The sequence below is a fragment of the Chrysemys picta genome, chromosome 3, assembly GCF_011386835.1.
Source record: "Chrysemys picta bellii isolate R12L10 chromosome 3, ASM1138683v2, whole genome shotgun sequence".
NCBI classification, from domain to species: Eukaryota; Metazoa; Chordata; order Testudines; family Emydidae; genus Chrysemys; species Chrysemys picta.
The window spans coordinates 37,754,714-38,331,429 of NC_088793.1; the positions used below are offsets into that span (position 1 = coordinate 37,754,714).

Sequence of the window (576,716 nt, forward strand, 5' to 3'; positions counted from 1 at the left end):
CACTTCCCCAAGCGACGCATGGCGTTGCGAGCACGGGACCACAGTGAAGCGATATCGCGCCCATCCCATCAGAATTCGCCATCCAGGGAGCTGCACAGGAAGGTGGTGATGTCTTGGTTGGAGGGGGCTCTGCTCATCCGCTTCTTTGTCACATCACACAGGGCGTTCGCCGCGATGTTCCTTACTGTGGCGTCAGGACATGTCAGCAAGCGGAAGGCATGGGTGATCACGGCAACGTCACACACGTCGCCCATGCAGGGATGTTGGTGCCGCCGTGCCTGTGGGTTATGTAGACTCTCTGGGGAAGGAACAGCCACTTCTTCACCAGCTGCCGGACAATCTTGTCTGCCTTGTTGAGGGACACCTTCGCCACCGCGGATCCCCTTAGGACGAATGAGATGCAGAGGGGGGGGGATCAGGAAGGTGTTCAAGGCGTTTATCTTCAGCCACAGTGACAGCAGGGAGGTGTCGATCTGGCGGCATCCCGCAAGATCTCCTGGATGGTGTCCTTGGGTGTCTGCTGGACACGGAAACCCATCAGCATGCCGAGGTGCTGGTATGCCTGCCCCTCTGCCAGGGGGATGACGGGCTCACCCTGGATCTGGAACCCCGTCACCTGCAGTACACCTCAGTTTGCCAGTTACACCTCAAGATCATCACTCTTCTCCACACACAGCGCTTAAATATACTTCTTGTTTTTATTATAAACGTATCTAATAGATTCAAGAAGCAACATGTTGATGGAAGTATTGGAAACTAGCTACATATAAAATAAAATTATAATATGCATTCTAGAACTTAGTATTGCTCACCAGCGCTTTTCAGCCAGTTGGCTGTGATCCCTTTTTGGTCATGAAACAAGACATTCTCTCAGCCTGTCCCCTCAGTAAAGGATGCAGAGTGTAGCTCTGTACCTACAGTTATAGTCCAAAAAGCCATAGTCTTATCTTGTAAAGAGGGCTCTTTCCTCCTGGTTTAATTCTTCTGTAAATTCCCTTTCTGGAAGTTCTTACAATACCTTCATTAGCATTAGGCTCAGACTGTAAATGGGTGTCTGTTGTGAACCATACAATTCAATTTCCATGTAGCCAAAGAAATAGATAAACATCTCTTGTCTGAAAGAAGGCTGTTTCTCATCTTTTGGTGACCAGTCCCATCACAGACCTTAATAACATTTCACATAACTCCTTACATATTTATCCATCCATTCATCCATTTTGCAAATACTATGATGATCAGTAAGATATAGGCTTTCAGTAGACAACTTACATGAAGTTCTTTGGCTAACTATATAGATCAGGGGTGGCCAACCTGTGACTCTGGAGCTACATGCAGCTTTTCAGAAGTTAATATGTGGCTCCTTGTATAGGCACTGACTCCGGAGCTGGAGCTACAGGCACCAACTTTCCAATGTGCTGGGGGTGCTCACTGCTCAACCCCTGGCTCTGCCACAGGCCCTGCCCCCACTCCACCCCTGAGCCTGCCATGTCCTTGCGCTCTCTCTCTCTCTCACACACAGACCCCGAGCCTCCTGCATGCCACAAAACAGCTGATTGGTGGAGCCGCCAGTGAGTGGCAGGTGCTGGGAGCAGGGAGAGAGGAGCTGATGTGGGGGCTGCTGATGTATTATTGTGGCTCTTTGGAAATGTACATTGATAAATTCTGGCTCCTCCTCAGGCTGGCCACCCTGATGTAGATGATCCCTGTAACCCTTATGCACCCCTGTGTCCTCTGCCAATTGACACCAAGAGGTCCCCTGTTCAAACCCTCTCCCTCCCTATGGGGACTTGAACCAGGGGTCTTCTACATCCCAGCCAAGCTGAAAGTAGCCATTGAGCTGAAAGTTAAGAGGAAAGGTCTCCCCATTCTGTGTACATTCATCTATAAGTGAGCTTGGGGGCCCGGCTGTGAGTTAGGTAGAGGACTGCCTATCTTCCCATGGTTCATGTAGCGCTCTGAGGCTTAGACATCTAGATCCCTGTTGTGGTGCTGCAGTATGCATACCCAGAAGAAGAAACACAGGCACCTAGGGAACTTGTACTGCAAAAGTTCAGGTGCCGAGCGAGTTTAGGCACCTACAGGGTTTGATGGCAGCTGAGTGGGGGCTTTGTGAATCCCAGTGGGGCCTGGTTTTAGGACTTAAGTGCCTAAAGTGGCAGTTAGGCACCTAAGTCCTTTTGCGAATCGGGCCCTTAGTCCTCACAACAGAAATGGGATTTGAATACCATATTTGACAGGAGGAAAACAGAGAAGGAACAAGGAAGTCAAGTGACTTCTCAAAGTCACAATAAGTCAGTTATACAAACTTGAGTTTAACTCCGCTATTTCTAGTTCCCCAGTCCTATGATTATTCCACTAAGCAAATTAATGTCTCTTTGGTATTAAGAGCGCCTAGAATAGCTCTCCATGATCATGTAGTGGTACAATTTTCCATGCAAGAGTCAGAGCCCACTAATATGAAGGTATATACATATTTTAAGTGTTATGGTGGTAGCAATTGCACCCATGTGCCTACATGATGTGTATTAGTTGTCAAATTGAAAATTCAAAACCAGTAAGCCTTTTCTTTTGGAAGATCTCAGAGAAGGGTATCCCCAGGAGCAGGTAAATATGATGACTTCTTTTCCTCAGTTTTTGACTATTTCAGTAATGATATAACCCTTGCCATGATAGTAACTAAATGTATACCTGTATAGTTACTCTGCAAGACACCAAGTGACAGTCCTGAGGTGGTAAGAGACTATTTAATTCCTGAATGACTTAAAATAAGATGCATTTAGTTTCTTGAAGACTTTGTTAAGGGGATATTTTTACCCATCCTAGGGAATAATTTTTAAATTTAGTTTAAATATGCTTCAAGCTAATGCATGATCTAACACAGATTATCCTCCCTGCCTCCTCCCCGCCCCCATCAACTATGACCAACCAAATGTTGTCAGTAATAATTTTAGCTAAACAGAACTTATAATCTATTTAAGTATGTATCTGTATTACAAGGGGAAGAAGGCCTCCTAAATGACAGAACCTCAAAACTAGCCACTCGCTATTTTTTTCTGCCCATTTCTCCCTCTTTTTATTTGCATCATTCCCTCAGCTATATGAAAACCTTATTCTTTCTCCAGACTTCAAGTAAAAGAAAAACATAAATACAATTTAATTAAAATTAAATAGATAGAACTGAAGGGATAGCCTATATGTTTGAGTTTAAGAAAGGAAAATATTTAAAAAAATATTTTGAAAACTTACCTAGTTTAAAATCAAGGCCCAACTAAACCCAGAAATGTAGTTTGAAGAGAGTTTGAATGAAAGGGGTGGTAAAACATGGCTGAATTTATAGCAGAGTTCTGCAGTCACAGTGCCCCCACAGGAAACTTAACTCTTTAATGTGCTGGTTTTCTCACATTACCACTTTTAATATACTGACTTTGGCCCTGATCCTCCAAAGACATACACATGTGCTTGGCTTGACTTTAGCCCTGTGACTATTCTCATTAGCTTCACTGGGACTACTCACAATGTGTAAAGTTAAGCACGTGCTTAAATCTTTGCAGAGTCAGGTCCTTGTGGGTAAGAGTGAGAGAATATTGTACCTGTTAGTAAAGCAGCTTTTGGAGAAACAGAAATTTTTATGTGTCTGTGTGCAAGTTTTAGTTTACATTTTCCCTGTTTTTATATTAAAATAACTTTTAGATTAAAACTTTTCTGACCAGCTCTACCACTAGTGGATGGCCTACTGAGCAAATACATTAGCAGTTACTGCTACTCCATAAAAAAGTTCTCTTTTAGTTCAAGTAATAGAAGCCTGAGTGTAGGGGGCTTAAGCATCAGAGGTTTAGTACTTACTCTGCAGGGGACATGTGTGATATATATAGTAATTGTGTCTGTTTTATGGATATGGATTAATTATAGATTGGTGCCCAACCGCTGAACTCTTGTGAATCACAGAAGCTCAGGTTTTATCTAACCAAGGACAGGCTTTGGCCTTGATCCTGAAATTAAATTTGTGCAGTGGACTGCTGTAGATATCTGGAGCCCCACTGGAGTCAGTAGAGATTATACCTTTGTGTGAATGAGAGAGCATGTAATGTTGCAATCTACTGATTGGCCAACAGAGAGGATAAATAATCTGCTTCTACTACCACCAGATAAAGAAATTCTCTTTTGGATCAAATAATAGCAGCCTGTGTTTCAGGGGATTCTAGTCCCCACTCCCTATGTATGTATCTTATTTGATTGATATAGTTGTTTCAGTGTCTGAAGAACTTTTCCTGTTACAAGCTTGTGATAGAAGGAGAAAGCAGGGAAGTTCCCTGAAAAACTCTGATTTATTCTCTAGTTTTTGTTTTCCCTGTGTCCCACATTTGGCATCTTTGACATTTATCTGAAAGTCTAATGATATCTTAGGGCCTTCACAGCTGGAGAGGGTTATGCCTAGGATAAGTAGAAGATCATTTGAGTGAAAAAAATTGCAGATTTCTCTGTTTTAGAGCCTTGTGTAATATTTGACCTTTTCCACTCTAAAACAATGTAAACTAATACCTGTGCTTTGTAGAAAACTGTTCCCATACAAATTATAGCAGTAGAAAAGGTGTAACCTCTACCTCCCATGCCTCAATTCATCTCAGTATAACCTGTCAAGCATTGACAATTTTGGGAAAGTTGCATTAACATGGGTGTATCAACTATGGAAGGCACAAGAGTAGACTGCCTGCCACACTGATATGAAGACCAGGGTTAGACAAAACAGTGGTAAGAAAAAATGCTGGAAGCACTGTTTTCCACACTTTGTTAAATACCTTATTCTGGGGAACCACTTATAACATTTCTGGCAAAAACAATGGATCACCATGAGATTAAGACTGCAGCTACATTGCAATTGTAGCTGCATCAGGGGCCTCACTTATAAGCTTTCAAACTTTAGCCTACATAGTTAAGGTCTCTCATCTATATTACATATTAAAACTGTGCTGTAAGTGTGCAGGGGAGGGAAGAACTCTGGTAATTAGCTCACCTGACTTTAGAGAGGCAAGGTAGGTGAGGTAGTATCTTTTATTGAACCAACTTCTGTTGGTGAGAGAGACAAACTTTTGAGACAAGTTTTTGAACTCTTCTTCAGGTTCTGGAAAAGTACTCCAAGTGTAGGAGCTGGATTTTATAATATACTATGGGAATTAATGTATGATTTGATTTCATCCTGTCAGCCACCCTTTTTGAATAGCAGAAAGGAATGACAGACCAGAACAATCCTTATGACTGATTATGGTCACCCTTTTGTTTTAGGATAAGTTATAATGTCTACTATGGTTTCCTATATGTATTACAAATTAGGCACTCTAGTTAAATATACTTTTTGTTTGTTTGTTTGTTTGTTTGTTTTAAGGTTTTAGTAAGTAAGAGTCAGGATTCTCTATTGTGTCTATGTTAAGTAGATTAGAGGAACATTGAAGGCCTGGGTCTCAATATAAATTGTCTTGGTTATTGATTGTAAAACTTAGCAAGGTTCAATGCCTTTTTGCTCGACATAAAATACTACTGTTTGTATTCTCAATCTGTTTGTGTGAATGAGGAATATATGCATCAGGAAAAAATAAGGTGTAGAGGCCATTGTTATAGCCAAAGTCAAGGAAGAAGAAGTAAAGAGACTTAAAGGACATCAAAGAATCATCAATTCGCATCCATAATGAAGGGCAGATTAACGACCCTGAGGTGAAGGCTGGCACCCCTAAGGACAATTGATTAAAATGGAACAAAGGACAGGATGACCCTCTCCGAGGTGTATTGGAATGTTTACACCAATTAAGAAGTAACCGGTCACAAACTGACACAGCAAAATCCATAGGCTTCAACAGAGAAAAAAACCTATAAGAACAGGAGTACTTGTGGCACCTTAGAGACTAACAAATTTATTAGAGCATAAGCTTTCGTGGACTACAGCCCACTTCTTCGGTCCACGAAAGCTTATGCTCTAATAAATTTGTTAGTCTCTAAGGTGCCACAAGTACTCCTGTTCTTTTTGCGGATACAGACTAACACAGCTGCTACTCTGAAACCTGTCAATAAATGCTGTGTATTTACCTTCCTCTATAAAGATCCCGTGTGCTTTGTATGAGCATAACATAAGCACCATATAGGGTGACCAGACAGCAAATGTGAAAAATCGGGACAGGGGGTGGGGGGGGGTAATAGGAGCCTATATAAGGAAAAGACCCCACAATCTGGACTGTCCCTATAAAATAGGGACATCTGGTCACCCTAGCACCACAGCTCAATGTAAGATGGAACAGATTTTTAGCATTAGTGGCAGACTAGCCACTGGACCAACCGTGCCCAGGGGCCACGGCCAATTGTGGGCCACTGGAAAAATGGATGCCCCAACCCTCTCCACCCAGTGCTCCTGTGCCCCAACTCTGCTCCCCGGCAGGAGCACCAGGCGAAGCGGAGCAAGCCCCCATGCCCTGACCCCATTTCCCTGCCAGGAGCATGGGGCGGGGGGCACTTGCTCTGGCCCAAAGTCCCACAAACCCCTAATCCACCTCTGTTTAGCATAAGTAGTTAGCACATACTCTAAGGCCGTGGTTCTCAACCATGGGTCTGCAGCTCCCTGGGGAGCTGTGACCCAGTTTCAGGGGGTCCGCAAGCCCCGGTGCCCTGTGGGGCAGAATCCCTGAGCTCATGGGCAGAGTTGTAGGAGGGCATGGGGGGCATTGCCCCCCCAAACTGCAGTGCCCTAACCAGAGCGGGCAGTCCCAGGGGCAGCTCCACACCTCCCCATTGCCTCCTCTCCCCCACTTCCCCAGGGCCCCATCTCCCAGCCAGGTCAGAGGCCAGAAGCCGGAGCCAGGCATTTCGGGGCGGCTGCTGCTCTCACTGGTCCATGGAGCGGTCAGCCACCTCCCCTGTCTGCTGCTGGTGCTCTGGGCTCCAGGGTTGCAGCAGCTCCTCAGCTCCCAGGCCCCTTTGACTGCTTGTGCAGCTAATAGCTGCCTGGTGGGGAGACCCGGCTCCAGGGCCCGCAGTGCCGTTGGGGAGCAGTGACCACAGGAGGGGGCTTCCCTGGCACACAGCCCCTAGCTATCCCCTCCCTGCATCCTGAGCTACCTGCACACAGCCCCTAGCTACCCTCTCCCTGCATCCTGAGCTACCCACACACAGCCCCTCCTTCTCCCTGCATCACAGCCCCTAGCTACCCTCCTGCCTGCACACACCCTCTAGCTCAGAGGTTCTCAACCTTTTTCTTTCTGAGGCCCCCACAACATGTTATAAAAACTCTATGGCCCACCTGTGCCACAACAACTCGTTTTCTGTATATAAAAGACAGGGCTGGCATTAAGGGGTACCAAGCATGGCAATTGCCTGGGGCCCCATGACACAGAGGCCCCCACAAAACTATGTTGCTCAGGCTTCGACTTCAGCCCCAGGTGATAGGGCTCAGGGCTTCAGCCAGCCCTGTACAGTCACGGTGTGGCTTCGGCTTTCTGCTCTGGGCCCCAGCGAGTCTAATGCTGGCCCTGCTTGATGGACCCCCTGAAACCTGTTCAGGGGCCCCCAGGGTTGAGAACCACTGCCCTAGCTATCCCTTCCTGCACCTGAACTACCCACACACAGCCCCTAGCTACTCCCTCCCTGCACCCTTAGCTACCTGCACACAGCCCTTAGCTACCCCTCTCCTTGCACCCTGAGCTACCACCACAACTGCACATAGTCCCTAGCTACCTCCTCCCTGCATCCTGAGCTACATGCACATAGCCTCTAACTACCCCTCTCCCTGCACCCTGAGCTACCCCTCCCCACCTACTCACAGCCCCTAGCTATCTCCTGCCTGTATTCTGAGTGATTTTTAACTTTTTGAGCTGAGCTCCTCCCTTTATAATTTTTGGTTGTACCCCCCGCCCCCAACCCAGATAGGCTGGATGGCCTGCTGAGGTGAGTCAGGGGTGGAGGTGGTGATCTCTGCCTGGGCCCCATTGTGCAGAGCTGGCCTCCCAAAATAGAAGTCAAACTACACCTATGGAGGGCACCCCCATGTCTGACGCCCACAGGGCTAAAGTCCCAAGCCCTCCAGCTTCCTCCATAAACGTGAGAACTAAGGGTGTGAGGGTGGTGCAGCACTCCCAGGTTTTACGCGGGGCTTTGCTCCCGGCCCCCCATGCAGGGTCCCAGCCCCATGCCCGGGGCTCTGCTCCCAGCCCCACACATGTGGTCCCAGCCCTGCGCCTGGGGCTCAACTCCCAGCCCCTCATGCAGGGTTCCAGCTGCTGCTCTGCTCCCGGCCCTGTGCCCAGGGCTCTGCTCCCAGCCCCACATGCGGGGTTCCAGCTGCTGGCCCAGGCCCACTCCCAGCCTCGACCCCCTTACCCCTATCCGGGTCCCCTCTCCCATAGACACGGCCCTGCTCCCAACCTCAGCTTTGGGTGGGAGAGGGCATGGACAGGGGTAAGGGGTTTGCTTTCAGCACCCCCATTAGTAAAAGTGTTGCAGCACCACTGGTCCCCTCCCCCCGCACAGGGCCCTGGAGTTTTTCTAGCATGTTTGGGGGGACTCAGAAAGAAAAAGGTTGAGAACCCCTGTTCTAAGGGATCATTCAAGGTAGAGTGGCTCAAAAGCTTGTCTCTCTTATCCAGCAGTTCTCAAACTGTGGCTCGGGATCCCAAAGTGTGTCATGACCCCATTTTAATGGGGTCTCCAGGTGCTGGCATTAGACTTGCTGGGCCCTGGGGCTAAACCCAAAACCTGAGCCCCCCAACCCGGGGCTGAAGGTGGCATTCTGGCTCAGGTTTCGGTCCCATCCTACTGGGGTCATGTAGTAATTATTGTTGTCAGAAGGGGGTTGTGGTGCAATGAAGTTTGAGAACCACTGCCAACAGAAGTTGGTCCAATGAAAGATATTACCTCACCCACTTTCTCTAATATCCTGGGACTGACACAGCCATATCTCCCCTGACTTTGTCATATGTTCTGGTGTAGATGGGGACTAAATGATTCCTATTATACTTCTCTGTGAGTCCTGCCACTTAATGCAAATAGTGTGAGTTATGTCGCCTGGGATGCTTTCCCTGGATTGCCTCATCTACACTGAGCTTCTTCTGAAAATCTCCCCAAATCCACCAGTGGTATGACAACCATGGGAAAGCTGGTGTAAACCAGCCACTGGCATTTTTACCTCCTACGCAGCAGTGCTAGATGACAAAGTTGTAAAAATGCCAGTTGTCAGTCTATATCAGTACTCCCATTGTTTCTGTCACTGCAGCGCTACAGCAATGGTAGGAATATTTCAGAAAAAAAAATCCATGTAGATGAAGCAAAAGTGATGTAATTAGGTGACTGACAGAAAGGAACAAAGGTGAATGTGGATGGCATTCAATGGACCTCAAAGTCATTTTTCTCTGTCTTTGAATTTGAGCTCAGTATGTTGGTTGTGACAGTAGAAGAGTTACTGATCAGTCCTTGCATGTAAATTGAATTTATGGACCTGTCTGTTCAACCCAAGAATTAATGAGATGAATTTAACAGGTCTTTTCTCTCCCCTTCATTTATTGCTGGTCGCTCTTTTATTATCTATTGGCCAAAAGAGAATATAAATAAAATGAATGGGTAAACCTATAATGAATGAGAAAACCTTCTGCTATAGCAGGCCTTTAATTAAAGGAAAAGCTAACCAAGGACAGTCACGCACAATATGCTGCAAATCCAAAGAGTAAAAAATGCTGAGAATCTCAGTAAAAACCTTGAGAACGTTAATATTTTAATGAAAACAAACGTAAATAAGCCTTGGGTGAAAATATCAAAAGCAGCCATTCTGAATGGGTATAATGCAGTGTTTCACCAATAAATTGTCAGAAGTAAGAAGAATGACATGGTTATATTTTCATGGGAGTCAGACCAAATCAATTATCCTTTCACTCAATGCCTGTCAAGGAGGATATAAAGATCTTAATTTGGGTAAGAAAATGGTAATGTTGATTGGCAAGTATATTAAGGATCGGGTGAAATCTAAAATCACTCCCTCTCAGTTGAAGGTAAAATTTATGTCAAAGTGATCCAAATTCTTTGTATTTTACTCGACTTATTGATGCCCCTGGATTACCAGACTGGGGCCAGGAACACCTACTTTCATCTCTGTCTGGATATTTGCATTTCCTCCCACGTACAAAGAGGTTTCAAGGGCAGCAGCTAGCAGCTAGGGAAGTAAAAGGCAAGAGTCATGGTTTGTAATAAATGTGGAACCCCCATTGTGACAATTTAAGGAATCAGTATATGTACCATTTATGGATGTTGTTTGAGATTTTGAACTCTCTGTATGTATCGTTATTAAGCTGCAAACTCCATTTTGGCCGTAAGGATGGTCTTTGTCCTCTGACTGTCTTTTTACCTCCCACTTGGGATGAAATTCGAAGGGGTGACGATGAGTGGCCACGCAGGGCTAACGATGGAGAAACATTTAACCTTGAGCGTGCTCTATTCAAATGGAAGCCCCTTAGGTACAGAGTTGGCCGACACACGAGCAAACCACTTTTTCAAGAGCTTCTGCCCATGCCGCGCCAAAGCCACTCGGCGCCACGAGTCGCTCCCGCCTAGGCCCCAGCGCTCCAATCCAATGCGAGCCCGCCCGGGGGAAGCCCCCTCCGTGGCTCTGATTGGTCGCGACGCCAGCCCCATTTGCCCCCTCCTGAGCCGAGCTGCTGCAAAACGCTCTCCCTTGCTCTACCCCCCACCAGCACCGCAATACGCAGCCGGTCTGGGGGCCGAAACCGAAAGAGCCGCAGAGCGCCCAGCAGCTCTGCTCCCCCCTGCACTCCTGTGGGCGACGAGGCAGGAGGCCCATCCGCCAGGCCAGGCCAAGGAGAGGTTAGGCGGGGGGACCAGATTGAATTGCTGGGCAGGTGAGGGCGGGGCCGCCACACCTGGCCCTGGCTCCGGGAGCGCGGCCTGACACACACGCTGGGGCGGGGCCGGGGAGTTCAGCCAGCACAGGGCGTGCGCGAGCCGAAACGTGCTGGTTTGGAAAGCTGGGTGGGATCTTGGGGCTCTGCCACGCGGCCTGTGCTCAGGCGGGAGGGGTCTGATGCATAGCGACGTATCGGCTCCAGCCTGCATGTGGGGCGACCCGCTTCCACCTGAACAGCTTTAATAAAACGCATGTTCTGTCGGTTTGGTCCCGTGCGGGCCCTGTAACGAGCCGCCTGCCCTTGTCTACCAGCCCTCGCTCTTCCAGCGAGTCCGTGAAGGAACTCCGGGGAAGGCTGGGCAATGCGCCTGCGCAGTCGGGGTTCTTGCGCTGTAGAAGGCGCTCGCCGAAGGAACGGGGCGGTAGCTGCATAGTGCGCCTGCGCAATAGGTAGACCTAGCTAGCTGTGGGGCCTCTACATTGCGCCTGCGCTGGTGGCGTTCGGGCGCTCCTTTGCGCCTGCGCAGGGGGGGGATCTCTCTGTGTCTTGTGCTTGCGCAGTAGGCGGGGGCAAGCGGGGCCGCCGTAGAGCGTCTGTGTGGGCGGAAGGTTGGTGGGCAGCAGCGGGTTCGAGGCTGGGGGCGAGCCGGGCGGTGGCGCCATGTTGCGGCGCCTGTTCGCGGCGCTCATTCACCCTTATTTTGTCCCCAGCAGCAGCGGGAGCAGCATGTTCTACGCGGTGCGCAGAGGCAGGAGGATCGGAGTCTATCAGACCTGGTAAGGGTGGCTGCTTCCGGGTGGTCCCCACTCCCATTCCGGCCCGGCGTGGATCCCCCTCCCCTACTAGGCCTACCCAGGCTGGCTCCTTCAACCCCTCACGTCGGGGCGCCGTGTCTCCTGCGCGGCCAGGGAGCCCAGGCTTCCCCGTCGGCCCGGGGTAGGAGGAGACCGCGGGGTCCTGTCCCGCCTTTGGGGCCGCCCGGCTCCGTGCTGACGGCCTGCCTGTCGCTGCTGTGTTGTAGGGAGGAGTGCCGAGAGCAGGTGAACAGGTACCCGGCCGCCAGCTTCAAGAAATTTGCCAGCGAGGCAGATGCTTGGTCCTTCGTGGGCAGCGAGGCACTGCAGTCCTCATCCCATTCAGCAGGTAGTACCCCAGTAAGCCCCTTCCACCCTTCCCTGCGTGGGGCAGTGTCTGTACAGGAACGTACGTTTGGCAGGACCGCTAGGGGTATCGAGTCTGGTGCCCTGCCGGCAATCCTATCACTTATCTCCATGTGTACTTACTGGTAGAATTATGTGTATTGCAATGGTGACAGCTCCTGTCCCAAACAACTTGTGCTATAAAGCAGTGTCTCCCGGACCTTACAGCGATACAACTGTACTTCAGACATGCCAAACCCACGGAGAAAGCACAGACGTTGGGCTTGTTTTTCACTTGTTGCTTGTTGGCTACTTTTTTAGCTTGTTGCTTGTTTGGCTTGTTGTAGCTTGTTGCTTTTTTTTTTTTTTTTTTTAATCGGCTCCTGCCAAACAATGCGGGGGAAGAGAGTTGGGGTGCACAGTGGGCCCACCATAGTCCAGACTGCAGGCTGGGGGGATTTAGTCACATAGAGTGTTGGGTTCTTAGGGATTGGCTCGTTTTGGCCTTGTTTTGAAATGGGATTAGCTTGATTTTTGGCTTGTTGTGACAGTCAGGGTGCTTATTTACAGTGTGAAAGTTGGCAACTGTGCTGCTCTAAGATCTCCTGTGTAAACGCTCTCTTGCCAGCATAATTAAACCGCCTCCAACAAGCAGCATTAGGTATGTTGTCAGGAGCTGTCCACACTAGCACTTTTGTGGGTGAAATTTGTGTCTGTTAGGGGTGTGGTGGTGTTTTTCACACTCCTAATCAACAAAAGTGCTAGTGTAGACAAAGCCTAAGGCCTGGTCTACACTTAAAAATTGGGTTGACCTAGCTACATTCCTGAGGTCTGTGAAAAATTTCACACCTGGAGTGATATACTTAAATTGATCTAACCTTCTGTGTAGATCTAGGTCAGATGCAGAATTCTTCCATTGCCCTAGGTACCATCTCTGAGAGGTGGATTAGCTACGTTGATGGGAAAACTCTTCTCTCGGTGTAGGAAGCACCTATGCTATAGCACTACAGTGACACAGCTGCAGCTCTATAGCTGAGCGGCAGTGGTGTGGACATACTTTTAGTATCTGACAAAAGACAGTTGGATACCAGTAGATGGGGGAGTACACGTAAACAATGAGACTATATAGGTCACCATGAGAAGCAGTGGTATCAGCACACTAAAGCTTCATTTTAAAAACCAGCTAGGTTTCTTGTCCTCACCACTATTGGAAGCCTGTTCTGGAACTGGTGTTACTTCCAAAGCAACAGCAGGTAAAATTAGAGTATAATAGTCTGATTTTTCTGAGATACAGGCACCCCTACAACTCCCTCCCTGCTCAGCATCTCTGAAACCATACCATGTTGTGTGGCATATATTATTTTGCATAACTCAGAGGTCCTCAAACTGTTTGGCGTGCCTCCCTAGGGGGCATGGAGGAAAGTTCAAGGGGGGCATAGTGGAGCCCAGGCTTGCCCTCTAGGGGGGACAGGGAATGAGTGCCACCTAATCCCAGTGTTGGCCTGGCCTCCAACTGCAGCTCTCAGGGAGCACAGATAGATTCTATTACTGGTAAGGGAGGGGTGTAACACAAAGTTCGGGGACAGCTGTTATAACTGAATGTAGATCAGTTGCTGTTGCATAGAGGGACTGATGAATTAGTGTCAGACAAGCTTCTTTTATCATGAAGTTAACTAAAATATTTCCATAAAATTTTCACTAATGTTATAGTTGAAGGGGTGTCTAACAAGGCATACCCTCTGCTCTTCTTCCACTGCACACAGAGAGCACTTGGAGACACTGATTGTAAACACAATGTGTGGTTTATTTACGGTGTTCCCCCTCACCAGCAGCATCTTATTTACAACAGCATATCATCTTTAACTCCCTAGGTCAAGGACAGGAAAGGTGGGAAATCTCTCTTGGGACTAATTCTGAGAGACTGGTTCTCTCCCACTAGCACTTCTTGCCAGTGCCTTAACTACCTTTTGAGCTAATGAGTTAATTACCCTTATAGCTCTCTGCAGCCCATCCCCAATCTATCCATTAGTCACAACTGTCCTAGTCAGTTTTATTTCCAGGCAACTGACTGGAGATACAGTGACCAGAGTGGTAGTTCAGCTGCTGTTGCCCAGCACTCTGTCACTGGGTGGCATTTTCAAAAGGGCCCAGCACTTTTTAATGGTAGCAGAGTTAAGGCAATGCTGAGTGCTTCTGAAAATCTGCTCTGAGCTCATGTATCCTCAGTAGTTAGTAAAACATACAAGATAAGGAAAAATCAAAGATGGCTTTGGATTAGTTATGTGAGGCATCGTTATTTACTATGCAACTTTAAGGCTCAGTCTGAGTATTGAACTCCTCTTCTAAAGTTTAATTTAATTATGCTGCTGCTAAAATTGGTAATTGAAATGAAAAATCTATTTTACTATTTACTCCTGCTAAAAATATTGCCACAGATGGAAAAAAAAATCTAGGAAACACAAAAGCCAAATTGTAATATTAAAACATGAAGCTATGCTCAGTTATACACAATCTAGAGAAAATACTACATGTGTGCAATGTGGTTGTTAATTTATGAACCTTAATGGCTGCATGTCCTGATCGCTAAAATTTAACATAGCATTAGTGATAGACTCATAGACTTTAAGGTCAGAAGGGACCATTATGATCATCTAGTCTGACCTCCCGCATGATGCAGGCCACAAAGCCGTCCCAACCCCTTTTCCTTGACTCTGCTGTTGAAGTCCCCAAATCCTGTGGCTTAGAGACTTCAAGTAGCAGAGAGTCCTCCAGCTAGCGAACCCCGCCCCATGCTGCGGAGGAAGGCGAAAAACCTCCAGCGCTTCTGCCAATCTACCCTGGAGGGAAAATTCCTTTCCGACCCCAAATATGGCGATCAGTAGAACCCCGAGCATGTAGGCAAGATTCTCCAGCCAGACCCTCATTGGCCACTGATGCTATTTACCAGCGATGGCACGCTGTTCATTTGACTAAATCATGTTATCCCATTAAACCATTCCCTCCATAAACTTATCTAGCTTAATCTTAAAACCAGACAGGTCCTTCGCCCCCACAATGACTTGTACATTTATTTTTGTTCTTTTTAAAAAAAAATTGTTGGGGATTAAAGGAATGCTGTGAAATTTAACTTGGTACTTCTGCCAGAATGTCTTCTAATACAACTACAATTAGGCATGCATATTATAACTTAACTTTTATATTTGTGTGTAATACTGTTTTTGTTTGTTTTTTGTTTGTTTTTCCCTTAAGGTACTAATGGCATATCTAGTTTAACACAAAAGAGTGACAGCTACTGGAATGAACTGGAGACAGCAAGCCCAAGTTACAGTATATGCAAGAGACCATATGAGCAGTCTTTGGAGGAAGAATCAAACAGAAAACATGTAAAATACGAGACCTACTCAGCACCTTCAGTGAGCAAAGATAAATTCTCATATATGGGTAAGCCTCTTTGGTGGGGACTACAATTTATTGAAGTATATTTAATGAATATGAAGTATTTTAAACAGTATTTAACAAGTCCCTAAAGTTGCTGCTCTCACTAACAGCCAAAACCTGGTTCAAGTTGAAATTCTCTACAGTGAAGAAGCTTTGGCATGTCTTTTTCTGTAAGAGGCCCTCAACTATTGCTGCTTGGTTTAACAGTGTAAATCTAACCTTTATGGTATGCCTGGAAGGTTCTCTTCTTGCTGACATTTAGCCCCTAGTCCTACCTAATGGGTGATCGAGGTAGGGAATTAAAGAAACTTTTATTTTTGTGTGTGGAAGAACTGGATATCTGAATGCAAGCATTACAGTTCTGGCTTTCTAATAGTAATGTTTAGAGTGCCTTCGGAGCAATAATAAATTTAAGTAATCTTATCATAAAGCGTATTTTGAGTATATAACATTAGTCATTCTTACATGGCTTGATCTGGCCACTGTCGACAGGATGAAATCATGTTTTAACTGATACGGAATCATGTCAGAGCCCTGAGTAAATACACTTGAGTGAACACATTTAAACATGTATTTTAACTTTTCATTGAGGCTGATGGCCATCTTAGAAAAATAAGATGGGACCTGGAGTTGGGGGCATGAAGCTCTTCCACACAAGAATTTTCTTGAGGCTTGGCAAAAATTGAAGTTCTTGTGAAAAAAAGTTGGGGCTAAAATTATTTTATGGATTCTGCAGCAGTGCAAAACGATATATACAACTTCTGTGTGTAGAAGTTGCTAGAGCATTATTGGAGGAAATATAAATCTGTTAAGAAACAGTTTTCTGTATTTGAAAGAGGCTTATGCCTTCGAACAATTAAAAATTGTTTTGTGACATTTTAAATAGGTTGCATGTATCCATCTCTTGCAGGTGACTCTGTAGTTGTTTATACAGATGGCTGCTGCTCAAGTAATGGGCGTCGTAAGGCACGTGCTGGAGTAGGAGTCTATTGGGGACCAGACCACCCTTTGTAAGTAATGTTGAGAGATCATAGTTAAATCACTTTTTGTACAAAAACTTACTAATATTGGTCTTGTGTAATTCATCACTTAATTTGTATGGCCTTTAAATTCAGCGACTTCAGAATGCAAAACCCAGTTAGTTGACTGAGACTTTCTTTAATAACATCACCAAATTTAGATAAATAATGAGCTAGAAAGAGTAAACTCAGTTATTAAATTGGAATATTGAATCACAGCCATCACTGAAGGCAGAAATAAAGGTGCCTGTAGGGGTTAGAAATGTAGGCAAAATATAACAAGACTCAGCCTGGACAAATGCAAGGTAATATCTTTGGGAAGGTTTAATTTAGGCTCCCGTTAAGTGGTTTCACAAGTTTACATATAATTATATTAAAATGACTGTTCTCAACCTGGAGGTTTGACCTGCCGTAGGAACAGGGCCAAGCATGCCTAAATTTCAGATTAGTTACCACTTAAAAACTTAATTTCCCCTGAAGGGGAAATTTTAGTTATGCCCCAATTCTACCTAATCTATGGCTATACACTTATGCAGTAGTGTGAACCACTAATGTATTTTGCGTTGCTTTTAAACAGAAATACTAGTGATAGGCTTTCTGGACGGCAGACCAACCAAAGAGCTGAAATACATGTAAGTTGTGGCGTTTTAAAATTGTTTTATACTTGTGGGAAAGAATTGAGCATTATGACTCCACACAACTTAATCAGCTGCTAAAGCTCCTAGATATTTTCAGACATTCAGTTTATTTTTAGTATGACTCTGCTGTGAAGGATTTAGCAATGATACAAGTCAAGAAAGAAGCTGCTGATTCTGCTAACAGTATTTCTGCATAGGAGTTGGCAGCGTTGCTTTCTGGAACTCACGTTGGCTTGTTCTGTTTCTGGGGTTTCTACCTCAAATAGTTCTTGTATTTATGTCTCAAGGAAGATCGCTCAGAAGTAGAAAGGAGTTCAAAGACAAATGATGGCAAGACTTTCATAGGAAAGAGAACATTAGGACTGTTCAGTTTAGATATGCCTGCTTTTATTCATTTCATGATGGAGGTCTACAGAACAATATCTGGTGTAATGAAGATAAAATGGTGCTCCTATTCAAAAGATAAGGATAATCCAATGAAATTGAAAGGTGACATTCAGAACTGATACAAGGAAGTACTTTTTAACACAATAACACAATACATGACTAACCTTTGAAGTAACAAAATATCATTGATGTCAAGAGCTTAGGATTCAAAACAGCATTAGACATTTATGTGGATAATCAGAACATCCACAGTTCTATTAGAGGAAAATAGCCAGGATATTAACCGATGGTTGAAGGGATGAGCCAATCATTAGCTGGCAGGATTAAGAAGAAGTTTCTTTTATGGACTAGTTATTCCATAATTGGCTACTCTGTCTTCCGCCTTCCGCTGATGCATATTGTATCCTGTCTCTGACAGACTTCTCAACTGTGGGACGTCTGATACATAACTGCAATTTTTGTGTCTGTCTTCACACTAAATTCTCTAGTTGTATGTATTCTGTATGTATTTTTTTATTCACAATCTTCTAAATTACAATTATTGAAACACTTCCTTTAGGCAGCCTGCAGAGCAATAGAGCAAGCAAAGAGTCAAAACATCAAGAAACTGGTTCTTTACACTGATAGCAAGTTCACTATAAATGGTAAGTTAACGATTTCAGCTCTGCTATGCATTGAATGTAGAACACGTACCTTCATTGTATAAGCCCTACAAATCTGTTTCTGTAAAATAGTTTTTTTTTTTTTTTTTAAGATGAGTGTGTAGGGAAGGGATTATGCATAACTCATTTCAGTTCCCAGTAATAGCAGGGAAAAGGACTCCAAGAACACCCTGCATAGCTTGCCAAAATCACATCCACTGTTTGTGTCAAACTCTGGAATAGACAAGATACCTAGCTTAGCAACTGATGTAGGAAATATTTTAAAATATCAGATACGGAACCTCTATAATAAAGGATTTTCTGGCAGAAGCGCAGGGTGCAGTATACAAAATGGTGTATGAATTTTCATACCAAACCCTATAAATGTAGGCTGTATATCTGAAAAGTGGCCAGCAAAGTAGTGTTAGGAAAATGCCTGTTCTCTTCTCTCCCGCCCCCCCCCCCTTTTTTTTTTTGCTTTGATACAAAAACAGAACTTGAAACGCTTCAAGATTGTTCTGCTTGTTTTTACCTCTAGAAATGTTATTCAAGTCTATTCTTCCCTGGTTTAAATGGAAGACTGCTGGAGGGTGGTGTCTCCCAATGTATATTGTGAGATTTCACCTTAGGTGTTAATGTTGAATTTTTACAAGACCTCCTATAAGTAGTAGGCAGTGAAGTTAATGTGTTCCCTAATAGACTAAACCCCTTTTTCCCCTCTTAGTTTCTCAGCTTGCAGTCCCTTGTGGTTTATAATTTTGGAGTATAGGCGTATCCTGAATTTCTAATATGAAAGCAGATGGAGAAAAACATTTAGGTCTTTTATGTATCATAAAGAAGCAAAAGGCACAATTGCATCTTGTTCTTTGCAGGTAACTTCTAACAGACTGGATCCCAGAATCCTTTTAATTTTTGTTGTAATCTGAGCACAAGCTCTTGATGGGAACTTCTGAGATCTAATAAACTAACAATCACTTTGTGTTTGGCAAGTCAATTTGTCTGCCTCAGTTTCTCCCATTGTAAAATGTGAATGCTGACTGCTGGCTTTTGGGATGAGTTGATCTATTTAAGTGCTTTCAAGACAAAGTTTGTATGTGCTTAATGATTTGGGCGCAATATCACGTCTGGCTTCCTTGTTGATCAGATAATTGAGTGAGATTTTGTGTAATTGGTTTTTATCTATACTTTTCCAAAATTAGGGAGGCTCTTGGGCAGAACAATGACTTTATATGATTTTTGCATTGCAGGTGAGGAGAACTTTCATCTTTCTGTTTTCCCCCCCAAAGCATGAGCCAGTAGCTCAGAGGGCAAATGAGCTGGAAGTAATTTGATGCCTCCTCTAGGAGGCGATGCCCTCACCCTGGAGAGGCCAAGGAGCTACTGGACAGGGAAAGGGGGATGCTTGGGTGGAAGTAGAGCAGGAGCTGTCCTGTTTTCCCACTGTCTTAAACTCTGGTAGCTCTCGCTTCTATGTGGGAGAAAGTGGAGGGGAGGTTCCTAATAGCATTGGCCCCAGAAAGTGGAGGAGTTGCTAAGCAAGGGCTCAGTGGACCAGGAAATTAAAACCAGCAAGGAGGCAGAAGAGATGGGGAAGAGCAGAGTGGGTGGGAAAGAGGAATAATAGATCCATTTAAGTAATCTGTTTCCTTCCCTTCAGTTGCCCCACCAGGGGGCAACCATCCCTAAGCAGTTTTTCCCAGCCCATACAAATATGGGGATGGGACTGGTTATGGGAGCTTTTGGTCTGGCTTCCTGGAAAGAGTCCTTAGCGGAATGAGAATTAACAGCTCAGTTTGTTCATACTGCCAGGCATAAAGTGGCCAACTCTATTCTGGTAACTGTTTCATTAGTAGACTTGTTTAATGAAGGGCACTCCCTGTCTTGGACAAATTGACTGATAATTAATAAATTCTTTGACCAGTAGTAGATGACTTTCTAACTCTTAATTAAATTTTGTTACTTTCTCTCAGTGACTTCAAGGTTTGTTACCCTTCATGTTGTTCTGAATGTGTTCTGCTATATGCCTTCTTTTTTATGCATTCCCCCCCATATGTGCTCCTCTTTTGACCTTCAAATAAAATAAGTTAGTAAAGCTCTAGTTAGAGCTGCACACTGTTAACTCTATTGGCAAACAGACCCTCAACTTCAATTTATTGCAGTTCGCCTGGTAAACTTGCACTTAAGTGAATCTAAACTCAGGTATTCTGCTCACAAACGGTGAGCATCAGTACCAGTCAATGGGGAAGCATAGGTGTAAGGACAGATGCTGGAAAGAAACAGTCTTTCAGAATGACTGTATTAGAGAATGAAATCAGCATATTTCACAGATTGCCACCTGTGTCTTTAATGCAGTTGTGGAGAAAGTTAGTAACTGATAGCAGTATGGTCTTGTAGCATCAGTCATTGGGAGTGGGACCATGCCCATAGTCTGTAGAGATAACAGGAAGAACAGTAGCTTTAGAGTAAATATAAAGCATGTTACGAGGATAATGACTAAGACTAAGATTTTTGTCATGGGTATTTTTTTAGAAAAAGTCATGGGACAGGTCGCGTGCAATAAACAAAAATTCATGGAAGCCTGAGACCTGTCCCTGACTTTTACTTTTAAAAAAAAAAAAAAAATACCCTGTTGTTGAAGTGATTAGTGTTTGGTCCTTATATTTACATGGCAAGGATTTGTAAAACAGTTAAAACTTCCTAAATAACTTCCTTTTAAAGGCATGGTCATGGACAGTCTTCCTATGCAGTAGCCACAAGTTATTTACATTCTTACAGAATTTTAAAAATATATCTAGTTTGTACTTTTATTTAGAAACTGTAACTATCTTCCAATAAAATGTTAATTTGTTTTTCCATAGGTATAACAAGTTGGGTAGACAACTGGAAAAATAATGGCTGGAGAACAAGCACAGGAAAAGATGTAATAAATAAAGAAGACTTTGAAAGACTTGATAAGCTTTCAGAGGGAATGGAAATTCAGTGGGTGAGTAACTTGGTGTAATTAATTGTGACTGAATAAGCTCTACTAACTTAAGTACTTTTGCCTCTAAAAATATTTTATACATTTTCACAAATAAGAGCATCATAAGGAATTTTAATAAACGTAAAACTACCATGAATCCACATAAGTACCAAGAAAATTATTAGCTCCATCCAAAATAATCAGCAAGATTGTTACCAAGTAATAATTTTAAGAAATACACACAAAAGGATCTACTAGATCCTATCAAACAATATAATTAAACATTTGCTCGTATATTGCCCACCAAGAAAAGCACCACGGTTAAATCTCTAAGATATTTCCAGGAAAAGGGAGCAAAGCTCAGATCTAACCTAAAATACTGAGAAACTAACAGAGGATGGTTAGAGCTGAAGGTCAAAAATTTAAGGTAAATTCTTATATTAATCAGTTTTCAGGGTGTGTAACTTGATACAGTAAAACTTTTTACTTTAGCAGAACTGAAATGTGTCAGAAGCCAGCAGGGTGCAAAACAAACTCTCTAACTCAGATTTTCTGTGGCATATTCAAGACTTTTCCAAGAATATTAGAAGCATGAATTTGGCAGTCCTTAGAAACCCATGTTAGGTCTCAATTTGGTAAGAACTCTATCTCAAATGTAGAAGTAGGATACAGTAACTTTTTGCTGAGTAACTAGTTATATTATTTTAAATTGAGTCTGTAGCCTTTAACTTGCTGCATTTCATGAACTTGTCACTTAAGTGAGAGCTGAGAATGTTGTTGGGTTTCAGAAATGGTGGCAGAGCTTATATTATGGCCTTTGAGTGAGACTGCCATATGTAAAAGAGGTAAATGACTTAGAGTTACGAGGAGTCCGGTGGCACTTTAAAGACTAACAGATTTATTTGGGCATAAGCATTCATGGGTAAAAAACCACTTCTTCAGATGCCGGAGTGAAAATTACAGATACAAGCATAAATATACTGGCACATGAAGAGAAGGGAGTTATCTTACAAGTGGAGAACCAGTGGTGACAAGGCCAATACAGTCAGGGTGGATGTGGTCCACTCCCAATAATTGATGAGGAAGTGTCAATACCAAGAGAGGACCTACATGCCTCCAGCTTCCATCCAGGACACATCACATGATCCATTGTCTACAGCCAAGTCCTAAGATATAACCAAATTTGCTCAAATCCTTCAGACAAAGACCAACACCTACAAGATATCAAGGTGTATATGCCTTTGTCGCCTCAGGGTGAGAGCGCCACATGTTGCTGCACATGCTCTACATTTTGAGACCACGTGAAAAATGAAGCTAGTACTGTATACTGCTCTTAACTTGTTTAAGAAGGGTTTCATGTCAGCAGCATGTGTAGCCAGTGCTCCAGGATTTAAAGATGGTGGTCAGGGTGTTGATTTTAGCCAGGAAAGCCCTTTCTCTCTACTGGTATTATAGTGCTGTAGTTGTACTCCTGTTAGAAGCCTCCACCTATTTATATTCATCATGATGAGTCCTTGATTTTAGAACTTTTTACTCCTCTTGCTTCTACTGCCAGAACCTCTGTGTAACCTTCTGGACATAATGCAGAGCCCATCTTTCCCCGCACCTTCAAACCTCCGGGGAGGGAAATGGCTAAGAGTTGGAAAGATTTGGGTTTATAATTGCTAATACATATTAAATGTGGGTTTTGGGGTTTTTTGCATTAGTAATGTATGGAGTTGGCACTCAGCATTGGATATCTGCTTATCGAGGCTTACCTACATTATAATAAATAAAATGAGGCTCTAACTCTGAGATAGGACCCAGTTAAAAGAATCTAGCTGTGAGAAGCCCTACTATGGGCAGAAGCAATCACTTAATGCTCTAGAACAGTGGTCCCCAACCTTTTTGTGGGCAGTAGGACATTCATGTTTTCAGAAGAGTGTGGCGGGCGCCAAAAATTTTTCAAGGCTTATTTTGTATTTGTACATTAAATAATATGAAAAACATCATATTTAATATTACATAATATATGAATCCATAAGATAAAAAAGGTAATTTTACATGTAAAAGGTATTAATTAAATTATTCGGCAATTACTCTTTCACCTTACCATGTGAATTTGCTCTTTATCTACCTGTAAGAAAAATTAAGGAGTTTTTACAAAATAAATATCAAACAGTTTTCATCTTATTTATTTTAAAAAAAGTAAAACGTTGAACTGCTGGTCCAAATATATTTATTCTTACTTTAACATAGCCAGTTATGGGTAATTAAAAATATTCTTTGTGTTGTTGTTGTTTTTGTTTATTGCAATACGGATACAAAGTATGAAAAAAAGTTAAACACAAGTTAATTATACGCGCTCATCAGCACTTAATGGAAAATCGGTATCATTAATTCACATGGTTTTACTAATAAAGTCAGTGTGACTTTTGGCACTGCATTTCTTCAGCCAATTTTTCGTAGTTGGGAGAGTAGGATGATATTCCCGTTTGTAAGCAATTGTCAAGATGGGTATCTGTAAGCTGAGATCTGTATTTTGATTTTATGATGTTCATTGTTGAAAACAGAACTTCATATAGATAAGTGGAACCAAAATAAGATTTTATTTTGTATGCTACATTTTTTAAGGCAGGAAACTTTTTTCAGTCAACCAGATTCCAAAAGTTTTCATCTGTTGCGCAGGATTTTAGAACAATATCATTTTTGAAGGTCCAAAATCTCCAGTTCCATGTCTTCTGTTCTTACTTGAATGAGACTTCCAATTGATGTAGCTATTTATTACCTCTATTTGGCAAGTAAAAGGATTCACAAGGAAGGCAACTACAGGCTCAATGATGGTGAACTGTTGAAATCTCTTTTCAAATTGTTCCAGAAGTGTTTGAATGTGGATAACAAATGGTGATGGGTTAAAATCACTGTCACATACCATTTTCCTTCATACTTGGGAAATGTTCAAGAGACTTCGTCTTCATATGTGACATCCACAAGATCAGTTTTGCTTTGAATGATTTTACGGCACCTATCATTTGAGCCACATGTTTGTCTTTTCCTTGGAGCTCAAGATTTAAAATGTTCAATTTGTCAGTGATGTTGGCAAGAAAAGCCAAGTCCATTAATCAGCTGGAGTCTTCTAGTTGCTCGAAGTTCTGATTTGTGGACTTCAGAAATTCTTTGATCTCTTCAATTAGGCTTAAAAAACGTGCCAGAACTTTACCTTTGCTCAGCCATCGTACTTCTGTGTGCAAGATAAATCAGATTGTTTATCAACATCTTCCACCAAGGCCTTAAAGTCGGTGTTCCAAAGGTTTTGCTCGAATAGATTTAATTATTTTAATAACTACATTCACGACTTGCTGAAAAGAGAACTTTGACTTACAAAGCTTCTTGGTGGATAATGCAATGATCAGACATAAAGTTTGGAAAGGATTCATTCTTCTTACAGAGTGCAATGAATCCATTGGCGCTGCCCATCATAGCAGGTGCCCCATCAGTGGTGATTGCAGACAGCTTGTGTAGTGGCATACTAATTGATGTTGCGTATGATTTGAATAAATTATAGATGTCCTCACCCTTTGTTCGCCCTTTTATAGGCACTACTTTTAGTAACTCTTCTTCTACGGTGAAGTCACTAAATACCATCCTCACCATAACTGCCAACTGCACTTTATCCGATATATCTGTCGACTCATCGAATTGCAGTGAAAACCAGTCACGTATTTCCAAGTCATCCTTTAGCTGAGTTTGCATGTATCCTCCTCGTAATTGTGTTGTCTGATAACTGCAAGTCTTGTATTGCCAACAAAATCTCACCCTTGTTAGGAAATCCTTGAAACAGGCAATCAGCGCCAGTCAAAAATGCTTCCTTCAACAATTCACCATCTTGAAAAGGTTTTTTCTTCTTTGCGAGCAGATGAGCAATTTTAGAGGAAGCAATAGTAGCACTTTTAGACTTTACCACTTGTCTAGTGAAAACAGATTGCTGGGCAGATAGGTTTGATTTGATTAATTTCCTTCTTTCTCAACTCAGATTTAAGTGGATGGCTAATGTCAAAAGAGCTGTGATTAGTTTGGAAATGGCGTTCAACATTGTTTTTTCGGCACTGCAACAGCACCCCCACACAATAAGCAAACACATTTCCCTTTATTTTCAATAAAACAATAGGATTCTTCCCACTCTGCATTGAAATAATACGTATGTTGTCTTTTATTTGAACCACTCGTTTTGGGGCAAAATGTTAAAAATAAATAAACTGCAAAGCACAAGAAAATAGCCGTATCAGTGCAGGAAGAATACTCACATACAGGGCCGGCTCCAGGCACCAGTGGAGCAAGCATGTGCCTGGGGCAGCACATGCTACGGGGTGGCATTCGGTCCATTCTGCAGAGGCAGAACGTTGTTTTTTGGGGGGGGGAAGGGAGCGGGAGGGCGGCAGTTCTGGGCAGTGCTGAGAGAAGCTGCGAGGACAGAACACTGGCGCCTGCAGCTTGCAGCCCCGGAATACTCTGTCCCCAGCAGGTACGGGGCCCTGGCTTCTCTCCCCTGCTGGGCACTAGGCGGGCTAGCCCCGCGCCTGCCAGGGATAGAAAACACCAGCGCCTGCAGCCCCGGAGTTCTCTGTCCCCGCAGCCGCGGGGCCGCGGCTTCTCTCCCCTGCTGGGCACTAGGCGGGTGCACATAAATGCCCCGGTGGGCGCCATGGCGTCTGTGGACACCGTGTTGGGGACCACTGCTCTAGAGAGGTGATGTTATACTTGGGATTAATAAAGACTGACCAGGTGATCAGATCTCGTGTATTTGGTGTGGTCTCTTGACTATTTGAATCTTGGTAGTGTGTTGACTCAAATAACTTTAGACTTATCTCTCAACAGATGCATGTTCCTGGTCATGCTGGCTTTACAGGAAATGAAGCAGCTGATAGACTTGCAAGAGAAGGAGCTGGAAAACAAAACTCCTAGCATGCTATCGTGACTAGAAAACTTCATTCTTGCTAACTAAAGACTGTTTAATCCATAAGACAGACTCTCTTTTCAGTATGAAAACTTCCTGTTGGAATTGTACAAAATAAATTAATTTAAACTTTGTTATAACTATTTCTGGTTTAAAAGTTTTAAATATATGCTGTCCTGTATAAACACACCTACTTTTTTAGGGTGTTCAGGTTACTTGGTTAATCACTGCTTTGTTGGTAGAGGCTTGTTTAACAATTAACTGAACATTCAAATATTGGTAAAAGAAAGGTGTCCAGTGTTTTTAGTCCCAGTTTCCACAGTGCCTGTTAAGAAATTTTTTTAGACATTCCATAACTGAGATAAAACTTTGGGTTTTACAAAGTATAATAGTTTCAAAAAGTTTATGAAGGAAAATATGTTGCAATCTGAATGCTAGACAGATGTTTTCCCTTTACCAAGAGTATTGAAATAAATTTAAACTTGAGATGTTTGATGTTGTTATGTTTATACGCACATAGTGTAGAAAATACCAAAGTGCAATGGTAATTATTTGAACTGCATAATCCTATATAAAACAACTTCCCCAACTGCACCTCCTCAAATGATAAGTATTTATTTGTATGTTTGCTTGTAAGAGTATTATGGATGTAAATATCTGTTTAAAAAAGTTAACCGGTTAAATGATTGAAATTATATCATTTGACTGGTTAACCATTAACCCAGGTCGCTCAGGCGGGCAGGGGCTGGGGTCCTGGTGGGGCTGCGGGCCTGGGCCCCCCTCCAGGCTGCCGAGGCCGTCCACTACGACAAGAGCTGGGGTCCCTCCAGCCCAACATGGATCTATGTGGCCGACCCAGCATGGCCAGCCAGCTGCCATAATAAACAGTTATGGTCTGGTTAACGGTAAGTCTAATGCTTACCGGTTAACCTTTTACATCCTAAAGAGTATCCGTATAAGCTTCTGTAAAGTGTTTGTTCGTCCAGACTTGCAGAGGTAACAATCACAAGCCAGGCTGCAGGGAAGCACTAGACATGCTTCCTTTTCCAGCCACTTGAATTTCAAGTCCTCTGTAGACTTTGCTTCCAGCTTCTTCCTGAAGCAACTTCTGACTGGCCCCTTATCAGCTACTGCCATCACAAGATGGGCTCCTGAGTGACTTTACTGAAAAACGGCCATGTTGACTGTTGCATTGTCTTACACCTGTTCACTGAGAGTGACGGTTTCACACTCAAATCCATTTGCATTCTGGTGACTTTCATGCTGGTCAGAGTCTTCCCTACCTATAACCGTATGGTCTGACATACTACTTAATTCCTGCTTTTTTTGCCTGCTTTTGCGAACTTCCTGTGCCACGTTTATTTGAGTTCCCACTGTTTTTTCTGCCCCTGCTCCTCTAGCACCACCATGCTTTTCAAGTTATTTTGCTGCTTTCTTTTTCCTTCTTAATCCTTTGTAATTTTTGTTCTGTTTCCCTCTCCCCTATACCTGTCCCATTCTTCTTTCCCTATGAAGAAGAATTTAACACATTATACTCTGGTCCTTGTCCCGACATGCTCACCCCCTCTCTTGCGGCATTGACATATGTTAACCCCATTCCAGCCTTATTTCTATTCTTTTCTCTCTTTACCTATGATCTGATTCCGCTGCCGTCATTCCAGTTGATTTCCTTTCTTTCAGTCCCGTTCCAAACATGCTTTACTGCTCACAATCTCTTTATATATTGCTCTCTACCTTCAGCTCAGTTTTCATGGCCATTCTTCCATACCGGCCTCCTTTTTTTTGCCCATATATCTTACCCTCTTAAGATGCTCTTGTTTCTAGCCCCTTCCTGTGCCAGCTTCCCACACCTTTTCTCCCTCCCCCTCCCCCCTTTAAGTGCAGTCTGACTCTTCACCTCCCTTGGTGGAATCCTCCATCCCAGCCTACCTTCACTTCCTGACTCTCCCCCGTTTCCCCTATATTATATGATGCTATTTAGGTTTCAGTTTGATGTTCTGACGCTAAAGCTTTTCCCCTCCTTTCCTCTTCCTGACATTCAGTAGTGTACTGATGCTTAGCCACCAACTCAGTCATTCACTTGAAGTGTTTTGACCATTGCCACTTTTCCTGGGCATCAGTCATTCCCCCTCAACCTTGAGACATGCAGCTTTATTCACATTTTTGTCTTTTTCCCTCTCAATAGCAGCAGGGTGTCCTCTACAGCTACTGCCTCTGTTGTATTACTGTCGCTTTGATCCTTTCCCCCACCTGAATTCTACCTCCTCTATGCTAGCATTTCTATACTTACTAAAATGCTGTTCTTTAAAATATCAATTATTTCTTTAAAATCCTACGTTCTTAATTTTTCATATTGTATACAATTCTGTCTTCATATGACGTGGCCTGGGGCTAGATTGGCGTTTTGCCCCAATTCCAATCATTGATATAAGATGAACCAGTCGCTTCTAGTGTAGGTGGGCAAAGGTACTCATTTTGACCTTGGAGATTATAGCCATCCATGTAGTTGAAATGGTATAAAGGGGTAAATCTCTAGTCTAGTCAAGGCATTTATTAAACTCCGCTGTAGGGTTCCCTATGCGGTGTCTTGCTGATGCATTAAACATTTACTTTCAAACTGAGCATATTTCTTACCTCACTGTAGGCTTTGATGGATAAACTGGACTTTTCCTGCATCACAAATCACTCTCACTAGCTGAGGTTCAGCAGGCCCAATTATAGCTTCATACCTGTGCAGCTGGAGTACCTTTAAATGGATTTACATTGGGGTCACTTGAGGTAATGGAGGCTTCAGAGGTGTATTGCAGGGTTGTATGTGGCCTGCAGAACTTCTGCTGGTGTTCATGGTTCATCGGCCAGTTTAGCTGTTGAAACACAGGCCTTATCATGGTTGCCAGCTCAAAAAAAAAAGAGTCCATTTAAATTGATGTGACAGTAGGTTTAAGAACCCTATTCTAATATGTCACTTCTCGGGTAAAAATGCAGCCATGTGTATTGAAAGTTTAATTCCAGTTTAAGTTTGTTAAGGAGCATTTATAAAAGCCTCTAATTACATCCAACCCTTAATTTTACTGGATTAATGAACTTTTTGTGCTTCCTCAGTTCCAAGTTAAAAGAATGTTATGCTTGCAAATTAAGCAGTCAAAAATTGGGAAATCCCAGAATTAAGGTTGCCATTGTAATCTTACTTTGGTCCCCTTGTATGTAGGCATTGGCTGTTTTTAATTAAATGACCAGTTCCTAAATTTTCTATATGCCCCCCCATCCAGGACATTCTACCCAATTGAATGTCACCCTGGAAATTTGGTTGGATTCTTTCCCTGCCTCTCTGCTTCAAAATTTTTGTATAAGGCTGGACAAGTCCCTAAATCCATGGAAAAAAATAAATAATGTTTGTAGTAGGCCTAGGATTTAGATGGTGGGCTGTAAATAAAGCCAAAGCTGCACCCTGAGAAATTAATAGAATTAATGGAAATATTGGAATAGCCACCTATAGAGTGACCACTGTCTGTCCATCCTGTGCACTGAATGTGGCAGGGATCCTGTGGCAAAAACAATGTGATCATGTAAGTGAAGTCACTGTCATAATAGGGACAAAAAAGGGGATGAAATAAAGATGGAACAACCTTAATTGTGGGATTTCTTAACTTGACTTTGCATTCCTGATGCTACTTTAGCATAGGTTTATGTAATTATATGGAAGGGGAGAAGGCCTTTCTGAGGAATCAGTAGCACTCTACATATATGCTGTGTACAACAAGCACAAATGCTTCCAAGCATCTCTTCTACAGTAGTATTGCTGCCTTTCTTTTTTTCTTCATCCATCCATCAAACACCAATCTATAGTGGGACTGCAGAGGTGTTAAGAGGCCACTCTACATTGAGTGGCCCCTTAGGATATACATTAACTGATTATGCTAACCAATCTGTTCCACCTTGCATTTAGCTGACCTATGGAATACCTTTCCCAGACCTGAAGAAGAGCTCTGTGGCTCAAAAGCTTGCCTCTCTCACCATGATAAGTTGGTCCAATACCTCATCGACCTTGCCTCCCCAGTGATTAGTTTGTGATGTTGGAGAGTTGCTAGAGGGGATTTTGTGTATTACACCTGTAGTATATGCAGGCTCCAATTTTGTACATCATAGCCATTTGGAATTTCACAACAACAGTATAAATAAACCTCTCATTCTACTCCAGCCCCACAGGCCCCTGCCACTGGAGCTAAAAGAGAATCTCTGGTATCATTGAATGGCCAAGGAGACACAGGAGGCTCTTGATTTCATTGAGCAGATGGCAGTAGTACACTTATAGTTCTACAGCAGCTTTCATCCAAGATTTCAAAGCACTCTGCAGACATCAATTCTCACCCCATCACTGCAAGCATTATCTTCCTTAGTACACAGATGGGAAAACTGAATAAGAGTGATGTTAAGTAACCTGATTGGGGGGAGGGGAGACGGGGAGAGAATGTACAAGGTGAATCTGAGATAAGGCCAGGATTGTAGAACTGTACATAGAAATGTAGAATTGGAAGGGACCTTGAGAGGTCATCTAGTCCATTTCCTTGCATTGAGGCAGGACCAAGTAAACACAGACGATCCCTGGCCAACCTGTTCTTTAAAACCTCCAATGGCAGGGATTCCACAAATGCTGACTGAATTTTGTGGATGAATTGGAGCACACCAGTAATTGGACAAGAGCATTCCACTCTAAGTAAAGTTTATTGAATGCCTAATTAAGCAATTATTAACCATTAACAGCACTCTAGCTTATGCAGTCCAGCAGCAAAGTCCAACAAACGGAGCTGGCCAAGCACCGGAATGAGTCCTCGGGATCTGCGTCAATGGATCTTGATGTTGGCCTGTGAGAGTCTCAGACGTCCCACAGAGTGCCAAACTTCTCCTCACAGACTGTCTTTTATACTCTGCTGTGTTGTCTTAGCAACCACACTGTTTGTGCACTTTTCCTATATTCTCTGGAACCTTCTATTTCTTGCTTACTATGTTCTTGCACCCTTCCTAACCTAGTTCTAACCAGTCTCAGACAGTTTTAACATGAGCTTCTGTAACCTAGCCTGCCCTCCTCCCCAAGTTCCATGCCCTCCTCCCCAAGTTCCATATCCTCCTCACCCAGGCCCCCAAGAATACAGGGGCGAGGCTCCGGGCACCCAGCCAATCCACTCCAGAGGATGGCCAAAGCAACAGAAGGCTGTCATTCAAACAGTTTTGATTTGTAGTGTGGCTACAATACGCAATGTGGCCTTGTGTTTCCCTCCTTCCCCACCCCATCCCACCCAGGCTACCTTGTCAGTTATCTCACTTTTTAAAAAATTAATAAAGAATGCATGGTTTCAGAACAATAGTTACTTTATTTCCTTTGCCAGCTGTGATTGAAGTGGGGAGGATGGTTGGCTTACAAGGAATTAAAATCAACAAAGGGGGAGGGTTTGCATCAAGGAGAAACACACAACTCTCACACGGTAGGTTGGCCAGTTATGAAACTGGTTTTCAAAGCCTCTCTGATGCGCAGCACACTTAGCTGTGCTATTCTAATCGCCCTGGTGTCTGGCTGCTCAAAATTGGCCACCAGGCGATTTGCCTCAACCTCCCACCCCGCCATAAACATCTCCCCCTTACTCTCACAGATATTATGGAGCACACAGCAAGCAGCAACAACAATGGGAATATTGGTTGCGCTGAGGTCTAACCTAGTCAGCAAACAGCGCCAGCGAGCTTTTAAACGTCCAAAGGCACATTCTACCACCATTCTCCACTTGCTCAGCCTCTAGTTGAACTGCTACTTACTACTGTCCAGGCTGCCTGTGTATGGCTTCATAAGCCATGGGAGCAAGGGGTGGGCTGGGTCTCCAAGTATAACTATTGGCATTTCAACATCCCCCACAGTAATTTTCTGGTCTGGGAAGTAAGTCCCTTCTTGCAGCTGTCCAAACAGCCTGGAGTTCCTAAAGATGTGAGTGTCACGCACCTTTCCTGGCCATCCCACATTGATGTCAGTGAAACGTCCCTTGTGACTCACCAGTGCTTGCAGCACCATTGAGAAGTACCCCTTGCAGTTTATGTACTGGTTGGCAAGGTGGTACGGTGCCAAGATAGGGATATGTGTTCTGTCTATCACCCTACCACAGTTAGAGAACCCCGTTGCAGCAAAGCTATCCACAATGACCTGCACATTTCCCAGAGTCACTACCCTTGATAGCAGAACGTCAGTGATTGCATTGGCAACTTGAATCACAGCAGTCCCCACAGTAGATTTGCCCACTCCAAATTGATTCCCGACTGACCAGCAGTCAGGAGTTGCAAGCTTCCACAGGGCCATAGCCACTCGCTTCTCAACTGTCAGGGCAGCTCTCATCTTGGTATTCCTGCACTTCAGGACAGGGGAAAGCAACTCACAGAGTTCCAGGAAAGTGGCCTCACACAGGTGAAAGTTTCGCAGCCACTGGGACTGTAACATACCAGCAACACTATGCAGTCTCACCGTCTGTGCTTGTTTGCCTGGCCCAGAATCGGCATTCCACGGTATCAACCAGCCCCACTGTCGCCATGATGTCCCACTTGCCACATCCCGTGCTTTCAGGAACGTCTGTTTCCATGTCCTCCTCACAGTCATCCTCATGCTGCCGTCTCTTAGCTGGTTCTGTACATACTGCAGTATAATGCACGAGGTGTTTACAATGCTCACAACAGCAGCGGTGAGCTGAGCGAGCTCCATGCTTGCCATGCTATGGCATCTGCATGGGTAACCCAGGAAAAAAGGCGCCAAATGATTGTCTGCAGTTGCTTTCACGGAGGGAGGGAAGAAGGGAGGGGAGACTGACGACATGTACCCAAAACCATCTGCAACAATGTTTTTGCCCCATCAGGCATTGGGAGCTTAACCCAGAATTCCAATGGGCAGCAGAGACTGCGGGAACTGTGGACTAGCTGCCCACAGTGCACCGCTCCGTGAGTCGAAGCTAGCCACGGTACTGAGGATGCACTCCACCGACTTAATGCACTTAATGGGGACATACACAATCGACTGTATAAAATCGATTTCTAAAGATGGACTTCTATAAAATCGACCTAATTTCATAGTGTAGACATACTTACCATATACAATTGTCCATGCTACTTTGTTTCCTAATACAAATAGTCACATTAAGATGATATTTTCTGTTAATGTCAAAGCACACACTTAGTTCCATTATCTCCTTTAGTTATTTGCATAGTAGAATTTAAAAACATATCTTCCCTCTGGTTAGTGCTCTGCCACATACAACTAACTATATATCACTGTTTTCTAGCCCACATTTGCTCTCAGCATCTGTATTACAGGTGAAAAATTAGTGCCGTCACTGAATGAAGCACCATTCCAGAATATGCACTGAAAATGTAACTGATGAAGCATGTCAAGTTGTTCCAGTTAGGAGTGAATGTGTTTGCTTTAAAAAATATCATTGGAGAAATGATCAACTTTTTACATAAAATACAGAGAAAAACTGAATTCCAAAAATAAGATTTTTAATCTGGAACCCCAGCCTCCCCAAAATACCCCAAACTGTTGTTTTATTTCCTTTAATTTCTTAAACTGAATGTAACAAAACATAAAACCTAAAAACCAGATGGCCTGATGCCAACTGGTGATCTTCTCCCAGGAAACCTGAGCTGAAAGATTTAAAATAATCTTCCATTCCTTGTACCTTAGAGCACTTCTTCTCTATGCCTATCTGTCTTTTCCAGACAGCCCCTCCAGCTTGCTTAGCGTAAAAGAAATTCCCTCAGTTTTGCCTTGAGGGACCAAAGGATACTGTGAGGAGCATCTGACTCAGAATTGATTTGCTCAAGCATTTCATAAACTGAATTTCCAGCAGCACAGGGACCTGGAGGAGACGCAGTCTCCAGGCATCAGTGAGAGCATGTACTTTAGAGAAATCCTGCTGATCACTTTTGATCTTTCCCTTTGTCAGTTTTAGATACATCAACAAAATAAAAATAATTTGATACTCGTGCTATTCTCAGCATATGCGATGAGAGCAGGAACAAAAGAGAGAAAATGGGTTTAAAATAATGGAAGAAAACAAGAATCACAACAACGTGCATTTCCTCTGGCTTTTGCCAGTCTACCTACTTGGGAAAAAATTTAAGATTTAAGCATATTTGTGTATGTTGGTCCAGACTTAAGCATGAGAAATTGCTTCAGGTCCTACACAGACTTGCAATCCCCCCCAAACTCCCCCGTGGTCAAAAGGAGATAATACCTCCTGACTTCCCCCTCCAAAAGCAGCTCCAAATTTGTGGCAACCTTCCACTTGATTTTCCCCTCTGGCAGAAGAACAAAAGAATAAGCCTAGCCCTACTGTGGTAATGAGCCTGGAACACCTGATCTTTGTGCTCTGGCAGTGAGAATGGAGAGGCAAGTGTCTCACAGCTTGCTTTCTAGCAGCTTTGTGGCTTTGTAAATTGTAAGCTAGCCCTGGGTGATATGTTTGGACAGTGTGGTTGGAGGAACACCAAGGATGCCTTGCTCAAAGCTGGAGCTAAACACAGTTAGAAGCTTACGTGAACAGAAATGCTGATGAATCATGTGTGTCAATATGATGCCACATAAAGGAATTTTTTGAGTTTTCAATTTGCTTTTTCAAAACCCTAGGAAATGACACTAACTGAACAATGAAGTTGCAAAGTCAAGCATTCAAAAGTTAGGAAAGGACAAAATCAGGATTAATTTGGCTCCCTTTGTGTAGGGCCCTACCAAATTCACAGTCAAGGACCATGAAATCTGGTCCCCCCCTGTGAAATCTGGTCTTTTGTGTACTTTTACCATATACTATACACATTTCACAGGGGGGACCAGCACGTCTCAAATTAGGGGTCCTGATCCAAAAGGAATTATTTGGGGGGGGTCAAAAGTTTATTTTAGGGGGGATCATAGTATTGCAACCCTTACTTCTGTGTTGCTGCCTTCAGAGCTGGGTGGTGGAGAGTGACGGCTGCTGAATAAGGGCCCAACTCTGCAGGCAGCAGCGCAGAAGTAAAGGTGGTAATACCATACCATACCATCCTTAATTCTGCTCTGCTGCTGGCAGCAGCTCTGCCTTCAGAGCTGGGTTCCTGGCCAGCAGCCACCACTCTCCGCCTGCTCAGCTCTGAAGGCAGTGCCACCACCAGCAGCAGGGCAGAAGTAAGGGTAGCAATACTGCAAACCCCCCTACAATAATCTTGCGACTCACTGCCTCCCACAACTCCTTTTTGGGTCAGGACTCCTACAATTACACCACCATGAAATTTCAGATTTAAATAGCTGCAATCATGAAATTTACAATTTTGAAATTCCTATGACCATGAAATTGACCAAAATGGACAGTGAATTTGGTAGGGCCCTACCTATGTGAATATGCATTATTTATGATACAGTCTCTAGTTACATGATCATAAAATATTTTTTCCACAGAACCTCTGCCTTATTCAATGCACTGGATTCACCATACTCTGGGGATGAATCAGGGTTGTGTAGTGAAGGAAAAAAATGTCTGTATTACCTCTGCTTCATGTGTTGCAGAACTTGGAAGGTGTGTAACAACTGAAGTAGCGGATTGCAGACATGGAAAGGTTGACCTTGTGATTAAGGCAGTTGAATGCTGATCTGGAGAATTGTATTCTCTCTCTGCCTCTGCCACAGAATTCCTATATGATGGTGAGCAAGTCACTTAAACCAAATTTTTCAGAGGTGGTCACTAATTATGTTCCTCATTTTCTGGGTGTCCAACTTAAGACCCTGGGGCTTGATCTGAGCCTAAAACAGAAGTCAGCCGTGCTTTGGACACATAAAGTTCTATGTAATGCTAAGTGTAACACTTTGGGGTTCAACTCAGATCAGTAAGAGGTTGTGTCATTGCCTGTCCTGTAGCCCTGGGCTTATCTGTACTGTGCAGCCCTGGCTGAAAGCCCTGACCCCAGCAGCATGCTCATAGCACAATAACCTCACCCTGGCTTCCACCAGCCTCGGTTATTCCTTGCAAGGTGACCCCAACACCCCCCACCCCAGATAGAAAGAGTTACAAGCAAACAAAAGTAACTATATTCTTCTAAGACTAAGATCTGATTTAACCAACTAGACTCTCTTGTTCAAAGTGTTTCTAATCGAGTCTCTTTTCCAGCAGGGTTGACCAGACTCTCGAGCCAGAGCCTTCACAGAGCTCCAAGTGCTCAGTTCCTTTATCTCTTCAGGTGAAGGATGCCAATATGGCTTTTTCTCTCTCCTTATATCTTTCTAAAGTTCATTGATCCTGGTGCATCTTTCCCCACTTGCTCTTCTGATGGCTTTGTTTACCATGCATGTAAGTGTACCTTCATCATCTCTGCCTGATGACCAGGCAAATACAGGTTCCTTTGTCTATGGCAGACTGGGCTTATGCATTGCTTGCCAAACACATTTTAAGGACATAATTCTAGCACATATTTATAACATTGTACATACACAACACAATGATTTTCAGGACAAGTGTGTTACCAGTTTGTATATGATATCTTACATGACAACTTTTAGATACACATTATGACATGTACTGAGTATGTGAGGCCGGACAAGAGTTGCTGACACAGTAGTGAACATCAATGGGCCTCAGTATCACACTAAGCCCTGGTCTACACTGCAGAGTTAGGTTGATGCAAGGCAGCTTATGTCAACCTAACTACATATGCATCCGAAGAAGTGGGCTGTAGTCCACGAAAGCTTATGCTCTAATAAATTTGTTAGTCTCTAAGGTGCCACAAGTACTCCTGTTCTTCTTTTTGCGGATACAGACTAACACGGCTGCTACTCTGAAACCTAATTATGTAAGTGTCTACATTAAAATTTTCGTTCCTGCTGACGTGACTCATCCACTCCACCAACTTAATAACTCCACCTCCACGAGAGGCGTAGAGTCAGTGTCAATGTATTTAGATCAACGCAGCGTCGACGCAGACACTGTTGCTTACATCGACTGTTGCTGGCTTTCAGAAGCCGTTCCACAATGCCTTACACTGACAGTTCAATCGTGCAAGCGTGAGGACACACACCATCAACACAAGGTGCAAAGTTTAGACACGCACAAATGATTTAGTTACTGTGGCAGTTGTACACTAACATAAATTAGGTTGACTTAATTTTGTAGTGTAGACATGCCCTAAATTCTCTGAAAAATCAGATCATATGTGCTTCAAATTTGGTACCAAAAGCTGGTGGACACTTTTGCCCTTAATCTCTTGCCTCACTTCTCCATCTGTAAAATGTGGATGATGCCATCTTCTCACCTCACAGAAGTGTTATGAAAATAAATCAATTAATGCATGAGCAATCTTAATAGTGGTATTTCCTAACTTTGAGTGCTTGAGTTTGCATGCGTAATGTTCCTTTAATGTCATTTTTTGTGTGTGTAAAATATATTAAAAAACAGAAGAAAGGGAAACCAACAGGATGGGTCATCCTGGTACGTATGTATCTTATCTGGTCCATATATTTATATTTAACTGGTTACATTATTATATTATCAGAGGGGTAGCCGTGTTAGTCTGAATCTGTAAAAAGCAACAGAGGGTCCTGTGGCACCTTTGAGACTAACAGAAGTACTGGGAGCATAAGCTTTCGTGGGTAAGAACCTCACTTCTTCAGATGCACTTACTTGCATCTGAAGAAGTGAGGTTCTTACCCACGAAAGCTTATGCTCCCAGTACTTCTGTTAGTCTCAAAGGTGCCACAGGACCCTCTGTTGATTATTATATTATTTATTTATCTGTATTGTGGTAGAGCCTAAGAGCCCCAATCCTGGACCAGGAACCACTGTGCTAGGGGCTGTAAGAACACTGAAAAACCAGTGTCTGCACACACAATTCAGTACATTTCTTTGGGTCAGGGATTTTGTTTTCTTCCATGTTTTGCAGAACACGGATCACTGCTAGCACTCTGTACAATATAATAATAATAATACTTTTGAAATAATACCAAAGTAATGTTATTTTGAAGGTACAAAAATACATACTTTAGACAGTTAAATGGAATTATTAAAAGTTTTAAAATCTGACTTTGAATGTTATCTGGGTCAAAGGACACTTATAAAATGTAAAAGTTGTAGTGGGTGAGCACCTCTACAAAGTATAAGGAGACATAAAAACAGACATAGCTAAACTTGTACACAGGTACCAGGAGACCAGCCGTCCAAGCCCTTAAATTACCAGGTTTCAGCAAACTTGTGAAATAAGGATGTGGCCCATCCATGTTTATAATGTTTTGTCTGACAGCGCAGGTAACAAACTATGTCATTACTATTTAGACAGCTATAGTTCAGGGTTAAATCAGGGATCCACAGCATATTTTTCTTTTCTGCCCACAGAAGCAAAAAAAGAAATTGTTATTTAATGTAGCTGGGCCACAACCATGTTTCACATTTGTGTTTAAACATGGTTATATTTGTGTAACATTCAGTCCTGTCCTCTCTCCAAGGTTAACTGTTCTGTACCTCAGTTAAAGGAATCTGCATTCTAACCCTTTTTAAGTTGCCAGATCTTGACCTAGCCTGTAACACAGTCCCTTAACATTATTATAGAACAGTATGTCCTGTCCACGCTAGCAAGAAAACTACATGTTAGAACGCTGATATTCCTTCCCATGCCAGACAGCTATGCTGCAGCATAATGATGCTTAGCAGAATTTGATTTTTATTTTTTATAATTCTGACAGATATCATGTGTCTTTTTAAGCATTTTTGAAAAGATTTTTATTGATTTAAATTTTCACAGTTGTGAGAAATTATGGGTGGAGGGAATGACAGTCAATGCTGAGATTCAAAAAGTTAAGCTTTATAACCATTAAAACACAAATCGTCACCATTATATATCAAAACACACTGGGAAAATCCTTACATCAAACTCTAAATTCTGAAGCAGCATTTTCCTTACTCTGCCTATCTGTAAATTTTGATAATTACCTTCTAAAATGTTTTTTCCCCTGTGTGTGTGTACAGTGAAACTGATGTTTAGCCATAAAAATCGAATTGTTCCAAGCCTAAGCCTAGTTCAGCCTCCAAAACAGAGCATTAAATGTGTTATCTTGCAGCATGGGCATGGCTACCACTTTTGCAATGCAAAAAAAGCCCCCCCCCCCACATTCCCATCCCCCGCAAGACAAGCTCTCCGCAATCCAAACCCCAAGGGAACTCCTCAACCTCCCAACAGCCATTTATAGTATCTAGAGCAGTGGTCCCCAAACTTTTCATGGTTGTGCACCCCCTTACCGTGTCCACAACCCACCCCCAGGAGCTAGGGTGGACGGGGTAAAGGGGCCAAGGCTGGGGCCAACTGGGGCTGAGGGCTCCCTGGCTGGGAGCCAGGGCCATGGCTTGGGGTAAAGTGGGGCTGGGTGACATTCCCTCCCCACCCCCTGTGGGGGCTCACCCGGGGCCCTGCTGTGCCCCCGAACGGTCCTCTGCACCCCCCTGGGGGGGCCACAACCCACAGTCTGGGGCAGTGGTGGGCAACCTGCGGGCTGCAGGCCACACACAGCCTGTCAGGGTAATCCTCTGGTGGGCCACCAGACAGTTTGTTTACATTTGCATGGCCACCGGCAGCTCCCAGTAGCTGCAGTTCGCCTTTCCCAGCCAATGGGAGCTGCGGGAAGCGTCGGCCAGCACGTCCCTGCGGCCCGTGCCGCTACCAGCAGCTCCCATTGGCTGGGAACAGCGAACCGCAGCCACTGGGAACTGTGGGCAGCCGTGCCTGTGGGCAGTCAATATAAACACTGTCTTGCAGCCCGCCAACAGATTACCCTGATGGACAGCAGGTTGTCCACCACTGGTTTGGGAGCACTGATCTAGATATAACACATAGTTCATAGATAAGATTTATAACACCATTTTCTTACTTAAACTGCAGAAATGGGACAACTGCAGCATCTTTAGCTGGACAGAGAAACTTTTAACATAAGTATTGTGACAATAATGCAAATCTTTAGGCTCAGGTAAAAAAGCCCAGCAGATTACTTGATTTTTCTGGCAATTGGCAATTCTATAAAAAAAAAAAACAGCCAGGTTGGTCAAATACCAGCCAGATGGTCACCCTCGGCATGGGTAAACTAACTCTGGGGTTACTGGAATATTGCAATGTTACTGCCAAGTGTTTCAATGCAGCTGCTGGATTTCCTCTTGCAAGGTAACACGTTTCCACGTAGGAGTCTAAGCCTTATTCCTATGAAGGATGCAGACTGTTTCTGCACAGTCACACAGAGCTTGTGGAGCGCGAGCCCCGACCCGGGTGGGGGATGGAAGCCGCGGCCCCTTTGCTGCCCGGGCGCTTTGGCAGCAGGCGCTCTGCGGATCACGCGCTCCGCCGGTGCCCGCGGGCGGGCTGCAGCCAGCCCGGCTGCGCGGGGGGAGCCTGCCGCGGCCCTGGGCCGGCCCGATTGGCTGGCTGAGAGCCGGGCCGGCGCGCTGCGGAGCAGAGCTCGCCCAGCAGCCGCGGGTCAGGATGGTGGAAGCGTGGTACATGGACGAGTCCGGAGAGGACCAGAGGGCCCCGCACCGGCAGGAGCCGCACCGGCCCGTCAGCCTGGAGCAGCTGCGCCGGCTCGGAGTCTTCCATTGGAAAGTAGGCAGCGAGCATGGCCTAACCCTAAGCGGCGCCTGTAGTGCAGCCACTCAGCCCGGGTCCCCGGGACGGGAGCTCCTGGCCCGCAGCCTCCAGCCGCCCGGCTGCCGCAGGGTCTCGCTCCAGCTGCTTGCGCAGTGCGGGCCCCGGGTCCCAGACATCTCTGGTCTTTGCCTCCGCCCATAGACGTGTTTACAGCGTGCGAGCGCCAGCGTGGCTTATAACACCCCGATCCCTGCTCCTAAACCGTGCTGTAACGGCCAGGGTGGAGTGGGGGGTTGAAAACCCCCGCTGGCCTTTGATCGGGGAAGGGGGGGTACTGCTTTGCTGTTACCAGATCCCCCGCCCAGGGTGGGCTGTTGATGGGCCCTCTCCTCTGCCCGAGTCACTTACCATTTGTCTTTTAAATTAACTGCACTTCAGCCCCTGCCTTTGCTAAGAGTCTGTGCCGCAGCACTAGCAACGCCAGCTGTTTGTCTGATGCTCCTCCTGCTTGTTCTTGAAATACCATTCACTTCCATAACACGTACTTGCACATCCACATGGCCTGGCTTTGCCTCTTAATATTGGAAATAATGGAAACCCATCTTCATGGTCCAGTGGGCCAGAACCTGTGCCAAAGGAAATCCAAATGTATCGGGTAGTCTAAAAGGCCTGTCTGGGCCCAGACATGGTTCTTGAGAGAGAGATGCTAATAAGGGATCGAATCTCAGTGCAGGTAGGGCCCAAGGAGTGTCAGGTATCCTGCCCTTGTAGTTTAAAAATCATGATTTGTTTTTTTTAATAGAAGTGAAAACCTAAGATCCCTGCTGGAATTGGAAGCATGCGAGCCTGCTTAAATGTAAAGGTGGTGTCATATGCTTGCGATCCTAGTTTGAGGTTTAATGTACATGAGCCAAAAAGTGCATAAATGGCTTAGCCTATTTAGTGCCCACTTTTCAAAATTAATTTAGATTAAGACTGAGGCCTTGTCTAAACTCAAGAATTGTTCAGCTTTACCTAGCCCAGTACATTAGAACCTCAGAGTTACAAACACCTCGGGAATGGAGGTTCGTAACTCTGAACAAAACATTATGGCTGTTCTTTCAAAAGTTTACAACTGAACGTTGACTTAATACAACTTTGAAACTTTACTGTGCAGAAGAAAAATGCTGCTTTTACCCATCTTAATTTAAAAGAAACAAGCACAGGAACAGTTTCCATACCTTGTCACATCTTTTTTTTATTATTATTTTTATTTTTACTTTTCCTTTATTTTTTAGTAGTTTACATTAAACACAGTACTGTACTGTGTACTTTTTTGTTTGTTTGTTTTGTTTCTGCTGTTGCCTGATTGCATACTTCTGGTTCCAAATGAGGTGTGTGGTTGAGGTCAGTTCGTAAAACTGTAACTCTGGTGTTCGTAACTCTGAGGTTCTACTGTATAGCTAAAACAGCAACCCTCCTCCCCAATGTGGGTGAAGTTATATTGGTATAAATGTTCTTAGTCTGTTTTTTAGATTGTCAGACAGTGAAACAGTGGGGAGCAGGTAACAGATTTTATGTAAGTGCAAAACATGTTACAGCCCTGCTGTAGAAAAGTGATTTTTAGATTAGTGATGATGGGCGAGGTTAGTAAAGACAAATAAACAAATATATTATGAAAGTTCTACCTTTAGATGTTTGGGCAGCTAACCACGATCTCTCCTTCTCACAGGCTAATTCACAGGGTTCCTAAAGTGAAGCACATGTACATTGGTGGTGCTCTATAATGGGTGGGTCAGACAGAAGAACTGAATAATTGAGCAATTCTGGCACCTAGGCTACAGGCCAGACAGTCTTGTACTGTAAAATGTATCCCTTATGGATACACAAGATAGAATTCAATAATTCCTGTATCCCAGTCACATGCTGGGTTCACTAGAGCAAGTAACCTTTATAAGAGACTCTTCTAAGCCTGATATGAGAAACTCTTTTAGGGCTATGATATGTACCTGTGGTGAGCCTTATAAAGGTTTTTATAGCCTGGTATTTATTGCATAAAGTGTAGGCTTATCAGTAACAAGTCACTGAGCCTATTGTTAATTCCTACCAAAAAACCCAAAACAAAACATTTAGAGCTGAGAATGTGGAACCTCAGATAGGGTGACCAGACAGCAAGTGTGAAAAATCGGGACGGGGTGGGGGGTAAAAGGAAGAAAAAGACCCAAAAATCAGGATTGTCCCTATAAAATCGAGACATCTGGTCACCCTAACCTCAGATAACCCAAATGAAAGAGGCTATTAACATGTTCTCACATCCGGGAAGGTGGAACAATAATAGATACTGAGCAAAGAAAGTCTGTAACCAGAGCAGTTTAATGAAGTTTTTAAAATAATCAATGAAGACACCCTCCCTCCCCCCATTGTTGTTGCCAACTTTCAACTGAATGTTATTTATTTATTTATTTTGCTGTCACGCTGCTGCTGCTGCTTCCCCACCAAGGCTAATTTGTTTTGGAAGCGTGCCTTGCCAGGGTTGGCAGGCTGCCTGGTGGGAAAGCGGTAGTGAAGTGACTACGAACAACGAGAATGTTCCTCCTGGTAACTCCAAACTTCAGCAACTGTGCAGGGACATTGGCAATCCTGCTGATTAGTCACGAGGGACTCCCAGTTGTTTTCTTTGTGAGGGAGGACAAGACACGATTCACTCTAACTCTGGGATTCTGGCTCTGGAACGAGAAGCAGACTGTGGGAGCAGTGTCTGATGGCAGATTGAGCTTGCTTCCCCAGTACGTCCCGCTGAGACACCCACACTGACTCTGAAAGGCTAGCTTTTCTATAATCCCGTTTTTTCTCTTTAGACTACACAATAACAAATAAATAACCTTGCTGGACTTGTTAGTAACTAGTATGTAACTTGAAATGTTATTTATACACTAACTGGCTGCGCTTTTTGGTTTTGGAAGTAGTTGTTTGGGTATCCTGGCTGTCTCTGATGGATGTTTGTTTTTAATTCCTCCCTCCCTCCCTCCAAAAAATCACACAGTTGGATGCTGACAACTATGAGACTGACCCAGACCTAGCAAGGATTCGGAAAGAGAAAAACTATTCTTGGATGGATATAATAACGATACATAAAGATAAGCTGCCAAATTATCAAGACAAGGTAAAGCAGCCCTGGTTTGGATCTGGGAAGGGAGTAAGTTCTGAAGTCTACCACTAGAGTATGCACCAGCTTTTGAAATGCACATTCAGAACCTGCTCTTTGAACGATGGATTTTTCCCCATTTTTAAAAATCACATTATTTAGTTTTTAGATTTTCAAATGGCTGCTTGGATTCCATTTTTAAAACGAGAGAGTGTTTTGTGTTTTCTGTAATCGCTTTCCCTTTAGTAGCTTACATATGATGCCTTTTAGAATGGTTCCCATTTGTGGCTCTCATTTGTCATGTTGAAACTGCACATTTGCAAATGGAGCCCTGCAAACACTATTAGATTATCATCCAAACTAAGGTCAGGCCATTGCCAGTTTGGGGCTTTGGCAAAATCTTTCCCCTTTCTGAACTTCAGAGCAGCAAGCCCTGAGCTTGGTCACTGCTTCCCTAGCACATGGTGGTAATTTTAATCAACAATAACAAATCCCTCAGTACTGTCATAAATAATTTCTCAGTGTTCTCAGAAAAAGGAGGCCACTCTTCTCTCTCTTGGCCTGGTTGTCAAGGTGATTGATTTTAGTGCTAAGAATATTTTAACATACTCACCATTGGAGGGAATTGGAACTTCTGCCAAATTCATTTTGATGGGAATTTGTGACCTCCCATACATTTGAAATAACTTGTGAGCATGCTCACTTGGCAGTTTTCAAAGTTGAAACACGCCTACAGCTACATGCACTTTGGGGATTATCAGCCTGCAAAATGTATTAGTTGGTAATTAGTTCTTTTGTCTCCAGTTAATTTTTTTAAAGTCTGAAATGTGCTAAACACTTGAGGGGTATGAGGGATTTGTGCAGTTCCCCAGCTGAGAAACGTTTTAATTTGGGGAACTAATGTCCTGGTTGCTTCAGAACAGATCAGTAGAAACAATGTCAAGTTCTCAGTTATGCATTTTATAATGAAACTCCTTCCTCACCAGTTAAACATAAAGATGTGCCATTCCAACTGAATGTGAATGATATGGTAACTCAGGAATTCGGTGCTGATGGTGAGGTTTCTCCATATCCATCTTAAATGGAGTTGTTCCTCAAGGCTTCATCACTTCCTTCCCTACCGATGGCATTGCAGTAGTTCCCCCTGCCTCTCCTGACAAGTCCTCATGGGACTTCTTCAGAACCTGGCATTATTGCTCCTAAATTGTCCCAAGGACAAAGTATCCTTCGCCTCCCAAAGATCTGGGAGAACATTGTCTCTGCTGGTTAGGGAGCGAGGCCTTGAATCTGGGACTCTGACCCAGGGTCTGTCTCTTGTTGACAGTATGAATCACTATGCAGCGGTCCACCTAGTTGGCAATAATTACTTGTATTGTTCTCATGTAGATGATTAGCTACAGTAGGCAGTGATGTTACATTTGACTTATTCCATGTAAAGTGACAGGGGACTTCAGCTCTATCATATTTGTGCATCCCAGATAATTGTACAACTATAGATGAATATTATCCTACCAAGCATAGACCTGACTTCATGTGCCGTTAACATAGTCTAGTAGTGCATTGGTCAGAGTTTTATATCTTTCTGGACTCTTTGTAAAGTGTCTCCCAAACATTGGGAGACAATCTCTATATGCCGTTGTATTTAGATTTATTTCTTTGTTCAACAAACTTTGAAAGAAATGTAATATCCTCTTCTTCCTACCCTAGATAAAAATATTTTATGAAGAACATTTGCATTTGGATGATGAAATTCGCTACATACTTGAAGGAAGTGGCTACTTTGATGTTCGAGACAAAGATGACAAGTGGATCCGGATTTTCATGGAAAAGGGAGACATGATCACTCTTCCTGCTGGCATATATCACCGATTTACACTGGATGAAAATGTTTGTATATGGCTTTATCTATTACACTCCTAGATATATGCACTGACAGACAAGTGTACAAAGGCATATTGCATAGTGGTGACTAAATATGCTATTTCAGATCTGTAGTTCATTAAACCCAGAACGTGAGGGATACAAAATGATTTATAGAATCTGAGCTTTCACCTCTTAGTTGCCAGTTCCTATGCAGCTTATTAGTAGTGACTTCAAGTCACTGCCATCTTAGACACGTTCTGTAACTTGTGTGAAATCGGCGTATGGCCTGAGTCCAGGGAGTCTACAGTTATCCACCACAGTTGGCTGAGGCGTGGAGATTGATTCAGCCAGGCTGAAGGCAGAGCCACATAGGGAAGCTTGAATTGCCTCTGCTCTGTACCTCTTCTGTAGATAAACTGAGCATACTTGTCTTGGCATCTTTCATGAGTACTAAACTTGCCTGTAGAGAGGGAGTGTAGTCTAGTGGCTAGAGCCACAGCTGGCAGTCAGAAATCCTAAATGAATTCTTGGCTCTACCATTGACTTGCTCTTTGACCTGCTGAGAGGGGTTATATGTTTAATACAGCCCTACGGCCTTATCTGTCTGTGGGAATAGCCTTGAATGAGCAATCAGTGTAGCTGCACTGGTGCTGACTCCCAAGTGTGGACAAGGATGTGCTCACTTGGTGCAAACCCCAGCATTGCATGTCTACATTTAGGGGTCTGTGCTGGTGCAGCTACACCAATGCCTGTGTCCCAGTATAGGCAAAGCCTGAGAAACTTGCTCATGGAGAAGGTCATGGACTTTCTCCATCTGTGAAATGGGTTAATACATTATCTGCCTTACAGGGGTATTGAGAATCCTCTGAAGTTTGTAAAACAGTACAACAGTGCTAAGTACAGCTACTACTACAATTGTCAGGTTGCTAGGAACACTGAAGCAAAATAGTGATGGAACTCCCAGGGTAGGGTGAAGCTCCTAAAGCATCTTGAGATGCTTTGAAAGATGCTACAGAAGTGGAAAGTATCATAAACCGCAACAGGAGTTGTTAACTCTGTAATTCAGATGCCTCCAAAAGGAGCTGTTATGCTATTTGCAATTTCCTTTTCCTTCTGCAGAACTACGTGAAGGCAATGAGGCTGTTTGTTGGAGAACCAGTCTGGACAGCATACAACCGGCCAGCTGATCACTTTCCTGCTCGAGGACAGTACATCCAGTTTTTGGCACAAGCAGCACAGTAATACTCTCTGAAGTCTAATGTGTGGAATGTCCTCAAGCTTGAGCAGAATGGAAATTGGGAATCTTGTACTTCAACACCACTCACTGTAGGATGTGTTCTGTTTCCCCTGTCCAAATGTGCTTCTCTAGCTCTAATTTTGGGAGGGTTGAATGGGGAGTATGGACAATACTTAATGTTCATCTTAGTCTGAAATGATGCTATCAAACTACTTAAGATGATTGTATTTAATTAAAAATCTGCGGCATTCTCTCAAAGAATCTGCACAAGATGAATTCACATAATCAGGACCTTCATATGCAATTTACCTAGCTCTGCCCTAGTACAAATGTCTGTGACTCTGTTATAATGAATTGCAGTGATTTACTTTTGTAGCATTTTAATAAAATGATTTTCTATCTTTAAGTGTCTGTTAGCTATTTTCATGTCCTGACACTAAGAACCCATTGGACAATAGTGTTTCTGTGACTGTGTTAACTGGATTCCGGTCCTAGCTCTCTCACTGACTTGCTTTTTGACATTGGACAAATCATTAACTCTGCCTTAATTTTGCCATTTGTAAAATAGAGATAAGTAGAGTTACCCACCTTAGTCCAGTGTTTTGAGATCTTCAGACACTGTGAAATTTCAGGAGTATTATTGAAATAAGCCTCCTCAACAATGTCAAAAATGACAATGCTTTTTGTCTAAATGTTTGCTTTAAAAGGAAAGTTTGCCTACAGCACAGAATGTTGTGCCTGCTCAGTCTCCTGATGAGGTTGTAATTGGAGTGTAGATCGAGGCATGCAAATTCTTCACTGCTGGGCCCTGTGTGCAGTTGTTTACAGCTGTGCACAGTGGATGTGAACCGATACCATTCCAAATTAGTAACATTTTAAACCCGGTTTGCACATGTGCAAATGACTCTACAAGATAGTGGAAATGGAGGTCTGGGGCATATATGGGTACATCTATATGGGGATAAAAGCCCTGCGGCACAGCTGTGGCTGGTCCGGGTCAGCTGACCCAGGCTGGTGGAGTTCAGATTGTAGGGTTAAAAATTGCTGTGTAGATGCTCAGACTGGAGCCCAGCTCTGGGCCTCTCCATCCTCATAGATTCCCAGACCTCTGGCTCCAGCCCGAGCTCGAAGGTCTATACAATTTTTGAGCCTCACGAGCCCAAGTCAGCTGAGCCAGTTGTGGGTTTTTTATCTCCATGTAGACGTACCCTGTGAGTCTTTATAATGTAGTCATTGGATTAGGTTGATTCTGCCCACCTCATTAAAAAGATTCTTCCAGTTGCCAAGATCCTAAGTTCCCTTTGTAGTGACAACATTTTCATTATACAGTATTGCAGAGTCTGGATTTATAAAGACATGCAGTTATTTTTAATCCCTTAAATGTTTTTTGAAAATGAAGTAGTGGTTTTGAAGAAAAGATGTACTATTTAGAATCTTCAAAATCACAAATGTATATAGAAATGGCCCCAACCTTTTGTATGTCACTTATCATCCTAGCTAGTATGATGGGGTATATAAACCACACACAGGCCATGAAGAGGTTAATTAGAGCTTTCGTACTCTAGTTAATGCCATTAACTTCACCCGGCACACCTGGAAAGTGGGTGGTAGGCTGATGGGAAATTAAAGCAAGGAGCACAGGGCAATCAAACAGAGAAGACTCTGGACCAAGAGGAAAGGACTGACAAGAACCAGGGATAACGGGATTCAGAAAAGCGGCAGGAGAGCATTACCTCCTATGGTGAGCCCTATGAAGAGGCAAGAAATGAGGGGAGCAGCCATGTAAGGAATAGGAAGAGAGACTGAAATTTCAAGCTCGGCAAGTGTGGGAGTGGTCTGAATGGTGTTGTAAGCACTGATAAAAAAGAGGTAAGTATAAGTGCCAAGTACACCATTACAGACTTAAGACCAAGTATGCTGTGGAAATAGTATATGTATTTACAAGTTAAAGTATAGGTCTAAGTGTAAGTTCTTTCAACTCCCGTAGTCCCTGCAATTGTCTAGTCAATGTGTGGACAACTAACTAAATTATGTAAGCACATAGTGGAAGAGAGAGAAAAAGCAACAATGAAATTTTATTCATATGCACAAATAAATTAGGAATAACAATGAAAAAAAATCTCTCAATTGTAAGTATGTTTATAAATTTCCTTTCCATTTTATATATGTATTGATATTATATACAGATAGCATCATTCCATAAAATGGATACTTCAGTAACAGCAACCATATCATCCCGAAGGTGGTTCCTTTCTGACAGTCTCCCTGCTGCTGCTGGACTGGGATGTGAATCTCCCCACTGCTGGTTGCAGTGACCAATCAGAAGTGAAGGGGGCAGAGCCTGCAACAGCAGGGCCAACAGAAAAAAGCCCTGGCAGTCGGAACTCAGGATCTGGACAAGCTGGGAGAATAGGTTTTGGAGGCCAGCCAGTATCTGGGACAAGTGGGAGGCATATGAGTGTTCCCAAAAAATACTTTGAAAAAGTACTTGCAGATTTAAAAAAAGTTACTTAAAATTAAGATGGTCAATTAATTGCAGTTAATGCATGCGATTGATGCAAAACAAATTAACTAGATTTAAAAAAATAGTGGTGATAAATCACAATTTTAATTGCACTGTTAATAAATACCAATTTAAATTTATTATAAATATTTTTGGATGTTTTTCTACATTTTCAAATACATTGATTTCAGTTACAACACAGAATACAAAGTGTACAGTGCTCACTTTGTTATTTTTATTACAAATATTTGCTCTGTAAAAAAGATAAATAGTATTTTTCAATACACCTCATACAAGTCCACTCAGTCCTACTTCTTGTTCAGCCACTTGCTAAGACAAACAAGTTTGTTTACATTTCTGGGAGATGCTGCTGCCCGCTTCTTATTTACAATTTCACCTGAAAGTGAGAACAGGCATTCACATGGCACTGTTGTAGCTGGCGTTGCAAGGTATTTATGTGTCAGACATGCTAAACATTTGTATGCCCCTTCATGCTTTGACTTATAGGTGCTAAAATTTTACATTGTTTTATTTTTGAGTATAGTTATGTAAAAATAATAATAATTCTACATTTGTGTGTTGCATTTTCACAATAAAGAGATTGCACTTAAGTACTTGTATGGGGGACCGTCCAGATATTAGGGGCTTTGTCTTATACAGGCAACTATCTCTGGCTCCCCTCCCCCCAAATAAAAATGTCCTGATTTTTCATATTTGCTATCTAGTCACCCTATCTTGGGGAGCTCTCACTGAGGTATCATAGGCTAATGTAACCAGCAGGCTAATGCTACTAACCAGTGTCTTTACCTTTGCCATCTATTCCCTCCCCTTTCCTCCCAGCAGTCATGTCCACAGCAATTTCTGTGGAAATCTCAGTCTCATGATACAGAATACAATACTGGAAACAAAACTGAAGTGCCTCCTTGCTGTGTTGCCTCCACAGATGGATATATACATCCTGGTGGTACAGCACAGTATGGTACCCATCTCTCTGCTGTCAAGAACTACAGATTTAGGATCATGCGCCATTTTCACAGCTCTAAAATTAAGTGAGAATAGAAATAAAAACTTTCTGCTCCAAACCCACGGGCCCGTATCACTGTAACAAAAGGAGAATTTTTGGAAGTGAGAACAGTATTAGGATTTAGCTACAGGGAGGCAGGAGAATCCACTGGAGCGCCTTTGCCTTCGAACACTTCAACTCCTAAGATTATATAAACTTGGTAGGTCGAAGTGCAGAATCACAGCAGGTGACCTCAGGATGGCGGGGGACAAGAGCTCCGTAGCATCAACTAAGCTCACAGAAGCCCGGTCGTCCTCCAGCTGAGCTCCATCAGCATTCCCACGGCCTTCAGGCAGGGGCGTGTGCATGTGCCAGGAAGAAAATGGCATTCCAATTCATCTTGGACACCACCACTATAGCTTGTCAACGCCCATGCATAGGTTTCAATGTGGCGCGAGTCAGCCTCCAGAAGGCGATGGATGTCGTGGCTACTGGTCATGGTGGGGAAGAGATTCTGGCTGCCATTGATGTGAAAAGAAGAGGCAACGACAGCAGTAGTGCATGGAGGGGCCACAGCAGATGGCGATGGGACAGCGGACAGGGCCACAGTCACCTGGGCATATACTGTGGGGCTGAAGAGTGAGTGCTCCCAGAAGTGGTGGGGAGGGTGGGGAGGGTGCCACAGTTGACGGAGGGCCGCAGCCGCTGACATGGAAGGAGTTTTGTGGGCAGGGCTCTTACTGTTTTTCCTACACTGGCCCTTTCTGCCACCTGAGGGAGTTCCCTTGGTGGGTAGGAGTTTTGGCAGCAGACCCCGCTTCTGCCTCCTGCTGCCGCCCGGAAGGGTGGCTGAGGGTACAGGCAGCAATGGTGGTGGTGGTTGCCATGGGGAGGTGGATGGGGAGAAAGCCAAGCTGGGGCAATGAAGGTGGCCAGGATTCCCCTCTCTCAGTCTCCTCCTGCCTCCCTCCGTGGATGAAGTTGCCAGAGTAGAAGCCTCATGTGTGGCCAGGTCGGAGTCCACCATCAAAGGCAGGTGATGTGACCAGCCGCTGGAGGGGGGATAGAAATGATGAAGGGGTGGGGATAAAGAGAACAGAGGCTGTCTGCTCCTCCCTGCTGGATTTGCTGCTGAGGGTGGAGGGTGCAAACAAAACCCTGTGGGTGGTGGTGGTGGGGAATTAATGAAACAAATAATAAGAAGGTGGGGCTCACACCAGCAAGTTGGGGAAAGCCAGCTCCTCTGGCTGCAGTGTGAGTGAGGGGCAGCTGTAGATGTATGTGTGTGGGGGGGGGCCTATGAATGGGGGATCAAACAAAAATGGTGGGGGGAATCGCAATGGCAGGGAGTGCACAGGGCATGCTGGTGGGACGGGGCAGGGAACAAACAGCAAAGGGTGGGGCCTGGGTGGTAGGTACCAAACAGCTAGGGGGTCCCCCACTCCAGGTGGGGCAGGGCAGTCAGGAAAACAAATAGTGAGGGGGAGCCTGGGGGGGCAGGCAAATGAAGAGCGGAGAGGCAAAGGGGATGCAGGTAACAATCAGCTAAGGCAGGGGAGGCAGGGAACAAACTTTCATCACAGGAGACAAGGAGTGCAGAAAACTGCAAGGCTGAGGTGACCAGGTGAGATGCGGGGGAGGGGGAGCAGCAAACAGCGGGGGGAAGAGGGGCAAAGCAGGGGTAGGAGACGGAGGCCCAACAGCCCAATGCAAACTGAGTGAAGGAAGGGTGAAGTCCAGGGGCACCCGTACGCACTTGTGAAGCGACTCAACAGTCACTGCTGCAGTAGTCCTAGGATTGGGGTGGGGGAAAAAGGCTGCTGGCAGCCCTCCCCTTGGCCCATGGTCCCCAGCCAACCTACTTTTGGGATCTTACTACCCCACTTCCTCAAATGAGGGTTAAGGGAGGGCTACAAAGGAGGTGGGTTGAGTCTCTGCTGTACCAGTCATAGCAGCCCTGAATTCCCCTCCCCATCCCTTTAAATCCTTTCCCAATCCATTTTAGCTGATCACTGTAACCATTCCCTATGGAATTCCTGCACTGGACATCTGCACCAACCTTACATAATGAGTTGCAACATCATAGCCTAACCCCCTTTCATTCTGCCCCCTCTGCCCATAACCACAAGCTGCTGTAAGGAAGGTTAAAAAAACCCACCTTGCTTTGGCCAATCTGGTGGAGAGGGAAAAAAATTCCTTCCCAGCCCCCCCTGAGAAAGTAACAACTAGCATTATGCCCACAGCTGATCCTACTGGACTGGCCAGCAGGAACAGGTTGGGGGGGGGGGGGGGAAGGCCGGATGCAGCAGGGGGAGGGCTCCAGGCCACTTCCCTCATCAACAGCAAAGCAGACGTTTATCAGTGGTGGCAGCAGCCCCAGCCTCCTCTTCCAGCAGCAAGGGAAAGCCCAGCCTCGTCACAGCGTCACAGGTGTGTTCTTCACAGTAAATAAATCTTCTATTATAGTGAAGTATCCAATACAGTTGAGGGTACCTATAACCCCATTAAAGCTGTCAGCTGTTCTGTTCATTGTTAATAAATATTTCATAATATTTAAAAAGTCCCTGTACTTCTGTTCTCCATGAGTCTCTGGCATTTTTATGCAAATCGAAGGGCATTTCATAATTCTGTTACACTGAATTGTTTGGCTAAGTGAACATTGTCCCTATGGTTAACTTTTGAGGCAGGGGATTGCAGAAAGGAGTAAGGATGGTCTCATGAGTAAAGCAGCTGAATATTATGCAGGGCAATTGGATGCGGTTCAGATTCCTGTTGCAGTATTTAGATGCCAAATGGGCAGTTAGGCATCAAAGTCCAACGTTTAAGTGTCAGTGAGATCCTCAAAACTCCCATTCAGCCACCACCTAACCTGGAGATGATTAAATTCCTTAAGTGCCTACAGCCATGCCTGAGGCCACGTCTACACTACAAACTTATGTTGACTCAAGTTATGTTGGCATACAGCTGCTGCAGTTATTACATCACTTGTGCACATGCCTACTTGGCTCCTTGTAAATGGTGTGCATACTAACCAGGAGTGTTTGTACTGATACGGAGTGCAATGCACCATGGATAGGTATCCCACTGTGGAACTCGCCACCGTCCAGTGCACTGTCTTTCGGGAAGTTTTGGCAATGCATGATGGGGCCAAAACAAGTCATGCAGGGATGACTGGGAGCATGGGGTCAACTTCCCAGTTTGCAACTGTCTCCATCCCATAATTTTCCTGCCTTTTTTCAAATCCCACAACATGCATGGCCCTCCTCACTGTCCACCATCTCTGACAGAAACATGGGTCCTCCATAGCACTGCACTATTGTCATGAGTATTGCAAACACAAGGTGCATGATCCTGGAGTATTTGCAGAGTCCCAAGAAGAACTGAATGAGTCGGAAGCATGACAATTCCTTGGAGGACAGATTGCTGTGAGACATTGCAAGGAACAATTCAAGGTTCTTCCTGGTGCAGCAACAGATGGTAGAGCACCACTTCTGGCCCTGAGAAATAAGCACTGACTGGTGGGATCACATCATAATGTAGATTTGAGATGATGAGCAATGGCAGCAGAACTTTTGGATGCACAAGGCCACATTCCTGGATCTGTGCACCAAGCATGCCCCAGCTGTCCAGTGCAGAGACACCAAAATAAGAGCTGCACTCACATTGGAGAAGCAAGTGGCGCTTGCAATATGGAAACTTCCAATACCAGAGGGAGTCCTGTCTGACCGGTAGCAATCTGGAGTTGGGAAATCCACTGTGGGGACCATTGTGATGCAAGTGTGCAAAGTCATTAATCGCCTCCTGCTATACAGGAATGTGATTCTCAGCAATGTGCAGGACATTGTGGATGGAATTGCGGCAATGAGGTTCCCAAATTGGGGTGGAGTGATAAACAGCATGCATATCCCTATTCTGGCACCAGACCACGTTGCCAGCCCTCAGAAGAGGCTAATATGTTTATGCAAGCATTAGTGGATCACTGGGGACATTTCACCGACATCACTGTGGGCTGGTCAGAGAAGGTGCATGACGCTTACATCTTTAAAAATACAGTGCTGTTCAGAAAGCTACAAGCAGGGATTTTCTTTCCCGACCAGCAGATTACCACTGGGAATGTTGAAATGCCAATGGTTATCCTGGGTGACCTAGCCTATCCCTTGCTCCCCTGGCTCATGAAGCCATACACCTCAACAGCACCAAGGAATGATTCAACTACCAGCTCAGCAAGTGCAGAATGACAGTTGAATGTGCTTTTGGTTGTTTGAAGGGTTGCTGGCATTGTTTATTCACAAGATTGGACCTCAGTGAGAAAAATATCCCAATGGTTATAGCTGCCTGCTGTGTCCTGGATAATATCTATGAAGCAAAGGGGAGAAGTTTCCAGTGGGCTGGAGGGTGAAGGTGGAGTGGCTGTCTGCTGAATTTGATCAGCCAGATACAAGGGCTACTAAAAGGGCTCAACATGGAGCTATGTGGCTCAGGGAGGCTTTGAAAGACCATTTTAACGGAGAGCCAAAGTAGGGTGTGGTGGTGTAGTGTGCTCTCCCCGGCCTTGCTCTTTTGTGGCCTAGGAGGAATTGTGTGGTGATTGTTGTACATGTAGGAATATAACATTGTCAATACACCTATTAATTTTGTTTGTGAATGATTCTATGAGTTGTGTGACACTAACAGTAACAGGTAATTGGTCGCATTCAGAACTGCTGAGCATTCTGCAGCAAATGTTGTGAACTAATAAAGATTAAATATGTTCAGATAATAGAATGGCTTTCACAGGTCAGTGTATGGGAAACGGTGAATGTCTTTAATGTCCCCCAGGTGGAGTGGTAGGGGTAGTGCAGTGACCCCAGTGTCATGTGGAATGTTGGCGGGGGGGACAGGGACACAGGGATGCCCCTATATTGAGTTCTCAATGGGCTGCAGAGAAAGGTGAGCCTGGGATTGTTGAACCTGCAGGTCCACCAGAGTCTGCCGCATCCGTGTTTGCTGCCTGAGAAGCCCCGTTATGTCCTGGTGCATCTTCCTCTCCTTTTCCTGCTGGGACTCGTAGGCCTTACTCCTCTCCACTCTTTCCTTCTCCAGGCTGTCTGCAATGTTAATCTTCCAGGCCCTGTGCTCACGGTCGGATGCAGCGTTGGCTTACAGGATCTCATTGATCATGTCGTCCCAAGTCCTCTTCTTTCTTCTGCTTATCTGGCTCAGGCGTTCCACGGCTGTGGAGGGAGAGACTCTGAAGGTGGCAATGTCAGCAGATGAAGATAAAACACACAGAGGTACCACTGTCAGCATATTCACTATAGAAAGCAAAACTTCAGGTGCTGAACTCACTCCCCTTGCTCCGCTAAAGTTGTAAGTACTACATTCTCCCTTCTGCTTGGGATTGCTTGTTCATGGTACCAGGCATGGTTAGTATGACATACTGGTAGGGTTGGCTCCAGGCACCAGCTTAACAAGCAGGTGCTTGGGGCGGCCAAGGGAGGGGGCGGCACCTGCGGCAATTCGGGGGCGGCAGGTCCCTCACTCCCTCTAAGAGCGAAGGACCTTTGGTCTGACCCGTTGTCACGGACTCACAGATCGTGCCCACTCTTGGCCCCGTGCGTCCGTGGGGGGTGCCCCTTCCAGTGAGACAGCCCTTCTCGGGGGTCCACTCTCTCTCGGGGTCAGGCCCCTCCACCTCCTGGAGCCGCACCTCTCTGAGCCTTAGCACGTCTGTCTCTGCTGTGGGCCCCCTCAGGGAGTCCTCTCGCTCTGGACCCCCGGGGCCTCCACCCCCAAAGGGGTTGATGCCACCCTGTTCTCTAGACCAGAGTGACTCTCAGCCAGCATGAAACAGGAGGGTTTATTGAGAGTTGAACACAGCACAGGAAACTCTCAAGGCCTCAGGCCTGGTCTCCCTCAGCCCAGCACATCCCAGTCTCTCTGCCTCCAGGTGGGCTCTGCCTGCTCCCCCTCTCCAGCCCAGAGCCCCCCTGCTCCCAGCTGGGCATCTGAGATCACCGGCCCCAGGCCCCGCCTCTGTCCATTGTCTTCTCTCCAGGTAAACAGGGTTGTAAACCGGGGCCTCCTCTCCTCGCTTCTGTCCTCTGGCTGGAACCGGCTGGTTAGGTCACTGGGTCCTCACTCTGCAGCTCATTGTCCGCCCACTGGCCAGAACCGGCTGCATCTCCTCAGCTGGGCCTCCGGGTCACCAGGTCGCCAGGTCACTGGGGTATCCACCCTCCCGGCCATCGGCTGGGTCCCCAAGTCCTCTCTCCAGTCCTCTGCAAAACACACTCCCTCTCCCCTCACCTCGTTAAACCAGTAACACCCAGGGAAACTGAGTCCCACCCCCTCCGCATGCAACCCATTGAAACGCCACAGAAAACAAGAAAACCCCCCACTTCATCACACCCGGTACGGCCTTTCTTATGTTCTTATGTTCTTAAATGCTGGAGCCGGCCCTGTATACTTGGGGAGTTGGGGAAATGAGGAGGGAATAGCTTGGTTGCATGATTCTGGTAGTATAGGGCAATGGCACTGAATACTGGCATCATTTTCCATAGGCACTGGTGATTTTAGCTGATATCTCACTCCTGAGGGTAACAAAGGCAGAGAGAGAGCACACCACAGCTGCAGCTGGCATCCCAAAGCTGCCTGGCCCACATGCTGCTAGCTTGTGTACAGCAATGGGGCCTGCTGAAGTTAGCGCTGAGTGGTTGTTTGAAGAGTTGGGAGAGTGTCCTACTGTGGAGGAAGAAATAAGGCAGCCATGCCAAAAACCCTTTGGCAGAGGATTGCAGAGTACCTCCATGAAAGTTTCATTGAGATCTCTATGGAGGATTCAAGGGACATTCCTGTGTACATAAACAAATTATTTTGTATGCCCTCCTCCTCCCCACACCGCCGAACTCTAAAGGGGAATGAAAAGCAGATAGCAACTCTACCTTTCTTGGTTTCACCATTACCTCTTCTAGCATGAGTAAATTAATGAAAAGCCAAAAGATGTGTCCTGCTGCTTGGGGGGTGCCATCCCTGTAATTGAAAATATATTTACACTTTCCTGAGGCTCTTTCACCTGCATTGGGCTCACTGTGCTTGACTGGTGGGGCTGACTGGACTGTAGTAGAGTCAAAAACAGGTCCTGGCTCATTGCACAGCTGGATCTCCCGCTCACCTGTCCCCCGCTACTCTTCCTCCTCCACTACCTCCTTCTCCTTGCTCTTCCTGGCAGGGTCCTGTGACTTGGGCTCCTTGGAGGTAGCCAGGGTGCTGTGGGGGATGATGGTGAGATCTCCACTGAGTATGCCATGGATCTTTATAACACCGGCAGGGCTGTGGCTTCGCATCAGGTCAATTGTTGGCCTCCCTGGCCTTCTGGGACGCGTGCTGCAGCTCCTTGGCTTTCACACAGCCAGGGCCGGCTCTGGCTTTTTTGCCGCCCTAGGCAAAAGAGCCACCTGCCGCGCGCCCCCCCCTCCCAGTGCGGCAGGGGAGGGCGCCGAGCCCTGCCGCGGGCCCGCAATCCCCGAGCGGCAGGAGCACTGGGAGCAGGACGGAGAGTCCAGCCGGGGCTCTCCGCTCTCCCTGGCGGCCAGAGCGCGGGGGGAAGGCCGGAGAGCCCCCGGCGGCCGGAGCGCCGGGAGCAGGGTGGAGAGCCTGACTGGGGCTCTCCGCTCTCCCCAGCGGCCAGAGCGCTGAGGGGAGGGCGGAGAGCGCTGGGAGGAGGGCGGAGAGCCCCCGGCGGCTAGAGTGCCGGGAGGAGGGTGGAGCGCTGGGGGGAGGGCGGCAAGCCCGGCCAGGTCTCTCCGCTCTCCCCGGCAGCCAGAGCGCCGCGGGGAGGGCGGCGAGCCCAGTCGCGGCCCCGCTCTCGGGCCGGACGGCCCCGCCGCGCTGCCCCCCTCCAGGCGCCACCCCAAGCACATGCTTGGTGGGCTGGTGTCTGGAGCCAGCCCTGCACACAGCACAGCTGTGGGTTCCTATCAAAGCCCTTCTCCTGCATCCCCCACGCAGTCTGCTTGTAGATGTTGTCATTTCTACAGTTGGTTTGGAAAAGTGCCTGCACAGCCTCTTCTCCCCACAGGCCCAGGAGATCCAATATCTGCTGTCTACTCCAGGCAGGAGCATGTCTGGAGCATGTATCCAGCATGGTCAGCTGGGCAGTTGCACTCTACAATGGAGAGCTGCTAGGTGTGCTCACCAAGCTGAGCAAGTAGGAATGTCAAAAAATAGCATAGTTTTAAATGCGGGGCAGGGCTTCCAGTTTCCATGACCCCTGGGTAGGGGGTTCACAATGGAGACTAGAGCAGTCAGGTGAAGTATTGTTGGAAATCTGCTGGAGGACAGTTAGTGTTGATATAACCAACACAGTGTCTACACTCACACTGGATCGGCCTAAGTACATCCACCATGGCTCTACGTCACTTGGGGAGATGGTGTTACTATGCTAGTGCAACAGGTGCTTATAGTTAAGGGGCAGTGGCAACATTAATTCTGGCATTTAGTAACTTCTGAATGCTTGACTTTGCAACCTTAACATTCTTTTGATGTATATTTTAATATAATATTATTTAAATGAGCCTCTTCAGTTACAGGAACTGAGATGAAAAATATTAAGGGCTATAAAGCTTTATGCTTTAGAATATAAGATGACCTCTGCCCCCTCACCCTTTCCCTGCTCCTGGTTCAGTATTGCATAGACAGCTGCATTAGTTTGTGTTTTCTTGAAATATGTTGCATTGGTCACTGCTGGAGATAGCGTGGATAAAAATCAATGGTTAAAATACATAAAAACTGGATAGTGTTATTTAAATCAAGGTTATTTAACTTAAATATATATTTTTTAAAATAAACCTGTATAACATTAAATTTGAATGCACACAGTCAACCTGTGGAACTCCTTGCCTGAGGAGGTTGTGAAGGCTAGGACTATAACAGGGTTTAAAAGAGAACTAGATAAATTCATGGAGGTTAAGTCAATTAATGGCTATTAGCCAAGATGGGTAAGGAATGATGTCCCTAGCCTCTGTTTGTCAGAGGGAGGAGATGGATGGCAGGAGAGAGATCACTTGATCATTACCTGTTAGGTTCACTCACTCTGGGGCACCTGGCATTGGCCACTGTCAATAGACAGGATACTGGGCTGGATGGATCTTTGGTCTGACCCAGTACAGCCATTCTTATGTTCTTATGAAATTATGTTAAGGCCTAAATTTATTCTAAATTTGAACTAATTGAAATAATAATAAAAAAATCTGTATCAATGAGCCCTTCTCAAATTTGAGTGAGTTAAAGAGTGCTGCTTTTTTATAATTACACAAAGGAACAGGGATGAAAAAAATCTTTATCTTTAACTGTCAACTCAAGCTTTATAAATATGGCACAGTGTCACGTACTGCAGTAAGTAGCTATATTTTCACTCTTTACCATGGAGTGAATGCTGGTATTTACTAGGGTTACCATATTTAAAAAATAAAAAAAGAGGACACTCCACGGGCCCTGGCCTCGCACCTTTCCCACCCCGGCCCCGCCCCAACTCCACCCATTCCCCACCCCAACTCCGCCCATTCCCCGCCCCTTCCCCAAAGTCCCCACCCTAACTCCCCCTCCTCCCTCCCAGCCACGTGAAAAGGACTGCCCGAGCGCTACCGGCTTCACGGTTTGCCGGGCAGCCTCCAGACCCTGTGCCCCCGGCCGGCGCTTCCCCAGCGCAGCTGGAGCCCAGGAGGGGAAGCGCCCAGCCAGGGGCGCAGGGTCTGGAGGCTGCCCGACAAACCATGAAGCTGGTAGCGCTCGGGCTTCGGGCAGCCCCCATGCCTCTGGACCTTGTGCCCCCGGCCGGGCACTTCCCCTCCCGGTCCGGCTGCTCTGCTCCTCTCCTGACTCTTCGGCTCTGTTTAAGAGCCAAGCTGCCCGAGCGCTACTGGCTTCGGGCAGCCCCCATGCCTCCAGACCCTGCGCCGCCGGAGCAGAGCAGCTGGAGCCCGGGAGGGGAAGTGCTCGGCTGGTATTTTTCCCGGAAATGTTTGGCTTTTTGGCAATTCCCCCCGGACGGGGGTTTGATTACCAAAAAGCCGGACATGTCCAGGAAAAAACGGACGTATGGTAACCCTATATTTACAGCTTTCTACGTGTTAGAACTTTCTTTTCTGTTGTGCAGAAAAATGATTTGCCTTAATTACTTTTGGTTTCAGTTTCGCTAGCAGGAGGAAAGCGAATATTTTCTTCATTTGGACTACTTTAGTCAATGCTGAGAATCTGATTGGGAGTTAAGAAAGCAGGAATGCTTGTTTTCCTCTTCCAATCTGTGAATAAAATCCAGGTGGGAGGGGATGAGCTCTAGTCATTTTAAAAGCTGGAAGGACATGGGGACCTAAAGGTGCAGATAGTGGGAGTTTTCCAAAGCACCTAAGCAGGTTAGTCACATAGAGTTAGAGTCACAAAGGGACTTAGGCACCTAACTGTCTCTTTAGATGCCTAAATCCAACATTTAAGTGCTACTGACATTCATCAAAACCTCCTTTCAGCTATTGCCTAACCCTGTAAGTGCCTAAGTCCCCTGGGGTACCAAAGTTTCCACCAATGGGCATGTGCAAAGCTGATTAAATTCTGATGCTGCCTCACAGCTAATGGGCTGCTTAGAGCCCCAGTGAAATTCTCAGACTAGCTGTTCCCCTGCCTGTCTTGCTGGTGGGACCTGATCTGGTAGTGTGCGTAACCTGCAAAAAAGTCACTTGGGTGATGCATTGGGTCCCAGAATACCCAATAGCTCAGGGGTTCGGGTGCTCACCTGGGATGTTGGTTACCCAGGTTTGAGTCCTTTGTGTAAATAATTATTAGAGCAGGAAGTTGAACCTAATGCTCCTACAACCTAGGTATGTGCCCTAACCACTGGGTTGTAGAGTCAATCTTGTGCTCAAAAATATTTAATTATTTTATACAAAGTGTGGAACAGTTTCAAATAGTGAGAGCCCCTCCCCAGAATACCTGATACCTTTGGAATTAGGGTACTCACCTGGGATAGGAGACCTGGTTTCAAGTCCTGCAGGCGGAGTGGGGATTTAAACTAAGGCCTGGTCTACACTACGGGTTTAGGTCGACTTTAGCAGTGTTAAATCGAATTAAGCCTGGACACGTCCACACGACGAAGCCCTTTCTTTCGACGTAAAGGGTCCTTTAAACCGGTTTCTTTACACCACCTCCGACGAGGGGATTAGCGATAAAACCGGCCTTTGCGGGTTGGAATTGGGGTAGTGTGGACGGAATTCGACGTTATTGGCCTCCGGGAGCTATCCCACAGTGCTTCATTGTGACCGCTCTGGACAGCACTCTCAACTCAGATGCACTGACCAGGTAGACAGGAAAAGACCTGCGAACGTTTAAATTTCATTTCCTGTTTGCTCAGCGTGGAGAGCACAGGTGACCACGCAGAGCTCATCAGCACAGGTAACCGTGATGGAGTCCCAGGATCGCAAAAGAGCTCCAGCATGGACCGAACGGGAGGTACGGGATCTGCTCGCCATATGGGGAGATGAATCAGTGCTAGCTGAACTCCGTAGCAGTAAAAGAAATGGCAAAGTATTAGAAAAGGTCTCCAAGGCCATGAAGGACCGAGGCCATAACAGGGACACACAGCAGTGCCGCGTGAAAATTAAGGAGCTACGGCAAGCTTACCACAAAGCCAGAGAAGCAAACGGAAGGTCCGGGGCAGAGCCGCAAACTTGCCGCTTCTACGCGGAGCTGCATGCCATTCTAGGGGGTGCAGCCACCACTACCCCAACCATGTGCTATGACTCCGTCAATGGAGAAACACACAGGGATGACGGTTCGGGGAACGAGGAAGATGAGGATGGAGGTACTGTAGGTAGCTCAAAGCAGCAAGAAAGCGGAGAAACCGGTTTCCCCAACAGCCAGGATATGTTTGTGACCCTGGACCTGGAACCAGTAACCCCCGAACTCACCCAAGACCCTCAGGGCACACAGGAGACCTCTGGTGAGTGTACCTTTGTAAATATTTGTAAACATTACACATGGTTTAAAAGCAAGCGTGTTTAATGATTAATTTTCCCTGGCAATCGTGGCCAGTACATCTACTGGAAAAGTCTGTTAACGTGTATGGGGATGGAGCGGAAATCCTCCAGGGACATCTCCAGAAAGCTCTCCTTCATGTACTCCAGGCCAGTAGCACGTAGTCTGGAATCATTGCATAACAAAGCATGGCAGCGTATGGTCCCGGTGTTTGCTGGCATGCAGACAATATCCATTCCTTATCTCTCTTTGTTATCCTCAGGAGAGTGATATCATTCACGGTCACCTGGTTGAAATGGGGGTGATTTTATTAAGGGGACATGCAGAGGCGCCCGTTCCTGCTCTTCTGAACAGAAATGTTCCCCGCTGTTAACCACGCGGTGGGGGGAGGGGTGAAGTGATCATCCCAGAGAATCGTGTGTGTGTGTGTGTGGGGGGGTGGTTTACTTGGGTTTGTGCCGCATGTTAACCGGGAAACCGCAGCCCCTCCTTTTACATTGAAAACCCATTTTAAATGGACAACCCAATTCATCCTTGATATGGGAAATGCGCTGCTATTTGAAACCTTTCCCGCATGTTAAGAAGGTTAAAAAAGCCAAAACACTGTGGCCTACCATGGCTGCCTGCAAGCCGAAATATGCGACCTTGTAGAGTGTACCCATTGTTCTCTAAAATGTGTCTTTTTTAACCACCTCTCCCTTCTCCTCCACCAGCTGCAAATGTTTCTCCTTCGCAGAGGCTAGTGAACATTAGAAAGAGAAAACGTAGGACGTGGGACGATATGTTCACGGAGCTGCAGATGTCCTCCCACGCTGATAGAGCACAGCAGAATGCGTGGAGGCAGTCAATGTCGGACATGAGAAAAGCACAATATGAACGAGAGGAGAGGTGGCGGGCTAAATGGCGGGATGAAAAGAGCAAGTGGCGGGCTGAAGACGATAGGTGGCGTCAGCTTGCAGACAGATGGCAAGAGTCAATGCTCCGTCTGCTGGAGCATCAAACTGATATACTCGAGTGTATGGTTGAGCTGCAGGAAAGGCAGAGACCGCCGCTACAGCCCCTGTTTAACCAACAGCCCTCCTCCCCAAGTTCCATAGCCTCCTCACCCAGACGCCCAAGAACACGGTGGGGGGGCCTCCGTCCACCCAGTCACTCCACCCCAGATGATCGCCCAAGCATCAGAAGGCTGGCCTTCAATAAGACTTAAAGTTTTAAAATGCAGTGTGTCCTTTTCCATCCCTCCTCCCCCACCCATCCCAGGCTACCTTGGCAATTATCCCCCTACTTCTGTGAGGAACTAATAAAGAATGCATGAATGTGAAAAAACAATGACTTTATTGCCTCTGCAAGCGGTGCTCGAATTGGGGAGGGGAGGGTGGGGTGGGGTGGTTGGTTTACAGGGAAGTAGAGTGAACCGGGTCGGGGGGGGGGGTTTGGAGGGTTCATCAAGGAGAAACAAACAGAAGTTTCACACAGTAGCCTGGCCAGTCACAAAACTCGTTTTCAAAGCTTCTCTGATGCGCCCTGCGCCCTGCTGTGCTCCTCTAACCGCCCTGGTGTCTGGCTGCACGTAATCAGCGGCCAGGCGAGTTGCCTCAACCTCCCACCCCGCCATAAAGGTCTCCCCCTTACTCTCACAGATATTGTGGAGCGCACAGCAAGCAGCAATAACAATGGGGATATTCTTTTCGCTGAGGTCTGAGCGAGTCAGTAAGCTGCGCCAGCGACCTTTTAAACGTCCAAATGCACATTCCACCACCATTCGGCACTTGCTCAGCCTGTAGTTGAACAGGTCCTGACTCCTGTCCAGGCTGCCTGTGTACGGCTTCATGAGCCATGGCATTAAGGGGTAGGCTGGGTCCCCAAGGATCACGATAGGCATTTCAACATCCCCAACGGTTACTTTCTGGTCCGGGAAGAAAGTCCCTTCCTCCAGCTTTCGAAACAGACCAGAGTTCCTGAAGACGCGAGCATCATGTACCTTTCCCGGCCATCCCACGTTGATGTTGGTGAAACGTCCCTTGTGATCCACCAGGGCTTGCAGCAGCATTGAAAAGTACCCCTTGCGGTTTACGTAGTCGGTGGCTTGGTGCTCCGGTGACAAGATAGGGATATGGGTTCCGTCTATGGCCCCACCACAGTTTGGGAATCCCATTTCAGCAAAACCATCCACTATTGACTGCACGTTGCCCAGAGTCACTACCCTTGATATCACCAGGTCTTTCATTGCCCTGGCAAATTGGATCACAGCAGCCCCCACCGTAGATTTGCCCACTCCAAATTGATTCCCGACTGACCGGTAGCTGTCTGGCGTTGCAAGCTTCCACAGGGCTATCGCCACTCGCTTCTCAACTGTGAGGGCTGCTCTCATCTTGGTATCCTGGCGTTTCAGGGCAGGGGAAAGCAAGTCACAAAGTTCCATGAAAGTGGCCTTACGCATGCGAAAGTTTCGCAGCCACTGGGAATCGTCCCATACCTGCAGCACGATGCGGTCCCACCAGTCTGTGCTTGTTTCCCAGGCCCAGAATCGGCGTTCCACGGCATGAACCTGCCCCAGTGACACCATGATTTCCACATTGCTGGGGCCTGTGCCTTGTGAGAGGTCTATGTCCATGTCAATTTCCTCATCACTCTCTTCGCCGCGCTGCAATCGCCTCCTCGGCTGGTCCGGGTTTCGCCTTGGCATGTCCTGGCTCTGCATATACTCCAGGACAATGCGCGTGGTGTTCATAGTGCTCATAATTGCCGCGGTGATCTGAGCGGGCTCCATGATCCCAGTGCTAGCTATGGCGCCTGGTCAGAAAAAAGGCGCGAAACTAGTATCTGATGGACCAGGAGAAGGAGGGAGGGCGGGAGGGAGGGAGGGCCGAGTGACGACATGGCGTACAGGTACAGGAACAGGGAATTAAAATCAAGAAAGGTGGCTGTGCATCAGGGAGAAACACAAACAACTGTCACACAGAATGGTCCCCCCAAAGATTAAACTGAAAACCCTGGGCTTAGCAGGCCGTTGATTTCACGGAGGAAGGGGAAGCAAATGAATACAGAACAAATCTATTTTTTACATCTTAAGCTGGCAGCCGACGGTGCAGCATGAGTGATAGCCTCTGCAGTACGATGACGACGGATACCAGTCGTAATATACCATCGTCTACCAAAGGGCAAGGGGCTGGTGCAATGCAGCCCTACGGCTGCCAGCCCCACGGCTATTACTCATGCTACACCGTCTACCGCCAAAAGGCAGTTAGCAGCTGCTGCTGTGTAGCAATGCAGTCCCACGTCTGCCGGCACCCAGAGGACATATGGTGACGGTGAGCTCAGCTGAGCTGAGCGGGCTCCATGCTTGCCGTGGTATGTTGTCTGCACAGGTAACCCAGGTAAAAAGGCGCGAATCTATTGTCTGCCGTTGCTGTGACGGGGGGGAGGGGCCTGACGACATGTACCCAGAACCTCCCGCGACACTGTTTTGCATCATCCGGGCATTGGGATCTCAACCCAGAATTCCAAGGGGCGGCGGAGACTGCGGGAACTGTGGGATAGCTGTGGGATAGCTACCCATAGTGCAATGCTCCGGAAGTCGACGCTAGCCTCGTACTGTGGACGCGGTCCGCCGACTAGAGCACTTAGAGCATTTTATGTGGGGACACACACAATCGGCTGTATACAACCGATTTCTATAAAACCGGCTTCTATAAATTCGAACTAATTTCGTAGTGTAGACATACTCTAAGTCTCCTATATCCCAACTCAGTGCCCAAACCATTGGACTATTGGGCATTGTACCCCACCCACCCACTCACTGCTTTATGCAGTTAGGCATGCTCTGAAGCAGGGCTGGCTCCAGCATTTCTGCCGCCCCAAGCAAAAAAAAAAAAAAAAAGCTGTGATTGTGATCGGCGGCGGCAATTGGAAAAAAAAAAAAGTCCTTCGCTCCTAGAGGGAGTGAGGGACCTGCCCTCCCCGAATTGCCGCAGGTGCTGCCCCTCTCCCTTGGCCACCCCAAGCACCTGCTTGTTAAGCTGGTGCCTGGAGCCGGCCCTGCTCTGAAGACACCTACTAGATTGGACCCCACAGGCAAGAGAGGCCAGGGAACATCTAGTTTGAGAATCCTGCTCAGTTTAGATGTGAATGAGGGCTCCAGGCAACTTTTTAGTTGTGGGGTGACATCAGGCCTTAGGCAGCTTTGCACATCCCTACAGTGGTAACCTAGGTGCTTACAGGAAGCAGCTGAGCAACAGTTCTGAGAGTGCTGGTGGTGCATAAATGTTTGCCTTAGGTGTCTAAGTACGTTTGTGAACCTAGCCCCAAATCACATTAATTTCAATGGGAGTTCGGCACCTAACTGCTTAGGCACTTTAGAACAGACCACTAGGCACCTATCTGTATCTTTTGGCACTGAAATACCTTGGAAAATATGGCCCATGGTGACTAGAAACAATCTGTCAATTCATTAACTCCACTTAATACCTCACAGAATCATCCAAGTGTAGGACTGGGTGGGACCTCAGTAGGTCATCTACTCCAGTCCCCTGCACTCAAGGCAAGACTAAGTAATAACTGGATCATCCCTGACAGGAGTTTGTCTAACCTGTGCTTAAAAACCTCCAATTACAGTGATTACACAACCTCCCTAGGTAATTTATTCCAATGCTTAACTACCCTGACAGGAAGTTTTTCCTAATGTCAACCTAAAGCACCCTTTCTGCAATTTAAGCCCATTGCTGTTTGTGTTATACTAGGGTTACCATATCTATTAAATAAAAAAAGAGGACCCTCCACGGGCCCATTTCCCCACCCCCAGCCCCACCCAACTCCGCCCCCTCCTCCCTCCCACTCCCAGCCATGGGGAAAGGGCTGCCCGAGCGCTACCGGCTTCACGGTTTGCCGGGCAGCCCCCAGACCCTGCGCCCCCGGCCGGCGCTTGCCCAGCGCAGCTGGAGCCCGGGAGGGGAAGCGCCCAGCCGGGGGCACAGGGTCTGGAGGCTGCCTGGCAAACCGTGAAGCCGGTAGCGCTTGGGCTTCGGGCAGCCCCCTTGCCTCCGGACCCTGCGCCCCCAGCCGGGCACTTCCCCTCCCGGGCTCCGGCGGCTCAGGGTCTGGAGGCACGGGGGCTGCCCGAAGCCGGTAGCGCTCGGGCAGCCCAGCTCTGTTTAAGAGCCGGGCTGCCCGAGCGCTACTGGCTTCAGGCAGCCCCCATGCCCAGCTCTTAAACAGAGCCGAAGAGTCAGGGGAGGAGCAGAGCCGCGGAGGTTCTGCTCCTCCGCTGACTCTTTGGCTCTGTTTAAGAGCCGGGCTGCCCGAGTGCTACCAGCTTTGGGCAGCCTCCATGCCTCCGGACCCTGCGCCGCTGGAGCCCGGGAGGGGAAGTGCCCGGCCGGCGGCTGGGGTCTGGAGGCAAGGGGGCTGCCTGAAGCCCATAGCACTCGGGCAGCTCGGCTCTTAAGCAGAGCCGAAGAGTCGGGGAGGAGCAGAGCCGCAATTTTCCCGGACATGTTCGGCTTTTTGGCAATTCCCCCCGGACGGGGGTTTGAGTGCCGAAAAGCCGGACATATCCGGGAAAAAGAGGACGTATGGTAACCCTAGTTATACCAATAGAATAAAAACCAGCAGGATCTTATTAAGAGGGATAAGGCAAAGATGCCACATTTATTGTAAATATAATGATAAAGCAAAAGATAAAAGTAAACAACATTGTTTGACTACTTATTCCTATCACTACTTATTCCTTATACACACACACACACACACAGACACACACACACACACATATATATATATATATATATATATATAGAGAGAGAGAGAGAGAGAGAGAGAGAGAGAGAGAGAGAGATTCACACAATCATTCATTCAAGTTCTGTATAGGTGTTATAGTTACCAGCCTAGAAGTTGCTCATGCCAAGTTACTGGCCAGGTATCTTGGTCATAAGGATGGAGCCGAGTCTGTGTCAGGTGCACCTGATGCTCCTGGAGGCTGGCAGCAGAACCAGAGACTCAAAGTCATCAGTCTTTAGAGTCCATTCTTATAGGAATTAATTCCTATGTTAGTCTATGGGAACTGTTTCATCCTGCTGTTGCTGACTCAATCAGCAGATGGCACATTCCTGTTCAAAGTGGCACATTCCTGATGGCTCCACACTGTCCAAAGTTTGTGTTTCTCATCCTTCCAGGTGATGGGGTGGATCCCAGTTTACCCTCAGGGGGTTGTCTGGTGGTCCTACTTGACACATTCTTCGGCCGATGGATACTCCCTTTTTAGGCTGGCACCTTCCTAACCATTTATGTACATCAAGCATTCATCAACATACATTCCATATCTTAACCATATTTTAATTTACTGTCTCCACCATTTTCGGGGTGTGTGCTAACTCATTTGAGACTCCCGGCACTTTAATCACAGAGGGTGGGGGTCTGTCCTAGGAGCCGTTGAATGAAGTGAAAGTCACTTAACAGCTTATAGTGTTTGTTTACATTGTATCAATTACTTCAAGAACAAAGTCAATTAACTTGTTTGTAAGTTTTACATAGTAATAAAGTATCTTTCACAGGATAGATATAATCAGTGGTTTCTACAGACAGTAGCTTACAAGTTTTAACAGAAGACCCAAGAGATTTTTGTACTTGGTGAAACTGTTGGATTTTAAAGTGTGGGGGACAAATTATGAGGGGGTTACTGTCACTTGGGGGAATCACTGTTAGTACCTTCTTTTATATCCCTACATAATCCCCTTTTTGACACTACGATATTTATATAATCGTTAGTGTCACTTTCTTTTTAACCTGTTTAAGAGAAGGTACTGTGAGGCAACATGTGTTTGTGATTCCAATTTAGCGTACATTCTTTTTATCTGAAAACACATGCCACACATACCAATTATACAAATACAATTTAATATCAAGACTACTATCAAGGGGTGTAGCATTACTGATAGGATGCCAGTGGTAGTCGGGGACCATCCAGAGAATATATCATACCAGTGGTAAGTTGTAATTTGTTTTTCTGCATTGGCAATTTGTAACATGTTCCCATTGGAATGTATAATATGAATAGTCTGATTTCCTACTTGGTCATCTGTCTGTTTTAAAATTTGGTCACTTTTTTGCTTTTAATGAGGTTATCAGTAAGGTCTTGCCATTTAATTCCAAGGTTAATTGAGAAGTCGGCCAGCTCAGCTGTTGGTGTTAGCTGGGACTTTTTTGGCCACAGTAAATAGTAAGTGTGATTTCTAGTAAAAACAGTACTAACATTGCATTTACATTCATCTACTGGACGGTTGCTATCACTCCCATCCTCCCAAAATACTTCCTTCCACGAGTGGATACATACACATTGTCCATTGTACAATACTTTGGTGTTATTGTTTAATTCATCCCACATACATGATCCCAATGAAACATCTTTACTACAAGGCTCTGGGGCAACAGGTAAGGTGAGGCATACCCACTTTTGAGGGGTCCATTCGGTACAACCTCTAGTGTCCAAAATTTTCCTCCCTCCCCAACCCACTGGCTTGAGGTCCAAGGCAGCCAGAATGATCCCATGTGTAATATGGGGAGTGGGCTAACCTTCCATACCTTTGCCTCCAGAGACTGTTGGTGTGCTATTTTTACAATTATTTCCCCAATTAACAAGTCTGATTTCACAGTGCTGGAAACATACTGCATCCAGTCATATTGGTAAGTATCAAACAGAGATTATTTCCTTTGTTTTAACAAATGCATTAAAACCTTAATATTACCCAAAATTGCCCAAAACATTTCGTGTTCCAAAGTAGATAGGGCAAGTATCTGCATTTCAGTGCATCCCATAGCTATAGCCGTTTGCATACCGATCACTGTTGCTCCTACAACACTCCGCCCCTTGATCTATGATTATTACGGTACAGTAGTTGTCATTGTAGGGCACAGGTGATCTGTTGTAAACAAACCAAACAATTATAAGCAGGTGAGATAACTAAAATCATTACAATTGACTAAACAGCAGATATAATATAAACAGAAATGCAAACACTTAATTATAATAATTGGGAATACAATAAAACCTAAAACCATTACAGTAATTAGGTACATTGACAAATAAAATGAGGCCCAAGTTTGATGCTGCAATAGTCATCAAACAATAAAAGTTACTGAGGTTAGGACCTTTTTAATGCAGAATCCCCTATTTCTAACAGTTGTTCTTAAGAGGTTTCTGGGGACCTGAAAGATGGGTCCCTGCAATCATGGGCTAAGGTTTTACAGGTTATGGGGGCCCAAGAACTACCCTTCAGGGCTTGGGGAAGTAGAATACAGAGTGCATAGAGGAAAGTGTGGAATTAACAGTACAAGCAAATGTAACTAACAATACAAATGTATCAATAACAAAAATTAACAACAAAATGACTATTAGAGAACCTAACAAAAAATAAACCTGATGCACTGGGGACCAAAGTCTTTTGGACACAAGTGGTGATTGATAAGTTGGATGGATATGGGGGAAGTAGAGAGAAGAAAAGACATTTGTTCTGTATAGTGTAGTATCCCCTCTTTCTCTGGACCCAATGCTAGCACAGGACACCACTAGAGACACACACAGAACATGCAACACAGAACACTAAACACAGACTTTGTCGCGACACTGTAACCATGGTATTTTATAACTCTTCAGCTGGTACCAGCTCTCCTGATGTTCTGGTTCAGAACCTGAAAGATAGAATCTTGGAAACAAATTAGCACAGTGCTCCCACCATGGCAGAACCTGCTTAGTCTCTGCCACAGTGTGTTCGGTACTTGGGGCTGCACAAATGCTAATTAAGTGGTGCATTTCTTTGTGAGTTAAATTTTTTTTTTCATTTTAAAACCCCCAGCCACTTTGCCATGGCCTGGAGGTCTGAGACAGAAGCAGGCACTGTTGTTACTGTTGCAAGGGCATTCTGGCCCTGGGAGGAGGAATTTACCCAAATATCTCCCTTCCCAATCTCCAGAGGGGTCCCGGAAATCTGCCCCTTCTGGGGTCTTAAATGTTCCTTCTTCTTATGTTACTGCTGCTGTAAGATTTGAGAGTGCTGTTTTAACTCTCTGTACCCAACCTTAAGGACATCTAACTGGATTTGGGTACTAATGGACATACATTTTATTTCTCTGCTTTTGCAGCAGAGGCTTGTCCTATCCTCAGAGATTAACAAGAACAATTTCCCCCTCTTCCTCCTTATAACAACCTTTATATACTTGAAAACTGTTATTTCTCCCCTCAGTCTTCTCTTTGTTTAGTGATCGGTTTTAAATGCAAATATGTTTTGATAACCTTACTTTGTTTCTTATGCATCCAGGAGATTTTGTGTAAGTTTTATTTAACTAACAATTTTACAACGCTGGTTTTGTGTATTTTTAATTGAATTCCAATATCCATCCAAACGTAGCTTGGTACAAATCATGAGTAAAAGAATTATCTAGTAAGTGAAAAATACATCATTCACCACATAATACAAATGTAGAAATGAAGAATCTGAATAAATGTATGTTAAGCTATATAATTACTTAAATAAATGTATATAGATATAGCTAAGGCTATGATTTTCTCACAGGGGTTGCGGAAGCCATGGGTTCTGCAGGTTCCTCTCGCTGCCCATGGCAGCTGGGAACTGCGGGACATGGCTGGTGGGGGCGCCTTGGCGCTCCGAGTCCTTGCAGGTGGGGGGGGGGACCCCACAGCTCCCAGCTGCCGTGCGCAGTGGGGCCCTGGGAGCTCCTAGCTGCCACAGCCTGTGGGGCCCTGGGAGCTCCGAGCCGCTGCAGGTGGCTGGCAGAGACCCCATAGTTCCCAGTTGCCATGGGTAGTGGGGCCCTGGGAGCTCCCAGCCCCCACAGGCAGTGGGGGTGCCCCACAGCTCCCAGCCCCCATGGGTGGTGGGGGGTACCCCGGAGCTCCCAGCTCCCATGGGCAGCAGGGGTAACCCGAGAGCTCTGAGCTATAGGCAGCAGAGCACCCCGCAGCTGTGAGCCACGGACGGTGGGAGGATCCCTCAGCTCTGCGCCAGGGCCCCCTGGGGGTGGTGTGGGGACCTGGAGTTCCCCATTTTGTCATGCATATTTTTAGCAAAGATCACGATAGGTCATGGGCTTCTGTGAATTTTTCTTTATTGCCCATGACCTGTTCGTGACTTTTACTAAAAAATTGTGTAGGCATCCTTCAGTCTCAAGAGACTGTGGGTATGCACCCCTGAGAGGTAAAGTATTTACTCAGTTGGTTTTAGGCAGCCACGGACACTCGAGAGACAATCTCTGCCGCATCTGTCACATTTAAAGGTGATGTTTCGACCCTTTGGGTTCTGCCTTCTGCGAGCTCTTTTCTCCTCTGCTAAGCTGGACTGCTTCCTCTTGTAACTCCAGAGACATTTGTTAAGTTCTTGTTTCCAAAGGGTTCGGTCTTGAGTGTGATCTTCCCATTTGTCCACATCCATGTCCATTTCTTCGAGGTCTCGCCATCACACATTCTTGAAACACAATTTTGGGCGCCCTTTGGGTCTTTTTCCAGATGCCAATTCGCCGTAGAGGTTGTCCTTTGGGATGAGCCCATCATTCATTCGGCACACATGCCCAAGCCAGTGGAGACGTCTCTGGTTGAGGAGTGTTGGCATGCTGGGTAGGCTGGTCCATTTGAGCACCTCAGTTTTGGTGACTTTGTCCCTTCAGGAGATTCCAAAGATTTGACAAAGGCAATGCTTATGAAAGCTGTTGAGCCTCTTTTCCTGATGAGAGTATAAGGTCCACGTCTCACTCCCATACAAAAGTGTGCTGATAACACATGCACAATACACACAGATCTTTGTTCGTTTGTTGTTTTGCCATGCCCTCTTGTTCAGTCTAGACATTGTTGTGGTGGCTTTTCCAATGAGGATGCTGAGTTCTGTTTCAAGTGAAAGATTGATGGTGATAGTGGACCCCAGGTATGTAAACTCGTTGACCACTTCAAGTTCATAGTTGTTGGTCTTGATGGAGGGTGCTTCCTCAACTCCTTGGCACAGTATGTAAGTCTTTTAGCCCGAAATTTTGGCAGGCTTTGGAAAAACTATCCATTAGGCTTTGAAGATGAGCTTCTATGTGGGTTGTCACTGCTGCATCATCAGCAAAGAGGAGGTGTTGGATAAGGGCCTCCCGAGCCTTGGTTTTAGATCTGAGTCTTGCAAGATTGAACAGCTTTCCATCAGATTTTGTGTGCAAGTAGATTCCCTCAGTTGAGGCACTAAAAGCTTGTTTCAATAGCAGGGAAGATCCCAAACAGAGCTGAGGCAAGTACACAACCTTACTTAACTCCACTATGAATCTGAAAATCCTCAGAGACTGAGCTGTCATATTGCATTGTGACATACATGTTTTCATAGAATCATAGAGTATCAGGGTTGGAAGGGACCTCAGGAGGTCATCTAGTCCAACCCCCTGCTCAAAGCAGGACCAATCCCCAGACAGATATTTACCCCACTACCCTAAATGTCCCCTTCAAGGATTGAACTCACAACCCTGGGCTTAGCAGACCAATGCTCAAACTCCTCAGCTAGCCCTCCCCCCATAGAATGAGTGAATCATGCGTAAGAGCTTGGGGGGACATCCAGTCTTTTCTAGAAGTGCGAATAGTCCACTTCTACTGACAAAGTCAAAAGCCTTTGTAAGATCGATAAAGGCTATATAGAGGGGCTTTTTTGTTCTCTGCATTTCTCTTGTAGTTGTCTCAGTGAGAAGATCATGTTGATAGTAGACCTTTCAGCTCTGAAGCTGCACTGTGATTCAGGATAGATTCTGTCTGCAAGGGTCTGAAGTCTGTTCAGGACAACTCGGGCAAAGGCTTTTCCCATAATACTAAGACGGGAAATGCCATGATAGCTGTTACAGTCGCTCCTGTCACCATTGTTTTTATAGAGAGTGATTGTGTTGGCGTCTCTCATTTCTTGTGGTACTTCACCTACTAAAAACATGCGTGACAAAATCTTAGCCTTAGATGTAGTACATATTCTCCTAATTAGCAAAAAAAGCACCAGGTTTAGTAGAAAGACTCTATCGAGTTGCAAATCAACTTGTTTTAATGGTTAGCAACCAATGAGAATGAACCTTTCTTTAGGAAAATAATAAATTCAAAAGGCTTCCTGCTTGAGGATTTAAATTGCTGAACACTGTTTGGGGTTCAGCTACTATAGTAGAGCAACCTTCATCTGTTTTTGTATAAAGATTTAGATATTCTTTATTTACAAAAATCAGGCTCAGAAGAGGAGTCATTCAGACAGGGGACAGAGTATGACATTTTACATGTCTATTGGCTTCATGGATAGGGTAGTAGACTAACAGGTAAAACACCTGGGTTCTAATTTCACCCTGCCACTGCTCTGCTGTGTGACTCAGAAGCAGAGAGATATGAAGTAACATATTCAGTTTTCCCTCTCACCTTTTGTCTGCCTGGTCTATTTAGATATGCAGAGCAGGCAGTCTCTCAGTATGTGTATATACAGTGCCTAGCCCACTCAGTTGGTTGAGGACTATAGGACCTTACTGTAATACTAATAATTTTCATTTTGTACAGCTTTGGCAGTAATTTGTTAATTCTGAATAACTGTTTTCTTACTCTGAATTATACTATAGCTCAGTAAGAGAATCAGCCAAACAATTTCTAGAGGCTATGAGGGACATTTCAAATTAGATTGATAACACAGGGTTAGTTGATTATTAGATGTAAATCCAGAACAATAAACATGGCATGAGAGAACTCAAAACCACCCAAACTCAAGTTGTCGGGGCAGGGGACTCTTGTCTGAAAAATAAGATAAAATGCAGGAAAATAAAAAGGATTAGAACTGCACGGCCATCTTTTCTACAAAGGCAAATACTTGGATGGGTGGGCTGACAGCCACCTGTAACTATTTACCTTCTTCAACCCCTACAAGGGTCTGTTTATTCACCTGTTGCACATTGTCTGTCTAAATCCTACACTGTGAACTCTCAGGGGCAGAGTATGTTGTTTGTTTGTACAGGACCTTGTACAATGGGATGTTAACCCTTGTTGGGCTCTTTGAATGCTAACAGAAATAATGCATTTATTTATTAGGCAAAAAAAGAAAAAAGTCTGTGCCCAGGGTGGTTGGTTTTTGTGTGTCTTCTTAAAAAAACCCAATACACATCAAGTCAGTGTGTCAAGGATCTGGCTTACAATGGGGGAGTTCCTGGTTCAAAGTTCTGTGCCCAGTTGACCAGACCATGCTGCTGCTGCTACTCTGAGCCATTCCTTTATTGTTTGGTTCCTAAAATGACTTAATCTGGGCGTCAGTAGGAAGGTCTCTAGTGATGCATTGACTGTACTTTGCAAACCACTGTTTTTGTGGAACACTATTTTTTATAATGTTACCACTGACTCATCACCCTTGTTTTTGGAGTTAATGTAATTATTAGATGACTCCTTGAAAAAGAACTGGGGGAGACGATTCAGTAGGTGGAGGTTTTTTTGTTCTGTTCCTTAATGCTTGCGTCCCCTGCAGCAAGTCTCTGTGGAATACCCATACTGTTCAGAAACACCAGCTTTTGTTTTGTATGTTCTTATCCTAGATGACAATAACTGATGTACCTGACCAGCACTTACTGCAAGTAGATATTTCAAATTAATAAATATTCTACATTTTGCTCACCTTGGTGGTAATGTGGGACCCTGGACACTCTCTCATTTAGCAGAAATGTCCCCAAATAGTAAAGTTTGGCTCTGGATTCAGATTTTCCTCAAGGATCACAGATGATGGGACACAGAGAATTTTAATTTAGGCCCCATTTCATGGACATCCTTCCCACTATCTCAAATGATGCTGGCAGTTACAAACTGACCATATTATTAAATGGAGTGAAGGGAAGTTATCTGATGGATTTGCTAATTATAAAGAAAGTGGCTAAATTACAAATATGAGGTTGAGCAGCCCTGGTTTGTATTGGAGGAGGGAGTAAGTTCTGAAGTTTGCCACTAGAGTGTGCACCGGCTTTTGAAGTGTGTGCTCAGACCCTGCCCTTCGAACAATGGATTTAAAAAATGCTTTGGAAATTACATTGTGCAGCTTTTAACTTTACTTGTTCATTTTAAGATTGACAGGTTTTTTTTTTTTTCCTTTTAGGCCAGAGGACTCCCCCCGCTCCCGCGAACTAGTTTTCACGTTGCCCGTCACCTATTGTTATGGGTAATTTACAATCCACATTTGATGGTTTTAGACTGGACTCCGGTCATTGACAGTGACTTCATTTTAATGTTGGAACATCTGCAAATGATTGCACAGAGCCCTAGCTGGATCAGATGTTGATCCAGAATATCCTGGATAATGCAGCAATCAGACCCCCTCCTTTTTTTCCTTTTAATCCTTCTCTGACACTGTGATTGTGACCATTTCACCCATTCCATGGAGATAAGAATCTCTAATCTTGTAATCCTCAAACTGACTTGAAGAGCTGAGTAGGGAAGCAGCTTTCTACTATAATTACCTGAAAGTTAGCGAACCCTGGATCTTGTTTGCATTGTGTTGTTGAACTGCTATACACCTCTACCCCGATCTAACACGACCCGATATAACGTGAATTTGGGTAGAACGAGGTAAAGCAGCGCTCTGGGAGGGCGGGGGGGGGCGGGGCTGCGCACTCCGGCGGATCAAAGCAAGTTCGATATAACGCGATTTCACTTATAACGCAATAAGGTTTTTCAGCTCCCAAGGACAGCGTTATAGAGGGGTAGAGGTGTACCTATTTTAATACTTGTGCCACTACTACTATGTAAATGAGCAAGTGTCCTGCTACTTACAGTACATCACTCCCTACCACTGATTTCTATGCAAGGGTGAAGAGTGGTATCTTCTGGCACTCTGTTATAGTAGATTGTTCTTTCATCCATTAGCTCACATCCTGTCTCAGAAACCTTTCTAGTCAGTCATTCTGGGGGCTCCTTGTTACAGCCTGGATAATAGCAGCTGAGTAGGTAGTAGCTTGAGATATATAGGCACACGACTGATACGTTGCTACCTGCATTCTGTATGGTATGTCTACATGTTGAATTTTTAGTCATTTTTAACATGCTGATCAACATGATTTTAAGTTCTAGTAGAGTCAGGACACACGTTTATGGCTGCAGCTAAGGTTAAACATGACGGAAAAACTGTGGGTCCAGGAACAAATCTTTATGTCGTGTATACAGTATTACTCACAATCACGTTCGTTAGCATGTATAAAATCACACTAAAAATTCAAGTGCAGAGATAGCCTATGGGTTAAGTTTACCCCTATGCCGAGAGCCCATACACAGCTTTTGCCTTATTTTGGGGACTTAGATTGTAAACAGTTTAGATCAAGGATCATCTTTTTATGTTTGTTCAGAACATAAAAATGGGGCCTCAATTCAGGGGTCCCTATGAGCTACTGTAATACAAATATACTTGATTGCCCTTCAACCTGTCCATTTTTGGATGGCCAATTGGCTGTAGGCCTCATGGAAGAAGTGGATGTTGAAGAGAGATTTGAAGGAGGAAAGGATAGAAACTTACAGATCTGTTCAGGATGGACATTCCATGCATAATGTATCTACTTGAATGTGTGAAATAAATCAAAGCATATTTAAAAACTGTTGTTAAGGCAACGTTATGCTTGAGATTTTAACAATATAAAAGTCAATTTATTCCAAGCTTTGCTTTTCTACATCCTCCCAAAACTTGGCCAGAGACACAATCATGCTGGAGGGAAGGTGGAATTCTGCCTTCATTTACACTCAGGAAACCTCAGGATTGCCTGGGTATCACTCAGGGCAAAATTTAGCCCTAACGCATTAAAGTTAACACCATATCTAGCTATTAAATATCCTAGATGTGTGCTGTATGGCTGAGATATAGGGAACTCTGAAGCTACTAAGCTGTATGCATGTAAAATCTCAACCATATTGCAACACTGACAATTTCTTGCATTTTGTAACCAGTTAATTTAAATAGATTCTGCAGTAATAATCAAATCCACTTTCTAACTTTTAAAATGTAATTAAATATTCTGTAAGTTTACCAACGATATCATTTGTTTAATGGCTCATTGAGTTTAGAGGTCTTACAGTCCAAGTTTCCTCAATAATACTGTTATCGGAATAAAGACTTCTGGTAATAAAAAACATAGAAAACATGCTGAAATGGCATTTGTGCAATAGGCAGTGAATCTGTGTTTAAAGTGATTTGTGTCGGGGGTCTCTGGTTACATAATAGGAAAAAGAAAAGCTGGGTAATGAAAAAAAAACATTTTGCAGGCAATTTATCATACGCTTCAGAAGATCTTTAGTGTTTTGTTTTTTTAAAGTTTGATTCCCCAAGTAGGACACACTCGGATTCTCTGTTGCCCCCCTGCACCTTGTTGTAGTCCTTTACATTAGTGCCAAGTGAGTGTAAGATGCTACAAAATCAGAATGTTAGCCATTTACTCCTACTTTGCACTGGTACAAATTACTACAACAAAGTGCAGGGCGATGGTGAATCTGGTCCATAGTAGTTGGAGATAGCAAAGACCTATTCAGGCCTCCGAAAAGTGCAGTTAATAGTTGCACAAGAGACCATATCAGATACTAAACTGATGCTGCACTTGATCTTAAGCAAAATGTCAAGAGAAGCTGTGTCCCACAATAATGTTATTTACACTGCATTGTAAATTGAGCTATTTAATTGGAATTGCTTTCTGCTATCTTCATGTCTACAAGGAAAATGTGTGGTAGAAATATATGGTAACACAACTGTCCAGAAGAAATATTAAACATGGGAAAAGGGGATCAGGTAGGGAAGACTGTGCATATAATAAATTATACTGAAAACAGTATTCTCATGGGTTTCACTCAACATCATCTTGGGCCAGATCCTCAACTGCTGTAAACTACACTGACTTCAATTGAGTAATGACAATATACTCAAGTTGAAGATCTGCCCCATAGTCTTTATATTACATCTAAAATTATAGCAATATCAAAAAGAGATATAAACTACCAATAAAGAGTCCTGTCGCACCTTATAGACTAACAGATGTATGGGAGCGTAGGTTTTCGTGGGTGAATACCCAGTTCATCAGACGCATGTCACCCACAAAAACTTATGCTCCCATACATCTGTTAGTCTATAAGGTGCCACAGGACTCTCTGTTGCTTTTTACAGATCCAGACTAACACGGCTACCCCTCTGATACTAAACTACCAATAGTTTTATCTCACTGTGCTAAAATACTTGCCAAAAAACCCCTAGGTGGCTCTTAAATAAGTGTTAGCAATGATTTCTTATAACTAGTTTAACTGAATGCATGTCCTTCTTGGACTAGTTGGGTTCAGATTCAGCTGTGGAACACTGACCTTAAACCATGGAAGTCCTATATAGATTTACTTTTTTTAAACTTTTGGAAGCATGGCTATTCATTGTATCAACATACCAATACCTTACGGGAGAAATAACTGCATTCTAGAATAATGGGCCAAAACACTTAGCCATACAGCTGTTATTGTGCTGACAAAGTTTTCAAAAGTGATCAGTGATTATAGATACCTCATTATTTGGCTGCCCAACTTGGACACCTCAAAGAGGTCTGATTTTTAGAGGTGAACACTTAGAACTTTCTGAAAATCAGGTCTCTTTAGGGTGCGCCTCAAGGTGGACATCTCAAAAAACAAAAAAACCCATCTTACTAACTACTTTTAAAAATGTAGACCTGTACTGTTTACAAGCACTGAAATATCACAGTGGTAGGTGTAGTATAAAAACCTGACTAGAAGACATGGTGTTGAACACTGGTAGCTCAAGACTGCACATTGTCCCAGTGCAGTAATTCATGATGATAGGCTACTCCAACTGCTGCAAGAGAATCTTACTGAATCTTACTCCTGACCATTACTGTGCTTGAGCACAATGTATAGCTCTCTCTATTTGTCCTACTTAGACTGTTTTACAGATTAACAGAGTATCTGGATTGATTCTCTATCAAATAGGGATAAATTAAGGGATGGTAGTGGTTCTTCTGTTGATCCAGAGATCTCATTTGAAAGTACAGGGTTTTAAATACTGGATTAAAAAATGAAAATCAACTGTGAGTGCACAAATATGAGGAACTGAGTTTATTGGCTTTGGAGGGTGGGACATACACACTAGAAGATGCTGAAAGCGAATCTGCATTCAGGATTTAACTTTTATGATAAATGTCACTTCTACAAACAACGAGAAGTCCTTGTGGCACCTTAGAGACTAACAAATTTATTTGGGCATAAGCTTTCGTGGGCTAGAACCCACTTCATCGGATGCATGAAGTGAAAAATACAGGAGCAGGTATAAATACATGATAGGATGGGGGTTGCTTTACCAAGTGTGAGGTCAGTCTAATGAGATAAACAAATTAACAGCAGGACACCAAGGGAGGAAAAATAACTTTTGAAGTGGTAAGAGAGTGGCCCATTACAGACAGTTGACAAGAAGGTGTGAGTAACAGTAGTGAGAAATTAGTATTGGGAAAATTAAGTTTGTTTTGTAATGACCCAACCACTCCCAGTCTTTATTCAGGCCTAACCTGATGGTACCCAGTTTGCAAATTAATTCCAGTTCTGCAGCTTCAGTTGGAGTCTGTTTTTGAAGTTTTGTTGTTGAAGAATTGCCACTTTTAGATAGGTTATTGAGTGACCAGAGAGACTGAAGTGTTCTCCTACTGGTTTTTGAATGTTATGATTCCTGATGTCAGATTTGTGTCCATTAATTCTTTTGCGTAGAGACTCTGTCCGGTTTGGCCAATGTACATGGCAGAGGGGCATTGCTGGCACATGATGGCATATATCACATTGGTAGATGTGCAGGTGAACCTAAACTTCATTTCCCCAATACTAATTTCTCCCTACCGTTACTCACACCTTCTTGTCAACTGTCTGTAATGGGCTACTCTTTTATCATTCAAAAGTTATTTTTCCTCCCTTGGTATCCTGCTGTTAACTGATTTGTCTAGTTAGACTGACCTTGGTAAAGCAACCCTCATCCTTTCATGTATCTATACCTGCTCCTGTATTTTTCACTTCATGCATCCGATGAAGTGGGTTTTAGCCCACGAAAGCTTATGCCCAAATAAATTTGTTAGTCTCTAAGGTGCCACAAGGACTCCTCGTTGTTTTTGCTGATACAGACTAACACAGCTACTACTCTGAAACCTGCTACTTGTACAGACATCCTCTGGAACCCTTCGCCATGTTGAAACTTGATAATGTCATGTTTCTCCCCTAATCTCCCCGGAAGAATTTATAATAATAACCAACAATAATAACCATCAAGACAAGTCAGCTCAAACGTATCACTCCTAAAAAAAGGAATCCATCTAAGTAAATGTGATTGTGGATACTACAGTTAGGAATAACCGTAAATAGTAACAGACCTGCAGAGATGAAGCTGGCTACAGATCAGCACAAAATCCCAATAGTGACAGGCAAGGATTATTGTTCCAGACCGTGTAGATAGTGTAGTAATTCTGCCATATGTTCATAATTAAAGAGATTTTATTTCATTCATAAGAGGAACATTTACATATTAGCAAGAGTATGTACAATTTTAAAATTTAGCCTTTCATAAAAAAAATTGGTAGATGAAAACAAACTATCCTAACTTGAGACACTGAGTGTTAAAGCTATCACCCTCTTTGACAGCTACAGCCTCAAGCAGCGCTTGCTTCTTCTGCATACTGCGGGATGACTCCAATTCATACATAGTTGTCAAATTGAAAAGAACACTCTCATGTAGGTAGTGTTTAGGGTCCTGCTGAACCATTCCTTCTAACTGCCGGAGGGAATCCTTCAACTTTCCCAGATAAAGCAAACAAACAGCCGCATTGTTATTAGCCTAGAGAAAAAGATTATAAATATATATTGAGTCTGGAGTCAAACCAAATTTAATTAAATCTTTACTTTTTTTTTGTGTATGTGCAAATAATTGCAATTGTTGAAATGTATTATTTATCCTACAATTCAATTCTTTTATCCTTGGCATTGGGAGCTTGGTTACTTTCAGTGTCTATCCCATAACAAAACTGGCTGACCTCCAACATCTGAAGTTCTAAAAGATAGAAGAATCCAAGCTGGAATTCAGATTGGTAAAGGGACTCAATAGATAATGTTAAAAGTGAGCTGAAAGTGGTTTCAGATACCACACTTGTCCTTGAATCCTCCTGCCAATTATCCTAGTTTTACACTTACATATTCCTATTTTTAAAAATGTCCTTCTCTCCCCTGCAGCTACATGAAACACAGATGCAAACAGGGGAAACTGATTTACTGAAACTGACTTAAGTCAATGGGTAGATTCACTAGCTAGGGCAGTCCAAATAAATCCCAAATGCTCATCAGGTTCCATATCCTGTTCATCAGAGCAGAATTTATTAAGTAATATGAAATGCTTAGCAATGGAGACTTTCACACTTTCTGAAAGCTGGGGACATGATCCTCTTCCCTAAGTAGCTCTCGCAGGTCTCCCACAAATGAGGGTAAGCGGTCTCTATTTATAGCAGGTGGCGTTTGTAGCCTGAAGTCACATGACTCCAAGCATGTGCTCCCTTAACTTGGTTCCCTCAGTCTTAAAGGGGCCTGGGAACATGGCACTGGGGACACATGCTTATGCCCAAGGATCAGCATACGGATACATCCCTATAATCGGACAGCTGCCAAATATACAAGTAAACAAGATTTAAAAAATTGACAATTCTTCTGTAATGTCTTTCAGTGATAAGAATTTCAGGCTCTGATTTACAGCTGGCTATATATGGGCAGGCCCATGTACATGCACAGATGCAGTTGCAGGATCAGGAGCCTTTAGTGTTATTTCTAAAAATAGTAATTATTATGGGTTAAAAAAAGTGTGATTTTTCAAGCTGATGGTGTCCCTTTAATACTATCTGATGACAAATTATTTCCTCATATGTTGGCAATTGCCATTTTGTTTTCCGGTATGTACCTCTAACAAAACAAAGCCAATATATAAAAGCCCTCATAAAGCCCCCTTAACATGTAACCCATTGCAATGCATGCAGTAAACAACCAGGCTCTTCAGGTAAACTGGTCCTGCCTTCCCCTACCCATCCCTTTGTTTTTATTTGTATCTTATCTTTAAGTATAGAGAAAGCTCTTTGGAGCATGGACAATATCTTATTTTTCTATAAAGTTCCAAGCACCTTTTGGGTGCTATCTAAATCTAAGGGATAAGCTATGGCAGAACCACTCAGGTGTCAATTCAATGTAGCAAATCTGGAGTCTTACCACAGCATTTGCAGGGTCAATCCTTAAAATTTCCGTGAAGGCTCTGTGAGCTTCTGCAAAGTTATTCTGACCAAGATGGAGAAATGCTCTAGAAAGTAAGTGACATGTGAGTCAGTTATCCTGAAAAACCCAAGGTGATAATACATTTCAAATGGAACTGAGACCACTTTTTATTTTCCCTATTATAGATGTGAGAGTTTTTGACATTTGCTCTTCACAGTGTAATTGTGAGCCAGCTGTGAGATACCAATTTACAGACAAATGAAATGACACTTCAGATCACTGGCCACTTCAGATATTCTGCCACCAAAGCAATGCTTTTCTATATTTGTTATTAAAATGCAGACAGTCTTCCTAAAATAATTTCTCTATGAAACTACAAGTGTTATATCTGTTTCCAGAACACACTTGTTGTAGTATTTTACTTGTCAAAACATATTTAGCCAATATGATAAACACCAAAAACTGAGGACTCCATCATGCAATCTGATTTACTAGTGCATATCTTGGCATTCGTTTGAAGCTAACAAGTGCTGGGTCTGCACTAGCGAATCTATTTGCAGGATCAGAATCCAAAAGAGCTTCTTTGTTCCTAAAAGTATAAATTAAAAAAAATAGAGTAAAATATGCAATGCTTCGAAGAATGAGAAATAACTTTGTAAAATCAACTCTTGTAACTAAAGAGTTTCAAGCCAGGATAAGATGACTACACCAAGTAATACAGATCTCATGGGTGTAACATGCCATTCAGTCTCACTTCTGACAGATGTAGTTACATAAAAGAGAGCAAGAAAGAGAAAGAGATACTCTCAAGGGTACTTTAAAACTCACAATGCACATTTTGAAAAATCATTTTTTTAAGTTTCATTTAGCTCTTAAATTATCTACCTGTTCATTAAAACCATAATTTGGTACTGTAGTCCATCCCATTTCTGACTCATTTTCTCAACATCTTGAAAATATTTTTCTGCTGTTTTTATATCTCCAATCTGGATGACAAAAATCACAAGAAAATTAGGACAATGCATGAGAAAGACCCATTCAAATGATATCTTCATGGGACATCTTTCCACAAAGAACCAAAATGTGAAAACATATGAAGTATTAAAGTAACTGACTTCATAATTCTACCTCTCTGATTAGTCATTATTCACTGTGAATGGACTAAAGCCATTATCAAGTCAGAGTTTTACAATTCCTCATTAAGCTCACAGAAGTGAACAACAAAAACTACATGCAGTGTCCTCTTCCCTAAGGCGCTGGTTCTTAAACTGGGCTCAGTGGAACATTAGAATATTATGTAGTGGTGGCTTTGTCTCCTCATTTCTAGCTGCTTTGACAGGTGTCCAGGGTCTCCATTGTAAAGAAAACCCCAGAGGTTTGCAAAACTAGCTGGAAATGAGAAGACAGCAGAGCTACCTCCAATAGCTACTACACAAGAGAGGAAACAGGATCACTCTTCAAAGCCAGGAGTCGCCAATCATAAGTGAGATGGAACATGGTAGCCAGGTAGCTTGTGGAAGACCCATTCTTCAGATGACCACACCACCTATGACCAGAGGAGACCTATTCCCCTCCCGAGCAATCAGCCCACAGCCATAGACCAGAGAACAACCCCCCGCCACTGCTGCTACCAAGAGAAAAATACCAGGTAGAGAAGCCACTTAGAAGAGTCTCAGTGAGGTACTGAGGAAGGGGTAAAGTGGTGGATTCAGACGTATTGGGCTAGATGATAAAGAGGGTGCGTGGGTGGCAGGAGTGATGGATTTGGGAACTGTCAGAAAACAGAACTGAATTTTTTTGGGAGGGTGGTCAAGGTCTGAAGTGAATCAAATGTCATATAGTTTTTAAGTTATGAGTGACTATTTTAGGAAATATGCTTTTCTTCTCTTTTAGCAAAAATATGGTAGTTTACAAAACTTGTTATCATGAAAAATTCTTATTTCTTAACTGTATCTCAACATTCAAGTCTCTGAATAATATGCAATTACTATAGATAAACTATTAATTCGTAAGTGCCTTTACTCCATTAAACAAATGGGAAGTATTTATCGCTTTTGCTTTTCCAGGATATTTGACATACAAGAATCACTTTAAATTAGTCCTGGAATTTTAACCATTTAAAATTACTTCCCTGCCACTGGATTTTATTTAATTAATTTAGGAATTGCAGTCACTTTTTCTGAACTAATTTAACTATTAGGATTATTAATGCTTCCAAATTAACATGAAAACCCTCTTGTTAGTCTCAAATAATCAAACCCATGGTTAATATTCCTCCACTGTAATCTGTACTAACTGTGGTTTCTGTTAGTTTGAAAAACAGGATTATTTTTCAAAAAAAATTTTAGGGGCTATTTTTAAGTCCCCTTTGCTGTAATCTATTGCAGAGACTGCGGTTAAAATAGTCACAGAACAACATAAAAGCACTGGTTTGTAAATCAGACAGTAATTTCACTTTTCAAGTCCTTTGATGGAGTTATTCAAATAGCAAATAAGGGTCAGCTAGTAAGCAGATTCAGAGTACTTTAGGAGCACAAAATGAAATACTGAAGACCAAACCATCTTAATTGTTTCTTCCTAACCTATCAGTCTGAATTTGTCTCTGATGTGTCTCAAGTGCTTGCTGACAACTTTACTCACATTACCTCTTAAAGCATCTCAGGGATAGACTGTGGCCTTTTCTGCTTTTCCAAATCTCTCCCCTCATTTAGTATTTATATGATGGTAGCTACTGAAGGCCTCATTCAAAATCAGGGCTCCACTGTGCTAGTGCCACTGTGCTCTATGAATAAATGGGAAGACATGATTTCTGCCCTAAGATGCTCATAACGAATTAAAGATAAGTGACATTTGGAAGGTGAAGGATATAGGTAACATCAAACAGAAAACACCACACACACCATTTTGTATACTTAAAAAGAAAATTAAAAACCCTTCAACTATACCTCACAGCCCCTGAAAGAATACATTCTCGTAGGCACTATAGAAGAATTGGCTCTTGTGAGAAATTTGAAGTAAGAGAGGATACAAACTTGGCTTATCCTTATGCCAATGTTATGTCTCCCAAGACTCCACCCTCCACTTCATATTCATAGCACTTCTTCACTAGTCACATCTAGTAATTCACCATTGCGTTACTTCACACTTAGGAGTTGAATTCTACTCCCAAAATACTTTTGGTACTTTCATAAATGGGTAAAATCTGGATCATTGTGCCTCTTCTGGTTGCAATTCATGGCTAGCAGAACAGTTTGAGACTACCTGTACTTGGGAATCACTTGGCACCATTTTTCTGAGAAAGTATGAGGCTTTCAAAGAATGATCAAAAAATTCCATAATTACCTTTTCCCTCAGTTTTTGCAAAAGGTTTTGTCTTCTTCTCATGGAGTTTGCCTGTTCTAGAGTTCAAACATGCTACACAGCTGTCGCCTACACATGCTGGCTCCTAACTCCTCTTTGCTGCACCTCTCTCTCTCTCTCTGAGTTCACACCCCTCTTAGGGTAGGTCTACACTTACCCGATAGTTCGGCGGCAAGCAAATCGAACTTCTGGGTTCGACTTATCGCGTCTTGTCTGGACGAGATAAGTCGAACCCGGAAGTGCTCGCCGTCGACTGCGGTACTCCAGCTCGGCGAGAGGAGTACGCGAAGTCGACGGGGGAGCCTGACTGCCGCGTCTGGACCGAGGTAAGTTCTAACTAAGGTACTTCGAACTTCAGCTACAGTGGCGTACCTTAGTTCAAATTGGGGGGTTAGTGTAGACCTGCCCTTAGTTTTGTTTAGGGGGGAGGGATAGCTCAGTGGTTTGAGCATTGGCCTGCTAAACCCACGGTTGTGAGTTCAATCCTTGAAGAGGCCACTTAGGGATCTGGGGCAAAATCAGTACTTGGTCCTGCTAGTGAAGGCAGGGGGCTGGACTTGATGACCTTTCAAGGTCCCTTCCAGTTCTAGGAGATAGGATATCTCCATTAATTTAAAATGCTCAGTGACAACTTCTTTTGACATCAAATTCCTGTATCAGGTGCTTAGCACTCTCCAGATGGAATTTGTTGCTATTAAATTTCAGTCCAGTCTACCCTCTCTCAATGAGGTTTTATACTTATTTTCATAAACACGCAATTTGAATTCTTCTTTTATTCTTATATTTAAAACTACCAAATAAAAACAGGAGTTATTGCCAAGCAATAAAGACATTTTCCCTGATGCACCAGGCCAAAGAACTATTTGCATTTAGAAGGGGTGTTTTCATTAGCTATTGTCCAGGGTTATGTAAGCAAGCCAACAGGCACCTCATGCTTTATTTTCCATTCTGCTATGCGGAAAGGTCCAGTTCTGGCAGTAAAACCACTAATTCAAATAATCCCATGTCAGAGCCAACAACCAAGGAGGATGACAACTTGACAGGATTCCCTTCAGAGCCTGTTAACACCACTCTTTAAATTGGATGGACAGACTGCTCTTCAGAGACATGGGGCAGTCTACGCCCACTCTGTCGAGGTTGAGTGTGTTAATGTAGTCACTGATGTATCAGAGAGAAAGACTCCAGGAGCAGGAAGTGATCTCTGCTTTGTCACATGACAGTGCCAAGTAAATCAACCAGGCTGGCTGACTGATTTTTCTATTATGACCCAGAATTATCAATTATGTGAATTTTGAGTAGCTTTATTCATAGTTATACCTTTCTTTAACACACATAATTAGTAGAAGTTATCTATTTAGGTAATAATTAATGTACTTTTATATTTCTCAATTTTATAGGAATTTCACTTTAACGTTCAGATCAATTCTGATTCAAAATAAAACCTTCAACCACCACCACCACATTTCTACTGAATGATCAACTACGTTGAAATAAAATCCTTGCTAGAAATATTGAAAATTCCATAATTGGATTTGTTTGAATGACAACTTATATGATTTCAAATGAACAATAATAATGTAATTATCTTTCATCCAAGTAAAAAGAAACCCCAAATAGAATAGTTTAATTTTCTAGCCTTAGCACCACAGACAAGAAGAAAGTTTATAAATAATTATATTATTTAAGCACTTATATTTTCTTTATTAATAAAAGAGAAAGTCTGAAGTGTTTAACATTAGGGAATGTTACAAACGAATTCTTTATGGATTTGTGGGATACAAAATAGGACTTAAATTTTCATCAGATTACTATGTAGCATAGTAATAAGAGATCATTTTTTGAAAAACAATGTAATATTCCAACAGTATTTAATAGATGTCATCTACACAGCCATATGCATACTCTTTGTACACATGAAACACTGCTGGCTTTTCTCTCCACAATGGAAATAAAGCCATGGCAAAAGGAAGGTGAGGAAATTCTCACATGGCTTTTGGATTAAGCTGTTTATGGAGCAGTTTGATTAAACACCAGAAGTCTATATGTGTTTGAAGAAGAGGGAAATTAGATTTGGGGTGAAATCCTGGCCCCATTAAAGTCTGTGGGAGTTTTGCTATAGACTCTAGTGGGATCAGGATCTCACCCTTTGAACGGATATAATTATTAGGTATAATTTCCATAGCGTCATCTTTGTTAGATAATGTAATTAAGTTTGATTCACCACTGTAAATACTTTAAATTTTCTAATCTAGTCAAATGTTTCATGGTAGAAACTCTGTTTTATCTTATTTTAAAGCCTTTACTACATTTGGGTTGCCATAAATATGCCTAATGAGAATAACAACAGAGTTTTAAAAACAGCAATTACTCATTACATTACTGTCAACAACATTACTTAGCATATTCAGAGTAACATATATACCTGAAGAAAAATCCTTCCAATTCCACTCAACAGCTGAGGTTCCTGTTCTGGGTAATATTTGATGACTGTGTGATATGCATCTACAGCAAGCACATAGTCCTAAGGGGGAAAAAAAGCACATGACTAGATTTTTAAGCTCAGCATTCACTCATTGTTTTAGGTACGCTGTTTTTAAAAAGTGTGCGAGCAGTAAACAGATATTAATGAGAACAGGTACAGAATTAAAATCATTGCAAATGTTTAATGTTAATGGAATTTCCTCGCCACATGGTAGTGCTAGCTGCTGGCTATTCTAACCCTCTGACTATTCAGTTCTATTGGAAATGTACACTATAGCCAGAGATAAAGTGGCAGATTTTTCCTTACATTTTTTTCCCCAACTGGATCACGTCTCTCCCCAGCAAAATTACCAACAGAACCTGACCATTTACTCTTCAGCTTCCAATAATGTTTTAGGGTGGCATTTTCAAAAGCACCTAAGTGAGTTAAGAGCACAAGTGCCATTTAGTCTAAATCAATGGCGATTATGCACCCAAGTGACTCAGGCACTTCTGAAAATTCTGTGTGTAAATTGTAATACAAGGACTTCTAGTGCGATGCTCAGAATCAAAACCATATCAGAGCTCTTTCCAGGCTGTGTACAAGCATCTTAAGATAGCTGGCATACACTCTGTCTAGTAGCCTATCATTTTGTTTTGTTTTGTCTCTTGAAGGTGCTCTAAACTCTGCAAGTTTTAATGCTGAAAAGCAACAGGGGTCGACTTTCCCCCCTAACTTACTTGGAAAAAATGCCGCAGGCATTTCTTCTGCCTTCTCCTCTGCTCCATAACTGAAGGGACATTTGTTATGTTTTCTTAAGGCTATATTTAAAATGACTAAGCCCTTCCTATTTCTGACCTGGATCACCACCTGTAATAATCCAATTTTGCAGTAACAAAAATCAAAGAGCTCTTCAATTGCAAACAATTTGCAAACTGTGACTATAATTAATTAACAATGATAAATGTATAATATTTAATAACTGACATATTTAGAGCTCTTGTTGTCACTCTGATGCACCATGTCATACTAAATGTTACTGTATCAATATTGTCTACCCCAGAAGTTCAAAAATCCAACAGACTGACCCTAAAAAAGTCAGGTGGTTTTATTTGGTCTGCCCTCTTTTGAACTCCCCCTTCCATCAATGTGTGGGTGATATTTACACTGTTCAGAACTCTCACAAATGTTAAAACTCGAGTGAGCACATGTGGATACAGGTTAACACTATTCAAGTGCTGCTAGACTGCCTTCCACAATTCTTCCCCCACCTCCAGTATCCAGATAGGGCAGAAAAGTTCTCCCACAAATCAATGGGAAATAGTTCATAGAGCAGTTCAACTTATTGCAGTGCTAAGAATCATGGGATGTGTACCCAGAAGTCTTTGTGCCCCATATGAGTGAATGCAGCCACTTGAATATTATTTTGCATTGTGGATGCTCCACCTTGAGCTATGCTAACTTCAGAGGAATAACTAACTTGAGTTAACTCTTCAGTGAAGAGACAAAGCAGTCTGTCACTTCATATGTCTAAAGGGACAATTACACGTAACCAGTTACACATAATAAAAACGCAACAGTAAAACAAATGGGATGTTATACTAATTCACTTTTAAATGCGATGTTTTACAACATAAAATAATTCCAATAAGTACTCTGCGGTCATTACTCTAACTTTTATACATATATATAGTTTTTCACCCCACATGGGTACGAGCAGGGTTGGAAACCACAATCTTCAGATCCAAAGCATAGACCTCCTCCACTTCAGCTAAGAGAGTAAGTGGTAGGAGGAAAGCATGCTGTTATGTGTATGAGGACTAGCCCATATAGGGAGACACCACACACACAGTTAGTGGGTTACAGAAATGGAAGGCTGGACACCAGGGTAACTGGTTTGTATTCCTGGTTCTGGGAGCAGACTGTGGCGTAGCGGTTACAGAGAGCATAACCTAATGAAACAATGCCCCTGCTTGGGACATATGTAGGGTTATTCTGGGTGTAAAAGGGTGAGTTGCTAACATTTCAGCTAAAGAACCACACCTCTTTGCATGAATGCAGTAGCAGTCTCATTAATCTGTGTGGTTTACCTACTACACTATGGCACAGAGCCACACTGCACTAGTGTTAGTTACACAAGCATCTGATCTGACAGGTTCCTTCTGGAAGACTATGTTGCAAAATGGATAAACTTAGCTCTGTTATATTAGAGAACTGTGTTTCATTGTCAGCTCTGCCTGAAGTGGGCTTGTGTAAGCTCCCAGTTATCGGTGCAAATTGTGAAGGACAGTTACCCTCCCATATGATATGAAATCTTGGCTTATAATAAGGGTTGAGAAGGGTATAGAAACGTTAACAGCAGTTACTGGAAGCGTTAGGACTAGAACTCATAATCTTGGGGCTTAAAAGGTTCATGCACCTTCCACTAAACTATAAAACGTTAAGTAGGGAGTTCTCTCTCTCACACATTGCTTCCTAAAAAAAATATCACATGAAGGCTAAAGATTTTTGCATCATCATGAGAATGGCTGCAGAATAATTAAAGCAAGAGAGGACAATTTATGCTGTCTCTGTCTTTTAAATCAGAACAGAATCCAAATCAGAAGAGAGTCCTTAAACATCAGACTCTTGCGTCACTAGTATAGATTGCTGTCTTCCCTTCCTCCTCCACATCGTTTTAATTGCAGTAGACCCAGATACCCCTCCCCCCCCGCAAAAAAAAAAATCTCTTCTGGTTTTGGTTCTACTAGCAGCAAGCTATCCAAAAGTGGGTACAATTCTGAATAAATATGTTCTTATGTTCTTTATATGTTTTAAAATATAGCACTTGCTTTTAATTAGAGTGCATCTATATTATACACAGGGATGTTATTTAAGAGTTTATTTTTCAGTGAGTTAACAAATTTGGTAAGACTGCAAAAGTTTGGGATGGAACTTTTTAAAAATTAAAATGTTTCAGGTTGAATTAGTAAAAATGCAATGCAGTTTTTTTTTTTTTTTTTTTTTTTGCAATCAATCAGATTGCTGAAAGGAGGTAATACACAGCAGCAGTTGGATCTGGAATGAATGCTCCCTCATGCTGCTGCATTCAGTAGTCTAGATATGATGAAGAAAGGAGAAAGATAATTCCATATCTGAGGAAGAATGGTCAAGAGGTTAGAGCAGTGGTTTTCAAACTGTGGGTTGCGAGCCAGTACTGGGTTGTGGAATATAAGGCACTGGGTTGCGCCGGCTCTGGTCAGCACCGCCAACCGGGCTGTTAAAAGACCTGTCGTCAGTGCTGTTCAGCTAAGGCAGGCTATTCCCTACCTGTTCTGACACCGCGCTGCACCCTGGAAGTGACCAGCAGCAGGTCCAACTCCTAGGTAGGGGGACCACAGAGCTCTACATGCTGCCCCCCCCCCCCCGAGCATCGGCTCCGCACTCCCATTGGCTGGGAACCGGCCAATGGGAGCTGGGGGGCGGTGCTTGTGGGTGAGAGCCACATGGAGCTGCTTGCGCACCTCTGCCTAGGAGCCGGACCTGTTGCTGGACGCTTCTGGGGCGCAGCGCGGTCCGTGGTTCCAGGACAGGCAGGAAGCCTGCCTTAGCACCCCAGCTGCGCTGCTGACTGGGAGATGCCTAAGGTAAGCCCGTGCCCCAACACTGCGCACCAATCTCCTGCCCCAACCCTGAGCCTCCCCACAAACCCAGAGCCCCTTCCTGCACCCCAAACCCCTCATCCCTGGCCCCACCCCAGAGCCTGCACCCTCAGCCCAGAGCCCTGACCCCCTCCTGCACCCCAACCACCTGCCTCAGCCCTGAGCCCCTCCCACACCCCAAACCCCTCATCCCCAGCTTCATTGGGTCGCAGGCATCAATAGTTCTCTTCAACTGGGTAGCCAGAAGAAAAGTTTGAAAACCACTGGGTTAGAGGACTAGCTTTTGGTAAAGGAGACCCAGGTTCAATTCTCTGTTCCACCACAAGTTTCCTGTGGGATCTTGGGTCACTTCTCTGTGCCTCAAATCACCACCTGTAAAATAATATTCTTTTCTACCTAATAGGGCTATTAGTGAGGTGCTCATATACTGTGGTAATATGGCCATGTAAGTACAGAACTCCATGGGTCACGTAAGTTTTCCATTCAGGATGGTCAAGAAGAATGACACTGAGGGGAATTTATTGGGTTTAATCTTTAAGGCTGGGTTTATTAAAAGAGTCCAAAGGTGTTAGGCACCCAACTCCCATGGAAACTAATTATTTTAGGCTTCTTTGACAATCCTAGCCTTAAAGACAATCTATAATTATATTTCAACAAATACTAGTTAACTTTTTTGGCCAAAGGTTAATAAAATTTACAGCTGGAAATTAGCCAATGTTTTTTACACCAAGGTTACAGGGAATATTATTACAGTACAGTAAATAACTATTATTATTATCATCATCATCACCACTCTACCCAACAGCACAAATGATTCAAGTAACAAAAGTACTTCAGAATCAACACAGAATTATATCCCAATATAATATATTGTCACTAGATGGCGATAGATTGCACTGACTCAGTTCAGGAGAAACCCAGAATTTGTTTGTTTATTCATTACACCGGAAAACAAAAAGCTTCAAAACTGAATGATATATTTTACAATGAATACTCCTCTAGAAGTATATTACATACAACTGATATCTCTTACAGATATCTGAAGCTTTGTGTAATTAATTTCCTCAAAAAATGCTTATCCTCAAGAAAGACCACGTTTAAAAATCATTATTTAAAGAAATAATTTGTTATCAATTAAAGCAGAAGGCAGAGATGAATATCTGAGCATTGTTTGTTATTAAGACTGTTTTAACATTTGGGAACATTTAAAGGAAAAAATAAAGAAGAAGCCAATTTACCTGTCAGAGGATTTGTGGCATATGCAGTACAGATTATCTTCACATTTTGTCCTTATTTTAACTGCAATATGACTTATGTTTGAAAATTGCTCTTAAAAGATTCTGACTCTCATAAGGCAGTTCTTGAAAATTATGTGCATCATGGGAAGGTACATGCAACATATTCAAGGACAAGTTTAATACAGGTAATGGCTATGCTGGGGGTTCAGTAGCAACATGTATTGTTATGTGGGAAATCTGAATTCTGGAAATAATCTTGGAATTCTAGTTTCCTAGATTGAGAATACACTTGGTTTTGAGAAATGCAGGAAGGAAAATGAGTTGCAGTTCTCTTGACGCAACCTTGTCAGAAACACTGATGACTGGCTTAGAAGTTGGAGCTCATGCCACTACTGAAGTGAGAAGAAAATACCACAAAAAGGATGAAAGGGGAACAGAAGCAGAAATGGGATATAGAAGCAGAAAAGAAGAGGAGAGCAGAAGTGACTAAAGGGGCTTAGGCGAAAAAATCAGTATAGTTAAAAGCAAAGTTACCGTATAACTAGTTGGAAGCCTGCAGTGTTTGTTAACTATATTTCTTTAACTGGATATTTTTATACTCCAGTTATAGATTTAAGTTTGGGATGGAGACTCAGTATTTAATTTTTTTTCCTACCTGCATTTCAAAAAGGAGAGTTTTCTGAAAACTGACCGTGTCTCAGGATTCTGATTCAAAACAAAGATTTGTTTGCTTTAAAGACAGAATGGGGCTTCCTTCTGACCACCCTGATTTGCTGTGCTGTTGTATTTACATAAGAGGGAATACTGCTGATCTCACTCTAACTATTCTGAATATATATTTCCATCTCCTGGGATCCTCATAAGAGCAAAATGCTGAATTTTAAGGCAGTCTCTGGGCAACTGACGCTTTCATACCTATACATTATTTGAGATATTATTTCAGTGTTAAAAACATCAAGAAAACAAGGCTTACAAGTAGCTTATTCAGCTTTATGGAAAGCCAGGTTCAGGAATGAGGTTGGGCAACTAGGATCATAAGAACGGCCATACTGGGTCAGACCAATGGTCCATCTGGCCCAGTATCCTGTCTTCCGACAGTGGCCAATGCCAGATGCTTCAGAAGGAATGAACAGAACAAGTAATTGTCAAGGTATCCACCCCCCTGTTGTCCACTCCCAACTTCTGGCAGTCAGTCAGAGGCTAAGGAAGCCCAGAGCATGGGGTTGCATCCCTGACCATCTTGGCTAATACCCATAGATGGACCTATCCTCCATGAACTTATCTAATTCTTTTTTGAACCCTGTTATAGTTTTGGCCTTCTCAACACCCCAACCCTGTAACAGGGTTCAACGCTAGGAATATGGAGAAGTTCAGAGCTTGGTCTGTGAGAGGTTATAGTGCAGACAGTGTTGCCCTTGGGTTTTGATGCTAATTAATCCATAAAGTAGCTTTAAGATTTGGGTTGAGGCAGTCCATTGCTCTTGCCACAAGCTTAGCACAGGGGCATCCCTATTCCCATGGCAATGAGGTCTACTTTGGAAGCAGTTTGTTGTTCCCTCTTTCTGAATGCAAGAAGAAGCTGCTGCACAAAATGGAGTAGGATGGCTTACAGGAGGGGGAAAAAACAGGCAAAAAATAGACAACAACTCTCTGACTGTTCCTTCCATTGCAGCTATAGGAGACTAAAAACTCCAGGGTCAGAATCTTGTTGCACAGACATATGGACAAGGCAGAAGATGTATTTGGATGCTTCGAGTCTTTGTCACACACAAAGCCTTACTGTGTGCTACTAGAGTAACATTCCTAGTACAGAGGTTGAGAAAGACAGAGAGAGCATATAATTGGTTTTAATTACAGTATTTAGTTAAGTGTTTGAAAAATTCAATTTAAAAATGCAAATTCTGTATCGTTATTGCATGTGCTCTGAAATGATTTCAAAAGAAATAAGTGTAGATATGGTCCTAAAGAATATTGCTGCAAGTGGTTATCTATTAAATAAGTAATTACTAAGTCTAATTAATTCTTCACTAAGCTAAACCTTGTACAGTCAGGTAGTCTTCCCCTATCCATGCACCAGTAATTCTCTTGCACTTTCTCTGACATTCTATTCTAGTATATACGGTAACTCTGCAGTTATTGCCACCCACGTACCTTCATCATTAGCAGACAGTTTGCCATGGAGTACATCACCCGGCCCAGACGTGACCTCCACAGCTCAACAGAGGCTACAAAATAAGAGCAGCTTGTGAATGTGCACAAATAAATTAGAGGTTCTTTCTAGCCATCAATTATTGGTCCTATGAATTCTGATTTAAAAGATCCCCCTTGTTAACATCACTGGGCTTCAGCATAGAATTTTTAATTCTTTGCCATGCCGTACTGTCAGATAGAAAATATTGCCTCTCTCAAAGGGACTAGTTTGATTGGTTCTAGGAATAGAATATCTGCATAAATGATGCAACGATGCAAAAGCAACGGACCTTTCAGCTTTTAGTTCAGGCAACATATTAAATACTAAAAGAAGCCACACATTTTCTAATATCAGAACAAAAAATACATAGAAACATCTAAATAATTATTACCATCAGCATACAATTGTGTAATTTATCAGATTAAATTTAATCAACTAAAAACCCAAACATAGCAGGGTCAGAGCTCACTGAGTCTGGGACTATTTGTGTTTGCCTCTGGCTTAGTGATATGGTGGAAAAATCTGCCGAGCCTGTCTGTCTTCTCCGCGCTCCTGGAGCTTGCAGGCTTTAAAGGCTGCAGCAGCAGATTTCTCATTCCCTTGGTTTGAGACAGACTCATGATGTTGTAAAAGAATGGTTCTCCTTATGTATCCACTGTCACAGGGACCATAGATCAGTAGAGCCGTGCAAATCTGAGGATATCCGCTTTATATCTTCAGACCATGTTGGCGGATCACGGATCAGATGCAGATACAAATTTTGTATCCATGCAGGGCTCTATAGATCAGTACTAGAAATAAAATTAGACTTTTGTTCTTTAAAAATAGACATTAGGAATATTAATTTGGTCCATGATTGATTTTGAATTAATTATTTGAAAACAAATATTACGGCTTACCCTGACAATCAACTCTCAAAGTCGCTGTATTGAGGTTGGAGAGACAGGAAAAAAAAAAAAAAAAAAGAGGGGGTTGCAACAGAACAGTGATAATTCTTTGTTCTTGTGTAGCAATAAAGGGATCGGTTATAAAAACCATGGCTGGTTATAGAGAGTTAATTTTCTTTAATGATTTACAAATGCCATTCATTACAGGTAATAAAAGCTTGGCGAGACAGGTACAAAATATAACTTTCTGTTCTAGACACATTAAAAATTGAGTGCATAGTTTTGTCTCCAAGATTGGACCTGGTATTTAATTTATAATAGCTTCCTTAGTCATAGCTCTCTTATATCATTCAGCAGTATGAAGTCATATTTTAGATATTTTCCACCCCAAGTTCATGTAAAACATGTAGTGCCATAACATGGGAATGTACCATGAGAGGACATTCTAGCCCATGTTTTCTACCTTTTGTTTCTTTCTGAGCCCATGGCAGAAACAGGGCAGTGTTAAATAACTCTAATTATGTTAACATCCCATTTCTGAAGCAATTTTAGGTTTGTCAAGTGCATTTCCTAATGTTTTTGTGCTTATGTTGTCTCTAAATGTTAATATTAAAAAAATCTGAGGTTACATTGGTCTGAGTTCAAGTTAGGTGATTGGAAATTAAGCTATTATGTAGCTCATACCATATATTTCAAACTTATTGTGATGTGTTTAAAAAAAGAATGCATTTGATTATAGTTTATTGTTTTGTGTTGTGACATCATTTGGTTATAAAGAACATTTTCAGTTATTGCTGGCACTATTAAGATATATAAGTGGTAGCCAGGACAGGCACAGAGTAACGTAAAAACAGCAGTGAATGAGAACTTTCAAATATGCTGGAAAATGTCACCTGGATGGCTGCATGCATTTCTACAGCTGCTCAATACACAGAAGACAAGGGAGTTTTGCACATTAAGCAGCTACAAGCTCAGGCCCAGTAAGTCCGAAGGCTGAACAAATATGCAAGATGCACTAAAAGGACAATCAGGAGGCATTCTTATTGCTGGCAGCAAGGGGCTAAAGAATGACATGGGAAACAAAAAATAGAAACCCAATACCTGATGATTATTATCTGTAACCCTGTAGTAGAAATGACAGTAACTCACCTTGCAAGCCCTTGCTGCTACATTATCAATCTGAACATTCCTTCTTAATGGTTATTAATTTAGACTCTGATTGTACAGTGGCGCTATGCTCTGAACTGCCATTCATTTCAATGGGAGTTCTGTGCGTGGTGCAGCTGCAGACTTGGTTCCTTATAGAAAACAAACGTGCTGCCAGGCAAATGGTGCAGTGCTAAATCTCTCCTCCTACTGAACAATTGGAAAATAAGACGTTCTGCTCCACACTAGAGAAGATGCATGTAATGGGCTGGTTGGTGTAGCACCTACTCACACTGGCAATAAGGAAATTACTCCCCAGACATAATCCCCATAATGAATTAAGGTTGTCTTCAGCCACAGTTCATAAGGTTTGTTTCAGCTAGATTTTCCACAAAAATATAAAGCTTCCTGCAGCTCAAAGTGCAGCCCAGGGGCAAACGGGGAGCAGAGCCGACCGACCCCATCAGGCAAGAGCAGCCAACAGTCCCCGCAAGCATCCCCAGGGCCCTTTGGCAGTGTTTGGCAGATAGGCAGTTGTACTCCAAGCACAGCAGCATCTCCCCCAGCTGCTCAGCAACTCCCTCCTCTGGTTCCTGGTGACTACCGCTTTTCTAGCTCTTCCTTCTGCTGAGCTGAGCACAGCTCTAAAGGCAGTTGCAGACACAGTGGTGTAGAGCAAGGAGCCAGTTACCCACAGGTGAAAGGGGCAGCCTGCAGGGGATGGAGCTAGTAAGCGGCTAGGAGAGAAGTCTTCCCGTATGTGACAAAAAGCAGTCAGTCTTTTAGCAGGAGGGTGGGGAATGGCAAAAAGGCCTGGGGAAAATGAGGAGGGAATCCATGTGGGAGAAAGCCAATGGGTGGAAAAGAGTGAAACCCTATCAAGGAAGCCAGGTATGGGGAGGGAACAGAAGGTGAAAACAGAGCCACACAGAAAGAGAAGGAGCTTCATTTTTTCAAATAATTTGAGAAAATGGCGAGTGTTGTGTACGAATTTTTGTGAAAGGTGAAGTATTTCTTTCTGCTTTTTGGTCTTGTCCTCAGAAAAAAGTAAATTTAATATTCACCAGAATACATATGCAAATATCTGGCTGCTAGGTGCTTGCACATGCCCTCTCTTCCCCCTAAAAAGCACTTATCTTATGTAGAGATTTGTTTAAAGCAAAATTTCACATTGGTTGGCAACTGTACCCAGACAAACCGATCTATTCTCTTCCCACCCTAATGGTAGACAACGATTTCCTAGACCAGGGGTCGGCAACCTTTCAGAAGCGGTGTGCCAAGTCTTCATTTATTCACTCTAATTTAAGGTTTTGCAGGCCAGTAATACATTTTAGCATTTTTAGAAGGTCTTTCTAGAAGTCTATAATATATAACTAAACTATTGTTGTATGTAAAGTAAATAAGGTTTTTAAAATGTTTCAGATGCTTCATTTAACATTAAATTAAAATGCAGAGCTCCCCGGACCGGTGGCCAGGATCTGAGCAGTGTGAGTGCCACTGAAAATCAGCTCATGTGCCGACTTCGGCACGCGTGCCATAGATTGCCTACCCCGTCCTAGACCCTCTAGGGGAACAGTGTCCTGGAGGAATGTTAACCGGGTTAATTCATAGATTGTTGGCAGTGGCAGAAAGACTTCTGGCTTCCTGTGATAGGACATTTTAACCCCTAGCTTGCTAGACATGGTAAGGGGTTCATCTGCCCCGTTACAGTGCCTAAAAACTCATGTCAGGTAAAATTTTCAAGAGCACTTAAATGACTTAGGTGCCTAAGTCCCATTTTTCAAAAAGTGACTAGGGTTGCCGCTTCTGAGGTACAAAATACCTGGCATGTCCAGGATGATCGTCAGCCCACAAAACTTGAAAGCTAGCAGTGTACTGAGCACCCATACATATTTATTGGGGCAGCTACCACATAAAAAAGATGATGCTGGGATGTTTAAGCTAGCCAATGGGAAAGGCTGACTGGGAAAGGGAGGGGTGTGTCCTAAGCCCCGCTCCTCTGACAAAGTTAGATGCTTAAGTCAGGGAGGCGCTTATGTTCTGCTTGCAATCCTCTCATGGTGTCAGATGACTTAGGTGCCTAAGTGGTTCCTTGCAAGAAATGCTAGAGGAGGAGGTGGTGATGGTACCTCCCTTATAATTTTTAGCCCAGAGATTAGAACACTTACCCAGGATGTGGAAAACCTGGGTTCAAATCTCACCTCTGCTTGATGGGCGAAAAGGTTTAAGCAGGGGCCTCTCACGTCTCGGAAGAGTGTCCTAACCATGGGGTTAAGGTATAGTCTGATGTGGGGCTCCCTCAGTCTCTCCTGTTGAAGCTGTTCCACTTTATATTAATACTTACATAATCATAGGGCCAGAGAGAGAAAGTGCAAATGAGACTATAGGCCGGTGGTTAGGGCACCACCTGGGGAGACCCAAGATCCAGTCCCCCAGCTCCAATCACTCTTTCACTATATATCCAACTTCAGCAGGAGAGATTGAGGGTACTCCACATCAGAATATCCCATAGCTCAATGGTTAGAGCACCTTCCTGAGAGGTGTGAGACCCCTGAACCTGGGTCTCCCACATTCCAAGCAAGTGCTCTAACTACTGTGCTAAATGTTATAAGGGAGGCAGCACCACCACCACTTCGCCTTCTTCCAGCTGGATTCTGAAGAGTCGCCATCCAGTAAGCATGCTCTCCGCACGCTTACCAGACTGGGCCCAGCAGGAGAGATAGGCATCTCCCCGCCTATCTTCACCTGATTTGAGGATCCCGCTGCAGGTTAGGCATCTGGACGCCATGAGTGAGGTGTTGTGCACATGCACAGAGGCAAAATCTTTGGTTTCTTGGAAACTTTTAAAACAAAAATTTAGGTGCTGAGTGAATTTAGGTTTAGGAGGCAGCCAAACAGGGTTTTATGGATTGTAGTGGAGTTTAGGCGACTAAGTCTCGTTGGGATACTAAGGCCCAGATCCACAAGTCTCATTGATTTTTAGTGAGCCTTAGGCTCTCAAGTGCCTAAGACACTTTAGAAAATGTTATTCCTCATCCTTACCTGTGTTTTTCCTTCCTTCCCGTCCCTCCCACCCCACGTGTTTAAAGGTAGTATAGGGCTGCCCCCCCAAAAAAATTATCAGGAAAAAGGAATGTTTCTCTTGTCAGGTTTCTCAAACAGCAGCTCCTGACTAAATCTCCTTTCTTCCTGCCCCATCATCTTGAAAAAATAAGTTAATTAAAATGAAAAGGAAAAAAGAAAATGTCTCCCATAAATGTTAAATCAAAATAGGGTAATACATAGCAAAAGACCCTCCAAATTAATACAATCTGCTGGGACCAACAGGGAAGGAGGGAAAATTTGGATCTAACGAAGTTTCTCAGATTTCAGGGGAGAAGACTGATGGAGGCAATGAGCCTCTTAACACAGATACCCCTCTGGTCTCTCTCCAGTGCCTCAGCAATGAATTGATTTTCTTGTACACCCAACACTACAGAATGGCAGCCATGTTCTTTGTTTCTTCAAACTTCAAAGGAGATTTGATTTACTGCACCAATTTGATCAAAATAAAAGGTGAAACTGTGAAATGAATTCCAGCAAATAAAAATATAAGGTGTATCATTTCAGAGGCTGAAGAGACTATAAAATCACAGTACTCTTTTAATAGCTTTGGGGCAGTCTTGTGAAAGCTTCTGGCATACTTGGGCAAATGATAAAAATACACTGCCTGTAAAAAGAAAATTTAAAAAAATGCCTACCTTGTGTGTTCTCTTGTGTAATGTTAGTCATACTTCCATCTTCTGCTAAACCTTGCTCCAAATTTTCTAATATCTGTAGAAAATTGTTTAAAACTAACATGAGTTTAAACAGGCATTCTGGAATTAGGCAGCATTTTGTATTATACGCAAATTATCTACAGTTGTCATAGTCTGTATGTAAAACAATTCAAACAGGAGTGTTTCACATGAACATATTTCAAAATCACTGATTATTACTATAGCTAGATCAATCATAACAGACAGCCTTTGTACTGTAGTGCTGATGTTAGAGTTCAGGTTTATGATACTCACAAAGCATTAAAAGACAGCATACACCAGGGACATATGCATTTTGTTAAGCAAAATATCAAATATGCCCCTGAAGAGAATGATTATTATCTCTTGCAAAAATGTGAAACTGATTCCAGAAGAGAACTAAGAGGTTTTTTTAAATTTTATTTTATGTATCCCATAAATTCATTGATGCTCTGGTTTTAAATCGAATTTGTCTTTTTTGTTCTTAATTAAATAACGATCCTTCTAACTCTCAGCTCCATTTCCTTCCCAAAGTTGGGATTTTGTTGCTGTTTTTTATTTATTAGAGATTTTAAATAATATAAGCTACGGAGTGAGCAAAATATTATGTTTGCTGGATTATCTGGAGAATGAGTATGTATAACTATTGGAGCTTCTGGCTTAAGATATCTGCACCTTGAAAATATATATATCTACAGTTTCATTTGTAATGTAAGCCAATTGCATTTCTCCAGTCCCGCTATGGTGTATCCAAATGTCTCTCTGACTCCTGAAGATTACTCTATTTTTGCTGCTTCCCATCCCCTCATAAATCACTGCATTTCAGTTTCATCTTTTTGGTCACAGTAGACTGAATGGGACTCCCTTAAGAGCCTGTTAAACCACTCACTCTTTAATTAGCTGGTGGGTTTAGTTTATCAGCAACATAGGAGGCATTCCCTCTCCTGGGGGCCGAGTGCACTGCGTACGTAGTGCTTTCAGCTCATGCCAGTTTAAAGAGAGATTATTTACAGTGCAGTAGCACTCAAAATGTGCTTTGTGCTTTCCAAACAATAAAAGAAATAGGGTAAAATTGTCAAAAGAGATCAATTGATTCCAGAGCTTAAATTCTATTTTTAAAAGTGCCTTAGGCATTAAAAGCCTTTTGAAAATGGAGTTTAGGAACTTAAGGAATAGATTTTTAAAGGCACTTAGGTGCCAAAAGATGCAGCTAGGAGCCTAGTGCCTCTTCAACTGCGTACAAAAATGGCCATTTTAGTCAACAGGCAGGCAAAAGGAAAGAGTTTATTTTGCAACAGAAGATAATCATGGGTTAAATGCAACTCTGAAGTAATTACACTGATTTCATTCTGGTTACACCAGGGATGATTTTAGTCCAAGGCAGCTTTGTCTTCGGGTGAGCGTTTGTTAGAGTTTATTTCACGGTGGTATTAGCATTTAAGTGGTCCCAGCTAGATTTTCAAGTGAACACATCATCGAAATGAATGGAAGAAACAGTTCATACCTTTGCTGCTGATGCTACTGTTTGTCTGGAGACAGTTCTCTGCAATGCTGGCTTAACAGCATATTGATTTATGCAGGGAAGGCTAGTGGCACCATACAGTGCACTAGCAATTTCCACCCCGTTTCCCTGCCCTAAAACAAGAAGCTTAAGTTCTGCAGAAAAAGGCAGAATTTGCAATGAGACACAAATTGTAGGACATGCAATTCTGCAGTTCCTGTGATTGTTTCACTGGTTATACTCATGGCTATATTTGAACTCAGCGGAAAAATGTACAGGATCTAAATTCCTCCTTGAGGCCTATCCACAGCTGTATATTTGATTAAATAAAACTGGATTCTGGGAAAAGTTTCTATTCAACAATCTGCATAAGGAATGCATAACAAAACTCTAGCTATACATGCATGACCCTGATTAGGGTAACCTTTATTTTTCTGTGTGAATTTGGTGTTTATCACAATGGGAGAATTATAATACTCTATAATACTAATATTATAATCCTAGTAAGGATTATGCAAGCAGGAGTTGTACTAACTGACCACAGAAACTTTGATTATGCCCCTTGATATTGACTTGAAAAGCTTTGGTTATGCCAATCCTTGAGCTCTCTTGAATAGGACCTGCCCATTTGGCTACAGTTTATACCAGGGGCGGGCAAACTTTTTGGCTTGAGGGCTGCATCGGGTTTCGTAAATTGTATGGAGGGCCGGTTAGGGGAGGGGGTCGTGACCCGGTCCCCACCTCCTATCTGCCCCCTCCCCCCAGGTCTCCTGCCCCATCCAACCCCCTCTGTTCTCTAAGGGCCCCTCTGGGACCTTTGTCCCATCCACACGCCCCTGCTCCCTGTCCCTTGACTGCTCCTGGACCCCTGCCGCCCCATCCAACCCCTCCTCTCATTCCTAATGGTCCCCCCCCGGGACCCCTGCCCCATCCAACCCCCCCTTCTCCCTGTCCCCTGACTGCTCCCTGCCACCCCATGCAACCCCCCCTCCTTCCTGACTGCCCCCCAGGACCCCTACCCCCATTCAACCCCCTGTTTCCCCCCCGACCACCATCCACACCCCTGCCCACCACCCCGAACTCCCTTGCCCTCTATCCAACACCCCCTGCTCCCTGCCCCCTTACCGCGCTGCCTGGAGCACCGGTGGCTGATGGTGCTACAGCTGGGCCACGCTGCCGCCACCATGGAGCACAGAGACTGGGTCAGGCCGGGCTCTGCAGCTGTGCTGTCCCAGGAGCTCACAGCCCCGCCGGCCAGAGCACTGCACTGGCAGCAGAGTGAGCGAGCGAGCTGAGGCTGCGGGGGAGGGGGGACAGCAGGGGAGGGCCGGGGGCGAGCCTCCCGAGCCAGGAGCTCGGGGGCCGGGCAGGACGGTCCCGTGGGCCGAATGTGGCCCGCGGGCCATAGTTTGCCCACCCCTGGTTTATACTGTAACATGACTAAGTATTTACTGACTAAAACTGATTAGCTGGCTGAGCCTTAGAGATGACTTCATGCCCTATGAAGTTTTGAGTGCAACATCATCAGACCTCATCTTGAATATTGAGTGCAATTGTGTGTACCTGATTATAGAAACACACTGGCAAATGTGAGGGAGTTCACATAAGAGTAAAATGATCAGGGGACTGGAGAGACTGAGTTAAGAGCAGAATGAAAGAGTTAAATGTGATCTGCACAGATTGGCTAAAATGATGTCTACAAATATCTGAATGGTGTAAACACCAAGGAGTGAGAGGTAATATTTAGGATTATACAGAGAAGTTTAAGTTAGGGGTAATGTGATGAAATTAAGTAAAGGAAAACAGAATATGAGGAAATTTTCTTACAATGAGACTGTATTAGTATTAGACTGGAACAGTCTCCCAAGGGAAGTGGTGTCAACCTCACTGGTTCATTAAAAACTAGACTAAGCGTTAGAAAACAATCATGCATTGGCAGGGAGCTAGAAGGTGAGCTAATAGGTCTTTTCCCACCTCTAGCTTTTATGATTCCAAGATCATCACATTTACATAATGGGGATCCATAGACACTTCTGTAAATGAGAAAGAGGGCTAATGATTTTGAAATATTACTCCTTCACTTTTAAAGTAATAAAACAAAACACTATTGGTTTATGGCTGCAAAGATTCCCCCATCATCAATTCCCTCTTATTTTTAATGTTATTTTTTTGGTTGTGCCATGACTTTCTTTTAATGTGGAGAATGTGTTCTACATATGAACACTGCAGACAAGGTCCCAATTAGCAGATTTATGCGACCAATTATATATGCAGAAATGTCAGATTTAGTTTTTTTTTCCTAAACAATTTCAAATGTTTTAGGTGGTTAAATTACCAACTGTGTAAAATTTCTCATCTGTCCTGTTTGCGCATCTTCCTCTTTATTCCCTCCTCTCTCCCTTACACCTGTTCCTGCCATTCCTGTCTTAGAGGTGCACTGGAAGACAAAATATGTATCTGATGGCAGACAACTAAAGCCATATGTTGTTAGGCCTTTAAAATAACTGAACAGTAATATCTCCTTTAAAAAGGAAAATAAAAAGAGGAAATGCATATCTTTTATCTCAAGGTTGACCAGACATCTTTGTTCTGGCAGGGAATCATGGCTAATTATATCATAACTGGGATTTGCCCATTTTAATATAGCCAGCTGAAAGCTCTGACACATGCCAAAGAGTGTGGCACTTCAAATACCAGACAGCCAATGTATGCAAAATTCAATATGGAGGTACCATGCTAATGCTGAGCTCAGAAGCAGTTAGGAGGTGAGTTTCTTTAAGATGAGGAAGAGTGCTTATCCAGGAGCAGGTGAAGGAAAGTCAGAGAAGAGGCAGGACATAAGGCCAGTGGGTCAAAATGTCAGAGTCACAGAGAGTAAGAGTTTAAGGCCAGAAGGGACCCCCAGATGAGAGGCCACCAACACTACCCACACACTAAACCCAACAACAGCAGATACACTCTGCAAAATGATGAAAAATGTCCCAAAAAGAACTTCTCCCAGTTGCCAAACTCTGTACATCCCATAAGTGTTTCCAAACAGTTCTTCTTTCTAACAGTATGGCAAGAGCCACAGAACCCTTCATCTGCCAAACCCTGTACACAGCAGAAAGAATGGAGTCCTGGTTTTTGGTTTAAAATCCTAATCATTCTTCTATGTTTTGTTTTATTAAATACATTGGTAAAACTTGCCAACTGTCTTAAATAATGAAATAATGTTGGAAATTATCTAACTTCTGCATTTGTATTATTCAAGGAATTTCTGAGAGTAAGTATAGCCAATACGACAAACACTGAGGTAATCATATTTATCGCTGGTAAAGTTGCAAAAATTTTCAGTATCACAACTGTATGCTAGTTCTTTAAAGAGCGAATCTGGAATTTATAATAGTGTTTACAATAAATAAAAACAGTATCTCTTAATCTGAGATACTAGAAGAGGTATTTGTTGTAAACTTTGTAAAGGGAAGCTTTTGTCACAATTGTGTACAAGGAGTACCTACAACAGCACTACTCGTAACTTCAGCACTGAAAAGCCCTTGTTAAAAACAAGAACACTGCACTAAATCTCAATCTTTAAAAATAACTGATTAGAATTTTCAAATAACGGACACTTCCATCATTGTATACAATGTTGTTGTAGCCATCTTGGTTCCAGGATATTAGAGAGACAAGGTGGGTGAGGTAATATCTTTTATTGGACCAACTTCGGTTGGTGAGATAGATGAGCTTCTGAGTTTACATTATAAGAAGAGCTCTGTGTAAACTTGAAAGCATGTCTCTCTCACCAACAGAAGTTGGTCCAATAGAAGATACTACCTCAGCCACCTTCTCACTTCCACTGTAAGTTATCCAGAGTGCTAATATCTTTTGAGGGGGGATAGCAGACTTCCTGGTCAGTAAGAGCTATACTATGCTCTAGTTTCATGCAGCTGTACAAGAAGATACGCCCTTCTACTCAGGCATGAACAGTCCCTATCAGGTTGTTGGGTGATAGCCAGAGAGAGGTGCAGCCAAGTTTCTCCCCAGCTATTTCCCCCCTTACCTCAGTCAACAGAGCTGGCAGGCATGGGGAGAGAGGGAAGAATTCTACATCCCAAAAAGGAGTGAAAGTAAATTACTCCCCAGAAGCTGTGGAAAGAGTGGCACAATCCCTTCCTTGTGCAATTCCTGCTCTTAAATACCACCCCATTGCCAGGGCTAGTCTAAAGCCTAAATTTAGTCTTACACCGGATGCTTTGGGTAAAGGCAGGAAAATATACCTGCATAAACATTAAGAGATTCTATTGTATAGAGCATAGTTTTTCAAACTGTGGTGCACTGCCCGGGGGGGTGGGGGGGGAGGAGAGGGGATGAGGAGGTTTTCAGGGGGCATAGTTCTGCCCAGTCCTGTCCCAACAGCAGCCTGCTATTCTCCCTCTCCTCACCTCCCTGACTGCTGGGGATTCCCTATGTCCTCTCCTATGTACAGTAACTCCTCACTTAAAGTCATCCCGATTAATATTGTTTCGTTGCTGATCAATTAGGGCACATGCTCATTTGAAGTTGCGCAATGCTCCCTTATAACGTTGTTTAGCAGCTGCCTGCTTTGTCCACTGCTTGCAGGAAGAGCAGCCTGTTGGAGCTAGCTGATGGGGGCTTGGAACCAGGATGGACTGGCAGCTCCCCTATCAGCTCCCTGCTCCCCTAAGCTCCCTGTCCGGCGTCCGCCTAATAGGCTATCAATTGCCGGGCAGTTCAGCTGTTCCTTCCCATACTGCCATGTGCTGCTCCTACCCTCTGCCTCGGAGCTGCTCCCGAGAGCCTCCTGCTTGCTGTGAAGAGGTGGGGGGGAAGAGGGGTGCTAATGTCAGGGTGTCCCCCTACCTTCCCCACCCCCACCTCCCGTACCCCATCCACGGAGCAGGGGGGTACACCACAGGGCTCAGGACGGAGGGAGCTTGCTGGCAGCAGCTGCTGTCTCAACTTGCTAATCTACTTAAAAAGACAGTGTACTTAGAGTGCGGTCAGTGTGCTTAAAGGGGCAATGCGTGTCTCTCTCTCTCTCTCACACACACATGGTGTATGTCTCTGTCTCTCTCTGCCATGCTGTCTCCCCTCCCTCCATTCATGCTGCCTTGTAGAGTGTGAGGCTACATTAACAACAATGTGCTAACCCTTGAGGGCTCAGCCGAGTGCTAGTTCATCATTTAGCAGTAAGGCATTCCATGGGAAATATCCCACTCTCTTCCACCCTCTGACTTCACCACCTCAGCCAAGCTTCACAATCATCATTGCTGTGTACAGTATTAAATTGTTTGTTTAAAATGTATACTGTATTCTTTTGTCTGGTGAAAAATATTTCCCTGGAACCTAAGCCCCTCATTTACATTAATTCTTATGAGGAAATTGGATTTGTTTAACATCGTTTCGCTTAAAGTAGCATTTTTCAGGAACATAACTACGATGTTAAGCGAGGAGTTACTGTACTGCCCTGCTGCTGCCCAGACACCCAGTCGGCTGCAGCCCCATGTATTTTAAACCCTCCAGAGCCTGCAGAAGCAAGAAGCTCTTGGCATGGGGAGAAGGACAAGGAGCCCCAGTCTGCTCCGCTCCACACCACACCACACCACCATGGAACCCATCAGGCCCTGCCGACGTCCCAAGTGTGCGTCGCCTGTTCCCCTCAATGAGTCACTTTCTGCCTTGGACAACCAGGAGTTGGAAGGGGGAGAGCGGGCGGGCTATGTGGTTCCCCTGGAGAATGGGGCACAGCAAAAAAAGTTTGGGAATCTCTGGTCTAAAGAAGCTTTTACCTTTGTGCAGATTGTTTTCATGCTGTGCAGTCTATCAAGTGACTCCTGGGGATTTCCTAGGTACTGTTCAAGTTCAGCATGTAAAATCCGCATGGAAAAGGGAACCATGGAACCTAGAACCATAATGAAATGTTACTGAATTTGATTGCTACAGTTATCAATGCATATTGTTGACTATGGTCTATAGGGTATTTCTTAAAACATTTCCTAGGCATATTCACTAGAGAAAGTGATTAGGAATTAAAATCTCTAAATTCTCTTCTTCCCTTGATTAAATAACTAAATGTTAAATGAGTAAAATGTTTGCTACTTTATAGAATCATATATTTTTGGACAGAGAAATATAAATATATACAGACAAGCATAATCACAATGGTAAAAGTGTGCAACTAATTCATCCTTAAAATAATAGCATACTGTGTGTCTAGAAGGCCAAAAGAAATTAGAGGAATTTATTAGCAACTGAAAATAAGGGTTTAGAATGGAAACTCATCTACGATTTAACTATAGAGTTGCTACGGAAATACAATAATCCCTAATTTACAAATAGTACGGAAGAATTTAAGATGGCTTTTCTAATGGTACCTTTTAAACAAAGATGACACACACATTGAGAAAGACAGATAACCAAATAAGAAAGCAACACAAATTAAATGCAAATTAAATCACAGAATCATAAGACTGGAAGGGACCTCGAGAGGTCATCTAGTCCAGTCTCCTGCACTCATGCTTCCTCCAAATAAATAAAAAGCAGATCTGAAGGGCCCCTATAAAAGAGACGAAAAGAAAAAAATAAAGACAGAAAACCAACATACCTTAAAAGAAACTAGGTAAGAGAATGAAAATAGCAAATTAAACGACAAAAAGTTAACAAGAGGAATACTGTGACCTAAGTACATGAAATCTGATGTGCAATTAAAGAAAAACAAGGAAGTAAAATACTGTATTTTCTGGCGTATAAGACTACTTTTTAACCCAGGAAAATCTTCTCAAAAGTCGGGGGTCGTCTTATACGCCGGGTGTCGTCTTATAGGGCGGGTGCTGAAACTTCCGAGCCGGACTGGAGAATCTGCGGTCGCCGCATATGGTAGGGGGAATTCAAAAACGGCCGCGGCCGCATCCCCGCCCGATGACGAGGTGAGGGGGCGCCTCACCGGGAAGGTGTAAGTGAAGGGCGGAGCAAGCGGCAGGCGTCCGGGACGCCCGGGGTATGGAAAAAAGAGAGAGAGCGGCGCTGTGCCCAGAAAAACACGCCTCTTTCACCTGTCTGGCCCGCCCTTGTATCCTATTACCGTACCTCCTTCTCTGCCTCTCAGATCTCGCTCCTGAGGACTGCAGTGAAGCGGCGCAGGCGCGCATGTGCAAGATCTGAGAGGCAGAGAAGGAGGTAATAGGATACAAGGGCGGGCCAGACGGGTGAAAGAGGCGTGTTTGCGCTACCGCTCTGATAGTCTTGGAGACAGGGAGGGCTGGGCAGGCAGGGAGAGCTGACCAATCCAAGCAGGCTTTGTATACAACAACCAGCCAATCGCCGGTAAGGTACATCGCTTGCCGTGATTGGCTGGTTGTTGTATACTGGGTACCACATACAGTACAGCACCAGTATCTGTACCTGTTCATACAGTATAGCACCAGTACATACAGTACAGTATACAAATGTCCAACAGTCAAAACCCCATCATGGCTCCACCAGCAAGAAGAAAGAAATATGAAGCCAGTTTCAAACTTAAAGTTGTAAACTTTGCCATGGAACATAATAACTGCGCTGCTGCAAGACAATATGGAGTAACAGAAAAGATGGTTCGGGACTGGAAAGCAAATGAAAAAGCATTAAAGAGTATGCCAAGGGGTAAGTGTGCATTAAGAAGAGGCACTCCACATTGGCCAGAACTCGAAAAACATGTAGCAGACATGGTGAATGAGCATCGCCAAAACGGTTATGTAGTGACACGAAATAAAATACATTTGTTTGCACTTCAGTGGGCCAAATCTAACCCAGATCACAGCAACAGATTTAAGGCCACTGTATCCTGGTGTACTAGATTCATGGGAAGGCATAATATGGTACTGAGGCAAAAGATGAAAATTGCCCCAAAATTACCTGCAGATCTTGATAGCAAAGTAAATAGTTTCCATCGATACGTAATACAACAGCGCACTAAACATGGCTATGCGTTAAGTAGTATTGGAAATATGGATGAAACTCCAATGAATTTTGATATGGTTGGAAATAAAACTGTCCATCAAAAAGGTGAAAAAACAATTTTAATTAAAACAACAGGACATGAGAAGTCCAGTTTTACAGTGGTACTAGGATGCACAGCTGATGGCGCCAAACTGAGACCAATGATTATTTTTAAAAGAAAAACAATGCCGAAATTCAAGTTCCCTGTTGGTTGTTTTGTACATGTGAATGAAAAAGGCTGGATGGATGAAGAAGGGGTAAAGCTATGGCTTGATAATGTATGGAGCAGGCGACCAGGTGGACTTATTCAAAAATGTAGTCTACTGGTGTGGGATATGTTCAGAGCTCATTTAACTCCCAGCACCAAGCAAATGCTTGCAAGACTAAACACAGATGCGGCAGTTATTCCTGCAGGATTGACATCGTTGGTACAGCCACTGGATGTGTGCCTAAACAAGCCATTTAAAGATCGCATTCAAGAACAGTGGAATGAATGGATGGTTAGCGGCGAAAAGTCATTCACAAAAGGAGGAAACATGCGTGCTCCACAGTTGGATGTTTTGTGCAAGTTTGTCATAAAAGCCTGGAATGATATTGATGCAGAAACAGTAATCAAGTCTTTCAAGAAGTGTGGCATATCAAATTCATTAGATAGTATGGAGGACGACTACTTGTGGCAAGATGAAGAGGAAGCCGAAGCTGAGACCACACCATCTGATACGGAATTCGATCCATACGATGACTGCCTTACAAATGTATCACAAGATGTCATTGATGTACTTATGATATCAGATGACGAACAGGAGGATTTTGAAGGCTTTTAAAGGGAAACTGTCACGCCAGCAAAACCTGTAAAAATACCGTAGCTTGCAGTTATGATGGGCGTTGCTAACTCGCCAGGGACTTGCCCGGCACTTGCTCTCTCTCTCTTGTTTGTTATCTTCCTCCTATCATCATCAGTTCCAGTTTGGTTGACAGCTTAGAAAACAAACAGCATGGCAGCTCCCATGGGTTTATTGTCTTATCCTTCCTTTCAGCTTTAGAGTGAATTAGGAAAAGTTTAATCCACTTGCACTGTTTTATGTTTACATGTTTGATGACAAACAGCCTTATGTTTATAAGTGACAGTTTTCCTGCTAAGTACCTGCATGTCATAAGCATTTGAATTAAAATTACCATATTGAAATCAAATCTGATTTTTTTAAATTTTTTTTTGGTGTGCGTTGGAAAAGGGGTAGTCTTATACGGCGAGTATATCCCAAACTCTATATTTTAACTGGAAAAGTTGGGGGTCGTCTTATACGCCCAGTCGTCTTATACGCCGGAAAATACGGTATATTATTTGAGTTTCTATTATTATTACTTTGTACTGTAATAGTACCCAAAGCCCCAATAAGGATCTGGGATCCATTGCGCCAAGATTATCCCTGCCCTGAAACACCAACCAGCTCCTTACCTCTCCCCCTACCCCTTTAGTTCAGCTTTTATCATATTAAATATTGTCTCCTGTGAAGACAGTAGTGTTCCTATGGAAGGACTCATTACACTATGAATCCCAAACTGAATAAAGTTTTCCTTGCAGTGAGACAGAAGGATACCAAATGGAAGGGGTGGGGAAAGGAGAACTTTAACCAATATTTTCAACAAAAAGATTGCTTTCTTTTAATGTTATTAGAAAGTAAAAAAAGATACAGTAATCAAGGACCCAGTCCTGCGAGTAGCTGAAGCATCCTAATTGACTTGAGACTCAGACCCACTCTGCACCTTATTTGCTCTCAGGTATTTGCACACTTCAATGGACACTGAGAAAAATTATCTGAGGGAAGACTCTGATCCTAAGAAACAAAGTTATTAGTAACAAACGGGTAAACTATGATGGGGGAAGACGAGAGAGAGAGAGAGAGAACACTTGCCTATAAGTCTAGTACACTAACCTGATGGCATACTCTAAACTAAAGGGATTATCATCCAGTTCTCATAAACAGGACTCAGGAGCTTTTTAGAAAGATGATGAGATTTTGTTCCTGCTCTTATGAGGCACATGTGTCAAAGGGAGAAATATACGAGTCATTGTCTCTAAAGATTTTTTTTTTAAACAAGACAGAATCTTAACCAGAAAACCACTCACTAATTATGACCTTAAGAGAACTCCAATTACATCTAAGTAAATTTCCTTTCTTCAAAGGTAAGTATCCCCAAAGGCTCCTCTTAGAGACTGAAGTGTTCCCTCTGTAGGAGTACACACTAGTTGCATAAAGCATCAAGTATACAACACAGATTAAGAAAGCGAAAATGCCTTTGTAATTCCTTTAAGGAAACATTTAAAAAAGTTATCAAACCAAAAGCAAAGAGATTAATATGATCAAGCACAATACAGGACAAAACAAGAAAGAAAAAATGCCTAGATCACTAGAGAGCCAGGCATGCAAGCTGGGGACAACCAAAGTGTATGCACTGCAGAATCTCTTCATGAGGGAACACTAAGCTAAAATGGTTTTGTAGCAGAATGCTATGAACCTTAAATGCCTATCTTGCAAATCTAAAAAGGCAAACATGACCTAAGGCTGGCCATATTCTCTACCACACTGATGGATCAATGAGCTCTAATTCAACCTTCAAGTAATAATTCTGATAAGAAGTAATAATGAGAAATGCATAGACAGTATGGTTATTTTGGAGAAAAGTTGGCACATACTGGTGTGGTATGATCCATACAACTCATGATATACTCTAATAGATTTTTCTGTGTCAAGTAAAAGGCAAATTAGGTCCAGTTTGTGTAGCAAAGCTTCAGAAAATGTGGACTATAAAATGGAAAAAAAACTGAAGGCTTAGAAGCAATTTTTGTTGATGAAGGTGTCATACCAATAACAACCCTGAAAAGAACTCAGAACAAGGCTGTATCATTGGCTCTCTTTGTAAAACCAATAAAACCCAGTAACACGGCAGCAGTAATGTCATGTGGGAGACCTGAGCTGGGAACCAAATCAGGATAGTTCGGTCCACAGGCAGTGCCACAGAGGAAACATGCCTCTCACTAACAAATCATAGAATATGTAAACAAGCTTTGGGACTGTCTATTTTGGAAAGTTATTGATCCTTTACATTGCTGCACATGAGGCCACTAGTGTGTGTGTGTGGGTATGCTATCAGAGGCAGAAAGGGAAGGAGTAACCAAGAACCACATTACTAAGCTGTATCACGAAAGTTGGTGTCACCTTATGTTAGAGAGATGAACGGAGCTGAAGGCCAACTGTATCTGGCTTATAAATCACACTTCCTCTGTGTGAGCAGAGAAACTCATTTAATTATTTTCTAATGCAGAAAGCTATGGGAACTCATAGTGTCCTGCAAAAAGTCACATACCAATTTTGGTACATGCTGAAAGTCCCCAACAGCTCAGTTAGGACGGGCATCCAACACAGTATTACCTACAAATATACTTTATTTGTATTATTAATTTATTATTTGCTAAGCACAAATGATGTGCTACTTCATTCAGGGCAGCTGGCCAGAAACCATTCAAATGCAATCCATTAGTATGAACCTTGCTGTGATGTCACAGCGTCCATCAAAGACTACTGCAGCATGGAGCCAGTCCACAGGAAGGAAAAGATCAATACCGTGCTTCCACCCCCTAGATTTTTATTATTTTATACTCTTTGTGACCCACGCTGACATCCCAGAAGGATCCAAAACACTGGTGTTTTTATTTCTCTCTCTGTTGCCTCTCTTGGAATAAATCTTGATAATATAGTTAGAATTCTTTTAAGTAAAATAATTTTTACTACAGTAATGTGATCCAAGCATGTCTGGAAAAATTGTATTGGCCAGCAGCCAGGGCAAGTATACACGAGGATCAGACAACTGAAATTCAGTTACTTACTGTGCACTAAACAGACTGCCAACCTGAACTTAAAAACCCTGAAGGCACTGACTGGCACTGCCCTCCCACCTCAGTTTCCTTGCATACCTTATGAATAGCAGAAAAAATGGATGATTTGCTTGCTTGGTTAGTTACTTCGCTAAATTATTCTGCTTGGCAAGTTGCACTTTGGGAGGAATGCACATAGCTATGCATATGCTCTCATGAAAATGTGGTAAAAGGAACTGCTGCCTTCCGGTAAGGAGGGAAACCAACTTTTAACTTGAAACTCTGATAGGGCACGCCAATCAGTCAACCTACCCAATATTTTGTAACTGCAGGTCAAATCAGATCAGCAAATTGTCCTTTAGAAAGGGAGAAACGTGCGTGCGTGCATACACATCTTAATTTTAAGAACTAACTTTGTTTACAGAAAAACCTTGGGATGTTTTACTTGTTGGACAATCAAGTTTGAGATCCAAACTGTTCTCAGATAAATCAGCTTCATTCCCTCCCCCGCATATTGGATCTAGGAACATCTATCTTCATTTTTGTTAAATGATTTTGATGTGGTTACTCTTAGGTAAAACTGGTGTAGGTCAGCAGCACCCATATGAAAACATTACATTATGTTAATTTAACAAACAATTGTAAACTTATTTTTCTGAGGAAAAATAATGATCATTACTTTATTTTAGACTTTACAAGTCTTTGCCAGTTTGTATGTGTTACAACCCTCAAAATACTTAGATATAAAGCATAAACAAATAAACTTCCCTTGGAAAAAAATCTATGGCATTCCTATAAATTGTATCTCAAGGGGTTTGGTCATAAAAAGATTTATTTTTATTCTAGAATAATTTTTTAAAAGAAACCAACAAAAATATTTCTATATTTTCTACCTACTGTACAATTTCTAACATCCAAAAATTGAATCTGTGGCTTTTTTTCAGATTGAGGAAGAGGAATAATTATCTTTAAACTGCTGTGACAGAAAAACGCTGAGAAAGACCTTGAAAGCATGAGAGAAGCAATAGCAAGTTACTAAAAATCTTTTTAGAAGGTGGATGATTGTGAATCTTTGTTATCAAAAGACTCTGCAAGGTGACCTGTGTGTGTATCACGGTGGAAGGGAAGGTTATGAGCATAATGGGCTCTAAAAGCAGTTCAGTAGAATTTCACAGGGAGAATGGAGGATGAAAAAGGCAAAGACCAAACTGCAATATGACTCTTGTGAATCTTCAGTTAAGTCTCATCAAGCTCTACTGATAAAAAGTAAAAAGTAATCTAATGAGAGAATGAGAGAAAGTGCTGACTTTGAAGACTTAACCGACTTAACAGAGCTCAATAAGAATTTTGGTCTAAACAACAGGACTTTGATTTGTTGCTCTGTGACACCATCACATCATGTTGCTCAAAGGCATGTCTTTCAGTTTCCTCCTGCTGAGTAAGAAAACCAGTGCCAAAGGAGCTGACATGGAAGACCTCATTCTAGTAGAAAATGGCAAATCTCCCCCCCCCCAAAAAAAACAAACCCCAAAAAACAAAAACCCAAACACAGCTTCCACTGTCCTATGAGGCATTGATGTTGAGCCTTTTGATTAAAAAAAAAAATATATATCTTTTTGATGGTCTTAATATAAGGATAATAACAAAGGAAAAATATACTGAGAATATTAGTACTGCAAATGTAACAAACCTTGCCTAAAAAAAAGCAAGATGAACATATCCTAAAGATAAAAAATACACTAAACATAGAACCAAAGAAAATAATCTAAATACATTTTAAGAAGTTAGCACAGAACCAATGAGCACAATGAAAATAATATAAGATCATCTTTCTATTAAGTAATTAAAATATCTGAAAGAAAAACATATCTATAGTAAAAATATCAATACTTAAAATGTTGCTCTCTGAAATGAATACATATGGTTTTAAATAATTATTGAAACAAGATGAAACAAAACAATTCTACATTAATTTAATAATGTCATAGTTGAATATGTAATTATAAAGATTTGCTTAAATTGTGAGGTAATTAATCATCCAAACAGTATTTTTTTGTTAAATATGTAACAAATTGAGGAGTTGGGTGTGTGCATATTGAGATAGCAGAAAAAATATATTTGCTACTATAAGCAGAACATAGGATAAAAATCTACTGTTACAGTTTGGAAAGAAATAATTTTTAGTATATTGCCAAATTAATAAACACTGATGGAGAGAATGACTAACAACATTGACACTCTGCCTCCCCATCTACTCAAGCACCTTCCACAAAAAATAAAAATATGTAACAAACAAATCAAAACAACCTAAAACACGAGGAAACAAACAAACAAAAATAACAGTTTTTTCTTTAAAAAGGGATAACAGCTGGAGACTCCAAGCAGTTCATTAGGGAGTTCACTATTGCTACTGATTTGATATGGAAGGTACTCAGGCCTTGGCTACACTTACCCGGTAGTTCGGCGGCGAGCGATCGAACTTCTGGGTTCGACTTATCGCGTCTAGTCTGGACGCGATAAGTCGAACCCGGAAGTGCTCGCCGTCGACTGCGGTACTCCAGCTCGGCGAGAGGAGTACCGCGGAGTCGACGGGGGAGCCTGCCTGCCGAGTGTGGACCAAGGTAAGTTCGAACTAAGGTACTTCGAACTTCAGCTACGTTATTCACGTAGCTGAAGTTCCGTACCTTAGTTCGAATTAGGGGGTTAGTGTAGACCTGGCCTCAGATACATGGTGATGTGTGGCGATGTTAAGTGGACAGACAGGATTTTGGATTATAAAACATGAATAGTAGGTTAGTAGTTTTAAAATAGCATACTGCTGAATCTGCAAATAGGAGAACCTAGGTATATTTACAATATGAATAAATTATAGTGATGAGAAATAAAACATGAAAACTAAAACAATAGTTGAACAAGAAATGTAAAATTTAAATATATTACATTGTAAAGAATTTCTATGTGAATTGTCTTGCGCGTGATTACCTTGGAGATATCTAGGTTACAAGCTGTGAGGGCATCACTACCCTCTTACAATAAAAAAAATATTCAAGTTGAACAGGATCATGTAATCAGATTTACCCAGGAAAGCACAAAGAATATTATATATGGAATATAAAGAGAATTCTTTAAGACTACAGGTATTTCACAAGTTGCTTAAAGAACAAGTTGCAACAATTAGTATTCTGGAGCTTTAACTCTAGGTAAACTTTTAACAACTACACACTATCTGTGATAGCCACTAGTGATTAATATTTCTGCTATGAAAAGGAAGGGATCCTTTGAAGCTTTGTGGAAATAAAGGCAAGAACAGGAGACACTTGTTCTCTCATTATTATTGTAATATTCCCTAAAGTCTTGTCTCTTTTTTCCCCCTGATTGTCTCTACAAAGTAAACAAAACACTCAGTCCCAATTCATCAAAACTTGGCAGCTTGTAAGCAACACCCAATCCTCTCTGCAACAGCTCCCCAATAAGCTGCAGTGGAGGAAAACCTGCTGCAGTTCTCTTCTAAGCATGCTCTTACCGCTCAAAACAAATATTCGCACCATTTTTGTTTAAATAGCTTTAGTGTTACTCAGAACAACAAGTCTAATTTTGACCCTGCTAAAGTCAAAGGGAATTTTGCCACTGACATTAAAGGGAGCAAGACTGAGACCTAGGGCAAAAAAGTATTAAGGAAAAACAAAACAAAAAACACACTTGGGGGAGAGGGAAAGGTGAAAATTCAGGCAATAAACATTCAATCTTCTTGCAATGTTTAAGCTTTTAAAAGACAAATCTTCTCTATTTATATGAAAAAAACACAGCAAAATATAAATCTACATTGTACAAAGAAAAGAAAGCTAAAAACCTCAGATGTAAAATAGGGAAAAGATTTCTCTTCATTTCAAATCTGCTAAATTACTACTCTGGTAAGTTTTCAGAGTTGCCAACTCTTGCAACTTTATCACGCGTCTCAGGATATATTATGTTTTATTTTATGTTTTATTTAAAGACCCAGCGCCTGAAAACAAGTGATATTGTGAGAGTCTTACCTTTCATTAAAAGGAAAAGTACTGGTAACTTTCTAGCCTTCATTGTTGTGAAAAAAAGCTTGGAAACATGGCCCAAGTGCACGTTAAAGGCTCAGAAACCAGAAAGCAAATCACAAGAACTCCACATTTATTACTTTCTTAAGTCTCATGATTTTAAAGTCAATCTCATGATTTTTTGGGGTATTTATGATTTTTGAACATTTGGAGTTGGCAATAGGAGATATGATACTGTAAATATGAAGAGAGCCAAATTCCAGATTTACTTAGATAAAATTCCCATGTAAATGAACCAAACAATATTTAAGACTCAGAGTAAAGTGAAATCATGAATGCTGATAGTCAGATAATAAAGTAGAAGGAAGTAAGTTAGAAGGAAAAGGGAAAAAAAGTTAGTTAAAAGAGATGCACTGTTGCAGCTGTGCCGCTGCAGCGCTTACTGAAGATGCGACCTATGCTGATAGGAGAGCTTCTCCTGTCTGTGCAGCACTCCACCTCCCTGAGAGGCTGTAGCGAAATTGATGGGAGAAGCCATAGCACTGTCTACACCGGGGCCTAGGTCGGTATAACTAGGTTGCTCAGGGCCCCATGGTTTATAAACTAACAATTTATTATTTTTTTAATTTAAATGTTCTCCTGCATCACTTTAATAGATCACGAAAGACAAAAAGTGAAAAAATTAGTCTAAGTGGAAAAAAGAATAAAGAACATCAGATGCAAGGAATAGGAATTTCTTAGACTCCCATACATAAAACATAGTTTATAGAACACTGCGGGTTCACAGGACCCCCTAAAATAGATAGGTAAAAATAGCAAAAAATGTATGACCCTTTCATAAGCTGACCCCATATTTCAGGGGTTGGAAAATGTTGACTCCCGGCCCGTCAGGACGTTTTGTTTACTTGGAGCGTCTGCAGGCACAGAGCCCCTCAGCTCCCTGTGGCCGCGGTTTGCCGTTCCCAGCCAATGGGAGCTGAGGGGCTCCATGCCTGCAGACACTCCAGGTAAACAAAACGACAATGTATAAGATATTCAATTCAATGATTCCATAGAGTTTAAAATCATCAAATTTTGGTGTAGACCCATTTATAAACGAGTATATACGGTAGTCTTGGATACATGATTTCATACAATTTCTAAAGTAATACAATTGTAATATACTTTTTCTGCAACTTTATCTATATGTACAGCATATTGTATTCTTAAATATTTTAAACAATTTTCACTGTGAAAGTTGTTTAAACACTTACTGACACTTTCTATATGATAAAGTATCTTCTCTCTAACCTATCCAGTTTTAATAATTTTCGTCCAGAACCTGCCAACATTTATGGACACAAGTAATGCAATTGAACTCACTTATGCACATGAGTAATTCAACTCAATGGGATTACTCACATGCACAATTTTTTTGCAGGCCTTTAGGCCTGATTCAGCACTCACTGAAACCAACAGAAAGAATCAATGAGCCAGGCCTTTGGTCAGTAAACTTCATAGAGTGCATTTGCTTTTGAATCACTAGCACAGTCTTCCTCAGACAGTGTACATCAAAGGATGAGAAAATTAATCAAAGTTAATCTGGCTGTGAACTTTGATGGCCTATACATAACCAGCAAATTTTCACTGTCACATGTTGTTCTATGTAGTAAGCTGAACTAGTATGGTTTTTACACACACACACACACACACACACACTATATTGTGCACTTCTTCGTCTAGCCAAACAGAATGTAAAATCCCGTATATAGGGCTGTTGAAAAAAAAAACCAAAACCCTTCTGCCTTATTAACTGAGAAATAATATGACATCATGTAGTTCAGTATTGTAACATATATGCACAAGGGGAACCATAATTGTCATTTCATGCTCTTTGAATACTTAACCATGCAACTTTAACAGTCTATTAATGTAGTTTAAAACAAAACAAAACAACACAACCCATTTTTTAAAATTTAAAGAGAAAAAAAAGATGGGGACACAAAAAAATATCTTTCTCCAGGATTTCAAAATTCTGCTTGCTTGCAAAAAAGCAGCATGGTAAATTACATATTGAGAAACTATTTGGCTAGACACAACTGGAATGCCCTATCCCATAGGAGATATACAAATGATTAGTCAGTTGCCTGGAAAACTAATTTGGGTACATATGAATGCACAGCCTTCCTCAAGGGCCTTATCCAACAGCCATTTAGATCAATGGAAAGGCTCCCATTGACTTCAATAGGCATTGGATTCACAGAGTTTAAGGTCAGAAGGATACATTAGATCATCTAGTATGATCTCGTGTATATCATAGGCCATTAAATCTCATCCTGTTACCCCTTTACTGAACCCAATAACTTATTTTTGACTAAAACATAACCTGTGTTTGGCTAAAGTATATATTCCAGAAAGCCATCCAGTCTTGATTTGAGGACATCAATCAAAAGAAGGAGAGAATCCACCATATCCCTTGGTAGGTTGTTCCAGTTAAAAATGTGTGCCTAATTTCTAATTTGAATTTGTCTGGCTTCAGCTTCGAGCCACTGGTTCTTGTTATGTCTTGTCTTGCTTGTCAATTATGATGCTGGAAAATCCTTTTCAGATCATTGCTTTCCAGCATACAGTCCCCCATTCTATAGATATGATATGCAGTCCTTGTTCCTAGTGTATACCTTTGCATTTGGCTATATTAAAAACACGTATTGTTTTAATGGAATCAGGCCCTAAGAGTGTACTGTCACACATGATAAGTATGTGAGTTTCGGTAAAATCAAAGTAAATTTCCATGGTAAATTTCAATCATTTCAGCATCAGTATTACATTACTAAGCAACAAAGTTACAAAATTATTATTTTATAATGGATACAGTATTTTTTCCCACGCTTCTTTTGCTTAAAAGCATTTGAACTGTTTTGTTGAAACTGTCCAAAACTTTCAGGTAGAAATCAAATAATGGAAAATTTCAGCCCAAGATTTGAAAGTTTCAGGAAGTTCTGAATGATTGAATACATGGGCTTAGAATGGAAACCACTTCCCAAATTTAATCAGAGTGGGTCATAAATAGTTTCTTGCTATATTTAATTTGAGGACCAAAGAAAATCAATGTTGTGCAACCATGTATGAGGTGCACGGAAATACCACAGACATAATGTTAACATTCAGCTATGAAATTTACATACAATGACTATATGCAGCCAACCAAGACTGTGGCCATATTGTGCTGGGTCCATAAAAGAAAATAGGAAGAGACAAATCTTTCCCCGAAGAGCTTGCAATCTAAACAGACAATATAGACCAACCATTATCGTCCTTGGTGCAAGTGACTTGCTCAAAGTCCCCCAGAGTGTCTGGGCACTGAGTCTACTGCCATAATCATAACACCATCCTTCCTCTAATAGGGCAGTATTAATGGTACAAGAGTTGGGGAAAGTGAGCAGTGTGAATGGATGAGGTAATCATTTGCATGTTGAAAACACTGGGTGCTTTTGAATAGAAGTATTTCAAGATGGAAGAGGTGATTGGCAGAGAGTGTATCAGTATGGAGAAAGGATTGTTATTTTTGTTTTTATACATTGTTTCAATTACCTGGAACAAAAATGAGAAGTAGCATTGATATTTGCTGATTATTATAACCTCTCAATAACAATAGTATTATAAAGGTCTGATAAATGGATTGTAGAATTCAGCATATGAAATGTAATCTCATAAGCCTATGGATCAAAGACAGGAAAAGGGCCTATATCTGCTTCAATAATCAACGGATTACATGGGAAAAGAGAAAGCAAGAAGGACTGAGTATATTAATACTAATTTATGACAGAAATAAATGTGCTATATTACATAATTAATCAACCATTGGAACAATTTAACAAAGGTCATGGTGAATTCTTCATCACTGACAATTTCAAAATCAAGATTGGATGTTTTTCTAAAAAGATATATTCTAGGAATTATTTTGGGGAAGTTCTCTGGCCTGTGTTATACAGGAAGTCAGACTAGATGATCACAAAAAACGGTTACTCACCTTTGTAACTGTTGTTCTTCGAGATGTGTTGCTCATATCCATTCCATTCCCGGTGGGTTGGCTGTGGAGCCCCCTGGAGCGGCGCCTTCATGGCGCTGGATATATACCCCAGCCGACCCAACGCCCCCTCAGTTCCTTCTTGCCGGCTACTCCGACAGTGGGGAAGGGGGGGCGGGTTTGGAATGGATATGAGCAACATATCTCGAAGAACAACAGTTATAAAGGTGAGTAACCGTTTTTTCTTCTTCGAGTGCTTGCTCATATCGATTCCAATTAGGTGACTACCAAGCCTTACCTAGGCGGAGGGATCGGAGTGAGACATCGCTGTGTGCAAAACCGCTGATCCGAATGCAGCATCGTCTCTGGACTGCAGTACAAGCGCATAGTGAGCGGCGAAGGTGTGGACCGATGACCAAACTGCAGCTCTACAAATGTCCTGGATCGGGACTTGAGCCAGGAAGGCAGTCGAGGAGGCTTGGGCCCTCGTGGAGTGGGCGGTGAGGTGCGGCGTCGGGGCACCGGCCAGGTCGTAGCAAGCACGAATGCAGGACGTGATCCAAGAGGAGAGACGTTGTGAGGAGACCGGTAAGCCTTTCATCCGGTCGGCCACTGCAACGAATAGTTGCGTTGTCTTCCTAAACGGTTTCGTACGTTCAATATAGAAAGCCAGGGCCCTGCGTACGTCCAAGGAGTGCATACGCTGGTCTTGACGGGTGGCATGCGGCTTAGGATGGAAGACCGGGAGAAATATATCCTGGTTCACATGAAATGCTGATACTACCTTGGGAAGAAAGGCAGGGTGGGGGCGAAGCTGCACCTTGTCTTTATGGAAGACTGTGTACGGAGGCTCAGACGTGAGCGTCCTGATTTCAGAAACACGCCTTGCTGAAGTGATGGCTACAAGGAAGGCTGTCTTCCAAGATAGGTAAAGGAGTGAGCAGGTAGCCAATGGCTCGAACGGGGGCCCTGTGAGCTTGGAGAGAACCAGGTTAAGATCCCACGCCGGAACGGGTTGGCGTTGCTGTGGGTATGGCTGGTCTAAGCCCTTGAGGAATCTGACGACCATCGGGTGAGAGAAGACCAAGGAAGCGTGTTCTCCTGGGTGGAACGCCGATATAGCGGCCAGGTGAACCCTGATTGAAGATATCGCCAAGCCCTGCTGTTTCAGGGATAGGAGGTATTCGAGTATAAGAGGAAGAGACGCCTGCAAGGGGGGCGTGGCCTGCTGCTCGCACCAACAGGAGAACCGTTTCCACTTGGCTAAGTAAGTGGTCCGTGTAGAGGGCTTTCTACTTCCCAGCAGAATCTGTTGCATGGGATGTGAGCATCGTAGCTCTGTCCGATTCAGCCATGGAGCATCCACGCTGGAAGGTGGAGTGATTGCAGGTCGGGGTGACAGTCGGCTGTGGTCCTGAGAGATCAAGTCTGGGCACAAGGGAAGCGTGATCGGAGTTTGCACCGATAGCTCCAGAAGCGTGGTGTACCAGTATTGTCTTGACCAAGCTGGAGCGACTACAATCATATGTGCCTTGTCTCTGCGTAGCTTCAGCAGCACCCTGTGGACCAGTGGGAATGGAGGAAAAGCGTAGAACAGCTGGTCTCTCCATGATAGGAGGAAAGCGTCCGACAGGCAGCCCGGAGATCGCCCTTGGAGGGAGCAGAACACGTGGCACTTCCTGATGGCTCGTGAGGCGAACAGGTTGACCTGGGGAAATACCCACTTCTGGAAGATGGAATGGATGATATCTGGGCGAATCGACCACTCGTGCGTCTGGAAGGATCTGCTGAGACAGTCCGCTAGAGTGTTCTGGACTCCAGGGAGGAACGATGCCATGAGATGTATCGAGTGGGCAATGCAGAACTCCCACAGGTGAATGGCCTCTTGGCATAGGAGAGACGACCGGGTTCCTCCTTGCTTGTTGATGTAGAACATGGCCTTGGTGTTGTCTGTGAGGACTGACACAACGGCCATGTAGGAGACCGAGTAATTCCTGACACGCTAGGCGCACCGCCATCAGCTCTCGGACATTGATGTGCAGGGCTAGTTGGGATGGGGTCCACAGGCCCTGGGTATGGTGCTCCCTGAGGTGAGTGCCCCAGCCTAGAGATGAAGCGTCCGTGACCAGGTGCAGGGAGGGTTGTGGGGCGTGAAACGGCACTCCTTCGCAAACCGCCCTGTGATCCAGCCACCAGGTAAGGGTGGTCAAGACTGGGTTTGGAACCGTGACCACCATGTTTAGGTTGTCCCGATAAGGATGGTACACCGACGATACCCAGGCCTGAAGTGGGCGAAGCCGAAGTGAGCATGCCTAGTGACGTAAGTGCAAGAGGCCTCGTGACCCAACAGGCCGAAGCACGTCCTTACTGTGGTAATCGGGAAGACCAGGAGACCTTGTATGATATTCGCGATGGTGTGAAATCGAGCGTCTGGAACAAGAGCTCGGGCGAGTCTGGAGTCTAAAACTGCCCCGATAAACTCTATCCTCTGAGTTGGCTCCAGAGTGGACTTTTCTTTGTTGAGTAGAATGCCTAACTCGTGGAATGTTTGTAGTATTATCTGGACGTGCGCCTGAACTTGCTCCCTGGTCCGGGCGCGCACTAGCCAGTCGTCTAGATACGGGAACACCTGTATTCTTTGTCGACGAAGGTATGCTGCCACGACAGCCATACATTTGGTGAACACTCTTGGTACCGCGGACAATCCGAAGGGAAGGACAGCAAATTGGTAGTGTCCATTGTTTAGTACAAAGCAAAGGAAGTGCCTGTGAGGGGGGTAGATCGCTTTATGAAAATATGCGTCCTTCATGTCGAGGGCGGCGTACCAGTCTCCAGGATCCAGGGAAGGGATGATGGTCCCCAAGGAGACCATGCGGAACTTCAACTTTACTATGAATTTGTTGAGCCCGCGTAAGTCTAAAATGGGTCGCAGACCCCCTTTGCCTTGGGGATTAGAACCCCCTGCCCCATAACTCCGGGGGAACCTCCTCTATGGCCCCCGTAGAGAGGAGCCCAGAAACCTCCTGTGTAAAGAGATGCTCGTGAGAAGGGTCCCTGAAGAGGGACGGGGAGGAGGGTGGGGGGGGGGGGGAAAGAAGAAAACTGGAGAGCGTATCCCCTCTCCACCGTGCGAAGGACCCAATGGTCCGAGATTATAAGGGACCAAGCACGGTGGAAACGGGAAAGGCGATCCCGGAAGGAAGGAATTGGATCCTAGGTAGTGGCTGGCGCGCTGTCCTTGAGCGCACCTTCAAAAGTTTTGCCTAGGTCCTGAAGGTGGCCTAGGAGGGCCCTGGTTCTGACCGGGTTGAGGGCCGGTCGACCTCCGTATACCACGTCGTCCCCTCCTTCTGGGGAAGTCCTGTCTCGGAGGAGGAGAAGGAGGAGGATAGAACCTTTGTGGCTGGGGCCTAAAGGGCCTGCGCTGGGGTCCTGGGACATGCATCCCCAGGGAGCGCATGATGGTTCTCGAGTCCTTGAGGCTCTGCAACCAAGAGTCCGTCTTGTCTGAGAACAACCCCTGGCCCTCGAACGGTAGATCCTGCAGGGTCTGCTGCAGTTCTGGCGGTAACCCCGAAACCGGGAGCCAGGAGACACGTCACATGGCTATCCCAGATGCTAGTGTCCTGGTGGCCGAGTCCGCTATGTCCAGGGAGGCTTGTAAGGAGGTCCTAGCCACCTTCTTACCTTCCTCCACTAAGGCCCCAAACTCCTCTTTTGAGTCCTGGGGAACCAACTCTTTGAATTTACCCATGGAGTTCCATGAGTTGTAACTGTAGCGGCTCAAGAGCACCTGTTGGTTCGCGGCTCTGAGCTGCAGACCCCCCGTTGAGTACACTTTACGCCCGAACAAATCGAAGCGTTTAGCGTCCTTCGATTTGGGCGCTGCTGCCTGCTGGCCATGGCGCTCCCTTGCGTTCACCGAGGACACAACTAGTGAACACGGTGGAGGGTGCGTATATAGGTACTCATGGTCCTTGGAGGGGACAAAGTACTTTCTCTCTACACCTCTGGCAGTGGGTGGAATGGAGGCAGGGGTTTGCCATATGGTATTGGCATTAGCCTGAATCGTACGAATCAGTGGTAACGCCACCCGGGATGGGGCATCAGCCGACAGGATGCTCACCACCGGGTCCTGTACCTCTACTATCTCCTCCGCCTGGAGGTCCATGTTGCATGCCACCCTATATAATAGGTCTTGATGGGCACGGAGATCTATTGGGGGTGGGCCTGAGGCTGTTGTGCCCGCCACCGCCTCATCCGGGGAAGATGAGGAGGATGCCTCAGGGTAGGGGATCCAAATGAGGGTCCGGTTCTAAGGGTCCCTGATGCGGAGGATCTCCTGCCCCGGGGTCTGGGGCCTGTGCTGGTGTAGGCATGGGAGCCTCCATGCCCCCTGGGGGAGGACAGGAGATGGTGGCCTCCGGGACTCTGGGCTCGGATTGCGCTGAGCGAGACGCCGATGGTGGAGCCCCTTCCGCCTGATGATATGCCCACGCGGTCCAGAAAGACCAATGCGTAGGGTCCTGTGCAGGGCCCTCTGCCCCCTGACCCTGAGCAGGGTACGCTGATTGGGAAGCCCCGTCGGATGAGCGAGATGCCGATCTTGAGGGCCAGGGCGGTGCCGAGTGTGTCTGCATCGGCTCGGTCTGGTACGGTGCTGATCGGTGCCGGTCCATAGGCGAGCGGTCCCTGCGCGGTGCCGGTGAACGGTACCATGATCGAGAGTGGTGCCGCTGGCCATATCGGTGCTGAGATCCAGATCTGGATCGGGATGACGAAGAGCGCCTGTAGACTCGGTGCCGGGAGCGACCTCTCGAACTGGAGCGGCGCTCGTACCAGTGCCGAGAACTGCGTCTAGACTCCAATCGGTACCGAGACGTAGATCGGTGCCGTGAAGAAGACCTAGGCTGCGAGTACGACCGGTGCCGGGGTGAAGATCGGCGCCGGGACTGCAAGCGGCGTTGGGACCCGCTCCGAGACTGGGAGCGGTGCCGCGAGTCCACATTCGGAGATGGCGGGTGTACCAGGGCAGGCTTGCCCCTGGATTGCATGGTCCGAAGAGCAGGCGGTGCCGCGGGCTGAGACGGCGCCAGCTCCGTGAGGGTGATGAGGTCTTTCGCTGTCGTGAAGGTCTCCAGAGTAGACAGGAAACAGGGCTCCACCACCGAACGAGGCGGTGAGCCAGTCAGCACCGGACTCAACGGCCCTACCCCCCGGTGTTGGAGTCAATGGCGTTGAGGATATCTGTGCCTTCTGGCGCTCTAGAGGTGGACGCGGCTCTACCAACAGTGCCGGGGGAGCCAGTGCCTGTAGGACCGCGGCGTCCTGGGTCTTACGGGGTCTTTTATGTCCCAGAGACAGGGAACGGCGCTGAGGCGTTTGTGGCGGACGCGGTGCCGAGGAAGGCCGGTGCCGTGTGGCCTTATCCACGTCTGCTCGCGGTGCAGTACCGATGGGTGCCGCAGGGGCGCTGAGCACCGAGGCGCTCAGTGCCGGGACTTGGCGCGCCGAGGGAGGATCTGAGCTAAGTGCCGCCTCCATGAGGAGCTGCTTAAGTCTAAAGTCCCGCTCCTTTTTGGTCCTGGGTCTGAAAGTCTTACAGATTTTACACTTATCTGTCTGGTGAGACTCTCCTAAGCACTTCAGACATGAGTCGTGAGGATCTCCTGTTGGTATAGGCTTAGCACAGGACGCGCACGGCTTAAAGCCAGGAGCCTTGGGCATGAGCCTGGCTGTGCGCCGGGGGAAGAAGGGGGGAAATATAGCCCCCTTAACCCCCGCTAACTATTTACAACTATTTAAACTAATGAGTGAACTATTAACAACAAACAACTAATCTAAAGAATATAACTACAACTATCTATAAGAACTAACAAGTTAAGCTAGGGAGAGTGGAGAGCAGCTATGCTGCGCTCCACAGTTCCAACGACCATCAGGGGCGGTAAGAAGGAACTGAGGGGGCGCTGGGTCGGCTGGGGTATATATCCAGCGCCATGAAGGCGCCACTCCAGGGGGCTCCACAGCCGACCCACCGGGTGTTGCTAGGGTAGAAAATTCTCCGACGATCGTGCACGCAGCGCGCACACACCTAATTGGAATCGATATGAGCAAGCACTCGAAGAAGAATGATCTTTCCCAGCCTTGGATTCTACAGAATTAAGTGTCAACTATATTGCCTAAAAGTGTTCCCTGTACTTGGTTACCTGCTGTTCTGTGGTCTGAACTGTATTGCCTAACTTAAGTCCAGCCCTGCAAAGGGCCTTTACATAGGTGGACATATACATCCAGATGGAATCCCACTAGGGAAAGAGATGTGATGCACAAATCGAGGACTGGCTGTGTGCAGCCCTCTGCAAGATCGGAGACTCTGATTATAAACACCTTTGGGTGGAGACCAGGTCCTCTATTATATATTATTCAGTACTGTACTGAATACACTGATGCTGATCAAATAACAAGTACACCTCCATACAGAAGTATATAAAAACAAATAGTGTGTCCTGAAATTCAAACGCATATATATTATTAAAAGGATTTTCTACTCTCCGGTTGATGTTTATAAGGTTTTTCTCAGCAAGGGAGAAATTGACTGGCTATCCAGCAGAACAGCGAAAGTAACACTGACAGTATTACTCACTTGAAAAGCTAGTGAACAAAAGTGAACAGCCTACTTCTACTGCCAGCTACTGGAGTTCTCCTTTAACTCAAGTCCTGGTGGTCTCCATACTGAAAGTCCCTAAATTTAAAACCTGTTGATAGCCTTTGGGGTTCTTAAAGCAGCTTTGTGTATAGTAAAGCGTACAGTCAACGGGAATTTATTTTGTTACTTTCCCCCCCAATGAGTTAATTATAATAGGTTCAACATTTTCAGAGAATATAATTTTCAAGTTGACACTGTCCCTTTAATATATTAATAGCATAAAAGAAGGCAAAATTGAATGGTACCAGAAAAAATAAATCTCTCTTAAAAGCAAGATAGATAATCCAAAGACCTTGGAACAGATGGAACAACCAGTAAGATCAGGTAAAATTTGCTAAGGCCAAACATTCCAATTCATGTTCCAGTAAGAACAGCTGCATATTTTGACAGGTGTCATAACAAACATCACCTGATGCCAATCACCAAATTTAAAATGAGAGACCAGAATCTAGCTGCAACAGTTCTAGACCAGAAAAATGAGGATTTCAACGGCTGGCAATTAAGTGTGAGTGCTTCCCCTTCACACCCAAAAGCCTAGATATGCTTCCTGATCTGCTGTCTACAGCCTGCCCAAATGCATCTTGGGTGGCAAATACCAGCAGCAATCATCAAATTAGTGCTTAACGAAGCTATGGAGCTCACTGTGAAGAGAAACTATTTAAGATTATCTACGTGTTCCTAATGAATTTCCTCTGCAAGAAAACCCTTGATGCAGAAGGAAAAATACTAATCCTAGTCTCCGGAAGTCATTTTGGATCTGTACCATTTCTTTCATACCTTTCTATGATCTTCCTAAGTACTACACATTTTCCACCTAGAAAGGTTGTATAACAAATCAAGCATCCTTGTAAGGAGGAAATACAGAAAACTAAAAGGAGGGAGTGGGGAGAAGGAAAGACAAAAAAAAAAAGACATGGAAAAAAGGAAAAAAAGAGAAAGCAAAAGGAGAGAGAAAAAAATACAAATTATTTAGCTCCAACAGTATACTTGGAAGTGCACAGGTTTATATGGAGACATGCACAATTTTCAAAAGTGCCTAAAGCCCATTTTCAGAAGTGACTTAGGGCTTGCCTACACAGTGGGTTAATGCGCACTATAGGAGTGTGATTTCTAAAGCACACTAATGTGTGGTGCCTAAACTGGTCTGTGCAGGCCCTGCTGGTGCACACTAAAGGTTCCTAGAGCTAATGCAGTGCTATTTGAAACAGTACTACATTAAAGAGCACTAGGGAACCTTTAGTGTGTATCAGCAGGGTCTAAAACAGGGGTCCCCAATGCAGTACCCGTGGGCGCCATGGAGCCCGCCGGGGCATCCATGTGCACCCGCCTACTGGTCGCCAGACAAGCAGCCGCCGAAATGCTGCCAAGAAGCGACAACGTCAAGAAGCACTACCGCCAAAAAGCCGCCGAATTTTGGTGGCATTTTGGCGGCGATGCCTCTTGACATTGCCGCTTCACCGCAGCATTTCGGCGGTTGCTTGTCCAGCAGCCACGGTCCTCCGCGGCTAGTCATCTGGCGCCCACCCACGGAAAAGGTTGGGGACCACTGGTCTATACAGACCAATTAATGCATAACACACATTAGCGAGCTTTAGAAATCACACCCCCATAGTACACATTATTCCACTTTGTAGAGAATCCCTTAGTCACTTAGGCTCCTAAGTCCCACAGACTTTCAATGAGATTTAGGCTCCTCAAGTGCCTGCCATTTTTGAAAATGGGATTTAGGCACTTCTGAAAATTTTACTTGATAGTACCCACACCAAACAGACTGGATACATATAATGCATTGGTTGCGGTTATGAGTTGAGAGGTAGTTTGGAAATCTTGCAAAAATACTTTTTCAAAGGTTTGGAGGATAATGAAGCTGGAAGAAAGATAAGGAATAGGAAGATGGCAGGACAAAAATAACAGTGGTTCTCTTACCATTGGTGACCATTGTAATTCTTCTCCACTGAAAATTACATAGCATGCTAGAATTTGGGAGTGAGTAACCAATCTCCACTTTTGGTTGCTCACTTCTAAAGAGTGCTATCTAATACAAGTGCCATGTGTAATTAGACTAAGCAGCCATAGAAGTGACTACATAACTTACCTTTTTGCTATGGTGCTGCATAAATTAACAAACAGACAAATATACCCACCCTGAACCACCTGGCGTTAACCACAATTTGTGAAATGCTGTATTAGCAGATTTATTCAAAGACAAAACAAGATAAAGGTTGAGCATCAAAATACACAAATTTAAAGGGATAGTAAAGATCTGTCACCCATCACAAACAAAATAGCTGGCAAACTTCTCCAGCACCGCTAGAGGTTTTAGTATGTTTCCTGCCATCATCAGGGCTTGAGAGATGAACTCTTTGCTAATGCTGGAGGTCTGCCACAACTGCATTACACGTGGCAACAGATGGGAATGTTGACACCATATATAACAATGGTTCCACTTTTTATTTTTTTGACGCAATTTACCTGTGGAATGGATTAGCAAATGCCTGCAACCCAAATGCTGACACAGCTTCTCCCATCAATTTTTTCTGTTTTCTCTCTCACACTTTTCCTTTTCTGTCTGTTCTTTTTTCGTTGTTTTCCCTCCCCACTTGTTCTGTTTCTTCCCTACCCATGACTTTTCTCCTACTCCCTATTCCTTCACAACTCTCTGGTAGCTCCAATCTCACTTCAATTCACCCATTAACCAGAAGGTTATTTGTTGATGGACATCCACCAATACCATACAAAACTGAGCCAAGCCACAAAAATGGGGAAAAGAAGCTTGGGCCAGGAGGCTGCTCTCTGAACCTTCAACCCTGTACAAGTGAGTTGTTCCACATATTCAGCTACTTTGGGGCCCACACAAGAGCAAGGCAGAAAGGTAGGGGGTTTTCAAGCAGTCAGCTGCCACTTCACCTGCAGATGCAGCAGCACATTTGCTGTGCGACTATGTGGCTCTGTAGTTTCCCAACCCATAGTGATCTTCTGTTTTGCTCCATGCTCCTCCAAACTAGTCTTTTTGGAACCCATCTGGGAGCAGAGGTTCCAGAAGAACTCAGGCATGAGTTATATGCAATTCTCTGCAGTAAGAGTGACATGACACATTTTTGTAATACACATTCATCAGTTATTGGCCAAAAACTCTGAATAAGTGTAGGCACAGAAAATAAATGTGCCTCTGTGACAAAGAGGCTTACGGCAAGTTTCCTGTTAGATCTTCTGTAGCTTCTTTGTGATTGCATGCACTTCCCAAGTGCAATTTCACCTAGTATATATTATGTCCCACACAAGAACTCAGCACGAGGTACTTTTCAACAGCATGAGTTACTTTACAGGTTAGCGTATTGGGGTGAGAGAAGATTTTCCGCCTTCACTGGTCACCCAGAAGTATCATCCTTGGGGCTACAACTTGAAAATCCAAGTCCTTGGAGTAAGATTAGTAACATAGTTCATGAGAAGGTGCACAGTATGAAGTCAGTTTCTCGAACTCCTACAATAAAATACTGAGGAACATGTTCCTTAGTTAGCATCTACATTTAACTTTCCACAAGACAATGGGGGACTGGATGGCTGGTTTTATTTCACAGGAATAAGAAAAATGATAACACTGGAAGGAAGATAAAAGAAAGAAGGTAGTGAATTGTGCATGCAAGGGAACTTTAGTTGGTCAACCTCCCACCCCTTATATCTGTGTTGTGAATTTAGGAAAAAACACAAGATATATTATCTTCAATTTCTATAGCATTTACAACATTCAAACGGAGATTTTAATATAGAGTTTAAATTTAATGTAATAGATAATGTTAATTTTCAATAGTCTATTAACCAGAAACAAGCCCAAATCATCCCATGTGTGAAATGGATAGCTATTGAAATCTTTTCTATCAATCCTCTCATAGAAACTTAGGAATCAGAAATGGAAAAAGACCTCTATTATTGCCAGTGGCTTTATAAGCTGTTATTGTGATGAGCACAGACACAACCGCTATATATAATAATAGCGTAGGTTGTATACACACAAACGAAAAACTACAACCCCATGAAAAATCATATAATCCATGACTCACGAAAGCCATGACAAATATTCAGCTTCAGATGCCACAGTGTATTACATAAAGCAGACATGCAGGCAGCAATTTCGAAGACAGCTCACTGCCCAAATACCTAGCCTACTTTCATTAGCTGTTACAAGGCAGAAAGAAGAGCAAAACAGACCTCTTTATGTTCCTCTCCCAAGAAGAAAATGTCTCGCAAGGATGACCTTTCTGTACACTATCAGCTATTGAATTCTGGATAGAACAATCAAGTCTCCTTGTAGCTAAACTTGCAACCGTGGAGAGTAAAATGAAACTCTTCCTGTATTAATGCAGAGAAACTCTAAGAATAAAGTCTGATTATAACAAACTATAGTTATTCGTTAATATTGTGCAGTACACATTAAAATCATGTGTTTGTATTTCTAGATGTGGTCTCTCAAAATATATCAAACTATTTTCTGTAACTAACTTTAGTTTAAAAGCTAGTCACATTAAAAGTATAGAATTAGAAATAAAAATAACTGTCAACAGCTTTCAAATGATGTTTACCTCTTTCTCTAGCTTAGACAATGTGTTATATGTTCCAAAATATCTGAAGGTGTGTATTAGAGGTAAGACTGTGGCTGGAGGCAAGTTTTCTAGAGACTATTTTTACTCCTGGAGATAGTGTTGATATTCTAGATATTATGAATCAGCAGGTCAAATATCGGCAACATAGGCGGGTTATCTTATTTCACCTTAAAATGTCTCCTCATATCAAACTTGATTTCTTACCCTCACTAATGTTTTCTTTTACCAAAATAATCTCTGGAACCAGGTCCAAAGTATCAACCATAAGAAAACAGGTTAGCGTGTTTCCCTTTTCAGTTTACAATTTAAGATTTCAAAGACTAAGGCCTTGTCTACACTACTTGGGTCAGTCAACCTAAGTTACGCTACTACAGCTATATGAATAACGAAGGTGGAGTCGACATAGCTTAGGTCGACTTACTGCGGTGTCTACACCAGGCTGCATTGACGGGAGATGCTCTCATTCTAGTGGAGTACTGGAGTCGACCAGAGAGTGCTCTGTGGTCAATTTAGCGGGTCTTCAATAGATGCACTAAATCAACTCCCGCTGCATTGATCGCAGTAGCATCGATCCCCGGTAAGTGTAGACATGGCCTAAGAAATGGAATAAATTCCCAGAACATTCAGGGTAAGGATTTTTTTCTTTTTAAAACCGAACTAACAGATATAGTTTTAGATAATTTTTGAAATGACTGGCTGGTCCCTTGAAAGAAAACAATCCAAGTAAACAACTTTGTTTCTTTTCAGATGCTATTCTATTCCACAAGCTGCAGATTTTTGGATTTCTTTGTATATGTATAAATCTTATCTGCATGTGGTCACTCACACAATTGAAAAGACAAGTATTTTATAAACAGAGCTGAAAATTTACTTTAAAAATAAGGACAGTTAGTGACAGTCATACTATATAGAAAAGATATCAGTACAGGAAACAGCTGAGAAAGGAGACAAGGAAATAAGAGGTAAATTAGAAAAGCTAGGGATAATTATGTAGACATAGCAGTAGGCATAAAAGAAAGACTCCAACAGATGTGTGTCTACAGAAAACTAGTTTGAGATAGAGTAAGATTAATTCTAAAAAGGGAAAAGGGGCATGCCATATCACAGGTGAAGTTAGGCTAGAGTTTGTAGTAGAGAAAGAGAGTCTGGAGCACTGGGCTTGGTACAAGATCTGAGGCCTGAATCAGAGGCCGTGAATTAAAGCTAGGCCAAGTATTAAAGTAGATGGTTATAAGTTTATGAATTTGGTAGAGTTGTTGCTAGCGTATTAAGTATTAGATATTTACATAAATATATTTCAATGCTAGTATAGATACACACCAATATAGTACAAGATAAGATGGTTTGACAGAATAATGAATAGGGATGTTTTGTTCAAGATATCAGGAACAAGGAGAGGTAACAGATGTCATAAATACATAAGGTGGCATGTAAGTTGTGTTTTCCAGTTGTTTGTCTCAGCCTATAAATGTTGGGGTACTTCAACTTAATCCTTTGTGTGGCCCTGGGGACAGCAGAAATTCCAACTGCTGACTGAGCCTCTCCTTGCTACGAGGCATTCATGTATTAGCCTGTCTATAACCACAGAGCCGTGCACCAATATTGTGCCTAGGAGGCAATAAACCTGGCCAAGTGTCTTTGTCACCAAATCATGGCTGTGGTCTTTATGGGTAACATCAAGATTTGCTGAATGAGCAGGCTGCCTTATCTGCTGTTAATAGTGATAAAATTGGAGCTTCGCGGACAGAAGCACTGGGCAGCATGAACAGCGTTATTGAGGCAACGACACTCCAGCCTTCAGCACTTGGTCTACTGAACCAGCTATCTGCGCAGAGCTGGGACAGCACACGGAAAAAACATACAGACACAACCAACTGACAACAGAGTTCTATAGGATTACATTGACTCCACAGAACCACTGTGTAGGAGGTTGCACACCATGCCTTGCCAAGCACAAAACAATTCAAAACCAGTAAATTCATTAGGAGCTCACATGCACGGACTGTAAATCTGAACATTCCAATTGTAATTATAAAGGCTGTATACACCTCACCTTCTCTGTTCACTTCAGCCTCAAGGCTGTTTGCAGATTTCCAAAGAAAAGTATGCATTTGCAGAGGCAACATATTCAGAAAACTCTGATTAAAGACAAAATAGCCTTCCTTTCTTCTCTAATGAAATTTCCTCGGCAGATCCCTTTATAGATTAGCAGACAGTAGCAGTGCCAACAGAAGGGTTAAGGAATAGTAATTACAGAGACCAAAACTTGTTCCTGAAACAAGCATCTGCTCTGGCTCACAAATGGGAGTAATCATCCACACAAACACATTTTTTGTTTAACTGGATTTACAGTTGGCCAAATATACCACTATCACTTTGGAAAGCGCCACAGAAGAATGTTTGTAGCTCTGTTGGTCCCGGGATATGAGGGACTCAGGGTGGGTGAGGTAATATCTTTGACTGGACCAACTTCTGTTGGTGAAAGAGACAAGTCTTTGAGCTCCACAGAGCTCTTCTTCAGACCTCACCCACAGAAGAATGAAGCAGTACAGGAACAAAAAGAGTTTACAATCTGAAATACAGAAAACAGATTGAAGATGGAAAAAGGGGACGAAGCATACAAGCAGAATGGCCAGGGCAAAAGTTGCCACATATATTGGTAGTTTTTATTTTAATCGCATAAACTATCCACCAGCGTCTCTCCTGTTACTCCCTGGTTGCTGCTGACAGTGAGTTTTAAGGAGGAATTTGAACAGAGAGTAGTGACCTAGCATATTAGCTCCAGAAGGAGGTACCATGCATAGAGGGCAACACAGACCAAAACGTGAACATGACTGTGGGAAGATCGGATTAATGTGGCATCACAACTTGGCCCAGTCCCGCTCTCTGGACATATACCAATCTGTTGTGATAGAATCTAACCACTGAATCCCATGTGCTTCTAAGCTCTGAATAGTGACTAGAGATGGTCAGAAATTTTTTGATACGTTTTTAACTGAAAAATGCAGATTAATTAAAACTAACACAAAGAAAGAAAAACCCACTCCAAAATAGCCAACAACCCACTGATTATGGCATTCACCTGGGATGGGGGAGACCCATGTTCAAATTCCTGATCTGCCCAATTCGGAGCAGCGATTTGACCCTGAGTCTCCTATATTCTAGGCTATAGACTCAGTCTCTCCAGTTGGAGCTGTTCCATGTTATACAAAATTAAATATTCATTGGGCCACAAAAAGAAACTGACTTGATAGCCTGCTGATTGGGGCACTTGCTTGGGATGTAGGAGATGCAGGTTCAAGTCCCTATTCTGCCTCATTCAGACTTGAACCTGATTTTCTCACAACCCAGGTGGGTGCCCTACCACCTGGGATACTGGCTATTCTTGGATGGGTCTCTAACTCGTATGTTTTTTGAAAAAATTACAACAGGGACTCATCCTCCTTCCACACTGGAATAAAAAAACGTCAAAACCTCAACATTTTTTGTGCAACTGAATTATTGTTTTCTGGCCAGTACTATTAGTGACTGATCATTGTTTCTAGCTGTGGTCTCTCAAGCACACTCCCAGCTGCAGACCATGTGTTTGACATCCTTCCTGAGAAATGGGATCCCTGTAGTCCAGCTGTCTAGACCCCCTACTCCAGTGCCACACCCCTTCTGAGCCCAGAGTTGCTTAAACATGTTTTCCCCAGAGTTCACCTGGCTGTGAGAGCATTGATTTCCTAGTTATACCCTTGAGGGACAACATATTCCTAAACTGTCATATGGGACAACAAGGCTGGTATCACTGGTAGTGTTGTCAACAGTGATAGAAAACTGAGAGACCTGGTTAGCTTCAGAGAACATATGAGAGGTTCATGTTGGCCATATTAAGTTTAATAGACAGAGATTTTTTCTTCCACCCCCTCTCTCTCATCTACTTAGAATGCAAGCTCTTTGAGGCAAGGACAGTCTCTGACTACACGTTTGTACCGCCTAGCAGAATGAGGCCCTGATCTTAGTTGGAGGATTCCAAGCACTGCTGTAATACAAAGGTATTCAAAGAAGAGATGTCAGAGACAAAGACAGATGTCTGACTGGATTGAAGGAGACAAGTTAGAAGTAAAGAGGTAGATTTGTGAGTATCAGCTGCAGCAGAACGCAAGATAGGGTGTGTGACGTTATTGGTATAATCTGGGACCATATAGATCATTGTTGCAACCAAGGTCCTGTAGTGGCACCCAAATCTTGTATAAAGGGGGTCAAATGGGGTGTCTAAGACAAGGTTATGGTTTACTGGTTATGATTATGCTGTCTATATGTGTGTATCAATTTTGTAGTTGAAGTTATGAATATTGGCTCTATACGGTCTGTATTTCAAACTTATGCTATGCTTCTGGGTGACATTCCAGACAAGCTGGTGTCAGCTCTGCCTAGCCTGCTTGATGGCCCATTAAGGACCATCAGCTACACAATGAACCCATTGAGAGAAGGCAAATATGCCTTAAGACTCAGCAAAGTATGCAGGAACTGACCCATGTGACTCCAGACTCCATTTTACTGTAATTTTCCACAGTAAGAACAAAGAGATGTTCTTACACCTGGAAAAGACTATATAAGGCCGATGGCCTCATTTCCATTTTGTCTTCAATCCTGCTTCTTATCTCTGGAGGGATTTTGCTACAAATGTAAGCTCTACACAAAGGACTGATGACCCATCCCAGCTGGGGATGTATTCCAGAGACTTGATTTGAACCTGCAGTTTATTCTATCTCTGCTGCAAGCCTGAACCAAGAACTTTGCCATTACTGTATGTAATTGATGACATTTAACCAATTCTAACTCTCATCTATATCTTTTTCCTTTTATGAATAAACCTTTAGATTTTAGATTCTAAAGGATTGGCAACAGCGTGATTTGTGGGTAAGATCTGATTTGTATATTGACCTAGATCTGGGGCTTGGTCCTACGGGATCAGGAGAACATTTTTTCTTTTATTGGGGTATCGGTTTTCATAACCATTTGTCCCCATAACGAGTGGCACTGGTGGTGATACTGGGAAACTGGAGTGTCTAAGGGAATTGCTTGTGTGACTTGTGGTTAGCCAGTGGGGTGAGACCGTAGTCTTCTTAGTCTGGCTGGTTTGGTTTGCCTTAGAGGCTGAAAAACCCCAGCCTTGGGCTGTAACTGCCCTGTTTTTAGCAATTTGTCCTGAATTGGCACTCTCAGTTGGGTCCCGCCAGAACCACATTGTCACAGGGTGTATAAGGGAGACGACAGAGTCCAGTGGGGTTCCATGGGAAGTGGGAGCTAAATTAGGAGAAGGGAAATTTAGGGGGTAAGAACTAAAACCTGATTTTGGGGGGAGGGATAGCTCAGTGGTTTGAGCATTGGCCTGCTAAACCCAGGGTTGTGAGTTCAATCCTTGAGGAGGAGCCACTTAGGGATCTGGGGCAAAATCAGTACTTGGTCCTGCTATTGAAGGCAGGGGGCTGGACTCAATGACCTTTCAAGGTCCCTTCCAGTTCTAGGAGATATCCTATCTCCATTTATTATATTTATTATTATTATTATATTCTGCTGTAAGCCTATCCAATTCTGCAGGAACAAAGGATGTTAAAAGCAGTCCAGAGAAAAAATTTAACATTTCTTGGCTGGAGCATAAAAAGCAAATGGTTTCAGTTTGTAATTTATTAAATTTCCTGTTATTAATATTTTCAATGGGTAGATATTATGCACACTATTTAAAATAAATGTATTAAAATTAATTTGTGTAAGTTATTTGTATATATACACTCTTCTTAAAGTGCATTTTAATCACTTGCTTCAGCTATATATTGTGAATAAAAAATTCTTACTTTTATGCTTGTTACACCATAAAATTAGAAGAAAAATTAGAAAACAGCAGTGTATTGTGGATATATGTTCATGCACTTTAGCTAAAATATATGTATGATTTATGTTCATCATTTAAATTAGGTGGTTAATGATGCATAGAATCTATCTTCCTTTTATTCATATCCCAACACTGTGTAATTTAATTCAAGGCAGAATCAGAATTGCTCTGTCTCATGTCCTCTGCAAGATAGTGTAATTCGCTTCTCAAACTTGAGTCATGAAGGTTTGATAGGTGCTTCCAAGCCTTAATCTAGTACTCAGCCCAAACTTTATAAGAGGCAGGTCAGCTCCATACAATCTTCATCTGATTTCTCTTAGACGCGATCAGATTACAGGGCAGGTTGATCTGCCTTACTGTAAATAAGAAGTGAGGCATGAGTTCAAAATCTCCCTGCTGTAAGTTCTTCATTCTATGATCTTGGCACCTCAGATATGTAATCTTGAAATAGAATGCTCACCAACAACTCATACCTTCCACCACAGATAATTTTAGCAACTGTATGAAGTTCATGACAAGCTGTTGTTAGAGAAAGACATTTCAGATCTTGGGTGTAATGGCACTGCAGAAACAGAGTATTTCATATCCAGTCTCAGGATGAGTCAATGCAATATCTGCCGAATAGCCTGCTATATACAGTCTACTATCTAAATTCTGCATATTACTCGAAACTCTCCTGTGGCTAAAAGCCCTCATGCATCGGCACAAACTATAGACACTTTTTTCTGGGCTAAAATTACTTATCTTTAAAGCTGAAGAAGTTGTCAACATATCACCTTTACTGCTAACATCACATCCTGAGGAACACAGCAAGAAAGAAAAATACTTGTAAAGCATCAAAATGTAAAAAAAACTAAAAACAAAAAAATAGAAAGTATGAAAGCTTGGAGATAAGGAGTGAGATCCTCATCCCCGCTCTAGCCCCTTTATGTAGCCTAAAAAAGCCAGAGTGACAAAAAAGGGCCCTACAAGCCCCATATCCAGCTAGGGAGAATTCCCCTAGTGTAAGAACTTGGGAAAGCCACTTCCTAAGGAACTTCTTGCAAACCTTGGGGTAGAAGGGTGCTGAGAAGGAAACAGCTACAGCTTACAGCACTGTGGAGATTCTGGGCCTCCAAGGCTGTGTAAGTTGCATCAAGGGCCTCTCCAAACCTCAGAACAGCCCAGGACTTCAAGAGCTCATAGATGGCTTAAAGCCACCATAGCTACCCCCAAATCCAAACAAGATGTCCTGCGAGTTATGTTATGCATTTTAAAGGTGCTACACAGAATCTCTGCCAAGTTCACTGTCAATGACTCTGATTGGTGATTGCCACTCAGTTATGAGAGTTGGCTTTTGAGAGAGTCCAAACTGGTCTTTTTTGCCCATGCTGGTCTACTGAGAGGCTTAAATGGAAGAAATAAAGTCATACAATGCACTGCATTAAATAATATCTTTTTCTATAAATGTGAAGGATACTGGATATTCTTGACATCCTTCCTTGGCAACTAATGGCTATCAACTATGAATTAGAATATTGTGGAAAGTAACTCATGGAGTTGGGAAGGCTGCTATGCCTAGTAAGAGAGAAGAACAGGAGGGTTCCCATGTAGTGCTGGACAAAGGAGCTAGGCTCTACTTAAAATTAAAATCCTGCTGCCACATGGCAACCACTTTAAGTAACAAGAACCAGTTTAAATTTAATACTCAGGGTGGAGGAGAATGTGGATCAATACATTGTAACTCTGTGATATTATAAATAACCCTACTCTCAACACTTTGAGAAACAGATTATGTTTTTGTCCCCGAGATTGTTCACGTGGAGCATAAAACCTCTCTCTTATTGCTTTATTGCTTATGAATTACTGGACAAGAATTTTTTGTTCTAACAAAGAACTATGATAAATCTGGGGATCATCTAGCACCAATGTTGTGGTGTTATTAAAGTTTAAAACGCTGAAAAGCACCTGTATATAGTTAGTAAAAGTTCACCTTTTTGAACTACAACAGTGATACTTGAAACTTATGGAACCTCCTCAATGAGACAGCATGAACACGAGGACAGAGATCTCTTAAAATATTAGCAATATTTTTTCATGCAGCAGCAGAATTGGTCTAAAGATCTGGGGTGATCCCTATTATTAATATCCTTTTAGTTTTAATTACTAAATAGGTGGTTAATATCACATCTGATTAGTATTTTTTCATGAAAACAATTTCTGATTCTCAGATTAGCTCAGTTTAATTTTACACCTTTTTCTTACAGTAACATTTTTCAATCAGTTGCAAAAAGCTTTGATTTAAGAAAAGCGTTGGACAAAAGGTACAAGTAGTACAGTATGAGAAGCAGGTTATTTTCTACATATTGTAATTGGTATTATACTTTCCTTTTATCCAGATTGTGGTATTATATTTTAAAATTATAATACGAATACTATAGTTAATACGTCACTTTGTTTTTAGCTGCTTGTAACCTGCTTATAATATTATCCCCTTTGGCATTAAGAATAAGTCAATATTTCTTTTTTTTACTATCTTTTAATCTTTCTTCACTATCTATTCCTCTACTCAACTCTTAAAATGTGTATTACTCCTGCAAATTTTGCCTGTTCACAGCACACTGAATGAGTTTAGGAAGGAAAGGCAAAAGAGATAATTTACTTTAACCCAGGAATCCTTTTTTCCTCATTCTGTGTGACTTTGTCAATGCACATCTGTCCACTTCCCCACCAGAAACACATATACTACTACCTTTTATTTGTATTTTTTTTTTAATTCTAAGTGAATTAGATAAAAAAATATATATATAATGTGATCACTAAATTAAGGGTAAAATACCAACTAAAACCATGTGTCTCTGGAACAGATGCTATATTACTGTACTGGATTACACATAGAACTCTGCCTGCCTACAAATTAAAAAGCTCTCGTTATCCTCTCTCTAGAATATAAGAAATGCATTAGCATAACCATTAATCATTTTCTTCTAAGCAGCAGCTAGAAGTTCACTCCATTTAAAAAATGGATGACAGTTTGGGTTCCTTATTTGAAATCTGTGTACTTAACGATGGGGAGAAGATTGTTCACAGCTGAGATAAAAGTATAGCATAAACCAAGTGCCTTACCTTTGCGTCCTGGGTATACATGAGGGTAATATTCATAGTAGAGATCAGGTTGGTCCAGGTTTCCAAATGGTTCAAATTCCAATTCTGCATTTTGGAAAAGATTCAACTTCACCAACAGTGCTAGTCTCACAAACCATAGCTAAAATGGCAACAAATATGAAAATGCCAGGTCAGTTATCGGTTTCTATTGTAAATCAAACTTAAAAATTACTCTCAGTGTTTGAATCATTTCAGGTCTAGTAAATTAAAGAGTCAAAAAACTAATCTCAGATCTGCATGAGTAAAACATATATGCTTGTCATGTAGCAGTTTTGAAAAAGTTAACAAAAAAGAGTAAAACCCAGGAAAATGATATTTTGATCAGTTGTGATGTATTGGGCCCTTGAGTGGAAGTTTCTAGAGAGATCTGTATCATTAAGTTAGATAGAATAAAGGGGCCCAAAGAACCCAAAACAGCCCTAAAACTGTCCAACACTTAACAATTTTAAACAGAGTTTGGGGTTTGGTATACAGAGACCTCAGCCTGTTTAGTACCTTGGTGAACACACAATTAAGAAGGAAAAACAGTTAAAGCATCTGAAATGTAAAATATTAAATAAGGCTTTCATTTTAACAACATCCTTGCTCCCTCTGCCTTTAGCTGAAGAGTCTTTAGAAGGAAAAAATAAAACCACACCCTCCTTGTCTGAGCATCCCTTAGATGGTATTAAAGATGGTAACAACTGTCGTTCTGGTTGTGACGTTGTATGATTAAAATATGATTATGTAGATTATTGTTGCTACCACTGTTATGTAATTACAACAAATCTTGTACAAAATATGTCATGTAAGGTGTTAATGGAAAAGTTATGGTTTGCTGAATATGACTGTCCTATTTGCATGCACGTATCATGTTAGTAGCTGAAGTTATGAATATTGACTATGTACCTATATTTCAAATGTGTTTGCTACTGTGTTAACACCCACAAGGTAGTTACCATCCAGTCTAGCCAGGCACCCAGGGAAAGCAGGTAGCAAGTGGAGGAGAGAGATTGCTCTTTCCTGCTTTACTCCTGGGGGGAATTCTGCACCTCCACTGCTACCCTCCTCTTGCTACCCTCTCTCTGGCCTGGTCTAGTTGAGACACCTCTTAGGATCAGGATGACGGAGGCCCAAGGTCCCAGGAGACAGAGGGGATGGAAGGGTGAAGATTGTTCCAATAGCCAATATTTCTCCCAAAGTCTCTTTCCTTAAGGACTTCAAAAGGGAGTGATGGGTGGAATAGCCCACCTCCTCTTTATCTTGTCCACCAATTAGGCCTAGTTTCCAACACATCAATTAGGGTCCATTGATGTCGGTTTCCATACTTAGTTCTTTACTCAAGATCTTAAAGTTCTTGAGTTATATCAGTAAGCCTTTTTGTTTGGACTAATTCAGTCTGTCTCCTTTTTGCACCTTTTCCCCAACATTTGGTGTTAGAGGTTATTGAGACACTTTATAATCTATACTCGCTTCTCACAGTCGAGATCACAATTAGGCTAGGTCCAATTATCACAACAGGTCAATATTTCAAACCTGGTTCTAAGCCTCATTACAATTTTCAAGTTATTATACCAGAAATTTCAGATCACTATAATTCAATAAATTTACGTTTGAGATTTGTATTTTCATTTTTCCTTTTTTCTGCTATTTTTAAAAATTGCTATGACTTTCATGAACTTCCACGATCTGCTAGTTACTAGCAGAAAAGAATCAGAAGAGTGGTATGTGTTTTTAGCCAGTCACATTTTATAAATCTGAACATTTGTCATTTTTTCCATGAAGTTTTACTGATTTAAGGTTCTTAAAAGTTAAGTTTAACAACTTACTTCAACATGATAACAAAACATGGTTTATAACATCTGAATCAACATTATCTAAAATAACCAGATTAACGTTTGTATAGATTGTCCGTTTTAAAGAGCCATCATAATTAATTATAATAATCATGAAGGACAATAACAGCATGAACCTTTGGAGACAGTCACATTAGTCAAAAGAAATTAAGTGTGCTATATGCAAATGTGTGTAATCAACTTACTTTTATTATGCAGTCATTTAAAGTAAAATCTACTTTCATATAACTGGATGGGAGAACTATTTTGTGTACCACTAGGGTACAACTTTAGACACTGATCCTGCAAAGAGTTCTGATTACACTCAAGAGTCTGCCCATGTGGATTCCTTTACAGGAATGGGGCCTTAACCACCACACGATTGTAAGGTGACCATACCTGCAAAGAATCTGTTGTATGATTAGTAGGTAGCCCATTTTTGCCATAGCCTTGACCATGGGCAGTCAGAAGTCGTCCACACAGATCAACTGCTGCTCTCCAGTTTTTGCTGTTCTGTGAAAAAGAATGAAGTAAGTAACCAACAAATGAGCTACTAAAATGCCCAGCTCCTTATTCTGCTTGAAGCAACTATATCTAGCCATTAGTAAAAATTACAAGGTTGGTAAAACTGGCCAGTAAAAAGTGGAAGCTACATACGTAATTAGGCAAAAAGTGAAGTTGAGCATGAGATATAGTTTAAGATGACTAGATCACTAAAAAAAAAAAAAAAAAAGTACACACTATTTATAAAAACATCACAAGGATTTTCCAGTTAAAGCCATCTATCATATTTTTCTAAACATCCACAATACTCAACACTTTTTGCAATCTCAAACAATGTAGAATAAAAACAAGTCATATTATATTCATTTTACCCAAAGTACTCTAATAATATAACACATTTAGGGTCTGATGCTGTTCCTATTGATTTCAATAGTGCAGGATCAAATCTTTGGTGAAGTTCATTCAATAAAGCGGTTAAGTGAACATTCCAAACATCACCAACTGAACACAGGATGTCTAGTAACAATTATTAACAATGAGGGAGGAGAAATTAGTTTGTTTTTTAAGAGAATAAATGTAAAATTATATTTAAGATTACAGATTGCAGAGTTGTTTTTTATTTAAACATTTGAATTTCCATTCAATCTTTCTCAAGGGCTAACACCATTTGATACTTATTTATTTTAATTGATAAAATCAACCTCATAGAATCAGAGAATATCAGGGTTGTAAGGGACGTCAGGAAGTCATCTAGTCCAACCCCCTGCTTAAAGCAGGACCAATCCCCAACTAAATCATCCCAGCCAGGGCTTTGTCAAGCCTGACCTTAAAAACTTGGTTGATTCCACCAACTCCCTAGATAACCCATTCCAGTGCTTCACCACCCTCCTAGTGAAAAAGTTTTTCCTAATATCCAACCTAACTCTCCCCTCCCCCACTGCAACTTGAGACCATTACTCCTTGTTCTGTCAACTCAGTTCAGTGTGTTGCACTGACATATCATGCTTTATAACTATGCACTTGCTAGCAAATTAAAATTTCTACCTTGTTGTGTACTCTACTGAAGCCTATTAAACAGAAAATAAATTTCCAGAGACTTTAACCCTGACTATGGAGCAACTATTGGTATTCTCCAAATCTCAAAATTTTTCTGTTTTGCAGAAAAACTTTCATGAAGATTACTGTATATTATTATCTTCTGTATTATTGTAGCATCTAATAGCCCCACTAAAGATCACTACAGATTACACTACACCTCATAACGAAAGAGTAAATCACTATTTAAAAAAAAAATAAAGTCTCTTGCATGTAATAAAAATAATAATTAACAGAATAGGAAGCTGCCATACTGACAGTGATGAAGGTTAAGGTGCAGAAAATGCATTTCCAATTGGATTGAATGCATGAGACACACCTTTCAAAGTTTTAAAAATGAAGATTCACCTGTAAACAGTATTCTCTGAGATGACCTCTGCACATTCACATTCTTAGGGCGCACCGATGGTGCATCTTGAACTGGAGAAAACTTCTAATAGCTGTGCCTATTGAAGCCTTCTTGTTGTCTCCTGTCCCTCTCCTTGCTGTTGTGAATGTTCAGAGGACATAGCTATAAGAGAGGGTGACCACTTAAGTGCCTTCCACCACCTCTTTAAGTCCAAAGCTGAAATTAGGACTCAGAGTTGGGAAGGTGGGCAGGGAGTGAGTGTGTGCAGAACTAATCTCAAAGTAACCTTCATTTCTTCTTGAAATGACCTCTACACATTCCCACTTGTTGGAGTTTAGTAAGCAGTACTCCTTCCTGGACAGTGGGACAAGGATGTCTAGTTAAATAGAGAATGTAATACTGCTTTACCAAATTGTGCATCTGTTCTAGATGCCAGATCTAGGGAATAACGTTTTGTGAAAATATGAACTGATTTCCAAGTGGTAACGCTAAGGATTTCTAATATGGGAACGTCTAAGGCAAACCATAGACATAGCCTTCACTGTAGCCAAGTATACTCCAGGCTCTTCTGGAAGAGGAACAGCAATGTGTTTAAAACACACATCAGTACAGAATCTAACCAACTTACAATGGCATTGGGATGAAATTTTTTGAAGTTACGTCTTTTCCTTTTCTTTTCTCATTTGGAACTGCACCACTAGGTGATTTCCTACATTGATAAGCCTAAGGAATACTCTCTTAGCATCTAAAGTGTGTAACGTAACTTCCCAAGTGAGCGTTAGAACTATGGAAAAATACTGGCAATTTTATGGACTGGTTTAGATGGAATTATGCTACGATCTTAGGGAGAAATATCAGGTGTGGACAAAGGACCACTTTATCACAGACTGCAAGCGGGGTGTGTGTGTGTGTTAGCCATGAGCGCCTACAGCTTGTTCACTAGTAGCTACAGTAAAAGCTGTGTTAACTGAAAGTGTCCCCAGTTTCATTCTCCCATAGGTTTGAAGAAAGGTTTAATGAGCTGACTAAATACTAGATTGAGGTACCATGTACATTCGGGTTCTCTGTTGGGTAGACATTTATTAACCTCTTCAAGAATTGTTTTACTATATCATGGCTGAATTCAGTTGTTTGCTTTACTAAGCTATAATAAGCGGAGATGGCTTACGACGTACTTTTCCCAATGATATGGAGAATCCCAATGATTTCAAATGAAGTAAGTAATTCAGCACGGAGTGAATAAGAGCTGAAATTGGGCTTATGCTATTATTGGTTGCCTATAAAAAGAACCCTTCCCATTTGCTATCATAACACTGGATAGTCTAGATCTGTAAAAATCCTAAGGCCAATACTTTCAAGTGGAGAGAGTCTGGCTCCAGATGGCAAATCCAACCTACCTGCTGGGCCTGGAATTTCAGGGAGAGACAGATAGTCTTGTGATAGTTGCAGGAGATCCAAGAACCATTTTTGTCTCATCTACACTGGGGCAATCAAAACAATCCTGACTCTGTCTTGTTTAATTTTCCTGAGGACTCTCTAAATCAGAGGAATTGGAGGGAACACCTAGAAATGACGTACCCTGCAGTCTAGAAGAAACATCTGAAATGGACTGGTTGTCTGTTCCGGCTCTGGGGCAAAACCTTTGACATTTGGAACTGTGTCTTGCTGCAATCATGTCTATCTCTTGAAGATTTAGACTGTCCAGTGTTATGATCACAAGTGGGAAAGGTTCTTTTTATGGGCAACGAGCATAAATCCAATTTTAACTCTTATTCAATCTATACCCCCACAGGGAGACTATGTAATTTTCTACTGAATTCTTGAGTGACCACTAGCATTGATTGTGTAAGCCTCTGTTCAGCTGACTTACCTTTATGTTGTCCCTGTCTACAAGGTGGTGAGCTATACGATTAATTTGCTGTAGCATGCACCACTGCCCTAGAGCTATGGCCTCTGTGCACAGTTGGCTTGAATGTGCTTTAGTCTGCTTGTTTGTGGAAAATATTGATGTAGTATTGTCAGTAACTATTTGAGCCACTCTGCTCTATAGTTGAGAGAGAAAGGACTAACACACTGCATTTAATTCCTCAAATGTGAAGGTCTGATTGAGATGTGGGGGAAAAAAAAAAAAGCTCTGCATATCAAGGACCCCCAAACCTTTCTTGGGCAGATAAAAAGGGGATAACTGAAGCTAGAAAGAGTTCAGCTACTCAGGGTCTAGAACGGGTCAGAGACTTCTATCTTTCTTTTGGGATCGGAAAGTACCTGGACTAAAGCCTTTCCTCTCAAACTCTTCAGAAACTTCCTCTATGGCACCTGACTCTAGGAGTGAATGGACTTCTGATCTTAGTGAGTTCTCTTGAGAAGAGTTCCTGAAGCGGGATGGGTAAGAAGGGTGGAAGGGAGGGAGTGCGTAGAACTGAATGGAGTAATCCTGCTGGAGAATCTGTAAGATCCTTGGTGATGATAGTCCAAGGATCTAACAAACAGGAGATGTAGTTTTAAAATGAAGGGACAGCAACTTGTAGGTTTAAAACTGATCTGGGCTACTCATGTATCTTGTAAAACCTGAGTAAAAGGGGTCAGAACAAAGGGAGATGGTGCAGCAGGTCTTCCTTTAGCCCATGGTTTATAGAGTTTGCTTCTATGCTGTAGCTGAATACGGGGCTGTTGTTGGTACTGCTTCATTATAAATGAACAGGAAGTAGAGGAAGGATATGATTGCCTCTGGTAACAAAAGGCTGGTACATCAGATCTTTTTCTGAGAAATCCTCAGGGACACTGCAGGTTCAACTTCTCTAGAACTCTGTCAGTTCAAAAGCTAAACAGCACTTCACTATCAAATGGGAGATACTCTATCTGGATTTTTGTTTCCAGAGGAAGTCCAAATGAATATAGTCATGAGTGGTTATTCAAATTAATCGTGAATGGCACAACAGCTCTACATACGCCTCTACCCCGATATAAGGCTGTCCTCGGGAGCCAAAAAAATCTTACCGCGTTATAGGTGAAACTGCGCTATATCGAACTTGCTTTGATCCGCTGGAGTGCGCAGCCCCCCCTCCCCGCCCCCCCCGGAGCGCTGCTTTACCACGTTGTATCCGAATTCGTGTTATATCGGGTCGTGTTATATTTGGGTAGAAGTGTACCACATCAGAAGTGTTGAAGGATGCTCTCAAGGCATGCATAGTCAGAGTTTTGGCCGGTTTTCTTTGGGCCTCAGATAATGACTGAACAAACAAAGCTATTTTCTCCCATTACTAATATTTGTATGAGGACCCTACTGTCTGATAGGTTGCCACTGTAATGTCCAAATGTGGCAGAGAAGAATATACTTCCATGCAGAGTCTAGCTTCTCACCCTCTCTAGCTGAAATGGTATAGTGGAGTTGCTATCTTTCAGCTCTTTTAGTGGCCGTCACCACTACCAATGAATCTGGAGCTGGATGGTCTGGATAAACAAAAACTTCCCAAGTGACAGATGGTTAACTCATCTGTTTAAAAAACAAAAACAAAAAACAAAAAAAACCCAGACAGACACTCCTGGTCCAGATGCTGGGTTTAACCAGATATGTTTGCTGGCTGCAATAAACCATCCAGCACTCCTGAAGGGTGAACCCAAAATATTGAAAACTGGCTGTACAATTTCCTCTCAGGTTAACAAAGGTTAAATGCTTAGGTAGAACCATTCTTTGTATGAGTTTGTGTAATTGGAGCATACTTTCTGCAGGGGAAGATGACGACACACCCACATTGTCATCCAGCAGAGTTTGAACATCTGGCTCTGTATCCAGAAGTTCAATAGGCCTCTCTAGTTTTTCTTCAGACAGAATACTGGGGATAAGCAAAGGAGACTCTTCCCTTCGTACTAGGAGTGACAGATCTGAGTAGGATGGTTCTGGGGTGGGGTATTTCCCCTATACCTTTTTGAGAGAAACCTCCCATTGCAGCTGCCTTTCTTCAACTCTAATTCAGGGCAACCCCTAGGGAGTGGCCAAGATCGTCACATTGCCTCCTAGTGGTACCTCTCAGCAGGGTGGATAAAAATCAATAATTTTTAAAAAAATAAATAAAAAAAATCACATTTTTAAAATTTAAATAGGTTTTTTCCTCAAAAAAATCCTATCTAAAGATAAAGATATATTATAACTCAAAGATATCCCATCATGGAATAGGGATTATAAATTCTGAAGTATGAGACAATATATTCATGTAATGTTTAGGAAAAGTTTTGTAAATGAGATCCAATAGTTCATGGATTAGATACCCAATCTTACGGGTTCCAGGGGCTTCTGTATAGATTATTTAGGTTAATCTTTTTATCTACCCAATGGGACTCAGTGCTCAGTCTAGAAGATACCATCAGAGATGCTTAGTTTTACAGTTCTCAAACTGTGAATTTGGGTCTCCAGAGATAACATGCTTGTTAACAGCAAAAATGTTTTAAAATAAATAAATAATATATAGAGGCGAGAAATAACAGCCCTCAACCCTATTGTCCCTCTGCTAATTTGTGTACACAGAGTCAATCCCTTACATCTCTCTAAAAGTGCAAAGTTTCAAAAAGTTCAATGAACAGAAGATTGTTGGGCATGGAATAGATCTGGACAAGGAGAAGTCTGGAGATAAATGTGAGAAGGGAGGGACCGGCAGTAGAAACAAAAGTGAAACTGTTTGAACAGCATATTCCAGAAGTCTTGAGGTCTTTCTGAGTGTAGCCTTCATTGATTTGAGATCTACCATACCATTCTCTCTAGAAGGGAAAACCTATAATGGCAGCAGGCCATAAAAGAGACCCAGTTTGGGAATATTTTAATGAAGTTCCTCTACCTGTGGGTAAAACAGGCATGCTTGCAAAATGCAAACAGTGCAACAAAGAAATGCAAGGCCTGGTTGCCCGAATGAAACAACATCATGAAAAGTGTTCCTTCTCAGGAGGAAGTTGCATTGAAGATCATGAAAGGAATATGTCTGAACATGCACGATCTTCAGGTTGGTAAACTTTTTTATTTCATACTTCTTTCTTAAGGGCTGCTTGTCTTCCTTTTGGACTATTCTTGAATTCTCATGTTTGAGCAAAAAATATAGTTGTTACTCTATGGTACTATAATTTTAGATGCAGTTGTGATAAAAAATAAATAGCTGAAATAGGCAGATCTTCCTTTTACAATTTCACCTTTAAAGTAGTACTGAGTGTCAGTGAATGCAATGAGTACTGTGATACTAAATGAGCAGTATGGTAATAATAATTAATTAACTGCATTGACTTATTTTGTTTAGGAGAATCCATCCTCAACATACAGGATTCTGAAGACTATCCACCTTCAAGATCACCATAATTTTCTATAATGTCAGAGTTATCTGCCAATGATAGTGTTTCAATCACATCATGTATGCCACATAGCGACAGTATATCACCTGTAGCAAAAAGAAAAAAAATTTCCATCATCCAGAAACAACCATAGATAAGTTTGTGACAAGAACCAGCAGATTACAAAAAGAGGTAACTGATGAAAAAATTGCCCGGTTTGTTTACAACAAACTCTCCTTTCCATATGATTGAGAACACACACTTCATTAACATGGTTCAGTCATTAAGACCAGGATACAGTCCACCCAACAGAGCAGATGTCACAGGCTAATTGCTGGATAAAGTGCATGAAAGAGAAACTGAGCAGTGTGCAAAAGGTCTAGAGGGTAAAACTGTTAAAATGAATCTTGATGGGTGGAACAATGTCCACAATGATCCTGTTGTATGTGCTTGTGTGACAACAGAAGAAGGGAATGTCTTCCCTACAGAAACAATTGATACATCAGGAAATGCACACACAGCAGAATACTTACAAGAAGTAGCAGTAAAAGCTATAACAAACTGAAAAAAAATTCAAATGTCTAGTACGCAGCTTGGTCACAGACAGTGCTGCAAACGTATCCAAGATGAGACAAAATTGTTTAGAAGAGAGTGAAGAGAGTCCCCAAGCTAATAACATACGGTTGCAGTGCTCATTTGATGCACCTCCTAGCCAAAAACTTCAATGTTCCAGAAATAAAGGCTAATGTTTTTGAAATTGCAAAATACTTCCGTAACAACCACTTTGCAGCAGCTGCTCTGAAAAAAGTGGGAGGAACCAAGCTAACTCTCCCACAAGACGTGCCACAAGAACTCAGTAGTGGACTGTTTTGAGCACTGTATCAAGAACTGGCCTAATCTGATGACAGTCTGTGAACAAAATTGTGAAAAAATAGATGGCACTTGCACAGCCAAAGTTATCAACATTGGGCTTAAGAGAAATGTTGAACACATGCTGAGTACCCTGAAGCCTATTTCTGTAGCCTTGAACAAAATGCAGGAAAATCGCTGTTTCCTTGCTGACTTTGTTGAAATTTGGAAGGAACTGAGTGAGATCTTAAAGAGAGAAATATGCAATGACAGAGTTAAATTACAAGCATTAAAACCCCCAAAACAAATGGGACAAGCACTATCTCCGGCTCATTTTCCTGCAAATATTCTCAATACTTGGTACCAGGGTCAAACATTAACTGTTGAAGAAGAAGAGTTGGCTATGACATGGCCATCCAGCAATCATCCCTCCATAATGCCAACTATAATAAACTTCAGACGTAAGGGTGAACCATTCAAGAAATATGTGTTTGCTGATGATGTTTTAAAGAAAGTCACACCAGTGAACTGATTGAAGTCACTTAAGCACTTGGATTCAGAGACTGTTGAAGTGATAATCTCACTTTTAACAGCAATAGCTTCTTCTGTTGGTGTAGAAAGACTATTTTCTTCCTTTGGACTAATTCATTGCAAATTGAGAAATCATTTGGAACCTGAAAAAGCAGGAAAGCTTGTTTTTCTTTTCCAGATTATGAACAAACAGGAAAATAAAGATGAAGACGACTGAGTTAGCTGCAGAAACCAATATTTTAAGTTTCTCATGTTGACCTGGCTGACATAGTCAATTAAAATTTTTTTTTTTAATTTCATTTAACTATTTTAGTTAAAAACGATTTTAACAAAAACAAACCTGATTTAAAAAAAAACTTGAATTTTTAACTCAATTCAAAAATTCATATAGTTGTTTTGTTAAAATATTATGTGTTTGATGTTGATGAAAAAAATCCAGAACACAATGTTGTTGTTTTAGTTAAATAAAACAATTTAAATGTCTGGTGACATTCTCCTCCTAATACAGCATGGCAAGAAAATCCTCCAAATATTAATGATTAACCTGTTGAATTGGAGATAGTTCACCTTCCAATGACTTCATAAATATCAGCTTCAATTACCTTTGGTAAATTAAATAACCAAGCAATCATTCATTTACTGATATAGCTGTAAAACTAATCTGAAAAGTTTTCAAAATAAAATCACTTTAAAAATGTATAGTGTGTACCTTCTAAAAATGAAACCTACATCTATCTCTGAGTTGTGAAGAATACGTATTAAGGCTATAACAACCAACAAGAATGCACTTTTCTGTAGAAATCCATAATTAAATCGCATCTTCCTGACCAATCAAATTGATTTAAATCAAAACCACCCTGCAACTCAGTCCTGCCAGTACCCAGTAGGGAATTTACTGTTATAATTCCTGGGGAAGGAAGGTCCATCTCACAACCTGAAATCTTGGAACGGACTGTCTTGACGGTGCTCTCTAGGTTCCCTGATTTTGGAGTTGAAGCACTTTTCAATGATGATAATGGCTTGGTTAAATGAAAAGCCAAAAGGGGTGAGAGATATTGCTTGACAAACCAGTAGAGATTTGAGGCTGGATTCACGTATCTCCAGGGAGGTTTGCATCGACAGGGAAACAGGTTTAGCTTTGTAAGATTTTTTTATTTCTCTTTCCTTTATCTTTAAGCATCAAGAATAACGTCTCTGGTGCTACATGAGGGGCCCTCCGACCCAAAGGCAGATTTGAATGAGAATGTTCCAGGGACTTGATGCAATGAACCTGAGGCATCCTGGCAATTGACTGGGTACCTTATTATGGTTGTAAAGAGGTTTTGAGCATGGAATCAATAGGCTCGGATCTCGGATATGGCCGTGGCCCTCAACTGTTCACAGTTTGCTGTGCTCTAATTTCTGAGGCCAGAATCTTATGAATATATTTTTGCTTTTGATGCATGGAATGGAAGTACTGGATCCTGAGAGTATGCTTTTGAGGACTGGCTCTTTAGACACAGGCTGACACCTGCCTTTGCGAATTCATAGTGACCAGCACCCAAGGTATAGCTCAAGTCAAGGAGGCAAACACCTGGGTTGGGATTTTATGGATCCCTACATTTCAGAGCTGGAAGGTTTAGTCACTAATATTTCCTGTATTAACATATTGAAGGCGATTCAGACACTTCTTTTAGGCCCTCGGTGAAGGTGCAACAAAGGGAACAATAAAAAGAGAAATTCACCTCCGAACAATGCATGCCAAACAGTGTCAATGAATGTGTCAAGCAGGAAAAATGGCAGGGTAAGAGGAATACCTCTAACTCCTGGTTTCTTTGTCTGCAGTTCCTATTATCGGATCTAAGGACCTGTGCCAGGGCACTAAGATCTTAAGTCAAAAACCAAGGAAACAAAAAGAAAAACAGAAGAACGAAAGCCTAACTCAGGGTAGGTCTTCACTACCCACCGTATCGGCGGGTAACAACCGATTTATCCAGGATCGATATATCGCGTCTCGTTAAGACGCGATATATCGATCCCTGATCGCGCTCACCGTCGACTCCGGAACTCCACCAGAGTGAGCAGCGGTAGCGAAGTCGACGGGGGAGCCGTTGATCCCGCGCCGTGTGGACCCCAGGTAATTCGATCTAAGATACTTTGACTTCAGCTATGCTATTCGCGTAGCTGAAGTTGCGTATCTTAGATCGATCCCCCTGCTGCCCCCAGTGTAGACCAGCCCTAAGGCAGAGGCACTGGGAACTATCAGTTCTAATGAATCTGTGTCCTAGGATCTGGTGAAGTGCCTGGTCCATCTGCTATTGAAGTTGGAAGGAAGTGAGCAGTTGACATGCCATACTGCCTTTTTTAGGCCCACCCTCTGAGTGTGAAAAGCTCGGAGGTGAGGGATATGGGGCTCAAGAGCACTCCAACAGATGCTGCTACTACAATGTTCTATCAGTCCAAGCCACACCGTGGATGCATCCTAAGGATGGGAATGTGCAGAGGCAACTAAAAGTTTTATGGTTTTATTTTTTAAGGAAAGGAAGCAAAATGACTCCAACTGACTCTACGGAGAAAATTAAGACGAGAGAATGTAAAAACCAAAGCTCAAATTTGGTTAGGACAGCAATTCCTTCCTTAATATTCCTTCCTTTGGAAAAACTGTCGTGGGATCTTTTAAATTTCCTCAGTTTTACAGATTGCCTGAAAGACTGCATTTCCAATATACTGGGACTTTGTTTCAGTACTGATACAGTAGGAAAAATAGCCCCTATTGAGTCATCAACACTACTGACTTCAGGATGTAAGCTCCTTTGGAAGTCTCCCTCCTAGTTACTGCTCAGGACCAACCTTGATTATTTTATGAATTCTGGTGAGTTTACAGCCAGAGGACATCTAATTATAGTAACAAGTATCATCTTTCTCTGTTATATGAATGAGGTATGTCCATTTTCCGAACAAAGGTTATGCAGACCAGGTGACCAATGAGCTAGCCCTTAATCTATGGAGACCAGACCTCAGTCAAAAAATAACCAAATTTGGTTCTCTCTACCGAGTCTCGGTTGGACAACCATTCACTTTTCAAAACCCCTATACTGGCAGTCTATTCTCAAGAAAAACTCAAGAGTAAGGTAGAAGATAATATTTGTAATGGACATCAGAGTTGTGAAAAGAAGTTCATCTAATGACTGTCCACAGGCTATCTGACTTTAATGAGAATCCAAATCACCCCCCAGTGAGCAAAAAAATTTACAACATTGTTTACTCCAAGGGTAAAAACCAGTTCCATTGCCATCAAGTGATTTCAAAGACACAGGAAAAGTCAGGCCACCCAAACTTCTATCAGACACAATTGATGCTGTTCAGCAGAACTGTAAACAGAAGAATGTTCTCCTCTCCGGACTTCAAAATAAATAAATAAATAAAAATAAAAAAAAAATCAGACGGAAAACTATTTGAAATTGCTTAATAACTTAAATGATTAAAAAAATAAACTGAAGCTTTTTTTAAAAGTAAAACTTTCAAGTTTTTAAATGTGCCATATAATTGTAAACCTAATTTATTATATTTGACAACATATATAAGAGCACAATATTAATCTAATGCATAAGTAATAGTATGTTAATTTTTTTTTCACATAGAGGCTCAAAGGGAAGTGATTAACTCTACATGTCACACCATTAAAGTGATTAAAATGTCCTCCTCCACTAGCTGCAACATTCTTCTCCCCTGTAAATTCCAATGGTAGACCACTTTGACATTACTTAGGAAAATGTAGTTAGTAACCCTTTTTGGGCTAACCTCTTACAGAAATTATTGTTCACTAAAACCACTAATACACAATAAACACTCTCATATATGGCATTTATCAAAAACTCTTAGTACCACCACAAAGATTGTAAATATGTAGCAATGGGAAATATCAAATATGTGCCGTATCTAATAACAAATTTATTTAAAGGGAGGTAAAAAGCTAATCTATGGAATGGTTGTGACTAACATCATTAATGTTTATACGATTTAAGCATTATTTTTACTTGCTACCGTAAAACAAAATGTTGCATGGAAAGGCTATCATTTACTTTTATTTATTACAGAGACAACTGTATGCCCATGCACTATAATAATAAAAACATTTTGAGAGCTAACATTTGGTTTGCAGAATTCAGTTGAGATACATAAATGCTTATTACCTTTTATAGACTTGTAACTTTATTTACAAATTACCACTACTACATCAGGCATATAGATTTTAAAAACTGGTTGCTAAATTGCTATTGAACTTTTGTAGTCCTCAGTGCTCTGAGTTGTAAAACAGTTTGATAGCAGAACCTCCTGAACTTTTTGTACTTCTCTACCAGTATTCAATGGTATTCAAAAGCAAAATTTCAGAATTGTGAAACGCAAGCATTGCTCAAGAGCATGTCAGTGGGATATAGATCCTTTCATCTTTAAATTATTGGCCTGAATCCACCTCCAGGCAGCTATGAATTCATGAATTCAGCTGACATGAATTCATTTTTGTGGTCTCAGTCCAGTTCCTGGGGTCAGTTATCAATGTCACCATAATTGGTGCTGCTGTTGTCAGTCTCAGCAGAGAAGCTGAGGACTTGGTGACTGAACCCACCTTCTCATCTCTGGAGACAGTTCCTCAAGATCACAGTTGAGGTGCATTGGCAGGACATCATGAGTAAACTTGCAGAGTCACTGTCTGGTATGTACCTGCTGCAGACAGGGCTTTATCAGGGTTGTCAACCACAAGCACTAAATTCACCTCCAAAATTTCTTTTTAAAAAGGATTGATGTGCAAGACATCTGGCTCTTAAGCAAACACCTGGGGCAAAATCCTGACCCCAATTAATTCAATACCAAAATTCCCATTGACTTCAACAAGATCAGGATACCATCCTCAGAACTAAGTAGGAAAGCATTTTCTATACATGGTACCTCCTAGAATAATAAGAATATGTTGGTACTAAGGTGATAATGGAATCAGAAAATGGCTCTGGTAAGATTCACAGCAGGTATGTCTATTTAGAAGACATCATAGGAGACTGTGGTCATACTTAGCCTATGGCCATATTTAAACCAATAAGCGACATGTTAGAGTTTTTATAATACTAGCCAAATTTGGAAGTTTGGGATCTCGATATTTCAGATTGGTTTATCAGCCACTCTTATATAACAAGGTTTAAAAAAAAAAGTCCGAAATTACTCCAGAATCAAGTTTAAAAAAAATTAACACTTTTCCCCCCTTTGAAAATAAAAAAAGAAAGCTAAAATTTAAAGTCTCATTGACAAAGAAAAATTTAGAACTTCTATAAATAAGATGGCAGAATACAATTACATTACCCACTTGGGAAGAACTATCTGCAAATGGCAGGGCCAAAGAGGATGAATATATAGACATCTGGATTTCTGGCCAAATGGCTGCTACTTTATTAATTAGTTCTATAACATGACAGCTTCTCAAGGAAACCTGTCGTATCAGCAGTCAAAAAGGGGGAAGGCAACAGATGCTCCAACTGTCACTGCCTTCTCTTCTTTGATGCTCAAATCTGGAGCATCACAGTCCCAGGGCTTAAGAGCCCACTTAAAACTAAGGTCATAACAGAATCATCATTATGTCTAAGGCCTACAAGTCTGCAGCCCAAAAGAGCCTATTGACTGAAAGGCAACCTGACCTGATTGGATGCGTGATCATTCCTACCTCCTTTCCTGAAAAAGGTGTGTTGATCCTTAATTCACAGAGAAAGGGGGCTTCCCCCAAACATCTGAACCTCTATAGTTTGGGAAGAACTAACCACCAAAATAATAACTACCACACTGAAAAGGGGCATCTGACACTCCTACTACCAGCACCTAGCCTAAAGTTGTAATCTTCCGAAAAAAACAATGTATCAGTAAGCTTCACAAATCCTGACCTGATCTGTCAACACTAATGTCATTTTGCACAGTACTTCAATCCTCAAAGTACCCAGCCAACTGTCTGCAAAATCTACAAGATGCCCATGCCAAATGACTGCTGAAGTCCAAAGCTTCTGTTATTAATATTTTATTATCATAGTGCTGAAAGGTCAACCAAGAATGGGGGCCCCCTCTGTGTGCAGAGTAGTAGACGCTTCCTGACCCAGAAAGCTTACAATCTAAACAGACAAGACAGACATAGGGTGGGGGGAAGTGGTACAACACACAAGCAGCGTGGAGTGAACAATGTGTTCTCAGCAAACATCATACTACTTCCATGATTTTTTTTATTGTTGTTCGGGGTGGGGATTACTTGGGAGGGGATAAGGTAAATAGGAAGGAAAGGGGGAGTGAAGAGGGCAAGGGGTAAAGTCAAAGAGTGAAACTGATGTTAAAAGACTGTGAAGGAGGGCAAAGGTTGAAGCAAACAGCCAGCGAACACAGGGCAGAGAAAGGCCAGTCAAAACTGTAGAAAGTTCACTGAATGTCCAGAGGTCCCTGCTTTGGTTGCTTCTGCTCCTACCGGTTGGAATCCACAGCAGCCCATGTAATTTCTTCAAGTCCATCAACATCCATGTGCACAGACTAGGATATTGTCCATAGACTATATTCAACAGACTACACAACGTGCTTGCCTATTCTGAGGAACCACTATTGGGCTATACGTTAATTCCAAAGTTTACTGACACAAAACACTCTCGGCCTGCAGCACAAGGTTAAGACATGAGCAGAACCACTCAAATAGATATTGTCAAAATGGAAATGCATAATGATGTTGTTGCTAATTATACTCCTATCTGGGATGGGCCTGTGTCACAGGGCAGACCTTCTCTTATCCTTAGTACGCTGCATAATCTGTTCCTTCCAAATACATATCCTCTAAATTACTGAGCCAATTGCCTCCTCAGCCCAGCAACTGCCACCCAAGTATCAGTGATCCCCAACAGAGACAGGTTAATTAACTTCCATTAAGCCTTTGCACCAACCAATGTGTCACAGAACGTGCTGTCACATACCTTCCCCACTTATTCCAGTTGAGACCTTTTCCCGCCTCCCAAGGAGGTCTTTTTTTCCTGCCCAAGTCCTACCCTCTTTATGGCATTGAGGTTCTACTGGGGCTTCCTCAGCCCTTTCAGACTGGTCTTCCACAGACCACTGGGGAGGGTCTCCGGTCTCCTGCCTTCTACTTGTGAAAATAGTAAATTTGGAGGGCAGAGGTTTCCCCCACAGTTCCACCTCAGCCCAGAGGTCATCACACCAGTCGCACCCCATGGATCTTTCCTCCAGCTTACTTTGTTCCTGGCTTGTATCTATTTGAGATAATTGTTCCTCCAGAGCCTCAATATCAGAATCCCTCTCTTCTCCTGACTTATCATGCCCCTGGCTTGGGACTATTGGGGCAAGTTTGCCTGTCAAGTCCTCTTTACTGGTACTCTTCTCCCTCTCTTCTGTATGTTCATCATCCTGTGCCTTGCACATGGCTTGGTCCTCCTGGGAGTTGGTTGAGCCTCTGCTCTCCTGCTCCTTTAGGTGTCCCTGATCTAGTACTCCCTGATCTTCTGCCCTCTTCAAGTTTTTCTTTCCCAAATCCTCCAGCACATCTGTTCTTTCTGGGCTTGTTATGGTATGTCTAGGGTTATTAAACACTGCACCTGGAAGGCTAGTTGGAGGGTCTACATTTGTGTTTTCTTTACACGGACCTATCTGTTGGGGTCTTTCACTCCCCTCATCTGCCCCTTTTTTACTAAGAGAAATGGACTCCAATAAGTTCCTTGTGTTATCAAGTAAGGCAATGGATTTACTACACCCACTCTCTGCCATTTAAACTTTCCTTCTACTTTCAATGGAACAACTGACATGGGATAAGTGTTCTTTTCCCCATGTACTCAATACATTGTTATCGTCACTCTCTCCTGTTGCCACTGTGGTCTAACTAAGGTGCTCTGTACAAGGGAACATGCTTCCAATGAATCCATAACGTCCCTCTGTAGTTATCCTGCCTAGTTTGATGGGAATTTTCTTTATCTCAGGTCCTCCTTTTACACCTGTCCACCCATAGAATTATGCAAACCCACCTGTACATGTAGGTGCAGTCTTTTTTTATATGACCTTTGCCCCCGCACTGGTAACAAATCACTAAGCAGGGAATTGGGGCACCCTTGTTTGCCTCTCATGACCAATTCCAGGGCTTCAATAAATAAGGGTCCTTAAGCTTCTTTCCTCCCTTCCTTGCTGTAGAGGAGAACAGAGCTCTTTTCATGGAAAGTCTGCTTCTATATGCTCCTCTTTTAATTTTACAGTGGTCTCTAACAATTCTGGCTGACGTCTCCAGAGCCAGACTCTCATAGCCTTGGGGAGGCTTGGTGTAAACTGTTCCAGAATAACTGAGTCCGTGAGGGCCTTTAAAGTTCTGACTTTCTGGCCTCAACCAATGATTGGCCCAGTCTGGCAATTTCTATGCAAAAGCCCTGGGACATATCCCACCATTCCATCTAGCTGCTTGGGATTTTTGGTGGTATTCTTTCGCTGACAAGCCCACCCTGTCCAAAACAGCATCTTTAAGTGTACCCATAGTGTGACATTACACCCCATATTCTTCAGAGAAATATGGTTATGATATGAATGGCATAACTAAGATATACTTTATGCAAGATGGCTCACGTAAAATATCATTGGAAAGGTTATGATCTACTAAATGTGATTATCCAATTTGTATGCATGTATATTTCTGTATCTAAAGTTAGGAACATGGACTATGTAACAATTAAAACTGTGTGTGTATTTAGGAGATACCTACCAGACAACTGGCTATCACAGCCTTGATGGGCCATTAGGAAGAAACAATAAGACTGTGAAGATACTAGTCTCTCTCCTTCCTGAGAGGCATCCTGGGACATAGCTGTGACACTACCAGGTCAGGTGGTCCTGTCACCTGATACAAAATACCACCTTGGACACTGCTGGTACTTTTCCTCTGTAGGGGGATGGGGATCAAATAAAGGTTTCCTGCCTTAGGTAAATCCTTTTTAAGGCTGGGGAGGGGGTTAATCTAGACTCTCCTCCATTGCCAACCTAAGAAGAAAGACTGCTGAAAGTACCTAAGGGGAAAGGCAAGGGTGAGTCCAGACTGAGACAGGGGCCCAGTTTGTAAGAAGAGAAAACTGGAACTCTAAGCTATAGAAACTATGCATCCCGCCTAATTCAACATTTAGGATGAGAAATTTCATTTTGTAACTTGTTTCTTTAATGAATTAAGCTGTTTGCATATTTCATTTTATTTGCTTAGTAATCTGCTTTGTTCTGTTTCCTATCCCTTATAATCACTTAAAATCTGTCTTTTGTAGCTAATAAACTTATTTGTTGTTTATAACATAACCCAGTTTGTGCAATCCACATCGGGGGGAGGGGCAAAGAAGCCGTACATATGTCTCTTCACATTGAGGGAGAGGGCAAATTCTTATGAGCTTGTGCTCTGCAGATTTTTCTATACAGCGCAAGACTATATACCTTTGGGTCTGCACTCCAAGGGAGGTGGGTACCTGAATGCTGGGGCAAGCCCCTTAAGCTGTGTCTTCCCAGAGCTGATCTCAGTGTCTGTGTCTCTCTGCAGCTGGGTGTGGCCCTGCCAGTGTGTGCTAGAGGTGGCTTAAGAGCCTGGCTCAGCAAGACAGTGTAAGGGGGCCCAGGTTGGCAGAACAGGTGGGCTCAGTGGTATCCCAGTACATCAGGTGGCACCTTAAAGGGGGACAACCCATCACACAGTCTTTAGCTTGGTGTTTGCTTAGGGCCCCATAAGCCACCTGAACCTCATTGGTCAGGTAAGGGGCTAGCTGCAGTGCCCATGCACCCTTGTCCCATCTGGCACTAACAGCCACCTGCTTAAAGGTTGGCAAAAAGGCACTGGGGTCATCCCACAGGGCTATCTTAGGTAGTCCTGGCCTATCACCCAACTTCCAGTTCCCTCATTGGAACTCACCAGCCTCTGTAAGAGCTGCCACTGTACCCAAGACACATGGGAATCAGTTAGACCCATAAGCATGTGCTCAAGAACCAGCCAGCCAAACCACTGAGAGAGAGAGAAAGCTTGGTGCCACAACAGAGCCCTGGTGCGCCCCACCCAATGTTCCATTTCAAGCAGTGGACATCCTCCTTCAGAGGATGGAGATCAAAATACCCCCACCTAGAATACACTGGGGCAAAAAAAATCCCTTCCTGACCCCTGCAGGTGTCTGTCTGGAACCCTGAAATATGAGTTTTTAGGAATGTTAAGATATAAACTGGAAGTGAGCCCCAGGGCTGCTGAGCCCTGCCATCACATGTAACCCTGTCATACAATCAGACTCATAAATTTGTCCAGCTCTCTCTTAAAACTAAGTTGTTTGACACCACAATGCCTATTGGGAGGCTGCTAACCCCTTCTGATGGCTAGAAACCTTCTTCTAATTTCCAGCCTGTATTTGTTCATGGCTAGTTTATATTCATTTGCTCCTGTGCCAACACTGTTCTTTAGTTTAAATACACCTCTACCCTGATATAACACAAATTCGGCTATAATGCAGTAAAGCAGTGCTCTGGGGGGGCGGGGCTGCGCACTCCGGCGGATCAAAGCAAGTTCGATATACTGCGGTTTCACCTATAACGCGGTAAGAATTTTTGGCTCCCGAGGACAGCGTTATATCGGGGTAGAGGTGTAGCTCTTCATCCTCTCTGATATTTACCCTCCATTGTATTTATAGAGAACAATCATATCCTCTCTCAGCCTTCTTTTTGTTAGACTAAACAAGCCAAGATTTTCCAGTCTCCTCTCATAAGATAGGCCCTCTGTTCCCTGATCATCCTAATAGCTCTTCTCTGCACCTGTTCCATTTTAAATACATCTTTCCTGACCATGGGTGACCAGAACTGTACACAGTATTCCAAATGAGGTCTTAATAGTGCCAGTAAAATGGCATTAATACTTCTCTACATCTACTGGAAATGCGTTTCCTGAAACTCACATCAAATATGCAGAATTTTGCAAAATTTTAAAATATTGTGCACAGAATTTCTAGGTGCAGAATTCCCCTAGGAGTAAAGTAAACTTTTAAAATATACCTGGTTAAGTGTGCTATGCTATGTATTTGAAACAATCTTAATTTTAGCTTGCCCATGTTAACAATATTGATTATCAAACTATGTCCTTTAAAAGCACAAATGCTAATCAAAGGCTACAGTACTTTGGTTCTAGTTTTATAGCAAATCATGAAGAGATACATGCACACTTTTTTTTTATATGTACTATATTACACATTCATTAGCACTGAAGTATTTACAGGGAAGTACAGAATTTAATAAAAATTAAAAGATGAACATTAAAAGTAGTCTTACTTACAATTAGCTGTTTCAAGCCTACAAAAGACTGTTCTACAGAATTGGCATTTAAAACTTGTCTCTTCATTGCTGCTTGCTCACCCAGGAAACGGAGCATTAAGTCTTTTACCGCATCTCCCTGTCGCAAGGAGAAGAGGAAACACAGACTATAACAAAAAAAAACCATTTTAACATTCTTCTAGTTACACAGAACTTTGAAAGAAAAGACAAGTAAAATGCTTCTAATGGAAAGATATTTTCAGTGAAAGTGCTTGTTTTCAAGGATGAATTCTTTTTGTAAAATGAATGCAAATCTTTACATATTTGAGACTTTTCCACCAAATAAAATGTTCAAAAATTAGGTTGAGATAGGCATCCAAACTTTGTGCATTGAGATCCGCCCATCACTAGATCTATATTTAGCTATACTGAAGCTGGCCTATGCTGTGATTTTACATGCAAATTAGCTGAGTAGAGGCTAGCTTAATGTGTGCTATTAAATTAATTTGGCTACAGTGAGGCAGTTTTATAACATACTTTTGGATATAGCCTAACTATGGGTGTGGGTTTAACAGCATGCCTTCATTCTTAGTTTATCTATACTAACACTGGGATTTGCATTTTTCTTATATTACTCTTCATAGGATCAGGTACTCTGCTGCTCACAGCCTCATTGTGCTGTGTGGGAAGCACGGGAGTCAATCTTACCCAGCAGAAAATTCCTCCGTTGGAGAAGATCTCCCTGTTGCCACAAGTATGCTGCAGTTGAGTCCTGGCACCTGTGACCCCACTCCAATGTCTGGTAAAGGGTAGGAAGGAAATGTTGTGGAGCAAATGTTAATGGTACAACTTAGAGCACCACGATATGTCAGATCTGGGGCTGGCCCCAGAATCGGGGAGCTGTAACTAGCTCCCTGAGCTCTTCTAACCTTTGCACCGAATGGAGCTCTGGTGCAGAAGAGAATCTAGACCATAGTCAAGGCCACATGTTCTATGTGGTATGTTAACCTAAATTATGCAGCAGATACCCACATTTATGCAGCACTTTTTCCAATGCCCCATCACTATCACTGACCTCCTTTATCCCCTACAGTCCAGTAGTACAATCAGAAAAGTATTTGTTACTTATTTTGATATTAAATTCAGCTTATTTTATTCTGTCAAATTTTAAATGTGCTGCGGATCCTTGTACGGAGGCACTTTAAAACCAAAGTGATGGTAGCTATAATGCAAACCTGAGATTTGATATATTAATAGATTATAAAGCCAGAAGGGGCCATTATAATCATGTAGTATGACCGGTTTTTGATACCCAGGTGTCAAGCTCTCTGCAGTGGTTCAAGAGCGTGAGTATCAAACTCAGGGCAGACTGTTATGAAGCAGGGCACAAACCCCAAACTGGTTGTGACTGTTCTACTTAAATTTCACCAACCAAATATCAAGTGTAAATTCCTCAGGCATTCCAACAGCCTAACCACTGAGTCACAGACTGTCCCCTTGAGTAATCTGGTCTATCTTGCCACCTAGGCAAACTTGCCTTTGTGATAGATGGTCCCTTACACTAAAAATCACAATAATATTCAGGTTATTCCCAGTCCCAAAGGAACAGATCAATCACACTTTAATCTTACATCAAAGACAGTTTCTTATAGGCTACAAGAGTTAACTAAAGATTTATTAACTAAGAAAAAAAAAAGAGTTATCAACAAGGTTAAAGAAGATAAACATACACAAATGAGTTACAGTCTTAGGTGCCAAACGGTGGTAGAAGCTTCTATAATAAGCAAGCTCTATATGTCCTGGAGGGCTAACCCAGGCCAAGCACTGGGGATCTTTTTCTTATGCTTAGTAATCCGTGGCCCTCAGAGTCCAAGCGGCATAAAGATACAGTTTCTCCTTGTTAGGGATCTTTATTCCTTCCCCCCACAGGCCAAGCTGATGGGACAAGTCCACAAGCACATCACCTCTTCATGGCTGTGGAAGGAAGCAATCAAGAAAATATTGTGTCCTCTGATGTTCCACAATGGTTTGTCTGGTGTTTATGGGCCTTCTTTTGTTGGGCAGAAGATAACTCTTTCTGTGGCAAACTAGTATTTCACACTTGGTAATGCTTCTCTCCTGACTGGTGGTTTACAGTTACAGAGCAAACATTTAAATATTATCTTATAACATGGGATACAGATATAAGGGATACTAATGCACCTAGTAACTTACAAGCATTTCATAAAGTCTAAACACACTTTTATAAAATTTGATACCTATTTAAACAATATTAACACATAGGTGAGCCAGACTGGTTCCCAACTATGCATTTATCAGTGTTCAAACAAATGGGGGTAGTGGGGGGCTCCGGGGCTATTTAAAGGGCCAGGGCTCCAGGTGCCTCTGCTGCCCTGTCCTTTAAATAGCCGCGGGAGCCCCGCTGCTAACCTAGGGCTCCGAAGGCTATTTAAAGGACCGGGGCAGTAGAAGCAGGGGAGCCCCGGACCCCTTAAATAGCCCCCGGAGCCCTGGGGTAGCGGGGGGCTCCAGGGGCTATTTAAAGGGCTGGGGCTCCAGCTGCCTCTGCTGCCCCGCTGCTAACAGCCTCCAGAGCCCTGGGTTAGTGGCGGGGCTCCCGCGGCTATTTAAAGGATGGGGCAGCAGAGGCAGCTGTGGCCCCGCCCTTTAAATAGCCACTGGAGCCCGCTGCTTCCCCCAGCGAGGGCGGGGGGGGAAGTGGGGGAGGGGCTGGGGAGCCTTGGTCTCCCCAGTTGGGAGCTCAGGCGGGCCAGACAGGATGGAGGTGGCCCGTGGACCGGAGTTTGCCTGCCCACCCACCCACCCTTTTAGGAACTGGTTCTTGCGAACCAGTGCGAACTGGCTCCAGCTCACCACTGGCTGTGCCTCCCCAAACAGCCTGGCCCCCGCCCCCTATCGGCCTCCTCCCACTTCCCGCCCCCTGACTGCCCCCCTCAAACTCCCCAGGTCATCAAACCTCCCCCCCCGCTCCTTGTTTCCCTGACCACCCCCCTCCTGGGACCCCCCGCCCCAACCGCCCCCCGGGACCCCACCCCCTATTGAACTCCCCCCCCCCCCCGGACCCCCTGCCCTTTCAGGAATGTGGCCTTGCAAACATGGGCGGAGGACTCAGGAGAAGCAGGGGCAGCCGCGCAGCCTCAGAGAAGCGGCTTTAAAGTGCCGCTTCTCTTCGGCTGGCTGCGTGGCTGCCTGGTGCTCCTACTGAGTCCTCCGGCCCGTGTTTGCAGCGCTCCTGCTGCCCACACCTCCCGCCTACTTCCCTGAAGCTACGGGTGAGCCTCCCTCCCTGCTCTCCCCTGCCCTGCGGGGGGTGCGCCGGTGCTGAGCTGCCTGGTGGCGCAGTCAGCTGAGGCTGCGGGGAGGGGGAATAGTAGGGGAGGAGTTGGGGGTGAGCCTCCCTGGCCGGGAGCTCAGGGGCCGGGCAGGATGGTCCCGGGGGCTGATGTGGCCCGTGGGCCGTAGTTTGCCAACCTCTGCACTAGGCCAACCTCCGCATTAGGCCAACCTTCGCACTAACCTCTCCACATATTCCATCCTTACAAAATAGTCCAAAGGAGAGCTACAGTAAGTTTTGCTGGGCATTTCAGGAGCACAACAGTATATAGAAACTAACAGCTTACTGACTGAGGATGTTTTGTAGTATCTCCCCCGCCCCACTTTTACACTAGCCACACAGAACAATATTCTCTCTATTCTCACCCAGGAGGAAGAGACTATAGCAGCATATGTGGCTCCACAACAGGAGCAGAATGCTGGATGTCATGCTGGGTAAGAGCCATACAAACATGTTCCCTGCATAAAATTTCAGCAATTCAATACCCTTACGCTCAGATAGGACCAGAATCATTTAGCGCTTATGATCCTCTAACCTCTTTACTGACAGTGGGTAAAATTTAAAAGGAGTTAGATTTTTTAAAAATTGTAAATTTAAGCACAATCACAACTTAAACTCAACTGAGCTCTGAATTTAAACACAATTACAAAGATTTTATTTTTCAGTGCACTTAGCTTTTTTCTGCCAGTGAGAATAAAACTTATCACCATCGCTGGTCAGCAAACTTAACTTAAAAAATAAATAAATCAATATTACTTGCTGCCTCCATCTACAGTCTGAAAAGTAGACAATTTAAATCACAATAGTGGTGAGGAGAATCTAAATGTGCTAGAAAGGATGCTGATTTGGGAGAAATACATTAAATGAGCATGAAAGAGGAAACAGTGGCAGCTGGTATAATAGAGGTCAATAAATGAGCGAGTAGAGAAAGCAGGGGGAAGAAGAAATGAGGTGAGAGAAAAACTGGCACAAAACAGAAGACAATGGCAGGGAGCATAAAGAAGATATCAAATCAGGAGTGACCAAAAATAACTAAGGGTAGCAAAAAAACCCAGAAAGCAACAGTTTACAAATTAGAGAGACACTGAATGAAAGCGCAGATAGCATTATACTGTTTGGGGTAGGCAGTGTGATCTAATGGGAGAGCAATGGCTTGGAAGTCAGTCCAGACCTGAGTTCTATTCCTGGCTCTGACTTGGGTAAGTCACTTCACCTCTCTGTGCCTCTCTTTCCCATCCTTTGTCTGACTTGTCCATTCTGACTCTCAGTTCTTTGAGGTAGGGACTTTCTCTCAGTGTGTGATTGTACTGTGTCATGCATAAAGGGCCCTCAATCTCAACTTGGGTCTCTAGGCACTACTCTAATATATACTCCCAGGGGAATTCTGCACCACTATGCAATGCAGAATTTGCACAGAATTAATGTTCCATGTAGAATTTCATTTTTCCCCACAGAATTGATGCTGCAGAGCTGCTGGCCACCTCCAGGGACCACTGGACCCAGTGGAGCCCAGTTCACAAATAGAGGACACTTGCCAGGAGAAGAGGGGGAGCGGAGGGTTCCAGGTTACTGCGGTTCCCACCACATCCTGAAGGGAAGAGGTGGCAAGCAGGAAACATTGTACAAGTCCGGTCCCAGCATCAGGCTGTTTCTTTCTTTGGATCCTTGGGCTCTGGGGGTAGAGGGTGCAGGTGTCTGAACAGGGTGGGGGGGGGGGGGAGGGTGGTGTCCAATGCCTGGGCTCTGGGGGGAGGGAGTGCGGGTGTCTGGGCTGGGGGAGGGTGCTCTGCAGCTGGGCTTTGGGGATGCGAGTGCAACGGGTTAAAATACATCAGAATTATGCCATAATCATATCATAATAATATCACTGTGAAGAATATGGGGTGCAGTGTCACAGTGAGTATCTGGGCTGGGGGGGCACCTCACGACTGGGCTCTGGGAGGCAGGTGGTGCAGGTGTCTGAGACCGGAGAGGCAGCGTTTTCCCTCTCCAAGATGTGTCCAGTTGGCACATATGACACCCAGACTGAGGTGCCCAGCAAAAGCATAACAGAGTAACAGGAAATAGGTTGTCATAGGTGTTTCTTTAATGCTATTCCTCTGGAGGAACTATTTTCTGTTGTTTATATTGTGACAGACATACTTGTTGACAGGTATTTTGAAACCTTTTATTTCACTACTGAATGATTATGAATTTTATACTACGGTACTACTAAACAAGGCTTAAACAAAAAAACAATATTACCTGACCTCTACCGTCTGGAAGACAAAACCTACTAGCCAGAGGTGTAGAGATGAAAGAGGAGGATGAGGAACATCACCTGTGAAGTCCAGAGGCAAAACTCTGTTGAGCAGCTTAATCACCCAGCCAGCCTCAGCTGGCAGGACAAGGGAGGATACGAGAATCTCTACTGTGAAGCAGTCTCTGAATCCTTTCACATCAGCCTCTGGACAACAGCTATCACATAAACTTGAAATTCTAGTCTTGCTAAAATCTAGAAGAACGGAATTTTGTATTTCTTCTCTCCTATGCAGTGTTGCCTGGCTGCTGAGAAGGGAATGGGTCTCCACTACTCTATCCCTCCACCAACCTCCATTTTGGGTCCTCCTCACCAGTAAATGGCTTCAATGCCTGCCTCTGTTGCTTCTCCTAGCTTTCCTAAGCAGTGTCAGAATGCAAATGACCTGATTCTTGTCAGTGTCAGCGCTACCAGTAGCATTCGGAACATTAGCTATGAAAAATGACAAGACTTCCGTCACTCTGCTGTAGCACTGAATTCTACAAGCAGAAGCACTGGAGTTACCCATCTGCAAACTTCATAGGACACCACACTGCTTTAATCTATATCCAGTTGATGTTTGGAATATTATCTTTGCAAAAGCTAGAAATGACTTTTTAAACGGAAGCCTAGATTCTATATAAATTGATTACATCAGTCTCTACAAATAAGTAACAAAGCTTTCTGATCATTACACGTGAGTCAGTTTTTTGAGTCCTTTCATGAATGACTGCTCAGTCAGTCATCTTGAATGCTATAATAAGGATTGCAATAGTACACATAAGATGAGCACAGTCTGTAAAACAAGGTAATTAAAAGAGTAGACCACTAGATGTGTCATCCCATTTCATTGCCCTAACATACGAACAAAAAGTAGGATGTAGCTATAGATTCTTACCTGGATGTTGTCAAACTTTAATCCAGGCATGGTGAGATTCTCTTTGTCTATAAACAGAGTACTATATTGTTGAGTGGCTACTGAAATTAAAACCTTTCTAGTTTCCTCACTGGGAATCCAGGCATCATTTCTTCTATCTAATTCACTCATATTCAAGGCTGTGGCAAATGGGTCATCACTTCCAGCAAAAACAGCTTGGATCTGTGAAAATGGTTTAGGAGATTGTGATATTTCTAAAGATGCAGGGGGACCACCTGCTTCAGATCTCCCATTTCCTACAGAGTAAGTAGGGTCAGCAGAGTCACTGGAATTGTCTCCAACTGTACTAACAGATGACATTTGTTCTGTGACTGAAGAACCCGCATTAGGGTTACTGACAGAAATAAAAGTGGATGTAGTAAATGAATCAAAAAACTCAACAGCTAGATTATTAGTGTTAACAGGGTCACCAAAAAATGTACTTAGGCTAGGACTCGGTTGAACCACCTGTGCAGGAGACTTCACTGGAACCTCATTTACACTACTAAAACTAGGAGACTTCACCATTTGAGGCTCAAAGCCATCATGTATGAACAACTGTGGTTGAGTATTAACATTGTTTGCTTGACTAAAAATGGTGCATACAGGGATAGGTTCAGCTTCAGGAGATGATTTGCTGGCAAGGGGTGAGGATATTGGCTCCTCAGATTTACTTTCATCAATATTACTTGGTGCTGAGTCACCTAGAGCTTCATTTCCCACTTTCGGTTCATCTTTCACTGCTTCTTGAATCAACTCTTCCTTTAAAGATGCCTGATCATCTGTTCCAATATCAGAAATGTCTTTAGGTGTTTCTTCATGTTCAGTTTCACTGTCATTACCTAGGGCTTCTTCCTTACTCACTTCTCCTTCTGGTGTACAAATGTCCTTGACTTCCATTTGTTCCACAATCTCCTGCAGGCAACCAAGTTCACCGGTGTCATCTTCACTATTGTTTGGAGAATCAGAAATAATGACACTCTCCATCATGTGTTCATTAAGTTTATCTATGAAGTTATTGGAATCCTCTGAGATGGTCTCATTCCCTTCAGACTCAAATTCATCTCCACCAAGATCAATGGTTTCCTCATGAAAGAGAAGTTCTTCCTGAGCCCTCTGCTGAACTACATTTCCACATGCCTCCTCATTTGAAACACTCTTCTTGGCATCCTCATCATTACATTGATTATTTTCCATTGTGACTAAAGAAAGGGAAAAATATTCCGGAAGTTAATTTTATTGAGCAATTTAAATAATTATTCTGAAACTCAAGAGTATTTATTAAAAAGGCAACGAAGGACTTTTTATGCAGTCATTTGACTATTAAAATATTTATTTTTGACCCTTCATTGTTGGCCAGCTATTCCGTACTTGGCACAAAAGTGTTTTAAATTTACCTTTTGCCCCTATGAACTTGTGAGTCCTAAAACACTATAATTTCAGGAAGGCAATGGTGTGTGAGCGTGCATGCACACACTCCCATTCAACCACTCCAGCCTCCCCAAAAAGACACTTAACATTATGCTGTAAATATTTCCTTTCAGTTAAACAAATAATATTACAAATTACTTAGCTGAGAGGCAGCTACAAACATCAACACTAAAATGGACCAGACTGTATTTTTTTTTTTTTTTTACAAAAATATATCTTTCTGCTAAAAATTATTTATTCTGATCCTCCTTGGTTTTGATACTGCAAGAATCAAATAGTACATCTAAAGCAGGCCAAAAATGTAGGCTTACTCTCTCCCATGGCAAGAGTCCCTCTTCCCTATTGAACCAAAAACATCTTCGTATCCTATGGGTATTAGACTTCATATTGCCCTGGAGGTTTACTTCCTTTGGATTGTTCAGAAAACTTCTCTCAACATCACCACCCCTTCTGATACACGCTCTCATTCATCTACATGCTTCAGAATGTTTTATCTAAACTAAAAAACATTAATATTCTTTCCAAAGGGCAAACGGAAACAGGAAGGTCTACTCAGGGGGGGTTGCTTGCCTGACAAACTAATAGCTCACACTTTCCTTTTTCTTGGTCACTTATTCAATAATGATTTAGGTAGGTGGCATTCAGATGATAAATTGTGATTACTGCTACTGATTGGCTAAAAATTGTTCATGCAACCACTATTTTTGTTACCCCTCTGCTTTGTGCTTGTGTCAGTCACTTATTTATCTTTCCTTTTACACTATAAGCTTTTTAAAGATGGGACTTTAACTATGATTGTACAGTGCCTACTATGATAGCTTGAGCTGAGGCCTTTAGGCATTACTGGAATATAAATATTAATGATAATAAATAATAAACATGTTTGGGTATAGAGGAAAGGAGAAAACCAGTAAGCACCTGATCCTGCTCCCACTGAAGACAGTGGGCATTTTGCTACTGATTCAATAAAAACAGTGCTGGGACCACAGAAAGAGAGGATTATGCATCTTAAGATTTCTGAAATCTTTCGTTCAAGCCTAGGAGTCTGCCTCTAAAATTTCAGAGAATGGAAACTTACCTAATATCTCCTATGAGATGGCTCAGTAGCTAATATGATGAGATTAGACACTATATTCTAGAAGGAATCAATAATAAGCACCTCTTCATAGCACTTCTGATACTCAGTTGAATGCTTATGAATAAGGTTATGTTTTAGTCACAGGTATTTTTAGTACAAGTCATGAACAGGTCACGGGCCACGAATATTTGTTAATTGCCCGTGACCTGTCCATGACTTGTACTATACTCCTAAATAAAACTTGGGCTGAGGGTGCTCTGAGGGGTTGGTCTGGGGGCATCATGGGTGCTGGGGGTTGGCCCCCCGGAACCCCTGCTGGTGCTGGGGGGGGAGGGGAGGGTTGGCGGGGCTAGCAGGCTCCCTACCTGGCTCTGCATGTCCCTGCAGCTCCTAGGGGGAGGGAAGGCCGGGGGGCTCCGTGCACTTCCCCGACCACAAGCTCCCGTTCTGCAGCTCCCATTGGCCTGGAACTGCAGCCAATGGGAGCTGCGGGTGCGGTGCCTATGGTCAGGGGCAGCACGCAGAGCCGCCTGGCCCGTCTGCCTAGAACAGCGTTTCTCAAATGCGGCCACCAGGGGCTTTTCTTGCAGCCACAGCTTCCTGGTCGGTGATTGGGGGAGGAGGGAGCGCAAAGCAGCAGCCCCTCCCCAGGGGCCACCAGAAGTGGTTGGGCCCTGCCCCCCTCTGGAGAGACACAAGCTGAAGGAAAGGCAGCCAGTGAGTTCCCCCACCTTCCCAGGGGCAGTGGGATCGGGCTACAGTCCTTGGGTGGGAGGCTCCAGCCACGAGCCTTCAGGCTCTGTCCCCTGGACATGGGGTTTTAGGCTCCATTCCCTGGCTGCATGGTGATGGGCTCTGGCCCCAAGCCCATCCCCCCCATCATCTCTGCCCCCTACCGCCTCCACCAATGCCCCATCACCCCTGGCCCCTGCTGCCTCTGTACCTACCTCCCCATCCAGGGCTTAATTTCTGAGTAAGTCTGTTGTGAAAAGTGAGATTTACATGTTTGTTAATATCACTTTTCACAGAACACTTAGTAGCTAGCAAGTCTTAAAAAAAGTAACCAAACCAACTAACCAACCAAAAGAAACAATAAGAAAAATGACAAGAACATTCAAAGCACCTTATTTGTGTTTCTATTCTGTTTAGGTCCAATGAAGAACAGAGACAAATGTACACTATTTTTATTATTGAGTCTGAAAAAAACAAAACCAAAAAACCCTACATAGATAGATTACAATGATTTGGACATGTATCTGTGCATATTTATTTGTTTTTCCTAAAGTTAATTAAGTATTTTAGGAAAAACTGTCAGAGCGGCCATGAGCAAGAATTGGTGGCCGCACGCTGAGACCACCAAAAAATTTGTTGTGAGAACCCCTGAAAAAGCTGAAGGGACATGCCTGTCATTTCCAGGGAGACCGCGCCTCCTCCCCCTCCCCCGAAGTAAGCGCCACCCTGCACCCCAACTCTCTGCCCCAGCCCTGAGCCCCCTCACACACCCAAACTGCCCCAGCAGCGGCCGGTGCAGCCCAGAGGCTGCCTGATCTGCTCGTGCAGCCCCGGAGCCAGCCGAATCTGTGACTTCCGTGACAGACACACAGTCTTACTTATGAACACATTGGTGAGGCAGGGACATATTAACCTCCCACTTTACACATAGGAAATTTGAGGCAGAGAACAATCATTCTTGTCAAAGAGGTTTCAATTGTAGTAATACATTAAGTTTGTGTCCACATCACAGCCTTTCTGCTATCACACTAGCACTGGTATATCCATGCCTATCATACCATGTTTATATTGGTACATTCTGGGCAAAAATTCCTCATTGTTCCAAGGAAATAGATGTCTTTGAGAACATACATACATACAGAACAACATCAACTGTATGGAGTGCAATTGCACTTTGGGATGTCATACCTGAAAGAGAGGTGGGAGAAAAAAAGGACCTGACAAGTCAATTTAAAAGTCACAAGCTAAGGGGTCCTGTCTGTGTTTTGGGAAGGAAGTGGAGAACGTGCTATACCGGTTGCAGAAAGACAACCATTTGTCAGCCTAGACAGGGGATGACACTTTTGGTTGACCTGGTTATAGCTGGATTTTAACCTTGTTGCACATTGACACAAGCCATATTTAGAGGCACGCATGCCAGAAATGTATTATAAACTTGATTAAAGCCAGCAGTATGACTAGGGTGTTTTTTTTTTTTTTTTGGTTAGGAATTCTCTAGGAACCTGTAGTACCATTCCTTCTCTCCGACTCCACCCCAATGCCTCAAGAAGATGTATTCTACTCTTCTGTTCAGTGTGGCTCCCAAACTTAAGCAGCAAAATAAGAGACAGCCTTCTATAGAAAAATTTAGAGTAACTGATGCCTCTGTAACTTTGAATGGGTTTGAAGTTACAAGGAGCAGGTTTTCTCCCACCACATAATCCCTGTTACATTTCCTGTTATCTACCATGGTGTAGACACGACACTGTTTAACCAGTTGAAAACACTGCCAGGTCTTTTAGTCTCACAACTATTTTCTAAATAACACTATGTACATTTATTCATCAATTCAAAGCTTGGAAGTTTGATTTTATTCCAACGAGGAAAAAAATCTTGTTTACTATCTAGAGAAATATCTGAATGGGAGTGAAAAATGGAACACACTGAAGAAAAAGATTAATTAAATTTAAGAAACACACGTAGATGTGGAAAACAAAGAAAAGTTAATCTCCTAAAATACTTGTTGATAAAAGATGCAATTCTGCAGAGGAAAGCTAAAGATATAGAAAATTTTACTAAAAATTTGTAATAAGCAAATATGGTTTTTTCCCCCAAAGATATCAAAGGTGAAGATTTCTACAATTCTCTGGCAATTTTTTTTTAAACCTAACTGGCATTTTTAAACCTCTCTTTTTAACATCTAAACTTTTGCATACCCCCAAGTGGGGTTCTCCATCACTGCTTATGGCAAAATTCAGTAAATTCACTCTATTTTACCTTTTGATTGTGAAAAACTTAAACAAAAAAAAGGCTACATTTTCCCATATTTCAAAGCCTATGCAGGTTTGGAGAAAGAAGCTAATTTTTCTGGGAGATGAATTTAAGATGAATTTATTTCCTTAATCTTGGAGGCTTCTTATTTGCTCCTAATCTCAGACTAAGTAATGATTACATTTTTTTTTTATTTTGATGACGTGAAGTCTTATTTTTCTATATATAAAACTACAGCTAGCCTGGTACTGAATCCATGCAGAATCCCACTGAAAACAACAGTGCTTTGCACAGGCACAGACAGGAATAGGTCTCATTGCAGAATGGGCCAAAGTTATTCTAAAATCTCAATGAAAAGTTTCTACCAGTTATACTCACTGAAAATACTTTCAGCCTGCTCTGTGAGTAGCTCATTCCCTTCCTTTGTCGTCTATAACTGGGTTTCTCAACTCGCGGGTCGGGACCCAAAATTGGGTTGCCAGAATATTTCAAAGGGTCACGTGGCAGCTCCCGTCCCACAGGGATGGCGGGGCTCACCTCCGTAGTCCAGGCACTCCAACCTCTGGGGTCCCAGCGCCACTCAGCTTTTGCCCAGCCATCATGATGACAGGCGTCTGGATAGACCAAAGCTTAGAGTGGCACTGCAACCCCATGAGCCAGGTCACAACTCCACTCACTCAAATTTGGTCCAGCAAAGGGGGGCAGGGCCAAACCTGAGCTGCGCTGCAACTTGGAGATTGCAAAGCCCAGAGCAGAGAGCCAAGCCCTGCCACAGCCCAGGAGCCACTACTGTGAGGTGAGTGCTGGGCAGGATCCAACCCCCCCATTCCTGGGGGGAGGTTCCAAACAAAACCACCTCCAGGTTATTTAATGCGTCACAACAGGCCATAAACATTGACAAATGGGTCCTGAGCTCAAAAAGGTTGAGAACCACTGGTCTATAATGCACTGGCAAATAAATACATGTATGCTCACAGTTTTGTCACGGAATTTCGTGTTTCTGAGTCTTTATGGACACCAGACTAAACCTTTGGTCTGGCCAGTCAGTACCCACTACCTCTCACTTAATACCGTGGATATAGAGAGTGGGTTTGAAATTCCCTGGCAGGTACCGCACACAAGGCTGAAGGGGACGAAGCAGGGCGTCCGCACAGAGTCTCGTTACTACTCCCGGGTAGCGGTGATGGGTGCGGCGGAAGAACATGGCCACTGTCTAACAGAAGAAGGGAAAGGGGGCGTCCCAGCCCCTCAGGCCTGGCTCAAAGGCCTCTCACTGGGGTTCACTTTCAGGCAGATCCCCGGGGGGGGGGGGGGGCGGGAAGACTTGGCTCTGCGGGTGGCAGTCAGACCCTAGTAACACAAGTGACAGCCCATCGGGGAGACACCTCTGCTGCCGTCTCACTCCAAACCGGGACCCCGGCGCACCTCCGGCCCGGCCAGCTCCACGCTAGGGAACCCCAGGCCCGCTCGCCGCCTGCCCCACGCCAGGCTGACTACAGCGGTCCCCGGGCCCGGCCAGGACCCCCGCCCCTCCGTTCCACCAGGCCCAGCCCAGCCCGGCCCGGCCTCCCCATCCCCGCTACAGCCCTGACCCTCACCTGCTTAGCACCAGCAGCAGCCTTGCACCGCCGCCCCAAGGATCCAGCAGCTACTGCGTCTGCGCCATCAACCAGGGAACGGTCTCTACGGCGCCTGCGTTTCCGTCACATCACCCGGAAGGGGAGAGCAACGGATGCCGCAGTGGCTCAGAAAGGCCCCTGGGTTAGCGAGTAACGTATGAAACAGGGGAGCCGGCTCAGGCTGGGGGAAAGGGACGTGCGGTTGTTGAAGGCGGGCCCTGCGGGAGCAGCTGTGGGGACGTCATGGAGGATGACTCGCCAGTGATCTATGGGCTGGAGTTCCAGGTGCGCAGGAGCGGGGAGAGGAGCCCCTAGGAGGGAGAGGTTTGGGGTGGAGAGGAACCCGCCGGGGGGCTGTGTTGGAAGGGAGCACGTGGGGAGGGAGGGCTGTTGCTGGCCGGGGGGGCGGTGTTGGAAGGGAGCCTGCGGGGAGGGGGGCTGTTGCTGGCCAGGGGGGCAATATTGGAGGGGAGCCTGCGGGGAAGGGGGGGGTCTGTTGCTGGCTGGGGGGGTGGTATTGGAGGGGAGCCCTGGGGGAAGGGGGGCTGTTGCTCGCCGGGGGGCGGTGTTGGAGGGGAGCCTGCGGGGCGGGGGGTGTTGGAAGGGAGCCTGCGGGGAGGGGGGCTGTTGCTGGCCAGGGGGGCAATATTGGAGGGGAGCCTGCGGGGAAGGGGGGGTGTCTGTTGCTGGCTGGGGGGGTGGTATTGGAGGGGAGCCCTGGGGAAAGGGGGGCTGTTGCTCGCCAGGGGGCGGTGTTGGAGGGGAGCCTGTAGGGAGGGGGGCTGTTGCTTGCCGGTGGAAGGGGGTGTTGGAGGGGAGCCCTGGGCAGGGAGGAGGCTATTGTCTACTTGGGGTGTGTGTGACAGGGCTTTTCAGGGGGCAAGGTGGTGGGCAGTGGAAGAGGACCGCTCCTTGCAGAGCAGCAGGAGCTGGGGGAAGATGATACTAGGCAAGGGAATCAGACTCTCTTGCAGCCCCCATCCCACATAGCTGCTGATCAGGGGTTCTTCCTCAGCCCAAAAATGTGCCTATGCTACAGTTAGCCTTAACTCTGACCCTTGCCTGCTTTCACATGTAACACAATAGCCACTTGCTAAGGTACCTAACAACTTGGAAGCAAGAGGGGCTAGTAGCTCGGTAGAAGGGGACTGATTGTGCAGAGTGACTTGAGTTGTGCCATACTTGGCAGGATAGATGAACAGTAGGAAGATATGTCAGTTACGTAAAGGCACTGGGTACAGTGTGGCCTCTTTTATTTAATAACTAGTGTTCTGTATCTCTTGTTAGTTTTATTTATTTATATTCTTTATGCTTGAGTGCTCTAGCTGGGGGGAGGGGGTATTATGCAAGGCAGTGTAGGGATGTAGAATAGAATAGTCCCTGTGCTGAAGAGTTTACAATCTAATAGGATAGACCAACTGCTATAGAGCTATGGACAAATTGTCAAAAGAATAGAATTTGTAAGTTACAGTTTCACCCCAGTCAACCTCCTTCCCAGCCCTGGCTCAGCCTGAGTGGCCTCCTTACAGTGGACTCACAGAGAGCACTTGGCCTCAGTCTGGGCAGGGGAAGAGAAATGCCAACAATTTCTGAAGGTATATGCCCATGGTTGCTTCTCTCTCCTGCAGAGTGGGGAGACACCTGGCTCGTCCTTGCAGGGCAGGCAGCCTACATGGCTCATGAAGAAGACTGAAATACATCTTGTGATACATGACCATTCATCAAATTTCCCTAACTCGTTAGATATTTGCTGCTGGTGCTATAGTTTCCCCCTTAACTAATTTTTGCTTGTAGGACAAATTCATAATCATATCATTGTGTTTTCATGTCAGAACAGGATAGTTTTTTTGCAGGTCCAAAACTGAAATGGTCCAAGAAATGGCAAGTGAATGGCTTAATGATGGATTATTAGTGATGATTCTCTGTATCAGCCCTGTTGCCCCATCTGGGTACCTTCCGTTCTGTTGTATTCACTTTTATTGTCAATAGAGCACAGGGCTGTTTTTGTGCATACACTATTGGATGTTAAATCTGCTCAAGTTTGACTATCATAACTTTACCATTATGTGATTGGATCACAGAGGCTATACATCCTCCTATTTCTTCAGGGTTGATAATTCCAGATTTTAAAGGGCATTAAATGCCTAAATACCTCTAGCCCTTAGTCTCTTATTTTGGATCACGGCTGTATGCTGTGTTCTAAGCAAAGTACTATCTGATATAAACTGTAAATTGTGTGACGAAGGTTTCTAGCGGCGACATCGTTTAGATCTCATCCTAATCATTGTTCAAAACTCTGCACTGAGCTGTTCCACTTACTCTCTGGGAAATATGCAGCAGATGCTTGGGGAGGATCTCCTGGAATTAGGCCTGGTTGGGATCATAGAGGGGAATGGACTTTCTGAGAATGTAGCTCTAACCGGGGATTTGTAAAAGTTAATGGTGAGCAGGAGGAAGTGTCCATGTGGCAGAGCTCTGCTCTGGAGCAGTTTTGGAATGGGGAGGAAGGGTGTGTAGTTTTGTGGTTATGGCACAAAGGAGCTTACAGACTACAATATTATTCCTAGGTATTTCTGGCCTCCATAGACTTACAGTGTGACCTTAAGCAAGCCACTTGACTTCTCTGTGCCTCAGGTTTCCTATCTGTAAAATGAGGCTAATATTTCTGTTTTTCATATGAATAAATTCAAGTTTGTAAAGTGCTTAGGTATTAAATTGAGTGCCATAGAAATGCCTATAAATTAAATAAGAACTTCACAGCATAGACTCATTCCCTCTTATAGCTCTCTTAAGGGAGATAGGAAAGGAGCCATCCCCAGCTCCACTTTGGTAGAGCTTTTGATGTAACCTCTCCTGGAGCACTGAGGAAGCACTGCAGCTGGGGGGAAATACCTCTTCTGGAGAGCTCTTAAATTCTGCTGGAGCAAGTGCTTCTTTCTGTTGCCTGTATTTTGTTTGGCTCCTTCAGTTACTTCCAGTCTCCCCAGCTGCCAAGCCCCTGACATCCCTTTATGTGGCAGCCTTACAAAACAGAATTATGCAGCCACATAATCTCATAGTACACAGGGCCTTGAATCTAAGCCACAAACATTTCTATTTGTTCATGAATGGCAGTTCTAAGCCTCAGTTGCATGCTGCCCAGGAAACGTAAGTAGAGTTCCTGCGTTTGTGCTTTCCTTATACAGTACATTCCTTAGCCAAATGAATGTCGACTCTGGTCTGTCTTGTCTTTCCTATAGGGCTAATTGCTAACTGTTTGATTGGGCTTTGGCTACTGCTGTTTGCTGGATTCTCCAAGGCAGATCACTTCCTGCTGTTAAGTGGACATATTGCCATTTTGCTGCTCTCACAAACAAGCTGCCTCATGCAGTTCCTTGGATTGCCAACGTACGTGTCACCACAGGATGATTCCTTTCTTATCCTCCAAACCTTTGGTGTTTGCTCTTGCCAACCACTCTTGCTCCCCTGACCAGAATTTTTCTGTCATATTTAGGCAAGCTCTTCCCTCAGTCTGCTGAAGACCCACCTCCTTGGACCCAACTCCAGCTGAGGTCTTGCTGTAGCAGTACATCAAGAGAGCCCAGCTGTTATTTAGGCCCTCTTTTGTCAAGGGCACAACTCCATCCTTGGGCTGCTGTTCCCTTCTATGCCTGGAATTAACAGTGGCTCTTCTCTTCCCATAGAGTGAGATCCCAGGCAAATATAGAATTGAATAATGCTAATAAAGCTAAGATAAGTTAGTTTTTAGTATCTAACAGTTTAAATTTAGCACTGCATGTCCTAAGAGAACTGTGCCAATCATATTTCCCACTTGTTTCAACAGGCTTGCTTAGAGCTAGAAGGCTGTAAAGAGAGAAGACCTGAGAAATAGGGCACATCATTCTACAGAATGTGTTATTAAGTAGTTTTGCTTTTAGAATGATGACATTTTCCAGACTGGCTATCCCATGAATGTTTGGATATTTGAGTAATGATCCAGAATTCCCAAAGGGTTAGAAAGATTTTTTTCTTTAAAGTTGCTGACTGATTTTAGTACTAGTGAAAGATGTCCTCTTGTCTGAAGTTATCTGCAAATAGGTGCAGCACCAGGACAAATTTCCCTATGTTGCCCTGTCAGTGTGCCTCAACATCATACTCACCTTTGTCTTGGCCTTTCTGCTGAGAAGGTTATAAACTGTGGTGTAGTGGTATTTGTGTGATGGACAAAGACTACAAACTTGCTTTATGCATGCTGCCAAACTCCATCACATACCATTGACTTTTCAGTACTACCTACTTGGGTTGAACTACTGACCTATAATCTTCTAATTCAGATAGACTAAACAATGAGTTATCCCAGAAGTCTCATTAACTACAAAATCTCTCCCTGAAAGGTTATTTTACAATGATATTCTAGGTATAACTATATTAGTCCCTAAACTTGTACCTCTAGCACAATACTAAAAGTAAATCTATAGGTTGTAGTATTGGAGAGAATGGAAAAAAATGCTTAAAATACGTTTTCTACATGTATTTTCAGACCTTCTTCCCCAAAATATGGCACTTTAAAACCCATGTTCTTTATTAGTTAGAACAGCATTTTTTAAAAAAACAACAACAAACACTATTGACCCACAGATTAGATTTTAATCTACTATTTAAATGCTCCTCTTATCTCTTCCCTCTCTCTGCCCACCTTGGATTTAGAATAGTTGTGAATTAAGAATTTGGTTTGCTTTCAGTACAAAACCTTAACTGAACTTTTTCAGCTCAGATCCTACTGTGATGGGTATAAAAACCTAAGATGGAACTTTTTCAAGTGATAATTAAAATATACAGTAATCCTAAATAAACTCTTGTCTAGTCTTCTCCTCTTTCTCCATTTCTGTACCTTGAGAGGTTCCCTTCTCATGTTGCGGAGAGTGACTTCAATACAATTTTATCTGGAAAGCTCATGTTTCAAGTCTTAAAAGACCTACATTGGGAGAGTCTTTTGCTTTGTAAGCTTAAAAGTTGAAAATTAGCCTTGTTGCAAAACAAAACTTGCTGAAACTTAGTCTATGCTTCTATCTGTAAGCTGAACTGTGAAAACTGACCTTTTATTCCTTTGTTTCCTATCTTTTAATTAGTTACTGATCCATGAGCAGACTTTCCCTCTTATCCCATGACTGCCTACTTTGCTTTAGAGCCTTTGGTGAGGGACGTTGTCTAAGGCTTTCTGAAAATCTAAATACACTATGTCCACATGTCACCGAAATATCAGGTCCACCTAGCTGAGAGCCAATAACAGCCAGACAGGGATAAGGAAGAGTTGCTTTATTCTGCAGAAGAAAGGAGAGCTTTGCACCTTGGTACAAAAACTCTGTCTTGCACACATTTTACAGATCCTTTATACACATTCAGACAAAGGTCCTTGCTATGTTAACGCTTGATTGGTGGTTGCCAGACCCGTGCTTCTGCTATCTGGTCAGTGAAACCAGGCTTGGAGCCAGTTCCCTCTGCCTCAAGGCAGAGGAGAGAAGACAGTTCAAAAGTTCAGGCTACTGTGTAGTGAGGTATCTGCTTCCCCCTAATGGCCACTGGTTGACATACTGGCTGCTAGCTGTTAAGCGGGGTCACTAGTAACTTTCACACGCATGTTTGTTGACATCCCCTCTCCCCCCAAGAATTTTAATAGATTGGTGAGGCATGATTTCTCTTTACAAAAGCCATATTGGCTCTTCACAAACATATTGTGTTAATCTATGCGTCTGATAATTCTGTTCTTTACTATAGTTTCAACCAGTCTACCTGCTACTGAAGATAGACTGACTAGCCAGTAATTGCCAAGATCGCCTCAGAATCCTTTTAAAAATTGGAGTGCTATTAGCTATCCGCTAGTCATCTGGTATGTAGGCTGATTTTAGCGATAATTACATACCACAGTTAGTAATTCTGCAATTTCATATTTGAGTTCCTTCAGAAGTCTTGGGTCCATCTGATCCTGGTGACTTATTACTGTTTAATTTATCAATTTTTTCCAAATGTATTGACACTTCAATCTGGGACAGTTTCTAAGATTTGTCACCTTTCTTTGCAGTCGCAAAAAAAAAAAAAGACTAATATAAGTCTGGGGAGTACTAACAAGAGTGTCACATGTAACACACAGGAGGTAACTGTCGTGCTCTACTTGGTGCTAGTGAGGCCTCATCTGGTGTACTATGTCCAATTCTAGGTGCCCCACTTTAAGAAAGATGTGGACAAATTGGAGAGCATCCAGGGGAAAGCAACAAAAATGATAAAAGGTTTAGAAAACCTAACTTATGAGGAAAGGTTAAAAAACCTGGGCACGTGATAGCAAGTGAGAGGGACAGAGTCTCGCATGCATGCCCAGCTCTGGCCCCTGATCCAGGGGTGGGTCAGGCAGATTCATCCCAGCAGAATCCAAGTGTGGAAGGGCTTAGTGTGTGGGGATCCAGGTGTGGAGTGAGAGGGTTCTGTGTGGGGCAATCTGTGTGCGGATGGCTCACTGGGGGGTCGGAGTGCGAAGGGGAATGGGACTCTGCACAGGGGCCGAGGTGGCTGGGGCTCAGCAGGGACGGTCTGGGGGGATGGGGCTTGGCTTGACTGTTGGGGCTTCAGTGGGGGGGTCTGGGTACTGGAGGAGTGGGGCTTGGTGGGGTCGAGGGTCTGGGTGCAGCTGGTTGGGGCTCATTGGGGTAGAAGTCTCAGGGGAGCTCGTTGGGGTGTCCAGGTGCAGGGAGGGTGTGGCTCATCAGTGTGGGGTTTTCAGTGCAGGGGGCTCAGCAGGAGATGGTCTAGGTGCAGGAGTGGGGGTCCAGATGCAGGGTGGTGGAGCTCAGTGGGGGGGTCTGGGTGCAGGGGGTGAGGCTCGGTGTGGTGGGCATTTTGGTGCAGGGCGCTTGGTGATGGGGTTCTGGGTGTGGGAGGGTAACGTTTTGGGTATGGGGGGGTCAGGATGCACAGGGTTTGTGCGGATGGGGGAGCAGCTCCCTGTACAATGATCCCTCCGCCCGTTGCTGATGAGTGATGGGGGCAGGAAGTGGTGGGGGGAGGGGTGTGGAGTGGTGCTTCTTGCAACTGGGGAAGGTTTCTTGGGGTGGGTCTGACCGGGTCCCATCTGCTCCTTGCAGGGGAAGAGGAAGTCCCATCCTCCCCTGCCCTCTGCCCAGCCGGGACTAGCCTGGCACAGGGTAGGAGCCACTGGCTGGGGTGTCTCCAGCACCACCTTCCTTTCTCCACCCCACCTCCCCCAGTGACCTACCTCTCTGCTGGCTGCTCCGGGCACCCAAAACGATGTGCCCGCACTGCTGGGGAGGGACATATTACCACCCTTTTATTTCATGTCAGCAGCCATTTTTCTGTGGGGAAGCAAAGAGATCCACGGGGCCGTGAATTCTGAGTGTGCACAGTGCGCATGTTACGCTCATACAAAGCACCCGGGATCTTTATAGAGGAAGGTAAATACATAGCATTTATTGAAAATATAACAGTTGGCATATGCTTTTTAGACACACATTCACACTCCTGCAGTGATGTTTATAGTTACCAGTCCAGAGTCTGGATCAATCTAGTGGCCAGCCAGATTGGTCGCAGAGTGGAGCGGGGCTCTATTGGTCACGATCTGATGCTCCTGGAGTGTGGCAAGATGAACCCAAAGTCCCATGGCCGAGCACCCTGTTCTTATAGTTTTTTTTTCCTCTGTTGAAGCCTATGGATTTTGCTGTGTCAGTTTGTGACTGGTTACTTCTTAATTGGTGTAAACATTCCAATACTCCTCAGAGATGGTCATCTTGTCCTTTGTTCTGATTTAATCAATTGCCCTTAGGGATGCCAGCCTTCACCTCAGGGTCGTTAATCTGCCCTTCATTATGGATGCGCATTGATGATTCTTTGATCTTTAAGTCTCTTCACTACTTCTTCCTTGACTCTGGCTATAAGAATGGCCTTCGCACCTTATCTTTTCCTGATGCATACATTCCTCATTCACACAAACAGATTGAGAATACAAACAGTAGTATTTTATATCGAGCAAAAAGGCATTGCAAATTAAACCTTGCTAAGTTTTACAATCAATAACCAAGACAATTTACATTGAGACCCAGGCCTTCAATATTCCTCTAATCTACTTAACATAGACACAGTAGAGAAGCCTGTCTCTTACTTACTAAAACCTTAAAACAAAGAAATGTATATTTAACTAGAGTGCCTAATTAGTAATACATACAGGAAACCATAGTAGACATTATAACTTATCCTAAAACAAAAGGGTGACCATAATCGGTCATAAGGATTGTTCTGGTCTGTCATTCCTTTCTGCTAGTCAAAAAGGGTGGCTGACAGGATGAAATCAAATCATACATTAATTCTCATAGTACATTATAAAATCCAGCTCCTACACGCAGAGTTCCCCCAGGAGTAGACGTTGTGGAATCCTCACCATTGGAGGTTTTTAAGAATAAGTTAGACGCCTGTAAGGGATGATCAAAGGTATATTTGGTGCTGCCTCAATGTAGTGGGCTGGACTAGGTGATCTCTCGAAGTCCCTTCCAGTTCTATATTTCTCTTATTGTATGGAATAGGGTAAAGAGACCAGAATATTTTAATCAATAATTCATAGATAGACCAACAGTTGCTTAGTGTACAGAGCTTCTTTTTCTAATAGTGCTGCTCCTCACATCTACTCTTTTTACATAACTCAGGGACTGAAGTTTGTGTTTAAAAACTGATGCATTATTGTTTAGACCAAAGCTCTCTGTATTGACCTAACTCTGCTTTCATTGAAATCAATGGTAAACTCCCATTGACTTCAAAAGTATCAAATTTAGGCTGATGCTGAGCACTTCTGAAAAATCCTATCCTCCTGGTTATCACTAGTGTATTTAATGGGGTCTACTAACATTGGGTGGCAGCCACCCATGTCTTTCTCTACCATTCAGGAGTCTAGGGTTTGTCATGGGCCAGGGTTTCTGTTTCTTGGACTGGGAACTTTCCTGGGTCACTAATTTGTCTCCAAAACAAAAGCAAAAGCTATCCTTGTTCGTTTTGCTACCATTAACTCCACATAGATGAAAGGTAATTTTGCCAGGGTTAGACTGTACCAATCTAAGCTGCTTTGGGAGAGGAGTGTGAGGGAGAAAAAGGTTAAATTCTCTAGTTCTGCAAATATGAGACATTTCTTGAAAGGATCTGTAAACCTGTCTTTGAAGGAGAAGGTGATATAATGATTGAAGAAGCTGTGACACTTCCTATGGGTACTGAGGGTTGTGAGGGACCAGGCCACCACCTGCCCTTAGCAGGAGGAAGTATTGTGCCTGCTGTGGATCAGTACCTTGAAACCTCCAGCCTCTGACAAGACAAGCACTACCTTCTAGGCCTCGCTCTCTCTCTACAGGCTGGTGATAGGCACACACCAACTTCTGAGTCCTCCAGCCGTCCCTTCTGGAGTGCTCAACCCTTGTTCCCCTGAGCACTCTCGGAACTCTTAGATCCACTGTTCCTCAAGGAATAGTACACACCAGCTTGAAAGATTGAACTCAGTATCACTACTCTACTTAACATACAGCACTTAGATAATGAAAACAATAATACATTTATTATTGAAGAACAGAGATACAAGTGATAGAGAATATTGGAAACAAATGGTTACATATGAAACAAAATCATAACACACTTTCTAAAGCCTAAACTTAACTAATAAGGCATTTCACTATATTCTACAAAATAGCTTGCCCCACGTCCTTTTCTCATCATTTTCAACCAGGTTGTCTGAGATACCAACTCATAAAATCAAGCTTGTTGGCAGCTTGTCCTCAGAGATTGAAGGAATACTTTGTTTTCATCTGCACCCTAGATACAGTTTCAAAAGTTCATTGTCTTATTCCTAAGCAGGATAACCAGGCTATTTTTGTTTTTTCCTTCAGCCTTCACAATCTATTGATTAACATTTTGCTCAGACTCTAAGAACATAAAAATGGCCATGCTGGGCCAGACCAATGGTTCATCTTGCCCCATACCCTGTCTTTGGACAGTGTCTGGTGCCAGATGCATCAGAGGGAATGAACATAACAGGGAAATTATCAAGTGATCCGTCCTCTGTCTCTAGTCCCAGCTTCTAGCAGTCCGAGATTTAAGGACATCCAGACCATGGGGATGCATCCCTGACTGTCTTGTCTAATAGTCATTGATGGACCTATCCTCCATGAACTTACCTAGTTCTTTTTTGAACCTGTTACTTTTGGCCTTCACAACATTCCACAGGTTGACTATGCACTGTGTGCAGGAGTACTTCCTTGTGTTTGTTTTACACCTGCTGCCTATTCATTTCATTGGGTGACCTTGGTTCTTGTGTTATGTGAAGGGGTAAATGACACTCCTTATTGACTTTCTCCATGCCATTCATGATTTTATAACCTCTACCATACCCTTCCTTAGTTGTCTCATTTTTAAGCTGAACTGTCCAAGTCTTTTTAAATGCTCCTCTTACTGTAAATGGGTGTCCATTGTGAACTATACAATACTTAATTTGCACATGACCAGCCAGGGTGAGATAAAAGTCTCTTCTCCACTGCCTGCCAGGGTTATGGGAATCCTCTTTTGGTGACTAGCAAACATAATTTTTTTAAATTTTTGTTTCAATTTAATCTGCCAGGGTCAGATGTAGTTACCCAAATAGTAGCTTTTCCTTGATAACTGGATAACATCACATCTACTTTGGCATAGGAGTTCTGGAATGTTTAATGTAGAAAGACAAGATGGGTTAGGTAATATCTTTTATTGGACCAACTTCGGTTGGTGAGAGAGATGAACTTACACAGAACTCTTTTTAGGTCAGACTTCTCTTTTTAGTGATTTCACACACTGCCCACCACTATGCCCAGTGACCTCTCAAATCTTTGTTTTCTTGAAGTAATATCTTGTCTCCTTTTTTGCTGTAGTGGAAGGGTTGTTTTAAATCGACTCAGAGCTCATACTGCTGGTACTAAAAGTATGATAGTTTTACTACCTTGGAAACAGATGATGCATTATAGACACTTTTTTGCATGCATATGGTTATTCCTCTCCAGCTATGTAATTCATGGCTCTATAAACTGCTTTAGGATGCAGTAAATGAAAATGCCAATTCATTTTATTCACTTGACTAGATTATGTCTCTGTGGTTCATATGCTTTTCCATATAACCATTGTGTTTCAGTATTAGCTAGGGTCTATCTATACCTATTCAATTGCAGATATGATTATGGGGCTGGAGTTTTCTGTATCTCAAGCTTTCTGGTGAATTAGACTGCGCATGCTTCAAGTGGAGGAGGACAGCAGCAGTGCACAGTGACTCAATACCAAGGCTTGTCATTAAGGTAGGGGAGGGGAGCTTAGACCACCAGTTGCCAAACTCTCCTATACATTGACCACATGCTCAAAGCAAATGTCCTGTCCATTTGAAGTACCTCTATCACCTGTTGAAATGATCATTTATTTATTTATATTGCTATAGCACCGAGGAGCCCTAATTATGGATCAGGACCCCATTGTGCTAGGTGCTGTACAAACACAGAACAAAAAGACAGTCCCTGCCGCAAGGAGCTTACAATTTAAGTCTAAGACCGAAGACAACAGATGGATATACACAAACAAGGAAGTACAATTAAACAAGAGGCAGTATTGGTCACAGCATGGTAGGCAGAAATTTCTGCACACCAATAGCTGTTTTGCTGTTGTGACTTTCTCTGAATCAACTTGCCTGAGTAGTCACAATTAAAAAATAACAGATTTGTATACTTGTGCATGGGCCATCTGAAGGTCCATTATCTCTATTAAGAATCAAACTGTCTCAGATACTGGTAATCCCTTATTGACAAATCTGATAAACACAGATGCATTTTCCATTCTTTGAATGAGGATAACATGTAGGAAGTCAGTTCTTTATTTTTAAATGTATTACAGTTTCAGATATTTAACACAAACTTTTAATATTTTCAGCAGAGTGGGGGAAAATATAATTCCGACTTTTAATTTTTTTGGAGGGGGAAGGAAGAAGAAAAAGTTGATTGTCCATAGACAAATGTCAGCATATGGTGACATTATCTCTTTTTCTTTTATTTTAAAGTGCACCTTGAGTCTAAACTGCTTTTAAGAAGAGGCTCTTTAAAGATGAGGAAACAAAGTTCTTACCAGTATTTCTTTATTCCATGAAAGACCCAGGAGATCTTTTTTGTTGTTGTTTTGTTCTACTCCACTTGTTAAACAACTGAAGTCTATTTGGTTGAAGGAGATTTGTAATGACTGGGTTGTTTCTAGTGGTGCTTTTGTGAAAAGAACTTGGCAGGGGATTTGAAATGAAAAGAAGTTCTCACCATGGCTGAGGGAAAAATCCACTTTGTAAATTTTATATAAAAATTAAAAGCTTTTTGGTGAACTTTCTTGCTGTCACTGAACACTACAGACTAGTAACATTAGCTCTGTATAGACCCAATGCAGGTAGATGTAATGTAAGTTTCATTGCATAGATGTAACATTGTAAATCCATAGTGATTCATTTCTATTATTTCAGAGTTTAGCATGTCCTGAGAACAAACTGTCAGTTGAATCAAAATTTCTACTCACTTTATGATCTGTTTAAATGCTCACAGTGTACTAGTTTTTGACCAGTAAACTCATTTCACTTGTTACCCATGTCAGGTTTAAATCTAAAGTAGAAAATGTAGTTTTTCATCTAAATCAGTGTTCAGTCTAGCATCTGAAATGTTTATCTGTTCAGTGGTGTTTCAGAATGAATTCTGAACTCCAGGTCCAATCTGATCATAACCCCCCAAAAGATGGGTCGGACTGCTTGTTTTATTCAATGAAGATCTAAGGGTGTTTTTTCCAAAATACTATTCTGTAATTAACTTGTGGTTAAAATGAAATAGATAAAATAATAACACTCTTAAAAGCATGTCTCTCCAAAGTTCTAGCCACCTTAATCATCAATTAAAAATAGATTCTTAATCAGTAAGGCTATTGTAAATAAAACAGCACCTTAATCTCCCAGCATTTAACTATCAGTCAGACAAAAAAGAATGGGTGTAGTGGAGATAGGCAGAGCTACTAGCTACCTCAGTCCTTCCAAAATGCCTGCTTAAAAATATGGGCTTTGCAGCATGCCTGGAGTGTCGACAGATTTGGGATATTTAAGAGCAAGTAGGGATGTGAATTCCAAAGTTATCTGAGGTTTTATTACAGCACCTTATTGGTCTCTTTAGCAAGCTGGCCAAAGACTGAAATATCCTCTACCACAGGGTTGAGGAAATTGGCAGGGTAGGGTGGGAATGGCTGCATTATCACTGCCAGTACTGTGCCTTTTTTATGAGTAAGCAGAGGATGATCATTTCCATTATGGTCATTCTAATATGGTCTTAGCTTTAGTGGCTTAATGTTGAAAAGCAAGGCGGACCAAGAACTTCTTTCCTTCTAGCTTGCTCTTTCCTGTGAATAGTAGGGAAAAGAATGGTATGGGGGAACCCCCGATGGAGGAAAGGCCAGTGCGTCATGGCAAGGGGGTCTCCCTAGGGGCTAGAAGGGGGGGCCTGGGGATCTGACTCCTGGCCTCTAATCTCTGCACCCCAGGGATAGCTCAGTGGTTTGAGCATTGGCCTGCTAAACCCAGGGTTGTGAGCTCAATCTTTGAGGGGGCCATTTAGGGATCTGGGGCAAAAGTCTGTCTGGGGATTGGTCCTGCTTTGAGCAGGGGGTTGGACTAGATGACCTCCTGAGGTCCCTTCCAACCCAGATATTCTATGATTCTATGAATTGGTGACTTTCCGTGTGGGTTCAGGAATCTTACTTAAAGGTGTAAAATATTTGTTTTGAATAATTTGTTCAAGAATGCCCTTTGTCATTGCAGCGGCCTTAAGTATTTTTGAAGTCACTTTTGCCTCCTTCCCAGGTTTCATGATTCTGAGTTCATTAAGAAGAATTAATTTGGGAGAAATCCTTAACATTGAATTGTGTGTGTGTGTTTTTTTTTTTAAATAAATATGGACACATCATTTATTTAGCACCCAGAGCATGTATGTACTTTACAGATGTGAGAAGCAATCCCTTCATTAAAAAAACGTACGTAAATAGCCTAAATACAGATAAAGTTTAGGAGAAAGATGTAGTGTAAAAGTTTGGTGCTTAAGGTGATCAACTGGGGTGTCTTTTATGTTCCAAGATTTTCACAAATTATTAATAATGTATTGCATTGTGTTTTTATAATGGTTTTCTTTTTTTGCTAGGCCCGTGCTTTAACACCCCAGATAGCAGAAACGGATGCAATTCGATTTTTGGTTGGGACACAGTCTCTCAAATATGATAATCAGGTAAACTTTTGTCAGAATAATACGTTAAGTATCAGGAATATTCTTCAACTTTTTACCAGTGTATTACTTCATTTTCCTGCCAAGTTTGAGCATTAGATGCTTTATTTTAAAAATACGTATTATGTGAACAAAATGTACACGTTTTGATAAGTGGTTAGGTGAATGAGATGTCGTTTTTTTTTTTTTTAAAGGATAATATATTTTCATAGTCACCCAACTTTCTAAGACTGGTGAATAATTAATTTTAAAAAGCTTATAATAACTTATTTGAGAGAAATTGCAAAATTAATCAAATTAGTTATTTAATAAATATTACTTGACCAATTCTAGTACTAAGTTACTCCTTTTGATTTTGTAGAACCATTTTAAACTGCAGAACAGGTAACCCAATTAAAGTAAAATCCTGCTTTCCATTTTGAAATCGTAGTTAGGCCCTCATGATTTACTTCAATGGAACTCCTTAAAGACATGTATGTGTAAGTATTGGCAGGATCTGGGCCTTTAGGTTTTAATTAATAATTGTCTACAGCTCTATTTCCATGAGCCTAACTTCATTTTTTGCCTATGAATATCCATAAAACTTCCATCGCTGTGTTTCTGCAGGGAGTAAGGGCTACAGTGACGTACAGCCTATACACTGCTGCCTATTTTGTCCAATCTGTCCTTGTAAAAGTAAAATAGCTGACTTTTTATAAGATTAAATTAGGACATGCCCTTCAATATAAAGGCAGGCTGGAGCCCTAAACTAGATTAAAAAACCCATAGTGTTAGTACAGTCACTGACTTTTCACATTAGAATAGTTTCAGTAACAGTATTTATTCACTAATACCTTTAGCACACAAACAGAGCTTGGATTCAGGAGGTGCATGGTGGTACAGTGTGCTGACACTTCTCTCAAGCTTCTTTCTTATTCTCCAGAATCTCAGCTTTCATTTTTTTTTAAAGCCAATCTCTAGCTGTTATGATTTTGAAGAAAACCTCAAATGTGAGGGGTATAAATGATGTAAAGATGTTTAGAGAGTGGTGAGAGCCTGGAACAGAAGCTCATCTCTATTCATCTCAGTGAAGTTTAGTCTCAGATGGCCAATAGTAACTTAAATGTCAACATGAACTGTTTTGTTTTTCATGTGAGAAAGGAGAGAGAATCACAGACTTACTGTGAATGTCTCATTTTGGTGTTATTAGTATGTGTTAAGTTTGAAAGATGTTCCCCTCCCCTCCGTCAAGAAGGAGCTGAGCAGAGTGCATGGACAAAGTCAAGCTTTGTCAATGGGGAGCTGAGCTCAGAGGGCATGCATAATCATATTTTGAAAAGCTGCACAATCCAGTGTGAGCACTGTCTCACTTTGGTAGTTCATATGGTTGGAACAGTACCACCACCTTTTGCCCCAGTTTGACCACTGAACACAGCATCCATAATGGCATAGCAAACACAACGGTTTCACCTTGTTTGTTCGTATAGGCATGTTGGCACTCTGTAGTATGAAAACCAGACCTTTGCCCCGAAAAGCTTACTCCTTCCAATTGATAGAGAACATGATGTAAAATAAAAAACATACCAAGATTGGGAGAATGAGGAGACATGATAGAAAATGTAGGGAAGGGAGCAATGTTCCTAGAGTATTATTTTCAAAATTCAGATTATTTTGTTTTTGTCCTGTTAAATATAACCTAGCGTGCAAGGGAGAAGAGAAGCTGTTCAAAGTATAAAAATCTGGGTGTTGTGTTATATATCTGTATACATTATGGTTGGCAGAGGGAGAAGAAAATGACACAGAAAAAAATCAGTTTAAAAAAAACAAAGGAGCAAAATTTTTTTCATTGTTATATCTCAGATAGTGAAATGCCCGAAGATTAACTATTGACTGTGAAGGTGTTTTATACTAACTGGGTAATTACATCTAGTTTTTTGCCTAGGATAAACTATCTTTGACTTCACGGAGTATTTAGCCGAGGATTTAGTTATTAATTTTTAAGGAGGAAGTACTCTCTAGTTATTGCCTAATATCCAATGAGTTTCAAATCATTAACATTTACTGAAAAGGAAATGTTGACATGATTCTGACAAGGTGATTGTGGACATTAATTCTTTACTCTAGCCCTGTACATACATGTTGAACCTGCATCTAACACTTTTTCACTATCTGACTTTTTTTCTCTCTTTCAAGGGAATAGCACTAACAATAGAGGTGCAGTGCTTTTAGTGAGCTATTAACAAATAGTTGTGGTTGATGGCATGAAGCACAGCCAAGGGCCATTATCTTCTCCCAGCTAGTCATTAATCCCCAAGAAATACTATAGGCTTCGATCACTGTTGCTTAATTCTACACCACCTTTTTTCCCATTACTTGACCTATCTTTAGTAGCTGGCTGGCACCTTTGGTGCTGTGACTTCTAACCAGGGGCTACATGGTCAGGGTTTTTTTTCATATAGCATCAATATATGCAGAATCTCTTGTTTTGTTTCAAGTCACATAAAGGTGTGTCATAGAAGAAAGCTAGTCCCAGAGCTGTCCTGATTTATGGAGGTAGAAAGTTCAAAAACCGCTTTGCAGCAGAAGAAATGGAGGTATTTATAGAAGATTAATTGAAAACAGAAAACACTTCATTTGTAACATTTATATTAAAAGTGGAGGAATAATAATAATAAAAAGTGATGATAAAATTATTTGTGTTATGGCAACACCCAGAATGTCAATGGTTCTCAGGTTTTAAGATCTAGCATGCTATATCTAGTACTTGGCATTCCACCATCATAACTTAATCAGTGTAATTTATAATAGTAAAGCATGCCAGGTGCCATAGTTTCATACCAGCTATTCTATGTTGCTATCTGAACACACGTGAAAAGACAGTCCTCACACTGAAGACATTACAATCTAAAAACACCTAGAAGGTGGGGTAAAGGGGGATATGGAGATAATCTATATAGATATAAAAGCAAAGTCGTCATGATATCTGACACATTCTTAGTTCCATGGGTTTTATTTAATTTTTTATTATGGGGTCAGAGGTGGGGTGAGCGGGGAATAGGAGGAGGAAGGAATGGGAGGAGAATCAGTGTGGAGGATGATGTGGAGAAGGAAAGAGGAAAAGATGGATGGCAGGGAGAACCAGGCTTACAGCACAGGAACTGTAAAGAAGGGGGCAGGAAGGAAGTTGGAGCTAACAACCAGTTAGGGCAGACTGCACATTTGTAAATAGAGTCTGATGCCCTAGCAGGGATCCAAGAGCTACCGGTGTATGCTGCCACACTGGCTCTTGTGGAGAGGGGTATTTTTGGCTCCTGGGGGTCAGTTCCACTTTGAAAAGTCCTATGCTTTCATCCCATAGAGCTGGAGGTGAAGTCCTCTGCCTGCTTTCTCTCCATACAACCTTTCCAGAAAGGGGTAAATATAAGTATTAGTCCCTATTTATTTGCCCACTGTCATCCTCTTCTGTTCACTGATGCATTCTGTTTCTTACTCTTGTCTAGTTCCCCTCCCTGATGGTGATGCAAGGTCTTTGGTCTTGTCCCTTTAAGTACTGTTCTCTGCTTAACATCCCTGCTTCTACATTTGTCTCCTTCTAGTGCTGTTTCACGCATCTATGGAAATGGGGGCATAGAAGCTCTCGGAACAGGAAAAGAGCACTGTACTGGGTTTTTGCTACTGTCAAGCAGGGAAAGCAAGGGTTGGATTTTACTCTCTGCAAGGCCCTAACGTGACTCCCTTAACCTTTGATTTAGAAAGAGGAACCGAGGTGGTAGTTAGAGGTGAGAAGGAAAGGATCTCCTTATAAAATGGATTTGGCCAACCTTGTTTGAATTGGACTTTCCTGACTTGAGCCATTACAAGCCACAACTGTGTGTGGCTCGAAAAGTATTCAGTTATAAGGATCACAAAACTTTAAAAATTTGTGTAAAATTTTGTTCTGGAGAAAATCAGACAGAAGTGTTGAATGATCATTCTTTTGTGAACTTTCAATATTTTGGAAGAAAACTAAACATGTTATTGTTCTTACTTTCAGCTTGTGTACATAGTGAATTTTCCCAGAATAGCTATAGCAGAATAATTATTCTGCTATCTCTGTATTGGTATTATTTCCCTGTGTGGGGACACTTTTTCGGGCATAAAAGTGATTTTTTATTAGCAAAGCAAAATAATTCTGGATTGGAGCATCCACACGGGCATTATTCAGCTATAGCTGTACTGGAAAACTTCTCCATGTTGACAAGCCATTACTTACCACTTGCTTACTCTATCCCTTTCTAAGGTGCTTGCCACCATGGTATCTAATTCACACAACACATGATTATATTTAATCTATTAACTCACCTGTGCACTCATTAACTTTTGATTGATGTCTTACTTGGACAACATTGGTTAGTACATTTCAGAGTTGAAGCCCATATAAGAGTGTGATGTGAAGTGGTCTGTCTTGTTTGCCAGAATTGGCCATTATGGCATCGGATTGTGTTAAGTATAAATTTGGCCCAAATGTATTTGAAGAAAACACTAAATATGAATGACAGAAGAATTAACAAGATTTCATTGACTTTAGAAATGTGTGCTGAATGTTCACAATGGCCAGGCTAAGAAGAACATTAGCACAGAAACCATGGAGAGAAAATACTTTTTTTCCATTGTTAAGCCCCCTCCCTTCTTACTCACAGCAGGTCAACATGTTCACACTTTGCTGTAGCATCTCTTCTTGTACCCAGGATGTATGTCACAGCTACCAAGGAAGGATATTTCATATTTTCCCTACACCAAGAGGATATAAAAATAAGCTTTTGTCAAATGTGAAATTTTATTTTAATCAAGGATTTATCCATAACCTGCATGAGTTGACTCTTTGCTCCTGCAGAGTTACCTGGTAGCTGTGAGATCAGCTGAAGCAGAATCTTCACAGCAGAGTAGAAACTGTCTATATGACTTTGAGGGGCCTTATATAATGGTAAAAGGTACTCTTTTGGTTTATGTGCTGAATGACCCACTTAACCTGGTTAGTGGGGGACATATAATACACATTGCTGAAGTAAATGGATTTTTGATTTGTAGTTCACCTTTAGGGAACCAATTGCACTGCAAGGAGTCTACTTAATAATTTCAGTAGAAGGTTTCACATTTTTTGAGAGTAAGAAAAAGATGCAAACAGGCAGGACTGATGTACTGCGTGCTGCAGCATTGGCATAAATTTTTAGTTTGAATCTTTCCATATGCAGGATAGTACAGTGATTCTCACATTCTAAACATCCTGCTATAAATCTTTCTCTTACTTGAAATGGTGAACTGGAGGGATCCTGGGATGCAAGACTGAGAAGCAATTGTAAAAGATTGACATCGTAGGAATAGCCCTTCAGTCCTAACTATGTGGCTGTTTAGAAGTACGTTAGGCCAAAGAATTATAAAAGGAAGAATTCTTCCACTGACTGTAATTCCAGTCTACATTGCTATTGCCTTCTCTTTATCGTCATGTCTCAAATTAAAAAATACGGTATTTTGCTTCCAGTTTGTCTGCAAATAGTTGGAATTGTAAGTTTATCCAGTACAAATATGCATTTTACCTTTGATAAAGAGTCTCACAACATGCTTTATCGTGACTGTCAAGAGCTAAAAAGAGAAGGCCTGAAGGTCAAATATAAAGATGAAATGAGGGAGAAATCGTTATAGATGAGGCAGCACAAGTCATAATGTGCAGTTGTGGGAACAGGATATAGAGGAGGCCAAGGTAGAGTCTGGCAGATTAGATGATGCTCAAGCAAGAGTTAAGGTTACATGAAACCGGGGACAATTTTTTGAAAGGCAGAGGGTTACTTTAAATTGGACATGAAGATGGATATGTCTTGGTATAGGGGATGAATAATGTCTCACTTCATAGATGGATTCATCGTTTGGGTCATCAAATGATGACTGGAGGGAGATGGCTCCTTGAGCAACTGATGAGCATTTTAGATTCTTAGATGTTTTAGAGTCTGATAGGAGACTAGGAGAATGGTACTAGTATCGGGGAACCAAAGTCCAATTTAAGACAGTAATTGCAGATGGCAGCACTGAAGAGAGTGAGGAAAAGGTGAATACTAATTTGAGATGAACGAGACTAGAGGATATAACCCTTCTTGTGGTTGGGAGTTGATGGATTGAGAGCAAGATCATCTCGTAGCGAATACTCAGTATTGCAAAACTAAACAAACAAATCCTAAAACTGGACTGATTGGTTCTATCTAGTGCATTAAACACTTCAAAAAATGGCCTACAGCACGGTGTGGCTAAGCTTTAGTATGACATAATTTAATAGTAGGGACCAGGATGTTTTTAGTTTAATTTTTTTTTTCTTTGCCAGGCGGAGGGTTCTGTTCTTGAACCTCTGATAGGGCTTACTTGCATGGGTAAAGTTACTCATGCATGTTAAGTGTTTGTTTTTCAGGGGCAGTCTTAGTCAGTATCCCCTGCTTTTTGTATGAGTCTTCCACATGGTAGCTCAGGAAATAAACCCAATTTTTAAAAATTGGAAAAAGTGTTTATAAAACAAAAGAAAAAATTGGCAAGGGGGAGGGTTGTGAGTAACACCTGAAACCACTTGTTAAATCTTATAAACAATTGGCTAGATTCTAAGTTGACTACATGGTTATAAGTTGAAAGGTTGACATTTTTTCCCCTGTCTAATTTTTTTTTTAAATGGTGACAGATTTCCTGATGTGTTGGTGATAAGTGCAGATGTATATACAGTAGTTGAAGAGAGAGTGCTGAAAAACTTCTAGTAGGGCATCAGTTTTCCTATTACATCTACTAATAATCCCTCCTTCTATCCATTTAAGGGAGATTCATTTATGTTAATCTGGATACAGAATTATCTTAGACATTTAGATGGAGGGTATGAATGCTTTCATTTCAGTTAATTGCTATCAAAGTGATGAGCTGCAAGTTTAGGGCTCTAGTAGCTTATTTTCTGTTAACCATCAAATGGAAAATGTGGTTGTATTCTGTAGTCGCAACACCAAGGAAAATAAACAAAAGGGATTTCTTCACAATAAGAATCACTTTTTTAGAGAAAATATCCTGCATGAAATTAAAGCGTTATATTGTTAGTATAACAATTAATTAAAGTAGATATCAGTCATAAAACTCATATTACATGGTTCTGTGCTGTCATCATGTATAATTAAGACCCACAGGAAAGCAGTGGAGCCCTAATGTTATCTTTTTATTGTATTTGTAGATTCACATAATAGATTTTGATGATGAAAATAACATTATAAACAAAAATGTTCTCATCCATCAAGCGGGTGAAATTTGGCACATTAGTGCCAGTCCTGCAGATAAAGGTGTGCTAGCAACCTGCTACAATAAAAGTAAGTGCATTTTAACAACTTATCTGAACTTGTGTGTTTTAATATTTATGGGATGTACAATGGCTGCACATCTGGCAATACAAGTAGCTTAAAATGGGATCTCTTCTATTATATGCACTTTTCCAAAACACTTTCTTAAATATACATTCTTGAAGCAAGATTAAAAAATAAGAACGGCCATACCGGGTTAGACCAAAGGTCCATCTAGCCCAGTATCTTGTCTACCGACAGTGGACAATGCCAGGTTCCCCAGAGGGAGTGGACCAACAGGCAATGATCAAGTGATCTCTCTCCTGCCATCCATCTCCATCCTCTGACAAACAGAGGCTAGGTTGTAAGTTGTTTTGTTTCCCTGATTAAATTTACCTAACTAGAGTTGCCTTCTATTTATCTTTTTATAGGCTTTGGTACTTTTAGAGTTCATGTTTACTGGTTTTTCAAACTGGTAACGTAAAAGATGGTTTCAAAATAGTGTATTGCCATCACTAATCTCTTCTAGAAAGTGCAGAAACATTTTAATATACTAGTTACAAATTACATATATAATACTTATACACACATAGAGGATTGTATAGCTTTTACCTAAAATATCTCACCAGCAACAGCTTAAGACTCCTTGGCCAGCCTAAACTTGCATGCACAGCTATTGTCTGAAGATGCTCTGTATACTTCCTGGGCCAGAATATGTGGAGACTACATATTTTGAGGCTTGAAAAAATCACTCTTTTCCCACTGGTTAGTGGGAAGTTTATCTCTGTCAAGCAAAGGGACCTATGATATTTGTTTGAATAAATATTCAGTTTCGTTAAAATAAATTCTAGGCCATAGTTTTTTGAAGATAACCATCTCAATGTGAATGAAATATAAATTAACATTTATTTTCCTGAATCTCGTGACAGATCCAGAGCCTCAGCTACTTCTCATACTTCAACCTTGTAGCTGTGTCTGTGAAATTAAGACTTTGCTCACTTACTGCTGGTATTCTAACCCATTAATAAAAACAGTCATAAATAACATTTTCTTATGCTTAACAAAACTAAGACTAATTCATAGTGGATGGGTACAGTAACAAACCTTTTTAGTTTTCTAAGGGGGGGAATTGGACTGAAAGACAGAGAGAAAATGGTACTGGCGTGACTTATTGGGCATAACTTCCTCACCTTGCCAGTGATCCATGGGGAAGGTTGAAAGAGCTGGAATCTGTCCTAAAATTCCTTACCTATTTAAATGACTTCAAGCTACTTTCTCAGTAGCTCCTTGATAAAATCACCTGGTCATGTGCATGTATACTATTTTTTTTTTTCAAACACAAAAACCCCTCTAGTTTCTTAATGCTGTTTTTCTTTAGTTTTCTTGAGCTGGTGAGTACTAATTTTAAAGAGCCTTGAACTATGCACAGTGTGAAATGTGTTTAAAGAACAAATTAGATACTTGTTTTTATTTACAGTTGTCCAGCAAGTGGAGTAGGTAGGTAGATGATGTCCCATTCATTTTTTTCAGTTTTTACATATAAAATTTATATATTTCTTTGAATGTAAACATTAATAGTTTAAAACTATGTCTACAGCTCTCTTCGGACTTTATTTTTTCTAGAAAATATTACACTTTAATGCAAATCTTTCTAAAATCACTATTAGAGACTGTATCATGTTGCATTGTTTGTATTAGGAATATGTATAATAGTTTAAGAATTGCATTTGTTTGATAGGTAGATTATTTAATAGTCTTATACTAGAAATGATGGGGCTGAATCTAAACACCTCAATTTTTTTGTGATATTCTGTTTCAATCTATATCCATTTTTTTTAATCTCTGCAGCTTTGGACCCATGTCTAGTTCACATGTTTATTTTTTCTGCTCTAGCCTGTGTATTCTAGCTCACGTTTGTTTTCTTCAACAAATTTATGTATATTAAGTTGTATTATTTGGGTTTCATGCATCTTCATTTAGAATAATCGGCCACACGCATTTAAGAGAAAACAAGTTCTGATTCAGAAATTATTATTGATGTTTCTAAATAACAATGTATGGAGTAGAAAGCACACAGTATGGTGTTCTTATAACAAGGAATATTGAATGTAGCAGGCAACTTACTTTAAGTAGTAATGCAAGCAAATGAAACAATCAGAACCCTTTTAGAGCTACTACTTTGGCATAGAAGAGCCTCTAACTTTCCTCTTGTCTAGCCACCAGACATGAGGTGGTGTTTTGGGATAGCCTTAGTTATTCATATTGAAGCCATCTCTCAACTGGCAGCATAAGATTCTTGGAAAATTTAGATAGGCTCCCATTTTCAACCACAATATTAATTTTAGCTTTCAAGTCACTGCACTATATTGTGCCTCCCTATTTCTATGAACCTCCTTACCCCCATAGACCATTTCATCAGCTGTGCTCCTCTACTTACTGTTTGCTAAATCACATTACTTCCACATGGAAAACTGAGATGGTATTCTAATCTTTTATTTTTCCTTCTTTCTGGATCGCTTCTGTTTGAACTACTTGTAAATTAGTTTGTCATCCATAGCAGAAGTTGCCTTCTTATCTTGGACATCTTTGTTTTGTTTTTAACTTATTATAGCGCATAGGGAGATGTCTTCTATGTAATGGACAATTACATAAGTGCTGTCTGTAATTTTTGATATTTGAAAATATGTTGTGCTAAATTTCACTGGAAATTGATAAAAAATTTTTTGGATGAGACTAGCTAATTAATACAAGGTCACGGTCTTGCCCTTCTAAAAAAAAAAAAAAAAGCACGCATGCACCCCACCCCCACTTCAAATAAGACTGTCCATTTTGGTCAGTCTGGGTTATCTGCTGCCCCTCCTCAAACTGGCACCGAAAAAGTCTATTGCCAGCACTTGTACTTCAGCAAGATGGCAATAACGCTTCAAAATGAAGATTGTGCGTGTGAGAGAGAGATGTGCTGTACTAATGCAGGACACAGGAAAAGAGTGTAAGGAAATGTGACTTGTGCCCATTTTTAGTAGCTATCTTTGAAGTTACCAAAATGATGGGCAAAATCTAGGGAAGAAGAAAAGAGGGATAATTACATTTTCACTTCCACTTCAAAGCTCTTTGAGAGAAAGCTAATGGGTAAAGCACTTACGAACTCCTCTATACAAGTCTCCTTAAATACAAGAGCAAACTTATTATACGAAAAAGCCTTGGATGGGAATAACCTCAGTGGGAATAACTTTTATTTGTTTGTTACTTTTTTGAGGTATATTTAACTACCAAAGTCAAGACTGAACTGTGGCTTCCTATTGTTTCATAAACCAGAAAAAGGCACAGTTTATATGCATCAAAGTATTTGTGAATCTTAATTATTTCTTTCTATGTATTTAAATGGATAGACATAATTACATTTTTTTTTTCAGGCTATCCGGAAATTCGAACCTCCATTTTTTTAGATGGAGGTTGAGTATAATACAGATTGTGTACCCCTTTTTTTACTACTTGAATAATATTCCCTACCTATATCACATGGCTGTTGTGAGGCTTAATGCATTAACTTTTTTGCAAAACATATTGTGGATATGCATATTAGAGTAATCTTGCCTCTGTTTCAGTGTTTTTCACTCAATCTGGTGTGTCACTTTTGAGACTGACTACTTTTCTTCCTAAACTCTCTAACTTCAGTTAGTCTGTCCTGTGTTGCTACCAGATTCTCTTGAGTACTGTTTCCCTAAACTGTTTTTATATGAGCATAACTGTTTCCCTATTTTTCTCCTTACCTTCCTGGCTTATGGTGAAAATGTTTTTTGCAGGCTCTTTCATACCTTTCCCTCCAATTTTCAGTACAATCCATCCATCTTTTGCACTTATTAAGTTATTTAAATGTTACACATCTAAATTTTATTAAGTTAACTTTGTTAAGTTATTTAGATGTTATGTTATAGTAATGGCATCTAATCAACAGAGGGCACTAACATTTTGGTTCTATTTAATGGACGTCATTATTCTGAGATGCTTCCCTTATATTATATTTTTTTGAGACACAGCACGGATAGCCATGGTACTACAAAATGGTTTGTAACCCTCAGGATGTCTGCTTAATTTTAGTTCAAAGTATGGTAAGAACTGGCTAAGAGAAACAGACACTAAGTACAGAAAGTTATACCATTCAGAGATCAAGATCTAAAATGGAAGAAGTGGGTCACATGTATCATAGTATTGATAGAAGAAAAAGCAGACTTCCAGTATTGTATAGTGTTGTGATGTTTTTGGTCATGCCTCCTGTGTTATGGAGGCTATGAACTAATGTAATGAGTTCATAGAGGAGTGCCCTCCTATGTAGCGTCTCGTATATTTCCTCAAGAGTAAGGAGATGATGATGCTCATCAACAGCTCTGGTAGGCTTTTAAAAAGTCAGAGCCTCTCTCTAGCATCTACTCCTGCCTTTTCCTTCCCAGAATACATAGCAGCTGCTCCCAGAGCTGCAATTGCAGTAGTAAGATTTTCTCTTCTGAATCATCCATCTGGCTGGGAAACCACCTCCACAAGAGGCACAAAGCCATGTTTGGAATCAGGAGCCATATACAAAATGTCATTATGCAAGGCACTGCATTTAGCCGTATGGAATGGAAATCCATCAACCTCATGAAAAAACTCGTACAGATACAGACAGACATCATCTTCCTTTCCAAATGCAAGCAGATGGACATCATACCAAAAGGACTAAAGGTAAAAAATTCATTACAATCTACATATCACACAGACTATGCTGAGAGACTGTGTCACACACTCTCAAAGAAACTGCGAAACCACCTGATCAGCATCCTATACAGCAAACAGGGAAAGATTAAGAATGAGCTCTCAGAACTGGATACTCTCATAAGAAACCAACCTTCCACACAAACTTCCTCATGGATAGACTTTACAAAAACTAGACAAGCCATTTACAAGACAAACTTTGCCTCTCTACAAAGGAAAAAGGACACTAAACTATCTAAACTGCTACATGCCACAAGCAGCCACAACAGTAGTTCCCTTAACCCACCCAGCAATATTGTTAATCTTTCCAGCTATACTCTTAGCCCAGCAGAAGAGTCTGTCCTATCTCGGGGCCTCTCCTTTTGTCCCTCCAGACCCATGAATATGATACAGTTCTGCGGTGACCTAGAATCCTACTTTCGACGTCTCCGACTCAAAGAATATTTCCAACATACCTCTGAACAGCATACTAACCCACAGAATCCTCCCTACCAGCACTACAAAAAAAAGGATTCTGCATGGACTCCTCCGGACGGTCGAAACAACAGACTGGATTTCTACATAGATTGCTTCCGTTGACGTGCAAAGGCTGAAATTGTGGAAAAGCAACATCACTTGCCACATAACCTCAGCCATGCTGAACACAACGCCATCTACAGCCTCAGAAACAACCCTGACATCATAATCAAAAAGGCTGACAAAGGAGGTGCTGTCGTCATCATGAATAAATTGGAATGTGACCAGGAGGCTGCTAGACAGCTCTCTAACACCACATTCTACAGGCCATTATCCTCTGATCCCACTGAGGATTACCTAAAGAAACTACACCATCTGCTAAAAAAACTCCCTGACAAAGCACAGGAACAAATCCGTACAGACACATGCCTAGAACCCCGACCAGGGGTATTCTATTTGCTACCCAAGATCCATAAACCTGGATATCCTGGACGCCCCATCATCTCAGGCATTGGCACCCTAACATCAGGCTTGTCTGGTTATGTAGACTCTGTCCTAAGACCCTACGCTACCAGCACTCCCAGCTATCTTCGAGACACCACTGACTTCCTGAGGAAACTACAATCCATCGGTGATCTTCCAGAAAACACCATCCTGGCCACTATGGACGTAGAAGCCCTCTACACCAATATTCCACACAAAGATGGACTACAAGCTATCAGGAACAGTATCCCTGATAATGTCACAGCTAACCTGGTGGCTGAACTTTGTGATTTTGTCCTCACCCACAACTATTTCACATTTGGGGACAATATATACCTTCAAGTCAGCGGCACTGCTATGGGTACCCGCATGGCCCCACAATATGCCAACATTTTTATGGCTGACTTAGAACAACGCTTCCTTAGCTCTCGTCCCCTAACGCCCCTACTCTACTTGCGCTACATTGATGACATCTTCATCATCTGGACCCATGGAAAAGAAGCCCTTGAGGAATTTCACCATGATTTCAATAATTTCCATCCCACCATCAACCTCAGCCTAGACCAATCCACACAAGCGGTCCATTTCCTGGACACTACTGTGCTAATAAGTGATGGTCACATCAATACCACCCTATACCGGAAACCTACACTTACCTACATGCCTCCAGCTTCCATCCAGGACACACCACACGATCCATTGTCTACAGCCAAGCTCTAAGATATAACCGCATTTGCTCCAATCCCTCGGATAGAGACAAGCACCTACAAGATCTCTATCAAGCATTCTTAAAACTACAATACCCACCTGCTGAAGTGAAAAAACAGATTGACAGAGCCAGACGAGTACCCAGAAGTCACCTCCTACAAGACAGGCCCAACAAAGAAAATAACAGAACACCACTAGCTGTCACCTTCAGCCCCCAACTAAAACCTCTCCAGCGCATCATCAGAGATCTACAACCTATCCTGAAAGATGATCCTTTACTCTCACAGATCTTGGGAGACAGACCTGTCCTCGCTTACAGACAACCCCCCAACCTAAAGCAAATACTCACCAGCAACCACACATCACTGAACAAAACCACTAACCCAGGAACCTATCCTTGTAACAAACCCCGATGCCAACTCTGTCCACATATCTATTCAAGTGACATCATTATAGGACCTAATCACATCAGCCATACCATCAGGGGCTCGTTCACCTGCACATCTACCAATGTGATATATGCCATCATGTGCCAGCAATGCCCCTCTGCCATGTACATTGGCCAAACCGGACAGTCTCTACGCAAAAGAATTAATGGACACAAATCTGACATCAGGAATCAAAATACTCAAAAACCAGTGGGAGAACACTTTAACCTGTCTGGTCATTCAGTGACAGACCTGCGGGTGGCTATATTACAACAGAAAAACTTCAAAAACAGACTCCAAAGAGAGACTGCAGAGCTAGAATTGATATGCAAACTAGACACAATCAACTCCGGTTTGAATAAGGACTGGGAATGGCTGAGCCATTACAAACATTGACTCTATCTCCCCTTGTAAGTACTCTCACACTTCTTATCACACTGTCTGTACTCGGCTAGCTTGATTATCACTTCAAAAGTTTTTTTTTCTCTTAATTAATTGGCCTCTCAGAGTTGGTAAGACAACTCCCACCTGTTTATGCTCTCTGTATGTGTGTATATATATCTCCTCATTATATGTTCCATTCTATATGCATCCGAAGAAGTGGGCTGTAGTCCACGAAAGCTTATGCTCTAATAAATTTGTTAGTCTCTAAGGTGCCACAAGTACTCCTGTTCTTCTTTTTGCGGATACAGACTAACACGGCTGTTACTCTGAAACTTCTTTAGCCAGCTGAAGACAAAATGGAGGGCTCTCCCACAGGTTTAAATAGACTCTCTCTTGTGGGTGGAGACACCCCTCCTCCCTCCTATGCAAAGTCCAGCTCCAGGATGGAGTTTTGGAGTCACCTGGGCAAGTCACATGCCCCTGCATGACTCAGTCTTTGCAGGCCGATGCCATTGTCCACATGGCATCTTGCATGTCTCCAGGAAGACTTCTCATGTGGATTGGAGCATTCCAAGATGCATTGTTCCCTAAGTGTCTCCTGATCAGGTACTTAACCTGGCGAATTCCTTCCTAAAGAAGCTGACCAAATGCCTCACAAAGCTTACTTAGAAATCAAGCAAGCATACAGCCCATATTCTTAACCTTGAGTAGAAAATGATATATATGTACAAATTGGATGAATAGATATAGTAGACCAGAACCTTTACGGAGATATGTTACATGGCACAGGCAGCACAAAACATATTCCAGCTATGTCATCCATACATTTATAAGCACCCCCTCCCCATAAAGCCTTATAGGGTACACTGTCACACCGATAAGCATCAGTCTTACCAGTAATGTATTCAGTAAATGGTAAGGGGGCCAAGGCTGGGGCCACAGTTGGGGGCGGACTGGGAGTGGAGCCCTGGGACCCCAGGGGGGCCGGCTAATGGGTGCGGGGCTGCCAGCCGGGACCCTGGATAAAACATGGGGGTGCTGCAGCAACTCCCGCATCCCTAGTTCCTATGCTTATGTTGTGAACTCATGTGTTGGTTAAAGGTTTAACCATTAAATTTTAATAGTTTAAAAGGTTATTTTTTTAAACGTTATTTACATCCCTGGATAGTGGCAAGACCGAAGTATTTTAAAAAGGTAGCAACTACCATTGCATTACCCTCTGGTGAAGGGCCTGTATTCATGTGTAAGATAATTTGTTTTGATGAAAGGAGGGGAGGATGAGTGTTTTTTGTTAATAATTCAGCACATGTCCAGGCTTGTCATTTGCTCCTGAGTTATCAGAATGTGTGAACTCTTAAGAAGTCAGAAGATTTTTGGTGTTTTCAGAACTATACTGGGAGATGATAGTGAGGATTTTTATGATTCCAAATTTTTTTATATTTAAGATGTATTTTTATTTTTGCCTCCTATTTGTTTCTCTTTCTGTCAAATTGCAGGAAATATTTAAAAAGGAATAAAAAAGCACAAATACCACCATTGTGCTGACAACTTGCACAAGTCATGACTTACTATATAGTAAGCAGTGTCTGGCTGATTGGGCTAGCATTCAGCAGTATTTACATAGTACAGCAATATTATTTGATTCTTAAGAGGATCTATTCTGTTTAGCCACTTACACTGCACTTTGCACTACGCTCACCAATATACTGTTTGAACCCAATTTTGGGCTATAGTTTCAAATATTTTTAGGAAAGTAAAAATCCTTATTAGAACAACTTGCAGAACAAAGTGAACATGACCAAAGGATACAAATGTGTGGAGGGAATGATGATGGGGACACAGAAATACAGAACACGGTACTTAATGTGTTCCTAGAATATTTTAAAAACATGAAAAATCAACTTCACTTAGCAGTGAAAGAAGAGGTGCTAACCACACCATCTTACTTCCAATAACTTCTCTTCATAGTAATGTGATGGCTGGTTTTTTTTAAACCGGCAGACAAAGGTGGAACATCATAGCTATTGTCCTGTTTCTCGCCTCCACTTCCCCCTAGAATTTGTATGTATGCACACAATTATTGTTTAGCCAAGATATATATATAAAATATAACTTGAATTGTTCCTCAAACTTTTCTTTCCTCAAATGCTTAAGTAATCATTTCTCTTGTTCTTCCCTATATTTTTACAAATCTTGCCCATCTTTCAGTTAGTTATGTGTCCAGGATGCTATGCAACGTTATACATACTATATAGAAAGGGACTCTCTCTTCCATAAAGTAATAATGCCTTTGTGTTTGTTGCTCTAACTTGTATTGAATTTCTTTTGCTGCCATGCATATCTTCTATCATCCCATGGTTATATTCAGCTTTTGTCTTCAGTTTGTGCTTTTTCAAGTATGTACTCCTGTTGAAGCTATGTTTTATATTTTCCAAGAAACGTCAGGGTGATTGAAGTTCCCCATTAGAACCAGGGCCTGTGTTCTGAAAACTTCAGATAATTGTCCAAAGAAAGCCTCGTCTTACCTCATCCTCCTGGTCTGGTGATCTACAGCACATGCCCACGATGACATCACCCTTGTTGCTCTCACTTCTAAACTTAACCCAAAGACTCTCAACAGGCTTTTCTCCAGTTTCATACTGGACCTCTGAGCAATCATCCAGTCTCTTACGTACAGTGCTACTCTTCCACCTTTCCTCCCCTGAACAGTTTATACCCATCCATGGCAGTGCTCCAGTCATGTCAGCTACCCCACCAAGTCTCTGTTATTCCAATCATATCATAGTTCTTTGACTGTGCCAGGACTTCAAATTCTTCCTGCTTGTTTCCCAGGCTTCCTGTGTTCGTGTACATGCACCTAAGATAAGTAGCCGATTGTCCTGCTTTCTCAGTATGAATCAGGAGGATCCCTTCCCCTCCCCCCATTGCACCCTCCTCCTTGTGTTTCCTCCCGGTGTCCCACTTCCCCACTTACCTCAGGGCTTAGGTCACCGTCCCCTGGCGAACCTAGTTTAAAGCCCTCCTCACTAGGTTAGCAAGCCTGCCTGTGAAGATACTCTTCCCTCTCTTTGTTAGATGGATCTCATCTCTTCCTAGCAATCCTTCTTCCCAGAACAACATTCCATGGTTGAGGAATTCAAAGTCCTCTCTCTGACACCACCTGCGTAACCACACATTTACCTCCACAATTTGACGGTTCCTATCTGGGCCTTTTCCTTCAACAGGGAGGATGGATAAGGACACGATTTGCACCTTAAACTCCTGTATACTTCTTCCCAGAGCCACCTAGTCCTCACAAAAGGAAGAAAGGAGAGTAACAAAATACGGACCCTGGACTTCAGAAAAGCAGACTTTGACTCCTTTAGGGAACTGATGGGCAGGATCACCGGGAGGCTAATGTGAGGGGGAAAGGAGTCCAGGAGAGCTGGCTATATTTTAAAGAAGCCTTATTGAGGGCACAGGAACAAACCAGTCCGATGTGCAGAAAGAATAGCAAATATGGCAGGCAACGAGCTTGGCTTAACAGTGAAATCTTTTTTGAGCTTAAACACAAAAAGGAAGCTTACAAGAAGTGGAAACTTGGACAGATGGAGTGGAGTATAAAAATATTGCTAGAGCATGCAGGGGTGTAATCAGGAAGGCCAAAACACAACTGGAGTTGCAAGGGATGTGAAGGGTAACAAGAAGGGTTTCTACAGGTATGTTAGCAACAAGAAAAAGGTCAGGGAAAGTGTGGGACCCTTAATGAATGGGGGAGGCAACCTAGTGACAGATGATATGGAAAAAGCTGAAGTACTCAATGGTTTTTTTGCCTTGATCTTCACAGACAAGGTCAGTTCCCACAATGCTGTCCTGGGTGACAGAGTATGGGGAGGAGGTGAGAAGCCCTCAGTGGTGAAAGAACAGGTTAAGGACCATTTAGAAAAGGTGGACATGCAGAAGTCCAGGGGTCCAGATCTAATGCATCCAAGGGTGATGAGGGAATTGGCTGATGTGATTGCAGAGCCATTGGCCATTATATTTGAAAATTCGTGGTGATCGGGGGAGGTCCCAGATGATTGGAAAAAGGCAAATATAGTGCCCGTCTTTAAAAAAGGGAAGAAGGAGGATCCGGGGAACTACAGGCCAGTCAGCCTCACCTCAGTCCCTGGAAAAATCATGTAGCAGGTCCTCAAGGAAACCATTTTGAAGCACTTGGAGGAGAGGTAGGTGATCAGGAACAGTCAACATGGATTTACCAAGGCCAAGTCATGCCTGACCAATCTGATTGCCTTCTATGATGAGATAACTGGCTCTGTGGATATGGGGAAAGCAGTGGATGTGATATTTCTTGACTTTAGCAAAGCTTTTGATACAGTCTTCCACAGTATTATTGCCAGTAAGTTAAAAAAGTATGGATTGGATGAATGGACTATAAGGAGGATAGAAAGCTGGCTAGATTGTCGGGCTCAACAGGTAGTGATCAACAGCTCGATGTCTAGTTGGCAGCTGGTATCAAGCATAGTATCCCAGGGGTGGGTCCTGGGGCTAGTTTTGTTTAACATCTTGATTAATGATCTGGATGATGGGATGGATTGCACCGTCAGCAAGTTCACAGATGACACTATGCTGGGGGAAGAGGTAGACAAGCTGGAGAGTAGGGATACGGTCCAGAGTGACCTAAACAAATTGGAGGATTGGGCCAAAAGAAATCTGAAGAGGTTGAACAAGGACAAGTGCAGAGTCCTACACTTAGGACAGAAGAATCCCATGCACTGCTACAGGCTAGGGACCGACTGGCTAAGTAGCAGTTCTGTAGAAAAGGACCTGTGGATTACAGTGGATGAGGAAATGGATATGAGTCAGCAGTGTGCCCTTGTTGCCAAGAAGGCTAATGGCATATTGGGTTGCATTAATAGGAGCATTGCCAGCAGATCGAGGTAAGTGATTATTCCCCTCTATTCGGCACTGGTGAGGCCACATCTGGAGTATTGCATCCAGTTTTGGGCCCCCCACTACAGAAAGGATGTGGACATATTGGAGAGAGTCCAGGGGAGGGCAACAAAAGTGAACGGGGTGCTGGGGCACATGATTTATGAGGAGAGGCTGAGGGAACTGGGCTTGTTTAGTCTGCAGAAGAGAAGAGTGAGGGTGGATTTGATAGCAGCCTTCAACTACCTGCAGGGTGGGGTTCCAAAGAGGATGGAGCTCGGCTGTTCTCAGTGGTGGCAGATGACAGAACAAGGAGCAATGGTCTCAAGTCGCAGTGTGGGAGGTCTAGGTTGGATATTAGGAAATGCTATTTCATTAGGAGGGTGGCAAAGCACTGGAATGGGTTACCTAAGGAGGTGGTGGAATCTGTCTGGGATGAGTTGGTGTTGGGCCTGCTTTGAGCAGGGGGTTGGGCTAGATGACCTTTGAGGTCTCCTCCAACCCTAATCTTCTATGATTCCATGTTGTTTTTACCCCCTTTGTCCTATAAATTAATAAAGATATTAAATCTAGATTTAACAACCATCCGTGTGGAATACCACTGGATACCTTCCCCAAACTCAGTACACGATCATTTATCATTGCCTTTTTGTTTATGGTTCTTCAATTGGTTTTCAGTCCATGTGACAGTGCTCTTTTCCAGCTCAGTTTCTATTAACCCTTCCATTAAGATTTTGCTAAGAACTGTATTAAATACTTATTTAAGTAAAATCTAAATATTATACATTCGTTGTGTTTCCTTCTCCAACTACTTATGCAACTTGATTTTAAAAATGAAAATTTATCTTGTGTTGTTTTTGTTATGCTTTAAAGGAAATATTCCTTCCCCACCGCATCCTGCCTTAAACTTGCTAATGTTTTTAGGTGCTCAACTTTGCATTTATCAGGAATTCATCTTCCTTATTTCTTTGCCAATGCATTCCACATTTGTGTACGGTTATTTATTCCAGGCTGCTGGTATCTCTCAGTTTTTCTTCGCTCTTCAGAAACAATTGTAGATGGCTTAAGTAGCTAATTCTAAACACCCTGGAATGTATGCATCTGGACCTGCTGGTTTTGTATAAATGTATTTTTTCCATGTATTTCTCTTTCCTGCTTTTTATTAGATTTATCTAGATTTATAAGGTTTTCATTACTACTTAATTGGCCATACTTTTCTTCCCTTTTATTTTTTTTCTTATTTAAAGACAGATTGTAATGGAAACTGTTCAGGGCCACTGTTTTCTTGTAAACTTGGAAATAATATTCCATCCCAGTATCTGGAGGTCATTTCAGGATCAATGGCAGTAAAGTGATACTTTCACACAGGAAATTCCTTCTCTTTTAGAGCCATAAATCACTGCAAAACAAAGACCAGTATGCTCATCAAAGAATTAGTCATGACCCAAGATGGTCTTGTGTATATTTTAATACTTTGGGTAAGGATATACATCAAATTTTTACAGAGACTACACTTCTACAACATCCATTCTTTTTTACAGCATTAATTCCCAATCTCATTAATCTGCAAGAAGCTAGTTTTTTGTCTTCTCTAAAGAGTACCATCTGTGCATATTTCTCACTCCTGGATATAAGCTCCCTAAAGTGAGACAGGCAGATACCACCCCCACTTCCACCCCCATCAATAACATGTGTTTCTGTTCCTAAAGATGGTAGTGGGTTGGAGTGTGACCCACCCTCTCCTTCTGGTCACTTGCCACCCTTGATATTAACCACTGCCCTTGAAATCTTCTGGTCATATCCTTCTTTACCATTGGTAGTCTACCTCTTTATCTCCCATTCTGGCTCTCAATCCCATTTCAGCTCCACTCTGCTTTGACTAATCTCCTTCTACTCACCTAGCATTATGTTCTGTTCTCATTTAATTTCTTTTCATTTTGCTGAGCTTTCAGCTCTCACGCTGTGCTGGCTCAGAAGCTATTAATCCTTGATTCCATGTATTGAATGGTTCTATGAGCAGAAAGGATGTAAGAGTCGGCAGATGATAGCTTGGGCCTTGCTGCTCTCCAAGGCCATGTCTACACTAGGAAAATAGATTGTTTTAAACTGTGTTAGCTGGTTGTCCCTAAGGCGGTGCCCAAGATTAACTACAATGAGCTAATGTTTTTAAACACAACTTGCTGTATCTATTCTAGGTACAAGGACCTATTTTAAAATGTGCTAGATAACACAGTTTAAAACACGATCTGATTTCCTAGTCCAGACATGACCCGGGCATAGAAATCTTGCACAGATGGTGTCTTTAGAAAAGGAAACATTTACGTCTACTTCTGCTTCTTTGAAGATATTATCATCTTGCAGAAATTTCACGTACCTACCTATCTCCCTCCGAATCTGGAGAAGAGCCTTTTTGAGGTAGTGTTTATCTTTATTATTGCCATTTTAAGGCACTGACTTTCCCCCCTCCTATTCTATTTTTGGAATTGGCTTTGTTTTGTTTGGGGAGTCTTTCTTTTCCCACTAATAGGAAACTAACTTGATGTTCCAACAATGATGGTACTGGTAGGTGACCACCAGTAACAGAGAGAGTTCATGTTCTCATAGTGCTTTTAGCTTCTGCTGCCCTTAGAAATAAAGAAAATCTTTAGAGCTTGGGGTTCAACCCATCTCTGTTAGGAGTGAGACTCCTGCAAGATCGTGTCTTCAGAAAAGTATAATTATAAGGTAAGTAACTTTTCCCTTCCCATACTCCTAGGGTAAGACTTCTTGCAACATAGAGAATTTCGCACAACCTAGGGCCTCTAAAAATTACTTAGCCTTTAGATTTTTGAAATGGAGCGTTTGCGTGGATCCTCACGATAGAGGGAAATAGAGCATGAATTAACTCATTATAAACAATTGATCATGAAACAAATCCAACTTTTCCTTTTGGGATTTTAACATCTAAGTCGACCAAAACCGTTTTAGAAAAACAGTAACTCTTCTCACGTTTCAACTTCTGTTGAAATCAGCTTTGCAAAATACATTTAAAAATCACTCTTCATTCATATCAGTGGTCTGTGTATCCTTACAAGCTAGAATGGTAAAGAGGGGCATGGTGAATAAAAGAATCTTAGATATGTTAGACAATATTTATAATATTCCTTGCTTTACTATTATAGTAATGACCCTCTATCCTTTCCTTAAAAGCAAACTACATGTTATGTACAACCCCCCCCCTATTTTTTAAAAGAACTATAAGGTTGCAAAGTCAAGCAATTATTAAGAAATGCCAGAAATAAGGATGCTTGTGGAACCTTAATTCTTCCCCCTTGTGCAGATGCATTATAATAAGTCTTTAATGACACGACACATATATTTTCTACAAGATCATTGCCTCATTCAATCGACAAAATGTGCAGTGCTCACTGAATGTACAGCTCTTAAATACTTTATTTTATCCTTTGTTCAATGTGTGGCTGCAGGCCTGGTTTACAACACACAATGCAAGCATTGCTCTGAGTACAATCTTATCTATGGCGTTCATCATTATAACTTCTGAGTGCTTCACAAAAATGATTGAGTTTATTTTCACAACATCCCTGTGAGATGAGAATTACAGATGGGAAACACAGGCACATACACATCAAGATTAAAAGTGCACACTGTTCTTGGGCACTCAGTTTGAGAAGCTGCGAACTGAATTGTCAGAGTACTTGGCATTGTATAGCACTTTGTTCAGAGCACAGCTCCCATTGACTCCAGTTGCACTAGAAGGAGTACTCCACATGTCTGCTAATCAGACTCCAGGTGTCTCAAGTTGGGCACCCAGAAAGTGAAAACACAATTAGTGGCTGTCTGAAAAGTTTGATTTTAAGAGACTTGACTAGCGTTCTGTAGAAACTCCATGCTGGAGGCAGGGATAGAATCCATTCAACTGCCTTAACCATGAGAACCTCCTTTCTCTTCGTACAATTCAGTGCCTCATTTACTACACACTTTCCAAATTCTGCAAGAAATGAGGTACGGATCCTACAGACAATCTCGTTCATTATACAATCCTACTTCATTTGAGCACTGTCCATTCCGGCACTGAATTAGGCAGTGGTCCAGTAGAAAGTTAAACATGGTACGTGGTCATGTAGTTAAAGACTATATTGTAATGCATGTGCACAAGGGAGCCAAATTAAGGTTGCACAGACAAACTTAATTCTTGTTTGTCATGTTGGTCGTTCTGCTGCTTACTAACTTTTGAGCACCTGACTTTGCAACCTTGGTGTTCTTTTAATGTTTTTGTATGTAATTAAAAAAAGTGAAAATACAAGTTCCATGATGTGAAACCCTATTGATATCTGCAGGGTTGGAACCTTTAGATCTGCAGTACAGAGTTTCTTTTGTTTGAACAGAGTAAGTGATGGTGGTAATTGGTTGTCATCCTCTATGTGGAGCAGCCATTAGACTTACACGAGGCACACGTTTTGCCAATGGGTGGGTTTCATGGCTATTTGCTGTTGGCAGAGGAGTGGTGAGGCTGTGTTCCATTCCCGTTTTTGAGAGGCGTGTACCCTTGTGCAGTATTACAGACTGATCCCTTTAAGCCTGTTCTTGCTGCTCCTCCCCTCTGCTTTCAGACCGATGGCTTTTTTCTTTCTCATTGCCTGAGCTCCAGCAGTGGGCATGTTGAGGACACGTCTTGTTCTCAGTTCCTGTTCCTGGCACCCAGGACCAGGAAAGGAGCAATTGCATGGAAAGTCCTGCTCAGACTCTGTAGTCTCGGCTGGAGCATGCTCAGTACTGAGTCTTCAATTTGATTGCCAAAATTGAATATCTCTCAGCGTATGTGTACTCAGACTTCAGAGGCTTATAACTTGGCCTAATTTAATTGGATTTTCATGGAGAAAAGACTCATCTCTGACACACCTCCCAAATTTCAAGTCCCTGCTCCAAAAAAAGGAGACTCTAGAGCTTCTCAAGTGAAACAATTTAAGATTTTTTTGTTTTTGTTTTTTTGTTATGAGCAAAAGTTTTCCCTAGCCTCTTTGTGAGAAACAGTTGTCATTTTTGATGAAACTTTCAAGAACAAAAAAAATTCAGTCTGAAGCAGATGCATGGAAAACTTGAGCCCTAACTGTTAAAGTTTTGCAAAGTTATAAGCAACTGAAAACAGGGTCTTAGAATGGGAAGTGTTAGCCATCCTTAACTACAGGTTTTGCTACCTGCACTTCCTATAATACTGCAGTAATTGTAGAAGGTTATGTCCAAGGATAGTCATAGAATTACTTTAGAAACTGAAAACCAAATTTAAGGAACTAGGGCAGGTTGGCAATAGGACCTCTTTAGTAGCTAGCTGTCCCTTTTTGGATACTAATAATTCTTTCTTCAAGTTCATGTAGGACAAGACAAATTAAAAGTTTGAGAGCATGGTAGCATATGGTCTCATCCAAAGCCCACTAAAGTTGGTGGGAGTCTTTTAATTGACTTCAATGGGCTTTGGATGAGATCATAAACTGGTGTAGACAAGGGGATTTTATGTGTGTGTGTGTGTGTGACACAAAAAAAATGTATACAGCTCAGACAAGTTGCATTTAACAAATTATGACCCTTTAATTCTTGGGGCACACAGGGGGATACCTGAAGCTGTGAGGAGGCCAAGTACACAGAGAAATGGATTTTAAAAGCTGATTGAATGAATGTACAAGGAGGGGGAGGGAAGTAAGACTCAAGTAACAGTAAAGAGAAGTGTTAAATTACCCAGGATGAATTTCTGCACTAGTAAGCAATATTGGAATGTATTCACAAAAAATACTGATGCATCAAGCTTCCCCCCCCCACTTCATATAGTATGTGAATTATCATGAAAGAAGCCATATTAGACTTCATTTTAAGCAGAACAGAGGCTATGATTGAAAACACGAAAGTAGCTAAGAATGTGAGAAATCAATTATCAGTTTATTAGGCTTGAAATTAAATTTGACACTAAACACAGAATGGTAAATTTCAGTAGACTGCAGACTATACTTCCAAAAAAAAATAAAAAAATCTGATGGTCTTGGAGGGGTTGGGAGGGAAATAGAGGATAGTTGAAAGAAAGTGGTGCTCTGTTCATAGGTTTTGTGTACCATTTAGTAATAAAAATGGTAATAAGGAATAATTGTAGCTCACTAGGCTAATTGGCAAACAGTCCATCTCTAAAAACCTACATTCATCTTGGTCAGGTCAAAACTCAAATGAATTTGGTTGTCTGGTTTCATTCCCCCATGGATATTTGTCCATATCACAAAAATACTATCTCCAGCCTGGAACAGATTATAGTATATTTCAGAGAGTGGCCCACTAGTGAAATAGGAAGAAGACTCTAGTTAAATGAGGAGCACTGGCAGAACAATGCTGGGAAGTTTGCACTCCCATTGCCCATACTATCCTAACTAGCTCGGGTCAGTTAAAAGTGAACAGTCATCTTTGCTAAATTAAAACTGGGCAGGAATGACTTTTTTAAAGTATGGAGAAAAAAAAGGGAGACAAAGTAATTAGCAAAAGGAAACCAGCTTAGTGGAAATATACTCTGTAAATATCAAGGAAAACTGAAGATGGGACAAGGTTAGGATCAAGAATGCAATTGCAAAATAAAGATGAATGAGTGAGAGAAATAATGTAATAATAGGACAAATAATGAAGATAAATTAGTCTTCAAATATATAAGAAACCACTAGTCATCCAAGCATAGCCATTCAGTACCCCTACCAACGGAAAGCATTTGAAGTGTATAGCAGGTATTACTAGGAGCCTGAAAGAAATTCTGTTTGTGTTCATGAGCATCATGTTTTAGACTAGAATAAATTTTTCACTAGATTAAGGTGAAATGTCTAAAAAGCTGTAGATTATGCTAGAGCAGAGAAATTGGGGGAAATTAAAACAATGAAAAGCTGACAAAGCATCAGGCCTAGATGAAATACAACCCATATATTCTCTCTGCATTACTTAATTTTCACAATGTAGCCAGGGAAATAGGAAAGCCATTTTAAGAGACTTTTAAAGCATGCTGAGGATGGGGGAAAATACCTGTGGACTAGAGGGTAGCTAATATAATTTTGTATTTAAATGTTACAGGAAACTACAAATGTGTAACCTTAACTCCAGGGCTAGGTGAGCAAAGTGGAAACCTTGTGGATACACAGAATTATGGAACCTTTAGAAATACATGGATTCATTAGTGATGCTACTTGTTGCAATTCCAGTATATTCTTCTCTGGCATTGGGAATATAAAATAAACCTTTTAAATTTGTGGGGACAGAGATCGTTCAGCGAGGAGGTGTAGGTGAATCTTGTTCTTGTTTTTGATTGATACACTTTCTAAAGAAGCTGCTTTGCCATCTTTCTCTGCCTCTTTTATTTACCATCAAGTGAGGAGATTGCTAAAGGGAAGATCCACTGCTCTGACACACACAATGCAATTTATAGCCAGAAAAAATTAAGAATTTAAGGTCTTTGATTTATGAGCAAATATAGTTGTTGCTAGTCACAGATCTGGTAGGGCAGAGGGCCAAGGACTGAGTCTTGGGAGAGGCTGAAAGAAGGAGATGGTGAAGGACCATATGGAGTCAGTGCTCTCTCCTGATTCTCTTATTGACTTAAAAGCCAGTGGGGGACAGAATTTAATGAAGTAGAGAGTGGTCAATGGTCTCATACTGCTGGGAGTCCAAAGAGGATTGGAAATGGTGTAAAGTGCTAGCATTTGTCATTTGAGACTAGAAGAACAGTTTCAGTGAAGAGGGCAGAAGTCAGACTGGAGGGTTTAAAAAAAAAAAAGTTTGAAGTAGAGGAACTCAAGGCAGTGGTTGTAGACTGTATATTAATCATATTTGGAGAGATGGGGCTCTCCCTGGAGAGGCAGATGGATTCAAGGGTGGGAGTTATTAGAGCATGCTTGTGAGGAGAAGGAACTTGTGCAGAGTGAGAGACTGAGATGACTGGTAAGGGAGGAAGTGAGGGTTGAGACGTGAGCTAAGGAGATGGGATGCGGTCACTTGGGCAGGTAGACATTACAGGAGAAGGAACAGTCAAGAAACTTAGCTTAGTGACAAGGGAGAAGTAGGAGAAGAGGTTAGAGGGAAGGGGACAAGGGTGAGTAGGAAGAGGACACTGGGTAAGTCATATTAGATCTCATTAACTTTCTCACTGAAAACATTAGTGAGATCCTGACCTGAGAAGGGAAAGCAGGAAAGGTGTAGAGGTTTTTAAAGGAGGAGTCAAATATGGCAAATGGGTGGCTGGGATTGTGGAGATAGGAGTGCATCTGGGTGGAGAAGTAGAGTTGTTCTGCTAGGAAAAATGTAAGGGTTGATGGAGAGATCATATTTGTAATGGAGGAACTCCACATGGTCAGGGGGTTTATAGCCAAAGAAGCTCTCCTGTGAGAGAACAAACTGGAGGAAGTAGATCCTGGCTGGGGCGGGGAGGCAGGGCTGGTCTGTTTTTTAAGGTTCAGAAATAGAGTATGGCCTTTATGTAGTAACTAAAAATTTAAGGGTGGATTGTGCCACCTTTGCTGATGTTGCCTAGTACCTTACTCTACAATAGGTCCATGGAAAACAGTGGGAATACTGCAGAACGAGGTACTACTCGACTTCAGTAAAGATGGTAGTCTTTTGCCGTAAATGTTACAATTTGTGAGGTGCTTTGTTTTCCAGCTTAGCATCACTCAGCAGAAAAACCTATTTCTCTGACCACTGTTACATCTGCCCTTCTTTTTTTGTCATACTTTTTTCTATTTTTCTCCCTTCCTTCCTGCCTTTATGTTCTTCCTTTCTTCCCTCTGTATTTTCCTTCTTGGAGCAACTCCCAATTCCTTTGTGTTTCACTTTCATTTCGCTCTCCATACCATCTTATAAAATGATCAGTAATAGAATAATTTATGTTATTGTCATTAGGTTTTAGAATCAACACCACAGTTAAATGAATGGGAGACTGGATAGTTTACAAACATTAGTAATTGTTTCAGATTGTATGTTTTTGGACTCAGGAAGATCTTTCTGCAGGGACTTACACCACTTGGTTCATGCTTGCAAGATTAACCGTATAAACTTTTTAAAATAAAAGCTTCAGAATCTGAATGTGGTGTGTTGGTCACAAAGGCAGTGTTTGTTTGAAATTTGGTTAGATCATTAGTCTCAATTATATAGGAAAAAGTGAAGGAAAGTAGGCTGAAAAAAGTTTAGAATTAGTTTTGGTAATGACTAAAAATGCTTCTTTCCATATCCTATGGGGATAAGGTATATTCCTGGCTCTGCCACAAGACTTCCTCTTTGACCCTGGACAAGTCACTTAATCTGTCCTGTGCCTCAATTCCCAATCTGTAAAATGGGGATATTATTTCCTTACATTACAGGAGTGTCATGAGAGTAAAATTCATTAATAATTGTGAAGCACTCACTCATGAGAACCATGGAAGTACCTTAAAATTAGATGAATAAGGGGACATGATAAAGGTATACAAAATAACGAATGGTTGAGAGAAGATAGATAAGGAACTTCTGTTCTCTCTCTTAACACAAGAACATTCAATGAAATTGAAAGATGATTAATTCAAAACTGATAAGGAAATAATTTTTCACATAATGTATAATTAGACTCTTAAGAACATAAGAATGGCCATAGTGCATCAGACCAAAGGTCCATCCTGCCCAATATCCTGTCTACCGACAGTGACCAATACCAGGTGTCCCAGAGGGAGTGATCCTAACAGGTAAATGATCAAGCAATCTCTCTCCTACCATCCATCTCCATACTCTGACAAACAGAGGCTAGGGACACCGTTCCTTACCCATCCTGGCTAATAGCCATTAATGGACTTAACCTCCATGAATTTCTCTAGTTCTCTTTTAAACCCTGTTATAGTCCTAGCCTTCACAACCTCCTCAGGCAAGGAGTTCCACAGGTTGACTGTGCGCTGTGTGAAGAAGAACTTCCTTTTATTTGTTTTAAACCTGCTGCCCATTAATTTCATTTGGTGGCCCCTAGTTATATTATGGGAACAAGTAAATAACTTTTCCTTATTCACTTTCTCCACACCACTCATGATTTTATATACCTCTATCATATCCCCCCTTAGTCTCCTCTTTTCCAAGCTGAAAAGTCCTAGCCTCTGAATACAATGATGAATGAGGCAAAGAATTTAGCAAGATTCAGAGAGGGATTGTACACTCAAGGATAACAAGAATATGAAAAGGTATAATCTGTGGGGCTGGGACAGTCTTTGTTTGGTTTGTGCAGCACCGAGCACTAGGGTTCGTTGGCACTATTGTAATACAAATAATAAATAATAGTTAAAAACAACAAGGGGTATTGAAAGGGAGATGCAACCACATGTTTCAAAGTTTAAACCATTGTTCATTCGAGACTGGGTTGAGACCTTCATGGGGGGGCAGATTATCTGCCTACTGTGGGGTTTTCTTGCTTCAGAGGAAGGTGAATCTGGTGCTGGCTGCTGCCAGAGACAGGATATTGGATTATGTGGACCTCGGGTCTTAACCAGTATGGCAGTTCCTATGTTCATAGAAAGATCGATATAAATATTAATTGACATTTTTGTGGCATTCATGTTTTTGAACTATAACTGAAAAATCCTTGATTGCTCACTGCCTCCGACACTGGGACACCAGCAAATAGGTATAGTATGCTGTTAAGCTAATAGCAAAAAGAAGAAACCGAGGATAATCTACAGGTTTACATATTGCATCGCACAAAGTAATGATCTATAAATTTAGTAAGTAGTATGTTTTAGAGAGTTAGTATAAAGGATAAAAATGAATTACGCTCAAAAAGAAGGTGCTGATATGAGGAAAAAGCAAATGAGCTGCCACTATGGTTCATAGCTCAGCTTGCTTAGATTGGCTTTGGTGGCACCAAACAGGGTATTGGAAAATCTGGTTTCTATTTCCAGCTTTGCCACTGACTCACTGTGTTGCTTTGGATAAATGACTTGGCCTGTATGTGTTTTGAAGTACTTTGAGATAGCTGGATGAGAAGCTCTTCAGAGGTGAAAAGTTATTTATTTATTTAGCAGAAATTACCTAGCAGAGGCTTCACTTCCAGAAATGGCTGAATTTGTTGGTTAAATGAGATAACCAGCAATCACAGCAGAATGGACAGATCAGAGTCTGAATAACATGCTCAAAAGCTATTTTTTCGTAAGTGAATGTAAGGTAACATCTAGGGCAAAGAAAAGGCATGATACATCCAAAGGAAATGACTCCTAGATCATTGTAGGGGATCTGGGCTCAATATTTTATGTAGTTTACATGATGGGCCAAATTAATTCCATGTGTAATTCTATTAGTCAGGCCATTTATACACTAAGTCTTTAGTTGATGCAAGTTACCTTGGTGTACAGCCACCAAAGTTTGTATATCACTCATGCACATGCATATTTGGCTGCTTGTGTTCTCGCTGTGTTTACTCACCAGGACTAGTTATGTTGATGCAAAGTGCAGTGCACCCCAGGCAGGTATCCTAGTGTGCCACATGTCACCGTCTTGTGTAATGCCTTTTGGGAAACTTTTGCAATGTGTTGTGGGATAGAAATGATTCACCCAAGGATCTCGGGGTCAAGTTTTCAGCATGCAACTTTCTCCATCCCATAATGCCATATCCCATATTTTTGTACCTTTTTAAAAAAAATCCCACAAATCCATGCAGCGCTTTTCAGTGTCCACCATCTCTGACAGAACCTTGGGGCTTGCAGAAATCTGCACTGCTCTCATGAGTGTTGCAAATACAAGATGCACAATCCTCCAGTATTGCAGACCCACAGGAAGTACTGCAACAGCAGAGGATGTGATGATTCCTTTGAGGACAGATTGCTAAGGGACATGGCAAAAAACAATTCAAGGTTGTTGGTGTTCACAGAGCAATTACAGATGGTGGAGCATTGTTTCTGGGCCTGAAAAAAGAGCACTGACTGGTGGGATCACATCATAATGAAGGTTTGGGACGATGAGCAGTGGCTGCAGAACTTTCAGATATGAAAGGCCACATTCCTGGGTCTGTGTGCTGAGCTTGCCCCAGCCCTCCAGCACAGTGACACCAGAATGAGAGCTGCATTGGCAATTGAGAAGTCAGTGGCAATTGCGTTCTGGAAGCTTGCAATTCTGGATTGCTACTCGTCAGTGGCAGAATCTACAGTGGGAGGCCGTTGTCATGCCAGTGAAAACTTGTGGTGATCGGTGTAGGTCCCGGATGATTGGAAAAAGGCAAATATAGTGCCCATCTTTAAAAAAGGGAAGAAGGAGAACCCAGGGAACTACAGACCAGTCAGCCTCACCTCAGTCCCTGGAAAAATCATGGAGCAGGTCCTCAAGGAAATCATTTTGAAGCACTTGAGGAGGGGAAGGTGATCAGGAACAGTCAACATGGATTCACCAAGGGCAAGTCATGCCTGACCATCCTGACTGCCTTCTATGATGAGATAACTGGCTCTCTGGATATGGGGAAAGCAGTGGACGTGATATTTCTTGACTTTAGCAAAGCTTTTGATACGGTCTCCAACAGTATTCTTGCTAGTAAGTTAAAAAAGTATGGATTGGATGAATGGACCATAAGGAGGATAGAAAGCTGGCTAGATTGTCGGGCTCAACAGGTAGTGATCAACAGCTCGATGTCTAGTTGGCAGCTGGTATCAAGCATAGTATCCCAGGGGTGAGTCCTGGGGCTGGTTTTGTTCAACATCTTAGTGATCTGGATGATGGGATGGATTGCACCGTCAGCAAGTTCACAGATGACACTATGCTGGGGGAAGAGGTAGACAAGCTGGAGGGTAGGGATACGGTCCAGAGTGACCTAAACAAATTGGAGGATTGGGCCAAAAGAACTCTGAGGTTGAACAAGGACAAGTGCAGAGTCCTTAGGACGGAAGAATCCCATACATCGCTACAGGCTGGAGACCGACTGGCTAAGCGCCCATTCTGCAGAAAAGGACCTGGGCATTATAGTGGATGAGAAGCTGGATATGAGTCAGCAGTGTGCCCTTGTTGCCAAGAAGGCTAACGGCATATTGGGCTGCGTTAGTAGGAGCATTGCCAGCAGATCAAGGGAAGTGATTATTCCCCTCTATTCGGCACTGGTGAGGCCACATCTGGAGTATTGCATCCAGTTTTGGGCCCCCACTTCAGAAAGGATGTGGACAAATTGGAGAAAGTCCAGGAGAGGGCAACAGAAATGATCAGGGGGCTGGGGCACATGACTTATGAGGAGAGGCTGAGGGAACTAGGCTTACTTAGTCTGCAGAAAAGAAGAGTGAGGGGGATTTGATAGCAACCTTCAACTACCTGAAGGGGGGTTCCAAAGAGGATGGAGCTTGGCTGTTCTTAGTGGTGGCAGATGACAGAACAAGGAGCAATGGTCTCAAGTTGCCGTGTGGGAGGTCTAGGTTGGATATTAGGAAATGCTATTTCACTAGGAGGGTGGTGAAGCACTGGAATGGGTTACCTAAGAAGGGCGTGGAATCTCCATCCTTAGAGGTTTTTAAAGCCCAGCTTGACAAAGCCTTGGCTGGGATGATTTTGTTGATGTTGGTACTGCTTTGAACAGGGGGTTGGACTAGATGACCTCCAGGTCTCTTCCAACCCTAATAGTCTGATTCTAAGTGTGTAGGTCCATTAACCATTTTCTGCTATGCAGGACTCTCAGCAATATACAGGAAACAGTGCATGAATTTGCAGCAGTGGGGTTACTGAACTTTCGAGGGACATTGGTTGGTGTGTGCATCTCTGTTTTGGCATCAGCCCATCTTACCGCAGAGTAACAGAAAGGGCTAACTTTCTTTGGTTAAGCAAGTGTTGGTGGATCACGAGGGAGGCTGCATTGATATTAGTGGGGGCTGGTCAGGGAAGGTGCATGATATTCGCATCTTTATGATCACAGGACTGTTCAGAAAGTTGCAGACAGGGACATTCTTTCCCAACTGACAGATTACCATTGGTGATATTGAAATGCCAATAGTGATTCTGGGGGGACCCACCTACTCCTTGCTGCCCAGGCTCATGAGTCCATCTTGACACCTCATGAAGGCACACTGGCCACCTCAACGGCATCAAGGAAAGATTCAACTACTTGCTCAGCAGGTGCAGGATGACAGTTGTATCTGCTTTTGGTAGATTGAAGGGATGCTGCCATGGTTTACTCACTAGATTGGACCTCAGTGAGAAAAAGATCTGCTTGTTGTGTCCTGTGTAATATCTGAGGCAAAGGGGGAAAAGCCAGGATGGAGGCTGGAGGTGGAGCAACTAGCTGCTGAGTTTAAACAGCCAGATGTGAGCTGTTCCAAGAGCTCAACATGGAGCTATGTCATTGAGGGAGGCTTCGAAAGAGCACTTGAACAGTCAGACACAATGTTTGGTGCTGGACTGTTCTCTGGGCCGAAGCTTTGGGAGCTGCTAGGAATTGTTTATTGCTTGTACATTTATAACTACGACTGTGTGTTTTACTGAAGCTGTGAATTATGTGGTGCTTGCTTATCATACACTTATACATATGAATGAAGTTTACCTCTGAGGTGCCGTACACTTACAAGTACTGGGTGCTCGAGTACCACCATGCATTCTACAATGTGTATTGTAACTAATAAATAACATTTTATTTGCAAAAAGTAGAAATGTATTGAATGGTAAAAACAGTACAGAAAAAGAATGTACAAGAGACAGACAATGGAATACAGATTCCTAACCTAAATTAACAGAAACTAAAACTTTAAAACTATCAAAGCAGCAAACATTTCTGTCCATTTCATTGCACAAATGTAGTCTGTTGTGGCTACACAAACATCAATTGTGGTTCTCACAGGTGAGTGTATGTGAAGCTTTGCTTTTCCTTGCTAAGGGTAAGGATATGCCTGTGATGCTACATGGTATGTTGGGAGGGTAGGGAGCTACCATGTTCTCTAAAGACTGCAAAAGCTGGGGTATCTGGGATTTTTGGACCTATAGATCAACCAGGGTCTGCAGCGTTTGGGTTTCCGGCCTGAGAAGCCTCATTATGTCCTGGTTCATCTCCCTCTCTTTTTCCTGCTGGAGTTCCTGGGTCTTTCTAGTGTCTGCTCTTTCCTTCTCCATGCCATCTGCCATGTTTGTCCTCCAGGCTCTTTGATCGTAGTTTGACTGAAGCACTAGTTTGACTGAAGCACTGGCTTGCAGGATCTTGCTGAACATGTTCTCCCTAGTCCTCTTCTTTTTCATAATCAGGGCACCCCACAAGGCTGCAACAATAGTAGCTTCTTATAAAAACAGGGAAATGTATCATTGGATTTACAGTCACAATGGAAAGGGAAAGATACCAGTAAGTTTCAAAACTCCCTACCCTTATTCCCATAAAACCTTCTAATAAGACATGCTTATTGACACTTTAGCTTTGGAATGTGTCTGCACAGCACCGACCTCCAGCAGAAGCCATGGTGTAGATGACCTTCCAGGGATGAGAGGGAAGAAAGGAGGGGGGTGTATTAAAGATTTTTGGTTGTATGAAACAATAACATTTTGGTCTCTATTCCATGGATATGAGTACAGAACATAGTGAATATTGGCATTATTTTCCACATGAGGTGTTGATTTTAGCTGATAGCTAAATCCTGAGGGTAAATAAGGCTCAGAGAGCACAGCTGCTTCTGATATCCCAAAGCAGCCCAGGCCCATATGCCGCTAATCTGTTTACTGCAATGCTGCCAGATGAACTCCTGATGGAGTGGCATGGGAAAGTGCCCTACCGTGGAGGAAGAAATAAAGCCAGCATCCCTACAAACCTTAAGGAAGAGGATTGCAGAGTATCTCAAGAAAGTTTCATTGAGGTCATTTGGGAGGATATGAGGGACATCCCTATGTGCACAGACTGCTCGCCCCTTCCTAATCCCAGTGGGGAATGAAAAGCAGAAACAAAATCTACCTCTGTTGTGCCACTGCTGCTTCTTGTCCAAGTGAAACAATGAAAAGTCAATATCTGTGGGCATGTCTTCTGGCTGTCGCTTCCTGCATTTGCCATTGGCCAGAACGGCGAACTGCGGCCACTGGGATCTGCGGATGGCTGTGCCTGCGGACAGTTAGTATAAACAAACTGTCTCGCGGCCCACTAGCGGATTACCCTGACGGACCGCAGGTTGCCCACCGCTGCTCTATGCTGATGGGAGAGAGTTCTCCTGTCAGCATAATAAAACCACCTTTGCGAGCAGCGGTAGCTGTCTCTTCAGGAGAAGCTCTTCCACCGAGATAGCACTGTCCACACTGGCACTGATGTCAGTGTCACTTACGTCGCTCGGGGGAGGGGGTGTGGTTTATTCACACCCCTGAGTGACATAAGTTATGCCAAGATAAGCTGTAGAGTAGACATAGCCTGTATCTTGTTATCTTGGCGATGGGCTGTGCAGCATCTTTAAATTTAAACTTTGTAAGTGAAAATGCATGTGCATTCTTACACAAGGTTCATTCCCCTTCTTCACGTTCATCCATGCTCAGATGGCGGAACTGACTAGATTGTGGTGGAGTCTGGAACAGGTCCTGGCTGGTGGCATGGCTGAGTAACTCCTCTTCCCCATCCCACCAACCCGCCATGGCTCCACCCTCCTCCTCTTCCTCCTTTCTCGCTGTTAATGACAGGCATCTCCGTCTCCTCCAGCGTATGCATGGTGGTCTGCTGGATGCTGATCAGGTCTCAGCTATATGTGGCATGCGGTTCATTGTAAAAGTGGCAGGTCTGTGGCTCAGTACCAGATTGACTGATTGGCCTCCTGGCCTTGTAGTATGCCTAGCACAGTTTCTTCGCTTTCAAATGGCACTGGCGCTGAACCTTTTCATACTCCTTTGCTTGCGCCCCCCCGTGCAATCTTTTCATAGATGTCTATGTTTCTACCGCTGCTCTGTAGCTGTGCTTGTGCAGGTTCTTCTCCCCACAGGCCCAGGAGATCCAAGCAGGAGAGTGTCTTGTGTGTGGAGCTGGCATATTCAGTTAGGCAGTTGCACAGGAGAAGGGAGAGCTGCTAGGTGTGCCCGCCAATGTGGGTAATCAAGAAAAAGCCTTTCAAAAATACACAGGTGTTTTAAAAGGGGATGATGGCTTCCAGTCTCTGTGACCCTTAGGCAGTGGAATTCAGAATTGCTACCAGAGCAGTCTCTGTCGTAGGGAATGGGGAATTGTGAGACAGCTGCTGGAGGACTGTTAGGGTCAACACCGGGCATGCTAGACAAGACTTAGTGCAGCCATGAGTGCAGGGGACTGGACTAGATGACCTCTCAAGGTCCCTTCCAGTACTGTGATTCTATGCAGTTATCTGCTCTCTCACTGCATCGACCTCAGTAAGTCAACCAAGGCTCATTGTTGCTTAGGGAAATGGTTTTACTACATCTCCATAATGGGGTGCTCACATCAGTGATGGACAGATTTGAGTGTAGACACTTGCACAAATAGGTTGACGGAAGGTGACTTATATCAGCCCAACTTTGTAGTGTAGACCAGACCAGACCTCAGCTGAAACTAAAATTCTCTAGTTATTTGCCACTTACAGGTTCAATTGTCTAGTGCCTTTGAGTTAAATAAGTTCAAATAAGCTTTTAATAAAATAGGAATTTTTTAAAATGATAGCAAGCATGGCAGAAGCCACTTGAGACAATTTTCATAAGAAACAGGTGCAGTGGAGTGAATATAGAGTATATCTGACTTTTGGTAGTTGTCTGTGCTGGGGGAGAAAAGATTTATATCCACTGATTGCCTAATTAAAATTTCCACATGAGTCCTTCATGAAGTTAAAACATTTTGTGTCCAGTCCCTCTTTTTAAATTAATTGAACTTCGTGGTTATGTGAACGCATTCACTCACTCAGTGGATAGAGTGACCTGGTCGAAATATATTTTTATTTGCTGTCTGGCTTTTGGGCAGGGTAATCTTTAACCAAGTTGTTCACCAAAATAGCCTGTGGTGAACTATTGGGTCACAGAATTTTCCAATGAGTTGTATAACAAAGTTCCAATTGCCTGCACACCCCAAAGGTACAAGTTTTATATGACTTATGTGAGAGCCAACAATATATTATGCTCTACAGCATTGGATTAACTTACTTTTAAACAGTAAAAAGAGTGTACAAATACTGGCTCACCTTTTATCCATATGCTTCTTCCAGAAAAGCTACCCTTTATCCTTTTGGCTTCAGCACGGGGGGAAGCTTTTTGCCCCAATTCCAGAATGTCTGGGGAAGCTACTATGTGGCCAGTAAGCAGGTGATTGGATCGGTAAATAAATATTCTGGTGCAGGCCTAGGAGTCGCTATCCATTTGAGTCAGCACAAGCAAGGTCTAATTCAGTAATACGCTTTTTCATGCAAATGTATCATAGAAACAGGAGTCATTTGCATTTGGGACAAGGCAGAGAGGGCATACGTGTGGTGTCTTATCCCTTTAAATGTTAGTTCATTCTGTACTTACCCTCCCCAGTGTAGAGCCTAATTTTTGTTTTGTTTTTTGTTTTCCTGCCAGAACAATGAAATAGTCACAACAGAGGGCTTAGAACAGTACCTGTTGGGGAAAGGACAGCTGTAGGCTTGTTAGTAAATTTAAAACTACTGAAAAGAGTTCCTTCAAACTAGGTTTATTTTCTCATTGAGATCTAAAAATGACATAGAAAATCAGGTCAGCAATTTTGAAATTATGAATATTTTGAAATAAATAAGCCATTGGATCATCTTTAATATGCACTTAAGAGTATATACTTTCACAGGTATGGAAATATGTGCTTATCACAGACTATTAATTTTGCAAGCTTTCTGTTAAATTACAAGCATTCACTTTACTAGTCACATCAATATAAATCAGTGTACCTATGCTGACTTGTGCTTGTTAGGCCTGGTCCACACTAACCCTCCACTTCGGACTAAGATACGCAAATTCAGCTACGTTAATAACGTAGCTGAATTCGAAGTACCTTAGTCCGAACTTACCGCGGGTCCAGACGCGGCAAGCAGGCTCCCCCGTCGATGCCGCGTACTCCTCTTGCTGAGCTGGAGTACCGGCGTCGACGGCAAGCACTCCCAGAAGATCAATCACTTACATCCGGACCAGGAAGTAAGTATAGACGTACCCTTACTTACAGAACAAGGCTTTTTAAAGAAAAAGGGTGGGGAAATGGGAGGCAAAAAAATTAAGTCTTGACGAACAAATTCTGTCCAGATAGTCTTTATATTACATATTAATAAATGCATATATGTTGACTATCAACCTGCAAAGGAAAAACAATTGAGTATGTGCCATTTTTTTGGTTTATAAAAAAGGCCAAAAGAGTGTTTTTTTTTTTTTTTTCTCCTCTCCTTCAAAAATTTTGTTTCCTGCTGACTTTTCTTAAATTAGACATTCTGGTTTTGTCTACCATGAAGACTGTGTGATAACTGGATAACTTGTGAAATTGACCACAAGAATTAAGAGATTGAATGCTAAGCACTGACCCAAGAAAGCATTATTTAGTCAAACTGTTTAAGATTCTTTAGTTTTCCTTAACACTTGTTTAATTCCAATGACTAATAGAACTCTGGAGAAAGTTTATTTGTTCAAGATTTAACACTCTTCCCCATCAGTTAGTGTTGGAGCTCACAATGCACATGCTCTGTGACCACCAAGGCATCCTCCAGCAAGAGCAGGGAAGACTATACTTTTTAAAAACATAATTTAAATTGGTATTCTCTTAGTGCAATTAAAACTGTGATTAATCACAAATAATTTTAAATCAAGTTAATTTGTTTTGAGTTAGTCACTTGAGTCAACTGCGATTGACAGCCCTATTCTAATACATATGACTTTTAACCATTGAAAAATTACAGTATTATCATGTTGTAATGATATATGAAGCCACCAGAGGGCAAAAACATGTTTGTTTAAAGAAGGCTGATATCTATCTATATCTTCTGGATTGTTTTTTGTTTGCTTCCGCAAATAAGACACTTGCCACTGTGCTGGTATTTATGATAAATAGCTTGTGTTTGTAAGTCCACAACATGTCAGACTTCGTTCAGTTAAAATTAATTAGCAGTCTCTTTATTTAAAAAAAAAAAATCCATTCCTTCATTTCAAGGGTTTGAATTTGATGTGAGATCATAGGTATCTGGTGTGTTCCATCCTTTCCATCCACTAACATGTTTGCATTTTAAAAAATCTCCTGCAGTGCAAATCCTGCATGAAGAAAGGATTGAAATAATGCTGCTGTTAATGCACACACAGTGCTTTTCAAGTGGTGCAGACAACAGGGAGAAATTGATCTAATATTTTTTTGCTGTCCTTTGCCACAGTAAAAGCATTCCATGCAGCAGAAGCACAGGTGTAATCATACAGTACTTATGCTAGGACTGTTCAGGGAGGGAAGGGAAAAAGAGATTAGTATCTCTCTCTTTTTTTTTTTTTTTTTTGTCCTGATCCCTTTCTCCGCATCATTGGAAGATTGCTGCAAGAGAGCTCTTTCCCATGGCTCAAGAGGAGCAGTTAAGTCAGTCTGACCAGGATCAGATCACTGTTGTGTTGCTGTTCTTCCCTGTGGTGCTATGATAGTTATAGCGCTTCATTATTTTATTAGATTCTATTCTATGTAGGTTCTTATACTACTCCTTCCACCATAATATCTGAGTAGGGGGGAGGGATAGCTCAGTGGTTTGAGCATTGGCCTGCTAAACCCAGGGTTGTTCAATCCTTGAGGGGGGACACTTAGGGATCTGGGGCAAAATCAGTACTTGGTCCTGCTAGTGAAGGCAGGGGGCTGGACTCAATGACCTTTAGGGGTCCCTTCCAATTCTATGAGATAGGAGTACATTCCCATAGTGCATTAAAGGATGGACTAACATCTGTTACTTGTGGTTTGGTCGGTTTCTCTCCCCCTCTTCCCAGGTGGAGAATTGTGAGTGCAGTGCTGGGTTTTTTTTGTTCTGTTAATGTACTTGCTGCTCTGTTTATATTAAATAAGTCAAAATCAAAGAAATGTACACTGAGAGAGCAAGATGGTAAAGTTTGTCAGAGTCCATAATTCCATTGGGAGTTTGATACACCATGTCAGGCTGACCCCTGAGAAAATTCTGTTTCCAGCACAGATGAGCTTTATCATTATGGCAGAAAGTTCCGTTCTACCAGAAGGAACAAAGTAGTCTTCCACAATCATCTTCTCAGATCTTTAGTCTATCTTTTAGATGAAGTGGATCCAAACTATTGAGCATGTTGAAGATAAGGACTGAGACCTTGAATTTGACTTGATATTCTATGGAAAGCCACTGTAAAGAGAGGAAGACAAGTCTGATCTGCTCAAAGTAGCCTGTGTTGCTGAGGAGACATTCTGTATAAATTGGAGTTTCATGAGGGCTTCATGGTTAGGTTATTGTATTGCTGCTGTAGTCAAAACAGGAGGTGACAAAGGTGTGTGTGTGTGTGTGTGTGTATGTATATATATGAGAGGCCAAATGATCATGTACCAGGATGGGATGGAGTTTCCTAGCCAAGTGGCTTCATAGTTGATTGATACAGATTGAATTAATCTTCCTTCCTCACTTCTTTCCCTACACAAAAATGAAATCAAACCATGAATCTATATCTCTGTCTTTCCTGGTGTCTTTCTTTTTCCTGTCTTCACAAATTTTCTGAGTCATTATGTGAGTTCTCCTTGTTGTTGGATTCAACAAGACATCTTTACTGTTAATTTAAAAAAAATATTTCCCAACATTTCATTAGTTTATAAAACAGTTGACAGGCATATGAACCAGGAGAAGTTTGGGTTCTTCTGTTAGTCAAAAAGTTCTGATATACCAGAACTACATAGAACCTGATAAAAATTTGAACAGCAATTAATGTTAATGTGTCTTCTGAGAGCTTTTATATCCTTGGGATCAAATCCTCACTTTATGACTCAGGAGCCCTATTAAAAAATATTATCATCACTCACAATGGAGCTCAATTTGGTGGTTGTACAGCCGCTTGCAACTGACGTAAACTGGTAGTACAGCCCTTAATTACAGTCCTACTCCATCCCTTGTGTGGCATAGCAATCCTCATGGCAGAACTAGGAAACGCAATTTGGGCTAGCACATTTACCCCTGCTTTTCTAATCAAGAATATCTGAAATCTCTATACCATTAAGAAAAATTTAAACGACAGAGCTGAGGGATTCACAGGGTAGAAGGAAATTAACATTCTTCTTCTGTCCTATTCCTGCTGTGGATCACAGAACTAAGTGTGTAGCGTCCCAATGGAATTAAAGAAGTTTTTTCTTTTCACGTTAAAAAGGATTTTGATGAATTACCTGAATGCCAGGTATTGTGGAGCATTAAGATTTACAATAGTTGCACTATACTGTACTGGAGAAGCTATTCTGAACCGAAGCATTTAAGGTTATTCTCTGGCTCCAGTTTAACAATCTGTACATATTTTGATGTTCTGGAAGCCTCCTCTTCCCCCACCCCCTCCCCGACTTGAAAGATTCACTCAGCCCTATTATATTGAGTCTCTTATTTCATTTTAAATCTGTGTAGAAAAGGCCACAATAAATTTGCTAGGTGGGCCAGTGGACTTTTCTTTGGCATTCTTCTGATACACCTCTACCCCGATATAACACTGTCCTTGGGAGCCAAAAAATCTTACCGCGCTATAGGTGAAACCACATTATATCAAACTTGCTTTGATCCACTGGAGTGCGCAGCCCTGCCCACCTGGAGCTCTGCTTTACCGCGTTATATTCGAATTTGTCATATCGGGTCATGTTATATCGGGGTAGAGGTGTAATTATATCAGATATTCTACTATGTTTATGCCTTTGCTAGGTACTATATATAAAGGTTCATGGAGTGCAAATTTCAGCTTTTGATTATTTATATATATCACATTCTTAAAAGTTGTATTGCTTTGATTCTTTACAGATAAGCAGTGTAGATAATTAAAACTGAATAGTGAATCTGAGATTTGGGCTGAGTTACAGGTATCAAAGCCTAGGTAGTGTTGCATACCACTCATCTTTGTTTGGGTTATATATATTTGTCATACAAGACATTTCAAAGTGGTTACTCTTAGAAGCATTTGCCCTCTGAGAAAAGATTAAAGAAACCTCCCAAACTCTGTTTTTCTGTGTGCCTGAATGCTTTGTGCTGTCCTACTAGTTACTAAATTGATATTTGGCATTGGAATGGATTTCTTGATGTGAAGATTTGGGGAATAGTGTGCTGATACAGGGGACTCTCAGAAAAATTCAAGAAGTTGAAGAGGCTTGATTCTTTTCTCACTTCCACTGATTTCATATTGGCATGATTAACTCCATTGACTTCAGGGGGATTGTTCCTAATTTACACCAGTGAAATTAAAATTACAGTTGGATTCTGTCTCTTCTCTCAAGCAACCTCCTAAAGACTTCATTTTTTCTCCCAGTTCCACATCCGCCTCTGAGGCCCTTCCACAACCACTGAGATGTGCCCTCTTCAGCTTCTCTGAGCTAAATCCTTGTTGGGGAGAGGGGGAGTCTGATGTGGGAATGCACTTGTGTGACAATGTCTCAACATATACCACTTGTCAGCTTTTTTTTTTCTGTTTTCTAATTAGCACATCATCCCACAGATCCTGTCCAGGGCTGAAAAGTGTGGCCAAATGACTAAAATAAAATCCTGAAGTATAAACTAGCTTTATTAGCACACCGTTAACATAGAGTGACGTTCTGGAACAGCCTTCCAAGGGGAGCAGTAGGGGCAAAAGACATATCTGGCTTAAAGTCTATGCTTGATAAGTTTATGGAGGGGATGGTATGATGGGATATCAATTAATTGTCAAAATTAGGCTCTTTGACTACTAGCAGTAAATATGCCCAATGGCCTGTGATGGGATGTTAGATGGGGTGGGATCTGAGTTACTCAGAGAATTCTTTCCTGGGTGTCTGGCTGGTGAGTCTTGCCCACATGCTCAGGGCTTAGCTGATCGCCATATTTGGGGTCGGGAAGGAATTTTCCTCCAGGGCAGATTGGCAGAGGCCCTGGGGTTTTTCGCCTTCCTCTGCAGCGTAGGGCAAGGGTCACTTGCTGGAGGATTCGCTGCACCTTGAAGTCTTTAAACCACTACAATAGCTCAGACATAGGTTAGGGGTTTGATACAGGAGTGCGTGGGTGAGATTCTGTGGCCTGCGTTGTGCAGGAGTTCAGACTAGATGATCATAATGGTCCCTTCTGACCTTAAAGTCTGTGATTCTATGATAGAGTATAGGTGCTACTAAGGTATTTTAAGAGAAACTGTTGCAGCAACTATAAGTTTTTATTTTGATAAATACTGTTGAGTCATGCATGAATTCAGTAAGACCAGATGAAATTTTGTCAGTTGTAGAGCTATTGATTTAACCCATGTAGATATCTGGTTCAATCTGAAAAATGATATATTGTGGCAGGATACAAAATTCATTTTCCTTTTTTTAAGAAACAGGAAGATAGCATGATTTAAACGTCAAGCTTTGGATGTATAACCTGGATTACTGTAATTAAACATCCAGAACAAACTGGATTAATAAGGTTAAATAAACTGAAAATTTTGGTTTTTTGAGCATTCACAAAAGGTACCATAAATATCTAATTTAAATTTAATATATGTTTTTCTTTCATAGGGTTAGTAATCTTCCAAAATAATTCAATACAGTAAGTACACACTGCAAAATAAACAAACAGCTCAGAGGTTTCCAACAGAATCACTGGTTACCACGATTCTCCATTTACTACTTTGGAACCAACAGTTTTGGAACCAAATAATTTGCATGTATTTATCTTCACCTTTTTCTGCCCTAATTTATTCACTTTGAGCTGATAAAACTTGATAATGCAGTGAAGAAATTTAAGAAAGTTGTTTAACATTGAGTAGAAGAAACAGTGGTAGCTTTTTTTTTTTTTTTTTAAGTCTTAAATATTTGTTTTTATGTTAAGCAATTGCCTAAAAGACACAAAATCAACTTTGGATGTGGGATTTTAGTATTACTTTTGTAAAATGAGCCCTATATAAATGTTTAGAAAATTTTAATACAAATCAGTTCCCAACCACATTAATCAGACAGCATATTTTTCTTTGAAACAAAACATTATCTGCAGCTTAATTTATAAAAGCAACTTTAAAATTCTAGGGTTGATTTTGGTGCATAAAAATTATTTGGCTATCGCAACTTAATCCGAGCTTAACTTAATCAGTGAGTTATAGTATACATTGAATTAAGAAAAAAAATCAATGGAGTATGTTAATCACTTCTATTTTAAATTCAGAGTGTTCTAAGTATGGCCCATGAGTGATATGTGGCCCACAGTCATGCTTACATGATAATTACAGACTAAAGACAAAGCTAACAATTGCCAGGTTTTATTGCTGGTGAATTCAGTCTAACTACCTACAAAATATAACTCCTTGCAAAACATTTTTAAATTTTTTTCTCTGAAGTGGATGTGGCCCTTGTTTGCTTTTGACTTAAGGTGTGAAGTACAAATATCTAGGCACCACCCTACTCCGGGGCGGGGGGACAGGGGACAGAGAGGAACACATAAGGACAAACATAACTGCACATGCTTATAACAAGATCTTAAAAGCCCGTATATCATCTCTTTTTTTTCAGCGAAAATAACTTTCTCTGATATACATGTGTATTAGATGGACTTGCATTGCACATGCTGATCAGCAAAAATGACTAGTCTGTTTGTGAAACCCTAGCTCTTTGGGATTTTTGTTTTTGCTTTGATTTGCGTATAATTAACAATATATGAGATCAGAGTCATAAGGATAAAAATATCTGAAATGTATCTTAAAAATACGTTGAAAAGAACTACTATGAATTATAAAGTTCAGTGTGGTAAAAGTATAGTTGTGTGGCACTGTCATGTAAGCATTCTTGAACTTCGTACATATTCAGTGATTTTTGTGTCTGACTTACTAATTGTAATTTTATTTATCTCAAGTATCAGAAGCTGGGATGTATATTAAACGGTGTGTTAAGCTGGATAGGAATCTTTTGGTAAACTAGAAAAAATGACTGTATTTCAGCGATACTACTCTAACACTGCTACTACTCTGAAACCTGTCACCATGCAAGGTGCCAAAAGGACTCCTCGTTAGTCTATACTCTGTTACTCACACCCTTTTAAAGGAACAGAAAAGTGGTACAGGTAACCTCAGTTCTAGCATTTCCTAATTTTTGATTGCCTGAGCTTGCAACCTTAGTGTTCCTTTCACGTAGGTATTTTTGTCTGTGTAACTTGCTCTCTTTTAATAAAAAAAAAAAAAAGCAAGCTGAAAAAAATTCCATCATGTGGCATTATATTGATAGCCACCTGATTCATCACCAGGGCTAGAACCCTTAGATCTACTGCACAGATATCTGCCACTTGAGCTAATAGAATATATTAACAGTAGAAAGTTGTTGCGGTTTTGGGGTTATATCTGTGTCTCCATTCTGATTTTGTGAAAACCCTGCTGTATTTCAGCCACTAGTTTCAGTGGGACTTTGATTAATTCCGTTGCTGTCTGCTGTAACTGTCATGTTGGATTGTAACATTACTCTTGTACTACAAGGGCCTGGTACCTACGTGTCTGATCCTGAATGAGAGCCATTAAGGGGCCATCGGCTTCGAACAGCTCTCCTCTATAGGAAAAATGGATTTATTAAAGAGAGTGACCAAGCTAAAGAAAATGGATTATCCCGTTTTGATGCTCGGAGGCTGGGACTTTAGCCACCTGACTGGTGTTTTGGAGCTGGTCAGTGAGTCACCTGAGAGTGGGGACTGAAACTTTATGTAAGGGCAGGGTTTGCTCCGGACTAGTGCTCTCGCCAGCTAAATATTGCCAGGAAACGGATGGAAGAGGGCAAGAGAAGTCTACCCACATGACACACAGACTGCAGTCCTACCTGACCCCCCCCTGGGTACATTCTTGGTAGATGTATGTAGGAACTGTATTCTCAGCCTAATCTTTCCTGTCATTTCATTCCATTCCCCCGTGTTTAACCTTGAAACCCAATTGACAATACTTCCTACATCATTGCCTGCAGATATTCACACTGGAGCTGGAGGAGCTGAAGAGTAGCTAGCCCAAGCCATCGCCTGTGCCACTGTGCCTACACTGCTATTTTTAGTGCACTGGCTCAAGCAGAGCTAGCACATGTCTGTCTACCTGTCCTGTGAAATACCTTCCCAGCTGCTGTGTAAATGTACCCTTAGAGGCCTAGAGCTAGAGACAGTATGTAGTGTCTGCCCAGACCCAGCTGGCTTGGAACCAAATGGGATTCAAAGAGGGTCCAGGTGCAACAAGACTGGTTATTATCCATAAGGGGTACTTTAAGAATCAAAAATACATAACAGATCTGACTGTGTGGACCAGCACTTAAGTGGGATGAGAGACACACTTTGCCCATGGGTTTTACAGCTATTTGTTAACAGCAGAGGAATGATGATTCTCAGATATCTTGGGTTCCCATCCACACTCGGAATGGGAATGTGTTCCAGTACTTACAGAACCTTCTGTCTCATCCCTTCCAACCTGTCCCTGTCTGAGTCCTATATTTCTCATCAGCACTGGCTCCTTTCCTAGACCGTCCCGGTCTCTACTCCTTAAGCTTCTCATCACAGTCCCAGACTCCACACCTAGCTGATTCTAGCCTCCCTTTTTTCCTCCTCTTCTCCCGGATCCCCGTGTCCTTGTGCAGCTAGTCCCAGTCCAGTGATTAATGCAAATGAGTACAGTAGCCCTGTTTTATTCTAATATTAAATTCAATTCATTTTACACTGTTCCTATGTTTGTTCAGAATATAGGAAGCGTACATTGGATCAGCGCAGTGGAGGATGTTGGGTGAGGCAACTGGGCTGAGGAATAGTCTGGCTGCAGGAGAATGATTTAAGATTAAAAAAAAACAGGATTAGGGCTGTCGATTAATCGCATGATGAACTCGTGATGAACTAAAAAGTAATCGACATTAAAAAAAATTAGTCACTATTAATCACAGTTTTAATTGCACTGTTAAACAAATACCAATTGAAATGTATTAAATATTTTAGATGTTTTCCTACATTTTCAAATATTTGATTTCAATTTACAACAGAATATTAAGTGTGTAGTGCTCAAATATTTGGGCTGTAAAAATGATAAACAAAACAAATAGTATTTTTCAATTCACCTCATACAAGTACTGTAGTGCAAGCTCTTTATCATAAAAGTGCAACTTACAAATGTAGATTTTTTTATTACATAACTGCACTCCGAAACAAAACAATGTAAAACTTTAGACCTAAAAATCCACTCAGTGCTACTTTTTGTTCAGCCAGTCACTAAGACAAACCAGTTTGTTGACAATTATGGGAGATAATGTTGCCCGTTTCTTATTTACAATGTCACCTAAAAATGAGGACAGGTGTTTGCATGGCTGTCTTTTCACTTTGTTTTTCCCTACTGGGAACTCGGCTCCTGGGTAGGCATGCCAGGATCTACCAGGTTTAAACATTGTCTTTCATGCTGGGAGGCAATCCCAGTGAGAGATGGGCACTCCTGGTGCGTCTGTTGCCTTGGGGAGTCCCATGCGCCTCAAAAGTGTAATCTCTGCCTGGCCCTAAAGTTGAGAGTCAGAAAAGACTGAGAGATTAATTTAAGTCTCCTCATTATGGTGAGTTTATACCTGGCCAGGTCCCGTCGTCCTCTTCCCACACACCGGTGTCCCAGCAAATCAACCGCCTCTACCTCATTGATGCAGCACTCTCTTAAAGCCTCCAAGTGGAATACTCAAGGATCCTCTAAAAAGGACTCCATGGAATGGCCTTAAAGCTCCTCTGATAGGGAACCTACCTCAAAGAGATCACATTCTGCAGTTGAGAAAACTGCTCGATACCCACGAGACTGCAGGTTCCTCAGGTACTGTGAGCAGTAGCAAACCCAAAGACTTTAGGAATTCAGGTTCTAGAAGATCTCCGGTACCATCAGGAGACCAGAGCGGCAAGGAGAAAAAAAACATCTTCCCTAAATCAGTGCTGATAGAATTTGCCAGGCCCTCAGTACCTAGCACTTTGGTACCATAGAAGACCAGACTATAGTCAGTCCTCAGAATATGTAAGACCTATGCTACTGTTGACTCCTTCTGCCACAATTACTTCTGACCAAGTGACTGTATTGGTATTGCAAGAGTTAGATTCCCTGAGGACTTGATGGTAACAGACACACCTGAATCCCCTTTATTTGGCACTGATCCATTCTCAGTACCGAGGACCTCTTAGTCTCCAGGTATTTGTCTGGTACTGTTGGAGCCACCGCCTATTTCTACAGGTGCCCTGCCTCTTCCAAGTGATTATGATGATGGGGACTTCTCTTCAGTCTCTCAAATATCAGTACAGGTTTCTCTCCTTTTTCCAGACACTTCCAGAGAGTCAGAACATCCCCAGGAAAGACACTTTCAGACTTCATCCCAGTGGTATGGACATCCCTGGGTGCCCCCACCCATGCCATTTGGGTCCCTTTATTGACCATACTATGGTCTCTGGGCAGCTTACCAACAATAATTCTCCAAGACACCTAGTACTACTCGCCATGATAAGGGCAAACAGTCCCTCACCATCCTCACACTCTAGAATGCCTTATCCACAGGATAGAGCAGGAAGGTCACCCCGACAACCAACTTTTCTTCCTCATCCCCAGATTAAGCCCTTATGCCTCCTCCACCATCCCTGGCTGATGACTTAAAGCAGTTCCAGGACCTCATTTAAAGGATAGCAGACTCTGTACGGATAGCACTCAAGGAGGTTAGAGAGTCACAGCATATATTGCTTGACATCTTTCACACAACATCATCCGCCTCTGTTGTGCTACCTGTTAATGAGTCTCTGTAGACACTTCAAAAGAAATTGGGCATACTCTGGCTACAATACCACCCGTTTGTAAAAGGGATGATAAAAAGTGTTATGTCTTCTCTCAGGATTCAGAATTTTTATTTTCTCATCCTTATCCCAACTCCCTTGTGGTTGATGCTGTTGCCAAACATGGAAGGCAGCACCACGCTAAATTGATGCTGTACTATAAAGATGAAAAGTGACTTTATTGGTTCGTACGTCATATTCATTGGCTAGTCTACAATTTAGAATCTTCAGTTACCAACTCCTCATGGCGAATATAACCATACCAATCATTCCAAGTTTAATTTCTTCATTGAGCACCTTCCACCAGGCTGTCGTCACAGAGGGTCAGCAGCTTGCCAGTATATCCCTGCAGGCCTCGCTGGATGCTGCTGATATAGCTGCTTGATCTTGTCAGTTTTGCTGGAGCAGGAGGTGTTTGGCTTTTTGACCATTGGCTGTTGATATTATGACATCTCAGTTATACGGGATTCAACTGAAAACCATTGTCTTTTAGTAATTTTTATAATTTCTTGTTGCAGTAACATAGCTTTCTTTCCAGGGCATTTTTATTTTCAGGTTTATGTGGACAATAAATAAAATGAATCTATATGCAGCAACCTGTTGTTTACCATTAATATTTTCTTCCATGAATTGCCTTCTATGCTTGATGTGTGAGCATGTTTCAATTGACTCTGAAAGTTTGCAAATGTATCCAGATAATGCAGAGCACAGAGCAAAATAATGGCTCTTGTCCCAAGCCAACAGCACGTTTCACTGATGAAACAAAGTGTTGTGTGTTTACAAAGGTAATAACACCATTTCCTCCGACAGAGAGGCCTAGATGCAGAAAGTGGGATTGCAAAAATTTCCAATACAGGGTTAACAGGCATAGGAAAGTATGTAATTGGTTATAACTGTGAGTCTGAATTAACTTATGTTAGGGAATCTATCCTTTTGGTGGTCCAGCAGCATCCACACAACAAAATGCTCTTATTGGAGTATAGTGAGATTTGTCTATTTGAGGTAGATTTCTATAATCTATCAAGTGAAATTGTTATACCAGTCTTTTGAATTAATGAATTAATTGAATTTGACCGCCACAAATTATTTACTCCAAATAAATATGGCAATTAGTGTAAAAGGGACTAACCAGGGTCTGACCGCATGATGTGCTCAGCCATCCTTAATTCCCATTGAACTTAATGGATAGACAAGTGTGGTTCAGTACCTTTATAGGAAAAGAACCAACATCTTAATGTATTGTCTTAATGCAGTCTCATGTAACTGATGCTTGTGGTGATTTCCATTGGTGATGAAGCCAATCCCCCACTACACTTTTCTGCTTTGTCTACACCAGCCTTTTTTCTGAAAGATCTCAATATTGTTAATGCTGGCTCAGTGCCACTGGTGGGAGCCCAAGAATAGGTCAGGCTCAGGTGGCCATGGGGTTTATACACCATGTCATGTAGATCTTCATGGTACAGGGCTGGACAACACAATGTTTTAAAATGCCAGTGGCCACCTGCAACCTGGCCTATGGTAGGCTCCCACTGTTCCAACCAGTGTCGGAGCTGCACTGGTATAACAATGATAGGAAAACTTCCAGAGAACAGTGTAGGCAGAGGCAATCCCTCTGTTCTGCCCCATTATGCTAAAATACCTAGAGATGTTGCCCTCATTTTCATTGCAGTTTAGGTTGGACATTAGGAAAACCTTCCGAACTGTCAGGGTGATTAAGCACTAGAATAAATTGTCTAGGGAGGTCGTGGAATCTCCATCATTGGAGATTTTTAAGAGCAGATTAGACAAACACCTGTCAGGGATGGTCTAGACCAGTGCTTTTCAAAACCGGTCCGCCGCTTGTGCGGGAAGCAGCGCGGGTCGAGGGATGTGCTGCGTGCCCTTCGCGCAGCCCCCATTGGCCTGGAGCGGCGAACTGCGGCCAGTGGGAGCCGCGATCGGCTGAACGTGCGGACATGGCAGGTAAACAAACCGGCCCGACCACCAGGGGCTTTCCCTGCACAAGCGGTGGACCGGCTTTGAGAAGCACTGGTCTAGATAGTCCTGCCATGAGTGCAGGGGACTGGATTAGATGACCTCTCAAGGTCCCTTCCAGTCCTATGATTCTATGCAATAACCCAGAGGGACACTGGACATTGTTGTGACTTTTTTGATTTAATCAGTAGAACTAGCAATCAGAAAAAAAGTCTGTCTATATGTGCTTCTGCCCAGCTTTTACTATGTTGCAGCCAAATTCTGCCCTAAGATTCACATTACAGAATTCAGAACAGCAACATAAAAACACAATGGAAGGGCAGAAATTGGCCACTGGTTGTACTATATTTCCTTACCTGAGACCTTAGTTCCTCCTGTGCTGCTGACATATTGGGCAGTCCAGTTCCTCCATTGATTAGTTGTGGAACTTCTTCCCAGGTGATGTCAGAGCATTCAGTATTATTTCACTGTCTACTGCCAGTTCATCCTTCGCCTTCCTTGCTTTCTCTTTCATCCCTTGGGTACCCAATTCAATGCTTGGTTAGCATGTCTCCCATCTTCCATATGGTGTACGTGTCCCAGCCATCTGAGCCTTCTTTCTTTGATATTGCCTCACATGTCCTGCTCTGTCAGCTCCCTTACTTTTGCATTTGTTGTTTTGTCTTTCTATGAACTGTGTAGTATCTTCCTCAGCCATCTGTGATAGGCAGCTTCCGATTTTTTTTTTGTTAGCCACCATCATCAGCCAAGTCTCTGCTCTGTACAGTCGTGTGCTCAGTACAGTTGCATAGCATAATCTGACTTTTCATTTGGTGCAAAGATCTCTGTTTTACCAGATGTATTTCATCCTTCTGAAAGTGGTGTTTGCTTTTCCTAATCTTGCATGACTATCTGTATTGCAGCTACCTTCAAATAGCAAAACTCTTCTGAGTTCTTTTCCATCCAGGTACACCTTTGCATCTGTTGTCCAGTTTCCTACCTTCAGAATCTGGGTTTGAAAGTTGCATTGAAAGTAAATGCAGTATATTACTGCGTCCCCAAAAAAGCAAACCAAAAAATGTCCTCCATAGATGTACCTGTAGATCTTCAAAGTAAGGCATATCACAAAGAAAAGGGGCATGTTCAGGGATAGGCTCAGAAAGGACTCGTATGCGGTCACTGAAAAAACTGTTGATCTGGAGTGTAAAATTCACCAGTGTGCAGGATGTGTAATGTGTGCCCTCTCTGATAGTCAACCAGCTAGCTGCCGCCTCTGTGCTGGTTCTGTCACTCAATTCTCTGTAATGTGACTATTAAATCTGTCTCTCCTTTGTGTCACATCCAAATGTCCTTTTGGCCACATTCTGTTTGGAACATGATCTCTGGTTTGCTGTCCAATGTGTGTGGTTTTTATTTTTAATTTCATCGTATGTCCATATTCAGAGTACAAATATGGAAGTGGATTGTCCAGAGATCTAAAACATAATGGCTGTATTGGTATGATATAATTGTGAATTTATTATGAGTAGTGGTTACCTGTGATCTGCCTGTAAATAATGAGAATCCTGCAATTTATATAGTTCCTGCTACACGTTGAAGCAATGACACAGCTGCTAATCATGGACAATGACCTGGGTATGGACATGTCTGGGTTGGATTTTACTATATCTGGCAACTGTGTTTATCTCCGAACCACGCCTGTTGTCAAACGGGCTTATACACATGCTTCCATCAGGATTTACAATAAGCTGCTGTACTGCACACACAGGAGCAGAGTGGAAGTGTATCTTCAAAAGCAAACATTTGGTCTTAGTATCTGAAAAGATGTAAGCATCTGAAGTATTTGCAATGGTTACATTTCATTAAACTGATTCTGGAATTTTTTTAAATACAAGAAATAGCTACACATACCGGAATGAAAACTTGCATTCTTGTGTTTTGAATACGGTTTTAAAATTGTTAATTTAATATTAAGACAGAATAAGGAAGTATTTTACGTCTTGCGATTGTAATAAGACATAACGTTATAGAGGCAATCTAGTTTATTTTCTTATGAGCAAACTATAAAGACTACAAAAGTATTATTTAGAATAAAGCATAATTGAAAAAAAATTTCTTTTGAATTTCTCCATTTTATTCAAGGGGGGAAATGATGTTTATATTCATTAATAAAGGAGAGTGATAAATCTGTTTGTCAATGCAAAGAATGAGGTTTCTGAAAACTAGCTGTTTGTTCCTGTCCTACAGAGAGCATTAATGGGCACCAGCTGGGCTCCAGCTATAGCAGCTACACCACTTCAGCTTTGCACAGCAAGAGCCGCTGTGGCAATGGTGCAGAAGTGCCTCCTGTGCAGATTTAGGAAGTATACACTTCAGTTGTTGTTCCCTGGGCAACAGAATAACTGCAGCCCAGCTGGCTCTGCACCACCTGAGTTGATCAAAGAGCAAACCCTGTCAGGCAGTGAAACTTCAGCTCCTCCAGCTCCAGTGTGAATATCTGCAGGCAATGATGTAGGAAGTATTGTCAATTGGGTTTCAAGGTTAAACACGGGGGAATGGAATGAAATGACAGGAAAGATTAGGCTGAGAATACAGTTCCTACATACATCTACTGTATACAGTTATTAATTACAGAAACGTATTCCAATACATCTTATATACTAATATAGACCTAGAAAAATATATTTTCCCTTTTTAAATTGTCTTGAAACAAAAGGCTAGAAATAGCTGGCTTACTGTATTCTGATGGAAAAGGGGAAGTGATCATGGACAGCTTATTGTATGCATTTAGTCAAGAATGATATAGGTTTAAATCTATAGTTGTATAAAATGATGATATAATTAAGGAGGTCTCAGCAGATAGAACTAGTCTGCATGTAAATGCTGTAAGTTCATGTCAGAAGTCAAGATTGCAATTGATGTACAGTCTATATCAGAGCACACTTCTGTGGCAATGTGGATTTTATTCAGCAAGGGGCGCCAGAAGAATAAAAAGTAGATGATTGGAACAGCTGTGAATTGTAATGCTAGCTGACAAGTCCCTACATAATTGTGATCTAAATCCAGTTGAGTCTTTGCAGGTTCTTTTTCTTTTTGTAGTACTCTCTTGTGTGTACATTTAATTTATTCCTAGGTTTTCTTTTATATTATGGCAGCACCTACTGGTGTCAATTTGGTCAAGGGTTTGTCAGTGCTTTCACATTTTAAAATCCTGTTTTCAAGAGGTGTTTTTTTATATATATATATATATATATATATATATATATATATATATATATATATATATATATAAACTTTGCCATTAGAATTTTACTCCAGTCTGGAAACTGCAATTTAAAAAAAGAAATATTGGAACAGCTCAGTCAACACTTGTTAATGTTTTTCCCTTATTTTTGTTCTTTGTTCACTGCTTGTTTCTTCACACAGACCTTCCAATGTGCTTCAACTCTGACCTGGAGGGACCATGTGTAAGGTTAAGGGACTTGTTGAGTCTCTGCACTTGTGCAGGCCCGGGCTTCTTTGTTGGGACTGTAAACAAAGGATTTCAATTAGTGCCAATTCTCATGGTGGTTTTTAATTGTAGGCTCCCTAGTCTATTACCAGTCCCCTGAGTCATCCTTGGGTCTAGCAAAAGGGTCTCAAATATGTGGCCCGCGAAGTTATTTTCTGTGTCCCGCCATAGGCACCAACTCCACCGGCAGCCAAGCTTCCCCCCACCCATCCCCTCCTGAGCACCGCGTCCCCGCTCCTCCGCCTACTTCCCAGCGCTTCCCGCCGCCAAACAGCTGTTTGGCAGTGCTTAGGACTTTCCAGGAGGGAGTGGGGAGGAGTGAGGACATGGCACGCTCAGGGGAGGAGACGGAGAAGAGGTGGGGCTGGGGATTTGGAGAAGGGGGTGGAATAGGGGCAGGGCGGGGACTTTAAGGAAGGGGTTGGAATGGAGGCAGGGAAGGGGTAGGAAAAGGTGGGGCGGGGTGGGGCCTCATGGAAGGGGTGGAGTGAGGGGGGCCGGGGGCAGACGGGGGGCTTCAACCGAAGTAATTCTAAAAGTAAATGCATGTTTTGTCGTTTGAGTGAGGTGCATTACTGAGTGCTTCTATTTTACTAAAACCCCTCTTCACATTACAGTTTTAAAAAAGTTAATACATTGACTTTCAATAGCATACTATATTACTCTTCATTTTTTTTCATTTTTGACTATACTTTTGTATCATTGTATGAAAAGGTTTCAGTGATGCGGCCCTTGGGCCAATGTACTAGTCCTCATGTGGCCATCGTGATGATTTGAGTTTGAGATCCCTGGTCTAGCATATCTGAATTATGGAAGTGCCCCCAAAGTAATTTTGAAATACAATTTTTGTATGTGCAGAACACACAAAATAAAGTTCTACTTTGAGTGCTTTCTCATGTCGATTCTATGCTAGGTGTGCGGGCACCACATGCACAGTTGCCAGGGTTTTTTTCCCTTAGTGGAATCCGTAGGGCTGGCCCTAGTGTCCCCTGGATCCCTGCATCTATGCACCAGTATAAGGGGTACCGCCAGTTCCTTCTTACCATGACGGTTGCTGAATTGGCTTCTTGCTCTTGCAAGGCTTTCTTTCTCTACTGGTTTAGTCTTCACAGTTTTTGTATATAGTTATACTTATAGTTATGTTAGTGTTAAAATATAGCCAATTGTCCCATTCTGAAGGGACATGTCCCAGGGACTCCGGGCTTCAAGCCATGCTCCACCTGTGGCAAACCTATGTGAGTGAGCAACCCGCTTTCAGCCTGTCTGAAATGCCTTGGGGAAGCTCATGTCAAAGACAAGTATTAGATTTTCAGGGGATTCAAAAAGACAGACACATTCACCTGATGCTAATGGAAGCATCCCTTAGACTGGCTTCGGAGCTGTCCTGCTCCAAATCAACGCCGAGTACTTTGTCCTCAGTACAAAGTGTGCCGCCGGCACCATGCTCTTCTCAGCACCATTTGCCATCCTCGGTACTGAAGAAGAGGCATAATAAACAACACGCAGAGAGAGGACACTTGCCGGTGCCGAAGAGGGACACAAGGGGTGAGGTGATGAGACCTGTGCTGCGTCACTTGTCATCCCCAGAGCTGCAGTCAGCTCCAGCAACCCCGCTGAGGGCACTGAGCCCAATTTGTGACTTCCGACTCCTGGGAAGGGTCGTGGTCCCTCGTGTCTCCAGGCACCCTCGACTCTGGAGGCTTTCCAGACTGCAAAGTACTTGCTGTCCCTCCTGGTACTGCTCACTCCCCCAAGCGCCTGCTCCCACCAAGTTCACAGGGGTAGAGGGGCGCGTAGAGCTCATTGGGGTTGCATGGCCCTGCTGCAACAGTCCCCAGCTCCCCAGCACCGCCTGGATGCAGAACCAGGTACAGCTCTGCCTTGGTCTGTGGACGAAGAGTCATTGTCTGAGTCTGAAGTTGAGTTGGTAGTGCCACAGAAGAGGTACCAGTTACTGGAATATGCATCGGACTTCGGCACTGCACCAGAGCATTGGCCAATGCAGTGGCACTGTTGGAACCCGTGGAGGTTCCCCCCGGTACCAGGGCCCTTGTTCCAGTGGTTGTACTTGGTGGAATCTGAGAGGCGTACTGTGGCACTATACCATCCGGAACCGGATGCCGATTACAGCACTGAGGTTGCCGAGGTGGGAGAGGCTGAGGAGGAGGTACCAGCCCCTCCTGTAGCACTAGCCGCCTCATCGTCATCACTGGACGAGATGGTATCAGGCCTTTCCAACCCCCAGCCATCGGATGATTTTAGGGCTCATTGAGAGCTCCTGAAGTGGGTCACCATGAACCTTGGGCCGGAAGTGGAGAAACTGAAAGAGTCCACCCACAGCCTAATTGACATCTTGGCTCTTGTGGCCCCCTCTAAAGTGGGGGTAAGTTAAAACCCTCTCGCAAACCCATCTAAAAGGGTGGACAAGAAGTACTATGTGCCTGCAATGGGATTTGAGTAATTATACTCCCATCCCCCTCCTGAGTCCCTGGTGGTGGTGGCAGCAAACAAAAGGGACAGGCAGGGGCAGCTCATGCCACACTGAAAAATAAAGAGACCAAGAGACTGGATTTCTTTGGGAGGCAGCCTACAGCTCTGCATATCAAACCAACAGGCCCCTCTGGGGAAACTGTGACTTTAATTTGTGGGACTCTGTGACGGGTTGGCTCACAGAAACCTCCTTGGGACTGCCACCTGATATGTTGAGACTATCTCTGAGCCTGTTTTCTCTGGCAGCTTGGGACTTCAGTACCCTGTCTTGTTGAGCCAGACACACCAGTCTGCTTCAAACACAGACCCAGGTCTGAACCACGTCCCCCACAAGCTGCAGGCTTAACTGAAAACAGCTTAAGAAGTGCTTCCGTCTCTAGCACCCAGACACTCAGTTCCCAATGGGGTCCAAACCCCAAATAAATCCGTTTTACTGTGTATAAAGCTTATATAGGGTAAACTCATAAATTGTTCGCCCTCTATAACACTGATAGAGAGAGATGCACTGCTATTTGCTCCCCCAGGAATTAATTACTTGCTCTGGGTCAATTAATAAGCAAAAAGTGATTTTATTAAATATAAAAAGTAAGATTTAAGTGGTTCCAACTAGTAACAGACAGAATAAAGCAAGCAAAATAAAACACAAACACGCAAGTCTAAGCCTAATACAGTAGGAAACTAAATGCAGGTAAATCTCACCCTCAGAGATGTTCCAGTAAGCTTCTTTGACAGACTAGACTTCTTCCTAGTCTGGGTCCAGCAATCACTCACACCCCCATAGTTACTGTCCTTCGTTACAGTTTCTTTCAGGCATCACTTTGGGGTGGAGAGGCTATCTTTTAAGCTAGCTGAAGACAAAAATGGAGGGGTTTCCAGGGCCTTATATAATCTTTTTCTTGTGGGTGGAAACCCCTTTGTTCTGTTGTGTAAAATCCCCTCAACAAGATGGAGTTTGCAGTCACCTGGGCAGGTCACATGTCTATGAATGATTCAGCTTTTTGCAGGCCAACGCCATTGTTTACAAGTTAGTTTGAAAGTTCCCAGGGAAGCTCAGATGTGGATTGGCGTCTTCCAAAGTCCATTGTTAGTTAAGTACTCCCAATTACTTGAATAACACCTTGACACTGTTGACCAAATCTGTCTTATGTGCCCTACAGCAAACACTTTAAATACAAGCATAGAGCCAATGCTCATATCTTCAAATAGGAAAATGGTACATTCATACAAATAGGATGAATATATTCAGTAGATCATAACCTTTGTAAAGATATGTTACATGGCATATCTAACATAAAACATATTCCAGTTATGTCATATTTACACTTATAAGCATATTTCTATAAAGCATTATGGAGTGCAACATCACAGACTCAATGACCAATTTCAGAAACTCCTTGCCACAGGAATCTAAGCAGGAGTTTGCTGCCATCCTGGAGGGAAGGCAAGACTGGTCAGAGCCTCTCTCCAGGCAGCCTTGGATGCAGCCGACTTGGCAGCCAGAACAGTGGCAACTGTGGTCACGATGAGGTGATGTTCGTGGCTCCTGTCGTCGGGCCTTTCCCACAAGGTGCAGCAGTTGGTCCAGGACCTTCCTTTCAAGGGCAATGCGCTGCTCTCTGAACAGAGGGATGCCAAGCTGCATGGCCTGAAAGATTCAAGTGCAAGGCTACCTTCTCTGGGCCATGCCTATGGCCTCCAGGAAACATTTCTGGCCACAACTGCCTCCTAGGTTCTCAGGGTCTCACAGGCACAAACCCTATAGACAGAAGGGGAAGGGCTATAAACACTGGCAGCCCTTGCCTTCTGCCTCAGCCTCTCAGTCAGGCTTGGGTAGATACCCTGATGGGTCTATGCAGGTCTTTTAATGGTGTGCCCAAGGACTGCATACCTGGATCCATCCCTCCTTTTATTTTTGGACTGCTTGTTTCCCTTCCAGACTGTGGCCCTACATAGCATTGGACCTTTGGGTGCTCAGTACTGTGTCAACTGGATATACCCTGCAGTTTCTGTGCATCTCTCCCTTCCACCGCACAAACCCATCCCTCTTCAGGGACCCTTTTCATAAGCAACTTCTCGCCCAGGAGATGTAAGCCCCAGTGCGTGTGGGAGCCATGGAGGAAGTTCCTCAAGATTTGAGAGGGAAGGGGTTTTGCTCTCGATATTTCATAATTCCAAAGGCCGAAGGGGGCCTCAGGCCCATCCTGGACTTGCGTCGCCTCAACAAATATCTCAAGAAGTTGAAGTTACGGATGGTCTCTTTTGGCCTCCATCATTCCCTCCCTGGGTCCAGGAGACTGGTATGCCACCCTTGACTTAAAGGATGCGTATTTCCACATTTCCATCTTCCATGGGCACTGATTTCTGGTGGGCCAACTCCACTACCAGTTCACCTCACTGCCCTTCAGACTATCAGCAGCCCCAAGGGTTTTTATGAAGTGTATGGTAGTGGTTGCAGCTTACCTGAGATGTCGGGGCATCCAAATCTACTGTGACAAAGTTCCTCCTCTATCTTGGTGGGTCCTGCGCTTATTGGTGGATTTTCTTGCCTCAGAGATTCACCATGTGGGTTGGGGAACAGCCCAGAGACCTTCCCCTCTGGAAGAACCCACAGTCCAGGTCAATTGGGAGGTTTGAGGGGAACCCGGGCCCGCCCTCTACTCCAGATGCTAGCCCAGAGCCCTGTGGACTGCAGCTGTCTATAGTGCCTCCTGTAACAGCTACATGACAGCTACAACTCCCTGGGCTACTTCCCCATGGCCTCCTCCAACCACCTTCCTTAATCTCACCACAGGACCTTCCTCCTGGTGTCTGATAACGCTTGTGCTCCTCAGTCCTCTAGCAGCACACCCTCTCACTCTCAGCTCCTTGCGCCTCTTGCTCCCAGCTCCTCACACTCTCACCACAAACTGAAGTGAGCTCCTTTTAAAACCCAGGTGCCCTGATTAGCCTGCCTTAATTGATTCTAGCAGCTTCTTCTTAATTGGCTCCAGGTGTCCTACTTGGCCTGCCTGCCTTAACTGGTTCTAGCAGGTTTCTGATTACTCTAGTGCAGCCCCTGCTCTGGTCACTCAGGGAACAGAAAACTACTCATCCAGTGACCAGTATATTTGCCCTCTACCAGACTCCTGTACCCCATTGGTCTGGGTCTGTCACACTACCCATACCTTGATGATTAGCTACTCAAGGGCCGTTCGCAGGCTCAGGTGCAGCACTGCATTGATATAGGAAGGGCCACCTGTTGAGAGCTGGGCCTACTAATAAATGAGCAGAAATCAACCCTAGTTCTGGTACAGAGAATAGAATTTATAGGGGCAGTGCTCGATTCCAAACTATGTCGGAGCTAATCGCCTGAGTCAGGACCATCAGCTCACGACCGATCGGGTATACCTCAAGTCACTAGTCCACATGGCAGTGTGTACTTGCATGGCGCGGTATGCGTGGCAGCATTTCAGACCCCTGCAGCTGTGGCTGGCATCAGTTTACGTCCCATGCAGGCACCACCTGGACTTGACTCTCATGATCCCGTCAACTGTTTTGGCATCGTTGACTTGGATAGGTCCTGAGTCGGTGTTGAATGGGCTTCCCTTCACTGCCCCATACCTGTCAGTGACTCTAGTCTTGGACACTTCAGACTTGGGCTGGGGAGTCGGCAGTCTCAGAACACAAGGCCTCTGGTCCCAAGAAGAACTCTCCCTGCACTTAAATGTCAGAGAACTCAGGGCGAAATGCTTGGCCTGCCAGGTGTTCCTTCCCTCTCTGTCAGACAAGGTAATGCAGGTCTTGACAGACAACACAGCTTCGATGTTCTACGTGAATAAGCAAGGGGAAGCTTGTTCCTGTGTCAAGAGACACTCTGACTGTGGGACTTCTGTGTGAAGCACACCATTCGCTTGGAGGCATCACACCTCCTAGGAGACTGGAATGCATTGGCAGATCACCTAAGCAGGTCTTTTTCCTCTCACCATGAGTGGTCCTTCACCCAGAGGTAGTCAATGCTATCTTCCAGAAGTGGGGGACTCCCCTGGTGGACCAGTTTGCCACCAGACAGAACAGGAAATGCCAACAGTTCTGCTTCATGCGCGGGCTCAGTAAGGGCTTCCTGTTCAATGTTTTCCTGCTCTCATGATGGAGGGGCTGTTGTGTACGCTTTTCCACTCATACTCTTGGTTCACAAAGTCCTCCTAATGATCAAGAAGGACAAGGGGAAGGTTATTTTGATAGCCTCGGCGTGGACATGCAAGCATTGGTTTGGCACACTCCTGGCCTCTCGGTAACAACCTTACTTATAGCTCCCACTGCGCACAGACTTGATCTCGCAGAACCAAGGCCAGTTGCTCCACCTGAACCTCGCCTCCCTGTACCTGATAGTGTGGCTACTGCATGGTTGAACCCAGAGGAGCGAGCCTGCTTGGAGCAGGTCAAGAAAATCTTGCTAGGTAGCAGAAAACCCTCCACAAGGGTGGCCTACTTGGCTAAGTGGAGACGTTTCACTTGGGCCTCCAAATGGAATCCTTCCCCCTTTCAATCATCCCTGCAGTCCATCCACAAAGGGTAGAAGGGCAGCTCAAGGAATGGACATGAGCAGCACATCTTGAACAACAGTTCTGGAAGGTTAGTAACCGTTTTTTTCTTAACTGGATTTCTTTCTGTCTCTAGCTACTTTTGTGGGGGCAGGCCACGGGAGAGAATGGGGTGGAGGGAGGAAGGAAGATGGTGTGTGAGGAAAAATTTTAAAATTAAAGCTGTTAAGTTCAGAAAGTCACCTATGGTTCGAACACCAGTGAGTGTAGTTTTTTCCTTATTATATAAGAAGAGAACTCTAATTCAGTATGCTTATTATCCACATTGGTGTGCTGGACTACAGCTGCTTCTAATGGATCTATTCTGATTTACCATGTCAGTCATTTAAATATGAAATAGTTTCTCAGTATATCCATTGAAATTATATGCTGTGTCCCTTTTTTAAAGCTGCTGTTTATCAAGGAAGATATTTATTTCCAGAAAGTTTCCAAATACAAATTTACGTAATACCCGATGACTCAGCTTGTTGCAGTTTTCAGTATATACTCTATTTAAAAAGTCCCCAAAACAAACAAACAAACAAACCCATTTCATGTAGTGATTGTAAATGGCTCTCTTTCAACCATTACTGTCCAGTCTGTAAACTTGTGGACCTGATGGTATTTGCTTACATATTAGGGAAGAATAATTCCCTCAACTGCAGGAATTACTGGGTGAAACTTTGGCCTTGAGGTCAAACTAGGTCAGTGATTTTTCAACCTTTTTTTCATTTGCGGACATAAGACAAATCAGACTACTGAAAGGGGTACAGTAGTCTGGAAAGGTTGAGAACCACTGGATTACTGTATGTAACCTGTACTGTAAAGCAGGAGCAGCAGCAGACTAGTAGCTAAGATTACACATATGTCTCCATTAACTCTTATTATAACTTTCTGTGTTCACCTTTTAGACTCAATTTTTTCTTTCAGCCTTGACCTCTTCTCAAAGGGAAATACTTTGAGTTGGAACAAATATTATTCAACTGTTTTGGAGTCCAAGAGGGAGCATGTTTGGGGTGAGAAAATAGGATACTTCACATGTTTACAACACATTCTTGTAACTTCTTTTTGAGCAGCTGTTGTGGTGGAAAATTGAAATATCATGGAAATAGCCCTCATTGAGAAGTGCTTTTGAGTACTCCACTGAAAATTGGTATTGATTTAACTGAATTGTGAGCCACTGAAAATTGCATTCTGTGCATGCCAGTATATTTTGCACTGAGTTTTCTCACTCTACTTATAAAGTGTGCAGCTAAACAAGGCCACGCTGTATGTGTGCACTTAGGTAATACAGATTTGCAGAGAAAAATGTATACAAGGTGTACAGTGAGTGAGACAAGGGACCAGCCTTGTAAGATGAGCAGGGAATCTGGCAAAGGTTCAGTAGAAGTCCTTGCCTCATTTACTGAGGTTTTGGTAAGGTAAGAGTTTCAGACCTCTTTTTAAGTTTTACTGAGGGACTCTAATCTACAAACTTCTTAAGGTGAGCAGGAGAGTAGTTTCTTTTGAGTGTACCTCATAAGGTTCATGAAGATAGGTGTTCCAATGGTGTCTAGTCAAAGAGAATGTCAGCAGGTTGTGTTAGTGTAAAAACAAACAGTAGAAGTCACTATAGCCATATATTTACACATGGGCTACCACCAATGGGGATGAAAAATCCTTTAATGTAGATGTGGTGTGGCCTAAGGAAGGCTTAGTGGCTGCTTGGAAAGCAGTGTGGCTGATGATTAAGTGGCTTGCTGTGTGGCTGATGATTAAGTGGCTTAAAAGAAAGAACCTTAAAGGTCCAATGCAATAGCCTTGTATGTTTGTATTTTTTATCTAATATCAGTAATAACTCCTGTATTCATTTAAATGTCCACTTTTTGTTTTGTACTTTTCTAAAAATAAAAATATTGAAAATTAAATTACATAGTTTTAGAAAGAAAAGATTTTCTGGTTTAAGTCAAATATATTAGAAATTATTATTTAACTGTGTAACACAGGGGTCGGCAACGTTCGGCACGCGGCTCGCCAGGCTAAGCACCCTGGCGGGCCGGGCCAGTTTTATTTATATGCTGACGTGGCAGGTTCGGCCGATCGCGGCCCACACTGGCCGCGGTTCGCCGTCCCGGGCCAATGGGGGCGGCGAGAAGCGACGCGGGCGAGCGATGTGCTGGCCGCGGCTTCTCGCCGCCCCCATTGGCCCGGGACGGCGAACCGCGGACAGTGGGGGCCGTAATTGGCCGAACCTGCCACGTCAGCAGGTAAATAAAACTGGCCCCGCCCGCCAGGGTGCTTACCCTGGCGAGCCGCGTGCCGAACGTTGCCGACCCCTGGTGTAACATGATGAGTATAAAGTTACAGAAAAAATGTTTGATATTGTATCTGAAAGATAGTATGTGAGAAGGTGGTAAAAAGCTATTTGCATGTCACAACTGGGGAGAGTTAAGATTGTAGCAGAGATCTCCAAAGGGAATGCCATAGATTGGCATCTTTCATAATGAAATATACATTTCTATTTGCATGTAGGTGCAAGACAAATTCAAGGGCTAAAGTGATACTGTTCAATGGTAGTAAGAATGGAAAATTTAAAATTATTAAAGTAATGAGAGACTTCCAAAGTAATCTGGGCATGAAACGTATGGATGTATGGCCAGTTCTGCAAGTACTGTACAGTTAGTGATCCCCTTGTTGTATATCCATTGAGAACGTAGCCATGGGAGCCTTGTTCATATGTAGATGGAGCTATTTTATACTGAGTCTCCTGTAGATCTGCGGCTGCTGATTATTTGATTTGAGGAGTTATGACCCACAATAGAACTTTACTCCATTTGTAATAACGGGTTGACACTTTACAATCTATTCCAGACCTTCCTGGCTCTTTTACCAGAGAGAAAAGTATCTGTTTTTAAATACCTTATATAAAAGGGAAATTTAACCTGGGTTTAGACTAGGCATACCTAAAATGACGTCAGTGTTTGGCCATGAGAATTCCATTTTGGTTTCACACCTCTGGGAATGAATTGTCAGCTGTATATAAGTACATTAAAATGAGTGTAAGGGAAGATGAAAGGTGCTCTGAATTAAGTTCTGCACCAGTGAAATAAGCGAAACATCTAATTTCAACATACCTTCAAAATTTAAAAATACAACTGGTAAGGCTTGCAAGGAACATACTATTCTTGAGAATAGACCATAGTATGAGAGCTTGACACTGGCCCATCAGTTTCCATGAGCATTTCCAATTCCAGCTATGAATAAAGTCTTTTAAGATGATATGCTTGGGATTTTGTGCATCTACTATGTAAGCCAGTTGTATAGTCCCAAGAAGACTCCCCCTCTTTGATGCATACTGGATTTCATTCCCTAGCCACTTGCAAATGAAGTGAAGCTGGTGTGCAGAGTTATATCATTTTACACATGAAAATCTGAGCCACCCTTCTGCTTTAGACCTTTTGGTATCTGTTAGGTGCATACAAAAGCATTAGCCTTACAAAGGGAAGAGTTGCCATCCTTTAAATTAAGATTCTTCCATCTCCTTAGCATTGGGGAGACCATTTTTAGTAAATATTAAATTTTAGGAAATACTGTCATTACAGTGAGATTGATGCTTTTTTCCATGATAGAGCGGGGAAGAGAGAGTAATCACAATAGGTCATTTTAAATCTTGATAAATAATCGATAGAAGTTTCTCATTTCAGTTTCTGTAAATTTGGACCAGAGACAGCTAAATAGCTGAACTACTTCCTCCTTTAGGTACATCTACACAGCTGGTGGCAGCGAGCCTCCTAGCCCTAATCCGCAGACTTGGGCTTGCTGGGCTCGGGCTCCAGCGCCCGAGATCCAGCCTGAGCCATAACTTCAAAGCACTGTCTCCACAGCCATGTTTAGAGTGCTAGCTCAAGCTTCACTAGCCCAAGTCTGTCATGGGCTGTGAGGGTTGCTGCAACAGGTTGTGTAGATGTACCCATAGTGAACTGGGACAAATGACTTCTCAGCTAGAGGGACCCCTTGTAAGTGTTTGATAGTTTTCATGCTAAGCATTGGATTATAAAGATATGCACTAATGTAGAAAGCTTAGAACAGTTTAAGATGAAAATCGAATAGTTAAAAAAAATTGCTGCTTCAAGTAAGTACTACAAAATAACAGCCATTAATACAGTAAATCTATTCTGGTCAAATTACATTTCAAAAAGATAAGCCTCTCTTGCATTTTGGGAGAACAAATGGAATCTGATATACATCATATCAAAGTAGATAAACAGCCTCTCAGAAGGGACACTGTATACTGGGCTCCAAGGAATGGCATAGCTAAGTCTGCAAGATGTGGAAGTATGATCTATCTTTATGCTTTCACCACCCAGTGGAGTCTCCTGTGCATACAGTAGTGAGGCACATTTCCAGCTTGGTCTTGACAGCATTTATAGTTACTATAGTTAGATAGAATCTCTGCCCAGTTACTGCGCACACTTGAAATTTAAGTGGTTTTCTTTATTGGTGGCCGCAGGTAAAATTTTCAAAAGCACCTAAGTTACTTAGGTGCTTTTGATAACTTTGCCCTGCTTCAAATTCTTCCTCCAGTCTTTAGGTGGCTTTCTTTGCTATTAGCAATTATTTTCCTTTACTCTTCCAAGCATCTGTGTGATGTGCTGGCTTCTGCATTGTCTTGATGAAATCCAAAACTCATGAGACTAGCTTAAGTGGGGCTCCAACTGACAAGTTACACTAACTTCCCTAGACTCAACATTGCAGAAATACTCAGAGGTTAAAATTAAGATCCCAGATATCTTTTGCGGAGCTTAAAATACTTTCTTTGCTGAGATGAATCGAATAAAATCATATAATAAAATCTTATGCTTCAGGGCATAAGTTGATTGTCTGCAGGGCTCTTGAAGGAATTTTTCCCTTTGCACAATTGGCCAGGTGTATTCTGGGTTTTTTTGTTTGTGTTGTTTTTGTTTTGTTTTGTTTTTGCTATCTTCTAAAGCATCAGGGTTTGGCTGCAGCTGGAAATACGGCACCAAATGAGGGTGTATTGAGGTGGTAAGGAGAATTCTCTTTCTTAGATGCTTGGCTGCTGAGTCTTGCTCACCTGTTCAGAGTATGGGTTAACTTCAGAGGGTTCAAATTTGGATCACCATCTCTGCTGAACTCCTCTGTTCCACAGCCAGCATCTCTACTTTGGGTTTCATGGAACAGGAAATTATCAGAGTGCAATTGTTCTTCACCATGTTTTTCAGTAAATAATAGATAGCATGAAGGTGCATATGGGCACTGTCTCAGTTAACCAGCTCATTTAGGGTAGACTCTTTTCTGCTTATAGCCATTGCAGTCTGGAGATGATTGCAGCAAAATGTCTGTTTTTTAGACTATAAGCTCTTCAGGCAGAGACAAGCTTTTCTGTGTGTATGTTTAGTGCCTAGCACACTTGGGTGCTACGGTAATGCTGACAGATCCCAGTTGTCAGCAAGCAGGATCGAACTTGGGACTGCTGGAGCTTAGTGCATGAGCCTCTACCGCATGAGCTAAAAGCCAACTGGCTGTTAACTAGGGCTCTAGAGCAAACTCATTTAATTCTCTCTAAGTGGTCTTGGTGCTACTAGATGGGCTAGAACACCACACCCAGAAGGTGTGTGGGTTACACTACTATAATATAAATAATAATAGTGGATCATCTAGTAGACTCAGACAAAGAAATGAAGTGATGTTAAAGAGGGTTTAAATTTGTTAAAGCAAAAAGTGGTGATGTGCTGGGTCTGCCCCACCCTATGATGGGGGGCAGAAGGAGTTTATCATGATCTTTACCTTTAGACAAACTTAGTCATAGGTAGTTTGCCAGAAAAACAAAACAAAAACAAACCAACAACAACACTTCTACCAAAGACTATACCAAACTCACCACTTTCCCAAATTCCTCCGAAAAGAATCTAGCTGAAAATCACTTGCCATTTTCTCCCCACAGACACTATGGATCTTAACCCTAGCTAAGACTCTGGAAAGTCTATGTACCATGGCCTCTTCTGAGCGGCTTACACCTTTCATGGTTCTCTGTGCATCTCTCGGTGGTAGTGGGACAGCCTCCAGGTGCTTGCTTTTTTCTTTATCAGCTATGAGAAAGCATATTGTTACTGAGTACACGAACTTACTGTAAATTTAGCTTAAGTGGATAGTTGTTGTTTTTTCTTTGTATAGTGGAGGTGCTTAGTGTGTTAGGTGCACTGCTTTACCATTTGGTAAGGAAAAATAGCAATATAGAGTTGCTTTTTTTGTTGTTGTTCAGTAATGACATTGAATTGAAGTGGCAAATTTGGTATAGTATTAGGTGAGTTTTAAATATTGATCAATCACTCAGCATGCACTACAATTAGTACAGGTCTGTTTGCATAGCAACAGACGAAAGGGGATTGTCCAACACCGTCGTGATTCCAAATTGCCTCTTCGACCAAATTCATGTACAAATTCTAGTGTATACATTTGCCAGATAACAAGTTCTGAAGTCTGCACAGTAAATTAAGCCTCCCCTTCAGCCCTCCTCCTTTGAAGTGATTATCATCTTCTTCCATTGGTCTTTCCTAATTTCATCCAATTTTTATCTAGTTACTTTTCCTGTTTCTCATGGATAACTAAGATTTCTTATTATTTATTATTAATTATTTTGGATTAAATGCTTACCCTCTTTCTGTCCTTGGGGAAGTAGTTCGTATGCCTTATTTATATATTTGCTTCAAACTGCTTTGTAATATGGACTTGTTTGGTTTCTGTATCCATGTTGCTGACATCTTAGTCCAAGATACTGTTTTGTAGTACAGTTGCTCCTGTTTCCTTTCCCTCAATTCTCAAAGTCAGCAGAATCACCTCAGTTCATAGCTCCAGACTAAAACCAGTCATATGTACTCAGAAAGGGAAGTCCTTCGTCTCTCAGTCCCTAATACAAAGCGACTCTTCAAAAGAAAATGTTTTTTTTAAAGTAACCATTACTTACCCATTGGATTTTCACATAGACCATTTTAATAGGGATTCAATCTTCCCCAAACTGCCCCCCAACCCAAACCCCTACTATTAGTGGTCTCCTTACTATTGCCATCAATGGTAGGATTTTTGTGTGCAGCAGTATCTTGTACTGATCTGCTGTTCCAGGGGTGGGCAAACTACAGCCCACGGGCCGGATCTGGCCCACCAGCCATTTTCATCCGTCTCTAGAGCTCCCACTGGGGAGTGGGATCTGGGACTTACCCCGCTCAGGTGCCCCAGCTGGGGAGCAGGGTCTGGGGCCGCTCCCGGAAACAGCAGTATGGCCCTGCTCTGGCTCCTGCTCTGCACACTGCCCCCACCCGCAGCACCCATTGGCCGGGAACTGCGGCCAATGGGAGCTACAGAGGCAGCGCCTGCAGACGGGGCAGCGTGCAGAGCCTCCGGGCCGCAGTTCCGCTTAGGAGCCAGAAGGGGGACATGGCCGCTGCTTCCAGGAGTCGCTTGAGTTAAGTGCAGCCCGGAGCCTGCACCCCTGGCCCCCTCCGGAGCCCCAACCCCCTGCCCCAACCCTGATCCCCTTCCCGCCCTCCGAACTCCTCTGCCCCAGCCTGGAGCCCCCTCCCGCACACTGAACTCCTCATTTCTGGCCCCACCCTGGAGCCCGCAACCCCAACCAGAGCCCTCACCCCCTTCCACACCCCAGGCCCAATTTTGTGAGCATTCATGGCCCGCCATACAATTTCTATTCCCAGATGTGGCCTTGGGCCAAAAGGTTTGCCTACCCCTGTGCTATTCCCTTGTTGACCTTGAACCAGATTCTCTGTTGCATAGCAATTTGCACCAGTGCAAAGTGGTCGCAAATTATTACCATTCTGATCTAGTAATGCTTACACCCACTTTGCACTAATGCAAATTGCTACACACGGTGCAGGGTAATGAAGATGGGCCGCGCAAAATTCTTTTCCCTATAGTGCTGATAGACTGCTTTCATAGCTACACCTATATTTTGCTACATCATCATTTTTTTTAAAAGGCAAATTTAAACATAAAGGGGTTTAAAGACTCATAGACTTTAAGGTCAGAAGGGACCATTAGCTGTTGCTGCTTTTTTAAAAATAAAAATAAATCTTGTATTTGTCTTTTTTGGAAACACTGTTTTTACAGCTGGAATTAAAGGGACGAATTTGAATGCATATATGTTTAGAGGAGAACTCTTTTTGCTAAACAGTCTTTCACAGCAAAGAATGTGACTTAGTGCCATACATGCAAACTGGGGATAACCCAGCAAATCCACATGAAGAAATTTTAAAATTGTGGCTAAACTATTACTGTTAAGGTGCAAACTATACACTTGAGAAGGGGTCATTTTCATTTCTAACATTAATTGAAAGGAACATATGGGGAATGGGGCTTGGAAAATCTCTTTTCATTAGAACTGAATTTTGGCTTTAAACCATGGAAAAGTGGGTTAAATGTATGCTAATTGTGAGTTCTGCGGTGAACTGATTGCTGACTTGAGGTCTGTGCCTTTATCTGTGTTGTATGTTTTTTGAATTCAGCTTAATATGATATTTTAAATATTTCAAACAGCAGATGTGCATTGCTTAAAGATTTGCATAGATGTTGATGCATGTATACAGTATGTCTCCTGTACAATGATCTGTTGACATTATCCTCTGTTGCTTAGCTTCAGACAGTAAAGTCATGACATGTGCGGCTGTTTGGAGGATGCCGAAGGAATTGGAATCAGGCAGTCATGAATCCCCTGATGATTCATCAAGCAACACTCAAACCCTGGAGCTACTCTGTCACCTTGACAACACAGCCCATGGCAATATGGCCTGGTAGGATTCTGCATATTTTATATTCCCAGAAAAAGCCTAAAGCCCTGTGCTGTTAGTTTTGTGCAGATTTATATTATAGAAACTGGATTACAAACTTTAAAACTATTCTATCTTAAAAAATGGTACAAATTGATTTTTTGGTCCCAGATGTTTCATAGATTAAAAACATGTATTATAGTCCTTGCAAAAAACACATCCTGTAAAAGCCTGTGTACTGTTTTGTTGTGTCTTCCCCCCTTTCATACAAGACCTTTGTTGCACACAAACAGGTGCTCTACTTAACATTTTAGCCTTTGTCCAGAACATAATTTTGATATCACATTTTATCTTTTTTTTTCTGGCCGCATTTTGCTCTATTTGGTATAAATATAAGTAATTTATTGTTTACTGGGGAGAGATTTGATTATGTTACATAGTTCCTCTTTATTCTTTTTTTGTCAACTAAAAATTTATAATGAGGTCTGGAATATTGCAGTGTGTTATCAGTGTGTTTTCATTATTTGATTGAGAGAGTGAAATTTGCTCACCGTATATTCATGAGCACCTACCTGTGTAAGTATCTATATAGCATGTTTCTGTGCAAGGCAACAGAATGTTGACACTCAACCTATAGGTCATAACAGCATGATTTGGCATCTGCTATGACTTCTGGGCCATTTTCCACTCCTATACCAGCAAGCAGAGTACTAATTGCAGGAGAACTCTCTGCACTGGCTAATATTGATTTTGTGTGTGTGTGTGTCAGCCAGAGCATTGAACGAAGGACCATGATCTCAGAGTGTACAGACTCCTTGCACTACCACCACCAAGAAACTTTGAAGATACCACCCAGAAAAGGGTGAATGAGGAGGGAGAGGATGAGACATGGGAATTGAGAGATGTTACATCATATTTACATACATTGAACTGGACATTGCAACATAACACACTTATGCTGTGTCAGGTGTTGCTCTATGACTTTCTTGTGAGAGTCTATTGAAATTGCATCAAAGGAAACATCAAATCCCATCCTATTTCCTCAAATTCTCCTCTTTTTTTTTAGACTTTTTTGTAAGACAGGTTTAAAAAGCTCCTGTGCTGCACAGAGGTGAAGGGCAAAAGGTAAAGTTGGAGAATTGCCATCAGCAGATCTCACTTACTGCTGGCTTCCTCCACTCAGAGGTCCCAGCGTGGGTTAGTCTCACCTCTATGCCCTTCCCAAACCACACTAACTCTCTGAAGTTCTACTGCTGCTGTCTTGGGGAGTGTGTTATCCTTTTGTTTGAAATCCTTTGTCTAGCTTTCAAGCCATGTAACAGGCCTTATATCTAAGACAAATATAATTTAAACTTCAAGTTAACATTTTGTGAGGCCTTATAAAAATTGCTTGACTAATTCTTTTTATATATCTATTAATTTTGCAATTCAATAAAAAATGATTGATTTGTTGTTTATAAACCCAACCTATTATTTTTGGTTTGTTTAGTTTATTTTTCTCTAGGCCATATTGTGGAGCCCCCTCACTGGAAACCCAGTGAGACTACTTGAGTGATTAGGTGCTCACTAGGGTGTGCATTGGTTCCAGAGTTGTGTCCTTAATCTGTGTATCTGCCCAGTTATTTTTTAAGGAAGTGCCTGGGTAGTAAACCTGCAAAGTTTGGATTCAGACTTTTTCAGAGTTGGTGTGGGTACTGTTTGAAGCACTGAGGGTGGGCAGGCATAGGCCTACCCAAAACAAAAGGCCTTCCCCCTCAATTAAGAATGAGGAACCACTGAACATCACTGGCATCAAGTGGACAACAAATGACTAAAACAGGATCAGGAGTGATGTCAGAGGGTAATAATGAGGGATCGGAGTGGGACGGGGACACACCAAGCAGAGAACACCAGATAGCTCCCACTGCTCCTCAAAGGAGTCTTAGGAGTCAGTGGATGCTCTTCAGAGGAACTCTGCCTAGAGATTTGAGCAGATAAGAGACCGGAATTAGGCCACACAGTCACAGAGCACCCCCGCCCCGTTCAGCTTCCTTCTCCTACTGTGATGGATGGCTGACTTGGCCAGCACTAGGAGGAGGTTGATTATGAGGTCTTGTGACTTTGTGGGCCCGTGGACGGGGTGTCCTAGGATAAGGAGGCGTGGAAGACAGTGCAGCCAGAATTTCCGTAAGCGGTTCTAGAGAAGCCAGAAGAGGGTCTGCATTCTGATGTACTTTACATAGAAGTATGACAGGGTCTCCCTCTGGCCACAGAAAGGACAGATGTCAGGGGAGTTCTTAAACCATGCCAGGTACATGCCTGTGCTCATGATTACGTGAAGATGCCACCAGCTAGTATCCCAGGAGGGCTGTAGAACCAGAGTGAAGTACAGCCTAGCCATCCTTAGGTGTCAGCAGGTCCTGCCACTTGGCATCGGGGCGGAACACCAGGGCAAAGATATGGATGGTGTGAAGCATGAGTGCATACCGATTGTTTCCTGGGTGTGTTTCAGAGGCAGATTGGCTGGATGGTGTTCAGCCAACTGAGGTTGCGGGACAAGGGCCTGAAGGCAAGGTCTTGAGGGCCAACTGGTGTGGGTGCAGTCGGGGTTTGGGTGTGGCTTTGGTAATTTGTGTTGGTGCTTTAAATTCAGAATCACTTATAATTAGTTTAGTAAGGATTAAAACTAATAAATAGTACTGTATTTCAAGACCTCCTTCCTTGTAAGAGACTACCCAAAGGTATCCCGAATAATTTTACAATGTTAAATTACCTTTATTAATTGAACACCTCTCTAGATTGACCAGAGACCAACCAGAATTGGGTCAAGATAGAGTAGTATCCAGTCCTGAGAACTCCACTGAAACAAGTATACACAAAGACCTGGTGTATAGGGGACTCTGCTGCATCATTCAAAATATTACTTTTAAGATTTTATTCTGAAACACAAGGCAGTAGTGTGCAGTAAAGTTGTGGGTTTGTTAATTTCATCCACATGTAGGCTAACTACCAAGCAGAGAGCAATGTGTTGACAAGTGTCTACTTAGATGTTTAAAAATCTGTTTTGTTGTTTAATTCAATATCTGTATTTTAGGTATTTTGTAAAACTAAGTGACTTACCCCAAATAGGCGTGGAAGAACTGGGATTAGAATTTACCTTTAACGACAAGAACATTCTTCCTTCATTTGAAGAAAAACAAAGTATTTAAAAATCATCATGAAAATGCACGAGAAACTTTATAGTCAAATGGGTTACTTACATTAAGGAGGCTGATTCTTTGCCTACATAAATGTCATGTTAGTCATTCAGATTGCTGGCTGTGGCTGCCCTGCACTACCTGGTCAATGTTTCATTCAAAAACACAATCTCCTACTGTTTTAACTAAAGGGCTTATATGCTTTGTAGTCTAGCTATCAGAGGCAATGTGATTACACCCTCTCTGAGCAGTCTGGCACTCCGTCCAAGTTACTTTGGGGGGGGAGCGAGGGAAGGGAGTCGTTAACTGAATCATGACAGCTCTTGAAATTGCACATTTGAGGTGATAGCAGATTTTAAAAGTTTTTTTTTAAGTCAAGTTTTGAAATGAATGGTTGGAATGAAGATTAGAAAGAAGATTGCAATTATCGAATATCTTTATCTGCATTTTATAAGGAAAAGAAAAGGAAAGAGAAAAATTTAAATTTAAAATGTGCTTGTAACATTACTCTTCTATTACCCAACTCTCCTGTTTTTCACACTGTCCTTTTCTTACCTATGCTTTCTCCTTTCATGGTTCCCACTGTATCCTGCATCTCAGCTTCTTTTCTCTACAGCTGATTTTCCTATGTTCATTTCCTATTGCCTGGCGAAGGCCTTATAGTTAGAATATTGCCTCTGATATTATTTCTATTTCTAATACGGTGTGTACGAGAAATACTGTGGGGTGCGAAGGGAGAAGGGAATTATTTTCACTGCCAAGATGCTAGGTATTCATTTTATTTCACTTACCATTCTTTCTTTTAATGACTTTGTTTTAACAAGAAGTGACAAGGACACTGGCACATAGATTTTCAAAAATGAAATGAGGTAAAGAAATGCAGAATTCGTTTTTGGAACAAACACATACATACACACACACCATATAGTACACCCACTGTAGTGTGTATTTTCTTCTGAGCCAAGACCAAAAAATCAAGTATCAGAGGGGTAGCCGTGTTAGTCTGAATCTGTAAAAAGCAACAGAGGGTCCTGTGGCACCTTTGAGACTAACAGAAGTATTGGGAGTGTATTGGGGTGAGGTTCTTACCCACAAAAGCTTATGCTCCCAATACTTCTGTTAGTCTCAAAGGTGCCACAAGACCAAAAAAGAATGCCTAATGTGTGATGACACAAATTCTAAGTTTTCCTTACCTGTCTCTGAGCTTCATGTGTCCTCTGCTCAAAGACTTTTGGAATGTTTTTCTAGTTATATCCTGACAAAACTAACCATGACATCTGTGGACAAAGAAATTTGGAGTTCTTCTTGCCATGCGTATTGTCAGTATTTGAATACCACCAACTGCTATTCATCTGCAGTTTACACAAATCTGTACTGCTGCTAAGCTTCAATGTATCTTGGAGTTAGCAAAATTCTTACTTTGGATATAGCAGACATTTGAATGAGCAGGGAAATGGATATGAACCCTACTTCAGAAAAAACATTTAAGCATGTGTTTATATTTAAACTTGTGTAGCCCTGTAATGTGCTTTGCTAGCTTGAGGCATAAACAGCCTAGGTCTTTTCCACCTATAACTTCTACAGTTTTATAAGTTTTCCCTTTTCTAGTTGCACTTTTTATGTATCAAGCATGTAAGAAAAAATCTGACAACTTAGTCTATTATGCTTATAGAAATTAGAATACAGTTATTGTTATGCACACCAAGAGTTAGTAACAGAGGGAGGGCTTCTACTCTAAAGAAATAAAGCAGTCTGCTCGGAAACTGAGACTTTTTCATCTCAGGAAATTGTTGATAAAATTATGCTTGCCACCTCTTGGCTTTGAAAGCTGAGTTCACTTTTAAAGAGTTTTCTCAACTTCTCTTTTGAGCCTGTAAGTTGTTTCATAGATTTCAGTGGGATAACTTGCAAGATTAAGGGTTTGCAAGAAGAGGTCCTGTATTTAATTGTTGTTTATTTATATAGTGATATTGTGTGTGGCATTTTAGAGAAATAGATGATAATATCGTGAGGAACTTACAATTGGAGTTAAAATATTGCATGTCAAGAGAAGTTGGACAACATGCTGTGGGAGAAGGAGAGGCGAAGGGAAAGGGGAAAGCAACAATAGGACTCTGTGATTACTTTGGTTAGTAATATTTGCATTGTGAGGGTTTCCTAAAACTTGTTTCTGCTTAGCTGGCATTGAGGTGAGACTAGGACTTATAGGCCTTCAGGAAAGGGAGGACAACTGGATCAGAAAGGGAATTATAGATGTGCCAGTGAGTCCACCTGGAAAAATGCATGATGAAATGAGGATGAGAGAGGTAAGGGAAAGATACTTCATGTACCTAACTGACACATTTAACTAAGTGGAAGCTGAGCTGTGCAAGACCTTAAAGATGAGTACTGAAAAGTTTGAATTTGATTCAAGAGGCAGAAGACAGCTACTGAAAACATTTGAAAAACGATGATGTTGTCAGAATGACAGTTAAAGCTATCTTTGATTGCAGATGGATAAGGGAGGAGTTACTACTTCGATTAGTTCCCAGGCAATTAACTGAAATGTTGGAACTAAGTATTAGCAGATATAAAAGTAACTAGAGGGAAGCAGCAATTTAAAAAATGCCAGCTGTTTTTGGGTCTCTTGAATATTTAGCGGGAAAAACTTTTAAAATTAGTATGTTCTGAATTTATGAAAGATGGGGCAGGAAAGAGAGAGAAAGCAACTGTAAATAAATACTTTTAATGATCTGGAAAAGATGAGTAGTGAGGTGCTGTTCCTTGCACTAAGGGATGTCATATGGCTAAATCCATACTACTTTGTAAAAGGGCGTATAAATCACCCATTAAGGTAGTTTATCACCAAGCACTTTGTTGTATAACCAATAGTAAAAAGAGAGTCCTAAGCGAGACTTAGGCTACGTCTACACTAGATACCTTACAATGGCACAGCTGTACCGATGCAGCTGTGCTGTAGTAAAGTCTCCCATGTAGCCACTCTATGCTGACGTGAAAGAGCTGTCCCATGAACATAATAAAACCACCCCCAATGAGTGGCGGGAGAGTGTCTCCTGCCAACATAGTGCTGTCCATACCAGCACTTCTGTGGGTGTAATTTTTGTCAGTCAGGGGGTGTTTTTTCACACCTCTGACCGACAAAAATGCTAGTGTAGATATAGCCTAAGTTGCCAGGGCATAGTGTTTGTAAGGTTAGCTCTTTCTTTTTTCGTGTTGCTTCTTTAACTATTATAACACAACTTATCTTATGGAAAGGCTTGAGTAAATTTTCTTGAAATAGGCAATGAGTTTTGGATCCAACAACTTACTCTGTTTCTTTTGCAAGAGTAAGTGTTTTAGAAAACCGAGCAAAATATCTTGTTGGTTTTAAGTTGGTGAAGAATGGTGAAACCCTGGGTGGGGGGAGGGAGGAGTGGAGGAGGAGCAGATGACAGGGAGAGAACAAAAACAAAAAAACACTGGCTGAAGTAACTTGGCGTGGACTAATGCTCTCGATTTCAAATCTTCTCCATTTTTAAGTTCTGCATAGTATGCCTGTGATCTGTTAGCAAGGTGAGTGTTTTCTGGCTTATGTATCATAAGTAATCAATGTTCCAGAATTAGAACACTGATAATAATTCCCAAGCATTCATGTGCTAGACTAGAGTAGTGTTAGCTCTGTAGTGCTAACATGTATGCAGTGCAATAAAAACTTAGCTTTGTCAAAAAAGTGAACAGAGATCACTTTAAGTATGTACAGAGAGCAGACCTGCTGTGTTAGAAGATAGATAGGATATTTATCACTCTGTATAATCCATTGTAATTTTCTCCTAAGCATGCATTTGGTTAGCAATCTGAAAAATGTGAAGTAAACTGTAAGAATATAGATAGTACTATAAATTTAACCACTGTACCAGTACCAAAAGCCTTTTGTCAAGTAGGGGAGAATATTAATATTTCTTTATGGAGTGAAAGAAGCTTTTCTAGCGAAAGAGTTATCTAATTTTGTTCTTATAAAGGCACTGAGACATTAAATAGAAAATAAATGCTTTCTTCCCTAACCAAATCTGTCTTCAGTGTGTTTTAATTAAAAATTATTCTTTCTGTTTAAAAGGCCTATCTTCACATTGCTTATTATGTGGGAAATCCCTTTTAAATGAGGAAAAACAGAAAATCATACTCATTTTACTACTTTTGTCGGAGCTGCTCCTTCTGCTTACACTTGAAGTTGGTAGGCAAGTCAGCAAACCCTTCGTGACAGACTTAATGGAAATGAGGTATCCACAATATTCATTTTTTCCCCCCCAATATCCGTTCCTTTGGGGCAGCCATGTGTCTGCCAAATTGGTGATGGCAGGATTAACCCCATGTGTGAGTAAACAGTGGCAGGGCTAGTTCTTTTCAGCATGAATACCTCGTGTTTCTCTCTGTGACTTCCCACATCTTTCTAATTAGGAGGGATCAGAGCCACCAAAATTTTAATTCATACACAGAAATTTGATTGAAAAAGACAAGCATTTGATGCCTTCCCAGAATATACCAACCAATGAAGCTCATGGGGAAATGGGATTTAAGTCAATTGCAACAAATTATGCTAATAACTAGAACTGGGGACAGCACAAATGCAGGTATCTGGCACAGGAAAAGCCATTTGTCAATGAAGGAGGTTGCTCTTAATGACTGAAAATTAAACCAGCATTTTATTCAAAGAGAAGATTTCTTATTAATCCTCACATAACTTTACAGTGTGGGTTTTAATAATAAAAGAGGCATTTATGAACTCCACAGGAAATAGATGTTCTTTAGTGAGAAGGTCATATGATGTACTGATTGAAATCCATGGTTACTGTTCTTCCAACTATCGCAAGTTGTGATCTTGCCAGATCTCTCAAGCTTAAGCAGTGTTATCCTTAACTTATGAGTAGGAGCCAGACAAAGAGCATGCAGGTGCTTCACGTGTTGATGATTCAGTAACTAGACCCCTTTCTTTTAGCTTGATACTTCACTTTACAGCCAAAGTCTCCCCTCCTTCCTTTTCCCCTCTCTGGTCTTCATTGTCTCCTTTCTGTTCTTGGCATTGTGTTGTCTTTTATCTTACTCTGTAGCATACAGCCCTTCCTTCATTTGTACTCTAAAATGGGGTTTAAGAAGCAATCAGGAACATTTTCACTTTGCTGATCTGAAAACCTGATAATTCTTTTAAAATCAAGCAGTTTCCTCCTACTTCTCTGTGAAGTTTAAGACCAAAATGCTGCATTAAGGGCCATTTTTTTCATGATCTATCAAAGTTTAGGGTATGGGGCAAGCTAATTATACCACATCCAATTTAAAAGGTAGGGGGAATTTAGGTCCGCACAATATAAGTGCCCAAAGTAGAATGTGGCCAGAATGCTAAGGTTGTTATTCCTATTATTTCAAGTAGTTTCATGAGAAATTAAAGGACCAAAGCTCATCTGGACATCAGTTTGGTCACATCTTAAAAATAAAGAAATAAAAGCCCTCACCATCTCGCAGCACAGTACCCCCTGACGGTTCAATCTGCAATTGGCAGAACGTTGCTTTTTATTGATTTACTAGTACCTCTTTCATATGAATTGGATTTTCTTTGGAGGTCTCTTGTCCAAGGACTGTCTAGGCTCATCCTTTCTTAGCTGGTATGGTCACAGGAGTTCTCAGTGCTGGGTGGTTTGACTACAGTAAACACGGATTTCTACTAGTTTAACATACACTTTAACTGCGAGTGGAAAAGACTTGTAACAGCTTCATAATATTACTATATGGACTGTATTAGGGCCCCAGTTCAGGAAAAATAAATCCATTAATGACAGCATTTGATCATGTGCTTCACTTTAAGCATGTGCTTAAATCCCATTGAAGTCAATGGGACACAATCACATGCTGACAATTAAGCAAAGGCTTAAGTGCAATACTACATAGAGATGGACTTAAGTGCTTTCCGGTGTTTATTGACCCCATAATGTAAGTTTGTTTATTTATTTATTTTTTTTAATGACATGCACCAACAAAAATGGAATAAACAAAAACTTTGTCAGGAAATGCAAAAAACCAAGTTTTTCATAATTGTAACACTTTGCATTGAATGTAGGCAGCATTTTCAAGCACTAGTTATGAATATATTTCTAGATAAATATATTCATAGACTTATAGACTTTAAGGTCAGAAGGGACCATCATGATTATCTAGTCTGAACTCCTGCACATTGCAGGCCACAGAACCGCACCCACCCATTCCTGTAATAGACCCATAACCTGTGGTTGAGCTACTGAAGTCCTCAAATCATGATTTAAAGACTTCAAGTTATAGAGAATTCACCATTTACGCTAGTTTAAACCTGCAAGTGACCCATGCACCATCCTGCAGAGGAAGGCAAAAAACTACCAGGGTCTCTGTCAATCTGACCCACGGGAAAAATCCTTCCTGACCCCAAATATGGCAATCAGTTAGACCCTGAGCATGTAGGCTGGATCAACAAAGCAGGCACCTGGGAAAGAATTCTCTGTAATAATTCAGAGCCCTCCCCATCTCGTGTCCCATCTTTGGCTGTTACAGATGTTTGCTACTGTCAGTCACTGATGGGCCACATGCCATTATAGGCAGTCTCATCAGACCATCCCCATCATGAACTTATCAAGCTCAGTCTTGAAGCCAGTTAGTTTTTTCGCCCCCACTGCTCCCCTTGGAATGCTGTTCCAGAACTTCACTCCTCTGATGGTTAGAAACCTTCACCTAATTTCAAGCCTAAACTTGACAGCCAGTTTATATCCATTTGTTCTTGTGTCAACATTGGCACTTAACTTAAATAACTGCTTCCTGCCTAGTATATCCCTCTGATGTATTTTTACAGAGCAATCCTATCTCCCCTCAGCCATCTTTTGGATAAGCTAAATAAGCCAAGCTCTTTGAGTCTCATCTCAGAAGGTAGGTTTTTCATTCCTCAGATCATCCTAGTAGCCTTTCTGAACATGTGTTCCAATTTGAATTCATTTTTCTTAAACACGTGAGACCAGAACTGCACACACTATTCCAGATGAGGTCTCACCACTGCCTTGTATAATATTAACACTTCCCTGTCTTTACTGGAAATACCTCGTCTGATGCATCATAGGACTGCATTAGCCTTTTTCACAGCCACAGCAGATTGATGGCTCATAGTCATCCTGTGATCAACCAATACACCCCGGTCTTCCTCCTTCTTTGTCACTTCCAACTGATACATCCCCAGCTTATAGCAAAAATTCTTGTTATTAGTCCCTAAATGCATGACCTTGCACTTTGCACTATTAAGTTTCATCCCATTTTTATTACTCCTATTTTACAAGGTTGTCCAGATCTTGTATAATATTCTTTCCTCCTCCATATTGGCAATACCTCCCAACTTTGTGTCATTTGCATATTTTATTAGTACACTCTCACTTTTTGTGCCAAGGTCAGTAATAAAAATGTTTAAATAAGATTGGTCCCGAGACCGATCCCTGAGGAAATCTAGCCTGACAGTTCACCATTCAGTATGACCAATTGTAGTCTCCCCTTTAACCAGTTCCTTATCCACCTTTTAATTCTCATATTAATCCCCATCTTCTCCAATTTAACTAATAATTTCCCATGTGGAGCAATATCAAATGCCTTACTGAAATCCAGGTAGATTAGATCTACTGCTTTTCCTTTGAGAAGATAACTGATTATTTAGACAAAGGAGGAGACGAGGTTCATCTGGCATGATCTACCTTTTATAAAACCAAGTTGTGTTTTATCCCAATTACTGTTCACCTCTATGTCCTTAACTACTTTCCTTTCAAAATTTGTTCAAAGATCTTGCATACAATTGAGGTCAAACTAACAGGCCTGTAGTTTTTTCCCTTTCTTAAAAATAGAAACTATATTAGCAATTCTCAAGTCATTGGGTATGACCCCAGAGTTTACAGATTCATTAAAAATCCTTCTTATTGGACTTGCAATTTCATGTGCCAGTTCCTTTAATATTCTTGGATGGAAATTGTCTGAGCCCCCTAATTTAGTCCCATTAAGCTGTTTGACTTCCACCTCAGTAGTATTGTGGAAGAATTATCATTAAGGGTCTGATAGTAACATTAATCCAAACATAATCATATTTCCTGCCATGTCTTTAAGATTTCATTTCATTAATGCAGTATTAAGGATGCATGCTTAAGGAAACAAAATTGAAGATATATAAATTGATTTAGTAAATAGTTAATATCAAGCAAATCGTTTTGAAAATCAGAATTCTGCTGATAGCATTTTAAATGTTATATGTTCACATAATGAAGAAATTGTGTAATTAGAACAATCTACTGATGAGTAATTTTGCATTGAGAACAAATGAAAATTGTCACTTATTTTAACATATGATAGGACCTACTACTAAAAATAGATGAACTCAAGACCCCTGGTTGGGCAGACCCCTTTGAAACCTTATAGGGTATGTCTACACAGCCTGCAGGAGTGAGCCTCCCACCCCATGTTGACAGACTTGGGCTAGAGGAGCTCACACTAATTCACTAAAAATAGCTGTGTAGACAACAGTTTGATATTGCGGCTTGGGCTGGAGCTCAGGGTCTGAAGCCTAGAAAATGGGGTGGGCTTTGAAGCTTGAGATGCCACTTCAAAACATTGTCTACATAGTTATTTTTAGTACACTAGTGTGAGCCCCACTAGCCCGAGTTTGTCCACCTGGGCTGGGATGCTCAATTCTGCAGGCTGTGCAAATCTATCCAAGGGGCTCTGTACAAGTGCAGCAGGTTCAGCTTGGCACATTCAATATCAGGATCATAGGTATAGTTTGAACCATTTTCCTTTTACAGAAATTGCCAAAGAATATAGCATCACATGCTAATGTCTGTTAAATTCAGTGGAGCTGTCTGGAGCGGTACTCCGGTAAATATTTTCAACCCCCCCCTTCCTCCCCCCACGGTGTTTTTATAGCATGTTGCGGGGGAGGAGGGCATGGAGGGCTCTGGGAAATACTGTCTGAGAATTTAAGCCCTGTCTATTACGCATGTCCTAGACCCTCCATTTTCTTCACATGGTGCACAAAACTTCAGATCTATCAAGATATGAAGCTGATTCATTGTAGATAAAGTCAAAGAACTTTCAGCACTTAAATAATTGTTTCACACCTCTTTGATTTCTTGAAATTATGTTCTTCATCACCTGTCTCTGTGTGCAGAAAAACGTAGAAGAATAATATAAAAGAAAATTTGGGGCAAACTTACTATATAACAAGTGAAATAGATTTGCTTTTGACTGGAATACAACTTCCAGCCCATTTCCAATGACCTCCTGACCTTGTATTCTGATCCTTTATAAAACTTTCTCTCTTAACATTATATTTTGGTTTACTAAAGAATGCTATTTCATAACTCTGAATTCTCAACAGTATTTTTACTTTCTTGACCTCTCTTCTTCCCTTCTTTTTATACGAATAACCCATAATACTGTACCACTTGTCTAACTTTTTGAAACATTGTTTATATTATTTTCCATTTTGGTCATTTTCCTTTTTATGGGGTCATCTTCTGAAAAATATCTGGAACTGGCAGGAAAACATGTGAAAAGTCACTTGACTCCTGTTGATTTTCAGGTAGGATTCTCATGAAGGATTTTTGGACGCTGCAGGAATCTTTTAGCTTAGGTACGAGGAGCGTTGCTGCAGAGTGAATGAGGAAAACAGAAAACACCCCCGGGGAGCAGTGGGGGTGGAGGAGGGAGAGAGAGAGAAAAGCAACCAGCTTAATCATGAAAGTTATTTATTGCCAGATAATAACCATAGGGCAGCCAAACAAACAAAACAGTTATAATAATAAATCTAACTTAAATTTGATTATAAAAGTCAGATTTACAAAACTATAACCGATCACACAAGTCAGGATCAGAAGGCTATACATATACATATATATAGAGAGAGATGGGTTCTTACCACTCCATGAAGCTTGAATCGATCGGGGGTCCCAGGTGGTGGTGGTAGCTGAGGGTTCGGAGTGCTGGAGTCAGGCAGAGCCCCCAGCATGATCAGTCAGGAGAAGATGAAGTCCCAATGGAATTGATGCAGATTTTGTATCCAGTCATCAGAATACTTACTTGAGCATGGGTAGGGGATTTTGTAGAGAAACAGCAATGGTTCAAGGGAGAACATTATATTTGTTTATATGTAAACTGATGGCTCAAGGGAGTATACCAAAGTTGCTTTGTTCAGGCTAGGCAATGGGAGCTGATCATTTCTGGCTATGGACGGTGTTCCTTTGAGGGAGGTCACTATGCAATTAGAGAGCTTCACTATTTTGGATACCAATAAAGGATTTATTCCTAGAATTGGTCTGATAACTGCTGAGCTGGGTGTGTGCAGGCGTGGGTTCATTAACATCTGGAGTAGAGATCTCCCATCATGCAGTGCTTCCCTGCTTTTCTGGTCCCAGAGTTCAGTGTGGTTCTTGCCTTGGAATCTCTGTTCTCCATTCTGTATGCTAATAGAGATGCATCCTTGTCCCATATTTGATGCAAATGAGGCTAGGAGAGTTTCCTTAATCCTGTCATCTTTATCCTAGTAGTTTAGGTGTGTCTCCCACTGCCTTTTCATTGCTTTTTGTAAGTCTTTCTTCTGATGCAGATTTGGTTCAAGCAGAGGCTGGGACGAGGAAGGTCTTTCGTGAGTCAGACAGGCTGGGTAATGCACCCTGGTTTCCCAAGAACACAGAGCTGTTAGGTAACAACCTCTTGGAGGGTGGATTAACTGCAGTGACAGAAAAACCCCTTTCATCACTGTTGCAAGTATCTACACCAGTGGTGGGCAACCTGCTGCCCGTCAGGATAATCCGCTGGTGGGCCGCCAGACAGTTTGTTTACATTTGCCCGGCCGCCCGCAGCTCCCAGTGGTTGCGGTTCGCCGTTGCCGGCCACTGGAAGCTGTGGGCGGCCGTGCAAATATAAACAAACTGTCCGGCAGCCCGCCAGAGGATTACCCTGATGGGCCGCATGCAGCCCGCGGGCTGCATGTTGCCCACCACTAGTCTATACTGTGATGCTACAGCGGCACAGCTGCAGCGCTGTAGGTGTGCCACTGTGGCATCTGTAATGGAGACAGTCTCAGACTGAAAACAAAGTGTGGGAGATTTTGCCTTTGTGTCCAGAAAGTGGAAGACCCTGATGGTGTATACTCCAAAAAGATCACACCTGTAAATTCATTAAACCATCTTTTCAGAAAGCAAGCCTTGTTCTCAAAGGTGTAACATTAGATTTACAGTGGACTTGGATACATCAGGGCATGTCTAATGAATTATAGAACCTTTCACCTGTAGATCAACAATTTAACTCTTCCCTATCTCAGTAGGAATTGATACGTTAGCAGCTTCTTCAGAAGATGAGTTTGAATCCCAGTTCCAGCTTCCACATCCCAAATTCACCACCATTTGCACTAGATTGTAAACTCTTTAGGGCAGGATTAAGTACTGTCTTTTGATATGTTTTTATACTGGACCTAGTACAATGGGGTACTGAGATTAGTTAGGTCCTCTGGTAAGAACTCCTGCAGCAATCACCAAAATTGCCTTTCTCACCATAAAGTTGTGAGAGTTGGCAGCATTCATTAATGTTTGGGAAGCTCTCAAATACTTAAGTGATGAGCACCATAGTCGATGAGGAAGTTAATAATTATGTCCTCAGTGTAGGGTTTGAATAGTGTGCAGTGAATAAGCCACACACTGAACAATGAATTAAAAATAAGATTGAACAGCTGTTTATTACATGAACAGCATTCATTCTGTGCACTGAATGAGGCTGGGATCCTGTTCACAGGCACAGGCAACCTTAATTCTGGCATTTCCTAACTTCTGAGTGCTTGACTTCGCAACCTTAATAATGTTCTTTTAATGTACTATGGTGGAGTTTTACTTTTTATTTTTGTTTTTTTTAAGTAAAATGGGAGGGAGAAGAAGTATATGTCATCAGGTTCATCAGCAGGGTTAGAGCCTTTAAAGTCACCACAAAGACCTCTGCCACTTGAGCTACTGGAGTAACTGATAGCAGTAGGAGTTTGGTCAGCACTAGGAGCTGTGAGAAGCCTGAGCATGTTCAGTGAAGACAGGATTTTCAGATTTTACCTGTTAAACTCTAGTAAATCTCTACTGAGCATGAATGAATTGTGTCTTTTTCCCCCAAAGGCTTTAACTTGACCATATTTGGGCAGATTTTCATAGGGATGGAAAAGGGCATATCCTCAACACACAGTCTACCCTCCTGCCAAATTTCAAGTCACTAACACTAGAGTTTCAAAGAAAAGTTAGCCAAAATTGTTTTAACATTGAAAATCAATGTTATTTTCCTTAATCTTATTTTCAGAAATGGCTGAATTGTTTTGGCTGAAATTTCAAATAGATAAATAAAATAAATATCAACATGAGGAAATATCAACCATGAAAAATTTCAGCCCAGTAAAGACCCCTGGGGGACACCTATTTACCTCTCTCCATTCTGAAAATGGAGTATTTATTCATACCCTCTGTTTCCTATCTTTTAACCAGCTACTGATCCATGAGAGGACTTATCCTCTTATCCCATGACAGCTTACTTTGCTTAAAAACCTTTGGTGAGGGACCTTGTCAAAGGCTTTCTGAAAATCTAAGTACACTATTTTCACTCTGGATCCCCTTGTCCACATGTCTGTTGACTTCCTCAAAGAATTCTAGTAGATTGGTGAGGCATGATTTCCCTTTACAAAAACCATGTTGACACTTCCCCAACAAATTATGTTAATCTATGTGTCTGACAATTTTGTTCTTTACCACAGTTTGCCCGGTACTGAAGTCAGGCTTACTGGCCCTTAATTACCGGGATCACTTCTGGAGCCCTCTTTAAAAATTGGCTTCACATTAGCTATCCTCAAGTAATTTGGTACAGAAGGTGGTTTAAATGATAAGGTATAGACTACAGTTAGTAGTCCTGCAATTTCATATTTGAGTTCTTTCAGAACTCTTGGATGAATACCATCTGGTCCTGGTGACTTATTACAGTTTAATTTATCAATTTGTTCCAAAACCTCCTTTAATGACACCTCAATGTGGGATATTTCCTCAGATTTGTCACCTAAAAAGAATGGCTCAGGTTTGGGAGTCTCCCTCACATCCCTAGCCGTGAAGACTGATGCAAAGAATTCATTTAGTTTCTCTGCAGTGGCCTTATAGTCCTTGAGTGCTCCTTTAGCATCTCAATCGTCCAGTGACTTCCTGCTTCTGATGTACTTTAAAAAATGTTTATTACTTTTTGAGTCTTTGGCTAGCTGTTCTTCAAATTCTTTTTTGGCCTTCCTAATTATATAACTACTTATTATATGGAATTAGGATAAGTTTGGTTGCTGTTTAGACATACTGAATAATGTTAAGAAATAGAGACTAATAGGGTATTTTCAATTTGAACACTATGGATTTTTCATTTTCTTTGAGGCAGCATTAAGTAGAACTCTTTCAATAATGTTGTCTGAATGGTACTGAAAAATGGTCTTCCAAATTCCATTGAATAAATCTATAGTTTTCTCTTTGAGGCAGGGACTGTTTTTTGTTTGTACAGTGCCTAGACCAATAGGTAGGGTCCTACCAAATTCACCGTCATGAAAAATGCATCGTGGACCTTGAAATCTGGTCTCCCCCCATGAAATCTGGTCTTTTGTGTGCTTTTACACTATATTATACAAATTTCATGGGGGAGACAACCGTTTCTCAAATTGGGGGTCCTCCTGACACAAAAGTGATTTGCAGGGGAGTTGCAATGTTATTTTAGGAGGGTCGCAGCATTACCACCCTTACTTTTGCACTGCCTTCAGAGCTGCACGGCCGGAGAGCGCGGCTGTTGGCTGGGCACCCATCTCTGAAGGCAGCGCCCCACCAGCAGCAGTGCAGAAGTAAGGGTGGCAATACCATACCATGCCACCCTTATTTCTGCACTGCTGCCTTCAGAGATGGGTAGCCAGAGAGTGGTGGCTGCTGACCAAGGGCCAGCTCTGAAGGCAGCAGCGCAGAAGTAAGGACGGCAATACCATACCATGCCATCCTTTTTCACTGCTGCTTGCAGTGGCTCTGCCCTCAGAGCTGGGCTCCCCGCCAGCAGCGGCTGCTCTCTGGCCACCCAGCTCTGAAGGCAGCGCTGCTGCTAGCAACACGCAGAAATAAGGGTAGCAGTACCACAACCCCCCCCCCTTATCCCCACCCCACAATAACCTCGTGACCCTCCCACAACTCCCTTTTGGGTCAGAACCCCTACAATTACAACACTGTGAAATTTCAGATTTGAATAGCTGAAATTTATGATATTTTTAAATCCTATGACCATGAAATTGACCAAAATGGACCGTGAATTTGATAGGGTCCTACCAATGGGGTACTGGTCTGTTACTAGGAATCCTGAGCACTAACTTAATAGAAATAATAATATTTTGGACCCACATTTTACCAGTAAACATAGCATGTGAAGTATTTCACTGAACATTTTTAATTATTTTAGTAAAGTATGTTATGACAAGTAGAGCTTTCCTCTGCAACACTATATGTTCTTCAAATCTGTTTAGGTAATTCCTCCCCAACCACCTGCAGTGCTCTGGATTTTTCAGTTAATCAAAATATTTCTCCTTCATTAGTTGCAATCTACCAGAGTTTGTGTATTTCCTTTAATAAAAAACAAAAGTAGGTAGTGTGTATGATTTCTGTAATGATAATTAAACAATTGATAGAGCTTACTTAATCCAAAGCAATATTGTTTGTTTTCATTTTATTTCAGCTCTACAAAAGTGTTGCATTTTGCTTTATTCCTCTTTAGTTTATTCACAAAGATCTTTAAATTGTTTACTTGTAATCTGAGTAAACTAATATACCCCATCAACCCCAGATAATGTAACTTGTTTATGGATTAACTTGAGTTAATGTTTCGAGTTTTATTTTTTTCTGTCCTTGGGGAAAAAAATGCCTTCTAGTTAATATAGTTTGGACTTGGATTGCATGCTTGTTTTTAGTGTCTGAGAAAATAAATGTCCGTACCAATCCCCCCCCCCCCAAATCCCAGCATTCCTGTTTCTTGAAAACATCACTTTCTTGATTCAGTTCTCAAAGTATCTGAATGGGTAAATTGTCCTATAGATATTCAGAAATCATTCAAATGCTATTTTGTTTCTAACGCTTTCTGTTCTTAACAGAAACCTACTAGCTGGAGGCCAATATGAAGGATTAGGATTTGGGTGGTCATCACCAAAGGCAAAGGGCAATAGCTCTAATCACTTGGCTGCTGCTTATACTTCCTTAAGCAGCAGAAGAGCAAAGTTGACATTTGATTTCTGAATGGCAGTTGTCAAACTTAGGGTGTGTCTACACAGGGAAGTTTAATCCAGAACTTTTTTGATGCAATTTAGTGTAATCACCTTAGGTTTTAGAGAGCATGGCCCCTTTACAACTTTGTTCTGAGGGCAAGTAGTATTGATTGTTCCAGGAAGAGGAAATGCTATTTGAGGAGTGTGGAGAGGGAGAGCAAAAGGGAATGTGTTTCTGGAGCTCTGGACAAAAAGGATTACAGCAAGCAGGTCTTACATAGTGAAGCAGCCGAGAACCTGTCCGCACAGCCTGGGAGGGACACAGAGGCTGACCGGGGATGCCCCAGCAAGGAGCCAGGAGGAGCACTGTGCCAAGGAGGAATCACCCAAGAAGGACAAATCAGAGCTGGACTCAGTATCATTGTTGCCCAGAGCTGTATGGGGCCATGAGTACTGAGCTTGTGACTTTGTATTGGGAATAAGGAGGGAGGTTGTAGCTAGTTACGTCCAGAGGTTGTCGCTCTGTATGGGTTTACGGAGAGTTTGCTGCTTGCCAAGCAGCATGTATTTTGGGATTATTTCCCTGTGAATTGTGGGAAGCCAAGTGGGTTCAAATTAAAAAAAAAAAAAATTGTTTGCACTGTCTCCACTCCAGACTTCTTTTCTGGGCGGGGTTGCACCATTTTTGAATTGCTGTTGGCCATTGTGGATTCAACAATGCTCCACGCCACTATAACGACAAGCACAAATAAGCAAAGGCTGTCAAAGCTGGATGAATTTAGCATCGGTCTTTGCCCATCATACCACAAAACAGATTATGCGGGAGCACGATAATGTTCTGTGGTGGCATTAGGAGAACACTCTGAAGCAGTGGCAGCAGGACAAGCAGGAAAAATAGGTCTACGCCAAACCGTTGGAACTAGAGAACCAGTTCTTTGGTCAGCTACACAGTATTCAGCACCATTTATGATCCTGGGAAACCAGCATGAGTTGGTGGGAAAGGATCGTTCTGCAGCCTGGGATGACCAGCAGTGATAAGAGAATTTCAGAATGGTGAAGGCAACCGTTTTCGAGCTTTATATGTAATATATAAAGAGAGTCTGGAGCTCTGGGCCTGGTGTGAGACCTGAACCAGAGGCTGTGAACCCAAGTCGGACCATGTATTCAAGCAGATGCTTACAAGTTCACAGTCTGGTGGATGAACTTGGAAAAATTTGCTGATAGCATTGCTAAAACATAGGCACTCCTAAGAAGGATTAGGCACTAGATATTTACATAAATACTTCAAAAGGCTAGTACCAGATACACCCCAATATAGTACAAGATAAGATGGTTTGACAGAACAATGGATAAGGATGTTTTGTCCAAGACAGAGGTTCCCAAACTTATTTGGCCTACCGCCCCCTTTTCAGAAAAAAAATTACTCAGCGCCCCCCTGGAAATCTACCTTCTTTAAGCGAACAAACAAAGATGCAGTGACAAATTTGCATTCTTTTATGTATCTATATTTCTACCTATGTCCTACAATATAGTAAAGAAAGATGGTGTTGTAAATAAGACACCCTGAAGCTTGAAATTATAAAATTATTTATTAAAATCAACTATAGTAACATTCACATTACACACAGAAAATTAAGATAATGAAGGATAATATTAAAATAAAAATTACGAATAACATTAAAAATAATCCTAATGAGAAGGATGAACCTGGTGCACTCCTATCAATTTATTAATGTTCGGCTCTATTTTTGTCAGCAGCATTCTTAAATCACCGCGATTAGCTATTTGCAGTTGGTTTCTTTTTTTAGTTAACAGATTTGTGACCGCACTGAACCCACGTTCCACTAAATATGATGAAGGAAATGCAATTAAAAACTTTTGTACTATAGCCCATAATCCAGGATAAAGTGTAGGTATCTGCTTTTGCAGCCAGAACTGTTGGTAGCCGTCTTTGAATTTAAATTTCAATTCCTCATTTGTTGTTACTTCTGTCAGTTCTTCTTGTAATTTTGGAGATTCTTCTGTATTTGTACTTGAAAAAGGGACCAAAACCCTATCGGGTATGTTCATTTTAAGAATATCTTCAAATCGTTGATTGAAGTCAGAATGGAGAGCCTCCAAATGCTGACAATAGGTAAGCAAGTCTTCATCATGTTTTTCTACTGTTAATAAATTTGGAAACTGGCTGAATTCTCCTCATCCTAAATTTCGTTTGTACAGAAGAAGTTTTGCCACAAACACGGAAATAACAGTTTTTGTTTTGATTAAATTCAGCTCATCGCCTTGGAGCTGTAAATTTGTTTCATTAAATTTATTAAACAAGTCTGTCAAATAATGACAGGTTTCAGAGTAGCAGCCGTGTTAGTCTGTATCCACAAAAAGAAGAACAGGAGTACTTGTGGCACCTTAGAGACTAACAAATTTATTAGAGCATAAGCTTTCGTGGACTACAGCCCACTTCTTCGGATGCATATAGAATGGAACATATATTGAGGATATATATATACACACATACAGAGAGCATAAACAGGTGGGAGTTGTCTTACCAACTCTGAGAGGCCAATTAATTAAGAGAAAAAAAACTTTTGAAGTAATAATCAAGATAGCCCAGTACAGACAGTTTGATAAGAAGTGTGAGCATACTTACAAGGGAAGATAGAATCAATGTTTGTAATGTTTGTAATATGTTCCATTCTATATGCATCCGAAGAAGTGGGCTGTAGTCCACGAAAGCTTATGCTCTAATAAATTTGTTAGTCTCTAAGGTGCCACAAGTACTTCTGTTCTTCTTTTTGCGGATACAGACTAACACGGCTGCTACTCTGAAACCTGTCATTATGCAAGGCACTGCATTTAGCCGTATGGAGTGGAAATCCATCAACCTCATGAAAAAACTCGTACAGATACAGACAGACATCATCTTCCTTTCCAAATGCAAGCAGATGGACATCATACCAAAAGGACTAAAGGTAAAAAATCCATTACAATCTACATATCACACAGACTATGCTGAGAGACTGTGTCACACACTCTCAAACAAACTGCGAAACCGCCTGATCAGCATCCTATACAGCAAACAGGGAAAGATTAAGAATGAGAGCTCAGAACTGGATACTCTCATAAGAAACCAACCTTCCACACAAACTTCCTCATGGATAGACTTTACAAAAACTAGACAAGCCATTTACAAGACAAACTTTGCCTCTCTACAAAGGAAAAAGGACACTAAACTATCTAAACTGCTACATGCCACAAGCAGCCACAACAGTAGTTCCCTTAACCCACCCAGCAATATTGTTAATCTTTCCAGCTATACTCTTAGCCCAGCAGAAGAGTCTGTCCTATCTCGGGGCCTCTCCTTTTGTCCCTCCAGACCCATGAATATGATACAGTTCTGCGGTGACCTAGAATCCTACTTTCGACGTCTCCGACTCAAAGAATATTTCCAACATACCTCTGAACAGCATACTAACCCACAGAATCCTCCCTACCAGCACTACAAAAAAAAAGGGATTCTGCGTGGACTCCTCCGGACGGTCGAAACAACAGACTAGATTTCTACATAGATTGCTTCCGTCACCGTGCAAAGGCTGAAATTGTGGAAAAGCAACATCACTTGCCACATAACCTCAGCAGTGATGAACACAACGCCATCTACAGCCTCAGAAACAACCCTGACATCATAATCAAAAAGGCTGACAAAGGAGGTGCTGTCATCATCATGAATAAATTGGAATATGACCAAGAGGCTGCTAGACAGCTCTCTAACACCACATTCTACAGGCCATTATCCTCTGATCCCACTGAGGATTACCTAAAGAAACTACACCATCTGCTAAAAAAACTCCCTGACAAAGCACAGGAACAAATCTGTACAGACACATGCCTAGAACCCCGACCAGGGGTATTCTATTTGCTACCCAAGATCCATAAACCTGGATATCCTGGACGCCCCATCATCTCAGGCATTGGCACCCTAACATCAGGCTTGTCTGGTTATGTAGCCTCTCTCCTCAGACCCTACACTACCAGCACTCCCAGCTATCTTCGAGACACCACTGACTTCCTGAGGAAACTACAATCCATCGGTGATCTTCCAGAAAACACCATCCTGGCCACTATGGACGTAGAAGCCCTCCACACCAATATTCCACACAAAGATGGACTACGAGCTATCAGGAACAGTATCCCTGATAATGTCACAGCTAACCTGGTGGCTGAACTTTGTGATTTTGTTCTCACCCACAACTATTTCAATTTGGAGACAATATATACCTTCAAGTCAGCGGCACTGCTATGGGTACCCGCATGGCCCCACAATATGCCAACATTTTTATGGCTGACTTAGAACAACGCTTCCTTAGCTCTCGTCCCCTAACGCCCCTACTCTACTTGCGCTACATTGATGACATCTTCATCATCTGGACCCATGGAAAAGAAGCCCTTGAGGAATTTCACCATGATTTCAATAATTTCCATCCCACCATCAACCTCAGCCTAGATCAATCCACACAAGCGGTCCATTTCCTGGACACTACTGTGCTAATAAGCGATGGTCACATAAATACCACCCTATACCGGAAACCTACTGACCGCTACACTTACCTACATGCCTCCAGCTTCCATCCAAGACACACCACACGATCCATTGTCTACAGCCAAGCTCTAAGATATAACCGCATTTGCTCCAATCCCTTGGATAGAGACAAGCACCTACAAGATCTCTATCAAGCATTCTTAAAACTACAATACCCACCTGCTGAAGTGAAAAAACAGATTGACAGAGCCAGACGAGTACCCAGAAGTCACCTCCTACAAGACAGGCCCAACAAAGAAAATAACAGAACACCACTAGCTGTCACCTTCAGCCCCCAACTAAAACCTCTCCAGCGCATCATCAGAGATCTACAACCTATCCTGAAAGATGATCCTTTACTCTCACAGATCTTGGGAGACAGACCTGTCCTCGCTTACAGACAACCCCCCAACCTAAAGCAAATACTCACCAGCAACCACACATCACTGAACAAAACCACTAACCCAGGAACCTATCCTTGTAACAAACCCCGATGCCAACTCTGTCCACATATCTATTCAAGTGACATCATCATAGGACCTAATCACATCAGCCATACCATCAGGGGCTCGTTCACCTGCACATCTACCAATGTGATATATGCCATCATGTGCCAGCAATGCCCCTCTGCCATGTACATTGGCCAAACCGGACAGTCTCTACGCAAAAGAATTAATGGACACAAATCTGACATCAGGAATCAAAATACTCAAAAACCAGTGGGAGAACACTTTAACCTGTCTGGTCATTCAGTGACAGACCTGCGGGTGGCTATATTACAACAGAAAAACTTCAAAAACAGACTCCAAGGAGAGACTGCTGAGCTAGAATTGATATGCAAACTAGACACAATCAACTCCGGTTTGAATAAGGACTGGGAATGGCTGAGCCATTACAAACATTGATTCTATCTCCCCTTGTAAGTATGCTCATACTTCTTATCAAACTGTCTGTACTGGGCTATCTTGATTATCACTTCAAAAGTTTTTTTTCTCTTAATTAATTGGCCTCTCAGAGTTGGTAAGACAACTCCCACCTGTTTATGCTCTCTGTATGTGTGTATATATATCTCCTCAATATATGTTCCATTCTATATGCATCCGAAGAAGTGGGCTGTAGTCCACGAAAGCTTATGCTCTAATAAATTTGTTAGTCTCTAAGGTGCCACAAGTACTCCTGTTCTTCTTCTGTCAAATAAGCGATGTCATTTTTGGAATCAATCAAGTTGGCTCGTAAAGCATCATCTTTGTTTTCTAGGAACTCTAGCACTGAGTCAAAGAGTTTATAAAACCAATCCAAACAGGCACCTTTTGATAGCCAACGAAATTCTGTATGAAGCAGCAAGCGATTGAATTCTTCATCGTTTTCAATACAAAGTTGTCCAAACAATCTGTCATTCAATGAATTGCTTCTGATTTTGTTGATTGCTTTAATGACATAATGTAATGACCTATGTAGGCGTTCACTCAAATTTTTGGCAACTAAATGTTGACGATGAATGACACAGTGTACAGCGAATACATTTGGAACCACTTTTTTTAAATATGCAAGAAAACCCCTGTAGCGCCCTATCATCGCTGGAGCACCATCAGTAGCAACTGACAAGATATTACTCAGGGGGATTTCTTTTTCTTTAAAAAAACTCTTCCAATACATGAAATATCGATTCTCCTTTAGTATCAGTTCGCAAATTTTTAGCAAATAATAATTCTTGGCAAATTTTTTCTTCTGTTATGAATCGCATGTATGCTAAAAGTAAGGCTTCATTTCCTGGCAAAGTTGACTCATCAAGCTGTATAGAGAACTGGGATGTTTTAAAATACTCACATAATGAGTCTTCAACATCTTGAGCCATTTCATCAATTCTTCTTTGCACTATATTATTGCTCAAAGAAATTTTCTTGGTAATATCAGACGCTGGTTTGTGTAGCATAGTGCGTATTACCTCACTTATAGCCGGTAGAATTAGTTCTTCACCAATAGTATGCGGTTTTCCCGATTTAGCAATCAGTAACGAAATGTTGTAAGAATCACGCAACCCATCGTCCTCTTCTTTGGATGCTATTGAAAAGAGTTTTGCCAATGTCGGCTGTCTCAAAAATTTTCTTTAAGTGCTTGAAAATAAGATAAATCCTTATCTTTCTCATCAGCATGAACTTTTGTCAAATGTTCTTGTAGTCTTGAAGGCTTCATAGCTTCATTTGATAAAACTTCTTGGCAAATCAGGTACATCGGTAATGTATTGTTTGTAGGCGACTGAATAAAGCCATAGTTCAAATATTCAATACTATATTGTCTACATTTTTTCTTGGGTTCAGCCATGGTATTATCTGTAAAAGAAATAAAATTTGTGTGTTTATTTATCATAATAAGGGTATAAAATTATCAAGATATATAACAATTTATATAATTGAAAAAGTGCAATTTCTCTCGCCGGAACCAAATTTTTTTGCAGTAGTTGTGTTGTTAGAATATTGCCCACGACATCAGGTATACAGTGGTTTTTGCGTAAGACGGCAAAAGACAACTAAACTAAAATACTAATGAAACTAATAAACTGGATTTTGTTTTTTGCTCAGCATTAGATATATGTATTTGATATTAAATTGTCAAATATCAAACTAAATTTATCAAGAAATAATTAATTTAAAAAATAATCAATATGCAATTAAAAATCAGTTAATAGTTTTAATTTAGTTTGCCCTTATTTAAATAATTGTTCCTTATTAACATGCGCCTTATTTACCAATTAACACAGATGATTCGATAGATATAAATAAACGATAAGTTAACAGTTTTTTTACTATTTCATTCCCCTGTTTTCGTTAATATTGTAATAAAAAATATGACAAATATATTGACTGTACACTTCAAATAGTACTGTACCGACACAAGCCTGCTACGATTTTATTATTAGTAAGCACTAGAGACACAGAAACGTGCGGTAGATATGTAAGAAAATGTATAAAAATACTCACGTGTAAATTGCTGTTTTATTGAAACAACAATAATACAATTTGCTTTGTATGTGATCCGTAATCCGTAAAGATCGAAGGTATCGAATATGAATACAAAATTTTAAATACTTATTGCACTATTGTTAACTGCTTTTTACACAATTCAGAAACAATCTAAATTAGATTTCATACATGTCGCCTATTTATAGTATCGTATTGTAAACAAGTCATTACACTCACATATTCCTGCCGATGCATGCTGGACTTCCCGACAATGCGCGACACACTCGCCTGCCAACACTTGCTTGTTAAGAGCTGTTGGCGGACTTCACACCTGATCGGTTATAATTTGTGAATTTATTTGGAAAATAAAGTAATCACTACAACTTTAACTCTATGTTACACAACAGATGAAACATGTACGAACAGTTTTTCAAAATTTTCTTATATTCTCTTCTTTCTTTATGCTTCCACCGCCCCCTTATTTTTATTCAACGCCCCCCAATTGCACCCGAGGCTACTACTGCCCCCCTGGATCGTTCCAGCGCCCCCCAGGGGGCAGTATCGCCCACTTTGGGAATCTCTGTTATAGAGCTTCTGGAGAGCTGTCAAAGTTGTATTGCAAGAATGATACTCTGGAGGACTCCAGAGTTCTCAATTTAATGCAGAATTAGTGTGGATTGTGTTGTGCATACACAAGCATTTTCAAACTGGATTAACTTGATTTGATCTGGTTTAAAATACTTGTTTTAGGCAAACCCTAACTTTTCTGAAACTGACAAGATGCTAGTTTCAACTGAGAGACTGCAGCTATTTGCAGACTCAAGATGGCAAAGCTGCATTGGTTTCCATTCTGTTCACCCTTTGAAGATTATCATATACATAATGAATAGAAACTTAAAAAATTAACTTAAATCCTGCAGAAATTGGTGGCTTAAGCCCTTTTACTTTGAAAGTAAAGCCTCTCACTCACCACTGGTAAGAGGTATGAGTTATGGCTATGGAAAAGTGGTCTCCACTTAAAGTGAAATCATGTTACAAAGAGTGATTTGGGTAACCTTCATCTTGATCATAAAATCTGAATGACTGCTACAACCACATCCATAAAACGATGAACTTTCATATCAGATAAATTAAATAGTAGCAAAATGGGCATCTTGCAAGGACAGAGTGAATGCTCCTAGACCTTTTAATTCTGGGGTATGTCAGTTGGGTTATAATTGGCTCTAATTAGCACACTTTCTAGCTATAAAATTCTTTGCCTTGAAGCTCAGTGACACTCAAAGAAATTTCTTCTTGCCTTTGAAAACATCAAAAAAGTGCTTCCAATTTAGTCCTTACAACTGAATGCCCAGTGGTTAGTTCAAGTGAGGGGCAAACACATCAGCACCCATAACGAATGGCTTTTAGAAAATTAGTTTTTATCTCTGTTGCCAAATAATCACTACAGAAGTAATTGCCAAAAACAAATTTCATTGCCAGTAATCAAAAATGTTATCTAATAAAATAGGCCAAAATATCCATTGTTGTCCTCTTTTGTAATCCAGAAATAATCATTGAATTAAAAAAAATCACTGAGGTTTTTGGTATGCTCCCTATCATTTGGTGTGAGAAACACTTTCACTGTTCCATGATCCAGTCCATTCGCAAAATATCAGATTTGTCATTAGTCCTTTTTATTTCATTTTGGATGTAGAAACTCCGAAATGAGTTTAATCAGATATCTGTTATAATGCATTAATATTTTATCCCTTTAATTGTGTTTATAAAATGCTTTTAATCTTTTCAAAGAACTAACACATGTCTTCTGGAACAGAACTATATGGAATAATGTGTCCATTATGAAATGTAGATACCAAGTTTGTTGTAGCCATGTTGGTCCCACGATGTTAGAGAGTCCTGAAAAAGAGCTCTTTGTAACTCGGAATCATGTCTCTTTCACAAACAGAAGTTGGTCCAATAAAAGATATTACCTCACCCATCTTGTCTCTCTGATACCAAGTGACAGTTTTAAAACCAGTTAGCTACCTCTAATTATTGTAGGCAGTTGGTAGTGATGCCTATTGTTTAGGCTGTTTAATGTTTTCCATTATAAAGACTTGTTTTTGGTTGTGTATAATTTTGCCACACTATAACTGGTTGGGGTGACATTTTCTGAACCTGCTCTCTGACTCAGACTGAAACTTTTTGAAGTTTCAATGAAAACAGTTCAATCATTTTGTTTCAGTTTTCACCAAAAAGGTTAATAGTGATTGGACATCTAATATAGTGAATGCCAGTGAAAATGAGGTTGGATCAGAGGCTAAAATAGGGAAAGAACAAGTTAAAAAGTACTCAAACAAGTTAGATGTCTTCAAGTCATCAGGGCCTGATGAAATACATCCTAGAATACTCAAGGAGCTGACAGAGTAGATATCTGAGCCGTTAGCAATTTTCTTCAAAAAGTCATGGAAGATGGGAGAGGACTGGAAAAGGGCAAATATAGTGCCAATCTTTAAAAAGGGAAATAAGGACAACGCAGGGCATTATAGACTAGTCATCTTAATTTCAGTACCCAGAAAGACAATGAAGCAAATACTTAAGCAATCAGTTTACAAACACCTAGAAGATAATAAGGTGATGGGTAACAGCATGGATTTGTCGAGAAAAAATTGTGTCAAGCCAACCTAATAGCTTTCTTTGACGGCGTAATAAGCCTTACGTATGGTGGGGGGGAGTGGTAGATGTGGTATAACTTGACTTTAGTAATGCTTTAGATACTGTCTTGCATGACTTTCTCATAAATAAACTAGGGAAATACAACCTAGATGGAGATACAATAAAGTGGGTGAGTAAACGTTTGGAAAACCATTCCCAAAGAATAGTTATCTATGATTCACAGTCATGCTGGAAGGCCATATTGAGTGGAATCTGCAGGGATCAGTTCTGGATCCAGTTCTGTTCAATATCTTAATCAGTGATTTAGCTAATGGCATAGAGAGTATACTTATAAAGTTTGCGGACAATACCAAGCTGGGAAGAGTTGCAAGTGCTTTGGAGTATAGGATTAAAATTCAAAATGATCTGCATAAACTGGAGAAATGGTTGGAAATAAATAGGATGAAATTCAATAAGGACAAATGCAAAGTACATCACTTAGGAAGGAATAATCAGTTGCACACATACAAAATGGGAAATAACTGCTTAGGAAGGAGTACTTCAAAAAAGGGATCTGGGAGTCATAATGGATCACCAGCTAAATATGAGTCAACAGTGTAACACTGTTGCAGAAAAAGCAAACATCATTCTGAGATGTATTAGCAGGAGTGTTGTAAGCAAGACACAAGAAGGAATTCTTAGAATCATAGAATATCAGGGTTGGAAGGGACCTCAAGAGGTCATCTAGTCCAACCCCCTGCTCAAAGCAGGACCAATTCCCAACTAAATCATCCCAGCCAGGGCTTTGTCAAGCCGGGCCTTTAAAAACCTCCAAGGAAGGAGACTCCACCACCTCCCTAGGTAACGCATTCCAGTGTTTCACCACCCTCCTAGTGAAATAGTTTTTCCTAATATCCAACCTGGACCTCCCCCACTGCAACTTGAGACCATTGCTCCTTGTTCTGTCATCTGCCACCACTAAGAACAGCCGAGCTCCATCCTCTTTGGAACCCCCCTTCAGGTAGTTGAAGGCTGCTATCAAATCCCCCCTCATTCTTCTCTTCTGGAGACTAAACAATCCCAGTTCCCTCAGCCTCTCCTCATAAGTCATGTGCTCCAGACCCCTAATCATTTTTGTTGCCCTCCGTTGGACTCTTTCCAATTTTTCCACATCCTTCTTGTAGTGGGGGGCCCAAAACTGGACACAGTATTCCAGATGAGGCCTCACCAATGTCGAATAAAGGGGAATGATCACATTCCTCGATCTGCTGGCAATGCCCCTACTTATACAGCCCAAAATGCCATTAGCCTTCTTGGCAACAAAAGCACACTGTTTACTCATATCCAGCTTCTCGTCCACTGTGACCCCTAGGTCCTTTTCTGCAGAACTGCTACCTAGCCATTCGGTCCCTAGTCTGTAGCAGTGCATGGGATTCTTCCGTCCTAAGTGCAGGACTCTGCACTTGTCCTTGTTGAACCTCATCAGGTTTTTTTGGCCCAATCCTCTAATTTGTCTAGGTCCCTCTGTATCTGATCCCTACCCTCTAGTGTATCTACCACGCCTCCTAGTTTAGTGTCATCTGCAAACTTGCTGAGAGTGCAGTCCACACCATCCTCCAGATCATTAATAAAGATATTAAACAAAACCGGCCCCAGGACCGACCCTTGGGGCACTCCGCTTGAAACTGGCTGCCAACTAGACATGGAGCCATTGATCACTACCCGTTGAGCCCGACGATCTAGCCAGCTTTCTATCCACCTTACAGTCCATTCATCCAGCCCATACTTCTTTAACTTGGCAGCAAGAATACTGTGGGAGACCGTATCAAAAGCTTTGCTAAAGTCAAGGAATAACACATCCACTGCTTTCCCCTCATCCACAGAGCCAGTTATCTCATCATAGAAGGCAATTGGGTTAGTCAGGCACGACTTCCCCTTCGTGAATCCATGCTGACTGTACCTGATCACTTTCCTCCCCTCTTCTGCTCTACTCTGTGCTGATTAGGTATCAACTGGAGTATTGTGACCAGTTCTGGGCACCACATTTCAGGAAAGATGTGGAAAAATTGTAGAAAGTCCAGAGAAGAGCAACAAAATCGATTAAAGAGCAACTAGAAAACATGACCTAAGAGGGAAGATTGAAAACATTTGGTTTGTTTAGTCTGGAAAAGAGAAGACTGAGAGGGGACATGGTAACAGTTTTCAAGTACATAAAAGGTTGTTACAAGGAGGAGGGAGAAAAATTGATTTTCTTAAACTCTGAGGATAGGACAAGAAGCAATAGGTTTAAATTGCAGCAAGGGCGGTACAGTTTGGACATTAGGAAACAATTTCTGACTCTCAGGGTAGTTAAGCACTGGAATAAATTGCCCAGGAAGATTGTGGAATCTCCATCATTTGAGATTTTTAAGAGCAGGTTAGACAAATATCTGTCAGGGATGGTCTAGATAATACTTAGTCCTGCCATGAGTGCAGGGGACTGGACCAAGTGAACTCTCAAGGTCCCTTCCAGTGTAATTCTGTGATTTCTAAGGTGATTACGGAAAGAGTAGGTAGTTTTGGCTATGCTTCGGGGGGGAGTCCTAGTTTGTGTTAGAGGCTTGGTGCTAAAATTCATAACATGCCAAATATATTGAGCATCCCACAGCATCATGGAGTTTACTACAAATGAACTGCACTGAGCACGTTACCTTCTACATTGAGCCTCCGACAGGGTTAGAGCTCTACAATAAAAGGAATGTAGAAGCAGTAGCCAGTCCTTACTACCGTTATCTCCCCATTACCTTTCTCTCACCTAGGGAAAGAGGGAGTGGGTGAAGAGTGTGGAGAAGACCGTGAGTTGTTGTTGTTTCAGCTCTTCCATTACCTGGTGTTAATTTTGTGTACTTCATAGCCCAATAGATCTGGGCCTTACATTCCTACTATAGGAGGCAGGCAAGAATCATTCACCCATTTTAGAAATGCTCCCCACAGCCTGGGTATCTAGATTGCTTCCATGTCTGTGTTGATAAGGTACCCGAGAGACTACAAAAAGTCACTTCTATAAAAGCTGGGAACAGAACTCAAGTAACTAAACTGGCAGATCTCATCCATTTAGTCTCACTGTCTTCCAAAAGCGCTCCAAAGTTAGGATATGACACAATTAAAGTTATCCTGTAATTTGGATCCTTTGTGCATGTGCATTATGATTCAGTGAATTACATTGTTTATTTTCCATGACCGTTGCCTCATCCAGTGCTCAGAATGGACAGTAATTGAGGCAGAAGGATGCAAGTAGAGAAAATAAGTTGTTGTGTAATTAGGCAGACTGGGATCCAGGAGAGCTGAGTTTTGTCCTGTGAGAAACTGTGCCTTTAAGAGGCTCTGTCAAGAACCACTTAGAACCAAGTGGCCCTGAATGGTCGTCTTGCTAGAGGAGGTCTTAGACAGGCAACAACCACAGCAGATTAAGAAGTCTGAGCCCCAGGACGTGGCACAACCAGAGTTAATGGAGTACTGCCACCTGAGTACAATGGTGCTGACGTCTCAAGTGAGGCCTACAGGTCTACATGACAGTACAGTGCACCTGAGAGACAAATTGAGCATTGTTAGTTTGGTTAATAATTTGGTTATAAGTACTTGAAATTTTGTAGTATGCTAATGTTGTTTGTTAATTGCCTGGGAAAGGAAGACGTGGGGAAGTGTACCTTTAAGAGGCTCTGGCAAGAGCTAGTTAGAACCAGTTATGTTACTCATGTTAAGCAGTGCTGATCAGTTAGAGCTCAGACACTGAATGAAGCAGACCTCTGTCAGATTCCTTGGCTCTGAGTGATAACCGAACACCACTTGTTCCTTCCTCTGCCACAGATTTTATATGTGATGTTGAGCAGGACTATCATTATATATATGCACCAGGGGGCCAAATTAAGGTTGTATGGGCAACCTTAATTCTGGCATTTCCTAACTTTTGAGTGCTTGACTTTACCTCTGTAATATTATTTTAATGTTTGGAGGTTTTTTGTATGTAACTAACTACGTATTGACAAGAATGGTCAAACTCTGCTCTGCAGACAAAAAGGACCAATTTATATTGAAAATTATGGGAGTTTCATCATTGTGTTTAAGGACAGATTTAGCACCACAGAATTAAAATGACCGACAATTGCAAGACTTCATTGTTTGAGGGGTTTTTCATGTGTTTTATTCATGTTATGTTTGTTTTACAGTGTTATATGGGAGCCAATGGGAGATGGTAAAAAGCTCATTTCACTGGCTGATAATCACTTATTATTGTGGGATTTGCAAGAAAGCTCAAGCAACGCCGTGGTAAGAAAAATTGCTTGTAAGTTATAATATGGCTGAGTATGGTATATAGCAAGCGTTAGATTATTTAGGTTTTGATTTGACTGGTTATCATCTAACTCAGCATTTTATAAGGATTCTCAAATATATTGCTACTAACTTTTAAAAGTTAAATTTTTACCCAATTTCATTAAAATGCGCATAAGACCTTTCTTCTAACATCCTTAGAATAGGAGCTAGAGCTTGTGTATTGAGACTACTGTAGTGTTAGTGTGAATTAAATGCGATAATCCTGGGTTTATGGAAACTTTAGTCTCCTTTTCCTGTTGCCCCCACACTCCCCAGGCTTCCTCTTCCCTTTCTGGCTGCAGCTTGTTGAAACAGGCAGTCTGGTCCCTTTTTGAATTTGAATGTTTCAGGCTTAGGTAACTTTTTGTCCCCCTTCTCTCTTACCAACAGTTGTAACTTACTTACTTACTTATTTACTTCCTTTATTCATTCTGCTTGAATTGCCTGTGGTTGTGTTAGTGAGTCTAATGTCAAAATGATTTTAATAAAGCAATGATCATTAGACAAATTAAAGAAAATCCAGTTAAATCAGAGATCAATGGAACAAAAGCTTATTCTAAGGATTGGGTAAAAGGTTAAATCTTGAAGTTATTGATTTAAACAAGTATTCATGTATGTCCTAGAGCCCAAAGAGGCGCGGGGGGGGGGGGGGGGGGAGAGAATTTTACAGTTTCTCTGTCTGCTAGCATCACGGTATCGCAAGTCACTATCTCAATGTGTCAGCACTGCTGTTATTTATCTGTATTGCTGTAGTACATAGGCAGCCCTAGTCATGGACCAGAATCCCATTGTGCTAGGCTCTGTACAAACACAGAAAAAGATGGTTCCTGCCTGGACTACTTCTCAGCTGAGCACATTGGCTCCCAGCAGCAAACACATTCCTGTCTGGACTACAGAGGAGGGGGTGGATCTCCTTGGTCTGTGGGGAGAGGAGGGGGTGGGAGAACTTGGAGGGAATCACAGGATCAAAACATGAACTTTGAATCCTGCTCTCCCCGGCACTAGGATTACAGTGGCAGGCGGGATGCTGCTGGGGTTGGGGAGAGTCTTATGCCTTGCTGTGTAGAGCCAGGAAGGGAGGCAAGGGCTGATGTTGGGTGTTCCCCTCCCCCTGCTGGTGTACTGGTCTCCCCTGAGCTGGGGGGGGTGGGACACCAGCTGTCTGTGCATCAGCTTTTGCCTCGGGATTGGTTGCTTCCTGCTGCTGTCTGAATGTAAAGAGAAAGCATGCCGACATACTCATTCTCTTCCAACACACACTCTGTTTCTGTCTCTCTTTCTCTCTCTAATTCACACACATGCATGCACACTCCCTGTCACACACACGTCTGTGGGCTTCTTGTTTTGGTGTTCAGCGATGTCAGTTTGGTCATATTACCAAGTGCTACTTTAAAAATGTGTTACTTTTCAGGCACTCATAGAAATAATAACAAGGGTCATAGTTCAGTACAAACAAACAATGCCAGGCTCAACTGAATAGCCCCTCCCCCCCCCCCCGTGCTCCTCTTATAGCGGTGTGTTTATAACGCACAGCACAATACTGAACAGCAGTGCAGGATCCATGTTTTCTGACAGAGATGGCTGAGTTGCAGGTTACCAGAGCAACTGAAAAGTGGCTGGCAATCTAGTAGGATGCCCATGAAACGATGGGATTGAGAAACCTTCATCATTTAAAACTGTATCTGCCCCATGAGGCATTGCAAACCCTTCCCAAAGCACCCTGCAGCCAGTTGCACAGTGAGATAGCTCCCACAGTGCACTGCTCTCTCTGTCAAGACAAGAGCTGCTATTGTGGATGTGCTACACCGACACCAGGAGTATAGTGTGGCCATGCAACAGCGGTTTAATTACAGCGCTGGTACCAGTTGGAGGCGAGCATTAGCTGGATATCAAATGAGAGACAGAGTGGGGATTGACTGTGGAGAACCTTGAAAGTAAATACAAGCAGTTTTTTTGATGTAGTAGGGAAGAACAAACTGAAGGAGGAATTCAAAGAGAGGGATGATGTGATCAAAGTGACAAGGTAGGAAAATGATCTTTGCAGCCGCATTCTCAATGTATATGAATTAAGCAAGATTGCATTTGTCAAGGCCAGAGAAAAGGATGTTGCATTAGGATATGAGATGAGGTTGTACTCTGAGATTTCTTTGGTGGATAGGTGTGAACTGAATCCCATAGGCATATAGGAATTGCAATACTGGATCAGACTCAAGTTCTATCTAGTCCAGTGGTCTCCAACCTTTCTGCACAAGATCACTTTTTAAATTTAAGATCAACCCAGGATCTGCCCTGCCCTTCCCCGATACCCCGCCCCACTCACTCCATTCCCCCCTTCCTCCGTTACTCACTCTCCCCCACCCTCATTAACTTTCATTGGGTTGGGGTGCAGGAGGGGGTGCAGGCTCTGGGCTGGGGCCGAGGGGTTCGGAGTGTCGGAGGGGGGTTCTGGGCTGAGCCTGGGGCAGGGGGTTCGGGTGCAGGAGTGAGGGTTACAGGCTCTGGGAGGGAGTTTGGGTGCAGGGGTCATATGGTCACACTGGATCTAATTTCATGGAATTCACTGGACATTTCATGAATTTTACTTTTTATTAGTATTATTTGTGGTTTATAGATCCAAAATCCTTCAGGGATTGTCACATGTGACGTTGCACTCTATAATGTCTAATGGAAAATGCTTATGAGTGTGAATATAATGTAACTGGAATATGCCTTATGCAAAAGATCTCTTGTAAAGTATCATTACAAAGCTTATAATCTAGTGAGTGTGTTCATTCTATTTGTATAAATGTATCCTTCTTGTAGCTGAAATTAGGAATATGAAGTATAACTCCTATTGTAATTATGCAAAGTGTGGGCCATTAATGGTGGTTTAGAAGCTTGATGGCTCCCAACAAAGGGATTGTCAGTCATGAGAACACCCCTAGTTTCCACCTAAGATGTCTGCTGGAACTAACAAGGACTGTACCAGGGGAAAGGATTGGACCCAGACTAGGCAGCAGTCTAGTCTGTGAAAGAAGCTTATTGGAACATCTCTGAGGGGGAGATTGTATCTGTAATCAGTTTCTTAATGTATTAGGCTTAGACTTCTGTGTTTTTGCTTTATTTTGCTCGGTGACTTACTTTGTTCTGTCTGTTATTACGTGAAACCACTTAAATCCTACTTTTATACTTAATAAAATCACTTTTGTTTATTAATTAACCCAGAGTAAGTGATTAATACCTGGGGGAGCAAACGGCTGTGCATATCTCTCTATCAGTGTTATAGAGGGCAGACAATTTATGAATTTACCCTGTCTAAGTTTTATACAGAGTAAAACGGATTTATGTGGGGTTTGGATCCCATTGGGGTCTGGGTGCTGGAGATAGGTGACCTGCTGAGCAGTTTTTGGTTAAAGCCTGCAGCTTTGGGGCGTGGACCAGACCTGGGTCTGTGTTGCAGCAGGCTAGCATGTCTGGCTCAACAAGGCAGGGTTCTAGAGTCCCAAGCTGGACTCAGGGAAAACTGGCTCAGAGGTAATTCCAGCATGTCAGGTGACAGTCCCAAGGGGGTCTCTGTGACGGAACCATGTCACATCACAAATCAGTGTAACATTCTCAACTGTGGGGTGTGCATTGGCTGAGGCTGGGGGTTGGGGTGCAGGAGTGAGAGGTGCAAGATCTGGGAGGGAGTTTGGTGCAGGAGGGGCACCGGGCTGGTGCAGGATATTGGGGTGCAGGAGGGGGTGAGGGATGTGGGTTCTCAGAGGGAGTTTAGGAACAGGAGGGGGCTCCGGGCTGGGGTGGGGGTGCGAGGTGTAGGCTTCGGCCAGGAGGTGCTTACCACAGGGGGCTCCCGGTTGGTGGGGTTCATGCAGGCTGCCTGCCTGCCCTGCCCCACGCTGCTCCTGGAAGCAGCTGGCTGCTGGCACGTCTCTGTGGCCCCTGAGTGGGAGGGGAACAGTGAGTCTCTGTGCGTTTCCTGCACCTACAAGTACCACCCCCGCAGCTCCCATTGGCCAGTTCCTGGCCAATGGGAGCTGCGGGGATGGTGCTGGGGGCGGGGGCAACAGGTGGAGCTGCCTCACGCTCCCTCCCCTCAGGGGCAACAGAGATGTGCCAGCAGCCAGCCGCTTCTAGGAGCCTGCCTGAGCCCTGCTGTGTTGCCGGACTTTTAGCGTCCAGAGATTGCGATCGACCGGCAGAGGCTCCAGGATCAACCAGTCGATCACAATCTACCAGTTGGTGACCACTGATATAGTGCATTATTTTTGTCTCTGAAAGTGGCTAGTATCAGACGATTCAGAAGAAGTTGTAAGAATCACACAATTGATAGACGTGGGATCATCTGTCCCTTATTTTGGGTGTTCTCTTGATCTCTCATAGTTAGAGATTGGATTAATCTAGAAACATGAAGTTTAATAATCCATTCAAAACTTTTATTATTAATTTTGTTAACGCTGGATGTACTTGATGGTCATATAAAGACCTTTTTGAATCTTGTTAAATTCTTGGCCTCAACAACTTCTTGTGGCAATGAGTTTAAAAGTTTAAATACAGATTGTGTAAAAAATCTTGAATTTTGAATTTTCCATCATTCAGTTTAATCAAATGTCACCTTGCTCTTGGTTTATTGGACAGGGAGAACAGTATTTCCTGATTTACCTTCTCTCTACCATTCATTATTTCCTATGTTTTATCATGTCTCCTCTTATTTGTCTCTTTTCTAAGGTAAACAGTCCCATCTTTTTCAGTCTCTGTTTATATGAGAGTTTTTCCATGCTCTCCAATTCTCTTTGGTCTTGTTTGAATTCCCCCCCCCCCCCCCCCCCCCCGCCCGCTTCTGCAATATAACTTTTGAGATCTGGTGACCTGTACTGCACACAGTGTTGCAGGTGAGGCCACATTACTGATTTGTGTGAAGCCTATAATAATATCATTATTAATCACAATTGCATTCCTTATGTAGCCTAACATCTCATTAGTTTTTTGACTGCAGCTGCATATTGTGTAGAGGTTTGCTTTGAGCCATCTACAGTGACACTCCGATCCCTTTCTTGAGTTGATTCAATTAATTTAGAATCCTGTAATGTGTATGAGTAGTTAAAATTTTTCCATCCAGTGTGTGCTAATTCGCATTCATCCACACTGAAATTAATTTGTTGTTGTATTCCCCATTCAGTTGGCTTGTTTTAATTCTTTCTGAAGTTCCTCTGTCTCTCTGATCTGATTGACCAAAATAACTTTGTTTCTGATAAACGTAAAGAATCCCATGCGTTGGTTTTTTTTGTTTTACATCTTAGGCTACTTGTTGATAAACATCCATTTTAACCCTTATTTCCCTCTTATTTCCTGCCTGCTGTACTTTATGTTCCTATTTATTGGCTTCAGCAGGATCAGACTTCAAACTTGGGAAGAATAGCCTGTCTTGTTGGGTGCTCCAGAGCTACTTGTTCCAAGAAGCAGCACTGAAATGTCAAGAAATTGTTTCTCTAAACTTTGTCCCATTGTGCCATTTGGCCAGTTTATATGTGGGTAGTTGAAGTCCCCCATTATTATCATTTTGTTAGATTTTGCCGCCTCTGAACATTGTGCATGTAATTGCATTTCCTTGATTAAGAGGCTGGTAGTATAATCCCACTAATATATTTACATTCACATGGTGATTTTGTTTCCATATACATTCCACTATGTGGTTCTGTCCACTCAAAATATTTATCTTCCTAGATTCTATTATATCCTTTACATACAGCTCTTTGATGTAGTGTCTTTCCTGTACAGCTTGTAACTAGGTATTACAGCGTTCAGTATCCCAAATCACCTGCATTGCCATTTGAGCTGCAAAGTAATATTTTATTTTAGCAAATTGACAATGAGTTTTGCTTAAATCCAGCCCCTAAAAAGTTTATCAGCCTGTGTTCTCTGGCATAATACCTATTGCATTCTCTTTTATTGAGAGATATAATTGCCAGATATGCTGCATTCTTTTTCTAATTTCTTCTTATGTAACACACAGCACTCCTAAGGAACCTTTTAAACCTCTTGGCAAAGTGCTTTTTTGGGATAAAGTCTATTTGCATGCAGTAGCTGTCCTTGTCCGATTGAAGTGTTGGATTCTTTCAGACGTGTTTAGCATTTCCTCTCTTCCTTCCGTGTTCCCTTTGGGCAGCTCTGTCTTCTCTTGCTTTAGGTTCTCTTGAATGTTAATTAGACTTTCACTGTCCTAGCTGTGTCCACACTTTGACACAATCTTAAAGTTACCATGTTCCTCCCTATTTCCAGTCTGTATCAAATATAATTTCTTTCAGGATGCTGTCCAGTCTGTCATTAGTCCTGCTTTTTTAATAAAATATCTTCTAATGAATGTCTAAGTGTTAGGGCTTTTTCCTCATTTTTTGTCCAGGGTTCTAGTTATTAAAATGTGTTACTGTCAGTTACATACCTTCCATTTGCTTTTCCTTTCCCCTAAGTTAACTTTCTTTCTCTGTCAAGCAGACATTTGCGAACATACTTATGTTTTCTGGTCTTTCCTCCATCACCCAGTATTGGAGTCTATTGATGACTTTTGAGAACAATAAATTGTTCACCATGACTATCTAGCTGGTTAAGCCACAACAAAGTTGTTTATGATAATGATACTGACTTCCTTTGTAAAGTACTTTGAACCTTCCGATGAAAACAGCTATATGTGATACACATTATTTAATCTCAGCATAACTTTTGAAATCAATGTTTATATTGTTAAAGCAATATCCAGCTTCTGATTCAAAAGACTGCTGATCCATCAGTATTTCTGTTAGTGTTGCTTAGCTAGTATATTTTATAAATTCTATTACTTTCCAAATAGAAGTTATGCCTGTACTGCATCAGAGATTGATAGCAGAATAATGGCTCCAGGGGGCAAGGTCAGTGATAAAGGAACAAAGGAGATTTAGCCAATGACAGCAGTTATGTGCTTGCACCTGAAAAATATGAATAACCCAAATTAGTGTCAGTGGAAGTCTAAAGACCACCCAAGATAAATATGTGGCCAGTAGTATATCAATACGTGACTAAGTTGTTTAGATTGCAGTGTGTTGGGATGGTTTGTGAAAGGCCTTAGTTTAAAAAGGCTAGGAGTATTACTGACTTTCTCAGGAGAGACAATAGAAAATTCCATCAATTCCTCCATAACCTCATCTAAAATATTCTGATATCTCATGGTGAGCGCACTGCTTCCATCTTGTACTTTGGAAACTTCAATTATTTCTGAATAAGTTTTTCTCTAGGAATCACTGTTCTGCCATGATTAGTCTTCTGCCCCCAGAAATTTTCTTAGTGATTCACTTAGGGCTAGTCTAAACTGGCAACACTAAAGCTGTGGCAGCACTTTAAGGTGTCTTGTATGGTCGCAGAAGAGCACTGGGAGAGACTTCGCCCAGATCTCTCAAAAAAACACCTCCACAAGGGACGTAGTTATCAGCACTGAAACTTGCTGCACTCGGGGGGTGTTTTTTCACAGCCCTGAGCGAGAAAGTTTCAGAGCTGTAAATTGCCAGTGTAGACAAGCCCTTAGATGATATTTGCTTCTTCAGTGAACCGAACCCACTTGTGGATAGGGGTTCTCCTTTGACAGCTGAATTTTGAAAACCAATGGAGGCTTTTCCCCTCAAAATCACAGATCTGCCAGCATTTCAATCTTGGCCAAATGTATCAATTATTATAAAGCTGGTATGTTTTCTAGTTGGCTGATTTTTGCCGTGAAATCTGTCTTAAACAACCATCTAGACGCCTTAGTTACTATGAGTCCAATTGTATGAGACTTGCAGGGAATCATAAAAACTTCTTTATAAGATCTAAATAGATTTTATAATCCTTAATGACAATTTTAAGTCAAATATTTTAAGCCTTTCCAGGCCTAAATAGGGCTAGACTAGATTGTTGAGCCCCATTAGGAAGCTTGGAGTCTTCCCTTTTCAAAGGGATTAATTTCATGTTTCTAGCCATGCAGTGCTGAGAAATACTGGGCTTCAAAGCTATGGCTCTTTGATATGTAGAAAAACTGATCCAGGAATGAATATTGCCCATAACAAAGAGGGGAATTTCCACAGTTGAGCGGCGGAGGAAGAACATTTCTTTAGCTAGATGACTTTAAAAAAAACACTGTTCTGAGATTTGAAATGTTAGAGGTAATCCCCTGCAAATGGATTAGTGAGCAGAGAACAGGTGGTGATATTAACAGTGCATGATAAATGTATTTTTTACTTAGGCCATCACCTCCACATATAAGGGGTCTTTTGAACATAAATGTGATGTTGATACAGATAAGATTTTGTTATGTCTCTGTACAACCTGTTTGCATGGGATTGTTGAGTACGAAGTACATCACAACTTTAAAACCAAAATTTTAAATTTAAATGTTTTCCTGTTTGTGTGTGCGTGTGTATGTGTAAAAATAAAAGCAGGCTACTCAGGGAGATTAACAAAACAGATCAGAGCTGTTTGGGTCTTGAAAACAGGTACAAAGCATAATGCAGCTTCGACCTGTGGCACAGAAAATCTGTTCTCACCAGATTTAACAAGAAAAAAAATGAAATGTATAATCAATAAGTCTTTACATAAAAGCTCTCCTAAAGAGAGACCATTAGAGTCCTTCACAGTTGATTTGGAAGTTATATCAATTATACAAGACATCAAATGCAGGTATCCAGAAAAGTCTTCAAGGTAAGGAAAAAAGTCCATGTCAGTTTACTCTATGTATTTGCAAGCAAATTACTCAGAAGAAAATATACAATAAACAATGCCTACTAAGATAAACTATTGAATTCAAACTGGAACAGGTACATAGAAAGGTTAGTAGGATAATCAGAGGAATTGATAGCCAATCTTACGAGAGGAGACCAAAAGAGCTTGGTTTGTTTAGCCTAGCAAAATGGTTTAGAAGGAATATGATTGCTCTCTATAAGTACATAAACACCAAGGACAGAGGAAGAGCTCTTTAAGATGAACAGAATGTTGGCACAAGAACAAATGGATGTAAACTGGCTACGAATAAATTCAGGCTGGAAATTAAAAGGTTTTCTAACGATCAGAGGAGTGAGGTTCTGCAGTAGCCTTTCAATAGGAGTAGTGGGAGCAAACTATTTTTAAGGTGAGGCTGGGTAAATTTGTGAACAGGATTACATAACTAGATTACCTTTGATTGCAGGGGGAGGGACTTAGTGACCCAGGAGGACCCTTCCAGTCCTGTGTCCCTAGGTACCATTCCTTCTTAGAATGTCACTGCAGCAATCATGTCCTGATGTCCTGCTTAGTTCTGGAGGAGAATATTGAAGAAGTAATTGGCCAGTGAGCTTCTACACCTCTATAGGTGCATGTTTCTCAAACCATCAAAAAGTAATTGCTCTCATTGCTTGTCAGACTTTTCTCAGATAACATATATGCCACCATCCACTTAACTAAATAAAGACATAACCCAATGCTACAATAAAACATCCGACATTTTCCCTTATGGAGACAACATGCCCGATTATGAGGTCACCGACATACATGTTAATAAGGAATAATTCTTCTGAAGTCAGTTGAATTACACCAGTGTAAATCAGGTTGACTGAAAACAGTATCAGACCCAATGTATCCATATCAGTTAATGAAAGTAATAAGATCGTCAAAGTTACAATCTTAAGAGCCTATCTTAATTGCTAATGTCTGCTGGTCCAAGAATTTTACAACTTCCTTCTGGTGTAAATTTGTCTCATTATATATAATACTCATCCTAATCAAAAGGGATAATCCGAATCCTCCTTTTTATGCATTTTTCACCCAAAAACTCTGGAGACTTGAGGGAAAACAAATATCTGTATCTTGAAAAATTGACATGCCTATATTCCTACATGTTTTTTCAGGACAAAATGTAGATCCATAATCTTTTTATGGGCTTTAGCTACTTGCTGGAGTTTTAAACTAATTCCTAAAATTTTAAAAAGCCATTTTGTAATCAAACTACTGGCATCTTCAGTTCCTGTATCATCCTGTCAGCCTATCATAGGAAACATTTTAAATCCATAACTATTGTCTATACAGTCCATTTTAGTTTCCTTTTTTTGTTCTTTAAGCATTTTTGTCAACATCATTTTGTAGCTCTCCGCTATAGTATTTAAATACATATATTTTAGCCTCTATTTCAACCATCTTAGAACCAAGCTGCTTTTTAAAAAATTGGTTGAGGAAATTCCCTGAGGTGAATCTAATCTTACGCTCACTGTCAGGACCTTTTCAAATTAAATTAGTTATTCTTTGCCATTTATAATCATTAGTTGAACCAAGAAGAGGTCTAAAGCCCAAACAACTCATAGGATCTCTTTAGGTTTTGTTGGAGAAAGTGAAAAAGTTCCTCAATTGGACTATAGTTCCAAGGTCACTAAATCAGGTAGATCTTCCTATGCAAATAAATGCCATCTTCAGCTGTTCTAAACATATTGCAATAGAATTAAATAGACAGAGGCATTAAAGCATAGACATTTTGCATGTTTTTTGCATCTCAGTCACAAAATATTCATACCAGAACTGTGGTGAGTTGTTGTTTGCCAACAAATGTATAAACAGTCTTGTCTTGCTTCCCAAAAATGACCTGTATGGCCTATTTTTTCTGGGTCTTTTGCATGTATTTGACCATATACATTGGAAAAGTATGCATTATCCCAAGTTTGGCTGAATATTAGTTTAATTATGAGTCAGTGATAGTATTTTGTTCCTAAATTGCTCATTTTAATCCCATCTATGAAGTCTTCTCTGCAAGTCCTCTCTCTCCAAAGTGTCCTGTTCAATTCCATATTCTCTAGCACACCACATGCTAACCTGTCTTCCTTTATGACATCCCTCCACTACTTCTTGGATCAGCCTCTCTGTCTTTTTCTTTCATTTTTGATCTTTTGGACTGTCCTGCGCACACAATTGTTGGAACCAAATTGTCTGAACTCTCTCTTTTTTTCATTTATGGGTGTTACTTTGAGCATGTTTCTAACATACACATTCCTCCCGCGGTCTTTGTTGCTTACACCACTCATCAATCTCAATATCTGCATTTCTGTGGAACAGATCATTTGCTCGTGTTTCTTCTTTGTCCGACGCTTAGCGCCATGTATTAAAACTGGAGGAGCCACTGTTTTATAAACTTTCCCTTTTAATCGTAACTGGTGTCTTCTTATCACATACTACAATACTTCTCTCTCTCCATTTGAGCCAGGCATTTATTATCTGAGCTCTAATTCCATCTTCCCATTTCCCCAGATTGTGGAATTGTAGAATCCAGTTCTTGAAACTCTGTGTTTTTCCCGTTGTCTGCCCATCTAGTTTCAAAGGTAATTCTTCAGTGTTCACATGTTTGAAATTACATACCATGTACTCTATTTTTCCTCTTCTTATTTTGATCCCATGCCTCTCCAACACAACTCTCCATTTATCCAGATCCTGTTCTACATCTTTCTCTTCACTGCCTAGAGCAGTGGTCCCCAAACTGTGGGGCACAGAGAAAAGTTCAGGGGGGCGTGACGGGCCTGGGCCAGCCCCCACAGGTGGCGGGGAGTGAGCATCACCCAACCCTGCTTTGACCCTAGCTCTTATGCAGCCCTGGCTGTGGTTCTGCTCCTGACCTGGCCACATCTCCAGCCACCAGCTCTGGCCTCAGCCCCCGGCTCCCAGCCCGCTGCAGCCCCTGGCCCCGCTGCAATCCCCGCCCCTGCTGCAGCCCCTGGCTCCCAGCCCTGGCTGCAGCTCTGGCCCCAGGCTTGGCCACCTCACCCCGTCCGCGCTCCCCACCCCTCTGGAGCCGTGGCCCCCCTCCCAGTTCCCAACCACAGCTGTGGGGGGGCATGACATGAAACGTTTGGAGACTATTGGCGTAAAGCAATAGAATCTGAAAACAGCATGCACCAAGGTGCCTCCTTCTGTATGTTCCTTGTGAGGATATCCAGGACAAATATAAACAAGAAACGGCTCAATGCTGATCCTTGAGGCACTGCTGTCTTTATTGATAGCTTCTCTGGTTCACCAGTAGAAGTTCTGAATATTGATGTTGTGCCATCCCTGTTTGGATTTCACAATTTTCTTTGATCTCTGTTGGTCAGTGTTCACTTTGGCATGGGACTAAAACTGTATTGATATGACTGTTTATCTTCTCTTAATGAACAAGATAATGTGTCCATGCTAATTCTGTCAGATCACTCCTTCTTGGAAAAGTACTAAAAACATCTGCTGAGCAATTGTTTCTCTCCAAAGGCACTAGCATGTGGGGTCCTACAAATTTCCATCTTGTGTCCTTCCCTGTTCCTTTTTTCCCCAATGCTAGTATGAAACCATTAGGGTGTGATCAGGAAGCTCTTGTGTTACCAGTATACTGATGATACTTGCCTCTACAATTCTTTTCTATTGAACTCAGATTCTACAGTCTCATTACTTTTCCAATGTATATTTAAAGAGCAATCTGGATGAAGTTGAACTGCCTGTAGCTCAAATTGGATAAGAACGGATGTTTGTTGGTAATGAGAAACATGGAGGAGTGGAGGCTGGGTCTGCGCACACTTCTCATTTTGTGTATCCAATTTTATGCAAAATGATTGATAGTGTCAGAGTCCTATTGGAATTCTCAGATAGTATTATGGTTCATAGTGCCATTCAGCATCTCCAGCTAGCCAGAAGACTACTCATTTCCTTGCATTATGAACCTGAGAGCAGTCTTCTATGTCTTTACCTCCTGGTGTGGCTGTTGCAGTGCCCGCTATGTAGGGTTACCCTGAAGTCCACCTACTATCTCCAGCTACTGCAGAATGCAGCTGCTTGTTTCCTGAGTGGTGAGGTTCACTGCCATGAGTTAATTTATCTCAGATGGTGATCTTTAACAATTTAAATCTTTGGGGACTTCATTACTTGAGATACCATCTTTTACCCTATAACCTGTAAAGACAGTAATGATAAGATGAGAAGTGTGTGTACCTGAACATACTGAATACTTCATGTTTAGAGGCAAGACTTTCTCAATTAAGGGTCTCACATTGGAATTCACTGTATTTGAAAGTCCATCAGAGTTTTTAATCTAGCAACCTTCAGGACAAGATGCAAGCTTCATTTATTAGCATTTGATTAACTGTTTTTATTTTGTTTTTTTGTGGTTTATTGTCTGTAATTAAAGTGCCTAGCTGCTGCAGAGAGAGAGAGAGAGAGGCACTGTAGAAATTAATAAAATGTTACAAAAATTCATTAAGGAGAAAGAGAGGTCTAAAGGGAATTTTCTCATTCTCTAAATTAGATATATTCTCAAATTTCTATTTTGATTTTTCAAATAATTCAAAAGCATAAGACTATAATATGTTTTAGATATTTCAGAGTTGTAAATTTAAAGAACTGAAATGTTTCTGTGAAAAACAAAAAATCACATACTGAACTTTCTAAATGAAAATGTCATGCACCTCCATTCTGCCATATCTTCAGTGAATCTTTAGTATTGTTGTTGTTGTTATGATTATTATTATTGCCATAAGAACATAAGAATGGCCGTACCGGGTCAGACCAAAGGTCCATCTAGCCCAGTATCCTGTCTATCGACAGTGGCCAATGCCAGGTGCCCCAGAGGGAGTGAACCAACAGGCAATGATCAAGTGATCTCTCTCCTGCCATCCATCTCCATCCTCTGACAAACAGAGGCTAGGAACACTATTCCTTACCCATCCTGGCTAATAGCCATTAATGGACTTAACCACTATGAATTTATCCAGTTCTCTTTTAAACACTGTTATAGTCCTAGCCTTCACAATCTCCTCAGGGCACAGTCAAGTTGACTGTGCGCTGCATGAAGAAGAACTTCCTTGTATTTGTTTTAAACCTGCTGCCTGTTAATTTCATTTGGTGACCCCTAGTTCTTGTATTATGGGAATAAGTAAATAACTTTTCCTTATCTACTTTCTCCACATCACTCATGATTTTATATACCTCTATCATATCCCCCTTAGTCTCCTCTTTTCCAAGCTGAAGAGTCCTAGCCTCTTTAATCTCACCTCATATGGGACCCGTTCCAAACCCCTAATCATTTTAGTTGCCGTTTTCTGAACCTTTTCTAGTGTCAGTATATCTTTTTTTTTAGATGAGGAGACCACATCTGTATGCAGTATTTGAGATGTGGGCATACCATCGATTTTATATAAGGGCAATAATATATTCTCAGTCTTATTCTCTATCCCTTTTTAATGATCCCTAACATCCTGTTTGCTTTTTTGACCGCATCTGCACACTGCGCGGACATCTTCAGAGAACTATCCACGATGAGTCCAAGATCTTTTTCCTGACTTGTTGTAGCTAAATTCGCCCCCATCATATTGTATGTATAGTTGGGGTTATTTTTTCCAATGTGCATTACTTTACATTTATCCACGTTAAATTTCATTTGCCATTTTGTTGCCCAGTCACTTAGTTTTGTGAGATCTTTTTGCAGTTCATCACAGTCTGCTTTGGCCTTAACTATCTTGAGCAGTTTAGTATCACCTGCAAACTTTGCCACCTCACTGTTTACTCCTTTCTCCAGATCATTTATAAATAAGTTGAATAGGATTGGTCTGAGAACTGACCCTTGGGGAACACCACTAGTTACCCCTCTCCATTCTGAGAATTTACCATTAATTCTTTACCCTTTGTTCCCAGTCTTTTAACCAGTTCTCAATCCATGAAAAGACCTTCCCTTTTATCCCATGACAACTTACTTTACTTAAGAGCTTTTGGTGAGGGACCTTGTCAAAGGCTTTCTGGAAATCTAAGTACACTATGTCCACTGGATCCCCCTTGTCCACATGTTTGTTGACCCCTTCAAAGAACTCTAATAGATTAGTAAGACATGATTTCCCTTTACAGAAACCATGTTGACTATTGCTCAACAGTTTGTTTTTCTATGTGTCTGACAATTTTATTCTTAACTATTGTTTCGACTAATTTGCCCAGTACCGACGTTAGACTTACCGGTCTGTAATTGTCGGGATCACCTCTAGAGCCATTTTTAAATATTGGCGTGACATTAATTAACTTCCAGTCATTGGGTACAGAAGCTGATTTAAAGGACAGGTTACAAACCTTAGTTAATAGTTCTGCAACTTCACGTTTGAGTTCTTTCAGAACTCTTGGGTGAATGCCATCTGGTCCCGGTGACTTGTTAATGTTAAGTTTATCAATTAATTCCAAAACCTCCTCTAGTGACACTTCAATCTGTGACAGTTCCTCAGATTTGTCACCTACAAAAGCTGGCTCAGGTTTGGGAATCTCCCTAACATTCTCAGCCATGAAGACTGAAGCAAGGAATCCATTTAGTTTCTCTGCAATGACTTTATCGTCTTTAAGCGCTCCTTTTGTATCTCGATCATCAAGGGGCCCAGGCTTCCTGCTTCTGATATACTTAAAGAACATTTTGTTATTACCTTTGGAGTTTTTGGCTAGCCATTCTTCAAACTCCTCTTTGGCTTTTCTTATTAAATTCTTGCACTTAATTTGGCAGCATTTATGCTCCTTTCTATTTGCCTCACTAGGATTTGGCTTTCACTTTTTAAAGGAAGTCTTTTTATCTCTCACTGCTTCTTTTACGTGATTGTTAAGCCACGGTGGCTCTTTTTTAGTTCTTTTACTTTGTTTCTTAATTTGGGATATATATTGAAGTTGGGCCTCTATTATGGTGTCTTTAAAAAGTGCCCATGCAGCTTGCAGGGATTTCACTTTAGTCACTGTACTTTTTAACTTCTGTTTAACTAACCCCCTCATTTTTGCATAGTTCCCCCTTTTGAAATTAAATGCCACAGTGTTGGGTTGTTGAGATGTTCTTCCCACCACAGGGATGTTGAATGCTATTGTATTATGGTCACTATTTCCAGGCAGTCCTGTTATAGTTACCTCTTGGACCAGCTCCTGCCCTCCACTCAGGACTAAATCTAGAGTTGCCTCTCCCCTTGTGGGTTCCCGTACCAGCTGCTCCAAGAAGCAGTCATTTAAAGTATCGAGAAATTTTATCTCTGCATTTCGTCCTGAAGTGAAATGTTCCCAGTCAATATGGGGATAATTGACATCCCCCACTATTATTGGGTTCTTAATTTTGATAGCCTCTCTAATTTCCCTTAGCATTTCATCATCACTATCACTGTCTTGGTCAGGTGGTCTATAATAGATCCCTAATGTTATATTCTTATTAGAGCATGAAATTTCTATCCATAGAGATTCTATGGAACATGTGGATTCACTTAAGATTTTTACTTCATTTGATTCTACATTTTTTTTCACATATAGTGCCACTCGCCCCTCACACGACCTGATCTGTCCTTCCGATATATTTTGTACCCTAGAATGATTGTGTCCCATTGATTGCTCTCAGTCCACCAGGTTTCTGTGATGCCTATTATATCAATATCCTCCTTTATCACGAGGCACTCTAGTTCACCCACCTTATTATTTAGACTTCTAGCATGTGTGTACAAGCACTTTAAAAACTTGTCACTGTTTATTTGTCTGTCCTTTTCTGATGTGTTAGATTCTTTTTTATGTGAGCTTTCTTATATAGAGCTTTCTATCCTTAGCTCTCAGTACTTTACAAAGATAGATGATCATAGAAACATATGAAATAGGACTGGAAGGAACCTTCTGGATTAGCTAGCGAACAGGGGACCGCAAATAGGGGAGTTTGAGAGGGAGTTGAAATATAATCGGTTATATAATGGTTAGGAAGGGCCACATCACCACTGCCAACACTGTTCCTGTCTCCTCCACCTGCTCCTGTTTCCAGACAGACAACCTAACCATGAATGCCTCTGCCCAGATCCTGGTGTGGGTTTGCAGAGACTGTGGCCTGCATTTCCCACTCACAGAAAGCCAGGCTCCGGGACCATCCAGTGTGAAAGGTGCTTGCTGGTGGAATCTCTCAGGAAGCAGGTGAGAGAGCTACAGGAAGAGGTGGCTAGGCTGAGGAGCATCTGTTCCCATGAGGAGTTCTTCGAGAGTATTCATATGGAGACATGCAAGGCTGAGGAAGCTATCCAGCTACAGAGGACTGCTGTCACATCACCAGGGGAGGAGGATATGGCTCTGACACAGGGAGGACACAGGCAGCTGTTTACTTATGGCAGCAAGCAGGGCTCCATCCCTACTCCCAACCCACCCACCGTGGTGATGGAAAACTGATATGCTACCCTGGCAATGAGTGATAAGGAATCACCCTCAAAGGTGGAGGAGGAGAAGCCATGTACTCCCAAGTCTGGGAGGATCGCAGCCACCACTCCCAGGAGGAAACATAGTGTGGTGGTGGTTGGTTACTCTCTTCTGGAGGGGACAGAGGCACTCATCAGGCGCCCTGACATGGTATCCCAGGAAGTATGCTGCCTGCCAGGGGCCCATATCCAAGACATTATGAAGGGATTGTCGAGGATCATGCGGCCCTCTCACTACTACCCCATGCTACTCATCCATGTGGGCACTAATGATACTATGAGGGCCTGATGAAATGCATCCTAGAATACTCAAGGAACTGACTGAGGAGATATCTGAGCCATTAGCAATTATTTTTGAAAAGTCATGGAAGACAGGAGAAATTCCAGACAACTGGAAAAGGGCAAATATAGTGCCAATCTATAAAAAAGGGAAATAAGGACAACCCAGGAAATTACAGACCAGTCAGCTTCACTTATGTATGTGGAAAACTAATGGAGCAAATAATTAAGCAATCAATTTGCAAACATCTAGAAGATAATAAGGTGATAAGTAATAGTCAGCATGGATTTGTCAAGAACAAATCATGTCAACCTGATAGCCTTCTTTGACAGGGTAATAAGCCTTGTGGATAGGCGGGAAGCCTAGATATAAGATGGTATATCTTGATTTTAGTAAAGCTTTTGATACTGTCTCGCATGACCGTCTCATAAACAAACTAGGGAAATGTAACCTAGATGGAGCGAAGAAGTGGGCTGTAGTCCACGAAAGCTTATGCTCTAATAAATTTGTTAGTCTCTAAGGTGCCACAAGTACTCCTGTTCTTTTTGCGGATACAGACTAACACGGCTGCTACTTTGAAACCTATAAGGTGAGTGCATAACTGGCAGGAAAACTGTTCTTAGAGAGTAGTCGTCAGTGGTTCACAGTCATGCTGGAAGGACATAATAAGTGGGGTCCCGCAGAGATCAGTTCTGTGTCCGGTTCTGTTCAATATCTTCATCAGTGATTTAGATAATGCCGTAGAGAGTACAATTATAAAGTTTGCGGATGATACCAAGCTGTGAGGGATTACAAGTGCTTTGGAGGATAGGATTAAAATTCAAAATGCTCTGTACAAACTGGAGACCTCTCAAGTTCCTTCCAGTTCTATGATTTTATGATTGAATCTAGTCCCCTGCTACTGCAGATAACCCTGTCATGTAATTTCATTTGGGAGAAGGTATTGTGTTACGGTTCTGAATGATTTATGTATCAATCTGGGCCAGGGATTGTGTGCAACTCTAGGGAGGGAGGGTTGATTTTAGCTCTTCCAGTGGAGGGTGATTAAGGTGAATCACTTAGGCTATAAACACCTTGTGACAGAGAGCTAGTTGGAGCGTCCCAGTCCCTGAAGTTGCTGCAGCACAGAGAACGTTGCAGGCTTAATTGGAATCAAACCTGTTCCTGGTGGGGATTACTGACCCTTGGTCATAGTTGTTGGTCTAATGAGGTAATTGGCTTAGTAATGGGGAGGATATATAATTGGGAGGAACAGGAAGTAAGGGAGGTAAGCTGTATCGAGGAGAAAAGCTGTGTAAAAGGCTCCTGCTGCTGTACACCTGAGCTATATCCTGTCATGTTTGGAAACGGAGAATTAAAGGTATATACGTGATGGAAAAGAAATGGACTCTGTGTTTGTGACTAGGAGACCACAAAAACAGGTTAGACAGCACTGCCTACTGGGTAGCCAAAGAAGCATCCTGTGACAAACCTCTAGAGAGGTACCAACTCCCGGGAAGGCTTCCCTATATGGTTCAAGCTGGGTTTTCCAGAGATCAACCAGCAAAGAAAGGGCTTTTGATATAAAAAGGCTAGGTTTAAACTCAATCAGAGCCTTCTTCCTAATCTAGCAAGAAGACAGGACAGGACTTTCTGTCCCTTGCAGAAGGGTTGGAAAGACTTTGACCTACTAGGGACCTATAAGACTCGTGTGACCTCTGGTAAGCTGCTAGCATGTGTATAGGAACTCCTATTGTTTTTATGTTTTCTCTCTATTGCTTTTACCTTAAGAATAAATGTGCTTGCTTAGAAAAAGCTATGTGATAACTTGTAACTGCTAGCAATATATTGTTTAGAATCCCTGAAGAGAAAGCAAAGATCAGGTGCTGGCCTTTAGATAGACTGGTTTGCTGGGGAATGAGGGAGACAGAAATCTTAAGTAAATGCTCGCTAGGGGCTGTAGAGGGGGGAATGCAAGTGCAGTTACTCTGAAATATGACACAATTTATAAATTTATCAAGCATAATTTTAAAACTAGTTGTCTCCCCGTTACTTTTGTTGAAGGTTGTTCCAAAATCATACTCCTCTGCTGGTTAATAACCTTCTTCTAATCTCTAGCCTAGACTTGTTTATGGCCAGTTTATATCTGTTTATTCTTGTGCCAACATTGCCTTTTAGTTTAATTAGTTCTTCTCCCTCCCTGGTTTTTATCTCTCTGATGTAATTATAAAGAGCAATCATAATCATTACCTCTATCTTCCAAGTGGGGAAACTGAGGAACAGAACTCAAGGGACTTGCCAAGGTTACACAATTTGTCAATGACAGATCTAGAAATAAAACTTAGGACTCATTGCTCTCACTTTGGTGCTCTTGTTGCTGGACCATATTATTGATGCTGAGTTAATGCAATAGAAACCACACTTCAGATTCCTTTCAATCTCACCGCTAGTCTATTAATTCTGCAGCAGTCTCTTTCCACTTTAGAATGATAACCACTAGATTGTGTTTTACATAGTGAACAAGTATAGTGTATGTTTGTTTTAGGAAACTTGGCTTCAGTTTCATTTTGGCATGAAAATGGGATATCTTCCTTCTCTTTTTTCCAATTCGACCTTTGAGAAGCCAGAGCTTGAAGCAGAAAATGAGATGTCTGATTCCTTCTTGATATTTTGATGAGGTGGGAGAGAATCATGATAAATTGGCCAGACATTTCATACTTTAATACATTCAAACCTGTCCTTAAAAACTAGAAAGACTTTGGACATTCAAGATATTTTCTGTCTTTGGGTATGTCTACACTACGAAATTAGGTCGAATTTATAGAAGCCAGTTTTATAGAAATCGGCTGTATACAGCCGATTGTTTGTGTCCCCACATAAAATGCTCTAAGTGCATGAAGTCGGCGGATCGCGTCCACAGTACCGAGGCTAGCGTCGACTTTCTGAGCGTTGCACTGTGGGTAGCTATCCCACAGTTCCCGCAGTCTCCGCCACCCATTGGAATTCTGGGTTGAGATCCCAATGCCTGAATGATGCAAAACAGTGTCGCAGGGGGTTCTGGGTACATGTCGTCAGGCACCTCCCCCTCCGTCAGAGCAATGGCAGACAGTTGATTCGTGCCTTTTTACCTGGGTTACCTGTGCAGACAACATACCACGCCAAGCATGGAGCCCGCTCAGCTCAGCTCACCATCACCATATGTCCTCTGGGTGCCGGCAGATGTAGTACTGCATTGCTACACAGCAGCAGCTAATTGCCTTTTGGCAGTAGACGGTGCAGTATGACTGGTAGTCTTCATCAGCGATCTAGGTGCTGGCAGACGTGGGGCTGCATTGCACACAGCAGCAGCCCCTTGCCTTTTGGTAGAAGATGGTATATTACGACTGATATCCGTCGTTGTCGTACTACAGTGGCTGTCAATCATGGGCACCTGGGCAGTCTCGACGATGATGCCTATCAGTCGTAGTATGCTATTTTCTGCCAAGCGCCCAGTATTTTCTGCCAAGCACCCAGAAGATGCCGAGGGCTATCAGTCATGCTGCACCGTCGTCTGCCAGTTTAAGATGTAAAAAAATAGATTTGTTCTGTATTCATTTGCTTCCCCCTCCCTCCGTGAAATCAACGGCCTGCTAAACCCAGGATTTTGAGTTCAATCTTTGGGGTGGGGGGGGGCATTCTGTGTGACAGTTGTTTGTGTTTCTCCCTGATGCACAGCCACCTTTGTTGATTTTAATTCCCTGTACCTGTACGCCATGTCGTCACTCGCCCCTCCCTCCCTCCCTCCATCAGATACTAGTTTCGCGCCTTTTTTCAGACCAGATGCCATAGCACTGGGATCATGGAGCCCGCTCAGATCACCGCGGCAATTATGAGCACTGTGAACACCACGCGGATTGTCCTGGAGTATATGCAGAGCCAGGACATGCCAAAGCAAAACCAGGACCAGCTGAGGAGGCGATTGCAGCGCGGCGAGGGGAGTGATGAGGAAATTGACATGGACGTAGACCTCTCACAAGGCACAGGCCCCAGCAGTGTGCAAATCATGGTGTTACTGGGGCAGGTTCATGCCATGGAATGCCGATTCTGGGCCCGGGAAACAAGCACAGACTGGTGGGACCGCGTCGTGCTGCAGGTGTGGGACGATTCCCAGTGGCTGCGAAACTTTCGCATGCGTAAGGGCACTTTCATGGAACTTTGTGACTTGCTTACTTTTCAATGCTGCTGCAAGCCCTAGTGGATCACAAGGGACGGTTCACCAACATCAACGTGGGATGGCCGGGAAAGGTACATGATGCTTGCGTTTTCAGGAACTCTGGTCTGTTTCGAAAGCTGGAGGAAGGGACTTCCTTCCCGGACCAGAAAATATGGGGATGTAGAAATGCCTATAGTTATCCTTGGGGACCCAGCCTACCCCTTAATGCCATGGCTCATGAAGCCGTATACAGGCAGCCTGGACAGTAGTCAGGACCTGTTCAACTACAGGCTGAGCAAGTGCCGAATGGTGGTGGAATGTGCATTTGGACGTTTAAAAGCGTGCTGGCGCAGCTTACTGACTCGCTCAGAACTCAGTGAAAAGAATATCCCCATTGTTATTGCTGCTTTCTGTGCGCTCCACAGTATCTGTGAGAGTAAGGGGGAGACATTTATGGCGGGGTGGGAGGTTGAGGCACATCGCCTGGCCGCTGATTAGGCGCAGCCAGGCACCAGGGCGGTTAGAAGAGCACAGCAGGGCGCGGTGCGCATCAGAGAAGCTTTGAAAACGAGTTTTGTGACTGGCCAGGCTACGGTGTGAAACTTCTGTTTTTCTCCTTGATGAACCCTCCGCCCCACCCCCCCACCTGGTTCACTCTACTTCCCTGTAAACCAACCACCCCACCCTCCCCTCCCCACTTCGAGCACCGCTTGCAGAGGCAATAAAGTCATTGTTACTTCACATTCATGCATTCTTTATTAATTCATCACACAACTAGGGGGATAATTGCCAAGGTAGCCCGGGATTGGTGGGGGAGGAGGGAAGGAAAAGGACACACTGCAGTTTAAAACTTTAACTCTTATTGAAGGCCAGCCTTCTGATGCTCGGGCAATCATCTGGGGTGGAGTGACTGGGTGGCCGGAGGCCCCCCCCACTGTGTTCTTGGGCGTCTGGATGAGGAGGCTATGGAACTTTGGGAGGAGGGCTGTTGGTTACACAGGGCCTGTAGCGGCAGTCTCTGCTCCTGCTGCCTTTCCTGCAGCTCAACCATACGCTGGAGCATATCAGTTTGATGCTCCAGCAGCCGGAGCATCGACTCTTGCCTTCTGTCTGCAAGCTGACGCCACCTATCATCTTCAGCCCGCCACTTGCTCTGTTCATCCCCCGATTCAGCCCGCCACCTCTCCTCTCGTTCGTACTGTGCTTTTCTGTAGTCTGACATTGACTGCCTCCACGCATTCTGCTGTGCTCTTTCAGCGTGGGAGGACATCTGGAGCTCCGTGAACATGTCATCCCGAGTCCGCCGTTTTCTCCTTCTAATCTTCACTAGCCTCTGTGAAGGAGAAACATTTGCAGCTGGTGAAGGAGAAGGGAGAGGTGGTCAAAAAAGACACATTTTAGAGAACAATGGGTACACTCTTTCACGTTAAATTTTGCTGTTCACATTACACAGTACATGTGTTTTCGTTACAAGCTCGCATTTTTCCTCTTATATTGAGGGCCTGCCGGTTTGGTGTGAGAGAGCACTCACGCAGTGCCAGGCAACAGATTTCGGCTTGCAGGCAGCCATGGTAAGCCACAATCTTTTGGCTTTTTTAACCTTCTTAACATGTGGGAATGGTTTCAAACAGTAGCACCCTCATTTCCCATACCAAGTACCCATTGGGTTGGCCATTTAAAATGGGTTTGCAATGTAAAAGGAGGGGCTGCGGTTTCCGGGTTAACATGCAGCACAAACCCAACTAACCCCCTTCTCCCCCCTACACCCAATTCTCGGGGATGATCACTTCACCCCTCCCCCGCCCCACAGCGGGGAACATTTCTGTTGGGCCGAGCAGGAACGGGCACCTCTGAATATCCCCTTAATAAAATCACCCCATTTCAACCAGGTGACCGTGAATGATATCACTCTCCTGAGGATAACAAAGAGCGATAAGGAATGGATGTTGTCTGCATGCCAGCAAACACCGGGACCATACGCTGCCATGCTTTGTTATGCAATGATTCCAGACTACGTGCTACTAGCCTGGCATGGTAAAGTGTCCTACCATGGCGGACGGGATAAGGCAGCCCTCCCCAGAAACCTTTTGCAAAGGCTTTGGGAGTACATGAAGGAGAGCTTTCTGGAGATGTCCCTGGAGGATTTCCGCTCCATCCCCATACATGTTAACAGACTTTTCCTGTAGCTGTACTGGCCGCGATTGCCAGGGAAATTAATCATTAATCATTAAACACGCTTGCTTTTAAACCATGTGTAATATTTACAAAGGTACACTCACCAGAGGTCCCCTGTGTGCCCTCAGGGTCTGGGAGCACGCCTTGGGTGAGTTCGGGGGTTACTGGTTCCAGGTCCAGGGTGATAAACATATCCTGGCTGTTGGGGAAACCGGTTTCTCCGCTTCCTTGCTGCTGTGAGCTATCTACATTATCTTCATCCTCCTCTTCCTCATACCCCAAACCCGCTTCCCTGTGTGTTTCTCCAGTGACGGAGTCATAGCACACGGTTGGGGTAGTGGTGGCTGCACCCCCTAGCATGGCATGCAGCTCCGCGTAGAAGCGGCATGTTTGCGGCTCTGCCCCGGACCTTCCGTCTGCCTCTCTGGCTTTGTGGTAGGCTTGCCTTAGCTCCTTAATTTTCACGTGGCACTGCTGTGCGTCCCTGTTATGGCCTCTGTCCTTCATGGCCTTGGAGACCTTTTCTAATATTTTGCCATTTTGTTTACTGCTACGGAGTTCAGCTAGCACTGATTCATCTCCCCATATGGCGAGCAGATCCCATATCTCCCATTCGGTCCATGCTGGAGCTCTTTTGCGATCCTGGGACTCCATCACGGTTACCTGTGCTGATGAGCTCTGCATGGTCACCTGTGCTCTCCACGCTGGGGAAACAAGAAATGAAATTCAAACTTTCGCGGGGCTTTTCCTGTCTACCTGGTCAGTGCATCTGAGTTGAGAGTGCTGTCCAGAGCGGTCACAATGAAGCACTGTGAGATAGCTCCCGGAGGCCAATAACGTTGAATTCCATCCATGCTACCCCAATTCCGACCTGCTAAGGCCGATTTTATCGCTAATCCCCTCGTCGGAGGTGGAGTAAAGAAACCGGTTTAAAGGGCCCCTTAAGTCAAAAGAAGGGGCTTCGTCATGTGAACGTGTCCAGGCTTAATTCGATTTAACGCTGCTAAAGTCTACCTAAACTCGTAGTGTAGACCAGGTCTTTGAAACTCATAATTCCATGAGGGCTATTAAGGTACAAAACTGTGTAGATCATCTCATGTCCCTTAAATTCCCCCAGAACTTTTATTTCACCTGTTAAATAAGTATTCTTATATACTTTTATTACATTATAAATTTACAGTTCCTTTTATGCCACCAAATTTAGGCCCTGATCCAGCAAAGCAGATAAGCACATAGTTAAGTGCTCTGCTTAATCAGAGTCCTAGTGTATTATTGTTCCACACTCTTTTCATATTTTATTTTCTCTTGGATCTTTCTCCTAAAATCAATGTGAGTTTCTTACACAGTTTAGTAATATAATATCCATTGCTTTTGTTCCCTAAAAATATACAGCAAATAAGCTTTTCTCTTTTCAAAATTACAGTGTGTAAGCCACTTCAGATAACTTTAGGCCTGAGTTTTTGGCTGTTAATGACGGCATATTAACAGGTGTCATTTCTCGTCCTGCATTCTGTATATTCCTTACTCTAAACTGAATGTTTTCAACTATGGACAGGCAGGGCTCCAAACGATCCCTTACTGTAAGGACTTGTCTACATGAACAATTAAACAACAGCAAGCTGGGGAAGGAAACTAAACTGTCATGGTCTAACTGTCCATGTGGAGTCTGTTGATGCACGTTTCTCCTGGGGGAATTCTGCACCATTGTGCACGTGCCAAATTTAGGTCTCCCGTGACATTTTTTTTTTCCTCTGTAGAAAATGCATTCTGCCAGAGAGCATCTGCAGTTATGCCTTTCACCCATCCAGGGCTGCTGTGACTGCAGAACAGAAGGCAGACAGCTCTCCGAAAATAGCAGCCAGCAGCCAATTGGGAGGAGGAGGCTGTGTTGTTCACAATGCCCTGCGGGGTCAGGTGAAGGGGTATGGGATATGGAGGGGACAGAGAGAGCAGGGCAAATGGGGCTTCTCGGGGAGGGGGTCACATAGACTGGGGTTCAAAAAGGCTGTGGGGAAGACACACTGGGGAAGGGGCTAAATGGGAATGGGGGCCACATGGGGATCTGGGGAATGCAGGACCACATGGGGATGGGGGGAGAAGGAGTGGCTGAGTGGGGGTTTAGAGACCTATGGGAATGGGGGAAGAAGAATGCAGGGACACATGGGGACAGGGGCAGGTTGCCTGACTGGGAGAGGCTAGGGATCAGCCAGGTTCTGCATGGGAGAGGCTCCCCAACTACCTAACAATCCCTCCCCTGCCTCCCCAAAAATCTGTTCCATACTTCTCCCACCCTGACCCAACAACCCTCCATGTTCACTCCCAGGCTCCCTCCCAGCAATGATTTCCCTCTCCCTCAGCTCCTCCATTACTCCTGACTTTCCCAAACCTTTGCACTTCTTCTGAAGTGTGGGAAATATGTTTCTTTATTGTACTTCAAATGAATTATTACCCAGTTATATATTAATATGCCTACTAAGGAATCTGTTTGTCAAAAACATTTCCTGAATCTTTTTTTGTTTGTATTGTACAGACGTACTTGTTCACAGATATTTCGAAATAAATACCCAAATAAATTATCAAAATAATTGAAACTGCTGTGATTATTTTGTGTTGTTTTGACAAAATATGCAGAATTTTGCAGAATTTTTGCACAGAATTCCCCTAGGAGTAGCACATTAGCAGTTTGTTAATGGGCTTTGAGCTAGTCTTGTTTCAAAGAGGACTAGATCAAAGCGCTGTAATGAACAATTAACACCCATTAGCAGGGTCAACACAGACAATTAGGGGCAAATAAGTACCCTGTAGATTCACACCCCAGCTTCCCCTGTCTAATTGTTCATGTAGACAAGACCTGTAATAAGGCCCTGCTATATTCACTACTGGAAATATAGTAACTTCCTATCTCTTCTGTTCCTTCCTTCCAAAATCATAGATTCCGAGGCCAGGAGGGACCATTGTGATGATCTAGTCTGACTTCCTGTATAACACTAGCCACAGAACTTCCCTAAAATAAGTCCTAAAGTAGATCTTTCAGAAAAAAAATCCAGTCTTGATTTAAAAATTGTCAGTAGTGGAGAATCCACCATACCCTTTAATAAGTTGTTCCAATGGTTAATTAATCTCACCATTAAAAATGTACGCCTTAATTCTAGTGTGAATTTGACTAGTTTTGGCGTCCAGCTATTGGATCGTGTTATACCTTTCTCTGCTAGACTGAAGAGCCCATCATTAAATATTTGTTCTCAATGTAGGTACATACACTGAAATCAAGTTACCCCTTAACCTTCTCTTTGTTAAGCTAAATAGATAGACTCAAGGAGCTCAGTCACTATAAGGAATATTTTCTAATCCTATAATCTTTCTCATGACTCTTACCTGAATCCTCTCCAATTTATCAACATCCTTCCCCTTCAGAGAGTGGGAAGTAAGAGATGAAGAAAGAACCTTTCGGTTTTCCTCTTCTCACATTCAGGCACAAAGGAAAACCAATGCTAAGATTTTGAAACTGTATTTGTTTCCCACAGGCTCTTATTTCAGTGCCATTTGAGTTTTCTTCTGTTCCAGGACTCATGAGTGTGGGACTGGGGAGAGAGTTTGACTCTTATGTAGTTCTTTCCCATCAGTTTAGTAGAAGAGAATTCCTTTTTGACTGCATTTTGTGTGGTGTGGGTTGTGGTGGAACAGTGTTTGTAGAAGTGTGGATGAGAGCCCCAGAGAATGGTTATCCACTGGGGAAGAAAGATTTGTTTGAAATAATAATGTTTTTTACAGCAGGAATCTGTGTTGAGTTGGTTGGGAGCTTGACATGAACTGTAAATGTGTCCCTCCCTTCTTGGAAAAAGTATGTTTCATTTCATAGAAGTAGGGAAAGGATTGTGTGAGAAGAACTGGGGTGGCATGGCAAATCCTAAATGTATACAGTTTCTCCTTTATACTTCAGACATGAATCAAGGGTGATCTTTGGAGGTGTGCCAGTCCCAAAGCACATTTAGAGCCTGGAAGAAGTCTGTCATGTTCTGGGGTTCAATCCAGACCAGTGAGGGATTGTGCCTTAAAGTGTAGGGACACAGGGTCTGTGAATAATACTTTAGACAGCGGAGGTTAAGATAAGAACAGTTTCCTAAAATGTCTGCTAAAATGGGAAGAATCTCTCCTAAAACTGACAGAACTAATCCACTGCGTCATGTTTTGGACACACAGTGCTCGGAGGCGTTCCTACCCCAGGAATAAATGTTGAAAAAATGAGACAGAAATGTGTGGTTTTATTTTATTTGGAACTCTTGTATATTTTCCGTATTATTGTTTCTTTTCCCCCTGATTATCTAAGCTTATTTTCTCAAGGTTAAATAAGCTGAATTTAATTATTGAGATGACCCATTCAGGGCCTGTGCACTTCTGTGTAGGTCGGAGTAAATCCTATATATGAAATGATACATAAAAAGAAACAGTATGGTGTAGTATATTTTTATTATCTTGAATCCAATTGATGAATCTTATCCATCTTATTTCTTCTTTATCAATAAACTGCAGTTTTTAAAAAAAGGGATGTGGCGGGTCAGTAAAACTGTGTCCAAACCTACCTGGCTAAGATCATTCTCACCTGAACAAGGGAAAACCTCAGTGTAGACGAGCCCTTCCTTGCTCATGGTACAAATCAGTCGGAGACCAGTCTTTTCCAAACCCCAGTGCCTTTTGTTTCCCTGCGTGCGTTTCCACCACCACTTATATACAGTTCTGGATGCTTCAATATTACTCAGGTAGCCACCTGGGGAACAGCTAGCTCCTGTAGCTAGCTGGGAACAGCGATCTCTAACTCCTCCCTTTCCTGTCCCCCCCTTCCTCTTCCTTCCTGCTAGCTTTATAGGCCTCCTCCCCATAAAGCTCATAGGTGATTACCTTGCAGCCCTTTAATGAGCCACACCCTGCCCACTCCAATTACTTCCCCTTAATGGGAACTGAGCTAGCAAGAGCTGAGCTAACAGGGGCTGGTTCAGTGCCTCTTAGGCCAGCACCCTGTTACACTCAGCTTTTCTGAAAGTTAGGATGTAGGGGATATTAGAAGGGCTATAAAAGTTTGGCCACAATGAAATCAGAGACAACTTGTAAGGAAATGGGTGGACATCCATTAATTTCTCTTGAGGAAGAAACAACTTTATGTAGATCTTGATAATGGACAAACTGCCATTGTCAGCTTTAATGGAACAATGATGTGTAGCTGAGGGAGTAATAGGTTTAAAATCCCTTGTGATGATCAGGGCAAATGTTGTAAGTTTGTCTGAATTGCATCACTAGTATGGTAAACATACTGATCAAAAATAGTTAAAGAAAAATATAAAAAGAATCTTTTAAAAGAATTTGGTCAAGAGATATCCTTTCCTTGAATTTGGTGGGAAGCCATCTTCTAAATGGACTTGGTATGGTGATTAGAATATCCATTCTGAATGCAATAGGGGAGGTGTTTGCCTCAAAGTACAGCAAGGGCTTTCTCATATTTTTTTATGGAAGATGGCAAAGGTTAATATCTGTGGATTCTTCTAAAGCTCAGCAGAATGTTTTTTAAAACCTATTTTATTTAAACAATCTTAAATGCTCCTTGTAGATGCTGGATTCACAGCACTAAAAAAAAGTATCCATTTAACCACACAGTTGAAAAAGCTCAATTACAATTGTACAAGTTTCCCAGCACCACCACCTTTCGGAGCCTCAAAGCCCTGACTTAAAGGAAATATCTTTCCATGTTGAATTCTGTCTTTTCTACTGGAGCTCAGTGACAACTTTATCGAGAAAGATGTTTAGATGCTACATTGATAGATAAACCCATGAGTACCAACATAGATAGAAAGCAGGGCCGGCTCCAGGCACCAGCGAAGAAAGCAGGTGCCTGGGGTGGCCAATAGAAAGGGGTGGCACTCTGTCCAGTATTGGGGCGACACGTCCAGGTCTTCAGCAGCACTTCGGCGGCAGCTCAAGTGCTCTGTTTTAGCCTTCGGCGGAAATTTGACTTTTTCCATTTTTTTTCCCTTCGCTGCTTGGGGCGGCAAAAAAGCTGGAGCCAGCCCTGATAAAAAGTTTTCCATCCAAAAAGATTTAAGTAGCTGTTCAGACAGCAAATAATAATTTTCATGCTATTGTTTGGTATACGTGTAGTGAAAAGATGGAAACATAAGCAAAATATAACCACGCGGGTAGGTCTCTTACATTTTTATACCACAACAAACATAGACTTCACAAAGGTTTCTGAAGACATGCACATCTCAGCCAGTTTAATCATTTCAGAGGTTGAAAAATTGTACTTGGCTGTAAAGGTTTCTAAATTGCTAACTTTAAAAGCCCAAACGAGGAGGCGTTTGTGTCTGAATTATCAGATGCAGTAAAAGGTTTGCAAAATACAAAGGTGTACGTGGTTATAATATGATAAAGCATAAACTTAGGCATTGCCTCTCTTCCATATTGACATAGCTCTGAAGTTGTTAAAAGTCCTACAAATAGATTGATGCTAGATATGTTTAGCCTTGATTATGCCTGTGAAAGCTCAATATGGTCACTGAACGTAATAAGCATTCTTTTAATCTTTGCCCACTTCAAATATTTAGAAATTATTAGTAGTATGTGGAGTGTAAAAAACAAGGAAGGGTAAGAAGTAACGGGATGAAGTTGATCCATGGAAAAGTTAGGCTCTGGGTATTGGTCAAAAGTTCCTTACAGTGAGCTCTCATAGTGTGTGGAATATCACTAAAATAATTTAAATGTATTCTACATAAACCACTTAGAGAATGAAGTGTAAGGAAGGGGATGAACAAAATGACCAAATATGTCTCTTCCATCTTTAACTTCTTTGCTTAGTCATGTGGAAATTGTACAGTGTTGTGCTGTGATTAATAGCAGGTTGTTTTATTTTTTTCTTTAAAATGTAAAATACAAAACCATAGTTTTAGCAAGGGTATTTAAATAAAATAATAATAATCTGAACCTGCAATACTTAAGGCCTCTTCCTGCTCACTTTGGCTTGAAGAGAACTTGTCTTCCCATCTTCTGTAGAAAGTCAGTTACCTATTGTGGCCTTTCTGTCAGTGTTGAGAGGGTGAATGAGAGTGTAGAGGGAGGAAACCAGAGATCCTAACCTATCTCTTGCTTCCCTTCCAAGCCTCCTTATGTATTTTGAAACTAGATCTTTTTACTCTCACCATATGACCTATCATCCACCTTTCACTATATGGTAGTAGATGTGACATTATACACTAATGGACCAGGATTTTAATTTTTTTTTTTATTAAACGGCCGACACCTGCAGCACGACCCAAACCTGGTTTACCTCGGCGTGATATTGGAGAGGTCATTGACGTACTGCAATCACTTGAAGACAGCAGCCAAAGCTAGCACTCAAAACAACATGCTCAGAAAACTGGCTACTTAAAACATCAGCCCTTGCTCTCTGCTGTTCAACAGCAGAATACTGTGCTCCTGTCTTGTGTCGCTCATCTCCCACAAGGCTGGTCTATGTAGAGCTTAATGAAGCTATGCACATTGTTACCAGGACTTTACGTGCAACTGTTGTCATGGCTGCCAATACTTAGTAACATAGCACCATCCCATATTCACCATGAGGGGGGTTTCTTTATGCTCCTGGCCAAGATTCATGAGGACAGTGACTTGCTTCTCTACTCAGACCTCTTCAACCACTCACCAATTTGTATGTCTTCTGGATGCCCTTTATAGTCACTTTATGCCACCACAGGACAAGATGCTGGAATCTACTTGGCTTAATGACTGGTCAGCGATGACAATCATTAGTCACTCTCTCATCACCAAGCCAACCATCTGCCCACCAGGTTTTGACCTACCAAGGTACCAGTGGTCATCCCTGAACCAGTTTCAAACAGGACAGGGCAGTTGTGTGGCCAAGCTCTTCATATGGGGTTTCTCTAATGACCCGCGATGTAGATGTAGGCAACTTCAGACTATATCGCATATCCTTGACAAGTGCCTGCTGACTTACTTCGATGGTGGGCTTCTGTCTCTTCATCTGCCTGATGAGGATGCTATCAAATGGCTGAGCACACTGAATGAAGGTGCATTCATTAAGATTAAAACTGACACACCTGTATTGACTAACATTGAGTATTGATGTATCTTGTGAGCAATTCCATGAAACTGAATGCATGTATATATTTGTGCTTGTTAACCATCTTCAGATGTTTGAATACTCCCATGAAGCTTCAACGAATTATATGAAACAATTTAATTTTCTTTGGAAATGCAAAGAAGGTTAGAAAATGATCTTTATATCCATTGTCTACTAAGTAACTTACACTGGATAAACCTTATATAAATTACTTCATATTGTATAGGCTAGAAAACAAACTTACTGGTCTGGGTTTTTTACATACTTTTTATGTATGTATGTATGTATTTTGTCCCCATTATTATCCTAGCATCTCTACCTTACTTTCTTGCACTTGGAGCATTAAGTCAGCTTGCAATTTTTCCACTGCGTCTGCATTTATTTTTATTTTAGCCTTATTTGTAAATACCCCATTTTTTTTTAATGCACAGCTCTCCAATTCTGCTGCATTGGAAGGAAAAGGGCAATTAAAATTTACTTCCGGACGATGGAGTCCACACCACAATTGTACACAGGTTGCAACAGCCAATGATACTGCCATTCGAGGATGGGATACACGAAGTATGAGGTAAGAAAAAAAATTTGCTCTCTTGTTCTTAAAGAATAGATTCTCCATTGGAGGTTAATTTTCATCACTTTTGACTTGTTTTTTCAAAAAACGGGTAGAAAAGCTAGGACTGCATAAATAATTGTAAATGGAATGGATTTGGATTGCATTGTTGGTGTATTCAGAGCTTTCAAGTAAAGGGTTTACTCTTGGGTTTTTCCTAAGCTTCAAATCTACCTTGTATATTGAGTGTCATCGAACTATGCAGTAGTCCCAATGTGATTGTTCAATACACAATATAAGTATTACTTAAACTAGAGCTGTTTCGTAATTCACCATGAAAATCAATTTCTGTTTAAATCAGAGTACTGATGGTGCACTAATTGTTACCTCTATAGTATGATGGTTAAAGGTAATTTAATCTTTGGAGGTAAGCTTACCTTTTACTTTTACCATTTTAGTAACTACTGTATCTAAGATTATAACGTACTAGTTCCACACAATCTTGGACTTTATTTAAAAAAAAGTGAGCCAAGACAAACAAAATGCTGTAAATATACCAAGTTAGGGACTCTTTACCTGCTCTGTTTGTGATTTTGATAGGGAAAGGAGTGGTGATGTGCACATCTGTTGCCATAACAACAGAAGCCTCTGCAAGCTTTTTTTAAGATACCATTTATCCCCTTAGCATACAGTAATTTATCACTAAACTGAGAAAACGGATGTCTTGTAATAACTTCTGTTGCCTTAAAGGGGGGATGATTTCAAATTTAGTTCTATGGCTCCTGCAAGCCCAGGGTGCAGCAGTAAGTCCCCATGTTTCCCAAGCTAAAAAGGTTTGTTTAATTTCATAAAGCAAAGCTAACTAGACATATATACAGTCATCAAAAGCCATTTCTTCTTGTACTTCTAGCACAGGGGTCGGCAACCTTTCAGAAGTGGTGTGCCGAGTCTTCATTTATTCACTCTGATTTAAGGTTTCGCGTGCCAGTCATACATTTGAACGTTTTTAGAAGGTCTCTTTCTATAAATCTATAATATATAACTAAACTACTGTTGTATGTAAAGTAAATAAGGTTTTAAAAATGTTTAAGAAGCTTCATTTAAAATTAAATTAAATTGCAGAGCCCCCCCGGACTGGTGGCCAGGAACCCAGCAGTGTGACTGCCAGTGAAAATCAGCTCACGTGCCGTCTTTGGCACACGTGCCATAGGTTGCCTACCCCAGTTCTAGCCTCTTGTCATTTTCATTGTTCTGTAAGAGGACATGCAAAAATCTAACTTCGTATTTATAAATAAGGCTGACTTTAATAAAAACGTATGGGAGGTAATGTTGAAGGGCAAAGGAGAAGGATTTTTTGGGGCTCTTCCTTTGTTTTCTGTAATTATCTCATTTCAGCATGTTGTATTCACACTTGAGCTTAAAGCCTAACTATGTTTCTAAGAAGGAAAGTTTAAGTGATAAAGACCATGCACGCAATACATTTAAGTTTCACGCTCTTACTTACTAGTCCTAATGGAGAAATCTTCTGAACATTGTGCTTAATGAAGTATCCTAGTAAACACCAGTGAAAAATATTTATTCAGGTTATTAACAGTAGCTAAAAGAAGAATGCTACAGTATAGTTTACAAAAGCAAACTTCACAATTACAGCTTGTCTAAACAAAATACAAGCTATAGAAAAAATCATAGCTCAGATTAGACAGTCCCAAAACCAGTTTGAAGAGCAATGGGCTTCAGACAATTAACTATTTGCAATCTACATGGAAAAAAAAATACAAACAAGAATAACTCTCTGAGCTAAAGAGACTGTAGTATCTCTAGAAAGAGGCTAGTCTGATTTGTCTACTAAATATGTAAAGTCACTGTATTTCCTGGAATATAACGATTCTGCCCCAGCTACCCATGTTTTATATGTGTATGAAAATGTTACACCAACTGCATGTGGACCTGTTGGTGTATAGTCATATTGAACCACAACTCTGACATTCCCACTCTACTCTGCAGAGTTTAGGAGCTCACGGGACTGAGCTGTACCCCAGGATTCTTACATGGGATCTGTTATTTAAGCTACCAAATTCTGCAGGAGGGACTCTTCAGACCCACGGAGCTTCTGAGCTTGGGCAGAGCAGAACTGCATAACTGACTAGCATTGGAGAAAAAAGCAGGTTCTTCACAATAAGGGGAGCCAGACTAGCTGACTTACAGAAAGCTCCTGTAAGTAGGCAGAAGTAGGAGTGGAAGCCATAAGAGTAGATGAATTGAGCCATAACTAAGGAAAAAGAAGTAAAGACGAGGGAACCAAGGATAAAAATTTGCAGAGAATGGGAAAAGGGAGGAGGGAGATACTGAAGAAGGGCTACAATAGAAGCAGGAGAATACTGTCAAGAAACCCCCAGAGTGGGTAGAAAATGATGTTGAAGGTGTTAGACAAATGAATGAGGAAAAGAACAGGGAAAAAAAGGACCTTCATGCTAGGGCAGGAGGAAGTCATTGGTAATTGTAATAAGAGCAGTGTATGTCAAGCTGAGAAGGTAGAAACCAGAATGTGTGGATTCCAAAAGAAAATTAAATCAGAAGAAGTCCAGGCAGTGGAAATAAATTGCAAGAAGATTGGAAGAAAGGGGAAGAAAGAAGATGGGACAGTAGTTGAAGAAACAAGTGTGGTCAAGGGAGGGTCTTTTAAGATTGGGGTAATCCTGACATATGTTCAGATGATAGAGAATAGTATGGGGGAGAGGGTGAAGAAAGGTAGTATTTGGCATTTCAGTATTACCAATGGTAATCCACCAGTGGAAAGAATGTCCCTGCTTGCAGCTTTCTGAACAGTCCTTAAAGATGCTAGCATCATGCACCTTCCCTGACCAACCCCCATTAATATCAAGAAAGCAACCCGATGAGCTACCAATACTTGCATAACCATAGAAACATGCCATGTGGTTGGCCTCCAAAGAGGTGGGATGATTTCCTAACAAGGAGATATGGACAAGCATGGCGAAGGATGGCCAGAGCAAGAGAAGATTGGAAGACGTGTTGTGATAGTCTCAATCTTAACTGATGAAGGACCGACAGTCTATGCAGAAACATAGCCCTTTCTGTCGATGTACTCTGTGGCAATATGGGCTGGTGCCAAAATAGGGATATGCATGCCATCTATCACCCCATCACAGTTCAGAAACCCCATTGCTGCAAATCCATCCACCATGTCCTTCATATTGCCAAGAGTCACAGTCCTGTATAGGAGGAGACTATTTAATGGCTCTATACACTTGCATGATTGCAGCCCCCACTGTGGATTTTCCAACTCCAAAATGATTTCCCATAGAGTGGTAGCAATCTGGAATTGCAAGCTTTTACAGTACAGTCCCCACTCATTTCGCCACTGCCAATGCAGCTCTCAGTCTGGTTTCCCTGCACTGGGGGGCTGGGGCGAGCTTGGCACACAGATCCAGGAATGTGGTCTTTCATATCTGAAGATTCTTGAGCCACTGCTCATTATCCCAAACTTGCATTACGATGCAATCCCACCAGCCAGTGCTTGTTTCTCGGGCCCAGAAGCAACACTTCACTGTTGCACCTGTTCCATGAATACTACCAACAATCTTGAATTGTTTTTCACTATGTCTTTTAGCAAACTGGGATTTTTTAGTTTGCTCGAAGACATTGTCATGTCTCCCATTGTTGCAGTACTTCCTGCAGCTCTGTAAATACCAGCGGATCATCGCAACATTAATGAGAAAAGTGCAGAGCTCTGCAGGCTTCTATCAGAGGTGGCAAACACTGAAAAGTGCCACGGGGTTTACAGGTAGCTTTAAAAAGGTGCAAAAATTATGGGATATGTTTAGCATTATGGGGCAGAGAAAATTGCACACTGAGAAGTTGACCCTTAGCTCTGAAATCCCTGGCCGAGTCACTTCTGTCCCATAACACATCGTGAAAATTTCCCAAAAGACATTGCACTGTACAAAGGTGTGTGACACCCTGGGATATCTACACATGGTGCACTGCACTTTGCATTGACACAGCCACTCCTGGTGAGTACGTACCACCCCAAAGCAAACAGCCAAGTGTGCATGCCCACAAGCGATGTACAGACTCAATGGCTGTATGCTGACGTAACTTATGTCAACCAAAGATTATAATTAGGGTGACCAGACAGCAAAAAATCAGGACAGGGTGGGGGGGGGTAATAGGTGCCTATATAAGACAAAACCCCAAATATTAGGACTGTCTCTGTAAAATCGGGACATCTGGTCACCCTAATTATAATATAGACGTGGCCTAACTCTGTCACTGCCAAAGGATTAACCAAGTTACTAGAGAAACAGATTTTTATCAGTAGACTGCACTTAGCTTTCATAGTACATTTAATTTTTAATGTGTGTTTTACAGACAGATCTATTACATAGAAAATGCACATGGACAGCTGGTACGGGACCTAGACTTCAATCCCAATAAACAGTACTACCTGGCTAGTTGTGGAGATGACTGCAAGGTGAAATTCTGGGATACTAGAAATGTCACTGAGCCAGTGAAGACACTAGAGGAGCATTCCCACTGGTAGAATAAATTATCTGCATGCTGTTTTGTGGGTGGACGGTTTATGTAATTTATTCTGCTAATTATTTTACTGTTTAAAAACAATGCAAACTAGCTGTGTTTATGCTATTGTGATTCATCATTTTTCTGCATCGAGGAATGCTTTTAATATGTGACTATTTCTTGTATAATTTGTAAATTAAGGGTTGGGGAATGTTAATCTAATTTCCAGTACGGTATTTTCAGCTGTATGAAGGGTGAGATTCTGGGCTGTATTTTCTAAGAGGCACAGCACAGGGAGAAGGGACTCGGGTGTCTTTTTTAAGACATCTCTGCATTCTGAGTTCTGGGTTGCTTTGCGGCCCCTGACATAATTTACACAGCCCTAGGGCTGTCTCAGTTACAGCATCCTCCCTGGGCTGCCTTATGGCAGTTGCATTGCCCAACATCTCTACAGTGCTACATGCTGCAGCCCGCACCCTTGGGCCAGCACAGGCACGGGGGGGTCCTTAGATCACTTTGTGCCCTGGGGCAGTATTCTCCCTTGGCCAGATCCAAGACTTTGAGAGCCCCTTTACACCATTCTGTGTAAATATGAAGGGGCCAGAGCAAGGTGAGAATCTCACCCATAGTTTTAAAAAAATTACTAAAGAGATTAACCATTCCATTTTTGAATGCTTATGAATAGATACTTTTGTAGTTAAGAGAAGCTGAGCACTTTATATTGGGATTTGAGCTGCAGAATCACATGCACCTTAAATCTGGACCCCGCAACCACTTTGGTAGTAGCTTGAAAATGCAAATTAACAGAAGCAATATTTTTACTTGTTGAGAAGATGAAAACAAAAATAGAACAAAAGAAAATCATAAAGCAATTGGTATTAACCTAATTCATAAAATATAAACACTAGCAAAATCTAATCCTTTTGATTTAGGGTCTAGTTTAACAGTTCAGTGTGATAATGTTGTGAGATCTTGGTTAAAGTAGAAGTTTATTTTGAATCCATATTTTGCTTTTAGAGTACTTTACTGTATTTAGTATTTTTAGACTGTCTGTTTGATATATTGAACCATAAGCAGACATTTACTCTTGGGGAATTATATTAGGGTTTGGTCCCTCCACCCTCCTCTCCCCACCTGCAACCTGTTTGTTGAATTTTAAAGATATGGCCCTGGAAAATCAAATTACATGGAAGTTTATGACCGAAATGAAGACAGCAAAAAACAATCTCTAGAATGAGTGTGTCAGATTCTACCCATACTTATAGATTCTAAGGCCAGAAAGGACCATTATGATAATCTAATCTGACCTCCTGTATAGCACAGGCCATAGAACTTCCCCAAAATAATTCCTAGAGCATAACCCATTTTACAGATTATATTACTCTTAAACTATTTGTTCACGTTTAAATTGAAATAATGTATTTAAACAGTGCAGTATATTTATTTACTGACTCTGTGGAATAGACTCTCTTGTAATACTTTTTAAATTATTTTCATTTTATAGGGTATGGAATGTACGATACAATCATTCTCATGACCAGTTAGTCCTTTCAGGCAGCAGTGATAGCAGAATCATTCTGTCTAACATGGTATCAATTTCTTCTGAGCCCTTTGGACATCTGGTAGATGATGATGAGCTTAGTGACCAAGAGGACCACCATCAAGAGGAGAAGTATGAAATATATTGATTTTCACAGAAACATTTGTAGTATGAGGTACTTTGTATTTTAAGGACTAACATGCTATATTCTTTACCGACTTCAGGATTTTTGTATACACACCTTTCAGGTATGTTGTATTTTTCAATTTAATCTACTACTTTCAGAGTCTTGGATGGGATCCACATTTCTAAAACTAATTGGCAGAGTTGCTTTAAGTTCACTGGTGTAAGTGGGATGGGACACTGAACGCTTGACCCAAAGTCCATTAAGTCAATGGAAAGACTTCCATTAACCTCAGTGGGTTTTGAGTTGGGCCCTGAGCCCACATTTAATAATATGTATTACATAAGAGTTGAAAGTCTTCTGCTTTTCATCAAATTTCCTCATAATTCCTTCTTCCTTAATAATCTTTTGGGAAGTTTAACACACAATCATGAAAAGAAGAATGGAAATATATTGCCAACATTAATTTCCCTCTTAATATAGCTGATGGGCTGTACTAGAAAATGATACCTTAATGTGCCTATATATTTAGGATCGTTGATTTTTAAAAGTTATTTTCAACTGAAGGTAAGGAATAATGCACATCAGGGTGAGCGTTTGTAAATATATATTCACTCCACTTGGGTGTGTAAAGAGACTAGACACATCATAAGTTACTTTATTAAAAATAGTGTTACTTAAAAACATTGTGTACACTAAAATGCACTTGCTTTTTATTTGGAAAAGTACTTTGGCAGCCTAAAACTTGAGGGGAAAAAATGCTCATCGCCCAATCTGTACTTTTGCATGCACATTTTTTGTTCATACATATATATGTGTCTGTTCTTTGCAGGCGTGAACACTTCTAACGTTTGTGTCCACACAAGTGTTCTTAATTTCTGTTAATGTACAAAAATGAGTTAGGTGCTTTACAGTGAAACTAGAAAGGCATGGTTCCTGCCCTGATTTGGATATGTTTTGTTTTGTTAATGAACAATAGGGTTAGATGGGGGTGAGAAAGGGAAAGGATTACAAAAAAAAGATCAGACAGTTACTCAGTTATGCTACATGCATCTCTGAGCTATACATCTATCTATATTGAACAATAAATGCAAGTCACAAGAGTGTGTCCCCCCCCTTTGCTCCAGGTGATGTTGAGCTTCTGGTCTCACTTGTTCTGCCAAAGGAACAGTTGTTTTTCCGTGCCAAGAAAGGAAGATGTACCCCATAGTACTCATTGAATACTGGTTGTAAAGACTATCTTCAGGAGCAGCTGGCAATTCAAGTGGCTGGAAAAGGTTTAATCTGGAAAGTTGCCCATGGCTTAGTAGTAAATAAGTATTGTCGACGTACCTAGAGCACAGCTCTTTAACCACAGTGTGCCATGTGATTCTGTTTGTGTGTGGTCTCTGCATTGGCCCACAATCCCTACAGTAAGGTAGACTCTGCATTTCCCTGTGGATTGGAATCCAGAAAATACAGTATAAATAAAAACTGCATCCTGAGTGGGGGGAGGGTTAAGACAAACAAGGTGCAGCTAAGCAGGGCTACCTAAGCAGTATTCTGATACCAGGCATTTATTAGTTTATCTAGAGATGTTCTAATTTCTGTCAACCTTTGACATACAGCCTGCCTCCAGTACCACACAGTGTACTGCTTACTAGAGCAAGGAATGGTGAAACCAATAATATGCAAAACAAATATAGGAAACTAGATACATATTTTACATTGGCCACTAGAAGAAGTTAACCACATCACAAATGACTTGCACAGTGATGGAATGGAATATTTTCCTATTCTTATAGGGCACCCCATGCTCACAGCACAAGAGTGCCATCACTAACCCCCAGAACCAGTATCTTTCTAAAAAATAAGCAGTGTATTTACTCTGGAGGCACTCTTTGCAAAGTTTTTCTTTTGAGGGAAGAGTAAAGGCAAGAATAGCACATTTCATATACAGAACATGGACATATTCTGGAGAGGTACTAGTCTCTCCATAGTTAATGTTGAAGTTAGCTTCCTGATAGATACTTGATTTGCAAAACTGCATTCCCATTCCTTATTTCACTAAACCCAAACTAGTCTTGTGAATGTTAGATCCCATTGCATGATTGAATTTTTCTGCCAAGTTTTGGGCAAATCACACAAGATGTTTTGGAGACATGGAAGTTAAAAATTTTGGCTGTTTATTTTTTTAAGGTCACCATATATCCTAAAGTGCTTCATTTTCATATATTCTACTGGGCTTTTTTTTTTTACTGGGTAAAAGTACCTTTGATTATTTTTTGAGGAGGTTTGTGTGATAAGTAGACTCTAAAGATGGTTTTCATGTAATAAATAAAATCCTTATGATACCTAGATCAGCAGTTCTCAACCCGGGGTCCCCTGGAGGGGTCCGCCAAGCAGGGCCAGCGTTAGACCTGCTGGGGCCCAGGACAGAAAGCTGAAGCCCCACTGCATAGGGTTGAAGCCCGGGATCCTGAGCCCCAACACCTAGGGCTGAAGCCAAAGCCTGAGAAATGTAGCTTTGTAGGGGCCCCACGCAATTGCCCTAATTGCTAGCCCCTAACACTGGCCCTGGCTTTTATATTCAGAAAACCAGTTATTGTGGCACAGGTGGGCCATGGAGTTTTTATAGCATGTTGTGGGGCGGGAAGCTCAGAGAGAGAAAGGTTGATAACCCCTGCCCTAGATCACCCACTTCCCCAAATGCCTATGAAAAAAATAGGTCTTGCACCATTTCCAGAAAGTTAACAATTTCAGGCTCCAAAGGGGAGCAATGAACAGTCATTAGACTCCCTCATGGAAGCTGTAGGATTAGAGGATATTATCTGATTTGGAGAACAGAGAGGAAGAAGACCCATGTGGAGGTAGAAGGCAATCAGAAAAGGAATGAGTTCAGATCTGCACCCTTATAAGCTCCTCCAATGCCTCGTGGCTTGTAAGGTCCACCATTTTTCCTGCACTGCGCAGGTCTTAAATGTTTCTTAAAACATAAAGGAATCCCCAATCAAATAATTTTAATATGGAGTTGAGTTTGAATGGATTTATTACCAAGATTTTTTAAATAAATTAGGCAAAATCTTCAGTTTCAACAGCACTGCCAAACAGTTAATGAAATGGAAGTTTGAATATTATACGTACAATGCACTATTTTAAACAGCAAAGCGATGATACAAACTGCCACAAGCAAATAAATACACAGGTGTAAAAAGCTTAGATTTGTTTAATGCAATGGCAGTACAGTACTACTGAATGCTTCATGCAAGTAATATAAAACATCACTTACAGTATTTAAAAACAATTACCTCTTGATGCACACAGATAGAGAAACCTGTATAAGAGAATTCTTATTAGCAATTTCATTTCTTAAAAGAAAGCCCCAAAGTATCTTGATTATAATTTTGCTCCCTTTTTATTAGGTGTGCAGATAATACAGTAATGAGTGCAGTATAATAAGAACCTCTATTGAATAGAAACCACTGAATTATGAAACCACCTTCTGTAAGCAGCCAGGTTTTTAAGTTCCTTGAATAGTAGCTTAAATTAGGTTTCACTGTACACATACAAAACACATACTAATATAAGTTGTGTATTTACTAATTATGTCAATGGCAGCAAAATTAGGACAACACTGAGTGCTTTTGAAAATACACTGCATGTGCTCCCTTTACACAGGTAACCTTTTTCTATGCCACATTACCATTCACTGTCCCTATATCTAGGTTTGCAGACTTAAAGATTTTCTCTCTACTGTCCATAGTTCTAGCTATTGTGGGGTTTTTTTTTGATCAGTTTAAATTCTCTTTCAGCTATAATGGGAACCCTCTGTTGTTTTTTCTATCTGTTTTTGTTTTTTAGATACTTTGTTGATCCACATTTCAATAAAAAATCAATAAGATCAAAGCTTTCTTCATTTTTAGGAAGTTCTAAATTTGTTAGGCTATAGGCAACATTTTGATTCAGTATTCTGTTTCATAGCCAAACATTTTCTCTCTTTATTACATCCCCAAATACCCTTACATTGTGTTTCTTCTTGGTGTCTGCCTCCCCTGTTATAGTTCTCCATACACTAGTACTTTTTCTCCCCTGTTTTAAATACTGTTCTTTTGAGAAACTATCTGTTGTAATTCGCTGTCTTTATTTATCCTAATGTCATCTGTAACAGTTATTTTGTGAATTAATCTCCTGGAAGGATTTCAAAATGTTGTCATTCATGTTTGCCGAAGTGCCCCAGCCTTTCACCAGGAAAATAGCAGTGTTTAAAAAAAAAAAAGTCACTACAAGAGGGGAAAAAAGCCATAATGCAGTGTTGTATCATTCCAGCTCTCCTTTTGACATGCTCACAATCTGCTAGGACTTCTGAACATCAGGAAAACTGTAGGTAAAACTCAGGGATGTCAAGGTAGTGGTAACTGTCACCAGCACTAAAAGCTGAGCTTACAGTATATCTGGTTTTTTTTCAAGTGCTATGTCCACTGTGGGAATGCATGCATGCCATGATCCCAGAGCTGGGAAATTTTGAAAGCAGTGTCCGTTGGTCTGCACATGCGCCCTGGCTCACCTCATGCCTCTGACCGAGGAGGTAAAAGACAGGGCAAACCGATCGCCTCTCCAGTTCCTTCTCTCTGCAGCGTGGTCCAGGTTGGAACATCCAGTGTCTGAAGGTTCAGCTTTCTTCTTTACCTGTGAAAATATATTTAGATAGCTGTAAATAGATTTTATATTCTCAAGTTTTAAACTTTTTATCTGTTTAGTTTTAGTGTTTTATAGTTAGTCTACCGCACGTGGGAAGCCTCCCAAACCCCACCCTCCCCATCCCATTTGGGTACTGGACTATGCCCAGGACTCCAGGCTTCAAGATTTGTGCTTCCTGCCCACAATACTTCTTGGTCAGCAATGACCACCAATGCTGTGTGTACTGCCATGGGGACATTGTGGCAAGATGCAGTATCTGCTGTTCATTCCCCAGCCATACCCAGAAAGGGCAGGAACTTCACCTTAGGAATTACCTAATGGAAAAGGCCTTGAGGCTGCAATCGGATCCAGGCCAGGGATCCCTCCTGTATATTGGCCTGACTCAGCAAGGGGTACGCCTCCTGCCATGAGGTCCAAATCAGGAGTGAAGGAGTCAGCTGCCACAGATCCCTTGGCGGGGTCTTGGAGCATTCTCATAAGCATGAGGCTGTCTTCTTCCAGATTGGCTTTGAAGAAGTCAGATCCACCAAGCACTAGCTCAGCACAACAAAACTGAATACATCCTAAATCTCAGAGGCATGATAAGAAAGCCCACAAGTGTAGGGCTTCATCAGCACCGGATGCGATCGGGTGGTGCTGGTTCCTCCCAAACACAAACCTCAGGATCCACCAGCACCTGCAGTTCCATCTTTGTCATCAATGACTGCCTCTACAGTGGCTCTGGCATTTCAGGCAGACAGGAGCTCTCTTGCTTCAGGAAAAGCTGAGACCCACGCTCCTCCTGAGAACATCTTCTTTCTCCCAGTCCCAGAGTCTCCCATTCCTTCATCTTCCCTCTTTTTGAGAGAGGTTATGACTCCACCAGGGGAGTCTGCCTTTGGAAGGAGTTTGTCTCCCATTACATCTTCAGGCTATGATTTCCCTCCAGCAGCCCATCGATACTGCCATTGGGACTGGAATCAGTTTTCTCCTCATAAGGAGATTTTGAAAAGTCCAATGCATCGTTAAGCACTTGTCCTCCAAGACACACTTCCTGGTCAGAAGACCTGGGCCAGTTTGGGCCCAACCTCCGTCTCAAATGCCTTGGAACTGTTGGTACCCTATGCCTTGGGGGCCACCGTTATCCCCACTCAACCCATCTGGTTGACCATACTCGGGGCCTTGCGAAGAGTATCATCCCGCAGAGTTGCTCCGGTCTGCTAGGGAGTCACCCTTTCCCTTCCTTTTGAGGAGATAACCAGAGGTGACCCCAGATCCTCTGGGGAGGAGAAGTACACACCAGATGCAGCAGTTCAACCAGATACAACAAGATTGCCATCTTCATCACCAGATGAAGTAGTGACTCAGATGTCTCCATCCTCTCCTGTTGACTACGAGCAATTCCAGAAATTCTTGTGCAGAATTGCAGTGGAGCTGCAGATAACTCTTGAGGAGGTTCAGGATCCTCAACGCAAGTTCTTGCTTCAGTCCTCCCGCTCCTGCAAGATAGTGCTCCAAGTTAATGAAGTCATCCTGGAGCCAGCTAGAGTGGTCTGGCATACCCCAGCTCCCTGCACCCCTAGCCTTAAGAGGTCAGAGAAATGCTACTGTATCCCAACCAAGAGGTTGGAAGTTCTGTTCTCTCACTTTGGACCACTAAAGAGTTAGGAGCAAGCTGCCTCAGAGAGATCTAGGCAGCAACACCCCTGATCTGTCATGAGTGATAAGGAAGGCAAGTCTCAACTTATTGGAAAGGAAGGTCTCTTCTTCTTCTAGCTTCCAGTTCAGGATAGGCAATTACCAAGCACTACTGACTAAGTACGACTTCCTGAACTGTTCGAAATTCGCAGACTTTGACTGTCTCCCACAGCAGGACAGAACTCATTTCCAGGCTTTAATACAGGAAGTCAAAATGGTTGTCAAGACCACACTGCAATCAGCTGTAGATGTAGCTCATATGTCTTCCAGGGCAATGGCTACTGCCATCATGATGCGGGAAGTCATGCTTCATGCTTCAGGTTTTCCCAAGTATGTCCAGACTACTGTTGAGGATCGTCTCTTTGATGAGACGTCTCTGTTTAAAGACTTATCCATCTTCTGATTATACACATTAAAGGACTCCAGAACCACCCTCTATTCCTGGGAATATATACACGTACCCCAAAGAGAAAATTCCACCAACAATACAAAGCTAGACCGATGACTCAGCAGTTCTTCCATCAGAGAGAAACCCCATAAGAGGCAGAGACGCAGAAATCGTAAGATTACAGTGTAGAATAACCCAACAAAGTGACTTAATTAAAGCTGCTTATGTGAATGCTTTGTGGGAGAATCTGTGGTTGGGGCTTTGTTGGTAGGGTGTCTGAGAAACTAGGTCAAATCCAACAAAACAGCAATTTCCCATTCTTACATTGTTTTGTCTTTAACGAATGTATGATTATTTCCTATTAATTTCTTCTTTCAAGTTAGTAAATATATCATATTTAACCACCAATGCCAATCTATTTTAAAATACAGATTTTGTGTGTTTTAAAGATGTGTTTCTGTTGGAGAGATTGAGGTTTTATTAATGTGAGAAAATGACCGGTCTTTCTATTGCATGAATGGTTACTTGTGTGGGAAAGGATCAATGATTTTTAATCTAAAAATAAGCTCGACTAGGAGTATTATTCAGCTGATATGTTTGTGTATTTTTGAGGCTGTCAAAATTGGCTGTGATGAGGGCCAAATTGGAAATCTACAGGAAACTGAAGGCTGTCCCTAATTTGCATATAAATTTGGATGGAATTTTATAAAATCAGATAAATTCACACAGCCATAATATTTGCTAAGACTTGTATCTTCCTTAACAGAGCAACAAAAATACCATGTTGGTTGAGTTTACCAGCAATAAAATCCTGCAGCTGATCAGCTCTACCCTGCAGTTACAGGGAGAGGGTATCTGCGGGGTGCATTTTAGAACTCTGTGGGGCGTGCTTGCCCCTCAGGCCGCACTTTGGGCACCCCTGCTGTATATTGTTGCCGCTCTACTGGGTTGGGTTTATTTCTAAACAATTTTTAGGTTGAACAAGATTTAACTTTAGTTCCGATGGAGAATTAATGATTTCTGATGGCTCGTTTTTTAAGCTTTCTTTTTATTGAAGTTTTTGATGACAGTATGGAATCGCAAGCACTGCAAACCTAAGGCCTTGGCTACACTGGCAATTCACAGCGCTGCACTTGCTGCACTCAGGGGTGTGAAAAAACACCCCCCCTGAGCGCAGCGAGTGCAGCGCTGTAAAGCGCCAGTGTAATCAGCGCCTGCAGCGCTGCACGCTCGCTCGCAGCGCTGCAAGCTATTCCCCTCGGAGAGGTGGAGTACTTGCAGCGCTGCGAGAGAGCTCTCGCAGCGCTGGCGGCGCAACTACACTCGCGGCAGCGCTGTGAACCCACAAGTGTAGCCAAGGCCTAAGTGATTGTTAGCATGGACAGTAATTTGAAGTAACAGCACTCTACATGAAAACAATTATCCAAAAGCTAAACAGGCTTCTCTTACAAGATTGTAATACAGTTAACCTCAAAGTTATTTAGTCAAATGAAAGTTCCCCTCCTTCCATGGGAGAAGCTAATGGCGGTCATGCTATACAAATAGGATAACAAAAGGAGAAAAAGCCCTGTTCCAGCTCTGACACAGATCTCAAAGATGTGCAGGAGATATAGATATAGATAGATACATATTTTGATGGTGATGGATGCAGTACAAGAACCTAGATAAACAGATAGGCAAGTAGATGTGTCTGCTCAGAAGAAGCTCTTAAAATGATATTTTAAAAAAAGTTGACACTAAAGCAACTTTTTCAGGAAAATTTATTACAAGGAAGAAATAATGTCCTGCTTGTTTCTTAAACACATAAACCCAGAATATAATCCTGCCAGATTACTCTTCCAAGAAAGCAGCAGGCTGGGGATCTAAACCTCTGGTGTACTAGATCAACCATATCACAGGTAATATTCCTTTTAATCATAAAAACTTTTTGAAGAAAGCAGTTAAACATTCTCATAAGAGTTAATCAGCAATTGCAGACTGAAGCATGATGCTGTTTATTGCTGTGTCAGGGAATAATAAAGCTGTAATAGATAATGAAATATAGAAACATTGTTAAATGCACTTTGATATAAACAGTTAAAGAGCAGATTTAGGCTATGTCTACACAACAGCCTATGTCGTCAAAACTTGTGTTACTCACGGGGGTGAATATTTTCCCCACACACACACCTCGAGCAACATAAGTTACACTGACATAAGTGTTTGTGTGCACAGCACTGTTGGCAAGAGAGCTTCTCCCACCGACATAGCTTATGCCGCTCAGGGAGATGGGTTTTTTATGCCAACGGGAGAGCTCTTTCCTATCAGCATAGAGCATCTTCACCATCCGTGTTGCAGTGGGGCAGCTGTATTGGTACAGCTGTGCCGCTGCAGCGCTGTACATGTAGACACAAACTTTTATTTATCTAAGAATATATCTAAATCTTGATTTATCTATGGTTTTCTTGACAAACCACTTGACCATTCACTTTGCTTACTGTCTATGAAAACATCAATTTCCTTGGCTGAAGTAAATTTTGTCCAACCGGCCCAGCCTAAATCTTAATAGGTGACCCAAACAGTATTCGATATATGGTGGTCTCAGCTGCTTCTCAGTCTGCATAAAACTGATTGTCAACTCTGTTTTAGGATTCTGAAACTGAAGCTCTGTAAGCAGCCTAGCTTTACATAGTATCAAATTACATATCCTCTGGGATTCTTGGGTTACCAAAATAATACAAGGCACTGGACACCCAGCAAACATTTTATTTGGATGTCTCTGAGCAAGGGATAAAATGATCGTTCACCAAGAGATTTCTCGTGTGAAAAGCAAACTTCTTTTGTTCTGATTTCTTCTTCCTTTGGCACCCCCACTTTTCAGATATATCGGTCATTATTCTGCTACTGTCCATACTGGTGCATCCCCATTGGGAAAATTATCCAGGTAGCACAATTTTAAAGGATAATTTCTTACTTTCTTTCATCAGAGCATGTACAATATCTCCAAGGTTAATAGTGGAAGTAAGTTTCTAGTGGACCTTTTGTGCTGTCCCTGCAGTAATTTTCATCCTGTGTTCAATGTTTGCCTGAATATCTTGTATATTATCTAGTCTTTTATGTAAGAGATCCATAGGTTATGCCTCCTTCAGCTCCTTAATAGAGATGTCCCTGGGCCAGGCCTACATTATGGAGGAAGAAACTGTAAAATGCTACCATGTCTAGTCCTGAGCTCATGTGGTCTGAATTATTTTTAATAATATGCTCTCCTTAAGGAATACTACCAGGTTACTTTTAATCCTCAATGGGAAATTCATCAAAGAAGGAACAATAGAGGAGGGTTCAAAATAGAAGAGTTGAAGTGAAATGCAGAACAGTAGTTCATCTGCTAATTCAAGATTCTTTCCTGAACATACAATCCTCCTTTTTTATATTAAACTATACAAAATATATTATTTGAATTGATACACCAAAGTCATATCTTTCATACGGAAAATAGTGTAAACTAGCAGTTTATCCATCCCTGTTTATCCAGCCTCTCGTTAACTGAGACTCTTGGTTAACTGAAAGTCGGTCATGTCCCTTGACAGCAATATGCACCATGCATTGCTCCCCTGCTTATCCAAAGAGACATCTGAAACCTTCAGAATAATGGAGTTTTGGATAAGTGGGTGAGCATTGCGTGAGGCACATTGCTATCTGGGGACATGACCAACTTTTTCTTAACCAGCCGTGTCATTTAAGAAGTCAGAAAACACTATAGAGGAGATGAAATGTGCATTGTGGGCTTACTAGATCTGTTATTAGATGGAGTGTATCAAAGTACACTTTCAGGAGTTCTGCAGCATACATCCTACTCTTCACAGTTAACCAATAAGCTGTATGTCGTCTCTTCTGTGTCATTTATGGTCGTTTCCCTGAAATAGTATAAGTAAAAGATGATGTCTTTGAAACCAAACATCAGAAATCAAACTGCAGTTATTAGAGAGTTGCATTAATTATTGAATTGAATTTAAATTTAATTGTGATATTAAATTCACAGCTGGTTGGGCTAGTTAGGTGCACTGGCACTAATACTACATGCAGCCCTGCAAATCATACAAATTCAGTACCAGATTTGTTTTTACTTTTGTTGTTGAAGAGATTCATGCTTTGAACACTTGGAGACTAGAGGAAAAGGGCAGAGGCAGCCAACAACACTTCATTTCTATCATAGCTGTATCCGTTAAGTGATTGAGTAGTATTCATAGGGTTCCCTGTCATATCCTTCTGGTAGGAGGATGGCAGCTGTAATATAAGTCTGTTTCTGGGAGGTAGGGGGATGCTTCTGAAAGCTTCACTGATTTTCATCAGCCAGGAGAGAAATCTGATGTCATCCGCTGAAAACTCAATACCCACCAACCCACAGAATAACGTACTGAAGTAGCATCTGATAAAAAAAAGGGATTGGAAGAAAAGGAGAGTGCATTGCTAGTATCATACTATCAATCCATATTGTGTACTTTGGAAATTAAAGAATTATGTGCATCGATTTTTAAACATTTGTGGTATAAAAGACTATATCTGTCTCTTAACACTCAATTACCATGTGCTCAGAGGTGTTAGGTGATATATAAGGTGAAAAAACAAGAAAGCTTCTCCATTGGAGCCAATATTATACTTCTGTGGAATGGACAGGAGACGAGGTTAATATGGTGTCTTCCACTGCTCTTGAGATTATGTGCCCAATTCTGCAGCACTCCCATGGGAACTTTGCCTGAGTAAGGACTGCAGGATCAGGCCCACTGCATCAAAAGGCACTCAGGGTCAGATTGAGTTCTGTCCCTTAGTTGTTTACATTATGCATTCAGCCATAAAGCTAGTTTTGACAGATTCAAAATTCACTTAAACAAATAAATAAATAAAAGGATAAAAATCTGGGGGAGGTGAGTTTGAGTTAGACCATATGTTAATCTGAGGAAAAAATTATTTAATGATTTGCTTTTTTGTCATGCTCTGTAGCTTACATAACATTTTTTAAAAACATGGAGGTGCTTAGAGTAGGCAATATGTTGCTTCTTCCATGAGACCTAGAACTTCCTTGAACTGTGAATAACTGACATTTTAGGTAGTGAAAATGACACTCCCCATTCTCTACTAATGGCTATTTTAATATTGACATGATCATGCTATATTTTATAAAATCTAAGCATTAGTGGTTGGCATGAGTATAACGGTGTGTCCACAGAGTCCACTGCTGTACAGTAAATCAAGGCGTGTATATCTTTCTTTGTTTGTGACATTTATAGTGCCTTATAAATCAGGTACAGTCACTGCTCTTTACTATTTTTATTCCAGGACTAAAGAGCCCCTTCAGGACAGCATAATAGCTACCTATGAAGAACATGAAGACAGTGTATATGCAGTGGAATGGTCCTCAGCAGACCCATGGCTTTTTGCTTCTTTGAGTTATGATGGGAGACTTGTTATTAACAGAGTTCCCAGAGCACTTAAATATCATATACTGTTATAATTTGTTTGGATTATGATATAATCATTATCTTGGCATCATTTTTAGAAGCTTTAAATATATTGATAATTGTTTAGTTGTCTAAGTACAATACTTTTTTGTTCAGTGTTAACATTTAAACATAATTAATACATAAAACAATAAAATAAACTTGACTAAAAGTGAAATTGATGTTTTCATTGTCTTTGCATTGTTGGAACGGTGGTGGTATATTTTCCTGAAGTTGTGTTAGTGTGATTTTTATAATCACTCTAATGAGGTGATGATTCTTATCCAATTGTTGTAAACTCGTCTGTTTCTTGATGTATATAGCTGAGTATACCACTGCATTACTACAGTGTTATGCCAGTGTAATTGATTTCAATGGAGTTCTTGTACCAGTTTACAAAAATTGGGTAAGGCAGTGGGTACCTAAGGGTAAAGGGATCTACTGGCTTGCAAGAGTAGTATTTTTTCTTCTTTCTTTTCAACATAAGCAGCCCACTGTTCTTAGCTAGGGACCATATTCTCTTAACTCTTCTGGCTCATTCCTTAATGATTATAAATATAGTGGGGAATGGTCTGAAGAACATTCCTAATTCACTTCCACATTTTAAACCATTCTTCCTTCTTTGCTTATCCTAACCAGAAATGTTCAGGGTGAGGATGAAGTCATGCAGATAGCTACAATCTATTACTTTCATTCAGACTGCCAGCACAGAGAGCGCCATGAAAAATATTTTGCAGCTAAACCGTACAGGAATGTTGACAACATACTGTGCTGTGATTTGGCAATTGTACGCAACATTATGTGGCATTTTTGTTATAAATGATGATTTCTCTGTCTAACCAAAAATCTCTTTTAGAAGTTGGTTGTCTTTTATTTATTTTAATATGCATGCCAATCTCACTGTAGCTACACCATTGTTAATTTGAAAGTCTCTTCAATGGGTGCAAGAAATCTGTCTCCTCTATCTTTCTTGGCTCAGTGCCATTCCACAATGTGCTTGCATGATGTAATGGGCTTCCACTGAGCACAGACCATGCTTTGCCAAATCATCTTCCATTTTTGGCACCTAGGTCAGCTACTGCTGTGACTTGCCTGTTATAAATCCTTAAGATTGATGGAAGGAGAATGCACTGGAAATTTGAAATCTAGATGGAGGGCACGTAAAATAAGACTACACTTATTGACCTCCTCAGATTGCTCTTGTGCTGCTTGCTTTGCTGTCTGTTGTATTTAGGTGCTTTGACCAGAACTCAGTGATTTTTTTAATGCCCCTCTTGCCTTCTCCACACTATTGTTTCCAGGTAACTTCTGTACCTCAGGGATGTGTGAACTGCTTCTGCAATGGTAGCCAATTGTACAGTGAACAACATAGTGTAAGACTAAGCTGAAGAATGCTGTTAGCAGGGAATAGAAAGATCAATACCAACTTCCTCCTATTATTTCTGCTGTTGCTATAGTGACTGCTGGTGTTGCTGGTGAGGGGCAGCCTACTACTAACCTTTACTTGTCCTTACTCAGTAGCTGGATCGAAATACATCCAAACATGATTTTTTGTGTAGACACTGCTGCTGATATGCGATCTCACTATGAAAACGTGACTGATTGTATAGGCCAAAGTGGCCAGAAAAAGATAACAGTTGAATTCCATGCACGGCTGTCTCAAAAGTTTGTGTAGAAAAACCTGTAGGAGTGAAATAATTATAGCCAATTAGTTCTTATTGGTTTTTGCTTGTATTACTCTGGTGCCCATATCTCCTTCATAATGAATGACACTCTCAAAAATTCAGACTTTTCTAAAGTTTAATATCTCAGCTATTTCAAACTGCATCAGCCTGAAACCGAGCCTAAGCTACCAACCCTTATACACTTGGCTTTAACAAAGAATGCTTTCCAAAGAGTAAAATATGTTTTAAGGTTTTGGTTGTCAAAAATCAGGAGTGGGATATACTTTCATAGGTGGCTTTAAAATTTAAAACCACAAATTTTAGCTACAAAAATGGTTATGTTTTGGACATGAAAAACTGCAGTCTGTTCTTAATATGTGCTACTTAACTTAAACACTTAGCTGCAGAGTATTTATACACCAGTCACTTGAAGTGGGATTTCATCAACAAAGTCAATATGATGGCAAAGCAATTTCATTGCAGCTATGAGAAAATCATGAAGCAAAATTGACTACATTTGTTGTTTTGGATGTTTTTAACATATGGGCCACATCCTCTGTTGGACTAATTTGATGTATTTACATTGCCTTCAGTGGATCCGTGTCAGTTTACCCAACTTAAGAATTTGGCCCATTACATTTAAAACAAAACAAACTATTCACCTGGTTTAGTTATACTATTTTTTCCATAAATAATGAGTACATTTCACTTAAAGCAAAGAGAGGTGCACCACAATGAAGGGAGGGGGACGGGAGGATCAAATTTAAATAGTTTGCTGTCGTGTCTAAAACTGATCCTAGCCGCATGATCAGCACTCGCAGTAACGTGAAAATGAGTTTCAAAAAAGAGAAATAACATTAGTATTTAAAATACTATAGAAATAGAAAATGTACTTAGCAAAAATCTTCAACTTATATTTATTGCTTTCTAATTTCATTTTTGAGAACGGGATGGAGGTGTGGATTGTGGAAGGGGAAAAATGCACCCAAGGGATAATGGAATGGTAAGTACTCTATAAGACAAGAGGAGAATTAATTTTTTCATACTTTCAAGCTTTCACATTTCCCTTCTCTTCCCTACCACACACTCTCACTGCACTTTTCTTTCTGACAGCCCTCTGGTTCAGTTGTAAGTTGTACTCTAAGGGAACGTAGAAAACCCTTGCATCTCAATCAGAGGTAAAATTCTTTCAAAACCCCTGTATTGTTTATGGAAATTGCTTTGTTAGAAAACCCACCCTTTTTCACTCACTGGCAGATATGCTATGGAGTAGAGCTGGTCCAGAATTTTTCATCGAAAAAGCCGATTTGTTGAAACCAAAATATGGAAATGTGTCTGTTTTGACAAAACTGTTTGTCCAGAATGTTTCTCGGGCTCAGGATGGAATTTCACATCAAATCAGGAGAGACCGACTGACCGACCCTAGAATAGACAAAAGCCTAGTGGTTCAGAGCATTCACCTGGGAGGAAGGAGACCCAGGATCAAGTCCCTGCACTGCCTGATTCAGATCAGGGTATCCCACATCCCAGGCAAGTGCCCTAAACTGGTCACTGGGCTATGGAATCAGTGTTTTTCTCTGGCCCAATGAATACTTATTTATATGAAGTGAAACAGCTCCAACAAAAGATGATGAGAGAAACTGGCTCCATAGCCCAATGGCTAGCTCAGGGAAATCACCTGGAAAGTGGGAAATCCAAGTTCAAGTCCCTGAACCAAATGAGACAGAGCAGGTACTAAAACCTTGTCTCCCATATCCCAACAAGTGCCCTGACCACAGGGCTTTTGGCTATTCTGGGATAGGGCTCAAGGGAGAAAATGCTAAAAGTCTCAATTTCATTCTGCATTGAAACAAAAACAAATTTCAAAACCTTGAATTTGTTTGTGAAATGGAACTGCTTTCCTGTCAACCGACACACATCACCCAGATAGTTCTCTACGTGATCTCAGAACATTGGGCATTGCAGCATATCACTGAAAACCATTTGATATCAAAGTGTGGAGCCGACAAGAGCATAACCTTTTTAAACACTGTTCTTAATGGTTTGGTTTTGATTTTTGGTCTCGGAGAACTGCAAAAGAATTTTAAACTTTTTAAACTGAATTTTAGTATTACTGAAAGCGTCAGATCATCAGTGTTGGAGAATTAAACCTCTCTTTAGCAGGACTAGCAGTAAAAGCTTTCCACCATTGCTTCATTAATGTACATACTACAAAACTATTCAAATGCTTGAAAAGGCAGTTGGAGAGGTATTGATGTCATAGTCCATTTGAGTGAAGTGGATATGCAAAGAATTGTGAATATTCTTAATAAGCAATTTAGGCCTGTTCCAAAGCCCATTGAAGTCAATGAGATTGTCTTCTATTTGTTAAGATAGGTTTGAAACTTCACCCACCTTAAATAAAAATGTTAAATTCTAAAAAAAATTCCGTACTGACAAACTTTGCCTTAGTTAGTGCTAAAATTAGCTTAACCTATACTCAAGCTCATGAAGTTAATGAATTACTTGTCAACAGTAAAGCTAATGAAAAATAAGTATTGATGGCATGGGTAGCCTTGACATTTGCTCTAAACCCATTCTCCTTATTTCTGGCACACATTTTTAATCCTCTCATTTTGCAAAGGCATGTAGAAAAGAAGATATATGAAGTGGATTAAGAACAATGATAGAACTGGAAAAGAGTAATAGTATCAGGGTTATAATAGTGTTTGGCCACCTCAATGCAGCTGATAACTTCCAATATCTAGATCTATATTTGGACACTTCACTTTGAATTCTTAAATTTCTCAGCCTGGCATATCTCTAAATATACTGAAGTTTACAACCTGAGTGTGTGACGGGTTGACTCACAGAAACCCCCTTGGGAACTGCCAACTGATGTGCCAACACTACTACTGCCCCTGCTTCCCTGCCAGTTCGGGACTCCAGCACCCTGTCTTGCTGAGCCAGACACGCCAGTCTGCTCCAACACAGACCCACCCAGGGTCTCAACCACGTGCCTGAAAACTGCAGACTTAACCTGAAAGTAGCTTACAGAAGTGTTCCTGTCTTTAACACTCAGATGCCCAACTCCCAATGGGGTCCAAACCCCAAATAAATCCATTTTACCCTGTATAAAGGTTATACAGGGTAAACTCATAAATTGTTTGCCCTCTATAACACTGATAGAGAGATATGCACAGCTGTTTGCTCCACGCCCCCAGGTATTAATACATATTCTGGGTTAATTAATAAGTAAAAAGTGATTTTATTAAATACAGAAAGTAGGATTTAAGTGGTTCCAAGTAGTAACAGACAGAACAAAGTGAATTACCAAGTAAAATAAAATAAAACATGCAAGTCTATGTCTAAGGAAACTGAACACAAATAAAACCTCAACAGTTCCAGTAAGCTTCCTTTTACAGACTAGTCTCCTGCTAGTCTGGGTCCAGCAATCACTCACACTTCTGTAATTACTGTCCTTTGTTCCAGTTTCTTTCAGATATCTTGGGGGTGGAGGATAATGAGGCTTTGTTAAAACTGATGATACCCCAAAAAACAAGTAGGATGCTTTAGCCATCAGAAGACAAAATGGAGGGGTCTCCAAGGGGTTTAAGTAGACTTTCTCTTGTGGGTGGAGACCCCCTCCTCTCTCTCCTATGCAAAGTGCAGCTCCAAGATGGAGTTTTGGAGTCACACGGGCAAATCACATGTCCATGCATGACTGAGTTTCTTACTAGCCAAGCCACATTCTTGGGAAAGCTCCGATGTGGATTGGCATCTTCGAGTTCATTGTTGGCTTAAGTGGTTCTTGATTGAGCATTTAATTTGCACATTCCTTTCTCAATAGAAATCAAGCAAGTATACAGCCAATATTCCTAACTTCAAGTACAAAAATGATACATGCTTACAAATAGGAGGAATGTATACAATAGATCATAACCTTTACATAGGTTACATGGCATATGTAGCATAAAACATATTCCAGTTATATCATATATACATTCATAAGCATATTCCCATGAAGCCTTATAGAGTACACTATCACAGAGAGTTTGAAACTTATTCATCAGGGTAGACTAATCCTGACTCTAGTAGAGTCCCAATCACATTAATGCACTGTCCATGGTGCAGATATAGCTGTGTCCTACTTTACAAAAACAATGAAATGAAATTGAATTGAACTGATTAAGAAATCTTTAGCTGTTATAAAAATAATTGAGATCGAGAAACTGTATTCAATAATCAGTAGTAGTAGACTTTAAAATCTTTCATTACTACATGCATGCAGCTGTTATCTGAGTGTAGACTGAGCTGTGTTGTGTGAGTACACCTTACTATTTCTAAACTCTTGTCTCTTGTGTTGGGATGGGGACTGGAGGATCTGTGATGTAGATTCAGTTCTAAATGTTACAAAAATCTGTTCAGGCTCTTCCTGAACTGGTCTGAAAAGGCAGGTGGACTGATGAGTGGGAGTGATGTGCAAATCCATTTGCAGAGAATCCATGACCGCTCTGCTTAGAAAAGGAACTCCCGAGCTTCAAATCATGGATACTCTCCAAATCAATTTGCACATTGCTCCTGCTCATTCCACCTGCCACTTCAGTCAGTGAGGGGCTAGTGAAGTGAGAAGAAAATGACACACAGGAGATTTGGAGAACAAGAAGAAGACAAAGGAGGGGGGGAAAGTGAAAGGGAGACTGACAAATATAGAATGAAAAGTGAATTGGAAAAGACAAGAGCGGGGAAAGATCAACTTGGAAAACAGAAATAGGAAAGACAGAAAAATAGACAGTAAATGAAGTTAAAAGAAAGATGGGGGTTGAGGCAGATAAAAAAAGGCTTACAAAAAGAGAAAGCTGATACACCAAAAGAACCTTAAAATCTTATAGGGAAACTTCTCTGTAGAAGGATCTGCTAGATGAAGCTGGAATGCTAAAGACCCATTAATATAGAAGTAGGAAAATTAAACAAGAAGATGATTCTAGAATTGCTAACTTACTGAACTCTCTTTAAAATTCTGTCTTTACTATCTACTTGAGATTGCTGATAAATCATGGTGACAGTCGGCTTAGAAACATTTTAGATAGACAAGCTCAAAATCCTGAATTACAATGCTGTTCCCGCACTGACTCACTTGCTAAAGGAAAGAATTTGGGGCTCTTTTGAGGAAATCCTGCCTCTTCCATAACTGGCACATCCCCTAATATCAAGGACACCGCATTGTAAGGGGATCCTAGTGCTCTAGCATAGAAGACGGCTTTGGGAAGGAGGAGATGATGAATGGATCTGTGATTCTAGATCCACCAACCAACCCTATGTAAGGACTCATGACAAGTATGTGGGCTGCTGCAACCCTGAAGCTATCGCAGCAGCAGGCAAACAGCTAGGCTGGTTGGGAGGGACCTCTAATGTACCCTTATAGCAAACAGCCTATTTACTCAGCCTGTGCCCTGAGTCCAGGATTTTGGTGGCCTGAAGTATGGAAATGCTTTTAAAAATATGCATGATACAAAATGGGCAAGAGAATACATGGAAAATCCGAACATAGTGCATCCTAATCAGCAAATCTGAATGAGATGCATCCTAGGATGTTAATAAAATTTGCGGACATATTCCCTGAACCACTAGCAGTTTCTGAAGATCAATAGAAAACTGAATACCAAAATACTGGAAAATAGCAACTGTGGTTCTGATCTACAAAACTACAAAGTGCAGGGAGATAGACAGGAACAGATGCTTTTAAATTCAAGAGACTGGAGAAGATTGGTGGACTTCTAGTTTGGTTTTAGTCTTCAGATTTTCATACAAACACATAATCCAGAACACTAGCAAATATACTGGGAACAGCGATATCCCATCTATGCAGTAAAGAATGGATGATGCATTGTCTTGCACATACAGTATTAGTGATGATTATAATCAGGGCAAATATATACAATTTAGCCTGACTTTTCTTGTTTCCAAACAAAATGGGTGGAACATATCATACCCTCATAATAGAAGTACAGTCTATTTATGTGAGTGAGATGAGGAAAATAATCATATGCATTCTTTTAGATGGGTTCTTATAAATAAGAAATGGGACACAGAGTTGAAGCTGTAGAAAGTAATGAGCCATCTTAGACATATCCTGGAAATAATGAGGACGAAAAAGAATACTTGAAATTTGTCTTTAAGTGGATTGAAAATAGATGATTCTTGTTCACCGTTTGTGATTTATACTACCTGGTCTAATGAAGTAACACCATTTGGAATCTCAACATGCTCTACTATCTTTTACCAGTGCCCCACTAAATAATAATAAGACCTACCTGTGATACAATGCATTTATTAGCAGATCTCAAAGTGCCTTACAAAGGAGGTTGGTATCATCCCCATTTTACATATGGGGAAACTGAGGCACCACACGTATATATGTACACATACACAAATGCGCACAATATTTTGACCAAAATCTAATAGTGCTCCCAGAAAAAGTTTATGCTTCCATAGGTGCTGTTATAATAATATAAGCATCCTACTTGTTTTTTGGGGTATCGTCAGATTTAACAAAGCCTCATTATCCTCCAGGAACATGATGATGACACTATTGAGACCCAAAGCTTCAAAAGAGTTTGATTTGATGCTGCAGCACAAACAACTTGTCTGAAGATGTGAAAGACCAGTTGCCAGCTTTTGTCTTTAGGAGCTAGTGGGTAGATGGAGTAACAGATACTTGTGATGTTGCTGCTCTTTTCTTTGCTTTGTCTAGTCTGAATACCACAGGAAAAATCTGGCAGACATATTTTTGTAGGGAGGGAGTATAGTAGGTTGTCCGCAAAAGTACAAATGGAAACTTCATCAGCAATAGGATCTATTTAAACTTTGAAAAGCACATGCCAGAGAACTTCAACTGTTCTCACTCTCCTGTCAGAATCATAAATGGCAGGCATTTGGATTCAGTTTGCTATCAGGATTCATGTTTCAGGTCTCTGTTTTAATTTTCTATTTTCAGTGATAATATGGTTTGAATCTTTTCCTCTGGTTTGGGTAAACTTTCCTAGTTGACTATGATTTTATATCTTGTCTCAGGGTTATCTGTCAGCTAATGGAGTGTTGTGACTTTGTTATAAGGCTTTGTACTGCTATAGCTGAAGACAACATGGTTCCTGCTCCACTATACCTTATTGTTCAAGACAGAATTTGAATTTTGCAGTGTTTTGGACTGACCATCAAGAGCTCAGAAATGCAGTGGACAAATGTGTGTGACTGAGACTTCCATAATCAGAAGAGAGAATCAGCTGGAGAGAAAGAGGGAGTAATTGTTACGTGGCTTTTCCCCACACTACCTACCAGGAGAGACATGAGGTGCAGGGGGAAGCTACCTGAGGTTATTACAGATTCCAGTCAGTTCACATGAGCTGCTCCTCAGGGCTGTCCAATGCCTATTGTCTTTTTCCAACTCAGATGGGGCCACATTGATGTGCAGTTTCCCATCAGAGACGACTGTGATTTATGGGTTTAGTGTGTGTTTAAATGTGCTTAGTTTATTTCTTTGCAAAATAATTAAGTCAGAATAACTTCTGTCGTCAGTTCCCTCCCTCCCCGCACCTACCCTGGCTGTCCCAGCAGTTTCACCCTCCAAGAATGAACCTCCAGGAGAGGGCAGACAGAGTTTGCATTGTCACCCTCCCTATGTCTTCTGCAAGAGGACCACCTTTAGTTTGCTGCCAGGGCTACATGAGAGCCTCACCAGTGGATGCTGACCAAGCCCCTGTGAGAGCAGGGACTATAAGGTCCTTGAGCTCCCATTAGACTATCTGCGCCAGGGGCCTGCAGCTTTGGCTTACACTAGGACAAATAATACCAGCCTGGTAATGTTCATCTTACCATTTCATTTCTGAATGCGCAGTTGTTCACATTTCTTATTAGCTTTCAAAATGAAGAAAGATTTGAAGAATATTTCAGACTTGGGCTATTCTGCTCTGAGATATCCTGGAATGGAAACTCTGTCAGTGCCATCTCTTGCTAGAGAGCACCATGGTACAGCCATTAGTATTTAGGGGTGGGGGTTTTTTTTGTTTGTTTAATAAATTAGAACCACTGGGCTAAATTTAATTTCTGGTGTGATTCAGCTGACTACAATTGAATAACACCGGGGATGGATTTGGTCCAGTGTATAAATGTGAATGTGACAGAGTACTGAGTATAACATGTACTGCACCACAGGAGAGTGAGTGGGTCAAGAAAATCTTGGGAAGACTGGCCTGGATCAGAAAGTCCACACTGGGAAGGCAGGGGTTTGCTACCAGGGCCAGAAAGCAGCTGAAGCTTTTAACTTTCATAGAGCATTCATGAGGAGAAGGAGGTTGGTTCTTGGGAAGGAATCAACAGCCAACAAGTAGTAAAGATTCCTTCTTTTAGTTGTGGTTTTGTTTTGTTTAAGGATTATTTGTTTTAGCTTGGGGCGGGGGGTGTCCTTTTGTTTGTTTGTTTTTTGGATAATAAAGGGTTTGAGAGCCAGCTTTTTCACCTCCTCCTGGAACAAAGAGGAATTTAACTTTTGTTCATCCTGCCCAAGCATTTGTCGTCTCATTGCAGGGAGAAGATTCAGAAATGTGGTAGTTTCGGGAGAAAAAGTAAAAATATTGAGATGGCAGGAGGGCTTGGGAGACCAACGCGGACTTCTGCCTTGGTGCAGGGTCCAATACTGGAACTCCAAGGGCCTGAGTATCTGGAGTTCCCCTCGTTCACTGGTACTGAGTAGTCTTGGGAAGATGATTGAGTCATAGTGTGCATAGGAAAAAACAATATTTAGAGTCTGAACTCCTGTTAAAATTCAGCCCCCACATTGAAGAGTTGGTTGGCTGATTTTCCCTGGATCCACATTCATTCCTGGTGAAAAATTATGTTTTGTTGATGACAGTTAGAGCTACACCTGTTTACTGTAGGACTGAATTTGGTTCCCCATGTCTCTGGGTATTGCTAGACACAACTTCTCCCTGGGGCTCATAAAGATGATTCTGAAGGACAATTCACCAGATGTCATGTATTTTCAAAATTGTTTCTGTGGGATAGAGATCCGCTTAAAAATTGCATGAGCTAAGCGTTGTGCTAACACTATCATTGTATCCAGGACATTTTTTGAAGCAAAGGACAAACAAGTTCACTTAATATAAATTTGTTAATTTGTTTGCTAAGTGGTGTTGCTCCCTCAATGCTCAATTCAGAGAGAGAGATGCTTTCATGAATGAGTGTCATAGTACCTGTCCTTCCTGCAAGCCTGCTCACTCCCGAGATTAAGCTTTATCAGACAGAGAGAAAGGGGGAGCACTTTTGGGGGAACCTCTTGTTAAAATATTGAGTGCTCTTCGCTAGGTTATTGATATAATTTGCAAAACATTTCACAATTTTAAATTGGGTTTGGAGCTAAAATTAAAGCAGGAAGTACTGCCTCGTTGCATGGAAAAAATTAATAGAAAAATCAGGATTAATTGAGCATTTCATGTGGACTCCACTAGTTAGTAGAGAACAGCAGGATAGCATGAGGTAGACTTACATGGCTTGTGTTTTTACTTCAACTGCTGTGAAAAGTATTTCAATATTTGCATAATTTAGAGCATGAAATTATGATTTTCAAAGATTCAAATTAGAGCGAGCATTTACATAATCTAATTAAATTATGTAAATGTTTTATTGTGATATTAAAGTAAGTGTAGAACTTGTGGCACAGACACATCCCGTTCTCATGCCATTTGGGAGCCTTGATTTGAGTACACAGGTTTATGATTCCAGCCCCTGCAGGCAGCCTGATGAAAATGCCGCATGCTCTATGGCAGTGAGTAGCGCACTGGGTGCTCTATGCTTAGCATAACTTCTGCAGGCTGTTTGATGGAGCATCATCTTCCCCAGCATAAAGAGGAGCAACAGCAGCTGCCAGAAAAGGAACCAAAACAGATTTAAAAGGCTAGTTGTGGCCCCTTACTATTTTAATCAAAGCAATGCTTCTACGGTGTGCATTTGAATTTCAACTGACATTAAAATAACTCCGCTGTGACTCTTTCCTACCAGCAGCCATGCCACCTGAAGTTTCTTCAGATCTCACAATCCAAGCAGATTATACCTACATAGTACTGGGATGAGTGGCTAATAAGGAAAACCCAGGAAGTGGTGTTGATAATTATGTGGCAGACATTTCTCTTGAGCTAGACCTATGCTAGGAATACTTGGCCTACTAATGCAGCACCATTGGTGGTGGCAGTGGTAGATGCTGTTATGTAGTAGCGTACCTGAGCCCACTTATCCACTGACACTTGAAAAAACTCTTGCACTCCAATCTGGGTCTATGCCGGTTATATGATGTGTATGTATCTCTTCACCCTTGCAACCGACACCTGTAATCCCTCGTAACCCAAGCCTGACCCCAGATGTACAGTACCTTCCCTTTTAACTCGTGTATATTTAATTTTAAACATTCACTTTAATAAAATTTTTATCTCCATGTCATCTAGCCCAGTTTGACAGGAGGCCTGTCTTTATTGTATCCTCCACCATTGTTGCCACTAGTGGAGCTGACCGCTGGGAATTGTGGAAAAGGTCTCTGAATCAGTACTGAACTGGGAGAACTGGGCTGCTGAGTTGACTTCTGATGAGATATGAGACAGAGGTCCAGGCCCTTTTGGCCTATCGGTGATATAGGAAAGCTTTTACATGAGCAGGGGAGTTATAGTCAAATTTGAGTTACATTCATTTTGCCAACATCCCAACTGAAACTTAAACCCAACAGGATAGTCTTCACTTCCTGGATTAAAACATGTGGAGTTTCTATTCGTTATCAAACAAAATGACTGGATTCTACCCCCAAGGAAATCCATATTAATGGTGTATGAAGCAATTCTTGTGTAAGTGCATAGAGCTAGATCATTAGTTGTTGTAAATCAGCATAACCCTATTAATTTTAGTGGTGCCACATTGATTTACACCAACTGAGGATCTACCCGTAGTTTAATTATATTGGGGTTAATCAATATGGAAAACTAAATAAATGTAAGATATTTGTAAAGTGGTTCGGGGAGAGGCTAAATGTGCCACAAGTGAATAAAGTTGGAGTACAATCTTTGCTAATCAGACATAGATTGAATTATTCTGCATATTTTGTATCTAGTTTTTGGGGAAAGAAAGCAAATGTTAATTTAAACAACAAGCTAAGGCACTTCTGTCTATAGAGCATTAACAGCTAAGGAGAACAACACATTGACCTTATTTGCTGCTACTCATGCATCATGTGTAGGAATGCCTGTCATAGCCAGAATGATTTAAGATCAGGCTGGGCCAATATTTCTTAGTTCTTCCTCCACAGCCAAGGCAGTTTCCTCTCTATGTAATATGGGGAAGCAATAGGTATATCTGGTGAAAAATGGCAATGTTTCAGAGGTGCCCTTTGCTACAAATCCAGCCCTGCTAGCTTTTGTTTGTCTCATGGAAAAGAACTTGCAAAGTCATGAGCTGAGAGAAGTTTGTTTTGGCATGGACAGATACGATTTTTACAGTATTCAGGTTGTGTTTTCTACAACTGCTAGTTAAATATCACAGTAAACAACCCAGTATTGGGGAGCTCTGAAGTTTTCTAAAATTTTCTTTAAATTTGAGAGGATCTTTGCCATTTCTTTGCGCAAAGAGTACCTTAACTAATTAACATAAACCTGCAAGTTTGTGTTTATATGACTTGTATACATTCAGTCATAAAAGCTGCACTCAGGTAGTAGTCACAGTGAACTATCATTTAACTCTAGACATTTGAACCCCTGAATGCACCTGTTAAAGTTCATGGCACTTCTCATAAGAGTACAGGTATTAACTATCATCTGGCATCCTGTGCCAATTCCAATTTGGAGAATTGTATTATAAATTCCCTCTCAATTTTCCTTTTGATACAATATTGACTTTGGGCCTGATCCATCACGTCTTAAAATCAAAGGGAAGATGTACTTCAAGGGGCATTGGATCACCCTTTCATGTCCTCGGTAGTTATGTTAAAACTGCACATCACTCTCCACCCTAGAGGTAGCTGCACTTCAGTTGTGGGCAAAATAATTTATGTATTACAGTTTTTGCTGATATCAAAATCTATAATTACGTTGCAAAATTATTCCCCTTGTATCTTCCTGTTTTCAGATGCTCATAATTTTCTAATAATGTTTCCTTTTATGCTGAAATTTTGCATGTTTGATCTTAACCCAAAAGGTTGTTTTCCAAAGTTTGGGAGACTGGGACAAGTTGAAGGAATTTGAGAAAAGCTCAAATCATCCTTCCACACCTACGAAGCTCTTTTTCAAAGATAGTAATATATTCCAATCTAGATTAACGACCCTCTGCAACCATAACATGTAACTTGTGAAACTGAATAATTTATTTTAAAAAAATACTTAATAATGTGGCTGTTCTTGGAGTGCAGTTTGGTCTTTATTATAGTGTTGTCTCTTTTCTCAGGATTAGCCTTTTTTCTACTTCATAAAATTTTACCTGAGAAATCTTTTTAAAAAGAAATTTTAGGGGAAGATTTTTTTAAGTTTTAAGTTCACCATTTTGTGTATATTCATAGAGAATGTGTTAAGTCAGCTGCCATTGTCACTGGCTGATATGAAAATCTGGATGGCATGTGGATCTCCAAATGGGTCCAGTGGAAGAGTGGAGTTTAAAGGCCTGATTCAAAGTCCATTGAAGTCAACAGGTATCTTTCCATTGACTTCAGTAGACTTTAGATAAGGCCGTATACGTGTGAAATAGTTGAGTCCCTGTCCTATGTTGTGATAACTGGGCCTCCAAAATTACCTTAGTGAGCTCAACTGTCAAAAGTGAATGAAAGTTAATTGTCACAATAATCTAACAACAAATGTTGTTGAGGACAGATGCAAAAGGGAGACAGAGTGAATCAATCCAAACAAAAAGGCCTCCTGACATAACTGAAGGACTGTGACAAGAGTATGCCTGGTAAACAGCAGAAGTGTGGGATGGGAAACCAATGGAGTAACACTGGTGAGTCAGAAATTAGGGCTAATTTGTGGACCCCCTCTCCGCCCCAATCACTCCCCTTCCCTTTGGTGACCTCAGAAAGAAACTTTGGGGGAAAGTCTGGCTACTGTGAATGCTGGCTGACTCAAAGATGAGAGAAGGGGAAGGAGCAAGCTTCACCATCATGACTGATACCCACCATCTCCTGGGACCCTGGGATCCAGTGTGTCACCATTGTGCATTCATTGTTCTGATCCTGACGAAGAGTTGTCCTGGCTGGGCCAAGAGAGGGAGCCAGATAATATTGCCACCTCCCCTTGCTCTGGCTAAATTCCAAACACCACCTTGGATGTGAGATTTACTTACACAGACACACCGCTACCTCTACCTTTGTGTTCCTTTTTCTTCTCTTCGTTTACCTTCAATATAATAAGAGCTAAATATATTGTAATACTGCTCTGAGCCTGGTACCCGAAAGACAGCTAAAAACAGTGCTCTTAAACAGCCCAATGCTGATTTTAATTTTGCCAGGTCTCAGAGTGGCTGATAAAACTGTGCGCTGTGTCTGTGGCTTTCCAGCCTCAAGGTTGCAAGTGAGTCAACGCTAGAGACAGGAGCTTCATTTTCTAACTTTGCTGTTCTTTGCTTTCCCCTTTTGTGTGTGTTTGTTTTGCCTTCTAGGCAACAGGATCGGACTTTAACAACATCACCAACAATGACAACTCCAGCCCATCTCAACTAATGGCCATCCAGCCCATCTCAGCTTCCTCTCTTTTCTCCTAAAAGGACAGTTATTGTCATCCAATAGACTGTCGTAAAACAAGGTTTCTTTCCCCCCTTCTAAAGACTCTTTACTGCTAAAGGGAACAAGGAATGTTGTTAAAATCAAAGCCTCACTTAATAGGCGTGACACAATTCAATTTTATTTTTTTATAATTTTGACAATTTAATTTTAAGTGTTATTTTTATCTATTTACATTTTTATGATTGTGGAAAATTATGGGGGTCAGACAATAATTATTGAATGACAGTAAACACTGAGATGCAAAAAGTTAAAGCTTTGTAGCAGTTAACACACACATTGTATATTTTGACACGTGATGTTGACAAAGTAAATATCCTTAGATCAGATTGTAGTTGTCAAGCAGCATTTTTCTTATTTTGCCTATCTGTAAATTGTGATTATTATTGGTGGAAGTATTTTTTTTCCTGTTTTTGTTTGTTTGGGTTTTTTTTGCGTGTGGGTGTGTGTACTGTGAAATTGACTTTTATTGACATTGATAAAAATTTAATCCTTCCATGTCTAATATTTTATATTTCAAATGCTTTAACTGTTTTTTCTTCCTTTTCTGTAACTTTAATGAGAAGTTAAGAAGATTCTGAATGGTGTGCTTTCCTTGGTACTAAGCAGGCTGAGGTCTGTGTATACCAAACCACAAACCGTGTTTAATGCTGAACGGTTTCAAAATCATGTTAACACCTTTGATTCTTTGGGCACTTATATTCCATCTAAATAGTGCTTACATTCACTCACTTGGAGTCAGTTGGGACTGCTCAGAGTTCATAAAGGAGCATATATATGTGTCTGCAAGATCAGGATCTTGCTTTGTGCGTTTAAAGGGCAGGAGGAGAACTAATCTATTAATGTAAAACTAGAAAATATTTTGTTCTTTTATACTTTTGAATGTTTTTTTTCAAACTTTAGCATTGCGTTTTGCTAGCTTTTTTAAAAAGATTTTTTTTAATGGGGGGTAAGTGCTGCTAAATTACAATGCATTCATAATTGAGGTATCTGTAACTAACCAACATATGTTAACAAGTATCCTTCAAATGTGCTCTTAAAGACATAACAGAAAAATTCAAATGCAGATGCATTTAATTGCTGAATTTGCATGTACAGAACTTTAAAACTACTCAATGATTTTCTTCAATATTGAATTCCTTTGTAGTCTTCACAGAGGAAATAAAAATAAGCTAGAAAGTGTGAGCATTGGTTAAGTCCGTTTTTAATTACAGAGCAGAATGTTTCCAACAGTATGAGGTGGTGGTGGGATTTGTGCTTTTGCTGCAGAGTTATGGGATTCCAGTGCTTTGAACTCAAAACAAACTCAACTAATTTTGCTCCTACTGAAAGGGGGGGAAAGATCCCCTGGTTGCTGTTGTGAAATACATGGGTATTTGTTGCCTCATGGTGCTACTCTCCTTAAAAGCAGGAGGAGCCCTGTAGTCCTACTCCTACATAAATTGTACTGTGTGGAATGGGCACTCTCTGTGTATCAGCAGAAAACCCTGTGGCACATAACTCTTAACATTGAAAAAGTGGCTTTCACATAAGTTGCAGAATGACGGTAAAAAGATCTGCACAATTAAGAAATTACTGGGCTAAAGCTACTCTGTCCAGGTATTTACATGGCCTTTATCACCATAGTAACTGAGCTGGAGAAAGTGAAAGAGGGAGCAATACTGGATCCAGAAAAGCTGGTGGGGAGGGAAATGACAAAAATGCCCGTATTCCAGCAAGAAAGCATGGAAAGATTTTGGATTTCTCTCTGGCCTCAGAGATTCTCTATCCATGATTTACCCAAGGCTGATATTCTGCCCGTTGTTGCCATGATATTATATGAGTACTAGATTTGTACAAATGCTCAGCAATCAGCTGCTTCCATTGAGCACTTCTTCAAAAACCCCTAATGTCTTGATACCTGGAATATTCACAAGGAAGTTTTGTTATGTTGCATAGCCCTTATGTCCCTTTTAGAGAGAGAAGTTTGAATTTGAGTATAAATGTAGGTGTTAGGTAACAATTATGTTTGTGTTCTTCAATCCTGCAAACTCGTAAGGATGTGCTTAGCGCTATGCATGAGCATTCCTTCATAAATTCACGAGACTTTCTGTTTGACAATCAAAACGAAAGAGATTACACGTGTGCTTTCAGTAGGACTGCTCACACAAGTGTTTGTAGCATCAATGCCTTAGGCTGTCAGCTCATCAGGTCAAGGACTGTGTGTGTCTTTGTACACTGTGTCTAGCACAATCCTGGCACTATCACAATACAAGTAATAAATGAGTTCCTACCTTCTAGAGACAACAACTGCCAATCCAATATGCCTGCTTAGATATTTCATGTGTTTGAAACTATGTATAGCTCTTTGGAGTGTTTGCCACTTACCTCTTTGCCATTCTTTTAGAATTATGTTAAAAATGCCATAGCTAATTTCAGTAAATATATGTTTAACTTGCTTAAAGCAAAGGGATGTGACCAAGTGGTCGGTTCACAATAGTTGTATGCAGTGTTGTTGTAGCCACGTCGGTACCAGGATATTAGAGAGACAAAGTGAGTGAGGTAATAACTTTTATAGGACCAACTTCTGTTGGTGGGAGAAACAAGATTTTGAGCTTATACAGAGCTCTGAGGACTGATAGGTCCGATACAGAGTCATGGCTTTGTGAAAAGAGTTCACTCACAGGTGATGTGGTGTTTGTCTTTTATCATTTTTCTGTGCAAGTTTATTTGAGAGCTTAGTGATTTTTCTGGTTCACCCACATAGATGCGATCTATGGAGTGTCCCTGTTTAGTGAAGGCAGGTTTTGAGTATGTCAAGGTGTATATCCCAGACTTTCTCCTCGGAGCATATTATTTGGTATCTGAGTGCCTAGTTATAGATAACAGATTTCTTGGTATTTCGGGCGGTTACTGGATCTAGGAAGGTAAGTGTGGTGATCCATGGGTTTCTGTATATAATTGTGTGTAGGATTCTACTGTTGAAGCTGATCGTGCTTTCCAGGAAGTTGATACTGATGTGGGAGTATTCCAGAGAGAGTGTAATGGATGGGTGGTGGTTTTTGAAGTTGCGGTGGAAATCTATGAAGGAGTTTGTCGTCTGGCCAGAGGAAGAAAATATCATTGATATATTTCAGGCATTTGTGCAGAAATTCTTCTTCACAGTGGCCCATGAAGAGGTAGCATGTAGGGGAGCCATCCTAGTACCCTTGTGTTAACTACTTACGCTAAACAATCTGTTCCATCATGAATTTAGCTGTGACACCGAGTAAGTTTCCCAGACCTGAAGAAGAGCTCTGTGTAAGCTTGAAAGTTTGTCTCTCTCAGAAAAAGAAGTTGGTCCAATAAAAGATATTACCTCACTCACTTTGTCTCTCTGTTCACAAACAGCTGATCACTAATCCTAGATCTGACAATGACTCATTCATTGTCCTTTACCAAGCCAATTAACCTCTCTCCTGTGGTTGCCCCATAACTTACATGGGGATAACCAATTTTCTTACCTACCTCACAGGGTTCTTTTGAGGCTTAGCTAATGTTGGTAAAGTGTTTTGAAGATGAAAGTGTTATCCATCTATCTGCCACCTTACAGTATTAATGGGTTGAATCACTGTAACACCTCTATGAAGTAGGGAAGTATTATCCCCATTTTACAGATGGGAAGCTGATTTACTTAAGGTCACAAAATAAGTCTGGCTGAGTTGTAAATTGAACCCAGGTCTCCTGAGATGCCATCCTGTGTCATAATCACTAGATCATCCTACTTAAGTGTGAAACATTATGAATAGTTATTAACAGCATAATGGTTCAGCCACTGGTGTAATTTTATGTTTAAGAGATTTATAATCTGAGGAGAGCAGTCAGAGGGATTAGTGCCCAGATGTTACTGCTAAATGCCTGAGTCAATTCAACCAAGTCTGTGTCAGCAATAACATCTTTACTAGAACAAACAGGAGCAATCCTCTTAATAATTCGAGGTTAGTGTAGTAGAAAGGAGAGGAGGAAACAAGCCCCTGCAGTCCCCTGGTGTAATACACAGCCAGCTGTAGGTCATGGAGCTGTTTGCCATGCTCCGATTAGGATCATGATCACGTCTATTCATTCCTCTCACCCTAGGTGAAGATGGGTAATCAGCTCAATGGTCAAAAGAGCTACAGTGTGTTACAAAGTTAACCCCCCATGCTGTAATTCAGAATTAAACGGGCTGTGGACAATATTTTATAAGGTTTGAGAGATCTAACAGTGTAGCAAATGGTCAGTTATCACTCTCGAATGACGATGCGTCTGATTTTAAGGGTGAATGTTTGGAGGTTTTAATTAAAGAGAGAGAGAGAAAGAGAGAGAGACTCCAGTGCATCTGGCAAAGAAAAAAAATTAATTTTGTTTAATTTTTAATCAGGCAGCCTGAGACAACCACTGAGCACCACTTGACAATCAGAATACTAATGAATTGCACAGTGTGATAGCCTGCCTTTAGAAGACAGCAAACAATACTCTCACACAGAGTGGTGGGATTCTACTTAGCTGCAGTCAAGTCACCACAAACTCGGTTTCCGACCTTGTGAGAATTCAGGATATACCTGCCTCCCCGTCATCTAACTTAACCAGGGCCATACCATAGTTTATTCTTTTTCAAGCCAAATGCAGCAAACAACATGTCAAATGGGCTTCTGGAAAGTATCTTTAAAATATATAGGCGAGCTAACTAAAGCCTATGGTACATCATGTAAAACAGAATAATAGTCTCTCTCTCTCTCTCTCATGCTCTCTTCACTGTTTTCAGTCTTTGAGCCCTTCCTCTTCACTCCCTCCCATGATTTGTTTATTTTTTACTTTCCTTTTAGTGTATTCTCAACTGTGCTCTCTACCGCCAGAAAACCAGGAGGTTTGCTACCATTTGAAGTATTTGATTCTCATGCTTCTGTAAACGAGATACAGATATTGCTCGGTAGCATGCAATTTCCTCCCAAAATAAACAAACAGGCCGAAGGAAGGAAGAAATAAATTGTCCGTGCTTAAAAATGTTTATTTCTTACTATAACCTTTATAAACTACTGTCTATAGCAAGGCAGAATATGGAGAGAAATGCCTAATGAATTCATATGAGCTCTGAAACATCAATTAAGTAGCCTAACCATCCATAGTAGCCAGGTCATACTGGTCTCACTGTGAAATGGATATTTTATTGCCCCATCTATGTCACATTGTCAAGCACAATGATATAATTATACTCTGGCTAAGGTGAAGGAGTCACACTAGACAGTATTAGAAGCCTTCCCCCAGTTCACATAAAATTCTAGCGTGAAAAGCCAGCTTACCCTGTACTCGTAACCCTTTTGTTTGCTGCTGTTGGATGTGGCTGCACCCACTGGCAGCATGGCACTTCTGTGAGTACCTGCCCTGTATACCCCTGGGGAGCACCAGCATTCGCTAAGTCATCTGTGCACTAAGTGTAAGGAATACCACAAATACTGAGGGAATGTTATCTAAGGCAGAAACAGAAAGTTTAAAGGTGACCATTATATGTTGTATAGTAATCGCTTTATATATGGCAACTGCTAAATACATTCAATTTAAAGAATAGCTGTTGCTTTTCTCAGTCATATACAATCCTTTTTTGTTTCATTGAAAGATGGGGGGAATGTACAAATTAAAACAGGAGAAGAAAATGAACATTACCTAACGATGATGAGCAACGCATTGGGATTTCAGGTGACCTCATGTCATAATTTAAACTCCATTCCACTTTAAACTGTGAACATGAGTAAATTAAGTCCATTGTGTTTTAAGAAGTATTTTAAATGGAATTCTGAGGAATCAAAGAATCTAAGTGAAGAGCATTTAGGCTCCTTCACTCAAGGTAGACGTCTTTTGCATTAGCTCTGTTTTTGTTTTCTTTCTTTATCCTGAAGCCTTTTTTTCCTGAAGCTGATGAGTTGTAGGTGATAGAAGCTTGTGAGTAAAATCTAGTGAAAGTGGAGTAAGGGCTTCAGTCTTTGTCCCAATCACACACCTCTCAACCTGCCGTGGCACAAATGTGGGCTGCATTATGTGACAAAACTGTAAACTAAGGGAGACCAAAAAAAATGTAAATATTTTCCAGTGACCAGGCACCAAATTTCTATGATAACTTTGGAACTAAAATAAGTGATGTCTATTACCATTTGAGGGACGTATTTGTAGTCCTAGCAGGCACTCCTGCTTCAAATATTGTTTAATGAATGCTACCATCAGGAAAGTTAGTACTGAACAAAGGTATACAAGAAATAACAATCTCATTCAGTTCCTAAAGTGTATTCTTTTTTTCATGAGTTATTCATTGTGCAAATAGCACCCGAGAAACCAACTATGCAATATATGCTCTTCCCCGTCCTCCCTTCCACTTCTGCTCTCTTGACCACCGGGAGTTGTACTGTTAGTGATCACAGGTATTATTTGCTTGTTACTACTCTGCAGCAATATGTGCTACTGTGTCGCAAGTCTCATAATTTATTTTTCAACCTTGCTACAGTATATCTAAAAGCTCCCTGGTATGTCTCAAACAACTTGAGTTAAGAGGAAATGGGGGGGGGGGGGAGGGGAGAAGCAAAAAGGAAGATAAAGACTATTTTACCAAGCTCCCAGTTAAAAATATATAAAACCTAGAGAAAATATCATCTAGTTGAGAGTACATGTATCATAGATATTTCAACCTTGAAGAGTCTGTAACGTATCTAGACCATTATCTAAACTGGATAATAAACAAATCTACTCTATTAAGCAGCCCGGAATTTGGCAATACAATCAGCAATGCACTGGAGGTTATCAAATCCAAGAGAAACAATGAACATCTGTAACATCTGGCTATTACAACATTAAGACTACACTGTTGTATCAAGGCTACTTGGCCATGGCAAGATCTAGAAAATGCAACAAGTAAAGCAGAATTAATTTCACATTGCAAGAATGTGCTATGGATTTATTGCATTTCCACTATATCACAACAACTGTAGTCTCAAGGGGCAGGTTGCCAGGTTGGTAAGTTATTGTCCTTGTGAGACTCAACAAGATGTAAGTATGCCACTGTTGTCAAGGAACTGGTTGTATGACTAGCATCTTGATGTTAATTTTGATAGTTCTGTATGCCAGTGTTAGTGCATCACTGCTAGTATAGTGTATGCACATTTCTGTGTTGGTTTACACGGTTCCAAAAAGTTCCTCAAATACACTAGAAGGGAGTGAGACAGCAGAATCCAAGTTGTGAGGGAGGGGAGACAAGGAAACAGAGTACCCAAGTAATACTTCGTTGATTATTGCTTCACATGTATGGAATTTTTGTCTGCATCCCCTTTTTGTGGAACTCCCCATTTTAACACCTACTTTCCTTTGCTTCATCTCACTCTAGTCCTGAGGCATAACCATACTTCTTATTTTCATCCCTGTTTTTCTTAGTGCTTGTGAAATGTGCTTGACTGATACCTCTGAAAACGGTAAGTTACAGCAGTTCACAGAACAGAGACTATGGTGCATGTTGCAAAACTAAGCTTTACATACAGGGAGAAAAATATCACAAAGTCATGCCTGGGATGCTCTAGAAGCAGAAGTCTAAACTAATCCTGGTGGTCGTGCTGATGTACATCATTAAGTCCAATAAAATTTTTTTCCCATTTCTGCAGTGAACAAAACTCACTGACACCTTCTGCAGACACCTAGCATCTGAACATCTTGAAGATGTGGTGCAAAACATACCAGTTTAATTAGGTCTCTTAGGTCTGGCTGAAGATTACTGATGTTGAGTTGGGGCAAAGATGGGAAGCAGGTTAGGCTTTTTAGACAGTATTCGGTAGCCATTTTATTTTTAAAATGCTTGTTTTATTGTATAGATGGTTTTTAATACACAAGTTAAAAGTAATTTCTAAACAAGGAGGGAAATGAATGTGTAGATAACGAAGTCCTGGAAAAGGCACTCTGATGCCACAGTAGTGAGCACAATATAAAAGCCTAGAAAGATAGAAAAAGTGAGATTAGGAGACCCCTAACATCTACCTTTTTGTTTTGGGAGAAGCTCCACAATCCATTCTGGGAATAAGGGAGAGTGATTCTTTGTTATTTGCAGGAGGAAAATAGGTTTGCTGGTTGAAGAGGAGAAAAGGGCACAGCCTTTGAGTAAGTGAAGTACATAGCCTGTGTAACCGGGTCACACATTGACAGATACATATACAGAAACGTGTCTGCTATCTATTCTGTGACTAAGGCACTGTTAATAGGTTTCATGCACTGAGAAGCACAATCTGTTTCAAGAAAAAGCTCGATAATTGGTTACAATTAGGAATGTGCAAATTGAATACAAAATTTGTTGAAGAGTTGGACTGCTAGTGCTATTTGACCAGTTGAATATTGCCTGAGAGAGCTGGGCAATATTGAATTCAGCAAATTTCACCTATCCAGGCTGCTCCTCTGAGATGCAGCTTTGAGCTTAGGAAGATATTGGCCGGCCCTCCTTGCTCCCTTCACTAGACCATATATGGAGTGGGAGTTCCAGAGAGAGGAAGGGGAAGCTGGGCTCATTATGGCTGGGGAAAAGATCTTCAGCATCTTATTCTCCTGGACCCTACAAGTGGTCATCTTTATACACTCCATCCCCTGGACTTTAGCAGGGAGTGGGGAGAGAGGATCCCAGCTTCCAGTGAGTAGAGTGAACTTCCTAATTAGGTCACCCCACCCCTGTCCTCAGTAGGAGCTCAGAGAAGATCTCTGCCCTTTTTCTATGGAGGAGCCTGTCATGACACAATTAATACAACAGGCCAGCTTTGAAACTCTACCTGCCTCATGGGGTTTTTGAGGAGAGAATGGGGGAAGGAAAGTGATATTCAGATTTTGGATCCCAATATCTTAATAATAGGGGAATCTGAACAGCATCTGGATCAAAATAACAGTCCTATAAAACAGGGGAAAGAAATATCAAAATAGGTAGCAGTAGCACTCTTCTATAAAAACTCCTCTTCCTGTACACAAGCACGATCAGCAGAGATGAAGTAATTATGCAGACACTGCCAAGGTCATGTCTATATATCTTGAACATTTCAAAGCACATTTCTGTTCTGAAAAGGTACCAGGTGGCACCACCTTTCTCAATAGACTTGCTCCTCATTTGTACAATTTGCTTAGTTTATTAATTAATGTAAGTTTTAACCACTTCTGTCAGTTCTACATAGCCAACACAGCTGTGGGAGAGGGAGTTGGACTCTGTTTTGGTTTACTCATCACCAACAGTCTTATTAACTTCATTCTGATTACGGAATCTTTATTGTTTTTCGTAGTTAACACATCAACTCAACTTGGCTTTCAGATGCCAGGCAGTGTCTGTTGGTCTAGGGCATGCTGAAGGAGAAAACTATTCTATGTAAATGAAGCAGATTGGATCTGGAAACCATTGATAGGAATAAATATGGAATGTCCCTGATGCTATTTTTACAATCACTTTCAAGAGAAGAACTATACTTTAAGAGTTTTCAGGATTACAAGAAATCTAAAATCTGCACTGAAGCTGCCAGAGATTGCGGATAAAACATTTGTAATGAGAAAAAGGTCAGTTTTAACAATCTCTCAATTTAAGTAGAACAAGGTTTTAATGATGGCTGCTTTTCACTACATATGAAAAGCCACTTAGTCCAATATTTTTTCCCATGCTTTGAAGTTTTGAGCTGAGGTACTATTTAATTGACAAACACTACAAAATAACTAATCAACATTTGCAGAACAGCCAAGCAGAATGCAGTTAGCAGCAATAAATGTCAATCTTAAGCTGAAGGTAAACGCTGTTATGGATATGGATGGGTAGTTGTCTTTAAATGCAACAAAAATAGCGTTGGAATATGTATGTTTCTACAGCATATGAGATTTGTAAATAGGTGAACTAAAAATGTACATTAAGTAATCATCTCTAATATTTATTTACTTTAAGCCTAGTACCCCAGCAGGCATTTTTGCAGATGGGTGAATATCATGTCTAGTAGTTTTACAAACCTTTACCTAAAGATCTAGATCGTCTTTCTTTCTCATAACTTTTATTATTTCTCTCTCTGTCTGCTATTATCTATGACCATTTAAAGCTGTAACTGTATAGTTTGACTTAGGATATATTTTTCATGAATGGTACAATATGAAATGGGACCCTGATCCCAGGCTAAATGAAGTGAATGGGACTTTTTCCATGAACTTCACGGGGAGCAGGTTTGGGCTCTAAAAGTCAATTGTATTCCATTCCCTTATAACAAGGAGAAGACTGCATAGAAGTGATTTCAAAACAATTTTAATTAAATAACTAAGAAAGTTTTTTGGAAGCATTAGAAACTCCTCTGACTTTTTGATAAATGGCAAGGATAGACGTTTTTGCTAAGCCTATGCAACTCCTAGTTTGCACTTAACACTTGTAAAGTGCACACATTTTTTTTTTTATAGGTTTGGCTACCATGGGTCCAAGCAACCATCACTGTTGATTAAAACATTGGATGGACTAGGTTTATGTGACTCCAATTCATCAGCACTCAGGGGTTATGAACCTCAGCCTATTAGGGGTATATTAATGATGTGTTTAATGGTACAGTACTTCTTCCTTCTAGTTTTGCTGAAGAGATTGACTTCCATAGCAACAGGTCACCATCAGGGTAAAAATCTATTAATGATTCCCTTTTCAAGGTCGTGGAAATTCTGAATCATTTTGGAGATTGACTTTGCAGGACAAATCAAAACCTTGGGAGAAGACATTTATCATTAGAAAGCTAAAAATGAATGAGGTATAAATTTCATTCCTGTAAAGAGCAAGAGCTGCATCTACTCTCCCTGTCTCCGATCTCTTGGGGATCTTTTCCCTCTTTCCTACTTTTCCTTACAAAATCAAAGGAGCAAATCATTTGGTGATATATTGGGATCTGCCAGTTCCCTAAAGCTAACTGTTCCTTTTTGAACTGGAAGTGTTGTTCTCATGAATCATGCAATTAGACAATACAAAATCAAAGTAAATCTAATATTTATATTATATTCCTGAATAAAATGTATTCTCATTTAAGAGAGTGAATGTTTTAGGCCCTGATTCTGCAAAGACATAAGCACTTGCTTAGCTTTAGGCCTTGTTAGCAGTCTCATTTAAGTTAATGTAATATAATTGAAGTCAATGGGACTATTCACAGGGCATAAAGCTATGTGCATGTTTGTATATGCAAGTTTTTACAGGATGGAGGCCTTGCATTATAATAGTTCTCAAATGGATATATGTATCTGGATGCTTGTCTATGAAGACTATCATTTGTATAATGATGCTGAGTGTAAACTTGCATGGTGAGAATTAGAACATGGCAATGGAATAAAGGTGACAGGGCTTGATGTTTAAAGTGGCCTGAAAAAAGTGTGTGTGTGGGGGGGAAGGTTTATCACAATCTGGGAGCTGCAGCTTTGGTAAAATAGTGTTTAAAATGTACCCCTCAGTGACACTTCATAGCAGTCACATGACTGTAAGTACACCATAGGAAATGCAGTCTGGCCAGGGAATCTGGCAAATAGGGATTTCAGACTCCCAAACTACAACTCACACAAGGCGCAATACACCACAATAGGAAAATGTGGTATGATGTTGAATTTAACTTGAAACAAAATATGTTGGGATCAGTTCATCAAACTGAAACCAAACATTTTAATTTTGGGAGTGTGAAAATGTTTAGTCTTGATTGGAAAATATTGAAACAAAACGTTTTGACATCACCAAATCCAAAATTGTTTGGAATTTCCCTCCTGTCCAAAATTCCAACATTTCATCTTCTTGTCCTGAGATGGGATGAAAACACAAGTTGAAATGTTAGAATATCTCATGGCACAGAAATTTTTGGTCAGGTCTAATAGCCATATTTAGCAATACATAGGCATCTCCTTTAATTTATGTTGTGCTTTGTTAGGTGGATTGAATTGATGTAATTTAAAAATTTTCCTCAGGAAGTGAGTAAAGGAAGTCTATTCTGTCCTAACATATGTGGCAAGAGGTAATAGTGGTTTCTTTTTATGGCAATGGTAGATCACACACTAAATATCAATTTAGCATAGACCATTAAATAAGGTGATTCTTCCTCCTCATCTTGATCCAAATAATCTCAATTTCACAGTAGAGCCTGCCTCTTTTCTGCATTTTCAAGAAGATTGATATTGGAGTGGAAGATAAAACTCTACTTGCTACTTCATTAGTTTTGTCAATCAATCAGTCGACTGTATCTGTCAAGGGTGATGTAACTGGGGGAGATATTTATACAAAATGTTGTGCCATTTGAATATTATATTCCAAATTTCTAAAGCCTAGGTTAGGTAGCCATACACAGATTGATGGACAGAGAAGGACTAAGTGCAGAAGGGAATATTCTGGTTTTGAACTAGAATTGGATTATGTGATTGGGAGTTGAACTTGATCAGTCACTGCTACAGACTCAGATGACCCTTAAAAATTTTGCTGAATGTGTGAATCATTTTCTTGATTAAAAAAGTTTGGCCTTGCAGCATGAGAGCCATGAGAATTTAAAACTATCTTGACAAGTGCAAGATTATTTGGGTAAATGTTACTAGCAAGGTGGATTTGAAAGGTAATTAAGGAGTCTTAACAGATATGTTGTAGTTCAAAGGAATATTTTTGGGCAAATTCTACGACCTGTGCTATACTGGAGATCAGACTAGATCAGAGGTGGGCAAACTATGGCCCATGGGCCACATCTGGCCTGCGGGACTGTCCCTTGAGCTACTGGCTGGGGAGGCTAGCCCCTGGCCCCTCCCGCGCAGCCTCAGCGCGCCTTGCCGTCAGTGCTGCGAGAGCTGCTGGGTGTAGTGTATTAAATTGCTCCCTGTAGGAATGTGCTACTTATGGAGCACCAGGACTGGCAGCCGTAAGTAGTACACTGTAAGAAGCACACTCTTACAGGGAGCAATTTAATATACTATACCCAGGTAGGGAAGGCTATGCCTCTCCAAACAGACTGCCCCCCTCAGAATGCCCGACCCATCCAACCCCCACTGCTCCTTGTCCCCTAACCGCCCCCTCCCGGGACCCCCCGCCCCTAACCGCCCCCTGGGATCCCACTGCCTATCTAACCCCTCACCTCTCCCTGTCCCCTGACTGCCCCGACCCCTATCCACACCCGCATCCCCTGACAGGCCCCCCGGGACTCCCAGGCCTATCCAACTGCCCTATGCTCCCTGTCTCCTGACTGCCCCTGGAACCCCCTGTGCCTTATCCACCCCTCCTGCTCCCCGCCCCCTTATCATGCTGCTCAGAGCACCAGGACTAGCAGCCATAAGTAGTACACCGTAAGTAGCACATTCCGACGGGAAGCACTACACTTCACCTGCCCTTCAAACAGTTTCGGAACCTTGATGTGGCCCTCAGGCCAAAAACTTTGCCCACCCCTGGACTAGATGATCACAGGCCTTGGAAACAGTGTGTTTGTTTTCTGCTATTTTTTCATTGTCATGTCACTGTTTGTGTCACTGTCACCTATGTCATGGCAACAGTGACTTTTTCCCTCTATCATCTTTCATGATTTCTAAAACGTCTTAAACATAACCATGATTTTTTTTTAATGTTAGGTTCAAGGGTTGGGTCACTCTGCTCTAGCTATAACAGTTTGAGTAGCTTAGAGTGAGACTGGCTAGTATTTTGCAGGTTTGGAGCAACCAGAGAGAGAGAGAGAGCTGTAGTGTAGCTTCTAACCAATTAAAGTTGCCTTAAACCTACTTATTAATTTTGGCTATTAATCCTCTTTACCTTTTTACTTCCCATTAATTGCTAATATTGGGCTCAATTATGGCTTTGCCATGTGTCCTGTGTATGGGGCAACATGTTGTTGTCCTGCCCCTGGAGCAGCCTAGGGAACAGATTGTTGGAGTCAGAGTTGGAATCTGCCTCCCAGTTTCCCCTGGGAGACATACCCTGCACCAGCCTAACTCAGCACATGTCTCATGATACGCTGACTCAGCTGCTCCGCCTGGCGTGGTGGGTGGGAGGATTCAGAACCAAGGCTCTCTCTACTCTCTGCACATAAAGCAGGGAGTAGCAGCAGTATAGAAGCTGCCCCTTCCTTCCTACCACACATCTACCTGAATGTGGTACAGGGGAAATTGGTATCTCCTTATTTTCCCTTATTGTCCTGCATGGGCCACAATCTGGCTCATTATTATTTGTTCATTCATATGGCTTAAATGTGCTACATGCTTTGCAGAGAAAATAAAAAATGTCACAGTCTCTGTCCCTGAGATAATTTTGGGGAGTAACAAATAGAGGGAATGATATGCACTCATCTGAAACACTGTGTTCAGTTTTAGTTGTCCTTTCCCCAAAAAGATATAACAGCCCTGCAAGAGGTAACAGGTGATGGAAATGATTAGACGGTACAAAAGACTGAGACTGTTTAGAGAGGAGATGAATAAAAGGAGCCATGATAGAGGTATGCAAAATAACACAGAATATGGAGAAGATCTTCATCCCCTGTAATAGCAAAAAAAAAGGACCAAGAAATGAAATGGAAAGGACACACATTTTAAACCGATTTTTAACACTGCATATTAACCAATGGAATTCACAGGCACAAGAGATTGAGGCGAAAACGATTAGATGTTTATAGGGATAATGACAACACCCATGGGTCATAAGATCCTTTTAAAAATAAAGGATATAAACTCTTGTGCTCCAGGGTATAAGCCAATCACTGACTGCTGGAGATCAGAAAAAAACTTCTTCTCTGCATAAGCGGTTTTATGACTGATAATTACAGGGCTTCTTGCACTTTTCTTTGAAATGTCTGATACTGGCCACTGTCCAACACAGGGTATAGACTTACATGGACCAGTGGTCTTAGCTAGCATGGTATATCCTGTGCTCCAATGATATTTGCATGGATGTATCAGGGAAACAGAAATCATACGCTTGTGGTTTGGCCCAATCCAACATATGACACATTGTGTGTTCTGACCCCCCCCCCCCCAATTCATGTGAAATCTGAAGAAAGAAATGAATAGAGGTTGAACCTTTTGGATTCTGCAGAACGTTTTCATGATAAATGTTTATGTAGATATGAAAATGATAGATTTCATTGTTTGTTTTCTTTAGTGTAAGATTCATACTAATTGTAGTTTGCCATCAGCATTAGACTAGATTTTGAATTTAGCCTGTAGCATTATAACAAGAGCTTATGCCAATTTACAGTGCTCTGTGCCTGGCCAAAAAAAAAATTGCAACAAGGGCCTGTAAAATATATTTAGAGAAAACTGTAAGCTGAAAGCAGAGCATCACCTCTGCTTGAAAAAAAACATTTGTCCAGTTTCTAGTTTAAACTATGCCTGTATAAATCCAGAGTAACTCCAATGACTGACTCTGAATTCACACTAGTGTAAATAAGATTAGTTTGGTTCACTGAAGTAGCCGGTGTAACAGAAATGAGAAGACTAGAGGTATAACTACACCAAAGCAAGAAACTTTAACTCTCAGCTCACTCTGAGATATAGAGTTATATGATAGGACAGTCAGCAATAATATAGTGGATAAGCATAGTAGGCCAAATTCATCCCTGCTGCAACCCTATTGAAGAAGAATTCAGGGAGTTACAGCAGGGATGGATATTGTTAGGTAATGGGAAGGGCCAAATTGGGGTTGCATCTATTTACATCAGCTATGTGTACAGCAATAGCCATTTGGGGATCTTGTAATCCTTTTTTTCCCCCCAGGAAGTGGAGAGAAGTCTTGCATTTGATATTTATGACTACTTTGCACATATGTCTCTTGCATTTTGAACATTTAAGGCATAGTGTCTTCCGGTAGCCATGCATGGTAGATACTTTACAGATGTGATAGGTCAGTGGCAGTGTCTTGATGTGGCCCTAAGAGCACCCTAATGCCAGCTGGCACATTGTTGTCATGATATATACCCAAAAGGTGGCATGTCATGTACCAGGGGAAAACTAGTAACTCACTGATCGTTAATAATCTTGTGTACTGTATGTATGGTAAACCTACAAAGGACTTCATAGTGCTGGAAATATGTTCTTAAAATATATTTGACAAGCAATGCCTAAGCCACGCCTGTTCCAGACAAAGGAATGTGGTTCCACCTGCTTGAATGTGGCTCCAATGTAAATTAAGCAAAGACAAAGAAAATCACATTTACATGCAAGGTAAACAAAGCCACCAGGAGAAAGATGGGGAAAGATACCACTTAACAATCTCAATAGGGGAAATGCACCCCCCAGGAAGCCTTCCTGCCTCCTGAAATAGGATCAGTGAAGTTTGGGAAGATAGAAGCAAAGAGAAAAAGCCATTTTGGCATCCTTCACCTGAGGAGACAAAGGAACCGAGCTCTGTGAAGGCCCTGGTCAGCCGTGCTGGAAAAGAGACTTGGTGAGAAACACTTTGAATAAGAGACACTAGTTAGTTAAATCAGATTTTAGTCTTAGAAGCGTATTTTTACTTTTGGTTGTTTGTAACCCTTCCTGTCTTTATTCCTTATATTTGGTATCACTTAAACCTATGACTTCTGTTTTACTTTTACTACAAATCAATTCAGTGAAATGATTAAAAGAGAGTGTGTTTTAAGCCCAGTAGGGTAATAAGCTGCTGGGTACTGTCTCTTTAAGGGACCAGCGAACTTACAACTTTTTTAAGTGTTCAGTGAGAAAGTGGACACTACAGAGCAAACCGTTTGGGGGAAATTCAGGACTGGGAGAGTGTTGGGGTCACCCTGCAAGGCTGGTGGAAGCCAGGGTGAAGCTACTGTGCTGTGAGCATGCTGCTGGCGTCAGGGCTCTGAACCAAGGCTGCACAGCACAGACACACCCAGGGTTAGATGGGAGGTTGTGACGCATCCCTTTACTGGCTTGGGTTGAACCCCAAAGTGTCACACCTGGTTAGAATTCAGAGCCTCCTGACTTCCAGTTCTGTGTTCATTCCTTCAGACCGTGTTTGTGTGTGAGAGAGTAGTTTTCCTTGTAACCTGAAATTTCTAGGAGACAACAGTTGGGACTTTGGGTAGTTTCATAATGTTTTGTGTGATATTATGTGACCTCTAGCATAGTGGTAAGCCAGCAAAACTTCCATAGATGATTGGCTGAAGAGAGTGCCTTTACCTTGGACAGGACCTGAAGGTAACCTGATATGCTCCATCAGAGATCTCTGGAAACATTTCCATTCCATTAACCTAGGCATTCAAAACAGGTTCCTTCCCAGACAGGAAAGGGTGCCCTATCTTCAAGCTGCAAGGAATAATAGTTGGTCCACAGCATAGGCCTTATAGCCACCTGCCCAAACTCCAATCCTAAACTAAGCACTAGCAGCCAAATTGTCAAAAGTGGACTCTGCTTTGGAATGTCTCCACCTTTCGGTACCCATCTTGAGATATTTTGGACCAGTGATTGAATGCTCAGCACCCACAGCTTCCTTTGAGTTCTGCTGGAATTCTGGAGTTCAGCACTTGTGAAAATGAGGCCCAAGATGACCAAAGTTGGCCCACGATGACCAAAAATGGATGCACCTAGAATCAGTGGCCAGCCTTGAAGACTTTGGTCTGGATCAAGAGTGACCAGCTGTATGTGCTCAGCCAATAAAAAAAAAAGGGATAATCTTGTTGTCATCGTGGAAGCTGTAAAATGGTGGGTTTTCCCAGTAAAATTGTCATCCATGTGGATGTTGAAATCTGAGTGCCCTTTCAAAAGGTCCACATCAAACCTCCCCTTCTCTCTCTCTCTCTGCAGTGCCTGTTTAACTCTCACCTAAGAGTTTCTCTCTGAACCAATCCTGAACTCTTGCTAGGGGTTAACTCAGAAAACATTAGCTGCCCTGTGGTTCAGGAAGGTCTCTAATCAGGACACCACTAGGGTACGGAGCAACAGAATTTGAGGCCTAATTTTATGCTTTACGGAAGATTGTTCTTTAAGTTTAGATTTTAAATAGCATTGCAAAAATAAAATAAAATAAAAAATTCAAGCACAGATTACAGTTGAGGATTTTATGGTGATAGTTTCTTTCCAAATAAGATGGGAATCATGGGAATGAATGGCCGACACTTCTGAGAGATCGCTTCAGAAAGAGATCAAACAGTGCTTTATATGTGAAGTTTGAACAAGGTGTTATTGGAAAGGGCTGATTTTAAAGATATTACTTTTTTTCTATTATTTTTAAACCCCTTTAAAAAAAATTTGCTTTAGACACTCAATTACAACTGAACAGAAAAATGATTTCATTGCCAACAAAGCATGAAAAATTATACATTTTGCAGTCATTTCATTGAGCTACATCAATTTAAAGAAAGGCAGAGTCCACAGATATGATTTATCACCAGATAGCCTCCTGTTTCCTCACATGGGTGGAGCTTTCGCAGTTCTGTTCTGTGATTTAGCATGCAGTCTTGACAAATTTAACTTGAGTATAACAGGGTGGCCTGTCCCTTTAAGAGGCAAACACCTGTTGCCGGCAGCCCTGGTCAATTATGAGTACCAGCTGGAAAGGGAGCAAATGATTATAAAAGCTAACAAGTGGCTTACCTGATGTAGGACTGTAGGTGGGAAGCCCTGATAGTTGTGACTGGTAGAAAGTCACAGCTGGACCTTTTAGGTTTTCCTTTGGTGAGAGTTTGTGGGTATTTGGACAATAAATGGAGCCTGGAACTAAGGGCTAAGGACTCATTTGGTGTGGCAGATAATTCCCTAGGCTGGTGAGGAAGCTAGCCTTGTCACATAGCAAATTTGACATTTGTGCATTGTCAGTTCCAAACCCAAATTTGAGGTTTTTGATAGCAGAACTGCCTTACTGTGGGCCTAATCCTGAGAGCTGCTAAACCATTCCCAGTGGTTTCACCGAGAGTCATGGGTGCTCAGCATTTCACTTGATCAAATTCTGTAAGGGTGTTTGCTGTGACTTTATATCAAGCCTGCTGCATTCTGGCTCTGTTGTAGTTCATTAAACATTCCTTCCATATAACCTGTATTTTTCCACTGAAGCACAGGCTCTTCGGATCCCAAGAACAGCCCTGCAGAGATGAAGCATTACCAGGATTTTTTATTTCTATTAAAGTTTACAATGTTGGTGTTTCTTCAGCCAGGCTTTTCAACTTATGTTAAAACTTAGGGGGTACATTTTCCTGAGCATATAAGGCACATTCTCTCTCTATAGGAAGCCTCTTCATGTTCTGTCCAAAATGGCAGTTTTGAAAACTCTCTGTGGGTGTTCTCACCTTAGGCAGCACCGTGCAGTGCAAGAACCCAGATGTGTAAATGCATGAAATGAACACTCTGTTGCATGCACCTGGCCAAATTAATTATTCTGTAAAATGTTCTTGGTGGAACAGTAGTTAATAAAAGAGTGACAGATGTCAAACACAGAAGTATCCAGTTTACTACGTTGCTTTACAGTCTGTGGTGACAGCTAAGCGAAGCTGGTCCTCAGCTGTCAGCACGTTAACATTTTAGGATCACACAAAACACACTTGGAAGATCTATCCTCCAATTTTTAAGATGGAATGACTCAGAGGCATCCTTTCTCCTTTGCAGCTGAAGTCTGCAGAGTTTTAAAGTGGTGTTGTCCAGGTGAAATTCTGAACGCATAATATCGAACAATAACATGCACTAGATTGTTTGTTTGTTCTTTCAGCCTTCACCTTAATTGGGCTCAGAAAGTAACTGTTCCATCTAAACACCAAAAGATTGACCAGAACAGATTTAAAGAATGAGTGTCTGGACGCACTTCCCTGTAGGCTTTACATGGTTCAATAATCATAGTACCGAAGCTTTACAAAATGCATGTGGTTACATCTTTTAAAAGTGTCATGTTTATGTCTTGATGAGCTGTTATAAATCTCCTGTACAAATTTAGGACCTCCTCAATCCTGCCATTTCTTACACTTATGTGCAAAGGGATAGGGGCGAAGGGACAGAAGAGTCCCTTTCTCCCACTGCAAGTTGAAGGGCATTGTTCTTCCATGAGTCACGGAAGCATGCTAGAAGGTGGGTCTAGCTACCATGGGGTAAGCCGTGGGAGTTAATGGGGATGTCCTGTCCTCTTAGGTGGCTACGATAGATGGCAATAAAGTGTTTGGCTCTTTATTTTGAAAATATTTTAATCTAAACTGGAGTTCAAAAATTTCAGAGTTAAAATAAAATTGAGAGACTTTACATAAGGATATTTTTAGAACTGATTAAAAATTGTAATTTCTGTCCTATGGGAAATTCTGATATTTCAACATTTGTTTCTCTCCTGAGTCTGGATGAAAAGATCAGAAAAATTCAATTAGGAAATGTTGAAATATTTCACTTCAGTATATGGAACCGAAACAAAACATTTCCTTTCAGCTGAATTTGACATTGCAGTGTGCCTGCTTGAGCTGCCATGGTGCCTCATGGAAGTTGTGATTTGGGTGCCTCACTCCTCCCATTCTTCTCTATGGGCAGGATTATCTGGGTGGAGTACATCTTCCATGACACACTGCAGCATTTCAGACAGTGCATTATGGGAGATGTAGTCCAGCCAGAGAGCTCCAACCAGAAGAGAGAAATGGGACATAAGGCCACTATACTACAACTCTCAAGAGACTCTGCTGCAGCTCAGATGAAGATAGGTGGGTACAGATTAATGTTGAAAAGACCTGAAACAAAATATCTCAATTCAGTTCAACAAACGAAAATGTTTGGATTTGGGATGAATCGACTTGTTACAAGATACTTTGTTTCGGTTTTCCCAATGAAAAAATCAAAGAATTTTTAGCAAAATCAATAGTTTTCTGCAGAAAACTTTGATTTTTGCAGAAACTACAATTTCCACTGCAACAAGCTTCACAGTGGAAAATTCCGGACCAGTGCTCAAGTGCGCACACTCTCTGTGTATAAGTTATTGTTAATAATTTACCTTCTGCCTGAAGATCTCAAGCATGAATAAAATTATTCTTGCAATACACTAGTGCATGGCATAGTTTGCAGATGTTTCTAGACTGCTGTGATCACTTATTCTCTCATTGAATCTTTCCAAAAGTAATGAGGTGTCAGCATTTATCTTATTTTCTATGGAAGACCATAATAAACTGTCTTAGTGCAACAATTTTCAGTGCTATCTAATTTTTATCTTCTGTCCAGTCCCATACTCTTCTTCTAAAATACATCAATTTGCCTGAAAGGCAGAGGGGGAATGGCTAACTTCTCAAAATGTACACGACTAAATCCATTACTGATGTAACTAGGGAGGAATTTGGCCCTTAATGTTTTCCAGGTTACACAAGTGCAGTAGACATTATATATATTTATGAAGAGGAGAGCATATATAAAAGTCTGACAAGTCTTTAGTATCTGTTCTAGACATTCAGATTTTGATATCTCCTTCTCGTGTTGCCAAGAAGAGGATCAGAAAAACTAAAACCCCATCCTCATGATGGTGTCTATGAAGCATGGAGAATAGTGCAGTCTTTTGGAGTTCTGAACACCCACAACTGCAAGTGAAATTAAGGGAGTTGAAAAAGACCAGAAGCTTTGAAAATCGGGCACTTAACCTATTGTCACAACCATGCCAAGACTCTTTCTAATCCCATATCAGAATTACAAGCACAGAGGCCATTAGTTACTTTCTGAAGTGGAAATAGCCATGTCACAAAATTTTCTCATAAGTTCTCTCTTTCTCATGTTTGGCCCTGAATTCTGGCAATTTATGGTTTAAGCCACAGCCCTTTGGATAGATATTTAATTAACATTTGCTAAATTTCTAAGGGTATGTTTACATTATGAAATTAGGTCGATTTAATAGAAGTTGATTTTTTAGAAATCGATTTGACACAGTCGATTGTGTGTGTGTCCCCACTAAGCGCATTAAGTCAGTGATGTGCCAAGGCTAGCGTCGACTTTTGGAGTGTTGCACTGTGGTAGCTATCCCACAGTTCCCGCAGTCTCTGCCGCCCATTGGAATTCTGGGTTGAGCTCCCAATGCCTGATGGGGCAAAAACATTGTTGTGGGTGGTTCTGGGTGGTACATGTCATCAGGCCCCCCTCCCTTCCTCCCTCCCTCGTGAAAGCAACGGCAAAAAATCGTTTCTCGCCTTTTTTCCTGGGTTACCCGTGCACACGACATACCATGGCAAGCATGGAGCCCACTCAGCTCACTGTCACCGTATGTCTCCTGGGTGCTGCTGGCAGACGCAGTACTGCAGTGCTACACAGCAGCATCCCCTTGCCTTGCCTTGCCTTGCCTTGCGGACGGCAGACGGTGCAATACGACTGCTAACCGTCATAGTCATCCCGTGGATGCTCCTGGCCGACCTCGATTAGGTTGGTCGGGGGCGCCTGGACAAAAATGGGAATGACTCAGGTCATTCTCTTCTTTAAGTTTCGTCTAATGGAGGTTCAGTCCTGCCTGGAATATCATGCTAGCTGGAGGCTTCTGCCTCTGGCTGCTCTCCCAGTCGGCAGCACCGCACGGTTGCACCTACCCCTTGCTCCCATGGCTCATGAAGCCTGGACAGTTGTAAGGAGCAGTTCAACTATAGGCTGAGCAAGTGCAGAATGGTGGTAGTATGTGTCTTTGGACGTTTAAAAGCTCGCTGGCACAGTTTGCTGACTCGGTTAGACCTCAGCAAAACCAATATTCCCATCATTATTACTGCTTGCTGTGTGCTCCACAATATCTGTGAGTAAGGGGGAGACGTTTATGGCAGGGTGGAAGTTGAGGCAAATCGCCTGGCTGCTGATTACCCGCAGCCAGACACCAGAGCGGTTAGAAGAGCACAGCATGGCGCGCTGTGCATCAGAGAAGCTTTGAAAACCAGTTTCATGACTGTCCAGGCTACGGTGTGAAAGTTCTGTTTGTTTCTCCTTGATGAAAACCTGCCCCCTTGGTTCACTCTACTTCCCTGTAAGCCAACCATCCTCTCATTCCCCCCTTGGATCTCCACTTGCAGAGGCAATAAAGTCATTGTTGTTTCAAATTCATGCATTCTTTATTAATTCGTCACACAAATGGGGGGATAACAGCCAAGGTAGCCTGGGAGGTATGGGGGAGGAGGGAAGCACAGGGGTGGGGTAGTTGTAGGGGCACCCCCTAGAATGGCATGCAGCTCATCATAGAAGCGGCATGTCTGGGGCTCTGACCTTGAGTGGCCATTTGCCTCTCTGGTTCTTTAGTAGGCTTGCCTGAGCTCCTTAAGTTTCACGCGGCACTGCTGTGGGTCCCTGTTATAACCTCTGTCCTTCATAGCCTTGGAGATTTTTTTCAAATATTTCGGCATTTCATCTTTTGGAACAGAGTTCAGATAGCATGGATTCATCTCCCCATACAGCGATCCGATTCGGTCCATGCTGGAGCTCTTTTGCGATTCTGGGACTCCATGGTCACTGTGCTGATCAGCTCGCCACGCTGGCCAAACAGGAAATGAAATTCAAAAGTTTGCGGGGCTTTTCCTGTCTACCTGGCCAGTGCATCTGAGTTGAGAGTGCTGTCCAGAGTGGTCACAATGGAGCACTCTGGGATAGCTCCTGGAGGCCAATACGGTCGAATTGCATCCACACTACCCCAAATTCGACCCAGCAGGGTCGATTTCAGTGCTAATCCCCTTGTCGGGGAGGAGTACCGAAATCAATTTTAAGAGCCCTTTAAGTCGACAAAAATGGATTCGTCGTGTGGACGGGTGCAGGGTTAAATCGATCTAACACTGCTAAATTCGACCTAAACTCGTAGTGTAGACCAGGGTGAACAATGTGTTGCCTAAAATTGCTCTATTCAACTTGAAAAGCAGGGTTTACTGTGGGATGTATCGTCACCCATCCTCACCTTTTAGATTATGACAAATGAGCTTTAATTATTGTTTTTGAAGGGACTGAGTCTTTTTCAGGTTTTAGAATTAGGTAAATTTCGTGATCTATGTCAATAGATGCTAAAGGAAGATTAAAAAGTAACTTAAAAATTTGTAGCTTTGTAACAATAGGACAAAACGTGAAATAATGAACTGTAAATGTGTCTAATTACATAAATAATGCATTTGTGTAATTGTCTAGTATGGGTGTGCTAATGAATCAATTATTTTTAATTGTAGCATGCTTGATTGTTTCAGAAATATAATTGATTGTAATCAAGAATCAATTAAATGTTGATAGTAATTGTGTTTATCAAATTTAAATACATTACATCATTATGGTCTATAACTGTTTCAGGAAAAGGAAACACAAATGGGTTGTACTAATTGAAGAAGAAATATCGTGTGTTCCCGCCGTGGTCTGGTGAGGTAGAACTCACTGTAATGACATCTGATGAAGCAAAGATGGTTTCAGAAAGCAAGTTTATTTTGTTTCTGAAGAAGTCTAATTTCAGATGTCTCATTTCAGACTGTGATCTCATTTGATCTGTTAAGGTAAGCAAGAGTCACATGTTAGCTTGCTGCATGAAGCAGATGTCAGTACCAAACCAATACCGCAGCATGGGAATCCTTCAAAGATGTGAAACTGAGGTCTTGACCACATGTTGCAAAAATCCTATGGTACTTTTAATAAATGCAAGAGTGAGTTCATGCGTTACAGCTGCTGCTGTAAATACAGTATAACTTTTATGTAGTATCTGTTGTTCTAGAGAATGTTAATGTAAGATATTTTAAAAAACCATTAAGCGAGAGTTGAGGTTGGAAATGTATATCATGAATAAACAGGACCTCATTAGAATATAAAAAGATTTTAAAAAATGGTAACGTTTGAAAATTGACACTCAGTGCCACACTGCAATTTCCTCAGACAGTAGAGGAGTCTATGATAAGATTTACTCCCACTTTTCACATTTTTTAAACAGTTACTGATTCTGCAGTGGAACTTAAGAATTCAGCTGATCGTGCATGACACAAACCAAAATCCAACTCACTCTCCCCTAGCTGTATGAACTCTGCTGTGCTAATACAAGTATGAAGCAGTACCAACTGAAGTAAGCAGGTATGACTCTGAATACAGGCAGGAAACAGATCAAGTAAATGAGGAAAAGCCTTTTTGACACCTCCCCACTTTTTTAATATCTAAAACCAAATTTTAAGGTAAGTGGTGGTGGTTTTTAGTCTGTGTACAGAGGATTTACAGGGAAGATTATATTTTGTGGCTTATGACATGGTGGATAGGAGAGTGTATTGTTTGTTTGTGTACTATATGTGTTGCAGAGCATGTGTACAACTCCTATGCCAGGATAGATGCAGCCTGATGAGCTACATGTAGCCTGATCAACATATTCATCCAGCCTGCATTGCAATAGATGATTGAACTTCAGTTCAGTCTGCACTGAAGAATAAAGCACAGAGCTTCCTTCAAAGGAAAACTGAGTAAAGTTGTATGGTCTGTCACTGTAGTGCCATATAAAGAGTGGTATTTTTATTTGTGTGTGCGCACTATATAGGATAGTAAATATAAAAAGTGCCATCTACTGACACACAAGAACAGAGTATGTAGTGTTGTTCACAAGTCTGTAAGCTCAATAAAGTTGTTGTTTTGCTGCAAATGGCTTATTGACTACAGCAGTCAGCATGATCCTAGACAGTCTTCCTTTTTACCTGACAGGAACCAGAATTTCTGTCCTGTGGAAAATTTCACATTTAAAAAAAATAAAAAAATAATTCATTCCAAAACTGAATAAAAATTCAGAGATTCAAAAGTCTTTAAAAACTCCATTTTGGGAGAACTGAAATGGATTTTTTGAAAATATCTGGTCCAAGTTCCTTGCGCTTCCAAGCTCCCTGGCTCTGCATCAGCCCACCTGCCAAGGAGGCTGGGAGCTTAGGGGAGCTCCTGCAGCCTGGGAAACTGGGGACTGCTGAGGGGCCAGGGAGGTAGATGGGTAAACTGGCAGGAAACTGGCATACGTACTTGCCTAGTTTCCATCTAAAAGATCAACAAATTTGAATATGTTGGAACATGTCAATTCATCGAATCAGCATTTTCCCATGGAAAAGTGTTCTGTTGGAAAATACCTGACTGTAAGTGAACAGATTCTGAGCTTGAAGAGCAATCAGGATTAGTCAGTTTCCTTCCAGTGGGATTGATAATGTGAATAAGTGCTACATAACTTGAGGAAGGATTGTACAATTGGGCCAGTTTCATCAGGAAAGCTGTGGGTGCTTTCAGCACTACTTGCTGGAAATAAAGTGAGTGTGCAGGGGGAGGGGAGGGCATGCAATAAGAGAGTTAGGACTATGATATACTTCTCTCCTTCCCCACTCCCCTCTGATTATCCTTTCCTGCATCATCTCTCTGTTTTTTCTCTTGGCATCCGTTTTGGTCTTTTCTTGATGTCTTTCCTCTGTCTTACTTTACTACCCTTTTCTCCTCTTTTCTAGCTGTTTTCTCTCCCTTTTTTGTTCTGATTCCTTTTTTTAAATATTCCCCATGCTTTTCCCTCTCAAGCTCTTTAAATGTGGAGGATCAGATTCCCAGCTCGTGTAAATTGTCATAGCTCCATTGACTTCAGTTGCTACTCTGATTTACACCATCTGTGGATTTGATTCAGTGCCTGCTACAAGAGGAAACAGATTAGTCTACAAATAATTCATAGTCCTTGTCACCATCCTACTATAAGCTGCATAGCCCAGTCTTCCCTATCATAGAATCATAGAATATCAGGGTTGGAAGGGATCTCAGGAGATCTAGTCCAACCCCCTGCTCAAAGCAGGACCAATTCCCAACTAAATCATCCCAGCCAGGGCTTTGTCAAGCCTGACCTTAAAAACCTCTAAGGAAGGCGATTCCCCCACATCCCTAAGTAACCCATTCCAGTGCTTCACCACCCTCCTAGTGAAAAAGTTTTTCCTATTATCCAACCTAAACCTCCCACACTGCAACTTGAGACCATTACTCCTTGTTCTGTCATCTGGTACCACTGAGAACAGTCTAGATCCATTCTCTTTGGAACCCCCTTTCAGGTAGTTGAAAGCAGCTATCAAATCCCCCCTCATTCTTCTCTTCTGCAGACTAAACAATCCCAGTTCCCTCAGCCTCTCCTCATAAATCATGTGCTCCAGCCCCCTAATCATTTTTGTTGCCCTACTGTCATTGACTTCAGTATAGCCACTCGCATTCATGAGTGCACTACCCTCTGGAGTAAGTGTTGAAGAATCAGGCCATATGATGTTAGTTACTATATGAATGCCATATTATTTCCCTAGTCTTTGTGCAACATTCCCATTGACATCAATGGGAATAACTCTTTGGATTTATGGTAAGTCCATGGCCCTGATCCATTAACCTTAATTACATGTAATTTTAATGTCAAAGAATTAATTTTTTTAACTAAACTTTTTCAGATTTTTTTGATTGGGGAGGGGTGTGTGTGTGTGTGTGTGTGAGAGAGAGATCCCAACTTGAAGCTTTTTGTTTAGGAATTTTCTTAGTTTTTTTCAGTCTCTGTGGAACTAATCTGATGGCAATGCAATATAGCTTAAACGTGTTGTCAATTAATCCCATGCATATGTCTCTATTTCATATTCTAAATAAGTGACCTTATTGATGGTGATGTAACACCTAAAATTAATTTACCAAAGGCAGAGGGGTTTTTTTCTTGCATTTTTTTCAAAACAGCATCCACCCAGAGATGTGCTTGGGTGCCCAACACCTTGTTATGCTGAGAGAGAGAGAGAGAGAGGTCCACCAGATTTCCTCCAGTTCATACATATTTCTGTGGGTAGAGAGCAATTCTTTTTCCTTGCTTACCATTTTGGCCATATAACACACTACTCTGTTAAATCTCTCACCCTGCCATATCACACCAAATTCAAGCTGCTTGCCATTGCTCTTAAACTCCTGTGTGGCTCTTCCCATCCCTAGCAGCCTCTGTCTTGTTTTGAGCTGCTGCCTTCTCCTCTACTCCACCCATTAGTTGTTTTTGTATTGTAGTAGTGCCTAAGGGGCCTGCTCGACATCGGGGCCCCATCGTGTGAGGCACTGCACAAGCATGTAAAAAGATGGCTCCTGCCCCAAGGATCTTATAAATGAATTAGCTCACAGTTATGCCACCTTCCTCTCTCCATTTGTCAGTTTCACTCATCATCTCTCTGCTTTCTTCTGTGATGCACCAATGCATGTAAAGCCTTACACTAACTCATCAGTAAGGCCCCTACACCATCAATCATAACTTCCCTCTTGAAGGCCCACTTCTTTTGTATTGTCTCTTGCATTTACAGGCCATGGAACTGGGGCGGGGGGACGGACGACACACCACTTTTAACCAGTCAGAACCACTTTAGCTATAGGCAAACAGCAGATTCTGGTTAGGATGACAGGTGGCTGGGCCAACCTGAGCAGCATTGCCACCCCGTGTGCCAGGTTGCAACACCACTCACTCATGATGGAGGGACAGCTGTGCCAAACCTGAGTGAGTGGTGCTATGACTTGGCTCTGTGATCTGGCACTTGGCTCCCTCACTTTCACCATAACCACTCAACCGTCAGAGGGCTTGCCACATCCCATCCCCGCAAAAGTCCAGCTCCTCCACTCCAGCCCCTGAGAACCTGCGTTCTAGGGAGCAGGATGAGGAAGGAGTGGCACACTGAAGTTTACTGTATGGAGCAAATCTGACATCCTAATACACTTCATATGGAGCTCCACAGCCCCTGGCTTTAATCTATGTCAGCCCTGAATGCCCCCCATTGAGAGTTTCATACTGGCAGAGAGCATGTTGGAGAGCGTATTACTGTGTTGGTATAGTTGAGTAGTGTGAGCTAATAATATGTGGACACTGGTTTTGTGCTGGTGCATATATTGCCTGGAATTACAATTTCTTTGTTTTGTTAGTGTTTGCGTTGTTGTAAGGAAATGCACTTGAACAAACTTAATTCTAAATGGATGGTATTATTTGTGTGAGTGTCATATGATGTTTGGGTGGAAAATGTCATCCTTTGCAGTACTGTAATGCTACCACCACTTGTCCAGTGAGTCACAGTTTGACAAGCACTCAGCTCATGCATTTCTTTCAGTGATAATACTGTCAACTCCAATTTGCAGCAGGCTGGTGTAATGCAGAGGTTACCAATAATTTGTAGTGATCAGAAGATCAATCAAGATTTAGTGCTTGCTTTCTGAATGAACAACTAAGGGCTAGGTGGCCTCATGGGGTTTGCTGATTGGACTCAGTGACAGGGCAGAGTCCTCAAAGTTAACCTGAAATCTATCAATGGGATTTCAGTTTTAGGAAGTAAAAACCCTAAAGCTTGGTGTTTAAAACCAGAACCTCATGAAATTAAAATCAGTTCAGTATGGCAATTAGGGAATTCCCTGCCCCTTGTTTTTTTAGCCTTACAAATGCCAGAAGAGCCTGGCTAATGGCCACCATTGTTAACGGCAGTATGCTCTGACACAGAAGGGCACTCATAGAAATCTTCCTCATGGGGTGACCTCTTTGGCCTGGTCCCCACTAAGCCCCCACTTCGGACTAAGGTACGCAAATTCAGCTACGTTAATAACGTAGCTGAATTCGAAGTACCTTAGTCCGAACTTACCGCGGGTCCAGACGCGGCAGGAAGGCTCCCCCGTCGATGCCGCGTACTCCTTTTGGCAAGCTGGAGTACCGGCGTCGACGGCGAGCACTTCCGGGATCGATCCGGGATCGATTTATCGCGTCTTAACCAGACGCGATAAATCGATCCCAGAACATCGATTGCCTGCCGCCGGACCCTCCGGTAAGTGAAGACGTACCCTTGGCCTCACTCGTGCAGAGAAATTCTCTGAGATTCTTGACCTGATCTGATGGAGGTGGAAACTGAACTCACATGAATACTCTTATGGCACATACCGAACCTTTTTAAAAAATGCCCTCACTATAACATAGCCATAGTTGGCTTACCCTGACATTGGAGTATTTCATGCAACCTGTTAAAATAAAGTGTTTTTTATTTGTATCTATTTTTTGTTTATACTACACAGAGCATGTCAAAACAAAAACCCGGACCTGGTAACTTACAAAGCATTAAGTATAAGCTGCTGAGAGCCCCTGAAAGAAACATAGTGTGAAGTCCTGCAGAAAAAAGAGAATCAGTAGCAGTGTTACTAGGAGAAAAACCCTTTGACAATGAGATACAGCAATGGGAAGATGAGATAGAGGAAAACATATTTGTAGACACTGCTCAATTAGTTATAGACTTGATTGTTTGAATAAACCCAGTGTCTATCTCTCTTATCCTGCCATCTACTGAAATCCTCCTATCAGGAAATCATTGTATGGTGTGAGATCTGCAGCTGGTATGAAACCAAGATTGCTAAAAACAGGTGGTGATAGAGTGAAAATAGAAAGGACTTTGCTTGGCAAGTCAGAAAAGTTACCTTTCCTACTTCTCTCTAGCTATTAATTTATTCCTCTGGAACGGCCGGTGTAACCCTTTGGGGTTTAGAGAGCATGGCCCCTTTAAATCTTTTTCCTAAGGGGGAGGGGGAGCAGTGAGAGAAAGGAGGGAAACTCCAAGGTGTGGCTCTGAAGCTCCAGAGAACGAAGGGCTGCAGCCTGCAGACCTTGGAAAAGTGAAGCAGCAGAGAACCTGCCTGAAGCCTGGGAAGGACAGGGCCCATCAGGGACAGCCCAGGACAGGAGGTAGGAGGAGCACTGTGCTAGGGAGGAATTGCCCGAGAAGGACAGGCCGGAGCTGGACCCAGTATCACTGCTGCCCAGAGCTGCATGGGGCTGTGAGCACTGGGGCTTGTGACTCTTCATTGGGAATAAGGAGGGAGGCTGTTAGCTAGTTAAGAGGGGAGGTGGTCCCGCTGTGTGGCTTTGCAGAGAGCAGCAGAAGAGGGCACTGGAGGGGTTTGTTGGGGAAAGGTCACTGGTGCCGAAGACGACCAGGAGCACCCAAGACTCACCACTGGACTGGAACTTTGCTTAGGACTCCTGAACTCTGTGTGCAGACACATTGCTCAGTGTCTGCCCTTCCAGACTGTGCTACCACTGGGCTCATGGGGCCTTGGCTTGGATGCAACCCTGTTTTACTGTTCTCCCTATATTTCCCCTTGTTGTATTTCTCCTTTCATCCCTCTGTAAATAAATATTTCCTTTTCTTATAGCCATTGTACTTTTCCAGTGTGTGTGTGTGTTCATTCACTCTGGGGGGTTTGAAACAAGTGCTCCTAGGGTGGAAGGATTTTTTTCTTGCTGCATCCCTGCATGTGCCTACTCTTTGCCAGAGCTGTCTGCAGAGCAGACTCCATCTTGGCCACGAGGGCGCTAACATTATACCAGTGTGAGTTAAATTCCCCCAGCAAGCTTTAATGGTATTTTTAAATCCCTCTGAGATAGTGTGTTTGTGATACATCTATACTTGTGTCTCCTTTTTTCTTCTTACTTGTCACTTCCATATTTGGGGTTGACAATTTTTATAGACTTCTTCCAGAACTCATGATTGTACACCAGGCTGTCATGCAGATTGGTTTCTCTAAGGTCCGCTGATATCCTGTCCAACTCTTTGGTTTCCTTCTTGGTCATGTCCCATCCACATTCCTTTCAAAAGTACAGTAGAACCTCAGAGTTATGAACACAAGAGTTATGAACTGACCACTCAACCACACATCTCATTTGGAGCCATACCAATGTAGCCTAGCCTCCCTCAATTGGAATAGTCCACATTAGGCCCTTTATAAACTTGTTTCATGTCCTATCATGAAGTGTCTAACCATTTGACCATGTAGCCCTTACAAAACAACTGATTTGTAACGCAATGTTTTTGTGACTAATCAGGCAGAGGTTCTTTCCTCAAATGAGCTACACATGAGTCCCTTAGAAACCCCTCTCTTTCTCTTTGGGATTGAAGTGACTGATGGTAGAGTAGTATAGATTCAGTTATAACCTTACAAAGAAACCAAGTAATTGTACTACCTATAATTATTAAACAAAATAAACTTATCCAAATGAACAATCAGTGCACCCAACTGGGCCAGGCTAATAAACACATTTCATACTCACTATAAAAAAGATGAAGAGACAGGGATGAAAATTAGCAATTGGAGACCCTCAGAAGGCCACAGCTCCAGTTGGCACCCGTTCAGAACCCGAGAGAACCTGAGGAAAGGGAACTATGCATGGTGTTTTATACCCCGCATTATGCAGATGTCATGGATGTATACTCATATTTGTTCTGGTACTCCAATTATCAATGCCTGCCCCAATTCCATCAGTGACATTCTGGGTGTCCATGATTAACGATAATCATTAATATTAACCCTTTGCATCAATCCTTTCTCAATAATGTCCTAGCAATTCCTATGTGTCAAAGCAGTTTACCTACCTACCTATTGCCTAGCAACCTACCTGCCAAAACCCCCCGCAACTCCCTTCTTACAATATCTTGTGGTATACTTCCAGCGTACCCTATTCCTCAGGCCAGGAATGTCCAGGAGGGCATGAAACACAATAGTAGTTAAAGCTGCTGCTTCAATACTTGGGAAGCTACTAGAGTAATGTAGTGTGACAAACTCAGACCAGTGGGGTACAAGAGTCTGGCAGAGGGCAAATATACTGGTCACTGGATGAGTAGTTTTCTGTTCCCTGAGTGACCAGAGCAGGGGCTGCACTAGAGTAATCAGGAACCTGCTAGAACCAGTTAAGGCAGGCAGGCTAATTAGGACATCTGGAGCCAATTAAGAAGAAGCTGCTAGAATCAATTAAGGAAGGCTAATCAGGGCACCTGGGTTTTAAAAAGGAGCTCACTTCAGTTTGTGGTGTGAGAAGCTGGGAGCAAGAGGTGCAAGGAGCTGAGAGTGAGAGGGTGTGCTGCTGGAGGACTGAGGAGCACAAGCGTTATCAGACACCAGGAGGAAGGTCCTGTGGTGAGAATAAGGAAGGTGTTTGGAGGAGGCCATGGGGAAGTAGCCCAGGGAGTTGTAGCTGTCATGTAGCTGTTACAGGAGGCACTATAGACAGCTGCAGTCCACAGGGCTCTGGGCTGGCATCCGGAGTAGAGGGCAGGCCCGGGTTCCCCCCAAACCTCCCAATTGACCTGGACTGTGGGTTCTTCCAGAGGGGAAGGTCTCTGGGCTGTTCCCCAACCCACATGGTGAATCTCTGAGGCAAGAAAATCCGCCAATAAGCGCAGGACCCACCAAGATAGAGGAGGAACTTTGTCACAGTATAAAACATTCAGTTTGTGAATACCTGGAGGAAGAAGGGGTAATCACTAGCAGCTAGCATGCATTTACCAGGAACAAATCATGCCAAACCAACTTGATTTCCTTCTTTAACAGGGTATCAGGTTTGGTGGCTAGGAGGAATGTGGTGGACGTAATATACCTGGACTTAAGCAATACTTTTGACACAGTCCCCCATGACACTCTGATAAGTAAGCTGGAGAAATATGGGCTTAGCAGAACTACCATTAAGTGAATACAAAATTGGTTAAAGGTCTACAAACAAAAAGTAACTATTAATGAAATTTTGTCAGATTGGAGGGAGGTCTCAAATGGGGTTCCACATGGATCTGTTCTGGGTCCAGTATTGTTTAACATCTTTATTAATGACTTGGATGTAGGAATAGAGCATCCTGATTAAGTTTGCAGATGACACAAAGCTAGGGAGGGTTGTCAACATTTTGCAGGATAGAGCTAAGATTCACAGGGATCTTGATAAATTGGAGAACTGGTATATAGATAAAATGCAATTCAACAAAGATAAATGTAAGATGCTACACTTAGGCAAGAAAAATCAAATGCACAAATACAGAATGGGGGATAACTGGCTTGATAGCAGCACTGCTGGCAAGGATCTGGGAGTTGTGGTGGATCACAACCCCAACATGGGCCAGCAATGTAATGCTGTTGCCAAAAAAGCAACAATTTTAGGTTGCATTAACATGGGAATAGCATGCAAGTAATAGGAGGTGATAGTACCGCTCTAATCGGGGCTGATTAGGCCTCAGCAGGAGTAGTGTGTCCAATTTTGGTCACCAATGTATAGAAAGGATGTGGAGAAACTGGAAAGGATCCAGAGTCTAGCGACAAAGATGATGAAAGACATGGATGCAAGCCATATGAGCAAAGGTAGCAGGAACTCGGGTATGTTTAGTTTGGAAAAGAGGAGATTGAGGGGGGACATGATAGTGGTCTTCAAATACTTGAAAGGTTGCCATAAAAAAGATGGAGCAAAGTTGTTCTCTCTTGCCACAGATGGCAGGACAAGAGGCAATGGGTTCAAACTACAGCATAGCAGGTTTAGATTAAATCTCAGGAAAAGCGTCCTAACTGTAAGAACAATAGGACAATGGAACAGATGCCTCGGGGGGTTGTGGAAGCTCCTTCACTGGAGGTTTTCAAAAGGAGGCTGGATAGCCAGTGTTCCTGGATGGTTTAGAGACAACAAATCCTGCATCTAGGAATTAGACTAGATGACCCTTGCAGTCCCTTCTAACCCTATGGTTCTATGATAAGCACAAACAAATAGGGAATCGGCACCGACCCTTAACCCAGGCCAATATTTACTGGAAATTCTGTACTGTACCTTCATGTAGTTTTGACGGTGGCAGTCACTCCATCATACATATACTGGGTAAGATGGACATATTCTTGTGGCACACCTCTCCATCGCAAACTCCACCCCAATAGTTCTCTTGATACACAGTGTTACACCTTCTCCAGGTACATAAAGCCCATACCCAGTTGCTGTCTCTTTTCTCTGAACTTCTCCATGAGGATTTGTAGTGCAAACGTGGCATCAGTTGTGCTCCTTCCCAGCATGAATCCATACTGACCTTTCAAAATTTCAACCCTTCTGTGCAGACACTTTTCAATATTTTTTTTCTTATGCTTTCCTAGCATGTGCTGTCAACTTCATTGGGCTAACTCCTTTATGTTTAAAAATGGGTGCCACAAAGCTTTTATGCTAGTCATCCGGCATTTTCCCTTTCTTAAGAATGTTATTAAACAAACTGGTACTTGATGCCTTCCCTTCCCAGGGACTTCACTGCATTCACTGGTACTTCATTTGGACCAGGTCTTTCTCCTTTTTCTTAAGTGCCTCTGCAACCTCTTCCTTTTGTGTGAAATTTATCAAATCCCAGTCAGCTTATGTGACCTAGCACTTTTGTTGGCAAAACTTTTGTCAGTCAGGTGTGTGGGGAAAAAAAATACATCCCCAACGGAGATAAGTTTCACCAACAAAAACTCCAGTGTGGACAGCACTATGCTGGCAGGAGAGCATCTCCCTCTGACATAGCTACCGCCGCTTGTTGGGGGTGGCTTAATTGTGCCGACGGGAGAACTCTCTCCTGCTGGCATAGAGCAGCTACACAGGAGACCTTACAGTGTGGCAGCTGCAGTGGTACAAATGTGCCGCTGTAAGGTCCGTAGTGTAGACCTAGTCCTAATTCCTTCCTTGGGTTTTCCTCATTCATCACTTTTTCAGAATAATCACTCCAAACTTTACTGATTGATTCACCATTCATTTGCAATGTAGCTTATTCATTTCTAATGTAAACAAACTTGTTCACGACCCTTGTCATTTTCTCTCTTGCCTTGGTGAGTCTATAGATGATCTCCTCATGTCCTCCTAATTGGTCACATAACTCAGCACTACTCATATTTTTAACTGTGGCAACACTTCTTTTGACTTTCTTTCTTGCCTCCATATACACCATCTTATCACTGCTCAAGCCACTGGCCTGCAATTTTTTGAAAATTATCTCTCTCTTTTCCCCCCCCCCAACAAATATTTGAGGATTCCACGACCAAGTTTCCCTTCTTATCCTTTTGGCACTGGTGTAATCCTAGGACTTCGTATGCCATTTCCAGCAAAGTTGAGTTCAGGTTGAACCAGCTATCCACACCCCTGCCTCCATTTGTTCAACTTTTGGATACCCTATTTTTGTATTGAATTTGTAGCCCATTTCACAACTCTGATGCATGATTTGCATGCATGATTTATCCCTGTTATATAAGATGATAAATATGCACACTAGGATCTATAAATCTGTATTTATTCATGCATGCCATATATAAGCAAATAAAAAAATTAGTTTCCTCCAAGCTTATAGAGACTTTCATTTTAAGAATAATGAAAATGTACTAACAACAAGAAATTGAACTCTACACCAACATTGCGTAGACCAGTATTAAATAGTGTTACAGTAGGTGATTGCCTTCAAATGTTAACCCTTGTCCTTTAGTTCAAAAGGTCGCTTTTCTGACCTTTGCTCCCGTGAACTGAAGCACAGCATCAGAGAGTTCCAAAGACTGGCCAATCGTATTTTCAAGCGATAAAATAGCAAGTGATGTCAGTTTCTCGTCAGCCATTGTCAATTGAAGATATGTTTTAATGAGCCTGAGCTTCATAAAGCTGAGCTCACCACTCCGAGACTGTGACTGGCAGCTTGAGCAGAATCCTCAAAGCTATCCACATATTAGGAAAAGTGTCCTTCAGCTCTGCATCATGAATGAATTGGAGAACTAGGAGTGCAGAGTGCTTCCCATGTGGCAAAATATGACTGATGTTGTCCAATTCGACATAGAGATCTTTAATATTGACTTCTGAAAGTTCCCCATGTGTCAGTGTCTGGTGAAGGTCTGTACAATTGTTTGAGTCTTTTCCTGTCCACTGGAAGCTTACTAAGGTCGTACCCCTCCCCCCCAGTGTTTTCGTGGTGCTTCATGTGTCAAAACCTTTCTTCGATGGACACTCGAGCAGTGTCAACGAGCGAGCAAAAAAACTCCCTCTTGAATTTTTCTTTTAAGTTTCCCATCACCTCATCTTTGCTCTCGTAACCAAACTGTCTCTTTTTCTGATGAATATGACTTTCCTTGAAGATAGGCTAACAACAAAAACAACACCCCAAGCCTGGCACCCCCCCAAGCCCCGCACTGAGGCAGTTGCCTGGGTTGCCTGCCCATAAGTCTGGCCTGGTCCACCCCTCCCTGTTTGTGGTCAGGAAGTCTGTGCATTATTCCTTGTTTGAAGATTTTCACATTCCCATCTTTAAGTTTACACCATTTAGGCCCTTCCAATTGTCAGGGATTCAGATGCTTCTAAGGCCTCTCTGTTCTGATGTCTGTAAGGAGAAGTCGGTATTGTTTCACAATGCATCCACTGAATATTACCTTATAATGGATTATTCATGATCTATCTGTTCTTATTTCCAAAAAGAAATCAATTTGGGACTTGTGGCCTCAACTGGCATAAGTTATGTATGTGATGGCTTTCCCTCTTCTGAAAGGGTATGTTTGTGATCACCATGTCCAGTGCCACACAAGTCAGTAGGATCATTTAGGCCCTCAAAATTTATGGTTCCTGTGCCATACTCTCCATGGACTGTTTCATACCCAGCCTTTGCAGTTTCAATGTGTGCATTGAGATCTGCTCTGAAATTACCTTCTTGCTGGATAGTATGTTTCCAAAAAAGCACAATTAATCAAAAAACTCCTTTTACCTTTTGGCCATCTCCTAACTATGGTGCATACCCACTTACTGTATGGATCACATGGTTTCATCCAGAATAACTCCAATATTGTTTCAGAATGTTGAACTGCCCGAGAAGTAGATTTTGTAATCCTTCACCAGCAGCTTAGTGTTGTAACCTTTCTGTTTGGTCTCTTGTACACATGCCACTGTGATGGGTTGGACCCCTCTTCTGGGGTACTACCTGATGTGCTGGGGTCCCACTGAGCCCGCCTGTTCCACCAGCCTGGGCTCCCTCAGCCTGTCCTGCTGCACACACACGCACAGGGAGGGATGTACCCAGCTATACAATCACACAGAGCCTCCAATCAGCTCTGTGTGAGAAGACTCAGCTTGGGGAATTATCCAACACTCACTCTGGTGCACACACCCTCTGGAGTGCAAACCCAAAATTATAGTGTCTTGCATTGTATAGAGATATATACAGCGTAAGCTCATGAAAATTGCCCCCTCCCTCAATGTGGAGGAAGATATGCACAGCTTCCCTCCCACCCCACCATCATGAATTGCACAAACTGGGTTTTGGAATAAACAAAAAACAAGTGTATTAACTACAAAAGGTAAAGTTTAAGTGATTATAAGGGATAGCAAACAGCTCAACGCAGATTACTGAGCAAATAAATCACACAAACTAAGCTTAATGCACTAAGGAATACTTGCTACAAATAATTTCGCACCCTAACTGTTGAGAGGTTGCAGAGTTTCTTGAAGGTAAACTCAGCTTAAATCTCCAGGGATTCCTTTTACAGGCTGACCTTTCTCGCCACTGCCTCCCCGCCCCAACTTAGTTACTTTATTTCTTCAGGTGTTTTCAGCAGTCTTCCTTCTTGGGCACGGGTGGTGGGGGAGGCAATGGAGAAGAGCCTAGATTAAATCACTCCCCAGCCTTAAATAGGAATTGCATATGGTGGGAATCCTTTGTTTCCATTCTGGTGGAACATAGAATCATAGAATCAAAGGACTGGAAGGGACCTCGAGAGGACATCTGGTTCAATCCCCTGCACTTGTGGCAGGAGTAAGTATTATCTAGACCATCCCTGACAGGTGTTTGTCCAGCCTGCTCTTAAAAATCTCTAATGATGGAGATTCCACAACTTCCCTAGGCAATTCATTCCAGTGCTTATCCACCCTGACAGTTAGGAAGTTTTTCCTAATGTCCAACCTAAACCTCCCTTGCTGCAATTTAAGCCCATTGCTTCTTATTCTATCCTTAGAGGTTAAGAAAAACAATTTTTCTTCCTCCTTCTTGTAACAACCTTTTACATAGTTGAAAACTGTTGTCTTGTCCCCTCTCAGTCTTCTCTTTTCCAGACTAAACAAACCCAATTTTTTCAATCTTCCCTCATAGGTCATGTTTTCTAGACCTTTAATCATTTTTGTCGCTCTTCTCTGGACTCTCTCCAATTTGTCCACATCCTTCCTGAAATGTGGCTCCCAGAACTGGACACAGTGCTCCAGTTGAAGCCTAATTAACTTGTGGTCCACTATGACTCCCAGATCCATTTCTGTAGGACTCCTTCCTAGGCAGTCATTTCCCATTTTATATGTGTGCAATTAATTGTTCCTTCCTAATTGGAGTACTTTGCATTTATCCTAATTTAAATACTAGCATTTTAAGATGGTATCCTGTACCAGGTGACATGGTCACATGACCCTGCAGTGTCACAGCAGCATCCCAGGAAACTTCTCAGGAAGGAGGGAGATTATTGTCCTTCCTAATGGCCCATCCAGGGTGTTGGCATACTGTCTTGAGGGTGTTCCCTAGGTGAAAACACAATTGTAATTATTACATAGTCAATATTTCTAACTTCAGATACAGAAATGATATATGTATACAAATTGGTTAATCATATTCAGTAAATCATAATCTTTCCAATGATATCTCACCTGACCCATCTTACATAAAACATATCTTAGTTATGCCATATTCATATCATAAGCATATCTCTATGAAGAATATGGGGCACAGGGTCACAGCCACATTTACTCTTCTCCTCTTTACAACCTCAAAAAGAATCTCTAAACATCCAGTCCGCATTCCTACATCCTAGCTTGCACATCTTCCCTCACTTGCTTCTATAACTTTAGCAGCCCCTGCCCAGTTACAACATTGAGGCAAGGCTGTTGTATGTCAGTTGCAGGGAGCACCTTTAGCCCTCTGGGGTACACTTGGCATCAACATTAGTCCACATGAGCATATCTATTGGACAAGATTTACAGATTGGTTGCTAAGGTTTGAAATTGGATTTTTCTTTCTCCTACGTGAGCTGTCTGCCAAGGCCCGCAGGTGGGCTTTATTTGCTTTGATATCCACATCATAGGGCCTAAGTGGCATTTTATAGAAGTAGCCTTACCATCAGCTACCCACTATGCCCTCCTAAGAAATGTCATCAGTTGAACCATGACTACTTATTGAATATTCACAGCTGTCCTGCATATCTGCAGGACATGCACCTACCCACCACCCAGGCATGCACCTGATGGGAATTGGTTGCTCCTGTATCTGTCTGTTCTCTAATACATAATGTATATATTTTTAATTTTCTAACACCCATTGTGTGTGTGTAGATGTGTGTGTGTGTGTGTGTGTGTGTGTGCATATATATATATATATATATATATATATAACTGCACACGTGAGCTGTGGCAGAAAGATTGATCTTATTCTTAAATTTTAATAGTCAAGAGTTTTTACAGTTCAAGTTAGCACATTCTTAAGATCTAGTGATTTGTAAATGAGATGAAAGCTTGTTTATGTTTATAGCCTGTGCAGAGTACTGTACATACAGTATAGCCATGGTCAAATTGGTGGATTTATGCCCAGAATCCTGTATTCCTTAAACTCTAATGAGAAGGGCCAGTCTTTCTCTGGGTGCCTGGATTTTATTAATATTCCTCTACTGTGTCATACAGGCATGAATTATTTGTGGTGGAGCTGCAATTTTTCCCTAGCTAGTTAATACAAGCTCAGAAAAATATTCAAACTCTGCTCTCATCACTGGAGAGAGATGACACATTAATCCACTTTGCTTATTCTGCAGTTATTTAGATTTATTATTTGCAGATTATTTTTTCAGAATTTTAAATTATCAAAGGTGCATCTCTGGAGGAGACTTTATCATTTGTTTCATCTGTTTAGGAAATGCTCCTATAAAGAGATCTTTTACTTCCATATTTCATAGTTAACTTTAGCTAACAAGCCTCATGACCTGAGCTGGCTTATCTCAGAGTGTAGGCAAAATACATGGCTTGCCAATTGAGGGCTGTCTGAGATCAGTTTTTCTGAGTCTTTTCTGTTCATGTTGTGCTGACTGTTTGCAAGCACATAACTGCTCCCAGTAGCATGTAATTGCAAGGTCAGTCTGAGGTGAAGCTTTGCCTTGTTTGGGGAAAGACATGAACAGTCTGCTTAGGCCATATGCTGTTGCCTTGTCCTTTTCTTGAATCCTTTGGCTAGCTCAGCATGCTACATAAAATGGACAGGAGCATCAAAATCATTGAGTACATGATTGGGGCCACTTTTGCCTCAATATAATTTGCAGCTTACTAGAGCTTCTTCCTTTTTGAGTTTTTATTTGGTGGGGGCAGGGGAAAGAAGTGCTGTTAATCTGATATGATGTTGGACTTTGAGGGTGGTCCTCTCCATAATTCCAGGCTTTTCTTACTGCAATGACCCTTGTTTTCTCAAAGCCTCTGCAATCCTACAAAACTCCTGTTCCGTTTTCAGGCCTAGCTGGCATTCATCAACTGACGGGTAAGGGGGAGGAGGGGAGATAAAGAAAGAGGGGGAAGGGCTTTTAATCATCAAGGCTTTCTTTGCCTGTCTGTAGTGAATGTGGCAACTATAAAAGAGTTAAATTGCATAAGGCTACTGCTTGGACAAACAGCTTGCAAGTGTTTCTGGGCCCCTTTGTATGATCAGTCCATGGGAGTTTGTTCCGATGATGCATTTTGATTGAAAAGCATTTAGGAGCAGGGACTTTAACTATTTTTTAAAAACAAAAAAGTTTAATTTACAGAACCAACTTAGGTTGCTAGGTAACAACCTTCCCTAACTGGAATTGTCTATCAGAACATTCACTAAAGCTAAGAACTTAAAAGCAAGGAAATAAAAAATTAAGGCTGTGCTAAATCTTACGGCTGATCACACAATAAACACCTACCTTGGACAAAATCTTGACCCTACTAAAGTCAACAGCAAAACTCCCATTGACTTCAGTGGCACCAGGATTTCACCCCAGAGTCTTAAAAATAAAAACCATAAAAATTTCAGTACAGTGTGGTCACTTAGCAACTTTCACTATTTTATTAAATAAAGTTTTCTTTTTGGAATTTTCTAGGGTTTTCCCCCCCTTTTAAATCATTCTTTTTTCTTTTCCCTCTTGTCTGGGTAAATGAAGAAATAGTTTGAAAAATTAAATCAATGAAATCAGAGATGACCATATTATTATATACAAGAAGTGAATATTGCAGGCTAAGCTCATACTAGTTCCTGTAGAGCCCTGAATTATTCAATGTATATCTTATATTCCCTAGGTAGCAGATGCAACACGAATCCATCTTCACGCCAAGTGTTGGTAAAAAGAGCCGAAAAGCAAATTAAGTGTCGGGTCCAGGATTAGAACCAAGTCACTTTGTTCAGAGCTGATGCCTAACCCTCCAAGTCTGTGTCTACACAGCAAACACAGGGACTATGTTTACACTTTGAGCTAGGGGTGTGATTCCCCTGCTTGTGTACACATACATGTTTAGCTCAATGAGACCTACTGCAAGTATAAATGGTGTAGCTGCAGTAGCATGGGCAGTGCCAGTGGAAGCGTGGTTGAGCCGTGTGCTGAGTACGAATGGTGGGTATGTACTAGGCACGACTCAACTGTGCCTCCAATGCTGCTGCCCATGTTACCACAACTACACGACTATTTACACTCATGCAAGCTTTCATCAAGCTACCGTGAGTGTATGTACATGAGCAGGGGAATCACCACCCTTAGCTCATAGCAAGGACATAACCAAGGTGTAGTTGTGAAACGCTGACAGACTCCCGTCGTCATTGGCCGGGATCAAACCTGGGACCTCTGGAGCTTAACGCCTGAGCTAAAAGACACCTGTCTCTTAGCCAAGGTTGTAGCAGGCTCCTCAATCTCTAGCTGGTTTAGCTGCCAGTAGAGGGGGACAGAGTGCCACACGAAGCAGGCACAGGTTACAGTTGCAGCTCATGTGGACATATCTGGACTAGCTTTAATCTAGTTAGCATTGATACCAGTGGAAGGGAAATAGCGAAAACACAGGCTTCAATATAGGCTGTACAAGCCCTCCTAAAACAGTGTGCCATCTCCCTCACCCTGAAAAAACCTGGGGGGAAAAAGATTACTCTTGAAATGAGACCTGGAGCCCCATAGTATTCAGGCTCATGTGACTAATGGAAGACACGATTTCAGAGTTAAGGACCTTAACTGAAAACACCCTGGCCCTCATTCTCATTCATACTGTGTGTCCAAACTACAATTAGACACCTGCAGCTGGCCCATGCCAGCTGACTCAGGCCGGTGGGGCTTAGGCTAAGGAGCTGTTTAATTGTGGTGTAGCTGTTTGGGCTTGAGCTGGGGCCTGGGCTCTTAGACCCTGTGAAGTGGGAGGGTCCCAGAACTCAGGTTGTAGCCTGAGTCTGAATGTCGACACCTCAATTAGAACCCAATTCCTGCAAGCCTGAGTTAGCTGGCATGGGCCAGCCGTGGGTATCTAATTGCAGTGTAGCCATATCCTCAGGTCCCTTTACACCGCTCTGGCAGTGAGTGCAAATTACACTTCCCATTAAAACTACATTCACTTCACTTTAAGGTCCAAATCAGTGTAAAAGGGCTGTAGGAGAAAGAAGAACTGGTCCTCTGTCTCCAGCTACCTCCTATTTAAACCAGGTCATTTGCTTTAGCATACTGCACCTTCAGTATCCGACGAGTTGGGTTTCTATGGCATTGCTGCTTCGACTCTGGTGATCCTTTTGGTCAACACAGCACTCTCCCTATAACACTCTTCAACTACTGGCCCTGTGCAGGAAGCTAGTTGGCTTGAGAGAGGCTGAGCTGGAGTTTAGGTTGGGTTTTTTGGTAGTATTTCTGAACAGAAAGTGCAAATAACAAGAAAACTGGCCAGAGATTCTGTTTGGAAATGTTCAGTCTGCTTTTGCAAACTGAAATTCGGGATATGCTTTTAATAAGCATCCCTACTTTTGAGTGCTCGGCTCGTATTCTAAGTCTCTTGACGTTAACGAATCACTACTTGATATTAGACCTGGTAACACTGATACAAATTAATGAGCCTTTAAGGCCACGTCTACACTACAAACGTATGTCAACCTAAGTTATGTTTGCATACAGCCACCGCAGTTAGTACATGGCTTGTGCAGGTACGTACTTGGCTCTTTGTGGCGACGGTGCACATATTCACCAGGAGCAATTGTACAGAGGCAGAGTGCAGTGTACCATGGGTAGGTATCCCACTGTGCAACTCGCCATCATCCAGTGCAGTGCGTTTTGGGAAGTTTTTGCAATGCCTGATGGGGCCGAAACGAGTCATGCTGGGGTGACTGGGAGCATGGAGTCAACTTCTCATAATGCAGTGTGCTCCATGCCATAATTTCATTTGCATCTCATAATTTGCATATCTTTTTTTTTCAAAATTCCACAAACTTGCATGTCCCTCCTTGATGTCCACCATCTCTGACAGAAGCATGGAGCTTGCATAGCTCTGCATGATTGTCAGAAATGTTGCAAGCCTGGGGTGCATGATCCTGCAGTATTTGCAGAGCGATTTGAGGAGCTGAGGGGAACATGATGATTCCTTGGAGGACAGATTGCTGTGGGACAGAGAAACAATTCAAGGTTGTTGGTGGCATTCAAGGAGCATCTGGAGATGGTGGAGCACCATTTCTGAGAAACAAGCACTGAGTGGGTGCTTGTAATGCAGGTTTGGGATGAAGAGCAGTGGCTGCAGAACTTCTGGATGCTCAAGACCACATTCCGGGAGCTGTACGCTGAACATGCTCCAGCCTTCCAGCACAAGGACACCAAATGAGAGCTGCACTGATAGGTGAGAAGTGAGTGGCAACTGCATTGTGGACATTTGGTCAGCTAGGAATCAATTTGGAATCAGGAAATCCACCACAGGGACCATGGTGATGCAAGTGTGCAGGGTCATTGATCCTCCTGCTACACAGGACTGTGACTGTCAGCAATGTGCAATACATCGTGGGTGGATTTGCAGCCAAGTGGCTCACGAACTTTTGGCACCAGGCCACCTTGCCACGGAGTACATCAGCAGAAAGGGCTATTTTTCTATGATTATGCAAGTGCTGGTGGATCACCGGGGACATTTAATCGACATCAATGTGGGCTGGTCAGGGAAACTGCATGATGCTCACATCTTTAAGAATACAGGACTGCTCAGAAAACTGGAAGCAGGGACTTTCTTTCCCGACCAGCTGATCACCATTGAGAATGTTGAAATGCCTATAGTGATCCTGTCCAGCCTACCCCTTTCTCCCCGGCCCATCCACATCCACAGCACCAAGGAGCTTTTCAGCTACAGGCTCAGCAGGTGCAGAAGGACAATTGAATGTGCCTTTGGTCATTTGAAGGGTTGCTTGTGTTGTTTACTCATGAGATTGGACCTCAGTGAGAAAAATACACCAACGGTGATAGCTGTCTGCTGTGTCTAGCACAATACCTGTGAAGCAAAGGGGGAGAAATTTCTGCTGTGGTGGAGGGAAGAGGTGAAGTGGCTGTCTGCTGAATTTGAACAGCCAGATACAAGGTTGCGGTAGCATGCTGTACCTGGCCCTCCTCACTTGCGACCTGGTATGAATCTTCTAGTGATTGCTGAGTATGTAGAAATATAACATTGTCAATGCACCTATTAATATTGTTTGTGAGCGATGCTATGAGTTGTGCGACACTAACAGTAACAGGTGATTGGTCACTTTCAGAACTGCTCCGCACAAGTCAGCATATGTTTGGAATTAATAAAGATGAATCATGTTCCAAAAAATAGAATTTTGTTCTGTAACATGAAACTGGCCATTGAAAAGAAAACCATTTAAAACTTAATAAATTAAGCAAACAGAACATATGAAGGAGAGAGAACAATCATGTCCATTTCAGTTACACATACGCCAACCTTGGATTTCACATGTCAGTGTATGTGAAGCTATGATTGTCTTTAGTGTCCACCAGGGTGGAGTGGTAAGTGTAGTATGTTCGAGACCTTATTTTTTTACTCTCCCATTTTTCCTGGTTCTTTTCGCATGAACAGAGAGCAACAATACCCAAAGTCCGAAGGTGCAAACAATTTGATGTTTATTGGGGTGAACTTCCAGCAAGCTTAAATTCAAATTTCTTTTTCCTTATTTTCGAATCCCAACTTACTTTCTGTTTGCCCCTAATGTATATAGTAATATTCACAGGTATACCTTAACCAGTCATTCTACTGAAATTTACCTAACCAATCCTAACATATTGTAACATGATTAGCTAACCAATTATATCCCACCACCTTAATGAATTTATACCCAGCAAAATCAATTATACAGCAGACAGAAACAATCACAGAACCCAGACAGAGACCATGAAAATAAACAGACAAAACAATACAGAAGTGAGGATTTCACAACTACATCTATAAAGACATAAGGGTTTCCCAGCTGTGTCTGTTGATAAGTGAGTTCTTACCAGACAGAAAACTATCAAACTAAATTTCCTTTTACATCTTCTAGGCTTGTCCCTTTCTCTGGAGATGATAGATTGGATCACCTTCCTAACAGCCCCAGATTGCCTTATTTCAATATGACTAAACAGGGCCTCAGACTGTCACAGTGAGAGAAGGCCCTTCCACAGATTCTTTCTTTTATACCTCTATAACTAGCTAAATAATAAACATATACCTACATTCTTAAAGTACACCTCTACCCCGATATAACGCAACCTGATATAACACGAATTCGGATATAATGCGGTAAAGCAGTGCTCCAGGGGGGCAGGGCTGCATATTCCGGTGGATCAAAGCAAGTTCGATATAACGCGGTTTCACCTATAACGCAGTAAGATTTTTTGGCTCCCGAGGACAGCGTTATATCGAGGTAGAGGTGTATTGGCCTTTACAGACAGGCTTGAATATCTGTATCCTAATGTAGTACAGTGACCCTTGATGCCACATGGAATGTTGGGGAAGGGGGGCACACAGGACTGTCCTGATATTGAGTTCTTAATGGGCTTCAGAGGGAGGCGAGCCTGGGATTGTTGCAGGTCCACCAGAGTCGGCATCTATTTGTGCTTCTTCTAACAATTCTGCTAGATTCTCTTATGGTCAAGTTTGCTGGCAAAAATGTTCACAGAAACAGAAAATATAAGAAAATATTTGTGGAAACCAAATTTTGACCTCTTAAAGGCAAGCTGATTCTAAGAGTTAAATTCAAACAGTCAGAGAATGAGGAAAAAAATACACCATGAACTGTATAGCCAATCAAAACTAAAGAAAGTTCAAATTTTGAATATAAAATATTAAAAAATCCACTCATGAACAAATTAAAGACCATGGGCTGATTTGTAGAAATTATTCGGTGAATGAGGAATAAATTGGTGATAACTGCAAGCTGAGTATGGATAATCTGCAAAGAAAAAAATAAAGTTAAATTAATTGAATAAATTATTCTGTGTAAACTCAGTCATTCAAATCTAGAAATAAATTCCTTCCATCCCACTACTTCAAGCCAGGCCCAAATTAAGAAGTAACCAGAGGGAACAAATTTTGCACAGTGGCCTAAAATCACCAGACTCTATTGGTTTTTAGAAGGTATGAATTCAAAAACAGAGGGTTTGCACTGAAAATGCCCTGCTCCTTTGAGGACCTAATCTAAAATCTACTGAAGTCAAGGTGTGTCTTCTCATTGATTTCTGTATACTGTGGATGATGCCTTAAAATTGAATTCCCCCCATCAGATTATTATAACTTTCAAAGATCAAGTTTTGGGCCTTAACTGACCAATTTTGAGAGTTTTATTGAGCCATTAGCCCTAGATAGTGATACATCTCTCCCCAAAATGATATCTATTGTAGCTATTATCTTCTTAAAAGCTTTTTTTAAAAATAAATCCATCTTTGTTTTCCTTTTGCTGCATTCAGATCATAATCAGAAAGGTCACTTTTGAAATGCAGGCGCTATTGCTATAGTAGGCATTTTGAAGTACTTTGCAGTCCAAGAAGTAGCCAATCAAACCTTTTCTTTCACTTAGTAAAATTCTACTATGGTTATAACTAATACTGTAGTTAGTATGAAAATAGTTGTGTTATGTGGTCAGTTATGGCTTATGAGTTTTAGGTTTTTATTAGCTGAAATTTATGCTAATATACTGTTGAACCCTCGACACCTGAGCTTTTAACCAATATTTGGAGTCTTGTTGGGTTGTTTTCTTTAGGAGGAGAGATGGATTATGAGAGTCCAGTATTTCTTGGGTGCAGTCTTGTTTATTTACAAAGAATGTAAACAAAGTCCTATTTCCCTGAACAAATTAGAAGCAAACAAGCGGCAGTTTCCTTGTTCAGAAATCCAAGCCTGCTTTCCAGCTAGTTGTGTATCCCACTGAGCTCTCTCTCTGCTTTCTGTAAGGGCCATGCTACCAGTTACTTCTCTGGCTTTCTCCTGATCTTCTGCTTCTTTCTTGGGTTTTTTTTTCCACACCCACTCAAACGCCTGCAACCAGATCAGTGTCCCAGCCCCTGCTTTTCCAGTCAGTCTCCAGTCTCCACATGGCTCAACTTCTGCTGAGCCTTGCCATTCTAGTCTGTGCCTTGGGCAGTGGCTTCTATTATTTTACCTGTCACTAAGCCAAGGTGCATTTAATTGCTCCTTCATTTAGCCTGAATGAAATGTGGCTAGCATGCCCATCAGCTTCAAGTCAGGTTTAAGATGTCAATGGTTAGAATTAATTCAGCACAATTTTATATCACATCATTTTTTAAAAATATGCTCAGGACATGTGTGCACACAATGATGCAGAGCCAAAGAAGGTTTACCACTCATCTTGTGCCTGGAAAGGTTAAAAGACCAGTTCTTTGAGAAAAGGCACAATGTATTCAGGTGGTCTAGACACATTTTTAATAAGTAACAATCAAAAATTTTGAAATGAAATAATCAAAATGGCAAAATATGTAAAGTGCTATCTTGTACCTAAATATGATTTTCAGCTATAAATTTTCAATTTTTTTCTAGTAGGCATTCATTGTCGCCTTGTATGGTTCTGTAGTTATAAGTAGTAAACAATGGCGTGCTAAACACATCACACCAAGTTCTTCCGTCTTCTAAGGTCAAATTCCATGATTTTTATATTGTGGTGTCTGTCCTTTCATGTATCAGAGGGGTAGCTGTGTTAGTCTGAATCTGTAAAAAGCAACAGAGGGTCCTGTGGCACCTTTAAGACTAACAGAAGTATTGGGAGCATAAGCTTTCGTGGCTAAGAACCTCACTTCTTCAGATGCAAGAAGATTCCTTTCATGGAATCATTGCCAAACGTAGACAATATTACACACAAAAAACTGCATTCAAATGCAAAGTAAATGGTTGCAAAGTAAATCACTCAAAAATTAGGAAATGCCAGAATTGAGAGTCCCAGTATAAACTTAATTCTGTCCCGACACATGTATGCATTATGACATAGTCTTTAATTACATGATCACATACTATTTGTTCCACAGGACCCCAGCTTCTTTCAATGCACAGGATGATGGATAGGGCTCACTAACTGAGCAGCTAATGAATATTTGTTTTTTTTCCTCATTGTTCAATGCATGGCCCCTTTCCTTATCTACTTCACACTATTCAGACCCTACTCTGAAGATAGAATTATTAATTTCTGTGACGGGATCCCCGGGGTGCAGCCTGGGGCTGTGGGACCATTGTGCCCCCCTTTAATTCTCTCCAGCCTGGGCTGTCTCTCACAATGCCTTGCTAGTGACCAGCAGCAACTCCTCCAGGTGCTGTTATCACTCAGCACAACCACATGTGGAGACCTACACCCAACTAGATTGCATGAATGCTCACAGAGCCACTCATGAATCTCACAGGGAAAGGCACAAGCCAGATCCCTCCAGTGACCAGCCTTGCATCTCAGGAATATACCATCTTGCACGGCTCAAGATGAGCCGTGCAAATTTATTAATTCGTTCACCATTTCATCAATGGAAAGTGGATATACACCAGCCTTTGCAAAACCTGAGCAGATTTTCCACATGCTTCAGGCAAACTCACTGGTAAAGATAAACAGTAAAACAAATTTACTAATTACAAAAGGTAGATTTTAAGCTATATTAAGTGATAGGCAAAAAGTCAGAGTTAGTTACCAAAAGAAATAAAATATAAGCACACAGTCTAAACTCTCAACCCTTATAGACTGGGCAACAACTAGACTAAGCAGTTTTTCTCACCCCACTGGATATTGCAGTTCATAGTACACAGATTTCATCCTTGTACTGGAAATCTGGGCCAGTCCCCTCAGTTGGAGTCTTCAGAGTGTCCTTGTTGCTTGCAGCAGAGGTAGGTGAAGAAGAAAGGCCAAGCATGGCCCCCCTGTGTTTGGTTTTATATCCTCAATCCATGTGCTTGGAAAACACTAGTCCAGGCATGTCTGGGTAGGCATTGCTGAGTCTCCAGGCAAGGTTGAGAAATTCCCCGGGTGTAGCCTCATGCAGGTGAGTCACTGCATTGTAGCTCCCTTGCTGGACAATGGTTGTTGATGGGTTGTTTGACACCCTACCCGGGTGTTGGTTACTTTCCTTGCTGTTGCCTCTGGGGAGTTAATATCTGTCTGATTCCCCAGCTTACAGCATGTTTTAGTAACAACCATACAACACAATTCTCATAACTTCATATGCATTAATGATATACATATATGGATAGAGAAATGACTTTCAGCAGATCATAATCTGATACCTTATAAGGCATGCTTTATATGTAAGATCACGACTACATAAAAATGAGGAATATGGGGGTTACAGGATGCTCCCCCAGTGTATAGAATGTCACAGTTTCTTCTTTGGTCCTTTTTATAGTGCTCATTATTATAGTATCTGAGTGTTTCACAAAGATGAATGAATTGATTTTCACAACACCCTTTTGAGATGAGGGGGTATTATCTCTGTTTTACAAATGGATTACTGAGGAATAGAAAGATTAAGGTCAAAAGTGTCCACTGATTTTGGGAGCCCAATTTCAGACATTTAGGACCTGATGTTTCCCCAAAATATTTAGTATTACATAGCACTTAGTATATTCTAAGCACAGCTACAATTGGCTTCTGTTGCAGGTCTTGTCTCCTCTCCATTTGAATCAGGCAGTTTCCTTCTTCACATTACACTAGGCACCAGCGGGGTGGCGGCATTGAGAGCACAGGGTGAGGTCCCTGCTCTCAGTGCAAGTGCTAAGACTCCTCACAACCCGGAGCAGCCTGGAGATGCATTTGCAAAGAAAGTCCTGCTCATTCTCAGGTTTGAGCATTGCTGTTTTAGATGGAACCTTTGGGCAATTTAGCATCTAAAATCAAAGTCTGTACTGACCATGTGCAAACTGCGATTTTTCAAAGGTGTGTAACTTGACCAAACTTAGGCAGATTTTCACAGGAACAGTAAAAGGCACTTCCTGGAGAAAAGACCACCCCCCTGCCATATTTGAAGTAATTGGTCCAACCACATTTTTTCCTAGCCTTGTTCTCAGAAATGCTTGAACCATTTTTGGCTGAAATTTTCCAAAAAAAAATTCAATGTGATGCAGATACTTGGTGTGGAAAATTTCTGAACAAAGTTATAAGTCACTGAAAACAGGGTCTTCTAATAGGGTTTATTTTAATCAATAGAAAAAACTTAAAGCACTTTAAAAACAACTTCTACTGCATAGGTACTGGCTAGTTTGTCCTTCCAGTACTAACAGGCTCTAATGTTGATGGAAAGGAAACGAGATTTATCAACCTCAAATGAAGAATCAGCCACAGACTTAGTTTTTTGGCATTATTTGTGAACACTAGCAGACCACTTCTTATAAGGACAAGTGATGCATCTGCTCATTGACACCTGAGAGCATTCCAGGCATGGAGCTCTGCAATCAAAGAAACACATATCGTAGGACTGTGATAATAGTTCTGAAAGCAAGTACTAATGACCTTTCTTCATATGGATGCAAGCTGAGAAATTTTACCTGCAAATGCAAACTGTTTTAAAACTATATTTAAAGGATCAGAGAAGCTCGACACAATGGGCCAGATCTTCAGGTATGGTGTAAACTGGCATAGCCTCATTGCAGTCAATGGTGCTGTGCCAATTTTTACCACCTGGGGATCTGACTCAGTGAAATGATCATGGATGCTGTCTTATACTCTTGCTTCATGTTGGGTCTGTTGATTGAGGAAAGACCATGAGATCACAGTCACTGCTAAGCTTGTTTTGAAATCAAGTCAGGTTTAATAGTACCTGATGGGAGAAGAATCTTTTGCTGGGCTAGATTCAAATGAAGTGCTTGAACTGGTAACTTGCATTGTCGCTGATGGGGTCAGTTTGATTAGGAGGGGCAAGAAGTGGATTGTAAGCTTTGAAAGGTACTTCTGCCATGATGGTGTGGTATACATCAGTCTGAATGGGCATGGCACTCCATAACTTGAAGTGTTTAAGAACGGAGTCTCTTGTGGCAATCACTGATGAGTCTGGCTAGGTTTTTCCATACATTAGGTATGAAAACTTGTGAGTTGAAAAAGACAATCTTCTGATTGCAGAGCTCTCAAAATATTTATATGTGAGATACAATAATTACTAGTGAAAATATTTCAAAGGGAGAGCTGAATTCACTTAAAGTTGGTGAATGTGTCTGATCTCTGGCATGCTCTTATCAAGTCTCTCGTGTCCTGCACTGTCAAAACAGTAGCTGGGCATGCTACTTCCCTGGCATCTGTGGACAACATCAGCTTCTTGGCTGTGGCTGATGTTTTTATTTACCAGATTTCAGAAGCACCTATAAAGTAATAAGTTACCGTACTTGGCACAGAAGGAACTATGAATAGGGTGAAATCTGACGTGAGGTCTTCAAACAAGTTTTCTTGTTGATGGGGTGGCTGGGGAACACTGGATGGTTATAGGAGTAAACTAAAGTACAGGCGAGTTTCATCTTACGCGGGGGTTCCGTTCCGCAGTTAGCGCGTAAAGCGAAAACCGCGTATAGTCAAAATTACATTGAGTTGAATGGCGGGCGAAATCGCCCGCACTACAGGCACAATATTAAAATTGTTATTTTTTCCCTTTTTTTGGTTTTTTTTTTTTTGCCGACCGCATAAAGCTGAAACAGCGCATGTTAAATGCGCATAAGATGCGACAGACCTGTATATTTCTGAAGTTGATTCACCGACACTCATTCCAGAGAAGCCAGATCTGAAATCATTTCATAGTTACAGAAAAGCGTAATCTGGATGCAGTGAAAAATGTGGTTCATTTGAATTTGGAGATGCATCTGAGTGAATACTTTGCATCAGTAAACTCTGGAATGCTCTGAAGTCATTTGTCATGCTCGATGGGGAAAAGAACCAAATGGAAGGAAGTGCGTGCACAATGTTCTGAGCACAGATGTGGGTTTAGCTGAACGTCACTCTTCAGTTCACTGAGTTGTGTGACATTAAGGCGACAAGAAAGGTCAGGGAAATGGCAACATTGAGAAAGGTTCTTAAGTTACAGAGAGGACAGCTGTTGTCTCTTGACTCTTGCTGACTTTGGCCAGGCTGGTGGAATACTTGGCTAATTAGCATGATGTGCTAATATGACCTGTGCGCTGCATGTACAACCGCATTCTAACTGATGTGAAGTGCTTGCTGTCAGAGATCAACTTTTTCAAAGGTCCAACTATAATAATCACTGATGATGGATTTGGAAAATGAGCAATTAAAAAAATAAATTACCATTGTTTTTGTATGTGTTTATATACAATACTGCCGCTAGTCTGATAGGAGCTTCTAGGTGCTACTGTAATATGAATATTTAATAATACTTTGCCTTGGCACTGAAGCATAATCCAAAATAAGCAGTTCCAAGCTACCACCACCAATAGAGGCTCAAGGAAGAGAGGATATCAGCCATACCGAAAGGAACAGCTGCTTCCAAAGGATGTGGCTAATGGGGTTAAATTTTTGCAACAAATAGACAATGAAGCACCGCAGTCAAAAAATGAAAATAAGAGGCAGGGTGTTTGAAATATCTCCTTATGACCTACAAGTTTCTAGAAGTTGTGGAGACCCCACTGACTCTTGTAGCAAGTGTGGGGTGTGTTAGCCAACGTGACCCACATCTTCCTTATATGTGCAGTGCAAAAATATTCCTTTGTGGAATGATAACCTGTCCAGTTATTGGACTCTTGTAGAGGCACCTTGCTTTTTTTTGACAAGCAAACTGCAAGGAATAGCTGAGGATATTTTAAATGTACACAAATGAAAATTAACTTGGAATGATCATTTGTGGATTGATGTTTTCAGAATAGTGACAGAAATCAAAAATACCAGTAAAACACAATTCAGTTCATTTAATCTAACTCATCGGGTTTAGCTAACTCAAGGGAAAAAATGAGAAGGAACACCTCCAGAGATGACTTCTGATATAACCTGTTGCAATTCATATACTTCAATGCTCTTAATGATGCCCAATACGTCACCAATTGATGCATGCAGCAGTAATGACTCAGCCTAGGAAACCATCAGAAATAAATATATTCATTCCAGGTTACTTTTGAACTAAGAAGCATCATGACCGTGAGTAAAGCCATTAGGTAATTTGAGGCAGTACCTCTTTTCAACAGATATTTGCCTCACATAAAGTTCACGTATCTATGACAAGTGAAGGAATCTCAAAGAAGTGAATTAATGAGAACTTACCTAGCTGGTGCAGCAAGTTATGGCATCTAACGACAAATGCCTGGGCATAAAACCACTAAAGGAGCTGATGTCTATGCAGCAATTCATCTTATGAGCCAAACTTTTTGGAAACAAATTTTGCAAATGTAGATATACATGAGCACAGAGGCAGACTCGGTAAAGATATTGGGTTGTGCATGTTGCATTTGCTCTCCCCAGCGTGCAAAGCGGAGTTGTACCTTGAACCTCATGTTTTGATTCTGCCAGTCAGGCGTTTCCTTCACATTGTTACAGCTAAACAAGAATCAGTCCAGGCAGGAGAGAGACTGGATGATCAGATAGATCCTGACAAGACTAACTGGTACCTTGTAGAGCTTTCTTGCATGACTGCTGGGGTTAATTTTTGTTATGTGCTAGGTTTATAAGCGTCAGAACTGGTAGATCAGCTGTGAAGAGGTACACTCTGAATGCAAACTACCCCTTAGAGCTAAGATCCCAATCCTGCTTCTATTGACATCAAAGGGAATTTTGCCACTAACATCAACCAAAATACAAATAATATTGAATTAATAGGAGAATCTCATGAACTCGCAGGACTAAAGGGAGATGTGTGATATGACAAAAATCTGATTTATGATCCTATATGATTGATTACTCCAGGAAAGGACAGCATTGCTCTCAATTTTATACTTATTAGCATATAACTTCTGTTCCTATGGGGACCCCCTAATATATAAAATCTGAGCTACAAGAACATAAGCAGTCACTAGTTAGAAATTCATTTTATTTGCTGTGAAAGTTACTTATGTATTTATTTTAAGGGATAAAAAGGCCTTTTGTCTAGCTGGTTTAAACCGATGCATAATGGATAGATCCCTGACTTTCTGGTATTCACTGTTAGCTGCCAATCTAAGCCTGTCACCATAACGGTAAGGAACACAGTCTTTGGAGATGCAGCATCTCATTTGCAGTGAATTCCTGGATGGTTTTCCTTAAATTGGTTCTTCCTCAGGAGTACTTTAAATGTGGTTATTCATTTAAATAGTTTACCATGGGGAAAAAAACTCTACAAAGTGCAAGATCTCATTTGCAAAGGGGATCCTTGGGACTAGGTGCGGATATACATGTGCCATGTGTTACAGCTTCCATTCTCTGGTTTTCCTGCTGTTAGGAAATAATTTGAAAATTACCTAAAATAAAGACAATGTGCATGATAATTGAACAATGAGCTCATTCCACTCCTGCTAGCAGAATCCAGACTGTGGGCCTTGAGCAGTGGAATGCCCACCTACAAGCAATGTAAGACACCTTTAAATCCTTTCTTCAGTGTGGGGCCAGGAGCAACAGCACAACTTCCAAAATGGATGACACTGGCCAGAGAGAGGGCATGACAAAAGTGTCTGGGAGTCTGAGTGGGCAGGGCTTCTATAGAAATGGGCCTGCAATTTAAAACTGCTCTCACCTGGTAAGGGGTAGTGGAGGTGATGAAAACACCCTGTGTATCATCAGGGTGGGGATGATACATTTCCTAGGAAAGTAAGGATTTTTGTTATACAGTTCCAAACCTGGCTTCTTGGATGACAAAATGAAGACAATCTCAAAGGAAATAATATTACGTTTTATGTCTATTTAAAATTGGGCATGAACACGATGGGTCACTCTGTGGAATCATCTGGTTATAGGCCTTCACTGGGACTTTTTATGTGGAATTCCTTGAAACTCAGTGGTGAGGATATGGAATCCAGATCTGAACATGGGTTTGTGAAACTAAACCAGCTTGGTTTGGCCATTATAGCAGTAAGATAAAACCAAATTTAGCATCTCCTTGTTCCAACATGGAATGGTGGTAGGTAGAATGGGGACCTGGATTCTAATCACTGCTAATTTTAGCTTTGGATTTTCCAAGTCCAAAATATAGGTCAAGGAACAGCTCTTCTACTTGGACACAAAACCAACAATTGGCTAGTTTTCTTAAGAGTTCAATGTGAGTTGAAGATTCTCAGCACCTTGCAGGATCAGGCTCTAATGTAGGCTCCAACAGACTACACATTCAAGAGTCTAAGTTTATAGTATTTAAGATTATTCCTTTTAAAATGTTTATGTTAGTCAGTTTATATTAGTTATTATATGGGTCTCAGGTAGAGATCCTCCCCGAATTGAGGGATCACCCATAATGATAATTAGTTACAGTAACGAGTGTGGAAAAAAACCTTTGAGCTTGATTTCAATCTTACAACTGGGGCTGGTCTTAGGGAAAGTGGCGCCCTGGGTGAATGTGTACTTTGGTGCCTCTAGCCCCTGTGGGCACCTGACCCACTCCATTGCCCCCAGGCCTTGATGTCTCTCTCAGTGCTTAATTTGCGCAAATTAAGCACTGACTGGGAGGCCAGAGAGTGGTGGCTGCTCTGCAATACCATACCATGGCACTTTTACTTCTGCGCTGTTGCTGGTAACAGCGCTGCCTTCAGAGCTGGGTGCCTAGCCAGCAGCCGCCACTTTCTGGTTGCCCAGGCTGGGCTGCACAGGGAGGAGTTTCTGAGCCTGGGGGTTCCCTCGGCCATACACCCCGTGATCACAGTACCTGTAGGAAGTTGGGGACCCAGGTGCAAGTCCTGCTGCCTGCACCTTCCCACGAGTCTGGCAGCTCCAGGCGGCATCATCCGCCCCCAGCCCAGCTGGCCAGATGAGGCTCAAGCCCCATAATCACCTCACTCGGACAGCCCAAGCCCACCAGTTTACGGCACTCAGACCACACACCCCTGACTACAGCACCCTGGGCAGTCGCCCATGTAGACCACCCCTAAGACTGGCCCCGCTTACAACAATAAAATCTGGAATAATTACTTTGACTGGAGGACACTGGTATGAAACTGGTGTGAGACCAGAATCGTGTTACTAGCATTTAATTACAATTTGTATTGCTATGGTACAATAAGAGTCTGGTTACCCTTGCCTGTGAAAGTTAATGTTAAATGCCTTTCTCAGTGTGCTAGTGGAACTAACTACATAACATCTTATGTGGAGGTTGGCCATGCTGTTGTACTTGGAGATCATACAGTCAAATGTCCTTTGCAAGAAAAATACGTAACTTTAAAATATGCACATCTCTTTTATTTCCCTGTATTTTTTGTTTGTTTATTTAACATAAATATGGACACTAACTGTAGTTCCCAAAGGAAGGAATTAGATGTAAGAACAAAGACAGCATTGTCAAGGTGTTTGGTCTTTCATTCTTCACGAAACACTATAATTTAGTTTTCTAAATGTAAATAGAAGGCATGCTTTTTTTAAGCGGGCTAACTAGGAGAGTAATATTTCATATACTTTACAAAGACAGTATTTATCATTTTGATGTATATCTCAGCTAGTCCAGAAGCAATTGTTTCCACTAGTGTTTTATACAATTATTTCTATTATATTATTAATGGATTCTTTAAAAATTGTTAGCCTCTGATAGAAAGAGGCTTTCCCTATAAAGACAAATCACCTTGTTGTCTGTGTAGCTGGTTTTCAGTTTATTTAAAGTAGGGATTTTAGTTGTTATAATAGTAAAAGCTGTGTTTTTGCTTTAAGCCACGTGAGCTGAAGCTCCCTGTGTGTTCCCATTTTTCTTGACTTTATTACCTAATTGATATTCCTCATTACAAGGTGGGTTTTTTTTTCAGTCATGCTGCCTTCCCCACTATATGTTCTAGCTGCTATTAAACCCTTAATGTCACAGTGACCAAGGGAAAAACGCCTGTGTCTGAAACTGGGAGACAAAAGAAGCAGGAGGGATCTGTGAAAATGCCCGCAAGAAATGAAGCACAGTATGATGAAGATGATTCACATCTCTGCAATGATTCTTCAGTAAAAGGTAACAGAGCAGAACCAAAGACCATTTTCACTCTTCTTGAATTCATTTCACCTGATCTCTAAAGTATTTCCTGGCTACCCACTGTAGCTTTGAAATGGGCTGTGTGTTTGAATACAGGATATTTTTTCTTACAAAAATAAAATGAGGTGAGGGGAGTGAGCATTTTTAAAAAAATAAAAGTCAGTTAATCATGATAGCTGTAAACAAGCATGCAGAAGAGCGATCCAGGCAGCTGTCCCTCCATCCATCTCAACTTTCCTCCATCTTCGGGGAGATCTATTTTAGAAAATAAAGTTCAAGGATAATTTTTTTCTAAAGCACCTAATTTTGATTTTAATGGAGAAGAATGACGCCCATAGGTACTGATATTGTGAAGACTTACAGATGTGCTTAACTTTTGGCGCTGGGAGTAGTCCCACTGAAACCAACGTGAGCAAAATTAAATGTGCGTCTATGTATTTTTGCAGGATCAGGGCCTTAGGGCTAACTGTGTCCTAGTGCTGATTGCTCCCTGAAAGGTGCTGAGCATCCTCGGCTCCTATGGAAGTAAAAAAGCTTCACTATTAAGCCGGATTCAGCTCCCATTAGAGTCAAAGGGAGTTTTACATTTGAGTATCACCTTAAATTGTAAATTCCTAGGAGTGGGGACTATAAGCTATAAAGCTCCATGCGTGGTACCAATAGTGTTGGTGAGATTTTCAAAAGAACTCATCAACTCTTAGAGAACAAAGAGGTGCTGGCTGCTGAGTTCTTTTGAAAATCTGGCTGCTAAATTTAGTGGGAGGTGAGCTCTTCAGAAAATCTGGCCCATGTATAAGTAACAGTTCTAACCACTTTTGTGCTACTTGGTGATTCAATTTATCCTTATGATTTAGGTTATTATTCCACTGAAAATTAAAAGGAAACTGCTGAAGCCAATGGAAGTGACTCTCTGCTTGGGAGGCAGAAATTTACTAGTGGGTGAGCAATAAACAATTATGCAATGCTGTTGTAATAGCAAAGGAGAATAAAGGAAGGTCCATTTGATTACTACACAATTTGAGACATTATCGTTAAATGTAAAGCACTGTACTTCACAGAAACACCCTAGAGTTCCCATGAGTACATGTTAAAGAATAAGTCTGCCAAGCTAATACAGTCTCCGTTCACTGAAGCTATATATTTGAGAGGCTTCCAATGTATTATCATGATTGTCTTGTGAGCAATAGACAAATATTGTATTAACATTTAATATTGCTAACCTCACCAATGTTCTAGATCCAATAGCTAGAGCTTGGTTTTCCTACACATAAGGGTAATTGCAGAGAATATACCATTCAACCTCCCAAGTCCCAAAGGTGAGACTATAACTATGTAAGAATGTGGGGCCAAAGCCCTTCCCCCAAAAACAAAAAGAGTACAAGCAGCTTTAACAGATGTGGGACAACTGGCTTAGAGGTTTGGTAGCAGAATATGGAGAATTTCATCTTTTGATCACTTGCTTGAATCCAACCAGATGGGTAATGTTAAAAAATGATCAATATTTGCTGATTGTTTTATGGCCTGTAAGAGATTGTGCTCATTGGGTAGCCTGTTATAGTAAGTTACACTTCTCTTTTCTGGGAGGGTCTCAAACCACTTCCTGGAGGATAAATCAGAAAAAAAAAATCATTGCCCCATGCTCAGTACTTTTTGATTACTTTTCCTGTTAAAATTAACAATTAATTAATGACTGAGGCTTAATCACTTAGGACTTAACCCTGGTCCCGTTAATGGGAATGACAAAACATTAAATTATTTTACTGCAACCAGAGTTTGGCCCTTAAGTTATCCCATACTTTAAGATACTTTGATCTAAAACCATGCATAAGTGCTCAGTATTATTAATATAAAATCACATATGGAATCAGCCTGATAAATGATCACTCTTCGAACACTAGCAGTGGTCTGTTAAGCCTAGTCAAAGGTCCTGGGACAATGTGGGAAATCTTGATGGCTGCTGCAGCACCTATATGTGGACTTCTATGAATGGGACTGTGAATCTGATAATTTTGACAAGCACTAAGTTCACCGTTAAAATGCTTTAACAGGAGAGAGAAGCTATGGATTCATATTTTTTTTGGCATCAGCAACATTTTCTATAGCTACAGTTTCATAGTTTAGCACTTCTAGTGCACTGCAAATACTTTACATTAATAATAGAGTGATAACATCAGGTTTCTGTGGAATGGAGGAATATTTGCATATGAAATGAAGGACAGGTGAGAGGTGTGGCAGTGAACTAAAAATACCATGCCATTGCAATTTTCCTTTCTGGAACCATTTTCTCAGTTTGAGCTGTGGATAATTACAATGTAATGGCAGTTGTTACCATTATGGCTTCCACACCTGTAGCACTGGAATAATTTATAATGGCCTAAAAGGTGAAGTCATTCAAATTAGAAGTATTACATCTGTCAGGCTACACATTAACACAAACTATGCCTGTTAGTTTAAATCACGTTAAAAAGAAGTTACAAGGCCTTGTATTGGAACATGGCTGCCATTACACAGGGGTCTTTTCTGGGTACGTATTCAACCTTCATTACTAGAGCCTCAGTTTAATCTTCATCCGTTTTCTTTCTCACTACTCAATGTGCAATACCCATCGACTTCCATTATCCACTTTAAATCAGTGTGCTTTGAATCATCTGCATTTTCAGTGTGTGCTTATATCTCAAAAAGAATTGTCCAGTTGTAGATAAGGCAGACACATTAGATCAATGCTCTCATTGTCAGGGCTCCTGGGTTCTATTCAGACTGTGCCATTGACTAGCAGTGTGAGCTCGAGTTACTCCCTTCGTGAAATTCAAAGTCATTACTCTGCCAGTGCACTTCCTTAAGAATTTTTATAAGGTAGCACCATGTTTGTAGGATCTGTAAAAGGTGTTATTGGGTTTAATAAAATCAGCAGCATTGTTTAGTTTTGTATATCAGTCTTTATATTTATACCTCCTGGTGATGTTTACAATATTGTATTTTATACTCAGGGTTTGGTGTAAGTGAAGTTATAGGGGCTGATCTGTAATATGGGGTTACTCTTGGCACCAAATGCTTCTTATTCAGGAAACTGCCTCTGGTCAGCCATGACAGGCAACAGTTTAAAATTTAATATACAGCACATTGCCGACACAATTTCAGCTCCAAATACATAGCAAGTTTGGTTTAGCCTTTTTGACTTTGCAATATCTGATGTTGGGGAAACAGAGAAGAGGAGCACTAGGTTCATTTGCACACAATAATATATCTGTCTGCATCATATAATGCATGATTATATACAGTACAGACAGCTGAAAAGTACCCTGTTTCCCTGCAGAGTCTGCCCTGACTGATCTGCAGTCTGCTCAATCCTGCAGAGAACTGAGGATATGCATTACAATGCACTGTCTCCTGCAGGAATTCTGTGCACTTTCAAGTTGTCTTCCCTGTGTAATTGGTATAGTTTTTAAAATCAGGCAATATCAATGGGAGATTAAGTGATATAAAAAACCATAATACAATTTATGAACAAATGTTAATACATTTAGAATAATATACATAGTAATGTAGATAATTTTCTGGACTGCCTGTACATGGCACAGTGTTTTGTGATGTAAAAATTAAAGCAGAGGACTTACCATGTCTGGAGCTCTATTACTTATTGAACACACGTTACATGCAAAAGAGCAGCTCTACTTTATATAAGGACAAAGGTGGATTAGTCTGACATTATGGGGAAAGGCACAACACTTTTCATTTTGACATCTGATGATGAAGTGGCTATAGTACATACACTTCACCTCCTGCCTTTCATTCATTTCACACTACTACTCGTATTTATTCATTCCTGTCAGCATTAAAAGGATTAATATTGTAATGTAGGGCAAACCTGCTACAAAATTAGATAGGTAAAAAACAGTGAGTTTATTACTAAAAGCTGCTAAAGATATGATGGCACATAGAAAAGATTTACAAACCAAAGCAAGTATGTAAGGATCTCAGGAAAATGGTTAGTGAGAACTCTGGAGTCAGGGTCTTCAGGAGAGAAGGCTCAGCATTTTACTAACTGCATGAGCACTCATTTCCATTTGACTCTGTTTAGAGTTCTGGAAATATCTAACTTACCCTGGACGTGTTCAGATGCTTAACACAGGTATTAGCATAACCACTCCCCTACTAACATTACATAATTTAATTTGCATAGTAATTTCCCTATTAATAACTTGAAATGCACCGTTATAAATATCATTTAACTAGTCGGGGTATAAGCAAATACAGATTTTTGCACAGAGCTTTCTTCTGGTATAGATGTTGACCATTTGGCAAAGGGTGAACTGGTGCATTTTCCCACTGTTTGCTGGCTGCTGGAGACTTTCCTTGCCACAGTGAAAGGCTCCAGCTGTGGGGAGCTGCCAGAGCCTTTCCCCACTGCTGGAGCCTTTCACTGCACCATGTAGCTACAAGTGCCTGTGCTCTACATGCCACGCTAAGTGTAGATCTAGCCTATGTGTGTTAGATGGTAATGTGTGGTGGAGAGTCAAAGATGATAAAACTCATTTCTTTCATTCAGCTAAAGGCATAATGTGCAATCTGCTTGGTATTTATTTGTGAATAAAAAGAATGTAGATGAAGTGCTGGGGAACAGATAACAAGTGTATATGCAAAGATAGTGACCTAATAGTTAACCCAATCTATATATCTGCAGTTCCTTCCCTCCACCTGAGGTAACTTCAGACAATCTGTCCATGGGGTCAGAGCTAATTCTCTGTGTAGGTACAGTAATCAGTCTGTTTTTCTCAGAAATTACTCTGTGATATGGGAGAGAATTAGGCCATAAATGGTTGGTTCTGCATTTTGAAATCCAACCAAACAGTCCTTGACACACAGATAGTCAAAAGCAGGTAAATTTCAACAGAATGTGGTGGGGGGAGGGGAACAGGTAAAGAGAGCAAAGGAAATGACAAAGGCTAAGATAAAGCCTAAATCCTCTATCCAGCCTGCCCACTTCCAAGAAATAACCACACACAGTTAACATATATAACCTGGTTCTCAGGAACTGGGAGAATTTCAGGCCCCTCTCGGACAATGTGGTCTTACTATTGTAATCCTTACCCTATCTTGTCTCATGCCTTCCCTTGTTTCTTGTCTCCATCCCATGGCATAAACTTAATACTAGATTGAACACTCCTTGCTTAGGGCAGGGAGCTTGTTTCTGCAAAGTGTCTAGCACAATTTTGGCAACAAATAAAATAATAAACAAAGAGTAGATTATAAATACTGTATTTTCTGGCGTATAAGACTACTTTTTAACCCAGGAAAATCTTCTCAAAAGTCGGGGGTCGTCTTATACGTCGGGTGTCGTCTTATAGGGCGGGTGCTGAAACTTCCGAGCCGGACTGGAGAATCTGCGGTCGCCGCATATGGTGGGGGGAGCTCAAAAACGGCCGTGGCCGCATCCCCGCCCGATGACGAGGTGAGGGGGCGCCTCACCGGGAAGGTGTAAGTGCAGGGCGGAGCAAGCTGCAGGTGTCCGGGACGCCCGGGGTATGGAAAAAAGAGAGAGAGCGGCGCTGTGCCCAGAAAAACATGCCTCTTTCACCCGTCTGGCCCGCCCTTGTATCCTATTACCGTACCTCCTTCTCTGCCTCTCAGATCTCGCTCCTGAGGACTGCAGTGAAGCGGCGCAGGCGCGCATGTGCGAGATCTGAGAGGCAGAGAAGGAGGTAATAGGATACAAGGGCGGGCCAGACGGGCGAAAGAGGCGTGTTTGCACTACCGCTCTGATAGTCTTGGAGACAGGGAGGGCTGGGCAGGCAGGGAGAGCTGACCAATCCAAGCAGGCTTTGTATACAACAACCAGCCAATCGCCGGTAAGGTACATCGCTTGCCGTGATTGGCTGGTTGTTGTATACTGTACACATACAGTACAGCACCAGTATCTGTACCTGTTCATACAGTATAGCACCAGTACATACAGTACAGTATACAAATGTCCAACAGTCAAAACCCCATCATGGCTCCACCAGCAAGAAGAAAGAAATATGAAGCCAGTTTCAAACTTAAAGTTGTAAACTTTGCCATGGAACATAATAACTGCGCTGCTGCAAGACAATATGGAGTAACAGACAAGATGGTTCGGGACTGGAAAGCAAATGAAAAAGCATTAAAGAGTATGCCAAGGGGTAAGTGTGCATTAAGAAGAGGCACTCCACATTGGCCAGAACTCGAAAAACATGTAGCAGACATGGTGAATGAGCATCGCCAAAACGGTTATGTAGTGACACGAAATAAAATACATTTGTTTGCACTTCAGTGGGCCAAATCTAACCCAGATCACAGCAACAGATTTAAGGCCACTGTATCCTGGTGTACTAGATTCATGGGAAGGCATAATATGGTACTGAGGCAAAAGATTAAAATTGCCCCAAAATTACCTGCAGATCTTGATAGCAAAGTAAATAGTTTCCATCGATACGTAATACAACAGCGCACTAAACATGGCTATGCGTTAAGTAGTATTGGAAATATGGATGAAACTTCAATGAATTTTGATATGGTTGGAAATAAAACTGTCCATCAAAAAGGTGAAAAAACAATTTTAATTAAAACAACAGGACATGAGAAGTCCAGTTTTACAGTGGTACTAGGGTGCACAGCTGATGGCGCCAAACTGAGACCAATGATTATTTTTAAAAGAAAAACAATGCCGAAATTCAAGTTTCCTGTTGGTTGTTATGTACATGTGAATGAAAAAGGCTGGATGGATGAAGAAGGGGTAAAGCTATGGCTTGATAATGTATGGAGCAGGCGACCAGGTGGACTTATTCAAAAATGTAGTCTACTGGTGTGGGATATGTTCAGGGCTCATGTAACTCCCAGCACCAAGCAAATGCTTGCAAGACTAAACACAGATGAGGCAGTTATTCCTGCAGGATTGACATCGTTGGTACAGCCACTGGATGTGTGCCTAAACAAGCCATTTAAAGATCGCATTCAAGAACAGTGGAATGAATGGATGGTTAGCGGCGAAAAGTCATTCACAAAAGGAGGAAACATGCGTGCTCCACAGTTGGATGTTTTGTGCAAATTTGTCATAAAAGCCTGGAATGATATTGATGCAGAAACAGTAATCAAGTCTTTCAAGAAGTGTGGCATATCAAATTCATTAGATGGTATGGAGGACGACTACTTGTGGCAAGATGAAGAGGAAGCCGAAGCTGAGACCACACCATCTGATACGGAATTCGATCCATACGATGACTGCCTTACAAATGTATCACAAGATGTCATTGATGTACTTATGATATCAGATGACGAACAGGAGGATTTTGAAGGCTTTTAAAGGGAAACTGTCACGCCAGCAAAACCTGTAAAAATACCGTAGCTTGCAGTTATGATGGGCGTTGCTAACTTGCCAGGGACTTGCCCGGCACTTGCTCTCTCTCTCTTGTTTGTTATCTTCCTCCTATCATCATCAGTTCCAGTTTGGTTGACAGCTTAGAAAACAAACAGCATGGCAGCTCCCATGGGTTTATTGTCTTATCCTTCCTTTCAGCTTTAGAGTGAATTAGGAAAAGTTTAATCCACTTGCACTGTTTTATGTTTACATGTTTGATGACAAACAGCCTTATGTTTATACGTGACAGTTTTCCTGCTAAGTACCTGCATGTCATAAGCATTTGAATTAAAATTACCATATTGAAATCAAATCTGATGTTTTTTTAATTTTTTTTTGGTGTGCGTTGGAAGAGGGGTAGTCTTATACGGCGAGTATATCCCAAACTCTATATTTTAACTGGAAAAGTTGGGGGTCGTCTTATACGCCCAGTCGTCTTATACGCCGGAAAATACGGTAGTATAAAGAATGTTGTCTGTTTCACTTGGCAGCTTTAGAGGCAAGCGCTGATCTTAGAGTAATTTTGATGGGTCTGTGTAGCTATTAATGTAGCTTTAAAAGATTGTAAAGTGTGCCCAAAGCTTTGGATTGGTGTTCTTTTTTTACTGAAGAATAGTAAAAATAGAAATGAATGAATTCACTGTGGAAGAGGTCCAAAAAGTGAAGCCTGTATATAGGAGACAATAGTACCCCCAGTCCTGTTCATGCCACTGGTAGCAGCCAGGTGGCTAGAGGAGTGGCTGAATAGAGTAGGCACTCTTCTACTCCACCCCGCACCCCAACAGCAACCAATAGGTTTGACGAAGGATACAGTAATGGATTCTGTCACACAACAATCTGGAGGCTCTGGGGTGGAAAGAGAAGAGAGCTCCTTTGTCCTTCTAATAGGCCAGAGGGATTATCTGAGGGAAAGGCTTCCAATTTATTACACATTTAGGCCATGATTCAGCAATATGCTTAGGCATATGCTTAAATTTAAACCGTTTGCTCACTAGTAGGGTTGTCAATTTTGGTTGGACCTATTCCTGAAGGTTTCATCACAGACATAATCTTTAATTAAAAGTTAATCTTTAATTCCTGGAGACTCCAGGACAATCCTGGTGGGTTGGCAACCCTACTCACTAGGGATAGGATTAACCATGGGATGTATTGAAAACTATGTAAAAAATTAGAAGCTGTCACTTCAAATTTCCTGGTCCTGCTTGCTGGCATGGGGGATTTCTAGGAAAGCATATGATCTGGGTCTTTCTGCAGAGAACTAGTGGCTTAACTGTGTCTCTGTATTTTAGGGAGCAGTCTGTTTTTTTTCTTTCTGTTTTCTGGGTTCTTGTATGTTGTTCTGAATTTTAAGAAATAAAGTAACATTATGTTGCAGCCTTTCAGCAAGAATATTTTATGTTTTACCTACTATCTCTGTATGCTGTGAACATAACAGTCAACACTGGATAGAGGCTGATAGACAAGATATAGCTCCTGAGCAGATTTTAGAGGCAGTGTCTTGGTAGGTCAAGTCAATGGGGTTCAGTATAGGTGCAAAGGTCTGTCCATGAAGAGCTGATTTCAGGATCAGGCCTGAGTTTTAGACCTGGCTTGATCAGTGTGAAAAGGATAAGAAGGGCAAAGATGAAGATTACTGCAATATGATGCGAATAGATCAGGTAAATGTTTCTTGGCTCTTGATGGAGAGACAGAGGATAGAAGGGAAGGTTCCTTTCAATTGTGCATCTGTGCAAGGGTCAAGGACAATGTCTTTTATGTGAGTGCTTATAATTTCTCTGATAATAGATTGTCATGTTGAGTCCAGAGAACAAAGAACAACCCTTTTTCTTGAATACCTACTCACCTAATCCTTTGAGATACAAGGTAAAGTAATAGCATCTCAATATGAGATGCATTTTTGTTTATAAGGTTTGCGCAAAATTGATTTATGAAACAATTTTCCCTGTTAATATCAGCGTAGGCACTTTTCCTGGTAAATATTTAGAGATGTTTTTCTGGAAGATCTGGGAGGCTAAATACTATAGCTTTCTTCTTGATATCAGCACCCACAGTAACATCCCACTTTGCTCTTTAAGGAATGTTTGTTTAAATTCTGATCTATTTTTTAAAATTTGACTTAAGTCGAGAAATTTTGAAACTTATTATCTCAGTTGTGTTTTCACAGGTTCATAATAGTCAGTAAGGAGCAGTCCTATGCTGCCAAGGAGTTGGACTAGGTGACCTAACAGAGTATTTTATCAGCTCTAAATTCTGTGATTCAAAGCTTATTAAAATAACTTCAGCCTGAGAGGTATTGTGTCATTTAATAATACCTAACAATGGAAAAATGAATCCAAACCCTAAAAATGCTATCATCACAGCTACTGCTTAAGTTAGGCACTGGACTCCTATCTGTAGGAAACTTGCCATGTCTGTGCTCTCTTACGTGTAATCAAGCATTCATGTCAAAAGACAGGTCAGGCTTTTCATTGTTTGTGGCCTGATTTCCTCACACTTCAAGAAAGGTAGGCACAACTTTCAACGGTTGCCAAACTTTAGGCACTGACTTTTATATTTAGGCATCTGAATACCCATATAAGTATGAAATTTTTGGATGTAGGTGACCATATTTAGGTGTCTAATGAAGATTTAATCACCTTTGTTTGAAACTGTGCTCTAAGGCCTTCTTGGGAATAAGAATATAAGAGTTCCAATCTGCTTCCTTAACCGTCCTTTCTTCATATCACACCAAATTTATACAAGAAATGTGCAGAGTTAAATGTGATATGCCAGCCACTTCAAGGTTTACAGAGTATGTTTAAACAATAACTTTGAAAATCCACAAGGCAACAGCCCTATGGAATTTATATGATATATTACTGACATATTAAATTACTCCTGGGAGGATTCTGCGCGACTGCATGCCTGCAGAAAATAGCCCCCCCCCTCACTCCACACCTGGATACCCCCACGATAAGCCCCTCCATACTTGGATTCTGCTGGGTTGAGCCTGCCTACCCACACCTGGTGCACCTGGAGCAGAGGGATAGGGCCCCGGCGTATTTCTGATGCAGGCCCGGCCTTTGCACTGTGTCCGGGTCAGGTGCAACCTCACTGCGGAGTTCCTATACCGGGGGAGGTGAGGGCTTCAGGGTGATCTCCCACCTCAATGCAGTCAGTGGCCTGTGCTCTCCACTGCCATGCTGGAGCCACATTTATTTATTGATACATAAAATTTGCAGAATTTTTCAGAATTTTAAAATATTGTGACCATAATTTTTAATTTTTTGGTGCAGAATTCCCTCAGGAGTAATATTGACATCAAGAGGTGTGTGTGTGTGTGTGTGTGTGTGTGTGAACAAATGAGTTTACAAACTGATTTGATTTAATAGATCTCTTTGTTGGAAATACAGATTTTTGTAATGTATCCAATGGCTGATACTAGAGAAATTCTTAACTCAGCATTTAGAGCAGTTCTACTTTTCATTCAGGAGATTTCTGAAGGGTATTTTGGCCCTGAAAAAAAATTATTTTCCTGGTTCACTGTGAGCGCTAGTTCCAAAGTTTGAGCCTCATGCTATTGATAATAATTTTGATATCTCTTCAATAGGAACAACACCATAATTATTAGCCCATCATACCAGGCCATTACATTAGTTCCTGCTGATTTGGTTACTGGTTGGTGGGATAATGATGAAAGGCTCTCCATTTAATTATTTAAGTCATCCAGATCATCTTATGTTATTTTCTTGATAACACAAGAAATGGCATGCATTTAAAACTCGATTGTCCTATAGTTTTTGGAATGTGTAGGTTGATTTTCATATGTAATAAAAATTTGTTTTAAATATTTTGTTCCAGAACATTTTGGGTTAGAAAACCTCAGTTCTTCAGTTGTTGATATAGTTAGGCCATTGCTCTGTGACAAAGAACATTGGTGCAGAGAATTAAATGGACTTAAATTAAACTTCTCTGTGGCTGAATCTATTACCAGGAGTCTGAAGTTGCAATATTGTGGAAAAAATATGAATGAAAACAGTTACGGGCAGTTCCAGATAAACTTTTTAGGCTGTTCTAGGAGGATAAAAGTGTATCATATTAAAACAGTGGACTGGTATTATAACATAAATGGAATCTACTGCCAACAATATAAGGATCTTAGTAAATACACACACACATGAGATTAGAATCAGTTCTGCAACAGGACAGGAGACAGTTTAGCATTTTTCACACAGATGATTTCTGACAGGATGGGCCTGAATTTAAACTGTCATGACCTTCTCCAAAACCTTTGCTAATAAAGGTAGATTAGAAATTGCACTAAAAAAATCATCCACCTAAACCAAAAGCTTCCTCAGAATAGAAATTACAGCCTTCTTTGGAGGATCATTCCTGATTTTAACGGAACATTTGCTACACATGAATAGAAGGGGCCTAAAATTAGAAGGCATAATTTTATAAATCACGTATGCCAGGACAGAGACAGCAAGTCATGGAGAATGGATACAAAGCCACCTCTACAATCTCAGAGGAAGTAATTAAGATAAACTTAGAAGAAAAAAATCACCCCCTTGACATGACCATTACTAAGAGATCAGCAGGTCCCCATAAAGACTGGCTCTGGCAAATGAAGACTAGACCGATTCAGAACTCTGATTTTATTGATCTTGGTAATAAAAAATTTAAAAAGCGAAGAAAAGGTCTTTTTGCAGGAGTGAAGAGAAAACAGAACACTGATTGAAGCACAGTATGGTATCTTATTGATCACTATGCAGTGCAGCTAGGGAGTGAAATTAAAGATACTGGGAGGGGAAGGCCAGCAACACCCACAAAAACAACTTAGCAAGGCTAGCTCTCTGGCATCAGGGGAAAGCTGAAATACAGATGCATACCCCTAACATACAGCATAACATGATGAAATTTTGACAGGAAAGGAATTCCTCCCAGATGGGAAAGGGGAGCTTGACCACTTGCTGAAATACAATACTCTCAGATGAGCAGTTGCCAAGACAACCTTACAAGGTGCTGTCCCCTTGCTTCATCTTGGATTGATAGGCAGTCCTTGCAGAATGTAGTCTTTAACATAGAAGTTGGTATAAAAAGCCTACTGATGAATAGCTGATACATGGAGATTAAGCTTCCAATAACTGGCCTATATTTCAGCATCTACAGAAGTTATAATTTATTAGTATTTATGTTAGAGTAGGCTCCATTGTGCTAGGGGCTGTACAATATATGAACGCTTGGAACCTGCTTCAAAGAGCTTGCAATATAAATAGACAAGTGACAGGGGAAGGGTTAGGGGAGGAGAAAGTGTACATTTATATATTTAAAAATTATTCTTAACAAAGTGCCAGCTATCCCCCTGTCCCTCAATCTAACCATCATTAATTTACTGACAGACATGACAGCAGAGGTGGCTTCAGAGTTCAACAGGAGCCTTACAGATCATTCAAGGAGAATGTTCTAGAGAAATGCATGCTATGACTTTAGTGGAGGATTCTGTGTTAATCTTTGCTCCCTTGTGTCTCTGTTACTTGTTTTGAAGCAACAGCTTACTACCAAGCAACCCACAGATTTCTACCACTCTTTAGGAAACTACATGTATGCTAGTCCCAGTTTTCCAGTACACCAACCTGTATTTTTCTTCACTGACCAGCAGGGCTGGCTCCAAGCACCAGCGAAGGAAGCAGGTACTTGGGGTGGCCAATGGAAAGGGGCGGCACATCCGGGTCTTCGGCGGCAATTTGGCAGGTCCCTCAGTCCCTCTCTTCCTCTTTGAGCTGCCACCAAAATGCCGCTGAAGAGGAAGAGAAGGAGCGAAGGACCCACCGCCGAATTGCTGCAGAAGAATGAAGCGGCGTGATTGAGCTGCCGTCGAAGTACTGCCGATCGGCTTTCTTTTTTTTTTTTTTTCCGCTTCGCCGCTTGGGGCGGCAAAAAAGTGGACCCGGCCCTGCTGACCAGGAACATTTCTCTGTGTGGTAATCAGTGAACTAGACTGATCGTTCAGATAGATTGCCACGTCTAATTTATTTCATTATTTCTAAAACACAGCTGTCCAATGGACAATAACTCATGCAACCAGCACACTTGCCACTTAATTTAATATCCCCAAAGTGCAGCTTCACTTTGCATATCATTTATCAATAACCACCAACTTTTAATAATATTTTCATTACATTTTCATATGTAACAAAACAAATTTCAACACTGAGTACTGTGTCAGAATATCACAGATAAGCAATAGAAATGCTTTGTCAGGAATGCACAAAGTAAAAGAGATGGTCAACTCCGTGACTTTTAGAATTGGGGTGAGGTATAATATTCCATAGTATAAACCATCAGTCCTTTAGGGACGCTGGAGGGTGAGAGTTGCCTCTGATTGGCTATACTGGTATAGATATGTCATCAAATACTCAATACATGAGTCATAAATAATATGTCTTTTAAATGCCCTCTTCGTCTATCATCAGTGGGATCAATCTTTTTAGGTCTTCTATTCAGTGCCTTATTGTTGGTAGAGATTCTGGTTCTGGTCAGAATATTAATCTTGTATTTTCAAACTGTGGTAGCATATCTGCTTTTAGAAATAACAGGTCAATGCTTTTAAACTGTAGGTAGAATTTTCAAATGCATTGGCCTAATTCTATCCAATTTGAAGACAGTGGTAAAACTCCCATGGACTTTAGTCGAATGCAATTAGTCCAACATAGAGCGCTTTTGCAAATCCGCTGTTAGTTTAAGAAGACTATACTTCTTTTGAAATTATAAGCTGAGAGACAGGAGCCAAATAAATGACTCCTTTGTCCCTCATTCCTTCAACCTCCTTCTCTCTCCCTGCTCTTTCTTTGTCTCTCATTTGCCAACAGAGTCACTTCTGTTCCCTACCTGCTTCAGCTTAGCCACAGCCTCTGGTCTCCACTGAGTATTCCTAAGGGAATTCTGTGCCAAAAAATTAAAAATTAGGGTCACAATATTTTAAAATTCTCAAAATTCTGCAAATTTTATTTGTCAATAAATAAATGTGGCTCCAGCATGGCAGTGGGGAGTACAGGCCACTGGCTGCATTGAGGTGGGAGATCACCCTGAAGCCCCAACCTCCCCCGGTACAGGGACTCGGCAATGAGGCTGCACCTGACCCTGACACAGTGCAAGGGCTGGGCCTACCTCAGAAACACCCTGGGGCCCTGCCCCTCTATTCCAGATGCACCAGGTATGAGTGGGCAGCCTCAGCCCAGCAGGATCGAAGTATGGAGGAGCTTAGTATGGGGGGATCCTGGTGTGGGGTGAGAGGTTTCTATGTGGTGCAATCTGGGTGCTCCGTGGGAGATCTGGATGCACAGGGACTTGTTGTGGGGTTCTGGGTGCAGGGACAATGGGACTCTGCAGGGTATCCAGGTGAAGATGGTTGAGGGTCAGCAGGGGAGGTCTCGTGTGGGGAGATTGGGCTCGGAGGGGGGTCTGAGTATGGGGGGCTCAGTGGGGGCAGTCTGGGTGCCAGGATAGTGGGGCTTGATGGAGTGGAGTCCAGGTGCAGCTGGTTAGGGATCAGTGGGGTGGGGGTCTGGGTGGGGGGGCTCGTTGGAGGGATCTGGGGGGGGATAGGGCTTGTCAGGGTGAGGGTTCGATGGGCCTGTTTAACAGGGGAGCCCCAGATACTTCCAAGGGGCTATCGCATGCCGGGTTCCCGCTCCCCCCCCCCGCGATTCCCCTATCCCCGTTTCTTCTCCACCTCCCTCCCCTCACTCCCACTTTCCACCCCCTTCCTTCCCCACTGCCTCTTTTCTCCACCCTCTTTACCCCCCTTCCCTCCAGGGAACAAGATATACACTTTATATAAAATAGAGACAATAACATTAAACAATGTACTTACCACTTTTATAATGTCTTCCATTCATAGAATGCAAAGCATTTGACAAGGGTGAACCTAATTATCACCAATTTACAGATAGGGAAATTAAAAAATATAGTCATGGAACTTAAGGACAGAAGGGACCGTAAGATCTTCAGAACATAAGAACGGCCATACTGGGTCAGACCAATGGTCCATCTAGCCCAGTATCCTGTCTTCCAACAATGGCCAATGCCAGGTGCTTCAGAGGGAATGAACAGAACAGGTAATCATCAAGTGATCAATCCCCTGTCTCCCATTCCCAGCTTCTGGTGACCAGAGACTAGGGATACTTCATAGCATAATTCAGAGAATCTTCTAGAAATCATCTAAGGAACAGAGAAATTAATTGACTTGCCCATGGTCAGACAATGAATCAATTGACAGGAATAAAATCCAGAGGTGAAATGCAAATCCCATTGAAGTCAATGACAGGTTTGTCATTGATTTAAATGGAGTCAGGATTTTACCCCAAGTCTTCTAACTCTGTATCCTCTGTTCAGCACTGTGACAGATATTACAATTGCATGGGGACTATATTGTATTAACTCTAAGAATGGTTTAAGTATCACTGTGTTCTATTCCATTTGGGAGGGTTACCAGAACTCCAACAGGAACTAAAAACAGTGAGAGGTGATTAAGGTAACTCACAGACTCAAAAAATCTATAGAGGTATCAGCCCTGGAGTGGCTTATATATACTGATTCAAGCTGGGTTTCCAAAGACTAGGAGACAAAGAAAGAGCATTTGATGTAAAAAGGCTGGGTTTAAACTGACTCAGGGCCTTCTTTTTTGATCCAGCAAATGGACAGGACCTTCTGTCCAAATGCTCCAAACCTTAAGGAAGGTTGGAAAGACTGACATTCTAGGGGCCCATATGACTACTGGGTGGCTCCTGGTATGGTTAGTGTGTTTAAATCCATTTATTATTTTCATTGTTTTTTCCATAATGCTTTAACCTTAAGAATAAATGTGCTTGCTTAGAAGAAGCTGTGTGGTGACTTGTAACTACTGGTAATACACTAGCCCTCAGAGAGAAAGCAAAGCACAAGCTGGCCTTTAAGTAGACTCACTTGCTATGATAGCACAATATAAGGCAGGGAGCTGTGCAGCCTTAAAACCCCCTGGTTAGAAGGGACCAGGACAAAGGTCCATACCAAGAGACAGGTGATGGTTGATGACCTGAGACCTGATTGGGAACTTCTCGAGTGGACCACAAAGAGGGAGATAGAAGAGTAGTTACCCTGAAACTGTGACAAGCACTACCTAGTATTTAATGCATATGTAAAAAAACAAGAGTACTAATGAGATACCTGCAATGAGGAAATATAGAAATATATATATATATAATATAGAATTAACTATACTGACAACTCTACAGCAGATTTTTATCCTGTGATGAACTACTATGCACATCATGTGTTTACAATCTCAAGTAGGTAGTATTAACTTTGTCAGCTGAAATGTAGTCTGATGTTAGTATAGCAATGAGGTATTTATTAAGCTATACCCTGGTGATGTAGCATGACGATTAAATATCAATTAAATCAGTATTGGTATTGGAAGTGCAAACCCTGAATGCTTTGTTTATTTGCACTGTCTTAAATTATACAATGCTGTATATTTAAAGATTTGCTAATTATGAGAAACAGAGAGAAAAATGTAAACTGGAAAGACTGAACAGGTTCATCCCAATCCAGGATTTTCATATTTGATCTAGTAAAAATTCTCTTAGTTATTTATTTTTGGTGAAAAAGCAGACCCAAATGGATTAAACCTTGCCTGCAGCTTTGTTTTTGTGCAAAAGTCAATTATGGCTGGCTAAATATCCCTGAGGTAAACATGTGTGAGGCTGATAATGCTGTTAGAATAGCAACAGCAGTTGTAAAGGAGAAACTGGTGTTCATGTAGTTAACTTATTCCACATTGCTATAGTGCAAAAAATTACAAACACTTACAGTCAAGAAGCATTCATCAATTTTTGTTAACTTTCAGAATTTGCTTTCCTGATGGAGCTAATATTACATCTAAACATTGTGTGTTCTGCTACTGTGAATTTCATCCCATTTGCTTGAGAACTTCTTGTTATTCAGAAGTTGTAGTTTTTAAATGATATTTATAAGATGAAGCTTGGCTGAATATGGAATGGGCCAAATCCGTTAGTCCTTAATTGGGCAACATGTTGAGTGATGACTGACCCTCTTTTAGAAATGTATTCTGTTGTCATACATATGTCAAATATCTAAAATGACATCTCTAATACAATTACAAATGAGAATCATTCCCCAGTAAAAGCTTCGTTAGCCTGTGTTATCACTTGATGTTTTTTACCAGGGGGAAGGCTGGTTGGGGCACTAGGCTGGGGAACTAGGCTGACTCAGGAAAGCTGGTATCAATTTCACTCACTACCCCAGACTTCCTGTGTGATCTTGGGCCAGTCTCTCTGTGCGTCAGTTCCCCATCTGTGAAATGGGTATGTGTCAAGGCTGAATCCCCACTCTGTCACTTTGAGTACAGAACGTGGGGGCCCGCAAGGATTCTAAAAATTTATACTTGTCACTCCAAGGTTGTATTAAACTCCCAAGGTTTCAGCTTTTCTCTGACCTTGACTTGTTAAACACTGCCACCACCCAAATGCAAAAAAAAAAAATCCCTTGGACCCGGGAAAGAACACTTGGGAATTCCTCCCTGTGGGGTACCCTCAAGCCCTTTCACACACCCCTTCCCCAGGAAGAGCTGAGAAAGAAAACAAAGGAAATTAGCTGTGCTACCAGCTAATCAAGCAACATTCACAAACCTCTTAGGACACCAAAAATCCATCCTGTTCTTAACAAAGGTAAATTTTATTAAAAACAAAAAGGAAAACATACACCTGGAACGTAGGCTTTTGCTAGATTTTAACAGAGCAATTCCAAAAGTTAAGCACTCAAACTAGCTTTCTTGGGGGTTCAGCTTAAAGGTTACAAGCAAACAAAAGCATCAAGGGTTAGCACAGAGGAGATCCATAAGCCAAAATAAGAAATAAACCTGATTATGTCTGTCTAAACATTCTCTATCCAAATAATTTCTTCAAGGTATGGAAGATACTTTTGCATACCTGGTTCAAACCTTACACAGCATTTCTGCGTATAGCATTGCTGCTCTGTGTCCCTGCAGCCCAGAGAACAACAGACAAAGGGAAAGTTTCTTTCCCAATTTTTAAAAAGTTCTAGCCTTCCCATTGGCTTTTTTGGTCAGGCTCCCTTTGATGGACACCCAGCCAGCTGTAAAATCCCTCTTGGTAGCTGTTCTCTACTTGCTTTACCTGTAAAGGGTTAAAAAGTCCCCCAGGTAAATTAAAAAAAAGTGGGCACCTGAAAAGCCTTGAAAGTCAGAGAGGTGAGTTGTTTTTTTTCTTTTTCTCTTTTTCTTTTTCTTTTCCTTGCTGCCTGAGGGGGAACAGGCAAACCAAAGGATTAGCCTGCAAAGCCGGGAGTCCAATAAGTAGTTGTTGTTTTTTTCTTTTCTAGCTTTGTGGCAATGAAATAGTTAGGCTAGAGTAGGGCAGCCTGTGCATGAGGTTGAGGTGAGGCACCAAAACCCTAGAGAAAGTGGCATGCCATGGGGAAGACAGACCCAGATCAAGGCCAAAAAAAAAAAAAAGGTGGGCACCTGACCAAAAGAGCCAATGGGAAGGCTAAAACTTTTAAAAATTGGGAAAGAAACTTTCCCTTTGTCTGTTGTTCTCTGGGCTGGAGCAGCAATGCTGTGTAAGGTTTGAACCAGGTATGAAAAATATATCTAAAAAATATAAAATCTAGCAAAAGCCTAAGTTCCAGATGTATTTTTTTTCCTTTTTGTTTTTAATAAAATTTACTTTTTTTAAGAACAGGATTGGATTTTTGGTGTCCTAAAAGGTTTGTGCATGTTGTTTGATTGGTTGGTAGCCACAGCTACTTTCTAGATTCACAGCACAGATCTCTATGACTCAGGAAATGGAATAACCTAGCAGTAATAGGCTGTTATTTTCCATATGGACCAGCCATCAGTGGTGAGTTGAAACACTGATAGCAGTGGAGTAGAGACTCCGGAGTATTGGGTTCTATTTCAGCCTCTGAAAGGGAGTGTGCTTTCATGCTTATAAACCCATCTGTCCCTCTTACCCCTAGCCTGTGTCTGTCCTGAACCTTTGCTCCTATTCTCCCCTCCCTCTGGCACCTGGTATTATAATGGAAAATGTTAGGTAACCTTAATTTAAGGTGTACCAGCTCTGCTTATATTATACATCGACCATGATAGCCACATTTGATTCATGTGGTTATTTGCTATAATACATAAATACAATACACCAAAAAGACAGTTCTCCACTCACACCCTGTTCATTGGGTTTAAGTTCTCATAGTATTAATCTTTAAATGAAAAGGTCAGTAAAGTGAAAAGCATACCAGTATCTTGACTTTTATTTTATTTACACAGAGTTAGGATTATGAAATTTAATCTGCTCCTGCATAAACCCTTCCTGGTCAGGGAAATAACCCTTTTGTCTTCCTTGGCAAATGTTCATTTCATATTGTCCAGAGATCATTGCATAGTTTAACTCCTTATTGGATAATTATTTGACATGAACATAAAACCATTGTATTATCTTCTCTTACACATCTGGAGAGCCAATAGTTGTTAATAAATATTCAGACTGTCAAACAGTAGCACTGAAGAGAATTAAAATATTTCTGTTATAAGCAAAAGGAAATTTCCTGTATTTTTAAATGCAAATGAACTTAATGATGTCTCTATCCTTTCCCCAGAATATCTGTGCCCCTGCCAAGCCATAAGGGATGAGCTGTTATTCTGACAACCTAGCGGGTTGTTTCTGGAGGCCCTGGGGGAAGAGTAGATTTGCAAAGTAGGTATGTGAACGACCTTGTACTTTTGAGCCAGACAGGCATCGTTAGTATGTGATTTTGCTGGAGAGATGTATAGAGTGGCAGCAGTGGTGAGTGGTGCTTTGTGTACAACAGCACTGTAGGCATTTGTAAAGGTGGAGGTTGAAGAAAATGGTGCAAATTTTCCTTGCAGCTTACAGCCCCATATTGCACATAACTGTAGAAAGGTTAGCTCTATGCTCCAACTCTCCTTGAGGACAGAAATTCAGTGGAGTCCATACATGATTCTGGCGAGGTTTTTCTATTAGTACCTCATGCTTTTCACAGATGTTGGAACCCTGCAAGGAGCTAATGATAGATTCCTCCTGACTCATTACAGCAGGTGGGGTCATTAACAACATGGATATAAGGTATGGAGGACTGGTTTGCAGGGCAGCAAGGAGTCTTGGCTGACCAGTCCTCATGGAAGAGTAGGTTTGGGCTGAATTTGTTAAATTGTTACTAGCGTCTTTGATAACAAAGCTAGAAATTGGGAAGGGGGTGAATTTTGACTTTATACATGTGTGTTGACTGTGTTTTGGAGCAGAGTGGGAAAGCCACCACTACATGTGGTGCCTACGTTTTTTCCCCATAGTCTTTCATTTAGTTCTCCCTACCCCACAAGTCCCACTCTTGGAAGCAGCTGGTACTGGCTACTGTCAGAGATAAGATTCCAGGGTAGAATGGATCTGATCAAATAGAGAATTCTTCTGTAATTTATTAAGCCATTCAATAGTATTCTAAAGCAGAGATGTATTTCTCTACTAATTTCTCCAGGTGGGGTTTAATCTATAAAAGTCATAATTCTCTATTAAATTCTATAACTTTTAAAAATTAATTTCTGTGGGACCCAACTGGTTTCTATAGATATCTTCTCTCTTCAGTTTATGAAAGCAAGTCACCTCACCTCACTTATCTAAGGTGACCTGTCCTGTACAGGTGCAGAAATGGCTTTTGGGAAGTTAGGGAAGGCATTCCTATTACCCGCTGCAACAAAGGATTCTGGGAATCCTGCACTACTTAAGCCAAAGGGTTTATTCTTGCAAGGTGTTGAGCACTTTAGCATTGGCCTAGCAAAGCTTAAGCACATTCCAGTGGGTATACTCATGTGCTTAAAGATCAGCATGTGCTTAAGTGTCAGCGACCTTGGTCCTTTGTGGGATTGAACTATAAGTGACCTGAAGGCAGGGCAATTGGAAATGTTCTATCAGTGAAGGGGATGACCGTGGCTCTGAGGGAAAATACTGAGGGTGGTTTTGCAGGCTGCAGTACAGTCAAAACTCCTAAAGGCTCTAGAATAGCTCTCACAGAAAGAACTAAATACTATGCTTGTTAATATTATTTTTAGTGTATTTAATTAAAAATATTTAGCTCTTCTATAGTGGTCTTCATACATTGATCACTGAATGCTTTTTAAAGGAAGAAAAGTACCATTCTCCCCATTTTACAGAGGTATGAAATACCTTGTCCAAAGTTACACAGCAGAGATGGGAAGAGAACAAAGTCTAGGGCCCTATCCACTGGATCTAACTGTCTCCTAATTGATTCTTAGTTACATACATTTGCAAACAAAATGTTTTGACTATAAAATGTATTGTTTACTGGTGAAGATGCTACTACTTTTTCATTATGTAAAAGGTTGGATGTTAAATAGGATGTTTTCCCTTTAAATATTAAACTCTTCCCTTGTAACACTTTCCAGTTATATCTCAATTCATGTTATTTTTGGGTGAGCAAATAAAAAAAATTGTGTTTGGAACAATCCTTCCCATAGAATAGTTTGTTTATTTATGAACATATCATTATGGGTCTTAATTAACATATACATGCCTATTATGAAATTAGTTTAAATACACACAATTACATAATTAGGACATGAAATTACACAAAAAGATGGGTACTTAAGTAATATTTCTGTGCAATTGAGGGGTGCAAAAAGAGACAACACATTAGAAAAATTGAATGCATAAACAATAGTTCTGAAATTCTCTTATCTGAATTGTTTCAAAATATGTTTTTACTAAACTAGCAAAAGTAGGTAAAATATAGGGTAAAAAATTTAAAGATACCATACTCCCATTATTAAAAGTGACTTAGATGCTTTTGAAAATTTTTTACCCAAAGACTAAGCACTTGTAAAAAGTGTTGCTTAAATTCAGAAGTACATTTATGGTATAAAAATATCATAGAAGATACACCTCTAACCCGATATAACACAACCTGATATAAAACGAATTCGGATATAACATGGTAAAGCAGCGCTCTGGGGGGGGGCGGGACTGTGCACTCCGGTGGATCAAAGCAAGTTCGATATAACGTGGTTTCACCTATAATGCGGTAAGATTTTTTGGCTCCTGAGGACAGCGTTATATCGGGGTAGAGGTCTATGGAAATTTCTTGCAAACTTTTTTGCCGCATTTTAATTCAGATATTTTATTTATTTCTACAGCTCTCAAAACTATTCTAGGTGCTTTCCAGAGCAAATGGAAAGGTATGTAAGGTATTTCTACAGTACCTGTTACTGTAATATTAGAGCATCTCACAAACATTAATGGAGTTAGCTTCACAACACATGTGAGTTTTACAAAATAAGTAAGTGAGGATATTGTCCCTGTCCAAAAAAACAGGTGTGATGAGAAACATAAAGGTAAAAAAAGTTTGTAGGGTTATCTAAAGAGAAAGCAGAACAAATATAGATTAAAAAAACACTATGATCATTGAATAGTGATTGAGTAAAGGAAATAGAACTGCTGGCTTTCCATAAGAATGTGCTAAAATCCTAGCGAGACAAAGTGGGTAAGGTTATATATTTTATTGAAAGTTGGTCCAATAAAAGATATTACCACACCCACCTTGTCTCGCTAATATCCTGGGAGTGACATGGCTACAGCTACACTGCATACTAAAATCCTAGGGTTTATAATATCCTGGAATTTATTTTTGCTGTCCCAGGGGTCTGTTGCATCAGTGTTTGAGATATAAGACTCCTCCAAACGTTACCGACCGCCACCAGATTAACTCCCTTTAATGATTTTTGATAGGTTTATTAAGAACAGATGGGGTTTATTTACAGATATAAACATATGAGTTATACTATTTGTTATGTGAGCACCTGGACTGTAATAACTTGAAAGGTGACACGTTCATATTCATATATGGACTCAATACATAAAGTCATAAATATGTGTAAAGCATATGCTATTTTTATAAAAATCACATTTTTGTTGGTAGGATGTTATTGTAGACTGTGAGCAGATTGTGTCCTCTCTGGGCCATTGACTGTCTTGTTTGATGTTGTCTGTACAGTGCTTAGCACAATAGGGCCCTGATAGTTGATTGTGGTTCCTAAGCATTACCATAATATAAATAATAATCATTCCAGAAAGCTGGTGTGGAAAAATCTCTGATAGTTTCATGTCACAGGAAAGAGAGATCTTCGTGCATCAGAGATTAACATTTTCATGGGAATGCTTGTCATAAATGGTGCAGCCCAACTCCTCTCGTAGTGCAAATCTGGGTTTAAATGAAGATATTGGAGTTGCTCTGGATTTACACAAACGTAGCTCAGAGAAGAACTTAATTCAGTGAATGTTGCTCTTTTACGCTTTCTCCACATTAAATTAGGCCCTAAGACAAAAAGTCAAATACTCATTTAAAAGAAACAGAGCTGATCACTGTCTTTCAGATTGAAGAATAACAATGACAGAAGTATAAGACTGATTCAAATGTCTTGGGGAGGGTTAGTGATTGTTAGAATAACCCATTATTAATGACAGGAAAATGGATTCAGATTGAAATTTGCTCTCTAAAGTAGTTCATCTGAAGAATATTTGACAAATCTGAAATTGTGTCTGAATAGACAAGACACTCCGAAAGAGAAAAAATAAACGTAAATGCCTAAAGCTTCAGGCTGTAGAACTTGTAGAACTTAAGCTGTGTACGACTGCAAGAACAAAAAGAAGAGCAGGGAGATAAAGGAGAACAATGAAGACCAGGGAGGAAGGCAGCAGTTAACTTTGTGTTTGACAAAGCAAGAGATGACACAACAGACAAGGCAAAGATGGTTGAAGAATTTTATGCTGGGTTTTACTGTGGTATGGGATTTTGTCCCCCTTCTCCCTCACACTGTTTCCCTCTTCAAGACACAATTAATTTGGTGGTCTTGTGCATGTGCATTATGACAGGACAAATCTGATATGGAATTTCTTTCATATGTCACACTGTCTGGAGCTGTTCATAACCGTGAGTGCCAACCTCAGGGCAGACTATCAAAAAGCAGAGCAGGCACCCCAATCTAACAAATGTGAATTCCTGAAGCACTATAACAGTCTTACCATGGAGTCACAGACAATTGCCTTGGGCACTCCAGTCTCTTTTGCCACCCAGGCAAGCTGGACTTAGTGATAGTTGGTTGCCATACACCAAAGATCACGAAATATTCAGGTTGCTTTCTGCTCCAAGAAATCAATCACTTACACCAGGTCAATTTGTACCTCAGATCTCACACCAAAGACGATGCTTGTAGTCAAGCCTATGGTAAACTAACTAAGGATGTATTAACTAGGAAAAAGAAATGAGAGTTATTTACAGGTTAAAGCAGGCAAACATATATGCACAAATGAGTTACAGTCTATGGTTTTAAAAGGTGACAGAGTTGTAGGAATTGGTCAACACTGAATATCTTTTAGGGATAACCTAGGTTAACCCTGGGGATCTCTGCTTCTGTTTCCTAGCTCCAGCCCTGTGAGAGTCCAAATAGCACAACAGAGAGAGAAAATGTTCTTATGTCCCTGTTTTATCCCCTTCTTCCAGCATTCAAACAGATGGGACAGGCTTTCTTGTACATACAGTAACTCCTCACTTAGCATCCTCCTGCTTAACGTTTTTTCAAAGTTACATGACTGCTGAATTAGGGAACATGCTTGTTTAAAGTTGTGCAATGCTCCCTTATAATGTCGTTTGGCTGCCTGCTCTGTCCACTGCTTGTAAGATTCTGTGGAAGAGCAGTGACTTTACAAGGGAGCATTGCACAAGTCCCTCTTTTATGCCTCCTCCCCCACACTCCCAGCACTGTTTGGCGGTGCTTAGGACTTTCTGGGAGAGAGGGGGAGGAGCAGGGAAGCACTGCGTCTCCACTCCTCCCGCTCCCTCCCAGAAAGTCCTAAGCGCCGCCAAACAGCTCTCTGGTTTCCAGCTATGAATTTGCCAGTGCTCAGCTGGCACCTGCAGCCTTGGCAAGAGCTGGCACCTGGTCTGCCAGTATTGCAACATATTTGCAAATGAAATAGTTGTCCAGTCATCTGTCCTATTACCCATGACTGTTGATATGTGTCATATGCTCCAGGATGTTGTCATGATGCCTACACGTGACACAGAGCATGGACATGGGCAGAAGCAATTTTATCTGAGTTGCTTGACATTTGTGGGCTCAACTCTTAACTTTTGCATTCCATTAATATTGTGGCTTTTTGGATTGAATGAATACAAAATCTAATCTATGATCTCAAGAGGAAACCACTGTAACACGTGAACATGTAAATGTTGAAGGGATTTGGGTCAAATACTGATTTTTTTGCAGTATGCCAGTAACAATCAATGTATTTTAATTTAATACAAAATATAAGGAGTTAGGAGGTAAAGATACAGAGATCCTGAATTCACTTTCTTGGGGTTACAATTGTTCAGCCTGCTGGCAGGGAGAGACAGGTGTTCAGACTGACATGAGGAACAATAAAGTTAATTTAGTATTTTAAGAGACATCCAGCCTGTTATATCTAGATAGTCTACATTTATAATGACTGATAATATGGAGAATCATTCTGTTAGCTGAAGAAATTCTACTAGAGCTTGAAGATTGTTATGTGGTGGCCCTCAACAGGGACTTATGACAATTAGAAAGAGAAAGAGAGAGAACTGTTTTGGCAGCTTGATATTAGCTTTAGCACAGTATGTAGAAAAACTAGGATATAAAAAAGAAATCTCCAGTTCATGATCGATCTGGTACTGATCCTGAGAAGAGGTTCTGGATATACAGAACTGCAGTTGCAGGGAGAGAACTATCCAGCTGCTAAAGCCAAGGATCACTCCTGAATGATTGAGATTTAGGATACATATCCAGCCATTGGATGTTCAAGTAGAGCCATTATGCTCATGGGGATGATAGAACAACCTTGACATGGAGCTACTGGAGGACACATCTATATTTATTCTTTATATTTACACATTGGACACAGCAAGGGCACATGCCTCTTCGTTTTATACCCTTCAGAGCTGTTCCTGAGCGAAGAATACTAACTGCCAAGTTAAATGAAGAAAGTTAAGAAAAACTCCTTCTTAATGGCCAAAAACTCCTTTAGCACCCTATAGCATTTCCTTCCTTCCAAAGTTCCTTTCTAACTGAAGTACTTTGCACTTGTCTTTATTGAATTTCATCTCATTGATTTCAGACAAATTTTCTAATTTGTCAAGGTCATTTAGAATTTTAATTCTGTCTTCCAAAGTGCTTGCAACCCCTCCCAGCTTAGTGTCATCTGCATTTTATAAACATGCTCTCTACTTCATTATCCAAGTCATTAATGAAAATACTGAATAGTACCAGACCTAGGACTGACTCCTGCTAGATCCCACTGGATACACCCTCCCAAGTTGACAGTGAACCATTGATAACTACTCTTTGAGTTTGGTCATTCTACCAGTTGTGCACTCACTTTATAGTAATTTAATCTGGCCCGCATTTCCTGATCTTGCTTATGAGAATGGACCTATCTGAGTGAGTGTTTACTAGTGTGAGTAAGGGCTTCACAGTCTGGCCCACTGTCAGGAAGTTAGGTATAATTGCTTGTGAGGAGGAACGAAGTAGAGCAAACCACTGTGGGAAGGATGTTCAAAGGCACCTAAATGATTTAAGAGCACAATTCCACTGACTGACTTTCAGCAAGATGTGTGTTCTTCAGTCACCTTGAAAATCCCACCTTGTGAGATAGCTAACCCCATATTTTAATAAATATACATTGTGTACAATTAGTATGCTGAGACAAGATGCATGTGATTTTAACAGCAAACAAAGTGTGTGTGTGTGTGTGTGTGTGTGTGTGTGTGTGTGAGAGAGAGAGCGAGAGAGATTTACGACAGTGTTGGAAAATTGTTCAAATTATTGGAAAAGCTCACTATAAGTAATAAATGTTATCCAGTAGGAGTAATGCTCAATCATTCTAGTACTTTCACTGAATATAATTATATTATTGAGATCTACTGATAAACTCCTATTTCTTGTTCAGTTCACCCTACCAAACTGGAAAGATCTCTTTAACAACTAGCCTAGATCTTGCTGTATAACTGCTAAATATGAACATGTTGATGTTGGAACCATAGCCAAAATAGTTCCAGATCCCTAATCACTTCAGATGAGAGTCAACCAATATGAACCCTCTCTGACGCCTTTACATATCACATTTCATTTTAGATCTATTCTATGAACTCTCCAAGTTCTATCCCATTCCCTACTTGTAAAGTCTGCTATACATATATTTAATCAGCTCTTTAGCTACATTTTTCTTTCTGTATTTTTAAAATATTCAGCTGAACATTTCAACAACCCAAGCCAAATATTTTAACACACACAAAAATATATGATTGGGAATAATTTCTTTAATCCACAGAACAGATGTGTTAATTAGTGCCTGGTTCTGTCAGATCGATGCTAGCATCACTGATGTCAATTGGCGTTATACCTGTATATCTGAGGATGGAACCGAGCCCATGTTCTCTAAAATGCTAAAAATATTCGCCAACCCCCTTGCCATATGCCGTCAGTGCCTGGCGATGGGCCAGTCACCCATGTTCCACAGCAGAATGTTCTTCCCTTGTTTCTGCAATGCCATGTTGGCACAAAATTCTTTCTTCCCCTTATGAGAAAGTCTGAACAGCAGAAGAAAGGAAGGCATGAAAATCTGGTGTATTATGATTACTAACAAGGCAGTTTGTAGTGCAGATGGTGTTTTAGAAACATATGAAGACCACCTGGCGGCTGCCAAAATACATGCAAGAGGAGGGTGCAATTTCCAAGCACTGGATGTAAAGCAATCCTAGCATAGGCTGAAACATACAGAAGAGACCCAGCAGAGCCTGACAACAGTTGTCATTTGCATTGAAAAAGGGGAAGTGTTCTCATAGGTCAAAATCACAATGGGCAACAACAGGCAGCGTGAAATTCACTTTCACCAAGACACTGTACTTGATAGTTAGGCCATAGCCATTGTTCAAGGAAAGAGCAATGCCCTAATAGTCACAATCAGACTGTGGACACAAGGAGATGAAACAAAGTCATTGGAGTCTGGCCCGTCATGGTGTAAGTGGTAAGGAGACCTAGTGGATTGAGCACAGGCATATGAGCTAGGAACTCCTGAATGTGATCCTGTCTCTGCCCCTATGGCTAGGTTTACCCTGCAAAACTATGCTGACTGCCCCCGGCTTTAAAATCAATCCCAGAAAATGATTTGGGAATAAGACCAATTTTGCAATGTACTGTTTGGCCTTGGGCAAGTCCTGTAACCTCTTTTTGCAAGTTTCTCCATCTGTTTAATTACTCAGTCACTGTTTATAGAGAACTTTGAAAAATTATATGTAAGAGTTAGTGTCTGGCCCTGTTGCCTCTGTAACACATGGCCTGATCTAACCCATATAGGTAGATCTTGCTCCAGACCTGTGGAACCGGAGGGGTAAATGGCCCCCTGAGTAGCAGCCATTTGCTCCTAAATGACCACTCAATCCTGCCCACTCCCTTGGGGCAGACACACAAATAGTCCCTCCCCGCTTAGTTTAAACATGTAGCAAACAGGGTGGGCATTTCCTCTTCACTGTCTGAACAGAGGTTTGTAGTGGGGGGAATCATGGTCTCCCTGGCTAAGTAACACTTGGGGATAATGATTAGATTACATGTTTGAGAGAGACAAGGTGGTGAGGTAATAATTTTCTGTATCGTTTATTTTTTAAATATTCTCTAATAAAATTTAAATCTTTTATTGGAGCAACTTCTGTTGGTGAGAGAGACAAACTTTTGAGCTTACACAGAGCTCTTCTTCAGGTCCGGAAAACCTATTCAGAGTGTTACAGCTAAATGCAAGATGGAACAGATTGTTTAACATAAGTAGTTAACACACATTTCAAGGGACCATTCAAGGCAAAGTGGTCCGTTAACACCCCTCCAATCATAGGGGAAAAAGGAAGTGGGGGAAAGTTAGCTGGGGGGGGGGGGCATTGTTAGTGGGTTACAGATTGTTGTAATAAACTGTAAATCTAGTGTCTCTTTTCAAGTCTGTCATTTTTAGTGTCTAGCAAAGTTATGAATTTAAGCTTTCAGGCTCATCTTCAGAAAGCTTTGTGTAGGTTTCCTTTGAGTGTGAGGACTGATAGGTCAGATATAAAGTGATGGGTTTGTGAAAAGAGTTCACCAACAGGTAATGTGGTGTTTTTGTCTTTTATCATATTCCTGTGAGAGTTCATTTGAGAGCTTAGTGATTGTCTGGTTTCATCCACATAGTTGTTGTTGGTGCATTTAGTGCACTGGATGAGGTATGCAACATATTGTGATAGGCAAGTGTAAGACCCATGGATCTTGAAAGGTGTGTTGTGGGGGGTGTTGATCACAGCAGCAGTGGAAATATGTCTGCAGGTTTCGCATCTGTTGTTTCGACAGGGTCAGGTGCCACATTGAGTTGGTGGGTCCATGTCTGTGGAGAGCTTGCTTCTGATGCTGAGTGTGGCGTGCTTAACAACCCCCCAACCTCTCTTCCTGTGAAGCACTGTCAAGCCACACAGTTAAGGCCACAGTAATCAGGATGAGGGGAGGAGAGAGACTCTTCAGCAACCATGCCTTCAGGGAATTTGGTCTTGGCCTACTGTATTCAGCGCCTACAGTAACCCACACAGGCCCTGCAGAAGGATCTGCATAAAAGTGGTTGGAGGATACGGGACTCATCTAATCAAGTGGCTCTGAACTCTGATCCTTTATAACAGGTGTAGCTCCCTTAGGCATCCCTTCTACACCTGCCTGATCAGACTCCAGGTAGACTGGATGGGATCGGTTGCATTGTGTGGGAATAAGTGGCTACATTTCTGTGTAACCATGAGTCAAGATTATTATTGTTATAAGAACTTGGTGGAATTTCTGTTGAAGCTGGTTCTATCCTCAATACACCTTCACACTCATCCTTTACCAGCTCCTCAAGTCACATCCTCAGTGTTGCTTCTTGTGTAACCTGAACTCTATGGGAGAACAGAGTCCTGTTATAGGATAAGACAGTATATTAGCCCCACCGTGACTTTGAAACCACAGAAAAAGGATTTGGGTCTGCAAAACACTCTGTTTGAAAGAAATTTGCATGCATGATACTATTTTTCTCCTTTTTTTGGTCTCCTACATGGAAACTGATTCGGTTATCTCTGCTACACTTTGATCTGAAATAATGTTGTCTAGACATAACACAATCTTACCCCATGCCCCCTACACGTGTTATTCCATGACCAATTTGCCATATGGTACAATTAAAACAGAATATTAACCTTGGTGAAGTATGTCTTGGTAAAAAAATGGCAGAACATTTTAAACTAGGGCAAGTTTTTTATAGAAGGATATTCTAAGAATCTTATGTATTAACATTTAGGCATCTGGTACAAATCACATTTATCTTACTCATAATTACATTTCTTTAATCAGAGAGGTCTCTTTTGAAACTTTATGCTTTTTAAGGGAATGCCTGCTTAGGGACACTTAAACAATAATAGTCAAACAGTTCACATTAATCAGCTGTGACTGATTTAAATAAAGCCTAATAGAAAAATAAGCACCAGCAAAAAGCAGGCAAACCTAAATGAAAGCAATTGCACAAAAAACAAACAAGAAAGCCCCAGCACCATCATCAACAAACACGTTATGAAATGTTTGACACCTTGTTGGTTTTTCAGCTATAATTGGTCATTTTAGAATCTAGATATCCAGTGCATTGTAACGTGTCATATATTGGCTTCTAGTGTTTATAGGGAAAAATAAATGAAAATATAGTTCTGGGATGATAGCGATATCCACAAGTTTCCTCTTAAATATGTACAACACAATGGATTGTTAACAATAGTTCCCTGAGAATGGTGCTTTTTTTGTTGGTTTTCTACTAGAGCGCACCTTTCACACTGACAGAAAATGGCTTATTAATCTCCAAGGAATGACCAGTTTCCAGCATAGTCACCCAACTGAACTGCTGATGTTAATTTTTTTTAAGCATTGGGAGTGCCACTAATTGCTTGCTGTGGTTTTTAGTAGTGGTAATTCCCTTCAAAGGGGACATTAACTCTCAAAAAGTCATTTACTTCAGTCCATATACTGTATTTAACATTCACCTTTCAGTAGGTATGTTTCATGTCTCCATGTAAATCGCAAAGGCCTTCATGTCACTGAAGATTTAGGACCTAAGGGTACATCTACACTGCAAGAAGAACCTGCGCCAGTGAGTCTCAGAGCCCAGGTCAATTGATTTGGGCTCATGGGGCTCGGGCTGCAGGGATAAAAATTGCAGTGTAGACATCGGGGCTCGCACTGGAGCCCAAGGTCTGAGACCCTCCCCCTTGTGGGATTTCAGAGCCTGGGCGCCAGCCTGAGCTTGAATGTCTACACTGCAACTTTTAGCCCTGCAGCCTGAGCCATGTAGACATACCGTAAGCGTACTGTTTCCCTGCGTCTGAGACTCCTGCCTGCAATTGGCTTGGCTGTCTCCTTGCTTGAGGCTGTTCTGTTCTGTAGAGGTGGTTCTACTCTGCTCATGGTCATAGAATCTGAGTACTATTGATGCAGTCTGGTGTATTCTAAAGGCAAAAAATGTCCTCTTCAAAAGCATTGTTGCCCATTGCTCAGTGGTAGCAGGGGGGAACCTTTCAGTGACAGCTTTCTGTTGATAGAGAAACTTTTGACATGAAGATGGTCACAAGTCTTGGTTACTTTGCACATAGATGGTAAAAATGCCAGCAAAATACATACAGAGGTAACTCCTTTGGCAGAAATTCCAGCTAAGACCCCACTGCGTACAGCCCTGTAGTCAGAAAGCAGCATCCTTTTCTGACCGGATGTTTCTCTTTCCTACCCTCATTACACTGTCGGTGCTCGTGTACTGCCCGGCATTTATTTTAACTAGAAACCAGTTAGTCCAAAGTTATAAGCTCTTCGCTGCAGGGAGCTCCTCATCAATGCCAGGCATACATTAGTTCAAGTTCCCTGAGTGTTAATCCTCTGTTTGTCCAGCTTGCAGCTGCTCTGCAACAAAAAGGAACTCTCACAACAGGCTTGATTATAAATAGCATCCACTGGAACCAAATTATCTGTTCATGTCCATCCAGACTACAGCAAGTGTTGAACTCGCAACTAACCCAACAACCACCCAGTTGTGGTTGCTTTAGCCACATTTAATCTCTCTCAGCGTAGCATGCTATGCTACTTACTAGTCAGTCATTCATAACATACATTCCATTGCCAGCTTTGTCATAACAGTATCTTTGTAAGTCAGGGATCAAATTAATAGATTATATTCTAGTTCAGGGTTTCTCAGCCTGTGGGCCAGGACCCACTTTGCCAGAAAGTTTCAAAGGGTTGTGTGGCAGCTCCTGTGGCTCCTGTCCCACGGGACTGGCTGGGTTCGCCTCCCTGCTCCAGACACTGCAATCTCTGGGGTCCCAGCATCACTCAGGTTTAGCCCAGCCGTCATGATGACGGGAGTCTGGGTAGGCTAAATTTGAGTGAGTGGCACTGCAACCCCATGAGCCAGGTCACAACTCTACTCACACAAATTTGGTCTAGTCAGGGGGACGGGGGCAAACTTGAGAGGCACTACAGCCCCGGAGAGGTGCTGCAGCCCCAGAAATTGCAACTCCTGGAGCAGAGAGCGAAGTCCAGCCAGCCCCACAGCACAAGAACTGCAGGTGCCGCCACTGGGGTGAGTGCTGGGTAGGACCCAACCCCCACTGGGGGCAGGATCCCACCAAACCACTGCAGGACCTCCACCCCCAGAGAATTTACTAGGTCATGACAGGCCATAAACATTTATAAGTGGGTCCTGAGCACAAAGATTGAGAACCATTGTTCTAGTTGATTTCTACTTCGCTGAATTTAGAAGGAGGGTTTGATGTTTGTGACGATCATAGCAGTTAGTTTTTAACTGACATACTTGAAATGATGCAATGGAATTCTTTTCGTTGTCAAATGAGGTGGTTATATCATATGGGCATCCAGAATTAAAAAAAAAAAAAAAACAAGGTGTGACCCTGTCCCGGAATTGTAACGAGAGTGCATCTTTTTGTCACTAGAGAATTAGAACAGTGGCATTGTCCATGTCACCTACTAAATGAAAGTTTAGGAAGATAGGCACATATAGTTCATCCACATTCTAGGCATAAAGGCTTTTTATGGTGAAAAATCTCTCTTCACTTAACTGATTTTCCAGTCCAATTAAGGCTGCAAACAGTCCTTTCTGTAAGTAATTGGAAATGTCCTTTACAATGAATTTTACTTTCTGGTCAAAGTGTCATTGTAATGCACAGGGTAACTTCTGTTAAAATTGGTGTAGTGGTTTTATGGCCTTGTTAATTATAATATAACACATGTAACAATGACCAAGTAAAGGCTTAAATACAACAAAAGTGACCTCTCCGAGCAAAATGGTCAATTAATTAAATATGGGGGAATTAATAAATGCCGCTTTGTATTATTAAAAAAAAGATCCCTAGGATGGGGATGCTAAATAATTATAGACATTTTACAGATTGAAATACACAGATTGTTTACTATTTATTATTATTTTTACTATATTACTGGACCATCTAGAGGTCACCAGCTGAGATCAGGGGCCCCATTGTGGAAGGCAATGTACAAAGACAGTTTTTGTCATGAAGAAGTTACATTCCAGAGGGACAAGACAGACATAGGGAGGCCTCAGCTGAAGTACTGTGTCCAATTCTGAGCACCACACTTTAGGAAAGATGTGCACAAAATAGTGAGAGAGTCCAGAGGAGAGTAAATAAAAGGATAAAGAGTTTAGAAAACATTACGTAAGAGAAAAGGTTTAAAAACTGGGCATGTTTAGTCTTGAGAAAAGAAGACTAAGAGGGGACCTGATAAAAGCTTCAAATGGATTCTCAAACTGTGGGTTGGGACTCCAAAGTGGGTTGGGATCACACTTAAATGGAGTTGCCAGGGCTGGTGTTAGACTTGTTGGGGCCCGGAGCTGAAGCCCAAGCCCCACTGTCCAGGGCTTCAGCCCTGGGTGGCTGGGCTCAGGTTATAGGGGCCCTCGTCTGGGTCTGAAGCCTTTGGGCTGGTGGCTTTAGCGCCCCCACCTGGGACGATGGGGCTTGGGCTTTGCCCCTCACTCATCTGGGGCCATGTAGTAATTTTTGTTGTCAGAAGGGGGTCACGGTGCAATGAAGTTTGAGGATTCCTCTAAAGGCTGTTACAAAGAGGACTGTGATCAGTTGTTCTCCATGTCTATTGAAGGTGAGACAAGCAGTAACCTGCTTAATCTGCTGCAAGGGAGATTTATGTTAGATATTAAGAAACACGTTCTAACTACAATAAACACTTGTTAGTAGTAATTTATCGATGCCCTTTTGCCATGTTGCTCCTAAGCGACTGTTGCTGTTATGGAGAGTATCTGACCCATTAACAATAAATAGGTGTCAAATATCAACAGAAGTATAGAATGGTAAAATATAAGTAGTTAACACAGTTGCAAAAGTTGAAAAGGGGACAACTTCTCTACTCAAATATGAAATCAAAATTATAATACTGTCTTTATCCTGTTTTGTTTGCTGATATCTTTATCTGAGATAGTCTTTTGACTTGGCTATGCATGCACTGCTGTACAAACCATTGTGGACAAGATTTAAAATATCTACGTTTACAGAAATGTAGTTGTATGTATAAGGTTTAAGGGATCCATCACCATGGTCCTGGGTGAGTTGCCAAGGCACTATGGTTCAACTGTTTGTGATACTGTCGTATTGGCTATTGCCACATATTTTCCTGACTCAGAGCTATATAGGATGATAGGGCAATAAGGGTAGAGTTAAGGTTGTTTGTCATCTAGTCAAAACTTGTAAAACTGGAAAAACTACACTGAAAGGCATTTGAAGATAAAAATCATGTGGCTGTTCATAGCACTGTTTTCTGACAGAGGTTCTCAGTTCTGTAAATAAAATATTCTTGGGATTATTTTCAGGTTATTTGTCTGGAGCTCATGCAAGGAGACTTTATTTATTTTATGGATTTACATATAATTTCTCTAAAATAATCTTTTAAAATTGCCCAGTAGATTATATTAAACCATAAAGGAAATATTAGTTTTGCTGCTTCTTTTTTCCTTTGTAAGAGAGGTACGTGTGACTTATTGTCTTTGGTAAATGAAGTAAAGTATTGTCAGTTTGAAAAAGAATGAAAAACTGAGAGGAATTTAGAAATGCATTATAGGGGCGTGTAGAAACTTGGAGAAGGTATGTCATGAATACCATGGTGTTTAGAATTCTAATGTCAGGATGTGAATGCCACAGACACCTGAGTGAAAAGTGTGTGTCTGGGGGAAGGGGGGAGGAAAGAGAAAGAGAATTGCCCCATTTTAACCATTTATTTTCCTCTAAAGCTCATTATCCCTAAGCATACTGAACACTACTTTCTTTGGAGGAGTCCATGCTAGCTGACCCCAGTTATAGTGGCCATCCATATTTTTGCCAATTTATTTTTATACTGATCTGTATAACTATACCCAGTACTGGAACAATAACAATATTTGGAATAGTCAAAGGGGTGGCTAGAGTATACCTTCATTCACTCCCATTGTCACTTCCTTTTTTTAATCCTTCTGCATAAAGTGAGGGGAGGCAACGAAAAGAGGGGCTGTCTGTGTACCTGCTGCTTGGCTCTGTGTCACTGAGTGAAGCTGAGGAGATGTCAAGCGAGCGAGACTGTTCCAGCATTGCTTCTTAGTGCTCATTTTAAGGAATTTTCTTTTCTCCTAAGTGCACAGACAGCACTAATGACTCTGATGGTGTTTTGACTTAATGTCAAGACCTTTCTATTTGGGAATTAAAATTATTTTTTCTCATCTTACAAGGAAATCATTACCCCACTCTCTCACCATGGCACCAACAGCAAAGGGGACTGTTGTTTAGTGCAACAGCAATGGCAGAATAAGGATAATCAATGTATAGAGATCCTGTGATGATGTGATTATAGAACTGTTACAGTTTGAGATTTCAGTGGCATAAGGTGCAAGTCTATGGAGGCTCTATTAACATGGAGCCATTAGGATGTGAGAATAAAATGGCAAGAGTTTCCGGGGTCTGGGCAAAATGGAGCCTGTGTGGGTAAATAGGAGGGAATAGAAAATTTCATTAGGTCCGTTTCAAAGAAATTGTATATGTGCAGCCATAACAAAGCTGAACACAAAGTGGAGGGCTGTGGATCTGATGAGATGACAACGGGGGCCTTTGTGGAGTACAGACTGAATGCCTTATCCTGTGAGTTGCTGAGAGAGTCAACTCCCATTGATATTGATGGAATTTAAAGGCATACAGAACTCTTCAGGATTTGGCTGTGAGCTAGCCAGAACTGGGAGACATCATGCTCCAATGCAGAAAAGCATGTGCTGAAGTCCATCTGAAGTCAGCAAAGAATTTGACAACATGCTTAAATCTGACTGAAGTAAATGTGATGTAAGCATTACTTTAAGTAAATGTGATTTAAGCATTTCATGTGCTTAAGTGCTTTGATGAACAGGAATGAACTTAAGCATATGTTTAAATGTTTTGGTGAATCAGGTCCTAGCAGAGGTAAAGGGGGCCCCCTTTTCATTTTTTTTTTAATTCTCTATTTCTGTGTCTTATAGAGCCATGGTTTATTTTCATTAAAAAAGGAGGGAATGTAGTTCAGGAGGCCAGACTGTAAAGCCTCAGCCCCCTGAATCTAATGCTGAACTGAAATAAGTAAGGGTATGGCTTGTTCTTTCCTAACCTCTTGACTATATCATTAGGCCGATATTGTTATTTAAGACTAATGTAGGACGAGGAAATAGTTTCATTGCCAGCCAATGGAGACCCCATAACAATGCCACAGTGACTGAGGCTATAATGATGTACTGTACGATTACAATGGCAAAAAGGAATTCAGTGCTAGTCTATGACCCCTTGATCATACCATTACAATACAGTCAGAGATGTGAAGTTATTATGGGAAAACTATTTCATAGCAAGTCTATAAGAACCTTTTGATGATGCCATTATGAAGCCTTTACAATATAAGGTTATGATGGCAAAATGGTTTCAATGAAACTGCATTATGGTTTAAAAACAGAATTAAATGATGTCAGTGGAAGTTATTCCTCTTTTGAAAATCAAAGAAAATTAAACAGAACCCACTCTCTGTACACCAAAACTAGCAAACATTAAAATTACCCAAGCTTGACACCAGATCTGGGTGGGGGAGGCAGGATCTTGATCTCTTGTCAACAAGCAGTTAAGGTTTCCACTCCGGTTATCTAATAGAAAAATGTGGTTGCACTAATTTCCAGAGTCTTATCACATTCTTAAGTGAATCAAAATGAAATGTTGCCACTGTGATAGTTTTACATTAAATAGCATCCTTCTGCATTCTCCTTGCTCTGTTACAGGGTATTATGCCATGATTTCTTGCCTTTCCCATGTTTGTAGTGTGTCTGACTTTCACTTACTCTGATAAGTGTAGCTTTGTCTTCCTTTTAATAAAAATTAAAATTCTGTTGCCACTGCCAGTCTGAGATTGTGAGTGACAACTGAGACTGACTGCCTTGGTAAATAACATATTTCAAAATCAAGTGAAAATTCCAACAGCTAAGATTGACATCTCACCAGTAATATGGTTACTGTTCCCAGGTTACTGTTCATCTGGTTTGAAATTTAGGCCTGATCTGATCACATAGATTAGCACTAAAAAGTACTATTGGTAGGGGAAAGTATAGAGAATAGAATGGAGACTAGCGAAGCACTACATTGCAACAGAACAATGGGAACAGTGGTTCCATGAAGGGTGCATCTACCCAACAAACATAGCAGTCTCAGCTATGTGGCAGGACAGCTGCACCTTGTGAAGCCCCATTGAATCTGTATATCCATTTTTCAGCATGGAGGCTGTAGGCCCTAATTCTGCAAAGACTTACACAGGTGCTTAACTTTACACACAGCAAGGATTCCCATTGACTTACTACTACTCATAGTGCATAAACTTAAGCATGTGTATACATCAAAGCCTCGGTGTGTAAGCGCCTCAAGGCAGACAGGTTCTTTTAATTGTCTGTAATAGCCTGTGCACTTTTATGGTGCATATAAACAATAGTGAGGGTGGCAGCATTTTCTAAAACTGCATAATATAATATATTTTGGACACCATATTTTTGGAACCAGTTTAACTCAAAAATAGTTGTAAGAATGTTTACCTACAGGTATCTATCATAGCATCAGATATTTTGCTAATGTAACTTGAGTTGCACAATGAGGTGAAATTTATGTCTCTGCTTATCATGCTGACTGATATGGTATAAAATGGCACTAAGTCATCGTGGCAAGTAGCCTAGATGCTGTCATTTTCCTGTATATTCTTACATAATGTAATGAGCATATGTATGTTAACCTTTTCCCACGTTACAATCACTACTTAAAACAAGGGCTAGATCCTTAGCTGGTGTAAATCACCAGCTGCGGATCTGGCCCAATATTTATAACATGTCTTTTTTTTCACTTTTTCAGGTGCATGAAGTTAATTATTCGCTGGAGAAAGGAATCTTCTGTCATTCATCAACACAATTATTTTTAAATCATTTATCACACATTTGACTACAGCCTGTAAGTTTCATATGCATTTCTTTCTTTGAGTTTGCAATTAATCTACTAGAAGGCTAAAAAGACTATGATTGTTGGTTTAAAAAATCAGCAAATTAGAAATATTATCCATTCCTTTTGTCTGGAAATGAGATGAGGTGAACCATCAGTGGCAAATTTTGAAAAGCCAAATGTGTGATGGTCAAAGGTCTGTGGTTAAGTTGAGTATTTAGAGGAAGTTCAGAGATGAGTGATGAAGATGATTAGGGGCATGGAAAAGTTCTAATGTGAAGAGAGATTGAAAAGATTGGGATTAATTACTTTAGGGAGGAGATGAGTAGAAGGGATCAGAGTATACAAAATGATGAATGGTACTGAGAAGTTGGATTGAGTTCTGTTCTTCCTGTCTCATAACACAAGAGGAATAGGACATTCAATTAAATAGGAAGGCAGCAAATTAAAAATGTATACCAGGAAATATTTTTTTCACACAACGCATAATTAGATTGTGGAACTCATTGCCACAGACTAGCCAAAAACTTAGTAAGATTCAAAGAGGTATTGGGCTTTTATATGGATAACAAGAATATCTACAGTAGTAATAGTAAATACTTGAACAGTGAAAAAAGTTTGAGAAGTAATATAACACCTCGTGCTTCAGAGCTTTAGCCAACTTCTAACTATTGGGGTTTAGGAGTTGACTCCCCTAGGAGACAGATTATCCCACATCTACCTACTGCAGGGTTTCTTGGACCTTCCTTAAGGATCTAGTTCTGACCACTGCTGGAGACAGGATACTGGAGTAGGTGGACCATGAGGCTGATCCAGTATGACAATTCCTATGTTCCTACAGTCTTCTTAAGTGTGTGAGAGTGTCACATGGGGAGTCCAAGATTGCTGATATACTTAAACAATACACTACTTCTTCCCTTCTTGACTTTGCACCAACATTCAGACCTCCTGCCAATTTGGAACAACCTGTCACTCAACATTTTTCCAAGCACCATCCCTCCCATCCTTCAAAAACATATACAAATCTACTTTTCCCCATAGCCTACCAATGATAATACCCATGTACCAGTCTGTGCCTGCTCACTTTATTGTTCAAGGTCTTGTTTGCGAATTATGGTTTCAGTTTGAAATTTGAGTTTGACCATAATATCTTGAGGTAGGCCTAGTGTTCTGTCTTTAGCAGTTTTTTGTGTGCAGCACAACATGCCATGCACAGCTGTGGTGCTATATGAATAACGATAATGCCTCAGTTTGCCTGGTTTGCGTTAATCTATTTGACAATCATTCTCTTTGACAATTTTTGAATATATTTTTTTATTTTTCAGAAGGTACAGTAAAAAAAGCAACCAATTCTCACTCCCCTACTGGTTATGTTTGTTGAGAACTTGTCTTACCATTTCAATACAGCTGGTTAAAAATTTTCAAAATGTGTAGTTTTGATGACATTTTAAAGCAGTTTTCCCACAAAAATTAGCTGTAAGTGTTCAATAACAATTTTTGTGATACCTTCTTCCTTTTTTCAACCTGTTTTAGAGCTGGTAAAAACCATTCCGAATATAAGACTACATTTTGATGATCGTTTTTGACCAGCTGCACAACTAATAATCTTCGAGTGCATGCAGCTGTGTATTCTACTTCAGTGCGCGCCCAATGCACTGGAGCCAGAAAACTTTACCTAGCAGTATTTGTAGGGTGGCACTCATGACCTCCGGCACTAACCCCTTGCTTGGCCATATAAGAGCCTCCCTCAGTTCCTTCTCACCCCCTGTGGCTACAGTCAGAGCTCTGTGTGGTGTTTTCACCTCACACTTTCGGTGTCAGATTTCTGAGAATTTTCTCTTGTATTTAATAGTTAGTAGTACCTTAGGTTAAGTTTAGTGTTAGTTTAGTATTAGCTAGAGTAGTTGGCTGCTGTGTGATGCTCTCACCAGAGTTCAAGCGTTGTCCATTTTGTGGGGAGACCAGCCATGACAGTGATCCCCATCTGAGGAGCTTATTGTGTCTTGGTGAAGTACACAATAAAGAACAATGCTCCATCTGCAAGTTGTACACAAAGATGACTCAGGTGGCAAGAGACTTTCACCTAAAACAACACTTGCTGGAGCTGCTCTAGTACCAAGGACTTCGTTTGATCAGTGGTTGCCTTGGATCCAGCAAGTGATGCCCCTCTGCCTTCAGGCTCTGGTGTTTCACCAAAGAGGAAGAGAGGTCGTTCACCTACATCTAGTATGGTGAGGAAGAGGGCCCATAAAATTAACTGGGGAGACTCCTCTCACACTGGACGGAGCAGGTCTGTACAACAGCTCCTCAGTACCACTCCAACATCCACGAAAATCTGTACCATTGATTCCAGTTCTGTCCATGAGGTGTGTGCTGAGTCCAGTATCGATGACAATGGTGCCAGCTCCAACTTTCTCCGTGTTAACAGCATAACTGGTGCATCACACCTGCTTTGCCTTGAAGTCCTGGACTCTCCACTGGCGTTCTCTGATGCCATGGCTTCTACTGCCTAAATCCTCTGTGAGCCTTTGGCACCTTCTGTCCATGTCACAGAGCTGCCAGGTTTGTCAGCCCCACAGCTCACACCACCAAAGCCTCACTCTGTGGAATTGAGGCTGATGCAGGGTCTGACATTGAAGGTCCCCTCGATGCTGGTGAATCCTTCAGTGCTGCTGTTGTCTTGGAGGCAGAGCCCTTTGTTGAGTTCAGTGCTGCCCTTCACCTCAGTGCTGATACCCCTCCTGCATTGCTCTTTGGAACCAATGCTGCCCGCATATTGGGATTCAGATGAGTCTGACTGTTTGTTTGCCTGATTGGGGCTGGCTCCCCTGTTGTCACCAGATAACCTCTGAGATTCATCAAGATCCAATTTGGCTTCGTCCTCCCCTTCATAGTCGCCTGGGAGGCACCAAAAATTGCCCTTGGATCACCATCAGTACCAAGATCAGCATCTGTCCTGCAGTCAGTGGGCTGGTGCTTACTGGCCATAAATGCCTTATTCATATGCCCAGTGGCCTTCTGGGAATCTTTGGGATGCTCCTCGTCCATAAGGTCCCACTCTTTGACCTGCCCCAGGGCAAGATCACTGGTCATGATGGTGGCTCCTTCTCCCAAACACCTCTACTGCATGTGACCACTAAGCTCATTCTGTTGGAACTCTGGGGTTATTCTGACTGGATCCTGTGGTGCAAGAACAGCACCTGGTGTTGGCCTGGCAAACCGCCTCTCCATCATCTCCGGATGACTCTGCCTTACAGGAATCTTCCTCTCCCTCGATGCTCAAGGTCTTTAAGGCATATCAGGATCTCCTGAGGCATATGGCCACCACCTTGGGCATCAAGGTGGAATTCCTGCAAGAGAATACACATAAGCTGCTGGATATTCTCCAATTAGCTCCAAGAAGAGTAGCTTTCCCGATAAATGAGGATCTCTTGGAGCCTACAAAGGCCCTCTGGAATACCCCAGCTTTGTTGCCTCCCACGGTGAAGCATTAGAAGTAGTACTTTGTTTCCATGCAAGGTTTTGAGGGTTTCTCTCAACCAGCCCTTAACTCACTGGCGGTAACTGCAGCAAATGACAGGGGACATTAGGGAAGGTAGAAGTCCACACCTCAGGACAATGAGTCCAAGAGGATGGGCTTGATGGGGCTAAAAATTTATATCTCCTTTTCCCTGCAGATGTGCATCACAAACCAACAGGCATTGCTCTCTAAATATGATTTTGTCAATTGGGAGGCCATGTCTAAGTTCATGGACAAGTTGCCAGAAGCCTTCAGGGAAGAGTTTAAGGCATTCATTGTAAAAGGCTGTATGATGGCCAAGACTTTGTTGCAGTCAGCTCTGGACATGGCTGATGCTTCAGCCAGAATTATGGCATCAGCTATGACCATGGGGAGGCTCTCATGGCTGCAGAATTCAAGCATTGTTCCCGAGGTGCAGCAGAGCATTGAGGACTTACTGTTTGATAGCAGAGTTTTGTTTTCATGAAAAAATGACAAAACCTTGCACTCTTTTAAACACTCCTGTGCTATTTTGCATTCTCTGAGTTTATATAGTCCGACTGTGAAGAGGGGCCACTGTAGCAGCAAAACCACTCTGTGTTTCTTTGGACAGTCCCCCTTTCCTGTAAGGCAGTGGGACTCCAGGAAGGACCACAGATCCGAAAAGAGAAGGTTCCCTAGTTTTGAGTTTAACCAGCCATCTCCCGGTCCCCCGGCATCCAGCAAGCATCCATTTTGACTTGTGTGTCAAGGCAACAATCCAGTGGTGACCTCTTCTTCTCTAGCCCCTCTTTGGGGACAGGCTGACTGATTTTTATGGTTTATGGGACTTGATTGCCATGGACAATTGGGTCCTAAGCACCCTCAGATTGGGTTATGCCATACAGTTCCTCTCCATCCCTCCTTCCCACCTCTACCATGTTCCTCTTCAGGGACTCCTCTCATGAGACACTGCTCCTCAAGAAAGTTCAGTCTCTGGTGTTGTTGGGGGCTATAAAGGAGGGGCTATAAAGGAGGAGTAGAATTCCTGGGGACAGGAATTCTACTCCTGGTATTTTCTGTTCCCCAAGCCCAAAGGAGGGATGAAACCTATCCTCAACCTCTGCAATCTCAGCAAATACAGCAGATACATGAGATTCCATATTATCATGCTAGCAACTCTTCTCCACACTTTAAATCACAATGACTGGTTTGCTGCTCTGGACCTTCAGGATGTTTATTTCCATGTAGCAATCTTTCTGAGGCACAGGAGTTTCCTCAGGTTTGTTGTAACTGGCTTACACTACCAGTACAGAGTGCTGCCTTTCAACATGTCTTCTGTTCCCTGGGTTTTTACCAAGTGTATGATTGTGATAACAGCATACCTCAGGAAGAGGGGAATTTGTATCTTCGATTTTTGGTCGATTGGTTATTGAGGGGCAAGTCCAGAAGAGAAGTCCTCTGTCATGCTCCTTTCACACTAAGCCTACTCAATCATCTAGGTCTCATCCTAAACATTGGGAAGACAACGTTGGTTCCAACTCAAAGAATCGAGTTCACTGCTAGAGCATTTCTACTGACTAAGCAATTCCAGGCAATTCCTGCCTACGTCTGGAGCTGCAATCTCAACCCTTAACCACAGCCTGGGTGTGCCTGAGGCTGTTAGGCCATATGGCTGCATGCACACAGGTCCAATATGCCAGGCTGCAGCTGTGTCCTCTTCAGATGTGGGTGAAGTCGGGCTACCATCTAATTTGTCATCCTTTGGACAGGCAGGTCCAACTCCCATGCCAATCCTAGATGCCTTAGAATGGTGGACGATTTAGGACCATGTGTGCCAGGTGTTCCTTTTGCTCAGTCACCACTGACCAAGACCATGCCAATCCTTCCAAAATAGGCTTGGGAGCATATCTTGGATTGCTGAAATTTCAAGGCCTGTGGTCAGAACAGGAAGATTCTCTGCATATCAATGTCCCAGAGCTTCGTGCCATCTACAATGCCTGTCAGACCCTATCAAGATCAAATCCAGGACTCAGCGGCTCTCATATTAATCAACAATACCACCGTGACATACTATGTGAATAGACAATGTGCCTTGTCAGGATGTGATCAGGCTCTAGCAGTTCAGATTCAGGGAAAGCATTATACTAGTGGCTCGTCACTTACCTGGGATCCAGAATCACCTCAGAAATTTCTCCCTGAACCATGAGTGGCCTCTGAAGCCCAATGTCTTGAGATACATTTTTTCAGTTTGGGGAATCTCAACGATTGATCTGTTGCCCGCAAGAGACAAGGAGAAATGCCGTCCATTTTGTTCTGGAGGGGGACTCAGTCCGGGTTCTTTGACTGATGCTTTTCACCTGATCTGGAAATCAGCACTTCTGTTTGCTTATCCTCCAATTCTGATCATGCCGCAGGTCATTCTCAAGATGAAATTGGACCGTGCCAGGCTCATTGCTCCAATGTGGCTGAGACAATTTTGGTTCTCTGACCTCGTCACATTATTGGTTTGGCCTCCCATAACCCTTCCTCTGCATCCTGACCTCCTCACTCAGCATCACAGTCAGGTTTTGCATCCAGAACTCAGCTCCCTGCATCTTGCAGACTGGATACTACATGGTTAGATGAGAAAGAGGAGTGATGTGCAGAGATGGTCTGGCAAATATTGCTTAATAGCAGGAATCCCTCCAGAGTGGCCTATTCAGTTAAGCAGAAGTGGTTCTTGATTGGATCATTATCCTGAGGAGTCTAATCAAAGCTTGGTTGCATCCAGGACATCTTAGAGTAGCTGTTACACCTTCAGTCTTTTGGTCTTGTATTTAGTTCTTTGAGAGTCCAACTGGTGGTGATTTTGGCATTTCATCCGCCCATCCATGGAAAGTTGGTGTTTTCAAACTCCATGGTAGTGAGGTTCGTGAAAGGCGTTATTTGTCTCCACCCACCAGTTGAAGAGCCAGTTCCTTTGTGAGACCTTAATACTGTCATAGCAGCTCTTATGGGTCCTCTGTTTGAGCCTCTGGCAACTTCTTTCTCCCTTTGGTGCCAGAAAACTGCCTTCCTTGTGGCAATAATGTCTGCAAGGAGAGTGGGTGAGTTGCAGGCTTTGATGGTGGCACTACCTACACGCAATTTTCTAAAGACAAAGTAACCCCGAGGCTTCACCCTAAGTTTTTATCCAAAGTGGTTTCCCAGTTTCACTTGAACCAAGTTATATATTTACCAGTTGTGATCTTCTCTAAGTCACATTCAACCCCTGAGGAACAACGTCTTCACAGGTGATGTCAGGTGATGTTTAGCTTTTTATCTGGAGAGGACCAAACCTTTCCATTCCTCATCTTATTTGTTTGTTTCATATGCAGACTGAATAAAGGGTCAAACAGTTGCTTCACAGACAATCTTCTGGTGGATAACTTCCTGTATCCCGACAACATACGAAGTAGCTCAATCTATGCCTTTTTCATGAGAGCGCAGGTGATGTTGATGGCATTTCTAAGTGACAGTCCTGTATTGGACAGTTGCCGAGCTGCCACTTGGTCCTCTATACATACTTTTACAAACCACTATGCCACTACTGCTTTGTCCAAGTCAGGTGTAAACTTTGGGAATGCAATCCTACAGTCTTTTTTTAGATAGACTCTGAGCCCATCTCCTACTAGTACTGATTGTGAGTCATCTAAGTAGTTCTGGCAGTATCTACTCAGTATCAGCTCATGACTGCATCTACTCAAAAAAGGGAAAAAAATGGTTACCTATCTGTAACTGTGATGCAGATATGTATTTCATGACTCAACCTCCTTCCCGTCTGCTTCAGAGTCCACAATTCTGACATTTGGTGAGAAGGAACTGAGGAAGTCAGGGTGGCACTGCCCTTATATGGCCAAGGGAGGGGCTAGAGTTACAAGGTATGAGTGCTACACAAAGTTCTCTGGCTTCAGTGCATTGGGCGTGCTCACACCTAAGTAGAATATCTGCTTCACAACTCAAAGAACAACAGTTACAGGTAGGAAACCTGTTTTGTTTTTTTTCATTTAAAAACTAAAATTCAGTGTATGTTACCAAGTGGGTAAGACCACATGATTTTCCCTGAATAAAAATATGAAAGTCTCCTGAAAGAAGTAGAAACTCAGAAGGAGGCTGAAGAACCTCATACCAATTCCAAGTGGGAACTCCAAACATTAAAATCTCATTCTAAAAAATGTACTAACTGAAAACCAATAGAAAGTTGATGGTTAGAAATATGAGACACCGTCCTTTTTTAATGGATTTTGAAGATAGTTGGGACAGATACTTATCTTCAGCTATTCACAGCAGCATGTAATACCATAAAAGGCTTATCAAACTATACCCCATGAAGTGGTTGTGGAATGGACTTTAGCATAAATACAGTTTTCAAGTAATTTTATCATTTAGCAACTTTTGCAATTCTGTTACAAATGCATGGTGGGATTGATATAAAAAAAATTGCATCCAAAAAGTGAAAGGAAGAACACTAACCTAGCATTACAGTATAATTCTTACAACAATTTTCATGCAGTGGATCAAGAGAAATGCATTTATGAACTTCCTGTATAAATCTGAAGTTAGTTTTCAAGGTCTGGTACTCCAATTTTACCTACCCTGCTTTACTGTGGTGTTGAAACGTAGGTTTGTGAGCTCAAGTCTGAAAATAATATAGCCTTGATTTCTTCCACTTCATCTCCCTAGATTTCATAGTTCATATGTATCTCCGTTCCCTTCTCTCAATCTCTCTCTCCCTCTCCCACTACAAATGCCTAGGGAGGAGGTGACCTTCAAATGGCAGAACAGGACTCACAGGATTCAGATACCATACACAGGAGATTTCCCTCAACATTCTTATTTAATTTGCTTTCTCTTTGATTTAAGCCATTGCCTTTGGTTTTGAAATAGTAATTATATTGTAAAGTAGTATTAGGGTCTATTTCAGCCCTCATTTCTTTCCTATCCTGCTTGTTCTGAAATGTATGGTTAATTCATGTAAGGGTGTGATGGTACCTCCCATAAGGCTTTATGGAAGTATGCTTAGGATGTTATGTAACATATCTCCATAAAGGTTATGATCTACTGAATGTATTAATCGTATTTGTATGCATGTATCATTTTTGTATTCGAATGCATGTATCATTTTTGTATTCGAAGTTATGAATGTTATGCATGTTGGCTGTGTATTGGCTTGATTTCTAAATAACCTTAGTAGAGCATTTGGTCAGTTCCTGGAGAAAGGAATGTTGAAATTAAGTACCTAATCAAGAAACACTTAAAGGACAATGGATCTTGGAATCTATTCCAATCCACATAGGAAGTCTACTTGAGGATGTTCAAGGTAGCATGTAAACAATGGATGCTACCTGTAAAAACTGTGAGTCATGCATGGACACGTGACTTGCCCAGGTGACTCCTAAACTCCATTTTGGAGCTGGAGTGAGGAGGGGGTCTCCACCCACAAGAGAAGTCTATTTAAACCCCTGGGAGACCCCTCCATTTGGTCTTCAGCTGGCTAAAGAGAGACTTCTCTACCCCCCAGGATACTTGAAAGAAACTGGAACAAAGGACAGTGTGCAAGGGGTGTGAGTGATTGCTGGACCCAGGCTAAAATGAGATTAGTCTGTAAAAGGGAGCATTCTGGAACTGGTGAGGATCTTATCTGTATTCAGTTTGATTAGACATAGATTTGCGCATTTTATTTTATTTTGCTTGGTGACTTACTTTGTTCTGTCTGTTACTACTTGGAACCACTTAAATCCTACTTTCTGTATTTAATAAAATCACTTTTTACTTATTAATTAACTCAGAGTATGTATTAATACCTGAGGGGGCAAACAACTGTGCATATCTCCCTATCAGTGCTATAGAGGGTGAACAATTTGAGTTTACCCTGCATAAGCTTTATACAGGGTAAAAGGATCTATTTGGGTTTAGATCCCATTGGGAGTTGGGCATCTGAGTATTAAAGACAAGAACACTTTTGCTTTCAGATAAACCTGCAGCTGTGGGGCAAGTAATTCAGACCCTGGGTCTGTGTTGGAGCAGACGGGCGTATCTGGCTCAGCAAGACAGGGTGCTGGGGCCCCTAGCTGGCACATCATGTGTTAGCTCCCAAGAGAGTTTCTGTGATCCAATCCATCCCAAAGGGTATCCTAGAATCATAGAAATGTAGAGCTGGAAAGGACGTTGAGAAGTTATCTAGTCCAGTCCCCAGAACTGGGGCAGGACCAAGTAAACCTAGACTGGGGGAGAGGGATAGCTCAGTGGTTTGAGCACTGGCCTGCTAAACCCAGGGTTGTGAGTTCATTCCTTGAGGAGACAATTTAGGGAACTTGGGTAAAAATCTGTCTGGGGATTGGTCCTGCTTTGAGCAGTGGGTTGGACTAGATGACCTCCTGAGGTCCCTTTCAACTCTGATATTCTATGATCTATGAAAGATCTTTTAGGTCCTGCCATGAGGGCAGGGGACTGGACTCGATGACCTCTCGAGGTCCCTTCCAATCCTAGAATCTATGAATCTATCCCTGACAGGTATTTGTCCAACATGTTTTAAATAAAATCAACAATGAGGGTTCTACAACCTCCGTTGGAAGCCTATTCCAGTGCTTAACTACCCTTATAGACAGAAAGCTTTTCCTAATATCTAACCTAAATCTCCCTCGTTGCAGATTAAGTCCATTACTTCTTGTCCTACTTTCAGTGCACATGGAGAACAATTGATCAGTCCTTTTTAGAACACACTTAACATATTTAAGGACTGTTATCAGGTCTCCCCCCATCTTCTTTTCTCAAGACTAAACATGCCCGATTTTTTTTAACCTTTCCTAATAGGTCATGTTTTTCTAAAGCTTTTGTTATTTTTGTTGCCCTCCTCTGGACACTCTCCAATTTATCTACATCTTTCCTTAAGTGTGGCTCCCAAAATTGAACATAGTATTGTAGCTGAGACCTCACCAGTAGGTTGAGTAGAGCAGGACAATTACTTCCTGTGTCTTGCAGACGACACTCCTGTTAATACCCCCCAGAATTATATTAGCCTTTTGCATGACACTGTTGACTCATATTTAATTTGTGATCTACTATAACCCCCAAATCCTTCTCAGCAGTACTACTGCCTAGACAATTATTTCCCATTTTGTAGTTGTGCATTTGATTTTTCCTTCCTAAGTGAAGTACTTTTCACTTGTCTTTATTGAATTTCATCTTGTTGAATTCAGATCAATTCTCCAATTTTTCAAGTTCCTTTTGAATTCTAATTCTGTCCTCTAAATCGCTTGCAACCTCTTTACTCTATTATCCAAGTCACTAATGAAAATATTGAAAACTGCTGGACACAAAACTGTATATTATATTATTAGAACTCAACTGCTATTTATTTGACAAGAGGTTTTTTTATATGGAAAGTAAGGAAAAACTGAAATAAGGTCAAGGTCACTTTACCAGGGATGTAGGGGGGACAGTGGGGGAGGCAGAGGAAGAGAAGAGAGATCAGTTAATGATGTAATAGATGCAAATAAATCTACTTCCAGATCAGTTTTTAAATAATTTGAAAAGATCTATGTAAGCTCATTAAATTGGAGGTACCTCAGAATGACCTATCCCCATGATATCTAATAAGTCCCATTCATGTAACTTTGGGTACAACCAAAAGTATCCTAAGGGACCTCAGCCTTTCTACATTTCCAAAGCCTTGTCTCCTTCCTGGACTTTTCTATTGTTACTAAGAGAAAGTTTTGGGGAGAACGTCTGAACCTATGCTGATCTCTTCTGGTAAGTAGTCCCATAATTCAGATTCCCCTCACTGAGCATGACCTGTAGAAAGTGCTTTATAGTTAGAACTTGAGTCTATGCACTTGTACCATCCTTGTGGAGTGCAATTGTTATGGTGAGTTATGGATAGAGAGGCTGTTTCTCAGAGAGTCAAGTTCTAGCCTGTTAATGACCTTGTAGATTAGGACGCAGGCTTTCAATTTGATCCAAACACAAATAGGACACTGTAGTGTTAGAAAGGGGTGTCATGGGTCCAATAAAATGTCATTGAAACCCTCGTCCATTGTTACAACATTTAACAGTTAAGTGTGGTGTAGTCTAAGTTCCCTCTAAACTGTGCGGCCCCGCAGCTGCCTATTAAGCCCCATGCAGGCTGTCAGGGCTGCGGTGGTGAGAGGTCCCCCTCCCACCGGCCCTGGTCCGCCAGAGCTGCCACAGCTGGGGACAGGCGCTTCTCCCCCAGCCCTGAGCTGCGCAGCAAGAGAGGGCTGGGGAGTGTCCTCTCTCTCCCCACCACGGCCCTGGAGCAGCCTGCACCCCAACCCTCTTCCCCAGCCCTGAGCCCCCTCCCACACCCTTGTTGCCTCATCCCCAACCCCATACCAGAGCCTTCACCCCCTGCACCCAACCCTCTGCCCCAGCCTTGAGCTGTTGTTAAAATCCAGTCCCATTTCCTTGAAGACAAAACAAGACAAACATGCACAAAAGGGGAAGAAAAGAATAGCAAAGATAGAAAATGCCACTTCTGTCTCAGGGCTGATTCTTATTTGTAAACTTACTGGAGAAACACAGACACAACATGCAGGCTTATCAGGTACCCTTAGACCTGGCAAACTTGTACCCGCATCAGGCTGCTTAAGGCATTGCCATTAGCTACCCGACAGGCTCATAAGTGTTGTAAAAAATGCAGTCTTGGCCGGCTAAGCTAGACTCATATTAAACAGAAGACGAGAGAAAGAGAGAGAGAGAAAGAAAAGAAAAGAAATAGTGAGAAAGGAAAAAGATGCACAAGGAAGGCGGTGACAGCAGGAACCAAATGCCGTACCTTCCAGGTGATGTCTAGGATTTATTGGAAGCTGGTAGAGGTGGTGATGTAATCATTTTTCTCTCTCTCTGACTTTCAGGAGCAGAACGATGAAGGCTCAGTGGTGTCATGCTGGATCCTGAGGTCCCAGGCAATAGTGAGGGTGGCAGCAGTCATGGTGGTAAAGTTTTTGCTTCTTTCAGTCTACACAGTCAATGACCCCCAGATATATTATGTCCAAGACAGGGTGACATTAACATTAACCAATCAAAACACATTTTGGTGATTTCAACGGCAAACATTTCCTCTCGTTTCTAGAATCTTTCAGCTCATTTTTATGCAAACCCATGACTTTACCAGGAGCCTTGAAGACCACTTATCATAAGTCTTTTAACTTAACTATTCAGTTTGCAGCAGCCCATTTATTTCCACCTTTTGCTCACTTTTATAAACAATTTCATGTAACAGACTGAGCTGGACTTTTGTTACCCTCAAAAACTTGAAGTACAGTAATGTGCACAACAGAGGCTTCTTGAACAAATCTTTCCAGTGATGAACCAGCATGAATGTGAGGCTAGAAGACACAAGTCCATCAGAAGCTGACGGTAGGAAGAAGCATACCGTACATTTGTCTTTTGGTGGTGGTTTCTGTACAACTGTTCTGACAAACCTCTCCTTGTATGGAGATTTTTCTCCTGCCCATAAGCAGTTGTCTTGTTAATGTTTCCATTTCTCTGTATATTCAGGAAGCATACATATCCAAAGGAATTTTAGGCCTGATCCCACAATTAGATGCTTACAAAAGTACCACTGCACTGGTACAGAGATACTGTGAAGCCAATGGAGCTCCACACGAATACATGTCACTACAGAATTGGGGCCATAGATATTAGCCTTAGACATTCTGCAAGGTTTATTCCTGTAAAAAATCTCTCACGTTTCCAGAAGACTTGAATTTGCTATGAGAATTTTAATGCTGAGAGGAAACAAATAAGCACCTAGACCTTTATTTAAACAGAGATTCAGAAAGAAGTTGTTAGTGCTAACCTTATCTAGTAAAGCCTCTTTTAAAGAACCTGCTTTGATAATACAGTTTTGTGTGTGTGTGTGTGTGTGTGTGTGTGTGTGTGTAGTGTGTCATAACCATTTTTTCCTAGAATAGCTTTTCCCCAAAGATCAAAATAGTGCTAAAAATCTCCTATGAAAGTCTAAAGACCAAGATGGCGAAAATCCTGTTCTGAGAATTTAACACTTTCTGAACTTCCAAGTTTGAGAAAGCAGTAGTTCTTCTAAATGGCAAACACAGCATCCACTAATTGGCTGTACTTTATATCTTGAAAAACATGGTTTAACAGATGACGATGAACAATGCAAACTAGAAGTTTTCAATTAGATACTGAACAACTTAGGCAAAACAGGTGAAAACATTTTCACAAGAAGTCAATGCAAGTTTGCATCATTTGTAAATGAAAGGAGAATTGGTCTAAAGCAGTGATTCTCAAACTTTTTTTTTTTCCATGGACCACTTGTAAATTGCTGAGGGTCTCAGTGAACCACTTAATGATCTTTCCAAATGTTGTTTGTACTGTTAGCTAACTATTGTAAAGTGCTTTGGACAAAAGCACTATATTAAAAAAACTTAATAATAATTAATGTTTTTTTGTTCTACAAATAAAAGCACACAACTCATATTTTAATATCAGTAGTCTTACCTTTCTAATGCAATGGATGTGCCCTCTCTCCCCCGCTACAGCAGCCCCTGAGCTGGGGTTGGGAAGGAGGGAGTCTCTCCCTCTCTCCCCCGCCACAAGGGCCACAGACCTGAGGCTGGGAAGGAGGGCTGTCTCTCCTCAGCTGCTGCAGTCCTGGAGCTGGGGAAAGTCGCCTCTTTCTCTAGCTGCCACAGCCCTTCACGTCCCAAATTCCTCCCACCCCTTCTTCTCACCCCACTGCCCCCTCCCACCTACCCCCTATTTCCCCCAAGGCCACCACCTCACCTTACATGTGTATCTTCTCCAGGGTCCAGGCACCTAATTAGTGGAGCTACATCTGCGCAGCTCCACTAATTAGGTGGGTGGCCCTTCATTCTCTTGTGTGTGTGCGCACCTTAGCGGGAACTATCCGCGGACCACCTGAATGGAGCTCGTGCACCACCGGTGGTCCGCGGACCACAGTTAGAGAACCTCTGGTCTAAAGTTTCTTATCCTTAGTTTCTTTATCGGTATTGTTGTTGTCTGTTTAGCTCTGACAATGCGTGGTCTATGCTATACAATATACACACAATAAAGACAAATCCTATCCCAAAGAATTTACAGTTTGAAAGTCAGACACAGATGAAATCTAGAGATAAGAATAAATTAGGATAGTTATAAAGTTATTTCTTCCAGTCGTTGTGGGTCTTCAGGAGTGCTCTGAATGAGGGAGATAGTGGCAGCATGGGCTACAGGGACAGGGAAGGCATTCTGTGCATGGGGCAATGTGGAAAATATTCAAAGATAGTAGCAAGAGAAGGAAAATAGTGGGGCATCAAAGTTAGTATTACTGGTGGAAGGTGTATGTTGGAAAGAAATGGGAGTAAGATCTGACATATAGGTAGGGATAGAAATACACATGAGGATGAAGAACAGGAGTACTTGTGGCACCTTAGAGACTAACAAATTTATTAGAGCATAAGCTTTTGTGGACTACAGCCCACTTCTTCGGATGCATACCAAGAAGTGGGCTGTAGTCCACGAAAGCTTATGCTCTAATAAATTTGTTAGTCTCTAAGATGCCACAAGTACTCCTGTTCTTTTTGCGGATACAGACTAACACGGATGCTACTCTGAAACATGAGGATGAGAAGTTTAACTTGACACAGTATACCAGGAGAACCAATAGAGGGAAGCATTCAGATGAATGGGTGGGGAAGAAAACGTTAGTTTATTGGATGGGCTGGTGGGGGTAATGTGGGTAACAGGAATACCAGAGATGAAGAAGTTGTAGTAAAGAAGATTCAAGGATGAGGGTGTGGTCAATCATTTTAACTGTCTGGATAGGAAAGGTCAGATTTTTAATGAGCTCTGAGGGAAGAAATGGCAAGATTTGAACACTGCTTGTATATGAGAGCTGGACTACTTGAGATCATGAGCCTATATGACAAGGAGCATGGTGTTATCATCAGCAAGGAAGAGGGTGGAGAAAGAATAGTTAGCAGAGAAAATAAAATGTTTGGCTTTAGCCATGTTAGATTACACTGGTCTACAATTTTTGAGACGTCGTCTGCTTCAGAGATAAAATGTGCTATTTATTATGTATTTTGACGTGCTGAATTCAAATATGACAAAACAACTGATTGGCTACTGTTTCTAAGATATTTAAGTTTTTATATTTTATGTCTATGTATATTGTGTAGATAGAGTTTTAATAATAAATTGTAAACCTAGGTCTTTTCGTGTGTTTATGGTTGCTTTACATGATAATATTTCACCTGTCTTGTTTATGTAACACTTTAAAAATCAGCAAAAGGTTATATAAATAAAATTTATTATGAAACAAAAGGCAAAAAACTATTCTGTACATAGTTTAGTCCTATTCAGTGTCTACTCGGCGCTTCTTGGCTTGTCTCTTGTATTCATTAAATGGAGCATCTCTTGTCACTGTCCAGCAATAGTCTGCAAGCATTGATGGGCTCCATTTGCCCTGATAGCGTTTCTCCATTGTTGCAATGTCCTGGTGAAATCGCTCGCCGTGCTCGTCACTCACTGCTCCACAGTTCAGTGGAAAAAAATCTAGATGAGAGTGCAAAAAATGTATCTTTAGTGACATGTTGCAACCAAGGCTTTTGTATGCCTTGAGGAGGTTTTCCACCAACAACCTGTAGTTGTCTGCCTTGTTGATTCCGAGAAAATTTATTGCCACTAACTGGAAGGCTTTCCATGCCGTCTTTTCCTTGCCACACAGTGCATGGTCAAATGCATCATCTCGAAGAAGTTCACAAATCTGAGGACCAACAAAGACACCTTCCTGTATCTTAGCTTCACTTAACCATGGAAATTTTCCACGGAGGTACTTGAAAGCTGCTTGTGTTTTGTCAATGGCCTTGACAAAGTTCTTCATCAGACCCAGCTTGATGTGTAAGGGTGGTAACAAAATCTTCCTGGATTCAACAAGTGGTGGATGCTGAACACTTTTCCTCCCAGGCTCCAATGACTGTCGGAGTGGCCAATCTTTCTTGATGTAGTGGGAATCTCTTGCACGACTATCCCATTCACGGAGAAAACAGCAGTACTTTGTGTATCCAGTCTGCAGACCAAGCAAGAGAGCAGAAACCTTCAAATCGCCACAAAGCTGCCTCTGATGTTGGTCATAGTTTATGCACCTCAAAAGTTGTTTCATGTTGTCATAGGTTTCTTTCATATGGACTGCATGACCAACTGGAATTGATGGCAAAACATTGCCATTATGCAGTAAAACAGCTTTAAGACTCGTCTTCGACGAATCAAAGAACAGGCTCCACTCATCTGGATCGTGAACGATATTGAGGGCTGCCATCACACCATCGATGTTGCTGCAGGCTACAAGATCACCTTCCATGAAGAAGAATGGGACAAGATCCTTTTGACGGTTACGGAACATGGAAACCCTAACATCACCTGCCAGGAGATTCCACTGCTGTAGTCTGGAGCCCAACAGCTCTGCCTTACTCTTGGGTAGTTCCAAATCCCTGACAAGGTCATTCAGTTCACCTTGTGTTACGAGGTGTGGTTCAGAGGAGGAGGATGGGAGAAAATGTGGGTCCTGTGACATTGATGGTTCAGGACCAGAAGTTTCATCCTCTTCCTCTTCCTCATCTGACTCAAGTGAGAATGATTCTGGTGCATCAGGAACCGGCAGTCCTTCTCCGTGGGGTACTGGGTGTATAGCTAATGGAATGTTTGGATAATGCACAGTGCACTTTTTCTTCTTTGACACACCTTTCCCAACTGGAGGCACCATGCAGAAGTAACAATTGCTGGTATGATCTGTTGGCTCTCTCCAAATCATTGGCACTGCAAAAGGCATAGATTTCCTTTTCCTGTTCAACCACTGGCGAAGATTTGTTGCACAAGTGTGGCAGCATATGTGTGGGGCCCACCTCTTGTCCTGATCTCCAATTTTGCAGCCAAAATAAAGGTGATAGGCTTTCTTAACCATAGTGGTTATACTGCGCTTTTGTGATGCAAAAGTCACTTCACCACAAACATAGCAGAAGTTATCTGCACTGTTCACACAAGTACGAGGCATCTCTGCTCACTTTGGCTAAACAGAAATGTGTCCCTTTGCAAAATCAAACACTGACAAATAAGAGAGCACGACACTGTATGATTTCTAGGGCTGATATAGGGCAATTTGTTCAGCAGAGTGATGTAAGCTTTGTTATGATTGCATCATCCATGACTTCTAGGAATAACATGATGCAATTCGTATCATGTATGACGCAACACCAGCTTCAGATTGCATCATTCATTGTTTTGCCTAAAAAGCAAGTACTGTCCAAACCCAGTCATAGATTTATTCATAGATCCAGTCAAAGATGTATTTTAGTCATTTCTGGTTTAAATTGAGATCCCTTCCCTTTATAACTCACTTATACTCCGCCATTCCCAAGTCAAGGGTTGTATATACTGACCCAATAGCATATCTTGAAAACTAGAGCTAATCAACAATTTTAAGCATCATTTTCGTTCTCAGTGACCCAGAATTAGTAAATGGTTTCAGAGTAGCAGCCGTGTTAGTCTGTATGCGCAAAAAGAAGAACAGGAGTACTTGTGGCACCTTAGAGACTAATGCTCTAATAAATTTGTTAGTCTCTAAGGTGCCACAAGTACTCCTGTTCTTCTTTTTGAGAATTAGTAAAGTTTGACTACATTTATTTCAGAAGCATTTTGGCTATAGAGAAGTGTTACAGTTGTCAGCAAGTTATCCATGACAAAATTTGGAAGAACGAAGCTGATATGTAGGACTGAACACAGGGAATAGAGATCAGGTGGAGAAACAGATTTGCGAGTTACCAGCCTAAAGTGACTAGCTGAGTCTGAGAGTAGATGAAGGTGCCTATGGAAATGAGTAGGTCAAGGAGAGAACCCTGTCAGTAAAATGGGATCAGCAATATTTAGCTACTAAACAACACTTGTAAAGTGTTAGAACACCTATCTACACATCATTACAGTGATTTGGCGAGGCGGGGAGAATGGAACTTGGAATTTCCTGGCTCCCAGCCCGCTGCTAGATTTTGTTTTAAAAAAACGTTAGGTAGTGTAGTTGGAGATTTTTCCATTAGAGCTGGCGGAGATATTGGTTACTTTTTTCTTTCATTAAACTATACAGTCTTTTTTTATTTTAAAACTTTTTATAAAAAAGTTGGTGTTTATACAATTTTTCATATTCCTGTAATTTTTTTTGATGGAATCATATGAAAAATGTCAGCAAAAATGTAACCTATTGGTTGTCTCAACTTTTTTTTCACCCTATTTGTTATATTTCATTGTCACTGTATAACTTTTTCTGGTATTACCTCTTCTGTCCTAAATCAGAACTCCCATGATCCTGAAATGAATTTCAGATTATACAGATAGTTCATTTTATTCATGAACATTCAGAACAAAATGCCGTTTGTACATTCATGTAAGCAACAAATATTGGATTTGCAAACAGGTCATACTAAAAGGTGAACTGTCAAGCTGGAGGGAGGTTACTAGTGGAGTTCCTCAGGGATCGGTTTTGGGACCAATCTTTTTATTACTGACCTTGGCACAAAAAGTGGGAATGTGCTAATAATGTTTGCGGATGACACAAAGCTGGGAGGTATTGCCAATACAGAGAAGGACCAGGATATCATACAGGAAGATCTGGATGACCTTATAAACTGGAGTAAAAGTAATAGGATTAAATTAAAAGTGAAAAATGCAAGGTCATGCATTTAGGGATTAATAACAAGAATTTTTGTTATAAGATGTGGACACATCAGTTGGAAGTAATAGAGGAGGAGAAGGACCTCGGAGTATTGGTTGATCACAGGATGACTATGAGTTGCCAATGTGATATGACCATGAAAAAAGCGAATGCGGTCTTGGGATGCATCAGGCAAGGTATTTCTAGTAGAGATAAGGATGTGTTAGTACAGTTATACAAGGCACTGGTGAGATCTCATCTGGAATACTGTGTGCAGTTCTGGTCTCCCATATTTAAGAAGGATGAATTCAGACTGGAACAGGTACAGAGAAGGGATACTAGGATGATCTGAGGAATGGAAAACCTGTCTTATGAAAGGAGACTCAAAGAGCTCAGCTTGTTTAGCCTAACCAAAAGAAGGCTGAGGGGAGATATGATTGCTCTCTATAAATATATCAGAGGGATAAATACCAGGGAGGGAGAGGAATTATTTAAGCTAAGTACCAATGTGGACACAAGAACAAATGGATATAAACTGGCCATCTGGAAGTTTAGACTTGAAATTAGATGAAGGTTTCTAACCATCAGAGGAGTGAAGTTCTGGAACAGCCTTCCAAGGGGAGCAGTGCAGGCAAAAGACATATCTGGCTTCAAGACTAAGCTTGATAAATTTATGGAGGGGATGGTATGATGGGATATCCTAATTTTGGCAATTAATTGATCTTTGACTATTAGCGGTAAATATGCCCAATGGCCTGTGATGGGATGTTAGATGGGGTGGGATCTGAGTTACTACAGAGAATTCTTTCCGGGGTGCTGGCTGGTGAGTCTTGCCCACATGCTCAGGGTTTAGCTGATCTCCATATTTGGGGTCGGGAAGGAATTTTCCTCCAGGGCAGATTGGCAGGGGCCCTGGGGGTTTTTCACCTTCCTCTGCAGTGTGGGGCACGGGTCACTTGCTGGAGGATTCTCTGCACCTTGAGGTCTTTAAACCATGATTTGAGGACTTCAATAGCTCAGACTAAGTTAGGGGTTTGTTACAGGAGTGGGTGGGTGAGTTCTGTAGCCTGCGCTGAGCAGGAGGTCGGACTAGACGATCATAATAGTCCCTTCTGACTTTAAAGTCTATGAGTCTATGAAAACAAAATTTGAGACTGAATTCAACAAATAGCTTCATTTCAGTTCTTCCTGCTCTTTTTGACATACAGTGACTCTTTGTGAATGATGCTCATGTTGTACCAATGATAAATGTATGAGCTTCCCTACTGTGCAACAGCCAGGATTTGTCTGGTTTGGTTCATGCTAAGAATATCCAAATATAATCATGACATCCTGCGTTTCAAGGGAAAGAAGTAGGTTTTTTTCCTCCAGTGAAAGCATCTTAGTTGGCTGTTGTGGAATAGAAAACCAAACAGAAAAAATTACACAGTAATTTTGCATATGCTATTAGAAGAGAAACATAATTAGGTAATGATGTTCTGTAGGACAAGAGCTTTCAAGTCACAAGGCATATCCTCCTGGTGAAGTGTGGAGATTTGGTAAATGAGACATGATGCAAAGCTAAAATATCTCTGAAATACATATTCATAGCTTACTCTCCCTTTTTTCAGGTCCTGTATAAGTGGCAGAAGCTGCCTCTATGAGTTTCCTCCTGCTTCCCCATGTCCTGCACTAAGATCAAAAGTGGCAGGAGTGGCCACCTGGAGTCACCACCTCCTCCTCCTTTTCTGCTCTGAAGTCCATGAAGGCCTGCAGCACTAATCACAGTGGGAGGGCAGCCGAGAGAAGTATGAACATGAAGGTGACAGTGAAGGCAGTAGTGCAAGGAGTGAGAGCCACAGAAATAAAATAGAGAAGGAAATGCTGAACAGGCAATGCAGCCAGACATATGAATTTCCATGTTCTAAATATGAGTCCAACAATCACAGTGTGTGTTGTGTTACCACATTTAGGCAAATGATGGCATGAGACCATGGAATCTGAAGAGACGACTAACCTAAGCTGCCGGCTTAGTGCAAAGCCAAAAGGTACTGGGGTTGCAGAGGGCAGCCCACAGGTAGGCAGAGGCAGCAGGCCCAAACCCTTCTTGCCAGTGATGAGTGGCAATCATACTGCAGTCTGCTCCAGTGAGCGGGGGCTAGATGGGGACTGGCAGTAGCCAAGACTGAGGCCAGGTGGGGATAGAGGGGTGGGGTTCCCTGGGGAGGGGAGACCCACCGAGACTGCGGGGATACTGCAAGGGGCAGAACCTCAGTGGAAAGGGGCACCGGGGTCCGGAGAGACATGGGGGCCAAGCAAGGCGAGACAGGGGCCTGCAGAGGGCGCTCCGAGGCTGTGAAAGAGCTAATTCCCAGGACGACAGCAGGAGGCACCGCAGCGGTGAGTCTCGGACCGTTACAGATGGAAAGTTATTTTTAAAAAAGTCATATTAAGTAAAAATACACTTCGGGTGTCATGTGCCTTGCGTTACAGATGGCTGAAAACAAAATTGCTCAGATATTGATGAACCTCTAATTGTTTCATGAAGCTGTGGGAAATGTATGAAATAAAGATAGGGAAGTTTGGAGCCAACAAGTTGAAAACAAACCCATTATCAAAGGACACTGGCCTTCATAGAATTGAAGACCTTGCAGACCATGTATGGAAATAGTTTGTGAATATTAAAGAAAATCTTTTATTTTCATAATAGTTGGAAGTAGTCCTTGGATGCATAAGCAGAAGAATCTCAAGTAGGAGTAAAGAGGTTATTTTACTTCTATATATATATTTGGTACTGGTATGACCACTGCTGGAATAATGTGTCCAAGTTTGGTGTCACAATTCAAGAAGGATGTTATAAATTGGAGAAGGCTTAGAGAAAAGTCACGAGAATGAATAAAGGATTAGAAAACATGCCTTAGAGTAATAAACTCAAGGAATTCAATTTACTTAGCTTAATAAAGCGAAGGTTAAAGAGGTGACTTGATCACAGTTGTAAATACCCACATGAGGAACAAATATTTGATAATGGGCTCTTCAAACTCTCAGTCAAAGATATAACATGATTCAATGACTGGAAGTTGAAGCTAGACAAATTCAGACTGGAAATAAGAGGTGTAAATTTTTTTACAGAGCGGGTATTTAACCATCGGAACAGTCTACCAAGGGTCGTGGTGGATTCTCCATCTCTGGCCATTTTAAAATCAAGATTGGATGTTTTTCTGCAATATTCTTCAGGAATTATTTTGGAGAAGTTCTATGACCTCTGTTATACAGGAGGTCAGACTAGATGATCTCGGTAGTCCCTTCTGGCCCTGGAATCCAGGAATCTACTTTGATATCTAACTTAGCAGAGCTGTGTTTCTATGTATCTTAGATAAAATAAGGGAAGATGGATGAAGAGTTATTTCTTTTGGAAATAAACTGCAACCCAAATGGTTTAAGGTCTGGCACCCCTTGCATAATGATTGGAGGCCATGGCCAGTGCTGGGAAGGGGACTTGCATATTTAACCTACTATGGAGATATAAGCACCAAATCTCAATGTGCTCCTTCAGTTTTCCTGTGAAGGCATTCTGCTTGCCTCTGGACTCTGCAGGCTGAATGCCCCTGGTTGTGGCCAGTGGTGATGTGCACCTCCTTACTCCTGTAGGCAAGTGGCAAATTTTAGCCCCCTGGAGCATAGAGGATATTGTGGTTCTTTCCACCACAATTATTTCCTGGGGATACCCCTTGCATGGGGCAGCTACATACTGGCCCTTACTAGATTGTGAACTTATTGGAGCAGCCTTCCTGAGTAGGCACCACTATAAATAAATAAAATACTATAAACTGTGTCCTTTTGACGCATCCTAGCCCATATCTATTTATTTGTCCAGCAGATACAAACACTGACCCCTTCCTCTTTCATTAAATTATAATTTACATTTAGGCTGCTTAAAAAAAAAAAAACACAGAACACTTTTAGCATTCTGTAGCTGAACTGTCTGATGTAATGTGTTAGAGGGGGTAGGTGCCAGTAGTGAGCAGAGAGCTTGAAAAATGACCAGACAGTGCCAAGACCACAGTGCATGTTGTCAGGAGGACTAACAGTATAATAAATCAACCTGTCTGGTGTCAAGGGTGAGTTAATTCGATGTTTAAAGCCATTTGGCCAATCTAATCTGCCCAGGCACATTCTATTCCTTTTAAAACTCTTAGCATCATTATGAGACTAGAATTACTCTAAAGATGTGCTGCCTAACTCTAGCTCTCTGGACTTTAAAACAAAGAATCTGGAAGGAAAAATATGTATGTGGAAAGGATTGGGGAAGGGCAGGGCTTGGTATCAGTTCTTGGTGAATTTTTTTATTAAAACAAATCAGTTTTGGATAGAGTTTGGAAAGTGTGAGTGTTCAGAGGGAGTCTTTCCTATGGCTTTAGTGTACGGAACTGAGAAAGTGTCTTAGATGCTGCTTGTCTTTTTTGTGGGTAGACAAGAAATTTCAAATATGATCCACCCCTCTTCTGCTGTTCTCTGCAAATTCAGACAGAGTGACATCCTCCCCGCTTAACTAGCTACAGCAACACTCCTTACTCCCAATGCCAGGTCACAAGCCCCAGTACTCCCAGCCCCATACAGCTCTGGGCAACAGTGATACTGGGACTGGCTCTGGTTTGCCCCTTCTCAGGTGATTCTTCCCTTGCATGGTGCTCCTCCTGGTTCTCATCTTGGGATGTCCCCAGATGCACTGTCCCTCCTGGGCTTCGGGCTGGTTCTTGGCTGCTTCACTATGTGAGGGCCTGCTCGCTGTAGGCCTTCTTGTCTGGAGCTACAGACACTCCCCACCCCCATCTCTCTTTCATTCTCCTCTCCCCAGAACAACCAGCACTTCCTCTGAAGACAAGGGGCCATGCTCTCTAAACCCCAAGAGGATTACACCCATATATTAGAGAGACAGACACTGTGAGAAGATACTTTCTGGGAGGAGGTGGGATGGGTAGGGGAGAGTGGGTTTGTGGTGGAAGACTGAAAGAAGGTTAGGCCTATGGATGAAGAGAGCACCCCCAAACTCACTCAGGAGAAAAGGAGCCGCCACTACCCACGGCATCCAGAATAACTGGCATTTTCCCCTCTCTGTTTCTAGATTATATGGTATATGTAAATCTAGCCTGGGGTTGTCAAAGGCACCAGTGGGAGTTAGGCACACAATTTGAATGGGATTTTGACATCTAAGTCCCTTAAATTCCTTTGAAAATAAATCCCAGCCATTATGTTCAGGTTTTCTTGTTTACTATTTATTTTCAATGTTGTTTTATTATTTCTGGACTAAAAGAATGAAAACTGGCATTAGTGTAAGATGGTTGGGTGAACTATAAGCATGCATCTAGGGCAGCGGTTCTCAAACTGTGGGTTGGGACCCCAAAGTGAGTCCCAGGATCCCATCTTCATGGGGTCGCCAGGGCTGGCATTAGACTTGCTGGGGCCCAGGGCCAAAGCCTGAGCCCTACTGCCCGGTGCTGAAGCCCAAGCCCCACTACCCACGTTTGGCTTTGGCCCCCCGACCTGGAGCAGTGAGGCTTGGGTGGGCTCAGGATTCAGTCCCCCTTCTTGGTGTTTTAATGCATTACTTAAATCTTACTTTGATCAGTGTTTGAATGCATTACTTAAACCTTAGTGAGCAAAAAGTGACACTTAGTTTGGCCCTAAAGCATGCTGGTCACCTGCCAACAGCGGTCAATCAGAAGCCAATAGATTTGAATTTGCATATGTCAAAAACAGGTGGGTTAGAGTACTTGGTGATGGTCACAGTTCCTCTCCCTTGATGTAGGCAGGGGGTCTGATGTTATGGGGAGTACATGCCAGGCCAGCTCCTCTCCTAGTACTGGCCATATCCTTGGAGTCCTCGACGACAACGACAATGGAGAAGAGCTGGACACCCCCACCAAGCACCCTTAAGTCTGATGTCGTGGGTGGTGTTGGCTCCGTTGTTAGGGGGTGCTTTTTCTCTCTCTCCATAGCCCTGACCTTCTTTCAGTCTTCCTCCCATATAAAAAAGCAGAGAAAACTGGCAAAACTCCCCAGGGAGGAGAGAATGGACTCTAGGAGGGAGAGAGCTCCTTTCTTACCTTTCCCCATGCCCTCATCCTCTCCCCCACACCTATAAAATCAATACTTATCCCTAGTGCACCACGCATTACATCTGTCGCACAAATAGTAATTCTGTCAATCTCTCCAATGCACAGCACCCAAGCTGCATGCTCCATGCAGTCCTGATTAATTCTCTTATCCTACACATAGCCCCCCGTAGTTAATTATATATGTTCCACCTGTTCCTCCAAATAACATGGCTCCCCCCAGCACAGAGTCCCCAATAAATTCTATTCCCTCTATAGGAAGGTTGCCTAATTAATCCCATTTCTGACTCCCAATTAATTCTGTTCTCCACACAGCCCATCACTAATCCTGCCCCCTGACTGCTGGAACACCCTGCCCTGCCCCGATCCATACCTATTTGCAGCGTGGGTGCTAGTCCTGCTCCATTCCTGGCTCCTGTCTCTCAGCTCTGCTGGGCTGCTTTACTTCTCACTCTCTCTCCTCTGCTGCTGGAGCAGCTGCAGCTGCTCTCCTCCAGATGTTGGGAGGAGTGGATGGAAAGCAGGGGACCTTTGTCCCCTCACCCAGTCTGGGAGAAGTCAGCATTAGTGGCCTCTTTACCCTTCTCCCCAGGAGGTTTGGACAAGATGGGTGGAGGGAAATTAGTGGTGGAAACTACAGAGCCAGCAAGAAGCTGCTTCTCTCCAGCTGGCTCTCAGCCTGGGGTTTGTATAAGCGGGGCAATGGTCCCGCTACTGTGGGGAACTTTCCTGGCTTATACACTACCCTGGTGGACTTGGCTAGTGAAAGGATCTGAGTCCTCACTCCCACTTCCTTTATCCAGAGGCCTGCCCGAGGGCTCCCTTTCCACTCTCCTGTATGGCAGAGTTGTCGTAACCCCAACAAGGCTGGGCCCAGGGTTCCTGGAGGGCTCGACCCCCAACCTTGTCATAGTCACTTAGGACAGGGGCTAGGGTATCCCCACTCTGTGGTGCTCTCTCCGCACTGGATGCTTCCCTGATCCACTGATCATTACATACAGTTCAAAGCAAATACAATTAAACAGCAATCAATTAAAAAAATAAGGAAAAAATGGGAAAGGTTACAGGAAAACACATCACCGCACTCTGTGGCACAGGAACATCATGAATAGCCATCTCTGGATTGTAAGGAAAGTTCACAGTCTGTTCCGCACACATCCCAGGTCTCCTTCTCAGGCCCTGGCTGTGCTGCAGGGATGCTGCAGGTCAGACACTTGCTCTGGCAGTGGGCACATGCTTTCACCTCTAGGTGGCAGGACCCTTCTTCCCAGCATCAGCCCCGCCCACCCTAGTCAGGGTTATGATCCCCCTCCAAGTCTGGCCTGCAAGGCCTCTTGGCTGGGGCATCTCCCGGCACTTGAGGGCTGCCCAGGGTCCCCCCCTCACTCTTCCCAGCTGCTCACTGCACCTGGCTCAGGACTGCTCCAGCCCCAGCTCCACTCTGCCTCAGCACTGATGCTGCTCTGCCTCCAGCCCCCTGGGCTGCTTTTTCTGGCCCCTAGCATTACCAACTTTCTGATTGCAGAAAAATTTAACACCCTTACCCCTCCCAAAAACCCCACCCCTACCCTACCCCTTCTCTGAGGCCTCGCCCCCGCTCACTCCATTCCCCCCTCCCTCCCTCGCTTGCTCTTAGCCACCCTCACTCATTTTCACTGGGCTGGGGCAGAGGGTGAGGGCTCTGGCTCGGGGAGTGGGCTCTGGGCTGGGGTCGGGGATGAGGGCTTTGGGGTATGGGAGGGGGCTCAGGGCTGGGGCAGGGGATTGGGGCATGGGAGGGGATGTGGGGTGCGGTCTCCAGGCAGCACTTACTTCAGGCTGGCATGTCCCTGTGGCCCCTAGGGGGAGGCACGGCTAGGCGGCTTTGCGCTCTTCCCCCCGGCGGCAGGTGCCGCCCCTACAGCTACCATTTGCTGCAGTTCCTGGCCAATGGGAGCTGCAGAGCCTCCCTGGCTAACTCTGCGCTTTGGTGTGCAGGGACAAACTGGCTGCTTCTGGGAGCCGTACAGAGCCAGGGCAGGCAGGGAGCCTGCCTTAGCCCTGCTGTGCTGCCGACTGGACTTTTAACGGCCCGGTCAGCAGTGCTGACCGCAGCTGCCAGGGTCCCTTTTCGAACAGGTGTTCCGGTCAGAAACCGGATGCCTGGCAACCCCACTGGCTCTGGTTGCTGCAGCTCTCCTCCCAGCACAGGCCTGCTCTCTGGGCTGCTTCTGTGGCTTTTTGTGTCTCTGGCTGGCGCAGCCCTGCTCCCCAGCTCAGCTCTAGCTCCTGCTCTCCCCTTAGCTCGGTCCCACTTTGTCTGACCAGGCAATTCCAGCTCACACGGAGGATGGGACCCCCCTGGCCTCCTGACTCCCTGATTAGCCTGCCCGCCCTGTCAGTCAGGCTGACCTGGAGCATTGGCCTCTCCCCATTGTTCCTGGGGACTGTCAGTCTCAGGCTCCTGATTTGCCATCGACTCTTCCCCTTCCTTTTGGTACTGGGAGCTAGCCAACCAAAACACCCCCACTGAGTTTTAGTAAGGGGCCAACAGTCCGCTTACACTTGGGGAGGTAGGGGTAGGCAAAGGAGCACTGGCTACTGCAAATGTTAAATGCCAACTGATTGCTCACCACATGCAGCTCCTAAAACTGACTTCCCCTTCCCCAGGAGGTGGGATGATGGTGAAATCAGCAAATCAGAAGGTATTTCCATGTAGGCTGGGGCTGGGGCATCCCATAGAAGTATCGGAAGCCCCATAGTGTATGGGGAAAGCACCTACACGTGGCAGGTCTGCATGTGCAAATTTAAAATATTTCCATATGTACCATAAGCCTCATATTCAGTAGCTTTATTAATACTCCTGCTTTCCACTGACCCTGGGTGGAACTCTTGGCAAGTCTGCAATGCTGCCGAATTCTGTGCATCACACATGACAATCATGCATTTGGCAGCTCTGTCCTGCCTGCTCACAGCTCAGTTTGAATGTCACATAGCCCAGCTGGCCTGAGAGCAGAAACTTCAGTTCCTCCTGAGGCCTCTCACTGCTGCTCAATGAAGCTCAGCGCTTCAGGGCAGCACTCTGCCTTCCCTCCAGATGCTCCCGGTACTGGATTCAGCTGGGAAAGGAGCAGCAGCATAGTGCCTTGGCTGCAGCAGGTGGCAGGTTGGCTGGGAAGAAAGATTATGTAACCTAAATAACAGCCCCAGGCTCCCTCAGCCAGACCCCAGCAAAACCTGAGACCGCTGCTTCCCTAACCAGCCCCTCAGAAACCCTCTCTAGGCTCCTGCCCTCTTCAGGGACCAGAGTCCATCTCCCATCCAGCCCCCGACTATCCCAGCACTTCCAGACATTTCCGCATGCAGCACTTGTACCACTTACTCCAGACACCCCCTGATAGTACGCAGCCACACCAACCCCCACAGCTACCCAAAAGCACTCAGTGATGTAGACACCCCAGTATGAATGCACATAACCAGCAACCCCAGATAACCTCCAGCATCCTCCCCCTAATCACCTACCCTCCCACCTACTAACCCTTTATCTGGCCTTGCCTCACCGCAGCCAAATTTTAGGCAGCTTTGTGCCCTACTCCCACCACTGCTTGGGGGAGAGTGTTTAGGTAGTGGCCTTAAGCTGAAATGTATGCTGCTATGTAAATTAGTTCATTAAATAATTTGTGTACAATTTCACACATGGAGCTGCACAAAACTGGCAGCTATGAGAATACTTCTACATTTAATTCCAACTATCATAAGTGTGTTGAAGTTAGTAGGAAACATGAGGAAGACTTTACAGAGAAACACTAAACTTAGAAAAGCAATTGAATGAGGTGATGGAATGAATACAGGATGGCTGGCAGTTTCAGTGGAAATCTGGCTTGGTCCAGTAAACAGCAAAGAACTACACAAGGACAATGCTGTAAAACAATTCAGTGTAATCAGTATCTAAAGGACGGAGTCAAAGGAGTTGTAGGCCTGATTCATTAGTAGACTAATTCATTGGGTTCTTGTGTTTTACTTACAGAATTGAAAGCTTCTGTTTTCATAGAATCATAGAATATCAGGGTTGGAAGGGATCTCAGGAGGTCATCTAGTCCAACCCCCTGCTCAAAGCAGGACCAATCCCCAACTAAATCATCCCAGCCAGGGCTTTGTCAAGCCTGACCTTAAAAACCTCTAAGGAAGGAGATTCCACCACCTCCCTAGGTAACCCATTCCAATGTTTCACCACCCTCCTAGTGAAAAAGTTTTTCCTAATATCCAACCTAAGCCTCCCCCACTGCAACTTGAGACCATTACTCCTTGTTCTGTCATGTGGTACCACTGAGAACAGTCTAGGTCCATCCTCTTTGGAACCCCCTGTGGGGAAATGGAACAGGGGGGCCTTCTTTTTAATAGCCAGAGCAGTGAATCTGAAGGCCCCAAAATAAAACCTCAACAGAGATCTGTTATGCTAACTACTCTTACACAAAGCAGTACAGGCCAGGGCCCAGGCCAAGGCTTGAACTAGACTAGACTGCACAATTCCCTGCCAAACTCAGTCAAGGGTCATGACCAGAGGAAGGGGGGGGGGCAAGGAGGGAAAGAATACAAAAAAAAGGCCCCAGCAGCAGCACTAATGAAATATTTTCATGACTAATGAAATATAATAATCACTTGTGTGAAGCAATAGGTAACTTTAGCTAAATGCAATTTCTTAACTCATGCAGCTTCTCCTTTGGGTGATCTGTGACCCACTCCGTGATTCCAGCTATCTGCAAAAATAGCCAATCATAGATCCTCTTTAGGCATCCCATGGAACCCCCCCCCTAATCTTTAACCAAAAGACCCCGGAAAATAACATGTCTTGAGAAATGTACCCAAACTGGTGCCAAGTACCACCCCTAGGGAAAACCACCAGGCGCCCCTCTACCTAAATAAACACCCACTTCTCGGAAATTAATGAGGAAGGTACCTGGGGGGAAGGGGGAGGGGGGACTGACCCCAACCCTAGTTTCTTAACTCTCGGTTTAAGGGAGGGACTGACCCCGACTCTAATTTCTTAACTCATGACGTATTGTTTGTACTTTGCTTGCGGTTTAATGAAATAAAAACCCGCCTGCGAGCGGCCCTCGGTGTGTCAATCTTCGGACTGCACCCCAGTGCACTGGTATGTATGTCAATAAACTGGCCTCAGGCTTGAGTCTTTGAACTAAAATCATTGCGTGGGTGTCTTTGACCACAACACTCCTTTCAGGTAGCTGAAAGCAGCTATCAAATCCCTCCTCATTCTTCTCTTCTGCAGACTAAACAATCCCAGTTCCCTCAGCCTCTCCTCATAAGTCATGTGCTCCAGCCCCCTAATCATTTTTGTTTCATTTCTTCTGTTATTTCCCCTCCATTTGGAGTGTCGGTGTTTTGTTTTTGTACACACAGACACACGCGCGCACACACACCAGATTTTTTTCAAGGTGTGGGTAAATCACGACTCCTCTCAGTTGGTTGGCACAACCGGGTCCTGTTTAGAGCTTTACAGATTAAGACCAACACTTTGACATGACTTCTGGAGTTAATGGGGAGCCAGTAGACTGTACAAAGCTCAGATGTATTGTATTTCCATTTATCTTTATGGTTTATGAGGTGCATTGCTGCATACTACACCAATCTCAGTTGTCTTGAGTCAGTTCTGTAAAGTCTCAGGTGGAATGAGTTGTAATAGACTAATCTGGAGGTGCTGAAAGCATAGATTTGTAATGGTTGGGGTTCTCATCTAAGAGGAGGGAATGGAGTTTTCTTGCCAGGCAATGATGAAGGAAGGCAGTCCCCACTACTGTGGCAAGCGGCTTCTCCTGCAGTAGTGGTTAGAGCACAGGACTGGGTTTGAGAAGGTTCAGAATGTGGGTTCAGGATGATCCACTGATTAAAACACAAGCCTATGCTTTGGGAGCCCTAAGTTTGAGTCCCTGCTTTACCACAGACTTCCTGTGTGACCTTGGGCAAGTCACTTAGGGTAAGATATGTAAAGGGATCTAGGCATAGCAGCACGGAGTGTCATGGTCTTAGAAAATTCCAGGAGCAACAGTGCAATCCACAAAGCCCTAGTTAGTTACCTACACTCCCTATATAATGAATGAGGAGAGATGGGTACCAATACTATCCACAAAGGATAGCATACTAGGCAGGGAACCACCTAAGCTAGCTAGGGAGAGACTGACAACAAGTGTGGGTGTGGGTGTGTGCGTGCTAAGCCTCACCCTGCTCTTGGAGATAGATGTCTTAAATTGAGACAGGGGGAGAGGGAAGGAGGGGGCTATCTCTCCTTGGCAATCCTCAAACAGGAACCTATCACATGGAGTCGGGTGGCTTAGGCATCTAAGCCACATCTTGGGGGACTGAGTCAGGTGCCTGCTTTATTCCATACGAAATGGCTGCAGGGTTGGTGTCACCCAATGCATATCTTTTAGCCCGGTGGTTAGAGCACTTGCCTCGGAGGTTGGAGACCCCAGTCACAGTCCCCGTCCCCCTGCTCCCATGACTCTCGTTATTTATCCAAAGTGGAATAGCTTCAACAGGAGAGACTGAGGGAGCTGCACATCGGCATATCCAATAGTCCAAAGGTAAGAACACTCTGATGAGAGGAGGGAGACGCCTGTTCAAATCCTTTCTCCCCTCTTTCAGGGAAGGGGGAAATGAACCTGAGTCTCCCTTATCCCAGGAGAATTTTCTAATTCCTGGGCTAAACGTTATACGGTGGGCACAACCACCACCTCTTCCTTCAGCTATATTTTGAATGGGACCCAATCCATTAGGTGCCCTCTGAGCCTGCTTGTGACTTAGGTGGGCAAAAGCCGATCTTGCCTGGTTTGTGACTCACTCTGGGGCTTAGGCAGGTGACAGGCATCAGGATGCCTAGAGGGAGACTGCAGTGGACAAGCCAAAAGGCTGAAATGTAGGGGCCTAGAGAATCTTTGCTTTGAAAACTGTAGGCACCAAGTGATTTTAGGTGCCTATTTTAGGTTCAGCAGGATTGTTGTGGAGCGTAAAACTGGGACTTAGACACTTAAATCTGGGGTTTATGCTCCTTTGTGGATCTGGGCCCTGGTCTCTCTGTGCTACAGTTCCCCATCTGTACAATGGGAATAACACCCTCAAAGGTTGTGAGGATAAATATTTTAAAGATTGGGAAGTGCTCCGATATAATGGTGATGGGGGTGCCGTGTGACTGCGACAGATAGAAGGATAGAAGGAAGACCCACCCCCCAAAAAGGATAGAATATTGTTTCTCACAGCACGTGAACTGAGACACTTTGGTGTGTGTACTCCTTCCATAGTACTGCAAGTTTAGTTATGAAGTGTGAGAATTAGCAACCTTCCAGCCAATTAGTCCCACCCAAGAAGTCCATTTTTTCAGCTTTTGGGGTCTGATCCAGTGCCCATTGAAGTCAAAGGAAGAATTGCCATTAATTAAAGCAAATGTTGGATCAGGCCTTTGATTTGTAACTAGAGAACACATAGTCATTGAAACCACCAATATGTGAGATTTCTTTGTCCTCTGAGGAAAATGCTTTTCTGCTGACTAGCTCATCTCCTGCATTCAGTGTTGTAGTGATGACTAGATGAGTCTCAGCTACAGTTGTGTCGAATATCAAATATTCGCTGTTCAATTCTACACACAAATAATGGAAAAATATCCCATAGATATATCTTATTCTGCCAGTTTATTGTTGGTTCTTTTGGTTTATTACCACAGGTAATGTATATTCAACCTGACATAAAATCTTATTTTTATGCTGGCTGAGGGGAAGTTAAAATGAGTGTTTGGCTGACCAGATAATCTGAACTATGATTGCATTTGAGCAGGTCTAATATTTCCACTAAACCCGATCTTTCTGTAAATCAATATATTGCTTTTGTTTATATTATTCATTTTTAAATGATTGTAAGAGTTACAGTCATAATATTGATTATGTGTTAAATATTCTTCTTATTACTGGTCATTAGGTAATGCCTGGTGATTTATAGATATATAAGAAGCCAGGGTCCTGCACCAAAGACCTTAAAATTAAGCCCTGATTCTGTAACATCTTGTATGTGAGCAGGCTGAGATCAGTGAGGCCATGTGTGGTAGGCCACCCACACAGAAGAAGTTGCAGGATTGGGCCACAGTGAAGATGATAAAATAATGGTAAAAATGGTTTAAAACACATTAAAAAGAGCTGCTCTTTTTGTCTAATCAGTTCAGCTTCTTGCTGTGTTTGTTTATTGTTTTATTAAGTATTTTAGTTTAGTTTTTGTCTTTAGTTTGTTTTTAGTTTTCCTAATACTTTCATGATCAGGTGCTGAGCAGTGGGAAGCATTTGGAGATTATTTGTGGACTGCTAGCCTGGAGGGGTGAGTTTTAACAAGGCATCTGTTATGTTTCTCTAGTGTGTTAACAGCAGGAGGACCCTGTGTGCTTCCATACTGAAGGGTGGAGTAAATCAGAACTGTGCTTTAAATGCCCATAGGCAACTATGTGGGTAGGGCACTTATACTAGCCCATCTAAAGATAAAAGCTTTTTTCTTTACTCTCTAAACATTGTTTTTCTTTACCAAATTGTTCAGAAAACCTTCTGTTCAAATGTCCTGTCTCCTTGTGTTATGTGAGGCATCCCAAGTGATTGCGTTACATATTTATTTATGTGATGTAAAAGGAGAGGATGCTTTTCAGCATGATACATTAGCTGGGGAAATGTGAAGAGAAGTTTTCCAAGTCAAAGAAAAAACATGCTTATAGAATCTAAAAATAAAAATGTTTTTAACCTTCCCCGCTCCACCCGTGAGCAAAGTCCTCTCTGATCTGGAAGGAAATTTTCTGTGTGTGCAGGACTTTTTTGTGAGTAATATAAGCAGGGTGAGCTGTAAATACCCATGGCACCCAAGTGCTTGGAAAATAGCTCATCTTTTTACACAATCTTGGTTTAAAGGGAAATACTTAATAATACATTTTTAATCACATTTAATATTTTATATTAAAAAAATCAAACATATTTGGAATGGTGCCTGAACAATATTGCTCAATTAGCATAAGTGTCACCAGAAAATGAAGTTGTGAGAATATCCACTTCTAACCCTATCCTGTTTGGTTATCTGATGACACAAGGGCAGTGTCTGTCAGGCACAAAAATTGACTCATTTGAATAAGAATGTCACTTCTGATGGATTTGTCACCTCTCAGAAGATCTCTCTAGTGTTAGAAAACTCTGAGCTATAACTGAGAATCAAATCCTGCAAGCAGTTATGTGGGTGTGGTGGTCTGCTTGAAGCAGCAGTGTCCAACACTGGGTGAGGCACAAAGTGCAGGTGTTGGATAAATCTAAAATGAAAAATACATATTTTTTGTAATGGGTAGTTTTTCCAGGAAAACAAAAATATAAACCGTTCCCATGGGATATGTTTCTGGTGAAGGGTTCATTGGATGGTCTTGTAGTGACATTGCTAAACGTTCTACCTTCCATACCCAAAAGTAATAGACCTGTCTTCTAGATGGGAAAGTAAAAGCTCTCCTGTGTCTGAAGATGAGAGTCTAGAAACAGATGATCCTAGGGGCCTTAAAGGCTGATTGAAACAGATGGTATTAGAAAGAAGTAGGAGATAATCATTGCAGTAGTTGGGGAATGATCAATATGATTATGAAGTAAAACTGAAATGGTACTAGTAGCCAGTGAAGTGTTACCAGAGACAATCCTGGTATTTAGAATAGGGCCCAATGTTCATATTGTGAAAACTAGAGAATGCATGCATTAATAATATAGAAGATTCCAGGGGAGAAAATGTCAAGCAAATAAAAATTAAAATGTCAACATTGTGAAGATGCAGTTTCACTCTAAGACTTCTGAGATGATGAAAGGCAAACCTGGTGACCAGATATGTAATAGAACTCTATTTTCATTGCAAGGCTTCTAACTCTGGTAGCCTATATATGATACTCTTTAGCAAAAGATCCCTCAAATGCAAGGTGATGCATACTTCAGCTATAAAATCATAGAAAAGGAGGGCTGGAAGTGAACTTAAGAGGTCATCTAGTCCATCCCCCTGCACTGAGTCAGTATGATATATAGATAGATTAGACTGCCTAGAAAACAACTACTTAGTAGAAACAGAAGATTTTCAAAAAGCAAATACATATTATCTCAGTTCAGTTTCAAATCATTTATGACCATCACAGATCATGCTTTGGTAAAACACGTAGACATGGGCAAAACTGCTGCAAGAGACACAAGAACAGCTATACTGGGTCCGACCAAAGGTCCATTTAGCCCAGTATCCTGTTTTACAACAGTGGCCAGTGCCAGGTGTTTCAGAGGGAATGAACAGAACAATTAATCATCAAGTGATCCATCCCCTTGTTGCCCATTCCCAGTTTCTGGCAAACAAAGGCTAGGGACACCATCCCTGCCCTTCCTAACGAATAGCCATTAATGGACCTATTCTCTGTGAACTTATCTACTTCTTTTTTGAACCTTGTTATAGTCTTGGCCTTCACAACATCCTCTGGCAAAGAATTCCACAGGTTGAGTGTGCGTTGTGTGAAGAAATATTTCCTTTTGTTTGTTTTAAACCTGTTGCCTATTAATTTCATTTGGTGACCCCCAGTTCTTGTGTTGTGAGGAGGAGTAAATAAAACTTCAATATTGACTTTCTCCTCACCTGTCATGATTTTATAGACCTCAATCATATCCCCCCTTAGTTGTCTCTTTACCAAGAGAAAAGTCCCAATCTTATTAATCTCACCCCATACGGCAGTTGTTCCATACCCCTAATCATTTTTGTTGCCCAAAACTGTAAAAGACAAATGCATATTGTTTGTGTTCTAATTAAAATAAATATTATGCTGCTAGAGAATTATAGGATATTATATTCTGGAGAGTAATGGGGCCAGTGAGGAAAAATTTGATCCACAATTGCCCAGTTACAAACTGATAATGTCCTATAAATGGTGAATGACTCCAAGCCAGGACAGTTTTTCATAATCTAAGCATTTCCTTCAAATGACTCAATAATATTCCAAGATCTACTGTACAGAAAGCAGCAGAAAGATCTATCAGAAGGAGCAGTGTAATTTAACTTGAATAATCAGTTAGTAATAAATCATTTGTGCTGCTAAGTAAAACAATCCCAGTACTGTTCTCCCTGAAGCCAGACTGAAACCTCTCATATAATCCATTCCCAGGCAAAATTGCCTTTAGTTAAAGGACAACCATCTTTACCAATCTCTCCCTGCCTGCTATCCAAAACAGGAATTTTAGCAAGGGATCAGTTGTAGGATAGAAATCTGCAAGATACAAGGGGGAAAGCTTTGGCTTCTTTCTACTAACAATGAACAGCTACAGATAATGAACATACTCAGAAAGCAAAGACTCATTAACCATATTAGCTAATGTAGCAAAGCACCAAAAGACTGTCCATGAGCAGCCATATGGGCCAAGAGTCAAAACAAGAAATAATGGAGCATGATTGCTTTCCCAACTATGGCCGTGTTTACACTTCAAACTTAGGTTGACATAAGCCGCATTAAGTCAATCTAGTAATGTATGTGACTACACTGCCGAGTACCTTCTGCTGACCTAAGTGGCCTGTAAAGTCAACTTCTGTACTCCACCTACGCGAGAGTCGTAGTGCTTGATTTGACATCCACGGTTCAACATGGGGATAGTGTAGACACTGCCCTGTGTAATTTGAATGAATTGGCCTCCAGGAGGTGTCCCACAGTGCTCCTCTGTGACCGCTCTGGAGAGCACTTTCAACTCCACTGTAAGTCAGCCAGGTACACAGTGAACAGACGCTCCCCTGTTAAAGCCCTGGGAACATTTGAATTTTCATTTCCTGTTTGATCAGTGTGGAGAACTCGCCAGCATAGCTGATCATGGAGACTGAAGACAGCAAACGTGCTCCAGGATGGAGTTCACAGGAGGTGGTGGATCTAACTGTTGTGTGGGGAGAAGAGTCTGTGCAGGCAGAGCTCTGATCCAGCAAAGAAATGCTGACATCTATGCCAAGATCATGCCAGGCATGGGAGAGAAGGGCTACACCAGGGACACGCAGCAGTGCTGTGTGAAAATAAAGGAGCTGAGGGAAACATACCAGAAGACAAGGGAGGCGAACAGTTGTTCTGGTTCTGCTCCACAGACATGCCGCTTTTATGAGCTGCATGCGATTCTCAGTGGCGACCTAAGTTTCCTCTAAGCTGTGCAGCAAGCTATCAAGGGCCATGCAGGCAAGGAGAAGCACCTTTCCCCTGGCCCCAGCCCCGGAGCTGCCATGGCTGGGGAGAGGCGCCTCTCCCCCGGCCCCAGCCACAAAGCTGCTGAGGTCAGGGAGAAGCGCCTCTTCCCCGACCTGGGTCCTGGAGGTGCCCTGGCCAGGGAGAGGTGCCTCTCCTCTGGTCTCAGAGCTATCATGGCTGGGGAGGGGCGCTTCTCCCCTGGCACCACCCCAGAGCCCACACCCCCAGCTGGAGCACTTACCCCCTACATCCCAACCCTCTGCCCCAGTCCTGAGCCCACTCCCGCACCTCAAACCCCTTATCCCCAGCCCCACCCCCACCACTCATCACCTCCGTATTGGTGCACAAAACAAAATTCATTCCACACATAGACAAAAAAAATTAGAGGGAACATTAGCGGCGACCCCACCACTACCCCAAAACAGTCCGTGCATACCTTCCAGGAACCCCAGGTGACCTCAAACAATGAGGAGGACATTGTTGATGAGGAAGAGGAGGAGAATGTGAGGCAGGCAAGCAGAGGATCCATTTGCCCCGACAGCCAAGAACTGTTTTTAACTCTGGAGCCCGTCCCTTCACAAGACCAGTTGGCAGCAGAGTGTGATGCCGGGGAAGACACCTCGGGTGAGTACACATTGCGACATTGCACTTTATGTGATTTTATGAAAATATGCTAATGAGCGTGAATATAATGTAACTAAAATATGCTTCATGCAAAAGGTCTCTTGTAAAATAGCATTATAAAGCTTATAATCTATGGAGTGTGGTTATCCTATTTGTATAAATGTATCACTCTTGTATCTGAAACTAGAAATATGAAATATAACTCTGAGGGCCTAATGTAATTATGCAAAGTGTGGGTCATTGATGGTGGTTTGGAATCTTGATGGCTCCCATCAACCAGGACAATTGACTATGGATGGCTCTGTTTGCAGGCAGGCCTTCCTGTGAGGAATGAAGGCTTGAAGTCTTACAGTGACATGTGATCATGTCACCTGAACTGGAATCCATCTTTAACCTGGTGCTTTTCCATTGAGAAGGAGGGGTGGGAACCAAGAGAGGGACAAAGGATTCCCACCTTATGCAAAAGATATATAAGTGGGTGGAACATAACAAAGGGGGCGGCCATCATGAGAAATCCCCTAGCTACCACCTGAACTGGAACAAGGGCTGTACCGGGGAAAGGATTGTGCCCAGACTAGGAAGGCGTCCAGTCTGTACCCCAAACAAAAGAAACTTCTTGAAACATCTCTGAGGGTGAGATTTTGTCTGTATTCAGTTTTCTTACTGTATTAGACTCAGACTTGCGTGTTTTGTTTTATTTTACTTGGTAATTCACTTTGTTCTCTCTGTTACTAATTGGAACCACTTAAATCCTACTTTCTGTATTTAATAAAATCACTTTTTACTTATTAATTAACCCAGAGTATGTATTAATACCTGGGGGGGGGGGGCAAACAGATGTGCATATCTCTCTCTCAGTATTATAGAGGGCGAACAATTTATGAGTTTACCCTGTATAAGCTTTATACAGATTTATTTGGGGTTTGGACCCCATTGGGAGTTGAGCATCTGAGTGTTAAAGACAGGAACACTTCTTAAGTTGCTTTCAGTTAAGTCTGCAGCTTTGGGGCACGTGGTTCAGACCCTGAGTCTGGGTTGGAGCAGACCGGTGTGTCTGGCTCAACAAGGCAGGGTGCTGGAGTCCCAAGCTGGCAGGGAAAGCAGGGGTAGAAGTAGTCTTGGCACATCAGTTGGCAGCCCCAAGGGGGTTTCTGTGATCCAACCCATCACACACACATCCAATCAAACTGTAGGGATTACATGCTATTATTTTTTATGTTTAATCTGAACAAAAATGTAGGTATAGTGGGTATCGGTGGCCACTTGAGCTATGCAGAAGGTGCTCTCCGAAAAAGACTGTTTATATGCATGGGGATGGCCTGGGAATCCTCCGTAGTGATCTCTAGGAAGCTTTCATGGAAATACTCTGTAATCCTTTGCAGGAGGTGTCTGGGAAGGGTTGCCTTATTTCATCCACCATGATAGAATACTTTCCCATGCCACTCTGGTAGTAACTCTCCTGGCATCATTGCAGCACACACAGCATTACAGCATAAGGACCAGGTCTGTCTGTACCCAGGGGCTTGCAGCATCTGCTCCCTTGCCACCTCTGTTATTCTCAGGAGAATGATATTGCATAGGGTCACCTAGGAGAAATGGGGGAAGTTTTCAATGCTAGCCCTTAAGCTGCAAACAATTCAACAAGTAATCCATCCCCCGTTTGGTGAAATCTGGGTCACACAACCATGCTTTTCCATGCCATGGTAGTGGTTGGAAGGGATCACTATGTATTGCAAGCAGCATTGAAAAAAAGAGTGGAGTGGCTTCCTGTTTGTTGCCCTTCTCTCCCGCCCCAACCCAGTGCCACTTTTGTAAAAAAACAAATTATCTGGGGAGCTTTACACTGGTGCCTGTCCTCAAGCACTATCCAGGTTGCTAGGGGAGAGTGGGCTTTTCTCAAGTTCCAACCTGTGATCCCAAGGATGTCTTCACAAAAGCAGCATGTCTCATGGCCTTACTCACCATGGCTGGAGCAGCAAACTGATTCTTGCAATAGCCAGTGGTTGTGATTACATTGTGGCTTGCAATGAAGTGTATTGAGGGATTTATTTAAAAAAAAAAAATAACCTTGCATCAAAAAGAATGTATGTACTGTCAATGCTACCCTTGTGCTTTGCATTCTTTGCAACTGAAACCTTGACTGTCTGTGCATCCTCCACAGTGGGACAGAGACTTTCCCAGATTAGAAGGCAGAAAAAGAAGATTTGGAAGGACATGTTCAATGAGTTAATGCGTGCCTCTGAAAGTGACAAGACGGAGCTCAGTGCATGGAGGATTACACTGTCCGAGAACCTGGACATGGACAGGGAGGACAGGAGAGCCTTCAGGGAACAAGAGCATGCCATGCAGGACGAGATGCTGCAGATTTTGAAGGAGCAATCAGACATGTTGAGGTGTCTGGTTGAGGTTCAAGAGAGGCAGCTGGATGCTAGAGACCCTCTGCAGCCTATGCTGAACCTGCTGCCATCATCACCCAGTTCTACATCCACCTCCCCCAAATGTCCTATGAGGCGGGGGGAGCGAAGGGGTGGGTGGGAAAGTTCAGTATTGCTTGCACTCAACACCATGGGGGAGGGTACAAGGACCAGAAGGTGCCCATTTCCACAACGTTGGTTGTTATCGCAGTGCATCTATAAGCAAGCTTTCTTTCTCCTCCCCCCATAGTGTTATCAGCCCTTTTGCCCCAGATTATCTTACTTTTCTTTGCAGTCTCTGTGTTTGTGTGCATCATAAAATTTAACAGATTAAGGAAAAAAAGCTCTTTATTCATTCAACATACGGCGGTTGGTGGGGGTGGAGTTTACAGGGGAGAAAATGCAAGGGAGGGGCCAGTTTGGTAAGAAACAACACAGATAAGTGTCACATTACTCTGGCTCATTGTTGAAACTGGTTTTCAAAGTCTCACAGAGATGCAGAGCCCCTTGATGTGCTCTTCTTCTTGTCCTGGTGTCTGGCTGCTCAATATTGGCTGCCAGGCGATCTGCCTGAAACCCCCCCCCCCATCCCAGTGGAAACTTTTTTGCCTTTGTTTCACAGATATTATGGAGTGTAGAGAAGGCAGCAATAACAATAAGTTCTTTGAAGGGGTCAACAAACATGTGGACAAGGGGGATCCAGTGGACATAGTGTACTTAAATTTCCAGAAAGCCTTTGACAAGGTCCCTCACCAAAGGCTCTTAATTTATATAAGTTGTCATGGGATAAGAGGGAAGATCCTTTCATGGATTGAGAACTGGTTAAAAGACAGGGAACAAAGAGCAGGAATAAATTATCAGAATGGGGAACACCACTAGTTACCCCTCTCCAAGGGTCAGTCCTAGGACCAATCCTATTCAAGTTATTCATAAATGATCTGGAGAAAGGAGTAAACAGTGAGGTGGCAAAGTTTGCAGATGATATTAAACTGCTCAAGATAGTTAAGACCAAAGCAGACTGTGAAGAACTTCAAAAAGATCTCACAAAACTAAGTAATTGGGCAACAAAATGGCAAATGAAATTTAATGTGGATAAATGTAAAGTAATGCACATTGGAAAAAATAACCCCAACTATGCATACAATATGATGGGGGGCTCATTTAACTACAACGAATCAGGAAAAAGATCTTGGAGTCATCATGGATAGTTCTCTGAAGATGTCCACGCAGTGTGCAGCGGCAGTCAAAAAAGCAAACAGGATGTTAGGAATAATTAAAAAGGGGATACAGAATAAGACGGAGAGTATCTTATTGCCCTTATATAAATCCATGGTAGGCCCACATCTTGAATACTGCATACAGATGTGGTCTCCTCATCTCAAAAAAGATATACTGGCATTAGAAAAGGTTCATAGAAGGGCAACTAAAATGATTAGGGGTTGGAGCGGGTCCCATATGAGGAGAGATTAAAGAGGCTAGGACTTTTCAGCTTGGAAAGAGGAGACTAAGGGGGGATATGATAGAGGTATATAAAATCATGAGTGATGTGGAGAAAGTGAAGAAGAAAAAGCGATTTACTTGTTCCCATAATACAAGAACTAGGGGCCACCAAATGAAATTAATGGTCAGCAGGTTTAAAACAACTAAAAGGAAGTTCTTCTTCACACAGCACACAGTCAATTTGTGGAACGCCTTGCCTGACGAGGTTGTGAAGGCTAGGACTATAACAGCGTTTAAAAGAGAACTGGATAAATTCATGGAGGTTATGTCCGTTAATGTCTATTAGCCAGGATGGGTAAGGAATGGTGTCCCTAGCCTCTGTTTGTCAGAGGGTGGAGATGGATGGCAGGAGAGAGGTCACTTGATCATTACCTGTTAGGTTCACTCCCACTGGGGCACCTGGCATTGGCCACTATCGGTAGACAGGATACTGGGCTAGATGGACCTTTGGTCTGACCCAGTACAGCCGTTTTTATGCTCTTATGTTCTAATGGGGATATTGCTTTCACTGAGGTCTAACCTAGTAAGCAAACAACACCAGCAACCTTTTAAATGACCAAAAGCACATTCCATAACCATTCTGCACTTTCACTTTCACTTTGCCTATGGTTGAACAGGTTCTTACTGCTGTCCAGGCTGTGGGTGTACGGCTTCATGAGCCATGGGAGCAAGGAATAGGCTGGGTCTCCCAGGATCAGGATTGGCATGTCAACATCACCAGTGGTTATTTTGCAGTCTGAAAGAAAGTCCCTGCTTGAAGCTTTCTGAACAGACCTGTGTTCCTAAAGATGCGCACTTCATGCACCTTTTCTGACCATCTCATGTTGATGTCGGTGAAATGGCCTCTGTGATCCACCAGCGCTTGCAACATCATTGAGAAGTATCCCTTTTGGTTTATGTACTCTTTGGCAAGGTGGTCTGGTGCCAATATAGAGATATGAGTTCCGTCTATTGCCACACCACAGTTAGGGAACCCCATCGTGGCAAAACCATCCATTATATCCTGCACATTGCCCAGAGTCACTACCCTTCTTAGCAGAAGTCTATTAATGGCCCCGAAAACTTGGATCACAACAGATTTCATGGTAGATTTACCCATTCCAAATTGATGCCCCACTGACCGGTAGCAGTGTGACGTTGCAAGCTTCCACAGACCTTTTGCCACTCTCTTCTCCACTCTCAATTTAGTATTGCTACGCTTCAGAGTTGGGGAAACCTCTTCACACAGGTCCTGGAAAGTGGCCTTATGCATTTGAAAGTTCCTCAGCCACTGCTCATCATCCCATAGCCGCATAGTGATGTGGTCCCACCAGTCAGTGCTTGTTTCCTGGGCCCAGAAACGGCACTCAGCCATGCCAAGGTGATGTGTTACTGTTGCCAGCAACTGAAAATTGCTCTGCTCTATGGCTTCCAGCACGGCTACTTGCATGGCATCACATTGTTCTGCACGGTGGCCCCTATGTCGGCTGTGTAAATACTGCAGGATAAGGCACAAGGTGTTTGTAATGCACACAGCAGTGTACAGCCGAGTGGGGTCCATGCTTATCATGCTATGGCGTCCACGTGGGTAACCCAGGCTTACAAAAAAAGTGCGAAAAAGGCTTGGTTTGTTTTCCATTGATTTCAGGGAGGGAGGGAGGGAGGGAGGTAAGTGCATCATGGGAGGCTAACGCCATGTTCCCATAACCACCCATGCCAATATTTTGGTCCCATAAAGCATTGAAAACCCAACCCAAAATTCCACTTATGTGCACTGTGGGATAGCTACCCACAGTGCAGTGCTCCATGCGTTGATGCAAGCCCTGCTAGTGAGGATGCGCTCCACCAACACAGTGAGTGTAGTGTGGACATGGAAGATTGATTTGCTTAAATTGGCAGCTTGATGTCGACTTACATAAAGTCAACTTAACTTTGTAGTGTAGACATAGCCTATATGAGCTCAGCTTGGAACAAAGAAAAACTGTCAAACTTGCACTGGTGTTATAATTACGCAAAGCAGTGCTGAACAGTGGCAGCTGATTAGAAATTCACTCTGTTCTTGCTGAATTCCTCACAGGAGGCAGTTGAAGGGTTGTGCACAACAAGTGATTTGTGGTTCAAAATGTGATCAATAGTACAAAATAAGGCTTCAGGTCTGTATTTCTCATTAGCAATGGGGGGAGAAAAAATAGACCTGGTTGAAACAAAAGCAACGTGATAAGACTGTACATGAGCTTTGTGCATCAGGAGATTAATTTCAAGACAAGACCCACTTTGAAGTTGCTTCCAGTCATGAGCTGCCATCTTCACCCCAGTCAAGTTTGTGTCTGGCTAGGGGGCCAAAGACAAAAGATTGGAAATGATTCAATAATTGTACAGACAGATAAGTTTCATAAAGAAAATACCCTAACAAAGATAAGGTAGATAATAAATGGTAAGAGATTAATAAAATAATATAAAACTTAGTTTTCACATATCTTGGAAGAATTTAGTGAACTGATGGCAATAATAAATAATCTCAGTGGTTGTAGAGATGCATGACGTACTGAAAATATTGCGTCTGATCAATCAGGTTAGCAAAATAAAGATAGCTCCAGTGCTATTTTACTGCAATGCATCCACTATAAGACCTTTCTAGTACACACATTTCTACCTCTCGCTTCTCCAGCAATTCCTTTAATGCACAGTTACACCGAACCTTGTGCTCTAGCAAGAAATGACAGTTTCCCATGTTAAATATAATAGAAACAGCAAAGTCCTAGAGAATGAAAGAAAATAAGTCAAAAACTGAAATCAGTGATAACACATGGACTATATCTAAAATATAACTTTTAATTATTTGTGCCCGTATCTGACTCCTGGGGGAATTCTGCACCAAAAAATTTAAAATTCTGTATATTTTATTTGTCAAAATACCACAATATAATCAGGTCAGTTTAAATTATTTTGGTAATTTATTTCAAAATACCCACCAGCAAGTATGTCTGTAACAATACAGACACACACACACAAAAATTCAGGTAATGTTTTTTGACAAACAGATTCCTTACTAGGCATATTAATATGGAACTTTGAGTAATTCATTTAAACTACAATACAGAAACATATTTCCCGCACCTTTCAGAAATAGTGCAAAGGCTTGGAGGAGTCAGGGGTAATGGAGGAGCTAAGGGAGAGGGAAGAAGCCTGGGAGTGAACTTGGAGGGTTGTTGGGTGAGAGTGGGAGAAGTATGGAACAGATTTTTTGGGATGAAGGGAAAGAGAAGGAGAGGGATTGTTAGGGATTTGGGAACTTCCCCCATGCAGACCCTGGCTGACCTTAAGCCTCTCCCATTCAGCCTGGTACAGCTGCCCATGTCCCCATGTGGCCCTACACACTCTCTCCTCCATCCCCATTTGGCCCTGCAGCGCCCCTCCCATTCAGCCCTTGGCTCAATGCTGTCACCGCACTAGCTCCTGAGCCCGCACCCCACTGTGTCCTCCCAACTACCCTTCTGAACCCTAGTCTGTGACCCCCCCTCCCCCGCAATCCCATGTCCATTTGTCCTAACCAGGCTCCATGGGCAAGTGCTGTGATGAATGTAGCTGGCTGAGGGCTGTTCTGACACCACAGTGGCCTCTGGTGGGTGAAAGGCAGAACAGCAGCACTTCTCGGGCAGAATATATTTTCTGTGGGGAAAAAATTCTGTGCCAGACATGAATTCTGCATGTGCACAGTGGCGCAGAATTTTCCCAGGAATAAGCACTAAATAATGATGATGTTAATCTGCGTTTACTAAGCACATGGGACTTCTCATAATATCAATGTAAATTCTGTGTGCAGAGTGATGGCAGGGTACTCCTGTGACAGAGATGATTTCTCCATTAGAACAAAATGGGTAGCATCTGTCTTAGCCAGTAGATTTCACAGAAACAATAGACATAACTTGGGGGGAGGGGAGGGTTCATTAAAAGAGGCCTTTCTGGGATGCTTGAAAGGAAACGGGGAAGGGAAGGAAGAATTGCTAGGAGACTTGGATAGAAATAAAACCAGTTTGGATTGATTATGTGAAAATGTAGTGACAGAAAAAAATCATATAATTATGTAAATAGTTAAGCTTGTATCATTTGTAATTTGTAAATTATTTCTTTTCTATTTGGGATAGGTGATACGGTCTGTCACCATTTTGGACTCTACAGAGAAAATGGGCAGAGCTGAGAATGGGGGTGTTGTTATGCAGGGTGTTCACTATCACACCACCCTGATGAAGTCATTGGGCATGATAGCTACCCTCCATGAGGGAACAATCAAATGCTCCTTTGTTCAGTGATAGCTGAAACAATGGAAAATCACTGCCCAAGGATGAGATCACATGCAAGTCTGAGCAGTGGCTATGCAATCCAAGGGGTTTCCTGAGGGTCTAATAAACACAAGAGTGGAGCTTTGATTTGATTGCAACTGTGTGTAAGAAAGAAAACTCACAAAGAAGTTAGCAAGGAAGCCAAGAGACAGACAGAGAAACACTTGTATCATGAATCTGAGAAAGCAACTGAGAGAAAGAGAGCTTTTGGGTAGAGTGCTGGCTAGAAAGAGGCTAGGAGCTGTGAGTAAAGAAACTATTTCCTGCTGTTTGCTTCCTATTCTGCTTGGGGAAACACGACTTCATATACTTTATTTATAAATAAACAAGATTGCATCAAAGAAATGCCTGATTCCATCATCAATTTCTTCTCCTAAGGGAAATGCAGGGCTGCCCAGAGCAGGGGGCAAGTGGGGCAATTTGCCCTGGGCCCCGAAGGGCCCCCACGAGAGTTTTCGGCGGGTCTTTGGCGGCAAGTCCTTCAGTGCCGCCGAACACACCTGGATCGAGTGAAGGACCCGCTGCTGAAGACCCGGAGCTTCTTCTGCTCTGGGTCTTCGGCAGCAATTCAGCAGCGAGGGCTTCTTCTGCTCCGGGTCTTCGGTGGCAGTTCAGTGGCGGGTCCTTCACTCGCTCCGGGACCCGCCACTGAAGTGCCCCGAAGACCTAGAGCGGAAGGACCCCCGCTGCTGAAGACCCCAGGCCCCCTGAATCCTCTGGGCGGCCCTGGGGAAATGATCTGCAAGATTCCATATTTTGACTAATCATTTGGATCAAATGATAAGAGTACCCATTATCTAAGAATATCCCTGAAAAAATAGAAAAAACATATATTCAAGAGTAGAAAGTGGAGCTATTAGACGAACTAGCTAGAAATCCAAGTTAAATATACATTTGGCCAGGAGGGTATAAGAACTGTTCCAACCTTTATTGTAGTGACTCCCAACAAGAAAACAAAAATGATATCTCTAATATCTGATTAAAAGGATGTAGAAAATAATGACTTTCTAGCTAAGCAATGTTAGTTTAGCTGAACAATCAGGACCACAAAGAGTTTTGCAAACTCTGAGCAGGAGAGTGAGAACACCATCAGGGAACAGCACATCTTTCTGTTCTCTCACTTTCTTATCCTTTGTGGTCTCATCTAAGAATAATTTACAGTCTATGGCCAAGATTTTCAAAAGTGACTAGAGGTTTGGGATGATAAAATTTTTGGCTGCCCAGCTTTAGGACTCCTATAGGCACAGGTGCAAGAACTAGTAGTGCTGGGGGTGCTGCTGCATCCCCTGGCTTGCCGTGGTTTCCATCATATACAGGGTTTACAGTTTGGTTCAGTGGCTCTCAGCACCCCTACTATACAAACTGTTCCAGCACCTCTGCCTATAGAGAGTCATTTTCAGAGGATGGGACTTAACACTTTCTAAAAATCAGGCTCCTTTCAGGTTTCACAAGTTGGCCACCCAAAATCACTAGCCATTTTTAAAAATTGTGGCCTGGATTTTCATCAGTAAATGTAGATAAGAAATTTTTGTTTTGCTTCAGAAATATTTTTAATTTTGCATTTGCAATAATAGGTGACCCTGTTTTAGCCTTTATTTGTTTTATTCTTATTTCATCTTTTACTTTGTACCGTGTAAAAATATAAATATTGCTAGGGCCACTTCTTAGTGTAAATGCAAATCTAGAAGCATTTGAAGCAAAAGTAGAATTTGCTAGCATCCCTTATTGGTGATAATTTGGTGAAATTATTCTTGCATAATACCATTGTGACATTCTGTACCTTGGGGGAGCGCCCTGTAACCCCCATATTCCTCATTTTTAAATAATCGTGATATTGCATATAGAGCATGCCTTGTAAGGTATCGGGGAAAGGTTATGATCTGCTGAAATACATTGTTCTATCTAAATATGTGTATCATCAGTGCATCTGAAATTATAAGAATTGTATTGTATGGTTTTCACTAAAATATGCTGTGAGTTTGGGAGGCACTAGCTCTACAGAGACAGTGACAAGGGAGGTAACCAACACCCGGGTGGGTGCTGTTGAACAGAAATCACCAGCCATTGTCCAGCAAGCTCCCTTGCTGGACACACCAGGAGAATTGCTCAACCTTGCCTGGAGACTCAGCAATGCCCACAGACATGCCTGGACTTGTGCTTCCCACCCCAAGCACATAGAACTGAGGTTATAAAACAAAACACAGTGGCCACATGCTGGGCCTTTCTCCTGCCCCCACCTAAGCTGCAAGCAACAAAGACACCAAGAAGAAGACTCCAACAGAGAAGACTGGCCCAGATTTAAGGGACAAATCTGTATATTAAGGACTGCAATATCCAGTGGGGTGAGAAAAACTGCTTAGTCTAGTTGTTGCCCAGTCTACTAGGGTTGAGAGTTTAGACTGCATGATTATATTTTGTTCCTTTTGGTAACTAACTCTGACTTTTTGCCTAACACTTATAGTCACTTAAAATATATCTTTTGTAGTCAATACATTTATTTAACTGTTTATCTTTACCAGCGAGTTTGCTTGAAGTCTGTGGCAAATGTGCTCAGGTTTGCAAAGGCTGGTGTATATCCACTTTCCATTGACGAAGTGGTGAACCAATTAATAAATTTGCACGGCTCATCTTGAGCAGGGCAAGATGGTACATTCCTGAGGTACAGTGCTGGGAGCTGGGGAGGGGGTGGGGGGCATTTGGCTCTGGTGACTTTCTCTGTGTGATTCATGAGTGGCTCTGGGAGCATTCATGCGATATAGCTGGGTGTGGAGCTCCACATGCTGTTGTGCTGAGTGATCACAGTGCCTGGAGGGGCTTGCTGCTGGTCACTAGCAAGGCATTGTGAGAGAGAGACCAGGCTGGAGAGAGTTCAGGGATCCCTTCACAAACATATAAAGCACTGATATAGGAAATAAGCTAGTAGTTTTCTACTGCTTGCTTTGAATATTTCAAGATGAGATGTTTGTAAACTTGTAATTTCATGTTAGACTTTTTATTTACGGTGTGTTTCGGATAAGTGTATTACATGGAAAACCAGTCACTATTGCATGCAAAGCACTAGAAAAAGTTAGGGATTTGACTGTAATAGCATTTAAATTAAACAGTAGCACTTTTTTTTAAACCTTAGTTCATTAAGCTGTTTTCTGGAGGTTGTGAAATTTTAAACAGAATGTAAGCTGTTTCTAGTTATTCTGGTTGTGAAGCTAACTTTCAGAATGTAAATATTTACTGTAACTAAGTATACTGAATATATAGAGAATTTGGGAATATACAACTCATCAAATGTTCTGTGAGAATGTAGAGATTATAGTTTTCTAATGTGAAAATTAAAAATTTGTATGCATTTAATACCAATGCCTAGCTTGGCCACATATGGAATAATGAACTAGAGAAAGCGAGTTATTAAGTTACAGAATTGGTGTGTGAGAGATGTTGTGTGAGGCTGAAAGAACACAAACAATTCTGGGATAGGGTCACAGAGGATTGTAAAGTTGTTTGAGAAAAAGCAGGTGGTTTTTCAGTCTCAGAAAAAAAAAGGGTAATTTGTGAGGTGCTGAGTGCACCAGCTCAAACAGAAGGTGGGTACCTTCTTTCCTAGGCAAACACTGTATTGAAAAATAGCTTGGGATCTTGATGACTTGCGTCTCTGTAAATTCTTTTGTTCTATGGTTGTTTGCGTGAATTGAATCTTAATAAATATTTCGAAGAAAGGATGGTTATTATTTATGACTATTTCTTTTGAATCCCAGAAAGGCCTCATGAGAATTGTCACTCTATTTCCTAACAATAGGAAGGAGAGACTTAGGAGTGAAATGATACTATTTTGAAAAGGTTTAAGGGCTTAAATTCAGCTCCCATTGAAGACAATGGAAAGATTCATGTGGCTGGAATAAACTGGCATAGCTCCATTGAATGGCCATTGACTTCAGTGTGAATCAGATTAAGTGCTAAATGAAGATAGACCCTTTGGGGTGAGATTCTGATCTCAGTTGCACAGGCATTAATTCAGAGTAACTCCACTGATTACAGTCAATACTCCAGATTCACTTCAGTGTAAGTGAGATCAGAACCTGGTCCTGGAAAAGAAGACTAAAGAGAGAGCTGGACCTTTTAATACATAACACTTGCATAATGCTTTGAGGTCTTAATTACAACTCACATCAAACACTCCGCTCTTCTATTATTAGGGCCAGATTATGCCTACCCATCGCCTTTCTCATAGTGGTGAGCAATTACTCTCCCTATAAATCCTATTGGTTTCTGCAGCACTACTTGGGTGATCAGCTTCCCCACTGTGAATAAGAGACTTCTCTGCCCACCAACTGTTGCAATGAATCTTTATCCCTCTAATAGGTGCTTTACCTGTGAGGGTCCTATTCCAGAGGGAGCTCTAGAGAACACCCATTTGCTTGTGTGGAAGCAGAGTTGGGACCTATATTAGAACATTAGAAACTCAGAGACCTTCTCCCATTTCTTCCTCATACATCCTTTCATGGGTTGTTTGGTTATTATTAATTGCAAGTAGTGACTGTCTATTGAATTGCTTTCCCTACATCTGTATGATATTCTTAAACTCCTTAAGAGTTGTATCTATCCTTACGCTAACAAATAAAAGCCACATTATTCTCCATTTAATTTTTCTTTTCAAAATAGGTAAAGATAATTGGATGCTTAAATATTTCTAAGTAAAAAGAACAGGAGTACTTGTGGCACCTTAGAGACTAACAAATTTCTAAGGAGCCATTTAGAGGAAAAAAAATTCTGGGTCAGATCATGTGACCAGCTCTTAGGAAGGACATAGCTGGATTTGTGCAGCCATGCCAAATGTACACATCTTTTGCTACTCCGCATTCTCTGGCAACCAGAAAGTGGACTGCTACACCAGCTCTACAGAGCCCAGGGATTCCCCCATGCCAGGAGGATGCTTGGGAAGCTGGTTAAAGTGGCTTTGCAGTGGTTTGCACCAATGGATTGTACCAGGGACAGATATTTAGCCCTATATGTGTAACTACCAGGCCATAAAGGTAAGATTTTTACCCTTGTTCTTTAGTCCAGGTAAAAGGGCTGGAGTGATGAAAAGAGGCGCTAAAAGCCACAGATCCAGCCAGGGGGGGATTTTCCAGTGCAGGAACTGAAGAGGTTGTCTTCCAAGGACCAACTTGCAAGTCGTGGTGTAAGAGGCGTACTGGGTGCAGGGCTGGAGATGGGACTGGTGTGTTGGGAGTGGAGCCACAGTGCATAATGATACAGAGATTCTGATTCTGGGCATCACACCTACCCATAGGAAGCAGGGCTTAAAGCCATCTTAGCAACTCTTGCCCCCTGAGCTGCAAGTGTCTAATGAGAGATTTTCAAGTCAGGCTATTTCTGAGTTTTGGGATAAATGGGATTTCCTTGAGACAAAACATGTTTTCATTGGCATGTTGTGTGGACCATCTCATTTCACTCCTGTGATCCCCACAGACATTTTAAGGACCAGTTTATAAAAGTGTAAAATAACATTTTAAGTTTGTTTTCCTGGTTTTGTTGTTATAAAAGCTCATTACAGACACTTTTACTAGAAAATCTTACAATTCTGGGTTGCAATAGTAGCTTTCCTGTTACATCGTTGCAACTACAATACATTATTGAAATAGCTGCCTAAATATATACCTCATCTACTCTTTCAATTTTAATTCCAATTTAAATATTTCATATACTGTAGTTTTCCTATAGATTCTTCATTGGTGACTAATAATTGCACTATCAGAACGAATATAGCTTTGCTTTGAAAGATGCTTTGGGAAACTACCGGTTATGTTAATAATTTAAGGTAAAAGAACAAGTTAAGATTGTCTGTCTTGAACACTTCAACAGGATGGAAGGAAAATGGTTTCTGCACCTGCACAGCATATTGTGCCTTATTGTAGATTTGATTTTAGTCCCACTACTTCAGAGGACTAAGCTAGTGTTGGGCCTGCAACAGAACTTTGAGTATGAACATCCAGACTTATTTTTTTCTGAAATCTGGTTCTTAACTTTTTTGTTTAAGAGCCTATTTTCATAAGAGGCTGAACCAAACTCTGAATCAGAATAGAAGTTGAACTGTGATTGCTATCCATGCTTCCAGAAACAGAAAACAAAACTTTTTTATCACAGTGTATTATTGCAGTCCTTTGTCTCTTTGTCCTTTGCTTTAGTTTTTTTGACCATCCTTTCACACCTGCTTTCAAACCTCCTTTTTTCATCTTTTTACTATCCTCCTTTGTGAACAACTTTATAAGTCTTTTATAGTGAATTTAGAGCTCATGTAAGGTTCCCAATTAGTAGCCATGGAGATTTGAAAGCCTATTTATCCACAGAACAGCTATAGAATGTGTGTAATTATATCTTAAAGGTGGGCAGGTAGTTCAGTCTCGTTGCTGATTCAATCTTTGGCCTTGTTGCTGAAACTGTCAACAAAGACGCCAATTCATGCCAATTTTTTGTGATGTGGATGCTGTGCTAGACATTGTACAAGCACTAAAATAGACAGATGGAAAGGGGGAAGAAGGATGAGGGTGGAATGATTAGATCCATAAAATATGGAATTTATTAACTTTACAGTGTATATCAATGATAGTGAGATGCCAGAAACTTATAGAAAGCAAAGAGAAGCTGTTTTCTATGTTTCACAGAAGATGGGGTTTTGGAAACAGAATCAACTAGCCTACTATCAACAAACTCCTAGAGAATTTGTGATTGAGGAACATACATTTTCCTTTTTGTGGGTTGGTTTAAATTGAAATTCCGAATAAAGGTTTACTCTTATATCAGATATGGAAATGTCAAATCCATTTGATGGGAAATCAAACTTATGTAAAGAAATGGATTGCTAATCTATAAAGAAGCTGTAATGTATAAAGAAAGAAATTCTGGATAGAACACCTTGAATGACAAGAGTCACCTTGAGGAAGTTCTGGTGCTTTAAGATCTTTTCAACAAAGGGGAGTCATAATAATATGTCTTTCCATTTTAAATAGTAGTAATTAGAGCACAATGAATGTTGATTAATCAGCAAAGGCATCAAAAGATCTGTTTATATGAAAAACCAGGAAAAACATTTAACTATATATTAGTGTGTGCTATACATGTGTGCAGGCCTGCATTTGGTTAACTATGCATGATCATTATCTGAGAACCGAATTGCTATTTTAATAATTAAATAATTGTTTAATTTCAGAAATAGAATTGCTTTTGTTGAACTGTCAAGTGTCAGTCTAGTAATTTTTGACTGTTACAAAGCTTAGCTGGTAAATTGGTAAAGACTTGTATTAAGGACCCATAGCTCCATATTGGTATAAAAACCCAGTGTCCAGGATGGTAAAGAGTTGGATAAATTTACCACTATGTGATAACACTTTAATAAAAAAAATGATTTATTACTTCTTAATAAGTTTTAACCATTAGATTATATATTGATTATAAAACTCATAATTGAAATTCAACATTCATGAGAGATATTCTATGGGTCATTATTTGTTAATTAAAATTACTTAACTAATAATTACTGTTACTGTATGTACCTTAATGGTCTCACAAAGAGGTTGCTATAGGTTTCTTTTTTCTCACTGCAATAGTGGTAAAATATGCATTTCTGGCTTGTCAGAGAAAACAAATAAAGTTGTACATAGTCGTTTTATGTTAACGGAGCTTCCCTTCCCTTTAAATCAGGCTTTTACTATGTCCTGCATTCTTTGGTATTTGTAGGTTCAGCTCCAAAGTTGGATGGTGCATTTTCTATGAGTGTTTTCATAGCTGATAAATCATTATGCTGACCTGAACCATTAAAGTATTTACAGACAAACTTGTGAAGGTATGACAGCACTTAACTATAAAAGCAAAACTGCAGCAAATGCAACAAATAAAATAAAGATCCAGTGATTAACATGACGCTGATGAAAGGGTTTCATGATAAAATCAAAGGAAAAGAAGTATTTTTGTTTCATTTGGGTAGACATGTTTGTCCTAATGAAATGCAAATAATGATAAGAAGAAAACACTGTAGTTTTTGTTTTTAAATTGTGTTATTTGTAGTGTACTGTCTAATGCTGAGAAATAGCTCTTTTATTTTGACAAGGGATGATAGCTAATCTAGACAGATGTTGCTCTTTCTCTACATGCTGTACGGATTCTAATTCAGAGGACACTGAGGCCAAGACTGTAGGAGGGTTTCTTGAAAAATAGATAATCAGTAATTCAATCTGGAAAGAATCTAATGCCAAAAGAAATGTAACACTCTTCTCTTCTGTCTTCTTCCCTTTCCCCTTTGTTTTCTTTCTACATATCAGACACACACAGGAGAGCTCTGTGCTTACACCTTATATTATACAGAGATACCACATGCTACTTTAAAAAGCACGTGCACAGTCGGGTAACCTTTTAAAAAAGGGCATTTCCTTAAATAGCAATTTACTTTCAGCTTTACAATGACTCCACTGCAGGTCAAGAGAAGTTGGGGTTGCAAGGGAGTAAACACTTGTTTAAACATGAAAAGATCAAGTGAGTGTTTAACCCTTGTTTAAACATAAAAAGAGCAAGTGAATGTTTTAATCAGGTTTACATTTCAATGTGATATATCTTCAAGGTTTTCCTCGTGTGATGACCCTGTTTAAGTAACAATCATACTTAACAATTGTATAGCAGTTTACATCTTTTAAGTGCATTCAATAAATAGCTCCCTTCCCTATGCGGTGGACATGATATTAAATATCAAATGAAAAAACAAAACAGCCAAGCTCCTCTCAACATTTCCCATGACACCAGTTTCCTTACTTACCTCTGACCTAAAAAGCACCCAGCCATCCCCATCAAGCTAAAAGACAGTTGAATCAAAGCACAGGCAGGCAGCTCAGTTGACCATTAGTTAAATTAATGGAGATATCCCATCTCATAGAACTGGAAGGGACCTTGAAAGGTCATCGAGTCCAACCCCCTGCCTTTACTAGCAGGACCAAGTACTGATTTTTGCCCCTGATCCCCAAGTGGCCCCCTCAAGGATTGAACTCACAACCCTGGGTTTAGCAGGCCAATGGTTTTTTAAAACTTCAGGACCAGACTCCAAAGAGAAACTGCTGAGCTCCAGTTCATTTGCAAATTTGACACCATCAGATCAGGATTAAACAAAGACTGTGAATGGCTATCCAACTACAGAAGCAGTTTCTCCTCCCTTGGTGTTCACACCTCAACTGCTAGCAGAGCACCTCATCCTCCCTGATTGAACTAACCTCGTTATCTCCATACTGATTTATACCTGCCTCTGGAGATTTCCATTACTTGCATCTGAAGAAGTGAGGTTCTTATCCACGAAAGCTTATGCTCCCAATACTTCTGTTAGTCTTAAAGGTGCCACAGGACCCTCTGTTACCATTCTCCAGAGTGAGCCTCTGCCTCCCTGTCCTGGCATCTGGTCCAGTCTCTGGCCCCAACAGTATGTTCAGACTCAGTTTAGGTACCAAGGGGGCAACTCAGATTCCTAAGAAACTTTAACAATCCTGGGCCAGGATCTAGATTAAAGAAAATCTGCTAAACTTTATGTAGAAGTTTGATTTTCCATTAACTTGAAAATATCTTGGGTTTTCTGACTACATTCTTCCACTCCCCTTCTCTTTCCCCCTCTCCTGACCCCATTCTTCTTTGTAGTTTTTCTCTTCTCCACTGTCAATCTCAAAAATGAAACTTGTGTGTTCAACTTGTGTGTACAGAGCTTTTCCAGTGACTGGTCTACAAATCTGGAACTTGCTTCCAGAAGTGACCAGGATGATCATGAGTTTTGGGGTCTTCAGAGCAAAATGAAAAACCTGCTTCTCCTCCCTAACCTTTCCTGCTGATTCAGGGAGAGACTGAGAGAGACCTTTATGTGTATACTTTATAATTTTTTGGAAGCACTTAAATATCACAGTGATGGGCATCACTTAAAACAGATAGACAGACAGATAGGCATCTCTTGGGAGATTTGGCAAGTCTGAGGCTGGTGGCTGACAGGAAAAAATATAGAAGTGGAAGTTAACTGTCCCTATTCTCCAAATCCAATTTATATTCATGGCTCAAAGCAGCTTGCTAAGAAGGAAATCTTAGTTGGTGATAATGTAGTGCTATGTTTTATTCTCCAAGACAACCTCAGCTATGCACTGGGCAGACACAAGTTCATGAGTCATTCATTGAAATCAGCCCTATTCCTTACAAACTGCTTGGAAGCTCAGGGCAGGTCTACACTTAAAACGCTGCAAGTGGCGCAGCTGCACTGCTGCTGTAGTGCTTCAGTGAAGATGCTACTATGCTGATGAGACAGCTTCTCCTGTTGACACAGTTAATCCACCTCTGCAAGAATGGTAGCTATGTTGATGGGAGAAATCATCCTGTCGACATAGTGGTGTCTATACTGGGGGTTAGATTGGTATAACTGCGTCACTCAGGCATGTGGATGTTTCACACTGGGAGTGACATAGTTACACTGATGTAAGTTTATAGTGTAGACCTGGCCTCAGACTGGGAGGTCTGCTGACAGAGAGGGAGAGAGAATAGCATACAGAAACTTGATGGATTCACCCTTGGTTGCTCTGCAACAAAAGGCTTCCACCCACAGAAATCAAATGCTGCAAGCCACAGGCAGTCCTCATAGTTTAGCTAGCTGGCAGTACAGGTCAGAAACTCCCAGAGACCAGGTGGTTTTCTCTGGCACTTTAAGTATGTGGCACTATGTTTTGATTATGGTCAACCAACATTATCAGCTATAGTCTACTTCCAAGCACTGACATGTCAGGAACGTCCAGCAAGAAGGAGTTTGGGAAAATAGGGTATGTGAAGAGAGAGAGGGAGGGGGGAATCTCACTAAGTAGCCTGTTTGTAATGTAAGCAAACCAGTTTCTTCAAGTATGTGTTAGTTTCAATTCTTGTCAAATTCTGGGATTTGTTGTTTTTTTCTCCATGGGCTGACAGGCTCCTTTTTTGTTATGGGACCAAAAGTTTTAGTTTTACCATGGGCTGACAGGCTCCTTTTTTGTTATGGGACCAAAAGTTTTAGTTTTACCTGTTCTCTCTCTCTATAAATTATTTGTTATTACAGCAGTTTGCCAGTGTCCAGGAATTTTCTTTCTAAGGGCCATATTCACACTTAGTAATATTTTACTCCACAAATAGTTCCATTGCTTTCAACAGAATACTCATGTGTAGGGTACTAGTCAACAGGAAGAAAGACTCACAATCTGGCCTCTGGGTAGCAGAGTCTCTCACTTCAAGATTGTCTTGAAAATAATGTATCTGCTGTTGATTACTAACTTTTCTCGTCTTGTTTCTTCCTGTTTCTTTCCCACTGTTGCCTTTCATTTTTATTTTCTATATATTTTCTTCAACTTCCTTCTTTCTCGCTTTTATACTATTCCCAGCTTTTCTTTCTTTCCTTATCTTTTTCTTCTTCCCTTGCCAGAAATAGTTTGATACCATTCTGATCTATCTTAGTGATACTAGAATGTGGAGGTAGGATTCCCAGATATTTCTTAAACCTGTATTTTCAGATTTAGCGGAACAAGATAGCTACTTCTGTTGGTATTATACAGGGTAATCCAGAACAATATTCTGTACAAAGGATCAAAGCCTGGATGAATTACCATTAACAGGTAGTGTCAGAATAAACTTCACCAAGACAGATTGGTGCCAGCAATAACAACAGTTTTATTAGAACAAACTAGGGGAACATAAACATATTAATGAGACCTCTGTGAATAAAGCTGATAATAGATTTACCTAGGAATTTAGTTTTTTTTCTTTTTTGTTTACAGAATATTCCTGAGCATACTACAATTTCTTTATTGGTTACTTGTAATTTGTCAGAGAAATCACATGGTATTTTTTCTGTTTCTTGATGGGGTGAGTTCGCAAAAATGTTCAGAGTGACTATTCAAGACTGAATCTAGAGTTTTGTTTCCTACACATCCATCCTTGAAATTTGCTTTTATGAATATTTGGATCAGTAGTATTAATGGTCCCTGAAAGTGAACATAAATAGTGTGAAAGCATGGCTGAGGCAAATTCTTTAACTAGGGGATGCTTTATTGTTTGATCTGTGCTTCAAGAGTTATAGATTCTCTTTGTCATCTTCTTAAAGAAATGTGTGTGAGCTGTCTTTGCTGGAAAGCTATAAAGCTTGAGCAGGCTGGTGATATTGATTGACTTATGCACGATATACACATCCACAAATTATTTAGTAAGAGGTCGGTGTCTGTCTAAAATCATGACTACCCGATTGAATCTATGAATTTATTGGTGGGATGTTATCAAGTGGTAAGCATACATAACTGGGAGTCAGGCTACCTAGCATCTTTATTTCTAGCTAGGTCATTGACTTGCTGGTTGACCTCTAGCAAATTCCTTAACCTTTTTTTGCCTCACTTTCAGATTAGAAAAAATAATAATTGTCTATCTCACAGGGATCTTGTGAGGCATAATTTATTAGTGTTTGTAAAGCACTTGCTGATCTTGAGAATAAAGTCACTTGACAAATGAAGAGTATCTTTGCTATTTAGAAAAAATGGAGATAAAACAGAATACTGCAGAATATTTTCCTGAAAAATATATTGGTTCTGCCCCACCCAAATGACTTAAGTATGGTGAGTCTGCTCCTAAAAAGAATGAGAGGCAGCAACAAATAGAGGAAGAAATAGGTGAATTTCTATTACTGTCTGCAGTAACCAAGTAGAAAAAAGCAGTGAATATCAATTGATACTTTATCAAGTACTTCCGTATATTAGCACAGAAGTAAATACATTTAAGTTAGCTAGTACATACATTATGATGGGAACCAAACTGTGTGTAACTAGGTGAATACCCTATTTTATTCTATTCTGTACTATATAGGTTCTTACACTGCACTCATCACCATAGTATCTTATTAAAATCTTCAGGCAACGTTGCCATCTGGGCAGTTATCTATTGAGATGAGAACTTTGGGGTAATAGGTGTACTTTCTACTACATCTAAATATATATGTATTTTATTTCCTGCATTGTTAAGGTCACTGTGACTTAAAGCACCCCTGTATTCACACCTTACAAATTTTTGTGATAATCTTTTTGCAAAATATGGCTTGTGAGGTACCATTTAAAAACTAATAACACACTGATCTTCAATATTCTTGGGTCCTGTAGTACAAAATGTGTATTAAGAGTTATGAACATAAGCTGAAATTATGACTATAATATGTTTACCAGACAAGTGTGAAGGGGGGTAAACTGGTTTCTCAAAGATGAAGAGCAAGCTGATGCCTTTAGCCAGGTGTCATCAAAGCTGATTGGCAATCACCTATCAAGTAGCCATTCTTTAGTAGTGAAGAGAGACAGGGACAGATCAATCTGCATTTTAGCAGACAACAACATGGAACCTCTTTCACCACAAGACTCCATGTCTCCTTCCTCACAGCTGGAAGGAACTTTATCTAGGGTAACCTTCAGGAAAATTAATTTCAAAGGGTGATTGGACTATAAAAGTGAATGGCAAAAACACCCCAGGTTATCTCTCTCCTCCTTCCCTCTCTCTTTTATCACCTAAGAAGACAAAGGAACCAGCCCTTTGACTTTGGGGGGAGATCCTGACTTGAGAATTTGGTCAGCCCTGTTGCTGAGAACATGTGGTAAGGATTTTATCTTGAACCACATCTAGCTTAAGTTTTATCTAATAGGAACCGTTTTATCTTTATTTTCCTTGTAACCATTTCCGACTTTAATACTGAGGCGTTCTGTACCTTGGGGGAACACCCAGCACCCCCACGTTCATCCTTATAATATGATTGTGTGGTATCTAATGCAAAGTTTGTCATGTCGGGTGTCTTTGGATGGTTCATGATGTACTGAGCATTGTTGTTATGGTAATGTTATAGTAATCGTTGTTATAGTAATGTTATAGGTTGTCATTTCATGTATATAGTTATGAGGCTGAAAATGTGTCCTCATGGCTTAAAGCAAGACCAGGCAAAAACTCTCCAGGAGCAGAGAGGCAGTTCACGCCTCATCAGGGAATGAATGGGACAAACACAGCCCAACCTCACAGGAACAAAGGACACTGGCCTAGGCAACAACAAAGGATCTGTTGGACTCTCGAGTGAGTCACCCCCCTTCCTTTGGTCAGTTTGGGACTGCGATGAGGTAATGCTCACCTGACTCTGAAGGAGGGCGGGGTGCGCAAAGCGAAGAGGGAAGAAAGGACATGATAAAAGGGAGAGATGTTTGCCATGTTCTTCCTCTCTCTTCCACCTACATTTACAGACACCACACCAAGCGACTGAAGCACTGATCAAAGAGAAGAGCCTGGCTGAAGTGCAACCAGCCAACCTGTGGTGAGAAGCATCTAAATTTGTAAGGGCATTGAAAGTCTTAAGATCAGCTTAGAATGCGTTTTGCTTTTATTTCATTGACCAAATCTGACTTGTTATGCTTTGACTTATAATCACTTAAAATATATCTTTCATAGTTAATAAATCTGTTTGTTTATTCTACCTGAAGCAGTGCATTTGGTTTGAAGCATGTCAGAGACTCCTCTTGGGATAACAAGCCTGGTACATATCAATTTATTTGTGAAATTGACGAACTCATATATCAGAGGGGTAGCCGTGTTAGTCTGGATCTGTAAAAAGCAACAAAGAGTCCTGTGGCACCTTATAGACTAACAGATGTATTGGAGCATAAGCTTTCGTGGGTGAATATCCACTTCATCAGATGCATGTCTGACGCGAACTCATATAAGCTTGCAGCGTCCAGTGGGCATAACTGGACACTGCAAGATGGAGGTTCCTAGGGTTGAAGACTGGGACCGGAGATATTGGCTAGTGTCATTTGCAAGTAGCTGGGAGCAGCTTACATGCCAGAGGCTGTGCATGAACAGCCCAGAAGTGGGGGTTCTCACAGCAGAGCAGGGTAAGGCTGGCTCCCAGAGTGAAGGACTACAGTGACCTAGCAGATCACAGGTCCAGATAACACCAGAGGGGAATGTCACAAATACCTTATACTTGTACTCAACTTAAAATCTATCTCTTTGTATTTAAATAAACTTGTTTTATTTTAAATCTAAATTAATCTAATGTTGTGTTTAAACTGAACTGTTTGCTACTTTAACTGGAGTTATCAAACAGTTGAATATTGACCCTGTAGAGGGGCAACAGACCTCTAATATCTGAACTGTCCAGGAAAGGGCTGGACAGTGCAGAATACATGTTTTTTGGAGAAAATTCAGGACTGGGAGCGTGCTGGGGTCACCTTCCAGGTAGTAACCAAGGTAGGTGGAAGTCAGAATGTGACTGGAGTGTTGTTGGCAGACTGCTGGGGTCAGAGTTGCTAGACCAGGGCTGTGGCTATATACAGACACTCAGGGTGTAACTTGCACGCTGTTAGGCTGTTTGTGAGTGGCCCTGATTGGAGCTACAACAGCAAAGCATTGTGAAAAGCAACAGAGGGTCCTGTGGCATCTTTGAGACTAACAGAAGTACTGGGAGCATAAGCATTGAGCATTGTGAGACACACAAGATTGTGGTGACACAATCCCTCACTGGTCTGGACTGCACCCCAGAATGTGACAGTCACCCAGGTTGTTTAAGCATCTTTTCAAACTGTAGTTAATAACACACTTGTATAGGGACTACATAAGCATTATAGACGCATCATATTGTGAGCCAAGGAGATCTTTAGATCTTGCCTCACTCCAACCACATTAAAGTTCTTCAAGAACTGTGTTTGAGCTGTCACTCAAAGTTGATGTACCTCAGCCACCTTGGGACCAATGAAGCTGGATTTGTCTGAGGGTAGAGTAGTTGTGTCTCCCGCCTTTTTTATCTTCATCTACAGCCATTGTGCAATGAACAAAGAATGGACTATAATGACCTTCACTCTCAAACATAAGGTCTTAGATGTCTTCTGTTATCAGCTCATTAAGTTTAAAATAATTTATTGCCCTCTCCATTTAACCCAATTCACTACTGAGACAGTAACATGTAACAAAAAATGTATATTTAATTTCCTTCCTGATTTTAATACAATATCCTCCTTGAGGACCAATGAAAATTTGACCATGTCTTTCTTACTGGAACTTTTAAAGAACCACAAGGACTGCAAAAAACAGTTGCATCTTCAGTTAAAAAGAAAGGTACATATTGGATCTTCTCACTAGAACATCAAAAAGACTAAATAAGTTACCTGCTACTGCTAGTGTTTGAATTATTGAGGAGCTGGACAGGAGGCCATAAAATACTGCTGATTAGTGACAGAGAGACTTACAAGTGATTAGACTCGGGTGATTTTAGTTCCTACCTTTTGTTTCTGATTCATGGAATTAACAGCTGAAAGGTTAATATATCAGCACTCCAACTGTTCTCTAAGCCAGTCAGCTCAGGGCGAAGTTTGTTCTTGGATTCAGAGTTGTGCTGGGATGGCAGGTAAGTAGATAACCTACATGTAATCTACCATGGTGTAACTGATTAGGGAAATTGTGGGGAGAGAGGGGAACATAATACCTCTGAGAAGGGCTAGAAGCCTTATTTTATATCAGCTGGAACTGTACAAAGGTATAAGCTTGATTTCAATTTTCTTGCAGTAAAACATATAGGTACATGTTCATCCATTAGGAAGACTCATCTGTCTGCCAAGTAACATCAGTATCCAATTTGAGCCTGTCATTGTAATGCTATTAAAAGAAGTTTGTAAAGTCAGTATAGAGATGAGACCTTTGTAAACATGCTGCCTTCATATCTGTGCCTTTCCAGTCTGAGTTTCTCCTGTTGCATTTATATTCATATGTCTGCTATATTGCTAATGAGTTTTCTTCTATAAAATGACCCTGGCTGCTGCTGTAAAATCTAGTTTAAATGAAGTGTAGCTTTCAGACTGGGCATACTATTAAAATATTAAAATATATACTGAATCATATTAAGCTGAATCTCTTTGGTCTTTCATGGCTACATTTTTTATAAGATTGCCTTGTAAGAATACATTTATGGCCCAAGCTAGCAGCCCTTCCTCACATAGAATTCACACTGGACCTTATTCCCCCCTGTTTGGCATCTTGTAGTTGTGTCCACATGTGCAAAGTGACTGTAAAATGGTACCATTATAATCTGGGAGCATCTGACACTCGGTTTGTATAGGTGTAAATGACTACACAAAGTGCAAGAGAGACAAGGTGGGTCAAATACTTCCTCTATTATTGGACCAATTTCTGTTGGTGAAAGAAACAAGCTTTTGAGCTACACAGAGTTCCGCTGCTGCCGCTTCTTCTCCTTCTCCTACTTCTTCTTCTTGTCAGTAGAGAATTAGGCCCATTGACTGCAGTCATAAAGTGAGTTATAAAATGGAAGAGCTGCAGAAATAAATCACCATTCCATGTATGACTGTGTGCACAAATAACTGGAAATAATTTTATAAGAGGAAAGCAGGCTACTGGTCTGAAAATAGGATGTCAGAGGGGTAGCCGTGTTAGTCTGAATCTGTAAAAAGCAACAGAGGGTCCTGTGGCATCTGAAGCTTGCATCTGAAGAAGTGAGGTTCCTACCCACGAAAGCTTATGCTCCCAATATTTCTGTTAGTCTCAAAGGTGCCACAGGACCCTCTGTTGCTTTTTGAAAATAGGATATATTTTTACATGCACTTATGTGATCAAAAGCACAAACAAATGCAAATACTATTGGATTGTCATGCAAAAGTCTTTGTGTGACCAACTGTTGCTGATCAGTGCTGTCATTATGATCATACATAGGGCTACAATAATGTCACGGAGGTCATGAAAGTCACGGAATCCGTGACTTCCATTGACCTCCATGACATTTTCTGCCCCAGGATTGGAGCTCCAAGCTGCACCTGCCCTGCATCTCCCAGCCCTGCCCTGGTGGTGGGACCCTGCAGCTGCCCAGCCACAGTGGGCAGCAGGGGGATCCTGCAGCTGCCCTGCTATGGTGGGCAGTGGGGAAGCCCTCCTGCAGCTGTCCAGCCATGATGGGCAGTGGGGGCCCCCTGCAGCTGTCCTGTTGTGGCAGGCAGCGGGCGGTGGGTGCACTCTGCAGCTGCCCAGCCATGGTGGGAGGTGAGGGGACCCCCGGAGCTTCCACTCACTGCAGGTGATGGGGAACCCCCCAAAGTTCCCTGCTGCTGCAGGTAACTAGCCCCCTCAGAGCTGCTCATCCACCGTGTGGGGAGGGGGGGGAACCCAGAGCTCTCACTCACCACAGTGGTGGGGGACCCCAGAGCCCCAGCAGCAGTGGGTGCTGAGCTGAACCCGCCTCCTCATTTTGTCAGGGATATTGTTAGTGAAAGTCAGGGACAGGTCACGGACTTCCATGAATTTTTTTTTATTGCCTGTGACCTGTCCCTGACTTTCACTAACAATATCAGTGACCAAATCTTAGCCTTAATCATACACAAGTCATTGTATTTGCATGTTGATTTAGGAAACCTATATTGGAGTGTAGTTATTCTATAGGTTAACACACCATAGTATTTAAATTGTATATTGATAGATACCCTTTTCCCTTCTATTTAAACACTAGTCTGTGTAACTAAAATGAATATCAGCATAGCTGAAAGCCTGCTTTTACTGATGTTGAGAGAAAATGGTTCATCATATTTAAATATGTACACTTAGTTTTTACAAATCCCGGTAAACTACTCATAGATACTAAGTACCATACAAGTTATTTGAGGAACTGTGACCAGATGGCTCAGGGGAATAGTAATGGATTATGGAGCTTTCCACCTCTAGTTTGCCAATTTAAATTTAGGCTTTTGATGGCTGTTTAGTGGTTTATGTAAAATGAGCGGGAGGTCTCATCATAGTTCCTAGAGAATAGGTTAATATAACAAAATTGTCATTAGCTAGTTGTCTGTTTCAATAGTGGGGTCAATTCAAGACTTACTGTAGTCAATGGAAAAACTCCTATTCAGTTTTCAATGTGCATTGGACTGGGTCTTAATAATTATGAAGAATGAACCCTTCTCACTCTGAGGTAATTCTTTAGAGCAAGGATGAAGCACATTGGGGAGATGTATCTAGGAAACTTATACTGTCACTACCTATAACGAACTGGTTCTAGGGATAGCCAGATGACGTGGCTGTGCTATGTGACTGTACCACTATCTACAAGATGGCTCAGCATTTGGACAAGATCAGTGCACGGTTGAAGAGCAGCTGCATGAATTTGACACCGAGATGAGGGGAAAGTATTTTGAAGAGTTCGCAGCCTTGGTGCAGTCTCCTTTGGTGAGGATGCACACCCACAATTGGTCAAATCAGTCTGTAGCTTTGGAGTTCTCCTGGATTCATCACTGAAACTAAGCTATCACCTAATAGCAAGTGTGAGTAATGGTTGCTCTATTTAGAGTACACTCCATCCTATCCTGGGATAGGATGACCTGGCTTCAGCTATACACACGTTGTCACCTTTCAGCTGGACTATAACAATGCAGAGGTGATTGAGAGGTGACTTGATTACAATGTATAAGTACCTTCATGGGGAAAAATACCAGGTACTGTAGGGCTCTTTAATTTAGCAGAGAAAGGCATAACAAGAACCAATGGCTGGAAAATAAGTCAGTCAAATTCAAGTTAGAAATAAGGCACACCATTTTAATAGTGAGACTGATTAAAAAATTGAAAAAATTACCAAGGAAAGTAGAGGATTTTCCATCTCTTGATGTCTTCAGATCAAGACTGGACCGTGTGTCTGGAAGGTGTGTTTAGTCAAACACAAGTTACTGGGCTCAACTCAGGAGTAAATGGGTGAGATTCTATGGGCTGTGTTATACAGAAGGTCAGACTAGATGATGTAATGATCCTTTTTGATCTCAAAATCTATGATTCTATGAATGCAAGATGGCTGATTATGAAGCAGTCAGCCTTCAGGAAATTCCAGCTAGTACAGAACACAGCAGCATGTCTCTTCAGCAACACAGACTACATGAGTTTTCTGTCAAGTTCAAGCGTCTTGATCCTTCTCTTCAAGGCACTCAATGATCTGGGCCAGGAGACCCAAAAGATCACTTGATGAACCAGTATGAGGATCATGGTTGATAACTCATCTCCTCAAACAAAATAGAGCTGTCCACTGCACAGGTAAATCTAGTCTATGCAGGAGACGGAGCCTTCCCAAAGACCAGTCCAAGACTGTGAAACAAAATCCCAAAGGAATCCAGAACCAACCCAGTCTTCACTGCCTTCAGCTCCAAGTGCAAGGTACACTTCTTTGACTTGTCCTCTACAATATAACTGCATAGCATAGTGTACATAACATTTGTTATAAAAAACAAAATCAAATAAAAGAAATCCAACAAAACACTACACTGAACACACAGTTTTCCCCCTGGGAGAGAAGGAATGAATCACACATGACAGATGTTAGTCATGTAACTTAATGCATTACTGGAAGGCATTCAGATCCTATGATGGTGTGGGCAGTATAAGAAACTGAATAGAAAGATGTTTGGTTCCCAAGGCTTTCAATATAGATATCTGCAGTGATGAGCTGGCAAAATCTTAACAACCGGTTCCCTACCGGGTCTTAGGCGGCACTTCGGTGGCAGGTCCTTCAGTGCCACCGAAGACCCGGAGCGAGTGAAGGGACCCACTGCCAAAGTGCCACCGAAGACTTGAAGCGCCGCCCAGTGAGTACAAGCTCCATGTGGTTTTTAATGTGTTTTTTTAAAAGTCATTCCTGCTGGGGCCCCGTCGAAACTGTTTGAATCGGGCCCCGTACTTCCTAAAGCCGGCCCTGCACATCGGGGTTGCAAAATTGAATCGGGGGCCAGGTAGGGAAGGCTGTGCCTCCCAAAACAGCCTGTCCCCCCCATCTGACCCCCACCCATGTCCTACCCCCGACTGCCCTCCTCAGAACCCGCAACCCATCAACCCCCCCGCTCCTTGTCCCCTGACCATCCCCTCCCGAGACGTCCCACCCTAACTGCCCCCCAGGACCTCACCACCTACCCAACTCGCCCCGCTTTCTGTCCCCTGACTGCCCTGACCCCATCCACCACCACCCCGACAGACCCCTGAAACTCCCATGCCTAATCAACCCCCTCCGGTCCCCGTCCCCTGACTGCCCCCCCAGAACCTCCGCCCCCTCCAACCACTCCCTGCCCCTTATCCAACCCCTCCTCCCAGCCACGGCCTGGCCCCCTTACCATGCTGCTCAGGGCAGCATGTATGGATGCCACGCGGCCCGCTGGAGCTCGCAGCCCCATCCCCTTACCATGCCGCTCAAAGCAGCAGGAGCTGCCGAGCTGCCCAGGAGTGGTCCAGAGCGCTGGTGTCGGCGGCGTGGCACGCTGAGGCTCTGCAAGAGAGGGGAAGGCGGGGGAGAGGCCGGGGGAGCCTCTCCAGCCGGGACCTGAGGCGGGCCGAATGTGGCCCACAGGCCGGTGTAACGACAGAAAAATCTCCCTTTCCCATTTGCCCACCCCTTTAACAACCGATTCTAAACCGGCTTCTAAATTTAACAACCAGTTTGCGTGAACCGGTGCAAACCGGCTCTAGCTCACCACTGGATATATCTGTATTATTTCAATCCTGCAGTTATTTACATCTGTATCTGTTCCTCAGAAAGAGTTAAAATGGGCTCTTTGGGGACAGATTTTCAAAAACACGTATGCATAAGTGCACATAGATGCCTCTGACTGCCATATGCACAAACATTGATGTGCGGTCTTAAATCCTGATTTGCATACGCACATACATTATGCCTGAGCAAATAAGGATTTGCAAGTACAACAGCTGAGGGTTTACAAGTGCGTGAGCACATGTTTGAAAATCTAGACCTTGGCTGTGTACCCAGTAGTGGGTTAAAACATGGTTTGTCTTCTCTCTCTCTCTCTCTCTCTTTTTGTCCCCCCAACAAAATGAAAGCTGGAGACTTTTGTGCTTAGCTGTAATGCATAGTTCTTTAATTTAATGCATTGTGAAAATACAACTCAAATATGCATTCAAGTCAGTTTGAACATTAACTCTGGGAATTCTAAATTCAATGTCATTGTTCAGGTTTGTATCAATGTCATTTTAAATGTGCTTGCCTCTGTTTGTTTATTTGTAGTTATTTAGTGGTAGATCAAAAAATAAAAACATTCTCAGAAGGATGATGTGTATAATTTACCTGAAATAGACTAGAACAGCTCTGGTCACTTGGGTTAAACATGGCTTTTTGTATATATGAAGGCACATTTTAAGATCACCTGTCTAAAATATATATCTAGATATTTTCAAAATCATACTGCAGAACTATTTACCTCATTAACCATAGTGCTGTCAGTTAAAATTTTTTGGCTCCTGCAGCATGTTTTATGGGAATCTGTAGGGGCTGTATGGATTTATGGCTACAAAGACACATGATATATGGTAGCCTGTGATATGAATTTCTGATATTTGCATATGTTGATCATGTTCTTTAGTAGATAATACTGAATATTGTAGCATGTTTACAGCATAAAGCGGTTTTCTTTAGGAGGGTAGATTACATCCCCTTTTAGACACAATTTAGAATAGTTTTACATACGGGAATAATTTAAGCCTACCATTGTTTTCTTAAATAAATACCATTAAGATGAACCTTCTCCCTTGCATGCATTCCTTTTGCCAAGTACTCCCAGGCTCAGTTCAAGTTCAAATTTTTCAGTAACTCCAGAGTGGTATATTAAAATACATCTGGACTGGCAGCAGATAAAAAATTAAAGTCAATCTACTTTTTAGAAAAAAAAAATCCATGTTGGTTTGGCACTTTTAAGCTTAACTCTTTACGATTTGACTCACTTAGCTGACTGGTGCACAAATGATCCCCCAAGAGCACTGAATCTCCCTGGAACAATCACATGTCCTGGCTGTTTCACTGGAATATATCCCCTTTCATGCTCTAACATACTTATCCTGTTTAGGGTTATATACTTAAGAGTTACCAAGGTTTCTAAAATATCTTCAAGATCAATTCTAAGAGTTTTTTCAGAGCCATTAAGGCTTCTTGGAGACTGCATATAAAATATGTACAATTGATTTGATGAAAAAAAATCTGTCTCTGTAGAGCTAGGCAAAAAAATTTTTTGATTAAAAAATGCAGATTCAGGTCAACCAAAGCATCCTGATCTTTTTATTTTAAATTATTTTTTGTTTCAAATTTTACTTTAATTTTATTAACAAAAGGCTAAAAAACCTTGAAAACAACAACTTTTTAATTTTGTTGATTTTTTTTTTCAGTTCAGCCAATGAACCCCAAAATCAGATATTCACAGGTTTGTGTCTGTGACCAGGGAAGGGGCAAGGTAGGAGACTGCACGAATTCCACTTGGGGCACTGTTGTGCAAATCTAATACTATGGGAAGCTCTCAAATGTATGGTGCTAAGTGCTAGTATAAAACCATAAAATAGTTTATATCCATTCAGAAAGGTACTGAAATTGGATAAGGATAACTTAAAAAGCAATAGTTGTTCTTGCTCACACCCTGGAAAACAAAGCATAATGTGTTCATTTTAAAATTGGCGTAATTAATTAAAATGAACACATGCTTTGTTTCCCATGATGTGGGCAAGGACATCTATTGCTTTTTAAATGATCTATCTCTATATATGGATAAATATGCTCTGTGAATTTTTAATTGCTGAAACTGCACAATCTGAAAAAGCATGCTATCTGATCCTGCGACTCTTATTCATCTGAATATTTCCATTGTTTTCAGTGGGACTACTCAGCTGAGTAAGGGCAGCATGATTGGACCTATGTTAAATATTTGGAAACATGAATGACTTAAAGTGGGAAGTTTGTCTTAATGCTTCAGATGCATGTTTTAATTGTATATTCACATACACCAATACAGACAATCAAGATCAGATAATAAATTAACCTACTTCCAAGAGAGTCAATAAATAATGCATCCTTGAGCATCACTGAATTCTGCTAAGCAGAGTGTGGGGAGAATCAGAGATGTACAGCACCTGTCTAATGTACCGTCATTTCTTTGGGAACCAATGGAGTGAGTGAGCATGCCTCATTTCTTTTAATAGTGGCCAGTTCTCTCTAGAAAACTGAATACATAACAGAAGACGAGCAGCATGGAGTTCACTTTTTCTTCATAGTTGAGCATATTGGAAGTTGATGCCTGGTGAGCGTCTCCATGAAAAAAGGACCAACACTTGTATTATTTGCAGTATCAGTCCCTCAAACCTTCAAAGAGTTTTACGGAACTGTACACCTGAGTTTGAGCTTTCTGCTTAAGCTTCAGACACCAAGGTGTCCTAGAGCTAAGTTGTACTTCAGATAGTGTTTTTATTCAGATGGAATTTGTCAGGTCTGTAGGAAAAAATCCCCCGCTATCTATATAACTAGTATTAGCATTCCTGTCAAAGACAGTCCAGATGCTCTGAAAATTCAATATGCCCAAAATTAGGGCAGAAGAAATTTCATAACAGGAAAACAGCCAAGAATAAAATTGTAACATTTCATGAAATTGTAGCTAAACTCACTCATTCTATGGTGTGGCCTGTGAGAGAGATGTTTTTATAGCTAACATATGGGTCTGATCCTGCAAGCCCTTACTTACATGAGTCATCCTACTGAAACAGATGGGTCTAGCTGTGTGCAAAAGAATTTGCCAGGTCAGGCTCCACATTAGTAGTTTAAGAATTCAAATAGAATGACTTGAATAGTGAAAAAGGAGATTTATGTATGAACCAGCCAGTTTAGCTCCTCTGCTATCTGTAGGATCATATAAAAATATCTCCCCTGGGGGGAAGAATGGAAAGTAACCTCACGCAACCAATGTTAGTCACTTTTTTTTTTTTTTTTTTTAATTCCAGAAGGGGCTCAAATATTATGGTGTAAGAACCTGAATAGAATGGAATATAATATTTTTGTTCATCTTCAGAGATCCCCTGGTTATTTGGAACAGTTTCACAAACTTTAGTATGAACAATTATTAATCTGAATATGAACACTGGAAGTGTGTCACTTTCTCTGTTGTTTGCCATTCTCCTGTTTAAAAAAGCATCATCCAGCAAGTGAGTGGAAACAATCCCACGTGACCAATCATACATCACAAATAGTAAATAGCGAAGAGTTTAAATGACCAGTTCACAAACAACCCAGAGGCTGAAACTTCCTCAATCTATTTGTTGTTAGTCTCAGAAATCAGGACTGATTTGCATATGGAAAAAAGAGTTAATTTTAACAAGCTCTACATTCAAATATCTGTGATGGGGGGAGGAGAGAGAAAATGAGAATATAGTCACAGCCTAAAATATTATGGGACCTCATCTTTAAAAGCTCCCTCTCTTTACAAAACTAATCCCAATATTCTAGAGTAATAGTCTTCAAACACTTTGGATGGACACTATTACAAGATGTAGCATTTGGTCTTTACTATATTGTGTTTTTTTCCCTAACACCCACGACACTGTCAACCTTTAAATCATGTCTTCAGTTTCATCTTTAATTAGCTTTTTTTTCCAATAAGTTTTTGGAAAACTTCCCTCCTTGACCATCTCCTGAAATCCCCTACTCCAGTTAAGACTCTTCCTTCAAAATGTCTCAGTCCAACTCCTCTTGTATATGTTCCTGTCTTTGGAGCAAAATCCACGTCCACTTGCTCTTCCTTCTAAGCAAAGCTCTTCTGATGAAGTGAGTAGGTGCAAAAGGCATTAGGTTAATCGATTTTGAAGTGCCATTTGTTAAATTGTGAAAGTAGCCATGTATTTGCCTACATCCAGGAGGTGATGGTTTGTGGCAGCTTGAAGTAAGGGGCATTTGTGTCCCACAGGCTTTGTCTTCAGTGTTAGCCTGGGACTTGAGACACCGAAGTTCAGTTCCCAGCGTTACCAGAGACTTCCTATGTGACCTTAGACAGATCACTTAGTTTTTCTGAGCGTCAGTTCCCCATCTGTAAAATGAGGATAATAATACTGCCGTAACTCTCATCTTGCAAGGAGAAATACATTAAAGACTCTGAGGTGCTCAGATGCTACAGTAGTGGGAGGGTCATATAAGTATACAAGGCAATATGTGTTTTTAGCAATGTCTGCCTTGACCTGCTATGTATTAAAACTTATCACTGTCTTGTCCACACTAGGATTTTATCATGAGTTGGCTAACGGTTAAAAACCCATGTTTTTCCCAGTGTAGATACATCCAAAGAGGTATTTGTCAGACTATGCAAGTGGTCATATACGCACATAAAACCTGTGTATATTTTACAAACTACATTGGGTGATTTGGGTTGATCAGGAAGATTAACATTTTTAAATTGATACTGTGAAAAAAACGTTTACAATATTGTATTCAAGAATGGGTTTTAGAAAGATTCAGGGAAATAGATTAAATATTTTTAGGGTAGGAACATTGTGGGGCTCACTGAGCTCTATTGTGTTCCTTTAAGTACGGCATGTATAATTACTTGCTCTCATTTAATGCTTTCAGGAGGCTATTGTTGACATGCAAGGGATTTATATGCATAACTAATATGAGCATTGAGGAAAAAATAGTCCCCTTTACTCCCTTTCTGTCTGTGTAAATCTTCAGATGTTCTGAGCTGGCTTTTGATATTTTCCAGAAGTGTAAATGGAGCATGGTTGAGGATTTAAGTGTGATAATCCCATGTTGCTAGTAATATTATAAGTAATATTAAATGTCAGAAGGTAACAAATGAAAGACTGCCTTATTTTTCTCTTCCAGCTAGAGAATTAGAAGAGCTATTCATGTTATTCAGAGCAATAGTATATTTCCTAGACTGTAGTGGAAATCTAACAGCGCTTTACCGTTTCTTTTTATAATACAGTCAGATTTAGAATTAAGTGCTAACCAGTCTCATGACATGTACTGTGACAGAAGATATTACAGGTCATGGAATCCAGAGTTACTGACCACCTGCTATGTTGCTCTGATTATATTGAAAAGTCATAGGAAAACTGTCACTCTCGCCAACACATTGCCGAGAGACTCAGTAGTAGCTGTCATTCTAGGTGCAATCGAGTTGTACTATAATTAACAAAAAATACAAATAAGAAATAAGCTTCTAAATGGCCTGATGCTAGATCTGTTTCTAAAAGACTCTTATCTACACAGACGTTGTGAGTTCAGTGTTCTGTAATATAACCAAACTTTTTGAGCTACATGTTTCTTTACAAATGCTGTCTGTTTATAGCTGGCAGCGGGTAGCGCAGTAAGTGTGAGTGACCGTTAGCTCATCTTACTAGCTGTCCGACTGTAGCAAGGATGAGCAGGGATGTATGAAGAGTTAAGGTTGAGTAAAGTTTTTCATTTCAAGCAAGGATTTAACCTCTTTGTTCTGTAGGAAATATATATAGTAGTAGGGAGTGGCATGAAGATAGGTGAGGAGTGAAAAGTATTCAGGAGCTGGATGGGAGGGGGAGCTGACAAAGCACAGGATCAGATCCTTCCTCTATTCTGACTAGATCTGTGTCCTAAATTTACCATTGCCATATATGCTGGTGTAATACACTGCATATTGTAACTGACTCCACTGCAAGGTGTCACTGCAAGTGTTGTGGTGCTCCAGCTGCCCTAGATATTTGGTAGTGTGCTCTGTATAGCACCAGCTTGGATGCAAATGCTGAAGGAGCTCCAGGCACTCTGCTCTACAGCATCTAGTTCTTGGTGGGTTCCCATAAACACTTTCACCCTTCAGCAACTCATGACTGTTTTTGTAACCTGCTCAGTGTGGTACTCTGTCCCCTTCTACTTCTGGCTGAGCCACAGACAGAGGTTGATGAGCTTGCAATCACCTTAATTAACATAGCCAAATCTCTTAGCTCAGGAAGTAGAAGCTTATGTCTTAAGATTCAGATGGGTCAATCCCTACCGCTGATGGCCCACCCAGGTGTGTAACATTATTTTTTACTAGGAGTGATTTACAAAATAAAAGATGCAAATACACCAAGCACAATTTGTAAGTTACAGTAATGATCCTAACCCAGCCCCTAGAGTATTCCGGTATGGAAATATAAAGATAAGTCTTGTTGGGATTCCTCCACACTGTTATGCCAGCAGGGCTGGGTGCTGTGGTTGCTGCTGCCTCCCTGGGTGTCTCTGCCCAGCTCTCAGCCTTTCAGTCCTAGCTCCTAAGCTGCTGCTGCTCAACTTTCCTCCCACAGGCTATCATCTCGGGTTTGCTGCTGCAAGCAGCCTCTGGCTCCCCCCCTGAGTCTGGTCCCCTCTCAACCCAGCATACTACTTTTTTTACCTGTACTGGCTGGATGCTGAACTGGGTTTCACAGTAATGAGCTATTAGCAGGTTCATTCACAATGCTATCTCAATGCTCTTCTTTCTCCAGTATTCAGGGCTGCCATTTGCCACGTCCACTCATGCAGCCATGTCATGCCAGCCTGCAGATCAGCCTGAATGTCATGTATCCAGCTGAGCTGTGGATAGAAGCTGCAGGTTTGCGTAAAGTACCTCATCTAAATACTCACTGCAAAACCCAGTGAGACAGGCTCACCTAACCTTAGTTACGGAGAAAAGGAAAGAAAATCTGACATCTCTAGAAATCAAGTTTCTCTCTGGCCATGCTGGAAGGCTCTCCCTCTCTGTCTCTCACCTTACCTGCTTATCATGTCCCAGTTGTTAGAGTTCATGGTCACATCCTGGGGAGTTTACAGCAACATTTCCACAGAGAAGTGTTTGATTGTGCCTACTATTTTTGCCCCTCATACAAGGATTATTGTTCTCATGCTACCTCTGGGATGTTCCTCCCCTCTCTGTCTCTAAATCTAGTGTTTCATAGGTTGCTTTGCTCTTCCCTTTCTCAGGTCATGTCTACACTACAAACTTTTGCTGCCACAAGTTATGGCGGCATAAAGCCACTGCAGTTAATGTATCACTTACATGTGTGCATACTTTGCTTCTTGTGTCAGCACTGCGTGCACGCACCAGGAGTGCTTGTGTCAATGCACAGGGCAGTGCACCATGGGTAAGTATCCCAATGTGCACCACCTTCCAGTGCACCATGTTTTGGGAAGTTTTGGCAATTCATGGTGGGACAGAAATGAGTTGGGAAGGGTGACGGGGATTAAGGGGTCAACTTCCCAGGCTGCAACTGTCTCCATCTCATAATGTTATCTATATCCCATAATTTTCATGCCTTAAAAAAAAAAATCCCACGAACTCACACGGCCCTCCTTGCTGTCGCCCATTTTCAACAGACACATGGAGCCCACACAGCTCTGCACTGTTGCCATAAGTGTTGCAAGCACAGGAAGCACACTCCTCCGGGATTTGCAGAGCCACCGGAAGAACTGAAACTGTGTGAAACATGACAATTTCTTGGAGGACAGATTGCTTTGGGACATAGCAAGAAGCTATTCAAGTTTGTTGGTGGCATTCACGGAGCAGCTGCAGATGGTGGAATACTGCATCTGGGCCCGAGAAACTAACACTGACTGGTGGGATTGCATTGTTATGCAGGTTTGGGATGATGAGCAGTGGCTGCAGAACTTTTGGATGCATAAGGCCACATTCCTGGAACTGTGTGTCAAGCTCACCCCAGACCTCCAGCACAAGGACACCATAATGAGAGCTGCATTGACAGTGGAGAAGTGAGTGGCAAATCACACTGTGGAAACTTGCAATGCAGGATTATTATTGGTTAGTGTATCAGAGGGGTAGCCGTGTTAGTCTGGATCTATAAAAAGCAACAGAGAGTCTTGTGGCACCTTTAAGACTAACAGATGTATTGGAGCATAAGCTTTCATGGGTGAATTCGTTAGTGGGAAATCATTTTGGAGTTGGAAAATCCACTGTGGGGGCCATTGTCATGTAAATGTGCAGGGCTATTAATTTCCTTCTGCTACTCAGGACTGACTCTCGGCAATTCACAGGATACAGTGGATGAACTTGAAGCAAAGGGGTTCCCGAACTGTTGTGGAGCAATAGCATGCAGATCTCTATTTTGGCATCAGACTCTTTTGCCACAAAATACACCAACAGAAAGGGCCATTTTTCTATGATAATGCAAGTGCTGGTAGATCACCAGGGATACTTTACCAACATCAGTATTGGCTGGTCAGGGAAGGTGCATGACACTTGTAACTTTAAGAATGGAGGCCTGTTCAGAAAACTACAAGTAGGGACTTGCTTTCCTGAACAGTGGATTACTATTAGTGATTTTGAAATGCCAGTAGTGATCCTGGAGGACACAGCCTACCCTTTGCCCCAGTGGCTCATGAAGCCCTATGCTGGCACCTTGCCTGCACCAAGAAAAGATTCAGATACTGGCTTAGCAGCTGCAGAATGACAATTGAATGAAATTTAGGTAGATTAAACGGACACTGGCGGTATTTACTTACAAGATTAGATCTCAGTGAAAAAATATCCCCAGGGTTATAGCTGCCGCTGTGTCTTGCACAACATTTGTGAAGCAATGGGGGAAAAGTTGCTGCTGGAGTGGAAGGCAGAAATGGAGTGACTGTCTGCTGAGTTTGAACAGCCAGACACAAGGGCTATTAGAAGAGCTCAACACAGAGCTATATGGCTCAGGAAGGCAGTGAAAGAGCACTTTACAGTGAGCCACAGCAATGCATTGTAGGATAATGTATGCTACCTGGCCCTGCTGTTTTGGGGCCAGTTATGAATTGTGTGGTACTTGGTTTACATGTATGAATATAGCTGTCAATGCACCTGTTAATTTTGTGGTGCTTCCTATACATCTGAGTGTTTGTCACTGATCCTATGAGTTATCGCACTGTAAAACAGAAAGTAAGTGGGGGGCTTTCAGTACCACTAGGCACTCTGCAGCATATGTTGTGAACTAATAAAGATACATTATTTTTCAAATGATAGAACTTTATTGAGTAACAAAATCTGTACAATTTAAAAGCAAATTAATAACTTAATAAATTAATGGAATAGAACTTAACCGTGGGAAAGAACATTCATATTCCTTTTACCCACACGTACAGGAGCCGTGGCTTTCACAGGGCAGTGTATATGATGCTGTGGTTGGGGAAGGGATGTGACCACTTATGTCATGTGAACTGTTGATGGGGGTGTAGGGCGGTGCTTTATGGAGTTCTCTGTGGACTGCAAAGGGAGGTGAACCGATAATTGTGGAACCTGTAGGTCAAGAAGAGCCTGCAAAATCTGTGTTTGTTGCTGGAGAAGCCCCATTATGTCCTAGTGTATCTTCCTCTCCTTTTCCTGCTCAGACTTCTGGACCTTCCTCCTGTCTGCTCTTTCCTTTTCCAGGTTGTCTGCAGTATTCACCTTCTAGGCCCTGTGCTCACGGTCGGATGCACTGCTGGCTTGCAGGATCTCATTGACCATGTCATCACAAATCCCTTTCTTTCTCCTCATCTGGCTCAGACATTCCATGGGTGTGGAGGGGGAACCCCTCAAGGCCACTATGGCAGGAGCTTCAGATAAAACACACAGAGGTACCATTGTCAGTATAGTCACAAAGGAATGTGAGTTAAGATTTCTGAGAAGTATGGCACGCAGCTCTTTGTAAAAGCAGCAGGTCTGTGGGTTGGCACCAGATCAATGACTGGCTTCCCTGGCCTTCTGATATGCCTCTTGCAGTTCCTTGTCTTTCATGCAGCACTGCTGCTGGTCCCTGTCTCCTGCATCCCTAATGCAATCTGCTCATAGATGCCCATGTTTCTGTGACTGGTCCATAGCTGTGCTTGCACAGTCTGTTCTCTCCACAGGCCCAGGAGAGCCAATATCTCTTGTTTACTACAAGCTGGAGCACATCTGGACCATGTAGCCAGTATGGTTAGCTGGGCAGTTGCACACAAGACTGGAGAGCTGCTAGGTGTGCTTGCCAAGCTGGACAATCAGGAAAAGACATTTCAAACATTTGTGGGCCTTTAAAGGGGAGGGGGGAATTCCAGTCTCTGTTAGACCTGGGCAGTGGAGTTAACAATTGTGACCAGATTAGTCCGTGTGGGGCATTGTGGGACCACTTCTGAGGACTGTTAGGGTTATCGTAAGTAATGCCGTGTCTACACTTACATTGCGTCATCCTCAGTACATCAACCATGGCTCAATGCTGCTCAGGGAGGTGTTGTTACTTCTTTGCAGTAAGGGGGAACTTACATTGGTGGGAAACAAATATAAGTGTGGGCAAATGTGCAACTAAGTCAAAGCAAGGTAGCTGACGTTGACCTAACTTTGTAGTATAGACCAAGCCTTAGGCACCCCTCCCTAGTCAAGGTGACTGATTCTTGATTTGCATGTTCTACCTTCTTGGCTCTTGGAATTAGATCATGACCTCATGCCCCTTATAAAATCTGCTATCAGTTTTCTCTTGCCATGAAATATAAATGGACAGACCCCAGGTCCTCTGTCATGCCAAGTATTTAAAGGTATGGTTTTTTTTTTAAACAGTGAAAGTAGACATTACATTAGTTATTCTATTCTGCAATATAAGTGTATTAGATTTATTGCTGTTAGTTCAGAGCCCACAGCAAGGTAGGTGTTTTTTGTTTCTTTGTGTTTGTTTTATTATTATTAGTTTTGGTTTACAAATACAGAGACGTGTCCATAAATCCCTTCACACATCACAGTTTGACTTGAGGATATAAGACCTCATGTTTCCTTCTACACATTTGTGCAGAGGGAAGTCTGCTATTTTGGATCCCAGCTTGGGGACTCAGAAGAGGGTCTTCTCTCCACAGGCCCCCTCTCCTTCCCGCCACCCCCCTCCTCCCCAAACCTGCACAGTGGAAATCACTTTAGGAAAGTCTACCCTTGAATTTCCGTCATGTTCTACCATGATTGTAAATGCTAGTGGGGATACTACATAGATGTTCGGTGCAGCCTAGTGTTAAACACAACCGGCAACAAACGTTTGTGTCCCATCCACATTAGAATTTACAAATAAGAATGACTAAACATTCAAATGCAGGCGTACCCTTCAGGAAGGTGCGGCTGGGATTTAGCTCCCTGGATCTGAAAAGGCCAGGGGGAGGGGATGACGTCTGGAGGGCATTGGCAGTCAAATATGCTGTGTATCCCTTTGCATTGTGGTATTATCTCTGGATGGGGATTCCAGGAGCAGCAGCAGGTCAAGAGAACATCTGAAAGTGGAACTCGTAAAACTGAGTGTCTGCCTCCTGGTTTATTAAATCCCTGTGGCACTTTTTGCAAAAGGGTGGGTTAGCTGTGGATTCCAGGCCAACCCCAGTTTCAGCAATGTAATGACATTATGCTTAACTAGCAGTTTCACTGGCATAGGATATTCCTTATTTCCTGTCCAAAAATGCTATGTCATGTTGCTATATGCTCTTAAGCAGCTGCCAGATTCTACCACAGAGGTAGCTGCATTGTTATTGGATACAAAGGTACCTATACCTAATTCGTAAAGCACATTGGAATCTTTCAAATGTCATTGCTATTCTCTATAGGGAATGGTCTTGATGCCTTTTTACGCTGCGGCCTCTTCATTAATCAGATGACACAAAGATATTACTGATTCTGGGTAATCACTTTGTAGTGAGGAAAGCTCTGGTTTTCATAACTGGACAGGTTGTCAGTCAATTCTTCCACCATGAGTGACAGATCAGCTCTCCTCTAACAGAGTTCTTCATCACTGGCCTGACATCCAAGCCTTGACAATCTGCTATTTAAAATCAAGCAGCAGCTGGAGTTACCATACAGAATTATTTTGGAAGACCTATGGCTATTTTTCTTACAATCCAGAAAGCCCTCAAATTCTTTTTACATAATAAAGACTTAGGGAGGTTCTGTACTCAGAAGAAAAATGAGCAGGAGTCTCTTAACTCCATAATGCTATACAGTATTCTTGGACTACTGTGTAACCGCATTGTGCTCTGTGTTCTTCTGTAGCTGGAACGTTATCAAATCATCATAATCAGTGGACAAATCATGCATTTTCAGTTAAGAATTCTAATTTCATAGATAACATGTTTATACACGCTTTGTTTGATATGATGTATACTAAAGTATTAATAGGGAGAGTAAATATTTTAACACTCTAGCTGAAAGAAACTATTCCTGAATTTTAGGACAAAACTTTGCTTGATATCATTTTGGATCAATAACAATAATAATATGTGCTTAGTTTATGAAATGTATTTCATCTGATGTTCTCAAAGCCCTTTACAAACCATTTATACCTCACAACTACTCTATTAGTTAAGTAAATACATATGGAGAAACTGAGGCATATATAGGTTAAGTAATCACAAAGGTTGAGATCACAAGGTGAGTTGGTGACAGAGCTAGGAACAGAGCTGAGGAGTTCTGACTCCCAGCTGTAGTAGAAAGAGAGAGCTTGAGACATGAGGCCTAGTATCAGCGGCTTGGTGTAGGGCCTTAGGCCTGAACTAAAGTCAAGCCCTGCTGAGATAAAGCAGAGTGAGCAAGAGTCAGGCCAACTCAGCCTCTGCCCTGTTATAAAGCATATGCCTGCTTGCAGGTTCACTGTCTAATACATGAACTTGGCAAGAACAGGGATGGTGTTTCAAAAATAAAAGCTAAAGGGTGGTAACTAATCACGTCAGAGGGGCAATACGTAACTTATCTGTATAAGTGTATAAAAGGAGGGTCTCAGAGGGAGTGTCCTTGTCCAGCTGAGAGGGGAATGGAAAGTCCTGCCAGTCACTGAGTCGCGTCCATTGTCAGGGGCATACGTGTGCTAGTGTAACTGTAGGCATTGATCTGGGGAGCTAGGACTGTGCTTCGTTGACAATAAACCTTTGCTATAGAATGGTCTTTTGGGCAGTTTGATCAAGGTTTGCTGTGTCAGCTATCTGCACAGAACTGGGACAGTGCACAGAAAACACACACATGCAGCCAATGACTAAGAACACCGGTCTCTTGTTCTAAGTAGTAGTTTCTCTTTATAACACTGGTCTACAATTTTTGAGAAGTCGTCTGCTTCAGAGATAAAATGTGCTATTTATTATGTATTTTGATGTGCTGAATTCAAATATGACAATTAAAACAACTGATTGGCTACTGTTTCTAAGATATTTAAGTTTTTACATTTTATGTCTATGTATAGTGTGTAGATAGTAGAGTTTTAATCATAAATTGTAAACCTAGCTCTTTTCATGTGTTTTATGGTTGCTTTACATGATAATATTTCACCTGTCCTGTTTATGTAACACTTTAAAAATCAGCAAAAGTGTTATATAAATAAAATTTATTATGAAACAAAAGGCAAAAAACCATTATGTACATAGTTTAGTCCTATTCAGTGTCTACTCGGCGCTTCTTGGCTTGTCTCTTGTATTCATTAAATAGAGCATCTCTTGTCACTGTCCAGCAATATTTTGCAAGCATTGCTGGGCTCCATTTGCCCTGATAGCGTTTCTCCATTGTTGTAATGTCCTGGTGAAATCGCTCGCCGTGCTCGTCGCTCACTGCTCCGCAGTTCGGTGGAAAAAAATCTAGATGAGAGTGCAAAAAATGTATCTTTAGTGACATGTTGCAACCAAGGCTTTTGTATGCCTTGAGGAGGTTTTCCACCAACAACCTGTAGTTGTCTGCCTTGTTGATTCCGAGAAAATTTATTGCCACTAACTGGAAGGCTTTCCATGCCGTCTTTTCCTTGCCACACAGTGCATGGTCAAATGCATCATCTCAAAGAAGTTCACAAATCTGAGGACCAACAAAGACACCTTCCTGTATCTTAGCTTCATTTAACCTTGGAAATTTTCCACGGTTAAATGTACTTGAAAGCTGCTTGTGTTTTGTCAATGGCCTTGACAAAGTTCTTCATCAGACCCAGCTTGATGTGTAAGGGTAGTAACAACATCTTCCTTGATTCAACAAGTGGTGGATGCTGAACACTTTTCCTCCCAGGCTCCAATGACTGTCGGAGTGGCCAATCTTTCTTGATGTAGTGGGAATCTCTTGCACGACTATCCCATTCACAGAGAAAACAGCAGTACTTTGTGTATCCAGTCTGCAGACCAAGCAAGAGAGCAACAACCTTCAAATCTCCACAAAACTGTCACTGATGTTGGTCATAGTTTATGCATCTCAAAAGTTGTTTCATGTTGTCATAGGTTTCCTTCATATGGACTGCATGACCAACTGGAATTGATGGCAAAACATTGCCATTATGCAGTAAAACAGCTTTAAGACTCTTCTTCGATGAATCAATGAACAGTCTCCACTCATCTGGATCGTGAACGATGTTGAGGGCTGCCATCACACCATCGATGTTGTTGCAGGCTACAAGATCACTTTCCATGAAGAAGAATGGGACAAGATCCTTTTGACGGTTACGGAACATGGAAACCCTAACATCACCTGCCAGGAGATTCCACTGCTGTAGTCTGGGGCCCAACAGCTCCACCTTACTCTTGGGTAGTTCCAAATCCCTGACAAGGTCATTCACCTTGTGTTATGAGGTGTGGTTCATAGGAGGAGGATGGGAGAAAATGTGGGTCCTGTGACATTGATGGTTCAGGACCAGAAGTTTCATCCTCTTCCTCTTCCTCGTCTGACTCAAGTGAGAATGATTCTGGTGCATCAGGAACCGGCAGTCCTTCTCCGTGGGGTACTGGGCGTATAGCTGATGGAATGTTTGGATAATGCACAGTCCACTTTGACACATCTTTCCCAACTGGAGGCACCATGCAGAAGTAACAATTGCTGGTATGATCTGTTGGCTCTCTCCAAATCATTGGCACTGCAAAAGACATAGATTTCCTTTTCCTGTTCAACCACTGGCGAAGATTTGTTGCACAAGTGTTGCAGCATATGTGTGGGGCCCACCTCTTGTCCTGATCTCCAATTTTGCAGCCAAAATAAAGGTGATAGGCTTTCTTAACCATAGTGGTTATACTGCGCTTTTGTGATGCAAAAGTCACTTCATCACAAACATAGCAGAAGTTATCTGCACTGTTCACACAAGTACGAAGCATCTCTGCTCACTTTGGCTAAACAGAAATGTGTCCCTTTGCAAAATCAAACACTGACAAATAAGAGAGCATGACACTGTATGATTTCTAGAGCTGATATAGGGCAATTTGTTCAGCAGAGTGATGTAAGCTTCATTATGATTGCATCATCCATGACTTCTAGGAATAACAGGATGCAATTCAGATCATGTATGACGCAATACCAGCTTCAGATTGCATCATTCATTGTTTTGCCTAAAAAGTAAGTACTGTCCAAACCCAGTCATAGATTTATTCATAGATCCAGTCAAAGATGTATTTTAGTCATTTCTGGTTTAAATTGAGATCACTTCCCTTTATAACTCACTTATCCTCCGCCATTCCCAAGCCAAGGGTCGTATATACTGACCCAATAGCATATCTTGAAAACTAGAGCCAATCAACAATTTTAAGCATCATTTTCATTCTCAGTGACTCAGAATTAGTAAAGTTTGACTACATTTATATCAGAAACATTTTGGCTCTAGAGCAGTGTAATCAGTCTTGCTTCCCTTTTGGTATGTGGAGTACTTGTGGCACCTTAGAGACTAACAAATTTATTTATACCAACTCTAACGAGACTGTCCCGTAGTAGGTGACTTCTGGGTATACTTCTGGCTCTGTCAATCTGTTTCTTCACTTCAGCAGGTGGGTATTGTAGTTTTAAGAACACTTGATAGAGATCTTGTAGGTGTTTGTCTCTGTCTAAGGGATTGGAGCAAATGCGGTTCTATCAGTTGACAAGAAGGTATGAGTAACAGTAGGGGGAAAATTAGCATGGGGAAATAGTTTTTACTTTGTGTAATGACCCATCCACTCCCAGTCCTTATTCAAGCCTAATTTAATGGTGTCCAGTTTGCAAATTAATTCCAGTTCAACATTCCACACAAAGATGGACTACAAGCTGTCAGGAACAGTATCCCCGATAATGTCACGGCAAACCTGGTGGCTGAACTTTGTGACTTTGTCCTCACCACAACTATTTCACATTTTGGGGAAAATTTATACCTTCAAGTCAGCGTCACTGGTATGGCTACCTGTATGGCCCCACAGTATGCCAACATTTTTATGGCTGACTTAGAACAACGCTTCCTCAGCTCTCATCCCCTAACGCCCCTACTCTACTTGCACTACATTGATGACATCTTCATCATTTGAACCCATGGAAAAAAAGCCCTTGAAGAATTCCACAATGATTTCAACAATTTCCACCCCACCATGAACCTCAGCCTGGACCAGTCCAAACAAGAGATCCACTTCCTGGACACTACAGTGCTAATAAGCGATAGTCACATAAACACCACCCTATATCAGAAACCTACTGACTGCTATACTTACCTACATGCCTCCAGCTTTCATGCAGACCACATCACACGGTCCATTGTCTACAGCCAAGCTCTAAGATACAACCGCATTTGCTCCAATCCCTCAGACAGAGACAAACACCTACAAGATCTCTATAAAGTGTTCTTAAAACTACAATACCCACCTGCTGAAGAGAAGAAACAGATTGACAGAGCCAGAAGAATACCCAGAAGTCACTTACTACAGGCCAGGCCCAACAAAGGAAGTAACAAAACGCCACTAGCCATCACCTTCAGCCCCCAACTAAAACCTCTCCAGTGCATCATCAAGGATCAATCACCATCATCATCATCAAGGACCTAATCACATCAGCCACACCATCAGAGACTTGTTCACCTGCACATCTACCAATGTGATATATGCCATCATGTGCTAGCAATGCCCCTCTGCCATGTACATTGGCCAAACTGGACAGTCTCTACGCAAAAGAATAAATGGACACAAATCAGACGTCAATAATTATAACATTAAAAAACCAGTCGGAGAACACTTCAACCTCCCTGGTCACTCAATTACAGACCTAAAAGTCACAATTCTTCAACAAAAAAACTTCAAAAATAGACTCCAACAAGAAACTGCAGAACTGGAATTAATTTGAAAACTGGACACCATTAAATTAGGCTTGAATAAGAACTGGGAGTTGATGGGTCATTACACAAAGTAAAAACTATTTCCCCATGCTAATTTTCCCCCTACTGTTACTCACACCTTCTTGTCAACTGTTTGAAATGGGCCATCCTGATTATCACTACGAAAGTTGTTTTTCTCCTGCTGATACCAGCCCACCTTAATTGATTAGTGTCATTAGAGTTGGTATGGCAGCGCCCATTTTTTCATGTTCTACTGTATGTGTATATATATCTATATCTATATAGATATAGATACACATATAGATATATATATCTTCCTACTGTATTTTCCACTGTATGCATCTGATGAAGTGGGCTTTAGCCCACAAAAGCTTATTCCCAAATAAATTTGTTAGTCTCTAAGGTGCCACAAGTACTCATTCTTTTTGCTGATACAGACTAACATGGCTACCACTCTTTGGTATGTGTTTCACTTCTCAGTCATGCATAATACCCTTGGGTTAAGAAGTTAGATCAATTTTTTTATATTTATGTAGGAACCATTGTCAATTTAACTGTGTTATATAGGACAATGAGAGTTTGTTCTCTGTTTTCTTAGTAAAAGACCCTGCAGGAAGGTATTTACTTCCCGGACCACAAAATAACTGTTGGGGATGTGGAGATGCCTATAGCGATCCTCGGGGATCCAGCCTACCCGCTAATGCCCTGGCTCATGAAGCCCTATACAGGCGCCCTGGACAGTGAAAAAGAACTCTTCAACTACCGGTTGAGCACGTGCAGAATGGTGGTGGAGTGTGCTTTTGGACTTCTGAAGGGGAGATGGAGAAGCTTACTGATTCACTCTGATCTCAGCAAAACCAATATCCCCATTGTTATTGCAGCTTGCTGTGTGCTCCACAATCTCTGTGAGAGCAAGGGGCGTTTATGGCGGGGTGGGAGGTTGAGGCAAATCGCCTGGCTGCTGATTACGCCCAGCCAGACAGCCGGGGTGATTAGAAGAGCCTAGCAGGACGTGCTGTGCATCTGGGAAGCTTTGAATGCTAGGTTCCAGAGTGAGCAGGGTAACCTGTGACGATTAAGTTTGTTTAAACAGAAGCTGAACCTGCCCCCGTTTCTTTACCCAGTTAATGTTGACTATCCTCTCCAGTTACCACCCCCTTCCCCCCCTTCCAACACACCTTTAAAAATAAAATAAATGAAACTTTGTTCATTAACACCGTTTTCTTTATTAAGGATTTCGTGGTAAAGTGTTGAAACAGGGATGCAGACTGTGGTGGGGAGCGGGTGTAGTGATGGAAAGGACGCTTCTAAACTCAAGGAATGACAGGCTCCTGCTCCTAGAGTGGTCCGCAGTGGTGGACTGGTTGTTTCAACGGAGCCTGCCACCCCTCCTTTTCGGGACTCTGTGTGTGGGGGCTATGTGACTTTGTGGCGGGGGAGGGCGGTTACAGATCCCCTGCTGCGTGGCTCTGTCATCCAGGCTAAGGACCGCTGCATAAGATCTGTAACCGCCCTCCCCCGCCACAAACTCACATAGTCCCCCCCCCACAGAACATGAAAACCACCTCCCAGACTGACCAGGGTGCCTAGTGACTGCAATGTGTGTGTGACCTTCTGCTGAACCTGCCCCCATGTCTGTACCCTGGTAAAGGTGACTGTCCTCTCCAATTACCAACCCCCTTCCCCCCCTTCAAACACACTCTCCTCTAAAAGAACATGACGGAAACAGTAATTAACAGAAATGTATTTTTTATTAACAAGTACACAGTTAGGGGATGAAACTGGGATGGGGGCTTGGGTGAGGTGCTTTTGGAGTGAAGGAAAGGACTTATCAAATCTTTGGCAATGAGAGCCTTCTGCTACTTGACCAGTCTGCAGGGGTGGAGTGACTGTTTTCATGGCCCCTGCTGCCCCTCCTTCTTGGGACTTTGGGTGAGGAGGGGATGGGACTTTGTGGCAGAGGAGGGCAGTTAGAGATAGACTGCAGCGGGGCTCTGTCCTCCTGCCTCTGGTCCTGCAGAACATCTACAAGGCGCCTGAGCGTGTCCGTTTGCTCCCTCATTAGTCCAAGCAGCGTTTGAGTTGCCTGCTGGTCTTCCTGCCACCACCTGTCCTCCCGTTCGCAGTGTGATCGCTGGTATTGCGACATGTTCTCCCTCCACTGGGTCTGCTGTGCCGCCTCGGCTCGGGAGCAGCCCATAAGTTCTGAGAACATCTCGTCCCGTGTCCTTCTCTTTCGTCGCCTGATCTGCGCCAGCCTCTGGGAGGGGGTTGCCGGGGTAGCTCGGGAGACACTCGCAGCTGTGGGATGGGAAAAAGGGAGTGAATTCCTCACAAAGATACAGTTTTGCGAACAATGAATATAGTCTTTCTCTGTGAACAAGACCATGCACATTACCTATCACATGCGCACTCAGTACAAGGTCGAATTTTCGGCCTTCCCATTGAGTGCCTGGGGTCTTGCTGTACAGATCACACAAGTGGGGCCGGACAACGGAATTCGGCTAGCAGGCGGACATGGTAAGTGTGACGGGTTGGATCACAGAAACCCCCCGGGGAGCTGCCACTCAATGTGCAAAGACTACCCCTGCTTCTGTTTTCCCTGCCAGCTCAGGACTCCAGCACCCTGTCTTGCTGAGCCAGCCACTCCTGTCTGGCTCTAACACAGATCCAGGGTCTGAATCACTTGTCCCAAAGCTGCAGGTTTACCTGAAACCAGCTCACAGAAGTGTGCTTGTCTTTAGCACTCAGATGCTCAACTCCCAATGGGGTCTAAACCCAGATAAATCCGTTTTACCCTGCATAAAGCTTATGCAGGGCAAACTCATAAATTGTTCGCCCTCTATAACACTGATAGAGGGATATGCACAGGTGTTTGCTCCCTCAGGTATTAATACATACTCCGAGTAAATTGCTAAATAAAAAGTGATTTTATTAAACACAGACAGTAGGATTTAAGTGGTTCAAAGTAGTAACAGACAGAACAAAGTAAGTCACCAAGCAAAATAAAATAAAATGCGCATATCTATGCCTAATCAAACTGAATACAGATAATCTCACCCTCAGAGATGCTTCAGTAAGTTTTTTTCTCAGACTGGACACCTTCCAGGCCTGGGCACAATTCTTTTCCCTGGTACAGCTCGTGTTGCAGCTCAGGTGATAGCTAGGGGATTCTTCATGATGGATCCTCTCCCTCTCTGTTCTCTTCCACCCCTTTATATATCTTTTGCATAAGGCGGGAACCCTTTGTCCCTCTGGGTTTCCACCCCCCCTCACTGGAAAAGCACCAGGTTAAAGATGGATTCCAGTTCAGGTGACATGATCACATGTCACTGCAAGACTTCATTACTCACTTGCCAGCACACCCATGTACAGGAAGACTCACAGATAAATACAGCCATCTGCAGACAATGGGAGTCATCAAGATTCCAAACCATCCTTAATGGCCCACACTTTACATAATTACAATAGGCCCTCAGAGTTATATTTCATATTTCTAGTTTTAGATACAACAGTGGTACATTTATACAAATAGCATGATCACACTCAGTAGATTATAAACTTTGTAATGATACCTAACAAGAGACCTTTTGCATGAAGCATATTCCAGTTACATTATATTCACTTATCATATTTTAATAAAACCATATAAACTGCACAACGTCACAGTAAGCTGTAGACTTTTGGCTGCTTAAAGCTTAATTTATAGCAGTGCCCTCCTTTCACGTTCCAAGCAATGCTCCTAGCATTGGCCAGCTCCTGCTGCCGGCAATCTGGCCAGCATGAACTCTGCCCCTGTCCCACCCCCCTCGCGGCTGTCCCCGGGAAAGATCCCTGCATGCTGCCCCTGTCCCGCATCCACCGCGTGGCTGTAAACCGCCGGTTACAGTTATGTAAAGGAACAGGCAATCAGTCCCAATACTAACATTCCCCTAATTCAAAGCAGGTCACCATGAGTGATATCACTCTGATGAGGATTTCGGAGACAGAGAAAGAGTGCATGCTGCGTGAATGCCAGCAAACACCAGGGCCGTATGCCGCCATGCTTTGCGAGGCAATGATCCCGGAGTACTTGCTGCTAGCCTGGCGTGGAAAAGTTTCCTACCATGGAGGACGCAATAAGGCCGCTCTCCCCAGGAACCTCATGCAAAGGCTTTCACAATACTTCCAGGAGAGCTTCATGGAGATGTCCCAGGAGGATTTCTGCTCTATCCCCGGACATATTGACAGAATTTTCCAGTAGCTGCACTGGCAAGGACTAAAAACTAAAGCGCCTAGGGCAAACTAATCATGAAAAACCCATTGTTAAGATACCATTCCTATTCTGTTCAAAATAAATGTTTAAAACACTTATCTACTGATCCTTCCCCTGATTCACGGTCTGGGTTACGGCCTTGGGAGGGTTGGTAGGGGATCTCTGTGAGGGTGATGAAGAGATCCTGGCTGTCGGGGAAATCAGCGTTGAAAGCGCTGTCGACTGCCTCGTCCTCCTCATCTCCTTCCTCATCTTCCCTGTCCGCGAACATCTCCGAGGAAGCGGCCGTCGACAATACCCATCGTCAGAGTCCACGGACAGTGGTGGGGTAGTAGTGGCGGCTGCACCTAGAATGGAATGCAGTGCCTTGTAGAAACGGCATGTCTGGGGCTGGGATCCGGAGCATCCGTTTGACTCTTTGGTCTTCTGGTACCCTTGTCTCAGCTCCTTGATTTTCACGCAGCACTGCGTTGCATCCCGGCTGTATCCTCTCTCTGTCATGGCTTTTGAGATCTTCTCATAGATCTTCGCATTCCGTTTTTTCGATCGCAGCTCCGAAAGCACGGACTCATCGCCCCACACAGCGATCAGATCCAAGACTTCCCGATCAGTCCATGCTGGGGCCCTCTTTCTATTCTGCCATTGCATGGTCACCTCTGCTGAAGAGCTCTGCATCGTTGCCAGTGCTGCTGAGCTCACCACGATGTCCAAACAGGAAATGAGATTCAAACTGGCCAGACAGGAAAAGGAATTCAAATTTTCCTGGGGCTTTTCCTGTGTGGCAGGTCAGAGCATCCGAGCTCGGACTGCTGTCCAGAGCGTCAACAGAGTGGTGCACTATGGTATAGCACCCGGAGCTATTAGTGTCGAATTCCATCCACACCTACCCTAATTCGACATGGCCATGTCGAATTAGCACTACTCCCCTCGTCGGGGAGGAGTACAGAAATCGATTTAAAGAGACCTCTAAGTCGAAATAAATAGCTTCGTTGTGTGGACGGGTGCAGGGTTAATTCGAGTTAATGCTGCTAAATTCGACATAACCTCCTAGTGTAGACCAGGCCTCAGTTACTTCAGATTTAATAAAATCCCAGTGACTTCTGTGGATTTACACTCTTGTAATTAAGAGCAGAATTTGGCTGACTCTCTGAACTATAAACTTCTATGAGGTGTATATATTAGTAGACCTCTCTTTTTTTGACTAAATGGGGGCTTGATTTCCATGATGCCTTTTGTCTCTCTGAGCAAATAATGTTTTCTGTAGTTCTCCCACCTGTTTTTTTCCTGTCCTGAGCAGCTGTGAAAGCCAGATATACAACATTAGATGTAGCAGTGCTGTCATTTACAGTGCACTCACCTAGTTTTCTTTTGTTGCCTTTTAAGCATAATCTTCATTTGGCTCATCTTCATTTTTTGGCTTCCTTTGTTTAAGTCCTTTTTCAACTACAATAACTTGTGCTTGTTATCCTTCACAGGACAACATTGTCTATGAATCTGAAGTAGCTCAAGGACTCCACATTTATGGTAAATTGATAGCTTTCCCAGTTGAGTGCCTGAGAGACATGTTCAGTGCAAACCCGACAGCTGGCATTATAGTATTCTTTATTTGTAAGTTCCAGTTTCCTTACTGGAGACCCCATTTTAACACAATTGTAATTCCATTGACGTTAGAATAGTAATTCTTAAATTATGCTGGTGTGAGAGCAGAATTCATCCCAGTATGGAGACTGCAAAGGTTGTTCCTTCTAGTGTTCCCCCTAATTTTTCCCACCCATGTGCAGAATGAATTTTGTTATGTGTGACACATCACCTTCATATTGGTGCAAATAACAAAATTCATGTGGTGGGGGTGGCGCCAAAGGGTTCAGCATGTGGGAGGGGACTCAGGGCTGGGGCAGAGGGTTAGGGTGCAGGGGTGTGAGGGCTCCGGCTGGGGGTGGTAGCTCTGGGGTGGGGCTGGGGATGACGGGCTTGGGGCGTAGGAGGGGACTATGGTGGGGAGAGAGGACTCCTCTCGGTTCTCTGTCCCCGCAGCAGCACCTAGGCTGAGGAGGAGAGGTGTCTCTTCCCGCTATGGCAGCTCCGGGACTGGTGCTGCAGGACACGTGCCCCTTCCCCAGCCCCAGCAGGTCTGGGTTAGGGCTGGGGGAGAGGCGCCCCAGCCGTGCCTGGTTCCGGGCTGGGCTGGCTGTGCCTGGGCCCTGGCCAGGCTGTGCTGCTGCAGCCACGCCTGGGTCTGCATTGCCCTAGCAGTGGCTGGGTCCGTGCACCTGGGTCTGTGCCGCCGTGGCAACAGGAGGTCCAGGCTGGCGGAGGGGCACCCTGGCTGCGGCAGGTCTGCGCTTCCCCTGCTTCTGCAGGTTGGGGACCGGGCTAGGTTGGGCCTGGGGGAGGGGCTCCTCTCCCCAGCAGGTCACTGGCCACAGCAGGTCCCCGCCTGGGCAGATTCCCTGAGTGCCTGTGCGGTGCTAAATAGGCCGCGCAGTTTGCAGGGAACTTAGTTCACCACCAGTCTCATCACAGCTATATTGGACAAACAGACTGGTTTATGGCTGACATTGTGTCCTTGCCTGAAGACCCAAAAAGCATCATGCAGGAGGTGCAGCTTTCACAGGTATATCTTTTCAAGTAGTGTAGAGCTTCCAACCTAGGCCAGGTCTATGCTACAAAGTTTTGCTGGCATAGCTATGTTGGTTATGAGTGTGAAAAAAATTACATCTCTACTGACACAGCTATGCCCACAAACCCTCCTGTGTAGACTCAGCTTATGCCGGCAGGAGTCCTTTTGCAGACATACATTGCATCTCCACTAGGTGGCCTTGCTGGTATATCTATACTAATATAAACATTCAGAGAGCTTTCTACAGTTTTTGTTGGACTTTTTGTGCCCTATGCTGATTGGTTGCTTGTGCAACCTTTGCCTTCCTCCTCTGTTACAGTCTCTTCACGTCAACTTCATTTCATAGCACCACTTGCCCTCTTCTGCCCCATCTCCTCTCCTCTTTCTTTCAGGGTCCCCTCTCCCTTTACTTTTATTTTAGTTTAAATGATCCCCTTCTAACCAAACCTACCCCCCACAAAAATCATGGAATGAACACAACATTTGCTGCCATCGCAGTGTTTGTGTATTCGACCTCCTCCTCAACCCTGTGTCTGTCGTGTCTATTTAGACTGTAAACTCTTTGAGTCGGGGACTGTCTACAGCTCTCTGTTTGTACAGCACCAAGTACAATGGGCCCCCATTCTTGCTTGGTCACTAGGTACTACCATAATAAACATGATAAATAATAACACATGCAGATGACACGAGATTCCACAACTTTCCAAGGCACACGCTGTTCTGAGGGATGAAGCCATGGCCTTCAAGTTTCCCCGTAAAGTTCCCAAAATCACAATTATTGCAAATTCTCATTTTCTTATATGTTCCTTAGGAACATTAATAATATAATAAAATCTTAATATAATATAGCCTCTTTCACCCTGAAGGGGGCCTGTATTTGGAACTGGTGCGATCGCTGCTGGAATACTGTGTCCAGTTCTGGAGTCCACAATTCAAAAAGGATGTTGATAAATTGGAGAGGGTTCAGAGAGGAGCCATGAGAATGATTAAAGTATTAGAAAACATGCCTTATAGTGATAGATTCAATGAGCTCAATCTATTTACCTTAACAAAGAGAAGATTAAGGAGTGATTTGATTACACTCTATCGGTATCTACATGAGGAACAAATTTTTAATAATTGGCTCTTCAATCTAACAGAGAAATATATAACATTATCCAACATCTTGAAGGTGAAGCTAGACAAATTCAGACTGGAAATAGGTATAATTCTTTTATTGATGATAGTAATTAACTGTTGGAACAATTTACCAAAGGTCGTGGTGGATTCTCTATCATGGACCATTTTTAAATCAAGATTGGATGTTTTTCTAAAGATCTTCTCTAGGAATTATTTTGGGGAAGTTCTATGGCCTATGCTATACAGATGGTCAGACTAGACGATCACAGTGGTTCGTTCTGGCCTTGGAATCTATGAACCTATAAAAGGGCTCTACAAACAATAAACAGGAATCACTTAACCCAGTGCAGAGCAGCAATCATCTGTAGACTGAAAAACAGCAGTAACTTAGTGACACACAGCAATGCAATATATGGTTTGGATAGAAAGTTAAAAGGGACGCCACATCCAATTGAACTGCAAGGAGAATTTAAGTTTGCAGAATGTAAATACCCAGTTGGAATTTGGCCAGGACAATAGAACTAACATTCTTGCTACTGAAAAAAGTACCAGGGGTCTTTAATGTTCAGGATCTCAGTTTTGTTATCTCACCCAAAAAGCTGTATTTTCAGAAGGATTGCATTTGTTCAGCACTGACTAAGAGAGAAGAGTGCCACATATTGGGTTACTAGTGTCCTGCACCATCCTGGGATTTCATTGTAAGTCTTCATTCCATACACAGTGACCAGACTCAACCCATCTAGGTTGTGAGATCTGATGAGATCAGAGCCTGAGGTGCTCTAGTTAGAGGCAAGGCTGACCCTGTGATTTGTTAGACTGCCTTTCAAAGCCAGACCAGCAGCTCTTCATCCATCTCCTTCTCCACCTGTGACCAGCCCACCTCTCCCCCGCCACGTAGGACATTCAAAACATTGCCTGTCTCCCCATGATCTCTGACTGCACCATTTTCTTTGGTGCTTTGCAGGCTGGGAGAGAACACAAAAAGGATCAGAGAAGACTGACCACTTTGGCAGAGAGAAGGGGTAGATGCAAGGGCTAAACAGCAAAGTATTTATTTAGAAAAAATAAAATGAATACTTCCACCCTGATTGTGATGAAGTAAAGGGGAAAATGGGGATGGGACAAAAGTAGCAGTGGAGATGAAGCATCCAGACTCTGACTTGTCTGCTCTGAACACTTCACATTAAATGAGGTGGTCTGGAATTTTTCACCACTGGGAAACAACTCATCAACTTATTCTAAGGTGTGGTCTTCTATCATTACATCATCTTTCTCTTCTCTAGCTCCTGGTGTGCTGGCTTTTCCACACCAGCTGTCTTTTTGCTTGCAATTGTCAATCCCAGGTGTCACATAAATGCTGCTGGTGTGTACAAACTGGCCAGCTGGTTTGAAAGCCAGGAAGCACAGGTGAAGTGAGAAGGACACTAGTGCAAGTTGGGAATTTAATCTGGGCCATAGACTGTTGCCCCTGGAATTAGATTGAATGCCCAGACAGATAATCAGAGATTGTGCTTTGGGAACCAAGAGATCAATGGTGGCTAAATGGTAGGCCAGGGTCTGCATGCAGTGCGTTGTCCCTGGAAATGGAGGGCTCTATGCAGATAGGCTGCATAGGCACTGATTGTTGGTGTAATTCATTTGTATTTTACCTTTCCAGAGTTTTTTAATTTTTTTAATACCAAATCCTTTTCAATTAGCCTAAAACCTCTCTCGCTGACAAGGAATATTAGACTCAGTGGATAATTACACTAATTTATTTTCAATAATTTTCAAATTAAAATGATCTACTGTGGAGAAACATGATTGGAAAATCTTGCTGTTCTGTTGCTTGGTTTAAAACTTGTGTTGCAATTAGTCAAGCTGTTCAGAGACCCAGGGAAATACATATATAGATATATATTTAGACTGCAAAAATAAGGTTATTTCTGTAGTTCAGTGGGGAAGCCTCTGGTTACTTTTTTCATGTAGAATAATAGGCTTTTAAATACAGAGGTTATATGTCAGTATGCTGTACCTCTTGTTTTTGCCCTACAGTGTGTTGCTCTGTCTCATTCCAGCAGTATTTATACTAACCCCACTCCCTTTTTAGTGGGCTCCTATGTCACCTTATAAACCTGGTCCATAAAGAATCCCGAGTAAAGTTTAAGGCAGAGATTTTCCTAGGCATAAATGTTAGTTGGATGTCTAACTCTATTGAAAGTCTGTGGGAGTTGGGTGCTTAACTACCAATTGCATTTTTGAAAATCTCCCCCTATATTATTATTTATTATTATTTATATTGGGATAACATCTCAAGTTCTCTATCAGAACAGGCCTCCTGTGTACAAACATATAGTCAATGACAGTGCCTGCCCCCAAAATCTTTTCATTTATAAACAAGAAGAAAACAGGAAAGTGAGACAAACACACAGTTAGGGGGATGGAGGATAATAATAATAATTAATAATGATAGGATGTATTGGCATAGACTAGCTGGGAACAAAATTCATATGCATAACAAGATAATCAATAGTAGCTAACATAATAATCACAATTTGCCACCATTTAACTATTAGAGACAATGTTAAGATAGCACTCATATTTATTTTAAATGTCCATGTGACAAAATGTGACAATATATGATCACTTATAAATTATATTTTTGAAGCTGGATGAATGCACACTTCTAGCCTTAATGCTAGAAATTGTTGTCTTATGGCATACCAAACAAAAGGGGGAGGATGGATATGTTCTTTGACAAACAAACTTCACTGTGGGAGGACAGATCTTTCAAGACCACAGAATGAACTCATCCAGGTAAATGAATACAACTATTAAGACACAATGGTTCAGTCACGCAGACAATAGTCCCAGCTGTCACCAGGGCCATTCACTTTGGTCTGGTCTACACTACAGATCTCTACTGATATAACTTCATGGCTCCCGGATGTGAAAAATCCATACCCCTAAGTGATGTAGTTATACTGACCTAACCCCCACACGTAGACAGCACTATCTTCCACCGACATTGTTACCGCATCTCGGGGATTAACTGAGCCGATGGGAGAGCTCTCTTTCTGATGCAGCGTTTTAAGTGTAGACTTGCTCTTTGATGGCTTGGTCCAGAACTGCTCAGATTTAGACAAACTGCCAGTGAGGTGGTGAGATGAGCTAGCAGGATCTCTCCTGAGACAAAGAAAGTGTGCGAGGAAATAGGTTAACAAATTCCCACCTGGAGTAGTAGGAAGCTTCTACTTAAGAGACATTGGGTACATCAACCACTACAGTGGCACAGCTGCTATGCTGCAGTTGCACACAGTAGCGCTTCGGTGTAGACACTTCATGCGACAACAGGAGAGGTAATTCACTTCCTTGAGAGGTGGTAGCTGTCTACACTGGGGGGTAGGTCAGCACAGCTACATCTCTCAGTGGTAGATCGAAGCTATGTCTTCACTAGAAACACTTCAGCACTTCAACGTAGACACTCAGTACAGCAATGGGAGGGGTGGTCACATTGCTGTAGTTAATCCACCTCCTCAGCAGGTGGTAGCTAGGTCGATGGAAGAATTCTTCCATTGACCTAGTCCTGTCTATACTGAGCATTAGGTTGGCTTAACTATGTCACTCAGGGATGTGGATTTTTCGCAGTCCTGAGCAACGTAGCTGGGTCGGTCTGATTCAGAGCTGGAACTTGAACCTGGGTCTTCCACATCCCAAGTGAATGCGCTAAGCACTGGTCTATAGAATCAGGGTAGGTCTACGCTAGAAATGCTATAGTGGCATAGCTGCAAAGCTGCAGTTGTGCCACTGTAGTACACATACTACGGCCATAGAAGGGGTTCTTCCATCACTGTAGTCAATGCACCTGTCCAACAGGCAATAGCTTGATAGCTGGAAGATTGCGGCTTAGGTTGGCTTAACTATGTCTCTTGGGGTTGTGAATATTTCACACCTCTGAGCAATGTAGCTAGGTTGACCTAACTTTCTAGTGTAGCCCAACCCTCAGTCTCCCTCCCTTTAGCCCAAATATAGTTCATTATTTGTACAAAAAAGAATGGTTCCAAGAGACGGCCTCGGGGCCCAGAATTGCTGTCAGCGGGCCTGGTTGTGAGAGTGGGTAACTCATGAAAGGAGGTGCTGAGAGACTAACGTGGGGCGAGAGGTACAGGTGGCCTAAAGTTCACAGTCCATATTGGGCTAATAATAACACCCTAGGTTACTAACACTGAGAATATTCAGAACCCACTAGGGTTTGTGTTATTCAGCTTGCAAGTTGGAGCCAGGCTGGCCTGTGTAGTCAGTGTCACTTTCCGTTTTAAATGCATGAGCGATACTGTCCGCTCTTTGGTTTTTACAGCATTACAGGGCAATGGTTAAATAAATACCTAATAGTACGCTTAGGTCAGTTGTAATACTCGAGCCTACAGATTTGCCTTAATTGTGAGCTCACTTGTAAAAAGTGAGTGGAAGTTTGTGAAGTGTCACAATAACTTATAGTAATAAATGTTGATAGGAAAAGGTGCAAAAGCACCTTTAGTAAAAGGTGAAAAGGGTTGTTAATGGCATATTTACCATGGTACTAAGCTGGCTGAGGTCTCTGTGTACCAATCCCCATACCAACTGTTTGATGTAGGACAGTGACTGTGTTGTGTTAACACCTTTGGCCTATGCATTCCATCTACATTAATATAACAGATCTCTACTATACATGGCAGTATCCACTTCAATCGATGAGCATATTTAGGTCCTTCAGTGCTGCACAAGAGGCTCTCAGGGGAAAGAGACTGATTGAGCAGATTATAAAGAGCCAATACCCTACTTAACAAATCCACTAGAAGAGGGACATTCATCCCTGGAAACTGGGACACACCAAGGGTCATAATTTTTCCACTGTCCTTCTATGGTCCCCAATCTGTCCTTTCATTTCATTGCATTACTCCCACCAGATTGCTTAATGGATGGGATAGCAGAATAGGTAGAGTAGTGGCAGGACAACATGGTGGCAGTGGGAACTGGTGTATAGCACCCATACCAGGATGGAAGCATTAGAGAGGAGCTTGAAGGATTGAGCTGGAACTGTAGAATCAGGTTCTATGGGGATGTAACAGTCAGTGATAAAAGCTAGCAGGTCCTGGCTGAAGCAGTATAGACAGGGATCAGGAGGGCAGAGCTGATAGTAGTGGATGATTTGAGGGACATGCAGGAGGTGCAGATTTTAAGGGGATAAGGAGCAATATAGTAGAGTCCTGGGGGAATAGAACAGCTGGATGGCAGGTAGCTCATGGAGTTAGATCTTGAGAAAATGCTAATAGTCATTTATGGTGCATTTCTCTTTAGTTGCTGAGTATATTACCAATAAAGTCAGTTCCACACGAATCTCTTGCAGAATCCTTTTTTTTAGGGACAGAGTGACTGTTTACAGGTTATATTCATCCAAGAGGACAAACATTTCATGGTATCAAAACATTATGAGCTGAATTTTGATAAGTATTTGTGATAAAATTTTGTATAATTAATGACAAATGTAGCACTGGGTATGCTATTCAATTACAAGGACACCGTCCACATGCTTTGATATTTGTTGACTGTAAGTACATGCACATTCCAAATTTTAAATACATGTATGCAACTTTTCAGTGTGTGAGGTCCATCCATCTATTTGTTTTAAAGCCCGTGTGTATCTTTTCATGATTTGCTAACCAAAGCAGTACAGCTAAACCCAGAGGTTTACCTCTTAGCATATTTTTCCTTGTTATATGGCTCTTCTGATGATGAATTCCCCCAGCTCCTCCCATGAAGGAAATATGAGTTATCATTCTACAATTTGTGGTTTCCTCACTCATTTCAGGCCTGATTCTGTCACACTGACTCACTTTGAACATTACTTTATTCCACAAGCAGTCCCATTGGTTTCAATGAATAAGGTATGACATGAGTAAGGGTGGCAGAATCAGGCCATTTGTTTGCTTAATATTTTCTATCATATTAATGTAAAGTTCTGCCAGTAGGAAAAAAACACACAGCTAATCTATATTTGCTATTGTAACTCAATATTTGAAAATTAGATCAGAGTTTGGGTGCTTGCCCCGATAAGAAAATAAATGGTTGATTATATTACAATTAAGTAAAAGCCAAATGCCTTAAAAGAGTTTGGAATTTTGTTATCTCACTTTACAAAATGGTTAGAGAAATCAAGCAATCTCATTGGCTCCCAGCCAAGTGATTATCATACCCCATGGGTCAGAACTTGTTTGCCTGGTCACTTTATAGATATTAATATACACATAAAATTACAAGTTTGACAATCTGTTTTATGGAAAAAAATAACATTTTAAATGTCTTAGAATGTTCTCTATTTTTTCTGGTTGAGCTGTCTGTAAACACACTTCATAAAGCATTTCAGTCATCAGTTTCAAATGAAAGTCAGATATTGGTCCCACTTAAATACTGTGGCCCTTCCACTTCCACTAATATGGTTCAAGTGTCTAAACTGAACTGCCTGACCTACTAAGACCCTGATCCTTCCATTGTTTTTGCAACGAGCTGCATTTAAGTAAATAGGGCTTTGTGTAGATTCAGTGTCGCACCCGGGCACAAACAGTTGAGAGATCAGTGTCTTAGACCAGTGTTTCTCAACTTATTCAGGTTGGCAACCTGTTTTTCAAAGTTAACATTTGCATCCCCACCCCCCATCTTGACCATCAAAATCAGAGTAAAAGTATAGTAATCATCACAATTATAAGCCTATCTAATTTATGTGTGTGTGTGTGTTTTGAGAGGTTAATAGAGAATATCAACCTTGAAGGATAAGCGCATGCAGGGAGTGGGACAGCAAGAGTACAATTAGAGTATAATAACATTTTCAAAGCCTTGCAATACCCCGATTGCCCCCTGAGGTTGCGACCTATCAGCTGAGAAATATTGACTTAGTTGTTAAACTCCTTAGGATAGATATCATACTGTCTTGTTTGGTACAGTGGCACGCATACATCTGATGAAAATAAACAAGTAACATTACACTGAACGAAAAATGAGAAGTATTGAATTAGGAGAGAGTCTGGCGAGGAGAATATGAGAATTGGCTCCACAAACTTTTTAGTGCTCCTACTGTGGTGAACATAACTTCACTCTGTATTTGTGGTTTTTTTAAGTGCCCATTTTAGATATGGGAATAAATTTGATTTCAGCCAGTGAATGAAAACTGTTCGAGCCCCAATTTTAAAGTTAAACAAAAAAAAAGTTAGAAACCATTTTTGTAATTTCTGTACAATGAGGATCTAGCTCTTCAGACTGAATCTTTTCATCAAGTGGTTTGTCCATTCTTTAGCTTTCCTAAGAAGTGGATAGATGACTTCTCATGTGATGCACAGTTACAAATTTCACTCTAAAGGAGAGGGGAGCTGAAGGGGAAGTGGCGCATTGCATCAGCTACAACACGCCTTCCTGATCTCATTCTCACCAACTTGCAAATGCTGTGCAGAGTTTGCAAAAGCATAAGGAAGATGTTTGGGTATCAAGATGAAATATTTGGAAAAAATACAATTAACTATTAATAAATTTGTTTATACTCTGGCTTCTGTGTCTGCTGTTCTATTTTGCCAAAGCAATTTTAGCAGTATTTTCTTTGTTTAGATAAGGCCAAAGGAGAGAAACTTTGGGGCATTTTCACATTTCATATTTCAATTCAATTGAAACAAGTAATGGAAATCAACAGATTAAAGATGCTCATCATAGGACTAATTCAATCCAATTATTATTTATTTTATAAGACCAACAGTGAGGTAGATGTTTTAACAGGTATGTAGACAATGTTGCCCCCAAGAACTTAGAATCTAAGTAATTGGAAGGAAAGATGGGAGAATTATCATCCATTCTTACAAATAGTAGGCTTTTTTTCTGTTAAGAAGCAGCAGCATAGGGAAAAGTAAAAAAAAATAGCAAAAATACTGGCGTGCTGAAAGGAATAACTGTACATGCAGGAATTTAACAGCAGCATGTTAAGCCTGCTATCCCCTGTTTTGATTCTACAGCAGAGCAGAAGCACCTGAATGCCTATGGGAACTCTCCCTTGCATCAGGCCCTAAGGTTGTTTCCAGAGATAATATGTTCTGAGCTTTTCCCCTAATTTTTTAAACAATAAGTTAGAGGGGGCATAAAGAGGCAAGCAGCTCATATACTGGGGATGAAGTTGCTGATTCAAGATTAGAAAGACATGATCCTGACAAAGGACTAAATTCTATCTTCAGTTATACCCATGCAATCCCCAATAAAGTCAATGGGGAATCGTGTAACTAAAATAACTGGAACAGAGGTAACTGTGGCCAGAATTTTCCCCACAATGCAAAAATCCAGGGCTCACCTGATGAAATTAATAAGCAGCAGATTTAATGCAAACAAGATGTACTGTCTCATACAATGCACAATTAACCTGTGGAACTCATTGTCATGGGGGCTTGTGATGGCTAAAAGTATAATTGGATTCAAAAAAGAACTAGATAATAGCTATTAGCCATGATGGTCAGGGATGCAACCCCATCCTCTGGGTGTCCCTAAACAACTGACTACCAGAAGCCAGGAGTGGAAGGCTGAGGTAGATCACTCCAAAATTGTTCTGTATACTCTCCCTGAAACTCTGGTACTGGCCACTGTTGGAAGACAGGGACCATTGGTCTGACCCAGTATGGCAGCTCTTATGTTCTTAATAACACTTGAGAGTTTTAACACTGAAAATGATTGTGCCAGTAAAGCAGGCCAACCAGATGATTTCTATGTAGCTCACCAGACCACTTGAGAAGTTGATTAATTGTGTCACACCTTAGGCTTGTTAATAAGGCTAACATTATTTTACATTACATACACATTGCTTTCCTTCTAGTTAGGAAAGAACTAACAAACCTCAAGAAATCTTGGCGTCTGTGATCATTATTGGAGAGAATTGCAAGAATTGTGCAAGTAGAAAAACTACTGGTGTATATGTCTGTGTACATGACAGCAGCAGGATCACAGCACACTGTTCCATGACACTATGGGTGAAACAGAAGGCAGCTAACAGACGAGTTTTGAACAGACACTGTGCTTCGAGGTAGCGGGACTTGGTGAGTGGTGTGTTTGGTTCATCTGTGGGTTGTTTGTTTGTTCAGTCTCTGTGTACAAGCTGTGTAGCTGGGCTATGGGCCTCTGAGTAACCCCTTGGAGCTTTGCTTTGCTAAAGGCATTGCCTTGCAAAAGGTTGCGAAGCTCTAGCCCTTACAGCTTTGATCAGTCCAGCTGTTTGAAGTCTTTGGGTGGTGAGGGGAGGAGCTGAGCTGAGCCAAGCAGGAAAGACTTGGTATAAAAAGTCACTTGCTAGGTGAACTCAAGAGCCATGAACAGAAGCAGCTAACAGAAGAGTTTCAGAGGGAGATGAGAGAGGGAGTGTGACAGGTTTTCCTTTTAGGTTCAGCACTTAGTGTGGGATCATGATGGCCAGTGATTGAACAGTGGTAGTGACTTGCAAAAGATATTCCATGTTCTCTTTCCTGCTTGAAGACAGAAGGGATTTCCTGTGCATGAAGTGCAAGTTGGTAGCTGTGCTGAAGGAAAAGATTCTTGGATTGGAGAGGCCACTTGAGATGCTACTAAGAATCAGAATTCCTAGACAACCAGATTCGGCAACCAGATTCAGCAAACCTATTCCAGGTTCAAGGAAGAATAGAGCTGGCCACAAAAGAATTGGTGAGAGAGGAAGTCAGTGAAGAGGCCTGGCAGTTCATAACCACCAGAGGCCGGGGACACATCAGCATTCTGCAAAGTTGGAGACGGATAAAAATAGGCAGACTCAAGCTACCAGACAGAAGAAAAGCAGGAGGAATTTCACACAACTAGAAATTTCAAATCTATACCATGTCCTCAATGTGAAAACTATGGAAGATACCTCTCAATATCAAGCATATCCAAAGGAATGAAGAGATGAATGGGACTTATCTGTGAATTGCAGCTCATCCCAGTCTATAAGAAAATAAAAAATCTTACCTGCAAAGAGTTCACGAAACTGTCCAAGGAAGACAGACAATGCTTGTTGGAGAGTTGATACTCAGAAGAATCAAAAGAACATTCTGCAATGGACAGGTGAACAACAGGACAGTGTGCCACCTTCCTGGAGACAAAATGTAGGATTAGATAGGCTTCTCAAGTCTATAGGCAAGGATCAATTGGTGATGGTTCATATTGGCACTAATGACACAACATCGTGGGATATCTTGCAGGTAGTAGTTGTCTTCAAGGAACTTGGAAGTGTGTTGAAGACGAAGAATGTCCAAGCAATCTTCTCTGAGATCTTTCATCTCCCATGAACAAAAAAGAAGGCAGAAGATTCTGGAATTTCTGGCTAGATAAGTGGTGTAGAGAATAGGGCTTTGGTTTTTTGGAACATTGGTCCACGTTCTATGGGGAGAGGGATAGTTTGGATAGCGTCCATCTTAGTAGAAGGGGGAATCAATGTTCTTGGAGACAGGCTGGCTAGAGTAGTCAGGAGGGGTTACACTAATAACAAAAGGGGAGGGTAAAAAGAGGGAAGGTTTAAACACTCAGTTAACACAAAATCAAGATGTTGAGGAAAAAATTAATCAGGGCACCAAAGGAAATTCTTGAATTGCCTATACACTGATGCTAGGAGTCTGGGAATCAAACAAGAGGAATTGGAATTGCTCATTTATGAGGATATATTTGAACTAGTTGGTATTACTGAAACCTGGGGGGATGATTTACACAATTGGAATGTTAAAATCAATGGTTATAACCTATTTAGGAAGGATCGAGTGGACAAAAGGGTAATGGGAGTGACACTTAGTCAAAAATGGCATTACCTGTTTCAGAGTCACAGATAACTCAGGAGAAAATGATCTTGAGTGCTTGTGGATCAATTTCCTAACAGATAAAGTACAAGATGGGCTATTATTTGGGATGCCTACTACAGACCACCAAAGCAAACTGGGGAACAGGATGACTGCCTCCTTCCACACCTATCTATAACGTGTAGGGAAAAACTGTGCTAATAGGGGACATCAATCTGAGTGACATATGCTGAAAGTCTCATCCTGTCAGTACTAAAACATTCTTGGAATATTATTGATGACACCTTCCTAAGTCAACAGTATTACAGTCAACATGGGAGAATTCTGTATTAGACCTTGATCTAGCAGATAAAGAGGAACTGTTAATGGTAGCTTACTTTCAAGTGATCATAACTTGATCAGTTTTATAATGTACAAGCAGAATAATGTCCAGACCAATAATTTATATACTTGGTGCTTTAATAGGGGAAATTTCACAAAGCTGGAAACAATTATGAGCCAAATTAGCTGGGAGGAAGAATTTAATTAAAAAAGTGACTGATAATGGGGAGTCACTTAAGAACACTTTACTAGATTCCCCAAAAGCCACAACAGAAGAAGGCTGTGCTGGTTAAAAAAAATCAACTTGGTTTAGAGGGGAAGTGAAGGCAATTGTAAAATATATATGGAAGAAAGGGGAAGTTGACAGTAATGAATATTAAAAATGTAGGAACTGTAGAAAATTGATAAGGGAAGCCAAGGTACTCAAGGAGAAATCTATGGCCAGCAGATTTAAGGACAATCTTGTCAATGATATTGGTCCATTACTAAATGAAAATGGCAGAAGTATCAATAACAATGCAGAAAAGGCAAAAGAGTTCAATAAATATTTCTGTTCTATATCTGGGGAAAAACAAATGATTCAGTCTCATCATATGATGACAACACTTTTTCTATTCCACTAATATCTGGAGGATGTTAAACAGAAGCTACTACTTATCAGCAGATCCAGATAACTCGCATCTAGGAGTTTCAAAAGAGCTGGCGGAGGCGCTTGCTAGACCATTAATTTTGATTTTCAATAAGTCTTGAAGCATCGGGGAAGTTCCAGAAGACTAGACGAAAGCTAATGTGCCAATTTTTGAAAAAGGTAAAAGGGATGACCCGGGTAATTATAGATCTGTTGGTCTGACATTTTTCCTGGGCATGATAATGGAGCAGCTGATATGGGACTTGATTTATAAAGAATTAAAGGAGGGTAATGTCATCAATGCTAATCAACATGGGTTTATGGAAAATAGATCTTCTCAAACACTTTTTTCAAGAGATTACAAGTTTGATTGATAAAGGTAATAGTGTTGATATAATATACTTTGACTTCTGTAAGATATTTGACTTGGTTCCAAACTACATTTTAGTTAAAAAGCTAAAATGATATAAAGTTAATATGGCATACAATAAGTGGATTAAAAACTGGCTAACTGAGAGGTCTAAAATGTAACTGAAAATGGTGAATTGTCATAGAGTGGATCTGTTTCCAGTTGAATCCTGTAAGAATTGGTTCTTGGCCCTACGCTATTTAACATCCTTAACAATGACCTGGAAGAAAACATAAAATCATTAGTGATAAAGTTTGCAGATGACACAAAAGTTGGGGGATTGGGGAATAATGAAGAAGACAGGTCACTGATTCAGAGCGATCTAGATCGCTTGGTAAACTGTGCAAAAGTAAACAATATGCATTTTAATATAGTTAAATGTAAATATAAACATCTAGGAACAAAGAAGGTAGACCATACTTACAGGATGGGGGACTCTATCCTTGGAAACAGTGATCCTGAAAAAGATTTTGGAGTTGTGGTGGTTAGTCAGCTGAACATGAGCTTCCAGTGTGATGCTGTGGGCAAAAGAACTAATGTGATCCTGAGATGCATAAGCAGGGGAATCTTGAGTGGAGTAGAGAGGTTATTTTATCTCTGTATTTGGCAGTGGTGTGATCGCTGCTGGAATACTGTGTCCAGTTCTGGTGCCCATAATTCAAGAAGGATGTTGATAAATTAGAGAGGGTTCAGAGAAGAGCCACGAGAAAGATTAAAGGATTAGAAAACATGCCTTATAGTGATAGACTCAAGGAGCTCCATCTATTCAGCTTAACAAAGAGAAGAAGGTGAAGGGGTGACTTGATTATAGTCTCGAAATATCTACATGGGGAACAAATAGTTAATGATGGGCTCTTCAGTCTGGCAGAGAAAGATATAACATGATCTAATGGCTGGAAGTGGAAGCTAGACAAATTCAGACTGGAAATAAAGTATACATTTTCATTGGTGAGAGTAATTAACTGTTGAAAAAAATTACCAAAGTTGTGGTGGATTCTCCATCACTGACAATGTTTTAATCAAAATTGGATGTTCTCCTAAAAGACTTGCTCTAGGAATTATGGCCTGTGTTATACAGGAGGTCAGGCTAGATGATCACAATGGTCCCTTCTGGCCTTAGAATCTATGAAAAATCCTAGCTGCATTGAAGTGAAAGGGAATTTCACCCTATATTTTCAATATTACTCTGTTGCCTGTTAAAAGATAACACTTGCTTTTAATTTCTACTTATTTTTATAGTTGTACTTTTGAAATGTTGATGTAAATTAGTAAAACAACCAATAAAACTTCACTTGAAGAAACACATAAAGTAGCCAAGCGACACTATACTACTACTTCATCATTTACAAGAGGTAAGCCCTGAAAAGCAAGGAAATGAGTTGCTAAGTACACTTCCCACATAATAAACACACACATTATTCTTATCAAGGTCAAAGACATTTATCTTTCATCGCAACACAGTAACACTGACCTGTGAGTTGTGGGGTTTTAAATGTATTTTTATTAATTGTAGCATTTGAATATTTTCTTTTAAGTGACACATAAGTAGGAAATATCAGTTAAAATATTTATCAATTGACTACACACTTTTTTGTAAAGTATTGATGTTCTTTGAGAATAATTTTGTATATTGGATTTATTAAGAAAAGGATAATATTGTTGATTTATGGTAAATTATGTATATAGGAGGACTTACATTTGAGACTGATTACAAATGTGCAATTTAGCATGATGGTGTTGCGTCCCTCCAAACTGGAGAGCAAGGGACCAATACACTCTCCCTGGTGGGTGGAGCCAATCTGCCCCACCCCCTCGGCCAGAAGTACCAGTGAGGGACAGGCAGTATAAAAAGAGAGCCTGGAGCTCAGTTGGTTCTAGGCCATGGGAGGGAGCAGAGTCCTTTGCAGAATTCCACCCAGCACCTGAGAGGACCGAGGTCTGGTGGTCGGAGAAGACAGAAGACTCCGAGGAGGGATTGCAATGGCCGCTGCCTGACTGCGAGGTGCTGAGACTGATCCCCCACTTGACGAAGCCCCAGTGAACTTCCCCCTATAGCAGTGGTCCCCAAACTTTTCATGCCCCCTCTTGCCCCTGTCCATGTCCCCCCCCGGGGCCTAGAATGGGGCCGCAGCTCCAGGGCTGGGGAGAATGCAGACAGGAGTAAGAAGGCCGAGGCTGGGGCCACAGCTGGTGGCAGGGGCGGGGCTGGGATTGGAGCCCGTCTGGGGGCAAGGAGCAGGGCCAGCAGCCAGGGGGAGGGTCAGGAGTAGAGCTGGTGGTGCTCCACCACAGTTTGGGACCTCTGCCCTATGGACTGATTTTAATTTCTGCCTATAGTGAGTCTGAATGGCCTCCCTCTGAACTAGAGAGCGAGGAACCACTACATGCACATATATCATTTTTATGTTGCTTGTATTTATATTTTGAGGTGATTCATAAAAGAATACTATTTAATTGGGACAGAGTTAAGGTGGCTGGTCCAGATACTTAAAGGTGTTTGGGTGCCTAAGTCCCATTGAAAGCAGTGGGAGTTAGGTGCCTAAATAAGTGGCTGTATTTTAAAGAATCCTTATTGAGGTTGCAGGAACAAACCATCCCGATGTGTAGAAAGAATAGTAAATATGGCAGGCGACCAGCTTGGCTAAACAGTGAAATCCTTGCTGATCTTAAACGCAAAAAAGAAGCTTACAAGAAGTGGAAGATTGGACAAATGACTGGGGAGGAGTATAAAAATATTGCTCAGGCGTGCAGGAGTGAAATCAGGAAGGCCAAATCACACTTGGAGTTGCAGTTAGCAAGAGATGTTAAGAGTAACAAGAAGGGTTTCTTCAGGTATGTTAGCAACAAGAAGAAAATCAAGGAAAGTGTGGGTCCCTTACTGAATGAGGGAGGCAACTAGTGACCGAGGATGTGGAAAAAGCTAATGTACTCAATGATTTTTTTGCCTCTGTCTTCACGCACAAGGTCAGCTCCCAGATTGCTGCACTGGGCAGTACAGCATGGGGAGAAGGTGACCAACCCTCTGTGGAGAAAGAAGTGGTTCGGGACTATTTAGAAAAACTGGACGTGCACAAGTCCATGGGGCCGGATGCGCTGCATCCGAGGGTGCTAAAGGAGTTGGCGGGTGAGATTGCAGAGCCATTAGCCATTATTTTTGAAAACTCATGGCGATCAGGGGAGGTCCCAGATGACTGGAAAAAGGCTAATGTAGTGCCCATCTTTAAAAAAGGGAAGAAGGAGGATCCGGGGAACTACAGGCCAGTCAGCCTCACCTCAGTCCCTGGAAAAATCATGGAGCAGGTCCTCAAGGAATCAATTATGAAACATTTAGAGGAGAGGAAAGTGATCAGGAACAGTCAGCATGGATTCACGAAGGGGAAGTGCCTGACTAACCTAATTGCCTTCTATGATGAGATAACTGGCTCTGTGGATGAAGGGAAAGCAGTGGATGTGTTATTCCTTGACTTTAGCAAAGCTTTTGATACGGTCTCCCACAGTATTCTTGCCGCCAAGTTAAAGAAGTATGGGCTGGATGAATGGACTGTAAGGTGGATAGAAAGCTGGCTAGATCGTCGGGCTCAACGGGTAGTGATCAATGGCTCCATGTCTAGTTGGCAGCCGGTTTCAAGCGGAGTGCCCCAAGGGTCGGTCCTGGGGCCGGTTTTGTTTAATATCTTTATTAATGATCTGGAGGATGGTGTGGACTGCACTCTCAGCAAGTTTGCAGATGACACTAAACTAGGAGGCGTGGTAGATACACTAGAGGGTAGGGATCGGATACAGAGGGACCTAGACAAATTAGAGGATTGGGCCGAAAAAAACCTGATGAGGTTCAACAAGGACAAGTGCAGAGTCCTGCACTTAGGACGGAAGAATCCCATGCACTGCTACAGACTAGGGACCGAATGGCTAGGTAGCAGTTCTGCAGAAAAGGACCTAGGGGTCACAGTGGACGAGAAGCTGGATATGAGTCAACAGTGTGCTCTTGTTGCCAAGAAGGCTAACGGCATTTTGAGCTGTATAAGTAGGGGCATTGCCAGCAGATCGAGGAACGTGATCGTTCCCCTTTATTCGACATTGGTGAGGCCTCATCTGGAATACTGTGTCCAGTTTTGGGCCCCACACTACAAGAAGGATGTGGAAAAATTGGAAAGAGTCCAGCGGAGGGCAACAAAAATGATTAGGGGTCTGGAGCACATGACTTATAAGGAGAGGCTGAGGGAACTGGGATTGTTTAGTCTCCAGAAGAGAAGAATGAGGGGGGATTTGATAGCAGCCTTCAACTACCTGAAGGGGGGTTCCAAAGAGGATGGAGCTTGGCTGTTCTCAGTGGTGGCAGATGACAGAACAAGGAGCAATGGTCTCAAGTTGCAGTGGGGGAGGTCCAGGTTGGATATCAGGAAAAACTATTTCAGTAGGTGGGTGGTGAAACACTGGAATGCGTTACCTAGGGAGGTGGTGGAGTCTCCTTCCTTGGAGGTTTTTAAGGCCCGGCTTGACAAAGCCCTGGCTGGGATGATTTAGCTGGGAATTGGTCCTGCTTTGAGCAGGGGGTTGGACTAGATGACCTCTTGAGGTCCCTTCCAACTCTGATATTCTATGATTCTATGATTCTAAGTGTAGGAATCTGTGCCATTGTGATTAAATACGAGTTGCTTTGTACATGATAAAAACCAAAGGATCAGATCCTCGGCTGGTGAAGGCAAGTGTTGCCCCACTGAAATCAATGTGCTTATGTATCCTAAGGGCCAGACTTTGCCACTTTTAGTCACCTTTCTCCACAAGCCATTCCACTAAGTACAAGGAGCTAGTCCTGGAGTAAGGCCTTGTTTACACTTCAAATGCCTTACTGACAGAAAGTCTCCTTCTGTCGGCATAAACTATGTCTACATTAGGGGACTCTGCAGTGACGCCACCTCCCTGAACAATGTTAGCTTTGCCGACAGAAGCACTCTTCTGTTGTCATATCTGCATCTTCACTGGGGTTTTGAAGGAACTGCTCTGTCAGGTAGGGATGTGCTTTCCCCCCCCACACTCCTGATTGATATAGTGATGCTAACAACGCAGATACAACTCAATATGGAATAAGGTCCTCAGAATTTAATCCTCTTCCATATTTGAGTTACAAGGGATTTGAAATGCAGTATTATATCAAGTCCTGGAGTGCAGCCTTGATAATGACCAATAATAATATTGGGGGTCTCTATTAAAATGTGATTGCCTATCAGCACCTACGCATGATTCCGTCATGTTGTTTGTGTAACAAATATTCCGTATGCATTAGGAAAGACAAGGCCTCTGTGAAGTTATGTAGAATTATAGTTAACACTTAAAATCATTTCAAACTTTTACGATCACAAAGGTGAACAGAATGTTGTGTTGCCTGATTGAAACCCAAGCTACTGAGATAAAAAAAAACTCTAAAAAGATGTGATTTGCCACTTTTAATCTCAATGAGACATTAATTCTGATATGGAGAAGGTAAATTGGGAATTGCTATTTACCCTGTCTTATAGTTTAACAACAACAGGATGTTCAATTAAATCAATAGGCAGCAAACTGAAAATTAATAGGAAATATTTTACACAATGCATAATTACATAAGAACATAAGAATGGCCATGCTGGGTCAACCCAAAGGTCCATCTAGTCCAGTATCCTGTCTTCCGACAGTGGCCAATGCCAAGTGCCCCAGAAGGAATGAACAGAACAGGTAATTATCAAGTGATCCATCCTCTGTCACTCTTTCCCAGCTTACAGGAAACAGAGGCTAGGGACACCATGCCTGCCCATCCTGGCTAATAGCCATTGATGGACTTATCCTTCATGAATTTATCTAGTTCTTTTTTGAACTGTGCGATAGCCTTGGCCTTCACAACATCCTCTGTCAAAGAATTCTGCAGGTTGACTATGCATTATGTGAAGAAATACTTCCCTTTGTTTGTTTTAAACTTGCTGCCTATTAATTTCATTTCGTGACCCTTAGTTCTTGTGTTATGAGGAGTAAATAACACTTCTTTATTTACTTTCTCCACACCAGTCATGATTTTATAGACCTCTATCATATCCCCCCTTAGTCGTCTCTTTTCCAAGCTAAAAAGTCCCAATCTTATTAATTTCTCCTCGTACGGAAGCTCTTCCATACTCCTAATCATTTTTGTTGCCCTTTTCTGAACCTTTTCCAATTCCAATATATCTTTTTTGAAATGGGGCGACCACATCCGCACGCAGTATTCAAGAAATGGGCGGTCGTATCATGGATTTATGTAGAGGTATTATGATATTTTCTGTCTTATTATCTATCCCTTTCTGAATGATTCCCAACATTCTGTTAGCTTTTTTGACTGACATTGCACATTGAGTGGGTGTTTTCAGAGAACTATCCACAATGATTCCAAGATCTCTTTCTTGAGTGGTACCAGCTAATTTAGACACCTTCATTTTATATGTATAGTTGGGATTATGTTTTCCAGTGTGCATTACTTTGCAATTATCAACGTTTAATTTCATCTGCCATTTTGTTGCCCAGTCACCCAATTTTGTGAGATTCCTTTGTAGCTCTTTGCAGTCTGCTTTGTACTTAACTATCTTGAGTAGTTTTGTATCATCTGCAAATTTTGCCACCTCACTGTTTACCTCCTTTTCCAGATCATTTATGAATATGTTGAATACGACTAGTCCCAGTACAGAGCCCTGGGGGACACCACTATTTACCTCTCTCCATTCTGAAAACTGGCCGTTTATTCTTACCCTCTGTTTCCTATCTTTTAACCAGTTACTGATCCATGAGAGGACCTTCCCTTTTATCCCATGACAGCTTACTTTGCTTAAGAGCCTTTCGTGGGGGACCTTGTCAGAGGCTTTCTGAAAATTTAAGTACACTATATCCACTGGATCCCCCTTGTCCACATGGTTGTTGACCCTCTCAAAGAATGCTATTAGATTGGTGAGGCATGATTTCCCTTTAAAAAAACTATGTTGATTCTTCCCCAACAAATTATGTTCATCTATGTGCCTGACAAGTCTGTTCTTTACTATAGTTTCAACAAGTTTGCCAGGTACTGAAATTAGGCTTACTGGCCTGTAATTGCCAGGATCACCTCTGGAGCCCTTTTTAAAAATTGGTATCACATTAGCTATCCTCCAGTCATTTGGTACAGAAGCTGATTTAAATGATAGGTTACAAACCACAGTTAGTAGTTCTGCAATTTCACATTTGAGTTCCTTCAGAACTCTTGGGTGAATACCATCTGGTCCTGGTGACTTATTACGGTTTAATTTATCAATTTGTTCCAAAACCTACTTTAATGACCTACCTCAATCTGGGACAGTTCCTCAGATTTGAAACTTAAAAAGAATGGCTCAAGTTTGGGAAACTCCCTCACATCCTCAGCCATGAAGACCGATGCAAAGAATTGATTTAAATTCTCTGCAATGGCTTTATTGTCCTTGAGTGCTCCTTTAGCATCTCGATCATCCAGTGGCCCCACTGGTTGTTTAGCAGGCTTCCTGCTTTTGATGTACTTAGCGGTTTTTTTGCTATTATTTTTTGAGTCTCTGGCTAGCTGTTCTTCAAATTCTTTTTTGGCCTTCCTAATTATAATTTTGCACTTCATTTGCCAGAGTTTATGTTCTTTTCTATTTTCCTCAATAGGATTTAACTTCCACTTTTTAAAGGATGCCTTTTTGTCTCTCACTGCTTCTTTTACTTTCTTGTTTAGCTACGGTGGCACTTTTTTGATTCTCTTACTATGTTTTTTAATTTGGGGTGTACATTTAAGTTGAGCCTCTATTATTGTGTCTTTAAAAAGTTTCCATGCAGCTTGCAGGGATTTCACTTTTGGCACTGTACCTTTAATTTCTTTTTAAATAACTTCCTCATTTTTGTGTAGTCCCTAAAATTTCTAAAGTTTCTAAAATTACATGCTACTGGGTTGGATTGCTGTGGTGTTTTCCCTGCCACAGAGATGTTAAATTTAATTATATTATGGTCCTTATTACAAAGCGGTCCAGCTATATTCCCCTCTTGGACCAGATCCTGTGCTCCACTTAGGGCTAAATCAAGAATTTCCTCTCTTCTTGTGGGTTCCAGGACTAGCTGCTCCATGAAGTAGTCATTTAAGGTGTCAAGAAACTTTATCTTTGCTTCCCGTCCATGTGCACAGTCAATATGGGGATAGTTGAAATCCCCCATTATTACTGAGCTTTTTTTATTTGTGTAGCCTCTCTAATCTCCCTGAGCATTTCACAGTCACTATCAACATCCTGGTTAGGTGGTTGGTATTATATCCCTACTAAACTGTGGAATTCATTGCCACTTGATACCACTGAGGCCAAAAGCTTAGTAGGATTTAAAAAGGGAAGTGACATTTGTATGGCTAAAGGGAAAATTCAGTTACATTAGACACCATGACATAAAAAAAAAACTTCTATTAGAAGGGATATAAACCCTGATGCTTCAGGACATAACTTCTAACTGAACCACTGACAGATGGGGATTAAAAATCTTCCCATGGGGCCGGTTATTACATAATTGTGCATGATGCCTTTTTTTTGAAAATTCTTCTGAAGCATCAGGAACTGTCTACTGTCAAAGACTGCAATAGCTTGCGAGGCAGATCGAGATCTGTACCTGAAAATTGAACCCCAAACTATAGTTTTCAAGAGTAAAAGACATTTTACTTTGAAAGTGCTTATGTCTCTCACCCAGATTTTGTGTCAAAAGTGGCATTTAAAATTGAACTACCAATAGCTACTGCGTACCAAAAGAAAAGTTGAACATATGAATGGTCTGACCCAATAAGGCAAATGGTCCATCTTGACCAGTGTCCTGTCTTCTAACAGTGGCCAGTGCCGGATGCTTCACAGGGAATGAACAGAACGGGGCAATTATTGAGAGATCCATCTCCTGTTGTCCAGTCCCAGCTTCTGGCAGTAGGAAGTTTAGGGACTCTGAGCTCCTGGGGTTGAATCCATGACTATCTTGGCTAATAGCCATTGATGGACATATCCTCTATGAATTTATCTAATTCTTTTTTGAATCCAGGGATAGTTTTGTCCTTCATGACTTCACCTCGCAATGAGTTGCTGGGTTCCTGGACTAGCTGTTCCAAGGAGCAGTCATTAATGGTGTCTAGCAATTTTCTCTGTCTCCCATCTTGAGGTGACATTCCCAGTCAATATGGGGATAGTTAAAATCCCTCATTATTATTGTGTTTTCTTTTTTAGTAACCTCCATAATCTCCCTGAGCATTTCACAGTCACCATCACCATCCTGGTCAGGGGGGTCAGTAGTATATTCCTACTGCCATTCTTCTATTATTGAAGCATGGAATTTCTATCTATACAGAACTGTTTGATATATTTAAGATTTTTACTATATTTGTCTCCATAATTTCTTTCACAGATAGTGCCACTCTCCTTCTAGAGTGACCAACTCTGTCATTCCTATCTACAAAACTGATCTATCTTCAAAACTGTAAAATAACTGCTTAGTCTTAAAATAAGGGCCTTTCCTTTGTGTACACGACTAAGTGAGTGAGAGATTGTTTTCTGTGATTTCATTTCCTACTTTTTGCTATTTTTGTGTGGTATTTATTTATTTATTGTGGGGTTTTGGTTGGAATTTTTTTAGGATGGTTGATAGAGCTCATGAGCAAGATAAACTGATGTTGTCTTTCCCAAATTTATGGACTCTGGTTATCCAAAACTCTTAACATACTTTGTTGACTTCCCAGGCTGAAAGGGAGGATCTTGCTTTGTCTCACATGACTTTATCAAACCCCATTGTTGCTGCCACTGACTTCAGAAGGGAAGTATCCACATTTTGAAAAAAACAAAATTGAAGATTAGGGTTAGGGTTAATTTTCAAAAACTATTCTTGGTAAAAAGTTTGCTTTTGGTAAAAAATAAATAAATTGATTTTTTGAAAAGCAAAGTTCAAAATATTTTACCAAAAACTGAACCTCAAAGTGAAAAAAAAATTAATAGAACCTCCCTGAAAATGGCAATTTTAGCCAAAATAAAAATGTTCCCCAAAAAAATCTACAACAAGCAAAAAGAAAATTGTTCTGATGAAACAATTTCAAATAGTTCTGCTATTAAGTTATTCAACACATAGCCTCATTGAAAGGGATCGCTTGTGGTATATAGTCCTATTTGAGGTAAAAGTATCATAGCTTGGCCCTGTGTTAGGCAGTATTCACAAAACTCTGTGAACGATTTTGCAATGAATTTTTAACAAGGATTTTATTTCTTCTCTAAATATAGTGGGTGCAACATACTTATTTACAGTGAAGCCACCATGATAACTCCTTACTAGTCATTACTCAGACACGTGCACAGAGGACTCTTATTTCACATAAGCCCTCAGTAGAAGTAAATGAAGAAATGGGTACCTAATAGAACTTTTCCAACAAACAGATGAGGTGACATCCTTGAGGCTAAATTCATTTTGGCTT

General features: G+C 42.0%; 4 protein-coding genes across 30 annotated transcripts; 3 read left to right on the plus strand and 1 right to left on the minus strand.

The window, feature by feature from the left end:
* Positions 1-10,411: 10,411 nt before the first annotated feature.
* Positions 10,412-26,637, plus strand: RNASEH1 (ribonuclease H1). Of its 22 annotated transcripts, none has more exons than XM_065587729.1 (10): positions 10,660-10,845; positions 11,597-11,662; positions 11,908-12,029; positions 15,275-15,466; positions 16,374-16,473; positions 17,060-17,114; positions 18,067-18,151; positions 19,348-19,395; positions 21,007-21,131; positions 25,123-25,287. In XM_065587729.1, exons 2-10 carry the CDS (start codon positions 11,613-11,615, stop codon positions 25,126-25,128), a joined length of 783 nt encoding a protein of 260 aa, XP_065443801.1. In that variant the 5' UTR covers positions 10,660-10,845; positions 11,597-11,612; the 3' UTR covers positions 25,129-25,287. The 22 variants fall into 22 exon arrangements, with proteins under 22 accessions (XP_065443802.1, XP_065443803.1, XP_065443805.1 ...); XM_005289645.4 differs by lacking the exon at positions 25,123-25,287 and adding an exon at positions 25,965-26,637 and having other exon boundaries at positions 10,663-10,845; XM_005289646.4 differs by lacking the exon at positions 25,123-25,287 and adding an exon at positions 25,965-26,637 and having other exon boundaries at positions 10,663-10,845; positions 11,600-11,662.
* Positions 26,638-40,356: 13,719 nt separating this feature from the next.
* Positions 40,357-47,280, plus strand: ADI1 (acireductone dioxygenase 1). The gene is made up of 4 exons (XM_005289649.5): positions 40,357-40,665; positions 43,673-43,792; positions 45,482-45,661; positions 46,757-47,280. The coding sequence occupies exons 1-4, from the start codon at positions 40,546-40,548 to the stop codon at positions 46,877-46,879; spliced, it is 543 nt and encodes a 180-aa protein (XP_005289706.1). The 5' UTR covers positions 40,357-40,545; the 3' UTR covers positions 46,880-47,280.
* Positions 47,281-81,878: 34,598 nt separating this feature from the next.
* On the minus strand, positions 81,879-179,582 carry TRAPPC12 (trafficking protein particle complex subunit 12). 4 transcript variants are annotated; one of them, XM_005289650.4, is made up of 12 exons: positions 179,443-179,582; positions 172,336-173,555; positions 165,827-165,943; positions 146,271-146,384; positions 144,019-144,157; positions 109,642-109,754; positions 102,313-102,385; positions 96,500-96,573; positions 89,431-89,529; positions 84,534-84,634; positions 83,646-83,733; positions 81,879-82,236 (listed from the first exon to the last, which is right to left on the minus strand). In XM_005289650.4, exons 2-12 carry the CDS (start codon positions 173,548-173,550, stop codon positions 81,994-81,996), a joined length of 2,376 nt encoding a protein of 791 aa, XP_005289707.1. In that variant the 5' UTR covers positions 173,551-173,555; positions 179,443-179,582; the 3' UTR covers positions 81,879-81,993. The 4 variants fall into 4 exon arrangements, 3 of the variants coding, with proteins under 3 accessions (XP_005289707.1, XP_042704680.1, XP_042704681.1); XM_042848746.2 differs by lacking the exon at positions 179,443-179,582 and adding an exon at positions 178,820-178,840; XR_006174108.2 differs by lacking the exon at positions 96,500-96,573.
* Positions 179,583-179,607: 25 nt separating this feature from the next.
* Positions 179,608-348,415, plus strand: EIPR1 (EARP complex and GARP complex interacting protein 1). Of its 3 annotated transcripts, XM_065587745.1 has the most exons (10): positions 179,614-179,748; positions 193,698-193,781; positions 200,983-201,115; positions 264,217-264,373; positions 297,199-297,298; positions 329,700-329,836; positions 334,208-334,375; positions 335,862-336,029; positions 336,122-336,145; positions 348,077-348,415. In XM_065587745.1, the coding sequence occupies exons 1-10, from the start codon at positions 179,707-179,709 to the stop codon at positions 348,249-348,251; spliced, it is 1,188 nt and encodes a 395-aa protein (XP_065443817.1). In that variant the 5' UTR covers positions 179,614-179,706; the 3' UTR covers positions 348,252-348,415. The 3 variants fall into 3 exon arrangements, with proteins under 3 accessions (XP_065443819.1, XP_065443817.1, XP_065443818.1); XM_065587746.1 differs by lacking the exon at positions 336,122-336,145; XM_065587747.1 differs by lacking the exons at positions 200,983-201,115; positions 336,122-336,145 and having other exon boundaries at positions 179,608-179,748.
* Positions 348,416-576,716: the final 228,301 nt, after the last annotated feature.

Coding starts and splice junctions, on each gene's coding strand:
- ADI1 (XM_005289649.5), top strand. CDS start 40,546: ATGGTGGAAGCGTGGTACATGGACGAGTCCGGAGAGGACCAGAGGGCC. Junction 40,666..43,672: donor TCGGAGTCTTCCATTGGAAA/GTAGGCAGCGAG, acceptor AAAATCACACAG/TTGGATGCTGACAACTATGA. Junction 45,662..46,756: donor GATTTACACTGGATGAAAAT/GTTTGTATATGG, acceptor TTCCTTCTGCAG/AACTACGTGAAGGCAATGAG.
- TRAPPC12 (XM_005289650.4), bottom strand. CDS start 173,550: ATGGAAAATAATCAATGTAATGATGAGGATGCCAAGAAGAGTGTTTCA. Junction 144,158..146,270: donor ATACAACAGATTCTTTGCAG/GTATGGTCACCT, acceptor TTGCCATTTTAG/CTATGGTTTGTGAGACTAGC. Junction 102,386..109,641: donor TGAAAACAATCTGCACAAAG/GTAAAAGCTTCT, acceptor AATTTTCTACAG/ATATTAGAAAATTTGGAGCA.
- EIPR1 (XM_065587745.1), top strand. CDS start 179,707: ATGGAGGATGACTCGCCAGTGATCTATGGGCTGGAGTTCCAG. Junction 264,374..297,198: donor GCCCATGGCAATATGGCCTG/GTAGGATTCTGC, acceptor TTTGTTTTACAG/TGTTATATGGGAGCCAATGG. Junction 334,376..335,861: donor CTAGAGGAGCATTCCCACTG/GTAGAATAAATT, acceptor TTCATTTTATAG/GGTATGGAATGTACGATACA.
- RNASEH1 (XM_065587730.1), top strand. CDS start 10,427: ATGGAGAAACATTTAACCTTGAGCGTGCTCTATTCAAATGGAAGCCCC. Junction 11,663..15,274: donor ATCGGAGTCTATCAGACCTG/GTAAGGGTGGCT, acceptor TTTTCCCTTAAG/GTACTAATGGCATATCTAGT. Junction 17,115..18,066: donor ACCAAAGAGCTGAAATACAT/GTAAGTTGTGGC, acceptor CACTTCCTTTAG/GCAGCCTGCAGAGCAATAGA.